Below are 462,276 nucleotides of genomic sequence, written 5' to 3' on the forward strand. Positions count from 1 at the left end.
CAAAACTAACGGATGCCCTCTGGGGCTTTCATCGTAAAAAAATTAGCCCGATGAAATAATAGGAGTGGGTGTGGGTAAAAGTCAAATGTTGCCTTAAAAAAAACAGATTTTGCCACTTGGGTTTTGTTTTTTAATGCCTGAGAAAATATTCTTTTCCCTAATTCCATTAAAGGGGGGGGGGGAATGCTGCAAATTCTGATAGCGCTGCAGCTGCTGCCCAGCTCCCAATCATAAAAGAATCCTGCTCACCTGTTCCTCTAAAATTGCATAATACCTCTTATACACCACACACTAAATGCAGTTAATTTAATTTTACTAATAGCCACTCCTGGCACTGTCTGCTCAGAAGAGAGGGCTGAATGAGATACGGTCTGTGAGGTGTAGCATCTAGAATGGAAAGGAAACAAAAGTTGGCAAATAGATCCTCACTTCCGCCACAGGTAATTTAAAAAAAAAAAAGATGAATGCAAAGAGAAGAATTGGAGGAGATGCCAGCATTGGCAAAAACTCTTTTGCATTAAACTGAAAACATATGGTGCAACGATAAGTGGTTTCTGGATTTCTTTCAAAAATGTTAACATTTATCAAATATGAATCTTTTTCAGTGCAATTCTCTCTGTGCCTAAGTGGGACATGCTCCCAAGTAAATATAGTCATGTTTACTTTTTAAAAAAAAACTTTCTACCTAAAATTGAAAATTGGTGCATACTCCATTCCCAATTCTTAAATTAGATACATTCTAGCTAAGAAATAGAGTACAGATATAGTCAATGAAAGGTTTGTTACATCATTTGATAATTATGTTATAGGCATAACAATACTTAAATGTAAACCATAAACCAACAAAATGTCATCACTCCTCTACTAGAATAATTTTTTAAAATCCAGTATACCATTCTGCATTTCTTGAAGATTTAATAAGAAGCTGTAATAAACATCTATGTAGTATTGACGCTGCTGATTTAATTCAGTTCTAACGTGTTGTACAGAATACGAACTAAATGTTCACTTAGCATATAAAATGAAACAAGCAGATGTTTTATCAATGAAATGTTTATTTGCAGGATCTACAGACAGTGTCCAGTTTGTATATAAGCTGTTCAGAAAACCTTTTGAGTTCAATAGGATTTGCTTCTAAAAAGTACAGGTATATAGGAACCTGAGGGAATAGTTGTTGCGGTGAATGCTAATGTATTTGTTTCGTGTAAGGTTATAACTCATTTCTGTTAAAAATAGAAACTATGGAAATCTGGATCTTATTGACACAAAAGTTCAGAATTGCAATTGATTTAACAAAAATCAAGCTTTTCATATCATTATTACCCCTACCAAGGTGTAAATGAGTGTTTATATATTTGCTTAAAGTTAAAACAAATATTAGATTTGTGGAAGCTGCTGAAGTCAGTGATAATCACCTGCTTGTTATATACAGGTGGTCCTCATTTAGCAACCACAATTGGAACCAGCAACTCTGTCATTAAATAAATAATTTTCCCCTATATGGGAAATCATGTGACTGCAACTGAGCTTTCCTTTCCCACTCCTCCATATTTTGAAAAGCTCACCCAAATGCTGGCATGATTAGTAAGAGAATTAAAGTTTATGTTTACCTTCATTAGAGAAAAGGAGATTAGAAGAGAGTAAGCTGTTCAGAAAACCTATTGAGTTCAATAGGATTTGCTTCTAAAAAGTACAGGTATATAGGAACCTGAGGGAATAGTTGTTGCGGTGAATGCTAATTTATTTGTTTCATGTAAGGTTACAACTCATTTCTGTTAAAAATGAGTAATACATATCAAAATGAATTCAATGTTGCTGACCGCCACAAGCATGCTCAGCGTAGGGAGCAAGCACATTGTGCAAACAGTCTGATATATTCCCCATTGTGTACTTGCTTACTCTTTTGTAATCCCTTTCACTCCAATCTCTACATTGTGGGGAGGAAAAAACAGGTCAGGCACAAGAGAGTTTGTTTATAGAAATTGCTTATCCCCCCCTCAATTATTTAAGCAATTTTGGGGGGGGGAGAAAAATCAAGCAATTTCTTTAGGCATTAGCAATAGCAATAGCAGTTAGACTTATATACCGCTTCATAGGGCTTTCAGCCCTCTCTAAGCGGTTTATAGAGTCAGCATATTGCCCCCAACAACAATCCGGGTCCTCATTTTACCCACCTCGGAAGGATGGAAGGCTGAGTCAACCCTGAGCCAGTGAGATTTGAACAGCTGAACTGCAGAAATGCAGTCAGCTAAAGTAGCCTGCAGTGCTGCATTTAACCACTGGGCCACCACAGCATTCTCCTGTGCTTCACCTGGTTTTTTTCCCCTCCCTCCTCTCCTGTCTCTCCAATGTCTCCTGTACCACAAGGAGGAAAAAGAAGCAGAAAAGCAGGTCAGACACAGGTCAAGATACACATGACTGAGAAATGCTGCAAATGTTGTAAATGTAGTGGGCTTTGATCATAAAGTTATTTTTTTCCAGCCCCATGACAAGTTTGAAAGAACTCTGAATAAGGCAACCAGTTAGCAAGTTCCATCTGTATTTTCACTTGAGAACTATTGCTACATTCAACCTAAATGTGATCCCGTTTAAAATCTAGAATCTCTTTTTTTAGCAAGTTTAGTAGAATTTCAAGTTCCTTTTAGTTTTTCTGTACTTTCATATTTTCATCTAAGATTATTTTTAATAGGATTAGAACCACAGACATTTTTTCATGTGTTTCTGAGAAAAAAAGTACGCAATATGCATAGTGTTATTAATAATGTAAAAAAATTGATTTTGCAGTTACACTTCAAGAAATAGGAATTTATTACTCTGTCCCTTAAAATAAATAATAATTGATTAAAGTGTAACATATGACTGGATCAGTGGTGAGTTGCACCACGCCCTGGTACAGGTGTACTGGAGCCTGCCAGAGCACCGGATACTGTTCCGGTATGGTGCTCCGGAGGGCCTGCCCACCCCCTCCGAGCTCCTTACCTGTCTTTTAAGGCTTCCATGCATGCTCATGGTGCATACAGCGCCTGCGCTATGCTCTGCTGAGCAACTGGAGCATCGCGGAGGTTCATGGAGGCGATAAGACGCATGCGTGTGCTGCGCGTGTCCATGTGGACTCCACCGGGTCCGTTCCAACCGTACCGGTTGGAACGGGATCCAGAACCTACCACTGGACTGGATAAAATCTTTTTAAAATCATATATTTTTCTTGTAACTTGATGCTAAACAAAGAAATGGATTTCAAAGCAGAACTGCTCTTGAGAAATCTCATTGGTGAATGTATCTAAACCAGTGGTGATATTCAGCCAGTTCTGACAGATTCTAGAGAACCGGTAGCAGAAATTTTGAGTAGTTTGGGGAACTGGAAAATAGGATGGCCCTGTTCCCGCTGCCTCCCAGCCTCAAAGCTGATCTTCCTTTGTTGCCCTGAACAAGAGAACAGAGCTGGAAAGCAGATTAGTGGGGTGGGAAGGGAATGGGGATTTTGCAGTATCCTTCCCCTGCCACGCCCACAAAGCCATGCCCACACAACAGGTAGTAGAAAAATTTGAATCCCACCACTGAATTCTAAACACTCCAAAAATGTGTTTTTTTCAGTAGACAGGGGGGCCATGAATAGAGAGGGAGCCAATCAGGTGATTAGGGGGGGAGTGTTTGCCACGAGGGATAGGGTGTGTTTTTTTTACATGGGTTTTTATTGTATAGTTGGATTGTTTAAATTTTGTAAGCCACACAGAATTATCTATGTGTGTGTTGGGTGGATATATAAATTCATTTAATAAATAAAATGAATTACAAATTACTACATTCAAATTTCTAAATTGCACAAAGTCATGCCTCTTTTAATTTCTTTCTATTTAAGAAAGCTTAGACCTGCAAAGTAAGTGATACTACAGAGGGGAAAAATGTATTTCTATTTTTTTTAAAAAAAAACTCCAATAAAACATCTTATCATTTAAAATTATTTTATTTATATGTGTCAGGGTTGTCTTTTGGTTTCTGTAAGTAGGATCTTAGAAATGCACCACTTATTCTGAATTGCTCTTGTAATGGCTGTTGCAAAGCAATTTCAGAAATAAGCACATCATACTAAGGAAATGCCTTGCTCCAATTTTCTATTCTGTTTCTGGGTTCTTTTGTCAATATGTTTTATGATGAATAACAAATTCATAATCACCAATAACAATAAAATTATTGAAATGAAATTACAATTAGAGAAATTTATACTAATAATTCATTAGCTCATTGTGTTTAGATATCTGAACAAATATTTCCAATTCTAACAGTAACTCCTAAGGGAATGCAGTGTAATATAAAGTAATAAGCTATTTGACTACAATTTAGCATTGCCATGAACCAAAGAAACTGGGTATTGTTATGAATTAACAGTGACTTGACATCTGCTCATTTTATATACATCAATGGAGTTTTCTTGGCAACAGCAGGAAAGTAGTTTGTTTCCTTCTGGGACATATTTTTACTCCAAGTTAGATCCTTCTTAGCTTCCAAACTCAGCGAGATAGTGCTGCCTGCAGAGACTCACAAAATATAGTACTGTATATAAACTGCTACTATCTAAAGAAAGACTGCTATTATCGAAAGAAACTTTGCCCATTCTTTTTTATAATATTTTTATTAAACTTTACAGTTGCATAGATTAAAAAAAACTAATTCAAACAAAAATATGAAAGAATGAAAATATAGAAACTGCAGAAAAAAGAAATAGAAAAAAGGAAAAATAAAAGTATAGCAAAGAAAAAGAAAAATATATAAATATTTTTATCTCCCTTATCTCAATAAGTACAAACAATTTCAATAACCTATTTTCTCTGAGAGTGCAACAAAAAATTTCATCTCATCCCTTATCTATAAACTACTTCTTAAAGACTTGTTCAGATCAGTGGTGGGTTTCAAATTTTTTTAGAACCTATTCTGTGGGTATGGCCTATTTTGTGGCCGTGGCTTGGCAGTCATGTGACCGGGCGGGTATGGACAACTTGACATCACTCATGCACACTCAGTCACATGACCACCACCACCCCAAGCCATGTGGCAAAAAAATTTGGGACTTCTATGAAGGGGGGGGAGAAGAGAGGGGAAAATCTTCCAAAAATAGACAACTGGAGGATTAAGGGCCGAAATTAGGGATTAATTTTTTGCCACATGGCTTGGGGGGTGGTGGTCATGTGACTGAGTGTGCATGAGTGGTGTCGAGTTGTCCATACCCGCCCAGTCACATGACTGCCAAGCCACGCCCACAAAATAGGGGACCTGGGGGAATCCAGTAGAAAGCTATCACACGCTGGGGAAAGAACTTTGGGAAATCGGAGAAGGCAGGACAGAGGGGAATCCAGTAGAAAACTATCACACACTGGGGAAAGAACTTTGGGAGATCGGAGGAGGCAGGATAAAGGAGAATCCCGTAAAAAGCTATCACACTCTGGAGAAAGAACTTTGGGAGATTGGAGGGGGCAGGACAGAGGGGAATCCAGTAGAAAGCTATCACACGCTGGGGAAAGGACTTTGGGAGATTGGAGGAGGCAGGACAGAGCGGAATCCAGGAGAAAACTCCTGAGCTTGCCGCTGCTGTCTGGTGGATTGTGCCACTGGACCTCTCCATGCTTCTCCATTCACCACCTCCACTCCCAGGTATGGGACTTGACACCGAATTGGGCCAGGATAGTGCAGACGGGTAGGGGTCCGAGCGATGGAGCTCCTTCCGGATGGGCGGAGATGAGCGAGCGAGTGACAGGGCTGAGGCAGGCATTCCGGAAGTTACTTCCGGGTCCACCGGTCAAACCTCCTCTCACCGAATCGGTAAATTTCACCATCTGGTTCTCCCAAGCCAGTGCAAACCGGCAGAAACCCACCACTGGTTCAGATCCTAGTCAGCAAAACTCCATTTTCGTATTATCATATATATTTTAACCTTAATCAAATAAATCAACTTTATATTCCTTCCCTTTACTTTTAACCCAGTAATATCATTTTCTCTGAAAGTACCACAAAAGATCTCCCCATGTACCATCTCTTATCTATAAATTTAAAACCATTCAGTCATAGTCAGCAAAAATCCATTAAAGGTTACCAGAAACAACCATATGCATATTTTAACCTTGATCAAATAACCCAACTTCATTTAAAAAACTTTATATTCCTTCCTTTTGCTTTTAACAATCTTAATCTTTAATCCCTTTAAACCAGGGGTAGTCAACCTTTTTATACCTACCGCCCACTTTTCTATCTCTGTTAGTAGTAAAACTTTCTAACCGCCCACCGATTTCACAGTAATGGTGATTTATAAAGTAGGGAAGTCAATTAAATTTAAAAAAGGAAAGTGCTTCAGTATTGGACAAAACCCCTACCGCCCACCATGAAGCTGGAACGCCCACAAGTGGGCGGTAGGGACCAGGTTGACTACCACTGCTTTAAACAATATGCCAGAACTTATTTTTTTTATCTACTCTTTAACCTCTTCTCAGAAAATGCTTCAAAACTTTAAAAAGTCTCACTTGTAAATTCAAACTAATAAAGTTATTTGCATATCCCTTTTAATTATTGCTATATCAACTGGTTTCATTTATCTATCCAGTTTTCCTTACCATTTTTATAGCATATCATTTTTAAATCCAATTCAAATCATGGGAAAAACCAGTGTCAAGTAAACTGGTTCCATACCATTTGAGGCTTTATGGATCATTCTGAATTGTGTCTAAAAAGAAATTACCTATCAATCAGTCTGTATAATATCAGGATAGCATGTTCCTAAGTTAAAAAGCACCACCAAATTCTTGATCCTTGGATAGTATATGATGAAAGTCTTTTCTTTTGCCCTTATAAATGCAGATGAAATGGTTGGCATTTTAGGTTTTAATTATACTTTTTATTTAATTATCCATTGCATAGAATTGAATTGTTACTGAACGTATTGGCATTGAGACTTTTTTTTTCTTAAAAAATAGTGCGCAATCAGAGGCAGTACTGCAGTTTCTTTGGTTCACACTGAGAGTTTAATTATGGCATGCTGCAGGATTCTATCCCTGTGTGGTAAGTTTTTTATGCAGTTTGAATTTTATAGACAAGCTCATGTGTAGCAAATATATATATACAGCCAAACAATAGGAAAAATACATTTGCTGTACTTTGTTTTTGTTCAAATGTTCACTTGTTTTGTTTTTAAAACAAAATCTTTGGTTATTTGATGTTCGTTAAGAGCTGCACCTATTCTGTGGCAGGAACAGAGAGAAGAAAATTGTGGGAAAACAGGCTATGCTAATTACTATATCAGATTTTTACATTAGAAATACCAGTGTAATAGAAGAATGGATAAAAATCAAATGGATCTATACACGCAGATACTGGGAGCATCTAACCAAGTACAAAATGTGGTTACAAGATTTTTGCTGCTTCTGCTGCAGAGTTTCCACTCCATTTATGACTGAAAAAGTTCTGCATCAGTTCTGCATCAGTTATGTATAATTTACCAGTTATCAGTTATGCTCAGCATTAAATTCCAAGGAGTTCATGAAGCTTTCTCTTGGACAAGTGTGCATAAAATTGCAACTTATTAAGCCATCTTGGTTCTGGTGGCAGAGTGGTTTGAATGCAGTACTGCAGGCAACTTCTGCTGACTGACTGCAATTTGGCAGTTCGAATCTCACAAGGCTCAAAGTTGACTTAGCCTTTCATCCTTCCGAGGTTGGGGGCAATAGGCTGACTCTGTAAACTGCTTAGAGAGGGCTGTAAAGCACTGTGAAGTGGTATATAAGTCTAAGTGCTATTGCCATTAAACAGCCTGAAATTACTACCTTGTTGAAACAGGAGTGTCTTGCTTGCTGTTAAAATAACTGACTTTATTTCAATGGCTGTATCAGTTTTGTGTTCTGAAAGCAACAGCTTTAATAATCAATGCCTATTTTTCTATTCTGACTTCTTTCCATGATGTCATCTAAATCAAATTCGGTTATACAGAGAAGGAATGAAACATAATCCTCAAAAAATCTGCCAGCCAAAATGAACAGTGATTCAGACTAGACTATTTAAAGTCAAGAATACAAAATATAAGAACAAGCACTTCTTGCAGAATAAAATTTATGCACAGATTTAGCATTCATGAGGTTTTGTTCCATATGTATAGTTTGTTGGTTAAGCAAAGCAAGGCCCCTTATTAATGGGTTTATACTGTAAACTAATTTGTAGCACAATTTCTACTTTCAAATGTTGTAATTACACATAAACAATGTTTCTGTATTTTCTAAGACAAATAGCAGCTTAATTCCAATGCACATGTTTCCAAAAGAGGAGCAAGTGGAAAAGAGCAAGGAACGTATATGGGACTAGTGTGATTTTTAAATCTCAAGTTAAGAACATTAGAAAATTAAGCTTGGCTTGTCATTAGCTCAACCTTAGCAACAATCATCACCAGCCTTTCTTAAAACTAGATTCCTTCCTTTCCCAATTGTAAATTTAATAGTAGTAGAAGGAAGAACACAAAAGAAAATTAAAGGTAGCAGCAGGAATATCTTTTACGTTTGGAAGTTTTTGACAATACGTACTCAACAGACTTTATTGATTGAGAAAAGGTGAAATAGTAATTTGATCCAAACAATTCCACCAAGTTTGATTTGAACATTCCAGTACAATATTAGGAATTTAAGTATGGAACTCAGAGGTGAATTCCTACCAGTACGGTATGGTTCTGCCAAATAGGTAGTGACTCTGGCAGACACGTGACCATACCGGTTCAATCCTCGGCAGCGCCATCTTGATTTTCTGTTCTGCACATGTGCAGAACAACCTTCAATGAAAAAATGTTAATTTTTTTCTTTTTAAATGTTATCCACATGCACAGACCGTTTTTAGTGCAAATGTGCATGCTTTTTTCAGGTGCCAAACCGGTAGTAATTGTGGCAGGAACCCACCCCTGATGGAACCTTTATGTTCTTTAAACTTCCATATTTCAAATTCTTTGTCTTTTAAGATTACCTTTTAATTGGATTTTTGGATTTTTTTTCATGGAATCTCTCTATAAGGCGATCAATAGCAATAGCAATAGCAGTAGACTTATATACCGCTTCATAGGGCTTTCAGCCCTCTCTAAGCGGTTTACAGAGAGTCAGCATATTGCCCCCAACAATCTGGGTCCTCATTTTACCCACCTCGGAAGGATGGAAGGCTGAGTCAACCCTGAGCCGGTGGGATCAGCCTGGATATTTCTACTCTTTACCCAAGATGCCTCTGACAAGGGATAGCCCTTCCACTTAATTAAGTACTGGAGTTGCCTCATGTGCCACCTCAAATCAAGGATGCGTTACACCTCTTAATGGATTTGCCCCCCTATGACCACAGGGCCTGGGGGCTTCTGGGGCAGTGGTCTCAGAGTGGATCTGACCATGGGTTTTAAGAGGCTATTATGGAATATTGAGTATACCTTCCCCAGCAGTCGGGGCAATTTCAGTTCCAATGAGACTGGTTGATGATCTTTACTATGGGGAATGGTCCCACAAACTTTGATCCCAGTTTCTTGCTAGGGAGCCTTAACCTCAAATATTTTGTGGAGAGGTAAATCTTCTCTCCCACCAGGAATGGTCGTTGCGGAGCTCGGTGTTTATCTGCCTGTTTCTTATAGGTTTGTGCTGCTTTAGCTAGCACTTTTTTGATATTTTCCCAGGATGCTTTTAGCATTGACATCCAGTCAGTCAATCTGACTGATGAAGGGGGATCCCTTGGATACTCAAGCATTGGGACATAGTCCATGCCGCTCACTACTTTGAACAGTGTTAGTCCTCTGCTGTTGTGAACAGCATTATTGTACGCAACCTCAGCGAAGGTCAGAAGGTCTGCACAAATGGACTGCTGATAGTTCACATAGCACCTCAGGTACTGCTCTACTATAGCATTCAGTCTCTCTGCCCCCCCCCATTGGTGCTCAGGTGAAAAGCCGAACTAAGGCCCTGGGATGACCCAATGGACTGCAGGAACTCCCTCCAGAACAAAGCCATGAACTGGACACCTCTGTCTGAGATAATTCTTCGAGGTACTCCATGCAGGCAGTAGATGTGCTTCAGGAACAGTTTGGCCAACTTGTGAACTGAGGGTAGTCTGCTACAGGGTATGAAGTGCACCTGTTTGGAGAACAGGTCTATTACAGTCCAAATCACTGTGTTTCCCCCATTTTTCGGCAACTCTACTATAAAGTCTATCTCCTTCCACTGCCTCATTGACTCTGCTACTGGCTGCAGCAATCCGGGGGATTTTCCTGGTCACCTCTTCATTGTGGCACAGATGGTGCAACTTTTCATGTAACTGTCCACATCTTTCTTTATTTTGGGCCACCAGAACTGCCTCCAGGCTAAGTGTAATGTCTTTAGGAATCCAAAGTGGCCTCCCGGTTTGGAGTCGTGGCTCATCTGGAGAATTAGGGTGCGTAGGGATTCTAGGACATAGAGTTTCGTCCCCTTCCATGCAAGGTCATCTCTTTTTGTCAAGATGTGTTGGTTGTTTTGGAACCAAGGGTCTGCTAGCAGTTCAGTTTTGAGTCTCGTGGTTAGGTTGCCTGCTGGATGGTCATGCTGGTCACGGTATTGTCGTCTGGTGGTCACTTGGGCAGCTATTTGAGTAGAGAGAATGATGGCATCCACCACCTGCTCCTGTTCACATTTGTATTGAGGCATGCAGGAGAGGGCATCAGCTAGAAAGTTCCTCTGCCCTGGAATGTGCTTTAGTATGAAGTCGAAGCGGTTGAAATATTGAGCCCATTGGACTTGTTTGGGTGATAGTTTCCATGGGATCCTAAGAGCCTCCAGATTCTTATTGTTAGTCCAGACTTCGAATGGTTTCTGTCCCGCTTCCAACAGGTGTCTCCAGGTTAGCAGTGCCCATCTCACTGCAAAAGCCTCCCATCGCCTCTCTGTGTCTGTGAGCGTGTGGGAGGTGTAGGTGCAGGGTTGTAAGTTTCCTTGGTTGTTTCTTTGGAGTAGCACCACTCCCACTGCCATCTCGCTGGCATCAGCTTGGATCATGAAGGGTTGCTCGGGGTCAGGATGCTTCAGCACCGGCTCCTTTGCAAACATTTCTTTTAGTGTCTTGAATGCCTTTTGGCAAGTTAGGTCCCACTGTAGAGGTTGTCCCGGGTGAAGTTTTGTTCCTGGGCTCCCTGTCTTCAGGAGGTCTGTCAGGGGTTTGACAATTTTTGCAAAGGGGGGGATGAATTGCCTATAGAAGTTCGCAAACTCTATGAAGCTTTGTAGCTGTCTGTGGGTGCAAGGGGGTTGCCAGCTTAGGACGGCTTGCACTTTGACTGGTTCCATCTCTATTCCCTCATTTGACACTCAGTAGCCTAGGTAGTCTAGTCGCTCATGGTGGAATTCACATTTTGATAGCTTGATGTACAAGTTGGCTGTCAGAAGTTTTTCCAGTACTTGGCGGACCAGTGGTATGTGGTTGTCCATGGTCTCAGTGTAGATGAGGATGTCATCTAGATAGACAATGACCTCCTTGTAGAGGTGCTCATGCAGCACCTCGTTTATTAACTGCATGAACACTGCTGGGGCTCCCTGTAGTCTGAAAGGCATCACTTTGAATTGGAAGCTCCCTAGGAGGCAGTTGAACACTGTTTTCCACTCATCTCCTTCCCTGATCTGTATTTGGTAGTATGCCTCTCTGAGGTCTAATTTGGTGAAGACTTTTCCCTTGGCCAAGTGAGATAGCATATCTTTCATGAGGGAGAGTAAGTATAGGTTGTGTACGCACACCCCATTTATCCCTCAAAAGTCCACACAATCTTATAGTTCCATCTTTTTTCTCTTTGAAGAGGACTGGCACTGCAACCTGTGGCTTGGCTGGCTCGATGAACCCTCATGCTAGGTTTTTGTCTATGTATTTGCACATTTCTTGCATTTTCTGGGGCATCATGACATACAGCTTGGGTTGGGGTAGTTTTGCCCCAGGGGTGATTTCGATGGTACAATCTGCCTCACGATGGAGGGAAAGAATGTTGCATTCTGTCTCACTGAATACTTCTGCAAGGTCCTGATATTCCCCTGGGATCTGTTCGGTCTCTGGGCTTTCATCGGATGTGGCTCCCAGATGTTCTGGTGTGGTCTTTTGGGGGGGGGGGTTCCCTGCTTGGGTGGTGTTTCTGCTTGATGGCGGAAAAGAAGTTGGGGCCTCTTTTCTATCCTAAGCCTGTGGGTACCCCCTTGCCACCAGATGGTTGGTCCCCACTTCTGGTCTAGCCAGGAGAGTCCCAGTATGACTGCATCTGTCATTTTGGGGGCTATTATGAATCGAATTACTTCCCAGTGATCCACTAGCTCTAGTCTCACTGGTTCAGTCAGGTAGGCTCCCCCCATTAGGGACCCGTCAACCTGTTCGAACTGGATTGGGTGGGCCAGTCTTTTTGCTCTGTTCCCTAGTTTCAGGACTGTGGTCAGGTTGATCAAGCAACTAGTGCAGCCTAAGTCTATTAGGACTTGAAAATCCCCCTGGCTTCCTGTTTTTGGGGCTGTGAGGCATATTGGAAAAAGGAAAGAGTGAATTGGTCCTCTCACCATTGGGTTGTTTTCACCCTCATCTTCACTGTTGTAGGATTCTGGTGACTGGTCATTGTTGCCTTGGGTCCCCCCCTTTTTTTTCATCTGGTTGGGGAGGGACCTCTGCAGCCCGGAAAGACTTCTGGGATGCGTGGGTAGCCCAATTGTGGCTGCCTCCCTGTCGTGCCCTGGGTAGTAGCTCTGGCCTCAGCATCAGGATTGGGGTCATGCACACGGATCCTATGCCCTCACATCTATAGCATTTCAGCAGACTTCGAGGGAAGGCTGGTCTCAGGGCCTGCTATGGTGCTGTCGTTCCCCGTCAGCTGGGTTGTTTCAGGTCAGGTTGACCTCTCTCTTTTATGTCCGGTTGCTTTCTCATGTTGTTGGCATGCAGCCCGCTGTCGACTTTTATTGCTACCCGGAACCACTCAGAGAGTTGGTTTGGAATGTCGCAGTAGGCAGTTATTTGGGCAATCTGCTGGTCCAGACTTGTTCTGAAAAAATACACTAACAGTTGCTCTGGTAAAGGGGGTAGCCTTCTAATGACTCTCATAAATTCGCAGATGTGCTCTTTGATGGGGTGGCCCCTTTGCTTTAGGTTGCTGAGCTCATCTTCCACATAAAGGTCCTCCTCCACCTCCTCAAATCTGGCCTCTAGCAGTTGCAGGAAGTCATATACACCTTGCAGTGAGGGGGGCTCTCCTCTTGTGAGCGCTGCTAGCCATTCCCTTGCTTCTCCCTCTAGTCCCTCTGCGATAGTACTCAATATGGCTCTGGGGGAATGAGTAGACATGTCCATAGCATTCCAGGTGGACCTCAGCTGAGTCAAGGAATAGGGCTAACTGGTCTGAGTTCCCATCAATCTTTCCTCTGAACTGGGGCGGTTCAATCAGCAGTGCCCTTCCCTTCTCCTATCAGCCTCTGTATGCTTGCATTTGATATGTCTGAAGATACTCCTCAGTTTTAGTTTGGAGGGAGGGTGGAGATTGTCTGCCCTGGGCAACCTGCCTGCTTCGTGGGAGAGGCACTGGTTTCATCTTCCTTCTAATGGGTGGAGAAGTGGGACTGCGTTCCCATGTGCTTCTCATCACCTCAAGAGGATCCATTGCTCCTCCCCTCTCTTTTGACATGCATAATGGCATTTCTTGGACTGTTTGCCTCCCCAACCAATGCATTGCTTCCCAGATACCTCATGAGGTTTCACGTGACAGTGAAGAGATAGTGGGTGCCCTTTGTTGTCCCTGGCTTCAGGGATTCCTGTACCCCTTTCTTCCAGTTCTGCTGATAGCCAGAGTCGTACACAAGATCATGTCCATCAGGGCAGAGGTCATCCTTATTGCCCCGCACTGGCCACGTCGGCCATGGTTTGTAGATCTCCGTGCGTTGTCCGTGAAGAGACCCTGGAGGATCTTGCTGGACAGGGTGTCCCTCAGTCAGGAGTCGCTAGAGCATCCGATCTCTCAGTGGCTCCAGCTGATTGCCTGGCAATTGAGCAGGACAATCTAAGATAGGGCAAGTTCTCCTCCAAAGTCATTGACACTATACAGGCATCTAGACGGCCTTCCATGGACCATATTTACAATGCAACCTGGCGTATTTTCTGTACCTGGTGTGTGACTAAAGACATCTCACCTACTTCTCCCCGTGGAGATTCGTACCCTCACCACCCTCCAGACCTTCCGCATAGCCCTTAACACCTGGCTGTCCCAACAAGCCTGGGGCTAAAGACTTCAACCCCACCCGAATAGTATGACTGTTGCGTTTTTTAACGATGTATTGTCTTCATGTGTGTACTTTGTCTTGTACTTCCCTCCCCCTGGATTGTGAGCCGCCCTGAGTCCCCTCAGGGAAAAGGGCAGCATATAAATAAAGTAAAATCCAAATTCAAATCCAAATCTATCCCCCAGATCCTTGATTCCTCCAAGCTGGTTTGGATAAAGGTTTAACACCAAATACCATTAGGAGACAGGTGGTGGTTCTTGCTACTATATTGTCCTGGGGAGGGGGCCAATCCCTATCACATCACCCCATCGTCTGGAGGTTCTTGAAGGGGCTACTAATCTCAGGCCACCTGCAGTTCATAGGTATCTCATGTGGGATTTACCAAAGGTGCTCACTGCTCTCACCAAACTGCCATTTGAACCACTCCGCACTATCGCACTGCAAGTAAATCCCACCTTAAGATGACCTTCCTGGTGGCCATCACCTCCACCAGGAGGATTTCGGAATCACATGCCCTGTTGGTTAGATAGGACTTGTGTACCTTCCATGGGGACATGGTGATACTCAGGTTGGATCCGTCTTTTACCCCCCAAATCAGTTCAAGGTTCCACCGGGTGCAAGAAGTTGCCTTACTGAACTTCTGTCCATCCCCGACAAGGCCATTAGAACAGCAGAGGCACTTACTAGATGTTCGACGTGCTCTGAAAATCTACATACACAGGACATTGGAATTCCGATTATCTGAAACTCTCTTTGTTTCTTTCCAGCCTGCATCGCTGGGACGAAAGGTATCGGTGTCTACCATTGGTAGATGAGTCAGAAAATGTATAGTTGCTGCTTATGAATCCAATCAGGAGACGGCTCCTCTAGGGGTTACTGCACACTCCACGAGGAGTGCAGCCACTACTGCTGCGTGGGCAATGCAGGCGTCCCTAGATGAAATTTGCAGGGTGGCTGCATGGGCGTCATCTTCACCCTTTATAAAACATTATAAATTGGATAAATTCACATCAGCAGATGTGGCATTTGGCCATAGAATTTTACAATTGGTCCATTCTGAGAGATGATTCGAACCAGTCTTCATCCCTCCCATAATGACAGGGGCAGCTTGGGTATGTCCCATGCATGTATGCTATCTCCACCTCTATTGAGAAAGGGTCTTGGTACTTAGTACTCTTCTAATAAGGTGGATATAGCATCCAGCCTCACCCTGAGAGGTGACTGGTCCTCATCACCGTATGTATAGGGGTGGAGTTACTGTTTTACTGTATGTGGATGGTTTTATTGCTAGTTATAATAGATTGCTAAATTTGTTGACTTTCTTGGATTACTAAACCTTTGATCTCCTGGATAACACGATGAGTCTGTGTGTGTTTTCTTCACTGAAAGCTGGGTGGAGCTACGCACAAGGGCAGGTTATAAAGGTATTAATTAATTAGTAATCAGACTCATCCCAATCAGAGAATGGAGAGTGTCAGCCCATGCATGGATGCTATCTCCATCTTATTAGAAGAGGCATATCAGGTAAGTACCAATGCCCTTTTCTAGCTACAGTTATTAGATCAGTATGAAGTAGTTTCTCTGAATGCAGTCAAATTCTGCTATGCTGTATGTAAAATGAGGCAAACTTTAATTGGTCACTGTTAATCCATCACCAATCTCAAATATTATTCTGTCTGTCTTTTATAGTTATGTTTTCTACTATGATAATTTTAATGCTTTTATTTTCTGGCCTGTGACCATATTAAAGATAATTTCAGATTAGTGATATTATGTTTATTACTCAAACATTGATTTTTATGTCTGGTCCAGTGGTGGGATTCAATTTTTTTTACTACTGGTTCTGTGGGCATGGCTTGGTGAGCTTAGTGTGGCTTGGTGGGCATGGCTTAGTGGGAGTGGCAGGGGAAGGATACTGTAACATCTCCATTCCCTCCCCACTCCAGGGGAAGGATACTGCAAAATCCCCATTTCCTCCCGATCAGCTGGGACTCGGGAGGCAGAGAATAGATGGGGGCATTACCAGTCAGAGGTGGTATTTACCAGTTCTCCGAACTCCTCAAAATTTCCGCTACTGGGTCTCCAGAACTGGTCAGAACCTGCTGAATACCACCTCTGGTCTGGTCTGATTCAAGCCTCTGATCCGAAATGGATTATATAAGAAATTTGTGCTTGTTTCATTGAATGTGGCACCATTTCCAATGCCTTTTTGCAACATTCACTCACACATTCCTTTCTCAAAATTCATCCCTTGGCCACTGCTGCTGAGTCAGCCACTGTCTCAACACAACTTAGATTTGATGCAGAGCACCCAGAGGCTCTACTACGCCTTGCAGCTGGCCTTTTCTTTCTCTGTTGCCCTTTGTACTTGTGAAGGAATAGATACACCGTCAACTTCAAAAACATGGATGAATGCTAAATTCAAAATATTAAATATTTAATGTCACCTAGCAGTTTGTCTGGATTTCTGCAGGCCTTATGTGGCATACCTAAAAGAGAAACATTTTCAAGCAGCCAAGTTAGAGAGGGCTTGTTAGTGCTGTGGATATGCACAGCCGTATTCCAAATAGAAGGGGGAGAAGACATCCTCATGAATGAAAAAGACAAACTTTAAGTAACATCATATATTTTATTTGTCCCTTTCCCCCTTCTCTCCAAATATCAGAAATTTACAGAATAGTCCTCGACTTATAACCATTTGTTTAGTGATCATTTGAAGTCACAACAGCACTGGAAAAAGTGACTTACCATTTTTCACACTTACAACCATTGCAGCGTTCCCGTGGTCACCTGATCAAAAATATGGATGCTTGGCAAGTGATTCGTATTTATGACGGTTGCAGTGTCCTGGGGTCATGTGATCACTTCTTGTGACCTTCTGACAAGCAAAGTCAATGGGGAAGCCAGATTCACTTAACAATTGTGACAAGCAACATCATAAAGTCAGGCAAAACTCACTTAAGAAATGTTTCACTTAGCAAAAAAAAAACTTTTGGTCTCAGTTGTGGTTGTATGTCTACTTGTACCATAATTGTCAGTGATAACATTTAGGAGTGAGATTTGTTAAAGGAACATGCGGAAGCATAAGATTCATTCTTTTTCAGTATTTGGCCTTGGTCTCCAAGATCTACATTCTCAAATATATGTTGAAGGATTTGTGAACTGACATTCAGAAGTCTTCCAGAGAGGACACCAATTGTCAGATTGGGTTAGTTTCATTTTTTAGTGGTTTAGTTAGATTTAAATGAGATTCCCTTTCCTCCCTCCAGGGTAAAATACATTATCATAATTGTATGACAAAGGTGGGTATTAAGGTTCTATGGGCGTGGCTTGGTGGGCGTGGCAGGGAAGGTTACTGCAAAATCCCCATTTCCTCCCGATCAGCTGGAACTTGGGAGGTAAAGAATAGATGGGGGCGGGACCAGTCAGAGATGGTATTTACTGGTTCTCTGAACTACTCAAAATTTCTGGTTATCCAGAACTGGTCAGACTCTGCTGAATACCACCTCTGGTCTTAGATCCATGTCCTTTGTAGCTTGTGAAAGTTTCCTGGGAGGTGATGTGGGTGGGTTCTGACAATGATTAATGCATCTGTGTGGGAAGGGCTGGTGTCCCAGCCTTTCAAGAAGAGGCCATAGCTAGTCTCATGAAGGGACGCAGTGGCCTAGTGGCTAAGACGTGAGCTTGTCAATCAGAAGGTCGACATTTTGGCGGTTTGAATCCCTAGTGCCATGTAATGGAGTGAGCTCCCGTTACTTGTCCCAGCTTCTGCCGACCTAGCAGTTCGAAAGCAGGTAAAAATGCAAGTAGAAAAATAGGAACCACCTTTGGTGGGAAGGTAACAGTGTTCTGTGCACCTTCGGGGTTTAGTCATGCCGGCCACATGACTACAGAGACGTCTTTAGACAGCGCTGGCTCTACAGCTTAGAAACGGAGATGAGCACTGCCCCCTAGAGTTGGGAACGACTAGCACATATGTCTGAGGGGAACCTTTACCTTTACCTTAGCTAGTCTCCATGCAACTGAATAATTTTCAGCCTGTCTCCAACTTACCCTTTCGAGGGAAGATTGTTGAGAAGGTGGTTATGTTGAATGTCTAGAGGTTTCTGGATGAAATGGATTATGAAAGGAACCTCCTTCTCATTTGGGTTTCAAGCCTGAATATGGGACAGAAACAGCATTGAGGTTTTTGATGATCTCTGATGGGAGCAAGGTGGGGTACTGCATCCATCCTGTTTTGCCTTGACTTCTTGGTCTTGGATACCATTGACTATGATTCCTTCTGGAGTGGCTTTGGGGGTTAAGAATAAGGAGCACCATATTGGCTTGGTTAACATCTGCCCCATGTGGCTGTTCTTTGTTGGTGTTGATAGGGAGTGCATGTCCAGCCTTCTCCCTCTGCTTTGCAGGATCATGAATGATTCAGTACTTTTTCTGCTTATGTTTAACATCTACTAAAATCACTGAGTGAGAACATGCATCATCATGGGATGAAATACTGTATCCTCAGTATGCTGATGTTATTCCGATATATGTCTCAACCTGTGGTGAATTAAGTAATATTTTGACTTTGGAAGCTTTTAAGAGCTGGTGGGGAGCAATAGGCTGAAATTTAACTCTGGCAAGATGGAATGAGGTTGGGGCTAAAGGCTCTTTGGTCCATGGGGAATTGCCATCTTTGGTCTTGGATGGATTGCATTTCCCAACCCTACCCAATAGGGATTCTTCTGAATCACAAGACCTGTTTGAGGAGCAGTTGGCAGTTGTGGACACCAGGGCCTTTGTGTAACTGTGGGTTATGCACCAGTTATGCCTCTTTCCTGGACCAATAAGGCCTGCTCATGGTGACCCACATCCTAGTAACCTGCTGTCTTGAATCCTACAAGGGGATTCAAGGGGCTGTCTTTGAAAGTATCTAGAACCTTCAATTGGTTCAAAATGTGGCAATCAACATAGTTTTGGGAAAGTGTAGATTTGCATACGTGCCACTTTTCTTGCAGGAGTCACATAGGTTGCTGATTTGCTTCTAAGTCCAATTCAAAGTGCTGAGTATCACCTTTAAAATCCTACATGGCTTGGGCCAGGTTGCTTGAAGAATGGTCTTTTCTCTGTTACATCTACCCAACCCAAAAGATAGGTCCCCTGTATTAAGGGGGTCCACTAGGTGGAACCAAGAAGAAGGGCCTTCTACATGGTGGCTCCCTTTTTGTAGAAAATCATCCCCACAAAGATGAGATTGTCTCCCATCTTGTTACTCTTTCAAAAGGCCCTGAAGATCTGGTTTTACCTGGAAGCCTGGAGATCACAAGGTGTGTTAAAATGTTCATGACTGAGAGAAACATGGGAAGAAGGTCGGTCAATGAATAGGCTTAGCAACTAAGTCAGCCAATGGGAGCTTAAATAGATCTGAGTCTGTGCAAAGAATTGAAACTTAAGAAACTTAAGCAGTCTGCTGCTCTGAGAAGTAAACTAGCTGTCTGGGCTTGTCTGCTGATATGAAACTAACTGCTTGTGTTTGCCTGTAACTTTCCTGCCTTGTGTTTACTTGGAAGAACCACCTGTTGGTATTGTACATTTATTCATCTATTCTTATGTATATAAAGAAGTTAATGAACCCTGCTGAGTTAGTTATCTGTGTGCGCTTCTGGATTTGAATGCATGCAACAAACTCTGATAGGGTGATACAGAGCCTATCAAGTGATTCGTTTGATTGTTATTGCCAGGGGAGTTTTTTATATTTGGGGTTTTACTTCTGTAAACTGCCCAGAATCACTGTGAGTGAGTTGGATAGCCATAAGAGCCCAGGTGGCGCAGTGGTTAAATGCAGCACTGCAGGCTACTTCAGCTGACTGCAGTTCAGCAGTTCGGCTGTTCAAATCCCACTAGGCTCAGGATTGACTCAGCCTTCCATCCTTCCGAGGTGGGTAAAATGAGGACCCGGATTGTTGTTGGAGGCAATATGCTGACTCTGTAAACCGCTTAGAGAGGGCTGAAAGCCCTATGAAGCGGTATATAAGTCTAACTGCTATTGCTATAATACATTTTATGAATAAATAATGTTTGAACATTTGAAATGGCAAAGAAAAAGGTTTCGAACATTTTTTTTTTAAAGAGGATTCTAATTTCCACAGGCCCATCTTCCAAATCATTCCTCTCCCTTTGGAGCCAGCTACAGAGATGACCTTGGAACAGTTACACAGCAACAAAAATGTTTGAAGCTGGGGAAAATAATAATAATAAAAAAAACACAAACAGACTATCTCCCCAGTGTATAAAAGGGAGGGAAAGGAAAACACAGTCAGGCTTTCAAGATTCTGTTCTACAGCCTACAATATATCAATAAATTATAGTGCCAGTTAAATTCGTGGTGGCTGTTTCTTGACCTGAACTAGCTCCAACGGCTTATAGCCTTTTCTTTACAGCAGTATTATTTTAAAGATGAAAATGTAAAATGTTTTCTATTGATGACTTTCAGTTTTACTGTTTATAGGGGTGGTCTGTAAAAAAAAAATAGAGCATAGAATAATAGGGTTGGAAAGGACCTTTTTGATGTCTTCTAGTCCAACCTCTGCCCTTGGCAGAAGATCCTATACCATTCTGGACAAAATGGTTATTGAAAACCTCTAGTGATGGCGCATCCACAACTTCCAGAGGCAAACAGTTCCACTGATTAATTATTTTCGCTGTCAAGAAATTTCTCCTTAGTTCTAGGTTGCTTTTCTCCTTGATTAGTTTCCATCTTTTACTTCCTGTCCTGTCCACAGGTGCTTTGGAAAATACATTGACCCCCTCTTTTCTGTGAAAACCCCTTAAGTATTGGAAGACTGCTATTGTATCACCTCTAGTAGACATACCTAATTGCCTCAACCTTTTATTGTATGTTTTAGCTTCAAATCTTTTATAACTTTTGTTGCTCTTCGCTGTACTCTTGCACTGAATATTGTGGAAAGATATCCATACACTGTAGTATCAATATGTTAGAAGGGGTTTTTTTAGACTGATATAACTGCTTTACCAGCCCCCCTGTGTGTCTTCAAAATGAACTTCGAAGACTATAAGAGAAAATTTTGAAAGAGGGGAAGCTAGAGAAGAGATTAGAAGGTGGTTGTTTCTTAGCCTTTGGCCAAAAGAATAATATAATTATGGGAATGGACAACAAAGACAACATTCTAATACTTTTCAATAAATTCAGGAGCCCATCTCCAAGTGTTTATCTTTTTCCCAGCTAATAACATAATCCTTTGTTGGATGTTACAGAGCTGTTTAATAAATGTTGCTGTAACCTTCACATCTGATAAAAGATGTTTATATAACATTTATCTGACCTTCCTGGTTTTAGGAATGGTAACTATTAGTGAGTGTGATTGGATTTATAGAAATTGCAATACAACATACATGGGTCATTGCTTCTAAGTCAATTCTGATTGGAGTTGCCTTTAAGCACAGTAAGTAAGTAAGTAAATAAATCTATTAAACAATGTCATTTTATGGGTATCAGGAAGCATCCTTTCTCTTTCTGCCCTTGCCCAGTGGAACGGCATCTTCTCTAAATTTGGGTGATTCCCCCCCCCCTCTCAACACTACCAACTTTTAGAACGGCTCTAAGTCCTGTTTCTTCCCCACCCCCACCCCCAAGAACTGGGCACTGCGAGCTATTTTAATACGTAAGTTATTGTTCCCAATGCCATATATTGTATGTTTTCTCTTAATTCCTACATGTATTTTTAATCTTTTAAAACTGTTACCTACTGATGGTGGCAAGTATATGGCAAATAGATAGCCATATAAAAAGAGTAAATGAACGAAAGATAAATTTTAAAAGATACTGTATCATATGGACTATTGTATGATAGTGGCACTTTTATTCAAATTCCCTTAAAATCTTGCGGTATGCAAATGAGCAGAGTGAAAAAAAATGCTTTGCATAATTCATATTTCCCAGTCCATACCCTGAACACTTTATTTAATCCTTGACTTGGCTTTTGCATGTCCCATTAAAGCATAGCAATACAAGGAGAGACAGTAATTACTGACCATTTGACCATGAACATTTCCAGCTAGATTGAAGCCTATCTATTAGTACCAGGAGAATTAAATCAGTAGCAACAAAATGTGACTTCAGCCATTATCGTGACTTTGTTTATTATCTCTGTTTCCAATAGATAGGCTGCATTTGTAAAATAATGTGAAAACTAGTTTATTATTTTTTAGGAATTTCAGTGCTTGTTTTGCTGGGTTAGTATAAGGCCAAATTATACTCTAAATGGCAGTTGTGTTCAGGACTTAGCAAAGTAGGTACATTTTTTATTGCAGCAGATATAAATTGACCACCATTAGAATGATGGCATGCTAAATATAGTCTTCATAAATCACTGAGGACATAATATAATCTACTATCTGCACCCAGACACATACAGTAGCCTGTAATTATTTAACACCCACTTCCTTATTTTGGATCCCTTTTTAAAGACATTACTTTAGTCTTTTCATAATTTATTTCTAATGTCTGTGGCAGGCCTGCAGTCATATTCCTTTTTAGGATTTTTGGCCTGCCACACTTTCTATTATTTCATTATGCTCTTTCATTAGTGTAGTAATTGGGAGGGGGAATAGAAAAGAGTAGAATTGTGGAATGTGTTGTTGTCATTCCTTTCTAGAAGCCCAAGGTCATCTTTTGTCTCCGCACCTCTGCAACTGACCAGAACTAGATGGGTGGAAATAGCAATAGCAATAGCAGTTAGACTTATATACCGCTTCATAGGGCTTTCAGCCCTCTCTAAGCGGTTTACAGAGTCAGCATATTGCCCCCAACAACAATACGGGTCCTCATTTTACCCACCTCGGAAGGATGGAAGGCTGAGTCAACCCTGAGCCGGTGACATTTGAACAGCCGAACTGCAGAACTGCAGTCAGTTGTAGTAGCCTGCAGTGCTGCATTTAACCACTGTGCCACCTTGGCTCCTAAAATGTCAGCGTGGCTGAAGAAGATTGGACCATGTGATGGATTTATGGGTGTGGGGATAAGATGATGAACTTTCAACTGGGTGAAATCCCAGGAAGTTTTAGAATTGGGATTTCCACAGATGTGCCAACATGTCTGTCTTATTAAATTGGAACTTTAAGGTTAGCTCTGCCTTGGACTCTGATTTAATTCTGCATGATATTTGGAATGCTGACAGGCTGTTGATTGCACTAAGTTAAAAGAGCCTGGAAATCATGTCTTAATCCAATTGATGTCTAACACAGTAACACAGCATCATTTACATAAAATAAAATTGATAAATGCCTGCCTATCAACTTTAGGAGATAGTGGTAATAATTCAAGAGGTAAAATGGAGTTTATACATAGATTAAAAAATGTTGAAACCAGAAAGCACCCTTGTCTAACTCCTCTATCATTTGAAACATCTTTTGCCAGATGACCTCTTATAAAGCATCTCAAGATTTTTACTAGAATCCTCATGCATTTTGTACATTAAGACAGTGTTTCTCAACTTTAAGATGTGTGGACTTCAACTCCCAGAATTCCACAGCCAGCCAGTGTCAAGGTTGAGAAGCACTGTATTAAGGAATAGCATTCAACTGATAGGCTTAATACTGTACCTTTTATGTCCTAATGTGTTCCTCTAGAAATTGGGTACGTTTTTAAAATCAACAAATGCAGTATACAGCTTTCTAATTTGCTGAAATGTTTTTCAATTGAGTATTTCAATCTTTTAATACTCAGTCTTTCATGGTGTGGCTGGCTCTAAATCAAGGGTGAAATTCAGCAAGTTCTGACAGGTTCTGGAGAACTGGTAGTGGAAATTTTGGATAGCTCGGAGTACTGGCAAATACCACCTCTGACTGGCCCAAGAGTGGGGTGGGAATTTAGATTTTGCAGGATCCTTCCCCCAGGAGTGAGGTGGGAATGGAGATTTTGCAGTATCCTTCCCCTGTGACACCCATCAAGCCACACCACGCCCACCAAGCCACACCCACAGAACCAGTAGTGAAAAAAATTTCACTACTGCACTACAGCTCTAAACTCTCTAATAATCTGCCATAACTTTTGCAGTTGTATTCAGTCCATTCTCTTCTCCCTTAAAGGTTTAGCCCTGATTGTCTTCACAACACATAGGCTTACAGTATGCTCCTTTGTAGCTACATCTTACTTGCCTTTCTCATTTAAGAAAAACATTATGGTAGTACCCCAATTATTTGGCACAATCAATGCAGGGACATGTAAGGTCACCATTTTCAGTTTTATCAGTTCCTCTATGGTAAAATCATATTATATTGCTTTACAGTTGATAAATTAGGTCTTCCAGATCTAGGCTGCAAAAACCTGGATGGCAGCAGAGAGACCATGCTACAATCTAGTGGTGCTTTCAATGCAGATATAGCAGTCATCTTTTAAAGAATTGGATCAAAGAGAGTGCCTCTGATGTTACACATGGTCCATCTTCTTTCTGCTGCTTATTATTAAAAAAGAAGATCTAACTTGGAATGTCCCTCTGTTTTCTTTGGAAATACATACTGGGATTCCAAAACTGAGCAATTGCTTAAGCACAAACTGAACGGGGCTTCATCATCTTTTTCCTATAGTAGATCTCCTATTTTGTTTGGCCTTATTCTTAAGCACTTTTCCTATATTATGCTGATGTAGTAATAAGAGTATATTGTTCATCTTATATAACTTTTCATTTTTATCTCCATCTCAATGTAGCCAGTAGATTTTACTAGCAAATATTTTTACATGCACTCAACAGTTAAGTAATATTAGCCTGGAGTATTAAATGGGGAAAAATAATTTATCGTACAGCCATTCCTCCTATTGCAAGTATCTCAGCAATCTTTCGCAGATATGATGGTAATAAATTCGTTTCTCCAACCAATATGCACATTTATGACCCAATTTTGTGAGGTTGACAGCAGCATACACAAGAGTGAGAATAATGCTCAACAATAGAACTTCATCTAAATGAGGTTGCAGCAACCAACAAACTTTGCAAACTCTCAGTCTGTCTGTCTCTCTCTCTCTCTCTCTCTCTCTCTCTCTCGCTCACACACACACACACACGCACACACATTCACTTACTGACCATTTCATTTAATGACATGATCATTGAAATGGAACTCGGTTGCCAAACAAGGAGCAACTTTATCCATTGAACAAGGATAGTTAGCATCAAATTTCATTATTTGTCACTGAATTCTAATACAAAGCTGTCCTTTGATGAACATTATAGCTATAATATGGTCTGCATTCACATTGAATTATTCTTAAGAATAGGTCAGAGTAGTAAATATTAAACTTATATTCATTGCATCATCAGTGCTTAGATTAAAAAAAATATTTTAGCAGAAAATATTTTCAATCTAAAATTTCATTATTTTCCAATGGTCCGTTTTGTACAGTAGTGCTTACATTTTATAATTTGAAACACTTTAAATATGTTTCTATAAAAAGAAAAAAGTAAGTACTAATATTAGTAAATCCCCAAAGTCTGTTTAAAAATGGAAATTAATAATTGCACTGGATGGCTATTTCAATGTGCAAATATATTTCATCTTCAAACAATCCTCAGAGCAGCTGATACAGAACACACAGGTAAACAGACACGGTTATCCTTTATTTTAATTGTTGTGAAAATCAAGCAGAGAATTAATGAATTGCTTAGGGAATCTAAAGACAAGTTAGCCAAAAATGTTGAGCAAGAAAATGTTCCCTTCGGTGTAAAGCTTTTTTGCATAAATATGAAATATTAGGGAAATTGTCACATTTTCTAGATGAAAGAAAGTCGTGTTACTTTTCTTTAAAGAATATCAGGTTTTCTTTAACACATAGTGCATTCTGTACATTACACATTGTTTTTATCTATTGTGTGCTGTCCAGAGTCGCTTAGATAAGATGGGTAGCCATGCAAATCAAATATATAAATATTCTTTATACACTAGTCTAGGACTTCTCCAAGATAGATCCAGAATGAAAATGATTTGCACATGTTCAGAATTCAGATCATGTTTCAAGACTGCATCTAAATTTTAAAACTGCACATTGTTCGAAATTAATTTTTCTATAGTTATAGAAATGCCTAAAATCTGATCAGAGCACCCTTTTTATTTTATAGTGACCATAGCCTCGAAGGATAAGCCTTGAAGGATTTAGTTCATCATGCCAACATATATATGGACTTGTTTTCATATGCAGATCCAACAGCATGGAATGGAATGGAATTATGCTGTTTTTTTCAAACAGCTACAAATCTAAATGAAATAGTGTTTATTATCCATACTCTATAAAGATATTGGTATGTGAAATAATTAGAATAGGTATATATCTAATTCCAATTCCTATTTCTCTGAAAGCTTTTTTATTTTATTTTTGTATCATAGAACTAACAATGGGGACGAGCCTTTTTATTTAAAGTCCAACAAGAGGTAACTGGCATTTTGGCAACTGCAGGGTAATATGTAAATTAACTCAGTAGTTTGTCCCTCCACTTATAAGGCAATGCCCTTTCCCGTGTGCCAACCTAATAAAAATGTAGGTCTCTTCCGTAAGATTAATTTATACCATTTCAATGGGGTTTTTCTAAAGAATTTCAAATGTTTTCAAAATGTCACGTTAAAGGCAGTGTCCCTTTGGAGTTTTCTTTTTAACTTGCCACTGTGGACTGCTTCTGGGCTACCCAAGTAGGCCCATCTTGAGGTAGCAGAATGCCTGATTTGCTTGTACAACTTTAAGTTAATCTCTCTCTCTCTCTCTCTCTCTCTCTCTCTCTCTCTCTCTCTCTCTCTCTCTCTCTCTCTCTCTCTCCTCCCTCCCTCCCTCCCTCCCTCCCTCCCTCCCTCCCTCCCTCTCCCTCTCCCTCTCCCTCTCCCTCTCCCTCCCTCCCTCCCTCTCTCTCTCTCTCTCTCTCTCTCTCTCACACACACACACACATATAAATACATGCACACACATAAATACATGCACACCATTCTCAGCAAGTGCAAGACCTTTGGGCCAGGGAGAGCAGTATCATTACGGTTGTTGGATAGTGGCAGGCAAAAGAGCCAATAGACTGGCCCACAGTATTCATTACATAGGAAAGGGTAAGAATTACCAAGAGAAGACCTCAGCTGTTGGCACTTTTCTCCAGAGCTGGTTCTGTAGCCGCAGAACATGTATCAATCGCCAGATCAGAAAATACTGATCAAAAAATTCTGCCCTGTGGAACTAGGAAAGGTATCTTTTTTTAATGCCTAATAGAGAAAGCTGTTTGTATACATCAGATTATTTCTGTTTATTGAATAGATTTTTTTCTAAAATGGCAGTGGGTTTCAAAAGTTCAGGATTTTCCAAACCGGCTACTGTTTTGCCCTTTTAACTGGGAGATACCTCAATTTATACTTGAAAAATTATTTGTGTGAAACATCTGTTCTACCACAATGCTACATTTCCTTCTCTGTAGTTTACTCATCAGAAATGGGATTCATATCAGATGTTTTGGCTGCTAGATTTCAGATCAGGTATTGGTTACAAGAATTTTATCTTACTGTAGGTGAAATTATCTCCACATTTGTAACTACAGATGTTTCTCAATTACTCAATAGATAAATTCCAGTCCGGATTAAAATACAAAACTACCTTCCAGGATCTAAATTTTTTATCGTAGGAGACAGGAAGCACCCTGCCCCCACCCTCAAATTCACAGACTTAGAATTGTAGATATATAATTATTATATGTTTGATCTTGGGTCATACATAAATTTTGATTGATTGAGATTTATTGTATTTGTATATCAAATCAAATCTGCCGAATATTCATAGATCAGCTATTATTTCTGTTACATAAATGGATGCTAACAAACATTTCCTTGATTTTAGTAGGTGGTAGATAAATTGGAAATACGTTGTCAAAGTCTCTTTCTCTCTCTCTATGTCTCACTCACTCACCGATACAGAAGCATATGTAATTGCACAATGTGTAATGCTTCAATTCCAAAAATATATTTTGAAAGCATGTGGGGTGAGACGAAATCTGATCTTTAAAGCAGCTGTGTTTTTTCTTAGGATCTCATGGCAGCTGCAGTTCTTTAAAGCAGTGGTCCCCAACCTCTCCAGCTTGGTGAAGTGGTGGCGGAAGGCAGAGAGGAGATGATTTTGCATGTGCGCACACCACTTGCGCAAACATACCTTCAGGTGCTCGCCCGCTGCTTGTGTGGCCTAGTTTCCAACAGACCATATCCCTGTATGGAGCCACAGACCAGGAATTGAGGAACCCAGTGTCAACAACCGAGACAACTCGCCATTTCAGAGTTGCCACACACGCATAGGGGGATGCATGGGGCACAGATGGGTGATGGGATTCATGCTGGGAGAGGAGCCAGGAATGCAAGCCAGCTTTGGTTAGTTCAGGAGCCATCCAGCCAGAGAGCAACCGGGCTCGAAGAGTGCTTGCTAGAGCCGGGCCCCAAAAGTACTTGCTGGAGCCAGCTGGGAGCAACCAGGAACAGGAGGGCGGAGCATGCTGAGTCCATATAGCCAGCTGGCTAGCAAGAGCCAGTAATGATGGCTGGAAACCTTTTACTGTTCACCACATGGCAAGCTGAGACTCCAGTAAAGAGATGAGTTCTGCTCACAGCATGGCCTCTTCTTTTGCTGGCTTGGTTTGGAACCGTGACACCCTACTTTAGAGTTTCAGACCGATGCTACATTCATGCTTATGTGTATTCTGCAGCATCTTCTCCAAATTATCTGTAAAGATCTGCACAGCCATTGTTTAATAATTCAGTCAGTTTTTATTAGATGAATCCTGGTAGAGTATTGGCATTTTTTAAAGTGCTGACATTTAAAAATAATAAAATTTGAAATGTGCGTAATTACTGGGTATAAAATACCTGCCAATTCGTCCCCAATGGAGTCTGACTTACAAACAGGAACTACACTGCACAAGTATTGAAAAATTAAGATTTGTGCTCATCTTCTAATGATGAAAAATAATCAAACCACGCTAAGCAATCTTTTAGAGGTTAGGTTCTGCCCTTTCAAAAAAGGGAGGGCTGTAATGATAAAAAAAATGCAATAACATGAAAATGGATAAACCCGGGATTTTTTTAGAAGTTTGTCTGTGCATTTAGTGTGTACTGTTAAACTTACTGAATAGTTTCATCACCAACATCATCACCTCTAATTTCCTCCCGAAACCTGGAACGAAAATGCTTGGGCGATTTGGAAGTTTAAGTTAGGGGTGGGAAACAGTGAATACATTAGGAAGTAAGAAACATCAGTGTAGTAGTTCTAACTCCCTCACTCCTCACTGTGCCCTGTAAGTGTTCCTGGAGGCAAAGCAAGAACCAATCTCGGTTGGTCAACTAGCTAGAAAGAAGTTCCCTGAAGATGGGCTCCAGCATGAGTCCGAAAGTTTGGAAGACAAAACCTCTGGTCCCAGTGACCGACCCAGATTGGATCCTGCGCATTATCCGGGGGCAAGAAGTTCAGCTACCTATGTCTTTATTCAGGCTGAGAAGCTCAAAGGCAGGCATTATCATAAGAATGTATGCAAATGGAAAGAAAATGAGGATTTTGACAGACGGCTGTCAATAGCATTTACGGTACAAAGCTCCACTCCAGGCATTTGGAGTATGGCATTCAGATAAGATCTTCCTCTTAATTCATCTTACTTAGCTGCAACTCTTCCTTTGAATATTTCAGCCAGTAGTCATGCATCTGCATGATGAAAGAATTACATTACCAGAGTTAATCTCTAGCTGCTTTTTTGCTGCTTTCATGCAATTCTTAACACCCTCAAACTACGGATGCGAGGCAGCAATTTAATTGTCTGTCATTTATCCATTCAAAGATTCAGGCATTCTTAATATCGTTACTACCATTTTTTTTAAATGTCAAGAACCGAAAATACCTTTATCCCAAGTGTAATATCAGACTTCAGATTTGGTGGCTCTGAGTTGCAAAGATTTAACGCGTTTCTAATAGCAACCACATTTGCCTCTGTCATCGCTTGGAAGTTCTCTTGCTGCATTCCTATCAGCCTCCTACTGTACCATCTAGTCATTTTATAATCCATCTAACTCACCAAGCAAACGATTATTGGGTGGGTATTTTTAATACTTAATGCTTTGCATATTTATGTGTGTCTATATAGCCGAGACATTTCATTTTGATTTTTCCAGTTCAACGTTTTCGGATATAAAGAAGCTCCTAGCTTGTTTTATTAAAATCTCTTGACAAAAACTGTAATCTTAGTTCTCTCTTTCATAAACAACTTCCAAGACATCACTCAAATTATCTGTAGAATTTCCAGAACAATTGGAAAATGTTTATATGGATCAATCCATCTTTCGGAGGGCTCTTTTTCAACTCAAAAACGGCAGTCTTTACTACTCTGTATTAATAATGTATTCTGAACTTTGCCAGACAGTTTATCCATTGTTCCTATCATTCTCACAGATGATCAAAATCAAAATATTATAGGCAGTCCCCAACTTACAACCATAATTGGGACCTGAATTTTTTTCCCTAAGTGATGCAATCATAAAGGAAGACACTGTACATTACTTAGAGCCACCACCAAGTGTTCGGACAATGGGGAGGTTGGGGAGGAACAGTCCTGGAGTCTGGGGAAGGCTCTGGTGAGGGCTCTGTGTCAGAGGCAGAGAGGGGGCCAGAGCCATATGCCAGTAATCAATTGCCTTCAGAGTCAGACATCAGTGAGGCAGATGAACAGCTAGAGCCTGTTCCCAGTGTGTGCATGCTCAGAGTTGCCAGACAAAGGGAACAGCTAAAGAACACGGGTTGACTTGGGAGTAAGGCCACAGGTAGACGATGAATGGCCCCTCCCAGAGGAAATAAAATAGGAGCAAAAGGGGAGTGAAGTTTGCAGGAGACAATTAATTCGCTTAATTGGCTCGTGACTCTCTAAGACTCCTTGCCAAGTTTTGCACATATCGGCCTGTCAGCTCTCCAAGCCAGATACGGTCTGTGACTGTACTGTAAATCCTCCCTTGAAAGACTTTGCTGGATGTGAATAAGCAGAATTCACAGTAAATTAATAAAAGGGTTTTTTGTTGGGACAAGGAGTTTGCTTCAGGCTCTCGGGAAGCCTAGGTCGGAACACCAAGCAATCCCCATTGCTGTCATTAAATAGATTTTGTGAGTTGTCAGCCAAGGACTCACCCCAATCCAAGTTATTCCAGGCTTGGTCACTCCCAGCCCTGAACCCCAGGAAGGTAAGGGATTACTTCCAATTCCCCCACCTGCCCATATCCTCCCTTCACTGCTTTTTTGACATCCTGCACCCTGCTTTGAAGGATGGCAAGCAGCTCCGGAATGATGCAGTTCTGTGGCTGTTTGCTATGCTCTGGGAAGTCTCAGCCGCACCACCCGCCCCCAATCATACTCTCCCTCCCCGCCCTGTAAGATTGCACTCTAACATCCCAGCCAGAGGTGGGTTCCTACCAGTTTGTCCCGGTTCAGCCAAACCAGTAGTGGTATGGTGGTGTGGGTCACTGGAACCGGAAGCAACCCAAGCCTGCCACACCCCAGAACCAGTTCTCCGGTCAGCGTTATTGGCGCCGCCATCTTGCTTTTAAGTACTGCCTTGCACAGAATAATTTCAATTGAAATGTGCAAGCGTGCACAGCGTGGGCACACACATGAGCGAACCGGTAATAAAGCTGGCTAGAACCCACCCCTGATCCCAGCTGACCTTTGTCTCTATTTTCTTCCTCCTGTTGCTGATGAGGAATGGCCCATGGGATTGATTTTGCATGCCAAAAAGTGGGTGGGGAGTTCACAACAATGCACCAAAACACTCCTCTGTAACACAGTCCTGGGCCATATGGGCCTGGCTTTACACTGCGAAAAAAAAAAGGGGGGGGCAGAGGAAACCAAAAGCATTCTTCTCCCCTCTTCTTTTTTTGCAGCTCAAAGCTAGCCCAAGTCCTGCAAAGGAGGTCTTTGGGAAAAGTTCCTCTTTGCAACAAGTTGCACTATGAAATATGGGACCATTTTCCAAATAAAACTTATGAGACTGCCAAAGTCATGAACCAAGGTAGTATTTCCAACGTTTAAACTCTTACACTTTTCCCTTTTTCTCCTGGATTATGCCACTAAATAACTAACCACACCTATCAAGTATATGGACAGGCAAATTTGAGATAGGGACCAGTTAGGTATTGTAGGAAGTTAAAACCCACCCCTCTCCTAGAAAAATGAAATATCCTGGGAAATATTGAAACAGCAGAATATTATATTTCCCTGGATAAGAAATGGAGAAAAAGGTTTTTAGGCAGGAAACAGACTCACTCTTAATAGCCCCCACCTTTGTCAATGGGCCATTAAAATGCCCGAGTCTATTCTACATAACAAAGATCTCCCCCTTTAGCTCCAGGTTGATGGGATTAAGACATAATAGTATTAGCCCTTTATCCATATCATCACAGGGCACCTGGGAAGGAGCAAGGCAACCAAACGTGGACTCAAAAGACATACAATCTACAAAAATAGCTAAGACCCCACCCCTCCCCTGGGAGTCTGCCAACCAATCAGAATACATTTCATATACAGGAACAGGAAACAGGAAGGTGGGGCTGAACAGAGGGTATAAAAAACTCAGGAACTCTCAGTAAGCTCTTTTTTCTCTCCTTTTTTCTTCACCCAACATCTGGAAGCATATGATCCCCCTTTTCTGTTCAGGAGCTCAAGCCATGTGATCCTGTCTACCATTAAACCACCTTTCCAAACAGCCTCCATGTTTCCAGTGTCTTTTTCGCCACTTGGAACTGAACCCAGAAGGACGTTTCTTTCAACAGGCTAGAAAATCACTTCTCAAAAGCCTTGCCAAGAAAATGACTGACTTATCCAGTTTCTGAGAACTGGATGTAATTGAATGGAAGAAAAAAAAAACCCTACTAAGGTAGTTTATTTGTGTCCATTGAAAAAGGCAATTCTTCATTGATTTAGTAACGCTCAAAAGAGATTAGGCTTCAGAAGTTATTAAGCTTTCACTGCCCATTAAAGCAAACATACTATGGAAGTAGCTGCCACTTTTAAAGCTATAGTGCTACTTGGATCAATGTTGACTGATCATCCACTTAGTGGATTCTAGATAAAAAGAAAGTCCATTTTTTTAAATTGCAGAATATATTCTCTCAGCGTCAAGCTACATATTGCACCTTTACTTTTAAATTACTTAGAGACTAAAGATTTAACTGGATTGTAAACGTGAAATATTAAGAAATTTCCCTCATAATTGCTTCTTTGAGCATCATCCCCTACATGCAGTTTTATAGAGAAGAAGAGACAATATCTATTGGAACCATTGTTTGCCCATAGAAATCTTTTTTTCCTCAAAGTGGAGATTCTCAGTTCAAATCAATCCCAGACTAATTTACGTGCCAGTTTGGTCTAGTGATTAAGGCACCAGGCTAGAAACCAGAAGACTGGGAGTTATGGTCCAAACATAGCCATGGAAGTCAGCTGAGTGACCGGGCCAGTCACTCTCTCTCAGCCCAACCTACCTCACAGTGTTGTTCCTAAGAGGAAACTAGGAGGAAGGTATGTTGGATATGCTCACCTCCTAAAATGGAGGTGGTTACCTGGTATGGTAACCACCATACCATGGTAATAACTTGCTTCCAGACAGCCTTCGTTTCCTACATGGAGTTAGCTGGATGGAGTTAGCTTTGGAGTTAGCTGGATGACACAATGAAAGATATATTATTTTGTTCTCATAGGATTTGGCCCTAAAAGAGACATAATGTTTATTGAAAGGAGAGTTTTACATCAACAGCTTTGAAAGTATTCCTGGTATGCTATCTTTTGAAGAAGCCCTCCTGATCCAATCGCCGGAGTCACATTAATTCAGCCTCCAACTTTCCCTTTTTGGGAAAGTTACTGAGAAAATAATGGGAAACCAGATCAAGGGATCCTTGAGGAAATATGCAGGGATCTCTTCCAGTGGGAATTCAGGCCTGACAGAAATGACATTGCTACCTTCAACTGGAGCTGGGACAAGAGATAATTATGCCTCTTATGTTCATACAAGACTAGACTAGACTAGACTAGACTAGACTAGACTAGACTAGAATAGACTAGAATAGACTAGACTAGAATAGAATAGAATAGAATAGAATAGAATAGAATAGAATTCTTTATTGGCCAAGTGTGATTTGACACACAAGGAATTTGTCTTTGGTGCATATGCTCTCAGTGTACATAAGGAGGATAAAATACATTCATTCAGCAGCCTTCAACCCCATTGATCATAATATCCTTCTGGATTGGGGCTTAGAAGCCCCATTTTACTTCTGCTTCTTACCTCCTGCAATGTTCCACGACGCTTCTGCCACACTTCAGCTGCTCGGCGGAACATCGCGCAGGAGCCCTACATTCCGTCCTCATGCGTGGAAGCACCAAAGAGCTCAAATACCGGTAAGGAGCACGGGCAGGCGGGTGGGCCCTAGGCAGCACCTTACCGGAACAGCACCCGGTGATCCCGGCAGGCATTGGTATGCCCGAACCGGGGCGAACCGGTCGTAACCCACCACTGGCTTGGGGCTATAATCTCCTTGAAGATGGTAGTTCATGATGTGAGAGTCTTCTTGAATACCTGCTTAACTGGCTGGTGGGTGCCATGATCAGCTGTGGTTGGTATGCCAATTACAATATTACCTGGTCTACAATGCCATGAAGAGGATAACTGCCACTTCAATTATTATACGCTTAAATCAGTGGTGGAATTCAAAAATTTTTACTACCGATTCTCTGGGTATGGCTTGGTGCGTGTGGCAGGGGAAGGTTACTGCAAAATCCCCATTTCCTCCCGATCAGGTGGGATTCAGGAGGCAGAGAATAGATGGGGGCAGGGGCAGTCAGAGGTGGTATTTACCATTCTCTGAACTACTAAAAATTTCTTCTATGGGTTCTCCAGAACTGGTCAGAACCTGCTGAATGTCACCTCTGGACTAGATTATTGTAAAAAGTTCTATGGGGGTCTATCTTTGGAGATTACCCAGAAGTACAGTTGGTACAAAATCATGAGTCTACAACCAATCCTATCCGTGCAATAATATCAATACTAAGTCACTGCTCTTGGTTTTCAGTAGTTTCTGAGCTCAATTCAAAGTGCTGTTCATCTCTTTTAAAGCCTTATTTAGAACACCACTGAGTTATATCAAGGAAGCCTAAATCTGGCCATCTGCTCCAATCATTTAGAGTCTATTGAGACTCCCTTCTCCTTGGGAGGTCCATGGGGCTTGGACAACAAAGCAAATTTTCTCACTGCCAATCTCCATTTTGTGGACTATTCTCTCTCCAGAGTTGTGTACCGTTCCTACATTCCTTGATTTTCATCAGCAACAGGAAAGCCTCCTTTTTCAAAATTGCCATAGTCTAAGATGGGGCAGACCAGTTGTATTTCCTGAATTAGCTAATGCTGAAGCATTTGTTGTAAACTTTTTGTGAAGGCAATAGTCTGTTTCACCTTCTGTAATATGGCTGCCAATATCTGTAAGATAGATCACCATTACTTAAAAATCATTGGGAAAGCAACCCCATTGGATTTGGAGAAAAGGATTGGAAAGATAAAGTTTTGTTTTTATTTAGGTGGATTACCTGTTCAGTTTGTTTTCTGACTTATGGTTTATGGTTTATGGTTTATTATTTATAGGCCGCCCTTTTCCCTGAGGGGACTCAGGGCGGCTTACAATTTATGGGGAGGGGAATACAAGACAGTGAGACATAAAACAATACATAAGTAAAAGTAGAACACAACATTCATTCATCATTCGGGTGGGGACGAATTACAATCTTTATCCCCAGGCGTGACGGGATAGCCAGGTCTTAAGGGCTGTGTGGAAGGTCTGGACGGTGGTGAGGGTACGAATCTCCACGGGGAGATTGTTCCAAAGGGTCGGAGCTGCTACTGAAAAGGCTCTCCTCCGCGTAGTTGCCAGTCGACACTGACTGGCGGATGGAACTCGGAGGAGGCCTAATCTGTGTGATCTAATAGGTCGTAAGGAGGTAATTGGCAGGAGGCGGTCTCTCAAGTACTCAGATCCACTACCATTACCACTACCCACGACTTAGGTGCAGTGGTGGGTTCCGGGTGGTACGGGCATACTGGTAGCTAATGGGAGCAGCAGCCACCGTACCGGAACGCTGCTTTGGAGGGCCCGTCCACCCTCGTTCCTTACCTGTATTTAAGCCAACTGAGCTACTTGCGCATGAACACACAGCATACGGTGCCTGCATGACACTCCGCCGAGCAGCTGGAGCATGGCAGGGCGGTAAATAAGAATGCGTGCACAGCACGTGTGCCCGTGGTGGACACCCAGCCTTGTCGCAGCGTACCGGTTGTGATGAGATTCGGAACCCACCACTTAAGTGTCTTGGGATCCTAAGTCTGGTAGTTTAGCTTCTTAAAAAATGATTTTTATTATGGAAAGTAAGAAGTTACTGCTGAGTAACTTCTGCAAGAAGGTAGAAGACTTAAAATCTTTCTTGTGCATCATGCAAAACTATTTCCATAACTGTATGACACATTGACCTCAGGGCTTCATTGGCTCAATGTAAAAAAATGGGCAGGTACATGAGCATTAAACGTTTTCCTTTTCCTTATTGTATATCAAGTTCTGAATAGGTGAGTTATATTCAATGAAAGAATTACTGTTGGCAGATCACATTATCTGCCAGTAGGATGTCAAGGACAACAAGGCTTTCTCAACAAGGCTTTAGTCTAAGATGATCAGGCGCACACCAGTATCTTTTTGTTGTTGTTCAATTATTGTACGGAGTTTAACTTTCTCTTGTACACCATTCGGAGCCCTCTGGGAGTGGAGAACAGCCTGGAAACACCATTAAATAAATAAATGTAATATACGATCAATGGGCAGAACAGGCTTTTGTAAATGTAAATAAATAATGAAGATGCCAAATACCCATAAAAGTCAGTGTTTAATATTGGAAACGTCTGCTCAAAAATCAAATAAAGAATGTGGATCTGAATATTCCATAAATACATCAACCTCCAAATGCTCAGTTATTAGGAGACCAGGGAAACAAAATAGCCTGAGCTGTTGAATAATTGTTTTTCATTCACATAAATCCATTCTTGCATTGTTCTTGCATGCCAGAGGGTTTCCCAGAATAAATTCTCTGCCATATTTCCCAGCTGCATTCACATGGAGGGGTTCAAGGTGATTAGTATAACTGCAGATCCAACCCAGTGGTGAAATCTAATTCCCCCCCCCCCACTGGTTCTGTGGGTGTGGCTTGGGGGGGTCATGTGACTGGGTGGGCATGACCAACTTTTTTTCATTTTTTAAAGCATTTTTTTCCCGCCGGTTCACCCGAACTAGCAGGGGGGAAATGCTTTAAAAAGTGGGGGGAAAGCTTCTGAAGATCACATGGCTCACAGCTGAGCCGCATAATCCTCAGAATATTTTTTTTTACTATTGGTTCGCAGAACCAAGGATAATCGTCACTATCTGTTTGGCCGAACCAGGCAGAAGCGGGAGGATTTCACCCCTGATCCAACCCCCACTTCTTTTGTATGCATGTTGGCACCCAAAGGATGGATTTTGATTGCAGTTGCATCAAGTCAATTTGGTCCTTTGGGCCCCGTAATGGAGAGTCCTCTGATATTTCTCACGATAAATAGAAATATGCTCTTTTTAAAAATTAGATATATGAATATATATTTGTCCTTAAAAGGTTGTGTTAATCTTTTTTTAAAAAAATAAGATAGAATAATCATTTGGAATAGAAATAGAACTATATGAAAAATGAATCTAGTAAATGGATGTAGGTAGAGATAAAAAGAGAATAAACAACCCACATACTCTGAACTGAATTTCCATTGTGGCCTTGAAAAACCTCTTGATTAAAGCAGAGGAAAGGAGTAGGATATACACAAGTTATAACGCTGACTTATTTGTCATATCCAATTTATACTGTGATCCTGGCATTTAAAATAAGACCGTCCTTGGCTGTACATTTTTGAAGTTTAACTCCTTGTCGTCGTCTTCAATAAACCTGAAGGAAGATTTGCTGTTCAATTCTTACTTTGTAAAATATAGAGTGCTAAAAATGTAATCAATTAAATTATAATATACTAGGTTTTGACTGAGATAGGCCTGGGAATCACACCTTTCCTATGCCACTTTTTGTCTCAAGTAAGTTACTTTCCCCTCTTTTATTCAATAGAAGTTATTTACTGAGGTCTAAAATAAGAATTGAATAATAATCTTAGGCTGGGATTGAAAAAGGGCAATATTTTGCTTTGTGTTCTCCCTGTCTCAGCTGCTAGAAATACAAAGAGAAATTGTATTGTAGGAGTAAAGAATCTGCAAGCCTTATCTTCCTTCAACTAAAATCCCCATTATCTCTGTACACTGAAATCTGAATAGACAGATTTCTCACTCCTTGTTAACTACATCAAATTTCCTTGTAAAGGGAGCTCAGCGGTAGAGTACACGATTTGCATGCAAAAAATCCTGGATTCAGCTCTCGGCCTGTAGGAGTCCAAAACCTTGGAAAGGAGCTGTCAAACCTATATTAATCAATGAATGAATCAATATCAAACATGGTGGACTAGCAATCTGATTAGACGTAAGGCAGAACTCTATGTTCCTTTATTCTCATCACTGATAAAAAGCTGCACTTCTTTTATAATATTACAAGTTTGTAGGTAGAACAGTCTTCTATACTCCACTGCATTTATGATAGTATTTCTTCCACTGCGAAAGTGCCCAAGGCTTCCATTACTCTAACCAGTTCCAGAAAATGAAATTGTTATTACATTTGATGGGACAAAACAAATTGCTGCCCAATCCTATGTTATTTCCAAACAACTATCTGCGGCAAAAATAAAATCAGTCTAATGATTAAAACTATTCAATCATATGGTGATTAATGCTTCCCTTTCTCCTGCTAGAAACTCCCTTCTGTCCATTTTATAAGCAGCCTTAGGAGCAGTTTTGGTTTTTTCAGCCAAATAGTAATGTTCTTGTGAAACAACCCAGCTCTGCCTTCCGTAACAACTTCTCACAAAGCTTAAATAAGAAATAACCTGAGCACCTATGACTGTAAATGTATAACTTTGTCACCAAAACCAGTAGATGGCCTGCATTGTGTAAGATTCCAGTATTAAATGCAAGCAGTTAAATACTTTGCTACAGTAATCGTAGCTGACCAGTGAAATTAATTTTACTTGAATGACTTTGCTTAGTCAACCCATTAGCCCATTAGATTATGCTATACAGGGTTGATTTGATGCGTTGTGTCTCTGTTTTTTCACTCTTCTCCTTCCCATCCCTCCTCTTTTAAAATTTTGTGGGCCAGACAAGGAGTTTATTTTTAGAAAGGATTTTGGATGACAACCAATAGTCTCTGCGTCTCTGCTTTTGACGTGTTTTTTTTTTAAAAAAACACCAAGCTGTTTTATATATTTTCATTCAGAATATTTTAAGAAGTCATTTTTAACAAAATGAGTTTGAAATTTTTATTCTGGTGTGGCATGCTACTTTTCAGGCATAGAAAAGGAAACATTTCAAAGGTCATCATGAGTACAAGAAATGTGAAGCAAAAATAACACATGGACTTGATCGTGAAAATTGTTGTTCAAAAAGTGCACAGTAAAAAAAAAAAACCTCTGTAAATCAGCCCTGGGTCAATTTAGATTGGATATCTCATATATGAAGAGGACATGATAATATTCAGGGTGGTGACCGGAAGGTGCAGTAATTTCAAATTACTTCAGGATTCAAATAAAATTTTGTCTATATGCTATAATGAAACTGCTTTAATTTTGGGTTGAATAGGATGAAACTGGCAACATTAACCCTGCTAAATTTAATCTGGATGCCTTCAAGAGTTCATCACAAAACAATTCTGAAATACTGTGCCCCCCCCCCCCGCACTATCACTTTTAGGACAAAGATAGTGAGAATGGGGACAGGACAGAATCAGTAATGAAATATAGGTAGCCCTCAACCTACAATCATAATTGGGACTAGAATCTTGGTCATTGAGCAAGACATCACATGACCTCTTTGCTCAAGTACTGTAATTCTACCATCCAGTGGGGGGTTCCAGATCCCGTTGCAACCAGTACGGTTGCAACGGGGCCTGGCATACTCCACATGAATGAGTGTGGTGTGCGAACACATGCACATCATGCGAATGCATCTTACCATCCAGCGATACCTCTGCGAGCCTCCGTGACGCTCCAGCTGCTTGGCGGAGCATCGCACAGGCTCTGTATGCACCATGCACATGCACGGAAGGGTTTAAAGACAGGTAAGGAGCACAGGTGGGCAGGTAGGCCCTCTGGAGCACCGTACCAGAACGGTACTCGGTGCTCCGGGCAGGCTCTGGTACGCCCGTACCGGGGCATACCACCTGCAACCCACCATTGTACCACTCCAAGGAAAGGAAAGGAGGAAAGGAGCATGGTAGTTCTCAGGAGGTGGGGGAGGCCCTGAGAAGCCTAGTGCAGGTTGCAAGGCTTGCTAGGATGAGGAGATCTGCTTCCACCCAGGAGGCCTCTGACAGCTTTCCAACCCACCAATAAATGGCTATTTTAAGAAAGAAATTGTTTTTCTTCAACTGCTGATAGGCACACCTAGCCTACATAAGGCTTGGCCTTCCTTCCAAGGCCACCTTGCCCCATTTTCCAAGCGGGGTCCATTCTCATGATCCTTCAGAATAGAAGAGAAGGGGGCTTCCAGATTATCACGAGAATGGAGCCAACTCTCGCAGTGCTTTTGGAAGCCTCCCCAAATCACATGATTTGAGGAGGCTTCTGTAGTCCAGAGATGGTATTCAGCAGGTTCTGACCAGTTCTGGAGAACCGGTAGCAGAAATTTTGAGTAGTTCAGAGAACTGGTAAATACCACCTCTGACTTGCCTCTATCTATTTTCTGCCTCCCAAGTCCAGCTGATCGGGAGGGAATGGGGATTTTGTAGTAACCTTTCCCTGGAGTGGGATGGAATGGAGATTTTACAGTATCCTTCCCCTGCCTTACCCACAAAGCTGCACCCACAAAGCCAGGCCATGCCCACAAAGTCACACCCAGAGAACCAACAGTAAAAAAATTTGAATCCCACCACTGCTGTAGTCTTTCTCAAATCGTGCAAACACCTCTCCATGGAGAGTAGTGGTGACAACCGCAGCAATGACAAAAGAACCGGTCGGTATATCAGTGTTTTGGACTATCTCTGGACAAGGAGACACCATGGCAGATTGCCCATGTATGCTCCAGGTGACTGTTTTTAATGAGAGGACCGCCAAATAGTGGTCTCCCGTGGTTCTGAGTGCAAGGTAGATGAAGGGATAGCCCTAAGTTAATGACCACCTGTTCAGCAACCTTTCAAAGTTATGACAGCACTAAAACAAGTGATGCTTATGACTGGCCCCTGAAATTTTGGATGCTTGGCAACTGTCTCACACTTAGGACAATTGCAGCAGTTACAGGATCACACTCTATGAAGGTCTCAATTGCTTAGGTAAGATATTTCCATACATGAACCCTCACCAATCACTCACACACCCACTTCTCCCCCACTCAGCAGCAGCCAAGCCCTGCCACATTCACACCACAGCTCCCTATCACTCACTTCATGCACCATCTGCCACTCAGCAGCAGCTACCACTAGCCTTAATGTGGTGCCAACCTGCTTGCGAGCTGCCTTGGACTTGCAACTTTCTGCTAGCTTCGCTATTGACTTTGGTTGTTGGAAGCTGGCAAGAAGTTGTGAGAAGTGTTTCACTCCATGTCTCATGATCCTCACTTAATCACAACAACAGGGATTGCAGGGATTGCCATCTCTAAATGATGTTATCAATTATGACATTATACTTTTTAACTGCATTGCTTAGTGATGGAAATTCAGGTGCCAATTGTCTTCATGAGTTGAGGATGACCTGTATAACATTTGAAATATTAAAAGAGATCTTAGAAATTAGTAGCCACAATATCAAGAATATCAGTAATGATGTCTGCTTTTAAGGATAAACTAAAGGTTAATAAAAAATGACAGATGTGAAACAAATCCCGCTGGATGCAGAAATAGTAAAAGCAGAAATATTAGATAAAAATAAGTGTGGATTGCAAGACAGAAAAGGCATTTATAGTGGAACAAGTGACAGTTAAGAGAATGACCCAGATAAGGAGTCTGCCGGATGTACAAAAGAAGCTGGTTGAAGTTTTAAAAATTACATGGAAAATACAAAAAAGCCAAGAGAATGACCTGGATAAGGAATTTTTATTGGCTTTACAAAAGACACTTGTTAATGTCTAAAAGAAGCCTACAAAATGGGATTAAGTAGAACTGAAGAGAGATCAAATCCTACAACAACATTTGCATGAATTAAAGATTAAGATTTTCAGAGGTAAAAGGCCTATGAAATTGGTTTATTTGATCAAGGTTAAAATATTTTAAAATATTTGATTAAATTCTGGCCACCCTTTATGGTCTTTGTGATGACAGCAGGATTCAAAAGTTGATGTCTTAAAGGTTTACGGTCTGTGTCTGTTTCTGTTTCTCCCCTTTGGGAGGAGGTTTTGAAATATTTCTAGCAGTACTACCAGATTATGTAACAGCTTTGTTCCCAATGCCATCTGGTTAACTCGCAAGATTCCCATGTACATGTACACAACCGAACTAGATTGTATTCTTTCTCTGTGTCATACATGTGGGTATATGCATGCTTTTATATTTATTTACCAAAAACAAGACAGGGTCTTCTTTTCTTTTGACCCCTGAAATAAGCACTTGGCCTTATTTTGGGGGAGGTTTTATTATTTTTGAGGTGCAGGAGACAGTGAGCATGGTCACCTCATGGCTGCTGCTGTGTTGCAATATTTTCATGGAGGGGTTATTTTCAGGGGAGGGGTTATTTTAGCACATGCGCGCAAAAGCCTGATTGGGCTTATTATTCCAGGAGATCATATTTTCAGGGAAACAGGATATTTATTGTGTTTATATTGGAGGTGGTGACCCTTTGAGAGCTGCATGCAGCAAAATTTCATTTTAATGTATGCCGATTAGTGTATATTCAAAGAGACACTAAACATATTATCTATCTATCTATCTATCTATCTATCTATCTATCTATCTATCTATCTATCTATCTATCTATCTAGTTCATTTACAAATAAGGAATGGGTTACGGGAAGAAGAGATGTCTGTTTATAACCTTGTAGGGGCAAAGAGCTCTCAAATCTATGGTAAGGTTTGTAGCTGGCCATTAAAGAAGCTGAAAGTTAAGAGAGGGAATAAAATTGAAAGCCATGTTAGTGTTAACATCCCATTGGTAACTAATGTGATTTGCTAACAGCAATTCCCTCATTGGTACTTATTCAGAACGTGATACACAATAAGTCAACGTACAATTATTATAGGCTCATGTACCTGCCCATTTATTTATGTTAGATCAATGAAGCACTGAGGTCAATGTATTATACAAATTTGCAAGCAGCTTTTCATGCTGCATTATAAGATTTTATACTGCCACCTACTCATATAAATGTCTGCAATCAGCAACCTCTTACAAAATTACTATGTAATAAAAGATATCTTTACATATGCTAGACTAACGATGCCAAAACATGTAAATCAATGGTTTAAAAAAATACTGAAGAAATGGCTTATCTACGTAAAAGCAAGACTATTTCTTTCCAGCCGTTTTCTCCAGATCCCACAGGGTTACTTTCCCAGTAACCTTTTAAGTAATAGTGACCACACAGATATTGATAGCCATCTCTACAGGGAATGAATCAGACTATTATTTTCAAAAAAAGGTTGCAACAAATGTTTGGGGCCTGGTCTAAACGAGCCATAATCTACTATTTTTAGAATAAGTAAAACAACTGCATAAGGGGCTTGGCTTGATATGCTAATCAAGATATCCTTTTAATTTTCTCTCAACTAATAGTGATTCACCAAGTCAGAAAATCCAATTATTTATACAGAAAGATTTTCTTCTGAAGTCCTATCTTGACTTTTAAGTCATTTTTTTTCAGTCAACAGTGAGTTCAATAACAATGTTCCATTTTCCCTACTTTTTCCCCCTAAAGTAGAACCCTACTTTAAGACAACAATGACAATTGTACCTATTTCTATTGAAGGTGAACAATCTGGCCATTTGAAATCTGAGGAGGGAAGAAATGGAATTTTCCTCTCAAAGTCTCAGCAGATCACTCCTGAGGGAAAATGTTTGTGGTTTTCAGAGAGAATGATTTTGTGTGTGAGCCTGTAATTTAAGATGCGATGGCCAACTGACTCAATTTGAAGGCTCAATCTGATTCACTGAATCAGAATATTCAGAATCAGAACAGAGTTGGAAGGGACCTTTGAGGTCTTCCATTACCACCACCCCCTCAAGCAGAAGATCCTATACCAATGATGGCTAACCTTTTACGTCATGACAGCTGGCCATCGTGCATGCGCGTGCTGGAAACCCGGACGTTCAGGTGCCGGCATGCGTATGTACACCGGAACACTGCTCTTCTGGGTTTTGGCGCTCGGGCAAAGGCCAGCTGACCGGTGCACATGTGTGCACAGGAACATGAAAGATGAGCCAGCAAGGCCACGTATCCTGCACAGCATGGCTCTGCGTGCTGTCAGCACTTGTCAGCACACATTCAGCACATGTGCCATAGGTTTGCCACCAGGGTCCTATACCATTTCAGACAAGTAACTGTCCCGTCTCTTCTTAAAAACCTCTAGTGATGAAGCACCCACAACTTCTGAATGCAAGATGTAATAATGTGCGCTCTACATGGGGCAACCCTTGAAGAGCATTCAGAGACTTCAGCTTGTCCAGAATGCAGCCGCGTGAGCAATTGTGGGTGCACCTCGATACACCCACGTCACACCTATCCTCCGCGAGCTGCACTGGCTGCCTATTGGTCTTCGGATACTCTTCAAGGTGCTAGTCATCACTTATAAAGCCCTTCATGGTATTGGAGACCTGGGTACTTGAGAGACCGCCTGCTGCCAATTACCTCCAATAGACCTATTAGATCTCACAGACTAGGCCTCCTCCAAATTCCATCTACCGGCTAATGCCGATTGGCTACCACCCGGAGGAGGGCCTTCTCTGTGGCTGCTCCGGCCCTCTGGAACGAGCTCCCCGTGGAGATTCGGACCCTCACCACCCTTCAGGCTTTCCGCAAAGCCCTTAAAACCTGCCTGTTCCGACAGGCCTGGGGCTGACGAGTTCCTGTCCCAGGAACTTGTGCTTGTTGATTGTTTTTAAATTGTTGTAGTTGTTGTCCGTTGTTTTTGTCCTCCTGTTTGTATCCCCCCCCCTTTACTTGGTTTGTGAGCCGCCCTGAGTCCCTCTGGGAATAGGGCGGCATAGAAATGCAATAAATCAAATCAAATCAAATGTGAAAGATTAAAGTGCCTTCATCTCTTTTAATGTTTGGCAGAATCAGATGAGAGTGATAGCCAGAAGGGAGTAAAGGAAAAAAGTTTGGCTAGTAAGGAAGATACTTGGCTAGAAACCAGAACTATGAGTTCTAGTCCTGCTTTAGGCATGAAAGTTGGCTGGATGACTTTGGGCTAGTCACTCGCTCTCACCCCAACTTACTTCACAAGGTTGCTGTCGTGGGGAAAACAGGAGGAGGAAGGCGCTTTCGTGTGCTCACTGCCTTGAGCTATATATGAAAAAGATAGGATTTTAAAAAAACAACCCAATAATAATAATTATTACTAGAAAAAATGCTCCAGAATTTTTTATTGTCTTTTTCTACTTTTGGAAAATATCTTGAGTCATTTTTGTCTTATTATAATCAAAAATAATATAAATGATTAAATATAACTTAAAATAATATAAACTTATAAACTATAATCCTCAATAGTGTTAAAATATCAAAGTGGAATATAATCTTTAAAAGACAGATTGATAGAGATGGATCCCGAGAAGTTAATGTTTAAGACGTTGGCCTAGAAACCAGGAACCTGAGTTCTAATCCTACTATAGGCATGGAAGCTAACCGACTGATTTTGGGCCAGTCATTTGTCTCAGTCCAACCCATCTCATGGCATTGGGGAGGAAGGAATATCAGGTATACACCAGGGTTTGGTTCTAGCTGGCGTTACTGCCAATTTGTAGGTGTGCTTTGTGCGTGCGCTGGCTGCACACTACACGTGCAGACACAGTTCAATAGAAATTGTGCAGAACTCAAAAAACAAGATGGTGGTGATGACTGCGGTGGCAGGGAACTGGTTTGGAGGCGTGGCCAGCCTGGGCCACTGCCGGTTCTGTGACCCAGGCTGGCATGCCACTACCGGTTTGGCCAAACCGGGCCAAACCGGTAGGAACACACCACTGGTATATACATCCCTGAAGATAGGCTCCAGCATAGGGCCGAAAACTTGGAAGATTTAACATTCTGGTCTCGGTGACTGACCCAGATTGGCTCCTCCAATATCAAGTATGTTTGCCACTTTAAGCTACTTATAAAAATGAAGATTGAATTTTAAAACAATGCAAGCATTTGCAGCCCTGTATAATATTAGTTCTGTTCCCTTTGTGTACAAGGACTACAACAATCAAGCATGACCTATCATTAACTGGGGGGAAATAAAATTCAAGAATCTTATATTAAGTTTACAAAAAACATATTACTAATATAGTAATAAAAAAACTTTCAGAGGCTTATTATTATATATACACCAACAATTTTTTACTCCCCGTCAGAAGCTAAAGCACTAAGCCTTGCACTATCTGAACCATGTTTAAAGACACACTTCAATCTCCTCCAAAATCAGCTTTACCAAAGAGATAACTATTTGCATACTATAAGTATAACCAAAAAATAATACTGTCATACTGTTGAAACCTCATCTTCATATATATCCAGGCATTTTTTAGGCAATGATGATTTTTCAGCCAGTTGTACAGTAGGCAAGACAAACTCTTATTTTCATAGAGAAAAGGGGTATTTTAATATTCTTCTCTCAAAGCTTCAGGAAATCAGCCCTAATTCAAATTAAATTGAAGATTTGAGATTTGAAGAGGGCATCTTTCATTCTGAATTTGCAATTCAAATTTTTGAAGGCAAACCAATTAATTTCAGCTGCTTTGAGTTTCAGTACAGTTTAAAAATGTACTGGGCTTTAATGAAAAAGCATCAAAGCACCTGTAGCTGCTTTATGTTTTGGGACGACAGAATGAAAATGTTCAACATTCCTAGGAGGAGTAAAATGGAGACCTGGAGCTATAACCAGTGCTAACCCTATTTTTTCAAGGGGTACAATTTGGAGCCTGACCTACAACAAGTTAACCATGACCCATCTTTCTCAAAGGAATGAAAGATACTTGGACAGGCCAATATTAATCATGGTCTGTAATTTCCAGGTAGAGTTAAATAACATGACTTCTGTACAAGGGTGGACTTCAAAAAATTTAGCAAGGGAGACTTCCGGGGGAGGAGCCTGTCGTTGTCGGGGGCTCAGCGGAGCTCCCCTCAGAGTTCTGGTCTGTATATCTAAAAGATGTATAGATATCTCCCCTTTTAGGCAGAAAGGGGCAGGGAGGAGCTCAGTTGTTAGAATCTCTTTGAAGTTCACAGCCTTTTGTTTTTCGCTGTGAACGGAGAAGAGGTTCAACACAAAGCTGAGCTTTTTTTTTTTTACTCCAGCCAGATCTTCTCAGCTGTTTTTTTTCAGCCCAAGGCAGGTCGTCCTCCCCCCCCAGAACAAATCTAAGCTATTTAAAATCGGTCCGGGCAGCGACCATTCCTGAAAATCTTTTTTGTTTATTATTATTTAAAATACCAGCTTCAATCTTACAAAAAACTCCTTTGTTTAACTGTTTTTCAAAATGGCGATTTCATAGCCTTCGCAGTTGATATATTTAATCAGCCCTGTTTTTCTGAAGACTTCTCTTTACTAATTGCCAAAGTTTACACAAAGTATTTTATTGCAAATCAAGGTGTGCAGAGACTTTGTTTGTTCGCTTTTGTTCTTTTATAATGGCTCCAAAAAATTCTAAGCGTTTTCTTAACAATACATCCCAAGTAATCGCTATAAAGTCACAGTCTTTGCCTTCTATGCCCCCTACTGGAGATCTGTTAATGAAAGAATTTCTTTTTGAAACTCTCAGAGAATTCAGAGAGGAAATAATGCAATTTATTTCGGAACTATGTGATAAACTTGATGCCAAGATTGCCCAAACAAGGGAGGATACCATCGGAGTTATAACCATGATGACAGATTACATGGCAGGAATGGAGGATAAATTGGAACTTTTGGAACAAGACAATTTTAATCTGACATCTAAAATCGAAAAGTTGCAACAGGAAGTTGAAACGGCAGAGAGACAACTTGTTATGACAAATTATAAAAAGACTGCGTTTGCAATAAGAGTTAGGGGATTGCGTGAAAACGAACAGGAGAATTTGAAGCAGACCTTTTTTGAGGCTTTCAGTCATGTGGTGGGAGGTCCGGGACTCAACTTTGATTGGCAGATCCAAAAAATTTACCGCCATAATTCGTGGACAGCAAAACAGAGACAGCTTCCGAGAGATGTGGTTATATACTTTGCTACAAAAGAATCCAGAAACGCGATACTACAAGAGCTCTACAACAACAGGCTGCGAATTGATGGACAGGATTTGATCGTTTTTAAAGAGGTGCCACCCCAGATGTTAAAAGCCAGGAGAGACTATGCTTTTTTAACTAAAGAACTTAGAGATAATCAGATACAGTACAGATGGGAGGCGCCATTTGGTATTACAGTCACACTTGACGATCAGAAACATCGCCTCAACTCAGCTTGTGAAGCCCGAGACTTTTATCATAAGATTTTAAAGGCGGGACTTCCTGAATTACCCAGACTTGGACAAATACAAGGAGAAGCACAAGAGAAACAACCAATCACACAATTACAGGGCGGGAGCTGTCGTTTTTCCCCTTCGGAGGGGCAGCAGAGTGGAGATCAAGGATTTAGTTATGCTTCCAAAACATTTGCTTAATCTTAACTTGAATAATACTCTGTGACTATGTCTTGTAGAAGATGCCGTGGCGGTATATCTATCAAGAGACATTAAGGCTGTGGGAAGTGATGCTGATCGCCTCGGAAATTATATTGTATGGGACTTAAAAAAAAAAAGACTTGATGGACAACTTGGAACTGTTACATAAACTGCTTATGTTTTATTTTCTAGGGTGAGGAAGGCGGAGATTGTGATGCTTTCGGATTGTGGTTTAGGTTGAATCGAGTTGGGAAGGGTGGCGCAGATGGGAGGGTAGTGAAGGTTTAATTAGAGCTTATTTTGGGCCAGTAAGTAAGTTGACTTTTCTAGTAATTTTTATCTGAACATAATGTTTGGAAGAATATATTCAGGGAGCTTGAAGGAAGGCGGAGCAAATAGGAGAGGTGTACGGATGATAATAAAATATATATATGGACACGGGTAGAGGCAGGATGAGAGGAGTTGGAACAGAAACCGAGAGAAATATTTGAGGTGTTTAAGTTGCTTTATAGAGAAAGAGGTAAAAGGGATATATTAAAGGTATGGAAATGGATACATATTTAGATAAAGAGATAAGGTCCCTAGCTAGAGTAGAATTTTATGTGATTAACTCACTTGGTTTCAACATAGTTTGAAATCCTGCAAGTAATAAATTAATTGAGACTAGGAATGATGCACATTGCTTAAGTGTTAATAATAATGGGAAGCTGAGCTTAAGGTAGAGAGTTTATTGATTTCTCTTTTTTTGGGGGGGGTCTTTTTCCCCTTTCTTTTTTTTATTTTTATTTTAATTTTTTTCTATTCTTTATTTTTTGTTTAGCTTCTAATCTATTTGGTGTCAATATACTCCAGACTTTGCTTGATAAGGAACGATGTCGGGAATGGGATCTGGAAAGTTGGAAGGGGGTCTGGGAGGGGGGTTCATGGGAGGGAGGGGGGGAGGGTGGAAATATAGATTCAATTTTTTAAAACAATGAATGCACTTGGATACTGTTGCTTTTTTCTTTCTTTCTTTCTTTCTTTTTCTCCTTTCCCTTAATTTTTTTTTAAATTTTAGTGTAAATTACAAAACGAATAGACCAATGAATAGTAAAAATACACCGAAGTGAGGAGTAGAGGGAAAGAAGAGGGAGGAATTAAGAGGGAGTGAGAAGGGAATGTAAGGAGGGTGAGATGGTGGGAAGAAGAGAAAGGAATAGTTGAGGGGGAGGGGAAGTAGAAGAGGGGATTGTTGGAGGGGTAGAAGAAAGGGTGTATGAAGGATAGAAGTGTTATGAGTTGTGTTTATTGCTTTTTTTTAACTGCACAGTATTTAAGTGATTGTATAAAGGAAAATGAAAATGAAATAAAAGATGTTTAAAATTTTTTTTAGCAAGGGGTTCTCTATCTGGTTGCTGGGTGGGTGTGGCCATGGTGGGCATGGCCTAGCCCTAGTCAACCTCCTACATGGCAGGGTGAGAGGTGTTCTTGCCCACCTCAGGCTCCGGAGGCTTTCCTCGAGCCTCTGGGAGAGTGAAAATGGCCTCTTCAAGCTTTGGAGGCCCTCTAGACTTCCAGTATGCCCATTTTCCATCCTTCCCAAGACTCCCTGTGTGCCCTGCATCCAAACGGGCCCTGTGGGGAGTCCTGGGAGAGGTGGGCAGGGCAGGGCCAGCCAGGAGTGGGATTTGGGGGTTCTCCGAACTGCACAGAATCTTAACTACAGGTTCTCCCGAACCCCTGTGAACCTCCAACAGTCCATCAGGGCTTCTGTGTCACCCCGCCATTCTGCACAAATGAAACTTGCTGTTGATTTGCATGGGCGGGGTGGGGGGGAGAAACCATTTTAATTCCAAATCTCCATCATGAAAATCATTTTTGAGTGTGGACTGAAGATTTAATATTTGAAGAGGGCTTGTTTCCATGTCACCTTATGAGTCAAAAAAGATATGAATTTTAAAAAAAAATTATGGACTTTAAGGGGGAAGCATCAGCATACTTTAGCCACAATCTCTATTTCCACAAGAAATAGCCATGTTCTCCTGTTTCCCTAAAGAACAAAGCTCCTGTAATTGAGTTGCTGGCCTCTTAGCCATTGCCTCTATTACCAAATGAACAGAATAAATTTCTGGAGCTTTTCTTGATATGAAGCAGAGCCACAAACAGGCAGAGACTCCAGTAACTTTTCTCATCTCTAAAACCAAACGTACACACACAAATGAGAAGGCCGATTATCACATCCTGCTCTTACACCTTGCAAATTTGGAGAAAGCACGACCATTTCCTATCTCTAATTAAAAGAAAGCAATGAGCCAAAGTTGAGAGTGAAGGATCATTGACACCTTGTTCTCTGGCCTGCTTAACAACAGCAAAACATAGTTAGAGGTCAATTACTCCTGGAGATTTAATTTTACAACTGCTCCAGGCGAGCCAAAGGAAAACATATTTCCTTTTTATCTTTAACTTTTCATAAGCTCAGAGCTGATTTCACTGAGCTTCTTTTAAGCTGAGGAGGAAAGTATCACTGATTAGGAAAATACTTTTCCAAATAGTCCAGCAAATAGAATAGAATAGAATAGAATAGAATTTTATTATTTGTATGCCGCCCTTCTCCGGGAGGACTCAGGGCAGCGAACAATTCAAGGGGGAAAAAGGGGAACATAAAAAACAAAATACAAATAATAAAAGTAAACAACAGTCGCACAATCATACATGTCGAGAGGGGAGGGAACTCATCACCCCCAGGCCTGCTGGCAAAGCCAGGTTTTGATGGCTTTTCGGAAGGCCTGGAGAGAGCTGAGGGTCCGAATCCCTGCGGGGAGTTCATTCCAGAGGGCCAGAGCTGCCACAGAGAAGGCCCTCCCCCGGGTAATAGCCAGGTGGCATTGGCTGGTAGATGGCACCCGGAGGAGGCCAACCCTGTGAGATCTAATGGGTCTGTGGGAGGTAATTGGCAGCAGGCGGTCTCTCAAGTACCCAGATCCAATACCAATAAAAAGGTGGTGTTCAGAAAAATATTGTCCCCTGTCCTATTCCCAGAAAAGTGAATGTTAAAGTGTAGAACCTTTCTCTTTAAAATTAATAAAATAGAGAGTAGAGATTGATGAAGCCTACTGTTGGAAAGAGAAAAAAAATCCATCTGGTTCAGTTCCAAGTCGAGGGAAATAAAATGGAGGCTAGCTGCTTAGGAAAGAAGGTCTGTTTCTTGATGAGCAGAACCAGCAACAGCCTGTGGTTTTGGGGCAGCTGACAAATCACCTTGATAAGTGCAAGGATTTTTATGCAGTTTCAGAAATGCTGAAGGGGATTGTGCAATGTAATGAGCCTAACAAAATTCTGGTGGTGGGTTAATCCTATTATGTCCTAAAAGTCATGTCCTGTTCTTAGAATTTGGGTGGAGGATGTAAATTTTAATCCCAGGGGTGGTGTTTCCTGTTTCTGTGTGGCACTCTCTCCTCAATGCTAGCCGCCGCCGCTGCCCCCTTCTCCTTCTATATCCCCACTGCTGGGAGATCCCATGTGAAGAAGGGACGGCAGTGTTAGCACACAGAAACAGGAGCACACAGAAATGCCTTCCACTTTTCCCTCTCCGTCCTTGCTGCTGGATGATCCTACGCAAAGAAGGGGACTAGCAGAGAGGAGAGAGTGTGAGATTGCTACTTCTGGGACAAGAGGACCCAGGAAACATCTGGGTCCAGCTCACTTGGCTTCTCTTCCTCTTGCAGCCACATTTCCCAGTCTACCTTGATGCAGGCTTCCTCCCCAGTCCCCCATCTATTTTCTCCCCGACAGTGGGACAAAGCTAGGCAAAAAGCCAGCCCTCACTGGTGCCCAGCTTTACTGACACTGGGCTTGCAAAAAGCAGTTGTATGTGCTGCTGCCTACGTCAAGCTACACTGGGGAGGGAGAGCATGAGCGAACACTGAGGTGGGAAGCCAGGTAAAGGGGTGAGCATCCACAGCATGCCGGGCCTCGCAGACTTTCTAAGCCTGCCTAAAGGAGCGAGGGAGGTAGGGAGGGAGAGAGAGAGATCCAATCTAACCTGTGTGTGTGTGTGAGAGAGAGAGAGAGAGACAGAGACAGAGAGACAGAGAGAGACGTTATATCACGGCTGGAAGCAGTGTGCTCTCTCTCTCTCTCTCTCTCTCTCTCACACACACACACACACACACACATGCGCGCACACACACACACACACACACACACACACACACACACAGATTGAATCTTTCTTTCTTTCTTTCCGCCCCCATCCTACCCACCAGAGGCCCCTGGATACCGTCCCCAACCCTGCCTGTCCCAGACAGGCACCATCCCCATGAGTGACATGTAGTTGGCCATGCCCACTCAGTCACATGACCCCCAGCCACACCCAGCCAGCAGGTCATTAGGAAGAACCTGGTTGTTAAATTATTTGAATCCCACCACTGAGGAGTTTGGTAGCTGTTGCTGAAGAACATGCCTGACTTGGTGGATACAATGAAGGTGCAGAGCATATGGTTTGACAGGGATACATTTGTGCACGTTTGGAAAGCATTTCCTGTAAGGAAAACATGATTTATTAGAAGTTTGATTCAGGTTGTTCTGCTATGTCTCTTCAATTTTCTTCATTTCTCTGCCTCCTAACTTACTGTTTTCTCTCCTTAGATTACAGTAAAACTGTGTTGCTTCTCAAGCATTTTCCATTATTTCCTAATAACCTTATTTCCTTCCCCCCACACACCTTTTTTTGGCCAGGAAATTTATACACTTTTATGTTTTGGCCAACACCTGCTCCCTTTTTTTTTTTACTCTGTTCTTATAACAGATTTGGAAAATTGATTAAAGGTAGCAGCAGCCCTTCCATTTGTTTTATAATCAACTTCTATTTCTGTGGTATTTTAGATTCTAGCATTCCTAACAAAACCTTCAACATATTTTTCTGGACAATCATCTGGCTATATTACACAAATAAATTAAGGACACCATCACTCAATCAATATCAGATTTCTGTGGAAAGGAGTCTAAATCTTTAGATGTAATTTAGGGAGGAAAAATAAATCCTCTCATTCTTTGCAAGTCAGTTTCCTTTTTCCTCCCTTCTCTTAACTTCTATCTTTACGTTCTTACCACCCTACTTTCATTTTTTTAATGTTCTCATTTTCAATTTTCTCTGTTATACTTATTCTTTTCAATTAAAAACTACTTAGAAGCAGGGGTGGTCTGCTGGGGGTTTGCAGGGGTTCGGGAAAACCTCTAGCTAAGATTCTGTGCAGTTCAGAGAACCCCTAAATCCCACTCCTGGCTGGCCCCGCCCCACCCACCATGTCCCGCCCCACCCAGGAGTCCCCACATGGCCCATTTTGGATGCAGATAAGTGCAGGGAATATGTGGAGGCTCGGGGAAGGCAAAAAATGGGCCTATGGAAGTTTCCAGAGGGCTTCCAGAGTCTGGGGAGGCCGTTTTCGCTCTCCCGGAGGCTCGAGGAAAGCCTCTAGAGCCCTGGGAAGACAACACCCCTCCCCTGTGGTACAAGAGGCTGACTAGGCCAAGCCCACTATGGCCACACCCACCCAGCAACCAGGCAGAAAACCCCTTGCTAAAAAATTTGAAGCTTACTCCTGCTTAGAAGGTATTTACGGATTGTATTGGATACAGAGGAGGACTGCATTGCTTTTCGTGCAACTGGAATAAAAAATAAAGCCTGAAAATTTCTGCATGAAATAAACTGAAAAAATATGCCTATTGATGAAACAAAATAATGGAGCTGTTAGGGGGAAATTGGAGTTAAAGGGCCATATACAAAACACAACTTTACATTTAATATGCTTATGTGTTCTGTCCCCCCTTCACGGCTCTTAACAAACGGCAAGACGAATAAACTTAAAAGGAAGTCTTTTTATCAGTTCTCGGCTCAGACTGGCTTCGAGCCCAAAAATAACATAAATACAGTCTCTGACTCGATAACGGAATGAAAAACAAAACAACTCTTATAAGCAATGCACTTCTCCAGTGTAGCCTTGAATCAGGGTTACAGGAAACACCAAAGCACTTATCAAAGTGTATCAAGCAATGTTGTATGCACAAAGGAACGTTGACTCCTGTGACTAGGGCATGGCAGCATCCGTCCTTTTATCTCCAAACCTGCCTCTAACAAGTCCCAGCTGCATAATGAACCTTGTATCCTGAAAAGACTCACAGCAGACATCTGCTGAGTCACAACACTATCCCCCACCGCAGGGCCCTTTCCCCAGGGTCCGATGGTCTGGAGGCGGTGGGAATGACGTGTCCACAAGAAGGCCCGCACCCATTTCCCTTGGTGCCTTTTTCATGAATCCCAAACCTCTGGAGGCATAGCCCCCTTGAATCGGAACTCCTTAGGTATCCAGAAGCCACCATGTTTCCTTCCGCCCTTCATGGCGTCAACACCCCGTCCAGGGTCATCCACCATCCGCAAGGCTGACCCACCAGCCCCCCTACCATCGGAGGTTGATGGCAGCTCTCCCAGCTTCGGCCGAGCCTTAACACCCTGTCCAGGGTCCTCCACCCTCTGCAAGGCCGACCCACCAGCCCCCCTACCGTCGGAGGTTGATGGCAGCTCTCCCAGCTTCGGCTGAGCCTTAACACCCTGTCCAGGGTCCTCCACCCTCTGCAAGGCTGACCCACCAGCCCCCCTACCATTGGAGGTTGATGGCACCTCTACCAGCTTTGGCCGAGCCTTAACACCCTGTCCAGGGTCCTCCACCCTCTGCAAGGCCAACCCACCAGCCCCCCCATTGTTGGAGGTTGATGGCACCTCTACCAGCTTCGGCCGAGCCTTAACACCCTGTCCAAGGTCCTCTACCCACTGCAAGGCCAACCCACCAACCCCCTTTCCATTGGAGGTTGACGGCAGCTCTACCGACTCCTGCCGAACCACCACGCAATCCCCTCCCACAGAGCCCTTCCCCCGGTTTTGATGATCAGGGTGTCGCCCAGAAGGGGTGGTGACGGCCTCCCTGGAACATGGTCCAAGACACTGGCACCTCACTGGGAACCTAGAGACAAAGTCCAGTGTTGCGGGGACCGGAGTCGACAATGGCTGGAATCTTGGTGGAGTTCTATTTGTAGACCTGGCCCAATGACACTGGGCACATGACTTCACGCACCTCCATACGTCATTTTTCAGATGGGGCCACCAAAATTGACAGGAAGCCAGGCGCAACGTCCGAACAAACCCCCAATGTTTTGATGCAGACGTGCAATGAATCTGTGCGAGCACCCGTCGACGGATGTGCCCTGCGGGAACATAGAGCTGGCCCCGACACTTCAAAAGATCCCCTTCCAAAGTCCATGGGGACGCCGGCCTCACTTCCGCCTTTTGTCGCTCCAACCAGTCGTCACCCCGCTGCGCATCCTGTATCAGAGTCTGCATGCTCACGGGATGACCAATGGCAGCGCAGGATGCAATGGGTAGAACAGTCCGAGGTGGAAGCGAGTTCACAGAGTTCTTTACTCGGCAGGGCATCTGCCCTGGGACTCCACACACCCCGAACGCATGCTATCTTGTGCGAACGGGGTAACACGGCCGCACCAACGTGCTGGTTGTCCGACTTGATCGTGCATTGCTGAGGGACAGCTGCAGTCCGCGCAACCCTTCTGTTCTTCTTGGGGTAGCTCCCTGCCAAGTGTCCAAGATCCCCATAATAAAAACACAATCCCTCTGCACGTCATCTGTCCATCTCTGTCTGTGACACTCGAGGTCAGACAGCACCCAACTCCATGGGCTCCTCCCAGTCCACTGCAGTCCCTTGCTGAACCGGCATGCTGGTGGTCTCCTGGAATGCATGGCGAGGCCCCCACCCCCACAGCCGGACGTCTATCCGGAGGCACAGGTGGACCAACACGTCGAATGTCGGTGGCCTGTCCACCCTTGCCAGTTCATCCTGCAACTCATCGGATAGGCCATCCTGGAAGGTGTCCACAAGCGCTGGCTCACTCCACGCCGAGTCCTGACCCAGCAGCCGGAACTCGCCCACGTACTCCTGCAAAGATCCATGACCCTGCCTTAATGCCCCCAGTCGCCTAGCTGCTGTTTCCCCCTTGATGGGATCCCCAAACATCATCCGAAAATGTTGACAGAAACCCTGGAAGTCATCCAACAAGGGGCTAGACTGACTGAGCAAGGGTGTGGCCCACCGGGCAGCTGTGCCTGAGAGCAAACTGATAATGAATCCCACCCTCGTCCAGCCAGTGGGAAAGTCCCCCGCCCTCAAACCCAGGAAGAGCTGGCATCGTCCCAGAAATGCGGCAAACATAGCGAGACCCCCATCATATCTATCTGGCATCTGCTGAGTCACAACACTTATGGATGCTACTTTATAAATAATAGAGTTTTCAGAAAATAAAAGTAATGTTAAAGATCTATATGATTTTAATATATCACTGAATTTACCATGATTGCGGTATCATTTTTATTTGTAAGCTTTTAAACATTCTCATTAAAAACTTGTATGAATTCATATCAATTTTCATGAATTTCTAATAATACATTTAGAAGCGTATGTTATAAATATAGCACAGTGCACCTGAAGAGTCAATGACAATCAGCTAATTCATATATAAATTTTAATAGTGTATTAAAGTCATCAAACAATTTTATTTGATGTTCAGCACTTGGAAGTAAATGTCTATGTTTGATTAATCGCTATAACCTCTGCACAATTTTGAGACTCCTGCTTAAATTGCAATAAAGCTGACTACTCATCACAACAGATTAATGGAGTCTAAATTAAGAGGCAAGGTAAATAGAATGTCAAATTACAAAAGTTTGATTTGCAAAGGAAAAAAATGAAATTAATAGCATACAATTAAAGTAAATTAGGTGTCGTCCCATAGAGTCCTGAAGATTTCCCCAATGGACAAGAGAAATCCATCTATGAGAAGAATAGAACTCAAGCCCATAGTTTACAGGATCTAAGTTCTAACAGATCAATTACCATATTTTTCAGAGTATAAGATTCACTTTCACCCCGCTAAAAGAGGCTGAAAATTTGGGTGCATCTTATTCTCTGAATGTAGCTTTTTTGAAGCTTTTTTCAGCCCTAATGAGGCACTGAGTGAAGTGATCTTCCATGCTTTGCCTGATTTTGTCATTGCTTCTTTCTCTGACCATCAACTGTGCTTTAGAAGTTGTTTTTTATCCCCAACCAGGGGATAAAAAGCATGTGTACATGCTCAAAACCAGCAAACTTATATGCTGAAGCTAAGGATGTTAACTAGATGAATACCTGGTAGGCAGAATTTCCCCCCCTATTTTCCTCCCAAAAAGCGAAAATGCGTTTTATACTCCAGCGCATCTTATATTCCGAAAAATACGGTAACACAGCCCCAACAATGGCAATTTGTAGGCAGTATCTTGAATGAAGGGGAATGAGAAGCGTTAAGGTTATCCATTGTTTGTCATCAATTCCTCCACCATAGACATCTGTACCAATTCAATTTTTTGAATTGAAATTTAATTTTTTACTACCGGTTCTGTGGGCGTGGCTTAGTGGGCATGATGTGGCTTGGTGGGCATGGCAGAAGAAGGATACTGCAAAATCTCCATTCCCATCCCACTCTGGGGCCAACCAGAGGTGGCATTTGCTGGTTCTCTGAACTACTCAAAATTTCCACTACTGGTTCTCTAGAACCTGTCAGAACCTGCTGGATTTCACCCTTGATCTGTACTATTTTGGGACTGATCTCCACAAGCTTCATACCATGCTTGCATTGCCTATTTACAGTATACTTAATGAATCCCAATAAGAATAAACATTTGATTAACTTCTGAAGAAATCGTTTTCAAATTCTGTTCTCCAACATTTCTTAACTAGTCATGAAAAACGTTGCTTTCCTGGAGGCCATGGGAATGTTACTTGGTCAAGAAATAATTGGAAGGGAGGAGGAGTCAAAGTCGCGACGACACAACGTGCGATCTCAATGCTCTGAGATTGCAGTTGACACTTTTGCCTCTGGGTGGTCGAAACGGACCTAAACTGTCCCGTAGAGACGGTGAACAGGAAGAATACATCTGATCACAGGGACATTCCAAAGTCTCTGATTGATCCAAGAGAAGCTCTTCAAGCAGTGACAAAAAATCCAGCCAAATGGCTGATGAAGTCGGGGCAGCTCCAAAACAGAAGGATATGGAAAAAGAAAGTGTTTTCAGCTGGTGATGAATTTTTACTCTTTTAAAAGTGACTGCCTATAAAAAAAACCATTAAAATTAATTTAAATTGGAGAACAGAAGAAATAAGCGGCAGAATTAAATTTGGACTGGTTTTGAACAGTGGGTTATCTTACTTTTTAAATGCTAATTTTATGGATGGAATTTATGCAAGCCTTTTAAAATGAACGGATTAAGTTTCCTTCTTCTATTTTTTTTCTTTGACTATTCTCTGTAATCTATGGACTAAAACTCTCCTCTTTCATTACTATGGATGTTTTTCTAACTCATTTAAGAATCGGACCTTTTTTTTAACTTGAAATACAAAATGATACAAAAAGAAACAAAGAAATGGTAACATTATAACATTGTAATGCTGCTACTCGGAAGCTAGATGTTTGTGTATTGGAAATGAAATACTTTTTTCACTGATTATCCTGGCTTGGCACTTCAAGGACTTACAGCTTGTTTATAGAGAGTGATAAGAAGAAGAAGAAAAACACAAAGATGTTCCTTTGAAGGAGATTTTTAACCAGGGAAAGGTGAAATGTTATTGTGATGCTTAATTCTGCTAAAACCTTCTAAGCTAGAGTAGCAGTGTTTGTCAGCTGGAAATCATGGTGCAATTTCAACAACAGAAAGAAGTTTTAAATCTACAAAAGATATTCTCAGAAATACAGAAATTATCAAATACAAGTGAGAGGATAGAGAAGAAGTTGGATTACTTAGTGCATCTAACAGTAAAATATGATGGAGAAGTTGAAGATGTTCATCAAATGGAAAAAGTGGCAGTTAAAATCCAAAAAATTGAAGAAGAAAATGAATATAAAGAAATTAAAATTGCTGATATTTATGGTGATTGGTTTTTTTCTGAAAACAGAAAGAGTGGAATACTGAAAGAGGAATTAAATGGAGGGAAAACCTACCCCAGATGGGAAGATACAGAAGAGGAAAAAATAAAATAATTTATGGATTTAAAGAGAGAAATCTTATTAGCAATAGTTTTGATAACACCACCGACAATCAAAGATAAGCAGATTAAGGAAGCATAAGAAGGGCATCGAAATTACATGAGAGATCTTATAAGCAAAGAGTTGCTAAGAGAAGTCCATACAAAGCTGATTAAGAAGATTATTAGAGGACTGACGCCACAAATGGCAGAAGATATGACACTGTTTTATTACTGGAAAGATACAGGTTGATAGATGAAAGAGTATAATTTAAAACTAGCTAAACTTAATGAAATTTAGTGATAATAGATATAGTTAAATAAATAATTGATAATGATAATAATGTATACAATGTGTAGTGTTTTTATAAGTAATAACTGGATATGAATATTGAATGGTACCCATGAAAGGAAGATTAGAAACCCTTTTGGATTATATATAAAGGTTAATAATAATAATAATAATAATAATAATAATAATAATAATAATAATAATGAATTAAGTTAGATTCGTTTAGTCTTGATTACTAGGGGGAAAATGATATGATGCAGGATATAGTCAAATAAAGGAGGGATAATGATAATAACGTGTCTGTATGTGTGTGTGTGTGTGTATGGGTACAATATAAGGAAATGAGATGTAAATTGTAAACAGTGATTTGGAAAGAAGGATAGAAAACTTTGTTATTAAATATTGTGGATATTTAGCTAGAATAGGATATAAGGATTTAGTGTTATTGGAGGATTTTAGAAATAGTAAATGAAATGCCAGTATGTGGTTATGTATTAAATCTTGGTATATTTTATGATGAAGGACGTTTAAACAACTATAGTCAAATGAAAATGGAGTTATGATGATGGTAACATGTATAAATATCTAAGTTAAAATATTGAGTTAATATGAATTATGCTTGATGACTGTGGAAGAGATGCACGAAAGTCTTTTGTAACCAACTGATACACTTTCTACAGTATGTAAAAAGGAAGATTTTATGTGTTGTGTTTGTTTTGAAAATAACAAATAAAAAAAACTTTACAAAAAAAGAAATAATTGGAAGAGGCACACTTATTTTGGTTTCCCTAAGGTGTTGTGGCTAAGCTTATTAGTTAAATTGGCAACTGTGATGTCTGCTCATTAAAAAAAAAATCATCATTCTTTCTTTTCTTTTTCTCATGTTTTCCGGGTATTTTCTGAGAAGGAGCTCTGTGTGGCTGTTATTCATGATTTCTGCTTTTATTTTAAATATTGAGTATCTGCCCAACAGCCTAGCCAAAAATGTCTATACAGCTTTCATGAACTTTCATGAAAAATTCATTCCTACCATAGCAATTTGATAAAGCCCCAAACTGGCAGCTTCACACACACCGAAATTGCCCCCCCTCCCCCTTCGGTAGCATAAGCAATAATTGCAAATGCCAAACAGTTTCTAAAGTGGGAATTTAGTGCTATTTGTTATGCAAAGAAATAGCTTTTTGCCCCTGCCTCACATGGCTTTTGGGAAGCATGCAATTCAAGTAAGAACCAGGCACAACTGAACAGGAGTGGACATTTGAATGAAATCACGTTTAATCAGATAATATAATGGATGTCCTGATTCATAATTTCAAAGCCTTGTATGAAGTGCATTGTGTTACCTAGATTAAAGAAAGAAGGGAAAAAAACAGCAACCAGCTGTAACATAAGAGAACTTTGCAGTCATCAGTTGCTCTCTGCTGAAGAGTCAAAGGATAAGCTTAGCTACTTAAATTGCTCTGCATCACACAATGGACAGTAATAGACAGAATCACAGGCAAAAAGGAAAGTAGTTAAATTTAAGCAAATTTCTTCCATTGATTCATTACAGTTTCCTATGGCATGTGACCGCATCGGCTTATTACAGACGTGTATACAGAGAGGAACCGTCACGGTGCATGCTAGTTTACTATACTCTCAACTCTGCAGTTACTCCTCTACCCATTCATGTGAGCCAAGGATTCCACTTTCCATATTATATCACTTGCAAATCTTACTTCTCAGCTGGGATTTTTTCCTTTGGTGACCCCCTCTCTTCTATAGCGTGCGGGGGTGGGAACAGATCAGGTATCAGGAATGAGCTGTGGTGATGCAGTGGTTAGAGTGCAGTACTGCAGGCTACTTCTGCTGACTGCAATTTGGCAGTTCAAATCTCACCTGGCTCAAGGTTGACTCAGCCTTCCATCCTTCTGAGGTTGGTAAAATGGGGACCCAGATTGTTGGGGGCAATTATGCTGACTCTGTAAACCACTTAGAGCTGTAAAAGCACTGTGAAGCGGTATATAAGTCTAAGTGTTATTTCTATTCCACCAAGAGTTTAAAAGCCAGGGCTCATCTTTTGGCAAAAAAAAAAGTATGCTAGTTTTGTTTATGCCTTCCGTATTGTTATCATTAAACTAACAAATCAATAACCATCTTGTCCATGTGCCAATTTGAAAAGATAAAAAGGTTTCAGGCTCCTCCTGATGAAACAGGTTTTGATAACCATAGATACGGAATGCTGTCTGCCGCAGACATTTTGCACAGGCTAATGGTGTTGCTAATAATAAAAATGTTATATTTCCAAAAGGGAAAAACATAGAAATCCTCAATCATCTAAAGGTCTTCTAATGGATTCAGATTTGTCTTCTGCTAGCCCTCTCTTAAAAGCATAAAGATGGCACCAAAGGGAATTAGAAGGAAGAAGCAGCAACAATGCCATGGTCTAAAATGCAAAGGTATGATTCTCTCTGCTTCTGCGTATAGGTGGGTATTCTCTAAGCCGCTCAAGCCTGGATCAAGTGCCACTTTTAGGCCAATCTAGGATGATATATTGAAATTGTTTTGCCTTTGGAAATGCTCCTCAAATCCAATTGAAGTTTTGACAGCTAAGAGTCCTTTATCTTGCTTATCTGTCAGCATTTGACAGCGTGTCAACCCTATAAGTTGCACCAGACTAAGAAACCAGTGACGAGTAGGTCTAAGACTACTTTTATCAGAACAGCTACACTGACAGAATCTTGAAAGTCTGAATGTCCTTCTCCCTCCCTCCCTCCCTCCCTCCCTCTGTCTTCCTGTGGACTAGGGAGGGGCTTGTCTGAGGCGTTTTCTCAAATAAGTTCTTTGGAATGGACAGAAGCCATATTTGTCTGACTGTTACTTTAGAAATGATTCTTCCTCCCACCCCTCAAGGCCATTCCCTCTGCACAGTGAGACAACCACTATATTTTAAAATAAATATCAATTGGGCCTGTGACATCACTTCAAAATATTTCATTGCTCTTTAGGTTAACCTTGTCACAGCTGGGCTGCAGAAGATACGAGAGGGCAGCAAAATGTCATTTAGAGGAGAGTCCCCCAATGTTTCCAGATTTGCGGACTGGCGGTTGGGGGGGGGGAGATTGTTTGCGCAAATGGCCAGCAAACACACACAGAGCTCCATTTGTGCACACAAATGGTATGTGCATGCATACACTAGCCCGCTGCTCACACAATTGAGGATGCACATGAGCATGCCCGCCAGCCGTTTCCACAACTTGGTTGCAAGCCCCTCATGGCTCACTAGTGGGCCATGGGCCACAGGTTGGGGACCCCTGATCTAGAGATCATCCAGCTATTTGCAGCCCAGATATTGTGTGCCTGTTTTACATGAAAATTATTAGTCTAAATGCAAATTATTCTAAAGAAACCTAAATGTAAGTATACAATTACTTATATGTCACATTTGAAATAAGTGCAAATATTGTAGTTGATTATATAATAATAATATGTATCTTTTATCTTACATTGTTATTATATAGTAATTGATACTGCGTAGACCTGAGTGTCAGATTTATAGTTGCCTTCTTCTTTGGAAGAAAGACCTCAACTAAATATCTGAAATAATCCCTTTCTGTATCAGATTGAAACTAGAGATAATGGAGCCAGTCACCTTCTGCTTTCCTCAGTAAGAAACCTGGATCTTCAATCACTTCCATTCAATTCTTAATTATGTGGTTGGAAAAGTTTTGTGAGTTCAGGTAGTCCTCATCTTATGACTGGTTCCAAAGGACCTACCTGGAGTGGGGTATTTACAACCCAGATTCAAAATTCTAATGATCCCTCCCCCAGTCATGTGGCTGCCCTTGAGAGGCTTGGCAGCTGGGCTGCCTTTACAATCTTTTGTAACATCCCACAGTGGTTTTCTCTTGGTTATAGTATTATACAATCACTGCTTTGTTTTCTTTCTGTGACTTTCCTCTGCATTTGCTATCTGTTTCTCCCTTGCTTGTTGACTCCCACTGTCATTTCTCCATCCCTGCCCATTTTTCCTCTGCCATTTCTTGTACCATTATTGATATTAGCCAGGCTGTGTCAGGCTTATCTGTCATTGGAGAGTTTAAAAGCCTAATGAATGTTGATGGTTTCTTCAGAGGAATAAATGGTTAGAGATTTGCAGTGCTCATCTCTGAAATATTAAATTCTTCTTTGAGCAAAGGAAGCAGGAGGATATGTGCCAATTTGGGAGGAAACAAAACATAGAAAAAGACAAACAGAAAGTGCTGAGCATTATTCATATCTGAAAGCAAATTGAAGTGCAAGCCAGGTCTTTTTGAAGGCTTCATCCAAAGTATGGGTCAGCATTTGAAATATTCAGATGGACCCAGGGGTGAAATTCAGCAGGTTCTGACAGGTTCTGGAGAACCGGTAGTGGAAATTTTGAGTAGTTTGGAGAACCGGCAAATACCACCTCTCGCTAGCCCCAGAGTGGGGTGGGAGATTTTACAATATCCTTCCCCCAGGAGTGGGGAGGGAATGGAGATTTTGCAGTATCTTTCCTTTGCCACACCCACCAAGCCACACCCACAGAACTGGTAGTAAAAAATTTGAATTTCATCACTGGAGGTATCCATTATTTTCTTTAAATATAGTACAACTAATTGACTCAAATACAATCCCTAGATATATATTTAGCAGTTTGGGATTCTTTGTTTAGTTCGCTATTAATGATTTTTTCTATTAAAAAAAAAACAGCACAGGAGGTGAGAAGTAGATGGGGTTTGGGGCTGTGTTTGAAATTAATATTTTATCCCTAGAGCTCTCAGAGACTTTGAAAAGGCCTTGTGTGCAGATATCTTTCTCTAAGAATCTGATGTGGGATGGGATGGCACCAGCTGCCTTGCAAAAGTGCATGAAATCTCATCCCACAGCATTTCAGTTCATGAGGAGAAGGAAGATGTGCATTAAACTTGTTGGAGTTTCAGAGGAATTTCCTAAAAAGCAAAAAGAGTAATAAATTTGGAAAGCCAAATCATGATCGAATCTCCGATTAAAATAGAAAGATTAAGAGGGAAAGCATGGTGATGTCTATTTTCTATAGAATAGAATAGAATAGAATAGAATAACAGAGGTGGCCTATACCATTTCAGACAAATGATTATCTTCTTAAAAACTTCCAGTGTTAAAGCATTCACAACTTCTGTAGGCAAGTTGCTCCACTGATTAATTGTTCTAACTGTAAGGAAATTTCTCCTTAGTTCTAGATTGCTTCCCTCCTTGATTAGTTTCCACCCATTGCTTCTTGTCCCTCCTTGTGCTTTGGAAAATAACTTGACTTCCTCTTCTTTGTGACAACTCCTGATATATTGGAACAGTGCTATCATGTCATCCCTAATTCTTCTTTTTATCAAACTAGACATACCCAATTCCAGCAACCATTCTTCATATATTTTAGCCTCCAGTCTCCTAATCATCTTTGTTGCTCTTCTCTGCACTCTTTCTAGAGTCTCCACATCTTTTTTACATTGTGGCCACCAAAACTGGATGCAGTATTCCAAGTGTGGCCTTACTAAGGCATTATACTTTTAATTCTAGCTATATATTAGACTCGGTCCTACAGTGTCCGGTGACTATGAAAACATGTTACATATACATTTTAAAACTCTGATTACTCTTATGGGCTACTTCTGATGAACAGGTTCATGAGCTGGATTTAAAGGAGCACATTTAAAGGAGCAAGGTATTAGTTTTCTCCTTGTCTGAAAGAATATTTTGCAGAGACATTTGGTTGCCATTCAATATATCCATAGCCTATTTTCAATTTCAAAAGTTCATGGAATGTATATTGGTTTCCTCTGTGAAAAACAATATTTCTGGCTATTTTTCAATATGAGAGCATGTCAAAAGAAATTTAACAAACTAGCCCCATAGCTTGGCCAGTACAAAGCAGCAGAGTAAATGTTAAGATACAGGTACTAGTCCTGGACATATAACCATTTGCCCCCAATGGGCATTTTTTTTTGCTCCTTTTTTGCCCCTCCCCAGGAGCACTCTACAAGCTTCCTAAGGGCTATTCATGCTGTTTAAAGGGGGGGGGGCATTTTTGTGGAAAACAGGCCGTTTTTGGGAGGTTTGCAGAGTGCAATTTTTTTTAAAAAAATTTGCCTCTTCGAAACCTTAGTACATCTTATACTCTGAAAAATACGGTAACTGACATGTATTTATGATGGTTGCAGTATCCCGGGGTCATGTGATCACATTTTGTGACCTGGGAAGCAAAGACATTGTGCAGCCACATTCAATTAACAATCGTGTTACTAACTTAACAACTGCAAGGATTCATTTAACAACCGTAGCAAGAAAAGTCATAAAATAGTGCAAAACACACAACTATCTTGCTTAGCAATGGAAGCATTACTCATTTGTGGTTATCGGTCGAAGGCTTCTTGTATCCTCTATGTAGAGGAAAGAAGGTAATGGGATTGCTCCCCTGCCCTCCTTCTCTTCCTTCACTGCAAAAAGATTCACTGCCACTCTGTTTTTCGTAGTATCTTCTCTCTAAGGCAATTCCCCTTTCGCACTTAATGGATAGGTAGGCTCTGAAAAGTCCAGTGTTATTGCTGGTGGGTAGTTTAAATGCACACCTCACACTGTTTAGGAGGCTGAAAAGTGGGATGCAGAGCTCCTTGGAGCACTTCTGATCAAAGAGGAAAATGCACAGCGTTCTCTTGAATATCTTCATCTTACAAAGCTGATGCTGAGATGAGTGCCACAGGAACACAATGGCTACTGCTGGCGTTGCTAGGAGAACATGCCTTAGATTTCTTGTCTGCTACCTATTACTGCATTTCCATTGGTCATATTTAATAACGAGGAAAGAACAAATGTATCCTGGATCATTACTCACTTGCACCAATGATCACAGCAGGAAGAGGTTTTGGCCACAGAAGCTTGTCAGCATTTTCGACAGCAAGAGATCGTGTCCAGATGAAATGGAGAAACAGGATATTAAAGACAACATTCTCTTGAATTTTAATATGGTTCGGCATATCTGGGACTGTTTTCCACCTCAAATCGGTCATCTTTGGCTTCAGCCTCTTTCATTAGTTTTAAAGCCTGCCGTTTTAGTTAACACTAATTACTCACCCAAAAACAAACTTAGTGTAACTGAACGACATTAAGATGGGGCATGGTATAATATTTCCCATTTACCTGTTTAAGGTGTCCTTAAACAACTGGATCTGATGATTTTATAGATAATCTCCCCTGGTGTTGTAGCATTGTCTCATAGCTATAACCCTGATTTTAAAATTGTTTGTGTGTGTGTGTGTGTGTGTGTGTGTGTGTCTGTGTCTGTGTCTGTGTCTGTGTCTGTGTCTGTGTCTGTGTCTGTGTCTATATCTATATATCTGGATGTGTGTGTGTATGTATCTGGATGTATGTGTGTATGTTTCAGCAGAACTCTGGAACGCTTAGAGCAATTTTAACCAAACTTAGTACAGATGACTTACTCTCTGGAGAAAAATACTGTGGTGGTAGGACACCCCTAACACCCATGAGGGGGCAGGGGTGTTCTGTTAAAATACAGTCTGTTGTGCCATACTGCCGTACTGGCTTCTACTATATAGCACAGTGGGGTTGCCATGTTAACGGCTTTAGAGTACTCCACAAGGGAGCTCCCTCTAGTAAGGGGGGAAATCCAACTTTAGAAATTATGTTTGGTCCGGACATTTTCCCCCTATAAATAAATACCCCGGCAATACCAGGTTACTGGCTACTTTTAAATAAAAACAAATTAACAATCCACACATATCTGCCAGGACCCAAACTTAGGGAGACATTAATTATAACTGTCCAATGTAGATTATGATGCATGGTTCAGATAAGGCCTTAATTGCAGCCTAGATTAGGTGTATGGCCCTATGTGGCCTCTCCCTATCTACTTATCCCAGGGTTTATCATCACTTATTGAGGAGCATTAGGAGATTGAGTGGAAATCACCCCAAAGCACCAATGGAGGAACACCAAAAATGAATCTGATCTGGTAAGGGACCATATTCAAGACAATAAGAGCATCAAAGCATCAATATTGCATCAATATTATTTCCTCCAAGAGTCTCGCAGTGGCTCTATTTAGGATGATCTGTTCTGTCCCGTGGAGGGACAGTCTACGCCACTGGGAGGAATGCTCCGTCTATCTGGCAGACAGTTCTACTCAAATCCACTCAGTGTTGGACTCCTGCTGGTCAGGTCTGGCCTGGGTGCCTGTGGCTTGGTTTTGTGATATGATCTGCGGTGAGTTTGATTCAATGACTCTTGATGAAGTTGACAGGATTATTTGGGCTGTCAGTTTGGCCTCCTGTTTATTTAATCCAAGTCCCTACTATGAAGGCCATCAGAGAAATGACTTGCAGTTGGGTCCATGCTGTGATGTTGACCTCTATAAGAAAGGCAGTGGTGCCTGCAACCTTGAAGGAGGCTGTGGTGCATCCCTTGCTCAAAAAGCCATTCCTGGATCCAACAACTTTGGACAGTTAGCATCCTCCTATCCAGGGCCTTGTGAAGAAGGTGGTTGGAGGAAGCAGATTATCTGTACCTGTTTCAGTTGGAGTTCAGGTCAGCAGGCAGAGGTAGTTGCACGTTTTGATTACTTTTGGCAGTAATGGGATGGGGACTCCTTGATTTCTCAGCAGCTTTTGATACTGTCACTCATAGTATCCTTCTGGACTGGACTGTGAAGTTTGGGAAGTTGGGACATCATTTTATGGTGATTGTCTTTGTGGCCAGTTCCAATCAGTATAGACTTAAGAGGAAGAAGATTGTTCCTTAGTCCTTCCAATCTGAGTTGCTCAAATTTATACTGTTTTACTTACTGTTTAATATCTACATGAACCTGCTGGGGTATCATTAACATGATGATAAAATCCAATTATAAAGGTTTCCTTCCCTTGTGTCAGAGACAGATGTTCTAGGCCAGAGTTTCCCAATCCTGGCAACTTTAAGACAACTGGACTTCAACTCCCAGGATTCCCCAGCCAGCATGAGAGTTGAAGTCCAGAGGCCTTAAAGTTGTCAAGATTGGGAAACCCTGTCCTGGGGTGTCAAAACTTTTGGTTTTCCTGGGCCACATGGAGCGAAGAGGAATTATCTTGGATCACATATAAAATATATAATATAGCTAATGTATATAAATTGCACAATAATGTTAAAAGTTTATAATCTTCTGGGGCTCCATTACTAGCTGTCCAGGGCCATACATGGCCTTTGGGCCACAGGTTGGTCACACCTGTTCAAGAGCACCCCCCAATTTTGTGAAGTAGCTCTAGTCTTGTGATAGTGGCACGGAGAGCCATTTGTCAGAACACGTGAGGTGTTGCCTTGTCAGCTGGATAGTGCACATCACACGCTGGCCAGCTGACTTTGGCCTTCTTTTGAGGCCGTTTTTCGCCCTCTGGAGGCTTCCCTGAAACCTCCAAAGAGTGAAAAACTGGCCCTATGGGCAACCCGGAAGTTCAGGAACAGACTTCTGGTTTGCTCATAGGACCATTTTTCACCTTCCGGACCCTTCAGGAGGCTTCTCTGAAGGCTCCGGAAGGTGACGTTGTCCGTAGGGCTGTTTTTCACCCTCTGGAGCCTTCAGGGAAGCCTCCTGAAGGCCCCTGAGTACTCCAGAGGTGGAAAATTACTCTTGGTTTGTCCATAGGTCCGTTTTTTGCCCTCCGGAGCCTCCTGAAGGCTACGGAAGTCGAAAATCGGCCCTATGGACAAACCAGAAGTCACCATTCCTGAACTTCTGGGTTCCCCATTTTTTGTCCTCCGGAGGCTTCAGAGGGGGAGGCTGTTTTCACCCTCCCCAGGCTCCTAGAAAGCCTCTGGAACCTGAGGAGGTTGAAATAAACTGCGGCGAAAGCATGTGGATCGCTGATCACCCAGGCACACGCCCCCCCTTGTGCTCCCCCTGCTTTTGGCAAGGCAGACAAAAAAGGTTTGCCATCACTGCTCTAGTCTAAGGCATCATCAGTTCAGGGACAATTTAGGACTAAAGCGAACTCCAATGAGAATGAAGTTATGGCGTTTGCCTATGTGGGAAGAAATATCCATCTGGTTCGGTTCGAAGCTGGGAGAAAGACACTGGAAACATGGAGGGTGGGAAGGTGGTTTAATGATGAAGTAGAACCACATATGATTCTGGGCAGCGGACAAAATGGAGTTGAAAGTGGGTAGGTTTTTATACCTTCTTTGGGCTTTGAATTTGAGCTTCCTGTTCCTGTGCAAGAACATGTCCCTTAATATTCTATTGTCAGACTCCCATGGGGCTATGTAGGGGTTATATAGGGGTCATAGCTGGCTCTATAGGCAAAGTATAAATCCTAGGTGTTTCTCTGAACGAGGTTTGGTTGAGGTTTCTGAGGGTGATGCAATGAAGGGGCGCTGGGCAATTCTTCTTGTGGCTTAGGGCTAATCCTACCTTTGTTCAGACTTGCTGCAGGGAATTTCAATATATTCTGTTTGAATGGATTTCTGTCTGCGGTATTTGCTTTGACTATGAATAGAGCTACCTAGAAACTTGACTTTTTTCAGTAAATTCTTTATCTCTTAAGGGCTGACATCTGCTGAGGGCTATTAAAAAAGGTGGGGGCTGCTTTCTCCCTCTAAAAAAAAACATGTTTCTCCCATTTCTCATCCAGGAAAATATAATATTCTGCCTTTCTAATATTTCTCAAAATATTTCATTCTTCTGGGAGAGGGGTGGGTGCTAACTTTCTACACCTATAATAATGTACCTGCTCATGACCTAGTTAATGATGCAGTTCGAATAAGACTGTTGGAGTGATGTGGAAGCTAATGAATTGCAGCTTATTCAAGGAAGGATTTAAATCTTTGCTTAGTTTGATGTTAAGTCCAACTTGTGCAGCCGGCCCCCACTTCTTCTTGCATGCTCTGTTGGCCCGAGATATGTATATTCACACAGACATATACTGGACAAGAATAGAAGGAGGAGGAAAAAGCCAAGAGCTTTACATTAAAGCCAAGCATCTGTGAAGACTATTTCTTTAAATACCCAATAAATATTGTGCTTTAAAGTATTTTTTTTTCCTTTGGTATTCAGCGTTTTGCTTGCATTCATTATTGATTATTTCGTAGCCAAGAGTGCTATTTCATGAAGGTTTTTAGACAGATGCCTTCAACTCACCCTGAGTCATGGCCTTTAAATCAGATCCCTTCCCCCAAGGCCACTGCAACAATCATTACTGAAAGGAATTCCTGCTATTAATAGTAAAAAAAAAAAAGGCACGGAAAAAAGAAAGAAGCTGTAGATTCAGATAATCTGATGCATGCTCTCCATTGCGTGCTCTTTGGTCATGGGATCTCCCCTATGTTAAGCACAGGCTTCTCTAACCAGGAGAGCTGAAAACATAAATCCCAGAAGAGGATCTTTCCGAGAATATGAAGACTTTTGGATTTGCTCCAATTAACCAGCAGGCCTGCTTAAAAATCAGTTAATTTTTAAGTGGCGTTTGCTTCTTTTTATCTGCCGCGTTGCTCGTGGTGTAATTTTTGACACTAAGTTTTGTTCAGTTTATTGCTGTTTTATGAGAGATGCCTTAGGGCTTTTTCAAAAAGCAGCCAGCACATGTTTTAAGAAGACAAATGCTTCGGGTTTTCTATGCTGTATCGCTATCTTTAAACTTGCACTGAGGGGAGGGGGAGAGGAAGCTGGATTCTACCTTTTGAGTAATGTACTTTTGAGTACATTGCTTCTGCATAATATATCGACTATATTCCCATAAGCAGGAAGGAGCTGCAATGGCTGAAATCTTTGAATTCACTTTAATTTATTGTAAATCTTCTCTTAGCAGCCTTATGGAGGGTCATCTTGTTTTCTCAAGTACCCAATCAAGCTGAGATTTGTAGCCAAGAAGCTTATCTATGGCATATGGTGTATATAATTGGGATGCAGTGGCTCAGTGGCTAAGACGCTGAACTTGTTGATCAGAAAGGTCGGCAGTTCGGTGGTTCGAATCCCTAGCGCCCCGTAACGGAGTGAGCTCCCGTTACTGTCCCAGCTTCTGCCAACCTAGCAGTTTGAAAGCATGTAAAAATACAAGTAGAAAAATAGAGGCCACCTTTGTTGGGAAGATAACAGCGTTCTGGGCACCTTCTGTGTTTAATCATGCTGGCCACATGACCATGGAGACGTCTTCCAACAGCGCTGGCTCCTCTGCTTTGAAACGGAGACGAGCACTGCCCCCTAGAGTCAGGAACGACTAGCACATATATGCGAGGGGAACCTTTACCTTTACTTTACAAAGGATATATATATCCTTTGTAAACCCTTGTAAAAGGTATGGGGAGATGGCAACATTTTCCCCATGGTTTTACTAATCTCTTCACCTGTCTCTGGATTGCTATTTAGTAAGATGTGTCCCTGCTTTGCTGAGATTCTTCCAACAAGCACCTGCTGCCCTTTCACAGTTAGAAAGAATTGATAGTCTGGGTGTTGCTTAGCAATCGACATTGAAGTCCATCAATAAATGAAGCTTTTCCCCACATGCAGCTTGGGCAGCAACAGCAGGGGACTGGCCACAGTGAAAGCAGCTATTAGAGCTCCCATAGACATTTCAATTAAGCTCTATGGTCAGGTTTGCATTTATATTCAGCGACCATAGTATTTCCCAGCCCAGGAGGTTTGGAGCAGCATCAGTTCTAGTGCAGTCAATGGGGTTTATCTGTTCTCCATATTATCACCAACCCTCTCGTGCATTTTTGAATGCTACAGTCCTGGCACCCAAAATGATTGGGATAGATAGAGGCTCTGACTTCGAGAAAAAGTGTCTTTCGGTTACTAATGCTGGGAAGTTAAAGACCATCCATACAACCACACAATTGTGAGGCTGAAAAGAAGTACAAGGATCAGGGTGAGCCGAGGTGGTGCAGTGGTTAGAGTGCAGTACTGCAGGCTACTACAGCTGACTGCTAGCTGCAGTTCAGCAGTTCATATCTCACCGGCTCAAGGTTGACTCAGCCTTCCATCCTTCTGAGATGGGTAAAATGAGAATCCAGATTGTTGGGGGCAATAGGCTAGCTTTGTAAGCCACTTAGAGAGTGGAGTAAAAGCACCATGAAGCCGTTTATAAGTCTAAGTGCTATTGCTATTGCTATGTAGACCAATCCTCCTGCAATGTTCAGGAAAACCAAATTGACCATCCTCAAGAGATAACTGTCAATCTAAAAACCTCCAGAACTGGAGAATGTCCCTTCCCCTAAGGAAATACATCTGGCAGGACCCAGAAGAAGGGCCTTCTCCATGGTGGCTCCCTCTCTCTGGAACATCATCCCAGGCTGGCCACCCCCAGGTGACCCTAACCCTAACCCTCTTTTGGAAGGTCGTGAAGACGTGATTCTGCCAGCAGGCCTGGGGAACCCACAGCGGGATGGAGCTCATTAAATGGCTGCTTTGAATGTGTGTTGCCAAGGTGGGTGGGTGGGTGGGTGGTTATTATTTTATCATTTTCATCTTTTATTATTTTTATTTCTTTTATATTGTGTTTTTACGTCCTGTAAGCCATTAAGTCCTGTAAGTCTTGAGTCGTCATGTACCAGTAGGCGGGAATAAAAAATTTCTAAATAATGAATAAATAAATATCTCTGAGTAGACTCTTCCATCATTTTAGAGAACTTACCATTGGAAAGTTTTTTTCCCTTATGTTTAAGTAAAATCTAAGTAACTGCCACTTGTGTCCTTTATCTCTTATTGTAGTTTCTGTAGCAATGAAACCTATGATTCCTGACCATCTTCTATAACATCATTTTGTGGAACTGAAGATTGATAATCATGTTTTCTCTCAGGCTGGGCACTCAGCCTATACTCACAGAGCATGTCCTCAGATCCCTGCATCATCTTTGTCATTCCTCTTTTGGACATCTTCCAACTGATCAACATCCTTCAAAATGTGTACCCAGAATTGTTTGCAATACTCCAGCTAGAATTTTCTCTCTGATGGTCTTTCTATGCAGGAAGTTCCAATCAGATATACTGAGGCAGGGATGGGGAAATCTTGGTGGCTTAATTCTGAGAACCAATGGTAGTATTCAGCTGGTTCGGACTGGTTCAGGTGAACCAGTAGTGGCGTCCGGTGAGTGGGCCCACTCACCCACCCCGGCTTTATGTCATCCTATTTAGCCATGTTTTTCTAAGCCATGCACATGTGTGGAAACCATGCGTGTGAGCAAAGCACTTGCGCCGAAGGCACACTTGTCCACAAAGCTAGCACGCACACACGCTCTCTCTCACATTGTCAGTGCACGGCGAACTGGTGGTAAACATATGCGAAATCCACCTCTGTTGAGAACCCTTGGAAGGAGCCAACTCCTGGGACCCAGATTTAAGAAGAGAGCTTAATGGCCTGGATTTATGCAGCTCTTTAAGACTATTTAAAATCCAAGTGTACCAGCCTTGCTTAAATAACAGAATAAAAGTGTTGGAAAGGACCTTGGAGATCCTCTAGCCCAACCCTCTGCACAGACAGGAGATGATCCTATACCATTTCAAATAAATATCTGTCCTGAACTGTACAATATGTTCATGTGTAGCTCATTGGACCCAGCCTAGAGATAGATTCCCAGCCCATCCTGTTAAGCATCAGCTAGATAAATTAGATTCCTCAGCGTGATTTCTAATGCAAATTAAACATCTACCTTCTGGATTGTGGGAAATAAAAAGGTGCAAGTTTTTATGTGTGAAACTGTTTGGCACCTCTACTTAACAGTACAATTATCATTGCAATGTTTTTTTTCACCTAGGATGTTTATAGAACTGCTCTACAATAAGAATTATAAGTACAATATCCATGTCACCTCACACACCCCGAGACAAATATAATCTCATTATGAAGTGGTTTTTTGTGTGTGCGAAATATGAGGCTATGAAGTGGACAAATAATTTAGCTCCACACTCATTGGAGAACATCGGCAATACATTTCCTGAGTAAGGAAACTCTCTCCCCCACCCATAAATGGAGAACATTTATTATTCCTCTGTGGCTAAATTAACAGCAGTAAGTGTTTGTTTTGGGCTTGCTTCTAACATGTCTGGAGGTATTCAGGGAACAAAAAAGACATATTTAGTAGTGACACCATTTGAAGTGGAATTCTTCAGGCACTTGATATTCTGGAAGCACTTCAGACTTTGTTATGGAACAAGGAATATTAATGTGGCTTTTTTACATTCCTATGCTAGGGCCCATAGGATTTGTGAAATTTCTCTTTCACTGTCCATTTCCTTTTGCCTGCAATCAGAGGTGGTATTCAGCTGGTTCGGACTGGTTCAGGCGAACTGATATTGGCCACCTGTGGTTGGGCTGGCCCACCTTCCCCAGCGCTATGCTGTCCTATTTAGCCATGTTTTCAAAGCCGTGCGCATGTGTGCAAGCCGCACATGTGAGCAAAGCGCATGCATGGGAGGCACACGCACGCACAAAGCAAGCGGCTACGCGTGGGCCAAACCTGTGGTAAATGTCTGTGAAACCCAGACATGATGGATATATATATCCATCAAAGAGCAGGGAAATTCTTCTGTACTTTTCCTGTCAATTCTTATTTCACTAAATGAAAAATAATTTCCTTTAGAAATGCATTCCCTTAGAGAAAATGGTCAAGGGATGGATGTAAACATCTTCTTGTCCATCAATCTTCTTCTCTTCTTAGTTTCCCCTGCTTCCATTATATCCAAAGAAAGATGGTCTGATCATGTATCTTTTTTTCTGCATGACTTTTCCTGGGCAGGAATCAAAGCTGCAATGAAGGATCCCTTTGTTGGCATTTTGCGTGCTTTTGCATTTTTATTTGTTTATTTTGGTGCCTCTCAGTCGGTCTTGACTCATGGTGACTGCCTGGACTAGTCCCTGCAGTTTTTCCAAAATGGTTTGCCCGTTCCAATTCCATACTAAGGGTGAGAGGGAGTTAGCAATAGCAATAGCAATAGCACTTAGATTTATATACCGCTTTACAATGTTTTACAGTCCTCTCTGAGCACTTTTACAGAGTCGGCCTATTGCCCCCAACAATTTGGGTCATCATTTTACCCATCTCGGAAGGATGGAAGGCTGAGTCAACCTTGAGCCTAATGAGGTTTGAACTGCCAAATTGCAGGCAGCTGGCAGCCAGCAAAAGTAGCCTGCAGTACTCCACTTTAATCACTGCGACACTGTGGCTCATAGTTACAGGCCCAGCTGGCTTTGTGCCTAGAACTTACATTCTCCCAGTTTCTCGCCTGCTGCCTTAACTACACCATATTGGCCCCTAACTAAAACTTACCTTTTTGCGTATTTTAGAAGTGGGCTTTGCTATTTATTCCATGACAAAAATGTAGTATAAGAGTTTAAATATTGGAAATACTTGGCAGTGCCACCTTTTTCATAACTCTAGCAATTTTATAAGATTTACAGATAGTCCTTGATTTATGACCATAATCAGAACCAGAATTTCCATTGCTAAACAAGAAGGTTATTAAGTGAGGCATGCCCGATTTTACATATATATATATATATTTTGCCACGGTGGTTAGGTTGTCCGTGCAGCGGTTCAGTGAATCATGCAGTCATTAAATCTGGCTTCTCCCACTGGTTTTGCTTGTCAGAAACTGGATGGGAGGATTGTGAATAGTGATCACATGACCCTTGGATGCTGTAATCATGGTAAATATGTACTGTATGTCATTTGCCAGGTGCCTGAATTTTTATCACAAAAATGGAGGTGCTGTGATGGTCTTAAGTGTGAGGAACAGTTGGAAGTCATTTTTTTTACAATCCTATGCTAGGGCCCATAGGATTTGTGAAATTTCTCTTTCACTGTCAAACCACTAAATGAATGACTGTAAATTGATATTTATATCATATTTATATTTGGAAATGGCCAGTGTTCTAAAATTGAAAGTTGTCCACCTCTATTTTAGGGGAAAGGATATGATGAATGAACATTGTAATGAGTCAAATGAATATTCTGATCTTAAACATCCATCAATGTATAATTGTCATGGAACCTCAAAGTTTCCAGAAGTAGATAAAAATAGGTGGAGGGTTTAATTGTTCAGTGAGCTCTACGTATGCTCAGTAAAGACAGAATGATCCCTGAACAGAGAACTACTCAGAAAAATAGGAATCCAAATGAAAGATCAAGGTTAGCATGCTAAACAGAAACCTCCCTTCTTTTGTCTCCCTGCATAGATTAACATCCTTACTATTATTACTGCTATGGCTGCTACTCCTAATATTTTGGTTTATATCCTGTACATCATCCTTTAATACAGTCTAGTTCAGAGGTCTGACTGAGGAAAGAAGCAGATGACGGATATGTTACATTTCACCATTACGACATGCCTTTATGTAAAAGTACAGAGACAAAGCAGTTCATGATTTACCGGTAGCTGCTTTTGATGCCAAACAATGTCAAATAACATTGTTCCTCTTTATTTTTCAATTTATTCTCTCCCTAATTCATCTTGTGAATCCAACAAAAGCACATGATTTCAGATTTATAGTTTTATTTTGTTCGTTAACATTCCTGCTATTTGGAAAAATGTCACCTGCATTTATTACTCAAATAAATCTCTAGTACCACAGCTCCTTACCTCCCTCCGCTCTGTCTTTGCTGGATTCAGAAAAGGTTTTGACATTATTATTAGAGAGACTTTAAAATCCCAGCAAATGATTTTCAACTTCTGCTTTGCTTCCCTTTCAAGCAATTAAAAATTACAAAAGGACGTCAGCATATCATCCAATTGGGATGCCCCCAAAACAGCAGCTGCTGTTAATAACAACCTCATTATATTCCATAGAAACCCCAAATAAAACTCCTTAGCAATCAGCCATTGCAAACATTGATCACTCTTTCTTTTGCTACTTACACAGCCATCAGAGGTTAGTAGTAGTAAGAGAAAGACTAGAAAAGGAAAAGGGTGGAGATATATAAAATAATGGCATGTTAATTTTGATCCTGAAATGAGCTGTGTGCTAGTATAGAGGTGGAGCTCTGGCCTCACAATCGAGAGGCTGTGAGTTCAATCCCATATAGCGGCAGATATTTCTCTCACTCTCTGAGCGCAATGAGTAATTGTCTGCTGTGAACTTTGAGTAGGTGTCAGGAAGGGCATCTGGCCAGTAAATACTCAGCTCTAATCAGTTGCCCCGACCCCACCCTGAAGCAAGGGATTGGAGGGTCTTTAAAAGATAGAATTTCAATCCTCAGATATTCTGAAGCATCTTTCTTCAAAAGTATGGATAGGCACAGAGCCACAGAAGATTATTTGTATACATGATTACTACTATCAGACTATTATATGTACAAAAAATAGAAGGATTCTGAAATATCCACAATGGAGGAAGAAGACAGAACTAGCAGAGACAGCAAAATTAACTTGTTTGATTAGAGAAAGATCAACTACTATATTTATCAATGACTGGAAACCCCTTATGGATATTTTTTGTTAGGAAAAAAAGAAAAGATCAATGGATTTGAAGATTAGAAAAAGTAACTTACTGAGCAACCGTGTCCCTTCTTCATTGGGTATACAACAAAGTTATTTCATATATATCTAGCATGCTTCCATTAAAAACCATGGTCCTCTTGGTACAACAAGCTTAATTCAATCAGTCCCTATCTCAGTGAAATGTCCTTTCCGATGATTCTATTATCATTCTGGGGTGAAAGAGAAAGACTGTTTAAACATCTATATCAGGATAATGAATATCCAAATTTAGAAAGTTAAATTTGGAAGTTAGGTCTAGTGCAGAGGTGGCTTTCAGCTGGTTCTGTCTGGTATGTGCTTATCGGTTGAAAGAATTTAGCATGCCTTCCTGTACCAGGGCTTCTGGGGGACAAGTACCAGAACAGTCCCTCCCCTGGCCTGCCCCTCCCCCTGCTCGCCCACCAGAAGAAGCCTTCCGGGAGGTTTTGGCTGGCAGACGTGTGGAGGGAAGGCGGGGTATCCATGCAGAGTTAGGAAATCACATGGATTCCCCACCCATTCATTGGAAACGAGGCAGAGTTGTCAGAGGAGACAGCAGCGCACACCCGTTGACTTGTCTGTTGGCTTGTCCAATGAATCCTCCCATCCTGTTAATTCTTCTTCTGTTTGAACAAGCCATGTGGGGCATGCTCCTTTGCTTTGACAGCTGCCTTGTTTCAAATTGGGGGGAGGAAGAAATCCATCTTTTCTGTCCCTCTCCATGGATCCTCCCAATTGGGAATGAGGCGGATGTGAAGGACAAGGCAGCGCGCCCCATGTGGCATGTTCAAACAGCAAAAGAAGGAACAGGAGAGGAGTTCCAGAAGGGCTTTTTAAATAGCCAAACTCCTCTCCTGTTAATTCTTCTGTTTGAACAAGCCACGTGGGGCGCACTCTCTTGCTTTGACAGCTGCCTTGTTTCCAATTGGGGGGGAGAAATCCATCTTTTCTGTCCCTCTCCATGGATCCATGGATCCTCCCCCAATTGGGAATGAGGCGGGTGTGAAGGACAAGGCAGCATGCCCCATGTGGCATGTTCAAACAGCAAAAGAAGGAACAGGAGAGGAGTTCCAGCAGGACTTTTTAAATAGCCAAACTCCTCTCCTGTTAATTCTTCTGTTTGAACAAGCCACACAGGGCGCACTGCCTTGCTTTGACAGCTGCCTTGTTTCCAATTGGAGGGGGAGGAAGAAATCCATATTTTCCATCCCTCTCCATGGATCCCCCCCAATTGGAAATGAGGCAGCTGTGAAAGACAAGGTGGCACAGCCGGCTTGGCTGTTCAAACAGCAAAAGAAGGAACAGGAGAGGAGTTCCACGTGGGGCTTTTTAAACAGCCGAACTCCCCTCCTGTTCTTCAGGCAGGCTGGATCGAAAGTACACACTAGGCTGTTGCTCCTCCTGCCACTGCTGCTGTCGGCGCAACTCTCATGAGGGGAAGAGAAAAAAATAATAAAAGGATGGAGCGACCCACCCCGCTCCCCCGCCCAGCAGAGCTCTTCCCCCCCCTCAGCTTGGCTCTTCTTCCCCCGCTTGGCTGCCCTCACTGTCACCACGCCCCCTCTGTGTGCCCAGCTGACACCATGAGGGGGACCGAGTGATGGCAGCGCAGGGCGGCTGGCGGTGGCAGCTACTGCTCCTGGGTTCACTGTGGGTAGCAGACAGTGCCCCGAATTCTCCGTCACCACTGCCACCACCACACCGCCTCAGCAGCAGCACCTCCCACCCACAGAACCAAGGTGAGGAAGAAGATCAAAAGACGTGCAGCCACAGACTCCCCCCTTTTCCCCACCCCACAGCTTGTCTCCTTGGGTGGGACCAGGGCGCGCACAGGGTGAGTGGAGTTTGCAACCAACTTTAAAGTGAATGGGGCTGTTTGTGACTAAATAGGACAGAGAACATAGAGGAATGCAAGGGAACATGGAGGTAATCTAGTCCAACCCCTTCCCAAGGCAGGAGCCCTTCCTTGTCTTTGAGACCTGTCAGTGGCAGACGTGAGGGAAATGTGTGTGTAAATGAGAGGGAGAGAGAGAAAAAAAGAATGAGAAAGAGAAATAAAGCAAGTTAGGGAGAGAGAGAGACAAGAAAGAAGGAAGGGAGGAAGGAAGGAAGGAAGGAAAAGAAAGAAAATAAGTGGGGGAGAGAGACACAAGAAAGAAAGGAGAAAAGGAGGGAGGGAGGGAGGGAGGGAGGGAGAAAGGGAGAAAACGTATGGTCAAAATTGAGCCCAAAATTTTGGTTGCTAAGCAAGAGCGTTGAGTTTCACCACATTTTCCAACTTGGCCACTCCCACATGACTGCCAAGCAACTCCCACCCAATCACATGACTGCCAAGCCAGTCCCACAAAACAGGCCACACCTACAGAATAGGTTCTAAAAATTTTGAAACCCCCCACTGGTCTAGTAGTTGTAATATAATCTCACGATCTCAAATAACTGCAGGAACAGTGTGAGAAAGAGAGAGAAGGGAGACAAAGTGCTATAAATTGTGGGAGAGGTGGTTGTTTTTTTACTTTCCTTTAGACATTCTATCTAGAGCTCTCTGTCTCCATGGATTTAGTCTTTATTTTATATGTGTTTATCACTTCTGAACAGGACAGTAAATACCATTTATTGGTGAAGAGTTAATGTTTTTTAAAGTGTACCGGATACAAGAAACAGTGGAAGCTTGCTCTGTCAGCAGGGGGAAATTACAGAGAAACTCCTGATTGTGTGTTTGATACCCTACATATTTTACAGTTCTTTAATGATGCAGTGTTCACATTCAGAAACCCACTTTTATTGATTTGTTTAATTATCCATTCGCTCTATAGGTCTGACACATTTGCAGATGCAACTCTGGTGTTAACACTGAGTAAAAACAAACATTAACAAATGGAAAAGAGCAGTGTACTTATTTGATTCCTATAGTTACCCATCAAAAAGAGTGATTCTGAGGGGTGTACATGTTACATAAAAATGTAACATGTCCAAGGGCAATTTCAATCAATCACCCTTAAAAACAGGCTCAGTTTATATCTAAACTCAATCCCAAGGAGAGAGGGAGGCAGGGAAGGAGGGAGGGAGGAAGAGAGACTATTGAAAACATTACACTAGTCCGGCATGGCAAACCTATGGCACACATATCTGAAATGGCACACAGAGCCATGTTGCCTGACATGTGTGGCGGTGCCAATTCCTCTTCTGGGTTTCTGGTGCACATGCACATGCGACGATCAGCTGGCCTTTGTGCGTGCGGCAATGCCGAAAACTAGAAGAGCTGATCTTCCATTTTCCGATGTAAGCATGTGCCCCGGCCAGCTGATCGTCATGTGCACATGTGTGCCAATCACCAGAAGACTTTCTGGCTGGCGCATATGCATGCGCTGTAAACTGGAAGTTAATTGCCCAGCACACGCATGACTCCTGGGCAGCTCCTCTTCCTGGTTGTGGCCCAGACAAGCGTATGTGAAGTGCTCCCTTTTCGGGACTCAGTGTTGAAGGGACAGAGTATGCCTATCCTGTCAGCTCTTATGAGACAGACAGAAATAATCACAGGCAGGTGATGTCTATGGTGATTCTCACTCATCCAGGTCACAATCAGGAGGTTTTGAGTTCGATCCTAGGTAGAGGCAGATGTAGGGTATCTTGCAGGGAGGGCAGGGAGTTGGACTAGATGATCTGCAAGGTCCCTTCCAACTCTGTTAATCTGTTAATGTTAATCTGTTAATGATTGTCCTAAACGTGCTTCCCCCCAAAGCAACTGGACTTTCTTGGTCCCCCCCCTTCTCATTCAATAAGCTTCTTCAATATTAACTGACAGAGGGGGAATGGAAGGATAGGTGGTCCTGCCAACAAATTGGCAGAACCTGAAAGTCTGACCTCAGTCTTGCAATTCTGAGGGTGCTGACTTTCTCCCTGCCTGGATCCACTGACAGCCTAAGTTCATCTACTCAGCCCCAAACAGAGGTGGGCTTTAAAGATCTAGCACCAGAGGTTCAAGCTCTGCAGGTCAAAGAGGTCATGAAGAAGGCCAGACAGAGAGTAGGCTCCAATGAATTTGCTGTCTCATTTGCACTCTGTATAGCGACTCAACTTGTCTTCTTTATTGGCTTTGCTCCCTCAGAGAAAAGCTGAGAAGAACTTTTCAAGCCTCGGTGCTGCCTTGTTCCCTTGTGCTTTGCACCCTGGATTTCATCTCACTGTCTCGTGTCTTTTCCCTTGGGTTTCTCATTTGTTTATCAGAGTCCTGCTCTTGACCCAGGCCAAGCCTTGATTGCATACAGCTGCTGCAGTGGTAGGTTCCGGATCCTGGTGCAACCGGTATGGTGCAACGGGGCCAGGCGTCCACTACATGCACACGTGCAGCACGTGTGCAGCCTGTGCATGCGTACTTACCGCCCGTGATGCTCCGCGATGCTCCAGCTGCTCAGCGGAGCGTCGTGCAAGCGTCATACGCTCTGTGCGCATGCGTGAAAGCCCCAATTGGCTCAAATACAGGTAAGGAGGGTGGGCAGGTGGGCCCTTCAGAGTACCGTAACAGAACAGTATCTGTTGTATCCCACCACTGAGCTGCTGTCTTTAGCTATCAGTAAAAGGGACTTTTTGCTACTAAGAGTTATATCTGAGTTTCAATGTTTCTGGACTGTGGTAGGCATCCATCTTGCTATGTTGTTGGCCGGCATATAAAATTGAAACCTATTGGGGGAGGGGGCACTGCAATTCATGATACAGTGGTTTTGCATAGGTGTACTGTTGTGCATTCATAACTACCCAAGCATCTGGATTCTGGACTCATTAGAGCTTCTAAGTGGTCTTTGAGGGCTGCTCCAAGAAGAGTGCATTGCAGTATTCTAAATAGGAGATGACCAGAGATTTCAAGGTTTTTCAGACACTCTCTTTCTCTCTGGCAATGTACTTAAACTTCTCTTGGACCTCTAGAATGCAGTCTGGGATTCCAGACTACAGACTCAGGTCCATCACACTTGGGGAATTGAGGAACTCTTTTCCCACAGCATGGTTAAGCATAAGATTGTATTGTACATTCAGCATAAGAAATTCTCTGGGAGGAAGCTTTGGGGCTGAAGCTTTTTGAATCTTTCTTTCTGATGTGTGTCCCTGTAGCAATCTTTATTAAAGGTAAAGGTTCCCCTCACATATGTGTTAGTCGTTCTCGACTCTAGGAGGGCAGTGCTCATCTCCATTTCAAAGCCAGTCAGCACTGTCCGAAGACATCTCCATGGTCATATAGCTAGCATGACTAAACGCTGAAGGCACATGGAATGGAATGACCTTCCCACTAAAGATGGTTCCTATTTTTCTACTTGCATTTTTACGTGCTTTCAAACTGCTAGGTTGGCAAAAGCTGGGACAAGTAACGGGAGCTAACGGTTACAGAGGCCAGGGATTCAAACCACTGAACTGCTGACCTTTCTGATCGACAAGCTCAGCGTCTTAGTCACTGAACCACCTCAATAATTATTGTCCCTCAATAATCTTTATTACAGCAAGTATATTCCAGTTTATTCAGAGTTTATTACAGCAAGGAGTGCATGTCCATTCTTCTGCGATCAACCATAATCTTCTCTGTGTCAACTTGCTCCAGATTGTTGGTGTAAAGCATTTTTTTTTCTTAAAAAGGAAAAACAGCATTCAAAGTACCTTGAAATCACAAAATAGCAATCATGCAATTTGTAAAGGTTACAAAACAATTTCCCATGCAATTACAAAGCCAAGAGAGAAAATTGTGAAACGTGTTCACTTATTCTGAAGCATTTGGCTTATTCAGCAACAAGCTGGCATTTCACTGGCAGTCATTAAACCCGGCTAAAACCTTTACGTATCGTTATCACAAAGTTCAATAAGGTCCTAAACATTTGGTGCCAGCGGGCCATTTTAATTTCACATACGCGGATGTCTTATTGCTTCTCTGATCTGATAAAACAAAAAATGCTTCTTGTCTCTGAGTCGCAGCTTTCCATCAGCACAGCAGGCATCTCTTGTGTTCAAAATAGGAAGCTGTTGAGTACAACAAACCTGTGTGGCAAACAAAACTGTCTTTGAAATGGGATTCCTTGTAGTTATATTCCAAGGAGTCATGAAATACTGTAAAATGAGTGACACAAGTGTTTCTTCTCCGGGAAGACTTCATATCTGCAAGCCTCACCATTGGAGGAACTCAGCTGGAACAATGGAGAATTCTTCTTTGAGACAAGCAGAGGTTCCATGGAGAGAGTTGTTATGGCAACTTCTTCCTGTGATTCCTTTGGAAAATCTCGACCATTAGTAAGATTCTACAGTTTAAGAACAGTGTATCCTAAGCTATGTTGTTCTCAAGGTAAGTTGGACATTAATTCACTCCATTCCCAGTTGACCAGGCCAGGCTGAAATCAGACGATGTATCTTGGTTTGCCGTAGAAAACTGCATACCCTGTAGAGAGAATAACTTCATCCCTAAAGAAAGGTCCCTGTATTAGCTCTGACTTCTGTATTAGCTCCCCCTAATAGACAGGAGTGAGCACTTGGTCCAACCTTACCCACCAGCCTAGACCCTGGTTACAGGAAGGAGCATTCAGAAAGATGCAAATTCTTCCTTAAAGAGATGCAAAATCATGGAATTGTAGATTAAAAAAACAAACAAGGCCCTCTGAAGACCTTGGACAAACCATACTTCTGTCAAGCCTGAATCAGACAAACTGACAACTTATTTCTGAACTCTCTGGGTGGCCCATATATTAATTGCAGAAGATATTCACCTATACTGTATACCAGTGATGGCAAACCTTTTTTGGATCATGTGCCAAAAGGGGGGGAGCACAGGAGGGGGAATGCATGGGCGTGCCACACCCATAATGCAATGCATGACCCGCTGCATGCATGCATGCATGACCAGCGCTCCCCCTATTTTTTGCATGCCCCCATCTATTCTCTGTCTCCTGAGTCCCAGCTTATCAGAAGGGAATGGGGATTTTACAGTATCCTTCTCCTGCCATGCCCACCAAGCCATGCCCATAGAACCAGTAGTAAAAAAATTTGAATCTCACCACTGGTGAGATCTCACCACTGGTGGGATAACAGGTTTCCCAGTCCCAATAGGAAATAGACTCAGCTCAAGGCAATAGAAGAGTCCCAACTGCAAGTGGTAAGCTGTGTAACTTACTGTACATATACATACACACAATTTACACATATACAAATATGTAGTATAAACACACACACACACATATATACATACATACATATACAAACACACACACAAACACTTTTTTTTCAGGATTGATTCCTGGCATCTATCTGGAGAAGTCCCTGCAGTTTTTCTGCTTAATTCTTGGCAAAGTATTTTGGAAGTGGTTTGCCATTGTCTGCTTCCTAGGGTTGAGTTAGAGAGACTGGACCAAATGGATTTGTGGCTAAAGTGAGACTAGAACTCTCGGTCTCCTGGCTTCTAGCCTAATGCTTAACCTCTGCACCAAACATTCTACAGCATGCAAATACAAACATGTAATACAGCATCCGATAAAACAAAAAAAAACATGATTAGAAATAATAATAAAATGGCCACTGAAGACCAAACATCCATCGATGTCAGTCAATGGTCACCAAAGATCTACTAATCATAACCATTTTGATGGCTCTGTAGAAAGCCAATCAGGACTGTGCATGGAGCGTTTCCTGGACAGAGTTGTCCCAAGGCAAGGAGGCTGTGGCACCAGAGCTTTGGCTTTGGATCCCTGCCCTGTCATGTCTTGGGGGGGGGAGCAGACTCTGAGTCACCCCTCCCCTCTAAAAACATGAGCTGGGCAAATCCCACCTGTGGGAGGCAGATCCCACCTATGTTTTCCTGGAACCTTGAAAGCTATATTAGGCGTTATAGGTGATAGCCACCACTTTGAATTCAGTTTGGAAATTAAGTAGTTGCCACAGCAGCAGCTAGAGTATTGATGTCCCACAACATTCCTGGCTGCTGTGTTTTAAGCTAACGGTGGTTCCTAGGTCCCTCATAGTGTGTATTCCATTAAATGAAGTCTTCCGTTTTCTCCGTGTAGATGTTTCCATTTTTTTTATTTCAGTCATTCCACTGCTCATTAAATCATGAACCTGACAGGGTTGCCAGTGGAGAAAGAATGGAATTGTTGCATTGAAAGAAGTGGAAGCGGGGGAGGGGAGGAGAGAGAAATCTTATTTAGAACAGGTGATCTAGAATGTCTCTTTTATTGCTCACAGATTGAGTAAAAAAAGACTCTTGGATGACTTGAGAAATGAAACGGCCTCTACAGTGGTGTAGAAGGTGACCCTAGATAAGATCACTTGTCCTCTTGTGACAAATCTGCCAAAAATGACACTAATAAATTTATTTTAGCATGAAAGGCATGTGATATTTTTAGACACAGCCTGACACTACCCAGCGCAGCCCTGTCAAGAGATTTATTTAATCAGTTTGCCAAATTCCAGTCCCATCTTTTCAACAGTTTATATCTCTTCCTTGTTGCTCTTCTGAGGCAATGACAAGATTGGGCCCAAGATGGTCCTCTTCCCTGCCTGGGTGATCTTGTGGAGAAAAACAAGCAGCTCCCCCTTAATCTTGTGGCAAATTTCTCCACGTGTTAAGTCGTGTTGCAAGGGATCAGTTTGAAATGAAGAGAGTCACAGATGTGACTGTAGGAAAGCCAGTAATGCAATGGATCATAGTTCTACCATCTGGATTTCAAAATAGGAAGGCATATAAAATACATTCTAGAAGGCAGCTTTCTATGAACCTCCCTATCTGCAATTTTAAACCATCACCCCAAATTCTACTTATGGTACATATTTGTAATTCATGGAATAAAATTTCACTCTAATTATGTCTGCATGGGATGAGAACATTTTGAATGAGCCAAGCTACCTCATCTCCATAAAGGACACTTCTTTCTATGTAACTCTGGAAATAGTCTCCTTAAACATTATGAATTGACAGACATGTCTAAAGAAAGGCTTTCCCAAGAGGTGCTCCACTAGATGTTTTGGATTGCAAATCCACATCTCCAGCCAGCAAATCCACTTTATGCATCTTGAATATGTCTTTGGATACTGCCTGAGGTTCTGAGTTAGTGGGATAAGAACTCCAATATGTTGTCTTGCAAGGTCATCTCTAGATTAGATTCTAGGTTGTATGTAGAATAGCATAAACATACTTGGGGTAAAACTAGGCCTTTGTATTTATGGCATACCACTCAAATGAGTCAAAACAACCAGTAGTGGCCTTGCAGTAACCAGAGAATGTGGTTGGTGGCAGGGGTACATTTAAGGCCAGTAACATGGTCTACATTTTATTTATTCTGTATATTTGTATAAAGCAGTCTTTCTCAACCATGGCAACTTGAACAAATGTGGACTTCACATTCCAGAATTCTAGGAGTTGAAATTCATACATCTTATGTTGTCAAGGTTGAGAAACACCAATATAGAGACACTGAAAACCTTGGTAAGATTACTTGACCTATTCTTCCTTCTACCTAAATGTATATTATTGGATATCTCATAACTGGTGTATCCATCCTAGGTCCCTTGCCAGTACTTTGTGTATCATTTTCTGGTCTCTTTTCTGTTCCCAATAGGATTCACCCTTTGGAACAGGTTTGCTAAATGCCTTCCAAACACATTTCCCCTAATCCTGCAAGACATGGCATCGGACCTGGGTACCCGAGAGACCGCCTCCTGCCGATTACCTCCCTCAGACCAATAAGATCTCACAGGTTAGGTCTCCTCCGGATTCCATCTGCCAGCCAATGTCGGCTGGCGACTCCCCGGGGGAGAGCCTTCTCTGTTGCAGCTCCAGCCCTCTGGAATGACCTCCCCGTGGAGATCCGGACCCTTACTACCCTCCTGGCCTTCCGCAAAGCCACCAAATCCTGGCTGCTCCAGCAGGCCGGGGGGCTTGTGAAACACCTAGCCCCACGGAAATTGTGAATGTTGCGCCTTTTTTAAAGTGTTGTCTTGTCTATTTATCCCCTTTCCCTTGTCTGTTGTGAGCCCCCCGGAGTCCTCTGGGAGTGGGCGGCATACAAGACAAATAAAATGAAATGAAAAATGAAATGACATGCCCCATGACTGAAGACTCCAGTCCAGACCACTTTAAGAAGAAGTCAGTGGCAAACCACTTCTGGAAATGTTGCAATTGCTAGGAGTCCGGCTTGATGGCATAAGGTAGGGGCAATTTAAAAAGAACAGCTAATTTAAGAACTCTAGACTTTTTAAAAAGGAATTGTTTGCTTATTTGTAAAGAATTGGAAAATTAAGCAGTTTCTTTCATTCAGCCCAACGTACAGAACTCAAGAGATACATGTACAGTATGTGTGTGTATATGTGTATGTTTGTTTGTCTCTGTGTGTCTCTGTGTTAATAAGTACCTGTTTCAATTATCATCATTTCCTGGTAGAACAGTGATTAGAATGCAGTATTGCAGGCAAACTCTGCCCACAGCCAGGAGTTCAATCCCACCAGGTTCGAGGTTGACTCAGCCTTCCATCCTTCCGAGGTGGGTAAAATGAGGACCCAGATGGTTGGGAGCAAAATGCTGACTCTATAAACTGTTTAGATTGTAAAGCATTATGAAGGGGTATCTAAGCCTAAGTGCTATTGTTATTGCTATTTCCACCAAAACAACTGCAATATTTCTTATGAAACAGCTTTGACGTTTATTACAAAAAAAAAAAAAAAGGATTTCTAAAGAAATTAACTTTTCTTCTCTTTTGTTGAAAAATTATATTGTTTTGCTCAGACTTGCATTTGTTCATTACCAAAACTGGCCCAAATTTGAACCGTGTGCTAACAGCTTCTTTTGTGTGGTTAGTGCCCAGAAGAATCAACTTTTGTGTAGTATTTCTTTAATATATTTTTCAAGGCCCTCTGTCTGGAACAAGTTGTTCAGCAACGTAAAGCCATGGAACATTTCATCCTCTCAATAAAATGAAGCTCAATTTGTTGTACTTAAATGATGTTTTTGCATTGCAAGTACATGTTAATATTTGGTTAGTTCATTCAGTTGCTAGAACACAAAGAAAACTAAATGCACTGTGATAAACAATGAACACCTGACAAAATGAACCCAGTTTTAGGGCATCTTTTTGTTAAAAACACATTCGCCATCTGAAATGTTGGGGTCAACATTGGACCCATGGTCAAGGTTCCATTGTGAGGACATGTCCTCAATGATCAGATCCTGGAACCAGGACAAGAAAGCTACAATGGATCTAGAACAGGGGTATCAAACTCAAAACCTGCGGGCTGAATCCGACCCACAGAGTGCTTAGATCTGGCCCATGGGGCCCACCAGGAAACAGCGAAGGACTGGCCCATGGTGCTTCTGCCAGCAAAAATGGAGCTCACGAGGACCTGGACCTGAATCCAATTGGAAATCTGGTGAGGGGGGAAGAGTAGTGGGGGAGGAAGTGACCTGAAGAAGGCTATGCACAGGAGGAGCCCACCTCCAAATCTGATGATTTTGGAGCATTTTGCAAAGAAGAATGGGCAAAGATTCCCAAGGCAAGTTGTGCCTTGCCTTTGGGCTCCTACCCCAAAAGCCTTAATGCTGTCATAAAATCAAAAGGTGTGTCAACAAAGAATTAGGTTAAGAGTGTGCATCTTTATGCAATTATGTTATTATTTTTTTATTTATTTTTATTCTCCCCCCCCCCAAAAGAGTTCAATTTGTTTTTCAATTGAATTGTACAACTTACATGTTATCTTAAAGGTGGAAAAAATTCTGAACTGATTTATCTTGGCCTAATTGTTTTTACATTTCAAAAACTTGGCATTTTAACAGCATTTTAACTTGGCATTCTACAGCCACTATAGAAGTTCAGGAGGTGATATTGAAAATAGTCTACTCAAAGAATCTCACAGGTCATTGGTATGGTGATAACTTTCACCCTTAACTGTCTCAGAAGAGATCGCATAGTCGTCTTAAGAAAATCAAGACCTTGGTGAGAGTAGTAGCAATAGTAATAGCAATTAGTCTTATATACCACTTCACAGTGCTTTACAGCCTTCTCTAAGCTGTTTACAGAGTCAGCCTATTGCCCCCAACAATCTGGGACCTCATTTTACCAACCTCGAAAGGATAGAAGGCTGAGTCAACTTTGAGCCTGGTGAGATTCAAACTACCAAATTGCAGAAAGTCGGCAGGCAGCAGAACTAGTCTGCAGGACTGCATCAAGCACATAGAACAATCAGCTCTTCTACTCAGCAAGCCAACATTTCAGAGGTGGTATTCATCAGGTTCTGATCAGTTCTGGAGAACTGGTAGTGGAACTTTTGAGTAGTTTGGAGAATCAGTAAATCCCACCTCTGACTGGCCCCACCCCCATCTATTCTCTGCTTCCCAAGTCCCAGCTGATCGGGAGGGAATGGGGATTTTGCAGTAACCTTCCCCTGGAGTGGGGAGGGAATGGAGATGTTAGAGTATCCTTCCCCTGCCATGCCTATCAAGCCACTCCCACCAAGCCATGCCACGCCCATCATATCATACCCACAGAACGGTAGTAAACATTTTTTAATCCCACCACTGCACCATTTCTGAAAAGTTCATGCAGAATCATCCCAAAAGTGCTTTTCCAAAGACAGCTGGACTATCCTGGTTTTCCCTTTGAAAACATTTTGCTTCTCATCCAAGAGGCTTCTTCAGTTGAATGAGAAGAAAAATGTTTTCAAAGAAAAAAAACCCAAGAAAGTCCAGCTTTTGGAAAAGCACCTTTGGGACAACCATGACCTGGATGATTGAGAATCTCCATAGACATTCATGCCAAATCCTCTCTCCAACTTTTGTGATTATCAGCCATCCCATTGTGCCCTTGAAAAAGACAGAAACCCAGAAGGAGGTTTTTCAAATTCCAGAGGCCTCGGAGGTAGCTTGCAGCCGACTGACAGGCAGGAGTGTCCTTGAATCCATGCATGAAGAAAGATATTGTGCTGGTAAGATTTTTAAAAGAATTGAAAAACCCTACTGATTTATAGCTACATACCTTTGATACTTTTCCTGACCTATTTCTCATGAAAAAAATACCCCAGAGGATAAACGGTGAAGCTAAATGATTTTAGACTTTGGATATTATAATTTTCTGGCAGGTTTCCCTTAAATGGCCATTTGCTTTATATCAGCTGCTCTTTCCTTTCTCCATCCCGCCCACCCATCTGTACAGATAAATCTTTTCTTTCCCATCATCGTGTTAGGCTTAATAACTGCCTTTATAATACTGATAAATTTGTGTAAGAAAAATTAATATTAAGACGAATGAACAAACATTTACCAATCTGGATTTAATATATATTAAAAAGAAGGAACTATTCTGAGCAGGAATGCTCTCGATTCAATTAAAGTGCCATTCTGAATGGAGGCTGCTTCTCCTGCCCTGAAGCTAAATGTATTTGTGGATAAGGGAATGGTTTTTCATTTTTTCGAAAAGGGCCATTGGTTTCAGAGTGAGCGCTGGTATCTGAGGATAGGCTGAATCAGCTAAGCAATCCTTGCAAACATTTTGACTACAGCCAGCATCACTTTGGAGCAGGGGTGGGTTCCAACCGGCGTTAGTACCGGTTCGCTTTGCGCACACGCTGGATGTACGGTGCACACGCATGCGCAGTTCACTGTAAATTGTTCTGTGCATGTGCGAAGACCATGAAAAGCTGATTAAAAAACATGTTGGCAATGGCAGCAGAGACCGGGAACCGGTTGGAGGACGTGGCTAGCCTGAGTCACTGCCGGTTCTGCCAAATTACCACTACTGGTTCGCCTGAACCGGTGCAAACCGGTAGAAACCCACCTCTGCTTTGGAGGGTAAGTATTAGTAATCTCCCCATCCTCTCATACTCCACAGATCCACTGACTTCAGACAACATAATCCATTCTAACACATTTAGTGGGAACTAGGTTTGGACAGGCTTATTTAGAGAATAGACTGGTGTTCCTACGATTTGCTGTCTCTTTATCACCTGTAAAAACACTTTTCTACATACAGGTAGTCCTTGACTTACAATAGTTTGCTTAGTAACTGTTCAAAGTTACAACAGCATTGAAAAAAGTAACTTATGACCGTTTATCACAGTTACATTTCCAGCAGTCCTATGATCATGTGATCAAAATTCAGATGCTTGGCAACCGGTTCATATTTATGACTGTTGCTCTATCCCAAGCTTATGTGATCCCCTTGTGCGACTTTCCGACAGGTAAAGTCAATGGGGAAGCCAGATTCACTCAACAACTGGGTTACTAACTTATCAACTGCAGTGATCCACTTAACATTCTGTCACTTGCAGTGTTCTACAATAACGTAACAACAACTGTGTTTTATGACAGTTTTGCAGAGAACCAACATTTATTTCTGAGTTTTGGCAAAACCACCCGCATAGTAAAGTATTGGTTCCCTTAAGGATCATGTCAATTTGCTTAACAACCACTGCAAAAAAAGGTTGCAAAATCGGGTCAGTCACATGAGTGATCTGATTTATGAAGCTCTTTTTTCAAATAGAAACAATCCATCTTCCATTAAACAATGTGTCGTCTGGGTACAAATATTTTTGCAATAACAGTTAAAACTTACAATCATATTCATTATTTAATCTATTCCTAGCTTAATATAAATACCTTAAATGTCTAATACTATAACAATCCTCTTCTTGATTTATTTAACTCTAACTCTATTAATACATTTTCTATATTTTACTCATCTACTTTTACTTCTAACTGTTATATTTATTCTCTAACAATCAATGATTCCCATATAGTATAATAATCAGTTTGTTTTTTCTCTTTGATAGCCAGTGTCAATCTGCTCATTCCTGCACATTCTAATGTTTTCCTAATCACATTCTCCTCCGTAGGAATCTCTTCACTTTTCCAATGTTGTGCAAATACAATTCTAGCTGCTATTATTACTTGGTTAATCAAATATACATTTTCTTTGCTATAAGTTTCTAGTAAGATCCCCAACAGGAATATTTCAGGTTTCAAGTCAATATGTGGTTGATTCGTCTTTTCTAACCACATGTATATTTTTGTCCAGTATTTTTTTGCTTCTACACATGTTCACCACGTATGATAGTACGAGCCAGGTGTCTGGTGACATTTCCAACATCTAGCTGATTTATGAAGCTGATGGGTAGGCTCCATAACTCAAAGACTTATCTGTATTGTTTGGATAGGGGGCTAAACTGCATTTCTGCTTCACTTCTCTCAGTGTGAGAACTGTTCCAGAGGCATGTCTCCAGGGGAGCATCTAACTCTCAAGGAGATGTGAGAAGCGAGAGGTTGAATGAAAAGAGCAGATTTTTGACTCTCAAGGCACTCCTTAACTTTTCCCATTGGTTACCCACCCATCTCTCCCATGAATGTTTTTCAGCTTAAGTGGTGGAGGGTCAGAGAAGCATCTGGCATTGATTGGTGCCTGCTTCTCAGCAAGTATACTTGTGATTTTAGATAGAGAGATTTGGCATACAGCTTCCTGATTGTGTTATACAGGCTAAGGGGCCTATAGTTGGTGGATCGAGCCTATTTTCTTTGTTTTAAGAGGGAACAAAGGCATTAGTCCAGTCTGATGGAAAATATGCTAAATTGCTAATATGCATAAATAAAGAAGTTGGCACTGGAACCACCAAAACCTGATTTCCTTTAAGAGTTCTGGGCAGATAAAATCTTGTTTCAGGGCTTCCTCCGTTCTTAATTTGCAATAATGTCTTCTGATATGATATGAGAGGCAGTCAGGGAGAGTGCTTTGGGATTAATTTACAAATGGATTATCAAATGATTCCATTATGAAATTATTCTGGAAATAATTCTTTGAAGGAGTTCATCATCGAGCCATTACCAGCTGATAAGATTATCATCAATTATATGTATGTAGGTTCATTTGCCCATCCATTCACATGGGCAAATGTGAATGAATCCAACACATATCTCATTCAGTGATACAATGCTAAATAAACCCAACAATAAATATTAATGCAAAGATTTTAAATATTCCCATACAGGAGGAATCCCGTCCATCTTGCAGACACAGAAGGATTGCTGAAACTGATTATGTGCCATCAAGTCAGTATTGACCCTTAGTGACCACATAGGACCACTATTGAAAAGAAACAGCGGAAAATTCCAGGCGACGAGGACCCCGAATATGACAACGGAGGGGTCCTCGCAAATGATCAGCTTTCAGGCTCCCAGGGAAGGTAACTTTTTGAGGAGGGGGCTGCCTTCGGGTGGTCCCGGGACGGCGTTACCTCCCTCGGTGACTTTTCTTTCGATCAGCTGGGCGGCGGCGGTGGCGGCGTTGCGCGAGCGGCGGCGGCTTCGGCCCCGCTGCCTCAGGAGGCTGCCCCGCTCCCCTGGGAAGCTGGATCCGTGCCTTGAAGTGCCTGCTTGGTTTGGAGGATTGATTTCCTACCCTCATCGTAATCTTGGTGCCTGGCATTACGGCCCTATTGACTGCTCCCTTTTGAACAGCTGGGTGGCGGCGGTGGCGGCGTTGCGTGAGCGGCGGTGGCTTCGGCCCCGCTGTCCCAAGAGGCTGCCCCGCTACCCTGGGGGGCTTGATCCATGTCCTGATCAGAGGGTAAGGAGCTGCATGGAACTGCCTATTTGGTTTGGAGGACTAGCTTTTTATCCCCACCACAACTTTACTGTTTTGTACTGCGGCCCTGTTGATTGCTTTCTTTCCCCTTGGTACGACATCTCCTTTGGGGTCTGCCGCTGCTTTCACTGGGCTTTGCAACGTTTTATTTACCATCTATCTTCCTGGACTGTGATCCCAGGATTGCAACAACAAACTTTTTACTGTGTTGGGTACCATCTGCTGCTGTTGCTGCCTCAGGAGTGCCACGTCAGGCAAAACTGTCCACCAGATCATCTTGTATTGGACACCATTACTCCGGAAAGGCAGCATATGTGGACTTCTGACTCCCTCCAGTGGCCATTACTGGCGCTTCCTCTAGTTCTTGGCTGGTTTCATCATTTTTACCATCCCTACCGCCTTCTTAATTACCACCTACCTACTCCACCTACAACTACACCCATAATTACATCTGTCGGGCCTCTGCACGTACGAACTAACTGCATCCATCTGGTCAATACTATCTTTTATCGTCCAAGGGAAACCATCTCAACTGCCCAGACTCTGCCTTTACTGACACTATTGACAAATCGGACTTTAACAGCTTTAACGATTCTTTCTAATTGCCTGGACTTTTTCGGGACCTTCCCAAATGCACAAGAAGGGATGAAGGCTACTCCCCCTTCCATATATACTCTTTTATAAGATCTACGCACGCTGCGCAAACTTTTAAATGGTATGGTGAGTGCATGTGATTGTATGTGTGAATTGGATGATCCCACTTTTATTACCCTATGACTCTTGTATTTTATGTGTTTTAATCACTACGTGGGGACTGTTTGAGTGTATAAATGAGTGTGCTTGATTCGGAGGACCTGCCGGGAACTGCGGGGGCTATGGGGGTGGCTGAGGGGACTAAAGACACGGGAGAGGGTCGGGGTATCGCGGTCGTGACAGGGAGGGGCAGATACGGCGGGGACTCTAGGGCAGGCCATTACCGGGGAAGGAGGGTTCGCTACATCACAGAGATCCCTCCTTCCGGCCCTAGGAGTCCCACTCCAAGACCAGATGGTGTAAGTAATCAGGACCCTGGTCTCAGGCTGTTGTCGCTAAATGCCAGGTCTGTTGTACATAAAGCACCTCTCGTCCGGGACTTAATTTTAGACGAGAGGGCAGACCTGGCATGTATTACTGAGACCTGGCTGGGCCCAGAGGGAGGAGTCCCCCTTGTAGAACTGTGCCCAGAAGGATTTCAGGTGCTGCATCAGCCGAGAGCCCAGGGAAGGGGTGGGGGTGTGGCCGTTGTTATCCGGGAGTCGTTAGTTCCTCGTAGGGTCCCTGCTCCGGAGATTGTTGGGTGTGAGTCTTTGCTGTTAAAGCTGGACCTCAAGGGTCAAGTGGGTCTGCTGCTAACGTACCTGCCTCCCAACAGCGTTGCAGCAGCCCTCCCCTCGCTCCTCGAGTCAGTAGCCGAGCTGGCAGTTGAGTTCCCTAGGTTGATGGTCCTGGGGGACTTTAATCTGCCGACGCTCGGTGAAAACTCTGATGGGGCGCAGGAGTTCATGGCTTCCATGACAGCCATGGGCTTGACTCAAGTAATCCGAGGCCCAACCCATTCGGCGGGACACATGCTTGACCTTGTATTTCTCTCGGAGCAGTGGATGTGTGATCTTGGTCTGAGGGGGAGTGACATCATACCCCTGTCGTGGTCAGACCATTGCCTACTGAGGCTCGACTTCCGGAGGCCAAACCCCCACTGTAGGGAGGAGGAACCGACCAGGTGGTTCCGCCCCAGGCGTCTTATGGAGCCAGTAAGGTTCCAGATAGAGCTTGGGGTTATTCCTGATACTTTCACCCACAGTCCGGCAGAGACTCTGGCTGCTGCGTGGCACTCGGCAGCGTCAGAGGCCCTCGACCGGATTGCGCCACTGCGGCCCCTCCGAGGCGGCGGATCCCGGAGACCACCTTGGTTTACCGAGGAGCTCCGGGAGATGAAGCGCCGGAGGAGATGCCTGGAGCACCGTTGGAGGTCCGATAAGTCCGCAGCGAACCGAGCAATGGTAACCACCTGCACCAGGGAATATACTAGGGCACTTAGGGCAGCCAAAAGATCACATATAGCCTCCCTGGTTGCGTCCGCTGAGTCCCGCCCAGCCGCCCTGTTTAGGATAACCCGCTCCCTGTTGAACAAAAGGGAGGCGGGGGAACCCTTGCAGGGCAGAGCTGAAGAATATGCCCAATTCTTAGCGGACAAAATTGCTCGGTTTCGGACGGACTTGGACTCCACACCTGCAGTTCCAGCCGAGACTCAGGGGGACCAAGTACAACAGCTCTGGGTTGAGTTTCAGGAGGTTACCCCCGGGGATGTGGACAAGGCCATGAGAGCTGTGAGTTCCTCCACCTGTGCTTTGGATCCGTGTCCCTCATGGCTGGTTTCTAACTGCAGTGAGGTGACACGAGGCTGGATCCAGGCGGTTGTAACCGCCTCCCTTCGGGAGGGGAACTTCCCCGCCGCACTGAAGGCGGCGGTGGTGAGACCCCTCCTGAAGAAGCCATCCCTAGATCCAGCTGTCCTTAATAACTACCGCCCGGTCTCCAACCTCCCCTTTCTGGGGAAGGTTGTCGAGAAGGTGGTGGCCTTCCAGCTCCAACGGTCCTTGGAGGAAGCAGACTATCTAGACCCCTTCCAGTCAGGCTTCAGACCCGGTTACAGCACTGAAACCGCCTTGGTCGCATTGATGGATGATCTCTGGAGAGCCAGAGATGAAGGACATCCCTCCATCCTGGTCCTCCTTGACCTCTCAGCGGCTTTCGATACCATCGACCATGGTATCCTTCTGCGAAGACTGCGGGAGGTGGGAGTGGGAGGCACCGTGTTACGGTGGTTCTCCTCCTACCTCTCGGACAGGTCGCAGTCGGTGTTAGTGGGAGGGCAGAGATCGTCCCCAAGGCCCCTGAAATATGGGGTGCCGCAGGGTTCGGTCTTATCCCCCCTACTATTTAACATTTACATGAAACCGCTGGGAGAGATCATCCGTAGGCACGGGATTAGATACCATCAATATGCGGACGATACTCAATTGTATCTGTCCGCCCCGTGCCAAATCAATGAAGCGGTTGACGTAATGGGCCGGGGGCTCGAAGCCGTCATGGACTGGATGAGGATTAACAAGCTTGTGCTCAACCCAGAAAAGACCGAGTGGCTGTTGTGTTTTCCTCCCAAAAATTCGGCCATTAATCCAACACTCAGGCTGGGGGGTCAAATTTTACACCCCTCAGAGAGGGTTCGCAACCTGGGAGTCCTCCTGGATTCACAGCTGTCATTCGACCATCATATAGCGGCTGTGACCAGGGGGGCATTCGCCCAGGTACGCCTGGTGCGCCAGTTGCGACCCTACCTGAACCGGGAGGCCCTCACAACAGTCACTCGGGCCCTCGTGATTTCTAGGCTGGAATACTGCAATGTGCTCTACATGGGGCTGCCCTTGAAGAGCATCCGGCGACTTCAGCTAGTACAGAACGCAGCCGCGCGAGTGATTGCGGGTGCACCCCGATTCACCCGCATTACACCTATCCTCCGCGAGCTGCGCTGGCTACCTGTTGATCTCCGGATGCGCTTCAAGGTGCTATTGACCACCCATAAAGCCCTACATGGCAGTGGATCTGGATACTTGAGAGACCGCCTTCTGCCAATTACCTCCCTACGGCCTATAAGATCTCATAGGTTAGGCCTCCTCCGCATCCCATCGGCCAGCCAATGTCGGCTGGCAACCACAAGGAGGAGGGCCTTCTCAGTAGCGGCCCCGACCCTTTGGAACGAGCTCCCCGTAGAGATTCGTACCCTCTCCACCGTCCAGGCCTTCCGCACAGCCTTGAAGAACTGGCTCGCCCGTCAGGCCTGGGGATAAGGACCACTACCCCGCCCGAATGTTGTATGCATGTTGCGTATTATTTTATTATGTGTTGTTGTCGTAGTATTGTATTGTATTGTATTCCCCTCTCCCTGGTTTCTGTGAGCCGCCCTGAGTCCCCCCAGGGAAAAGGGCGGCCTACAAATAAAATCAATTCCAATTCCAATTCCAACTTCTCCATCAGGATCTGTTCTTATCCTCTTCTTTAAGTCTTCCAATGATGCACCTCTCGCCATTGTAATCACAACTGACATCCATCATGCTGCCAGTTGTTATCCTTTCCTCTTTCTTTCCACCCTTCCCAACATTATGGACTTTTCAAGAAAGCTTTCAGCGATGGCTTGGTATAGTGATTGCCCTGCAGTTCTTGGATACTTAACAAGTCCTAAAGGACCCAGTCCCCAAGGTTTTGCACAACATTCCCAAGGGACACAAGTTGAATATGGCTAGGCTGAAACATTCAAATGAACTTACAGTAATTCAGAATTATGTTTACATCACTCTTCCCTGGGAAAAACACAGTAGAAAAACTGAATTGTATAAAGGGCCAAATATTCAATCACAAAGTCACTATTTGTTACATATCACTCTTGACAGTGATTGTCCATCCCTTTTAAATGAAAATATTTCAAATATTACAAAAATAGTTGTGATGGTTGATTAGGAACAGTTGGGCATTTCTTACTGTCTTTTGTCTTTTGGGGTTGTTGTTTTTTTTGGACTGCACAATATTCCTAATGCTAATGCCAGTTGACACTTCAATACACAGAATGTTTCTAAAGATGGATCATAGCCACAGATGGAAATTCATGGGTGTTTTCTTTTTAATCGTTGGAGTGTAACAGCTTTTTTGATACCAAATGCATTAGCTGTACACATGAGGAGTGTGAACAGAAGGAGTGAACTAAATCTATTCATTACTAGTCTTATTACCCTTAAAGCATGGAAGATGGTCATGAGCAGTAAGGCACTTTCTCAGGTGGTGAAAATTCATCCCATGATTTACAGCTGAGATGTTTAAGGGTGGTGCCATACATAACACCAATGTATTGCTAGAAGCTACTTGAAAGTGTATCAATTGATAAGAGGGTGGGTCACAGGGGCTGAGTAACTGGGTCCAATTCTGAATTCTGCATTGTGTGAATTGGGAGCCTGGTGTTGTATAGAGAGCTATATTATAATCATAGCTCTACACACATATGGAAGACTCAACAGGTAGAAGTCACAGTTAATGGAGAGAATAAAACGTTTCTAATGTTATTGTGGGAATAATCCTAACCTTATCTGTAATTTTATAGAAGTTGAAAAGCAAAATGTCACTTTGTGTTAATTAAGATTAAATCCAATTGGTATTCTGATGATTTGAAACCAGGAACGACATTAAATACATTTTCAGTATCACACAGGGGGGAAAAAATCATTCATTCATTCACTATATCATTTTCTTAGTCATCAAATTATATTCATGCTATAATTAACAGGATCTCTCTAGCTAATTGCTTCTTTTTCAAGCATGCTAATTGTCAGTGTCATGATTCAAAATCACCTTTCAATCTCATTCATGTAAAAAGTGCCAAGTATAAAACTTCAGCTCGTCACAAATAAATCTAGAAGTTAACATCATCTTGTCATGCATAATAAATAATTTGTGTTTTTCAAAACTAAAATGATTGAGCTACAATCAAGTGATTCTCCTGAATAGCTGAAGAATCAAGACTGAAAATCTTGTTAAATAATTTGATAGCAAATAGGTTTCTTAAGCACAGTTGGCAATTATGCAATTAGAAAACAGGAAGTTAATAGGACTATGGTGAAAAAATAACTTATCCTTTCAAAATCAAATGCCAAGACGGATACCTGCTTAAGAAATTAGCCCCTCCTTCAAAAGATTTACCATGTGACAAGGAGGACATGGGCTGTGTGATTATTTTTTTAAAGAAGCAAAGACAAGTTTCCTTATGTGTGTATAATCTTTAGACATGTTCAGAAATGTATCTGTTACAATTATTCTGAATTTGATCTTAAAGGATTCTAGTGTGATGTAAAGTATTTTTGATCAACATATAAACATTTTCTGTTGAGTTTCACAAATATCTAAGACCCTCCAACATACACACCCGCATACATACAGAGAGAGAGAGAGAGAGAGAGAAAGACAGAGACAGAGAGAGGGTGGGGGAAAGGGAGAGAGAAAATGAGAATATATCACAACTGTTTCCAAATCCGAAGAAGTCCGGGCATGAGTAACTTGTACTTCCTATAGGCTTTGGACATGTGACATACTGTACATTTGCTATAGATAGCCTCAAATATATGCAACTCTTGAAAACAATGCATGTAACCTTTTTAAGATTCAGAGAAGCCTGATTCCATAATGCTTACTTCAGTACGTTCTTCCTAAGCCATTCTATATCAGAATGCTTTTCTTGATATTTCTTATTTTCTGTGATGGTAATACTGTAGTTCAAAAACATGGGAAACACAAAATTCTAAAATGATAACCATTGATATTAGATTTGATTATTTGATGGCTTGGATGAAGAATATTAAAACCTTTAACTATAGTTTGGATAAGTCCCTTTCCATGCACAGAGCTCAAGCCCAAAACCATATTGTTCAGGTACATTTGTAGCACATCTTTGCTTATTGAAGTCATATTATATTGCACAATAAAGTCATTGGAAGTTAGAACTATATATTGCAGTACATATTCTTTTTTTGGTAAATATGGCAGCAGATTTATTCTTTGCCTGACAATGAAGATATATTAAATTTGCACACTGTTTATGTGTTAATATTTTATTTCACCTGTCATCTCTTTTCCTTTCTGTTTAACATACCAGAAATAATTCAGAGTAGAATATTTAAAAAGTTTCCCCCCCAGAAACATGCTAGCTCTTAAACTATTTGAGTAGCTATTGTTTTCAAGTATGGAAATGTGACCAATTTCCTATGTTTATGTAATCAGAAAGTATTGTTTCAAATTTGTAGAGGAAGAATATAATAAATAACAATTACCATGATTTTTAAAACTGTTCCATTTTATAAAATCATGGTTCTTGATAAATAAACAAAGCTATATGCCTCTCTAAGACCACACTTGAAATACTGCATCCAGTTTTGGTCACCGTGATATAAAAATGGTGCTGAAACTTTGGAAAGAGTGAAAGGAAGAGCAACTAAGATGATTAAGGGCCTGGTGACTAAAACATACGAAGAACCATTGCAGGAATTGGATTTGTCTGATGTAGTGAAAATAAGGACTGGGGGTGATATGATAGCAGTGTTCCAATATTTGAGAGGCTGCCAGAAAGAAGAGGGAGACAACCTATTTTCCAAAGCACCTGAAGGCAGGACAATGGATGGAAACCAACAAAGGAGAAAAACAACCTAGAACAAAGGAAAAATATATTGACAGTGAGAACAATCAACTAGTGGATCGGCTTGCTTTCAGAAGTTGTGAGCGCTCCATCACTGGAGGCTTTTAAGAAGAGACTGGACATCCCTTTGTCTGAAATGATATAGGGTCTCCTGCTTGAGCAGGAGGTTGAACTAGAAGATCTCCAAGGTTCCTTCCAATAAAAGAACAGCTTATATTTATGCATATATCCATACAGGGATTATTCAGTGAAAAGCCTAAGAAAATAGTGGTGCCTTCCATTTTACAGATGATTTGAGTAAGCAAACAGATACCATATGGGGAGGAAACAGGAGTTTGCCACAGGAATTCAAGAGGAGGAAGAGATGAAAAAGACCAAAGAAATGGTATGTTTTGAAGGAATCAATCTTCCTTTGCTGCTTAGTCATGTGAAGATGCTGCTGTAAAAACACAGAGCCACATCACTAATAATTAAGGAGCTCAGCTGGTATACTCGACACTAGAAAATACCACCTACCTGTGCAAATTGTGTTTCCAGGCGAAATTTGCTTTTTGTTTGAGAGCGTGGCCCGGATTGCCAGGATGATAAACAGCTGGAGCAAGATGGGTTTTACCTTACAAGGGCTGAAAATCTCTATGTGGGTGAAGCTTGGTAAAGGCTTTAAAATGAAGTGTCTGGGGGTGGGAGAAGAAAATATGATATGAGGAACGTAATGATTCCAACTGTAGGCGAAGATTTTTATTGAAGAGCAGGAAGTGGAAATTGTAGCAGTACCAACACAAATGGGGGAAAAACAGGCTCAACATTTAATGCTTAAAATATGAAAAACAAATGAGATGAGCTTGCGCTCACAGCACAGGAAAATGAATGTGCATAATAGGGACATGATGGATGAGTCCCAAAATTAGAACCTTAGAGCTGAAAAGTACACTATGCTTAAAAGAATCAGAATGTGAGTGGGAGTTCTTTAAAGTACTATTAAAAGCACCAGTGTAAACAATTGTAATGAGGGGGGGGGGAATGGCAAAGAGCATAAGAAGCCAATTTGGCTATACAGAAACCACAAGTAAGCTTAGTGAAGACATAAGATTACAAGTCAGAGGTGGACAAAGAACATGGGGCCCCAAGAAGAGCACATACTAATTTCTCAGAAGTGTAAAAGGTTATTAGAAAAGGGGAAGCTTAGAAATAATGAGATTGACAGTGGATGATACAGCCATCCAAAGGGCATCCTCAGGACGTAAGGAGCTCAGAGCCAAACTTTTACTGAATGTAGTATCATTGAAAAGTCCTTGGGAATGAAAAGGTCAAGCCCCACATACAGTAACTGATAAGACCAAGGAAGCAAGAATCACATCAATGGCAGAAAAGTCTCTGAGACTAGGTCCCTTACTACTTGGGCTGAGTAGCCATTTTTGAGATTTTGTCAGGGTTCTGACGGATGCCCTAACTAACTCATGAGCCTCTAGCCAAGTTTCAAAAGAAATCCAGTTACTTATTAGGAGCAACATGTCAGCATGCACCCAAGTGAAGTCAGCTCTTCCCCACGTAGTTTATGGCCCAACTATGACCCTGTTCCCCCCCTTCCTCCCAGGGTGTGTCATAAATCACATTTTCCAGAGCTCTTTCACGGGCTGTAGAAAACACGCCTTTCCGGCTTGCTCCAGTAACCTGGGAATCAGGCTTGAGAAAGGTATGCGTGGAATGTGCTTCGGGTGAGCTGCTCCATCAGTTCTCCCCCTCCCTGCCTACAGCAACTCGAAAGCAGGCCAGGAATGCTTTATGAGTTGACACTTAACCAGATTGCTCCCACAATTTAACACATCAGTACCAGATTATGGGAGGATGGCAAATGTCCTTATTGGAAGGAAAGGAGAAAGGAGAGAAGAGGGGAGGGGAAGGAAAGGAAAGGGAAAGGAAACTCCAGATGGATGAATGTCTGTGAATTAATCCATAAGCCTCTTGAAAACTATGCCATAATTTTAGGACAAATCACTATGGATTTGTCAAGAATCATATTAAGCTAAACATATCTGATCTAAAAAAAAAAATTAACTTCAGCATTTTATGGAAATGTTGTCTGCAAACCTTGGTTTCAAAAACACATTTGGTAAAATATTCAACTGCATTCGTTAATCAAGAGAGTTCACTGTAGACTGGATGATAAGTGGATGCCTACCCGCCTTAAAAAATCCACACTCAATGAGTGTTTATTCATGGTTCATCATCACATTGGAAAGAAGTGTTGAGCGGAAGGCAACAAAATCAGCCCTTCACATTTTCACTTTTATTATTGCTTCGGATGAATAATAATAGAATGGAATGCTATTAATAGAATGGAATGCTTACCAGACTTTCATATGATACAAAATTAGGTGAGATAGATAAGACAGTTCAAGAGTTTTTGGGTAAGTTAGATAAATTGGTTGAAAGTAATAAAGGAATCTAATTGGGACAAGTTCTTTTTAATTTAGAGAACAAAAATCAAATGCTTGGGGATTGAATGTGGAATACTTGGCTTGGATTATTACATTTTGAGGTATTTCATATATCTTTCTTCTGTGTTGATCAAAGAGTCATCTTGAGTAGAATAGCCAGTTTTGGACACCAGACATTGAGATACATTTAGAGAAACTAAACAGGTTCGGAGAAAAGCAGGCAGATCCTCAGAACAGAGGGAACTGTCTAACTGGGAAAAAAAGAAAAAGAAACACTTGTCCTAGGTGGTCTATCAATCGATGATAATTTAAATACCATCTTAGCAAAACATATTGATTGTAACTTCAGAATCATGGAATTATAAGCCCAATATTATATATTTTTATGTCCACTAGCAGTAGAATGCAAGGTCTGTCTAACATAAAAGTGAGGAAGAAAAAATAATTTTGTTAAGCAAGCACAACTTTTGTCATTGCAATGCAGTGATTATTGCCTCTGCAAATAGTTTTGATTTATAGAGTATCTGAATAATATTTAATCTATTTTTAAAAAAAATCACATTTGTTGTTCTGAAAACATATGGCAGCAGCACTCAATGTATTTATCGAACATTGGCTGCATACACACACAAGCAAACAAACACAAAGTGTATACACATAATGCTAGATTATGCAACTGGGATATTTTTTGCCCATTAACAGTTCATTTATACACATACCTATGTGGCAGAGGTGGTATTCGGCAGGTTCTGACCAGTTCTGGAGAATCGGTAGTGGGATTTTGAATACTTTGGAGAACCAGTAAATCCCACCTCTGACTGGCCCCGCCCCCATCTATTCTCTGCCTCCCGTGTCCCAGCTGATCAGGAGGGAATGGGGATTTTGCAGTAACCTTCCCCTGGAGTGGGGAAGGAATGGAGATTTTACAGTATCCTTCCCCTGCCACGCCCAGCAAGCCATGCCACACCAGAGGTGGGTTCCTACCAGTTCGCACCTATTCGGTAGAACCGGTTCGTCAAATCTACCGAACCAGTTAGAAGTTGTTCCACCAGTGGACCCGGAAAGCAGGCCACACCTACAGAAGAGGTTCCAAAAAATTTTGAAACCCACCACTGGTCCTTGGATATGATTATTCTACACTATCATGCTCATATTTATAAAACTCAGAGCCTCTGTGAAAGTTAAGGATGACTACTGCGTTTGTGGTGCAATCAGAACATTGCGTGTGTTGAAGTTGTTTTAACGCAAACCAAAGGTGCCTTTTAAAAAACAAGTTTACATCATATTCTTATGCATGCCAGTGCTGTGTGTGAGGTAATTTAAGGTGGTTCTGACAAGTGTCGTCGGCATCTTCATATCCGGTCACATGGGTGGCAAGCCACTCCCACCCGGTCACATGGGCGGCAAGCCACTCCCACAAAGGAGGCCACACCCACAGAGTAGGTTCGAACAATTTTTGAAACCCACCACTGTGCCACACCCACAGAACCAGTAGTAAAAAAAATTGAATCCCACCACTGCTATGTGGGCATAAACCAGGCTTCTCAACTGAAGCAATTTTAAGAGGTGTAGACTATAGCTCCCAGAAATTTCCAGCCAGCATGCTGGGGAAACACTGATATAAAATTCTTAGTATACGATCTGAGACAGGGAGCAAAACTTAATGTCATGCCCTTAAGAACGACAACACCCAGTAGAATAAAACTAAACTGGCATATTTTATTTCTACAAAATGTATAAATATTGAAAATTTACAGCAGAGTTAACATTTAATAACGATTACATTTTAAATTGGTAATTCTTGAACCCCAGCCCACTCTTAAGAATTGTAACTGTACTGTGTCCCAAGCACACAGTGTAGGAAGTTTTAAGAGCATTTTTTCCAATGGATACTCCCTCTAAATTAGATGATCAAGTATATTAAAAAGAACAAAAACTCACAGTGGCCATTTTAAAGGGGGCTCTCTTTGCATATTATGCCTTTTTGGTGTTTGCTTCAGATATTTCCATTTAAAGATACAGGGATGTGATAAATTTTGTAATTTTGCACATCACAGAAGCATACCAATCAGAAGGTGAGACTGGCTAGAAAGCCCTTAACATGCATACTTTGGCCAAATTTGATTTTGTTAACATGTATGCAAAGTCTGGAGGGTTTTGGAACATCAGTGGCCCAGCTATCCTGAACATTTAAAGGAACAAAAGGGCAACTTTAGTCTATTTGGAAAAATAAAAGTGGGGCTTCAGAAATATCGCTCAGTGTTGAAAATACTTTCACGCTAATCATTCACATAATCAAAGACATTTTGGCTGATGCGCAGTCAGCATTTTGAGATGAGACAATAGCAATATACTTAGTAGCATGTTAATGTGGTTGAGTCTTACCAGATGCATTCATACAGTATTAGCAGCATACTTTTTAATTTATCCATACATGGAAAATACAGGTGGATAGGTGTCCCTGTGAGCACTTGTGTATAAATGGTTTGTGGGATACAGAGTTTAAATTCTCAAGGTGTTGCTATTACAATAGTTAATTGCAAACCTGATTTCCTATTGAAATTGTGTTTGTTTATCCAGTTTATAACGGTGCGGTAGGATTTCAAAGACAGTAACATTATAAAGTTTATTTCAAATTTCTTTCCTCAACCATTTCATCCTAACTCATAGCTTTACACTTAAGCACCCTCGCTAATATATGCCTCATTTGAGACTGTATTTAGCATCTACAAATGAGATGCAACTAAAATTTATATGATCAGATATGATCTCATTAATTTCAAGTAAAAAAAACCTGGACTATATCGATTATCAGTACAATACTAATCACCTTTTAAAAGGCTATTTTAGTTGTCTGTTGTTCGATAAAAGTGCTTTTCTTGGATTCAACAGTCCAGAAGCATCCATTGAAGACAGAATGAACTTATTTCCATTTGGCTCAAACTTTATATACCTATTTTTCCCGCCACAAGAAATTCCTTAAGTTTTACCTTTTCTTAAATACTGTTCTTATTTTTAGGTATTTATACCTCAATCATTTTTCATATTTAGTATATTGTGCCTCGACACATTTCTATGAAATTAGGATATTATTTCTAATCTACACACAGGGAGAGAAAAGTCAACTTGACTTTAAGTTTTCAAAAAACAATGTTTAACTTTGAACTCAACTGCTGACATCATAAAGTGACTTTAAAAAGTGAGTAATTAATGCCATTCAAATGAGGAACAGCACACATTTTATTGATTTACAGAACACAGAGAGAGGACACCACAAGCTAATGTACAATCCTCTAAAACTATTTATCAAAACTTTGATTTTAGCCTTAACAGTTTAGGAATATAATGATAGTGCTGCTGGGGCATATCCCCTGTGTCCTATTGTTTGCTCACTAAAAAGATGGGATGAAGTAGGTATTTGATGTGGCAGTCCATGAGGTGCTTCATGGAGACATTTCGTTGGAATTAGCAGTAGGGTTAGTGGAAGTAGAACCTATAGTCTTGATTCTGCTTGTAGCCATCTGCCTGCCATTGCTTCTCCTAAGCCAGGGGTTGGCAACCTTAAACACTCAGAACCACAAAGGTCCTAACCGAAAGCCCCGTTAAATTCTGGAGTCGATTGGAAGTTTCGTTTATTGGTTTTGTATGCCGCCCACTCCCAAAGGACTCCGGGCAGCTTACAGAACAAGATAAAAAGCATTTAAAAAATTAAGAATAAAAATACAGTTGTTAAAATTACACACCATCCATTCTGTCTAAATAGACCGTTGGCTTACCTGAACGGTCGTTCTCGGGGCACTGCGAAGAGAGCCCAAATGCTGGGTTAACACAGCCTATCTGCCCTTGGACTGAGTGATGATTTTCTTGACCACGCCTCCCTTTGCCTGCACATGCTCAATTCGAAAACGAAGGAACCGTCCTGTAATCAATTACAGTCAATACAGCCACATCGTTCAAATACAAACACCCGGGTGGGTTTGGGCTCTCTTCGCAGTGCCCCGAGAACGACCGTTCAGGTAAGCCAACGGTCTTTCTCCAGTGCACTGCTCAGAGAGCCCAAATGCTGGGACATGCCCAAGCTATTGAGTCCCAGGGTGGGGAAGCGCCGAAGCCTCTGGCATTTCAGCCACTCTTTGTAATACTCTTCTGCCAAAGGAGGCTTCGGCTGAGGCAAAGGTGTCAATCTTATAGTTTCTAATAAAGGCCGTGGGGGAAGCCCAGGTGGCCGCTCTACAAATGTCTAGGATAGAGGCCTGGGTTGCCCAGGCTGCAGACGTTGCAGCGCTCCTGGTGGAGTGAGCGGTGATTCTTCTCGGAGCCGTCTTGCCCTGGTGCTCATATGCCAGTTTGATGCAAGCACGTAGCCAACGTCCCACAGTGTGAGCGGAGACCTTGCGGCCCAGGGACGCAGGGAGGAAGGAGACAAAGAAAGCCTCTGAACGGCGGTAGTCCTTTGTTCTCTTTACATACGTGCGCACGGCCCGTCTCACGTCCAGCTTGTGCCACTCACGCTCCTTAGGGTGAGAAGGATGGGGACAGAAGTTGGGCAAAATAAGTTCTTGAGTCCTGTGAAACAGGGAGTTAATTTTCGGAGCAAATGACGGATCAAGTCTCAATATTACTCTGTCCGGGTGAACTACGCACAAATCCTCCCTGACAGAGAGCGCAGCAAGCTCGGCTACCCTGCGAGCGGATGTAATGGCCACCAGGAAAGCGGTTTTGATGGTGAGGTAGCGCAGACTGGTCTTTTTCAAAGGCTCAAATGGGGCTTTGGTCAGGGCCTTAAGCACAAATGGAAGATCCCATGACGGATACCGGTGAACAGTTGGAGGGCTGATGTTCGCTGCTCCCTTGAGAAAGCTCTTGATCTGGGGGAGCTGACTCAGCGAGCGAGAGGAGCCCTTTGCCAGGATGGTAGACAACGCTGCAACCTGGCGTCTGAGGGTGCTGACCGCAAGGCCCTTATCCAGACCCTCTTGCAAAAAGTCTAGGGTCTGGGGGATCGAGGCTGAGGAGGCCTCTATGTTCCTAGTCTTGCACCACCGTGAGAAGGCGGCCCAGGTGGCATCGTAGATTCTAGTCGTAGAGGGCTTCCTGGACGCTTGGATTGTTCGAATGACCTGGTCAGAGAATTTTTGCTTCCTCAGGAGCTCCCCTTCAAGTGCCAAACGGCTAGCTGCAGCCACTGGGGCTCCGGATGGGTGATGGCCCCCTGGCTGAGGGCAATCTTGTCCCGGGGGATTCTCCAAGGTCTTTGAACTGAGAGGCTGACCAGGTCTGCGTACCAGGGCCTTCTGGGCCAGGAGGGAGCCACCAGAATGAGGTCTGCCTTTTCGGTCAGGAGCTTGTTCACCACTTGAGGGATGAGCGGAAGTGGAGGGAAGGCATACAGAAGTCCCTGAGGCCACGCTGACCTCAGAGCATTTGTTCCCTCCGCCTGGGGCGAGTGGTAGCGACTGAAGAAGCGTGGGAGCTGTGTGTTGTTGTGTGTGGCAAACAGGTCTACCTGTGGCTTGCCGAACCTCCTCACGATCTGCTGGAACAGGTCCGGGTGCAGGCGCCACTCCGAGTGGTCGATGCGTTGGCGGCTCAGCCAGTCTGCTTCCCGGTTGCTTACGCCGGAGATGTGATCTGCACTGAGAGAAGCCAGATGACGTTCCGCCCACCTGCCCAGCGCTTCTGCCTCGAGCATGAGGGCCTTTGATCGAGTGCCCCCTTGCCGGTTTATGTGCGCTTTTGTCGCCACATTGTCTGTCATCAACAGTACATGAGCCCCTCTTACTAGAGATGCGAACTTTCTCAGCGCTAGGCGAGCTGCCCTCAGTTCCAGCCAATTGATGCTGTGGGCGGCCTCCCTCTGAGTCCATCGGCCTTGGGCTAGGTGGCCCTGACAGTGGGCGCCCCACCCCAGGAGGCTGGCATCCGTGGTGACAACTAGTCTCTCCGGCTCCTTGAACAGGCAGCCCTTCCTGACTGCCTTGGACCTCCACCATGCCAGAGACCGGATCACCTTTCGTGGGAGCCGAACCCGCCTGAGTGAGTTGCTGTTCCTGGCCCTCTGCACTGGCAGCAGAAACCACTGCAGCTCCCTGGCGTGAAGGCGAGCCCAGGGAACCACCCCCAGGCACGAGATCATTATCCCCAGGAGCTGGGACAGCTGAATGATGGGTACCGACCTGGGAAGGCTGCAGTGCTTCACTCTGCGTCTCAGGTTCGACAGCCGGTCTGGCGAAAGAAATACCTGGCAGGAGGTGGAGTTGATGACCGCACCCAGGTGCTGTATACAGGTGGATGGTCGGAACTGGCTCTTCTCCATGTTGACAGAGAAGCCATGGTACTGCAGGGTCTGCACAGTTAGAGAAACATCGCGGTGTGCCTGCTTGGTGGTGAGAGAGTGAATGATTATGTCGTCTAAATAACATTCCAGACGAACCGGATGGTTGCGGAGATGAGCCGCTAGCACTGCCAGAATTTTGGTGAATGTTCTGGGCGCAGATGATAGCCCGAAGGGAAGAGCCCTGTACTGGAAATGCTTCCCTTCCGCGTAGAACCTCAGGAACCGCCTGTGGGCCACATGGATGGGGACATGCAGGTAGGCCTCTTTGAGATCTATTGATGTCAATAGGTCCCCCTCCCTCACACAGCCCAGGATGGAGTGGAGTGACTGCATATTGAACCTCTTGTAAGCCAGATGCTGATTTAGGCTCTTGAGGTCCAAGATGGCCCTCCACCCCCCTGAACTTTTGGGCACTAGGAAGAGGATCGAATAGAAGCCCCTCCCCTGCTGATCCCTGGGGACTGGCTCTATCGCCTCTATCTCTAGGAGATGGCAGATTTCTGCCCTCATGCGTTCCCTCTTTTCTGGGTTCCTGGGGGTAGGACAGCGGATAAACTTTCTTTGGGGAAAGGATAGGAAGTCCAGGAGAAGGCCCTTGCGAATGGTGTTGAGGACCCACTTGTCCGATGTTATCTCCTCCCACCTGTCGGCATACAGCCGTAGCCGACCCCCGATGGGGGGATCCCTGTGACCGTCACTTTCCCTTACGAAAGGGCCGGGATCCACCACTGTTGTTTCCTCCTCCTCGGAATGGTCTCCGAAAGGAAGACTGGGATTGGTTGGCACGAGCCCCGAAGGATCTGTCTTGGTGCCTATCCCCCCCTGCCTGAAAGGGCCTCTGATAGGAGGAAGGGTGAGAAGATTGCCCTGTTTCCTGGCTCCTGTAGGGTCTTCTACGAAAGAACCCCGCCCCTTTCCGGTCACCCCTTTTAAAGGTTGCCGGAAGGATCTTGCGTTTGTCCTTGGTTTCGGTGACAAACTTGTCCAGGGCCTCTCCAAACAGAAAGCCCCCTTTAAATGGGGCCGATGCCAGCTTCCATTTAGCCTTCATTTCGGCCTGCCAGTGCCTGAGCCATAGGAGGCGGCGGGAGGTGATATTGGAAGCTAGAGCTCTGGAAGAGAATTTTGCTGCTGTCAAGGTGGCATCCGCCGAATACTCGACAGCGGTAATAATCTTGGTTAGCTCATGGCGCCACCTAGATTTCCTTGGCGGGGGTCTGGACCTGAGTTGGCGCAGCCAGAATAGGGTGGCCCTAATAAAAAAGGAGGCAGAGGTGGATGCCTTGATGGCCCAGGCAGACGCCATGTGTGTTTTCTGACATGCCTTTTCTGACCTCTTATCTTCTGCCTTAAGTCCCTCTAGGAGCTCAGCTGGCAGGTTGGAATTGGAAGTTAGAGACACGACTGGGGCATCTACTTCTGGGAATTTGAGGATTTCCTCCATTTTATCTTCTACTGCATATAGAGTTCTATCCCCCCCACTGGGGTTGGTCAGGGTGCCTGGCTGTAGCCACTGGCGCTGTACCGCGTCCATAAATAGGTCTGGCACAGGAATAACCTCGGGGGTTTCTACTGTCTCTTTGAACAACCCATGCTTAAGATCCTTGGAAGTGGAAGCCTGAGAGGCCTCAGGTCTGGAAGTGGGGCCTAACTCTGTGGCCGTCATGGCTTTGTGCAAGATAGACTTGAATAATGACGGTTGAAACAGGCCAGAGAATTTTGGCTTGTCAGGGGTGGGGTTTTCGTCTTCAGAAAGGGCGAAAATCTCCCCTTCTTCCTGCTCAGAACTTGATAACCCAGAGTGAGAGGGGCTTGAAGATGGGGAGGAGGATACAGGCTCCTTAGAGGTGGAGGCCCTAGGTTTGCGTTTCTCCTTTGGGGCCTTGCCCTTGCTAGAGCCCTTGCGCTTAATGCCTTCAGCTATCCCTTGGGAGATGGCTAAGGCAATTACCTCCCTCATTTCATCCGAGAGAGCAGAACTTTTCCCCCTTTTTTTCTTTTGCTTACTGGGCCTGCGCTGGCTAGGCCTGCCTGAGCTGGATCCACCCTTCCCAAGGGGGGAATTCTGGACAGAATCTCGTTCCTCTCCGATGGAGGAGCTAGGGGAGTCGGGGTACCCCCAAGATGCTTCAGGAGATGGATCCCTGGATGCATAGTTATCCCCAGACAAGAATTCACTGTCCCCGGGGGATTGGGCCTCACGATCAGGGGAAGCTGACTCCCTGCTGCGACGGTCTGGGCTAGGTTCTGGCTGAAGGGGCCTTGAAACCTCCCTGGGATCCACTGTGGCTCTTGGAGAAGACCTTTCAAGTGAGCCTTTGTGCCCTTTGCCTTTATTTACAGAGGGATCCAGCTTGCAGCGCTTGCTGGAGGGCCCCACCTGATCCCCTAAGGCCTCCCTGCATTCCTCAGCCATTTCAGGTCCCCACGAGGCCTGGGAGATAGCTGGAGCTGGGATGGGCACGCGCTGGTCTTTGCAGTCCAAAAGCGCTGGCAGAATCTCCAGGAGGGAAGGGCCGCCTTGGGGTCGGATTTCCTTCCTCCCACCGCCCTCGGTTCCCCGAGACTTAGCTTATTTTCCGGAGGGAGAGGCTAGCTGGCTTCCCAGACTAGCCCCCAGCCTCCCCGCGGCGTTCTGCAGTCGTTGAGGGCTTGCTGAAGCTCCGTTGGCTGGCTGGGCTCTTCTTGCTGCCTTGTTCCTAGCACGCTCTGAGCTCTGCCGCTCTGCCCGGTGAGTCGGAGCGATCCAAAATGGCGGGGGGTGCGCACGCAGCCGCTTCCCGCTCTTTCCAGCCCTGAAGGTGTGCGAAGACTCCAGCCGTCGCTGCTGTTGCCGGGCAAAATGGAGCAGGCGAGGGAATCCTAGCAATCCGGCTCACCTGCTTTAGAGCCTTCTCAGAGCCTTGCTGGATTTTTCCTCCCCCTGGGACGCCCCTGTTCCAACAGGGAACTTGGTTTATCCCACTAACTGCTCCCTTGCTAGCCAGCCCCCGCTGTGCAAGCCTTTTCAACCCCCTGCAGTGCTTGCAAATAGCAACAGCAGGGAAAAACCGGCAGCCCTTCTCTTAAAGCGACGGAAGCCTCACTGGAGGCAAATAGACAGACCTGATGTAGAAGCGTGATTTCCTCTATCTGAGAATTTAAACGTGGTCCAAATTGGGAAACTTTTTCCAGCCTTTCTGCTCTTAGACTGGAGCTCTCCCAAAACAGCCCTAACTCGGGCGGACTGAGTTTTCGAATTGAGCATGTGCAGGCAAAGGGAGGCGTGGTCAAGAAAATCATCACTCAGTCCAAGGGCAGATAGGCTGTGTTAACCCAGCATTTGGGCTCTCTGAGCAGTGCACTGGAGAAGGGGCTGGACATTAATCAACAGCCCCAGGCCTGCCAAAACAGCCAGGTTTTGGTGGCTTTTCGGAAGGCCGGGAGAATGGTAAGGGTCCGGATCTCTATGGGTAGATCGTTCCACAGGGCCGGCGCAGCTACAGAGAAGGCCCTCCCCCAACAGGCCGACAGCCGGCATCGTCTCCTCCTAGCATGACATTCTTGTCTCCTCCTAGCATGACATTCTTTTTCCTCTACCTGTCCTAACCAAAAGCCCTAACCCTATCAATTGTGGAACCGACCGATGACAGGGAGCTGCAGCAGAGGGATGAAAGAGCCACATGCAGCTCCAGAGCCCTGGGTTGCTGATTCCTGCCCTAAGCTAAAATCCCGGCACAGGATTGAACTGGGTTGGGATTCAGCCCCTAAAATTCCTAATAAGCCTTCTTGAAATTGTGGGAATTGAAGATGTGATTGCCTGATGGTTCCACTGTCCCTTTTTTGAACTTTGTATATAAACTTTCAAAGACCCCCTTCCTATCCAACCTTTTGAAGGTTTCTGTCCTTTGCATTATCATTTGAGGGAAACAAACACTTTCATTATTTCTTAATGTCATCCTATTAACAATTTAAGAAAAAGCATTGCTTATATTGGACCCTCTTTCTTAAATGATCAAAAATAAGATAATTAGCTTCAGCTAACTTAACAGTAACATTCCTCACTGTTTAGCTCAAGCCACATTTCTTCAGGAATAATTTGTATTTATAATGTTATCTATATATAGGACTTATGCTCATGATTCCTTACACTGGATTAAGTTCTTTTTTATAGTCTTATTCAAAAAATAAGTCAGACCCCATATATTTAAGCTTGCACATAACAAGAGGTTGAACAAAACCCTTTACTGGATGGATCTGGAGCAATATGACTTAGTGGAGACCAAATAACTTTGCCAACTACTGTGGATTTTTCGTCTGTTCCTAAACAACCAGAAGTAGAAGACTGGTGTTCATGGGATGAAAATGCCCCTACAAGTGTGAAAATTGAAGGTGGTAATGGCACTGTGGCCAATCAACAAAATGGATTGGAAGAAATGGAGCCCGATTATTTTCAGGACATGGCACCAACAATAAGGAAAACACAGAAAATCATTGTTAAAAAACGTGAACCTTTAAATTAAATGAGAGTGATTTTCCAAGCGTGATGGCTGCTAGAGTGGCTATAGGATGCAAAAGAGACTTGCTGTTACTCGGATTTTGGGATTAAAACCTATAGGGGAGAATGGAAATACCTTCTTCTTTGGAACAAAACCTGCTGCCATATTATCAGCCAATTTGGCTGGTGAGTATCAAAAAGGTAATCTGCAGAATAACCTAACCTTTAATGCTTCTCAGTGTCATCATCCCCACTTAATAATACAGAAACCACAGCCAGCCTGTCCAAGATCAATCTAGAAACCTGGAATGTTGTAGATAAGCAGTAACACTTCAAACTGAATCATGTGCCCTTTAGTTAAAGGGCTGCATTACTTGTCAAGGATCCTGGCAACATCAGATTACAGGCAGTTCCTCAAATTAGGACCAATCACTTAATGACCTTTTAAAAAATATGACAGCAAGTGTTTTATGGCATTTCTGGATATTATAAAATGTTGCCATTGTCATAGTCTCCCCCCCCCCCACCCTGTATTTACAACTATGGCAATCACTTAATGACTACAGGTTCCCTTAACAACTGAAGTGATTTGTTTAACCCCTGCCCCCAAAATTGCCAAATAGCGTCCAATCACGTGGACAACTCAACTTACAACTGCAATGATTTATATCCGGAAATCTGGTCCCAACTGTGGTGAAGGATTACCTGTATTCTTGAATACATCTTCTGTTTGCCCACTTCTGCTGACCAGACCATCCCCCTTCTCCAGGGAATGCTGTCTGCCTCAGCTGCTCTGGCACTCCGATTTGGATTCCAGGCCAATATTTTTATGCCCCTTTGCTTCTGATCCTGCTGAAATGCGGACATTTTCCTATCATACTTATATGGTACTTGTGGAGAAGGCTTCTGGCATAGGAAAAGCAGACAAATGAGCACCTTCAAAACCAACAGAAGGGTGATAACAACGTAAAGACAGTCTCACATAGAAAGAACCATCTCATTTTCTCAAGATGCCAGAATGAAACGTGAAAGGGGTCAGTTCAATCTCTCACTAATGCAGTGTGGAACTGATCTGTCCATACTACCCAATATAGCACAATCTACTGAAACTTAGGCACGGCCATGAGGCTGATATAGCAAACTGCAATAAATTAAATTCAGATAAAAATGAGTAAAGTTTATGTACTTTCTGACCCAGTAATGCTCACTAGAACTATACAGGTTCTAATGTTGGATAAATTTTGTTCCTACTTGCATCCTGGCATAGAGATATGTGACCAAAAAAAACCCCTTTAAAAAAAATAAACTATTGTTTATATAGATAGTTGTATCTTATCCCATGTCCTCCATATACAAACCAGACACATTTATTAGACATGTTTTTAATTAGCCCTGAACTTGAAGCTGTCATATGCTAAAAGTTCAACTTGCTATGTTTGGAAGATTTATACGTCTTGTAATAATATCTCAATAATTATTAAGAGGTTGCATTGCATTGTTGACATTTTCAGGTTAGACCTATCGGCATTACACAGGTTTTATTTATGCCTAGGGACCAAGGATCTTTAGAAATCAAATACATTTAATAGGACAAAAAGGAATTGCAACCAAACTCAACTTGAAATCAGCTTGTGTCTAACTCATAAACCTGTTCTTCTACCAGCATCTCATGTAATTTGGATAAACAGCTCTTGCTGCCTTTTATATTATTAATGTGAGATTATGGAAGTTGGCCAAATGTGTTACAATGTTTGTAATGACTTATATTTTGCAAAGGGCACCAGTGGGTATCATCAATCCCATTTCCTTCTGCTTCCCTTGGCCGTGAATTCGATATCACACTCCACGTACCAGCAATATCCTTCATCCAGTTCTGTGGATTTTAACAGAGGTTTCAGAAACAGAATGCCACTCCCCCACCTCCCCTGACACTATACATGAAAAACATCCAATATATACAGAAATTTACTGCTGAGAAATTTTTTCAGCTGGGCTATTCATAGGTAATGGGTTGGCAGCAGATTAACAATGGATTCTTCCTCTGTCACCATGAAGGACTGGTACAAGTACATCAATTGAGGAAAACAAATGTTTCACCATCTTTCACAATGCGAGTGAGCTTCATAAGGCATTTAACATTGTCACTTTCAAGCAACATTACAGGACAGAACCCACAGCAAGCCACTTCCCCACCCTCTTGCAATTTTTCGCTTTGCAACCCTTTTCCGGAGTCTGCTTTTCTCAAAACTGCGATGTCTTCGTAATACTGTATATGCCAGGGTGGATAAAGCGTCCATGTGTTCAGCTGACTTGTAGAAAAAAAATGAGAGAGAGAGAGAGAGAGAGGGAGAGAGAGAGAGAGAGAGAGAGGGAGAGAGAGAGAGAAAGTGCAACCATGCTTTGAAGCAATTTTTTTTAAAAAAAGTAGTTTTCTGGCATGTGGGCCTTGAATCAAGCATCCAAACCCTTTCTCTTCACCGACCACAAAGGAAGAAGAACATCCTTTTGTGTGAAGGGTGAGCAGATTAGACCCTTCCAAGGTCTGAGGAAGGACACGAAGTCTGTGTCTTGGCTTTTAGGCACCCAAGGTCATGTTACGTAGCAGCCACTGCTGGGATCGGCTTTCGCTGCAATCCTTCATGGTAGGAACCATTTTGTCATCTTCTGAGGGCTCATCAAGACACTGGTTACTGTTCACATGTCTCAATGTCAGTCGCTGAAAAACAAACAAGCAAACCAACACAATGAAGTCGTCAGCGTCAGTTGGACTAGTCAACAAATTCCTCTACCATGTTTAGGCATCAGGAAAATCACACAGAAAGTTCCTCAGCATTATTGTATAGTGACAGGAGGAAGTTGGACTGCTGAGACTCCAAATTCGAAAGGTGAGTTTTAACTTATATTCCTTTAGCAGAATGACTGCTCTACCACCTAATCTATGGCGCTGGGCAGCTTTCTCGTGAAAGAACAACTGGCTCATCTTCTACGTTTAGGAATCACCGAAAACTAATCTTGCAAGTTTATAAAAACAAAGTATCTCAAAGGCATTCTAATCTAAATCATTTTTCCCCGAATTGACCATCAGCCTTCAAAATCATGAGCTATGAATTTCCCTTCTGAAATTGTTTTCAGTTTATTGTACTAGGCATTTGTTGGAAGAAGCATGGTTTCTCTATTTTGTCTTTTCTTATGGCAGTTTCTGCTCATACAATTATGTCACCCTCCCATAATTAAAAAATGATCAATGGTTAACGTGCTAGAAATGTTTAACTATAGAAAGTGGTGTAGCCTTTGGAACCTAGGGTACTCAAAGCTAAAAATAAAAGGATTTCAATTAGCTAATTGTAATTAATCCAGAAGCTCCTTCTGTTCAGGTGATGTTTCTTTGAAGAAATTAAGCAGTCTATTCTGCTTATAACCATAATTCTGTGGAGATACTTTGTGTAGTTTATATGGGAAATTTTCAACAATCTCCTCTCTTTATCAGTCTCAGATCAATTTAGACTAACAAAGCGGCATTTTGTCTTCAGATCATTCTCTAATCTATCATTTGTTATATTAATGAGGATTTATAAACATTTCTGCCTTAATTTTCATTCTGCTCTTTTAGAACTTGAAATGAGGAGACTAATAATATGACAGAACAGCAAGTGGCTTCAGATAAAAAATTGCTTTTTTATTTAAAAAAATATGTAAAATGTAAAATTCAAGAAAGCAAAAGAACAAAGAAAAATAAAAATTCATTCCAATCAAAAATTTAATCCATTGATTAGGTTTTGGTGTATTCGGGTCGTTTCCCGTGTAAGATTGAGAGTATCTTGGCCATATGTACGTACGTACGTACGTACGTACGTATGTATGTATATATATATATAAATAAATAAATATAATGATGATGTTGTTATTTACTATTTATTATGGTAGCCTTCCCCAGAATGCTGGTCTTGCTGGAATGAGAGGATGATTAGATGTTCTGGGATTCCCATCATCCTAAGCACCTTTCACAGCTTGACAAGGTTGACACAATTAAAAACCTTTCTATAATCAACAAAGCATATATTGACTAGTATTATAATAACTGTATTATGTCGGATGTACATCAGTCAGATGTGTAGATTTGATTTAGCATTTCTGGCTACATAAAAATAATCCTTTCCAGAACCTGAGATAGGCAGATGTTTAATAATATTAAAGGTATCATTGCAGGATGTAAGCTGTTCCAGTTATCCATAATTCACCAGCAATAACCCGCTATAATATAATGAAGTTATTCAATCATATTTTTCAGGAGGCATGATGGCCTAATGGTGAAGACGCTCACCTTCCACTCAGAAGGTTGAGAGTTCAATTCTAGGCAGCAACAGATGTTTCTCTACCCACCCCAAAGCAAGGGATTAAAGGTCGTAAAAAGAAAAAAAACACCCTATCATATATTTCAATATACTGGTGATATTTAGCTTATGTTTCTTCCCTCCCACAAGCGCTTTATTGGATATTTCCAATCTGTAAAGTACTAGATAGGGAGAACAAAATTAAACTTTGGGGGGAAAAGGAGTCATTATATTTTCCAACAACTGAATTTTAAGATTTGGGAGATAAAAAGTTATTTTGGATTGTGCTGCACTTTGAAAAATCACATTTGTACTCTAGGAGTTTTCCTGAATCCAGCATTAGTATTGGATAGCTGCATAACATCAGCAAAGTAGTTCTGATAAAAACTAATTATTTTTTTGCACTCTAATGTGGAAGAAGCAGGTCTTCTTTACTCCTTCATTGTGACTATAGCACCTCAAAGCTGCACTGCACCATAGGAACCTTTTGGGGTAGCTCTTGAAGATTATCTGGAAATAACCCAGGGTGAATAGGAGCCCCCCTTCCTCTTCCAAAACACCCTCATTCATTTCCAGTTGCTTCTAGCCATAGTAATGCATTCTGCCCAGTATTCTGGCATCTTTAGGAAACCTACCTCAAAGAGGTTAAAATTAACATCAATGATTAATTTCTTTTTCTTCTGAGCAGAGGTAATATTATTGATCCTGATCTGCTAATTAAGCAACATCAGTTCGCTTCCAGAGAAACAGAATGTTAAGACTGCTTTCTGTTCAGAATCCGAAGACCTTAGTTGTTTGACCCTTCCAATTCTGTAATATTCTATGTTCTAGGAAAAAGGTTTATGCTATGTTCTGTAGATGCCATTGTGTGCAAGGACTCCACACTTTTTTAAATGGAACCGTTTTCTTGAGATGTTTGAAATGATGAAATTGCACAAACAATGAACTTTTTGCATTATGCTGAATTTCATGCTAAATTGAACTGAAGATGGACTGTGCTATAGCAATTTCTACCCAGAAAAAAACATTAAGAAGAGTAACAAAGGAGGCTTTTTGTCGTACTTTAGACAAACTGCTGTGAAATTCCCAGAGAATCACTTAAGGCTATTTCATAATATGTAGCCCATTGTAATAGGTTATTTTTCTTCTAAGATGTACATATAATAAGAGTGCCAAAATGCTTTAAGAAATAATTCAGAACAAATGAAAGTACCATATTTTCGAATTAGTTGAATTGGAGGCTTCATGACTCTCTTCTGGATGCCAAATCAAATATAGTCCTAATATTTCACCAGCTGTTTCTTTGTATTTGTTGTAGAATTTTACATTAAAAGAAGCATGTTGAATATTTCAATGGCCTTTTATAAATACTTATTCCTATAATTCTATCATTATATAATGCTATTACAAAAAAAAAAAAAAAAAATTGGGCCAACAATCAATTACATTAGAAAAATATCAGCAACAAAACCACCCAGTCTGTAATTTCTTTCATTATTTAGTACCAGATTAAGGTTTTCCAGCCTATTCATGATATTTAATGACTCATAACACTATATTTTAGCCCTTTTTGTCTTAGTCAAACAGGACCTTTCGAAGGAACAAAGATTCTATTATACAAATTATATCCTTTGAGCAATGTGTTTATATATTATATGGGGTTCCTCTAATATTATAACAAGATATCATTGACATTAAAATTAATAGAAAAACTTGTTTGCTTTATAAATAATATTTTGAAATGCTCTGGCAAGAAAATTATAGATAACATATCCATTTAATTTCTGGATTGCATTCTTTCTAATGTTAAATCTTGTACAGTGAAACAGTCACTTTGAAAACAAGTACATAAAATTAACCATTATCTCTATCAAAAGTGCTATCTATGCAACACATTTCTATCTACCACAAAAGTATACATTACATTTTTCTATTTTTATTGTATTTACTTACAGTATTACATGGCTGCTTTTCAAGTACTGCATCCAGGTGGCATACACAACAGTTCCACAACATAGTTTAAAAACCAAACATTAAAACACGGTCTCAATTATTATAAGTAGAACAATGATGAACTGAAAAAGCATAGATTGAACTCCCAAAGCAGGGCAATTTTTCAAGCTTACAGAACTGCTATGCAGAAGGGAAATATATTAACCACCAGTGAGTGGGACTGAATTCCAAACACATTGATGAAGGCTAATCTGATTTGGGGGATCAATCCAATGTATGGATTTCACAGTTTGTGTAAATTGAGCATATCTTGAGAAAATATTCCTTAAGATATCCTGGCCATGTGGTACACAAGTTATTGTTTGACATTATTGACCAGGGGTGTCAAATTCAATTTCACTGAGAGCCGCATCAGGCTTGTGTTTGGGGGGCCAGGGTGGGTGTGGGCAGGATGGGCATGGCCAGCTCAACATCACTCATGTTGGGGGGATTCAGGGTGACATGAGTGCTCTGTCAGTGAAAACAGAGCTCAGGAAGGCCGCCTGTATCATTCAAAAGCTCTGTTTTTGCTGGCAGAGGCACCACGGACCGGTCCTTCACTGTTTCTAGAGTGGCCCATGGGCCAGATCTAATCAACCCATGGGCCAGCTCCAGCTCCTGGGCCTTGAGTTTGACACCCCTACTATAGACCAAATAGTAAAATACAGAGACGTTTCAGGGCATGGTAGAGCAGAAGGCAGAGTTATGGTGGAGCAATCCTCCAAAGCAAATACATGTTTATTTACATATACCTTCACCCTTAGCTTTCATCTCTTCAGTTGCCATGTCATCATTCGTTCAATTTGAATGAGATGAATTTTAACATGAATTCAGATAAACAAAAGTTAAAAGTATTTTACATTTTACTGAACGCTTACTCTTAGCAATAAATTTTAATTTAAATTTTCCTTCATTGCACTTTTTTTTATTATGCTCTGTGACAGACTCAATTCTCACAATTGCATTCTTTTTATCAATTTGGTTTGGAAACTAATCAAGGAGAGAAGCAACTTAGAACTGAGGAGAAATTTTATGACAGTTAGAACAATTAATCAGTGGAACAACTTGCCTCCAGAAATTGTGAATGCTCCAACACTTCAAGTCTTTAAGAAGATGTTGGATAGCCATTTATCTGAAACGGTATAGGGTTTCCTGTCTAGGCAGGGCGTTGGACTAGAAGACCTCTAAGGTCCCTTCCAACTCTGCTGTTGTATTGTATTGTATTGGTTATTGGAATTATCCTGTAGTGATAAAGACACTACATAAAAACAACAGTCATCATTTTACAGACAAAATGGAACATTCTGTTTCTTGTCAAAAGGGAAAGAAGGATTCAAAATGGCCGAGAGAATTGCTTTTGATACTGAGATATGAAGGCTTCTAACAGTTTTACTAAACTACAATTAACACTTATTGAACTAAATGTGAGATATAATTTTCTTTGAAGGCATTTTTTTTAATACGGAAGGGTGTTTCAATTTGAAAGAACCATTGATGATTATAAAGCTGTATAGCAGAACTTCTGCTTTGGTAAAGTTATTGGAAACTAATTTCCAAACTAAACCAAGGACTTCAACTATCAATGATTATAATGCTATAAGCCACTTAGAATCACTGAGTTGAATGGCCATATAAATTTGTTTAATACATGAATAAAAATAAATGTAAATAAAGTTTGCTCTGATAGTATCAACATGGCAAAAACTCACTTTACAGAAAAACATTCAATTAAAAAAACCTAAGAAACACAGCATTCCTTGTCTTTACACAGTACTGTAAATTGGCTGTCCACTACTACTGTACTAATCATAGATTCACAGAATGATAGAATCAATGCCAGGAATGGTGGCTTCTGTGTTAGATTTTTATACCATTCCCCCTTGAAAATCATAAAGGCATAAATAACACTCCATCCTCTTTATAGGGTTGTACTATAAGTTGAACTAAGTGGTACAGCTTAGCTGGCTGAGGAATTCTGGGGTTGAAGTCCACAAGTCTTAAAGTTGCCAAGTTTGGAGACCCCTGGCTTAGACCCAGAGGGAGTGATTGGCCTTATTTTCAAAAGTGGCTCTGGATTCAAATCTGAGTTATCCAACGGTGTAATTACTCTTTCATTGGCTATGCTATATAACTGGATTGGATTAAATGTTGGGCAGCATTTGAATCCCCCAAAGGGGCCTGATCTGCTGGCATGTGAGTCAGTAGATAATCAAACACTGGCTACCACCACAAAGATTTTGCCCACTTTAACATTTAGACACTATTGATTGAAAAGAGATGCTTTAAGGTAATGCAAAACAACTAGACTTTTAACAGCTTTTTAGAATTAAGTAAGATATGCAAACACAAGAACTACACCACAGAAGGCACATCTAGCTTTTATCAAAATGTTTTTTGACATAGGTTTGCAGTAAGTAGCATTAATAAATGCAGTTGTTACATAGCTATTTTACCTCAATTCTAGACTTTACTCTATAGTGAAAAGTAGGGGGGGTGAGCAGGGAAATAATTATCATATTTATTATTATTTTTTCATGATACCTACCTCTAGGCATCTACTAAAGGAAATAATCGGTAGAGCTTTTAAAAACGTTCCTAAAAACCTCCAGCCGAGTATAGTTTCTGAACAACCACTTCTGAAAAGGGCTGTCATTACAAGCCTCCATAGTGGGACCATGAATGGCATCTTCTATCCTGCTTACAGTCAGACAAGACTGGGTAATAATATGAAGGAAGGTGTGTGTCTGTGAGACAGAAAAATGGCACAACAAGTAGGAATCATGAAGCAAAGGATAAATCTCTCTATCCAACCTATGACAATGAAAAGGTGAATGAACTACTGTAAGAATCTTATATTCACACAGCTTAAGTCATCATCTTAAAACAGTCTTGGTATTTTACATGGGTTTCACAAAACACTAACATAAATCAACTCTAGAAAGAGTGCAAAGAACAGCAACAAAGATTATTAGGGGAGTGGAGACTAAAAAATATAAAGAAGGATTGCAGGAATTGGGTATGTCTAGTTGAATGAAAAGAAGGACTTTTTACAAATCTGAAAAAGAGCGATCGCACTGGTTATCTGGAGACACTTCAACTAGGCCTTTACCCTAAAATAAAACTGCTGCTGATGAGCTTCCTTCACTCTGTCTTACATTTGGGCAATGGCACAGCTTTTTAAGTAGTTGATATAATTAGATCTCGACCTACAACATTCATTTAGTGACCATTCAAATTTACAATGGCACTGAAAAAAGTGACTTGACCATTTTTCACACTTACGACCATTGCAGCATCCCCATGGTCACGTGATCAAAATCTTGTTTTGTGACCCTCTTTTGTGACTTTCTGACAAGCAAAGTCAACAGGGAAGCCAGATTCACTTAACAACCATATTATTAACTTAACAACTCCAGTGATTCACTTAACAACTATGGCAAGAAAGGTCATAAAACGGGGCAAAAATCACTAAACAATTATCTTGCTTAGCAATGGAAATGTTAGACTCAATTCATAAATTGAAGAACATATGTATGTATGTATATATGTATGTATGTAGGTATGTATGTATGTATCAGTGGTGAGTTCTGGATCCCATTCAAACCGGTATGGTTGGAACAGGCCTGGCGGCATGGACATGCGCAGTGCACGCATGTGTCTTAGCGCCTCCGCAACATTCCAGCTGCTCCATGGAGTGTTGCACAGATGCTGTATGCGCCATGCGCTTGCGCCTTAAAAGACAGGTAAGGAGCTCAGGCGAGCGGGTGGGTCCTCTTGAGCATCGTACCGGAACGGTGACAGGTGCTCTGGGCAGGCTCTGCTACGCCTGTACCGGGGTGTACCGCCTGCAATCCACTACTGGTATGTATGTATATAATTTCAAAGTATAAAAACAGATCTTAGCATCAATAAAACATTGGGTTACTGTAATGGTCAAAAATGTCTCCATCTCTATGCTTTTACACTATATTTGTATTTCACTGTATATGTAGATCGCTCCTATTTATTATCAATATTCTAACCTACAGTTATTTTTGAAGGAAGATCTATTCCTCTTATTTAATTTTGGTAATTAGAGTGTACTAGCATGGAGAACAACTAAAAATTGCTCACTATGAGTGAGCAACTGGAATATCAATTTTCATTATGCATCTCAGATGCATAATCATTTCCCTTCTGTTATCTACTAATAGAAAGTAAATGCAGAATGGAAAAAAATGAAGATTTAGTAGTCTTGAATATCAATATTTATTAAACACATAGTGAGCAAATTGAACAGTTATGCATGAAAAAAATAAGAATGTCATTGCAAAACATTTTCAATTAAAAGGGAATATATTCAAAAGTTCTGACTACAGGGAATTTATCTCCATGCAGTACAGCTAAACTTATCTCAAATCCATGCAAATTCCTATTATTAACTTTCATTCAGTCCTGCCAATTTAGAGGAAAACAATGAACCCTGTGAAATGATTAATCTTTCAGTTTACAAATAAAAACGAGTCTTATCAAACGTAAACAGTTCTGAATCGTGAACCAATTTACCAAAACCTTAATGGACTGATATCTGTAACTTTAAAATATATTAATACACCAAAAACATTTTATAACAACTTTTAATCTATACAGCAGAAACCTTTTCAATTATCAAAATAATGTAAAAAGGTTGGTTGGAACCAGCTAATTGAACCTGTCACAGCGTGCCTCACAAGGATTATTGCTGTCTAATGGAAGTAGCAGCTGGTCACTCAAAATAACAATGACTCTACATCGGAATAGGTTTCAGGAAAAGCACAAAACACTGTTTGTAAGCACTATGAGAATTAAATTAAAAGACCCCGCATATTGCCAATGGAAAACACATATCGGTTTCCCATCTCCCTGTGTTCTCTAGTCCTCATCTCCATTTCTTTGCAAATGTAGTGCTCTGATGAATTTGATTCTCATAAATACATATCCCAAATGTTCTGATATAATGTGCCTCATGAAAGATTTATTATGCAATACCAAATGCAATTGGATCATTCCATTCATTTTGCAGGTGCAGGAAAAAAACAGAAATGAACTTTTTGTTGGTGTGACTATTCACAATGAATACATTTCTGAGTATTTTTTTTAAAGAAAGGACAATCCGCAAATATTTTGAGAAATGACATTTTCTCCTTTTATCTACGCATCTGTATCATGTATCCCTCCTTTTCTATTCTCTACAAAAATGTAACACACTAGAAGACAATTATCTCCAACTATCAGCATTAGCATCATGCTACATGTAACAGGAAATGGAGAATCTATTCTTATAAAATAGTCTACATCTAAACAAAGGTCAGATATATCACAAAAGCAGTACACAAGTGAAATCCTAAACTAAAATCAATCACAGGGATTACTAGTTTCAAAATGCTTACCTCAAAGTTGTATTCCCATTTACCTGCATGCTAACAAAAGCAAAGGAATGGCAATATACAGTCAAACTATGACCCAGGAAAATATATAGAAAGCTTTATGTTTCTTCCAACTGCCTATGTCATCCCCAGGCATTATGATACAGAGAGTCAACCAAATACTTCTAGCGTCTAAATCTTGGTAGGTGAGTTCAAAAAAGGTCAAAGCATATGTCCAGACAGATTTTTTTCCATAAAAGCAATAGTGACCGAAATAGTCTTTCTCCATTTGAATAACTGAGAACCAGTTGGTGTTGTGGTGAAAACGCCAGGCTAGAAGCTAGGAGACCATGAATTCTGGTGCTACCTTAGGCACAAAGCCAGCTGGATCATCTTGGGCCAGTCATTCTCTCTTAGTTCTAGGAAGCAGACAAGGGCGAACTACTATGGAAAAACCTGGCCGAGAAAACTCAGCCAGGCAAATCATCAGAAGTAAATAAACTAATATGAAGGCATTCTCTTTCTCTCTCTCTCTCTCTCTCTCTCTCTCACACACACACACGGCAAAAGATTGCTAATAATTTGGCAAAAGATTGCAATTCAAGGTGATTATCTTTAAGGCATGGCATAGGTCCAGGTTACTTGAGGAATTGTCTCACCCCACTGGGATTGGTCCGTACTACTCGTGCCGGCATAGGTGGCTGCAACCCTATCTTGCCATAATGGCTTAAAGACCTGGCTCTGCCAGTTGGCTTGGGGCCCCAGTAGAGGAACAGCGCAATGGAGATGGTTGATAGAGTAATAACAGATCCCACTCCCCACCCCTCCCCAAGTGCCTTTGGTTTTAATGTCTGGTAAGGTGGGCAGCTAATAAGATTTATAAATAAATAATACGGTTCATAAAATCAAATATACCCAGGCACTGTATACCAAACTAGTACACTTAAGAGTTAAAAATCAAGCTATGCATTTCATACATAAAGATTTGGAAATCTGTACTTTGGTCATAAATCCTGCATGTTCCCTTGTTGAAAACAGCTTGGTAAAACTCTAAAAGGCTCATAAAGAATAACGCAACAACAGCAGGATACCACAAACAACATACTGAAATAGTAGATGCAAAGTTACAAGAGGAACGTAATTTATCAAAGCTGTATCACAGCTGTATCAATTCATATATTCAGAGTTTTCTCCTTAAGTTGGTATGACAAGGAAACATCTGTTCAAAACTCAGCTGTTTACATAATTATGAAAAGATGCTGCTTGACACCACAGGACTATCATTTCTGAAATAATGTATTGGCTCTGAATTAAGAGCAACCCAAGAAATTGTGATGATAGATTAGATGGATGGATGGATGGATGGATGGATGGATGAATGGATGGATGGATGGATGGCTAGATAGACAAAACTTTCAAAATGTTAAACTTTCTATTGTCACTGCAGGGACATTAATGGAAGTTCTTGATTAATTAGATATTAAGTGGTATTTCACAACACAAGATCTAAAATCAAATATAAAGATGGCGTAAGAGGGGAAAATGCATAAATTTCATTTTAGAATTCTATATTTCTGAAATATGGGTACCAAGGGTAATATGATTTCTTTTTGGTTTTTCATGTGCAAGATGTTGGGACTTTTTATGTATAAGTCTTGGTGAGCATCTCTCCTTTATTTATTTATTTACTTAGGCTTCTATACTACTAAATGCCCATAAGCACAAAGCACCCTACAGAGCAGTCTAACTAGGGTTAAAAGAGATATTAAGAGAGCCAACTGTTCAGCTCCCCACTAACCATGACAGTGTTATCCTGAGGGAGGAACCAAACCTCCATATGTCCAAATGCTGTCTTGTGTTCTTTATATTATCAGCTTCCAAAATAGAAATACAAAAAGGAAAAAAAGGCATGAGCAACCTTTTCATATATGCCTTTAATGGTCTGATTTGGGGAAATTTGGGCTAGGCAATCATTGAAAGGTTTGGACTAGGGGACAAATCACCTTGGTTCACTGTTGTAAATACTGCATGTGGGACATGGAGGAAGAGAGAGAAGGAAGATAAAAACCGAAAGTGATGAAATCCTCCAGTCTTCACAAAAACTACATCACAGTCATCATCATCATCGTTACCACCAAAATTTTCACATGACATCCCCCCCAAAGCCCCTCACCCTTTAAAAAGAAGAAACAGATTCTAATGTATTCTATCTACATGATATCTATAATTTCCCCATTCAGGAAATAATGGAATTAGGGGAAGAAGATTGGGGATTTTTAAATGGGGCTGCCTAGATATTTCAGCGGACACAGAATGCAATGGCACTGTACAGTATATTACATTTCTGCTCCACAAGCTGCACTAATTGCCAATTTGCTTCCTAGTCTCAATCAAAATATTGGGTTTGACATTTAAAGCCATTCATATCATAGACTGAACTACCAGCCCACCTTGTTCGATCTGGCAGAGAAGGCACGCTGCAGTTACCATCACTAAGGATTTACATTTTTTGGGTACTCGGAAATGGGCCTTCATTCTCATAGTGTCCATTTTATGAAATAGTCTTCCTCCTGGAATTAGATTAGCTCCACCCCTTTTGACATTCTGGAAGGCCCTCAAGGCCTGGTTTAAGTTATCGGGCTTGGGGCTCCCTGGGCAGTGGAGATTTGTTTACATGGCTCCATTGCTGAGCTGATGGAGGCTTCAGTGAGGCCTGTGCACATGGATGGGGGGGACGTGGAGGGTTTGTGCATGCATGCATGGGGGGAGGTCACTGCATTATGGGTGTGGGCATGCACATGTACGATAGCACCCGAGCAGAAAAGTGTTCGCCATCAGTGAAATAGATGTTCCCTAATAGTATATTGTAGTGGTTAAGGCACCAGGCTAGAAACCAGGAGAGTGAGAGTTCTACTCCCACTTAGACACTAAGCTAGCTGGGTGACCTTGGGCCAGTCAATCCTCAGCAACTTCTGAAAACTTTGCTAAGAAAACTACAGGAATTAATCCAGGCAATCCCCAGAAGTCAAAGCTACACATATACACACGCACAAAGACAGAAACACTTGGTTGAATACGTGAGAAATACTGTTATAGAAGTCCTGTTACTGGCTCATTTTGCTTCTTAATTTCTCAATCCAAGAGGCATAAATGAATATTTTTAGAAAAAAAAAATCTTAGAAAAATATTTTTGCACCATTTTTAAGAATACTGAGTTTTTAAGAATACAGAGTTACTGTATATTAGTCAGCTACAATGCGCTAGGGCAGGCATGTCAAACTCGTATCTTCATGACATCACCACATGACATATCGGGACTTTCTTCCCTTCACTAAACTAGGCGTGAGCATGGCCAGCATGTGATACATCCAGGCCACGGGTCACGAGTTTGACAGCCCTGCGCTAGGGTATCAACTGTGTCATTTGATAATGCCATAGTTCCTGGGACTCTCTAGGTCCACTTCTGCATAATTTAAGATGAGTTCCTTAAGGTGGCTGGATTGCCTCAGTACTTCTCTGTTTTTATTACTCAGTAAATTCTTACTGAAGAAAAAACATCTAGAATACCAAGAGTAAAGAGACTTTGATGTTATACTGACATTAAATAAAATTCTATTAATCCTTATAAATAGTGAAATAATCATTTCCATTTACAATTTATAAAAACTAAAATACCTTAAATCAAATCACTATTTGTAAATCACAATAATGATAACACAATAAAAATACATTTTTACCCTACTATTATACATTTGGAATTGTGTGAGGTTTTCTCCCGCTTTCTTAATTCAATTTGGTAAGCTAGCACTACAACAAAACGATTCCTCAGGTAAATTGCCTTTTCTATGTGTTTCTTATCATAGAACTACAAAATATTTCCTTTTTGCTGGCTCCATCTAATGGCTAATTCTGATTTTGCAATCGTGACTTTTTATAAGCTTCTAAGACGTAGCTTCAAAAAACAACTCTGATGAAATTTATTTTCAAATCTGCCACATGGAAACATTTTCTACGAACTATTTATCTCCTTATAAACATAGTTTCAAACTATTAAAATAGTGGTTATTTCAATACTGAATTGTACAAATATTATAAAACTGTCATTTGATTTAAAAAAAACATATATAAAATCTTATGAATTTTAATATAGTAATGAATCAGTAATAACAGCAAAAACCTGTATATCAAAGTAGAAAAGTAATACACATATGTATCATATAAAGTTTTTCTCCTTGAGCAAGTGCATCTGATTCTTAAATATTTTCCCATAAAACTACAGCTAAATATTTGTCAGTGAAATGGCATGGACTGTTCTTTCTTTGTCAACGCTGCAACAGTCTGACTGTATCTCATATATTTATAACATGTCTTCTTGCAGTAATGAAATTGCATAATGTATGTTTTGCATCCCAAACATCCTGCTGGCTTAGTATTTATGGGTGAAGAATTATGAACCTAGTCACAATATTTTATGGGAATGCATGTTTTATTATGCAGCATATCATTCCCAGATAATGAAAACTTCCTTGAAATAATAAATATTGCTGGTTTATTGGGAAACAGATCACTGCATAAATTGTAAGGTTCAAAATTACAGTAGATAGGAATATATTTTCCACATGAACTTGAAAGTATAATCCCAGTGTGATGAAGACCCATCTGTCATATCTGAAATTAACTCTAGGTTGGCTGCAACAGCTGCTCTGTTTCATTAAGTTCAGTGTCAAGCGGTGTCCTTCTGCAAATATAGAAGGAAGTCTTAACAACTAGTTTCTTCCTCACCCAGCTATGTAGTTAAATGTTGACATAATTTATTCGATTGTTTACTCTTTGGTTTATTTCTGCTGTTGCCAACTGCTCAGAAGAGGGGAGAGCTGTTAATACAACCTACCCATCGAAAGAAAAAAATCTAGCTTAATCTCCTTTGTAGGATGTTCTATGATGGGTCTTCAAGATGAACTCACTTCAAAGTTGGGTTGCTCCCGGTTCGCCCTGGATCGGGTGAGCCGTTAGTAGCAGCGGTGAGGGGCTCCAACCACCCACCTGGATGCTTCTGCGCATGCGCAGAAGTGGTGTGTGCCAGAGCGGCCCAAACTGGTAGTAGAAAAATTGGCAACCCACCTCTGACTCGCTGGTCCATCTAATCCAGATCCTTGCTAGAATAGTCCACCTCAGTACATAGACCTAACTATAGTAACTTTCTGCTATAGAAATTAATACACTTTCATAACTGTGTGCCTCACTACTTTCTTTTGTATGCTAGCTTTATTGTTTTGTCAATAATTTTTACTTATTTATAAGACTCTAAGGCTGATTCAGATTTGTGCATATACTTTCCACAAGAATGTTTACCATGCTAGGCCTAAGAGGTAGCGAAGGAAAGAAGGAAAGCAGACTGAATTGTTTGATTTCCAAGCATGTCAATACTTTATAACCTTATAAACTCTCTCACTTCAGATCAGAGGAATAGGAATGGTGACAGCTTATTTACATTCTTTAAAACCTGTGCAATCCTCTTGTGTAAGGAAGTGGGGAAATGGCTAAAAAGAGTCCCTGAAAGAAGTCATTTCAGGCACCCATATTCTGAGGGAAGAATTTTTTGAAGCAGCTGTAGATGCCTTCTAAAAGAAAATAGGGGTTACTTGTTATGCTCCCACATGTTGTGAAGACCCTCTTTAATAGCAATAAGACTTATATACCACTTTACAGGGCTTTTACAGCTCTCTCTAAGCAGTTTACAGAGTCAGCATTTTGCCCCCAACAACCTGAGTCCTCATTTTACCCATCTCGGAAGGATGGAAGGCTGAGTCAACCTTGAGCCTGGTGAGATTTGAACTGCCAAATTGCAGTCAGCTGAAGTAGCCTGCAGTACTGCACTCTAACCACTGTGCCACCGTGGCTCATGCTCTGAATAATAGTCTGAATAACCTAACAAATGTGATTCACTGCCTTTAGGCTCCATTATACGGAGATCTCAGGTTTAGAAGAGGTTACTGTGGTAGAAGGAATAATCATTCACATGAGAGACAAGGTTATAAGGGAAAGAGATGCAAAGTTAGCACCTGCACCCCCCAATGTATCTGAAAATAAAGAAGGAAAAAACAACGGTGAAAACATTTCCTAACAAATTTACCAACCTGATAAAGAACTTTCTCAACCTTGGCAACTTTTAAGATCTGTGGGCTTCCATTCCCAGAATTCCACAGCCAACACACTGGATATACCAACATGCAGATCTTAAAGTCAGCAAAGTAGAGAATGACTGCTTTAGCCTTTTCTTTGTTAGCTGCCGGCAAGCAATAATATTGTTCAAATATGCTTCATTTCTCTGTTTGAATAAATACCTCCGCATCGTATTCCCAAAGTTGATTTCCTCTCATGTGATGGCACTTCAGCATAATTACAGGCCCATTGAGCCTAGAGACATCCATACATAAATCATCTGTGCGAATTTCCTTGTCGGCGGTGTATGAAAATACCTGGAAGAGAGAGGTCCTGTTGGTAAAATAACAGCTAATGCTTAAGAGAAAAAGTTAGCACAGACATGGAAAGCATATCGAAAACACATATTTTGTTTCAAACCTGGCAACTCCCATTTCATTCATTGTCTAGCCATTTCAATGATTGTGAATGCACGCAAGAAAGATTTCGGCTTTGACCTCAGGTGACAGATCAGCAGTAGAGAATCTGTATGTTGTTTCCTAACCTGTATTATGTACAGATAGTCCTCATGTAATAACCACTCATTTACTGACCATTTGAATTTATGACAGCGCTCAACAAGTAGTATATATAACTGGTTCTTCTTGTTGCAGCTGTCACAGAATTTCTGTAGTTATGCGAACATGATCTGGGCCATTGACATGCAGTCAGAGGAGGCAGGGGAGGCACAGCCTCACCACTGTCAATCATGAAAAAAAAAATGTAAACGGGAAAAGGCGAATGCTGAGTTTAGGCTAACTAGCTGCTGCCACACCGTGAATGACTGCCTGTTAAAAAAAGCCTCTAAAAAAGCGACCTCTACTATGAGGCAGGAGAACTGCATGTCTCATCTAGTCTGACTTTTTAGGTGCTCAAGCAGAATTAAGCGAGGGTTAAAAGCCTAAAAAATCCTGAGGTAGTTGAGGCATGCAGTTCTCCTGCCTCATAGTAGAGGGCGCATTTTTTAGAGGCTTCAACTCTGTCATTCTGTTTAAAGCTGCAGCGTCGCGCTCACTCTTCCTCCTCTTTCTCTGTTTCTGATGCCCCCCCGCTCCCTCTTTTCCTTCAAATTTCCTTTTTTTCTTTTTTCTTTAATAAATGCAATGCTCAGGCATTCTCTCCTCTCCCGTGACACCCCACTGACTAAAGCACTTTCTTTCGCCCGCCTGAGCTCGCAGCAACCCGCCTGAGCTCTGCCACGAGCACAGATGGGCGAAAGAAAGTGCTTTAGTCAGTGGGGTGTCGGGGGAGAGGACTGTCTCACCAGCCATAAACCTCACCACACGTCACTGATCTGGGCTCATGGCAACCAGCTTGCAGTTTTAAGTTGCAGCATTTTGCAGTTATGTGATCACCAACAAAGTCAACGAGGAAGCCAGTAGGAGGTCACAAATGGTGACAGCGTAATGTCATGTTTAATAAAGCTGTGAAATTTGCTTAATAACAGCAACTTAAAAATGCCAGAACTGCCGTCACTAAGCAACAGTCAAGTGACATTGAATTTTGCAACTGCTTTGCTTAGTGACAGAAATTCCAGTCCCAATTGCCATCATTAAGCAAGGATTACCTGTTATCTTAACTATATGAAAAGTGAAGTAATGTAATGAACTAGATCGTGTTCTCAGAAAAGCCACTTAAGAATGAGATCCCCTAGATGACTATTCAGGAATATTCTTTTAGAGTTAAAGTTACAGAGCCGGATAGGGAATTGTGTTGTACTCTACTTGATTACCAAGATTAAAGTTGCGTACACTGTATTTTTATGACAGTAAGCATCATTGAATTTAATGGGGCTTGCATTTCAGTAGTCAAATATAGTGCTTCTTTTTCAAAATAGTCTGTAATGATAATCTTGGCAATTGCCTTGCATGTATAAACCATTAATTACTCCAAGATTCCTAGCAGACGTTTATAGAAAAATAGGGTTGATTCTGCTAAAAAAACCTAGAATTACTAGGATGGATTTTGATTGAAAGACCATTTGAGTGACTAGGGAAGCCTGGATATTATACACTCTATTACAATATTCTATTAAAAACTGTGGCAAGCAATTAAAACATAAAAATAAATTCTGAACACAAGGAGCAGTTATGAGGACAAAAATAAAACACAAATACATTTTTTAAAAGTTCAAACTTTGGGATATTTTAATCACATAAATAAATACTCAAATGTTGTTTGTGAAAAGTTTTATTCTAATGGAGATACAGTTGATGATCTATCTATATATAAACGGAAGTGTGTGTGTGTTTCTGTGTGTATGTGTCTGTGTGTGTGCGCGCGTGTATGTTTCAGCATAACTCTGGAATACCTCGAGCAATTTCAACCAAACTTGGTACACAGATGACCTACTCTCTGGAAAAAAATACTGTGGGGGTAAGACACTCCTAACACCCCTCAGGGTGTGTGTTCTGTTGATACAGCCTTTTGTGTCTTAAAATGGCTTCTACTGTACAGCACAGTGGAGTTGCCAGGGTAACGGCTTTACAGTACTCCACAAGGCGGCTCCCTCTAATAAGGAGGAAAATCCAACATTAGAAATTATGTTTGGTCCGGACATTTTCCCCCTATAAATAAATACCTGGGCAACACCGGGTTATCAGCTAGTATTAAAAAAAATTCAGGGTTTTTCAATTATGTAGATTTAATTTTCATGTATGCCATTGCAGTTTTATTGTTAAATAGATTAATATATTTATAGGTTGACATAGCCTGAGAGACATTTAAGATCTACATCAAAGGCACTTGGTTCAAGTCTTCTAATGGCAATTAACTTGATAAGCAGTCTGTGCCTTAAATGGCCCCTGAAATATGAGGTAATATTACTGCTTATAAGTTCATTTTAGGGATGATAGAATTCAGCCCTGTAAAGCACCTTACAGTGTTATATAAATGTGAAACATAAGTTCTCAAATAGCTTAATTAATCGTGCTATAAATATTAAAAACAGCACATGGCAATTATTAACATGATTCATGCAAATATTACAGGAGAGTTGGATACACTGTTTTTTTTCAGCATAATTTCTGGAGTGCTGGCAGCCATAAAAACCAAATCCTTATTGTATATTTTCCAGAGAAGGGAGAATATATGCTAATACAAGAATTGGACTACACAGTTTCCCTTGCGATTCTGTGTTCTTTCCATTAGTCAGAATGGGCCTAGGAAAATGCCTCTTCCCCCGTGAATAAAGCTGTAGAATGCAACAAGAAGTGAATAGATTTTATTTGGTTTTGTTTCCAGGGCTGTTCTTTGTGTTTGGGTGTTTACTTTTATTTGTAAGCCACCCAAAACCGTTTGCAGTTGGGTGTATTAAAAAAATGTATAAACAAGCATAAATGCATAAATAAAATCCTACTTTCATAAGATCTAATGATGGTGGTTGTTTCTCCAGGAAAAGATACATGAAAATATGCTGAACCTCCTTTGGCTCAACATTTGAAAGTAATAGTCATCTTTGGTGAGTTTTTAGATTTTAAATGTTTACATTTACATACAGAACGTACCATAGATATTGGGGGAAGGAAGGCAAGGGGGACTAAGAAATTAAATGTTTGATATGATGCAATGCTCCACTTGGTGATGCAAAATCTTCTTTGTTATGTACTTGAATGCAATGTTGCAACACAAGGATGAAAGGACACAATTTGTATCATAAGGACACGGTGCACTTTTTATGATTCTGGCATCCTTACACATGCCCCACCCTCTCACCCCAATATGTACTGCACAAGACTGACTTGGAGGAGCAGAAGACATTAGCAGCAGCATTATAGTTGGTTAAATTTGGGCTGTAAAAATGAATAAATGTCAGATGAAATAGACAGTGAGAAAGAAAAGAATGAAAGAGAAGAAAGAAAAGGGTGCAGAGAAGAAAGAAAAGAGTGCATTCTGAAAGAGTGCAGAGAAGAGCAACAAAGATGATTAAGGGCTGGACACTAAAACATATGAAGAACGGTTGCAGGAACTGGGTATGTCTAGTTTGATGAAAAGAAGGACTAGGGGAGACATGATAGCAGTGTTCCAATATTTGAGGGGCTGCCACAAAGAAAGGGGGGGTTTCAACCTGTTCTCCAAAGCACCTGAGGGCAGGACAAGAAGCAATGGATGGAAACTAAGCAAGGAGAGAAGCAACCTAGAACTATGGAGAAATTTCCTGACAGTGAGAACTATTAATTACTGGAACACCTTAATTTCAGAAGTTGTGAAAGCTCCATCAGCTGAGGTTTTTAAGAAAAAATTGGTAAGCCATTTGTTTGAAATGGTGTAAATTCCCCTGCTTGTGTAGGAGGTTGGACTACAAGAGCTTCAATGTCCTTCCAACTCTGTTATTATTAAGTTTTGTTAAGAAAAAACATTATAAAGGGGAGAGGTAGAAATTACTAATTCCAAGCTGCCACTTGATTTGAAGCCAGATCTTGGAAAGAATAAAATTAAGTGAAATTAAAGCAATGCAAGTGGCATCTATTCTAATAATTTACAAGGCTCCCAATTATTATGAATTCACCCCTCAACCAACTTAAAAGTATTCTAATCAAAAGTAAAGGAAAAGTATTCTCTCTTAATTGTTGAAAGCAACCTTTTGCCAATTAACTCCAGAATGCTACCTTTGGCGAAGTGTACAAATTGAATTTGATTGCTTTACCAATTTGAGAATGCATGCAAATCATTCTAAGTTACCAATTAGGTGTATTATAAAGGAAAAAGATTAAAAACAGATTTAATCACAATTTATTGTTAATATTCTAATATTTAGTTACACATGATACAAAGTTCATTATAAAAGAATGTTGCAAAGGCTTATAGTAAACTCCAACTATACATATGTAAACACAGTTTATATAAGCAACTTCTAATAGCATGCAAGAAGGAAAATGCTTTAATTCTTAATTTATCATTCATATATTTTTGGACAATTAAGGGAATAGGAACCCTTTTCACATAAGAGATTTTTTAAATGTATGGAGAAAATATATAGGGTTACTTAATGCCATTTCAGTGATGTTGGCCTATATAAATAAAGGGCTCTTGCATTAATTTAAAATAAGTAACTGAAGTGCAACGGTCAAGTTCATTTGGGAAGGATACTACTACACGCATAAGCCAGATGACTGGATATTCTTTTGAATAAAATATTACATTGTTGATTTTTGAATGTAGTAAGGAAGATATTAATTTCACCTCATGTTTTAATTTACTTAACTGAATATGCCTACTGCACTATCTAAAATTAGTTTTATGAGACACTTGGAATTTAGCCTTTATTAGAAAAAACTTACAGAATTTGTGTATCTGTGAGAGGAGGCAATGTCCTCTATATACTTCTTCTAAAATGTAAATGTGGACATAGGACTATCTTGCTATCATCATAAATTGTGTGACATCATTATGACATATCAATACATTTGCATCAATTTCTATCTTGTTGCTCTACTTCAAGACCCTGCAATCCCTTAAAGTACGTCATTTCTACAAATTATTTTATGTCAGAAATGGCCTTCAAGAGATTACATATTCTTATAAATAACTGGCAAAAGAAATGTCCCAAATAGTTGAATCCAAGGTGAGGGGAAAAAGTTCTTATTAACAGCCAGCTATAATGTAGTTGATAAATGATTTTTTAAAAACAAAAAATTGATTTAATCTTAGTTATAGTGATTCAAAATCAGGGCAGAATGTGCCTGGAAGCTGAAATTAACTAGCTTACAACTGTAAGAAGGTTTATATTTATTATGTTCTTGGCACTAAGAATAAGTCTTCATGTTTAATTTAGAATCAATGATCTATTGACAATGAAATGGTCAGTGAAACGGGGCTTGCTTTTCAGAAGTTGTGGGTGCTCAATCACTGGAGGTTTTAAAGAAGAGACTGACAGCTATTTGTCCAGGATGTGATAGGGTTTCCTGCTTGAGCAGGGGGTTGGACTAGAAGACCTCCAAGGTCCCTTCCAACTCTGTTATTCTTTTCTGTTATTCTCTTAATTGGGAAAGGGGGGGCATTTTTTTTCTTTCCAATTCAACATAAAAATTGTATTGTAGGTCTCTGGATAGTGAGAAAGGTGATTATAAATTTTAATAAATAAATGTAATAAATAAAATAAACAGAAAAGGCAGCAGTGCAATCAGAAAGGGAATGGGTCTCCAGGGCATCAAAGCAGTACTCTGGGCAGATTGTCCATTTCTACTTTTATGATGTGGCATCAAGTCAATATTGACTCTTAACAATCACATAGGTATGGCTGGTCTCGAACCAGGTCTTTCAGATATCCGAATGGTGCACACATCACTGCTGTAATTATCCATACCTTCCTGCTGGTTATCCTCTTTCTTTCTTTTCATTGCTATAGACTTCTCAAGGCAGCCATATCTTCACATATTGTGTTCACAATATAATTTGAGGCTGATCGTTTGTACCTTGAGTTAGAATTCTGGATTAATTTGTTCCATTTTTTGGTTTGGCTACTCATGTATTCTCATGACTCTTATCCAATTCCAAAATCCAAAAGCAGTGATTCTCTTTCTCTCCTCATCCTTCAAAGTTCAACTTTCATTTCCGTAGAGTGTCACAAGTAAAAACACTGCCTGCATGATTCTCATTTTTATAGACACATCATAGCACCAGAATATTTTTCCCAAGGCCTTCACTATACACCCGTAAGAAATAACCTGCATATTTCTTGACTGCTAGTGCCTTTACTATTAATAGTTGATCTTAAAAGGACGACATTATCCATTACATCAATATCTTCTTTGTCAGTACTAAGACTGGGTGCTACACCTGCTCTCATTAGTTTGGTCGTCTTCATTTTAATCGCGTCCCATTTTTTTTTCATTGTGCTCCTTGACTTTCATTACTAGAGCTTGCAGATCATTTGCATTTCAGCTATCAAAGTAGTGTCATCAGTGCAAGCTTATGTTTCTTCCTCTAATTTTAACACTATGCTAATCTTGCAGTTCAATCACACACACACACACACACACACCAATATTTTCTCAGCCTATAGATTGAATAAAGGAGAAGAGAGGATACGGTCTTATCTCACTTTTATCCTGACCAGGAGCCTGTCTGTTTTGCCACATTCCATCCAGACTGTGATATCCTGTCCTGTGTTTAGAGTTCACATAAAAGATTCCCATATTTGTTAAGGACATTTCACCACTTGGCCTGCTCATCGCACTAAAATACTTTTATACAGTCAATGAAGCTTTTGACATCTACTTTCACTGAATTTGAAGTTGTGGGAAATCAAATACTGGTAAATTTAAAGTGAAATTAAGCTTTAGTTCTAAAGCAAAAATGCCAATGTTGAGTTAATTCCCTTTAAAACAATGGAAGAAAACCTCTCTGTACAATTCTTTTTTACTCCATTTCCTGTAATCTGTTATATATGGCCTAGAATTTGCACTTTTGTCTGAGAACTATCAAAATATAGTAGGAATAATGGGATTGCATTTGTCTAAGAAAAATGGGGACAATTACTTACTTTGTTCACTCAAGACGTAATATATCTTAAATCAAAGTCCAGCATAATATAGCACAATATAGGACAAGCTTGTAATATAATTGGTGGAATATCAATGAAGCTTCAAACTGCTTAAACAGATAATTCATGAGTGTTTTTTGTTTTTTTACCAAATTTGATTTTATTTTATGTTGATTCGCTTAGGAAAATAAGTATTATCTAAGCATTCAAATTTTGGGACAAAAATGGATCCATGCCATGTTTGAAACTATTCAAGTTCTAATGGAACAAAACTTAAAATGTTTAAAGTGTTCTAAGATAGGAACAATGAAACAACGAAAGAACAGCTTCATAGCAACTCTATCTGTAATGCACACAACCTCAAATATTCTTTTTTAAAATAAACTTAGTTTTTCCTATCCCTTACATGTGCATAGTTTCGACACACAGGTACAAAAGGACAGAAGCTGTTATTGTGATATTGTAATGTTTATTTTGTCATTCTCCCTGCTCCAACATTAATGTCTATATCAATGTGCAAAGCCTTAGAAATAATAAATAGGGTAGTTTACCTGATTTCCTCCCATGCCATGACAATTGAATATGCCTACTTTTTCATTTTCCTTACGCCCCATGTTGTCTAAACATTGGTTTGTCTCAACATTTCTGATCTGTGGAGAAAAATAAAACCAAGTACATTTCATAATCATTATTACAAGATTTATAGTTAAGGAGAAAAAATAGCAGGAATGTAATGGTTTTTGAAATTATGTAAAATTTAGGATCATGCCAAATTACACAAACATGCTTATGCTAAAACTCATAACTCAGTATGAGTTAGTCTCCAGCAAGTGTGTCTACTCAGTGCCATGAGATGCCCTAGGAACCAGACACATGTTATTTGTAAATAAAATAGTAAGTTGTGTTAACTGGAGTTTTGTCTAAAAAACAGCACCACCATTTTTATTCGTGCAGAAGAGATAATTTCTATGAAAACTATGCTTTCCAAAGTTCCGCTTTTGGAAAGTGACACTCCTAGATCAGAGGTGGGTTCCGGCTGCCGCTACTGCCAGTTTGCTCAGGGACGCACTGTGCGCAGGCTTGATGTGCGCTATGCGTGCATGCACAGTACTACAAAAAATGCTTCTGCGTGTGGCGCCCCCGAGAGAACCAGATTGGGGGCGTGGCAGGCTGAGTTACTACCTACTTGACCGAACCGGGCCGAACTGGTAGGAACCCCTCTCTGTCCTAGATAGCTTTCAATGAAAGATAACAAAAATAATGTACATTGAGCCCTATGTTAGTACTTATGTTACTTGCAAAAACAAAACTCTATTTGTTTCCCAGCCTTATATTTTAGAAGACCTTCACAACATTATCCTTGAAGAAAAGCTTCAGATCATATGAGCAACATTATCAATACAAACGAAATCTTTGCTAGATATTTCAGCCTGGAAAACATCTTATAGGTAATGCTGTTTCTTTTTGTGAAAAACAATTAAAGATTTTTTTGTACTCAATGCTGAGAAGCAGGCCCATTACAAAGCTAAAAATGCTTAAGACAATTAAGGTGGATAATTTTTTAAACTGAGAAAATTGGTAAACAGATAAAGGTAATGGATAGGCTATGGAATTTTGTGTAGATCATTGCTACTATCCTTCCTTGGGAAGCTTGCCAAGACTTCATTAATTCCAATTCTCCACACAATTGCTTCTTACTTATATATCCTATCTTCTAAAGACACTGCAAGGTAATCCTTGCGAGTAATCCTCAGTTGCTGACCGTTTGCTTAGCATCCATTCAAATTTAAATTTACAACAGTATTGAAAATAGAGACTTATGACTGGTCCTCAAAGTGGATGCTGTCACAGCATCCATGGTCATATGATTGCCATTTGTAACCATCCCAGCCTGCTTCAGATAAATGTAGTGAATGGCGAAGCTGGCAGGAAGTAGCAAAGTCAATGGGGAAGCTGACAGGATGTTGCAAGTTGAAGTCATATGACTTGGCAAAAGGGACACATTTACGTTGGTTGCAGCATCCCATGGTCACATGATCACTATTTGCAACCTTCACAGGGAGCTTCTAACAAGCAAAATCAATGTGGAAGCCGACCGGGATTTGCAAGTTGCAATCCTATGACACCACGTTTAATGACCTAAACCAGGGGTCGGCAACCTTAAACACTCAAAGAGCCACTTGGACCTGTTTCCCACAGAAAAGAAAACACTGGAAGCCACAAAACCCTTCCCGTGCCTAACTATTTCCTGAACACCCACAAAACTAGCAAATGTAGTTGAATTAAAGGTGCTGTTTCTTCTGAAACTTTTCTTTTCTTGGATTTATCCATGGTTGGCCTACTGGGGGTTGAAAAGCTCAATAAATTGCGTGCTGGCAGGTTTCACACATTGTCGGTTATGACACATATTTTGAGCGACAGGGAGCCACAGCAGAGGGATGAAAGAGCCACATGTGGCTCCAGGGCTAAGGGTTGCTGACACCTGACCTACACTGATTTGCCTAATAACCCGCCGTCAGAACTGATGGAACTGACCTTGTAAGTTGGTGCAATCATATGATATTGTGCTTAACAATTGTCACTTAGCAATGGACCTAACAGTCCCAATTATGGTTGGTAATTGATGACTACCTGTAAAAATGGCTAGTCTGGCAAGTAAGGTTATGTAAGTAGATACAGGTGGAAAATTATCTTTCAATTTTTTTGCTCAGAACTCTTTCAAGGTACACCATCCCAGTGTTGTCCTTCCATTTGCTCAGACGTTAGACCACATCAATTTATTCAACATTACATGGTGTTTTTTGTGTGGTTGTAGCTCTAAGACTAAAGCCTGTTTTACATTTACAGTTGCATTCTTTTAGCAACTGTAATTGGCAGATTATAATGACCATCCTTTTATGAATATGGAGAAAAACTCTGGAATTTTTTATGCAGTTGAAAATGTCTATTTCAAATAGCAGCCACTGAGAAGAGAATCACATGAAATTTCTTTTAAATGTGAGTATGTTAAATAGGGAGCGTAAACTCAGTCTTAAAGTCAGATATCATATTTTGCTCCACTTCTTTCATTGACGGTAATGAACGAGTTCCAAGTTCTCTCGTGAAATGTCTATTAAATAAAATGTGAATACATATTCAGGCTACCCACTCCAAACATTTTTTAAAAAATAGATATTAAGATACCTAATGTCTGAACTGTAGGCAGTTTTCTGCCTAATCATGTGGACAATCCTTTTTATGAATCTGGACTTCAATGATTAGCTTTTTAGTAAAACAGAGCTAAAAGAATATAAAAAGAGATATTTATTTCTTAGGGGAAAAAATAGCACTTGATCAGGATTTGTTTATTAAGTAAAAAATGGGCAAGCTTCATTAAACTAAGGACTTCCTTCCAGCAGCTTTAAGATTTCATGCTTCATAATTTTCATTTCTGAATGTCAAAAATATATAAATCGAGTAAAATGGTAATTATTATATGATAATGCTCTAGAAGATCTAGATGCTAACCAGACTGGTTTTAATTCTTGCTTTAAAAATTAATGTGAATGTTCTCAGTATAAATTGGGTATAAATTCAGGCCTAAATTAAATTACTTATCTGAGATATTTTTCATTAAAAAAAACACATTCTTATGCAATAACCCCCCCTCCCCTTCTTACCTCTCCAAGGGAGTAATAACGACGTGGAATCTGAGAATCTGGATACACATTTTCTAGGTACCATGAAAATGGTTTACATTTCAAATTTTCTCTCAATGCTTTTCTGACTGATACATCTCCGTAATCCACTTTGACAACTCCTATATTGTTAGGGGAGGAAAAAGAATATTCAATATCCTTTTAAACAGATCAAAGATACAGTTTTAACACTTAATTATATACATTTTACAATAAACTATAAACATTACCTCTAAGTCAGTAAGGCATAAAGAATATACATAATGCTCTCTTCTTACACTGTCATGCTCAAATATTGCTCAAATATTTTGTTATATTTATATACCATCAGCAGTTCAATGTAATACATATAGCACTCCCTTCTCCAACTTTCTCAATGGCTAGAATTCTGTGAGCTTAGTGAGTCTGAGAAAGAATGACTGCCTCTAAGTTACTCAGTGAGCCTCTTTGTATGAGAGTTCAGATAGTCCTCATTTAGTGACTGCAATTGGGACTGGCAACTTGATGATTAAACAAAGTGGTTGCTAAATGAAAAATAATGTGACCATGACTATGCGTACGGTTTTACTTCAGCTTTCCTTTGTTATTGTTAATCAAGTGTGAGAAGTATTAGGGTTAAGTTTCCAGAATTCAACTCACAAGGAAAATGAAAAAAATGGACAAATCTTATAGCCATTCCCTCCTCCCCCCCATTCTCTTGTCCTTTGAAATGATCACCCCAGACCTATGATGATTAACAACAAAGGAATTAATATTTGTACTACTAATATTTGTTTAGTAGCCCTGAAAGAGAGAAGTTATAAACAGGGAAATATGGATCAATGAAACTAACTCAAATTTCATAGTTCTTCAAGAGTTAAAATTTTCGCCCATCCCTCATGACATACAAACATCTATTGCTGCATCCTGATGCTCTGGAGTGCCTGCCCCCCATGGTACAACCCCACCCACCCCAGCTTGCTCTCCTGTGGTCCTATAGTTATAATGACACTTAGGATTGTACGACCCCTGTTGCTAAGAAATATAGTCATGTGTTTCTGTGTTTTGCAACTGTTTTACATCACTTTGAGGTGGAAATTCCACTCCGAATTGCCATTGTAACCTGACTAACTGCTTTCTGGTATTGCCTGCCTGCCTGCCTATCATCCATCCATCCATCCATCCATCCATCCATCCATCCATCCATCCATCCATCCCTCCCTCCCTCCCTCCCTCCCTATCTCTCTCTCTCTCTCTCTGTCTGTCTATCTGTCTACCTACCTACCTACCTAATCTATCTCCTTATTTGAAAATGCGTTACAGAACTGGAATATAGCAATATTTCATCCTCTACATCAGTGGTTCCCAAACTTTTTTAGTCCACCGCCCCCTTGGTGCTACAAACTGATCCTCAGTGCCCCCCACCCAGTGGTATCAACACTAGCTTTGCAACTAACACCTTCCAAACCATTTGCATAGTCTTTAAGATTTGGTGGTCTAAATATCAAAAACAGTTGACTTACATCACACATCTAAGCAAAACTGAAGTACAATCTATTTTTCCTTTTTTTTAAAAAAAAATGTCAATTTTAAGATTTGTATTATTGTTTTCATCCAGTCCCCATCCAAAAATGGCAAGAAACTCTGGTGACATTTTTTTAAAGCAACCATGGATAGAGAATTGCTCATACTTACCTTAATATTATTGGCCAAGTTTCTTATTGGCTATGCTAACCAAGAGGTGCTCTGGTCATTGTTAACCCTGCTGCAAAATTTATGTGTGCACATACCCACACATACAAAGGCATACAATATAATCTTATCTCCTTCAGATTGCCAATTATTTTGCATAACACAGACATTCTGCCTTTAAATGCTTACGTGGTTTCAATGGCTAAACTTCTGCTCGCCGAACCAACTATTCAAAACCAGTAATTCCGCAAGGAGAAAGGATAGGAATGGGGATATTTCAAAAACTAAACACATATCCTAAAAGAAAATCCATGAACAGCATTGAGTGGAGCTTTTATAAGCTTTAGAATAAATGAGCTGGAAGGGACTTTGGAGGTCTTCTGGTCCAGCCCCCCGAGGTCTTCAAACTTGGCAACTTTAAGACTTTAACTTTAATGACGTACTGTCCTACGTGTTAAATGTTTGTCCCCCCCCCCTCTTTTTGAGTTGTAAGCCGCCCTGAGTCCCCCCAGGGAAAAGGGCGGCATATAAATAAACTTCTCAAATCTCAAATCTCACTTGTGGACTTCAACTCCCAGAATTCTCCAGACAGCTAAGCTGGAGAATTGTGGGAGTTGAAGTCCACAAGACTTAAAGTTGCCAAGTTTGGGGACTTGTGACCTATACTATAGTAGTATATACATATAGTATACTGTACCTATATCAAAGAAAGCTCCTGTGAATTTAACAACACCCGTATTTCCAAGGCTAGAAATGGAAGATTGCAATGCGAGCTCCCTCCTGCTGGTAATCCAAAGCTCCCTAACCAAAATCCACACCACCAAAAGGGAGCGACCGCACTTCCGCTCATCACCCCCTCCCCCCAGTTACTTTTACCCAGCAGCGTCTCCGTGCAAAGGAAAAGGATGGCATGAAATATGTGACTGTTTTTTAAACCAGTGGCAAAGAGCTCTCTCGCAAGCTCAACTAGAATTCGATTGGTGGGGTTTTTTCCCCCCCTAACAACACCGTGCACGATCTCCCCGCCCATTGACCGTTAAAAAAAACCCTTTTACAAGCCAAGCCGGTTGGCTAAGATGCTGGTGGTGTTGGGGGGTGGGTGATTGAAGCGGAGCACGCCCCTCTCCTGGGAGGAAGGCGGTGATTGGAGGGGAGGGTGGTGACGTTGCTTAAAGGGAAGCCCACAGCTATTTCCAGGTCTGTTTGGGTAATTTCGTCCTTCTGCCCACACCGATGGGTTTTAAACAGTCCATCTTCTGCTCAGCAAGTTTCTCCTTTCCATCTGAGAATGAGCTAAGGGGAAGTTACAAACCTAGGGGCGACGCCCTCTGCAGCCAACACAATACACAATCTTTTTTTCCTCGCCCTCTTAGCGCCCCCCTGCTGCCACCCCTTGCCTCTTAGCGCCCCCCCTAAGTCATTCCAGGGGGTGGTACTGCCCACTTTGGGAACCACTGCTCTATATCAAGCATTGCTAGCATAATTGATTATGATAATTAAGTTGTAATTCTGTTATGATCATTTACACAGGTAGTCATTTAATCACTGGTTGCTTAGCAACCATTCAAAGTTAAGACAGACTTCCCAGAGCTATTTACAGTCCCACACCCCAGTCACATGATTGCATTATAGGTACTTGCCAACTGGCTTGCATTTATGGCCATTTGCAGTGTCCCATGGTCCCATGACTGCATTTTGATGAGTTTTGCCAGTTTTTACCATTTACTTGGGATTCCCAGCAGAAACCCTCTTGTTTGCTTATTGATCACCACAAAAAAAACACTTTGTATAATCAGGTGCAGTTACATGGTGACCCACTTAATGACTGCCATATTTTACGATCATAATTTCGTGTCAATTATAGTTGTAAGTTAAGGATTACCTGTATATATCTCAATAGACTAATTTTCTGACAAAATAATTGTGATCCCTGATTTTTAAAAAATATGATCTAAATTTTTATATATTTATACATATAGTTGCAGTTTTCACATTAATAATTGACCTCAGTGATACAAGAGTTTTTTTAAAAATATATTCAGATATCTGCAGATATTTGAAGGCTATCAAAAACCAGAGAATTATATCAATGAGTCAGACATATTGTGTTCCAATGTGAACCCAATTGTTTGGAGGGAAGATTTATTTTCGACAACTTCTATGTGATCCAGAATGAATGAGTGAGTGAGTGAGTGAATGAATGAATGAATGCCCCATCTGCATGTGTATGCTAAAAGAATAACCAGAGAAAGGTAAATGCAAAGTCTTGATGACCTTGTTTGACATAATTCGGTAATTTCAAAGCAGACTTATTTTTGTCAATAAGAAATATAATGAATGCAATGGCAATTTATGATGATCCAAGATCAAATATACTGAAATTGTGTATTAATAATGGTCCTACCTAAGCTTTAATCTCAACAAGATAAAGAGAGCAGACCAAGATGTCTCCAGACAGAAAAATAAAATACTCTACTTATAAAATGAAGAAACTGGAAGTGAGAAGAGGAATGAATGATGAGGTAAAAAGATAACTAGAGTAGAACTTTGTGCATTTAGTTTTCTACCTGGAGAATTTTTTAATTCTCTGCCTTCTGAATCTGATTCTCAGAATCTCAAGCTTATTTTACCCAAGTATAATCAGATTTGTTTTTAAAAAAATCCTGAATTATGAGCTGACTGAAAGGCAGACCTGAAGCATGAAGTTTGGAGGGAAAAGAAAGGAAAATTTAATAGTACTGTAATCCTTTTCTGTAACTTAAATATTTTTAATTATTTCAAATATTTACAACTGTATACATAACAAAGGAAAAATAATACAAGTTGTACTTGTAAAAAGATGCAAGAACATAAAGAAGAGAACAATGGGGGAAAGAAGCAAAATAACAATAAAATGTGGATTAATAATCAATAAAACTAAAATACCTTATGACTAACACATTCTAGTATATCATTAGAATCTTATATAATGTAACTATGTTTTTATGTTTACCCTTAGTATCCAGCAGATGGAACTGTTTTCTCATAGAAAGCCAATCTCTAGAAACACAAGAGGTTTTTATGATATTTGGGCATAAATTAGTTCTCAACAAGAAATTACATCTATTTTCATATCTAAGTTTCGAATAGTGAGTATTTTGATTTTTTTTAAGTTGAATTATATAGATGCATAAAATTAAATATTTCTCTATTTTTTCCCCAAAACTTTTGTTCCAGGATATACATGATCATTTAAAATTTGGAGATAAAGCTTCATAAATATTATTCATCCTAAATAATTTAATAGTAAGTGCTGAAAGAAACATTTAATTAATCAAAGGGAGTAGTAGAGGTAGGAGCTTTGCAGTAGACAACTCATTAAATGTTAAAATGAGGGTATTTAGCAACCAATTCCTATAGAAAGGTTTGTGTGACAGTACCCTGTTTCCCTGAAAATAAGACCTCCCCTGATAATAAGCCCAATCGGGCTTTTGAACGCATGTGCTAAAATAAGCCCTCCCCCGAAAATAAGCCCTTCCCAAAAATATCGCAACAGAGCAGCGGCCATGAGGTGACCACGCTCACAGTCTCCTGCACCTCAAAAATAATAAGACCTTCCCAAAAATAAGGCCAAAAGAAAGGGTTCAAAAGAAAATAAGACCCTCTCTTATTTTCAGGGAAACATGATAGTTGTTTCATCTTAATTAATGATTTTGTTGTTCTCTTGTTTGCACAGAATCTAACCCTCCACACTAGGAAATACCTCTTTCCACAGCAGCCAAACAATAATGCCAGCTCTTGTATGGCTCCCCCAACTTGAAGTTTGACTCCAATCTCAATGTTAATATAATCACTGTTATTAAAACTATTAAAAATACTACACGTCTTCATTTCCAAAATCACAAGCAATTGTTTTGATGTATTGAAAAAGCCTTTAGGTCTTCACAAACCCAATAGTTTCATAGGCATACCATTATCTCCTAATTATTAATGGCCTCACTTATTTTTTATGACATGGAACGCCCTGTTCTGTAATTTTTGGTATTAAATCAAAGCAGACATGTCAAAATCATTCATGAATATGTAGGCTTGTGACAAACTAGGGGTGAAGAGAAATGTTTGAAGAATAGTTTCCAGGCAAAAAATAACTTCCATCATTGCTTCTTAAGTAGTTACCTGAATCAACTTCGAAATATTTCAAATTTATTCTACTCACTAGATGTTCTCTAGTCAATAAGGAAAAGAATATATAGAACCTCAGAAGGATTGATGTAAGAATACATATTTTTACTATATTTTCAGGCACCCTACCCCAGAAACTAAGAAACATTTACTTCTTCAGTACAGTTTCACTGCAGTTTCAAGTCCCAAGATTATGAGTTCCAGGAGAACATTGCCTTTGACCCAGGCAGTCTTCCTATGGGTAGCAAAACCATCTACATATATATGTAAATATTATAACTAAATGACAGAAATAAAATATAAAAGAACAATTACAGAGGGTTTCTTTTTACAATCATAAGTTAAGAGTACAAAATATGCCTCTTTTAATACCAGCAGAAAATAAAAATCCTCAATTTAATATCCTGCAGTTGTCTAGAATTACTTCCCGTGGTTTGTAAGAATTCTATCCTGTTTCTCTTTAATGCCATATGTATTTACCCTGTGTCTGCTAATCTCCAATAACTACATTCTCTGTGGGAATCTTATCCACAAAACAAAAAGTCTATCCAGTTACATCAAAAGACTTCAGTAATTCTCCTTTCAAGAAGAAAAAAGGACTCCAGCTTAAGTATTTGGGATCTGAGATCAGAGAATCTTCTTGTTAAATGTGATTGGGCAAAAATTGATTTGACATAACTGTACAATTATGCTACTTTGGCTCATTGAAACAAGGAAAAAGCTAGCATTGATTTAATTCCAGAATAATCCTTATTATTCCATCTGGCTAACATAAATGAGACTTTATTAAAATATGATGTGCTTTTAACATTGTAACTTATGTTTTATTCTGGACCAATGGATTCAAAACTAGTTTTTAAAATAAGAAGCATATGTGTATTTGTGTGTGCATACATCGGGGAGGTGGTGGGGAAATAATATATTATTATCTCTGCTACATTTATACCCCCTAACATCCACACTGACATGAAAATCAGAAATAATCCATTGCTCTACAGCATGGCTGTCAAATTCCCGGCCCATGAGCCGGATGCGTCACGCGCTGGCCACGCCTACGCCTGGTTTAGCAAAGGGGGGAAAAGTCCAGATACATCACATGACACCACTGTGACATGAGTTTGACACTCCTGCTCTGCAGGTTTCCTTGACTTATGAACACAACTGTGAGCAGAATTTTTGTCACTAAGCAAAGTAGTTACGTGAGTCACACTTGATCTTATGGCATCTTTTGTCATGGCTGTTAAAGCCTATCACTGCAGTTGTTAAGTGAATTACACAATCGTTAAGCAAATCCAGTTTCCCTTATTGACTGATTGTTGGAAAATGGGAAGGTCACAATCACTGATCACATGACCTTGGGACATTGCAACTGTCCTAAATACATGCCAGTTGCCAAGTGCCCAAATTTTGATCATGTGACCATGTCGGTGCTGTGATGGTTGTTAAGTGCAAGGCCTGGTTGTAATAATGATACCAGAATAAAGTGACGCACATCAACACATGTCACAAACAGAAATGCTTTTCGCTTTAATACATTTTGGCTATGTGGTTCCATGTATTTTTGTGTGTCTGTGTATATTTTTAAAAATCTTATAATGCTACAAAACATTTTCAGCAGTATTACAAGATTTTAAAAATGCACACACGCATACATGGAACCACATAGCCAAAATAAATTAAGGGAGGCTGCCAGGAAGAAATATATTTAAAGATGCGTCAAATTGCTTGAAAGATTTTCTATGCCCAGTTGCTATTTTATGAACTATTGTGTTGATAAATTATTATTCTGTTTCATTAAACCTTCCTAACATGAGGAGCAAGAGAAAGATAACATGTTCCATTTTCAAATTCAATCTTTTTTTTTGGGGGGGGGGGTCAGCTTCTCCTGCTATACCAAACTGAATTCCTTTTCCACATTTAATTGGGTTGAAAGAAATAAAAAGAACACATATAAGAAATGGAAAGAGGGAAAAGTTAGGCAGATATTTGAGCCTGCAGTGGGATTTAGTTTTCAATGATTTCCATATGCACAATTAGGAGAAAGATTTAAGGTAGATAACAGGACATTTGGAATTGAGCAGCAGAAAAAATAATTTGAAGTTGAACTGCAGTATGTACAAAAAAATGAACATGTAATTGAAATGTATGAAGCTTTATTGAAGTTTGAAACAGAACAAGGGAAAGACTGCATGATAAAATAGACTAAGAATACAGTATACTGTTGGAACTGTAAAAAAATACACGGTTAAAGGAGTGACATTTACATTATGTTACAACCTAAAACAGAATGCCTATAAAATGCCTGTTGGTGTATAACTAACAAAATATTGAGATGGCTCCTCGGTAATACCTCCTCATCACCTAATCTCTTTTTATTGTTTTTGTGCCTTTTATAATTTTAAGATTTTAAATATTAATTTGAATATTTTTGTTTTTAACCTTGTTGTATGTTGCCTATAATCACTTGATTTTGAGATGGGCAGCTATGTGCAAATGATTTATAAATCAACCAGTCAATAATTTCAGAAACCTGGTCTACAATGTAAAAAGGTCTTTCAAATTTATGTTGGAAATATGGATAACTTAGTGCAGTGGTTCCCAAACTTGGCAACTTTAAGACTTGTGGACTTCAACTCCCAGAATTCTCCAGCCAGCAGAGTTGAAGTCCACAAGTCTTAAAGTTGCCAAGTTTGGGAACCACTGACTTAGTGAGTATGGAGTTTACTCCCTGTTTGTATTTAGTAACTTGTCCTGCCAGTTTAGGGGTTTGGGTTAGGGTTAGGTTCCTCCTTGGTAGCTCCTAAATTACAGTATTATTTTCTGCTTGATTTTTTTTTTTTTGCCTGATGTTAATCACTGCTTGAGTGTAGGTTGCTGGAGAGGATGTGTTTTGGGTCTGTTTGTGTTGTTTCTTTATTAGCTTCTTTAATTGGCTGTTTTGAATGGCATATAAATGTGGTTTTTCTCTTGTGTCGATTGGTCCAAGTAAAATTCCCGTTTGCAACTGACTGATGCTCATGGTGTTCAAGTCGTGCACCAGATGTTGTGATTACACCCAAGATGCTTGTTATTACTAGTACTGTCTTTGCTTTATTTTGCCACAGTTGTGCTACTTATTCTTATTATGGTCTATCACATAGTCAGCCAGATGTTTAGGCTAGACTGGCATTTTTATCCACTTAGCGAATCCTGCCCTAGGACCTGGGATAGGAAGATATTCTTCTTTGATGGTGTTAAAGGTATTGTTGCAGAATGTAAATTGTTTCAAGTAAAGTTAATTATTATTTTCTCCCTCTCCATGATCCTCAGATCAACAAACAAATGAACAAAGGACTCCTCCTCCTTGTCATCCGCTAACAAAATCAATTTTATTCTTCCAGGTGCTAAGTTCCATTTACTTAATAAATGTGCTCTCTAGAAATTGGCTTGTCTCCCTGAGCTGCTCTTAGCTCTCAGTAGGAAGCAATGCCCCAAGCACACAAAACAGGCAGGGAGTCACCCTAAGTAAACCATCATCGGTAACAAATAATCCAGAACAGCACTCAGGATGCAATCATCACTAACTCTTCTCTCCTGTATTCTTCCTTTTTCCTCCACCTCCCAACTTACCTGTTCATTTGATCTCTGAAGATGACACCCCTAGTCCCTGCCCACTCCTGCAGCTGCTCACTATGACTTTAATGCCCTCGTCCCCTCTCCATTTTTGGAATAAATGAAAGAAACACTTCCATCTGCTTCCATAAATAATCAAAATCCTGCAGTGTGATATTTCATCAGTAGAGGGAGGTGTGGTACTAAAAAAAACCTCAAAAACCCTCAAAAAGGATAGGATTATCCTTTTCTGTAGAAGGAGTGCAGCTATCAAGTTTTACACTCCTAATTTAGAAATGGCAAGTAAAAAGTATTTTTTTGAAATGAACTCAGAAATGGTTTCGTATTGGTGTAATATAAGAACTGAAATGTTTATTTCCCCATACACTATTTGGCAATTTCTCTACTGACTGACTGCTCAGTGGCTAAGACGCTGAGCTTGCCAATCAGAAAGGTTGGCAGTTCGGCGGTTCGAATCCCTAGCGCTGTGTAATGGAGTGAGCTCCCGTTACTTGTCCCAGCTTCTGCCAACCTAGCAGTTTGAATGCATGTAAAAAACGCAAGTAGAAAAATAGGAACACCTTTGGTGGGAAGGTAACAGTGTTCCGTTTGCCTTCGGTGTTGAGTCATGCCGGCCACAGGACCACGGAGGCGTCTTCAGACAGAAGACGCTGGCTCTTCGGCTCTGAAACAGAGATAAGCACCGCCCACTAGAGTCCAAAAGAACTAGCACATATGTGTGAGGGGAACCTTTACCTTTACTACTGACTGAATTTTCTGAATTCTTTAGGACACATTTCTGTAAAAAGCATACTGTAATTTTTTAAAAAAATCTTTCTTTCTTTCTTTCTTTCTTTCTTTCTTTCTTTCTTTCTTTCTTCCTTTTTTTTTCTTTCTTTCTTTCTTTCTTTCTTTCTTTCTTTCTTTCTTTCTTTCTTTCTTTCTTTCTTTCTCTTTTCCTTTTTTCCTTCCTTCTCCACCCATCTTCCCACAGGGGAACTCTGGGCAGTTTACAATATTAAAAGATAAAACTGTATATATAAAATACTACAACAATATAAAAAGACAAAAGACAATACCTAAAAGATGGGAAGGGAGGCAGCAGGATGAGATGGGGAGAGGTGAGATCTAATATTAATCTATCAACCACCTACAAAGAGAAGCGCCTCCTTTGGAGCCCCCAAGACAACTGGCAGAGTCAGGTCTTTAAGTTTTTATCAGGTCAGGAGGGTTAAAGCTGCCTTCACTTCATGTGGCAAAATGTTCCAGAGGCAAAAAAAAGTGTGCAATGGCAGAAAAGGCTCTTTTCCTGGACTCCACCATCTGGAATACCCGGCGATGGAGCCCAGAGCATGCCTCCTCTGCCAGCATGGTGGGGTGGGCCAATCCCAGTGGGATGAGATGGCCTCTTAAGTAACCTGGACCCATGCATGAAGGACTTTAAAGGTAATTACCAACATCTTGAATTGTACCTGGAAGCAAACTGGCAACCACTACAGCTTGCAGACCATAATATTACATGGACAACCTTTGGAGGCCAAAGAACTGCCTGCACTGCTACACATGGACTTGCCTTGCATAATCCGTTCATATGCAAATAACTTTTCTCAGTCAATGGATTGGCACCCCAAACTGTGGATAAACTGGCAGATTGGATTAAAATCATTCCAACCCTCTGCAATTGTGTAATTACTCCCATGTTATTTGCTTGGGAATATTGACAACAAGGTTCTTAGTAGGACTGCTTTAAAAGAGGCCTACCTGCCACTGCGTTCAGGCAAGAAGCAAACACACCTTCCATTAAAGAAGTGCTGACAGTCTATCTGTCAACCTGGTTCTGAGTAATTTTAAAAAAATCACACATTACGGATTACGTCCATGCTCTCAGGCTTTGTAAAAGGAATATCATCTATAACTGCTAAAATCGCTTGTATCCTAGCTGTATCCATTTGTCTTAAGTATGACTGATCCTAATAGCACCGCTGCTACCATGCCATTGGTCACAGTCAGTTCAAATACTCCTGATGTTAGTTTGTTGGGGGCCTCTTTGAGGAAAACTCACCATTGAGAACTTTTTTTTATTGAAAATGCCATTCTAATAATCAATTTTGTGGAGTATAATGATGACAGAGAGACAAACGGACTCTGTAGTTTCATTACATTCAGACTCTCAGAACATAAAAAGGTAAAATGACTCAAGCTTTAAAATGGCCTCCACAGACTCATCAACTGCTGATGGTAGAAAATACCCATGAGGTGTTTCCAGAGAAAATTCCTTCTGCTTACACACTGAATATATTCCTCAACCTTATCTCTGAAAAAGACTCTACAAGAATTATTCAGGATAAGGCACTATTACTGTATAGCAGTGATAGCTAACCATTTTGTCATCGTGTGCACGCACCCATAATGCAATGCATATGACCCCCGGCGCACCCCAGCCCTATGCATACACGTGTGACTCTGTGTGCCCTGTCCCCGCATGCATGACCCTCCATGCTCCCCCACACATGCAACCCCCATGCTCCCTGCTCCCATGCATGTTTGCACAACCCTGCACATGCATGCATGACCACACTGCATCCCTGTGCATCTCCCGCATGCGCCACATCCCCCACGCATGCGTGGCAGAGACCCAAAAACCAGGTGGCTGGCGGGAGGGAGGCATGCATGCATGCGTGGTGGAGCTGAGCTGGGGTGACGGCTCTGCGTGCCACCTGGGGCACTTGTGTCATAGGTTCACCATCATGACGATATAGCCAACAGTATCTTTCAAACTAATGCCAGGTATATGTCTATGTACTTAATTCCAGTTGGTATTTTTTTTCACAACCCACAGCCAAATTTGATGCTATATCTGGAAGATACCTAAAAAATTGTCTCCTTTAAGAAAATATCTTGTCCATTGCCTTCTTCCAGAATTTTCTTTTTAACTTTCCATTGTACCAAACTGCCTAGTCTTCCTTCTAAGCACTAACATGGATTGATCCTATTTTGCTTTCTGGGATCAAGATCTCTATCTAAGATCACTTTTATCCAGGCATATTTTTATTACTCACACCAAATTACAACTAATCTTTCCAGGATGAGTTGTGGATATGTCCTGGTCTGTGAACCCCTCTTATTTATTTAGATGTTACCCTTTCACTCAGGTTGATCCATGCCATGTCAAACCCTAAAAGATGACAGTGATCATTTTAAAACGTTCTTCCAACGAAGCTCTGGACTTTAAGAAATTTATGCAAATCTCACAGTCAGCGAACATATGCAAATATATTGCATAAGGTTCAATAATTTACCCATTCCCCTATTTTCATGTTCTATTTAGTTTTTAAGCTTAATTTTAAAAAATGGATTGTCTACCTATTTCTTATGAATGACTGAGGCTGGGTTTTTTTTTTAAGTTCTTCCTTCAGTTCAGTATATTAGAGCCCATTCCTTCCTCATCAGTCTTTGGTGAAAAGCAAAAGGTGGCTTCACAAACTATTAAATGAAAATTAAATCTAATCCTATTCTAATTAAATAAACACTTGTAGTGTGGCTGCAGCTGAAGGACATCCTTATATCCTTTTCCCCTTTCTCATATGCATTTGGGGAAATGAAAACCAGCACAAACTTCTTGTATCAAAATCCAGCTCTTCCTTCTTGATTCAAGTTACATGTGCTCTTAAGTACAGGTATTCCTCAATTTATGACAGACCCCCACCCCCCAAAAAATTCAAGCTGGTCCCAAAGTATGTCCCCTAGTCACATGATGTATTCTGGGTGTTCGGCAACAGATCACATTTTACAGCTGATTGCAGTACCCCATGGTCATGTGACTGCGATTTGCTTCGGCTTCCATAGTGAATCATGAGTTTGCATAATGGCGATGGCATTTGCTTAACGACCATCACAAAAAAGTCATAAAACTGGGTCTGGTCATATGCTTTACAACTGTCACATCTTATGATCACAACTGCAGGCTCAATTACAATTGTAATTTGAAGACTACTGTTTATGAAATGCACTTTGAGGCCTATCTGGAATTTGAAAGTGTATAGGCTTCTCCAAACCCTTCTGCCTGGGTACGTCCATCTGGTAATGAGAAGGCATGAAAATAGAAAAATGTGGAGAATAGGGTTATCTTTTCTGGAGCAGATTGGCTCCCACAATCCAGAAACACTGCAATGTGTTTTCTGTATTTCACATAATTTTTTTTATAATTTTCCATTAAGGAAAAAGATTACATAGATTAATCTTAGAAATATATCTTAACTAACTGTAACATGACTGTAAATGAAATCAACATTAAGGGGTTGTTTTTCAGAATTTTATTAAAGTTTTCTATAAGATAAAAATACAGAAAGAAATAAACGAAAGCTAAAAGAAACCTAGAGAGGGATTCAAAGAGAAAAAAGGAAAAAAAGGAGCAAATTCCAACTTTCAGTGCAATTGAATACAAAAAAAAAATTACAACTCAACCTTTTGCTTCACATTTCTCAACATTTTAAGCTGTTTTCTATAATAACATTATTCTAATCGTTAAAACCTAAAATCAAAGTTTCATTTTATTTCAGTTTTGAGCAAAGAATGATCTAGTCTCATGCATTTGTTTTGGGCCTGGTGATAATTTGAACTGATAAATTGCAGGCGGACAGCAGTCAGCAGAAGCAGTCTGCCATACTGCTCTCTAACCACTGCAGATCATATATTGTGGATTTCATTGTAATTAGCAGAAATGAGTTATCCTGCCATTAGAAGCAAATTACCCCCACCCCTTATCCTGCCAAAGATGCCCTTATAATGTGTTTGTAGCAAAAAATCCAAAAGAAAAAAAAATCCAGAAGAAAACAATGGAAAAGAGCTTCCATCATATATATGACTGTCAAAAAACCCTCACCCGTGAAGTCAGCAAGCTAGTCTTAAAGGATAATATTCCCTGCATAAAAAGCTTCCTTGCACTTCATAAGCAGGTACTTGGAATTCTTTGAAATGCAAATAGATATTGTATGAACTGGCCTTTAAAATTTTCTATGTTGTTTCCCCCTTAAAAGTGCTCACTAGGAGGTTTATAACATTTATAATCCATCCATTAATATTATAGAACTATATTTCAAAATGAGGACTTTGAATTTAACATAATCTCACATCAAGAAGGAAAAGTAGGCAGAAAAATAAGATTGGGACAAAAACCCTGGACATATTTTCCAGTGTGTTGACTTAAAGTTGCATAGCCATTTGAGAATAAGCCTGGAAACCTCCCTCCTCCCTGATAAATGTGGTCATGTTCACAACTGTGTATTCTTATACACAATGAAATGAACATTAATTGTCTGTAAAGCACAATACCACATTTATAAAATTAACTGACCCCCCCCCTGGCTTCATGCATGTTCTTTATAACATACATTTGTAATCAACAGAAAAAGTCAATTTTGCCCATGCCCCTCTATCCAGCAACAAACACACAAACACAAACCCCAAGAGGGAGATGGGGAAGGAGAAGGGACAGCTTCTCTGAGAAAAGAAGAAAAAAGGACTGAAAACACCTAGATGGAAGGAAAGGAAAAAAGAGGCAGAGGGAATCCTGCTTGAAGTGTTGCAAAAAAGGTTAAGTTCCCCAGAGAAACAGACCTTTCTTTTATTGCTGTATTGTTGTAAAGGGAGAAACTGTTTCCCTGGAGAACTTAACCTTTTTTTGTAACACCTCAGCAGAGAACTGTGCAGTCTGTTGCATTTCTTGTCAACTTTTTGTTTTATTTCAATAGCTTCAATTCTTACCACTGAATGTAAAATGAGCTAGTAGTTTTGGAATGAGTGCGTCAGTGGTGGGTTCCAGATCCCGTTGCACCCGGTATGGTGCAACGGGGCCTGGCGTCCACCACATGAACGCGGGCAGCATGCGCGCACCTGTGCCTGCGTATTTACCACCTGTGATGCTCTGCGATGCCTCCGTGACGCTCCAGCAGTTTGTCAGAGTGCACAGGTGCCATACGCTCCGTACATGGAAGCCCCAAAGAGCTCAAATACCGGTAAGGAGCGCGGACGGGCGGTGGGCCCTCTGGAGCACTGTACCGGAACGGTACCCGGTACTCCTGGCAGACACTGGTATGTCCGTACCAGAGTGTACCGGTTGCAACCCACCACTGGAGTGTGTGTGCAAAAACCTCTTATTCCCTCAGTGAATAACCATTTGTTCAGCGACTCTTCAAACTCACAATGGTGTTGAATGAGGGGGACTTAAGAAAGGTCCTTACTGTTGCAGTGTTCCTGTAGGTCACATGATTGTGATTCAGATGCTTGGCAACTGGCTGGCAATTATGGTGTTGTGGTGTCTGGAAGTCACGTGATTGCCATTTCCAACTTTCACTGCTGGCTTTCCACAAGCAGTCAATGGGGAAGCCCTCAGGAGCTCACAAATGGTGATTATGAGAAGTGGGTCATTTGTCAATTGTGTGAGATTCAGCTAACTGGGATTGCCACAATTGCTACCGTTAAGTCAGCACAATTGTGTCATTGTGTTTTATAGCAATAGCAGTAGACTTATATACCGCTTCATAGGCCTTTTCAGGCCTCTCTAAGCGGTTTACAGAGAGTCAGCATATTGCCCCCAACAATCTGGGTCCTCATTTTACCCACCTCGGAAGGATGGAAGGCTGAGTCAACCCTGAGCCGGTGAGATTTGAACCGCTGACCTGCTGATCTAGCAGTAGCCTGCAGTGCTGCATTTAACCACTGCGCCACCTTGGCTTTATAACTATATCACTTAGCAACGGAGTTGCTACTCCCAATTTACCATTGTTAAGTGAGGACTACCTGGATGTCCAGTCCTACCTTGTGATATCTCAAACTCCTTAAATAAATTTGCATGACTGCCCTGATGAATGAAACTAAAATATAGAATCAACAATAAATAAAACTTCTAAGGTTTGCAGATGGTTTGGGAAGGGTCTAGCCTCTCTGAGCTTTGCTCTCTATTTTGCCAATGAAAGGTCAGTACAAACCAGGAGTCAGTTTTCAAAGCCCTTTGTCTGCATGAGCCACTGGTGAAGGGCAATTCTGCAAACTACTCTCAAAATTCATGCTGGGCTTTGCTTGCACTTCATCTCTGTATGTCTGAAAGAGTGAGCCTTGATAGCACTCTCATTTTGCTTGCGCAAGCCTTTTTTTTTTTAAAAAAAAAATCAGAACCACTAAGTTGTCCAAAGTCGCTCCTCCCCAGGATCCTAATCCACTGTTTAAAATAACATGCATTAATGTATCCTCCCTCAATAAATATTTTTTTCCATCTCAAACCTTAACTATCACTCATTTGTGAATATACTTAAAATTCGGATATATTTGACAATGCAGGTCACAACTACTATTAGGAAACACAATATAGAATCTGTGAGCTTCTATGTGCAGATCTGGAGAGAATGGCTATTATTGTCAGTGTTTTCCAAATGATGCACACCCGTCTCTTTCGGTGTCCATACTGCTGAAACTTAAACAAACAAAAATGGAAATGGAAATATATAATGGAACCAGAATAACTGTGGTTGTGATGACCCAGGGCACAGCACAGAGATAACACAAATAGCTGGCAGTTCAAACAGCCCCTTTATTGCTCCAAATCTCCCCAAAAGTTCTCAGGTTTCTGGCAAGTCCCAGAGCAGAGTGATAACAAACCCCCACACGAATCTCAAGCAGCCTCTGGCTGCAATTAGTCCAGCCCAGCGCTGTCTGCACCAAGGCTGCATGGCAATAAATCCAAATGCATTTGGCAAATCAAGGAGTTCAGGGAGCAAAAGATGGATCTGGGTAATTAGCCCAGAACGCCAAGTTCAAACGTCTGCACACAACACCTCAGGAACTCAGTGTTTGTTCCCGACAAATGCTTCCACCCACCCATAGCATCTCCTTAAGTCTCATTCCCCAGGTGAGCCTGGTGAAGATGGGCGCGGCACTCTCCTCTCAAGTAGCCTGATCAGTCTGCACTGATCACGCCTTCTCTGCACTCTCCAAACCTTTGGATCAGGAGGGGTTGGTCCTTGCTCCTTATCTGAGCTCTGTTTCTCATGTTCATCCTGCCTCTGTTCCTCCCTGCCTGCAGGTCTTACTAATTCTGAAAAGCCTTGCCTGGACTGACTGTGCCCATCCCCAGTTTCCTCCATGGCCAACGGAGCTGCCCTCTCAATCGCTGTCAGTTCTTGTTCCAGCTCATCTTACCCCGCAGATTCAGACTCCGACGGGGGTTTATGAATTACTCTTAAGAACTGGGAAACAATTCAAAATGTTCTGGGGATTGTAAATACTGCCACATTATGCCTAATTTCTTTCCAGTTAAAACTGTATCATCAAGTTCAATATCCCTTGCTAGATTTGTCCACTGTAAATTGATCCACTTTTCTTTAAAGCCATCCAAGTTAGTCATTATCACAGGTTAATTATGTGTGAAGAACGGCTTCTTTTTGTCTTGTAAAATTCTTCCCAATGGAATTATCCTTTTTCACATTTTCTATGCCAGGCATGATTTTATATGTGTTCATCGTGTCTGCTCTTGTTCAACACCCCCCCCCCCCCACATCTAAGAAGTCCGGGATAGAGCAAGGGAACTGCAGATGAGAGAAGGAAATCAAATAAAAATCCCCCCCCCCCCCACCAGTCTTTCTCCAGCACTGGTATGATTGTTTGACAGCTCAGACAATATTACTATTAAAAAATCCTGCCTGAATTTCAGTCAAGATGCGGAATGGTTTACCTTTTAAGCAAACTAATAATGAACAGATCTTAAATAACAGAATAACAGTTGGAAGAGACTTTGGAGGACTTCTAATCCAATACTTTGCTCAAGCAGGAAACTATACTATACCAGGGGTGTCAAACTCAAGGCCCACGGGCCACATCCGGCCCATGGGGTACTTAGAAGTGAGCCACGGGGCCACCCTGGAAACAATGAAGGACCGGCCCGTGGTGTCTCTGGCATGAAAATGGAGCTCGGGAGGGCTACAAGCGGCCTCTCCAGCTGTTTTCGACCCTTCCAAGCTGTTTTTGCTGGCAGAGCGCTCAGGCCACCACAGACTCCCATGACATGAGTGATGTCAAGTTGGCATCACCCACCCTGGCCACGCTCACTCACGCCCCCCTCCCGAGGTCAAACACAACCCTGATGCGGCCCTCAATGAAATCAAGTTTGACACCCCTGCTCTATACCATTCTGGACAAATGGCTGTCCAGTCTCTTCTTGAAAACTTCTATCTTTTTCATCTTGGATTCTGCTCACATTTGGGAATATCTATATCACCTGCAAGATGTAGTAATGTAGATGCTCAAGATTAAATGCTGCCTACATGAACTTTCACCATGTAAACACAAGCACTGGTTTGTGTACAGAAACTTGCAACAGACAATTACACTATGAAACCTTATCCATATCACACTACCTATTATATTTGACACAGGAATAATGGTTTCAAAAGGAAGGCAATCTTCAAAAAGGTCTTTGTAAGAGCTTTTAAATAAAATCTGTAGATACAAGCTATAAGAACAATCATTGCCTTCAGACAGGCACTGAACTTCCCTAAGGAGTAGATTAGAAGTAATGAGGAAGAAAATACACCTAGACACATTTTCTAGAAAACAGGGTATAAAGGTAGAAAGCTACAATTATCTAAGCTCCTATTTTTCCCTGGAGTTCTATCTTCAATTTATGTTATGTTTTCATCGTCCTGTCTAATAGTATTGTTTGACTTGGAAAATATTTGAAAAAAAGAAAAAGTAATAGAAACCAATTGAACATGCATGTTCACCAAGAGTGTGTCCCTTTGAGTGTTTTATAAAGAGCCAGAAAGCTACATTTTCATATATGTATTTACTAGATTTATGAAAAGCAGCTGGCTCCAAAGTGTAAACAGCTACCAAAATAAAATTTTGAAAAATTGCAACTTAATCCCTACCCCCACCCCCAATAACTGATAAATTGCTGGCCAGGAAAAAGAGAGAGCGAGAGAGAAATTTAACAAAATAAAAGAGATAATCAATACAGGCATCATTTTCAGTGTTTATGAGGAAAAACTACGGAATTTGATCTTCTACTCTTTTGGGATCACAGCTTCAATGCTCCATCTGGTTGTTTTACACTGACCATAGTTTTCTATGATGGACAAGTAGGGAAACATTGGCTAGAATATAAACAGTGTGTGAAACCTTTTGAATTTGAGCCATTTGGAAGAAAAATCTAGTTTCAAGCTCAGAAAGCTTTCTTTCAAATTTAAAATGGTATTTTAATTTTGCCCAAAGATTGCTAATGCAATCCTAACCTTTCTTCAAGTGTTCTAACTTGCAAACTTGGCTGCCTTGTGCTGCTTAGAAAACTTCTGAACGGATAAAATGGCCTTGGGACACCTTATTTTGTATGGGATGCAGCATTTCAGTTCTAAGTATCTTAAATTCAAATTGTTTTCTCACTTCCAAATTTTAGAAACTTAAATGTTTGTAAGCTGCCCAGAGTCCCTCTAGATGAGATGGGTGGGACATAAATCAAATAAATTTAATTGGAAGCCATTTTACTGACAAAATTAAGCTGTAGAGGGCAGCGACCTCCGTCCTCCTCTTACTTCCCTATACTGCTATAGTCATATATAATCGCTGTTGAGTAGCCACAGGGCAAGAGGAAAAGAGAAGACAATCACACAATAATAGTGTCTTCTAATATAGCTATATTGTATTTGGAGAGCACAAGCCCTATGTAATTTAATAAAAAGCTCAATCTCCCAGACTTTGATGAAGTTTACAACATATACCTAGCTGTTCATTCCCATTACTTTATTTCAGATCCAAACATTACTATAGTGTTGTGGTCTGCTGGCAGCCTGCGGAGGTGGCAGCAGAGTCGCACAGTGAGGCGATTGGGGAGGAGTCCTGGAATATGGGGAAGGCTCGGACAAGGGCTCTGCGTCAGAGGCAAAGAGAGGGCTAGGGCATCTGGGAATTATGTGCTGCCTCCGAAGCCTCCAGGATTGGACACCAATGAGTCAGAAAAACAGGGGGAGCCTGTTCCCAGTGCGTGCATGCACAGAGCTGCCAGAAGGCAAGAACAGTTAAGACACAAAGGGCAACTTGGGAGTAAGACTTGGTGATGATTGGCCCCTCCCATAAGACATAAAAGAGGAGCAAAGGCACATGAGCCTTTGCAGGAAACAACTTTGTTCGCTCTGGTTAGTTTAAAGTCTAAAGTTCCATTTTGACTTTGCTCCATGTGGCCTTGCAAAGCTAATTGCCAATTAGGTCTTTGGCAGCGTTTCAAGGGAGATAAAGATGGGTGCTTATTAGCCTTATCCCGAAAGACTTTGGCAGACTTCTGTCTGACTCTTTACAAACTATTTGTGACTCATTATGGGCTGTGAATGAACATAATTCATAACCATTAATATAAAAATAGAGCTTTGGGGACTAAGCATGTACTTTTTACTGTCTCAAGAAGCCGAAGTCAGAACAAGTGTGTCTATTATTTTTATAGGTGTTTATTAATTTGCCACGAATCAAAGATATTTTTCATTGTTTATGCTTCGTTTGCTGGGCACCTACAATGTTTCCTCGACCGACGACCACAATTGTGCCCAAAATTTCTGTTTGCTTCCCCACTGATTTTACTTGTCAGAAGTTCGCAAAAGATGATGACAGGACCCTGGGATACTGTAACTGTCATAAATACATGCCAATGCCTGAATTTTGATCATGTGACTACAGGGATGTTGCAATGGTCATAAGTGTGAAAAACGATCGTAAGTCACATTTTTCAGTGCCATTCTAACTTTGAACGATCCCTCAATGAATGGTCGTAAGTCTAGGAATACCTCCATTCAAAGATATAGAGCAGTGATGGCTAACCTTTTTGTTGTCATGTGCCGAAAGCACATGTGCGCGCAACAGCGTGTGCTCACACCCATAATGCAATGCACAGATGACATACACACCACACACCCTGCCCATCTGCGCATACGTGTGACTCCCCCTGCACCCCATTTTGAGCCTAGCAGGCATCCCTGAAGCCTCTTGGAACCAAAAACGGGGAGCACTCCCCAACCCCGTGCATGTGCCCTACCTGCAACTCAAAAATATAGATAATATATTCTTGCAATATATGCAATTTGTATGAATGTTTTCCAAGAAATGAATTATTTGAAAGCTATTTCTCTCATATAATGCAGTTTCTGCTTCTTAAGCTATATATAGGCACTTTTGTAAGTATTTTGGTGTTCCAAAGGAAAATTAAAAGTATTTTTGCATTAAATATCACATTCAATATTTGGATTTGTAAACTGCAGTTCCAAATTAAAATTATATAGCATTAAAATTAATTATGTCCAAATTAAAATGTATACTGAATAAATTGCTCCCTCCCCTTATAATTGATTTCTGCATACAATTCCACTGGCTGCGAGTGTTTTAATAAAAGACTTGTTCATACAAAGACAGAAAATTCTATTTATAGGAACAGGGATAGAATTCACAGTGCAATTCTATATATTCATTTCAAAATAAACCCCAGTGTATCCAATGAGGTATAACATATGTTGAGCAAGCCCTAATATAATCAACTCCATTTTACTTGAGGGCAAGCCTACTTGATAAAACAGGATATAATTAATTATAATAATTATCCTTCCTTTAAAAAAAAAGACAGTTCTCTCTACCAACCATAATTAAAAATATAATCACAATAGAAAATCACCACAAAGCAATTATAACAACTATAAACCTTTGCATTATGCAACATTCAGAGTTATTAGCTGACACCACTTTTTTGATGTACAATTAATAGCAAATTGAAAGATTAATTTACTACAAAAAACTTCATTTAAAAATGAAGCAAAGGTTCAAAGAAACAGACTATGAACAAGAGTAAATCGATTAGGAATCAAGATCCAAACAGTCTTCACATTTTGACACTGGATACAGAAAAGGCAGGTATTTATAAAGGTATAAATTAATAGCCTAATGACTTACCTATTTTTAACTGTGTTCTAAATCTGTTACCTGAAAATACATTAGTACATGCTACCTAATGGTGTGGCCATAATAGCAAACAGTAAATCAAGGAATAAAGGGGAAAAATAACCCAAACATTACGAAAGTCAAATCATCAGACCTCAGATGAGAAATGTCCAAAGTCTGAGGTAAACATTTCCAAATCTTCCAACTGCATCCATGTCAGAAAATTTAATTAAATCCACTATCTTCCTGAAAGGCATTTTTGCCTTGTTACAATGTTTTAGTCAGTTATTGTTTACCGAGTCTTCATGTGACATTGACCATTAGATCATGAACTGTCACCAGCAATATGCATCATGAAGCACCCAACATATTCTATTTGGTACCAACTCTCCCTTGTTATAAAAGTACTAAAGATGTTGGTACTACAAAACCAGATTTCAGGAAAGCATCGCTATTTTATTCTTGATCAAAAATACAAGTTCTCAATTTTCAAAAATGCCATTTATGTATGAAACTGGAGTCCTACGCATATTTATTAATTGTTTAACACTAAGTATAATAAAGTACTAAGTACTAAGATTTTTTTAAAGTACACATTCTAACCTTTAAGATAACTTTATCCATTAGAAGGTTACTAAATCCATAATATTTTTTAAAACAAAACTAATAGGCAACTTACAAAGCAGAACTGGATAGAAATGCCCCCATTTTCTATGTCTGTTTCCCTATTGCTTAAGGCTATTTGAAGAAAAGGTTTTTATCTTTGATATTATTATTATTACTACTGCAACTTAAAAACCAGAGCATCATAATCTTATCACATTCTGTGGAAAGGGTCTTTGGAATAAAAAGGAAGCTTTGGCACACTCCATGATCACATCTTTATTACAACAACCCTAGATACACCTGCAGAGGAGAACAACCTTCACTGTTTACAGGCCATTCCTATACCTGCTTTCTCAGAGCTAAATGTCAGTCTATTCAAGGGTGTTTATTGAGATATGCATGCATATAATTGTTGCCTAAAAGGATGCAATAGAATCCAAATCAAGTGTGTCAGTCTTGGAAACAAATGATTTAACCTGCTGAATTTTTTGATAAATTGCTTCCATCATCAGTGGGGCACCTGTGCTTCCTGGGGCTGTTGGGAGCTGATGTTAGTAACATATGGAAGATCACAAATCTCTCATCTCTGCCTTACAGTCATGAACCATTTCATTTGAAGAAAGATATTTTTTATAATAAGCCATCTTTCCTGCAGTGGCTTTCTCAGTGGTTTTATTTGAAACTTGATCTGAATAAGCCCTAAACATTATGTACCTGGAAAATATATGAATATATATGAAACCTAATCACAGACTTTCCACCAACTTAAATTTTAAGCCCTGCTGTTTGCCTTTTATTCTTTTCGTTTTATTTTCTGAAAGCTCAGAGTTAAATCATGCATTTTGGATATTATGAAGTATGCTGATCAGCATGGAACCTTTTTTTTTCAGTTTTGCCTTATTATAAATTAAATGTTATGGCAATATTATAGAAGACATCGTACCACTTAAATGAATTCCATCATAATCATTTGGATTGATTGTAACTGACAAAGCAATAAAAATTAAATCTCAGTACCAATAATGCTATATGGGGTAGACATACATACATATACCCAAATGCATGCATGCATGCATGCACACATACACACATACACACATACACACACACACACACACACATTCCTACATGTATATGCATATGTATTGTATGTGGATTTGTGTGTATGTGTGTATTTCTTACAAAACTATACTGAAATATTTTCTTACCTGGAGATATTATGTAGAAGAAATCTTTAAATTCATCCATCCACACCTCTGCAAGTCTTCTATTATTTTTGTTAATTACATGACCAGTACCACCAGGAAATGTATAAGGAGTAGCTTTTCGAAAAACATGACCAACATGTGAACACGTTACAATCTCCAGGGAGCCTCCACACTGCCATATCTGAAATTTCAAAAGTATATCAAAATCAGCTTCATTTTCAAGCATCTAATTAAATGTTAGTTGCTGCATTAAACCTGAAGGGCCACAACTGCAGCAATTAGTAAACTAATGTTAGTAATTAGCAAAGCTATCCAAATCTATACCCATCTTGGAGGTATTCTGCAGTGCAGAAACATTCAAAGCATCTCTTTTTGATTCATGACCATAACTGTATCTTTTGCAAGCTATTCAAAATAAAAAATAAAAACATGCACAGTGACACAGGGACAACTTTTGAAGCAGCTTCCCTAATCTTGCAAAAGATACTGCTGCTTTAATGTCTCAAAAAAATAAATAAATCCATTTTTGGAACACTGATGTACCCGCACTAGCTGCATAGTTGCCCACAGGAACCAACGGGGACGGCCATCATGTTATCCATATAATCATCAAGGGAGGAACAACAGAAAATGGCATTAAGACTGCCCTATGGATGTGAAAATTGGACTCTGAAGAAGCATGATAGAAAGAATACTGATATTTTAGAACCTTGTTGTTGGAGAGAATGCCTAAGAATACCACTGATGAACAGATGGGTCATTGAACAAATTAATCCAAAGTTCTCAATCGAAGCACAAATGACCAGGCTCAAAATTATCCTACTTCAGACACATTATGTGAAGGCCCAACTCTCTGGAGAAGACTGTAATGTTAGGAAAAGGAAGAGAAGGACCAGCAACATTCAATCAACCAATGGAACAGAAGTTGCCTTCGGAACTTGTGGGAGTTTCATCGCTGGAGGCTTTCAAGAAGAGATTGAACTGCCATTTGTCTGAAATGCTGCTTGGGCATTGGGGGGGGGGGGTTGGACTAGATGACCTACAAGGTCCCTTCCAACTCTATTCATCTGTTAAAGTAGATGGACTCAGTTACAGCAGCTGTAGGTACACTGGAAGATTTAATGACTCAGGTTGGGAACATCCTCCTTCAGTAAACCTATGTGGTTTCTAAGAATCAGCGATAACTTGATGACAGAATAATTTTTAAAAAGTAACAATCTTGAAACCTGACTGTACTTCCCCTTCCTTCCTCCTTATACCCTGCCTGAGTTTCTTCCAAATATTCTTTGATTACCAAGTTCAAAACCTGTTGATATATATGTTGTTGAAACTGTGTCTGCATAGTTTCTCCAAGGTTATCTCTGTGGCTCTCTACAGAATGATGCAGTTCACATTTCCAGTGCTGAATCTCTAAAATTTCATCAGTAATTTAATGCATTGAAGGAGAAATGGGAGATATTCCTACTTGTTTACCTATCATGCCATTAGCCATTAGGCAACTCTGTTCTCCTTATCTTTCCCTGCCCATTCCTTCTGCAGGAAAGTAAATAAGAATTATCACTGAATTCCTTCTCCCCGACCATTGCCACCAATAGCCTCAGAGGATGAAAACAGTAGAAGAAAGACAGTCAGAATCCCAGAATCCCATTCAGCTGGACTCTCCCTTCCTCCCCAGTCATGGCCAACAAACACTTTATGGGAAGGAAGGAGCTACTTCATTCATCCAAAATTTTCCTGCATTTTTATTTACAATTCTTTCTGTTCATTGCCCTTTTTTCAGGATGGTTGTTATGCAGAATTTGAATAACAGCAAATGAACAAATAGCCCTTTAGTAGTGATTTGATTTTGCCTCGGGCAACTTCATCTTCACATTTACATTCCATTAATACCAGAAAATCATAAAATTAACCGCCACTGCAGAAAATACTGGTCTTATACTTGGCTCATAGAAAACATGTTATCTGATCAAATGTTATGAAGATTTTTTTTAAAAAATTGTGAAGATGTAAGTGAATGGTTTGGGCTATTGTATAATGGTACCTTTGCAATCAAAACAGAACTGGATGGCTTTGCTTGGGATATAATGCCATGTTTCCCTGAAGGGTTTATTTTCTTTTGACCCCCAAAATAAGCACCTGGCCTTATTTCCAGGGAGGTCTTATTATTTTTGAGGTGCAGGAGGTGGTGAATGTGGTCACCTCATGGCTGCTGCTGTGTTGCAATAGTTTCAGGGAAGGATTATTTTCGGGGGATGGCTTATTTTAGCGCATGCACTCAAAAACTCAATTGGGCTTATTATCCAGGGAGATCTTATTTTCAGGGAAACAGGGTAAGAAATTCTCTCCCCCCCCCGCTCCTTTTTCCCTTGTTATCAATTATTAAAAATACATCTCATCCAAACTTCCCATAAACAATTTATTATGCACCGATGATCTTGCCTATTTCTTTCTAGATGATGGCATAAACCTTTACCTCTATTGCTAACATCTCCCAGCTTCTTTCATCCAATATCAGGAGATTTTGACTTGGTCCAACGATGTTCAATTTCAAAATAACCCAGTGCCAATTAAAATGAATGAATCTGGCTTATAGCAGCTAAAGAAAATGATATCTATAAACTTAAGAAATAGGTGAGATGAATATATACATATACTACATATACATATACATATACATATACATATACATATACATATACATATACATATACATATACATATACATATACATATACATATACATATACATATACATATACATATACATATACATATACATATACATATACATATACATATACATATACATATACATATACATATACATATACATATACATATACATATATATATATATATATATATATATATATATATATATATATATATATCTTTATATATAGAAGGTTGATGGATGTGGCACTCAAGAAAGGAAGGATGGCACAAGGCAGCTAGTGGATATTCTTCATATTAGCAATTGATTCGGAAGCAGAGAAGATGCTTTCAAAGGGATGTCGGCTAATAGGACTCTCCATAGCTGTCTGATTCCCCGGGAGAATTATATTTGAAATAAGGAGCCACTCCAGCTCAAAGCAGCTTGTTGCACCATTAGCATCTCTTCAAACACACCTTTTTCTATAATTGCACTGCTACTATAAGAGCTGAAGAAGAAAAATATTCCTTTTTTAAGAAAGTGCCAATAAAACAGACATACATGCCCATGCCCTGCAAAGCACTTTTTTGCTTCAGATCCAAAGTATGGCATATATCTAATGATATCAATGTAGAAGAAGGCATGAATAAATCCAACCAAAGAGCTGGTTTCAAAATATGGGTTTTATAGCTGAATTGGGTCAAATTCTGGGAGGAAGACAATTTTGGCCATGTTGCTATCATATAAAAGGGCAAGACGACCAATTCAGCTGTACTTATATTTGTACTGAAGGGCAGCATATGGTTAAGGAACTATTTTAAACAAAATGTTTATCTATTAAAGCATTTGACATTCCAACGAAAGACTGCTACAGTTTTAAGAAAAGAGTTGAACATCAAAAGATGATTGGTATTAATGGAAATGTTGCTATAGCAACTGATTGCAGACTTTACTTAATTAGAGTGAAAGCAATTAAACAAAAGTTAATTAGTATACCAAGAGAAATAGTTGGGTTTGGCCATAATAGTATCAAAACACATTTCCCATTTCTCAGATAAAGTACAAGCAAGTGTGTCAACAGGGTAAGTGAAGATGATTAGTTTTTGGGGTACCATAGGAAATTGGGGGTGTGGGTTTTTGGGGGAGTGGGTGAGTTTTTAATCATAGTCTCTCCTATCAGAAGGGCTGTATGTAATTCTAAAGCCGTAATCAAAAAATCACAGGATATTGTAATGAATAAGCTAGTGCTACTCATATATTCTTACAATTAAAGAATAAATGCTGGGAAATGGCTAGCACAGCTAATTACCAACAAGCTTTTGAGCTGATTGCACTTTTTATCTATATCATGTTCAATGACATCATTGCAAGCCCCTAGTTCAGTTCTGTCTCCTGATTATTAAGGGAGAGACAGAGTTTTCAGCAGATTAATTTCAACGTGGAAGTTCATCTGAATATGCCTAGTAACTCACACTCTGAGTTACTGGAAATTCATCTATTTATTTGGGACAATTGATTTATTGCATTCTCCGGTTCTGTGCTGTATTATGCTTGGCTTGGTTTATAGGGTTGCTTGCTAAATTATTTTATCTCACTTATATTTCATTTGCCAGGCAAAGCTGTGCTCTGTTATTTTGTCTGATGCCTTATATTTTCCCATGATTGCTTTGACTTTTTCACGACTTGCCTGGAAGAATAAGAAATGTTGGGAGGCGATACTGGTTTGGGGGCTACTGCTTGAAAAACTACGGCATAATAGCAATATTTTTATACAACAGCAATGATTTTGTATTAGTTTATCTGTTAATGAGATTTATGTGGCTGCCCATCTAGCCAAAAATAAAAATAAAATAAAAACAAAGAATTCCTTTCAAGCAAATAATCTACTTAAACTACATTGGGGCTCAATATAACCACAAAACCAGTGATCTCACACACTCATGCCTGAGCCCCTCTGCTAACAACCCAACCACTAGACCTGGGGGAAATTCATGGTCTTGTGAAAGTGCAGGCTGCCTGTATTACAGGTAGTCCTCGTGTCAGGGTTCCAAATAGCACCCAAAAGTAAATCAGAGTCCAAGGCAAAGCATTGCTCAAAATTCCAACTCATTAAGAGAGCCATGTTGGCACATCTGGGAAAACCTGAATCTTGAAGCTTCTCAGTTTTCCCCACCCAGTTGAAAGTTGAAGATCTTGCCCCCACACCCACAAGCCCATCACATGGTCCAATCTCCCACTGCCATGCTGGCAGTTCCATCCATCCTGTTCCGGTCAGGTGCAGAGGTGCATATGACCTTGGCTTTCTAGAAAAAAAATTGTGATGGCTACATAGCATCTCACTCCTTACAATCCCCTCTCCCATTTCTCCACAATAGAAAATGCATAGCAGAGTAATAGAAAGAGTGGCAGGCCAAAGACCCAAAAGAAAAGATGGCTGCAGGCCTGACACCTCAATCATTCTTTTAGTGACCATTTGAAGTTACAACGGCACTGAAAAAAGTGACATGACTTTTTAACACTTATGACCGTTGCAGCATCCCCGTGGTCAGGTGATCAAAATCCAGTTCCTATATATGACGGTTGCAGTGTCTCGGGGTCATGTGATCCGGTTTTGTGAGTTTCTGACAAGCAAAGTCAATGGGGAAGAAGCCAGATTCACTTAACAATTGTGTTACTAACTTAACAATTACAGTGATTCACTTAACAAGTGTGTCAAGAAAGATCTTAAAATGGGACAAAATTCATTTTACAAAAATATCTTGCTTAGCAACAGAAATTTAGGCTTAATTCTGGTCGTATGTTGAGGACTACCTGTATTGTTATTATTATGGACAATATTTTCTGATTGGTGAGACTAATTTTCTATATGTTTCGAACATGCATTTCAAGTAGGGGTGCCTGATCACTGCCCTGATACAAAGAAATCCCTTGTGGTGGGAATGTCAATCATCTTAGCCATTTTCAGGATTAGAATAAGGCTGCCTACTAAGTTCAGTTTGTCATTGTTAAAATTAGCTTGAGCTGGAAACTGAAAAAAATAGAAGGAATACAGGTAGTCCTCAATTTACAACTATAATTGAGCCCAGTATTTCTGTTGATAAGTGAGAAATTTGTTAAGTGAGTTTCATTCCATTTTATGACCTTTCTTGACACAGTTGTTAAGTGAATCTCTGCACTTGTTAAGTTAGTAACATGGTTGTTAAGTGAATCTGGCTTCTTCCCCATTGACTTTGCTTGTCAGAAGATCGTAAAAGGTGATCACATGACCCTGGGACACTGCAACTGTCATAAATGTGTCAGTTGTCACACATCCGAATGTAAATCACTTGACCACGGGGATGTTGCAATGGTCATAAGTGTGAAAATGGTCATAAGTAACGTTTTCAGTGCCATTGTAACTTCTAATGGTCACTAAACACATTAGTTGTAAATTGAAGATTATTTGTCCTAGAATATTGGCCAAGAATGCTGTCTTGGATATGAACTGCCCAGGACAGTCTATGGACACTTAGTTATATGAAATTTGTGGCATATCTGTAATTTCATGCTCCTACCTCAGTGTCCTTCAGGCTCAACATGAAATTAAGAAAATCTCCTTTAAAGTAAAAATGTTGCATCTCAGAATTTAAATATTGATTGTGAAGAAGATAAACAATCGTTAGCATGATGTTGCTTCTTTTGGTTTGGGAAAGGCGGGTATGGTTGCACTATGAAAATACTATATAAGACCATTATATAATAGAACAGTTACAGCACATAATCACCAAGCAATAAGGAATTATTCCTTTTTCACCACAGCTGTTGTGTGCCTTTTTTAAAAAGAATCCTCACATTTATTCATTAGTAATTATATATCTTCACTCACAGCAGAGGTCCTAATTTTATAAGCACATCGGAAAAGCATTTCCCATTATGATTTATAGTGCAATATTGATTTAAGTTTTTCCTTCTGCTTTTCTCTTCCAAAATGTTAGTCTTCAAAAGTAGCCCACCTTCCAAAATATGAAAATAAATTAAAATGCTAAACGCGGAAGCCGAAACAAATAATAACAAAATTCCAAAGTGACCATACATTTTAAGCGACACCAAAGCCAAATGGTTAGTAAAATACATTTGCGATGTTTCCATTCCATCTCCCTTCAAGGTTTTATGCTTCCACCTCTGATGCAAAGTCAATCAATCTGTATTACTGGGATTCATGATGACTGTGGCAGGCTGCTCATGACTCTGTGCAAGAGATAGCTCAATGTCAACTAGTAGAAGAAAAAGCTGTTTTTCCCCACCCTGGAAGGCCAGCTCTCAAATTCATCCCAAAAGATTTTTGGAGAGATGCAATTACAGAAATGGCCATAAAAGCATTATCATGTTTTCCCGAAAATAAGACAGGGTTTTATTTTCTTTTGACCTCCAAAATAAGCCTTATTTTTGGGGAGATCTTATTATTTTTGAAGTGCAGGAGGTGGCGAGTGTGGTGCAACATGGCTGCTGCTGTGTTGCAATATTTTGGGGGAGGGCTTATTTTAGCACATGCGCTGAAAAGCCTGATTGGGCTTTTTATCCGGGGAGGTCTTATTTTCGGGGAAACAGGGTAGACCACATCTCAGCTAAATAACAGTGTATTCTTTCATGCTCAAATGTGCTTTAATCCTGGGAAGTTGGATTTCCAAATAGACTCAATACTCCACTACAGGTAGTCCTCGACTTACAACAGTTCACTTAGTGACCGTTCAAAGTTACAATGGCACTGAAAAAAGTGACTTTTGACCATTTTGCACATTATGACTGTTGCAGCCTCCCCATGGTCATGTGATTTACATTCGGATACTTGACAGCTGGATCATATTTATGACAGTTATAGTGTCCCATGATCATACGATCCCTTTTTGAGACCTTCAATCGGGAAGTTATATTCACTTAACAACTGTGTTATTAATTGAACAACTGCAATTCACTTAACTGTGACAAGAAAAGTCGTAAAATGGGGCAAAACCCATTTAACAAATGTCTCACTTAGCAACATAAATTTTGGGTTGTATTGTGGTCATTAAGTCGAGGACTACCTGAATTCCCAAAATAAAATAAGTAACCATTTCTGCCTTAGTTTTAATGTTTTTAAAGTTTTAAAAAAATCACTTCATGCCTGTAGTAAAAGACCTGCATTATATGCTGCAGTTCATTCTTCACCATCTTTACCTTTACAGCAGAGGTGGGTTCCTACCGGTTCAGACTGGTTTGGACGAGTAGGTAGCAACTCGGCTGCCAACGCAACCGAACCGGTTCTATTGTCATCGGCACCATCTTGATTTTTGCTTCTGCGCATGCGCAGAACAATCTTCATTGCAGAAATGTAATCTCCCCACTTTTCTTATTTTTTTGCGCGCAACTGGCAGTAATGCTGGTAGCAATCCACCCCAGCTTTACAGATAATCCTCATTTAGTGACTACTTTGTTTAGTGACCCTTCATAGTTACAATGATGTGAAATAGTAACTTTGCAACCAATCCTCACATTTACAACTTTCCTAGGACTGTAAAGCACAGGAAAAGTGAAGTAAGATCATAAGCACTATCATGGTTTTCATGATTTAGGAAGCCCTTCGCTTAACCACAAAGCTGCCAGTTCCAATTACAGTCACCAAACAAGGACTCTTTGTAACGTTCTATGTAATATATTTGATATTATAATAGGTTCGGCTTCTATAACTTCCTCATGATACACCATTCCCTAAAGATAATAATGTTGTGATTGAAATACGCTGAGACTAATCCAACCCTGGAGAAGCAGAAATGGCTTCCAGCTTGAAAGTCAGTTTCAGTGGTTTGATCTAACTACATTCCCGTTGCCAAGAAAGAAACTTTCAAATATGATAGTTGTTATATGAACTGCTACAACATTGAAATGCATCTTGTCAGTCACAGTTGGGCTGATGGAATTTATAATAAAACAGTTTTTTGCTTCATTTTTTGCAGATGTCTTAAGATGTATAATGCTCTGGAAGATAAACTCAATTTCTTTTTATTCCTAGTTTCTGACACTAAGCTTCTAAAATCAGCACTTTGCTTCCCAGGGTCTTCAACAATGCTGCTTATTCTCCGTATCATTCCCCCCCCCCCCCCAGAGAACCGTCTACATAATGTGTGCTTTTTTTATTTGAGCCGTTCATTCCATTATTGTTTTTCTTAAAGAGCAGATATGCAGAGAAAGGTGGGAGGGAAGCAGGCTCCCTCTCTGGGCAATTTATTACTTAAGATTTCTTAGGCAATAAGAGCCCAGCAAGGTTGCAAATCTTCTAGACTATTAATGACTCACTTGGTAACAGTTTCTCAAAGCAAAAAGCAAAAGCGATAAGCTGTGATATGTAGTTGGTATCATTTATCCCACAAACCATGTACTTATAATGCCACTGGCTTTTTCAGTTTGCTCACTTCCCCCCCTCCCAAATTAAGACTATAAATATCTATAGAGTTCCAACTTCTGAAATTATTTCAATTTGCACGTACAAATTATACTCAAATTACAATAATGCTTAAAATGGTACTTGGATTATATCTACACCTCCCCTGTTTCCTAAATTGTCCTGAATATAAGCTGGAAGCAACATGCCTTGATTTAAAAAAAAAAAAAAAATTGTTAGGCATTTATTAGAAGCTCTAGTGTGGCTAACCCAGCATGGGATATTTCCAAATGAAGATGACTAAAATTAAAAATGTAAATAAGAAAATTCCTACTTCTTCCTGTCATTCCTATAACCTTCTCTCTTTACACTGAGACTTAGGAATGGGTCAGGGTTCAAATTCATCCTCAACCCACTAGATGACTTTGGACTAGTTCTCTCTCAGCTCAACCTATTTTTAGGTTTTTAAACCTAAAAATTTGAAACGATTTTTCATTGTAGATCAAAATCGGAGGAAGGAATGGTATACATGCCTCCTTGAGATTCTGGAGGAGAGGGTAAGATATACATCAGGCATATACATATTAACAATAAACACTGCAGTGAGCTTGGATGTTATGGAAAATACAGGCAGTCCTCAATTTATGACTACCATTGAGCCCAAAATTTATTTTGCTATTTTGCCCCATTTTTACGAGCCCAAATTTTTTTCTCGCCATGTTTGTTAAGTGAATCACTGCAACTCTTAAATTAGCAAAACGATTGTTTTTTTTTTTTATAATTTCGTATTAGATAAACATTAAAAACATTGGACATAGTGCAACATTTCTGGCATAAACGTTTCCATATAGTGATTAGATCTTACAACAATTACATTTTATATCCATTACATAGGTATGTGTAGTAACACGGTAGTTAAGTGACTCTGGCTTCCCCATTGACTTTGCTTCAGCGAGAGAGAAAAAAGGATCACATGACTCCAGGACACTGCAACCATCATAAATGTGAGTTAATTGTCAAGCATCTGAACGTGAATTGCATGACCATGGGGATATTGCAATGGTCATAAGTGTGAAAAATAGTCATGTCACTGTTTTCGGAGTCATTGTTTTGAATTGTCACTAAACAAACAGTTGCAAGTCGGGGACTACCTGTATACAGCCCCTAAAAGAGCTTTTGACTTCCATGTGAATGATAGAGCAGAGAATTTTTACAATCTTTTGTACAGAGAGTTTTTTTTTAAAGGAAAGAACCTCTATTGTCTGATATGAATATTAGATTAGTAAGTATACAATAAGGCGGACTTAAGAGTCAAGCCACTTCGGCTACTGGAAATGGAAAGCTCAGTTGTCTGCTTTTGTGTGATTTGGGCAGTCGTTAAGCAATTTACTTTACATGCCTTCATGCAGAAATATGATTATGCGATTTGATTCAAAGCTGTGCCATGCTAAATTACCTCCGGAGTCTTTTGATGCTATTTTTGCCTGTTCCATCATGTAATAGGTACATTTTAGTAAAAAAGAAAGACTTTTTTTTTGTACCTCAGATAATCATTAAAGGGAAGAAGGGAAGTCAAAGTGTGTTCAATTTTTTTAAAAATTGAAAAATGGTGTAGCTTAAGCAGTCCAAAATAAATTTTTAAATACAGAGCAATAGCTTGTATCTCACAATAATATTCTGCAGGATCATACTGTCAAGCACTTAAATCATGTAAGTAATACAATTTCTACATCAACATTATATGCATGTTAAATGTATAAGACATAGGTTTGTAAGAAGATTTTTCAGCCAAAATGCTATCTACTATAGCTTCCTGTCCCCCAGTAGCAACCAGAAATATCTGAGGAACCCAAAATTAGGATATGTGCATTATCACCCAAATATAAAACAGCTGCTAATCAGAAGCAAGTTAAATGCATATAATCAGAGTAGGTGGAAAGTATCCCTAGGCTTTATCAGCCATTGTGGCCCACCAGCGGCCAGCGGAGCTGGCAGCAGATTCGGACAGTGAGGAGGTTGGGGAGGAACGTGGACCAGTCCTGGAGTCTGGGGAAGGTTCTGATGAGGGCTCTGTGTCGGAGACAGAGAGGGGGCCATAGCCATATGCCAGTGATCAGTTGCCTTCAAAGTCAGACATCAGTGAGGCAGACGAACAGCTGGAGCCTGTTCCCAGTGTGCACATGCGCAGAGTTGCCAGACGAAGGAAACAGCTAAGGGACAAGAGTCGACTTGGGAGTAAGGCCACAGGTGGACAGTGAATGGCCCTTCTCATAAGGAATAAAAGAGGACCAAAAGGGGAGGGGTGTTAGTTCATTCCTGCATTCTTGTCAAGTATTGTGGCGTCTGAAATATATCAGCCTGGCAACTCTCCAAGTCTCATAAAGGTCGGTAATTGTGAACTATCTTGAAAGACTGTGGGCTGGGACTTTGTTGGAGAGGAATTCACTGTAAATTAAATAAAAGGAGTTTATTGAGATGAGGACTTGGCTTTGTGCTGCTGGGGAAAGCCTAGGTCAGAGCAGCCATAGCTTATAGAATTTGGTGTGGTGCAGGGCAATGAATGAACTCTCTAACTGTTGCTTGAGTGGTCCCCCATTATGGAGGGTGGGATAATGCTGGGAGTGTAAAGAGAAGCAGGCTCTTTTAGTGTGGATATTAAGTTAGGCTAGTTTTGCAATTAGCATGTATGGCATGCTTACAAAAATAACTATTCCCTTGAATGTCTGTTTCAAAGATACTTATGGAAGATAGAAGAAACCTCTAATGCACAGGGCAAATATGGCCTACATAGGTTTCACCTAGCCAGGCAACTCCTCCTTCTCAAGCTGTGCCTCTACATTGAAATTTCAAAACCCGTCCACCAAACAGTAATTAAAAGACTTTTATCTCCAATTACAGATAAGAAACACAGTATTCCAAAATGCCTCCTGAGCGCTCACAACTCAAACAGAAAGGGTTTCAGAGAACTTCTGTGGGATACCGTAATCTGAGCAATCGCTCTACACCCCTCCTGCTCACAGAAAAAGACATTTCTTCCATGGGAAGAAAAAGGTTTGCAGGTGAGGTGATTGTGATCGCTCATTTTCTCAAGTCTGCCTTTTTTTAAAATTTCCCCCTACTTATATGCTCATTCAGGAAGAAACTCTTAAGTAGTTAAAAATTTCCCAATACAGCAATTAGGTTTAAAACAGCTCAAATTAAATGAAACCCAATACACTTGGCTCCCTCTAATCCATTTCAGGAACAGCTAGATTCATATTCCTATTTTATTCCCAAACGATACATAGAAGAGTCAAGTCTTGATTATCTTCTGAAGTACTTTAATTCCAGAGGCAAAGGAGGAGGGGCCATGATAGAAAAAGCTCATCTCTAGCTCCTCGCTCATTGACACTTCTGAGAAGCCAAGGAACACCTGAGCAGGCAACCTAGTAGATAACGTGATCCAAAACCATAAAGGTCATTATAGATCATAATCAGCACCTTGAATTGTATTCAGAAGCTTATCAGTAACCAACGCAACTCCTACAATAGTAATCTCACATGGATAGTTAAGACACTGTTCATCATAATGCAAGCAGTTACATTCTGCAGCTTTCAAATGGTCCTCAATTGAAGCTCAGTCTAAACTAAATTTCATTAATCTACTGTCAACTTGCAAAGCACCCCTGGCTTGCTCTCGAGTTGCCATAGACATGGGGGGGGGGAACTGATGGAGCAGCACAGCAGCCACAGCCAAAAGCACATTTCATGCACACCTTTTTCAAGGCTGTATCCCAGGTTACTTGCAACAGCTGGAGGGGCGTGATCTCTACAGCCCACAAAAGTGCTCCGTTGGAAAATGTGATTTATGACATACTCTGGGGGAAGTGGGGGGAAACAGGGTCAAAATTGGGCCTTAAATTATGTGGGGTCAGAGCTGGCTTCACTTGGGTACGTGCTGACATGTTGCTCCTAATAAATAACTGGATTTCTTTTGAAGCTTGGCTCGAGGCTCAAGATTTAATTAGGGTATCCGTTGGAACCCTGACATCTACACTGAAGTGACAAAGGCATGAGTGACTTCCAATGAAGACTCTTGTTCCAAAAAATTAGCACACAGCTAAAGCTATGCAAAGGATCTCTATCTGCTCTTTCAATAGGAGCTATGATCCAGAAGAGCCCCAGAGTGTTAGGCTCTCCATAGACATTTTGTCTAGCATCAAAGATAAATTTCTTCTGGAATATGAAAGCTTCTGAATCAACAGTCTCTCCATCTGCTTAGGTTGAATCTAAATGTGTTTCTCCTATCCAGACCATAACCGAGGTCACACAGAGAATCCTATAACATGGAGAAAAGATGGCTGCAAAGCAAGATAGGTGGATAGTCTTTCAAATATTTCCTTATGAAAATTGTCTCTATTTTTTTTACTTGCATATTCCAATCTCTTACTTGAATCAATTGGCTCAGTGCTCCAGTTAACAAAGTGATACTACTAAAAAGGGAGGGAAATGCACAACATTCACAAACAATAGCACAATTATGCTCCAATCTGTATAGTAATCTGGAGTGAATAGATCACATCATTTTAAATTACAATGCACCAAATAGAGTTCCCTAAGAATCCCCAATCAGTTGATTGCATCTAAGAGTCAAAATAGCTCCTTGATATACCATATGTGATGAGTTTCACACATTCATCCATTTTATGACTTCTAGTCTAAAAATAATGGAGCAATTGGCCTGTGCATTCCTCACTTTATATTCACCAAAAATATAAATGGGTGCACTCTGCCTATATTTGTAGTTTTCTATGCATTTTTAAAAAATAAAATAAACGAATGAGAATATCATAAGAAGTGCAAGCCATAGACAGCATTCTTGAGAGCTGATTATTCCATCAGATGAGTCATTATGAAAATAAGGGTCTTTTAAACACTGTAGCACAAATATCTATAGTCCATCATGTATTAGTGTACACTATTCCCTCTTACATGCATTTTAAGATCAATTTTCTAATTTATTTAAGATTACTTAGAAACTCAAGAAATTTCCATCATTTCATTTCTGTCAGACGTGATAGATGACTGAAATGTTTGGCTCCAAACTCAGTCATTTGGAAATATAATTCCTATCCCTAAAACCCAATTTAAGGAAGTTACTATAAGTACATGAAAAATAATTTGAAGCTTTGCCTTCCAGTACCAAGAATGTTTTTAAGCCACATGAATAAATTATAAAAAAAACAAGTGAACAGTTAAATAAATGCATGCACATGTGAATTTTATGTTATTTATTGTTTCTTTTGCTTGTTAAATGTATAGGGTGCCTATCCTCCAAGGAGATCAAGACATGCATTAGCGTTCCTTTCTCCTGTTTTTCCCATGATTAGGTTAAGGTAGATCAGACTGACAAAGTAGCTAATCTGTGTAAGTTTAATAAATGAATAAATAAAATAATCCCAAATACAGAACTTCCATGGGTGATGGAAAACTTAAATCTAGGTCTCCCCAACAATCTGATTCTCATTCCAGTGTTGGGAAAGTAATCCATAAAGGATTTCCTTTATTTCAGCATGCACATCAGCAGTAAGCGAAATCTTCTTAGCAAAGAAATTATCTCAGTTCCATATATAAAATTAGTATACATTTAGGAAAACATTCAAATAAAAATCAGAAGATATTTAGGAAATTGGCATGAGAAATGATATATATGCTTGGGAAAATTTTAGAGAAAAGGGTATACATCAATAGAAGAGAATATTTGTAGCTCTGGGTTGAATTGTGAGGTCCTTGGTGCTCTCTGAGTTTGGTTGTTTTCTTGCAGACATTTCTTGCAGATAACATTCTGATAATGTTTCCTAGTTTGTTAATGAAACATCTGTAAGAAAACAACCAAGCTCAGAGAGCTCCAAGGACAAGTATATCTCAATGGAGAAAAGCAAAATGGGACTGTTTCAAAGGCAGCATGAAAGAAATACACATACTATGTGACACCTACGTTATGGGAATTTAATCCCTAATCTGATGATGGTCATGGATGTTCCATGTCAATCCTCATTTGGTCCCACTTGCTGAGAATTCATGAAATTAAGTAACAAATGGGCATATGCAACACTGAGCCAGATATAGTTAATAATGACTGATGGGCCTCTAATCTACATCATACAATTTTCAGATACTCAAGGCTTCATGTGATGGGTTACATAAAGGTTCCCCTTGCACATATGTGCTAGTCGTTCCCGACTATAGGGGGCGGTGCTCATCTCCATTTCAAAGCCGAAGAGCCAGCGGTGTCCAAAGACATCTGCATGGTCATGTGGCTGGCATGACTAAATGCTGAAGGAGTACGGAACACTGTTTCTACTTGCATTTTTAATGTGCTTTTGAACTGCTAAGTTGGCAGAAGCTGGGACAAGTAATGGGAGCTCACTCCGTTATGCAGTGCTAGGGATTCAAACCACCAAACCGCTGACCTGTCTGATCGACAAGCTCAGTGTCTTAGCTTCTGAGCCACTGCGTCCCTCTGTGATGTGTTACGTAGTGTGAAAAAAGCCCATTGCATTAAAATTGAAGGATGAAATTCAGCTCAAATCAATCCATGAACAGAAGGTTTCACTCAGCAGAAGAGAAAGTAAGAGAGTTCCTTATTCAATAGAAATCCAGAAATAGCAGAGAAAAGGAAGCTGAATAATAAGTGAATTTGCCTTGATTCGGTTTTGCTGAATGAAGCCCTCCATTGAAGAAGCTTTCCATTTGGATTATCTTCCTAATTTCAAGACAAAGTCAAGATTTCATTTAAGATAAACAAAATTAAAACATCCCTATCGTAAAACGTTAACATTTTTTACAGAAATCTGCTAGTTATTACAAAAGGAAATAAAATGGAAAATTACCCTAAAAGACATTTCAAGATTCTCTCCACCCCAGATATCCATTCCTGCATCGTATGTTCCTATCTCTTCAAAGTAGTTTCTGTCAATAGAAAATAAGCCACCAGCCATAGTAGGGGTCCTAGTTGAAAACAAAAGAAAAAAGAAAAAAATGGAAAAGAAAAATATTTTTTGAAAGATACTTTGTGGAATTTAATAAGTGACACTATCACATATATCCTCCATATATATATATATATATATATATATATATATATATATATATATATATATATATAATAGACAGAATTATATTTCATTTATTAGAAATTGAAGGTGTAGTATTGAATTTAATAATGTTAAACATTTTCACTCTCTGCTGTAGAACCTCAGCCTCTATTCTAAAAGCAGCCAATTGATGCACACATTTAAAGTTCTAAAAAATTATGTCATTTAAAGCACAATAATATAATTTAAGAAATGGAATATTGCATTTTTAAATAAAAGCTAAATTTATAAAAGTGTTGACCACAATTTTTATAAGCTTATAACTGTCTGGTGGGGGGATCGAAACCAGGTAATAATCATGTATATAGAACTATCAATAACCCAATGCCTGAAAATGTTCATTATTCTTTTTAAAACATTTATATTTAATTTCTTTAAAATTCCCTTTAGAAATGTTGTAGTAAACATTGTAGTAAACAGACAGGTTTCACATTAGGAGTGCATTACTGAGGCATTAGAATAAGGAACCTGCTGTATTCCATTTGACTGGTTTGATTGCTTCATTCTTTTGAATAGTAAAATATACATTCTAAAATCACAACTGCACAGCAGAGAATGCAACTAAGTGCTTTTGTCAGCTGATTTTTATTGAGTTCTATTGATTTATCCAACTATATCATGCACATAATTTGATGAAGCAGCACGCTAGAATTTTTTGCTATGATATAGATAGAATTGGCTAAATAGAAATTGTGTAAAGAAGCAGGGTGGATATTCTCTAAGGTCATTAAGAAGGGAGGAAATGGGTTATATGTTCTTACTTTTGATAGCACTTTCATTTATAAACACACAAAAACCCAGTTGCACAGTGACAAATGTCCCACACTTGTGTAAAATACCAAAAAATAATTTATATGAATTACTCAACAGATTTCAGTGAAACAGATTCTCTTGAACTACTACACTCCATGTCACCCAAACAGATTTCCTTTTGCTTCTCTTTATCCCAATTCTGCTTTGACGGTTTTCCCTGGCCTCCAGAACAGACCGGACTGAGGGAGAAGGGAGGGGAACCAGTGGTGGTGGTATTCAAAATTTTTTACTACTGGTTCTGTTGGCATGGTTGGCCTGGCAGGGGAAGGATACTGCAAAATCCCCATTTCCACCCCACTCCAGGGGAAGGTTACTGCAAAATCCCCATTCCCTCTCTACTCCTGGGGGAAGGAAATTGCAAAATCTCCATTCCCACACCACTTTGGGGCCAGCCAGGGGTGTCATTTGCCAGTTCTGCGAACTACTCACAATGTCTGCTACTGGTTCTCTAGAACCTGTCAGAACCTGCTGAATTTCACTCCTGAAGTATTCTTCTTTGCACTGGGAGTCCCAGCCTCAAAGAACTAAAGTAATTCCAAAAAGGGAACCAGCTCTATTTAATGTCTGGCAAATGAGGGTGGGGTTGTCCAACCAGGTGGCAAAGAAGAGAATGTGGAGGTCTGTTTATACAGGCCTTGATCTGGGCAATTTCCAGTGCTTCCTCTGCAGACTTCTCTTTGTCATCATCCTTTGGTGTCTGCCATCTGCCTTCACCCTCTTCTCTAACCCCCACCCCTGCTCTTTCCCCAGAGCAGCCTTTAAGCCTAGGAGCGGTACAGACATACTTATGAGGAGGCTGGGCTTTTTCCCTTCACTGGATTAAAATTTATAGAAGATCCCTACCTTATTACATGAAATAGAAGTAAAGTATCTAGAGAGAACTGTTAAATAAGGACAAGAAAAGAGCCTTCACATAAAATATAATTTCCATTTTTGTTGGCACTATTTTATAATGATTAACAACAAGAAAAAGTAAACAACCTTATAGCTATTAGGATAAAATTTTGGGAGGGAAGGAAGGAAGGAAGGAAGGAAGGAAGGAAGGAAGGAAGGAAGGAAGGAGGGAGGGAGGGAAGGGAGGGAGGGAGGGAGGGAGGGAGGAAGGAAGGAAGGAAGGAAGGAAGGAAGGAAGGAAGGGGACCTATATGACCATCTATCCCATGTAATCATTCTATGTATTGGCAACAAAATGCAACAATTCATAAGACATAGCTAAAAACAAAGGTTCCTTCCCTCCCCAAGCACAGACAAATATCCTCCTAGGTCAACATCTATCCTGCCCAATGCTTGGTGGAAGGGCTAGATCTTCAGCATCCTCCAGAAGCCTAAAGAGGTATGGACCACTCAGATCTCAGGTGGGAGGCTGTTCCAAAGGGCTGGGGCAGTGGTGGGTTTCCATTTTTTACATACCAGTTCGCTCGTGCACGTAACACGTCTACACATGTGCAGAAGCGTCTGGGTGGGTGGGCGGAGCCTCCCGCTGCCGCCACTACCGGTTCGCCTGATCTAGGCTGAACTGGGAGCAACCCACCTCTGAGCTGGGGGATGCACTTAAGATGAGGAGGAGGAGGAAACTGAAACAAAATGATCGCTGAAATGAAAGAACCTAAGCTTTTGGGGGATAACAATACTTGGCAAAGATTCCAGTGACAGATTTTAATTCAGAGAACATGGACCAAGTGATGGGACTGAGTAGGACAAGAGCATTAATTTCCCACAGAAAAGCTCTAGAACCGTGATGGTGAATCTGTGGCACACGTGCTAGAAGTGGCACGCAGAGCCCTCTCTGTGGGCACACACACTGTGGTCAGCTACTTTTCTGGTTTCCAGCCAGCCAGCTGGTCTTCACGGGTGCTGGACTGCTGGAAAACAGCATGAAAAAGTGCCAAAAGTGCCACCAAAACAGGCCATTTTCCTGGCCATTTTCCAGGCCTTTTCTGGGCCATTTCCAGGTCTTTTCCGGGCTGTTTTGGGGCTGTTTTCAGGCTTTTGGGGCCATTTTTGACGCAGTTTGTCCAGTTTCAAGTGGGAAGAAATACACTGGAAACATTGAAATACTGACAAGGCCTGTAAATGGTAAAAAAAAAAAAAAAAAAAAAAAACCCAGCCCAAAAAACAGGCATGCGCGTGCCGGCCAGCTGGTCTTCAACTTTCCAGTGCTCCGGTATGCGCACATGCACATTCTGGTTTGGGCACTTGGTGCCAATAAGGTTCGCCATCACTGCTCTATCTCCTGTTCTATGTAATTTCATCTAAGCCAATTTATGGCGCCAAGGATCAGCTGCGGAATAACAGTAAAAGGATTTGAGGACTGGAGAACTTTCATATTCAGTTTTTTTGCATCACTAGCAACTCATCCATTTTGATGAATATTAAACTTATACCATGCAAGCTTAAGACCTTTGGGCAGTAGGCAAGATATAAATATTCTGAATAAATTATATTTCATTTCATTTAAACAATTATTGGTATAGCATAATGTGCCTCAAGAGTTTTAAAATAAAATTGAACTTGACAACCAAACTGTTATTCATTAAGGAAATAAAATTGGATGCATGAACCAGTTCTAAAATGTCACTGCTATTGTCATTACTACAAATGGCTAAATGGCTCAATTTTTTCTCTTTTATGTTTTCAAGGCTCAACAGATCAGTAAACATTATGACAAAATTCACACTGGCAGCAGCTTGTGTCATATGACAAGGGAGAGAAAGAGAGAGCATGTATTGTCAATTAAATCAACTAAAATAATGCTTTTAATAACTGTGAGGAGGCATTTTAAATATTTCAAATGTGAATGAATGGATCTATCTGAAGGCTTTTTGTACTAGCAGTTCAATGCAAGATGCCATTTGTTTATTTTTGCTCCTTGAGCGCCATAAGATTTCATTCTGGCCCTTCTGTTTTTTTTTTTTACCAGAAGATGAAATTATTCAGAAGTTCACGTTTCTTGTTATAAATATGCACATGACATATTGTTTTCTTCTATGAATGTAATGAAGGCTGTGGGAGGGATGAAGTAGCTTTATATGAAACAGCCATCTTTTTTCTTTTCATAGGCCCTTGTTTGCTTCAATTTCTTTCAAAATACTTGGAGTTTATTTGGTTCTCTTGACTTGAGAAATCTGTTTTTTGGGAGGTTTCAACTTTTACATGGCGTAGGTCATTAATGCTTCAGAATATAACAAAATCAAATGTATATAATCAACTGACAGAACCCAATCAAGTCCAAGTAGTCCTTAACTTATGACCACAGTTGGGAACAGAATTTATTTTGCTAAGCAAGATGGTTGTTAAGTGAATTGTGCCCAATCTTACAGCCTTTTTCACCACGGTTGTTAAAAAAAAATCACCGCACTTGAAAGGAACCACACAGTAGTTACTCAAACCAGGCTTCTCCTATTGACTTTGCTTCTAAGAAGCTGGCCAGGAAGGTTGCCAATGGTGAGCAAATTATCTTAGATTGTTGTGAAAGATATAGAGTAAATACCATATTTTTCAGAGTATAAGACACACCTCCTAAAGGCTATGCATGCCCCTTTTTTGGCAAAAAATGGGCCCATTTTTGCGAAAGATGGGCTGTTTTTTGCTCATTTTTGTTCCCCCCCCCCATGACCCAGGAGCACTTTGTAGGCATCTCAAATTCTCTGCATGTCCTGTTTTACACAAAAATGAGGCGTGCAAAGGGTTTGGGAGATCTGCAGAGTGCAAACACTTTCTAAAAAAATGTACCACTTCAAAATCTTGGTGTGTCTTACACTCCGGTACATGTTATACTCTGAAAAATATGATACATCCCAGTTGCCAAGTGTTTGAAGTTTGATCACATGACCATGGGGATGCTACAACACTTGTAAGTGTGAGGACTGCTCATAAGTCACTTTTTTTAGTACTGTCGCTAAACAAATGGTTATTAAGTTGAGGTCTACCTGTAGATTAAATCAGTGTTTTGCCACAGGCAACATTAGCTGCATTTGTGCAGAGTGTGAGATCCCTTGAAGCTGCTGGTGGCGTCCCAGTTTAATAAGATATTGGAGAGGGAGAGGCTGAGTCCTGAAAGCTCTACTTTTCTATCATGGGTCCAAAATGCCTTGAAAGATCATTCCCCTAGTTAGTGTCCTTCCCCTCTCCTTAAAAATGGTCTTCCAAAATTGGCATAGATGCAAGTTTTCACAAAGGAGATCCGTTGTGGACAAATTGTTCACCATCACTAGAAATAGCATACCCTGAAGATTTCAAAGAATTTTCCTAAACTATTTTAATTTATTGTGTACTGAAATTATTATTTTGGATTTTGATTTTTTTTAATGAGAACTGGGATTACAAGTTGCTATTTGGGGTTGTGGGCTAGTTTTATGCCAGGGACAAACTATTGTAATTTAAATTGCAATTATATTTACAACAAATTTAATAAATGATACAAACAAATGCACTGGAATAAATTGATAATACTTTTATTACAACTATTTTTAAAGGTCAAAGGAGGCAAAAGGAGTCCATGGAATTATCTTAATTTTCAAGCATGTTTTGAACTCCTCCCCCAAAATATGTATCTTGATAGTAAAGTAATTTGATAAGCACAGCTCTAAGTCTTGGAGTAGAAATATGTATCTTGATAGTGAAGTAATTTGATAAGCACAGCTCTAAGTCTTGGAGTAGAAATATGTATCTTGATAGTGAAGTAATTTGATAAGCACAGCTCTAAGTCTTGGAGTAGAAATATGTATCTTGATAGTGAAGTAATTTGATAAGCACAGCTCTAAGTCTTGGAGTAGAAATATTTGTGCCAATAAGTATTTTGATTTTGGACAATGCTACTGACAAGAATAGTCTCAAATTGCCTAAACCAACCAAAATATATATCTAGAAATCAACATTGGCACTCTTAGATTGATATAGTGTGGGAATCCTCCAACATCTGCCTTTTTCATGTACATAAAGATGCACGCTGTGGATTTTATTTATTTAATTTCTATTCTGCCTTTATTATTTTTAAGAAATAACTCAAGATGGCAAACATATCAAACACACTTTTCAACTTCTATTTTCCTGACAACAACCACCCTGTGAGGAATTAGACTGAGAGAGAGAGTGACTGGCTCAAAGTCATCCAGTCGGCTTTCATAGATAAGGTGGGACTAGAACTCACAGTCTCCTGGTTTCTAGCATGGTGCCTTAACCACTAGATTACGTTCGCTGTTATCTGAAGTAGCAGAGTCTGAACTTTTGGAAGAAGTCAGACTGGCCTAAGCTACCATTGCATATCAGTGGTGGGATTCAATTTTTTTTTACTACCAGTTCTGTGGGCGTGGCTTGGTGGGTATGGCAATGGAAGGATACTGCAAAATCCCCATTCCAGGGAAAGTTACTACAAAATCCCCATTTCCTCCAAATCAGCTAGGACTTGGGAGGCAGAGAATAGATGTCGGTGGGGCCAGACAGAGGTGGTATTTACTGGTTCTCTGAACTACTCAAAATTTCCATTACCAGTTCTACAGAACTAGTCAGAACCTGCTGAATACCACCTCTGATGCATACTTTTCTTAAGGTGAGCCAATAGATAAGAATTATTTGAACTATGTAATGGAATTACCATCAAGCAGGTGGACCAGAGATTAAGGAAGGGTTTTTTTGTTTTTTTTTACTATATAGTAGAGCTATCAAGAAAAAATGGCACAGCTATGCTGGCTCTATAGCATGAATAAACAAAGTCCTAAAATTCACTGTGCAGTGAAATACAGATGGACATTTGTAACCACAGGCCATGTTGGACTTAGATACAGGGAGGGAAGGAATTGCTTATGGAGCTGGGGTCAGAGGAGAAGGATTTCTTGTTGGCTGGGAAATTCTAGGAATTGAAGACCAGAAATCTTAAAGTTGCCCAAGGTTGAGAAAGATTCTCCACAGTGTCAAGTTTCTTCTATTAAAGTTAATTCCAGCCATACCCCTAAATCTAATCACACACGTCTCTTCTGTTTATTTCAAAGATAGTTGCAAATCTATCTGGCATTCATTTGCCATCAACATAGATTTATTTTGCTTGCCTGAAAAAGTATTACTTACATGCTCTGCAGCTCTGCTTTCCATTACAGGCATTGTAATCTCAAAAGACCAAACGGCATTAAAAACTATAAAATGGCATCGCCGTTTTGAAAACAAAAATGCTATCGACATTTTTCAAAACATAATATTTTACTATCTTTAAATGTAGGATTTCATTCTTAGTATTGTAAAGCGTTGTTTCCTACACACTCCCTAAAAAGCATGTTCAAGAATCTCCTTTCTAAACAAAGGTCTTTGTGTGCAACCATTATCTTAGTTCATTCAGTATAAAGGTAGTCCTCGACTTAGGACCACAATTGAGCTCAAAATTTTGTTGCTGAACAAGACATTTGTTAAGTGAGCTTTGCCCCATTTTAAGACCTTTCTTGCCGCATTTGTTAAGTGAATCATTGTAGTTGTCAAGTTAGTAACATGGTTGTTAAATGACTCTGGTTTCTCCATTTACTTTACTTATCAGAAGGTCGCAAAAGGTGATCACATGAACCCCGGGAGACTACAGCCATCATAAATATGAGTCAATTGCTAAGCATCTGAATTTTGATCACATGACCATGGGGATGTTGCAAGGGTCGTAAGCAGCAGTGGAATTCAAATGTTTTTACTACCAGTTCTGTGGGCGTAGCTTGTTGAGCGTGGCATGGTTTGGTGGGCTTGGCTTGCTGTGCTTGGCAGGGAAAGGATACTGCAAAATCCCCATTCCCTCCTGATCAGCTGGGATTTGGGAGGCAGAAAATAGATGGGGCAGCCCAGTCAGAGGTGGTATTTACCGGTTCCCTGAACTATTCAAAATTTCCGCTACCGATTCTCCAGAACTGGTCAGGACCTGCTGAATACCACCTCTGGTCATAAGTGTGAAAAACAAGCATGTCACTTTTTTCAGTGGCATAGTACCTTTGAATGGTCGCTAAATAATTTGTTGCAAGTTGAGGACTTCCTCTACTAGTGTGACCTCAGTCTTGTGGAAACTCTACCATGGAAAGTGAGAACTGCATTCTGGGAGGCTATTAAACCTGGTTTTGCTGGTTGGCTTGGGGCCTTTAAGGAGGCGCTCATTGCTGGAACTGGTTGATGGAGTAAGAAGATCTCATTCTCATGCTGTCTAACTCTTTAGTTCTACTCTTTATCTAGCAATGTAATTATAATTGTTTATGTATTTATCTTTTTTATGGTCTGTAAACCACTCAGAGTCACCTGGCATATACCTTTAACAAATAAATTAAATAATCATTTTAAATAAAATGAATTGAGCTGACTATTAAAGATTGTAAGGTAATTAAATGATGCATAATTGTGATAAACAGTAAAATTCAGAAATTTATTTGAAACAAAATGACTAAATTTGCTGTGAAGTGTTTCTGAATATTTGTTTTTAACACTATGGTATTACTGTTTTTAAAATAATCTAAAAGTTCTTTTCATTGCAGTAATGGTAACGGAGGTGTCTGTAAAGCTCTCAGAGTAAATTATTTTTATTTTCTGCTTAATTGCCTTAAATAACAATTACCTGCAGGTTTTAACAACAGTCTCTAAATTAATTAACCTTTGCCATAAATCCTAGCAACTTCAGCAAAGCTGATACCTCCTTCATTCAGTTCCTTGATAATTTTGAAACAGTGTACATTTATTATTCCTTAAAAATAGCACGTTTTTCTCATTAAGAAGGTAGATTCTACTGACTATAAACAGCCATGGAGAATGAAAAATGGGCTAGTTAGACGTGATCATTCCTATTTCTTTTATATCTAAGTTAGTACTACATAAAATGTATTTATGAATATGTAATGTATGATAGGCAGATAATGCAAGTATTCCACAAAGCTGGCTCAGCGAGGCAAATAACCATATGATTGGCATGTTCAAATGAACAGTATATAACAGAGTAGGAAGAAAATTACACAAAATTGTGCCTCCTCTGAATGATTTATATATATTGTGATTTTTCAATGTCAGAGGTGGCAGCCCAAAATTCAGTGGCCTGTCTGTTTGGAACAAGCCAATGTTTTAAACACCTGAGTAGCAGTTAACTATAGAGATACTGCATTTTTCAGAGTATAAAATGCACTCCCCCCCTAATTTGGGTGCGTCTTATACACTGAATGTAGCCCGCCCACCTGCTGGCCCTCACCCTTTTGCCTCTGTCTCTCAGCAATTTGCCTCCTTGCAGCAAACAGTCAATAGCCTGTTTCAGTTTTCAGTCAAGTAGAGGCAGATTTTTTTTTCTTGTTTTCCTCCACAAAAGCTAGGTGCGTCTTATACTTCGGAACATCTTATACTCCAAAAAATATGGTAAATTAGCTGCAGTATGTCAACACTGTCTCTGACTTCTGAAAGCATCAAAACTATTAAAAATATTTCTAGAAACTTACAATTCAATAATTCCCCCTACAAATATTGGGAGAGGTATAGCAACAGAAAGTTGCTTAAAATAAAATGGTGCATAAGCAAGAATAGTGTTGTACCTCTTGGATGCAATTAATGCTGACAACATTTACTTATGTTTAAAGGAATGTATGTATTGATAAAATCATTTGCTGTTAAGTATAAGCTTCATAATTTGTTTGAGTCTGATCCTCATAACTCATTAGGAAGATCTGGTATTATTACAAGATTTAAATTAATGCAAGGCAATTAGCAAAGCCTTGTTATTTTTAAATACAAATGCCTCAAAATACCAGAGAAATCCATTAGTCCATCAGCCACATATTTTTCTGAAAGGATTTAAAGGGAAGCATGTGACAGTAGAGAGACATAATTTATTTAAGATAGAAAAAGAAAAAATGCACCAATAAAAAAAATAGGTGATGGAATCCCTCAAGAGCTTCTTGTTGAACCCTTGGCTTCAATCTTTGTGACCTCCTCTCTTCTGTCTTGTTTTGATATCTTATTCAGTCACTCTGAATAATTTTTCAGCAATTGTTTTTGAGATAAAAAGAATTTCTGGGGAAGCTATGACAAATTGATGACAGCTCTGCAGTGAGCAAAGACGATAACTGCACAAATTGGCAAATGGGCCGACATCTTAAAATTGCTCTCTGGACAAAGAGAGGACTCAGGACTGCCCATGTGCATACCTGACAGTACTTCCTTGTGAAGAGACCATAAGACAAATGGTTTCGAGTGGGTTAGAGCTCTGTAAGCCAAGAGAATCGTTATCTATACTGGATCAAACTAGATACATCATGGACTATACTGGATATATTAGTCTGGATATACAAATGAAACTGGGTGATGTCTTAATGATCATACTTGGACAATAAGGAATATGCTATGCTATGCTATGCTATCCATGCCTAAGCCACAGTTCCAAGCCTTCAAAATGACACTGGATTTGCATGCTTTCTTTTCTTAATCTTAATCACTTTTGGAAATTGCTTAAGTGCTTTTTCGATATTAAGAACCTGGAGGTTTCATTACATCATGTGAATACACTACAATACATTGAAAAAAAAGTTCTAGGCAAGTTTAAAGACTTTAAAATTTCTTTTGAAATAAACATCAAAAGAGTGATGAAAATATTGATTTTGGAAAGTTACAAATGGATTAAAGGGTTAAAATTAGAAATAAAATTATTTAAGGATCTTTCCTGTGAAAAAATGTAATTGTTTGAGAAAAAACATTAACATTTTGATATTAAGTATAAAACATGTTCCCACAGAAAAATACTGTTTATCTGGAAAAATATATGATAAGAAGGGTCTTTGAATTCTAGAGGTAACTAGAAAGAATTAAACATTATAATTAAATGAGAAAAGAGCCATTAATATCATATGGAGTAAATTATTCTAACTTGGGACAAATTTAAGGATATTCAGAACCAAAGTATTCAGAAGTTACTTTTAAGATTGTCTATTTTCAACAAAGACTGAGGCGGATTCAAATCTGGATTTAAAAATTATAGATTACAAGAATGATATAGATAACTACACTTGGAACTGGCTGCCGTCTTAATTAAGAATGATATATAAATAATGCATCAGAAGAGTGACTTGGGTATCTTTTTCATTTTGTATTTGCAAAGGAGATGTGTTAAAGTTTTGCAGAACTTTCTGAGAAAAGCCAAAGAAAAAACTAAAAAGGAAAGATATCAAGCTCTGGGACTCTATATTTGCAAAGTGCCAGGAAGATATTTTAATTGCTGGAAAGGAAGACATTCTATGATCTACTTTGATTATTTCTGCCAAATAGATGAAAGGTTTTCCTTTCCAACACAATATTTTAAATTCTGTAATTAAGAAATGTGACCAACTATTTGAATAGACCTACAGAAGCATTTACAATCACACACATCTCATTAATTCACTGTAGCTCATGTGAAACACAAGAATAAATATTTTCAAGTGTGCATTCTATCCATTTTGCAATTTCTTGAATCCTAGTAACTTAAAATGTATCTTTTTTAAAGATAGTGAGAAATATCAATTATAATCCAAAATGTTTAAACGTTCATATTAACATAAGCATTCTTAGGTTCTTTAGCTATATAGCTTTTTTGTGGATATATTTTTATTTTGTTGGTGTGTGAACTTCAAGTTTTCCTTTAAAGTACAATACATGGAATAAGTAAAGGTAAACGTTCCCCTCGCACATATGTGCTAGTCGTTCTCGACTGTAGGGGGCAGTGCTCATCTCCATTTCAAAGCCAAAGAGCCAGTGCTGTCGGAAAACGTCTCCATGGTCATGACTAAATGCCGAAGGCACACGGAACACTGTTACCTTCCCACCAAAGGTGGTCCCTATTTTTCTACTTGCATTTTTTATGTGCTTTCGAACTTCTAGATTGGGAGAAGTTGGAACAAGTTACAGGAGTGCACTCCATTATGCGGTGCTAGGAATTCAAACTGTTGAACTGCCGACCTTTCGATTGACAAGCTCAGTGTCTGTATATGGAATAGACTCAGCCTATTAAATGGGAAGTTGATTACCTTGATAATTCTATAAGGCCAAGAGCTAAACAGACATGATTGATTGCAGTGTTTCTTACTGAACCAGTTTTACACAAAACCCATGCCTAGTAAGGAATTACGGTCATTCCTTTTCTCTTTCCTTACAAAGGAAGCTACTATTACAAAAAATACTGCATAAATGTAACTAATGCATTACTCAAGTTATGTAATCACTTGACTTGTTTCCCCGAAAATAAGACCTCCCCGGATAAAAAGCCCAATTGGGCTTTTGAGCGCATGCATTAAAATAAGCCCTCCCCAAAAGTATTGCAACACAACAATATCCATGAGGTGACCATGTTTGCTGCCTCCTGCACCTCAAAAATAATAAGACCTCCATGAAAATAAGGACAAACGTTTATTTCAGGGGTCAAAAGAAAATAAGACCCTGTCTTATTTTCAGGGAAACATAGTATTTTCTATCTATTTCAATGATATATTGAAATAGTTCTCTATTTTGGGTGCCTGTTTCATTTTAACATTTCCATACAGTGTTAATATTCAGCACATGGTCTAGAATTTAATAAATTCAGCTTCTTCCATCTAATCTCTAAAGACTCACATCTGGAAAATATGTGATCCAGGGTCTTTCCTAATCAAAGCTCATCTGTCTCTCATACACAATTACCACCTTTTTCTAAAAGAAAGTTTTGGAGGATTTCAAATGCAAAAAAAAAAGTGGTCAAAAGGAACAAAGGACAGCAAAAGAACATCAAGAAGCCCTTTACTTCCTTGATACAATTAGCAATAGTCATGGTTGCTTTGAAATAAAGAAAATGTGTCAAGGCATCTGGTTAATCATCTTACATACTAGAGTAAGTCAGTCACTGGGGGGAAGATGCATTTGATGATGTGTTCCTAGGGCACAAAGCATTTCAAAGATTTGAATCATAAAAATGTGTGTGAATGTAGCATCTTTTTAAAGCAGTGAGGCAGTTTCTTCCTTTGTAAGGCATGCAAAAGTTGTTCCCGTTACCTGTGTGTTCACAGACATACACAGGTGAAGCTTCTACTGGAATGGCCAGCAAAGCAGATGTAATGAGGTTTGGTTTTCTGCACCATCACTAAGGTCACAGTATAATGTAGTCTTTGGAAAGACTCTGCATTGTGTTTATTAAATTGTCACTCTATAACTCTGTTGAAATCATTCCATGCTAAACAATTCAAAAGTCTGTTTAGCTATTTTGCATGAGAGCTTTGCATCATCTGGACAGGGCCAAGTGTATCAGACATTTCTATGCCACAGTCTTTTCAGGGTTTTAACTGAATCACTTATCATGATGTCAATAAATTCCCCAAATGCTGTCAAAGCACAGTTGAACTTCATTAATCTATGGGCTGTGCTATTTTAATACCTTCCTTCTGCTGCTACAGTGCTTAAGAGTCCAGTAAGCTTAACATCTACTAGGAGATGGTATACCAATTGCAAGAGAATTATAAATGTCCTTCCACACATTATTCCATCCATCACAGTTAATCAAATCAACAGCAAGTACAATAAACAAGAGGGGCAAAACATTCGCACTACATTAAGCTTTCTTATGATTCTTAGAGGTGCTTCATCCTAAATCATTCCAATGTTTTGTTAAAAAAATCACACTCCTAAGTATAGGTTTCCTATACATTCCTCCCCAGGCAGCATAACCAACTACCCCAAAAGTAAATATTATTGTGAGTTGCTATTGTTATGTTAGCAAAAGATCCATTTCGAAAGATTAAACAAATGTAAAATTTCATTAAGTGGGATTTTATTTTAATTGAAAAGATTGATATAGTCGTACGATACACCCTACTTTGGAAAGATACTGCACAATGTTGCTCGCTTCAGAGAAGTGGCCTTGCTATATTATGCTTCTTGTTCTTTTTTTCTGTTTATTTGCTTGTTTTGGAATGAATATATGAATCTCACGAACTCTAAAAATCTAATGAACTGTGATGTAAAATTTTGTCTACCACAGTCGATAGGAACACAGAAATAAGTATATTTTTGAGAAAGCCTAAAGTGTGAAATTTTAAAGTGCATCAAAATAAAAGTATGCTTTCCAACTCAAATGAAGCAGTGGTTCTATTTTGTGACGTGTCTGATTCCCTACCCACACTGTCCTTCTTAATCTTCACTGTTATTTGTGGAGACTTCCCTGTGAGGAATAGCGAGTCAGCACATCTCCAAACAGGTGGAGATGATATTGTGGCCACAACAAAAGACTGGCAAGAAGCACTGGCCCCACAGAACCTCTCTGGATAAGGAGAGGACAGGAGATCACCCACTTCTGGTGGGTTCTAGACAGCTACTCTTTGCAAGAGAACAGTTTCTATGGGCTTAAGCACTGGGAGATGAAGCAAAGCAATCACTTTCCCATCTGATAGGAGTTGTTTTAAGGACACTAGGCTGACTAATTTCTAACCACTTTGGGAAATTACCTAATTAACTGATTTAAGACTAAAAGAGATCTTCAAAAAAAACAAACCCAAGTTTGCAAAGCTACCTTGTCAGTTTACCTCGATTCAAGAATAAAATAAAAATGAACTATAAGCTTTACAATGTAAAGAACTTTTTTAAAAAAATGGCAAAGGCCCAGTTAAGACTTTAATTTGAAAAAAGTTACAAATGAGTTAAGGACTCAAATAATTTGGAACAGTAGGACTTTTGCTATAAGATTTTGAAAATAATTATGTAAATAAATAGCATCTTCCTGAGAACTAAATGTGTTTAGTCTACCTTAAGTCATAATGTAAATTTGAGACTTTATGATTTCAAAAGTAGACACTAGGGACTAAAGACCCTAGGCATAAATGAGGAAAAAATAGGTTTTGTTAGCATTGGGACAAAATGACAGAAAGTGGTTTTAAATTTTAAATATTCCAGAAGATATTTGAAGAATAGAACAGAAATCTAGCAACCACAATATCAACATCTGCTTCTATTGATAGATTATTTCCAAAAGATGTTAAAGAAAAAATGCTAGATTCAAAAGCAAATACCTTTCGATCTAAAAGAGCGGAAACAAACCTCATCTGATGCAGAAATATTAGAAAACAAAGAAATGCTGGAATTTTTTTAAAAAAATGTGGCTTATCAAACAGAGGTGACAGCTAAAATAGAAATACAAATGATAAACCAGGAGAATGGCATGAAAATGACTCCTTATGGATTTACAAAAGAGTTTTTGTTAAAGGCCTGAAGAAGCAACCTTTGTTGTATGCTTGTTTGAAAAGCAGCTGCAATCATGCAGAAAAATCCTGCCTCCCCCCACCCCCATTTCTCTTAGACCTGTACTAACAAGCATGTAAGCTGGTGTTCCAGCTGCTGGGCTAATTAAGCCACACTCTTAGTATTTTCAAGGACATGCTGACATTCAGAGGCAGCTTCACCCTCTCTCTAGTCTTGAGAGTTTACAAAAGCAAATGCTAAGGCAAAATGGGAAAGAAACTGAGGTTATCCGGAACACTAAAGGCAAATGGCCTATAGAAGATGAAGCACAACAAATGTCTAGTACAAGACTATTCAACTGTCAGGACCACAAGCTACAGTAAGAAGCATATCATGGTGGGAGTTCTGCCTGGAGCCTGGACCTTTGCTTGGAGCTTGGCAGCAAATAGAAAGTGAGTAACCACACTGTAGGAGTACCTCATCCCATCTAGTGCAAGAACATTTGGAAAAAGACAAAGGTTGTGCATTACTTTAAAGACAACAGTATTTGACATTTGACAATAGCATTTGACTTATTACTTAGTTTGAACTAAGTAATAAAAGAATAAGCATCAAAGGACCAAGTTTTAAAGACCTATTCACGAGGCAAAGCTTATCACTTGCAAAGCTTAGAAGGATGGTGATGACCAGAGCAATAGCCTGCTGTTGGGGAAGGTATGTGTTCCAATAAAGCATTTTTTACAGATTTGTTACCCTGTGGTCCTTGGAGAGCAAAGAACCTTCACAATGGGAAAAAGAAAAGCTGCAGAAATCAAATCCCACAACATCTGAATTAAAGATTGTTAGAAGCAAAGAGAAGGAGTACAAGGTTGGCTTGTTTGACCAAGGTTAAAATAAAGCATGTTTCTATAATAATCTAGGAACCCTTGATGGTCTTTTTGCTGATACTAGGAATAAGGTGTTAATGATTTATGCATTTGTGTATAAATAAGAGATGGTTTATAAAAATAAGATAATTTTGCATGTAAGCTTATAAGGGAGGTCAAGAATTACTAAGTTTATTTCTAAGTGTCATGAAGATCAGAAATCACTTCTTTAAATACTTCTTTTCTCTTTTTATTATTTCTTTTCTTTCCTTTTCTTGCACTTTCTATTCTCTATTTTTCTTTTTCTGAGTTTTGTTTATACTGTATTTTTTTATATTTTAAAAAATGGTATTGGTAAGAGAAAAATATAATACCAAAGCTGATATTTTAAAAAATAATATGGATAGAGAAAAGTATAATATCAAAACAAGGAAAAAATAAAATCATTTTTAAAAAATCTTAAAGGAGGAACTTTCCAGGTTTCATTTTTTTCCTCCCTTCCATTGTCCCTAGGCACCAGCCACTACTTATTTGTCCTTTGTTCTTGATACATTGGAGATTATCTCTTATATTTATTTAAATTGTTTCATCTGATTTTAAATTAAACCTTTAACTTTTTTTTCTTATAAATCACATTTCAAATGTCTAAACCTATTTTCCCGTGTGATGTAAGAGGACTTGTATCTAAGAGGGCCATTCCTGCTGGAATTTAGTTAAACTTGCATTAGAAATACATACAGTCAGTTTTGTCATTGCTGCACACTTTTCTATCTTGTTAAAGGAATAACTATCAGTGGCCTTGATACATCTGAGAAGCCCTTCTTTCATAACTCAGCACTCTTAGCTCAACACCCTTTACCCGATGGGTCTGGTTAATACATTCTTATAATTTCAGTTTCTCTTTGTCTACTTGGAGGATGCAGCTGTATTCTCTCTGCCCTTCAGGACCCACCATCCTCGTACTCCTCAATTTTTCTTTTTATTTTCCTAAAGGCTCAGAGCCTCCTTCCGAGAGATCCTAAAAGCTGAATCTAAGTCTCAGCACTGCACAGTATCTTCTCTGCCTCTTACTTCTGCTATTCACTCCAACCCATTGGGATGGCTCCTTGGTTTGAGTTTCCTCCTTAGGGAAAGTTACTTTCTCTGTCTATTGTAGCACCTTCTTTGGTCTGATCAATGTTCACCCTTTCTTTATGCGGAAATAGCAACAGCACTTAGACTTACATACTGCTTCACAGTGCTTTACAGACCTCTGTAAGCGGTTTACAGAGTCAGCATATTGTCCCCAACAATCTGGGTCCACAATTTTACCGGTCTCTGAAGGGTGGAAGGCTGATTCAACCTTGAGCTGGTGGGGATTGAACTGCTGGCAGTCAGCAGAATTAGCCTGCAATACTGCATTCTAACCACTGCGCCACCACTCTAATCCTCTGGTTTTTCTTTTTTCTTGAAAATGCACAAGTTTGAACTTGCCACAAATACATGCCAGGATGTTTTCAGGGAGCATTAAACATAGTCCAAGTGCTGCAGATCAGAACTTCATTATTTTTGAAGTGATCATCAGTAATAAGCTTTGATTTCTTTTGGTTTCCTGCTGAGGCTCTCAGCTTAGGAGTACAGTATTGATTTAGAGGGACATTTTGTTAAGGTTTTTTCCCTACAATTCCTATTGTCAAACTCCCACTTGTCCCCACTATTCATTCATTCATTATTTCCTACCACAATGAAGTTCACCATGTATTTTCCTGATCTAAATGGTATATGATCCTGTGTAAGTAAATCTAAGTCTTATAAATACATGCAGTCATAGGTATACACACACAAACATACAAACACACACCAATTAATGCTCATAAAACATCCTCTGACTCTACTACTTACCTCACAGGCAAAGTTCTGTCTCCTTTCCTTCTGTCCATTTCTCTTTGGGGAACAGGGTACCAACGAAAATTGAGTTTCCAGTTGAATCCTCCGTAAGTCATGTCTGATCCCGCCATGTATTCAAATGTGTCGTCACTGATTACATCAATAATTGGGCATACAACAATTTTCCTATAAAACAACAAAAAAAAATATGCAAATGTATTTTCCTGGCAAGGAACTCTGCCTGGTCCAAACACACATACACACACATCCAGAAAGGTAAAGCTATATCTAAAGGGCTGAATTCCTTTTGAAATCTATTAACACCTTGATGAAATAAATACATTCGAAATCTACTCAAGAGAAGAAAGCATGAAGGCAGGACAGCATGACACTCTGACTACAGCAACTCTCTGCTCCCTTTCCTAAACATTGTTAACAATATATTTGAAGATTTATCCATGCAACCTTGGCAACTGAAAGTAGGAAAAGCTCCAGAGATTGCAGCATCCGTTTGGAGATATGAACTGTGACCAAGTTAGGAAACACAAATACCTGCTTCCACAAGCATTCGAGTGGATTGCTGTTTTTAAAATCCAGACATATTATTCATGGCGCATTAAGCACATCCATACCTTGCGAAATCCATACCATATAAATATGCGCAATTCTCTTTGGGTCTTGCTTCTTCTTTTTTTACCCCAAAGCACAGCATATGTTTTCCTCAAGCAAACCCCAAATGGATAAGCTCAATATACAGACTATTAATAAGAAGCCACAGATCGGAAATGGACCAATGTTTGTTGAGTTTCCACTCATCCACTGTATAAAGAAGCTTTTTATTTATTTTCAGATTCAAAATCTAGCTATACCGATGAAGACAAAAATAGTAATAGTTTTTCACTCGGTGAGGTCTATCAGCGAGAAAACAATCAGAAACATACATTTCCAAGAAACTTAATGAGAAAAAGGGGGGGGGGGGGACATAAAGGAAATTGGGTATGTAGAATTCAAGCTATAAATATGGAAACAAAGATGACAGATTCAGTTCACAATGCAATTAATGACTGGAACCACAGAAAAATATACAACAAGAGGCTAGGCATCCATCTGTCAACATGATTTCATTTCACTGACTCCATCGAAGAGGGATTTGCATGCAATATTCTCAATGGCCACTTCCAGTTCTCTGGCTCTATGAAATGATCAATGTTTTGAGTGGTCTGTCCAACATTTCCAGAAGCTGTTTTCAGGTCCATTCTGTATTGTCTTTTCACTGAGTTCTTGTGTTGTTCTTATGCTAAGAGAGCCAGGGGCAGGTTAAAATATGCTTTTTTTATCGGTGTGTGTGTGTGATCGGGAGGGAGGGAGGGAGGGAGAGGGAGAGGGAGGGAGAGGGAGGGAGGGAGGGAGGGAGGGAGGGAGGGAGGGAGAGAGAGAGAGAGAGAGAGAGAGAGAGAGAGAGATTGAGATTGAGATTGAGATTGAGATTGAGATTGAGATTGAGATTGAAGAATGCCAATATGCTTCATTTGTTCCAGAATGCAGCAGTTATGGGTTGGGTCTCTCAGAGCCCATGGTTTGCTCCACAAACTGCACTGACTTCTGGGTGCAATTCAAGGTGCCGTTATTAGCTGTAAAGCCTTACATGCCATGATTCCAGGGTATTTGTTTCTAAGCATTCCATTATTGCTGGGCAGGAGGAATATGTTGCAGATTCCATCTGCTAGGGATTTTTATTTAGTGGGTCTTAGAAATCATGCCTTTTCCTTGGCTGTTCCTACAACCTGGAACAACAGACTAATAAGATTACTACTAAGACCCCCAGAATCATGCTGAGGAGAAATGGGCAGAAAATAAAATAAAGTAATAAAATAAAATAATAATAAAGGCTAGTCCTGATTCCGCTCACATTTTGGAAAACTCTGAAGACCTAGCTGGTGTTGCTGAATGCTGGTCAACAGAAGAGAATCCCTTGCTTGAAGTTAAGTGGTACGTGGCAGATTGTGGGGAATTCTAGGCCACAGAGGCAATGGGTACAGTTTCTGTGTCGACATATTTAACATTTACATCATTTTTACTATATTCTTATCTTTCCATTTACCTTTACATTTCAATTGCCTTTTAATTCACCTCCTCCCCTATAATTCTGTTTTCTTTCCCAATTTATTCAGTTTTCTATTTGTTTTTGTCTAGATTCATTTTCTATCCAATTGGATATTTTTGTATTGTATTTAAGTTTATTTATATGCCGCCCTTTTCCCTGGGGAGACTCAGGGCGGCTTACAACTTAAAAAGGGGGGGGGAAACAAACTTTTAACATATAGAACAATACATCATTAAAACACAACATTCATACCATTCGGGCGGGTTGCAATCTTTAGCCCCAGGCCTGACGGGATAGCCAGTTTTTAAGGGCTGTGCGGAAGGTCTGGAGGGTGGTGAAGGTACGAATCTCCACGGGGAGATCGTTCCATAGGGTCGGAGCTGCCACCGAGAAGGCTCTCCTCCGCGTGGTTGCCAGTCGACATTGACCGGCGGATGGAACTCGGAGGAGGCCTAATCGGTGAGATCTAATTGGTCGAATGGAGGTGATTGGCAGTAGGAGGTCTCTCAAGTACCCAGATCCACTACCATGAAGGGCTTTATGGGTGACGAGTAGCACCTTGAAGCGTACCCAGAGATCGACAGGTAGCCAGTGCAGCTCGCGGAGGATAGGTGTTATGTGGGTGAAGCGAGGTGCACCCACAATCGCTCGCGCGGCCGCATTCTGGACTAGCTGAAGTCGCCGAATACTCTTCAAGGGCAGCCCCATGTACAGCACATTGCAGTACTCCAGCCTAGAGGTCACAAGGGCACAAGTGACTGTTGTGAGAGCCTCCCGGATAGGATGTAATTGTTTCTCTTTTGTTTAGGGGTGCCTGAGTGTGAGAGACACACCAGCAGACTCAAAGTAGGCATTTTCCAAATTTTCAACATGCCGAGCCCAAAAGTTTCACTGCTGAAGGAATTCAACAAGCAGGACTTGAATACAAAACCTCCCAGTTGCATTTCCAAGCAATTGCTTCTGATACAGCAAGTCACATTGTACTGTAGATATGCTGCTATAGTAATTGCTAGAAGCTATTGATAATCTTATCCTTTTTAAAATTCCCTTTGAAAACCATCCATATTTGTAGCCCCCATTTTATGTATCACATATTGTCTATGTGAAGATATGCCTTCTTTTGTGTATTCTTGGAAAATTGCAGGCTCTATTATTTTGGAACTATTAATTCTTAGCAAAATCTTAATTAATGGGATGCATAGGCTTTATTCAAGTACATCTACATATCTTTGTATGTGACTAAAATAGCAGGCAACTGTGAGAGGGAAGCACCACCTTTTTTTTTTAATGTCTCTGAAGAGGTCATAAAGCATTTCCCATGTGAGATAACAGACAAAGTTCTGAAACTGTATTTGCTTTCTGCATTTTCTACAAATTAGTATTTATGTCATCCGGGATTTTTTTTACCTGATTATAATGGCTGATTGGGCCACAGAAAACAAATGTTTAGATACTATTATATTCTTACCTCACCTTCCCTGTGGAAACTGAAAGCAAGACTCACATAAACAATTCTTAGAGGAATCTTAACTACTGCAAAATACTTCAGTGAATGAATCCAGATCTTCCTGGTGCAAATCCATATTTCACACTGGATGTCAGTAGGTCTTTTAACTGACAAGTCAGAGGAAAAATGGACCCATTAAGCTGGAAGGCACTGTTTTAAAGCCATCAGCAAAGTACAGTATATGGGCTTCCAGCAGCAGACAAGCATTCTTCTGTTCTTTTATTGAAGCAAGACATTTCTGATAGTTGAGATACAAACAGCAAGAAAAGAGTGGTTAGTAACAAACAGACTCCTAAAAGAGAGAGAGGGGGAGGAGGGAGGGAGGAGGGGGGGCAGAGGCTGTCATAGTAACAGAACCTGTTCTTAATTCTCACCTGTCTTCCTTTATTCTTGCCAGCAGGGGCTCCAGCCAACCTGTAGTGCATTCACAGTGTGCATCCAGGAAAGTGATGACCTGGCCTTTAGAAGTGGCAGCACCTCTAAGCCGAGCTCGAATCAGCCCCGACCGTTGTTCCATTCTAATAATTTTTACTGGCACTTGCAAGTTTCTTACATAATTCTCTAATGGAAGCTTCAGAAAATCTGCCAAATGCCATTAAGAAAGAAAATACAACAAAGTTTAAGCTCAACAAAGAGATGAAAAAAACCCACCAATATTCGAAGGAAATGGGAATGAGGTAGGGATAGGGATGGGGATAAGGAGAGGGAAAGGGGGAGGGAGAGGGAGAGGGAAAGGAGAGAATAGAATCTACAAGCTGACTGCTTTCTTCTTTCCATAAAAAATAACCAAAAAGGTAAAACACTTCTGAATACAGAGAAAAACAACAACAAAAAGAGAGAGCTTTTGTTGCTTTATAAAATACAAAAAGGGAAAGAACAATAGGAAGAAGAGGAAAATAGAAAACCAACACCACTCAATTAAACACAACATTCTTTATTTTACAGGATCTTAAGAATACAGTTATCTATATATTATTGCATAAAAATAAAGCACCATTCAGACAAATAAAACACCAACTGCATTGCTGTCTTAACTGTGTATATACATTTTAAAAGATATCCTGCAGCCACCAATCCCCACGCCACTTCATTCCCATATAATTCATGGGTAGGCACTCAATGTGGGTCCACAAAGCATGGAAGATCATTTCATTGCCTACAGAATGTACTCACTTCAGATGGTGGCACAAAGGGAAGGCTTTCTATTTCTGGATTAGGATCAATCATAAGCCCTCTAGAGTATATTTTGCAACCCACTTGAAACAGCAGTCACTACTACTCAGTCTGATTCTAATTTCTCTAGCAATTTAGAAAGAAAATATTCTTCTAGGATACAATGAAATAATGATATAGCAGGGGAAATGAAATAAACAGATTATTGTAAAATGAATTAAAAGATTCTGACTGCTACACTATTTGTATTTTTTTTTTAAAAAAAAAAACCTACCTTAATCCTAAAACATATTTCAGGGAACAAGCTTCATTGAACTTAATGAGATTGCTAAATAAAGTGGTACAGGATTATGCTATAAAATACTCCTCTTAAAAGTCAAATAAACATGTTATTAAGCACAAAATAAAAAGCAGCCCAACCTTAAGAGATAAAAAAGTATCAGAAATGTCATCATCGTACTTTCAAATATTTTCTTAATAATATTTTCAATATGCACCAAAAGGATCCAACTCCATATGGAGGAACACACTTCCTGGGCAGGGAATTCTGAAATTTAGGAGCAATTCCTCAAAATGATTGCAAGCCTGGACAATTTCTATTGGCTTGAGGGACACAGCAGCCTTTGGGTTGGGCCAGAACACATTTTTTGGAAGATCACAGAAGCAATAAAATGGATTCCTTAAGTCTTTGCAAGATTGAAGGCATCCATTTTGTTTTTAGCCCTCAGACCATTCTCTACTAAAATGATTGCCCCTGGTCACTTGTTGTGGCTCTGGTGACAGGATTTTAATGGACCAATGTGGAACCAGGGCCACATTTTTCATAGTCCTTGCTTAATATGATGTGTGAATCCAGCGTCTGCCTCTTATTCAGTAGCAGAGAACTGTATCTCAGCTCCACTGTGAAAATCAAAATCTGACTGAAGACTTTTTCATGCTGTTAGAACGCCACAGGCTGCAAGACTGGAAGGAAGCACCCATTCTTCTTCCTGAGATAATAATCAGTTAGCTGAATTCAGATGCCATTATAAAAAACAGTTTCTCTCTCAGGCAGGGAACTTTTTTATTGTTATGAAGAGAATGAGCCGACGTATGCATTGTGCTCACGTTTTTCTCATCTTGGAAGAATAGCTTCAGAGCACTTTACTTCTGCTATTAATCCTGCCAATTATGGCTTAATCAACACCCCATGATTAAGCAAGCCATGGCTAGGCTGCCACTACATGCTCTGAAATTTTGAAAAAGAAGGGAACTCTTGACATAAGGTCTTAAGAAAGATTTTATAATATTCAATTCATCACAGCTTCTTTCAAAGCAAAGGCAATCCCACTTTTACATGAATAAATGATCAACAAGTGATCTGTTGAAGTGCCCTCAACAGGCACTAAAATCGACTAGATGTCTTGTATTACCACTCCAAAAGTTCTCCAGCTGGGAAAGTAAATTTGGTGGGCTGGGAAGGTTGAATAGGCCAAAGACATCTCTACATTCTGACCAAATGAACAAGATAAAAAAGTGTTTTTAGCATATTGCCCCCATCAATCTGGTCCTCATTTTACTGACCTCAGAAGGATGGAAGGTTGAGTCAATTTTGACCCAGTCAGGATTGAACTCCTGGCTGTGGAGAGAGTTTGTCTTCAATACTGCATTCTGACCACTGTGCCACCATGACTCCTATTGTTTTGTGACTTGTTCTCAGAGAATCCCACGTAATTTCTCCCTTGAGATCAAAATTTAAGAAAAACCTGTTCTGCTCCATCAATACACATTCTTTTTGCTTTTTATAATCATTTGTCTACAATGGTAAAATGGGCTCTAAGTTGTGTTTTCCTCCACACTGCTCTAGCCATTCTCTTCAGAAAAATCCCAGATAGTGTCGTTACAAGATTTGCTAAGTAGTACTAAAGAAAGGATATAAAGAAAGAAAGCTACCCCTTGCCCACAATACTGTTCAAATGTTAATGAGTTTTATTTTTGGACATCCTTACCTCTTTCACTGGCATCATCTACCAAGATGATCTCAGAAAGTAGGTAGTGTGGAGACCGATTGATAACACTGTAAATAGTACGAAGCAAAGTACTCCAAGCTTCATTATGAAACACTATGACTACACTTGTGGTGGGTAGGTCATCAGCGTAGACTTTTGTCTTACATCTGCCAAATGAAAAAAAGAAAGAAAAGAAGCAACAGAAAATGTATTCAGAAATCATGGCACTAAATAACAATGTATAAGTTAATAAAGTTTCATAGACTAGGCCGCAAGGTTCCATACAGAAAGAAAGTGGAATATTAATCTTTGAAATCTGTAACAAAGATACACCTGATAACAAAAAAGGGATAAAGAAGCGAAAGACTGATATTAATTTTAAGGTTTGTGAAAACTACCTCATTAATATGCTTTATTTTTGGTAAATGCTGAATATAAGGATCACTATTTCTAAATGAATTACATGATATGAAATGAAAAACCTTCAGCACTAAATATCTGCCACAGTGGAAGAGAACAAATGGAAATATGTAATTCCTATGCATAATTATTATTTCTTGAAGAAAATGGGCAAACAAAAAATCTGTATATATAAACATATATCTGCCCAAAACAATATGCTTCAGCATTGCTCTCCTACTCTTTTCATCTTCTAAAAACCAATCTTCTCAAAATTTGTCCAATGTGTCTTTGGTTGTTCACAACTGAAGACAATGAGAGAGGCATTGAACCCACAAAAATCAAAGATTAATCAACAGTTACGCAAAATAAATCCTACGATGGAAAGAACATATTCATGCACTATATGTACAAAATTAGATCCTGTATAAATATATACCACATGGTCAGCCACTATGTATGTTGCAATAACACTGTATGGGACTTAGATCCTGTCCTTTTCCAGCTTTATTGGATGAAAAGAAATAATGGAATCAAAAGTCCTGAAATGAATCATTTAGGCCAGCAGTGGTCCATGGACCACTGGTGATCTGTGAGAAAATTTTGGTGGTCCACAGAAACATTATTTGCATTTTTTATACAGCACTAAATCATGGGCCCCTTTGGCCAGATATGTGCAATGCACACTTGTGTTGCTGCAGAAAGTCTCCCCCTTTGGGGTATTTTTGTGGGGGACAGAGGAGGCAGATATTCAGACTTGGGGCCTGCTTCCTGGTGCGGGGCTTTGGGCGAAGGCTGGAGGGAAGCACCGCTGGTGGCAAGGAGCCGGAGGGCCTTGTTGCAATGGGACTGTATCATGGCCTGGAACTGGCTGACCATCTCTGCCTGCTGTGCCTCCAGGCACTAGTACCTGGCCTTGCATTTTTGCAGGTCTTCCCTCTGCTTGGAAAGCCTATGCTTGCAGTCCTCACTGAGGTGTTTCTGCTGAGCCTCCTTCTCAGTCAGATCCAATTTGAACTGAACCAGCTATTTTGCCAACTCTTTCTCATGGTGGCTGCTTGGCTCCAACTGCTTTCTATTGGGGCTCTAAGGAACCAAGGTGAGCAGGCGAAGAGTGGAGTGGAGGGGCGAGTAGAGATCGGCGAGGCACCCCTCGATGTAAATGACATCAAGTTGGTCACACCCATCCAGTTACATGATCACCTCGCCATGCCCACCCAGTCATTAGGCATTAGGCAGATCGTATTAGTGGTCCACGGGATTTAAAATTATTAATGTATTGGTCACTGAGGTCCAAAAGGTTGGGGATCCCTGATTTAGGCCATGAAGTCCAACACCCTGCTCAGTGAGAAACCAAGATTAAAACATCCCAAACTCTGGAACTGTAATTTTAATTAACTTCCTTATGGAAAGCTCCATCAGAGTCAGAAGCCTTTGTTTCTTTTTCATATTGACTGATTTTGATGCCATGTCCAAAACATAGCAGTTTTTCTACAAGATGTAGAGTATGTGGTCTTTGTTGTCTTTATTTCCAAGTTGGTGGCATTTAGGCAACATTATGATAACTTACAAGGTTATTTCTTAGATTAGGGATCTTTGTATAGACTAATAGGATGGACTAATTCAATTAGCCTTTAGAGAAACTTATGGCAAACTGGTCAAAGACAGGTAGAATCCTCACCATTACCCAAGTATGTTCCTCAGTAAGACCGGTAATCTTTTTTATCTTCCTTTTTTACCTACCTTCCTAACAATTGTGATGTGAAAGTCTTAACTGGCCAAAGCCACAATGGCCAGTGGAAGTAAATATCTATGATTTAAATGTGATAGCAACTTTACCATGGGAAATTGAAGAGAATATATAATGAAGAGCATTAATACATAACATGAAAGAAATAAAAATACTTTATTTAAAAAAAATCTAAGAGGGAGATAATATAGTAGATCAAAATGAAGGTGGAGATATCTTGTAGAGTAGAATTGATGAATATATGTAAGAACTGAATAAAAGAGTTAAAATGTACTTCAGAAACGATTAATTGGTGTCATCTAGACTATTGTGGGTGTCTTTAAAAATAGGAACCCATAGGCTGGTGATAATTGCATGTTACACTCTACTGAATGATGATAATGGAAGAATCAGAAAGGACTACTTGGAAAAACTCTGCACTTTCTAAATGAATGAAACCCAGGGGAAAACATTATTTTGCTAAGTGGCATGAATAGATGGATGGATGGATGGGAATGAGACAAGTGAATGCATAAAAAGTGTTTGACACATCAGATCAAATAATGAAAATGTTAAAGTGAAAAAATATTTTTAAAGTCTGTTTTAAGCATAAGCCTACTCATATGTCGCCATAGAAGAGGAAAAAATACAGGTAGTTCTCGACCTACGCCCAGAATTGAGCCCAAAATTTCTGTTGCTAAGCGAGATAGTTGTGAGTTTTGCCCCATTTTACGACCTTTCTTGCCAAGTGAGCAGTTGTGAAGTTAGTAACACGGTTGTTAAATGAATCTGGCTTCCCCATTGATTTTGCTTGTCTGAAAATCACTAAAGGAGATTCACATAACCCCGTGATTCTGCAACCGTCACGAATCACTTGCCAAGTATATGAATTTTGATCATGTGGCTACAAGGATGCTGCAACAGTTATGAGAATTGGTTATAAGTCCCCCCCCCTTTTTTTTACTGCTGTTGTAACTTCGAACAGTCTCTAAATGGGAGCCAGATTCACTTAACAACCAATGATTACCTGTAACTGACAGATTTCACTGTTCATGATGAACAAATGAGATAATTAGTGAAGAAGAAAACAATGATAGATTCTCAATGTTGGACTTTGGGCTAAGGGAAGCCTGATCAGAGTAGGTCCACCCTTACAGCTTCTCTGGTACCAAGGCAACTTCTTCCAACCTCTCTCTGCTGCTCCATTGTTTTAGTTTTTCAACAATGAGGATAGCCAAAAGATTTGTTCTGTGGTGGACTGGGGATCACTTTGGCTTAGCCTTAAATCTTAAAAGTTTTCTTAAATGGGCAAGAACTGTGCCCAGCCAATGGGGAAAGAAAATACAAACTGGCAGCAAGAGAAGGGAGAAAACAGAAAACCTAATAAGAGTAGGATTATGGCAGTGGTTTGTACTCCAAGCTTCTTTCAATTTAGTTTCTGAATGTTTTGTTACCAGACTAGGTAACATCATCATCAGGATTTTCTTATCCTATTCTCCTTAACTTATAAATGTCTTGTGTTCCATTGTGGTCAGTTGGTCATGTGATTGGTTGTTTGTTTGGAGCTCCATCCATCCATCCATCCATCCATCCATCCATCCATCCATCCATCCATCCATCCATCCATCCATCCATCCATCTAACCAACTGACCACAATGGCACACAAGACATTTATAAGTTCAGGGGAATAGGACAAGAAAATCCTGCTGATGATGTTACCTTGTCTGTTAACGAAACGTTCAGAAACTGAATTGAAAGAAGCTTGAAGTGCAAATCACTGTCATAATCTAAGACCTGAGCTACAAATATTTTCTATTATTTCAGAATAAGATTAATAAGACTAATATGAGTATGCTTCCATACCAAACACTGCTTGGAAAGAAAGGCAAACTGTGATATCTTTACATCTGAGATATGTAAAGCCTTCTATAAAGATAGAAGGCTTTAATAGAAATTACAGCTCCCCAATTCAGCAACTGAAAATATCATATATACATACATACATACATACATACATACATACATACATACGTGTGTATGTGTTGTATTTGTGCTGATAAATAAATGATAAATATATATGATATTTTACACACACACACACACACGTGTGTGTGTTGTATTTGTGCTGATAAATAAATAAAGGGAGACTAGTATAGATCTATTTCAAGCTATTTAGCTCTCATCAGCTAGCCATACCCTTACTGGGATTCGAACCTGGGCTGTAACACATATTAGGCAGATGTGTTAACCACTAAGCCACAAGGTTCTCCTCCTTTATCTATGCTATACAGTACCATGATCCTGAATCTCAACGCTATAGTCTTAGATCCTGAAATATTTATTTAGAAAAGCTATATAAAAATACTCCCACAATTTATATTAAAATAGCAGATCTGCGATTTTAAAAAGTGCTCATAAAAGAAAAATGACGTCTATTATAGAAGAAATAACAGGAATGAAAACAAAGAAACATTTCCCCTTTTTGTGGGACATTACATTTTAAACAATACTCCAATAATTGAAATGCTCTCCTATAGAACCTATATATTTGTGAGATATAGATTTATAAATACATATGAAATAACTATTGCTTTTTAAATGCAAAGAAAGCACATTTTCCAAGATCAATAACATGAAATCAGAAGCAGTCTATGTACCTATTTACCATTGTTGCCTTTGGCAATATATAAATTGTATGACCATAAACTCTTCCATTGTGATTTTACTCCTTTCAGAATTGAACAGATGGTTTTACCAATGCAAGAACATCACATCAACAGAAGCCAGGCGATTGGAACAAGGAGAAACCAATGACTACAGGTAATTGTAGTAGCAACAGTTATCGTTTTGGTCAGAAACAAAACAAGCCTTGTTGAAATGTAATGGTTAGTGCTGATTGCACTACATTTGGAAAGTCAGCCATAGTAATCAAAATTATAAGTGTGTGTGCTTATGGGATTCCTTTTGTAGCATCTAATCTGCTATGCTGCCAGCAATGGATTTTTAGAACCTTTAAAAATGTACCATAGTGTTGTCGACTATTTAAGTCTGTTGCCAATATATAATACAGCTAATCTATTATGAGCAAAAGCCACTGAGACTTTTGGTAACTCTGTGGAATAACCTCCCTCTTGAGATTGGACTCACCACAACCCTGTTAGCCTTCAGGAAGGCCTTTAAGATTAAGCTGAACCTTTGGATATGGGACTTAAATATATTAGAGAAGCAAGATGCTATTACCAAGATGTGGGTGTACTCCAACTGTGTGTTTGACTACTATGTTTTACTTTAATTCTGATTTTTGTTGTTGTTGTTGTATGCCACCTAGAGTCATCCTTTTGTGAGCTGGGTAGACTGCAATTTATATAAATAAATCCTATCTAATATTTTCAGGGGTGTGCAGGATTGTTGATGGCGGAGACCATATGATGAAGCCTCATTCCTTTGTATGTGTGACAATGTTTCACACACATAAAATGAATGGGTCTTCAATCACACCCATTATATTGTCTTTTTGCTCCCTCTTATTATGCATTCCTCTTCTTCTTCTCTGCAGTGGCTTGCTTAATTCTGATGTCTATAAGAGTCTCATCTACTCAAATATCAAGGGTTCATGAATGATCCTCCTTCAAATACTGATACAATGAGAGTTAAGGTAGATTTAGCAATTGTTATGATGTTAGAAGAAATGTAAATTTTAAAAAAAGATTGTTAAAGTCAACAAATAATTTATCCACACAGCATTCTTTCCATAGTGGAAAGATACTTCACTTGTTTCCTGAGGAAAACAAACCCTGCATCTCATAAGCATCTTGCTTAGGCTGAAGCTACTGTATTTTACCTTTTGCCCCCCAAAAAGAGGGTGAAAATCTGGGTGCGTCTTATACACTGAATACAGCATTTTTGGCCTCCTGAAACCCTACAACCTTCACAAAAATGAATGTGCAGAGAGTTTGGGAGGCCAGCAAAGTGCTCCTGGGGGCTAGGGAGGGCAAAAAAGAGCAAAGTACAGGCCATTTTTTGCTCATTTTTGCCTCCCCCTCAGTCTCCAGGAGCACTCTACAAGCCTCCTAAAGGCTATTCATGCCCTTTTTGGGGCTTTTTTCTCATTTTTGCTCCCAGCCCACAGGAGCACTTTGCAGGCCTCTCAAACTCTCCGCATTCCCTGTTTTACACAAAAAAATGAGGCATGCAGAGGGTTTCGGTGGTCTTCAGATAAGCTCCCTCCAACCTCTCTTTCAGTGAAAAAAGAGGAGGGGAGGGAACAGGAGAGACATCCTACTTGTGGCACAAACCAGTTTTCTCAATGACAAAGTGAGGAGGGAGGAAGTGAGGAACACCTTCTTCACTTCCCTCCTGCCTCTTGCTAATAATGTCTTGCTTCAAGAACAACCTTGGCAGCTGGGATGCAGCTACCGAGGAGGAGGAGGTAAAAAAAGAGAGTTCCAAGGTGTATATGATTGTCACCTACCACATATTGAACTATGTGTGGGCAGCAACACTATCATTCTTACTGCTGAAGCATGGCAAAAATTAGGCTGTGGGGCCAGCTGATTAAATATCACTTCATTTGATGGGTGGTAAACACATCACGACTGCTACCTGGATGAGCTAAACGAAACAAGGCAGCATCCTCTATAAGAGGTGGGAGGAATATAATGCCCTCAAACATTCCAATTTATTAACTATGATTCAGATTCCATCAAAAATTCATAGGACAGGACATTGCTAATTCCTTCCTTAGCACAAGCTCAGTTGTAAATTCCTTTACAGCAGTTGGCTCTGGCAAAATCACTGCCTCCTCCCTGCAGTTGGGCTTGGCAGATCACTAAGGTCAATGGATAGCTCTGGCAAGGGAAGAGTCAGACAAAGCTGGAAAGCACTGCCTTTCTTCTCACAGCAGAGAATTGCAGAGTCTATGGATGGAAGCCAAGAACCACCTCCATCCTGGGACTTTTTGTTTATTGATCACATGAGTGAGCCATGCAGACAGGGCTATATCACGGTACACTGGAAGTTCATTATTTGCTTACCTGGAGGAGTTGATCATTCCTTTCCAATGCCAAATGTAATGGCATGTGGGAATGACTTTCAGGCACCAAGGAAAAAGATGCTGCCAAGGGAGCAATCAATAAGAAGGATACATAGCTCACAGCTGTATAGTGCATGTGTCGGCAACCTTAAACACTCAAAGAGCCACAAAGGTCCTAACCGGAAGCCACCATTCAATTCTGAAGCTGACCGGAAGTCCCGTTTCCCCCACCATAGAGTCTCCTCTAGTGTGGCATCCTTTTTCCTCTACCATCCTAACCAAAAGCCCTATCAATTGTGGAGCCGACCAGTGATGGGAGCCACAGGAGAGGGATGAAAGAACCATATGCGGCTTCAAAGCCGCAGGTTGCTGACCCCTGATATAATGGATGGAGCAAGAGGTTCAAGAGAAATCTTGCCTAAGTTCTCAGACTGCAAAAGAGACAGCGGAGAACTGTACTTTCAGGATTCTGCTAATGTTACAATAAAGTAGAATTAGTTTGGTTATGTTTCCTATCTGATCTGCTGGTAAGGCTGACACCCAAGGCCAACTCTACCTTCCTTTAGAAATGGAAATGAGAGTGTATAGAAAAAATGAAATATTTGGGATCCTACAGAAAAATGAGAATGGTTTGAATATCTCTTAGAAAAAGGTTGCATGTTTCAAAGGCATAACTTATGCATTGGTCTAGTCATATTTGTGCAAAGTGATATCATTGTTTATGACTGAATATACTACCATACCTCTTATAATACTAGACAACACAGAATCAGCAGTAGAGACCTTCAAGTTTCTAGGTTCTATAATATCTCAAGACTTAAAATGGACACCTAACATCAAAAACGTCAGAATGTTCTTTCTGCGACAACTCAGGAGGCTCAAACTGCCCATAGAGCTGCTGATTCAGTTCTACAGAGGAATTATTGAGTCTGTCATTTGCACTTCTTTAACTCTAGTTTCGCTCTACAACCAAACAAGACAGACATAGATTTCAACGGATAATTGGAACTGCAGAAAAAACAATTGCTACCAACCTGCCTTCCATTGAGGACCTCTATACTGCTCGAGTCAAAAAGACAGCTGTGAAAGTATCTACAGAGCCCTCATATCCTGGACAGAAATTGTTTCAACTTCTACCCTCAAAATGAAGCTATAGGGCTCTGCACACCAGAGCAACTAGACACAAGGACAGTTGTTTTTCCTGAATGCCATCACTTTGCTAAACAACTAATCCCCACAACACTGTCAAACTATTTAGTAAGGCTATATTACTATTATTCTTCTCATCTTTCCTATTACTTATCTCCTTTTCTACTTATGACTATAACTTGTTGCTTGTATTGTTGTGATTTATATTGTTTTAATAAGTTCCTAGTATGATTTATGTTGATTGCATCTTTAGTATCCTATGACTATCCCTAAGTGTTGTATGTTACGATTTATGATGAATGTATTTTTATGATTACTATGATCATGATTTATTACTTATAGCTTTTATGTACACTGAGAGTTTATGCACTGAAGACAGCTTCCTTGTGTGTCCAATCACACTTGGCCAGTAAAGAATTTGAGGCAAATTACTGACTGATACAAGAGTGATGAGACACAATGAACATGGAACAAATCACATTTGGGCAGCGACAAGAGTAGAACTTCAGAAAAAAAATGGGTATGAAACAAAAGGAAAGGACTGAAAGAAATGAGAGAGAAAGCAGAACTGCAGAGTCGAATGAATGCAAATTGGATATAAGTAGTATATAGCATGTGGAATCTGATGAGTGTAGATGGAAAAAAATTAAGTGGTTACAATCAAAGAGCATGAACGCATATGGTTGAATTGTCAGGATCTTGGTGCTTGCTTCTCTTATTGCTGACCTTTCATTGCCAGGTGAGGTAACATTATCAGTGCCCAGGGGAGTGGAGTTGGGTATTTCTATGTGGCAATTTATCTTTCCAGCATTGATTGCTTATAAACATTCAGCTAGATTCACCTCCTAAGCACATCCTTCCCCATCACATCCTTCTTCACATCCAAATAAGCCGGATCCAAAGCCAAACACAAGGAACAATATTAAGAAGGATGTGATGAGGAAGGATGTACTTAATGGGTGAATCTGGCTGAATGGTTTATAGATGAAGCTTTTCTCAATATGGTAATGGTTGATTTGACAGAGTGCTAAGCCTAGGAGAATTCTCTTGCATTTGGGGGATCTGCCTTGATCTAAAATATTTACTGTTTCCCAATTGAAATTGTGTTTGAACTAATCAGTGCATTGTGAAATTAGGTTTTCATCATTGATTTAATTGATGTTTATGTTCATGGCTGCAGTCTGTCAATCTTCCACTCTACGTGTCTGCTCAACCCAATGGTTTTTAGTCTGCAATTGTAAGTTATAAATTATTCCGGCTTTGTCTTATTTGGCTACTACTATTTCCTTAAGATGCTTTGGATAGATTTTGTGGATTTATGGGCTGAATAAAGGATAATATTTGTAGCTCAGGGTTGAAATGAAGGGTCCTTGGTGCTCTCTGAGCTTGGTTGTTTTCTTGCAGATATTTCTTTGCCAAAACTAGGCATCATCATCAAGAAACCAATCAAGCTCAGAGAACACCAAGGCCCCCTCATTTATGGACTACAATGCTTTAGTAGAGTTGTAGTAAAAAGGTTCTGAGGTGTTTTGAGTTATGGCAGACATATCTGGGTTGTGCTGGCTGTGATGTGATTGATTGGATGGAAAAACACTCTTTGATGAAGTTGCCTAGAACTTATTATATAAATAGCTTATTCCTGCTTTTTGGAATTCAAGACTATTGTTATAGGCTTATCTGCAGAGGATTTTTTCTCCACAGGTTCTTTTCTGCTATTATAGTTGAATATTTGATTACTGCAGTGTGGTCACAATTTTGAGCTCAGAAAAAAGTGTTTATGCAACCAATCATAACCAGCACAACTCCACTGGACAGAATGATTATTGCCCAAAATGTGAGGGAGAGGGAGAGGGAGGGAGAGAGAGAGAGAGGGAGAGAGAGAGAGAGAGAGAAAGTTGGGAGAGAGAGGGAGAGAGAGAAAGAAAGAAAAGAAAGAAAGAAAGAATGAATGAATGAAAGAAAGAAAGAAAGACGGGGGAGAGAGAGGGAGGGAGAAAGGGAACAGGAAAGATAAATGCATAAGAGTACAAGCTTTAGCCATGATTAGATGAGAGACAGAGAAACTGCAGAGTGATTTTGATTGAAATAAAATGCTTCACAAGTGGGTAAAAAGGTATATGAAAGTGCTCCAGCTGATGAATGGAATTCAAAACAAAGCAACTTTGCATGAAACTGATTTGAAAAACTGCTGGAAGAAGTATTTTAGAGATAATGATATGTTGAAGAGTAGAACTGGAAAAAATGCTACAGATATTAATATCCAATACCAAATTATTACAATGAAATCATAAACAGTGTGAGAATTTGAAACGTGGTAGATGGTGTAACTGCAGAAACATTAAGATGAGTATGTTTTTCATAAAGTAGAGCTACGCTTTTTTCATGTTGTAATTGTTATGGGTGCATGAAATACATCTGTGCCTGATGAATGGAAGAATGTCATCCATCCATCCTAAAGGAATTGCAATAAGAGTGAGTGCAACTATAGGGAGATTCATCTGTTACATTTGCCTGGGAAAGCATTTGGCAGGATTCTGATTTGAAAGGTAGGAAAAAATGGCCTTAGCAGAATTGAGAGGAAGCAGCGCAGGGCAGCTATGCAGAGCAGAGAGTGGGAAAGCCAGATATTTGCTCTTCAGAAGGAGACTGAGAAATAGCTGAAGGTAAAATTAAGGTCTGAATCTAGAATATTTTAAGTGAATATGGAGCTGCAGGTCGGTTGCTGAAAAGAACGCAACCAGTATATGATGGAAGAAAAGTATATATCAATCTTTTTTAAAGCAGACACCCAAGACAAAACTTTAAAAAGAATCCTTTACAACAGAAGATTCTGCAGTATTTTAATAATTACATTTTGAAATAATGGAGATTTCTTAAGGTGTTTAAACTGCAACTATTAATATTTACTAGCATCATATTACTATTAGCAATAGTAATTTTGTAGGTAGTCACTGCTTACTGACCACAATTGGAAGCAACAACCCCATCACTAAGCAGTGAAATTGATAGAGATATTGTGTAACTGTTACAGGCTTTTGACTTCGCTTTCCCAATGGTAATTATGCCAATCACCAGCAGTTGTTAAGCAAGACACCACATTACAACGGGCAATTTTGCTGGCTTCTCCATTGCCTCTGCTTGTCAAAAGCTAGCTGTGAGGAACACAAATGGCAATCACATGACAAACAATGTGGCAATCATAAATGCCTGCCAGGTGTGAAACACACAAATCTAAATCACATAACTGTGAGGATGTTGCAAGAATCTTGAGAATTGGTCATGAAGTTACTTTTTCAGTACCACTGTTACTTTTTTTGAATGATCACTAAATAGGTCAATTGTTAAACAAAGAGCCCTCAACTTACGACTGCAATTGAGCTCAAAATTTATGTTTCTAAGTGAGAAATTTGTTGTGAGTTTTGTCCCATTTTAGGACTTTTCTTGTCACATTTGTTAAGTGAACCACTGCAGCTGTTAAATTAGTAACACAGTTGTTAAGTGAATTTGGTTTCCCCCATTGACTTTGCTTGTCAGAAGGTTGCAAAATGTGATCAATCACATGACCCCAGGACACGGCAACTGTCATAAATATGAGTCGGTTGTGAAGGATCTGAATCTAAATCACATGAATATGGGGATGCTGCAATGGTTATAAGTGTGAAAAATGGTCATAAGCAGGGGTGAGCTGCTGGGGGTTCACACGGGTTCGGGCAATCCTTTAGCTAGGATTCTGCCCAGTTCAGCGAACCCCCCCCCCAAATGCCACCCCTGGCTGGCCCCTCCCACCCCACCCCTCCCCTCCCAGGAGTCTCCATGCGGGCTGTTCATCATGCGAGCTAAGTACAGGGCCCAGGTGGAAGCTCAGGAAGGGGGGAAAACAGGCCTACCAGAGGTTCCAGAAGTCTGGAAATGGGCCTGTTTCCGGCCTCCAGAGGGCCTCTGGAGCCTGGGGGAAGCAGTTTTCACCCTCCTGGAGGCTTCAGAAAAGCCTCCGGAGCCCGGGGACGGTGAAAAACATGTGTGTGTCTCCCCGCCGTGGTGCAGGAGGCCAACTAGGCCACACCCGCCCACCATGGCCATGCCAGCCCAGCAATGGGGCAGTGAAACCGTTGCTGCAACAGTCACAAAGGGAACTATTGTAACTGAAGGACTATTTGTATTAGTATTTTAGGGGTAGCTAGTTTGTTGTAGCAGTTAAGGCAAGCAGCTGAAAACTAGGATATTAGAGTTCTAGTCTCCTCTTAAGCATAAAGCCAGCTGGGTGACTTTGGACTAATCACTCAGAGTCCTAGGAAGGAGGCAAAGGCAATCCCACTCCCCCCCCCCCCCAAAAAAAACATAGCTAAGAAAACTGCAGAGATTTGTCCAAGCAGCCACTAAGAGTCAATGCTGCTTCCTTTGATATAAACCAAAATTTTCTGCACCCAATCAATTTTTATATTTTGGAGATGATAGATGGGGAAATGTGTCAAGGAAATAGCTCTCTAGTGTTCTATTATGCAGTTTAAATAGATTTGCAGTTTCCAAGAACAAAGATATTTCACTCACACCTTCAGCTGTCACTGTTCATAACGATGACATGCTGCAAATGTGGCTTTGAATATCAAGCTTTCCTTGGGGATTCCGAATTCTAAATACAGCATTCATTTTTTAGAAGTTGTTGTATGTAAAAATTTAATTTACTTAAAAGCTCAAAAAGCTATTGTGCCAGGGTTCGAACAAAGCAAGAGATGAAGGATTATTTCAGATTAAAACTGTATGTTTTAAAAAGCTAATCATTCCTTCCATACCTGAAATAAGAGAAATGGATAATTTGCAAATTCTTGGCACGTTAACCCCAACTAGACTTCTTCATAAAAATAAGAATGATTGCTTAACCTCACAGAGATGCATTCTTTAAAAACCCAAAATTAATGAATAAAAAATGTATTTAATAGGGAGGGAGCATTTTCCCGATCCCTGTCTAGTATTCAACCTGGAAAATTGCTGGGGGGCAGGGGAATGTTTTGAATGTGTTCTGTAATTCCATGATGTTAAGTGAAAAATCATGATGAATGTCCCATCATACTCTTAAAAGGCAATTAATAATACATCCAAATAGAGACCATGATTTGTACATGAAAGAAAATATGTTTCCTATAATGAGAAACTGTGTTGAAGAAGTAAAAAATGCCTTCTCTTAAAGTCATTCATGGCTCCCTAAATTGGAAGATGTCATCATGGTTCTGTCTGTCTCTTTATTTTGAGCAACATAGGAAGGCTATTGCTGAGAATCTATCTAATTTCTTCCTCATGATAGCTCTTCAGAAGGTAAGTGAGTTATTTGTGACAAGGGGTGGGGAGGAGAATCTACGACCTAGTGGGGTGGCAAACAGGCCCAAGGGCTATAGAGACCCCAAGGGGTGGGAAGCAAAGCATGGGGTGCCTCAGGGGGTGGAGGCAGCCATGGGACTTTACAATCACATCAGGAGACCACAAGTGAGGTTAATTAAGCAAGGCAAACACATAGTGACCTCAACAACTGTCATAACTTGTGAATTGTAATGGCAGACTTTATTATAGTCCTGAGTTAAGGCTACCTATATGTTTTTTAAGGAAATTAGTAGAAAGGCTACCTAATGAGACAATTCAGTGACCCAATAATTAATACATTAGTTTTTTTGGGGGGGGGGCTATAATTATAATAATCATGGAGCTGACATGATTCTTTTTTTGTTTGTTGTATCTTTTCTACTTTTATTTGTAAGGTTTTTTTTTAATCTGTTACCTAACTCATTGGGAGCTAGATGACCTAGAAATAATATAAAGAAATCTATTTTAATATTCAGAAATTAAGTTAGCAGGATTTAGTAAAGCAGCAACATTCTATATCATTCTCAGCTTCCTATCTCAGAATTTGCTAATAGGTTTAACATAACCTTCAAGGTTGTATTTCACAAAGGAGGTAACAGGTGTGTTGATTTCATTTTCATCCTAAAATTGGATTTCTGTCAAGAATACCAAAGCAGGAATTAAAATAATAATTCTGTGACAAATCAGATTTTTAAGCTATGAAAAGAAAAGTGATTGCTTATATATCTTTTGCATGTTTTTATTACAAGATGTTGGTATTTACCATCTACTAATTAATGTTGTCAAGTTATACATATGAGTTTTATTCCCTCAACTCTTGAAATAATCTATTCACAATAATTCAAAAATGCCGTAAGACCGCATTTACGATCAACAGGTGCCAACATATCATTATGTTATTTTGGTTGTATTCCAAAAAAGTAAATAATACAGAACAGACCAAAATTACTCTTTTGTATATTTGGGCATATGGGGGGGGGGGGAACTGAATTAAATGATAACCATCACTTACTTTAAATTCTGATCATATATATTGACTTAACTTTTTTTTGGCTTGTGGAATATTTTATTCTGAATATAGTTGTAAACATGAGTGGTTTGCCAAGAACCCAAATTTTGACCACGCGATGATGGGGCCGATAGAGTGACCAATAACTTCAAGAACCAACCATAACTATAATTTGTTGCTGCTGCAGTGCTGTCATAATTTTGAACAGCCACTGAATGAATGATCATTAAGCGAGAACTAGCTGTATTTATCACATTCTTTCTTTGAATCAACAAATGTACAGTAAATTTTCTTTTTTACATCCATAGCTTTCTCAGACAGCTGATGAAAACTAAATTCTAATCTGTACACTCCAGTGCCAGCATATAATTGCACTCAAAATCCAAATTTTGCTCATTTCACCACTAGTACTCTTGCAATGAGAATTCTGCCAAATGCCTTTCAGGCACACTTAACAAACTATCATCTATCAAAATACTTTTCCCTGGGTATTTCATTCAGTCTGAATTTTGCACATTTTTTTCCAAACTTACCTCTGGTTGTTTTATTATTACATTCTATTATTTTCCAGTGGCGAGGTGTCTATCCAGGATTGAAAAGCATTATATTGCAATGTTCTGCCTCCTTAGGACATTTGAGCAATGTTACAATGCATGTACAAAAGGGGTGGTATCACAACAATGCAATGTTGCTCTTGGTGTTTGCTTCCTCCTCCCCTTGTGGATGTGTCTGCATCAACCTGTGGATTCCTACCTTTGCAACAACCAATTCTTTGGCATTCATTTTATTCTGATCCTCACTTCCTCCAATGTGTTCATTAATTGTATTCCACAGTATCATACCTCCTTTTCAGATCTATTATACACAGATGGGCCAGGAAATATTGACCTCTGCTGTCCATTAAGGCTTTGGTTAATCAAGACTTTAACATAATGCTTTTAACAGAAGATATAGACTAAGTTGCTGATCTTACTTATACCCATACCTCACACAACATTTCTTGATAACGACAGCACATTTTCGTCAGTAAACCACAAGAGTACCAATGTCCAGTTTTACCCCAAATGTACTGATGCAATTAGGATCTATAATCTAGTTGTTAACTTGAGTGTAGCATTGCATGCATCAGATCAGCTGGGAGAGCTATGTAATATACTGATATATATCCAAGATGCATATCTTGCACCTCAGGTAATTATTCTAGTTAAAGGCAAATTCATATTCACCACTTTCATTCTGACACCAGTTCCAAGGTAGTGGAAAATGTGTAACTAATCACACCTTTCTGAAGTTTTGAAAAAATAATAGGGAGGCTAAAGAGAAGAGCTTCTGTTATAAAATCACAACTTTTTCTAACATGCCCCAACAACTCTTCCTTCTGAAACTGAGTAGATCGGACTTCTGCTAGAATTATTTGATGTAGAAATGTTTTTTTGTTCTTATTCTATCTATGGCATGTACAAACTGATGCTAGTTTCCTTTTTCTTTCTTGTACAATTCATGGAAGAAACTTCTAAATGTGGTCATCTCGAAATATTAATTTTTGTCCCACCCAGTTAGAGGTTCAATGTACAGAGGTTATGATGAGGGATGAGAGTTAAAATTTATGTTCTTATGAATGTATTGGTGAGGTAGGAAGAAGATGTCAGTCAGTTCAGAACACATAACCAAGATGAAAGTAAAAGAATCAAAGCTACTGAAGGATCTCATTATTATTAGATTTTTATCCCTCCTGTATTATTTTATAAGAGAGTCAAGGTGACGAACATACATAGCTCTCCTACTTCCTCCTCCTATTTTCCCCACAATAACTACACTGTGGAGTGAATTGGCCTGGGAGAGAATGACCTGCCTTTCATACCTAAGTCAGGCCTAGAACTCACTATCTCCTGGTTTCTAGCCAGGTGCCTTAACCATTAGACCAAACTGGCATATTGTGTGTGCCCCATAAAGAATCAATTATGCAAAGAACTACTACACATACGGACGCTATGACAGCATATTATATTTTTCAATTATCTGGATTATTTTAAGTATTAATGTTGTAAATTGTTGTCATGTGACAATTTTTGCAGTTTACCAGAGGCAGTTGAGAAATGCCATAAAACAAATAGCCTTACCTTTTAGATATGACTGACTGATTAGGCTAATGAGTCACTCTGGTGCCCCAATTTTCCCTAATGTCAACTGGGTCTTGAAGTTGCTGCCTTCACTCTTGCTCTTAAGTTTTCTTAGCTGTGGCTGTCCATGCAAACAGAAGCTAAACTACATGAAGAAAGCAATTTCATGGTTGAACAGCCTTGCACCATTAAGTCAGAAAACAGAGTTACACTCATTTCACAAGGTAGACTCTGCTGCCAATGAGGTGCACTAACAACTTTCTCCCAACACACAGGGAGGATTTAAAAAGGGGCGGGGAGGAAATAATGGAAGTGTCTCCTTTTCAAATGCAGTTCTTTAAAAGCACCGTAATAAGGATTGCATGACTTTTATTACAGTCATTAAACTTTTTTTAAAGTCCAATTTTGGAAGGGGAAAACTTAAATGAGTCCTACATCATGCAACAACTTCAAACACTTTATTGGTAAGCCTATGGACTGGTTCCTGGTTGTCACAATCCTAGGCTGGAAATAATCATTATAATTTTAAATGGTGCGTCTGAAAAGTATACAGGTAGCCCTCGACGTACGACCACAACTGAGCCCAGAATTTATGTTGCTAAGTGAGAAATTTGTTAAATGAGTTTTGCCCAATTTTACAAATTTCCTTGCCACATTTGTTAGGTGTATCATTGCAGTTGTTAAACTGGAAAAACAGTTGTTAAGCGAACCTGGCTTCCCCATTGAGTTTGCTTGTAAAAAGGTCACAAAAGGGGATCTCGTGACCCTGGGACACTGTGACCGTCATAAATATGAGTCAGTTGTCGAACATCCAAATGTAAATCATGTGACCATGGGAATGCTGCAACGACACAAGTGTGAAAAATGGTCATAAGTGTTGTGGCCCACCAGCAGAGCAGATTCAGACAGTGAGGAGGTTGGGGAGGAACATGGACCAGTCCTCCAGTCTGGGGAAGGCTCTGATGAGGGCTCTGTGTCGGAGGCAGAGAGGGGGCCAGAGCCATATGCCAGTTATCAGGTGCCTTCAGAGTCAGACATCAGTGAGGCAGAAGAACAGCTGGAGCCTGTTCCCAGTGTGCGCATGCACAGAGTTGCCAGACGAAGGGAACAGCTAAAGAACAGGGGTCGACTTGGGAATAAGGCCACAGGTGGACGATGAATGGCCCCTCCCAGAGGAAATAAAAGAGGACAGTGGAGTTTACAGAAGACAATTAGTTTGATTAATTGGCTCGTGCCTCTTCAAGACTCCTTGCCAAGTTTTGCAGATATTGACCTGACAGCTCTCCAAGCCAGATAAGGTCTGTGACTGTAAATCCTCCCTTGAAAGACTTTGTTGGATGTGAATGAGCAGAACAGTAAATTAATAAAAGGGTTTTTTGTCAGGACAAGGAGTTTGCTTTATACTCATGGGAAGCCTAGGTCAGAACAATGTCACTTTTCTCAGTGCCATTGTAACTTCGAACAGTCACTAAATGAACTGGGTTTTTTTTGAAACAAAGTTTTTATTTTATTTTTTTGTTGCAAATTTTAAATTCTTTTATAAGCAAATTGTTGCCTGGGCTTTTCCCTTTAACATCTTCTCATGTACATAGTTAATTTGCATCATATTTCCATTTCCAATTTCAGCCATGTTATTTCATTTCCATATCCTCCATCAAAAATTTAATTTCTTCTTAATACATAAACAGTATCATCATTGCCCCAAAGGTTAGCCAAATTTATCATTTCATTTCCATCCGTTATTCTATTTTACTATAGATAGTATATATCCTCAAAATCAATTTTTATATAAGCATTTTACTTAGTTATCCACAATTAATAATATTAATATAGTTCCCTCATATCATAATTAGCTACATACCATTAACAATATCAATACATTTCACTTTTTTCTACTAGTAAATCCTTTTCTTTCTCTTCCTCCTTTTCTAACCATTTTCTCTTGGCCTCTCAGAGATTTCACTTCATTTCTCTTCTTTCAACCCATTCACCTAGCGTCTTTTTTTTCTTATTTTTGTAATTCCTGTATTTTTTCTTCCAATCTTTCTCCACTTTGTTGTTGTTGTTTTTTTACTTTTTTGGGGACCATTCCCCCTTGTCTACTTTTTGTGTGCCAACGTAAAGCCCAGTGAAATCATCGAAGTATTTTTCTTTTTCACTCGCTCTTTCTTCCATAATATCTTTTTGTTCATCATTTGGGCTCTCTTCTACTGCCTTTTCTCCTCTCCTGATCTGAGTGCTCCTCCTAAATTTCTAGTTTTCTTTACCATTTTACATGTATTTTTTAACATGTCAAGTAATTCACCATACATCCAAAGTTCCATCATGCTTTTTGGCTAGTTTAACAAGAAAACTTTTTTAAAGTTTTTCTGCTATGTCACTTGTATTAGAACTTATAAACTTATGTTGTAAGTCGAGGACTACCTGTATAAGATAGTTAATTATTCCTATCTTGCAAATGAAGAAGAGGAAATGAAAGTTCCATTGGCAACATTCAGGGCTGGTTATTTCAGAATTTGTCCCTAGGTGAGTAAGCGATAGAAGAATTTCCTTTAATGACGAATGCCATTGCATGGAATAGGGATTGAAACCAATACTTTGCCAGATAGCACATTTCTGGAAAGAAAAAGAAAAACAGTGGCATGGCATTGTGAACTTGATAGCAGATGGCTTTATTTGTTGTTTGCTTTGTTTTATCCAGAAATGACACACACTTGATGTTTAGTTGCCCTTTGGAAATACAACAGCTCTTTTGATACACTTTATAATTAAGTGAATGTTTATTTACATAACATCAGAGATCTTTCCTATAGAAGACAAAGCCTGTATTTCTGCCCTTGAACCTGTCACTACGTAAGAAGATAAGAACATTAAACTGGCACCAGATACTAAGCAAGGAACCCGTTTTACTGTTTTGTGACTTATTGGCTCATTTCTCATAATTTTCCGACCATTTGAATAAACAGAGTCTCAATTGATCTCTCAATTTATGATGACAGAAAGTAGATCCACCCAACATTTGCATGATACAATGTAGTAATAACATGCACATTGTAGAATTTTATATACAGAGCCTTGAGAAGTCCAATTATTTTAAACTTTAAACTTTGCATAATCTTACTATGTTACACAATGAGTTAGTCTGTTTCTCAAGAGTTCCTCCTCATATTCTCATTTAATCTCATTTTATATTTATTTCATATATATTGCATTGTGTGCTTTCTATAGCACCTAAAGAGAATTTCTATTAAAAGAAAGAGATTTATTTATTTATTACATTTATATACTAACTACCCACTCAGGTCAAACTCTGGCTGGATTAAGTAGAAATCTCTTCTTTCCAAACCCAGATCTTTAAAAAAAAACCTTGTATTAAGGATTGTGTAACTTTTATTACATTTAATCTTTATTTAAAAGACTAATTTTGGAGACAAAACCCCCCTGAAAGATGGGATAAAACATTTCAAATAAATAATCTGATGGTGCTAATATAATGTAATGCTATACAACTTACTGTTTGTCTATTTGCAGTGGTTGGCTTCACCTTTCATATTTTATTTTAATCATAATTTGATAGTCAAATCACCATATTATGATGGTGGCCTGGTTCATATATAATATTAAGCCATAAATCAAGATTTGCAATTGTATTCATATATCACATTAAGAGAAAATCAAATAAATTACATTAATATTAGAAGCTGTTTTCAGAACCACTCTGGCGGTGCACAGTTTAAAAAACTGAAAAAGAAAGAAATGTCTGGGGACTTTGAGGAAAGAAATGGTGAACTGAGGAAGGCTCGGATTTTAATGGTGTCGATGACTGAAGCAGAATGAAGAGCTGGACAAGGAGAGGAATAGAGATTTTCCACAAGTGCGCCAGACATGAAGAGACCACAAGACAGCAGTCTGCAACAGGTTTAGAAGTTTAGAACTCTGGAAGACAATCTTTCTGCTCAACCGTAGTTGACATCTTCAAAAGGACACAATTGTTTTCTAACTGCTTTCAGAAATTGCCTGTTAATAGCTGCTTTTCAGCTATTAAGGAACCTTTGAATATGGTAGATAAATTTTGCAGGACTAGGATAGCTTCCTTCAATCCTTACTGAAAGAAATTTTAAATACAACTTTAATGACTTCTTTTGATATAAACAGAAAAAAGGGTGTTTAGAACTTTTGGAAAATTACAAATGAACTAATCCTTCCCATGAAAAAATTGCTTTTCTTTCTATTCTATTTCTATTACACTAAAATGTGTTATGAAGGAGGAACAGGTTTTACTGGATAAAAGTGAGATTGATCTGAAAGCGGATTTAAAAATGACAGGTTACAATGATATAGAAAAACACATCACACTGGACACATAAATGAAATTGGCTGATGTCCAATAATCAAAAGGAATATAGGAAATAATAAACCAAAAGAGTGACTTGAATAACTTTCTATAAGAAAGTTGGAGCACCAGGATTTTAAAGAGGTAAATTTAAAAAAAAGTTTTTGCATTCTGCAGGCCTCCCAAACCCTCTGCACACCTTGTTTTTTGCGTAAAATGGGAAATGCAGGGAGTTTGAGAGGCCTGCAAAGTGCTTCGGGTGGGCTGGAGGGCAAAAATGAGCAAAACATGACTTGTTTTTTGAAAAAATGGGCCCATTTTTTGCAAAAAACAGGGCATGCATAGGCTTTGGGAGGCTTGTAGAGTGCTCTTGGGGGCTGGGGAGGGGGCAAAAACGGGTAAAAAAAATGGTCCATTTTTTGCTTGTTTTTCCCCTCCCCAGCCTCTAGGAGCACTCTACAAGCCTCCCAAAGCCTATGCACGTCCATTTTTGCGAAAAACAGGGTGGGATTTCAAGAGGTCAAAAATGCTGTATTCAATGTATAAGACACACCCAGATTTTCACCCTCTTTTTTAGGGAGAAAGCTGTATCTTATACTCTGAAAAATACGGTACTTTTTCTTTATTATATTCTTATTTTCTCCCTTCTTTTCTATTTTGTTTCTATTTTTTTCTGCATTTTCTATTTTTTCTTTTTAGTTTACATTACTTTATCCTGGTTTTTATCATGTTCAAACTAAAATGTAAAAAGTAACGGCTACTACATGAAAGCAAATTCGCATCAATAGTTACCCCAGGGTAAAGCTGTTTAGAAATGGAATAACTTTGCAGCCCCTTTAAGCAGTTTACAGAGTCAGGATATTGCCCCCAACAATCTGGGTCCACATTTTACCAACCTCGGAAGGATGGAAGGCTGAGTCAATCTTGAGCCTGGTGAGAATCGAATTCCTGAAGTGAGCAGTGAGTTAGCCTGCAGTACTGCATTCTAACAACTGCACCACCATGGCTGAATGAGACAAGGCTATCCGCTATCTCCATTATCATTTATATTAACACTAGAAGTTTTAACTAGAGGCATTAGACAAGATCCAGAAATAAAAGGAATGGAAATCAAAAGAGAAAAATATAAATTTCAGGCATTTGATTTGCAGATGATTTAATTTTTATATTGGAAGATCCACTACAATCTGGTCCTAAATTGATAAAGAAAATTGAGGAATATAGAGAAGTGGCAGGGTTGAAAATAAATAAAGGAAAAACCAAAGTAATAGTAAAAAATTGTACAGATAAACAGAAACAACTATAACTGAGGACTCTGTATTTTTTTTTATTTGCCTGTTAGCTGTTAACAGAACTCGAGAGCTATGGATGTGATTAAGTACTTTGATCTTATATAAGAATATCAGTATGAACAAAGAGTGTTATTGCTTTGCTTGACAGTACTGATACACATGAACTCACCACGTTACATAAATTGGCCTTGGATTTCACATTATATTATTCAAACATATTTTAGTATCTCTGCTGTTCAGCATAACCATATTCTATAAACATTTATGTTCAGTAATGTTTCAGTAATGAATTTCTGTATTTAGCGCAATTACAGTACAAACGCAGGGATCCCACCATTGTAAAAGCAGCAGGAGGAGAAGCAGTATTTCTTAATATCAAAAGCATGGAACTTGCAGCTGTTGTAGTAGTGGCTAATTCTAAATGAAAAGCATCAGCAGAGACAAGGCCATTATGTCAATCATGGGGCTGGAGCAGGCAAAGACTTCAAAACTGAAGACAGTAACCATATTTTTCGGAGTATAAAACGCACCTTTTTCCCTCAAAAAAGAGGCTGAAAATCTGGGTGCATCTTATACATAGCTTGTAGGAGGCTTTCAGAGAGCTCTTGGGGGCTGGGGAGGGCAGAAATGAGCAAAACATGGTCCATTTTTCCTCAATTTTGCCCCCCTAGCCTCCAGGAGCACTCTATAAACTTCCTAATGCCCTTTTTTTTTGACAAAAAACAGGCCCGTTTTCACGAAAAACAGGCCATTTTTTGCTAGTTCCCCCCCCCCAGGAACACCCTCCAACCCCCTAAGGGCTATTCATGCCCCCCCTTTTTTTGAGAAAAAGGGCCCATTTTCATGAAAAACGAACCGTTTTTGGGAGGTTTGCAGAGTGCAAAAACTTTTTTTTAAAAAATTGCCTCTTCAAAACCTTGGTGCGTCTTATACTCCGGTGCATCTGATACTCCAAAAAATATGGTAAATCATTTTTCACAAAGCATCCTTCAAATATCCCAAAGGTATTTTTTCAAGAGGCAAGTGGACTTTCTGGTTTTTCTTTGAAGACATTTCGTTTCTCATCCAAGAAGCTTCTTCAGTTGCTTCTTGAAAAAGCACCTTTGGGACAACCATGACCTGGATGACTGAGAATCTCCACAGACATCCTTCAAATATATAGTAAAACACTGACAGGTCGGTTAATTTTACAGGTATTGTTCGCCTATATCTATTTTCTCTTCCAAATATTCAACAGAGTCTAGGTACTTATCTGTTATTCAATCATTGTGCCAGTGAAGCACCAAGTATAAAGCATACCAACAAGAACCTGTCTCCCTCTGTCCCCTCATCAGTTTAGATAATCAACACACATTCTCATTACCATTTTCAGTTCTGTATACCTGCACTGCACTCCGAATCCATATGAAATATTTACATTCATTTCCATCAATAATTTCCCTACAGGTTTCCTTATCTCCTATAAGACAGCCTGTCTGCCACAATTCTATAAACAACATATACCCCCGAGTTAATCTAGCTTTTATACCTGCATATAGATGCATTTTCTAAGCAACTTCATTCCTATGCCTAATGCTTGCTTTTCCCCCAGACATACTAACATTTTCTATCTGGCAATCTAGTATTTGGATTCAGGATTCATTCAGGGCTCCTTTTGTTTCTTGTGGCACAAGATTCAAACCAGGCTTTGATGCCCAGCTCATGTCATTCTCCACCTATCTATACATCATGATTCATACATGGTAAGATGCCAGTATCACAACTATGAAGTTCAAGGCATTTATGTACCATTTCACAGCATGATTGCCCAGAATTCCCAGTGAGCTCAAATGGATTGATTTCTGTACAGTATAACCCACATATGGAAATATAAACAAAGCATTTAAATGCCAAGATATATATATATATATCAACTCACCCTTCTAATCTTACATCAGGCAAACTTCGGTTGAATGCAATCATGTCACTAGCCATAAGATTAAATTGGTTGATTTTAAAAAGTTCTTTCATTTTTTCCTGATCATCTTTGGGAATGAGAACTGCTTTTCCCATCTCTCCTGGTCCTTCTTGGCTTCTTGACATAACAGCTGCAAAAGAAGATATTAAAAAAATACGTGTTTTTAATCATTCTGCATGGTTCTCATCACTTCTGTTACATTTTTGGGAATCTGGAATCCATAAGCTACATGGCATTTTTTTAACTTTTGCTTGTGGATTCTGACTTTCAAGCCTACATTTCATGAAAAGTTGGAATTAGTAGTTGATCTGAAGATCAGAATTTGAGAAATACCCAGCTTTTGGGAAATCATGCCAAACAATTTATAACAGTTCATTCTCACTTTACATTCCATGATTTAAATATTATCCTTGCCATAATCATGCAGACACATATTAGAGTCATAAGTAAGATTAAAGGTGACACTTCTATCCTTCACACAAACCTACCAGCTCTCACCTAACATTTGTCTGAAAGAGAATGCTTGCAGATAGAGTTCTTCAGGAATCATATCTGCTCTAAGGGTCCTAATCAAACAGCGATCAAAGTTATATAATGTAAGACCAGCAGAGGGAATCTCCACATAGCTGAAATGGAATGCACTAAAAGAAATGGATGAAACTTTATTTTAGTAATGATTGACACATGCTTATTGGCACAATTTAGTTCTTCATATTCCTGAGATATGATGCAGTCAAACTTTTTGGAGATTTTGGAGAGTCAAGACTTCTTGTTGTTTGCTGATTTTATTTTATTAAAACACCCAAGGAATATATGCTGGTGGAGAGGTCTTAAATTATCAGTTGCACAACCTCAATGACTATCTAAAATAATCAGAGTGATCATTGGAGATCATGAGAAAATTAGCTATATCTAGGTAACAACAAATTAGGAGAAGCTGTTCTGAATGAACCTGTCATCTGAGCTTAACTATCACCATTATACCATCGCTAACACATTGTTGAAATTGTCTATTTTGGACTCCATTTTTAACTGGTTCAAATTTTCCACTTCTGAAGCTGAAACCAAAGTGTATTCTGTATTATGCTGTACCGACTATCTCACAATTCTATCCAGCTTCCTTCTTCTTCTTTTTTTTTTTTAGAGAGAGAGAGAGGAATGAAACTTTCTTTCCAGATTATCCTAAGGCCGGGGACTACCCATATGATTGTGATATACAATTTATAAAAAGAGGTGGTAGGGAAATAGACCTTTAAGGGGAAAAATGGGCAGAGAGAATCAGAAACCAACAGATCAGTAAAATGGATTGTTCTGTCAAGCCTTTAGCAATTTCTTGCAGCCCAAAAGGTTAGATTCTCATAGAGATTTATAAGGCAGTTTAATTGAAAGGAAAAACAGGACTCGGTTATAAAATCTTAGAAATGGTTTACACATACTTTTGCAACCCATTTACCAGTTAAGTTTACATGGGCTGAGATTCCTCAATCCGCTTGCAAACTGCAGCAGTGGAGAAGATGCTGCTAATTTTCTTGATGTTCTAATCCTTAATATTTTGCAAACTGCCATCCTGTTTCCTGGATCTTGAGAAGTCCCTTACATATACATCGTGGGCATAGAATCAATTATTTGAGAGAAAGAGATGGAATATGCTGTGGGCTTGCTGGAACTTCAAACAGAAACCGCCCACATTTCAATACTTTGGTGCAGCTCGAATATGTTCAATAACAGAGATGTAGACAAAGCATAGTATGCTACTGCAGCAAATATTTCTTGCCCTGATTCCGGTACAACTGTGGAATGAAATGGGCACATTTTTTAATTCTACCCAAAACAATAGGAAAAGAGTATATGAAAGGAAGGAAATAGAAAAAGCCATATAAAATCTGTGTGTGTATGCGAGTGTGTGCGCGTGTGCGTGCCAGTGGTGGGATTCCAGTTTTTTTACTACTGGTTCTGTGGGCGTGGCTTGGTGGGCATGGCAGGGGAAGGGTACTGTAAAATCTCCATTCCCTCCCAATCAGCTGGGACTCTGGAGGCAGAGAATAGATGGGGGTGGGGCCAGCCAGAGGTGGTATTTATCGGTTCTCTGAACTATGCAAAGTTTCCACTACCGGGTCTCCAGGACTGGTCAGAACCTGCTCAATACCACCTCTGATGTATGCCCATCTTTGTTGACTCTTGGCAACTGCCTGGACTGGAACAAGCAGTTTTCTTATCAATGTTTTTCAGAAGTGATTTGCCACTGTCTGTTACCTGGAGCTAAGAGTGAGTGGCTGGCCCAAGGTCATACAGCTGGCTTCATGCCTATGGCAGGACTAGAACTCACAAATCCCTGGTTTTTAGCTCAGTGTCTTAACTACCAACATGAAATCCTCTTAAAAGATTTAACATAGCAGCTACAGAGCTCGTGGGATTTTACTTCCAGACTTTATCAAACAACTGTTGAATTCTTCATCGATTGATAGCAAATTTCTCAGAACTTGGATGAAACAAAGTGCTTCCAGCTAAAAATAACAATCAAGGGAAATCTTTGATTGCTCTGAAGAAGAAAAGCTTCAGTCATTCTGTTTTCTTCAGAAAGGAAAACCTCTGTCTAGACAACAGTTATACTGATTTGCCAGAATGACTGGACGAGCTTTGGTTTCAGTAAGTCTGCAGGAAGTTCAAAGCAATGTTAGATGTTATCAACATTTACTTTTCTACCTTGATTGCATGAATACTCTCACGGGTGTCCTTATAGGAAGAAATTCATTCATAATGGAAATCCTGGTGTGGGCATGTAAGTATCCCAAGAGGAATTAATTATACCTAATTCCCAAGAGGAATTAAGGAGGATATTTCTGTTTCAGCCTATCATCCTGTTCTATGATAGAAACAAGCTCATAAGCAAAAATTAGAATTAAACTATCAGTAATGATAGGATTTTGTTTTCCCTTATCAGCCAACATCCCAGTTTACATCTCCATATATTTAGTTGACCAACCATGTCAGGTCCAAACACATTGACTGTTCAAATGATCATGGGGCTTATTTTGGGGGGTAGGATTATATTTTTGCCCACGTGAAAAATGTGGCAAGGTGTTAGTTTCAGGACAGGTTGTATTTTTGGGGAAACACGGTATCATGTGATGTCACATAACGCGATTGAGTTTGACACCAGTGCCTTAATGGAAGAGCAAAAAATTAATAAAATTAAAATTAATTAAAATAAAATATGTAAAATATAAAATAAAATAAATAATAAAATAAAATCTGTGTATTATGCAGCAAGGCTATTTATTGGCTGCCTAGAAAATACTGGAATCAGACAGGCATTTGAAAAGCAAATTTAACCAACTTAAGTGAGGTGCTTGAGTGCAGCAAATTCTCCCATACTTTATTTAATCCCTCAAAACTAAGGAGGTTTTTTTAAATAATCTGTTAAATTAGCATCCCCTTTTTCAAGTGTTCTTGGTATAGAACTGTTTTGTAAAACATATCATTATTCTCACATTGAATCTGAACCAGCAGCTACAAGGACCTTGAGAAAGTGACAATACAGAGCACCAATCTTAACAACGCTTATCTCATCAAGATTTCCTCTCCTTCTCTTTGAGATGTCAAATTCCAATGATTTCTTGACACAAAGGTCTGCAAGACATCTATTCTATGCCCCCCCCCCCCTTTTCAAGTTTAGATCTTCTGGTAGATCTAGGTCAATTTTTGTAAGAAAGGCATTTTTGATTTTTTGGATAATTGATGCAGCTGGACAGACAAAGTGATCAAAAGTTCAAGAAAGAAACTGATGGAACTGTAAGTGGTCTAAGGTTAAAATATATATTTAGATTAAAACTACTTTATTGCTTTCCAAATTGCTTCATTAGGAACAGCAACTTTTGTAATGATATGCTTTGGACAATTATATTGTGCAGACAAAACATTACTAGGCAATTAAGTAACCTGGTGTGTATTTTAAGTAGAAACATTGATGTAAGGGATTATTTAATTATTTCCAAACTTAACTTAAACAACACTACAGTCTATGGAGGTACTGAAATTCCAGGGAACTGTCTTTTGTCTTCTGATAATTGGCTAAATAATTTAGGTGCTAGTCTAGCATTGGGGAAACCCGAGTCCTACTGTGGTCATGGAAGTCAACTGGAAGATTTTGATCCAGTCATACTTTCTTATTCCTAGGAAAAAGAAGGTAATGGCAAATTATTTCCAAAAATATTACCAAAGAAACTACCTAGATGTTAGTAGTGGTTTGTTCTACGTTTTGCTTCTGAACATATCATCACCAGGTTAGGTGACATCCTCAGCGGGACTCCGGTTGAAGCGTCTTGTTTCAGTTCTTCACCACTTTTATTGATGTGGTGTGGTTATGTGGTCAACGGGTCATATGACCGGCTGGTCATGCCATGTGGCTTGTCGTGTGATTGGTCATTATGTGTAAAGGTCATTGCTTATAGCAGATGGTTATAGGTTATAGTGAAGGTTATAGAGCCTCTCTTCACTTTCTGACTTTCAGATATAATGACCAGCCTGTCACACGACAGGTCACATGGCATGACCATCTGGTCACATGACTCACTGACCACATAACCACGAGATCAATAGAAGCAGCGTAGAATTGAAAAAAGACGTTTCAACCGATGTCCTGCTGAGTATACCACCTTGCCTGATGGCAAAACATTCATAAGCTATACAGCAAGCTCAGAGAACAAACCACCACCAATATCTGCCACCCAAGCCACAAATACTTTCTATCATTTCTAAACTGCATGGATTTGTCCCTATAATCACAAAGGGTTAAGTTTCAGTCAAAACAGAAAAAAAAAGACTCAAAGAAACATAAAAGTAAGAAATTGAATCATTTAAATGAACTACAAATTACTATAAGTTACCCCAAAATGTTTGCAGCATATGCGCACATTGGACAAAAAACTGGCACCAGGTTGCAAGGCTAAAGCTAATTTAAAAATTTTAAAACCATAGTTCAGCTCCGTTGAATGCGCTGCCTTCCCAAATTCTTTGGGAAAGAAATTCCAATGCTCGTGTAGCAAGTAAGTTAGCGATAATGCACAGAAAAAATAGAGGAATAAAGACAAACAATATGAAATGTATAGTATATGCTATTGGTAATTATGTTCTTCATTAAGGAATTCATCTTTTTGACATGCGTATGCTTTGACACAAATGTATAGTGTTTACGGAAAACCTATCACAATATTGTACCTGCATGGATGTACTAATTCTTCTAAAAAATGTCAAGCAACATCTTTGGTTATATTAGTTAGATGCAGGGCACTATTAGCAGTAAGAAACTAGCAATTGCCAGCAATGGGCTGACGAGAATAGTAATAGCAATAGCACTTATATACCGCTTCATAGTGCTTTTACAGCCCTCTCTAAGCGGTTTACAGAGTCAGCTTATTGCCCCCAACAATCTGGCTCCTCATTTTACCCACCTCGGAAGGATGGAAGGCTGAGTCAACCTTGAGAATTCTAAGGCTCTTATGTGACAGCCACAATATAGCGACCAATGTGCTAAAGAACCCACTTTACATTAATAAATATTTCATACCCCCACCATATTCTATTCATAGAAGAATGAGCACGATGCTAAAACCAGGAAAATGGATTTTCCCACATTTGAGGCACAGCATGGGAGAAGAACAAAGCTAAAATTTCGTCTACTCTGTAACTTCTATCAAAGCAACAGATTCAACTGATCAATTATCATTTGGATCTGTGCATAATGGCACAAAGAAATGTTTTCTCTATCCCCCCCACCAAAACCCCACTCTTTGTTTTGTCTGGAAAGCACGGGTGCCTTGCCCTAGGAATGATAAAAGGCACGCTCTGCAGTCTATTAAACTTGATCTTATAGATTGCACAGAACAGGAAGAAAGTATCCAAGCCGTGCCATTTTGCTTCCCTTGATTTCTCCCCAAACAGAAATTCTGCATTTCCTCTCAACAGGAACAATTCTTCGGCACTTATTTTTTTGGCATGACACCGCATTCCTCAATATATGCATTACCATCAAATCCTCTGAATATGTCCCACTGCCTAAACAATACATGATATTTGGATTGCTGAACTGTATGTATATTATACCAATCCATGTTTTTAATTATGAATCACTAATGAATTTCAGATAATTTGAATGAATACATTGTGTGGTAAGTGCAAGATGCCCAGACTTCAAATAGCAAAAATGAATCATTTTTAAATCATTATTTAATTGTATACATATAGGAACATTCAGAAATCTACTAGTAACCATTTATAAGACAGAGGAGCCCTGGTGATGCAGTGGTTGTAATGCAGTATTGCAGGTAAACCTGCCCACAGTCTGCAGTTCGATCCTGATGGGACCTAAGGTTGACTCATCCTTCCATCCTTCCAAGGTCAGTAAAATGAGGGCCCAGATTGTTGGGGGCAATATACAAATAATACTTCTACATTGTAAATCGCCCAGAGAATGCTTTAAATGGGCTGTATTAAAGCCTATTGTATGTACTATTGCTAAATTATTTTACTTCCAAAATATTTCACTCTCATGTTTCATTATAAATGCTTCACGTTCCTTTATACTGATTATTAAAAAGCTCAGATACATGGATTTTTGCACAAACTATGAGGTCGTTCTTATTAACTTATGTTCTTCAGTAAGCGAGGCACAAGTTGAGGATAATTTGTTTAAACAAATAAGAGATCAAAGTTTAATGCATATAAAGAGGATATATAATGTACTAATACAGATGGATTCGGAAACAGAATTAGTTAAAGATTGTATGATAAAGTGGGCTCAAAATATTGAAGAACCAATAATGTTGGACACATGGGAAAGAATATGGGTAAGAAATGTGAAATTTACACAAGCTCAAAACTTGAGAGAAAATTTTTACAAGATGTTCTATAGATGGCATTTAGATCCTAAAAAGCTGGCTTCTATGTATCCGAATGTACAGCCTAAATGTTGGAGGTGTGGTTCTCTCGATGCTACATATTTTCATATATGGTGGACATGTCAAAAGGTTAAGGCATTTTGGATAAAAATGTGGTGGATTATGCAAAATATCTTTAAAAGAAGGATAAAGTTTACTCCTCAGTTATTTTTACTAGGTATATGTACTGACTTTACAGTGGTAGAGACTAACTTGGTTCTGCACCTAATAACAGCAGCAAGACTGTTGGTGGCGCAATATTGGAAGAAGGAAGATTTGCCTACAACTCAAGAATGGACATTGAAAGTTACAAACCTAGCCGAGATGGCCAAAATATCGGCATATCTTAAAGATCATTCAAATGAGAGATATAAACGAGACTGGAAAAAATGGATTGACTATATACAAAACAAATACGGGACTAAGAAATTCCAGATTGCCTATGCTTAAGATCAGGAATAATCTAAACTGCTCAAAGTTAGTGCAACAGGAAGAAGCTGAGTTCAATGTAGAGATGTTATTAACTTCTTTTTGTTGTTGTTGTTGCCTTAATATATTTTAGACTGTGTTTGTTAAAATCTATACCGTGTACGGGCTCTGGGAAGTCGGGGGGGGAAGGGAGGTGGGGTGTTAGGGGGGAAGGGGGGGAGGGGGGATATATAGTATGTGTTAGATTTCAATATAACGCGATTGCACATGTATACTGTTGCTCTTTAATTTCACTGTAAAAATAGGACAAGCTGAATATATTGACATATAGTAGAAATACACTGAAGGGAGGAGTAGTGGGATAGAAGAAAGAGGGGTAGAGAGGGTGGGAGAGAGGATTGGAGGGAGGGTGAGAAGGAAGAGAGGGAGTGTACCGGGAGAGAGGAGTGGTAGAGGGGGAGGGGAAGTAGGGTAGAGGGGAATGATGGAGGGAAGATGGAAAGTTGGAGGGGGGGCGAAAGAAAGGGTGTATGGAGGGTCGAAGAGGTATATTAGGTTTCTGTTTTGGGGGGTATTGTTGACAAGAGGAAGGGCTGTGTTTATTGTTTAATGTTATATGGCCCCGGTTATGCACAGTATATATGTGACTGTATGAAAATGAAAAATGGAAAATAAAAACACATTTACAGTAAGCGAGGCACAAGAGGTTTTTTTTTATATAAGTAGTAAATCCTCGACTTACAAGACCTTTTAGTGACTGTTCAAAGTTACAATGGCACTGAATAAAATGACTTATGTCCATTTTTCACAGTTATGACCTTTGCAGCATCCCCGTGATCATGTGATAAAAATTCAGATGCTTGGCAACCTGTTCATATTTATGACCATTACTTTGTCCCACAAATAGTTTCTGGTTAGTTCAAGACAAGAGTTGTGAAGATCCTAACTTAGGATCTTAGAGAGGTTCCCTGAGGATGGGCTCAAGCACGGGCCTGAAAGGTTTGAAGAATAAAACTTTGGTGCCAGTGACCGACTCAGATTGGATCCTGCAACATTATTCTGGGACACACATATTTGCCTACATTTGCAAGATCCAAACTTAATTCAGGACTTGTTATTTTAATTCTAAATGTACTGCTTGCTAAAGTAAATTTATTGGAAGAATATAATCTGTTCTTTGCTTTTATAACTGATAGGTATTCCTTCTTTCTTATTAATAACTGCAACACTACTTCACTTAATCTTAAAGCTTATTAAAAGGGAGCATAGGAGACCCACATGAAATGGAATGCCAGCATATTGGAAGAAAAAAAAATGCAAACAATGATTATTCCAAATTATAAAACAATCAGCACATAATCTAATCTTGTACATAAAACCTACAATATAATTTAAAATTAATCATGTTTTAATATTTACATGGCATCCATGTTCATATTCACATTTGGAAGTAAAGTAGCTTCACACATAAATATTGTGAAAAATATCCCTTTAAATATATTAAAATGTTTCTCCTTTTGACCATAGTTATATATTATTGCATTCAAAATTAAATGTTGAAGGATAGAATAACATTTTAAAAATAAAATATGGTGTCTATATTTTCTATATTTGAGTTCTGAAATAGAGTCTTACATGTGAATGAAAATATTTTAGCTCCTGGCTGTGGTAAAGCATCTGCATGAATTGCTTTAGTTTTGAATTGGATTCATTACATTACTGTAAATGTTGGTGGATTGCCACCTGGTGTCTAATGATCTCATTAAGAACATTGGAAAAATAACTTACTGGGTAGACCAAATCACTGATTTATTCTATTTTTTTAATGTTAAGGTATTATTTCCTCCTGTAAATTAAATCAGTTTTATAATTGGGTTCAATAATCACTTGCAAGAAGAATTAACCTTCTATTATTAATAGAAGCTGAGGAAAATAGACAATTTTCCTGTACCAATTTTCTGGCATTTGTTTGAGAAGTGCCAATGCTATCATATAAAATGCCATTCTATAAAAAATATAATTCTTATAGCCAAATAAGGAGTCTGGTTATCTTTTTCCGAGTTAATTTTAGCTTTAACAAAATAACAGATTTGAAAGGGATCTTGGGGGTCTTCTAGTCCAACCCCCTGCTCAGGCAGGAAACCCTATACTATTTCATACAAACGGTTGTCCAATCTCTTCTTAAAAACTTCCATTGTTGAGCATTCACAACTTCTGAAGGCAAGTTGTTCCACTGATTAATTGTTCTAATTGTCAGAAAGGTTCTGCTCAGTTCTAGGTAGCTTCTCTTCTTGATTAGTTTCCATCCATTGCTTCTTGTCTTGCCTTCAGCTTTGGAGAATAGGCTGATACCCCCCACCCCCTCTTCTTTGTGGCAGCCCCTTAGATATTGGAACACTGCTATCATGTCAGTCCTTATTTTTATTAAACTTGACATACCCAATTCCAGCAACAGTTCTTTATGTTTTGGCCTCCAGTCCCCTAATCATCTTTGTTGCTCTTCTCTGCATTCTTTCTAGAGGCTCAACATCTTTTTTATATTGTGGGAACCCAAACTGGATGCAGTATTCCAAATGGTCTTACTAAGACATTATAAAGTGGTTTTAACACTTCATGTGATCTTGATTCTATCCCTCTGCTAATACAGCAAGCCCCAAGATTTGGAAGAATCAATGTTTGGTCCCAATGACCAACTCAGACTGGATCGTGTGTGTGTGTGTGTGTGTGTGTGTGTGTGTGTGTGTGTGTGTGTGTGTGTGTATTAGTGGAATTAAAATGCATTATTCTGCATTATGCACTGCTTAAAGTCTATTTGGGTTGAAAAGATGTATAGTATATTTAATCTTTTCAACTCCAATAGACTCGTGTATAATGCAGTGTATAATACAGAATAATGCATTCATATTGTGCCATTTTATTAAGAAGAAAGTGGAAGTCTACTTTATCAAAGGCTTATGGAGTCTAAATATACTAATATGCACAGTATTTCCTTGTTCCACTAATCTAGTCAAAGGTCTAGTCAAAGAAAGCAATGAAATTTGACTTCTTTTTAACAAATTCATGATGGTTTCTGGTATCCCTTACTCTCCAGGTTTAGAACATTCAGATGACCTTGGTAAAATGCCTTCCAAAGAAATGCTTTTCAGTCTTTATAGGAGGCAGCCCTTCTCTTGTGACTGAAAACTGTCCCTTTGGCCAACTGTCCCAATTGCTCCAGAAGCAGATTAATTCAATTTAATTTTAATTTTTTACTGACATATAAAATGTTATGGCCATTAGGCTATGTATGCTCTTGGGAGGGATAAACAAAGACCGTTAGGAGTGTATGCCAAAATATATATTCCCAGCAGGGTCACTCAAGGCATGAAGTAGTCCAGCTAAAACAAGCAGTGATCTATATTGGGCAGCAGTGATATAAGAATATGCAAGAAACAAATGTGGCAATGGCACTTTAATGGCAATAGTACTAGTAATAGATGGCAAGGGCATCAATTCATATTGTGCAGGGGAAGGCAATGGTAAACCACTCCTGTATTTTTACTAAGAAAACCACCTAGATAGATAGCAATTAAAAAAACCAGTACTGCTCTCCTTAAAATATCATGTGTATCACATTTCAATGCATCCTCATACAGAATTATGAACTGAAATTTTCAACAGATTTTATTGCACATAATTAGTACTTCATTCAACAAGACAAGCTCACCATGGTCCATCACACCAAACTGAGCTACTGCTTTTAGGTATTCTTATCTTAAACAATGAATATGAACGTCACAATGTTTACTTAAAGATAAATCTGTGTAGAATTCTGCTACACCGTAATAAAATAATAATAATAATAATAATAATAATAATAATAATAATACACCAGACATCACACTGGTTGAGAAAAATAAGGTCACAATCATAGACATCGCAATACCAGGTGATAGCAGGGTCGCCGAGAAGGAACATGAAAAAATTGCAAGATACCAGGACTTAAAAATCGAAATTCAACGACTATGGCACAAACCAGCAGTGGTAATTCCAGTGGTAATTGGCACACTGGGTGCTATTCCAAAAGCACTGGAATTACATTTAAAACAGTTAAAAATTGACAAAATCACCATCAGTCAAATGCAAAAAGCCGCACTGCTTGGATCTGCACGCATATTAAGAAAATACGTTACGACGTCCTAGGCCCCTGGGTGGGGCCCGACTAGTAACCAATACCAAATCCGGTGAAACAACTGGCCGCTGTGATACAATTGTATAATAATAATAATAATAATAATAATAATAATAATAATAATAATAATAATAATAATAATAATAATAATAATAATAATAATGCTAAGCAAAAATGGAAACTGTTTCAAGTTCCACCTGCCTGTTAACTATGTATTATAATTCAGTGTTAGTCCTAATTCACACTGAAATGTTTCCTCCCCTCACTAACAGTGAATAGAGCCACACAATCACATAAAGTCACTTCTTTATAGAAGTGCTGGTTAGGTATGTTTTAATCATGGATCCACAAATAACTGAAAAGATACAAAGTACAAATACCAAATATTTTATATGTGGTAGTTCCCTCCACCACCACCCTTAAAAACATACCCCAAAAGGCCAGATAATTAAAAGATTGGAACTAAAGAGAAAAGGATTAGGGGCAAAGGAAAAGAAACCATTTCTTAGATTCTAATATCTCAATAACCCTGCATTTTTGGTAATACACAACCATTTATTTTTCCTCCTTAAAGAAGGTAATACTCCCTAGCAACAAGGGAGTATGTGTTACATGTGAAGAGGAAACAAGCAACTTCAAATGAATGCTTTCCATTAAAAACAAACAAGTGACATTAAAAGCTAGCAATCTGATCGAACAAACAGTAGCTTTACTTTTCACGGCAAATTCAAATTTGTCAAACCATTTGCAAAAACCTATTTTTCACCAGCGATTTAGAAAATGTTTAAAGTCTTACTATACCACAACTCTAATGATCCACATTTGTTAGTTATAAATCAAACACACAATTTTATTATTGGGTCTATGCATTCTTGGGTACATATTGGTATTTAAAGTGCATACTCTGAAAATTCTCTCTCTTCTCATCATCTGACTCTTACAATAAGTATCCAGAATCTAGTGCAGACAGCTTTGATCGTTTAACAAAACAAAGTGTCCTGAAAACAAGTAAAGGAATCTTTTTCTTGACCTTTCAGATCTGCTAAAATATTGGATGGGCAAAAGAAGGCTTTGAGGGTTGCTGGGCTGTGGGAGAGATGAAGGGCAAGTATGTGATTTAAAGACCTTTTGTCAACAACATTCAGAAATGTCAAATAGGCAGAAACTTGCTTGGAAACAATCACTTTTAACCCAAAATGTTCAGAAAAATGAAGTATAGAAACTGGTCCCAATTGTGTGCATATAACACCTATAAAAGGTAAAAGGTAAAGGTTCCCCTCGCACATATTTGCTATTCATTCCCAACTCTAGGGGGCAGTGCTCATCTTCGTTTCAAAGCTGAAGAGTCAGCGCTGTCTGAAGATATCTCTCTGGTCATGTGGTCAACAATCCTAAACGCCGAAGGGGCACGGAATGCTCTTACCTTCCCACCAAAGGTGGTTTCTATTTGTCTACTTGCATTTTTATATGCTTTTGAACTTCTAGGTTGGCAGAAGCTGGGACAAGTAACGGAAGCTCACTAGGGATTTGAATCGCCGAACTGCTGACCTTTCTGATCAACAAGGTTAGCATCTTAGCCAGTGAGCCACCGCATCCCTCAACAAAAAAAATATAGAAAAGCAATTACTACATACATAGCCATGCTGGATCACTTCAGCCAGAACAAGTGATAGACATAGGCGAGCTTGTATTTCTTTCTTTAGGGTTACCTCCCTCCCCTCAACTTCCATATTCATAATAGGGTTACTGTATTTAATTACAATAGAATGGAGGCAAGCATTAGCTGAAATAGAATAAAGGACTGGAGCCCTCATTTACTGCTCATAATATCATTAGCCTTGGTCAGCGAATACTTTATATATTTGCTTGTTTATTTCAAACACTCCTGGGCTGTTTCCATCATCATGATTACAAGTGACTCACAATAATAATCAACATATTGTCAACAACATAATTTAAAAAATCACCGTAACATTAATATATAAAAGTTAATCGTGATAATTCAGAACCATTGTCCAACATGTATCACCATAAATCATCAAAGTCTATTCAACCGTAACCTAGAACTAAGGAGAAATTTCCTGACAGTGAGAACAATTAATCAGTGGAATGACTTGCCTCCAGAAGGTGTGAATGCTCCAACACTGGACGTTTTTAAGAAGAGATTGGACAACCACTTGTCTGAAATTGGTATAGAGCTGTGATGGCGAACCTATGACATGTGCTCTGCGGGCACGCCAGCCGTCGCCCCAGCCCAGCTCCACCACACATACGTGTGCGCTTCCCGCCAGCCAGCTGGTCTTTGGGTCTCTGCCATGCATGTGTGGGGCCTTCTCCGATCTCCATAATTTGCCCCCCACACACCTTTCTCCCCCCCCCCCAGTGCACTCTTGCTTTCTCATGCATTTCTGCTGCTGGTGCCTTCCCGGATCTCTGCAGGTTCCTCCCTCCGCATGTGCCTCTCTGTGGCAGGAATGCAAGAGAAACTTAGGATGCACTGGGGGAGAAACTGCAAAGATCGCAAGATCCCCCTGTGTACCATTTTGGGCCTGAAAAGCGCCTTGTATCAATGTGGAAACCAAAATGGGGGGCGGGGTGGGGCGCATACGCAGGGGATGGGGCACATGCACAGGGAATACTTGCGGGGGGTGCATCTGTGGGGGTGCTCACATTGCATTTCAGAGGTTGGGGTACATGCATGTGCATTCACACACATACACACACACACGTGTTTTGTGCACTTGGCACCAAAAAGGTTAACCATCATAGGTATAGGGTTTCCTGTCTGAGCAAGGGTTTGTACTAGAAGATCTTCAAGGTCCCTTCCAACTCTGTTATTCAGGCATTCTTTCACAGCTCATGCGTCAGCCGCAGAAATAACTATGTTCTCTGGAAATGAACCTGTATAACAAAATATCAAGTTCTTTTCTTTGCTTTCTCCTTCAGATTCACAAGCTCCATCTTAACATGAAATAAAGTTCTCCAAACTCGGGAATGGCTAGCAAACAGAAAAGAGAACATCTAATATTACTTCAGCATTCTCAAAATTTCAACTATGATTATATTCTTATATAAAGGAATGAAGCTTGAGCTGAGGAAGGGGAAATATCGTATTTATATTTAATGCACTCTGAAGTCTCTGTCCCTTGAGAAAATCCATTGCAAGCACTGATAACATCTACAGTCATTTCTGAGCTAAATGACTGGAAATTTCGTGCAGAACCAGGACAATATTAAATCATGTAATTCTAACTAGTTCCCAGGCTTTTTTTAAGGACTTAATAATGACATCATCTGCCGAAATTATCAGTAATATGTTTGATGAAGCACAAAAAATGAAATCTTTGAAGGAGTTTTACTCCATCAATTTGTAATGCTCATTTCCTTTCCTGAGTAGGTTGTTATATTCTTTCGTTGAACACTAATGCTAAGGTCAATAGTTTAAACTGATGCTACACTAGGGTATCATTTTATATGCTATTCTGTCCACCCTTCCCCCCCCCACCTTAAAAAACACATTTTCCTGGCACTTCAAATTCTTCCATCTGCAACATGTAATTAAATGTAATGTCCAGAAATTAAAAAAAAAACATAATCATACTTTTCCAAGTGCTCAGTAACTGTAAAACCTCAGGCTTTTCAGCTCATATCAGGCATGATATGCTATAATGTAAGCAATTAAAATAACTGATTGATTATGTGCCAACAAAATATTTTTGGCTACTAGGGACTGCATAGATTTTCTCCCATGATGATCTATCCCTAATATTTTTTTCAAGTCTCCCAAGTTATTGCTACATAACTGAGATCATTCAACTCACTACTGGTTGTCCTCTTCTTTTTCTTCCAACTTTCTTGGCATTAGCTCGGTGGTGAAATTCAATTTTTTTTTTACTACCAGTTCTTTGGGCGTGGCTTGGTGGGTGTGGCAGGGGAAGAATACTGCAAAATCTCCATTCCCACCCCGCTCTGGGACCAGTCAAAGGTGGTATTTGCCAATTCTCCGAACTACTCAAAATTTCTGTTACCAGTTCTCCAGAACCTGTCAGAACCTTCTGATTTTCACCCCTGCATTAGAGCCTTTTTCAGAGAGCTAGGCCTTCACATATTGTGTCCAAAATAGGATAATTTGATCCTGGTCATTTGTACTTTAAATGAAAATTCTGAGCTGATTTGTTCAATGATCCATTGGTTTATCTTCTTGGGTGTCCATGGTATTCTCAGGAGTCTTCCCCAAGTTCAAAAATTCAAAGTCATCAAAACGCTTCATATCCTGCTTTTTTAGAGTCCAACTTTCACTTCCAGAGACTGTCACAGGGAACATCATGGCTTGCATGATTCTTCCCCTCCCCCCAAGTTTTTATTTTTATTTTTTTACCAATATATCAGTGTGTGAACAGTGCGGCACCTGGGTGTCTTACATTTTAGTACAAATAAAATAATATTCTTCATATTTACCACAGTTGACAATCTTATGTAGTTTTGATAATAGTACATATATTTTGTTAAATTATAGTCTTGCATTATTTGATTATTCAATATTTCAATGTTATTTTTACACCAATTACCATATACTAAAAGTCACTCCTTTTACTACAAATAAAATATTAATAATCATATTTGTTGTATTTAACAGACTTATATAGTTCTAATAGTAATGCACATATTTATGTTGTTATAATCTTCCATTGTTTAATTATTCAATATTTCAGTATGTTATTTTTATGCCAATCACCATATTGTTCAAACATTCTCAATACTATCATTGTTCAAATTCTAATTTCCCGTTATTACTACTTCACCTTATTATATGAAATGTGTATTCCACTAACTGCCCTCTCTCTAATTTCCATCGCCTTTCTAATTTTTAATTATGCCAATGTTATATTTAAAAATATTTCCTTTCTATCCACATTTTAATACAAATAAAATAATATTCATCATATTTATATTTAACAAACTTATAGAGTTCTAATAGTAATACATATATTTGCCATGTTGTTCTGCATGTATAGTATAGCAAAATTAGAATCATCATCAATCAACATAGTTTGCATGATTCTGATCTTTACTATACTATACGTGGAGACGCAACCTGGCATTTGAAGATCTTTTCCAAATCCTTTTATGGCTGCTCTATTGAACATTCGTCTGCAGCATTATTTCATAACTGCTTGTTCTTTTACTGTGGATTCGTTGATCCTTAACGGCAGAAACTATCCACCACTTCAATAATTTTATTATCAATTCTAAGGCTGGTTGTTATTTTTTTTACCTGTTGTCATCAGTTTGGCATTCTTTCTATTTCATTTCCCCCTCATTTCTGCTCTTTGATTTTTAGTACTAGAGCTTGTAAATCCTTTGTCTTTTTCATTATCAAGGTAGCATCACCAGCACAGCCCAGGTTACTGATGTTTCTTCCTCCCATTTTAAACCACACTCATCTTCGAGTCCAGTTTTTCTTAATATAGGCTCCACATATGCTGTAAATTGAATAAATAAGGGGGAAGTGTGCAATCTTTTCACATTCCATTGCCAAGCTGGAATTAGTCTTTTTTCACTATGTTCTCTATCCATACTGTGACTTCTTGGATTGCATAAAAGTTTCTCATGAGGACAATGAGTTTTTTCTAGGATTCCCTTTCTTCTGAGCACTTTCTGTAGCTTGACGTGATCAACAAAATCAAAAACTTTGCTATAATCAATGAAGTTCATACTGACTTCTTTTTGGTATTCTTTTACTTTCTCAAATATCTAACCTGCATCAGCCATAACGTCTTGTGTTTCTCAGCCTTTTCTAAAGCCACCTTGAACATCTGGCATTTTTTTTTCACATAAGGCTCTAATCTGTGTTGGATTATCTTAAACATTATTATACTATCATGTGAAATTAAAGATACTGTACAATAGTTTGCATACACAGTTAAGTCTCCTTGTTTTGGCATTGGAATGGTTGGCCATGGTGTTGTTCTCCAGATTTCCTGGTGTAACTTGGTTAGAACTTTGGTTAGAACTTGATCTTCTGTTGCTTATCTATTTCGATGTATATTTCATCAGGTTCTGTAGCCTTCCAACTTGCTAGTGATCAAGTGCTGATCAAACTTCATCTTCTACAATAATAATAGCACGTAGACTTATATACCGCTTCACAGTGCTTTACAGCCCTCTCTGAGTGGTTTACAGTCAGCATATTGCCCCCCAAAATCTGGGTCCTCATTTTATCCACCTCGGAAGGGTGGAAGACTGAGTCAATCTTGAGCCGGTGAGACTCGAACTGCTGAACTGGTGCATTCTAACCACTGTGCCACCACAGCTCCTAGTTCTAGATGTTCTTTTAAGTAAAGAATATATTCCAAGTATATTGAAAGTTGATATCTCTACTGAATAGTTTTCCAGTATACTTCCATTTTCCTTTGATTTCCTTTGAATTTCTTACTATTTGTCCTTTGGCATCCTTTAGCCTACCAATTTGAGGCTGTATAGTTTTTGAGTTCATAGATCTTTTGAAAGAGTTTCAAAGGAAAACAACATGTTACTGAAAAATTCTTTGAAAAAGTTATTCCGAGAATCTATGGAAGGGGCAACCAGATTTCAGTGATGAGCCCACTCGTTTATTTTGCGTATGTACCAAAAAAATAAAAAATAAATATATTTTGATTTTTATTAAAGCATATGTTTTTTATGAGGGGTACTCAGTGTTACGAAAATTATAGAAGGGGTACACATATGTCAAAAGTTTGGGAAACACTGATATAAAGGATCCATCCAAATACACTCAGAGGAAGTGATCCTATAGGTATCCAGGTGCCAAACATGGAGGACTTAAAGGTTAACATGAGCATTTTAAATTGTACTCCAAAAGGAACTCATAACTGACCAAAGGCCTACAGTAGATTTCTAACATGCTCCCATTGTCAGAAGCCAATTAAGCCACCAACTGTTGAATTCTCTGCTACCTGTAATTTCCAAGTCAATTTGAAAGAATTTAAAGACATAGCCATAGTCTGTGAGAGCAGGAGTTATTGTTGTGGGATCCTTCTGAAGCAGATAAAGATATACCGTAATTAGTGCACTAGTCCTCCTCAATCAGGTTCTCTACCTGTTGTTCAGGCAAGAACTTTTTGTGGATAAGAACATGCTGGGAAAAAAATCTGTTCTTGATTTGGACAGTTTTTGTCTGTCCAGAGATACCACTGGCAGCAAAGCAGTCCATCTTGCATGAGTTCAGCCTGAAACTGAACTCCCATAAAGAATCTTATATCTTCTACACCCTGGAATAGAACAACAGCAGCATCTCCCTCACATCTCAGGGGAATGGTGCGCAGTTCCTCCCTCAGCAGTTTCATACAGAGGTTAAAAAATAATGGGTAAGGGTCAACTACTATTGTATCTCATAAATGAAGGCCCTTCCCTCCCCACAAACTAAAGCCATCTACCAAAAAAAACAAGCCCACAGTACTGTAAAATATTGTTGCTAATCTTCAATTTATACTGCCAGTTTCATCAAACATCACAGCTGATAGTACAAAGGGCTATTTAGAACTCTAAAAAGGACCAGAAGAGGTGCACTTGTGTAAGTCCTGTCACTTGTCATCCACAAGAACAACTAGTGCCATCTCAGTCATATACCCACCCTTGAACTTAGTTTGAAAAGGATTAAGATAATTCACTTCCTCACAGAGGTTGTATAGCTGATCTGCCATCATGTTATCAACAACTGTCCCCCCAAAAAGGAAGTTTGGTGCTGGTGAGTGATTATCCAGGATCACAGGATTGAAAGACTTTAGCAAATAGCACACCACAATCTTCTTCAAAGCAACATTATGGCTGTCCATTATGTAAGAAGTCATTGACAAGCTCATGGATCCATAACAAACTAAAACACTGTTTTGTTGAATCTGCCTCTTGTGTATATGTTCCTTTGAGTGATTATTGATTCTTGGCAATTGTCTAGACAGTTACCTGCAGTTTTTTGGCAAGATTTTGAAAGTGGTTTGCCATTGCTTGCTTCTTGTGGCTGAAAGTGACTGGCTGAAGATCACCTAGCTGGCTTTCTGCCTAAAGTGGGACAGGAATTCATGATCTGTAGCCATGTATCTTGTTTCTAGCCTAGTGGCTTAATGTATCATGTATCAGTATCTGTATCTGTATATGCATATATGTATACATATGCATATTCATACATATAATATATATATAGATATATATATAGATAGATAGATAGATAGATAGATAGATAGATAATATATATATAGATATATAATGTATACATACACACACACACACACACACACATATGTATATGTAGAGCGTGGTGACTCAGTGGCTAAGACACTGAGCTTGTCAATCAGAAAGGTTGGCAGTTCAGCAGTTTGAATCCATAGCGCCGCGTAACTGAGTGAACTCCCATTATTTGTCCCAGCTTCTGCCAACCTTTACTTACTTTACTTGAGGGAATCTTTACCTTTACTATATGTATATGCATACCAGTGGTGGGTTTCAAAAATTTTTAGAAGCTCTTCTGTAGGTGTGGCCTGCTTTGTGGGAGTGGTTTGCTGGCCATGTGACCGGGTGGGAGTGGCTTGGCAGCCATGTGGCTGAGTGGGAGTGGCTTGGTAGTCATGTGACTAGGTGGGCATAGCCAACTTGTAAAATGTGGTGAAACTCACTCAACAACCCTCGTGCTTAGCAACCAAAATGTTGGCTCAGAAACTCTGGCATTTGAAGCATGCAAGTCTTAAAGCTGTCAATTTACAAGACCCTTGCACCCCTATCCCTTTAAAAAAAAAAACCAGGGGTGTTCAAACTTGACAGCTTTAAGACTTGTGGACTTTAACTCCCAGAATTCCTCCTCCAGTTATGTTGGCTTAGGAACTCTGGCATTGAAGCACGCAACTCTTAAAGCTGTCAAGTTACAAGATCCTTGCACCCCTAACCCTTTAGAAAAAAATCCCCAGGGGTGTTCAAACTTGACAGCTTTAAGACTTATGGACTTCAACTCCCAGAATTCCTTCTCTCGCTCTTCATCTTGATGATGTGCGGATGGGCGGGGGGTGGAAGCTGGAAACCAGTTCTAAATGGCACTGTAGATTTGTGGAACCTCTTCTATAGAAGAGGTTAAAACTGGCAGGAACCCACCCCTGATGCATACAAAATCTAGGTTGTTCAGAAAACAAAAGGATTCATTTTTCAGAGTTTTTGTGAGAGAACTCAGGATGTCTTTTACATGCTCACCAAAGTCTAGCAAAAATGTGTTCGTGTTTTATGTATTTATTGTGCTACTTTTTAAGCCAGTCTATCAAATGGTTCTAAGCAATATAAAAGACCAAAAAGTAATAATTTAATTTTAGCAGAATACAGACAGTTTTAGGAGAGGCGTGTTATGTAATTGCTGACTCTACAGCAAATTCTGAACCCAAGAAACAGATGGAATTATTTCAACTGAAAAGTATATATCATAAATAATCAAGTTAGCAAAATCACTATCCTCAATTTACAGGAAAAAAATTACATTTTTTTTTTGTTACATTACATCTTCCTCCTCCTTCATTTTATTTTTCTTTTTTCCTTGGCGGTAATTATGGGTTTCTAGCATATAGATGCTACTTATACTGGTCTTTTAGGCCTAGTTATCCTTAACTGGTTCTTTTCCATATTTTTTTTAACTCAGCTGAACTCTAGCCATGTGGGGTTTTTTAGGCTGTTATTGTTTTTACTAAAAAACAAACAGCCCATGCTCTTATCCACCCAGGCTTCAGCTATATTTAATGCATGCTATGTGCTTGCTTCCATCATACATTTGTGCTCTGTAACTGAAAGTAGCTTCTATTCAGAGACAACAAATTCCATGATCCAAAGCATTCATTTATTTTCTTGGAGTAAAATTGCCAATTGCATTAATCAAACATAACGTCCAAATTTAAGAGTTACAAATGTTTTTTTTTACCTAGCAGCTATCCTTCCATAATCAATTAATCCCAGAGTAAAGAAAATGAATATCAGTTTTTATATTGAGGTGTATCTGCAGAAATGTATACAAATGGGCATTTATTCAACTATGTTAATCTCCAATCTGGTCAACTAGCACGCATACCTTCTCTTTGGTTTTTTGAGGACCCTCAGAATGAGTCATTCATATCTCTGGAATGATAAAAGCTGTTGACACGCTCAAATCCTGCAACAGGCCTTGGCACAGAATGTAGGAGGCAATATGCTGTACTCCGTTCCATATGTATGTATATTTGGGTGCATTCTTGCCAGGCCTTTTTTTTTTTTTTACAAACATAGGCAGTACTCCATATAAACAAGAATCCTACTTTTTGAGTTCTGAACTAAACTGCTCTCAATGAAGCATCTGGGTTTCAAATGATATTTAAATTACTTTTGCTGAAATATGCTCATTTTATAGTGAAGCACAAGCATTTTGCCCAACACTCACTGTGCAAGGTATACTTTTGAATGACAGATCAATTATTTGTGCTTTTTGCATTATGCATAAACACCATACAAATTATTTACTTATTTCCTTTCTTGCCAAAGCTTGCATACTGAACAGCTAAGAAATAAGCATTCAGAACTGAGTTATACAGAAAAATGGGGGAAAACATTTTTACATTTAGAACAATGATTGCATATAATTATTAATTACTACAAAAATCATTTTGAATAGTGTGTCACAGAGAAACAATCATTATTGATTGAATATTTGGACAATCCCCTATGTTGCATTTTCCATCATTTCTATGTAGCAAAGTCAATAGAAACAAAAGTTTAAGATATGAGATCCAGTTTGAAATGACTTATAGTCAATCATAAATTCAACAAGTGGTCTCAATAGGTTATTCAGCTATGTTCTAATTATGATTACTGCAAAAAAAAAAAAATAGAAACTATATCATGTGGCAAACAACTCCTGCCTCCTACTGGCAAATTGATAACTAGTAGAAACTTCACCATACCAGAAAATCTATATTCATTCTCATTCTAAATACCTAATTATTGTCACTTCCTCTTCACCTTTACCAGTGATGGCTAACCTTTTTGTTATCATGTGCCAAAAGCACCTGCATCCATAATGCAATACACGCATGACACACACCTCCCGTGTTTTGTTTTGGGCCTAGTAGCCCTCCCTGCAGCCTTTGGGGAGCAAAAATGAGCCGTGGGGGGGGTCTCCCCTGCTTCCCCCAGCCCCCCACGCATGTGTGTGTGACCCCCTGACCCTGCACACGTGTCTCCTGCATGTGCCCTGCCCACCACGCATGCATGACAGAGACCTGAAAATCAGCTGGTTGGCACGCACGGATGTGCAGACAGGGCTCTGTATGCTATCTGTGGCATGTGTGCCATAGGTTCTCCATTATGGTCCTATACAGTACTAGTGGAATGTGAAATTGACTAATCTTGATTACAAGCAGCTTCTTTTCAATCAATTTACTACCAAGAGATTTTTTTAAAAGGAACACAAGGATATTTTCCTGAGAGAACAGATAGCCTTCGCTCTCCCCCAAACCTCACTTCTTTTAAAAATGTTATATGTCCTAATTATATCTGGTTCAACGACAAATGTGCGCTCGACAAAAGTGCGCTGAAAAAACCGCGGTGAGAAAACCGTGAGGTCGAAATCGCGCCCACAGAAGCGCACCAACAAATGCATGCCGATGAAAGTGCACCATCAAAAAACAATGAAAACAACGTAATAACCCTAACCCTAACCCCTAACCCCTAACCCTAACCCTTAACTTAACCTAATCGTGCTTTTATGGGCACAGGTTTTGTCGGCGCTCTTTTGTGGAAGCACTTTCGACATCGTGGGTTTCTCGTTGTGGTTTTTTCAGCGTGCTTTTGTCGGGTGCGCATTTGACGGGTCACGTTATATCTTATATACAAGCATTCTTATAGGCCAGAATCTCTTATTCATTATATACACTATTCAGCAATACCAAGGAATAGAATAGAATAGAATAGAATTTTATTATTTGTATGCCGCCCTTCTCCGGGAGGACTCAGGGCAGCAAACAATTCAAGGGGGGAAAAGGGGAACATAAAAAACAAAATACAAATAATAAAAGTAAACAACAGTTGCACAACCATACATGTCAAGAGGGAAGGGAATTCATCACCCCCAGGCCTGCCGGCAAAGCCAGGTTTTGATGGCTTTTTGGAAGGCCTGGAGAGAGGTGAGGGTCCGAATCCCTGCGGGGAGTTCATTCCAGAGGGCCGGAGCTGCCACAGAGAAGGCCCTCCCCCGGGTAATAGCTAGGTGGCATTGGCTGGTAGATGGCACCCGGAGGAGGCCAACCCTGTGAGATCTAATGGGTCTGTGGGAGGTAATTGGCAGCAGGCGGTCTCTCAAGTACCCAGATCCAATACCATGAAGGGCTTTATAAGTTACAATTAGCACCTTGAAGCGTATCCGGAGACTGATCGGTAACCAGTGCAGCTCGCGGAGGATAGGTGTAACGTGGGTGTACCGAGGTGCAGCCACAATCGCTCGCGCGGCTGCGTTCTGGACGAGTTGAAGTCTCCGAATACTCTTCAAGGGCTGCCCCATGTAGAGCGCAACCACATTATAGAAGCTTACTTAGAGCCAATCTGGCTTTTTCTTCATGTTGAATCTGAAGTACCATGTGAATCCGCAAAAGGAGAGACCAAGAAGTAGGAAGTGAAATCCTGAAAGTAACAACCCAATTTGGTGTAGTAGTGAAGGCACTAGAAACTAGGAGACTGGGAGTTCTAGTTCCACCTTAGGCGTAAAAGCTGTCATAATGACTTTGGGCCAGTCACACATACACACGCTCTCACTCACTCTCTCCCCCCTCCCCTCCCTCTCGCTCTGAAAAGTTATAGTCTACATTCAGTTACTACTCAACTAGCTTATGAAGGGCTTAAAAAAAATTAAAGTTATAATTCAGCATATTTCTGCTACACAGTAGTATAATAATAGTAGCAGCACTAATAGTTGTACAATTGCTGCTCTTGAGAAACCACTCAACTTTGCACCTCTCTCTATTCCCCACAGAAATGAGGCCATAAGGACTGAGTTGATTTTCAGACTTTGCTGGAAACCTAAGTAGCAAAGATTTTAGTTTTACTTTAATTGCAAAGTGTTCAAGTTAAATACTACACTATAGAACACTGTATGTTCTCATTTCTTGAAAACAGACAATGAGTTCATTTATGACATTTCATTGCTTCACAATGGTAATCTTGCAATATCCTTTGCATCTTCATTTCCTGCTTTAATAGAGAGAGAAGGATGTTGTTGGACTGGGCTTTAAGTGTGAAATCAACACCTATATCTTTAAAAAGTCTATCAACTTTTACTCCAGTATCTGTCTTCAAAGAATTTATCTTGTTATTCTCCACTAAACTGGTACAGCATAAAACTAATAAAGAGCCAGTTTGCTGTTATGATTGGAGCATCAGGCTAAAAACCAGGAGACTGTGAGTTCTAGTCTTATCATAGGCACAAAGCCAGCTGGGAAACCATGGACCAGTTGCTTTCTCTTAGCTGTAGGATTGAAGTAATTGAAGAAACCACTTCTGAAATCTTGCCAAGAAGATTGCAGGGACTTGTCCAGTCACTTGTCAGGAGTCAATATTAATTTGAATGCACCAAAAAGTTTTTTTTTTTAAAAAAAAAAACCTGATAAACACAAAACATATTCGGAATATTTAGAACAAAATTTTATAACGGTTAACTCAACGTTCAAGTATATTACCATGTAATGAGTAAAAAATGCTGCTCAAGTAAGGAGACAAATTAAAGAAAAGGCTTCACTTTACTCAATGAGTTCAATATAGAAGAGTTAGAATATACTAACTAGATTTGATTATGGAATAGTTAAAGACCCAGGCTATATCTAAAATACCTTTGTTGGGCACATCTCAAGAAGCATTCTACAGAAAAGAAAAAGTGGGCAAAATAAAATGGCTAATATATGAACAGTTTAAGATGAAATCATGAGAACAATTATACACACTGTGATTTAATTTTTAATGGGTTCTCATATATCCAATTAAGAGAAGGATTTAGTTTAGATAAAAAGTACCAGGAATAGACTATAGTAAAAGAGAATTTGAAAGTGCCTTATCTGCAAATGAATATGTGATTGCAAAAAGGTCTAAATTTTTGCTGAGATTTGAAACAAAGGAAAACAAGTTAAAGAATTTATGATAAAAATGGGTCAAGAATTTTGGTTATAACACACAAATGGATCATGGGAGAAAATTTAAACTGTTTAAAATTCACATTGTCTTACAATTTAAAATATTTTTTTTAAAAGAATGATGTACCTTTGGTATATGACAATGGAAAAACTGTCTTAAGATGTAAAAGGTATTTTAATTGTTGCAGAAAATGTGAGAAACCTGGCAAGATGCTTTATCAAGCACAGTGGATTTGTGAAAAAGTGAAAAGATAGTGGATATAATTAAGTATGGTGATGCAAAGGTTTAAAAATTAACATTCAGATGAAACCAGAACTTTTCCTATTTGAACTCATAAATAATCAACTAGCAATAGCAATAGCACTTAGACTTATATACCATTTCATAGTGTTTTACAACACTCTCTAAGTGGTTTACAGAGTCTGCATATTGCCCCAACAATCTGGGTCCTCATTTTACCAACCTCAGAAGAATGGAAGGCTGAGTCAACCTTGAGCCGGTCAGGATCAATCTCCTGGCAGTGAGTTGAATTAGCAATACTGCATTCTAACCACTGTGCCACCAATGCACAACTAAAAAGGCTCATGGATGACTGGTTTTATATGTGGTAACTGCAGTGAGACTATTGTATGCACAAAGTTGGAAAACTACAGTATAAAACCTATAAAGGAGGAATGGATTGTGCTGGTGGAATTTGCAGAAATGACTAAATTGACTTGCCTAAGAAGGGATTTACAATTACTTTTATAAAAGACAAGACACCTTTTCTGCAATTGTTGCTGAAAATGGACAAAAATGAAATAGTGATTTCCAGATTTATTTTTTAAAAAAGGTTTCCTCCATGAGAAGAATGGAACTATGATATGCAATATGGCAGGGTGGAGACGGTCGTTATTATGTTTGCAACTGCTGCAAAGAAGGCAGAAGGTTGCTTTTTCAGACATCTTTCTTTTTCTTTCCAATTGCCTTTCACTTCTTCTTTTAGCTTTTTATATTTTCTTTCTTTTTCTACTTTTTCTTTTATGTTTTATGTAAAATCTTTTTAAAATTAAAATTAAAATTATGTTAAAATTAATATACTAACTAGATTGATTTGCCAGCCTGTGTATTAGTATACATTTTAAATTACATTTCAAACTCATTTCAAAATACACTACTGGGACAAATTTATTCACTGAAAAGAACTTCAAAACAACAACAAACAATTCTTCACTGATTTTTCTAGATCCTAAGGAATAACAGAACTGACTGGAAGCATGTCTAAAAGGAATGAAAATATTAATTTTCCTGTCTTCCGCCTGAAGATACATTTTACTATCACACAACAGATTCACTTTGAAAATGAGAGATCACATTCATAAGAAGTGCTACTACTCTTGGTAAGTTGTAATAAGCAGCTTGGAGCATTTCAGATAAGTGAGAGAAAACAGAAATTGGACTTTCCTATGGATTTCTGTCCTCTGTTGTAACACAAAACTAAAAGAACTAGACAGCCTTCATTTTTAGAGAAGTATTTGTCTCAGTGATAGACAAGTTCTGATTTGAAATACAGACCCCCATGGTCTGGCAGATAAGAAATCAAATTCTAAAAAACACCAAGAATCATTTTTTTAAAGCTACTGTTTTCTTTGAAAAAGAGAAGTTAAGGGGGACGAGAAAGAAAATATTCCCAATGCTTTAGATATAAGGAGATGTGGAAACTAAATTACTAATAGTAGCAATAGCACTTAGACTTATATACAATTTCACAGTGCTTTACAACCCTTTCTAAGAGGTTTTACAGAGTCAGTATATTGCCCCCAACAATCTGTGACTTGGTTTTACTGACCTCAGAAGGAAGGCTGAGTCAACCATGAGCCAGCCAGAATCGAACTGCTACCAGTCAGCAGAATTAGTCTGCAATACTGCATTCTAACTGAGAGTCTTTGCTATGAAGCAAAATCAGCTATAAAGCAAGAATCTCATAGCCTCTGAAGTCCCTTATTACATGAGAATTACATATAGAGTTTATGAGAAATAATCACGATTCCTGCGAAGACACTGAAAATTAACCATTGTTTTCCAAGAACAGAGACAGTAATGTTCCATGTAAGCACCAAATGGAATGTATAGTTTCTGAAAGATTTTTAAACAATTACACAAAATGAAAGGACAAGTTTGACACTGAAAATATTGACTAACCTCTAAATTGAGGTTGAGATTATCGGATGAAAGAAACTAGGTATGTCTCTAATGATAGATATAATTTTAGACACACAAATGAGAACTGCTTAACTACTAGATATTAAAAAAAATGGTGTGGTCATCTAAGATAATAGAAACATGCATGCAATAGATGTATATTCCTGTTTTTCAAATAGTTTTATGCTCCATATTCTATTGTGACAATAAAGTTTCTAATATTCTTCTGTGTGTATGTGTATATTAAAAATGATAAGCAGCTTAGAAAATCTCTTTCAGAGTCGCAGATTGCACTCAGAAAAGAGAAAAGGATAAATCTGTGTTTAGTCTGCATCAAGCTTATATTTGTTTATACTCATATGTCTGTTTCATCTCATAGTCATTTTAATTTGTGAGTATATATTCTAACATCATATAAATATGAACTTTGATTGAATTTTCACAAAAAACAAATACTGCATAATGATATACAATTTATTTTTTTTATTTTTTTAATATTTAAGTATGTATTGTAAAAAAACTCAGAAAAATGAAATCTTAAGAGCTGTGGAATTCTAATCTACCCGTTAGCCCCTGATGCACCAATTAAGAAAGTTCACTCCCAAAGGAAAATCAAACAAAAACCTTAAGCATCTCAAGAGAAGAGAAATTTCATATACTCTGCATGACATTCTTCACAGGAAATGAAATGGCGGTGGTGGGTGGGAGAGAATTATAAAGCTTGAAAAGGCTGTTATTATTCTTTCCTTTCCTTTCCTTCCTTGAGATATTCAGCTTCTAGGTGTTTTGTTTTGTTTTCTTAAAGTCTAATATGATCATATCTATAATCACATCAACAACAAGTAATGAAAAATTTCAATATACAGACAAATATTTGGAAAAGGAAGTATCATCACTGCTAACATGTATATCAGTTCAATTAATTACTTTTGTTAAAAGATGATTGATTGATAATAGATCTTTGTGTATTATGAGCAGGCTGGTGCTCAATGGCTAGAATGCTGTATTGCAAGCAAACTGGCCACAGCCAGGAGTTCGATCCTGACCGGCTCAAGGTTGACTCAGCCTTTCATCCTTCCAAGGTCGGTAAAATGAGGACCTATATTGTTGTGGACGATATGCTGACTCTGTAAACTGCTTAGAGAGGGTCGTAAAGCACTATGAAGCGGTATATAAGTCTAAATGCTATTGCTATGTTTGTTTACTGCCTTGAATTAATTATAAAGTAATAGAGGAGGGTTAAAAAATAAAACAAAATAAAATAGTGCAAATATAACTGTACAGACCATTAGACCATTTTCTGTCTTTTGGACAGTTTATATATGTATATTTAATTAGATAATGCAAATTTGAGCTATTTAAAGTTTCTTGGTCCACACAATTAATATTTCAGCTTTAATTGGCAAATAAATGATTAAATGAACTGAAAGTAATTTCAGTATATATATGAACTGGAATTAATCTGAATTTTTGTTCATAAATTAAACCAAGTAGTGATGAAGCATGTCAAGAAACTTTAATGCAATATTGAATGCTAGCTTTTATTTTAGCTTTTCTATTTCCCAATTGCTTTTTTGTCATTACAAGCACTGTGTCTTTCTTGACACAGCTTATGCATAATGCAATTCCTAATTATCATCACTGATTTATTTCATTTTACTCCAGTGCTAATATGAAGCACCAATCAATCCTTTCTCAGAAAGTACTGAATGAAAATCTTAAGATCTATGTGTTGTGCTCTCAAGCAAGCAACAACAACAGCAACAAAACCAAAGGCGAAGAAAATTAAACTTTTGACTTCTGCCCCTTATCCTTATAGAAGTCTATATAATTTTCCTTCACGAGTCCTTATCGGAGCACAACAGCTTGACTATCGCTTATAGTTGCCATTCAAGCAACAAAGAATATTTTTTGCTGTTGGTTTTTTTCTTTGTGGTCCCAGAGCAGACAACCTATTTTTTTAGAAGGTTTCAATCAGCCTTTGCAGTCCTACCATTACAACATTTTCTGCCAAGATTGAAAAAGTCATAGCAGAGTACTTCTATGCCTTTTGACAAGGCATGCAGTCATTATGCATTAGAGCAGGGGTGTCAAACTCGATTTCATTGAGGAATGCATCAGGGTTGTATTTGACCTTGGGGGGCTGAGGGTTGGGTGTGGTTGGGGTGGGCACGCCCCCTGGCTGTGGCCAGCTTGATGTCACTCGTCGAGGCCCCGTTTTTGGCCACAAAGGCCTCCTGCAGCCCTCTACCAGCAGAAATGGAGCTTGTGGGGGGCTGCACACAACACACACACACCGAGCTTCGTTTTTGCTGCAGGAGGCATGGGCCTCTCGAGCTCCATTTTCGCTGGCAGAGGCACTATGGGCTAGTCCTTCCCTGTTTCCAAGCCGGCCCCGTGGGGCAGATCTAAGCACTCTGTGGGTGGTATCCAGCACACAGGCCTTCAGTTTGACACCCCTGCATTAGAGGTGAAAGACTATGCATTTCCCAATAAACACGATAGAACATACTAGAGAAAACTACCCAAACTTTCAAGGGACAGAGGGATATTTTCTGGTCTTATTCCACTTTGCTAATGGAACCCAGGATCATAGCCCAAATGAACAAGGGTCTACCTGTTTTTCTTAATGTACAGTATTAGCTCTTAAAGGTAAGAATTTGCTTTTGGAGGAGAGTACCTTTAAAACAGGAATTTATTAAAACAGATTGTTCTTTTATCTTTTTGGGAAATTGTGCTTCATTCACAGTAAGTGCAAAACAAAGTAAAAAAAGACCTGATAAAACTCTGAGGAAGGATCAGCTACTGAATTTTTCCTAAAACCACAAAATAAAACATATAACATACAGCTTACATTAACGTGATAACAATTTCCCCCAATTTCAGTTTCTGCCTTCTGTTTTCCTTATAATGCCAAGTATTCCGTTCCAAAAGAACTTAGTTTACAATTAAAGTTAATCAGACTATTCCAAAATATTTTTTTAACATGAATACTCCACAGCACAACATACGGATGTTAATATTTAAATGACAGCATTTCTCAGCTGCAGCAAATCAAATTGATTTTTCTGATTTTGGAATCCAATTTAAAAATGTATCTTGGTGAACTAAGAAAACAGGAAAATAGAACAAATATGCATGCAGGAATCGGATACAGGCAAGTAATTTTCTTGAAAGAAACATTACATTAGGACTTAGTGTAAGAAATATACTGGATAGCACACTTTTGAGTTGGATTCCTTAAGGTAGGGCACCTACGCGTAAGGAGGGACTCAAATATAAAAAAATTACATTGGCAAATTATGTCACAAACAAACAAATGAGCAAATCAAACAATAATCAAAGCAGATTAGCCCAACTTTCCCTTCCCAATCACACTCCAGCCCCTTACACATTTTAGCTGAAGGATGTTAACACAATGTTGCCTAGAATTCCTGAAAGAGGATCAATACCCTTGGCTGAGAGGGCATTTTGTTAACTTTTCACAGTGGAGAAAGAACCAAGAGCAACAGAAGGGAGATTAACAGGCTCCAAACAGCATTTGGTTTGACAGCATTCTTATCCATTAGTTCTCAAGACAGTTTATAGCATACTGAGCATATTATAAACCTTCTTAGTGTGTTTGTTTCTCAACAGGTTTCAAGGCCAGGTAGGATGAATGACAAGAAGCTGTCAAATTAATGCCACTCATCACTTTCAGAGACTCTTCGATCACTTACAGCTATCACAGTTGTAATAAATAGCCCATCCATACCCAATACTGTGCCCAACTGTAAGAATGGGGGTGGGGAGAGAGAGAAAGAGAGAAGACACAGGAGAGAGAGAGAGAGAGAGAGAGAGGAGAGGAGAAGAGAAGAGAAAGACTGAAACAGGGAGGGAGGGAGGAAGGGAGGGAGGGAGAGGAGGCTGTATGCAGGATTTGCCTAAAGCGTATATTACTAATTGCTAATCAGGTTGTTATATGAGGTGTGGTATGCAAGTGAGATCTTACTAAAGAATATTTTAAAATGATGGATCTGATAGGAAATAGGGACCTCAAAAATGATGACAACATACACCTCAGAGAAAGCGGTTGGATTTTATTGAAGAACAATACCTCAGTTCGCAATTGATTGAAAGCATGTCACTGAGAAATAGCAATGATCTAGAAAGAAGCAATTATTGAGTAAATAGCATTGAATGGAGAAATGGCTTTTAGAACAGTGTTGATAGAATAGCAATGGAGATATGAAAACATTTCACAAAGCACTTAGTGAACAGAGTGACACTCACTGCAAAATGGCAAGGAGAAAGTAGCCATTCTGGCAGAAACAGCATTCAACAGAAATTGTTGGCATATTTTTTAAAGGGGGGGGGTCTAGGAAGCCTCTTTATGCATAAAACAACAGATAAGAGGCATCAGGAGAAGTGGGAACAAGAAAAAAAGATTGACAGTAGCTTTCCATTGCACAGAAAAATTGCTACCAACTGGATACTTTTTTGAAAGACCCCTGAAGATGTGGTTCTACCAGCAGACCTGGCGACCCAGGTTGATATGGAGCTGATGGAATGGCTGGTGTTTGTTGCTGACATGGGAGATGGGATGTATTAGGGTTACTGCAGATTTTAAATGTTTGTAAGCCAACCCAAGTCACCGTGTATATAAATTTGTTAAATAAATAAGTGTCCTGGTTCCTGAGGAGTGATAATAAATGGAACTTCTACAGGTTTATGAGGTAAGTGGTGTCCCTATCAATATCTGCTTACCAATCCTCTTTTCCTGAGTTATTTCAACATTCATCTTGCTTTCCTGAACTCACAGGTTTCCTGCAATTGGCAATCTAGAACAGCTCAGTGCACACTGATATACTACTCCAAAAGGCCCCAGTTCATTATGTGAAGTCAGCTGACTGTCCCATGACTTAAAACTGGGCTCAGAGGGGGACTATTCCATGGATTTGTTCTCCTGAGATCTGAGGAGACAATAGACTGGAGAAACTCGGCTCTTAGAAGGCTCAGTAGCTCGTTGGGGGTGTAACATCAAGTCAAAGTCTATGTGATGCCAGCAAGTGACCCAAAACAGGCCTTTTGGGATACTTCCCAAAAGGCCTGTTTTGGGTCACTTGCTGGCATCACATAGCTCAAAGAAGTTTCTTTCTGAGATAAGCAAAGAATTGTAAATTAGGAAGAAGTGGCCACACAACTCTATAGGTTCACAATGAATGACTAATTAGATAAAAATATTTTTTAATAGAGGCTGGGGAAAGTCAAGATTTTATTCTGTTGAAACAGTCAAGGTTTTATACTGTGTCTGCTCAATGTGGTTTATTCTGAATCATTTCATTGCCAGGGACAATTTCATGAAAGGCTTCCCAGTTATGGTTTTCTTAAAAAAATATCTCTTTCCTCATGCATTCAACAGCATATTTATGCACTTGCTCTGTCTTTCTGGGATGGAAGTTTTATCCCGATAGGCAGTCCTGCATAACAACTGAACAAAAGGTCACACTGACAAGCAGGGGGTTAAATGGCAGGAAATGAAGGAAAGAAGCAACCACATAAGCAGTGTCCTATATCTGCCATGTTATGAGGCTTAAAAAACTGCAATATTGAGGTTTTAGAGGTACAAGACTCTCAAAAAAAGTTGAAGGGTGGGATTTAATAAAAAACAAAGCCTTCATTTCGCTCTCTTAACTTGTTCAAAATGTAGCAATTCTTGTCAAAGGACCATTCTTGCTTTTCCTACAACAGACTCAAAATGGCTACTGTTTGGGATTTTTATTAGAGGAGAAACAAATTGCCCATAAACACTTAGACAATAAAGCTACAATTACCAGAACTACCACAAGTTTGTTTGTTTTTAAATCTTCTATCTTTTCATCACATTAATTTGGGACATTAAGAAGTGCAAGGTCTCTTAATATGTTTTTATGGAGAGTTTGCAAATATACGGTATCCAATTTCAGTAGGTAGATTGTTCTAGCCCCCCTCCGTCTGGTAATGAACGCAGACACAGGCTTAGCTGTTTGCCACTCTTTATTCACAGCAATTATAATTCTGTTGGCTGAAAGCCCAGACACGACTCACTGGCAAGACGTTGGCAGCAACCCAGACTCCAACAGACATAGGAACAGACAAGGAGTTCTCCAGATTGCTACGAATGGTTGTGTCCTGCAAAAGGACTCCTCCCAAAGTCTCTTCTTATATACTCTCTTGGGAGGAGCCAAGCCACAACCACCTGGGCTTGATTATCTCTCTGAGTCTCTCTTCGTAACTGCTGCCTCCATTTCTCCGCCCTTCGTTGCCTGGCGTCAGGGACAAACTCCCTTTGATCTTCCCCATTACTCCATGCCTCAGGTGCTTCCTGGTGGCCAACCAGCCTCTCTGGTCCCTGCTCTGAGTTTGAACCCTGCCCAGGGCCCGCCACATCTTTCATAGCAGACTCATAGGGGTCCTCACAGCATTCGCCCAGGTACGCCTGGTGCGCCAGTTGCGACCCTACCTGAACCGGGAGGCCCTCACAACAGTCACTCGGGCCCTCGTGATTTCTAGGCTGGAATACTGCAATGTGCTCTACATGGGGCTGCCCTTGAAGAGCATCCGGCGACTTCAGCTAGTGCAGAACGCAGCCGCGCGAGTGATTGCGGGTGCACCCCGATTCACCCGCATTACACCTATCCTCCGCGAGCTGCGCTGGCTACCTGTCGATCTCCGGATGCGCTTCAAGGTGCTATTGACCACCCATAAAGCCCTACATGGCAGTGGATCTGGATACTTGAGAGACCGCCTTCTGCCAATTACCTCCCTACGGCCTATAAGATCTCATAGGTTAGGCCTCCTCCGCATCCCATCGGCCAGCCAATGCCGGCTGGCAACCACAAGGAGGAGGGCCTTCTCAGTAGCGGCCCCGACCCTTTGGAACGAGCTCCCCGTAGAGATTCGTACCCTCTCCACCGTCCAGGCCTTCCGCACAGCCTTGAAGAACTGGCTCGCCCGTCAGGCCTGGGGATAAGGACCATTACCCCGCCCGAATGTTGTATGCATGTTGCGTATTATTTTTATTATGTGTTGTTGTCTTAGTATTGTATTGTATTGTATTCCCCCCTCCCTGGTTTCTGTGAGCCGCCCTGAGTCCCCTCAGGGAAAAGGGCGGCCTACAAATAAAATCAATTCCAATTCCAATTCCAATTCCAATTCCAATTCCAACGGCTCCTGCTGGGCAACAACAGTAGACTATACAGGAAACACAACCAAATGAGCTAATTCTATTTTAATGTAAAGCTACTGTCAACGTCTAAAGTGTTTCCATGACTACTATCAACTTGAGGGGGGCGGAATGCCATGCATATTTTTGGCCAGAGTAAAAGTCTCATATTTCTGTACTGGGATGTGAATGTGCATGTCCAGAACCGTGCCATAACGTCCTGTTGGAGAATGTGATTAATGACCTCAACCAGAGGGGAGGGGACACAGAGGTAAAGTTCAGACACCATTAAGTGGGATTTAGTTTCGGCTCCACAGAGGTCCGTGCCAAGGTGTTAGTCCTAATAAATGAATGGTGTTTTTTTAACCTCGTCTTGAGGCTCGTAAATTAATTAGGCCAACTCTTGGAAACTTCACAGCTACATTAACAGAATATTGCAAATCTCTCTCCCCCCTCCCCCATCTCCTTTACAGCCCAAGAAACTAGAGGGTCTTTTCTGGACCTTTTGCCCCGCCCACATTCCTGCTGGAGGCTCAGCTGCCTTTTATCTGACCGTTCCCTTGGTTGTATCTCTTTGCCCTATATTCCAAGGTATTCTATCATACTGTTAACGTGAACTAGGTTTATCTGCAACATCCTGGGGGGGGGGGGCAGCACTGAGGGGAGGCCCCTTGGGTTTCATCTTTGGTCCAATGCTACTCAGCATCTTCATAAAAGAGACTGAAAGGATGGAACAAAAGGAATGCTTACCCAATCCTGAATTAGAGAAAATTGGCTAATACCTTAGAGGACAATATCTGAACAGGTGCAAACATTGTGGTGCTAGGAAGGCCAATGCAATCTTGGGATGAATTTAACAGAATCATTATGTCTTTATCATAAGGGGAATTATTGACACCTTATTATGCATGGGATAGATAGAGTAGTGTGTCTAATTCTGGACACCGAAACTTTAAAGGGACATGAAGAAGTTGAGTACTGTTCAGAGGAGAACTACCATTATAGTTAAAGGGGTTCTGAAAACCAAACCCTACAAAGAAATAGTTAAAAGAGATGGTTAAGTTCAGCCTGCAAAAGTGAAGATTCTACGATAGTGGTCTTCTAGTAACAAAAATGCTGGTACATGCAAAAAGGGTAGACCTATTCACTGTTGAAACTGAGAACAGAACTAGGACTAAACAAGTGAAATTAAATTAACTTTAGTTATTTACAATTATTAAGTAGTAAAAGTAATTATGGACTCGCCCTCAGTGGATATTTTCAAAGTAACAGTGAGACTGAATGGCTGGTTGTCAGGAATGGTTAATTAGTAGATTTTGGCACTAACAGGGGGTTAGAACAGATGGTCAATATGGTTTTTCCTTCCTCATACATTCTATGACTCCAACACAAAATTATTTGAGTTTCACTTTAAAATAGTGTGCGTGTGTGTGCCTGGGGAGGGGGAGGGGGGAGGACAGCCAGTTTGGCCTACTGATTAAGGCATCAGGTTAGAAAGAACTGGTTGGGTGACTTTGGGCCAGTCATTCTCTTTCAGCCCACGACATGACAGCCATTAGTCAATTCCTGTCACAATTGCAATGGATCAACACTTGATCTGAAAAAAGTCAGTCCTGTGAAGAGTGCGTGACTAGGTGAGTGATCCCTTCTCATCCATATGGGTGGGGTGAGTCTTCCTCAATTTTGGGTCCTCTCCCAGAGGCGTGGGAGTTTGAAGGTTCTGTGCTAGATCTTATCTGTTCCTAGCATTGCAGTCTTCTGAATAAAGCTCTGGTGTTCCTGGAATTTGTTGCAGCCACTCTCCCAGTTTAGGAGAAACAGCTCCGGATTGCTCCTACAAACCCTGGGACCAATTTGGCCTTTAACTTCCATTTCCTTTGTAGTTTCTTCCTATGGCTCTGGTACCTTTTCAGCTTCTCATATTCCTTCTTCTGGATGTTTCATTTGGCACTGCTACATTTATCACTACCACGTCTTCTGGACACTGTCTACTATCACAAAGCCTGTTGACTGGCTAGTACTTGCCTAGCTGCTGGGGTATGGAAGTCTACAGGTTCTTAGCACTGTTAGTCTCACAAAGACCTTGTTAATCCAGGGAACATCCGAAGCAGCATGATTCTATTAATTCGTATCATTCTCATATTCAAAGTAGGAAGGTAAAGAGTTAGGGGGTCTTTACCCTATTTCCCCCCTACTGGTAAGGTAGGCACCAGCTGGGATTCAAATCTGGTGTCCTGTGAAAAACTCTAATCACTACACTAGACACATCATATATATGTGAAAACTTGTAAAATGCTATTATACTTTCGAAGTATAGATGAAGGATATGTTCCCCTTGCATATATGTGTTAGTTGTTCATGACTCTAGAGGGTGGTGCTCATCTCCTGTTACGCTGTTATCTTCCCACCAAAGGTGGTCCCTATTTTTCTACTTGCATTTTTACATGCTTTCAAACTGCTAGGTTGGCAGAAGCTGGGACAAGTAACAAGAGCTTACTCTATTATGTGGCTCTAGGGATTCGAACCACCGAACTGCTGACCTTTCTCTTCGACAAGCTCAGCATCTTAGCCACTGAACCACTTTGGTGGTTGAAGGATATATATGGGAGAGATAAACTTGCAGGGTTAAATTTCTAATACCTTATTTATATGATTTGGGAACTTGGAAGACTAGAAAAAAACCCAGAATATGGATTCAACAGGAATTCAAAGTAATATTTAAACAACATGCTCGCAAAACACCTTACCATTTACAAAGGTTACAGTTTGAACTTAAGCAAAATGTCAGATACACCTTGTTTGCCTCCCTTCACAGACTTTATTTTGTAATATTCCCTTTAGACTTAATTAAGCACAGGTTTTATTGAAAAATTAAGGGCTGTGTTCTACCCATCCTGTTTTCTATGCCTTGAGTCTATGAATTATATATATATACATTCATATATATAGTCGCTCACAGCCTCCTGGATGAGAAAAACATTTGTCGTTTCTATTTTACAATATCACAGACATAAATTAACTGTTGTGTTTGAATAACAGGTATTATCTAACAAGAATATATGTACAAAATGAAAAAGGGCACATAATGGTTCAGCGGTTAAAGACACTGAACTTGTCATCTGGAGAGCTGACAACCCAGGTTAAGACACAAGTTCCACGCAACAGAGTAAGCTCCCATTCCTGCCCCAGCTCTTGCCTACCTAGCAGTTCCAAAAGCATGCAAATGTGAGTAGATTAATAGGTACCACTTTGGTGGGAAGGTAACAGCGTTTCATGCACCTTTGGCATATAGATGACCACTGAAATTGTCTTCAGACAACCTGGCTCCCTCAGTCAAGAATAGCAATAGCAATAGCAGTTAGACTTATATACCGCTTCATAGGGCTTTCAGCCCTCTCTAAGCGGTTTACAGAGTCAGCATATTGCCCCCAACAACAATCCGGGTCCTCATTTTATCCACCTCGGAAGGATGGAAGACTGAGTTAACCCTGAGCCGGTGAGATTTGAACAGCCGAACTGCAGAACTGCAGTCAGCTGAAGTAGCCTGCAGTGTTGCATTTAACCACTGCGCCACCTCGGCTCTCTTCTGCACCACCTCGGAAATTCGACACAACTGATAGGGAAACGTACCTTTTTATTGCAATATAGTAAAATCAAGTTCACAAAATTTAATTTATATTCCACCTCACTCTCTCTCAGCTCAACTCAAATCACAGGGTTGTTGTTGTGGGGAAAACAGGAAGAGTGTTGGATATATTCACTGCCTTGAGTTATTTGTAAAAATAATAAAGGTGGAATATAAATTAAATAAAATCCACATCATGAATCTTTATGTACATGGAAAAGGCAGATGTTGGAGGATTCACACACACTGTCAATCCAAGGGTACCAATGTTGATTTCCAGGTATATATTTTGGTCGGTTTAGGCAATTTGAGGCTATTCTTGTCAGTAGCATTGTCCAAAATCAAAATACTTATTGGCACAATTATTTCCACTCCAAGACTTAGAGCTGTGCTCATCAGGATTTTTTTTTGTCTTGAGATACATATTTTGAGGGAGGAGTTCAAAATGTGCTGAAAAATTCAGATAATTCCATGCACTCATATAATAAAGGTGAGATACAATTAAAATAAAATAAATTAAAATAGTAAGAAAAAATAGAAAAAAACATCTAAAACCCAGATTTTAATTAAATCTCATATATCTAGCTGATGCAAAAGGAAAGGAGAGATAGGGGGGAAAGTATTACAAGAAACAAAGAGTAGGAAACAAAGAATGACCACAAAGTGGCTCTGAATATTTTACAATTGACTCCCAGATACCTAAGAAGAACTGGCTCAATCTCATTTAGCTTTAAAAAAAATCATATCCAAAGGACTAGTATAAAAAGTCATTCCCTATTCAAAAATCAGAGCTTGGCAATAGCACTTACACTTGTATACCGCTTTTACAGCCCTCTCTAAGCGGTTTAGAGTCAGCCTCTTGCCCCCAACAATCTGGGTCGTCATTTAACCCACTTTGGAAGGATGGAAGGCTGAGTCAACCTCTTCTTATTTCTAGACTACTTGCTAGTTAAGTTAACATGATTCTTTTCCATTTAAAAACTATAAAGATAGTCCACGAGTTACAACAGTTCATTTAGCAAAAAAATGGCCTGTTTTTTGCAAAAATGGGCCTTATGGGGGCTTATAGAGTGCTGCTGGGGGTTGTGGGGGCAAAAAACGACCAATTTTTTGCTCACTTCTGCCCTCCCCAGCCCCCAGGAGCTCTCTGAAAGCCTGCATAAGCCTATACACGGCCATTTTTGTGAAGGGGCAAGGCTTTGGGAGACAAAAAAATGCTGTATTTCGTGTATAAGACGCATCCAGATTTTCAGCCTCTTTTTAGAGCATCTTATAGTCCAAAAATATGGTATTACTGTTTTTCACGCTTACGACTCTTGCAGCATCCCCATGACCACATGATCAAAATTCAGGCACTCAGCAACTGACACATGTTTGTGACAGGTGCAGTGTCCCAGGGTCATGTGATCACTTTTACTGATCTTCTTACAAGTCAAGTCAATGGGGAAGCCAGTTTCACTTAACAACCATGTTACTTAACTTAACAAGTGCAGTGATTTATTTAACAACTGTGGCAAGAAAAGTCATAAAGGTAATGGTTTCCCTTGCACATATATGCTAGTCATTTCTGACTCTAGGGGGCGGTGCTCATCTCCATTTCAAAGCCGAAGAGTCAGCACTGTCTGAAGACGTCTCTGTGGTCATGTGGCTGGCATGACTAAACACTGAAGATGCATGGAGCGCTGTTACCTTCTCACCAAAGGTAGTTCCTATTTTTCTGCTTGCATTTTTACATGCTTTCAAACTGCTAGAAGCTGGGACAAGTAACGGGAGCTCACTCCTTTATGCGGCGCTAGGGATTTGAACTGCCAACTGATGAGCTTTCTGATTGGCAAGCTCAGTGTCTTAGCCACTGAGCCACCTCCCTTGTCATAAAAAGTCATTAAATGGGACAAAATTCACTTAACTCTCTAACTTAGCAACAGAAATGTTGGGCTCAATTATGATCGTAAGTCGAGGACTACCTGTATAATCCCATGTTGATCACAAAAGTCAAAGCAGTCTCAATAGGAGCTCAACCGAGCAATATGACTTTAGCAGAAACCAATAAGCCCCTTCAGTAAATGACATGCACATTTTAAGATTGCTATGGCTTTACACTGGGAAGAACACCAGATTTAGTACTAATGAGTTTCTGGAGAGCACTTTCTATATATGAGGCACAATTGCAAAGATCCCCTTCTGATCATCAGCCTCCTTATTTCTGAAGGCTGTTAAGGAAAGGGGGGAAAAGATAATTTCTGATGAGTTCAGGGGGAATCATGTGTGACATGAACATTGTAGATAGGAGATGCCTAAGCTTTTACGGCTTTGAAAGCAAGATCTGGATGTTGAACGGAGCTCAGAAACACTCCAGCAGCCAGTAGACAGGTAAAAGAAGCCTAATTCTGTTCTCCATTTCAGCAAATGGACATTGAAATGAGGCGCAGCACAGCACGCAGGCAGAAATTAATAATGGCCACTACTGCCCATTATTCCTTGCTCAAATGATCACACTAGGAAGTTTATTTTTCAAAACCTGCATTGAAATTTAAATATTTGGGGAAATTACTTTATAGAATGGAGCAGCTGTATTTTTTTAAAAAAAAATACAGTAAAATTACAGACACAATTCTGTATATTTATTCATTTATTTAATAAATCAAATCGCCATGCTGCCCATCTTCCTAACAAGATGATTCTTGCTGGCTTGTATATAACAGAAACTTACTGAAGAATAGCAAACACGGTTTTTCCAACAATAAAAATATCGACAAAAAATATTCTCAGTACTAGAAATATATAAAAACTTTTAACACTGACATGGATCACATCTGAATCAACCAGCATATTCAAAAGAGCTGTGTAGTTCTTACCATTTTCCATTTTGTCTCAATGAATAGCCTAAGTACCGTGTTTTGAAAGAGCAGAAGTATCCAAAATGTATTGAAAAGCAGCTACACATGTAGGCTGGTGTTTCTGTTCAGAAGAGATCATAATTGATGTAAGGTTGTGATGGCATGTAGAGCCCTCTTCATGGGCATGCGTGCAGCTGCCAGCTTCTCTCTTCCGGGTTCCAGTGCACATGTGCATGCTGGAACCCAGAGAGAGCAGCTGGTTGGCGCGCATGCCTGCAATGGAACCCCAGCTGTCTGTCGTGCACAATCACACCAGGCAGCTGCTCTCTTCCAGGTTCCGGCAGACGCGCACATACACATGCATACGCAAACTCCAGTTTCGGCATTTGGTGCCCAAACTTTTAGCTGTCATTGTTGTAAGGTGTCAAACTAGACAACAAGCATCCCAGACTATAATTCTATAATTCTGATAATGTCGACTTAAACTCTTTTAACATTTTAAATGGATTCAAGTTAAGTCCCTAAGCCCATTACAAGGGTTCTGGTAACATTATCGAAGATACAGTTTACTGATATACTATGTTCTTCAATATTGCAAACTCTCTAAGCTACCATTACTTTTTGAATTAATTGCTGGAGTAGGATGAATTAAAGGTGACACCGGTCACAGTAAAATCAATAAACCTGAATTATCTAAAAGCAATTAAGTTTCAGTGTTATGCCACAGAAATTGCATAGTGAACTAAACTAGAGAACTGCATTTCTTCAGAAGAAACACCTGTAAACTAAACAAATAAAAAATTAGACATTTTCAAGCAGGTGTCATTGATTTTTTTAAAACTATATTAAATCTAGAATTGGATATAATGCATCTGGGTATATCAGATTCTACCACAACCTGGTAGAATACCTTCAAAGCTCAGCAGGCAGCAACTGAATCAATGATTGTAGAGAAGATTCACTAGAAAAACCTTAAAGTAACTTAATCTGAGGGAACAGAAATAAAAGGAAATATTTAAACAGAAACCTGTTGAATAAAATTTACTTTGTATATTTCTCACAAGCTGAAACCAGCTCTCCATCAATTTTTCTGTGTCCTGCAGAAAGCAGGAATTGTCTGGAATTGTACCAGTGAAGTTTAGTTTAGAAAACAACCAAGAACTGATGGAGCAAGTTTCTCACTGACTTCAGTGGGAAAACCATGAAATTAATCAGATTAGTGTCCTTTCAATTACAAAATCACCATCATCATCAATGGGAGGGATTATTTCATTTAATACTTCAGACAAAAGAGAGAAGGTTCAGAAAGATCTAGATAGGACTGAAATGAACAGGATGAAACTTAAAAGGGAAAAAACAGTAAAATTCCCAATTAGGATAAGCATAATGTAATAAATCAGTATGTGGTGGCTCAGAGGCTAAGACGCTGAGCTTGTCAATCAGAAAATCAGCAGTTTGACGGTTTGAATACCTAGCGCCCACGTAACAGAGTGAACTCCCATTACTTGTCCCAGCTTCTGCCAACCTAGCAGTTCGAAAGCACGTAAAAATGCAAGTAGAAAAATAGGGACCAATTTGGTGGGAAGGTAACAGCGTTCGGTGCACCTTTGGCATTTAGTCACACCGGCCACATGACCACGGAGACATCTTCGGACAGCAGTGGCTCTTTGGCTTTGAAACGGAGATTAGCATCGCCCCCTAGAGTCGGGAACGACTAGCACATATGTGCGAGGGGAACCTTTATGTCTACCTTTTTAATGTAATAAAATAAGGTAAGACAGATAAAACCTGGCTTGATAACAGTATTCCTGAAAGGAATATAGGTGACCTTACACACCCCAAGGTACATATTGGCCAGTGCTATAACGCAATTGCTAAATACAATCTTGAGCTGTCAGATCAGGCTGCAGAGTGAGTTTGCCTTGACTAGAGAGGACTCTAAACAGAGGTTGGATGGTGATTAGTCTAGTAGATCCTGAGACTAAATAACTAGATGATTTTTAAAATAGTGTAGGAAGTTAGCAGCTACCCCTTTCCTAGGAAAATGAGATATTTTAAGAAATATTAAAAGGGCAGAATATTTCCCCTAAAAGGGAGGCAGAAACTCAGCCCCACACACAAACACACACACACACATACACACCTTTATCAATGGACCATTAAGGCCTGGGCCAGTCTATTCTACATAACAAAGATCTACTGTACTTCCTTCAGGCAGAGCCATGGTAGAAATTGCTCAAAGCCTTTTCATTATATCATCACCCAGCAAGGCTCAATCAAGCTTGGGACTCAAAAAACACAACCTACAAAGTTACCCTTGCATGGTCCCATGGAAGTCTGACAACCAATCAGAATACAAGCTCAAATTCAAAAGCCCAACAGAGCTCATCTATCTCTATATCTCACCCTGCTTTTTTGCCCAGGACCTCAAACCATGTGGTCCTGCCCACCACCATTAAACCATCCTTCTAAACAGTCTCCATGTTTCCAGTGTCTTTCTCCCCACTTGGAACTGAACCCAGTTGGATATTTCTTCCAACAGTAGCTTCCATGATTCTTTGGCACAATAAGCATCACTACTACTGGCAATAAAAAATCAAGTTTGCTCACTGAATTGCTATTACTGTCTTACTTCTTGTAGCTACACATAGTCCTTGACAAATGGCCACAACTGAACCCAAAAAATTATTTTGCTGAGTGAGAAATTTGTTAAGTGACTTTTCTAGCCACATTTATTAAATGAATCACTGCAATAGTTAAATTGGCAACACAATTGTTAAGTGAATCTAATTTCCTCATTGACTTTGTTTGTCAGAAGGTTGTAAAAGGGGATCACATGACCCCAGGACACTGCAACCGTCATAAATGTGAGTCAGTTGTCAAGCATCTGAATGTAAATCACATGACCATGAAGATGCTGCAATGGTCATAAATGTGAAAAATGGTCATAAGTCACTTCAGTGCCATTGTACCTTTGAATGGTCACTAAGCGAACTGTTGGAAGTTAAGGACTACCTGTACTTGATACTGAAAAAGCTATTTTTTTCAAAGTATGCAAAAAATGCCCCTGTATATTCAACCTAAGATTACCTACAAACATTAGCAAATAAAAATCGGAGGTATTATACACAAATAGAGTATGATGCTGTATCTACATTTTTGCTGTTGCTTCAGCTTTTTCATTCAGAAAATCAAGTTTGAAAATCCTACTCTAAACATATTAGAACCATAAGACAATGCACTGCATATATAAACATTAAAATGTCTGATGAAACAGCCCTTTGCAAAATAAATTAGCTCTCACCGTCTTTCACTTCATTTGTGAAGATTAATAGACTGGACTTCTTGGATACATGCAACATGCAATAGTATGCCCTATTTCACATGAACAATAAAAATTTAACACTGTGCATTAAGTTTTCAGGAAAAGCATGCCCAGTTAAATGGCCATATCCTCTGAACACTCCATTATCTTTATTACTTGGAATAATCATCATCTTGGCTACCATATTCAAAGAAAAGAACATTACACCGTCCAAATACACAAGCTGCATTTGTTTCAACGTTTATTAGCAGGATAGTAATTAGTATTCTCTCCGCAGAGCAAAACAAAAACATTTCATCCCAAAGTGGAGACTTCATAGGTTTTGCATGCTTTCTTAGAACAATTATATTTAGCCCTAACAGAATCTGGGGTTCTAATGTACTGCATTCACATGAGCTCAAGCAGCTCAACCTTTTATTGCTGCTGACATTATCAGAGTAGGAATATAGAACCCCACATCAAATTTGGCAGAAAATAACCAGAAACCTAATCAGTCTTCTGTGCAAACAGCAGAGCGATCTGACCATGTGAGAATATGGAAGACTTAATTAGATTAACATGCTTTCCTAAGGAGACAGAATTACCCTTAGGAGAGGGTAAATGAATAGGTAAGCAACAGAAAGGACGTTGGTCTTACCTGAACGTCTATTTTCTGATGGGAGGAGGGAATGGTCACACGTGGGCTTTATCACAGCCTGATTGGTCCAAGACTGAGAGGAAGTCTATAAATACCGGTGCCTGTCCATTGCTAGCCCAGATTCTCGAACAGGAACGGTACAACTGAAAACAAGAAACAACAACACAACAACCCCGGGAAACACCCCCCCAGGGTCCTCCCCTTGGCCCCAACAGACAGAACTCAGGGCGGGTTGTGACCATTCCCTCCTCCCATCAGAAAATAGACGTTCAGGTAAGACCAACGTCCTTTTTCCAGAGTGGGAGGAGGGAATGGTCACACGTGGGACATACCCAAGCTAAGGTCCCAGGGAGGGAGAACAGAAACTCTAGGGCCCAAGGGGAGCCTCCGCTGCCACCCCCTGTAGTACCCTACGACCGAAAGACGCGTCCGCGGACGCAAAAGCATCCAGACGATAATGTCGGATGAACGAGGTCGGAGAGGCCCAGGTAGCCGCCCGGCAGATGTCTTCAAACGGGGCCCTCGTGGCCCACGCAGCCGAGGTCGCCGCGCTCCTGGTAGAATGCGCCGTGATGCCCGACGGAACTGGCCGCCCTGAGGCCACGTAGGCCTCTGAGATGGCCTGACGCAGCCAACGGCCGATGGTAGCCGAGGACACCCTCGAACCCAGAGCTCCAGGCAGGAAGGAGATGAACAAGGCCTCTGACTTGCGGAAATCCTTGGTCCGCCGGAGGTAGATCCGCAAGGCACGGCGGACATCCAGCCGATGCCAAAGACGCTCCCTGTCCGTGGACGGACTTGGGCAGAAGTCGGGCAGGACGATCTCCTGAGCCCTGTGAAAGGGGGTATTTACTTTGGGGACGAATGCCGGGTCAAGGCGAAGGACCACTCTGTCCTGGTGAAAATGACAGAGGTCGTCCTTACAAGACAGGGCGCCCAGCTCGGATATACGCCGGGCGGAAGTGATGGCCACCAGGAAGACCACCTTCAGGGATAAGAAGCGCAAGTGCACCGAGCGGAGAGGTTCAAACGGGGCTCCCGTTAAGGCCTTGAGGACAAGCGGAAGATCCCACGTGGGGAATCTATGAACGGGGGGAGGCCTGAGATTTGCCGCCCCCTTGAGGAACAGCTTGACCAGAGGAGACTGGGAAAGAGAAGAAGACCCCGCCCCCCCCAAGACCGAGGACAGAGCCGCCACTTGGCGTCGCAAGGTGTTTTGCGAGAGCCCGTCCTCCAGGCCCTTCTGAAGGAAATCCAAGACGTTGGGGATGGTGGCTCTGTCGGGAGAGATGCCCTTGGGGGAGCACCAGCGGACGAACGCTGCCCAGGTGGAGTTATAAATGCGGGTCGTCGAGGGACGACGGGCCGCCTCGATGGTGCGAATGACCCCAGAAGACAGATGAGCCCCCCTTAGAAGCCGCCGTTCAAGAGCCAAACGGTCAGCTGAAGCCACTGAGGCTCTGGGTGAATCAGGGCCCCCTGCCGTAAGACCACCTCCCCTTGCGGGATCCTCCACGGGGAAGTCACCGACAGCTGAACCAGGTCCGCAAACCAGGGTCTCCTGGGCCAAAACGGGGCCACCAGAATGACCAAGGCCCTTTCCGTCACCACCTTCCTGACGGTCCCCGGGATGAGCGGAATGGGGGGAAAGGCATAGAGAAGGCCCGGGGGCCACTGGCTCCTGAGGGCATCCGTGCCCTCCGCCGAGCTGGACTGGAAACGGGAGAAGAAACGCGGGAGTTGTGTGTTCTCGGGAGACGCAAACAGGTCCACCCGGGGGGACCCGAACCGACGACAGATCTCCCGGAACAGCGACGGGTGGAGTTGCCACTCGCCGTTGTCCAGAGTTGCTCGACTGAGCCAGTCCGCCTGGACGTTGGAGAGTCCCGAAATGTGCTCCGCCACCAGAGACTGCAGGTGCTTCTCCGCCCATGACCCCAATCGCAGAGCCTCCAGCCAGAGGGCTCTCGAGTGGGTCCCGCCCTGACGATTGATGTGCGCCTTGGTGGCCACATTGTCCGTCAGGAGGAGAACATGACTCCCTTCCACCGAGGAGCGAAAGTGACTCAGTGCCAGACGTGCGGCCTTCAGCTCCAGCCAATTGATGTTGTGACGGAGGACCGAGGCCGTCCATCTGCCCTGAGCCATCCGAGAGCCCACCAGGGCCCCCCACCCGAACAGACTCGCGTCCGTGGTGACGGTCACCCTGCTCGGCTCCCAGAACAAACACCCCCGCCGGATGGCCGGGGAGAGCCACCACGCCAGGGATGCACGGACTCCCGCCGAGATGCGGAGAGTCTGAAGGGAATTGCTCATTCGTCCCCTCTGATAGGGGATAAGCTCCCATTGAAGGGGCCGAAGATGGAGCCTGGCCCACGGGACAATCCCTATGCAAGAGACCATCTTGCCCAATAACTGCGATAGAGAGAGGATGGAAACGGAGCTCTTTGTGCGAACGCTCTCCGCCAGCCGACAAAGGCTTACCTGCCTCTCCTGAGACAGACGCACCTCCCCCAACTTGGAATCTATGACTGTCCCCAGATGCAGAATGCGAGTGGAAGGAGTGAGATGGCTCTTTTCGAAGTTTACCGAGAACCCCAGGGCCTGGAGGCTCCGAATGGTAAGCCGAAGATCTGAAACGGCCTGAGACAGGGAGCCCGCCTGAAGCAAGACATCGTCTAAATAACATTGGAGGCGGACTGGGACTGATCTCAGATGGGCCGCCAGAGCAGCCAGGACCTTTGTGAAGGTCCGCGGGGCCGAGGCCAGGCCGAAGGGAAGAGCCCTGTACTGGTAATGGTAGGACCCGTGGGAGAACCCCAAGAACCGGCGATGAGCGGGCAGGATGGGAATGTGAAGATAGGCCTCCGTGAGATCCACGGAGGCCAGGAAATCGCCTTTCCTGATGCCCTGAAGGATGGACTTGAGCGATGACATTTTGAACCGCCTGTAGACCAGAAACCTGTTCAGGCGCTTGAGGTCTAGAATTGCTCTCCAACCCCCCGTGCTCTTCGGGACCACGAAGAGATTTGAGTAGTGGCCCAGGCCCCGTTCCCCTGCGGGAACCGCCTCCACCGCTTGGATTTCGAGGAGGTGGGCGATCGCCTGACTCATCAGGCGGCGGCGCTCTCGACTCCGGGATGGAGGGAACGACCGAAAGAGATTTGGAGGAGTGGAGAGAAATTCTAACCTGAGCCCGTAACGAACCGTGGCTCGGACCCAGGCATCCGACGTGATCTCGTCCCACCGGTCCGCATAAAGAGCGAGGCGGCCGCCGATGGGATGACTCGGGTTCGAGTCACTTCCCCCTGCGGAAGGGACGGCCGCCTCCCCCACGAAAGGGCCGCCGAGCCTGGCCCTGGAAACGGCTCCTGTCCTGGAAGGGCTGCCCCAAGAACTGCCTGTCAGAAGAGAAAGAAGAGAAGCGCTGGTTATAGCCGAAGTTAGGGGCCCTATACCGTTGCCTACGGAAGGGACGCGACTTGCCCTCGGCCTTCTTAGCCGTGGAGGGGAGGACCTTCTTCTTGTCCTTATCCTCCACGAGGATGCGAGTAAGAGCCTCCCCGAAGAGATCGGGCCCCTTGAAGGGGGCAGCCGCCAAATCCCATTTCGCTTTGTTGTCCATTTGCCAATGGCGCAACCACAGGAGCCTACGGGAGGTGACCGAGGTGGCCAGGGCGCTAGAAGCAAACTTGACCGTGTCCAAGGTCGCGTCAGCTGAGAACTGACACGCTGCCAGAATCTTGACCAGATCCTGATGGATCCGGTCCTCCTGTATGGGAATGCGTGCCTGCAGCTTTTTGAGCCACATGACCGTGGCACGATTAAAGTACGAAGCTGAGGCCGCCGCCTTAATGGCCCACGCTGTGGCGTTGAAGTTCTTCCGCAAAGTAAGCTCCGCGCGCTTATCCTCCGGCTTCATCTTATCTGCCGCATCGCCCGACACCACCGGGGAGGAGGACACCAATGCGGCCACAGGGTTGTCAACCGTCGGGAGCTGAATGGCCTGAGCAAAGGTCTGCTCCACATTGTAATGCCGACGGTCGGTACTACCTGGAGAAGAGAAATTGGAAGGTTTAGCCCACTGGTCGGTCAGAACCTCTAGGAACAAGGGAGGGGCAGGGATCTCTTCCTTGTTGGTGGCCGTGGCAGAGAACATGACCATGTCGGGATCCCTTGGGGGGGGCACAGAGGGATCCCCAGTTCCGACCTTGGTGGTGTGCCTCGCCTTATCCAAGAGAACTTTAAACAAGGCGGGCATAAATAGGACCTTGGAAGCCGGCTCCTCCGAAACAGTGGTATTCTCATCATCTGAGAATCCCATCTCCTGGGGTAACTCCCCCCCACCCAGGAAAGAAGCCTCACTGATCATGGAAGGGGAAGAAGCCCGACACTGAGCCCTGTTCAGCCCCCCATGCCTAGAATAAAGGGAGCCTTTGTCCCGCTGGGCAATGCCCCGAGTGATGGCTGCAGAAATAAGCCTCTTAATCCCTTCAGGGAGATTATCCAGATCCTCCACATCCCCAAAAGTGGAAGCCGGGCCCTGAGGGGCCAACCTTTGGGGGGGACAGGGGCCTCTGGACGTGCCCTCCAGAGGATCATCTATGGGGGATGGAGAACGCCCCCTCCTGGAGAAGGCCTGCGACCTACCAGGGGAGCTGCATGATGAAGCCGGGCTAAAACCCCTAAGTAGAGACCTTTCTGAAATGGGCCTAACAGGGGACCTGGATCTGTCCCTAGATAAAGGCTTGGAGGACTGGGCCTGCCTTTCTGCCCTGGCAAAGGTCCTTTCCAGCGCCCTATGGCGAGCTGCCTCATCCCTGGAGACAGAACTGGAGGGGCGCCTTGAAGAAAGGGATCTTCGAGAGGGAGCCCCCCTCCCCACCTCCTGATCCAAGGCCTCCTCACTCCCAGTAGGGCCTGCCCCTTGTCCCTGGGGAATATCCGCTCCCTCGTCCATGCCCCACTCACGTGTCTGACGAAAGGAGCAGGAATCGGCCTCCAAAATCCCACCTGAGACCAGGGCCAGAAGCCTGTGGGGAGACCTAGGCTCAAGGCCTCTCACTAGGCCACACTAGGCCCCTTGATAAAGGCAAGGCCTCACGCACGTGGCAGCCTCCAAAATGGCCACCGGAACTCCGTGCGCGGGAGAAAAGGGCTGGAAATAATCACCAGCAGCCCAGCCAGGCTTCTAGCCGGCTTCACTTTAAAATTAGCAGGGAGAGCCACACGGCACACACACACGCTCTCCTCCCCCTGCTCTTTTGTCCCCAGGCAACACAAACAAAGGAGCCTGCAGCGAGGCCCCCTACGGAGCAATCAGCTGTAAGGCGGGCCGCTCGCTCCTCGAGGCTCGAAGCCACTTGTAACTTTTCTGCTGCAAAAAAATGCTGCTTTTAAGCAGCTTAAAGGAGCCGCACCCCCGTACCCGGGGACAGGCGAAGGCTCCTGGCCTGCGGGGGGGGAAGACTAGTGCCCCACTGGGCCCTCCCCCAGCCGCCCGAGGCAGAGATCTGTCCCTTGGGGCCACAGCAGATCAATATAGAATTTAAAGGGATTTAAAGTGCCCAATTAGCCAAATAGGAATCAGATTGCATAGAACTCACCCAAAAGGAGAAAACGAAACAGAATCCTAACAAACTACTCTACAGAACTTGGACCAGACTGAGAGAGAATCTGGGCTAGCAATGGACAGGCACCGGTATTTATAGACTTCCTCTCAGTCTTGGACCAATCAGGCTGTGATAAAGCCCACGTGTGACCATTCCCTCCTCCCACTCTGGAAAATACAAATGGAAACACTCTACCTTTGAGATGTTACCAAAGGACTCGAAAAATGCTATTCGTTATCCACAGGAAGAAACGGACAGCCATGCACTGCTAACCATAAATATGTTTCTGGATAATGTTTTGCTTCTGTGCATTGCCCTTGACCCTGTTCCTGAGGCTGTAAAATATAGAAACTGAACTGCAGGAAAATCAACAGTAATGATATATATCACAATGCTAAGAGTCATTAACAGTAGGATGTACATATATATATGCCGTCCCCCAGCTTATGCTCTCCAAATGTGATGCATTTCAACTTTAGCCTTATGCACAGAGACATCAACTTTTTCACCTTGAGCACTCTTAAATCCTTCCTGGGCACCTGGAGGAAACCAAGTAGAAGGATATGTTACATTTGTAGACAATCCCTTCCAAGGAAAGCCGAGCAAACATTATTTCAAGACAATAATTGAATTTGTCTCAAAATATAGGACCATAATTATGTTTCTAGAATATTCTTCAGCACTGGAATCTAGAGTGCAATTTTTGATTTGCAACATCAACATAAATTAAAGAATAGTCAGGAGTTAACAAAAAACAACTAATTATTAAACAGAGCTATGCACACTTTGAAAACAATTCAGAAGTGTTTCAGACATCACGCTGGTAACATAAAATGCTCTACTATTCATTAAAATCGCCTGGTTTTTTTTTCCAGGTTTCTACACAAGGCTCAGACGAGGCATTTGCTTTTTTAAAAAATCACATAAACTCTAATGAGTGGATTTCCTACGTGCACAACCCTATTATTCAACACTGTGCTTATTGTTTTGTGCCCAACATTTGATAAAGAAAAAATTGTAACTGGTACAGAATGTCATGCAAAATCTCCATATCTGATTATCTGCATTAGGTTCCTTAAGATTGCTTTCCCCTTGTATAAATGATAGTAAAGCAGCATATTCCATTTATGTGTACAGATAGTCCTCAATTTACAACCGCAATCGAGCCCAACATTTTTGTTGCTAAGTGAGAAATTTGTTAAGTGAGTTTTGCCCCATTTTACAATATTTTGACCACCGTTGTTAAGTGAATCACTGCAGTTTTTCAGATAGTCACAGGATTGTTAAGTGAACCTGGCTTTCCACATTGATTTTGCTTTTCAGAAGGTCACAAGAGGGGATAACATGGCCCTGGGACACTGCAACCATCATATGAGTCAGCTGCCAATCATCCAAATTTTGATCTTGTGACCATGGGGATGCTGCAATAGTTGCAACTGTGAAAAATGGTCATGTCACTTTTTTTGGCTGTCACTTTGGATGGTCACTAAATGAATTGTCAAGGACTACCTGTACCGAGGAAAGGAAAGCAACAGCAAACTGTTACGGTTTTTCACAGAATAGCAACACTTGATGAATAGTCTATGCTCGTTTGATTTTATGCAATAATTCACATACGTTTAATAAATCATCCTGGAGAAAATCTATATATGAGGTTACTAGGGGTCAGCACCAACTTGATGGCAACTGATCATAATCATCATCAAATTACTTCTTTAAGGTTTTACATATTGTGATAATATAAACAATGATCTTCTCAAACTTGAGGAAATACTAAATAGCCTTCCTTCCTACTTTGAATTCAAATTTAGTTATAAGAGAATGTGCAACATATACATTCTTCCAGCGAATGATCACTGATTTTTTAAACTGACAGTCTAACGTGAAACCTATCTGCCCAATTTATACATATTAAATGTTAAATGGTCAATTGCTAGGTTGTGAGCATTTCAAATCCAAACGGGGGTGGGGGGAGGATGTTTTGAAGTAGAAATGAGCTTGGACATACCGTGTTTCCCCGAAAATAAGACAGGGTCTTATTTTCTTTTGACCCCCAAAATAAGTGGTTGGCCTTATTTTGGGGAAGGTCTTATTATTTTTGAGGTGCAGGAGGCTGTGAGAGTGGTCAACTCATGACTGCTGCTGTGTTGCAATATTTTCAGGGAGGGGTTATTTTAGCGCATGCACTAAAAAGCTCATTTGGGCTTATTATCCAGGGAGGTCTTATTTTCAGGGAAACATGGTAGCATCACTCAGCAATTCCTTCCACCCTACAGTCCCAGGAAAAGATGAAGCTGCTAAGAAGGGCTCTGTTACTGCAAACTGTGAAGCAGCTAGTAAATTATACATTTTTTTGCAGTTAAAAGTTTTAAAGTATTATTTTTATCTTGAATAATTTGACTCTTGAAAAGATGGTTTGCACCTCATAACTGTTCAAACTAGTAGCAAACTTTATTCATCACCATATGCTAGGCTATCCTAACTTCTATTATTCCACTGATACACAAGTAAAAGGTTGCAATTACTGTTAAATTGCAGCAAAGAGACATAACGACAGTAGGAATTTTAATAGTGTATTGCCTGGAAGAAAATTAACCTTGAATTTAAAACAATCTCTCCCTTCCCACAAAGAAAATTAGATGGAACCTTTCAGTTTTGGTCCATAATTTATCCAGAATTACCAGATCCCTCCTGTAGCAATCCTGAATCTTACTGATCCCAACAAGAATCTATATATCCGAATACATGGCATGAAAGAGTGTAACACAGCTATGCAGAAATTATTTACAGAAATGACATGTCTAGTAACTAATTGCCATTAATTGGCTTTAAATAAGGAACCCAATTTGCACAACACACCTACCTAACCTCTATCAATCTATCCATCCAAAACTTGTTCTTTAACCAGTGTGGTGTATACATACATATATGCAAAGTAGTTTACACACACACACTCATGGCTACTTCATGAGGATAAATTCAAACATGCATATTATCAGGGATGAGCTTCAAAAATTTTAGCAAGGGGTTCTCTGCCTTGTTGCTGGGTTGGCGTGGCCATGGTGGGTGTGGCCTAATCGGCCTCCTGCACCATGGGAGAGGGGGCATTTTTGCTCTCCCCGGGCTCTGGAGGCTGGAAATGGGAACCTTCCCAAACTTCCGGTAGGCTTATTTTTTGCCCTCGCTGAGTGTACGCACGTACCCTGCACTTACCTGCATCCAAAATGGGCCGTGCAGGGATTCCTGGGAGGGGCAGGGTAGGCTGGGCCATCCAGGAGTGGGATTTGGGGGTTCTCCGAACTGCACAGAATCTTAGCTAGAGGTTCTCCCAAACCCCTGAGAACCCCCAGCAGCCCACCCCTGCATATTATGTAAAAGGTTCACTGTACACAGCCACTTCCAGGATAAGCACAGGGTGGCTTCTGCAATGCTAAAAATAAGATTTGAATTGCCCACATTTTTTCATAACTACAGTAGTGGAGAGATCAGGAGTCTTGAACTCTTCCTTCTTTCCTTCCATTTGTGCAAAGGAAACCGGTTGGCATGGGCCTTTCGATGTGCCTGCAGGGAGTTCAGTAGTCCTCGCTCCTAAGAAGAATATTTCAACAAGGGCCACAACGGCTGAATTACTCACTGCAGCAGTTTCAAGGACTTACCCACATCATCCAAGTCTGTATATGCATGCCTGGAAAATGTATCTGTCAGAACTATCATTGAAGTGACTCACATATACATCACTACCCCATCCACCGGTAATAACTGGGAGGGGAAAATGTTTTTCTCCCACTAAATATGGTGCAGTGCCTCAGAATTATCATTCTTTGAGCAAACTCTTTACTTATGATCACCAACATTTTTTTTTCCTAAGCATTTTCCTGCCAGGGCAGTCTACGTTTTCTCAGATCAGCCTAGTGTTGATCCATTGGTTGTGACAGCAACTGTTCCACTGGCTTGAGGCCTAACATTGTGGGCTAAAAGAGAGGCTGTCTCAAAGTCACCCAGCTGGCTTTTATACCTAAGGCAGGACTAGAATTCACCAACTGCCTGATTTCTAGCCTGGTATCTTAACCATGACAACAAACTGGCTTATCTAATTATCACGATGATATTTTTAAATTCTGTTTCTGACTGTTTTATTTTCTTGGATTTATTTGGATTTCCAACACTTCTTGCTTTGTCCCAATCAAACAACTCAGCAACGTTTGCCCAGTACTAGATTCTTCTATTTTAGCTTCTCAGCTAACCTTCATTTGGAATTTTTTAGGTACAAGAGGTGAGAATTGGCCAGATTTATAAAACACCTATTAGGCCACATTCAAGATCACCTTCTGTATGGACCTATGAATGGCTACAATAAAACAATACACTGGAAACCCCAGAACAAACAAGCAGAGACACTTCATTTCAAATATGTCAATTCCTAGTCATCTATTAAGGATTTTTTATTTTATTTTAAAGGAATATATCTATTAATATTTTTTGTTGTAAGCTGCCCAAAGTCACAGTGTTCAAGGCAGCCATATAAATAATTTAAATAAAATATCTCTATTTTTTCCCCATACAAGATTAAACACCCTTAAGGGAAAAAAAGAAAAAAAACAGGTTTGTGTTCACTGAATTTATTCTGGACTTGTTTTCAAGTTGCCATTTCTGTAAGGATCCACGTATGTGTTTTTGATATCTAATCTTTATTTTCAATTTTCATGTGGGTAATGGCCCAAACAAATAAAATCTTAACTGTACAGAAATCAAGGATGGCTTTGCAGGCATATTCCTAAATCCATCTTCTGTATTACTTTCTCCTCAACGTGTACATTCACACAGAATCTGTGGTTTTGCTTTTAATCATACAGTGCTTTGGGTTTTGTTCATGAAAACATGTCACTCTGCAAAACTGATAATTCAAAATATTTCACATAAATCCCAGAGAAAACTTCATACGTGCAAGCTCTTTTCAGTGTGTTTTAGTTACAAGGAGACCAAGTTCCACCGGCATGTAAAAAAACTCATCATTAATCACACTATCATCTATCTCAGTGGTTTCCCAAACTTGGCAACTTTAAGACTTCTAATTCTAATTTTCAGAATTAGAAACAGGGAAACTATAAAACATGGGAGATTTGTGCAACTATATCACATAGGAAATAGCACTCTATCACTCAGGACAATGAAGTTTATTCAAAATCATCACCAAAATAAATGCCAAAACATTCTGATTGTGAAACAAGGGGGAAAGGGCCTCCTTATGCCAGAAATGAGGGCAGTTTCAGTTGGAATGCCTGCATGGTCTTCCTATCCCCTCTCCAGAGCCCCTCCTTGAAGTGGTCTAGAAACATGAAATATAAACAAGCACGTTATCTTTGAGGCATAACCCAAAGTACATACTGATTTTTTAAATTACCTGAATAATAGCAATAGCAGTAGACTTATATACCGCTTCATAGGGCTTTCAGCCCTCTCTAAGCGATTTACAGGGAGTCAGCATATTGCCCCCAACAATCTGGGTCCTCATTTTACCCACCTCGGAAGGATGGAAGGCTGAGTCAACCCTGAAATGAATGATTAGAGACCAAGATACATTTGAAAGGTCACCTTTTCCCATTCACATTTAGGGAGTTTCTGAATACCCAAGAAATATGCTTAATTGAAACTAAGAAAAAAGTCACTGCAGCAGCTGAACTTAACTAGTTTTTAGGGGAATTCAACTTTTTCAAAAGAGTAGGCTGCTTCATCTCTTCTCTAATTATAGCCTTCTGCAAGTTGGTGAGGCTTTAGCTTTTCAGAGCATTTGGGCTGCGAATTGCTGTTACACTGAAGTGAGTTTCAGCAGTCTCTGGTTTTTGAATAATTTATTTCTGTTCTATTCTGTTTTTCACTGCTGTTATATTGTTATATAGTACAGGTCATTTAAAATTGTTAATTTATGGTTTTTTATCCTTGCTGGATGCTTTTTTCTCCTGAGCAAAAGTGTGGCACCAATTCACACATCTGATTTTAAGCCAGGAGGAAAGAGAACATTGTACACCCACTTTGAAGAACTTACACTTTCCTTCCTGGAAAGTTTAGGGGCAAGTTTAATTACAATCATCCAATCATGACAATGCTACCCATAAGCAACAAATTACTACACTGCAAATTACAACTTGATAGCTATTTCCCTCTTAAAGCAATAGCCATCAGCCCTATTATCTGAAATGAGCTAAATCTGAACATGTTTAAAATATCCCTGCAGCATTTACTTATAGATGTGGAACAAGCCTTCTAGCAAACTCTTTTTTGACACATATAGTATGGCAAGATGGTTATGCAACTACTTGTACTGTAGTACTTCTTCTAATTTTTTTATTTGATACCAGCGATGGGTTCCTACCCGTCCGCGGTGGTCCTTGCGAACTGGTTGGTCAGTGAACCCAGAAGTAATTAACTTCCAGGAATGCCAGTACCGGTCCTGGCCCCTGTCGCTGCAAAGCGCCCTTGCCGCCATGTTGCAGCTCACTCGCTCGCTCCCCCGCCCATCCACATTAAGCCAGCCCAGCCTGCCGCTCACTGATTGGCTGGAGTCATGGGGCCAAAGGCGGGTGGGTGGCCAAAGGTGGGTGGGGGGCGGTGGCAGCCTACCTTTCGCAAGGGAAGGCCTTTAGGCCTTTCCTAGTGAAAGCCGCGGGCTGGTGGTAGCTGCGGCGGCCTAGCTTTCGCAAGGGAAGGCCTTCAGGTCTTCCCTAGCGAAAGCCGCGGGCTGGCGGTGAAGGCGGCCTAGCTTTCGCAAGGGAAGGCCTTCAGGCCTTCCCTAGCAAAAGCCTCGGGCTGGCGGTAGCCGTGGTGGCCTAGCTTTCTCCCCCGCCCCCCCTCTCCAGCCTCGCCTGGCTGGCTAAGCCTGCCAGGCGACCTGCTTAGTGTCTTACCTGTTCCTGCTGCCTCTCTGCCTGCCTGCTCCCTGTTGCTTCCATCCATCGCGACAAGGATCCATCGCATCAGAGTGCTGCTGATTCTGCCTGCTGGTAAGTGACCCCGTTTTTTTCTTTTATTTTTTAATGTATTTTAAAATAATATTTTATTTATTGTGCATAGAATTTTTTAAAATAGTTTTACTTAAAAAGTATTGAATGTAGAATGTTTTCAAATGGTTTACTTCAATTTATTGTGTGTGGATTCTTTTTTTAAATTGTCTTAGATTATTTTAAAAAAGATTGTATCCAAAATAAATTAAAATAAACCATTTTTAAAAATTCTATACTCAATACTTTGAAATGTATTGTGCATAGAATTTTTTTTAAATAGTTTTATTGTAATTTATTGTGTATGGAATATTTTTAATGGTTTCATTTTAAATTATTGTGTGTGGAATAGTTTGAAATGGTTACAGAGTAAATTATTACTGGTGGATTGGAATAATGGTTACAGTATACTATGGCTGGTACAATACCTTAAAATAGTTATACTATAAATTATTGCTGGTGGAATACTTAACAATGTTTTTTAAGGATTTATTTTATTTATAGATATTTTTTTATTATTTTGGGGGGAATTTTATTTTTTAATTGTTTATAAAATATATTTACTACAAGAAATGTTATTCCTTTTTGCAAATGCAATATGTTGCTTTTAAGTGTTCAGACCAGGTTTATGTGTCTCAAAGTGGCTGCTTTTCTATGGACAGGCCAGGATGATGCAAGGCAGCTTTGCCAGATTTAGTGTGTTTCACCCTCGTTGTTTAGGTACTTCTGAGGTGGTTGATGGTTAGGAAAAAAACTGGTTTCATTGGCAGTCTTTTGGGGGGGATTCTTATTTTTTGGTGTTTTCCTGGCACTGTCATAGTTTTTGTGTGAGTGTGGGTAGGTGTGTAATGTCCCGCAGTTATCTACGCATTAATAATGATCTAGTAATATTTACTTATACATTTTAGGGACCTTTCCTTACATAATTGGTGTTTTCTTTCATACTTTTGAATTTCTAATTTCTGTTTCCGTTAGTTGGCAATTGCTAAAACCAATACCACGTGAAAAAGTATTCAAAGCCTTCTTGATTTTAATTGTCAATTTATTTATTCCTGCACATTGTAATATTTATTCATTTACATATCTCTGTTTTTCCACTGTTGTGCAAACACAATTCCAGCAGCTGCTAACATGTGTTAAATTAAATATATGTTATACTCCCTTTCAAATAGCCAACAAAATATATCTGGTTTTAATTCCATATCTTGCTTTACGATTGCTTCTAACCACTAACTTCTGAATAGCTACTTGGACCAACCTAAGTACTAATTCATAATTTCATATCCGGTCACATGGGCGGCAAGCCACTCCCATCTGGTCACATGGGCAGCAAGCCACTCCCATCCAGTCACATGGGCAAGCCACTCCCATCCAGTCACATGGGTGGCAAGCCACTCCCACAAAGGAGGCCACACCCACAGAGCAGGTTCCAACAATTTTTGAAACCCACCACTGTTTGATATGTATGTACAGTTATAAGCAAAACAATAAAAAACATCACAAAATGAACTAGCATCAATAATATGCCAATATAACAATGAATTAAAGAAGGCTGCACTTTGGCCCATGCAGAAAACTGGTGGGGGGGGGGGATCAGGCTTCTGATTTTATGAATTTTTATTCAAGTAGAACCACACTAGTGGAGCTACATACATCTAGATCAGAGATGTGGAACTATGACCCTTTTATGACTCATGGACTTCAACTCTCAGAATTCCCGAGCCAGCATAGCTAGGAATTCTAGGAGTTGAAGTCCACAAGTCATAAAAGGGCCATAGTTCCATAGCTCAGGGGTGTCACGTGCAGGCCACACCCACCACCACAGCTCTGTGAATGGGGAAAACATTGTGAAATGTTGCGTAACAGCAACATGACACGGCTAGTTTGACATCCATGCTCTAGATGATCACCAGATGGCTTTTAAGTGCTTTTTAAAAAAATCTCTTTGCTGTCATTGATTATCTCAGTTTTTGCAGCCTAGACCTTACAGGCATGATAAAAGGTTAAGCAACCACAATGAAGGAAAATACAACCTAAGAAATGTTTTCTAGAAATTCTGTAATATAAAATAATATTTTAAGTGATATGCACCCAGCACCAAACTTTAAAACAGAGTGGTAAAGATTCTTCAGATTAGCCAAGATGAACTCAAACAAAGAAATCCAAAGACACATACACAGAGACATTCACACACAAATGGATTCTGAAAGGCATGAACTTTATTTGTCTCTCAGAAGTTATAAGTTATAAATGATACCATAAATTTTGCACAAGATGAACAGAATTATCCAAATACCAAAATAGAAAAACTGCCAGTCTGCATCATCTTTCCGTAAGGTATCCTTAAATATTTCTTATTTCTGAGAAACTGCATACCTTAAAAGAATGCATTTGTCCTCCCAGCAAACAAAGAATAATGATCACTAACAGCACTCTTTGTAGCACCACATACTGTATCAATTCAAGCTCCACACAGCTGAAGCAAAGCCACATATAAATGCTTAGAAATGTGATACATGAATTTAAGTTCTTAAAATAATCTAAATGATGGCTGTCCCTTGGTTAGGAAGGTCACCTAAGTCCTTGATCCTGCCTCTAGAATATAGAATGGATCAAGCTGAGATAAAGTGTGTGCTAACTTTTTTGAGCTGCATGCCTCTGTTTATTCAAACATAACTTAAAACAATTGTCAATTGACAAAATAAATCCAGGGCATATCCAAATTCAAGGCTCCATAACCATTTAAATCCAGGAACATCCTCAACTTGAGTCAAATCCTTTTTCTTCTAATATGTATTGATCAAATTTGCTGATGATCCTCCTTGACTCTACCTTGGACTTTCTCACAACTCAATCTGAAGTATGCGAAGTATTCTTGGCATCTCCAGAGATACTTGTCTGTCTATGTATGTGTATACAAATGGACCAACACAAAAGCCATTCCACCAAGGATTTAGCATTTTTATAGCAATTTTCCCAAAACATCAATAAGTTTATATCCAAATACCACAATTGGAGAGCTCCTAAAAACAGTCATCAGTGTTGTCCTAGAATACTTTTTGTGAAGGGACATAGCCATGTGTCCTTCAGATCTTGGAACCGTAGATATTCATTTTTTTCTAACACAGATGTGCTTCAGTGATGGGTTGCAGGTGGTACGCTCTGGTATGGGTGTACCGGTGCCTGCGGGGAGCACCGGGTACTGTTTCGGTACGGTGCTTCGGAGGGCCCACCCACCCTTCCGAGCTCCTTACCTGTATTTTGAGCTCTTCAGAGCACGGAGTGTATGGTACCTGCGCAACGCTCCACCGAACAGCTGAGATGTCATGGAGGTAAGAACACATGCCCACGTGTGTATGTGTGCTGCATGCGGGGGACGCTGGGCCCCATTGCACCGTACCAGTTGCACCAGGATCCAGAACCCACCACTAATGTGCTTATATATATATAATATTTGTAGTTTTAAAGTACATTCTAATTTACTATTTATTATCACCACTTAGAATCCACTAGGACTGAAGTACAAACATTAAAACATATAAATAACCACACTTAATAGATCAATAGTACAGATTAGGAGGGGACAAAATTTGCTCTGATTCTCCCATCCCCTAAGCCGCCAACATACTATAGCAAGAAATGACCACTTGTTGAATCAGTCCTGTCTGCACTGCTTAGACCTGGTTACCCATCAACCTCCTGAAAAGCCATTCTTATAGTTAACTGCTTTGTAGTGTCCTACAAAGGCAGATATAATGACAGTTGGTGTTACCTGAACTGTGATTTTAGGAGTTGTTGCAGGATGGTCCAGTTAGTGGCATTGTCATGTCCAATTGGCCTCGAGACTGGGTTGAAGCTGAAGCCACGCCTCTGTGCTCCTCCCTTCTGACTCCAGTTTCAACAAAGCGTGCACTCCCAAGACCATGAAAACAAGTCACAAAGGAGACACATCCACCCATAACACTATCTACTTAATCCTAGGGCAGAAACTGGACCATCCTGCAACAATTCCTAAAATCACAGTTCAGGTAAGACCAACTGTCATTTTCCAGAGTAAGTTGCAGGATGGTCCAGTAGTGGGACATATTCATGTTACCGTCCCATAGGGCGGGCATTTACCGATCCGACAGGACCTGTTGTAAGACCCTGCACCCGAACGCTGCATCACAGGACACGAAGACATCCAACCTGTAGTGTCAGATGAGTGGCGACAGGCAGGCCCACATCACTGCCCTGCAAATATCATTTTTGGAGCCTGAGTAGCCCAGGCCATTGATGTGGCTGCACTTCTCGTGGAATGTGCTGTGATACAGCTGGCACAGGCAATAACTTCCTGCGAACGGTGGAAGATAGTTTACTTTAAGCAGGAATACTGGATCAAGGCACAGCACGACTCTGTTGCAGTGAAACACACAAAAGTCCTCCCTGGAGGAAAGCGCCCCCAGTTTGGACATATGCCTAGCTGAAGTAATCGTCACCAAGAACACAATCTTACAGGCGAACAGCTTCCGACTAATTGTTCACAATGGTTTGAAGGGCTCGGCCATAAGGGCCTGCCAGCACTGTAGAAAGGTTCCACATAGGAAACCTGTGAACTGGAGGGGGATGCAAATGCACCACCCCCTTGAGGAACTTCTAAACTATCGGCAATTGGGTAAGTGGAACTTGACTTTCACCCTGAACCACTGTGGTAAGCGCAGCCTCTTCACTGTGGCATGGGAAAGGCCTTTGTCCAAGCCCTCCTGGATGAAAACCAGGACCTGCGGAACCATGGCCCTGGTAGGGACTATGTGGGCAGACTGACACCAAGCCACGAAGATGGCACAGGTGGAATCATAAATTGTGTTCGTTGACCACCTGCGCGAAGCCTCAATAGTCCTAATCACCCGATGGGACAGATGGCCCCCCGTCAGGTGCTCCCGCTCAATCTCCAAACAGCTAGTTGAAGCCAGTGCAGTTCCGGGTGAACCAGTATCCCCTGATGTAACTCAATCTCCCCCCTTGCAATCCTCAATGGTCTCCCTACTGATAGGCCCATGAGATCTGCGAACCGGGCCCTCCTGGGCCAGTGCTGAGCCACTAGGATGACCTCTGCCCATTCCTTGACTACCTTCTGAATGACCCCAGGAAGGAGAGGGAGGGGTGGAAAAGTGTACAATAGCCCAACTGGCCATCTCATCTGAAGGATGTTGACCCCCTCTGTTCCCCGAGCTGGAAACCAGAGAAAAAAACAAGGGACCTGCACGTTGGACCGAGTGGTGAACAGGTCCACCACCGGCCTCTCGAACCTCTGGCAAATCCTCAGGAAGAGCTCCCTGGAGAGGCTCCACTCCCCATTGTCTACTATCTCCTGACTCAGCCAGTCAGCTTGGTGATTGTCGATGCTGGTGATGTGCTCTGCTCAGATGGAATGTAGATGTTTCTCTGCCCAAAGCCCAAGCAACATTGCCTCATTGTGTAGCACCCTGGAGTGTGTGCCGCCTTGCCGATTTATGTGAGCCTTTGCTGCAACATTGTTGATTAAGATGAGGACATAGTGACCCTCAACCGTGGCTTGAAAATGTTATAGGGCTAGATGGACCGCCCAAAGATCCAGCCAATTTATGTTGTGCTGCTCCATGACCACCGGCCCTGCACCAGCTGAGAGTCCAGGGTTGCCCCCCAACCAAACAGACTGGTGTCTGTTGTCAGGAAGAGCTGCTCCTGTTCCCTGAATTCGCATTCCTTGAGCAAGGCTGAGGATCTCCACCATTTGAGGGACATCAGTACCTACAGTGTAGCTGGCACCTTGAGCTTCGAGTTGCTGGAATTGGACCTCTGGTATGGGAGTAATCTCCATTGGAGAATCCTGGCATGCAGCCATGCCAACGGTCCACCCCGATACAGGAGATGAGCTTCACCAGCAAGCTGGAGAGAAGGGCTATGGAAAGACAACGATCCCTACAAATCTGCTTAACTAACAAACTGGATCTGTGATCCAGGGAAAGGAAAACAGGCCAAACGGGAATCTATAACTGCCCCTAGGTGAAAAATCCTAGTGGCTGGGGTAGGGGTACTCTTTTCAAAGTTAACAAAAAAAACTAAATTCTGGAGACTGTCGCTGACCTGTTGAAGGTCCGTCTTCGTTTGGAGAAATGACACCCCCCTGGATGAGGATATCATCCAGGTAGCATTGTAGTCTGATGAGAACCTCCCTGAAGGTGGGCAGCAACTACCACTAACACCTTGGTGAAATATCTGGGAGCCAAAGCCAACCCAAACGGCAGGACCCTATATTGATAGTGCATCCCTAAGTAGGAGAATCTAAGGAATCGTCTATACTTAGGGAGGATGGGAATATGTAGCTAGGCCTTTGTGAGGTCAATGGAGGCCATATAATCTCCCTCACGCATCCCTGCCAAGATAGACTTGAGAGAGGCCATCTTAAAATGTCTGTAGACCAAAAGCTGGTTTAAAAGCTTTAAATTCAGAACTTTGGCATAAGAAAAAGGTTTGAATAGAAACCCCAGCCCACCTGGTCTGGGGGAACCAGATCAACTGCCACTATATCAAGCAGATGTTGGATAGCTTGGCACATCTGCTTGTGCTTCTCTATGCATTTGGCAGGAGGGAACGTGTGAAAGAAATTCAGAGGGAGGGAGAGAAATTCCATCCGGAGTCCAGAAGTGGATCTTCACCTCTGTCCGTGCAACCTGTCCTGATGCGGAAAGCCGTGATTGGCTCACTCTAGAGCTGCTGTGGAGGCTCTCTGAGGCTTCAGAGGCTGCACGCCCCTCTCCGCCGCTCTGGTGGTTTCACTCACTCCAGAAAACCATGGATGAGTGCATGCACAAGACCATATTATATGTCTTATGCTAATAGGCAAGGAAAATGATTTAAGATTGAAAGCAATTCCTCCAAGAATCAATTGGCCCTAGCAGATTGGCCTAGATGGGTTCCAGCTGTGTGTCCTAATGGCTCGTTGACAACATAGCAAACATGCCTAAAGTGACATGCTATTTTCTTCAGTCTAACTCACCCTGCATCACAAATATCCCTGCAAGCAATCTATGTTTATCTGTATATTACAGATAGGACCTATGACATACAGAAAAGTCTTCCACCTAAAGAAATTATTTCACACCTTTGATTGATAAGTGATGAAGCAAGAGAATGCAATATATTAAGCAATCAAAGAATCAACAAATCAATTTTATGCAAAGCAAATGAGAAACTTGAATCTATTAAACATGTTTAAAAACACATATACACCCGTATCTACATGAAACACTCCACAAAAATATTCAAGCAGAATGATCTGAAGTTTGAAATAACTCATCTTCCAGAAATTTAATTGTTCATCTTCACCACCTAGAGCCAGTTTATAAATTCTATAAACAAACAAAATAAAGTACAGGTAGTCCTCACTTACCAATCACACACACACCCTTCCCACGGAGCAGAGAGAGATTGGAGATGAATTTCAAGAGAGTAAGCTTTCTGCACTTGTATACATTGAGAACAATATGATCACACTGGCAGTGGAAAAGAGTCTGGCAAAAGAGAGACTGCCTATAGAAATTGCTTGTTTTTTTTCCCCTCTCCTCGCAGAGCACAGAGATTGGAGAGGAAGATTTCAAGAGAGTACTATATACTTGTTCGGTGGCTTCCACCCCAGGCTATGGAATGGCCATGTTGCTTTCAATGTGTACAAAACAATAAAGAATTGAGCATTCCAAATTGTTAGATGGCAAACAAAAGCCAAAGGTGTGAAACAGAGTAAAAGTGTCTCTTTCCGCCCAAAAAGCACAGTCGCAGTCACATGATTTCTTACTTAGTGACTGTTTCGCTCAGAGGTGGAATTGCTGGTCATAATTAGGGTCATTAAGCACGGCTCATCTGTAACTCAACTGTATTTGAGTATAACATTTTAAATTAACAACATCCCACTATTCTACTGACAAAATGTCTTTACAATTTATACAGAATCTTGAAACAAATCCATATCCAATGTCATTTCAAAATTTATCAGTCCCTGAAGTACTTCATTCTGAGATGGTGAGGTATATGAGTGCAGAGATGTTTAATTGGGCTGTAAAGACAGGCTGGGTGTATTTCTGCTGTAATGAATATGCTGTTGCTCAGTTAGATTGTTCTCTGGTGAATGCTGGCATCATTATGCATATAACGTTGAGTGACTTCAACATTCATGGTTTGGGTGTGGACCTGGGAAAGTGCAGAAAATAAAAAAGATGACGTTGGAGAGAGGGAAGATTCATTGCCAAAGCAAAATAAAGGAAAATATATTGCATAGGTCCAAATGATTGGGGGGGGGGGGGTTTAAATAAATGTCTCCAAGTCAGACAGATACTCCTCCAAATTCACATGAATATAAAAAACAGAGGAGAGGCAGCACAATCAGATATCAAGATCGTGTTATTATACTTAATCTAAATAAAAGTAGTTTTTAGTCTTCCATGGAGCCTATTTCTTTATCTGGCCCATCTTGTAGGAATCGCAGAAAACCAAAGGTTCATGGCCACCATTATTCTAGTATACGACAAATGCAGGAAATCATATGTTAACCACATAAAAAGCAAAGATTCCCCTCACACATATGTGCTAGTCGTTCACGACTCTAGGGGGCAGTGCTCATCTCCGTTTCAAAGCCGAAGAGCCATTGCTGTCCAAAGGTATCTCTCTGGTCATGTGGCCAGCATGACTACGTGCCGAAGGTGCAGGGAATGCTGTTACCTTCCCACCAAAGGTGGTTTTTTCTACTTGTATTTTTACATGCTTTCGAACTGCTAGGTTGGCAGAAGCTGGGACAAGTAACAGGAGCTCACTCCATTACACAGCTCTAGGGATTCAAACTGCGGACCTTTCTGGTTGACAAGCTCAGTGTCTTAGCCACTAAGCCACCACGTTCCTTGTTAGACCACATATTCACCTTCAAATAGTAATGTGGTGGTTTCAATATGGAGAGAATAAAGTCCAGTTTGGTACTATGCTAGGACCACTTTTGATCCAGTTAAGTTTAATTGCCATTCAGGATTTCTGCAGGGTTAGACCTACACTAGGGCTCACCTTCATGCTTGATCTGATGTATTTCCTGAATACACTTGAGACTTTCCCCAATGATATCACAAGCAGTGCAATTGAGGGCCTTGTTAACCTTTGGCAACAGGAGGCAAATTGGGCTCTTGACAAGATTGCTCCAAATAGCCACTCTTTGTGGCCCAATACTAGGGTATATCCTAGTTAATTGGAAAACCCCAGGAGATGAAGTATTAGAAATGCCTAAAATATCAGTGCAGGAAATCCAAAGATGAGTCTTACCAAATTATAGTTACAGGTAGTCCTCAACTTACCACAATTGAGTCCAAAATGTATGTGCTAAGTGAGAAATTGATTAAGTGAGTTTTGCCTTCTTTTACAACATTTTTTCACTTACCATTTGTTAAGTGAATCACTGCAGTTCTTAAATTAGTAACATGGTTGTTAAGAGAATCTAGTTTCCCCGTTGACTTTGCTTGTCAGAAAGGTTGCAAAAGGAAATCACATGACACGAGACACCGCAACCGTCATAAATGTGAGTCAGTTGCCAAGCATCCAAATATAAATCATACAACTGTAGGGATGCTGCAATGGTCATAAGTGTAAAAAAAATTGTCATAAGTCACTTTTTTCAGTGTTGTTGTAACTTTGGTCATTAAATGAACTGTTGTAAGTCGAGAACTAGCTGCATAAGTTCATGTTTGGTCCACACCCCTTAATGATGTATTCCTACTTCTCATTGCATTGACAAACTGTTGATTGGTTCTTATTTAGGGAAATAAATTTCCTTTTAGTGAAGGAGGAGAGGGAGGACTTGTCACCCTGATCCATGTCTCTCCTGGCTACTTCATAGGGGGGGGACAGACAAACTAGATCTAGATATCAACACCTCTCTTTGAGCAAGGATGATGTTGCAGCTTTGAAGGAGAATCTGCTGTTCCATTCTTAAGCAATCTTGCCTGAACCCAGGACTGAGTTATAAATATCACTCAGTCCCAACCTTTCTTTTTCCAGAAATCTGTTGAGCTCATGGTAAGGCTTCAGCTCAGTGGTGGATTCAAAAATTGTTTACTACTGGTTCCAGTGCCATGCAGTCAGGGGAGGCAGGGCCTCACCACTGTCATCATGAAAAGAAAAGAAAAATTAAAAGGAAAAAGGCTGAGGTAGTTGCTGCCAGAGTCACAGTGGATGACTCTGCTTAGTGCTTAACTGTTTAAAAAAGCCTCTTTAAAAAGTGCCCTCTGCAGGAGGAGGCGAGAGAACCACGTGCCTCATTTAGTCTATCTTTATGATCACTTGAGCAGAGTTAAGCAAGGGTTAAAAGCCGAAAAATTCCTTATGTAGATGAGGCACGTGGTTCTCTCGCCTCCTCCTGTAGAGGGCACTTTTTTAGGAGGCTTTTTTTAAACAGTTAAGCAGAGTCATCCATTGGAGGCTCTGGCAGCAGCTAACCCAGCCTGACTTCAGCAGCTCTTGCCTTTTTCTTTTTATATTTTTACATTTTCATCATGGTAGACAAGAGCAGAGTTGAAATCCTCTGTGACACAGCTGAAAAAGGTATGTGGGTCAGAGGGAGGGGGGAGGAATTCAAAATTATTGTAATTTGTAATTTTTTATTGTAATTTGTATGTGTGTGTGTGCATGTGTTTGTTTCTTCACTTCACTCAAACAAACTCTCAATTTGTTTGAGAAGAGAGGGGCAGCCCTCCAGCAGAGGCGAGTCTTTTACCCGCCTCTGCTGGGGGAATGGTGCTTTCTTTCTTTTGTGGGGGGGGGGGTGGGCTGACTGGCTGGGGAGGGGGGATCATGGCCGCTCAGGTAGCCCCTGAAGCCCTGCCGAAGCCTGCCACCATTTGAGCAGGGAGAAAGAGGAGGAGAAGGAGGAGAAGAGCGGCGAGGCTTTATGCCGGCCGGCTGGCCGGCCAGGCGGGGAGTAGGTTGGGCGGGGGTGGGTGGTCTGGCTGGCTGGCTGGCTGGGGAGGGGGGATAATGGCCACTCAGGTGGCCCCCAAAGCCCCGTCGAAGCCCGCCGCCACTTGAGCAGGGAGAAGGAGAAGGAGAAGAGCAGTGAGGCTTTGTGCTGGCTGGCCAGCCAGAGTAGGTCGGGTGGAGGGGTCGATGGGCTGGCTGGCTGGGGAGGGGGTTCATGGCCACTCAGGTGGCCCCCGAAGCCCCACCGAAGCCCCGCCGCTGTGTCCGCCATACAGGCAGGACACATCCCGCTCTATGGCGGACATCGGGACGCATCAGGGCTTCTGGGGCGGCTTTCGGAAAGCTGCACCGGGGCTTCTGCGGGGCTTTCGAAAAACCAAGCCAAAGCCCCAGTGCGGCTTTCCAAAAGCCTCCCCCGAAGCCCCGATGCAGGGCTTCGGGGGCGGCTTTTGGAAAGCCGCGCTGGTGCTTTGGCGTGGCTTTCCAAACACCCCGCAGAAGCCCCAGCGCTGGCAGACATAGGGCGGCTTTTGTCCGCTTGCCTCCCCGGCCATAAACCTCACCGCACGTCACTGACTGGTTCTGTGGGCATGGCTTGGTGGATGTGGCTTGGTAGACATGGCAAGGGAAGGATACTGTAAAATCCCCATTCCCTCCCTATCAGCTGGGACTCGGGAGGCAGAGAATAGATGGGGATGGGGCCAGTCAGACGTGGTATTTACCGGTTCTCCTAACTAGTCAAAATTTACACTACCGGTTCTCCAGAACTACTCAGAACCTGCTGAACACCATCTCTGCTTCAGCTGCAAACCACTATTAGAAATGGTTCATTTGGACTCCTTTTCAGCTAAGTTTCAGATCCAAGCAAGATTGTTGTCAGGACTTGGATGGGGAGAGTTATATCCCTCTTTTCCTACTTGATCTGTCAGTTATTTTTGTTACAGTCAACTACGACATCATTAAGGACTACCTTAGTGATTGAGGTTCCACTCAGTGATAATACAATGTAATTAGTCCATTAAAAACTCTGTTTTTGGTCCTTTTCCACTGCTCTTTAATAGCTATCTAAAGGTGCTGAAATGAAATGTGGCAAAGGGATGCTGCCGAGTAACCAATCAGGTAAAAGAGAGCGTAGCCCATAGCTGGATAATAGGTAAAGCAAGTGGCTCAAAGGGGACCCTTCCTAGTTTCTTAAGATGTAGACAGCGGAAGAATTGTACTTTCAGACTTGCAATATTCTGTTAATGTAGCTTTGCAATAAAGTACAATTAGTTTATCAGGTGGTGGTCCTTGTCTGGTCCACCTGGTAAGGGAGACATCAAATCTTGCAGATCTTCAAGTGCAATTCCTCAGAGTGTTTGCAAAACAATCTACCTCAATCAGATGCAGTGAGATATCAATTCCTTCTGTTCTGATTTGATGTGCGGTATCACAGGATGCTGGGATTAGAGAAAATGCTCAGTAGGGGGTGGGAAATGGAGTCCTGAGGTAAACTTCAGCCAGGGTATGATAACTAGAAATAGCAGGCTTGTCAGAAGACTCTCTAGATGTCTTAATATGCTTATGCAGTTTGGGTATATTTATGAGTTTGTTTCAACTATTTAACTTTGATATTTTCTAATGTCAGAAGACTTACAGTATCATTGTTTCTATCAATCAAAGAGAGGAATGTAGTCAATTTGTTCATACCTTGAACAGCCAAACAAATCAATATTTCAACACATCTAAGAGTGTTCACTCACTAGGATGAGAAGACATATTTTCATTTTCACCCTTGTAAGTGGATCATAAAATTTTATCAGTGGTGTAATAACTTCTTTTCAAGTCTATCACTGAGTCTTAATGCTGCACTTGTCTAACCTGATAAAATACTATGAACATTTTATTTTCCCCGGAGAATGCCAGGGAACTATGATAAGACATAGTTAATGCCTTCATGTCTTAAGAGTTGAGATCACTTTGAAAGAGCACCAAGCAAATACAGAATATTTCCAATCTCTCGGTCAGGATGTAATAACAATGCCTCGTGCAGATGAAGTGATACTGGTGAGGACATTTGTATAGCTACATTTGTGTGTCTGTGTAGAAGTTCTTTTAAAGCTAATTCAGGAAAGCATGGGAGGCCTATAAAACAGGCAGCTAAAACTGTAATGGTGGCATTTAGTAATATTTGGTAAACAGTCCATGTTTGCATCCAAATCCAACCTCTGCTAATTAACAGCATAAAACATAACAGACAAGAAAAACAAACTAAGATGCTTCAGATTTCACAGCCAGGAATGAGAAAAACATTTTAATCTTTGTTATTTAGCAAAGATAATGTTAAGATAAAGTTTTGAGTAATTGAGGCTATAATTCTACCCCAATTAGGAAATTTTAATCTCTCTGACTTCCAAGAGGATTGAGGTCATATATCAGATCATCTTAAAACAATTATTCATTAAACCACATGATCAACCCAGTTTTGTTCAAATAAGTTCACAACAAAACAAATAAGGTTGTCCTGATAGATTTAAAAAATATACCAGAGTTTTCTGAGCCAACATTTGAAGGTTTGAAGGTTTATTTTATTTATATGCCGCCCTATTCCCTGAGGGACTCTGGGCGGCTCACAAACCCAAGAGGGGGGGGGGGAAGGTAAACACAAAGAAACTACAACAGAAAAGGTACAGGGGAATTTAAAAGACAACCAACAGTCACACGATTCGAGAGGGGAAGGGAACTCATCAACCCCAGGCCTGCCGACATAGCCAGGTTTTAATGGCTTTTTGGAAAGCCTGGAGAGAGGTGAGGGTCCGGATCTCTGCGGGGAGCTCGTTCCAAAGGGCCGGAGCAGCCACAGAGAAGTCCCTCCCCCGGGTAGTAGCCAGATGACATTGGCCAGTAGATGGAACCCGGAGGAGGCCTAATCTGTGGGATCTAATGGGCCTTTGGGAGGTAATTGGCAGCAGGCGGTCTCTCAAGTACCCAGGTCCAATACCATGAAGGGCTTTATAAGTGACGAATAGCACCTTGAAGTGTATCCGGAGATCAATCGGTAACCAGTGCAGCTCGCGGAGGATAGGTGTAATGTGGGTGTACCGAGGTGCACCCACAATCGCTCGCGTGGCTGCATTCTGGATGAGCTGAGGTCTCCGAATGCTCTTCAAGGGCTGCCCCATGTAGTGCGCATTGCAGTAGTCCAGGCTTGAGGTCACAAGGGCATGAGTGACTGTTGCGAGTGCCTCCCGGTTCAGGTAGGAACGCAATTGGTGCACCAGGCGAACCTGGGCAAACGCCCCCCTGGTCACAGCCGACAAATGATGTTCTAAGATCAGGTGTGGGTCCAGGAGGACTCCCAAATTGCGAACCCTGTCTGAGGGGCGTAAATTTTTACCCCCCAGCCTGAGTGATGGAATGCTTAGCCAATTTTTGGGAGGGAAACACAGCAGCCACTCAGTCTTGTCTGGATTGAGCGCAACCTTCTTTACCCCCATCCAGACCCTGTCAGCCTCCAGGCACTGGCATATCACGTCAGCCACTTCACTTAGTTGGCACGGGGCGGACAGATACAACTGGGTATTGTCCTCATACTGGTGGTATTTTATCCCGTGCCGCTGAATGATCTCGCCCAACGGCTTCATGTAGATGTTAAACAGGAGGGGGGACAGGACCGAACCCTGCGGAACCCCATATTTCAGGGGCCTAGGGGTCGACCTCTGCCCCCCAACCAACACCGACTGCAACCTGTCCGAAAGGTAGGAGAACCACTGAAGAACGGTGCCTCCCACCCCCACCTCCCGTAACCGCCGCAGAAGGATACCATGGTCGATGGTATCGAAGGCCTCTGAGAGGTCAAGAAGCACTAGGACGGAGGCATGACCTCTGTCCCTGGCTTTCTACAGATCATCGATCAGCGCGACCAAAGCTGTTTCCGTGCTGTAGCCAGGCCTGAATCCAGACTGAAAGGGATCCAGATAATTTTACTTCCTACACCACACATTGATTAAGTAATGGTTAAATCTTTAATATATGTAGAAGAGGGCAAGAGCCAGTTCTGCAAAAGCAAACTACATCACAAGATTCTTGGGACATCTTTACACAAAGTACAATGGGTAGTCCATAAACATAAGGTCACAATGAATATTTGCAGATAATTCTTGACTTACAATCATTCATTTAGTGACCGTTCAATTGTGGTAATAAGTCAAGGACTATCTGTACTTTTATCCATGATACACAGGCTGTGAAGGGACAGGGGAGACAAATTTAAAACACCTACTCAAACTTTATTGGAAGTGCTCTAAGCTTTAAATGACCTTACTGAAATAAGGCTGTATCAAAAGACAATATTTGTAGTATGGTGGTAACAACTCTGGAACATTTCCGGTACATCAAAACAATCCATTTGAAACTCAAAACACATTTTTCAAATTCTAAATATTCTATGTGTTGCCAGGAACTTACTTCTGCTAAGCTTTTTGATCTTGTTGTGCATGAAAAATATGTCACTTGTTTAAATCGGAAACTGAAGAGAGTAGCATAAGAACAAGGGTGCTGATTTTACTATTGATCTGCATCCCATGAAATGATAATGAAAGGCTGCCAGGGACATACCAGCAGGTTGGAGTGGACAACAGCATGGCTTGTATGTACATGGAAGGTTAACAGAGTGAATATGTGGTAGGTGGGAGACTGAGGAAGTGTTTTTGCTACATGATCTTTCAAATATTACTGCTTCGTTTTACTGAAGTCTTAACAAAAATGATAGTATGCCGCATATATTTTCACGCACTTTAAAAGTATTAAGGGATTAATGATGCACATGCTTGCTCCAGATCTCAGAGAAAGCTATTTGAAATTTACAACTGAACCATGAGTTAACAGAAAATTTGGGGGAAGAGGATTTATTCCTCCTGTCCATAAATCCGAGTATGCAATATTTCCAGAAATGGCATACATTGTCCCATTTAGGTGTTTAGGTCTAGATACAAATGTATAAAAATATGAGTGTATTATAGGTGAATTATTAGCACCACTTTTATTCAAAGAGACTTTATCTGTTATTTGGTAGAATACCTGAGCGGAAATTGAATTTGTTGCATCTGTTAAATGTGGGCCCAATTTAGGGGTTATTGGATTTGGAAGCACAGGTATCTGTAGATGCTTTTAATCCCATATTGGAGTATACATTTAAACAATGGGCTTACTCATGGGTAGCTGTGTCTGGAATTGCACTGTAAGATTATGCCTAAAGACCAAGTAAATCAATGTGCTGTTACCGAATGATTTCTTTCATCCATTTAATATTTAAAACACAGAATATACTGTAAGACTGCAAGCAATTCAGAAGCTTCAGCAAAGCAAAGGGAATTTTCCCCAGTATAAAGTCACAACCAGGTAAACAATATTCACACATGAATCTGCCTACCCAAATAACAATGCAAAAGTAACTCTCATATGTGAAACATACTGTACATTGTGCATTTTAAGCAGAGCATCATTTATACAAGTTGCAAACTTTATCACTACATGAAAACAAATCAATGCTGGTCAACTACAATAGAACAACCAGTAAAATAAATTTAAAGTCCAGAATGCTGAATAATAGGAAAAGGTCAGAGCAAAAATTTTATCAACACTTGCAGCACCTGTAGATGGGAGGACCAACGTGCATTCTTATTCAGATTCCCAGAAAAGTACAGTCAGTCTAATAGACAAAACTGAGTCAAATGGAGCCCACTTGACTTGGTAGAAAGGCATTTCTCATTTTTCACTAGTACAAGTCCCAAGTCTCATTGAACGTACTTTGAAGAATTTGGAAATAATGAATGAAGACGAATATACCCGTATGTATACAGGTTGCAGGATCAAATATGAGTTGGTCACTGGGACCAGAGGTTTGTCTTCTGAGCTTTTGGACTTGGACTGGAGTCCGTCTTCAGGGAACTTCCAAAGAGAAGTTCCTAAAGACAAAACCTCTGGTCCTGGTCACAGAGCCAGTTTGGATCCTACAATTTGGAAATTGTTTGTCACTGTATATTTTGGGGATGCATCCCGTGGCATGTTCAAAAATGTATTGTCAAAAACAACAAACATTATTTACAAACAGCAAAGCTATATACAAATGTTCTTTACAGGTATAGCCACATTTCTAGATATGTAATAGGTTAAAGAGATCTGCCCTAAATTCCAGCACAGAATAGTAGACCATCATTGAAACATTGACTTGGAAACAGCAGATGGATATCACTAAGTCACATTTCAGCATGTGCTCACAGAACAGAACTGGGCTTAATAAGAAGTGCTGCATTCTGTAAGTGTCAGATTTAATTATTTCTGTAATAAATTCTGAAGTTGAATGAACCATTTATCATATAACATTCATGACCCAGTTCATGCCCTAGCTTAATTCAGTGTGGTGATAATATTTCTCTTCAAAAGATTCAGACAAACAAAACAATATTTTCTGACCTTCCCCAGAAAAAGAGATATTTTTTGCTGCATCAGGTTCTCTGGCCTTTGCAATTGGGCAGATTGAATCAGTTCAAAAAATGAGAAACCGATCATTTCATTCCAAAGCAATGCATCAGGAACATCCACTTTTAGCAAAATAGGCTAAAGGCTGCAGCTACTGTATATGTAGAGCATGATTTATTCTCATGTTTGGTCTACAAATCAGTAAATACATTGACATCTCCATTATTCATTAAAGAGATGGGTTGCATTTTCTCCTCTCTCTTATAAACGAAAGTAGTTAAAAGGACCTTTTAGAAGTGATATAGCCCAATCCAATTTGAGGCTCAGAATCATTCCGTCTCTTTTTTTATGAATTATATTAAAAAGTTAGGAAGGACAATTGATCAATGACTAATTTGTCAAACCAATCTTACTGCCTCTTCAGTTTGTGGCTTATGGAATGATTGCTTACTGTAATTGGTTGCTGTGCATTAGAATGATTGCTTACTTTACAATGATTAAAATTAGTCCATAATAGTCACAACTTATATTTGCTACTGTATTTTGCAGGAATGGTTTGGATTTGGAATCTTGATATTCTCATGTCTTTAATTTCTTTGGAATCATTATTTGATGGTTAGTTAATTACTGTTTTGATTGTTGTGAGCAACCCAAAGTTGTTGAGAGTCAGGCAGCATACAAATTTAATGAATTACTCTGTTAGACACACAGTCAGTCAGAGATATAGTCGTCCTAAGGACAGGCAGATGTTGTTGCCTGATGCTGTTAGAGGTATCATCAAAGGATGTCAGCTGTTCCAAGTAAGGCTGCTTTTTTGCAATTGACTGGTGGCGATTTTGTCAATGCCAATAATATTTAAGTGATGCTTCAGATGTTTTGTAATTCCAACCAAGTTGCCAATTTACTATTGATGCTATCCTTGTTTTCTTTTGTCAGTCATTCTACTTCTATTTGCAAGTCTTTGTATTTTGTGATTTTTCTCCAATTCTTTCTTTTCTTTTCTCTCTCCAGGCATTGCACTGTCCATTATCTGAACTTTTTTGTCTTTCTTATTTTTTGCTCTTTTTCAGAGCATAATGTTGCGTACCAAAAAGAGAATGGCCGGTATGTAAATCCATAAACAGATGTTTAGAGCAAAGATTATTTGTTTTGAATACTTTAATGATATTGCTTTTGTTCATGAACAATGTATATTAAATCAATGAATATTAGCAGCCAATGAAACCTTTTAAAAACGTCTATTATTTTGTTAATCAATATCTTTAAAATGCAAAGTTAAAGTTCATCTTAAAGACTTCTTCTCTGAAAACAGTTCTGTGAATCATTTACACTCCCCTTGATGAACAGTAGCAAGTGCTTACACTCAAATTTAACTGGAGGAATTACTGTTTAGAATTCAAGTTGAAGAGTGCTGTTTGAGCCTCTTGTGAATTTCTGACTGAAATGCCAGATGGAAGGGCCTTAGATAATAACCCAGATCAGCATTCCCCAATTTGCTATTCTCCCGATACATTAGAGTATAATTCTGTGAATTTCTAGTCCGCACAGATTGTGAGTAAACTGGCTGGGAATTCTAATATTGTAGCCCCAAGGCACCTGAAGAGCATCAGATTGAGGAAAGCTGCAGTACATTGAATATCTTTTTGAGCTTAATCGTATATGGGGAAAACATTTTACAGCATTTAGGCTGGATTTGTTGAAAGGACTTCTGTTACATTATTCTTGATAATAATTCCAATTTAAGTATTTCACTTAGGCATTCAAATTACATTTAGCACTACTCACCAACAATCAAAATTAAATCAAGAGTGATCACCAAGTTTTATCTTACCCCTTAGAGCAGGCAGCAGGGACCTTTCTTTCTTGTCATCGCATTTGTTACACTCACTGAAGTACAGAAGGAGAAACACATCCACCAAGACCCACATGAGAGAAGTGGCAAGGACCACTTTGCAGTAGGCAAATCTCCTCATCCTTTATTGAGTTATTAGTTACAGACTGTAGTAAAAGCAGGTGCTAATACGATGCTATATCCAAGCCAAGAAAGTTGGCACGAATGCACAGATGAAAACATCCCACTGAAAAATAAAAGCAGAAAAATTAGAATTAGCTGACAAGTAAACAACCTCGTAAACACAGTCATTTTCATCTACTACTGTTTTCTTTTAAAACATGTTTATTATTATTTTTTTATTGTCATCCATTTGTACACAAGAAATGCATACCAAATTTTCAGAAAGAAAAATGAAATGGAAGTGTGTAATGGTATGTGAAAATGGCTTTGGGAGACAGGAGGAAGAGCAGCAGACTAAACAACAGTCAGAGAAGAGCAACTATGTCTGCAGAAGGAATAGGAATGTAACAAATTTCTGAGAAGGCGCCCTCACTTGTTTTATGCACTGTAAAGATGAGGGGGGAGGGAGAATGTACTTTTAGATGTGCAAGATAGTTGTCAGCCTCGCAAAGTAGTCGAGACAAAAAGCATCCAGATATACTAACATTAACTTTACTGTAGAGTTACATTAAAGAGAATCTTGCAAGTCATTCCCATATTCCATTACAAGTGTATTTTAGTGGTGGTTGCTTTGATGTTTTCCAAATTCGGACTATGCGTATCTTTAAAGCACTCTTCAGAAATGTACACTGGCTCAAAAAAAAAAAAATACGAGCAAGCGTAAACAGAGGGTTTAATGAATTCTCAAGTGAAATATCTTGTTGCAATAGCACTTACAAGAAAATGGATAAATGATATAGCATTGGTGTTAACTACAGCTAAAAGATGTGCTATTCATGCTCAAGTGGGCAGACATGGAGTATCAGCAACAATAGATGTTGTTTCACACTTCATTTCATAATACATGCAATTACATGGTCCCCCCCCCTTAAAAAATCGCTTTCTGTTGGCATTTTGGGGGGTTCTTGTCTGGTCTATGCATAACCTTTCTTCAATTATTGTAGCATTTTCACTTTTACAATATGAAACAATTTTCCAAAGTAAGTCAACGATGTAATTCAGTTTCAGTTGATTATGATCAGTCAATAATGGTGCAATTAATCTCTTGATGACTCCGTTGAGAAAATATTGAAAAAAAGGGGGAACATAATACTGGGTGCGAGTTTCTTTAAATTTAAATTCATACATTTTCATTTATTATCTAGCAGGAGGTTGCTTCCTCTATTTACTTTTACCATTTTTTAATTTTGTAAACTTTTACCTTTCCAATGTATTAAAAACAGTTTTACAAGCTGAAATTCCAAGCTTCTTTCAAGTATCTTGAAGAAATGTCCCCAATGAGCCACATAACGCAGGAAGGGGAAAAAATGAGGATACAATTGGGACATTTGGAAGAATCAAGCACAGTGCAATAGATTTTAAGCCCAAATTCAGAAACCATGAATAGGAGGAATCAAAGCTGGTAAGCTGAATAAATAACCACTTTTAAATAACCCTAACCCTAACCCTGGTAGCCATTCCCAGGAACTATAGGTCAGAAAAATGGATGACTAATAGGATCATTATCTTAAAAACTGTGATAGAAGTAGCCACATTGAAACTGATTAAAAAATAAAAAGATGCTATATATAATTTATTTATAAGATAACACCTAAAAAGCAGGGTTATCTCCAAATTATGGTTTTGTTATACTGAAAAATGAATTTCTTATAAAATTGAAATATTTAAATTTCCATTCACTCATTCTTTAGAGCTCGACTTATCACGGAGTCATCATTTCTATATACAGGCAGTCCCCAACATATGCCCATGATTGAGCCCAAAACCTATGTTGCTAAGTGAGAAATTTGCTAAGTGAGTTTTGCCGTTTTACGAATTTCCTTGCCACATTTGTTAAGTGAATCATTGCAGTTCTTGAATTAGTAACACGGTTGTTAAGTGAGTATGGTTTCCCTGTTAATTTTCTTTGTCAGAAGTCGCAAAAGAGGATCATAAGACTCTGGGACACTGCAACCGTCATAAATGTGAGTCAGTTGTCAGGCATCCAAATGTAAATCACATGACCATGGGGTTGTTGCAATGGTCATAAGTGTGAAAAATAATCATGAGTCACTTTTTTCAGTGCCGTTCTAACTTTGAACTGTCACTAAATGAACTGTTGCAAGTTGAGGACTACCAGTATTCAAACTCAAAACAGCAATACAGTAAATTTTAATTTAAAATATAATAAACTCCAACAAAATCAAAAAAATTAAAACAAACTCCTTTATAATGCATTATTAAAGGTAATTTCTTAAATACAGTTAATAGGGTTATTTCCATCTAGTTAATTTTCCCACTTAACATATTAAAATTATAATCGTGGCGCAGTGGTTAGAGTGCAGTACTGCAGGCTACTTCTGCTGACTGCTAGCTGCCTGCAATTTGGCAGTTTGAATCTCACCAGGCTCAAGGTTAGCTCAGCCTTACATCCTTCCGAGGTTGGTAAAATGAGGACCCAGATTGTTGGGGGCAATAGGCTGACTCTATAAACCGCTTAGAGAGGGCTGTAAAGCACTGTGAAATGGTAGATAAGTCTAAGGGCTATTAATTCCATGCAATGTTTCAAATGGCTTTCAGTTTTGATGAACAATGCCACAGAGGTTGTCTACTCCTGGTTAAAACATGTGACTGATCAATCCATATCTCAGTTCTCCCATGGTTAAATGGACTTTATCTGTCTCCTATCTTCTTTGGACCCAGTTTCATTTCCATAAAAAGTCTTTTTAACACTATGTTTTGTATGTCCAGCTTTGAGTGTATCTGCTAGAACAGCTGCTAATCTTTAAGGCCTCTCTTCCCTCCAGTTACAGCACATTAGCAAACATGCTCAGAGACTAGCCCACCCCAAGCATGATGGGACAAATGACACTCAGTACTAGAAACTAGGATTTTCCCCATGCTAGGCAGTAAGGAAGATCCCATTGTGAAAACAGAAATTATTTTCCCTCTGCTAACCTTTCTAGAAAAAGGGGTTTTTCATGTCAGCGCAAGGGGAAAGCCGGAGGAAGGAAGGCCTATAAAGTTGTATGTATGTACAAATGCTGGTGGTTATGACAGACAGTGCAAGAGAGGGGAAGGATATGTTTGTGTGCCTCTCTGATTGGAAGGTGAAAACACATTTCTGTGTGGTTATGTATCAGGGGAATGCTGTGTGTCTGTTTCCTGTTTTTTATGGAACTATCTTAAGATAACTTTGACAAAAGACGGTGTTTAACCTATCCCTGAGGAATCAACAGCTTGCACACTATTTGATAACCAAGGCTGCTGTTCTCCTTGACTTTCCTTTATTAAAACAAACTCAGCGGAAAAAGCATCCAGAAAACTCACACATTACTATGTCATACGCACTCCAAGTGTAAATACTTTACGTGGGTAACAATTAGGGCAAAAACTACTACACATATAGTTATCTGAGTTTTGGGAGAGAATCTGTCTCAGCCCATCTCACACAGATTATTTTCCACATCAGTCATGACTTGCCCCCTGCAACAAGAATAGTGGAGTGTGTAAACTCATATTATATATCCAATCTTATCGTGACACCCAAGCAAAAGCTGTGAAGACTTTCAAAATAGTATTCATGCCATCTAAGAAAATCTCTCTATATAAAAACCAAATACCACTCGCTCATCACAAAATCTCCAGAACCGTACAGTCTACAAACATGAAATTTGTCACGTATGTTCCTCTTGGCTTCTAGGTGCTTGCTAAGAAAGGATTTTTTGAAATGACCATCAGATCATTAGTATTTCTTATACAATAATTAATAAGCTCTGATCAGGGGTGGGTTCCAGCTTCTTCTACTGCTGGTTCGCTCAGGGATGTGCTTTGGATACGCGCACATTTGATGCGTGCTATGCACATTTGATGCACTCTATGTGAAGCAAAAACAAGATGACGATGCCACCGGCGCAGTCAATAGAACCAGTTTGGGGGCATGGCCAGCCAAGTTACTACCCACTTGTTCGAACCAGTCTGAATTGGTAGAAACCCGCCTCTGGCTCTGATTCTAAGGAGTTCTACTCCCCCTCCCCACCTGAAAATAATTCTGTTCCAACTGCCAGTTTCCCCACATTCTGTTACCTCAGATCAAACTGGCAGACGTTCCATTCCTTCACTCAGGAGCGGTGACTCCTTACAGTACTAAACGTTGGTACCTCACCAAAATGTCTACGCCTTCCACCTATGGAACTGCTTCCAGACTCAAGGTGGCAGGAATGATATTCCCTTATGTGTTTCAATCACTGACCACCTCTGAACCAATGGACTGAACCAGAGTGAACTGGATTTCTCCTGCATTGCCCAATCACATAGTTTCATCACAAACACTGGTATCCAGCTAGTGAAATATATAATATTCAAGGTATATAGATCTGGATCCTAAGGTACGTTAATACAAAGATGTTTGTAGAAGGAAAGCTTGCCACCCCTTCCACTGCTTTTCATTAAGTTATTCCATGTATTCTACATAATGCCCTGGGTTGAAATGGAAGCAATTACATTCAAGAAATCCCTATAACATTCTAGGAGTATTTCTAACTATTTCTAAACACTGAGTAAACTTAAAATCTCTCAGTGAGAAATCTGAAATGCTCTCAGTGTAATATTTTTACTGTAAGTAATATATTGAGAGCTATATATTCCAGAAACAGAGACGAAAAGATACTAGACAGAAAGGATGTAGCAGACTAGAAGGTGCCTGAACAAATTCAAAACGTCATTCAACCTATTAGGTTCATGACTCTTTAATTTAGTTCTCACTGTAGTGTTAGAGGCTTTGAGCCAGCATCCGAAGATACAAAGGCTGCTACACAACAGATTTAATATACACAGGCCTTGGCTTCCAGCAGTCTTCTTCTTAAAATAGTCTGTCTTTTAATTGAACTGTAAGGGTGGCTTAGTGGCTAAGACGCTGAGCTTGGCGATCAGAAAGGTCAAAAGTTCGGTGGTTCGAATCCCTAGTGCCACATAACGGAGTGAGCGCCCGTTACTTGTCCCAGCTTCTGCCAACCTAGCAGTTCAAAAGCATGTAAAAAATGCAAGTAGAAAAAAAGGAACCACCTTTGGTGGGAAGCTAGCAGCATTCTGTGTGCCTTCAGTGTTTAGTCATGCTGACCACATGACCACAGAGACATCTTTGTTTTAGTATATTTTATTTTCATTTTCATTTTCATACACTCACATGTACACCCCATACAGTATTAAACAGTAATTGCATCAATTCCTCTTGTCGACAATGCCCCAGAAAATAAAAGCCCAATATACCTCTTCTGTTCTCCATACACCTCTTTTTTCCACCACCCTCCAACTTTCTATCTTCCCTCCATCATCCCCCTCTACCCTACTTCCCCTCGCCCTCTATCACTCCTCTCTCCAGATCCGCTCCCCCCTTCCCTTTCGCCTCCCACCCACCCTCTCTCCCATCCCTCTCTACCCATCTTTCTTCTTTCCTACTCCTCCTCCCCTCAGTGTATTTCCACTATATGTTAATGTATTTGGCTTATCCTATTTTTAAAGAGAAAAATTAGAGAAAAACAGTATACATGTGAAGTCACATTGCATTGAGATCTAACACATCGTGTCTAGCCTAATGTGTATCCCTCCCTCCCTCCACCCGACCCCCCGACCCCCCCTCCTCCTTCCCCCCCCAACTTCCCAGAACCCGTACATGGTATGGATTTTTAACAAACACAGTCTAAAATCTATTGAGAAAAAAGAAATAAAGAAATTAATAACATCTCTACCTTGATCTTAGCTTCTTCTTGCTAAGCTAACTTTAAACAATTTAAATCATTCCTGATCTTAAGCATAGGCTAACTGGAATTTCTTGGTCCCGTATTTATTTTGTATATAATCAATCCATTTTTTCCAGTCTCGTTTATATCTCTCATTTGAGTGATCTTTAAGATATGCCGATATTTTAGCCATCTCGGCTAAATTTATAACTTTCAATGTCCATTCTTGAGTTGTAGGCAAGTCTTCCTTCTTCCAGTATTGCGCCACCAACAGTCTTGCTGCCGTTATTAGGTGCAGAATCAAGTTAGTCTCTACCACTGTAAAGTCAGTACTTATACCTAGTAAAAATAACTGAGGAGTAAACTTTATAGCAATAGCAGTAGACTTATATACCGCTTCATAGGGCTTTCAGCCCTCTCTAAGCGGTTTACAGAGAGTCAGCATATTGCCCCCAACAATCTGGGTCCTCATTTTACCCACCTCGGAAGGATGGAAGGCTGAGTCAACCCTGAGCCAGTGAGATTTGAACCGCTGAACTGCTGATCTAGCAGTAGCCTGCAGTGCTGCATTTAACCACTGCGCCACTGCGCCACCTTGGCTCTTAGGCTGTACATTCGGATACATAGAAGCCAGCTTTTTAGGATCTAAATTCCATCTATAGAACATCTTATAAAAATTTTCTTCAATATTTATCCTTCTTTTAAAGATATTTTGCATAATCCACCATATTTTTATCCAAAATGCCTTAACCTTTTGGCAGGTCCACCATATATGAAAATATGTAGCATCGAGAGAACCACATCTCCAACATTTAGGCTGTACATTCGGATACATAGAAGCCAGCTTTTTAGGATCTAAATGCCATCTATAGAACATCTTATAAAAATTTTCTCTCAGGTTTTGAGCTTGTGTAAATTTCACATTTCTTACCCAGATTCTTTCCCATGTATCCAACATTATTGGTTCTTCAATATTTTGAGCCCACTTTATCATACAATCTTTAACTAATTCTGTTTCCGAATCCAACTGTGTTAATACATTATATATCCTCTTTATATGCATTAAGCTTTGATCTCTTATTTGTTTAAACAGATTATCCTCAACTTGGATAAAACCAATTTTTTGATCTATTTTCCACCTGGCCTGTAATTGCCCATACTAGAACCATGTTTGAACTACCTTCCCCTCTTTTAATACCTCTAAAGATTTTAGTTGTAGTACCCCCCTTTCCAAAATGAGAAGCTGTCTGTAGGTAATTCTACCCTGTTTTTGTGCTATATTCATATTTTCAATTGCGTGTCTAGGAATTGCCCACATGGGTATCTTGTCATTTAATTTATATTGGTATTTTTTCCAGACCCGCAATAAAGCATTTCTTAAAATATGATTTTTAAAATTCTTGTCCAATTTTTTGTTGAATAACAGGTAAGCATGCCAACCATATACCAGATTGTGTCCCTCAATATTCTATCATTAGTTAAATGAATCCAATCACTAATTACAGATAGCGCCACTGCATCATAATATAGTTTTAGGTTAGGTAATTTCAAGCCTCCTCTCTCGCGTACATCTTGCATTATTTTCATCTTTACCCTTGGCTTCTTTCCTGCCCATACAAATTTGTTGATACCCTTCTGCCATTCTAAAAGATTCACATCTTTTTTAAGTATAGGTAACATTTGGAAGAGAAATAAAAATTTTGGTAAGATGTTCATTTTCACTGCCGCTATCCTACCCAGCAAAGATAAGTGCAATTTCTCCCATTTTTTCATCTCTATCTGTATACTATGCCAAAGTGGTTCATAATTATGCTTATATAGTTTCCCATTTGAAGTTAAAATATTAACTCCAAGATATTTGACTTTTTTGACTACCTCACATCCTAGCATCCCTCCTAGTTCTTCCTTTTTTTAGTATTCATATTTATGGCTAATATTTTCGTTTTCCCTAAGTTTATTTTAAAACCAGACACTTGACCATATTGACCTGTGGACCATATTGACCACAGAGACATCTTTGGACAGCACTGGCTCTTTGGTTTTGAAATGGAGATGAGCACCGCCCCCTAGAGTCGGGAACAACTAGCACATATGTGCAAGGGGAACCTTTATTTTTATCTTAATTGAACAGTTAATGCCAAGGAGTCCATTGGACTGCAAGACAATCAAACTGGTCAGTCCTAGAGGAGATCAACCCTGACTGCTCTTTAGATGGCCAGATCCTGAAGATGAAACTCAAATACTTTGGCCACCTAATGAGAAAGAAGGACTCACTGGAGAAGAGCCTAATGCTGGGAACAATTGAGGGCAAAACAAGAACGGGACGACAGAGAATCAGGTGGCTGGATGGAGTGACCGAAGCAGTAGGCGTGAGCTTAAATAGACTCCAGAGGATGGTAGAAGACAGGAAGGCCTGGAGGAACATTGACCATGGGGTTTCAATGGGTCGGACACAACTTCGCAACTAACAACAACAAATGCCAAGGAACGGTGCATTTCTGACATTAAATATCAGAGCAGGTGAAAGTTCATAGACGTTCAAGATATTTTCTAATGTTTTGTAAACCAACATTGGTTAGAATCAAATCTGGCAACAGAACAGTTAAACTCAAAATGAGTGTTTATCTTGGGAATGTAATGCTTCATAATTGAAGAAGGAATTGTGCAAAAGGTTCATGAATTGGGGCTTTCACAGAGCTCATTACTAGAGAGCTATAAAAGCGCTGGTGGTTAAAAGTTGTTGTTAACAAGGTAAAAAGCCTGAAAGCTGCATTACAATAGAAGCATAAGTAATATGTGATAACATGCTATATGAGGAATGGCTGTCGCCTAAAAGTAAAATCAATTTGCCGGCAGCACGGCCAACTATAAAAACCATTTAAATCATGAGTTCTGAACCAAGGACAGGAGAATTACAAAAATAAATTACTATTCGCTCAATCACCCTTAAAGGGGATTATAATTTCCCGATTCACGATTTAGTTACATTTTAATAATGTATATTCTGGGTTAAAACAAGATCTAATCCTCCTTGTGGAGTTTTCTAAATTAATAGCTATTCAATCTCCCTCAGGGCCTTTCACCTATCATGGTATACACTCCCATAAGTAGGAACGGAGGGATGCTAACAATTGGGTTTTTATATCCCAAGAAGACTTGAAACAGAGGTGGTATTCAGCAGGTTCTGACAGTTCTGGTGAACTGGTAGCAGAAATTTTGAGTAGTTCGGAGAACCAGTAAAGACCACTTCTGACTGACCCTGCCCCCATCTATTCTCTTCCTCCTCAGTCCCAGCTGATTGGGAGGAAATGGGGATTTTAAAGTAACCCTCCCCTGCCATGTCCACCAAGCCACGCCCAAGTCACACCACGCCCACCAAGCCACGCCCACAGAGGTAATAAAAAAATTGAATCCCACCACTGACTTGAAAGATACTAATCTGCTTGTCTGACTTAGATCACTGAGGTTTTGCATCCACTTTCATTTAAGGTCAAAAGACTCTCTCAATAACAATAAGTTTTCAACTGCTCCTCCTCAAAACCTTTTTTTTATCCAAGTCGAAAACGCCACTGAGAGTTGTGACTGAGCTAAATTGTGCAAAATCCTCCCCCCAATGATGATATTTAGGGTGCCAGGAATCAGGTAGCTCCTGAGTTGTACATATAGCACAGCTCGGAAAGGATCCTGATCGTTGTGAAGGAAGGGGCTTAGTTACAGGAACTCATCAAACAAATGAGATAAAGCACACCAGTCCTTCCTTTCTAAAGCATAAGGAATTTGTCTTCCATCCCACTGATATGCAGTGAAATCGGGAGGGGGGGAGCTGCATTACTAGTGACAACCACAATTGTCTCAGAAGATGAACATTCCTTTTCTTTTTCATTCTTTCCAATCAAACTGAAAATAAATTATGTAAATTGGCTTTCCCCTTCAACAGGACAACTCTTTGCCATGACTCAATTATAAAGCAAAAGTAAGACTTGAGTTTGAAATACCATACTCCCCAATTCTAAAAGTGTACCATAATGGAAGAGGCAGCTGAGTACATCTAGGAAAGCTCCACTTTAATCTTCTTCCCTCCTGGTCATGTGACTCAGAGATGCCCAGTGCCCACAACCACAAACATGGAAACTCAGGAATATAGAAACACGGACAAACACATTACCTCATCACGGGGGGGGGGGGGGAATACAGATGCTTCCTATGGACACTGCTGGCTAACAGGGTTGAAATTCCAGAGGCTATATTCTGCCTGCTTTCCCTATCTTATTTGTAAATCCAGAATCTCTTTGAGCTAAATAGTGTAAAGAAGCTATTAACTTCACAATCAAAAGAGCTGCTACAAAAAAAAAGCATATGAGAGAAAAGGAAAAAAAAAAAAAGCCAATAAGCTTTTTTTATCAGATGTAAGTATAAGATAACTTCCGGATATCATTCTGACTTCTTTTTTCTAGCGGGTATTATTTCATGGGAACATATGAACATTTCTGGATCTTATCAATCTGGTTATCTCTATATTACCAGAAATACTGTACATCCTGTATTATTTCTAGCCAACAGGAGACATTCAGGCTCAGAAAAAGAACATGATAGTTAAAACTCTTTTCCATACAAGGCTTCCCACGATTTGCCTTGGAAATCCCTTACAACCATGATGGCGAACCTATGCCACACGTGCCACAGGTGGTATGCAAAGCCCTCTCTGCTGGCATGCCAGCCGTCACACCAGCACAGCTCCACCTCTCCTGGCCAGCTGGTCTTCAGATCTTTGGCACACATGCACGCGGGCAAGGCGCATGCAGGGGACACATGCATACATTTGGGGGCAGGGCGCATGCACAGGGGTGCTTGCATTGCATTTTGGGGGATTGCGTGCCACATTCCCACATTCCCACATTCCATTTTGGGCCTAGAAGGCCTCCTGCACCAACTTGGAAGCCAAAACGGGGCACGGGGACTCAACGTGCACCCCCCCTGTGGGCCAGGAAAGCTTCCTGAATGAACCTGGAAGCCAAAAATGGGTGAGGGTTGGGGTGAGGCGCATGCACGGAGATGGACACACATACATGGGGGCGGGGCACATGCACTGGGGTGGGGTCCATGCATGGGGACAGGGCACATGCATGGGGTGGGGTGCTCGCTTTGCATTTTGAGGTCTCGCACACGCACACACTTTGGGCACTCGGCACCAAAAAAGTTAACCATCACTACCTTAGTCACCTTGGCAAGATGGATGGCATACAATAATAAATAAAATAAAAATTCCAGAGGCAACATACAACCCTTAGGGCTAGCTGCCACTGACAATCTGATTCTCCATGAATACTGACCCTCATGCCAGTATGCATATTCTCTTCCTGGTATCTCCCCAAAACTGACTCTCCAAATTACTGAGGTTAATGTATTCTTTATATAAGATGTAAGCTGTTGCTTTAACCCCCGTGCCTAGATCTACTACTGGAGAGACAGTTCTTACTGTTTCATTTGAACTAACGAGTATTAGTCAAGCTCAGGGTCTAGATTATTCAGCTTGCTTGCTCCAAACCATTACCAAGTTGTATCTTGATCCAGCACCACAAGCACTACACAGAGCTTTGAAAATTGTTTCTGAAGGATGGGAACTTTGGTACAGCAGAGCAATAAATTAGGATTAGTATCTAATTGATACGATATCTGAGCGCACACATGCTAAATCCTTTGATATCCAGAGCTGGAGGAAATGAGAGTCATGGATCTCGGGCACTGCAGGACATGATAAGCCGGGCTGTGTGAATTGAAAATGAACTCTCTGTTGGTCACTTCCTCAACTCTGCATCTGCCCATTCTGCCTTTAACTGGCCACTGTTCCTCTTCCTTTCACAACTTCCAGTTAACCACAGGGTTGTGTGGCATTTTAGATTTGAAGCCTCTCTCTCTCACACACACACACTCACACAAATGTGTCAGAGATATCTGAATGCACATTAGCACTTGCCTGTAATTCAACAGATTAAATATGTATTTTCTCTCACCATTTTTTGCAGCTGACTGGTGTATTGTGAGCTTCTTTGTGAACCTCAAAGCATCTTTAGATCTTTCAGTTTAAAACACTAGTGTCCTAATAGGAATAGTTAGGCTTGTACCAATTGATGACCATGTATTCTCTCTCAAGCTTGGGCACACCCTTCCAAAACTTGGTGTTGATAGAAGAGGACAATTATTAAATATTAATATCTCATGGTTCTGGGCGATTTTAAAATGCAGTCATGAAATTCATAAAAATCTAAAAGGTTACTATTCAGATGTACAATGTACATCTCTTGCATGGCACAAGAAGAACCTCTATCTAATCTGGGTTCCATAAAGCAAATTTCAGCATGACTAGACAGTAATTTATCATTTGGGTAATTAATTTATTTTTCATGTGTGTGATGAGTGTTAGCAGTTTGCAAGCATTATAACAATGTAAGCTACCAATTCATATTAATAAAATAATTGCAAAAATACTTAAGAAAATTACTAAGCAGGTTTAATTAATTACTCAAAACCAATAAAAAAGATAGGCACCTATCACAACATTTTTCCCCTAAAGAGTCTATGGAATAGATCTGTTTATCAATTTTACAAAACAATGTATCAAAATAAGCCAGCTTCATAAATTAGTTTTAAAAAATATGTGGTTAAAAATTGTATTTCCTTTCCCTAATCTGGATGTCATTACAAGAAAGTTCATGCAAAAAGGGAACTAAAGCAAGTGAGAAGGGACTGCAAATGCTGGTGGATAGCTTGTACAACGTATTACACTATATTGGGGTAAGAAACAGGAATAGCCACAAAGCAGTTCTATTTCTGCAAACACGCCTCTGCTAGATTATTTTAAACAGCAAGACAGCTGGGAAAAACTTAACTTTCTTCAATTTACTCATAGTGACTACAATTCCAAATAAGCCACCACTTCAGTCACCAAGACACTGGCTGGAAGACTAGCAAACTGTTTCCAAGAATCACTTGCCATGTTATCTGGTAAGACACCTTCATCAATTATCTATTGTCATCTCATATTCAAATCACTTAATCACAACTTTATAGAGACACAATATTTTTTTTAAGGAAAGGGCATGATTTTGTATAACACAACAACAGCCAATTATGTTTGGAAAAATAAAGAGGTCACATTGTCATGAGTAATCTCATGAGAACACAGAAATATAATGAGATGGCCAACCACTGATGGGAGAATGTGTGAGGTCTACCTGTTTCCCCAAAAATAAGCCCTCCCCGGATAACAAGCCTAATCGGTCTTTTGAGCGCATGCGCTAAAAAAACCCTCCCCAAAAAATAAGCCCTCCCCAAAAATATTTAAATGCATGCACAGTCGGTCCCTGCCATTTCCTCTGGTTGCTTGCCGTGCAACAACACGAGGTGAGGATGTGAGACTAGAGGGGGGAAAGAGGGGGAACATGCCCCATGCCCCCACAGCCCCTTACCTAACGACCACTCCCACAACCCTAACCATCACGCCCCTTCTGTCATACTAATGGCCACCACACAAAGAGCAGCAGGGCCAGCGATGCACATCATAGCAGCAGCCATGAGATGACCATATTCACCAGCTCCAGCACCTCAAAAATAATAAGATCTCCCAAAAAATAAGGCCAAGCGCTCATTTCAGGGTCAAAAGAAAATACAATCCTGTCTTATTTTGGGGAAAACATGGTACTACCAATAAGTCTGCTTAATTCAGAGTTTTTTGACCTCCTTTGGTGGTGAAGTGAATTCTGCAGAAAACTTTCCCTTATTTTTTGTATGCCAGACAGCCACAATCTTTCTTGGCAAGGCAAAAATAAATCTCCACCTTTCACCAGAGTAACTACAAGCACTCTGAGTCAGGCCCAGTAATTATCAGCAGCCAAAGCAGATCCTAGTTCATAGTAACTGGTTTCTTCAACTACTGTAGCAGGTCTGGCTGCTGCCTTTCTATACAAGTTATAGCTTCTAGGTCATCTTTAAAAGCAACTCATGTACACATTGAAGCGGTCCAGTTATGAAGTTATCAAGTATAATTTAAGGTTGTTAGAGCATTAAAGTTCAGACAGAGCTGCAACTGCACACCAGCCAAACCTAGCCAAGGGACATTCTACTTATTGCTTCCACACATTGATCCAGGACGTTTTGTGCATCCAGGAAGACCTCAAGTCACGCATCAATATTTTCAGCCCTCTAACCCAACTAACAGCAAATAGTTAGTTTTGGGGGGGGGGGAGGCTGCTAGTTCTGTTATGTCCGAGGGCTGCCATTTCCGAAATACGTCGAGCAGAAGTGATGGCGATCAAAAAGGCAGTTTTCAATGTCAAATGCTTAAGGCTGGCAAACCATAGAAGCTCGAATGGTGGGCCAATCAGAGCCTGCAGCACTACATTGAGGTCCCATGATGGATACCTGTGAATAACTGGGGGCCTCAGGTTGGTTGCGCCTCGCAGGAAACTATGGATGGTGGGATGACGACCAAGGGAGGAATGTTAATCTGGTGCCAGAATAGTGGATAATGCAGCCACCTGATGCCTGAGTATGTTAGACGCCAGGCCCTGGTCCAGTCCATCCTGTAAATAGTCCAGTATTTGTGGAATCATGGCCAAGGTTGCAGTCACACCGTGAGATGTGCACCAGGTATCGAGAGACCTTCAGGTGGCGTCGTATAGTCTGGTCGTAGAGTGTTGCCTGGATGCCTGAATGGTGTGGATGACCTTGGTGGAGAGACTGCCCCTACTCAGGAGGTCCCTCTCAAGTGCCAGTAATTGGTGAGTAATTGTCTCAACCAGAGAAGGGAGGCTCTAGACAGAAAGGATGCAGAGGCGGACGTTTTAATTGCACAAGCTGCCGCCTGATGAGTCTTATGACCGGCGTTCTCTGCTCTTTTGTCTTCCACCTTGAGTTCCTCTAGGAGATCAGGTGGGAAAACTGAGGAGGAAGTGTGCGCTGCAACTGGTGGGTCCACTGGAGGCAATTTCAATAAGTCGTCCAGACTTGCATCTACCGTGTACAACTTCTTATCATTAACACTAGGAGTAGCAAGGGTACCCGCCTGCACCCATTGCTTCTGCACCACATTAAGGAATAATTTTGGGACAGGCACAATTTCTTGTGCTGGCACCAGTTCCTCGAAGAGCCTTTCCAAAAGGTCTGCAGGGTCAGGAGCTGCCTGAGCTGAGGGGGTAGAACCCAAGCGGGTCGAGGCTTTAGCCTTGGTCAAGATAGTCTTGAAATGGACATGCTTAAACAACCCCATAAAGGCAGGTTTTTTGGATACAACCCCCTCATCCCCCATGAATTCAGGCTCCGGTCTGGGGAGAATATCCTCCTCCCAGTCCGAATCCTCGCTGGCTGGAAAGGAATGGGAAGACTGAGATTGATGGGCCAAGGGCGCCTCCTGAAAGGGATCCTGAGTCAGAGGAGGATGGGACTTGTGTGGGCGCTTGGCCCTCTGCAGCATGCTTGCCTCTATGTGCTGGGAAATGGCCCTGGTTATGACATCTTGCATCTCCACTGAGAGGTCAGGGTCCCGATCATCTACAGGGCGAGCACTAGAAGGGGGTTGGATGATCGGCTGCTAAGGTGCTAGGGGGCCCACAGGACCTGACTCTTCCTCAAGATCTGAAGGACATGCAAAGAAATCAGCCTGGTTTGTCATTGAGGGTCTGGGGAATCCACCATGGCAAAGGAAGCAATGGGGGAGAACTCCTGCTCCTCCTCCTCACTCTCAGGAATGGTGAGCCCATGTTTGGGCTGGGTCTCTGGAGATCCCTAGGTGAGACCAGCTTGGGGGCCTGGGCCTGTTGTTGGGCCTTGGAAATCTGTTTCTCTAAGGCCTTCTGACGGCGGAGGGCATCTTTATCTGGGCCTGAGCCCTGCTTAGACCCCTGTCTGGAGTAGGGTTTGCTTCCCAGATGGCCTCCTGGGCTGCCTTGCCAGCTTGTCTAGAATATACCGTGGTGGAAGGCCATGGCTGCTCTGAACCCTCAGGGGCCTGGTCTGCCATGGCTGGAGTACTGGGACTTACTGCTAAGGCAGGGAAACCCCACTCACCACCTACACAGAAATAGCTAGTCGCCAAAGAGCTCAGAGGAGAGACACTGAAGGCAATGGGAAGCAAGGCCAGCCACTGTAGTCAAAGATGAAGCCTTCCAGTGCCAGCTCCAACTGCTCCCAGGACCATGCAGGTCAGCAGACGTTGGAGACTGACCCAGGGGAGCCACGACCTCCTTTGCCACCACCTCAGTTGCTCTCAAGAAGAGGGAAAAGGAGCCAAGCAGCCGGCAAACCAAACAAAAAGGCTCCACGCAGCGACCTGCTGAGCTAGGTGACCAGGCAGCTGCGGCTATAAGCACAGGAAACCAAAAGTAGTAAACAAAATGGCAGCTGGAACTTTTGATCTCTTCAAAATAGCCACTGTGCCAGTCCAGCAACCCAAAATGGCTGCTGGAACTTTCGGAAGCCCTGAAGCACTGCGCTGATCGCCGGCTCCTTTAAACGAGCGTGGTCGGCAGCAGCAGAGACCTCAGTGGGGAGCCTAATCATAGCGGGGCTGCGATCGCACTGGCATCGGCACTCCGACCCACACGCCTCCTTCAACAGCTGCCTGTAGCCTCACGGTGCCCGGGCAAGCCCAAGACATAGAGGAGGCTGAGAAAGGTGATCCGTCCAATTAAAGAAACAGAGAAATTTTGCTCACCCAGCCTGCTCTCAACAAAGGCAAGAAAAAACTTATGGTAAAATGGAGAATCCAAGCTATCTGCAAGGATTGAAGAGAAATTTAAAGCACTGGGCTGACTGAATTGAAAAAAACTGAAGCTAGTCAGCACCAGAGGCATGGCTTAAAGTTTCAATTCAGTCCTGGGCAGATTGGCAGTATTTATTTGGACTCTCCAGAGCAGCACCCAGGAAAACAGAATGGACATGGATTTGGTCAACAGGTATAGGTGTTCACATTGCCAAGATCCTTATCTACTTCCTTACATTCCATAAGCTCAAAACCACCCTAAGTTAAAACGAAAGACACTCCATTCAAAACCCAATGCCCAATTACATCTGTGTAATTCATGCGCACTCTAATATTCAGAAGGCACATCCCCTGACAACATTATCTTGGCCCTATTTTATAGAAAAAGTCTCTTCAAAATAAGTTCATTTCATACTTCTGACAGATTTATTTCCAAGGATAGACTAATTCATTTATTTAACTGCAACTCAGAAGTGACAATGAGAAACAATACAATACACAACATGACCTGTTTCTCAACTAATATTATCCTAACCCTAAATTTTAAGCAAATTTTGGTAACATATATGTTTGTTGCAAGATTAAATTAAACAATATGACTGCCTGCCTTCTTTTGTATGCATTTGACTTTCCACAGCTGAATCCATCTCCAACTTCATTGTGAGGCATTGAATTTGACAGCAGTTGCTTGGCAACAAAATTAGTAGTTTTCTCCATTATACCTTTAGTACTTGCATTCTCAGATTTTGGTAGAATTCACTGATATAGAACTTCACTTGGTCCAACATTTAAAACAGTCCAAACAATTGTTGAAAAATAATGGTGCACTAATGGAAGATTGTAGCTAAGAGTATACAGAATTATTGGTTAGTTCATGTTCTAATGAACTAACTAGGATTTAATTGCATGTCCGTATGTATGTCCGTAAATATGTGTGGATGTACGTAGGTAGGTATGTAGGCAGGCTGGCAGAAAGACAAGTGATCTGTGAAAGTTAAACAAGGACTTTCCTGAATCTCACCTCCTATGAAATAATATATTCCTAGAAATAAATTCAATTAAGTGTAATGGTATTTACTTCTAAGCAGAGGTGTGGATAGGATTGAAACTTTGACTGTCCCTGACAATTCATCTCAGCCTACACCACCTACTTTCTACAAAAGTTTCAAAGATAAAATTATTGTGTACCTCAAAAAAGGCAGACTGTTATCAATGAAAAACAAAATTATTTTGAACAACCATATATTAATGGGCCAAACCCAGTTTACTTGTGATAGGAAGGCTCAAACATGTTTTCAGCTTTTTAACTAAAAGATTATGCACATTCTTTTTCAGCTTTTTTCAATATTTATTTTTCATTTTTCTGTATTTGCCACATTTTGAGTAATGGGAAGGAACACCAAGTTCTTCTATTGGATGATGTTAGTTTTTTTCTGCAACCAAGTTAAATTAATGTTACAAAAAATCATATTGCTTATGTTTGGTCATAACCTATCCTTCATAGCTGTTATTTGCAAATAAGAATAGATGTCAAGAGGACTATTAGAATTGCATCCCCTGAACTTAGAGAGAGGAATTCAATATTCCACAGATTAATTATCTTTCTCCTATGCAGGTTGATGGCTAGAGCAACATTTAAATATTTTTCCTTATTTATTCAATTTGTATAATTGCCCACTCAACACACGAGTCAGAGAAGCAACAGCAACTAACTACAAAATATGAAATATACTAGTCAGTAGTGTAATAAGACATGTTGCACTACAGCCAGTTGAAGCCACCAAAGACCAGGCAGGCTCACTAAACATCCTGACCCAGGGGAAAAAGAGGCCTTTAGGCAGAATTGGAACCATCTCAAAGACAAAAGTTGTTGCCTAGGTCAACCATCACAATGGAAAAGGCATTAGAGAACCAGTTTGATCTTAAGGCACCAGGCTTTAAAGCAGGAAACTGTGAATTCAAGTCTGGCCTTAGCCCCCAAAAAACCCAGCTGAGTGATATTAGGCCAGTCACTCTCTCTTTCAGTCCAACTCATCTCACAAGTTATTATTGTGGGGAAAACAGGAGAAGGAAGGAGCATTAGATATGCTCACTGTCTTGAGTTGTTTACAAAAAATAATAAAAGAAAGATATAAATAAATAATATCACATGGTATCTACCAGAGGACACTAGTTAAGTGATGGGACTTGAAGCATGTCAACTCTATCAGATCTTATCAAACAGGCAAAATAATCAGAGGGAATATACCAGGGGTGAAATTCAGCAGGTTCTGACAGGTTCTGGAGAACTGGTAGCGGAAATTTTGAGTAGTTTGGAGAACCGGCAAATACCACCTGTGGCTGGCTCCAGAGTGGGGTGGGAATTGAGATTTTGCAGTATCCTTCCCCTGTCACAACCACCAACCCATGCCCACAGAATACCAAAAGTAAAAAAATTTGAATTACACCACTGGAATATACTTATCTGCTATATAAAACATTATTTTGAAATTATAAAATTACATTTTTAAAAGCTATTTCAAAAATATTAGGCAAGTTGGATTTATATTTCGTTATGCTTCTCACACATTCATCTTTTACACTGATTTCTAAAATCTGTATCAAGGATCAACTCAAAATCTCTAACTTGAATCAAAGCAGGCGGAAAATGAATGGCCAAACCAGTTCTCTGAACTAAAGTAGCTAATTATAACATAAGAGACAATAAAGCCCAGATCCCAAAATATTTAATTGAAGTCCCCATAAACTCTACTATACAATCAAATTGAAAAGAGAATGGAGCATCAAATTATTAATGAAATGACAAGGAAAATGAAGCATTTAAATATTAAATATTCAGAGGCTGAAAAGACACTTGATGTGCTCAGCTATAATAATTGCAAACCAAAACTGACACCATAATACTAATAAACACAACACAAGGTTAATGCAGTTCAAATAATTCCTCTGCCACTATTTCAGGCATGGCAAAAAAAATCACAAATGTTCTATGCCAGAGGTTAATCACTGTATATCTATTTTTTATATGAAATCTGATGCACCTTTGCATCAGTGAACAATTCAATGGAAAAACTCAAAGACTGCTAGAGAAGGTTCTCAAATGTTTCAAAGCAATTTTTTCGGGTATGATGTAGGGAATTTGCCACAAACTTCTACTGACTACAGTAAAAAATAGAAGCAGGAGAGTCCACCTAAGCATGTAGTTCCACCTTAATTTGGAATATTACTTTTAAAAGCAGCAACTTCGAATTATTTCACAAAATAACTGCTGACTTCCACTACAACTCCAGCAACTTTTGCCATTGACAATGGTGGTGAAACTTCTGGAATTTGAAATCCTAAACAACTGGCAGGTATTGGATTGCCCACCTCTGTATTAAGCAGTTCCCTGTTGCTTCACACACTAGGGTTTTAGCAGAGACTCTTTCCATATGCTCATTTTCCCTACCAACATTGCTTTTATATACTGCAAATAAATTTACTACAGGAATGTAAACTAAAACGTTAATGCTTGTTGCAAGAAATACTATTCTTCTGAAGCTGACAGTTATCTATCAGCAGTTTTCTTCCTTGCTGTAAAAAGGGACAGTTGGCTGAGAAATTCTATAAACTGAAGTCCACAAATCTTAAAGTTGCCAAGTTTGAGAGATATTGATAGATATCAATACTAGCTGACTGATTGATAGGCTTCAGGATTTAAAGACCTAAGATGAAACGCAGTCAAACCTCATCACAATATAACACTTAGAAAATAATATCACAGACTTAAGAAAAAAAAGATACATTATCATTTAATTCCCACTATTTTAAGATATGCATATTTATTTCATAGATATGACAATATACTGCTTAGTTGCTTAGCAGACTTCATATGATGAATTAAACTGGAGGAGGAGGATAAATTATCATATATTTAGATTAGAACCATCTTAAATTTAAAATTATTTTCTAATGATTTTCAACCTGCAGCTTTTAGCTCTACTATAGCATTTCCAAAACATACTGCAGCTGAGGTGGCAAAAATTCTATTTAAATTCTATTTTAAAATTTCCTTGTTCTTTTTGTTTGTGGCTGTATGTTTTTATATTTTTTTTAATGCTGTTCAACACAAGGGAGATGGAACTCCATACAAACAAATTTATAATCCATCAACCTGAGTATGTATTAAAAAGTTTGACTTCAGAAAATGCAGTGTGTTAAGAACTGTATTACCCCATGTATGTTTGTGCTAAGCGCACAACTTCCTTTCATATTCATCTATAGCCAAATAAAACACACCTGCATCCGTGAAGAACTGGCTATTCCCACAAAAGCATTAGATAATTACATAATTTAACTTCCCAGGATGGTTCTTTGTCATCCTGACAATAGACATTTTCCCTCACAAAATTCCAGCAGGAAATGTTGCTTTCGCAATCCATACTATGGAACATTTTGCCATGATATAGACAGACTTCAACATCCCCTAGCTGATGGATTTATTATTTACTTATTTAAAACATGTTTATAGCTGCCCATATAACAAACTCTGGGCATTTCCCAATCAAAATAAAAAACATATTAAAACTATTAAAATAGCAGTAGACTTATATACTGCTTCATAGGCCTTTCAGGCCTCTCTAAGCGGTTTTCAGAGAGTCAGCATATTGCCCCCAACAATCTGGGTCCTCATTTTACCCACCTCGGAAGGATGGAAGGCTGAGTCAACCCTGAGCCGGTGAGATTTGAACCGCTGAACTGCTGATCTAGCAGTAGCCTGAAGTGCTGCATTTAACCACTGCGCCACCTTGGCTCAAGCACATAAATACAAAAAAACCTGAAGTCAATCTAGCTTTGATATGCATTCACCTCATCTTATCCTATTAGAGCCTGTGGAACTCAATGGGATTAAAGCAGCCCATTGAAAACTGGAAATCCATCCTTTGCAGCCAAGTCATTTGTCATATGTCTTTCAAGGTTATAAGGTGGGACTTTAAAATGTAGCCTACAAGTCGACATAACTTGCTGAGAAGATAATTTCAAGCAACCAAGATTTTAAAAAATGTCTCTATATTAGATTTGATTCTGTTATACAGAACAAATCATATTTTCTCCAAAGTTTAGGAAAATCTTTCCAATCAAGTTCATAAAACTAATCAGAGGGTTTTTAGAAAAAGAATGGATTGTATGTAAATGATTAAACAACCACATTCAAATAGAAAATATAGATTTTGCTTTTACAAACAAGATAATAGCTACTTGGTTTATGTTACTTGTAATGCCGTAACTTTAGCCATCAGCTTTAAATCTAGTCTCTCAAATATAGTTTGCACAGGCACTTGACAGTAGTGTCTACAGTTATATTTCTATTTCATTGCGGTATGTTCCTTGATTAGCAAGGAATAAATGCATAGAAAGCAGGTTTACCTCAAATGCATAATGAGGGCATTCTAAAGGTCAAGAAATTTCAATTTTCTTGATTCAGAACTATTCATTTGACACATAGAAGCTGCACACTCCACTAGGAGTATATAGTCATTAATTCTGCATTTTTCCCAGTAGAGTGAATTAGCTGTGCTTACACATACATTCAGACACAGCAGAGATCAACTTACAAAGCAGCCCTACCAAGCCTGGGAGGGAAAAAAAAGACATGGCTGCTTTAAGAATTCAAAAGGAAGTGGTTTGCATGCATCCCCACATTCCAAATCACTTTTTTCCAAGATTTGCACAAACTTACACTTTACTTATGTATAAAATATTTACAGCCAGCTCATTCTCTATTGGTTTTGAATCAGGGGAAAAAAACTGCTTAGTCTTTATAATCCCAGCTGAAAGTTTCAGTTACTTACATACTAGAAAATAACTACTGGTTCTTCTGATCAAAATGCAACAGTTAATGTCATAATGCAATATTTAGGATTAAAATGGGAGGAGGACAGGGAAAGAGATGCAAGAAGCCAGAATGTGACTTCTACCAATTTCTCATGTCCAGGAACTAAGAGTTGCTAGATGACTTTCAAGACCTCACTGACAGTCAGACATACAGGTAGTCTTTGTTTAATGACTGGTTGTTTAGCAAACGTTCAAAGTTACAATAGACCTCGACAGAGCAACTTAGTCACATTCCTCCCACAATCACATGGGTGAATTTTGGGCAGTTAGCAACCAGCTGTTTGCAGCATCCTGCAGTCACAATGCAACAAATGTCTGCAGGTTTTGTCAGTTTCCACCATTTACTTCCTGTTTCCGACCCCGCAAAAAACAAACCCCACCCCCAGTGAAGAAAATGATTTTGGTAAAACAACTGCTGCAAAAATCAGGTGTGGTCGCATGGTGACTCATGTAACAACCACAACTTATGACTGTAATTCCAAGATCAATACGATTGCATGTACTGATCCGTTCTGCTAACTCGGTAACTATTTACATCATGTTTCTTTTTTAAAAAAAAAACTAGAAAAAAAGTATTTAAACATTTCAATTTATCATTTGTGTTCTTGAATATACATGCCACACTGAATGATGGTTCTTTCTAACCTATATACAGCTGTCATTTTCAGAGAGGGAGAGAGAGAGGGAGAGAGGGAGGGAGGGAGGAGGGAGAGAGAGAGAGAGAGGGACGGAGGGAGGGAGGGACAGAGGGAGGGAGGGACGGAGGGAGGGAGGGAGGGAGAGAGAGAGAGAGAGAGAGAGAGAGAGAGAATGAGACAGAGAGAGACAGGCAGAGAGATATGGATGTATTCTTTGGGGTAGGGGGGAAAAAGTGCCAAAATCTAAAATCAACTGCTAGATTAAAATATCATAGAAAATGCAGAAGCACGGGGTATATTATGGAAGAGAAGGACCATGTTTATTGCAACAATCAATGCATGGCTGCTATACAAGGAAGAGGGACCCCAAACAATGGGGAAAGAAAAAATTATGGTAGAACTCGAGGGCCTCAAGGTAGAAAGTCCAAAAGATCTGATTTACTTTGGGGGAAGCAAAGTAGCCCTTGTCCCTGAGGTTATTTCTCTTGTAAAGCTGCTCACTTGGGAGAGACAGCAGAGTTGAGGAAGCCCATTGTGAAGGTGGTGGAATGTTGAGATCATCAGCTGATGAAAGTGGGAAGTTTGGATTGAACCGTGAGCTGATGAGGAGGCTCCTGTTCTTGGTCTAGATGGGATTGTCTGGGGACGGAGAGGGTCAGTTACGGCCTGCTGTGAGATTGCATAGAGAGATGGTCACCTCTAAAAGACATAGAAAAAAAGGAAATAGATTCTATTTGATTGATTGATGTCTTCAGGTCAGTTTGCCCCTGCCTTCTTCCTAGAGAGAGTGACTAGCTCAGATTCACCCAGCTTGTTTGTTATTTAAGGCAGGACCAGAACACACAGCCTTCCTTTTTCTAACCACTACACTGAACTGATTCTGACATACTATACTTTTAGGAATTTTTTTAAGAAAATATCTTTAAGATGAAACTGGAACAATTTTGGATGGATAGATGGATGGATATTACAGAATTTCAGATTTAAGAGAGAAAAGATGTTTGGCACATTTGTATCACTGAGTACCTGCTGTCAATCCCTTTGGCATCTCTTCCCCAAATTGTACCACACCAGTGGAGGTAGCCGGACAATCCCAGAAAAAGGTGACACTGGTTTAAGTTGCTGCTTATGAGGTATGAGAATCCTTCAAAGCTCATTTCTCTTCACATCCAAGCATGGCCACAGGTCTGTTTTATATATACTACAACTAACACTAACTCTTAGACTTATCTACTGCTCCATAGTTTTACAGCACTCTCTGAGTGGTTGACAACATCAGCACATTGCCCCCATCCTTCTGAAGTTGGTAAAATGGCCATTTTACCAACTCCGGAAGGATGGAAAGTTGAATCAACCTCAAGCCGGTCAGAATTGAACTCCTGGCAGTTGGCAGAATTTAGCCTGCAATATTGAACTCTAACCACTGCGCCACCATGGCTCTTGACACATTCTATACATTCTAATCCCCAGGGGGGGGGGCATATGATTAAGACATTGAATTATTGTATGAGAATAACTTGGTCAAAACCATGCTGAATATTCTTCGTACCATTTGAGGTAGAAGCCAAACTACAAGTCTTTAAAATACTTCAGACTTGTATATGTTAATCCTTTTCAACATATTTTTTATGCAGGCACAAATCTGTACACTGCTTAGATTAGCACACAAGCCTAATCGTGACTAAAATTGGGCCATTTATGATGCCAAATTTCAACAAGTGTTTCTCATCTCTTGTATGGCAAGCAGTAACTGTCAAGAGCCTGTCCTCTATACAACTGTTATGATTCAGAAATCCTGCTTTGAACACATGCATCTGGGCAGTGTAATCTCTTAAATAGCAGATCAAGGATTTAAAATAGGAGCCTTTTAAACAGCAGTGAAGGCTTGTGGGAGGCAGGAAAGGGAAGTCACACAGCAGCAGCAATAATTACCACAATCTTCCCTTTGCTTAAATAAGTGAGACGAAATATTCTGTTTTATCAGTGAATTTAGACAAGTGCTTTATTTATTTATTTATTTATTTATTGGCTTCTGCAATAACAGGACTAGCCTCTTCCATGTAGAGGTTCAATTACCTTTAAGGGTTTTAAATCTATTACCAGTTCACTAAACACCGAGAGAGCTTTTTCTAAATAAAGTATCTGATATACTAAGATGCTTGCTGCCAAACACACAAGTTAAACTTTCCAGTTACATCTGAATACATAAATCCTGAAACTGTTTCAATCAGTACTATGAATGTATGAAAGATCATTCATATGTACATTCTTAAATAGTTTAGTGACAGCGAAGAAATCCATTCAGTGGACATATACTATTTATATCTCAAAAGAGAAAATATTTGCCAAAATAAATGAGTTCATTTTATCTATCTATCTATCTATCTATCTATCTATCTATATATATATCTATCTATCTATCTATCTATCCGCATACACACACACACTTTATCATGAATACATTCACTTTTAAATGATTGCAGTACAACAGGATAAAATATAGCTCATGTTAAATTAATAACAGCAAAATTAAATGAAATGAGAGAGAAGACTGTTTGTATTCAAACTTATGTCAAATAATTCAGTAGTCAAATAATTATTAATCAATATTTTCCCCTGTTTTCTAACAGGGGTTTATTCTGATCATTGGTCCTCTTAAATCTTTTTTTCCTCTTTAGTATTTTCAAGCAACTAATAACACGTCAATATCCAACTTCTCTCTATTCTGCAACAGAACAATGTATGATAGTTCTAGCTGGATGATTCTGCATTTCAAAACCATATGTCCTACACAAATATTCATTTGAAAACCATATTTATCACTAATTAACAAAAGAGTATAATGGCATAATGATTAAAAATAGAAAATAATGTAATATTTTTTAAAAGCCGTTTTAATGTGGCAATTCAAATTCCATATGGAGAAACTAAAGTCATCATAGTTGATAGTGCATACCACTATGAATTTCAAATGGGCCTGCAACTGTAATATTTTGGATAGTGACAGAAACAGGAAAATGAGATTTTTCTGACTGCCTAATATTAATAGATGATGAAGTATATCTGCAGAAACTCTAAGCCAAACTGGGGTAATTGACTACAGGTAGTCCTCATCTTACAACAGATCATTTAGTGACCATTCAAAGTCACAACGGCACTGAAAAAGGTGACATATGACCATGTTTCACAGTCACAACCTTTGCAGCATCCCCATGAGCTTGTGATCGAAATTCAGATGCTTGGCAACTGGTTCATACTTATGACCACTACTGTGTCCCAAGGACATGTGCAACCTTCTGACAAGCAAAGTCAACAGGGAAGCCAGATTCACTTACCAGGTTACTAATTTATCAACTGCAGTGATTCGCTTAACAATGGTGGCAAGAAAGGTCATAAAATGGGGCAAAACTCACTTGACAAATGTCTCAACATAACAACAGAAATTTTTGGCTCATTTGTGGTTGTAAGTCGAGGACTATCTGTATTGACTCCTGGTAACTTTTTGGATTAGTCCCTGCAAATTTTCTTGACAAGATTGTGGAAGTGATTTGACCTTGCCGCCTTCTTGGACAGAGAATATAAGTGATTGGCCAATGTCACCCAACTGGCTTGGGGTCTAAGGAGAGACTAGAGCCCTCAGTCTCCCACTTTCTTACCTGGTGCCTTAACCATCACACCAAACTGGCTCTTAATGCAAATTAGCCCATTCATATAAGAACCCAACATGACCTCATGTGCCATCTCAAGACCAAAGTGAATCATTTCTTATATTATGCTTAACACCTTTATAAGGTGCTTTAAATATAGAAGGCTGACCGAGGTTATAAAATATTTACAGCTAACCCTTAGAAATACATTCACCACGCACACCAGAAAGCTCAACTCAAACTTAAAGGGAAGAAAGCCTTGAACAATGTGCCTTTGTATGTAAGCTTGGACGACAACTGAACCAAAAATTAAATCAGATGTCTTGGTTTCTGAAGCAATTACACTTCATAATATGATGCAATAAAGGACTGAATTAGTTTATTGAAAAATATGTCCCTGAGTTCAGGGTTACTTATTATTGAATGATAGTGGTGTTATCTTCTAATAAGTGTGTTTAGGAATTGCAAAGAGAATATTGTTTAAAAGATATAAAAGCATTGTGAGGTGCTATGCGGACTTCAGAAACTATGGGACTGTTTTCAACTATCTTCTATCAAAAAATATCATTTCCTACATTACAGTACAGAATTCTTGTAACTCACAACTTCCATCAACCTTCCCCTACTTGCATACAGGTACTCCTTGACTTACAACAATTCATTTAGTGACCATTTGAAGTTACAACAGCATTGAAAAAAGGTGACTTCTGACCGTTTTTTACTTTCAATCGTGCAGAATCCCCATGGTCACATGATCAAAATTCAAATACTTGGCAACTGATTCATATTTATGACAGTTGCAGTGTCCTGGGGTCATATGTTCACCTTTTGTGACTTTCTGATAAGCAAAGTCCATGGGGAAGCCAGATTCACTTAACAACCGTGTTACTAATTTAACAACTGCAGTGATTCACTTAACAAATGTGGCAAGAAAGATAAAACGAGGCAAAATTTACTTAACCACTGCCTCACTTAGCAACAGAAATGTTGGGCTCAATTGTGGTCATAAGTTGGAGGACTACTCAGTTGGAATTAAAGCAATCATAATTCAAAATGGGGCCCCAATAGCAATTTTAAGTCCTTTTTTATCCCTGTCCTGAGCAAACTGAAACCCTGGACTGTTAGACTTCAAAGTCAAAAACATTTGCACTCCAACAGATTTTGCTCTCAAATGGAAAATAACTATTCGCGAGGAGCAAAGTTCTCTTTGCTAATATATTCTCTCCTAGAATATTCATGAACTGTACAGACATTCCTGGAGATATGACAAGGATCACATATTATGTTTGTAAGAATGTCCCCAACTCTCCAGCTAACAGAAAATAATCTCCAACACAGGATCTTAGGTGCATTCTCGAGAGACTTAATTAAGATGGTATCCTAAAGAAATTATATAGTATACCATTATCATTACCAGCTTTATTTTACTAAAATACACTCATTGTTGCCACAGCCATTTCTTCTTCCTAGACCAGAAGCAGTCTCAACTATACGTATTATATAAATCTAGACAATGTGTTTGATCTTAATGCCTTTCTGCTCTATAAGCATTCATTTAAAAACAAAACAAAAACAATGTAGCCTAACTTAACATTTTTTTAATAAGTCAAAAAAGTGAGACCCTGAATATGCAGCTAAGTACATGATCCTGCTTTTCCAGAGGGAGGAGGGAAGCAATTTCATGGATGTTCTCTCCTGTGAGACCACCACACGACATAGAGTCCATTTAGTTAATGGCAGCCTGTAGTCAAAATACTGAAATGCCTCCTTTTATATAGCATTATGGCCAACAGGTAAATACGTCATCTTAAATTGTGCCATTTCTGAACACTGATTTACAAAAAACCTGATATTCTCAAGAGCTCATTTAAGCAATGTCAATTGCCTAGCAGACTTCAAAATTAATTGATTCTGTATTTAAAATTCTTTAGAGTGGCGAGCATCCTCATAGATTTGAATAATTACAGGCATTTTGCTCCTTTTATATAGGACTGAGAGAAAAACCCAGAGACAGAAACACACCCTGTTGTATACCTATTTCCTCATAAAGGGGATATAAGATTGCAGCTTGATTTTTCCATATTTATTCAGAAGTCCCCATGAAGTTTATAGGCACACTTACTTGTAAAGAAGACTCACTATTATTAGCTTTGAGCAAACATACATAGAGATCCCAAGAATACCTAAGCATGACATTCTACTAAAATTTGGATGTGTTTGCTAGATGGATTGGCACACTATATCCAATTCACGGATGCACTGCATCTCTTTCATACACATTATTGATTTGATTCCAAAATCTTTGCAATAAAATGTACACAGCCCTGTTTCTACAATTATAATTCACTTTGGGGTTAAGATTTTGCATGCTTTATAAATAGCTGTCCTTAGGAGACAATGGACCTTAGCTGCATTATCCCATAGAAACTGGGAAGTAGAGGATTGGGGAGGGGGGGGGAGGACTGGATGCAAAGATTTCAAGGGATCACAAAGCAACCAAAATAGTAAATGTCAAAATCCCCCAAAATGTAGCTCAAATAGGTTGGCAAGGAAATGGAAATTCTGGACAGGAATCGATATTGTAATAATGTTTGCTTATTATGGAGGGAAAGGAGTTAAGATGTGTTCAAGGACACCAGTCACTATTCCCTGGCTGACTTCTGACATTTAAAAAAACCAAAAACCAGAATAGTGGCTGGACCATACAGAAAATCCTGAGCAGTCCCCACAACTCTAAGGATTCCTCCCTATCCAGTATTTTCTTCCTCATCTTTAAAGAGGAACCATGATGCCAAGGAGAGCCATGTGAGACAAATTCCTCCGCAGTAGCAATCTCCCAGCGAAAAAAGAAAGAAAGAAAGGGAACATTAAGTGCTTAAGCCTCTCTTGATCCTTTCATCCGCCCACCCGGTCCTGAGTCCATGATCCGCAGCCAAGCCAGCAGACAATCGGCACCAGCTGTGGCTAAGCAGCACTACGCTTTGCCCTCAAGCCACAACCATCCAGAGAGATGAAATTAAAAGGAGGGGCTCTTCCCGGTCACCTTTCCAAGAGGCGGCAGCGCCGTGATTGCCCGCTCGCGTCTTTTAGGCGAGGAGAGACCGAGAGGGGTGGAAAAAAAGCACAGAGTCCCGTGCGAAATCTTGCTGCGTACTTCGTTGGGTCTGGAAAAGAGACCAGCCCTGCTATATAGAGCTCCCTCGGCCTTAAAGGAAGCAAAGGCTCCAAGCTTCAGTCAAGCCACCCTCCGTTTAAGCCTAGAAGGGGCCGTTTCGTACCAGCAAGCACATTCATTTCATTTAAAAGAAAAATGAAGTGAATGCGTCCGCTTCTCCTTCCTCCCGCCTTACAAAGCAGCTGCTCCAACCCTGCCTCCGAGATAAGATAGAATAGAATAGAATTCTTTATTGGCCAAGTGTGGTTGGACATACAAGGAATTTGTCTTTGGTACATATGCTCTCATCTCACGGTACATAAAAAGACAAGATAAATTCGTTAAGAATCGTAAGGCACAACACTTAAATGATAGTCAAAGGGTGCAAGTAAGCAATCAGAAAACAATCAATATCAATATAAATCGTAGCTGCTCATCAACCGATTCACACACAAACAAACACACTAACTACGACTGAAGCCTCCCAACACCCGGGGCTCACCCCCCCCCCAAAAAAAAGCCGAGCAGAAAGTTACCGCTGCTCCGCTGGCCTTGCGCGCCACTGCAAACCAGCCTGGCTAGCCCGAGTGATGCCGCGCAAACGCTTCTCGCAACTGGGGATCGCGCGCTGCCGCCGGCAGACGTGAGGCGGACGCGCTGGACAAAGTTACGGGGTTGTCTCCCCCTTTCTCACGCCTGCCCTGCCGACACCCCTCGCCAGAGCCCACCTCCGACACGTAGACGGACCCTGCGCGGGCAGTCCTACTTCTCCCCTTGTTCACCATCAAACCCCCCCCCCTTTGCCTTGGAGATGCGCCGGCAATCGGTAGCGCTCGCCTCCCCGCCGCTCTCCCTCCCTTCTCGCCCACCCCACCCCCGCCCCCCTTTTGCGGCTTACCTGCCCAAGAGTCAGCTCGCCGCGCTGCCGCTCTGGAGGTAAAGCCCGTCTCTCCTCTCCCACTGGATCCCCCCCGATTTAAAAAGGACACGCCTGGCGGGAGGAAATTTCCAGCGCGGCCAGAGGAGGCTCCTTCATCTCGGCCCGCTTTCTGCTCCGGGGCCGTCTTCGTTTTCCTCCTTTCTCCGGGATGAAACGAGAGCACCGTCCACACCTCGGCGGCCACTGCCGCTACCGCTCCTGCCGGGGCTGTTACTAATAATATCAAGCCACGGCACAGACGCGAGGCAGCTCGCCTAAGCCACGCCCCTTTCTCTCCCGGCTCCGCCTTTAAAAATCGCCCAGGGGATTGGCTGGAGCTGGGCTGGAAGCCTTTACGTAATCGACCCCCCTCCCCTTCTCTCTCTCCCTCTCTCTCTCTCTCTCTCCGCCCAGGGAAGTGAGGCAGCAAATGGGTTGCGCGCGGCGGGTTACGCTTTGCTTTCTGCGCCCTCCTCCGCCAGAAAAGGAGGCCGGCCCTCGCCTTCTCCTTCGGGCTGCTGGGATCGTTTACGTAACCGGCCCGCCCTTCTAGCTCTTTTGGGCAATTTTGGTGTGCCTAAACCATCGAGTTTCCAGTGGGAGTGGGGGCTGAAGCAAAGGGGTTGGGGGGGTCCTTTGGTCCCTTTCGCGTACAACTTCCGTCGATGTAACGCTGCCTTGCTTGTTTGCTTTAAAATGGAATCTGCTTCTCTAATGACTCGGAGATCTATAGTTTTGCCGCGGGAAGCATGGATCTAGGAAGGCGTGTATAGTACATGCTGCGATGGTATACCCAAGGCCATTTCCCCCTTTGGTTTCACGGTAGGAATCTCATTCTGCCCTGCTTGTGGGGGGATGACCTGGCTTTTGCTTTCCCTCCCTTCCCCTTGGATTGTAACGCAGGACGAGCGGCTTTAAAAAAAAGAATTGAAAACTGAAGGTTTGCTTCTGAACGCAACACAACCCAAGCACTCTGTTCCTCGGCAGTTAATCCCAAAGGCTTTTAGTAAAACTTAATTACAGGTGTATAGCAACTTTCCACTGGCCTCTTCGGGCTCATGGTCTCCGGGGATCCTGCAACTACATTTCCAATCAACCCAAACAACATAGCCCATTGTTAAGGACAATGAATTTTGTCCTGAGGACAGGAGGATGGAGATCTGTGTTTTACAAGTAGAGGTAAAGACGCTTACGGTTTTGTGGATGCACCCATAGCGTCAATCATAAAAAGGTGCTCTGAGTGTTTCAGTTCCGCAAACTTGTACAACAGTGTATCGTGGTTGTCTCTTGCTCTGGCTCTTGTTCCTTTTTTCGCCTGCCGCGAAAAGGTTTTGACCTGCTGTGAACCTAATTTATGTGATATCCTTGATAGTTCGGTGAACCTGTAAATACCACCTTGGCAAGTCCCAGAGTGGGATGGGAATGAGATTCTGCAGTATCCTTCCTCTGGAGTGGTTTGGGAATGGAGATTTTGCAATATCCTTCCCCTGGAGTGGGGAGGGAATGGAGATTTGCCATGCCCATCAAGCCACGCCCACAGAATTGCGTGGGTGGGTGGGGGTTACATAAATTCACAGAGATAACCCAGCCAGTGATCAATGCCCTAATCCTAACCCATTGGATGGAGAAGAAAAAAGACATGTGAAATAAGCAGATGTAATCGATTGGTAAGCAGAACTTGATGGCAGGCAAAAAAAAAAGGAACAAGAGCTTCCCCTGTAACCCTAATTAGCTTTTTGAGGCCAGCCATGATGAGCAAGTGCTTCTGGGTTCCTTAAATAAGAAGCCCCTTCACACATGGTGACTGTAACCATGCAGTTTGGCTGGCAATGCTATAGAAATTGTTTGCCGCTGCCTTCCAAAGGTTTGGGGCCCTCCATCAAGTCTACCACCCTGACATCTCCTGGTGCTTTCTCAAGGATTTAATCAAGACTGACCCAGCCTACCTGCCAAAGAGAGACAGCATTGGCCAATGCTGCCACCTGCTGAGATCACTCATTTTAGTTAATTAAAATTAATGAGTGTTTTCTTTACAAAGCTGGGAAGAAATAGCAAGCTGGGATAACACTAATATTAAACAAGTCAGGATCAGGTTGTACAACCAGAGGCATTTCTCACTTTCCCAACAAACGAAAAATTATTTAAATTATACATAAAAAGTAATCAAGATGTAGAGACTACCACCACTGTGGTGTTGGATAAGGAATAAAAATGGGGGGGGGGGAATTGGGGATAGTTCTAATGCCCAATCTGTCTTTTTCTTTTTTGTGGAAGTCATCCTCATTAAGAGTTTAGATTTTTTATATATATAAAAGTTTTGGTCATAGCAATAGCATTTTGACACCTCACAAGCCATATTGGTGGCTGCAGCAATAAGGGCAGGTTCTGCACTATTACAGGAATATTAACTGTCTTCCCTTAAGCATCATGGCAAAAAGAGTGATGGGTATTAATCTGATTCTGCCCTGAATTAATTCATCAAGTGATAGATTAGAAACTGTGCAAACATTAACCGTAGTCCCCACTAAATACTATGTAAAGATTTTGAAAAATAGACTAATAGTTTGATAGATACTATACTTTTCTGATTTACTCTTAAATGCTTTTTTCACCATTTTTTCCCAAAATGGCAGCCTTCCTAAAGTGGCTTTCAGTGTAGGATAAAGCTATTCAGTACCAATAACAGGGTCCTGTAGATCCATTTTAAGCACATTTAAGAGGTTTAAAAATTAAATAAGTATTATTCATATTAACACAGAAATAGATCCCATGGAGTGCAATAAACCTTAGTCCCTAGTAAGTAACCATTCAGTTAGAGTTACTGACTTACGTTCCATTCAAGTGGAGTACTTAGAATGCAGGAGGAACACCCGAAGTTTAATTGCAGTTAAGCTGCCAGCCAATATGCTAATGCCTTCCCTTTTCCATGAGGTAGAGGAAAAACCAGATAACTGCAAAAAAGGCCAAGCTTGTTGGAAAAAAAATATTGCAATGGTTAATTTCCTCCATTTATTTAAACAGGTTGACCTTCTTGTATGGATTATAGGTCATTTTTTCCTACCAAACAAAATACAGATGTTTGCTTTGCACATCCATAAACATCTGAAGCGCTAGACAGAGGTGACACATCCAACAAAAGATAATATCATTTGTTACCTTTGGGTTGTAGTCATTTGGATTGGTTCCTAGGGTTGCAGTATTATGATTCCGGATTAAGTATTACCATATAAGTGCCAATTGCTAAATGATCATCAAACATAGGTAGATCCAAAATTCATTATCTAGTTCATATTTAGCAAAATATGCCCTAGCTCACGATCATATTGAGACATATCTGTGGGTCTATTTGAATGCAAACATTCAGATCAGTATATAAGACTTGGTGTTTGAATGTGCCCACAGATATATCACAAAAATCATTTTTATTTTTCAACAATAAGGCATTGTAACTACATAAAATAAAATAATGATAGAGTTAGAAATTATTTTAAGTTCTAGTCCTGCCTTAGTCATAAAAGCCAACTGAGGTATTTTGGGCCAGTCACTCTTTCTAGGAAAAAGGCCAGGCAAACCACTTCTAAAAATGTAGTCATGGACTTGTTTACAGTTGCCAGGAATCAAAATTCATTGAAAAAGAGAAGAGAAGGAAGGAAGGAAGAAAAAGAAAGAAAGAAAGAAAGAAAAATAGATAGATAGATAGATAGATAGATAGATAGATAGATAGATAGATAGATAGATAGATAGATAGATAGATAGATTCATTCATTCATTCATTCTGGGGATAATATTCATGTAGTGTTCTTAGGATGTGGTGTTCTGAACTATAGAATGATTGGCCCAAAGTCAACCAGCAATTTTTGTGGTTTAGTGGCACCCTGGATATGAATCACTCCATTTGGAGTCCCAACACAAAAGACAAATGTTTCCAATTCAGATTATAAACTCTGATCACATTCCTTTTTTTTAATCCTACAAAAATAAAAGTATACATTAGAAGGTTGAAGTAACCTTGTATTGCAATATTTTAATGAAATGTATTCCTCCAATGTCCCTTGCACAAATCTTATACTTTTTTTTTTTAAAGCAAGACCAGACACCCAGTCTATCGTTTTAACGCTGCTGTGGCTGTGCACAATGATAAACTACATACTTTGGGCAGTAATCCAGTCCTTCCAAGACTACAGTCTTTTTTTTTCCAAGGCGCTCAGAGAATACTATCTCGTTTGTGTGATTTATCGCACAATATCTTAGCTATTTTCTTAGACTCTTCAGTGCTGCACATCTCACCTTTATCGTCTCTGAAGTATAAATCCAGGATATAAATGTTGAGGGATGGGAGGAAAAAGAAGAAGAAACGAATATAATGTACAATGAGGTTAAAAAATGAGTTTAAGTTCTGGCCTGCTTTCTTGGGTTCTTTCACCTTTTTATTTTAGAATCTCCATCACCCAAATCCTTGTGTACCTCACAATCTGTTGGTTTTGCTAAATGTTTCAGTATCAGAGAAGAAGATAAAGGTAATGCAGCCCCAAATTGTTTCAAGTAGAAGGTTTAAAAGTACAGCCAGAAATCAATATTTGTCTCCCATGTCTATAGAGATTCTTAATCACCCAGGTCATGGTTGTCCCAGAGGTGCTTTTCCAAAAGGCACCTGGATTTTCTTGGTTTTTTTTCCTTTAAAATGTTTCGCTTCTCATCCAAGAAGCTTCTTCAGTTCAGAACTTAGAATTGCCTTAGATTCTGTGCAGGACACAATGGCAGAGATAATGGTATGCTTCTTCTGAATTGAAGACAGAGGAAGCCCATCATCTGTCATTTAATCTTCACAAGTAACTAACAGGAGCTAAGAGTCAAACCCAATTACAACCTTCAAAGAGAAAGAAAATACATATGTAGACCTGAAGTGAAAAACTCCAATAACCAATCAGAATGCATACTATTTACATCTTGACAGTTATTGGACACCAGATGTGTACCTAATCTCTTCCATAACACATGATTTTCTCATGTGGCTTGATCAGAATGATCCCTCCCTCCCAGAGGTGGGTTGCTACCGGTTTGGCCCAAATCGGGCGAACCAGTAATGGCAGGAGGCTCCGCCCACCTTCCCGGACGAAGCGTCGCGTGAGCGCACCCGAACCGGTAGTAAAAAAATTAGCAACCCACCTCTGCTCCCTCCCTCCTCAATTGAAGGTCGTAAAGTATCAAATAGACACAAGGATTTTAGTAGTTTAGCTCTTGACAGCATCAAATACATTTGCTTATTGCTTATACATGCCCTGTGGAACTCCCTACTAATCTCTTTAATGGCGAAAAACACAGTGTGTTAGAGAGAATTCCTGCTAATGAGAGACTAAAGCAATCTCTGCAATTCTACGAATCTCTGGTTCATTTTATCAAAAAGACATTCTTTTTAAGTCATGTCTTGTTAGTGTGAAATTCTGGGAGTTAAAGTTTACACATCTTAATATTCCCAAGTTTGGAAAACATTGGTTTTGTGTATTCAAGGTATTCAAGATGGTTTCTGCTCAAAATCGAATATTATATATATATTATATAGTCCTAATTCAAATTATTCAAATATGTGGCCCTTAAATAATGCCAGGCATACTAAGAAGATATTTATGTTATCATATATTCTATTTAGACAACTTGGTAGTGCCCTTTAGATATTTCATATTGTCACCTCCTTGTCTCCAAACCCATGGCCACAGTGATCGGATGGACAGAGAAGAGATTTCTTCACTCTGCCCCACACTCTCTTCTTCCTTTAAACAGGCAACAGTATTTTCTTTTTAATAAAAACAATAAAAGAACCTACCAGTTTTTTAATATTTTATCTTTTTTTCAGAGAGGTTGGGAAGGTTTACTGGATCAAGAAGGTTTGCAAGTTTGAACTCTGAGAACACAACAATAGTGAGTGAAGTGTTCAAAACACAAACTCTTTGAGGTTCTTCCACTCTTAGGTTGGAACAACAAAACGATGTATGTACAAGACATGTTTGTTAATGATGATTTTTAAAATGATCATCTGCTACTGGTTATTCCATAATATATCCCTACAATAAATGGCATTACCCTCCCTCCCCCCAGAAGTCTGTTTTGCTAAAAGTGCTGTACTATCTTTGCATCAGCTGTCAAAAGGACTGTTCTGTAAAATATCTAAATCTTAAATTACGGGATCAAGCAGAGCCAGAGGCTCTGTAGGAACTGCAGCAGGTAGCTTAAAGCTCACAGGTGCCCTGAAGCTTTGAAAGATGTCCCAGTGCAGCAGTAGAGATGGGGGGGAGGAAGAGCAAGAGAACGAGGGCAGTGAAGGTGCAGGGAAGAATGTGAGGCAGGGGAAAGGGTAGGGCTTGAGGAAAGCGGGCCCCTCCCCCTATTGTGCGGTTGTCCCCTCTGTAGCCCCTGCAGGGAGCATACACGAGCTACATTTAGGGAGTTGTCTTGCACAGCCAATTGTCCCACATGGGATAGCAACCAGGGAGATTTGTCTCCCAGTGAATCGTCGGGTGTGAGGCAGTAGGGGAGGAGGGCTGGAGGATGCAGGGCGGGGGAGGGCCAACAGTGAAGAGACACCCCAGACAGTTAACCTGTAGTGGTGCGGCCAGGTCTAGGTGACTGGCAGTGAGACGGAGTCATGGGGCCTGCGGTGGATCGGCTGGGGCAGAGCGCCGCAATGAAGTTGCCATGCCAATGTGGCCATGGCCAATTGTCCTAGACCTGCCAATATGCCAGACCAAACTACTCATTTTCCCCACTATCCTAGCCATCATTTTATTTGCCATTTCATGTGCTCTGACTTGCTAATTTATTTCCTTCGCTAACTCCCCAAAACAATGAATTAATGTCTATAGAGTTCATTCCATAGCAATATCTGTCAGTAGACTACTATCCTCCTCCTCACTGTCAGTGATACTTTATTAATGAATAAAGGCTAGATTCATAAGGTTTCCAGTAGACCTGGGACAAAAAGAATACTCAAGAATTAGAAAAGCCAAAGGAAACTATAATGTACCTTCTCAAAACTGGTCAAATATAAAAAACTGAGACAATAATAAATGATCTGCACAAAAGATAGGATTCAAGGGAACAAAAGCATAATGTAGTAAAAGCTTAAGCATGGGTTAAAGTTCTAGAAATAAATATAGGAGGAAAAGAACTATGGGAGTTTTCCCTCATAGCAAAGATGTGTTACTTTGAGTGATTTGATATCCGTGGAATATAGAAAGTCTTTTGGAAGTCAATTATTGAAAAGGAAGGCACAAGAATACTGCAGTCTAAATGAACTCTTGAAAATGTATATAGATTTGCACAGCATATCGCACAAAGCCAACCAATAATAATATAGGATAGATTTAAATAAATTCAATCATTGTAGTTTGTAAATTAGGGGTTATGGCTTCACAATCTCCATATACCCAACCATTTGTGATTCAACAAGGTTTTTTTTAAAAAAAATATATCACAGCTTAAAACTGTTTTAACTGAGCCAAAGAACTCAATCCTTGCAAAGACTGTTTAGGAGTCTTAGGATCCTCTACTACCAATGTGTCCAACAAGTGAGAGCAGATAATTTTATAAAGTCAAAAAAAATGTGGAGCCAGAAACATTAAAGTTAGGAAATATATATTTTATAAGAAAATGTTCTTGAAGCTGATGTTTATGTGAAAAAGAAATAAAGGCAGTCTTTATTTAGGAAACAACATGATATTAGGAAAACCTGTGTTGAAAGCTTCAGTTATGTAAATCTGTATACAGTTAAACCTTAATAGTATACACTCCTCCATTATGGAGAAAGACTAGGTCAGATAAACAGTTGAACAACACACATCAGAGTCAGAAGAGAAAAGGGAACTCATTTGAGAAAGGAAGTGATAAAAGCTTTCAGAATATCCAGATAACCAATAGGAGGCATGTTTCCTAGCGATATGCAAAGTGAATCTTTTAGACAAGGAATGGATATACAATACAATACAATACAATACAATACAATACAATACAATACAATAGCAGGGTTGGAAGGGACCTTGGAGATCTTCTAGTCCAACTCCCTGCCTAGGCAGGAAACCCTATATCGTTCCAGACAAATGGCTATCCAACATCTTCTAAAAGACTTCCAGTGTTGGGGCATTCACAACTTCTGGTGGCAAGCTGTTCCACTGATTAATTGTTCTAACTGTCAGGAAATTTCTCCTCAGTTCTAAGTTGCTTCTCTCCTTGATTAGTTTCCACCCATTGCTTCTTATTCTATCCTCAGGTGCCTTGGTTTGACTTCTTTGTGGCAGAGGAAGATATTGGAACACTGCTATCATGTCTCTTCTTTTCATTAAACTATCCATGTCCAGTTCCTGCAAACGTTCTTCATATGTTTTAGTCTCCAGTCCCCTAATCATCTTTGTTGCTCTTCTCTGCACTCTTTCTATATAAACATGGAATCCTGCCAGCTATCTCTATGTCTGTTGGTCCTAGTAGGTCAGTAAGTGCATAGGTGCAGAATGCTGATATCTGCATTGTTGAATTCTACATTCTAATTCTAACCACAGGATAATATATAAAAAGGGACATGGTGGCTCAATGGCTAAGACGCTGAGCTTGTCGATCAGAAAGGTCGGCAGTTCGGAGGTTTAAATCCCCAGTGCCATGTAACAGAGTGAGCTCCCGTTACTTGTCCCAGATTCTGCCAACCTAGCAGTTTGAAAGCACATAAAAATGCAATTAGAAAAATAGAAACCACCTTTGGTAACAGCATTCTGTGTGCCTTCAGCATTTAGTCATGTCAGCCACATGACCACAGAGACGTCTTCAGACAACGCTGGCTCTTCGACTTTGAAACAGAGATGAGCACCGTCCCCTAGAGTTGGGAACGACTAGCACATATGTCCGAGGGGAACCTTTACCTTTACATTTAATATATACTATCCTGTCAATAAGTAGAAATTATTTGTTACATAATACTTACTCTGCTTTAATTTCTCCCATGGTATTTGGGATTCAGAGCACTGAGTACAATGTGGGTCTTATCAATGACATTTTTGAGCCATATTTTTACTTATGAAAATACAGTGCTTATCACTGACTCCTGTAAGAGAGGAAGCATTCGACTTTCATCATATACACATGGATTCAAAGAAAAGATTCTCTTTATCTGTTGTGTGTCCACTATTATTATTTTTTCTTTTGAAAAAGTATGTATTTATGAGATACGCTTTTATGTTTAAAACAGGCTGTCTGGTATTGAAAAGAAGCCACCTTCAAGTAATAACAGGAAGCTAATTTACTTATTACCATATTTCTCTATGTTCAATCAAAATTTCATCTCTAGAGTAAAAGATTTATCGCCTATTTCTTCCCAATATGCATTTTCATTTATATAACTGACAGGTTCAGCAGCTGGAAGAGTATCTGAATTTCCTTCCAATCAAAGCACCCATCTCTGTGACATTTATTACAAGTTTATTACTCCCATACTCATCTCGGCAAAATTCTTGCCGTGTTTGTGGGAGTGTCAAAAACATAGTTTTTCATTACCTATGGCTCTCATTAATGTATTCCTCACTTCTGAGTTAGAACAGTTTTTCAAAGACAAACCAGAAGCATAAAATATACAGACCAATTAATGGGAGGAGAAACTAATTTAGCAGAATGGAAGAGAAGTTTTGTTTCCTGATTAAGTTCCCTCCCAAACTGATTTTCTTCAAACTCTTGTAAAATTATTCTTTTTTAAAAAAATAATTATAATCACTCCTGTTCTATAAAAACGGTGACTTATTTGAATTCTGAAATGACAAGCAGAAAAAATAAGATTAAAAAGCTAAGAAAGCAACAAGACAGTCTTTGATCCAGGGAGTTATACATGCAATATGCTGGTTTGATCTAGAACAGTGATAGCTAACCTTTTTCTAAAGGTGTTCCAAAATTGTGTTTGTGCGCGTTATTGTGCACGCATGCACACTCACTTGTGCATGTGTGCACGACCCTCTCATCTGCATATGCACACCCGTGCATGCGTGCATGATCCCCACATGCCCCCATGTGGGGTCATGCACACATGTGCGGGGTGTGCATACGCAGGTGGGTGAGTTTTCATCCTCCCCAGGCTCCAGAGGCTTTCCTGAAACCTGTCCTGAAAACGCCCCCCCCCCCCGGCCCTCCGGAAGACCGAAAATCAGCTGGCCAGTGCGCGCATACTCACCAGAGCTGAGGGTTACAGTGCAAGTAAATATGGCTCCATGTGCCACCTGTGGCAAGCGTGCCATAGGTTCACCATCACGGATCTAGAAAATCATTCCAAGAATGGTTCAAAAGAGTTCATGGAGATGGAGAACTAGGCAAAGAGATTGGTTATTTGCAGCTACCTGAGAAATGTTGCTTGCAGTGTAAAACAACAAAGGAGAGTTCTTGGTTCTGCAATGACTGGACTAGGCACAGGGCTCAAAGTCTGCTCTTTTCACTCTCTCCTCATCACAAATTTTGAGGGAGGCTCAGCTAAATTATCTAAGGCAGCTTGTACCTTCTTTGCACCACTGCCTGTTTTCAACTTTGTCTAGTTATTCTATCTTTGAATAACAAAACAAAAAGTATAGGACAGTGGTGAAATTCAATTTTTTTTACTACTTCTGTGGGCATGGCTTGGTGGGCATGATGTGGCTTGGGCGTGGCTTGATGGACGTGGCAGGGGAAGGATACTACAAAATCTCCATTCCCACCCCACTCTGGGGACAGCCAGAGGTGGCAATTGCCGGTTCTATGAACTACTCTAAATTTCCGCTATCTGTTCTCTGAACTACTCTAAATTTCCACTACCGGTTCTCCAGAACCTGTCAGAACCTGCTGGATTTCACCCTTGGTATAGGGGCTAACTTATAAGCTTACTATACAGATGTTTTCCTTTGCCATATCTACTTTATTTTTACTGTAGTCACTTGACAAGTATGGAGACAATGCAAAATAGCTGATAGTTGTAGCCTGTTAAGTTTAAAAGTTACAGGTCCAATACATTTCTCTGACAGTTAGTTTACTGAATGCAATAATATACAGATCGTCCACGTACATAGCCAAAACTTGAATGGAAAGTTAAAATTTATGCTGGCCAAAAAAAAACCACTCTGGAACGGATCCATTAAGAACATGGGCATATATGGGGTTGTGTGGTTTCCTACCCCACCTCCATGGCATTCACTTTATACTGGGAAATGCTACAAGCAGAAATACCTGGTTATAAGCTTAATCGTTTTTTTAGTTCACTTTGAACCATTCTAATGTTGTGTATTTAGAATAAGATGCAATGCATGGAAAGGTTTAGTGTTAACTCCTTTACAATGCCATTTAATACCTGCATTGTTCACTGCTGTTAATATAGTCCTGATTTGGATGGTTTATGCTCTGATCCCTTCTTCTGCATCCATCTTCAGGTTCTGCTTCAATTATATGTGCTTCCATTTTCTTTTCCATTTCTGATAAAAAGTCCAATATCATTTAGGAAATTCAATCTTCCTGACCTAAAGTTACATCCATAGCTAGTTATATCCATTCAGATAACATTTATGCATTCTTACTTTGCATTCTCAAATAGAGAAACAAATTGGGCTTATTTGGGTGAGGCCATTTGCCACCCTTAACCATTATGATCAGCACTGCCAAACTGATACCCAGTGCTAATGCACAATTTGAAAAATATCATGGTGGTGTTGTTTTTTTAACAACAATGTGAATTGTGTTCCTCCTTTGTTTTCATGAAAGTATTTCAGGGAACACTACGGCAGACAATGAGTAATGTTTTCATATCCAACTTTATTATTATGTGCAATGTGACTTTTCTAAATAAAACTGTAAACTCTGACAGCTGGGAGATATTTCAAAGGAGATAAAGTTCAACTCTCCAGCCAACGCAGAAAATTCATTAATAAAATTATAGACTTAGGGAGAACTTCAAAGAAAAATAATGTTGCTCAGTTTTGATAGTGCTGGGTAATTAATACATACCTGACATTTATAACTTATGGGTTATAGGTTCAATTTTTAACAGGCATGTTATTGGTGAGCTTATAATGATTAGAGCATTATCTTCCCTGTCAACTATAAAGCTCACCAGGTGACCATGGCCAACTCAAAAGCTCTTAGCTCAGGAGTGTCAAACTCAATTTCATTCAGGGCCACATCAGGATTGTCTTTGTCCTTGGGAGGCCGGGGTGGGTGTGGCCAACTCAACGTCACTTGTGTTAGGGGTACCTGTGGCAGCCCAAGCACTCTACCAGCGAAAATGGGCTTCCGAGCTCCATTTTTGACTGTGACAGCCTCCTGAAACCCTCTGCCAGCAAAAACAGGGCTTGGGACCGCTGCCTGAGGCCCTCCTGAGCTCTGTTTTTGCAGGCAGACCATGGGCTGGTCCTTCGCTGTTTCCAGAGCAGCCCCGCGGGCCAAATCTAAACACCCCGTGTGCCGGACCCGGACCCCGGGCTTTGAGTTTTACACCCCTGTTTTAGCTTGGCACTTTTCAGCCACATTGGACTTTGAGTTCCATAATCTCAATGGTTGTGCAAACCGAGAATTATGAGAGGTGATTTCCAACATTTTTGAAGTGCACCAGCTTGAGAAAGATTATCTTATTGAAGCTATTTCAAACACTCATTTAAATAAAATGAGAGATGGAACTATGACTGCCAGTTTTGGAGTAAGGGCAAGATAAAAACAGCATCTTCATAATATTTAAATCTGCAGCTCTATACAATGCTACTTTTCAAAAGCCTTAGGAAGTCATCGCTATCATTTCAATCTATTCAAAACCTGGATACTTATTCTGATGTGATAAGGGCAACAGTTTTTGAAAGGCATTCTGTAGAAATCTAGAACCAAAATAACCACCAGCAGCAGCGGAAGCATATTGAAAATAAATTAATTCTGAACCTGGGCTATAAAAATGATGGATGGGAATTACTGGAGAGATTAGACTAAGATTTATATTCATTCTGGCCTTGGAAATGTATCACTTGAGAGCACATGAATAGAAGTGGAGATATGAATGGCAAGCTAAGATAATTATGAAAATAAAAAAATGAAAAAACATAGCACAATGACTATAGGAATAGCGCATTCTGCCCATTTCACCAGGATAGGTTATCACCAGATCACAGTAAGTGAATTGGAAGGTCACTATTACAAACCAGTCATGGAGGAAACTTTATGAATGAAATTTATCAGAGGAAAGAGGAAACCATGTCCTTTTAAGTTCAAACCTCATCCCCAAATGCTAAACATATACCTGATAGGCACTAATCAGTAAGGGAATTCAGAGCCGCAGTTCTACTGACAGAAGCTTCAAATGAGATGGGAGAGAAGAGAATCTAAGCATTGCAGAAAAGAAATGAAAATAAATTTTATCCATATACCCAAGAAAGAAAAATATTTAAAGGGAAAAAAGAATGTTTGTGTACAAAGTACACAATTTAAATTATTAAATGTGTGAAGTCTGCTGTTAAAGAAAAATATACTATTCTAACACTGAAACACTGAAAGGAGACACAATGGCTCAGGGGCTAAGACGCTGAGCTTGTTGATCAGAGAGGTTGGCAGTTTGGCGGTTTGAATCCCTAGTGCCGTGTAATGGAGTGAGCTCCCATTACTTGTCCCAACTTCTGCCAACCTAGCAGTTCGAAAGCATGTAAAAATGCAAGTAGAAAAAACCACTTTTGGTGGGAAGGTAACAGCATTCCGTGTGCCTTCGGCATTTAGTCATGGCAGCCACATGACCACAGAGATGTCTTCGGACAGCGCTGGCTCTTCGGCTTTGAAACAGAGATGAGCACCGCCCCCTAGAGTCGGGCACAACTAGCACATATGTGCAAGGGGAACCTTTACCTTTAACATTGAAATATTGCCTGTACTTCCTTGGAACAAACCCAACCAAACTAAGATGAGTAGGCCTGCAAAGGATTATGTTGCTACTCTACTTGTTTTGCAGACATCATCCAGGCAGAATGAGAATATTATAAGAGAAAAAGAGGTGCCATATAGCAAATTTATGCCCAAAAGAAATTGAAAATATAACGGCAGAGTCTTCTAACCAAGAAACATTTGCTGTTGTTATAGGAAAAAATAACAATTATGGCGTGTCAGTTTTTAAAATATATATATAGTTCTTTCTGCTGTGTGATTACACAGGTTATAGCAAATTATACATAGTCAGAAAATGTGACCAGTAAACTTCACTACAGTAATACACTGTCTTCCCAAGGCAGTCGTTTAAGTTTGCATGTTCATGGGCTTCTCCATATACTGGATATCTGGCTACAGTATTGAAGATTGTCATACGTATGTCATATCTGGATAAAAATGACTGAGCTCAGATTAACAGAGTTGGAAGGGATCTTGTAGGTCATCTAGTCCAACTTCCCACCCATTTCTGACAAATGGCAATCCAATCTCTTCTTGATGAAGAGCGATGAAGCTCCCACAACTTCCAAAGGCAAGCTGTTCCATTGGTTGATTGTTCTCACTGTCAGAAAATTTCTCATTTCTAGGTTGAATCTCTCCTTGGTCAGTTTTCATCCATTATTCCTTGTCTGCCCTTCAGGTGCTTTGGAAAAGAGCTTGACCCCCTCGTCTCTGTGACAGCCCTTCAAATATTGGAATACTGCTACCATGTCTCCCCTGGTCCTTCTTTTGACTAGACTAGCCATGCCCAGCTCAAATGCTTTCCACAATGACCAATGGCATTCTTGTTATTGAGCATTCAGCAGAGAACTTCAAAATCCTTATTTTAAAAATAAATAAATAAAACTTGCTGGTGAGCATCGTCTCCACCATCTCAGGAATCTGGAAGCTTAACAATAATGCTTCCACAGAAGTGAAATGGAATACTATGGCAAAGATTTAGATGTTATATTAGGAAAATATAAAACTATGCCAATGTGAGGCTTCCCCAGCTGGATCTGGGCCAGAAAAAGCAAGGGAAATTAGAGGGAGTTGAGAATAAGTTGGAAGTAAGAATTCTTAGAATTACAACCAGGAATATCTATAGGCAGAATGGAAAAGGAAATTCTTTACCATGCTTCTAGAAATCAGAAGAATTTGAACTACTGATACATAAAATGCAAGCTTGGTGCCCAAATTAGTGCAAAAACTGTTCTGTAGATATCTGCCAGATGCTAAAAAAAAATTAACAACAGGCACTCCCTAGATTAAGAATATCCAATTTAGAGATAACTCGTATTTACAAACCTATTACTTAAAATGGCAGACAACTGAATGGCAACGTGCAAATAAACTGGAAATAATAACGCGTTCAAGAAGAGATGAAACACCAATAGGACATTGGGAATGTGTTGGATTACAGCCAATCAACAACTGGAACAATTTTAAAGGATAAAGTGAAAAAAATAGAGCCCTGCCACATGAAAGCTACAATCATTACTAAGCAACGCAATGGTTTAATCATTGAAATGGAAAGGTTATTGATAATTTGATTAGGCCACCAAAATCAGAGTAAATGCCTGGTAGCCTTATTTTATTCAAGAAAAGGCTTGAAGCCTTTCCAATTATTTAAAAGCTGCACGTGCAGCAAGTGAAGTAATTGTGTTGAAGAATTTGTTGTGAGTAAGGGTTGGTTCAATTGCTTCAAAGTGAGGGCAAATTTACATAACATTAAAGTGCAAGGTGAAACAGCAAGTGCTGATGAAAGTGCTGTGCATGATGATTTCCCTGACATGTTTAAAATAATTATTGAGGAGGGAGGTTATTTGCCGTACCAGATATTTCACGTAGAGAAGACTGGCTTATTTTGAGCAAAAATGCCCAGCAAGACTTATATTTTGAAAGAGGGAAAAAGTGCAGCAGGGAATAAAGCAGAAGAGGATAGGCCAGTGTTGGCGAACATTTTCAGCACTGAATGCTGGAAACCGGAAGAGTAGCCGCCCAATGCACATGTGCGCACTGGAAAGATCTTCCGATTTCTGGCATGCGCTTGTGCACTGGCTAGCTTGTCTTCATGCGCACATGCATGACAGAAACTGGAAGACCAGGTGGTCGGTGTGCATGCGCATGCCGGAAACCAGAAGATCCTCTTCCCAGTGCGCACATATGCACCAGGCAGCTGCTCTCAAGCACGTGAAGAACAGCTGGCTGGTGGACCGGAACCCTGAAGAGCAATGGGTGAAGGCTTGCATTCCCAGAGAGAGGGCTCAGTGTGCCTCTTCTGGTTCGCCATCATGGGGACAGGCTAACAGTTGCTTGGGGTAACATATGTTTATTACTCCCTAAATCCAAGGACCCTTTGTCATAATACCAGTAAGGCATCCCTTCTGATTATTTGGAAGGCAAATCCAAAGGCTTGGGTTACGACTGCCATTTTTTCAAGATCTGTTGTTAAACCATTTTGTCAAACCTGCTACTGAATGTTATTGCTTGGCAAATTCCTTTCAAGAATCTCCTTCTGTTTGACACCGCACCTGGACAGGCACTTTAGGCGACTGTCACTCAACATGAAAGGTGGTATTTTGCAGACACACACGTACACACAATGCAACACCACATTGCTACTTCAGCCAATTTATCAGGGAGCCACAGCCTCCTGTAAGGCCCATTATTTACAGCAAACATTTTCACAACATTCAAAACTATCCAAGATAATGTGATGAACTTAAGAAAGTTCTGAGGAATTATAATATCTATGATGACATCAAAAATATTACTGATTCTTGAAGGAGGAGCCACATCACGATGTCACAATGTGTGGTCTCTCTACTCTGAGACCGCCGTTGACACTCAATGGTCCATTGAGACCTAAACCGTCCCATAGAGATGGTGATCAGGAAGACAAAGCCTTGCTGGTCTCAGGGACATCACAAAGTCCCTGATCGACCCAAGGGAAGTGCTTCAAGCTGACGGTAAACAGGCAGCCCCCAGGCTAATGAAATCGAGATGCTCCGGAAGGAAGGAAGTGAAAAGAGAAGGTGAGTCCATCTGTTGAGGTATTTTTTTCTATTTTGTTAAAGACTGTCCAAAGAAATGTTTCTTTAAAGCCAAATTAGATCCTTAAGCAAAAGAACTGAGCAGCGAAAATAACACTAATTGGAATGCTGTGGAAAGTTTTTTTTTCTTTGTAACTATTCTTTGTGGATTGAAGTGCTCACAACGTTTTTCATTTCTCCTCTTAAAGTGAACGGATTGATTTTTTTTCTTCTGCTTTTTGTTGCTTTATTTTTTGACTTCTGAATTAAAACTTTCCTTCTTATTTTAACAATTCTTCCTATTACTTGTTATTAAATCTCACTAAAAGAAATCTAAAGAACTTTGTTTCTTATAAGCCAGAGATAAATAATAGAAGGTGAAAAATTAACACACTGCCACTTGGAGGTCAGAGGCTGGGGTTTTTGAAACAACGTATCTCTTTTCTTTCCTTATCTGACTTCACTAACTTTGTAGCTGAAGGGTTTGCAACTTGTTTATAGAAACTGATAAAGAGCCAAGAGCACAAATTGTTTTCACAGGTGCCTCTGAGAACTATTTTGGCAGGGGAAAGAAAGGGGGGAACAGAACCCTTCTCTTTTGAAGAACATAAAAGAACTTGTGTTCAAGTCAACCTAAAATAAAAAAAAATAAAAGAGGCCTGGAGGGCTAGAGTGGCAGTGGCTATTAGTTTTTTTTCTTTTTTCTTTCTTTCTTTCTTTCTTTCTTTCTTTCTTTCTTTCTTTCTTTCTTTCTTTCTTTCTTTCTTTCTTCTTTTTTGGAAACATGGATCAATATTCAGATGTGGAAACCTTAAAATTCCAAAATATCTTGGCTGGAATTCAAAATCTATTGGAAGGATATAGGAGAATTGAGAAGAAGTTGGGAAGACTAGTCTTCCTCACAGCAAAAGATGATGGGGTTAGAGACCCAAAAATTAAATGGGAGAATGAAGATAAAGATAAGACAATAGATGAATTTATTAATGGAGCAAATGTGGGTGAAAGTGGAAAGAAGGGAATATGGAAAAGGGAATTTGACGAATTGGAGCTCTACCCCAGATTCCAGGACACAGAAGAAAAAAAATACTAATGATGATAGACATAAGAAGAGAATTTTTTTCAGAAGCAAGATTGACAACCAAAGACAAGTTAATTTTAGTAGCAACGAGATTATCTGAGAGACCCTTCAAGCAACAAAGTGCGGAGAGAAGTCTATAAAAACCTTATAAAGGACATAAAAAGAAGACTGACTCCACAATTGGCAAGAGAGATAAGACTGTTTTGTTACTGGAAAGATACAGATTGACAATGAAAGTTGATAATAAAAATTTAGTTGATTTTGGTGATTAATAAGTAGGAATTTTGTAACTCTTAGATTGTTTTAGGTTGTTATCAAATGTTTATTCACTAACAATTAATTAACCATAATAATAATGAAATGATAATGGATACAGCTTAATGATATATACATGTATGGTAATCTAGTAAAAGAAATTTGGATATAAATTGCAAATTGTGACTTGGGAAAAAGACCTATAAAATTTTATTAACAAATTTTTATTTAGATCTTGTTATAAAGGTGTAAGGTTTTTTGGGGGGGTGGGTCTGATGAGAGGAGATGGAACATAAATAGTAAATGATTTTTAGCCAATTATAATAATAAGGAAATGTTAATGGTCATTGTTTAACAATATATACATGCAATGGTATTAGCAAAAGTAACTTGGATATAAATTCTAAACAGTGAGTTGGGAAAAAAAGGGGGGGGGAAGGTTTAGAAACTTTATTAATTTACTTTTACTTAAAAGATGCTATAAAGGTGTAATGTTATTGGAGGATTTTTTGAAATAGCTAATGAATGCCATTATGTGGTTGTTTCTTTAAGTATGAATGATTTGAGGTAAAAGCATGTTCAAATAATTGTAGTCAAATGAGAATTGTGGTACATTAATAGTAAGATATACAAAGATTTTTGATTTAAAGTGTATAATCTAATATGAACTATAAGTAATGACTGTGGAAGAAATGCACGAAAGTTATCTGTAACCAATCGACACGCTTTCCAAAAGATGTAATGAAGGATGATTCTTTTTTTGTGTTTTTGTTCAATTTAAAATAAAATAAAAATTTCAAAAAAAAATATTACTGATTCTTGGATTGCAGTAAAACAGTCAAATGTGAAAGGAGTGTAGTATAAATTGTGTTCCCCAGTCACACATGCTTTTCAGGAGTGTACTGCTCACAACATTGCTGAAGCCAGCAACTGCAGTTAGACATAAGTGGAAAGGATGTTGTACAGTTATTTGACTACTGTGCTAAAGAACTGATCAATGAAGGCCTTACAGAAGTAGACTAGAAGATGATAGTATTTGAGGAACAAGACTGAGACCTACAAACTCCAGAACCAAAAAAGATTTTGACAAAAGAGTTAGCTGAAGCCTTTCATCCCGTTGAAACAGGGATGGTAAAGTTAGAGGATCAAGATCATAATAGGTTCACTCAGTTTTTCCATACAGTTACAAAGAACCTCAGCTGCTACAAGGTTATTTATGATGAGAAAAAGCTATGTGGAAACCTGCCTTGATGCCTACTTCAAGAAATTGATCCCAGTAATAAACATCTGCCCCCAGCAGCCGAATCAAGCCCTAACTCTCCAGCACAAGGTCCATTTTTTTCCAACAACCAGACCCATCATCTTCAACACTATGTTCAGTTAACCTTTAAAGATGAACTTTTTTTACCCTTTTTCCTCTACGTAAAGTATTTTAAGAACTGTTTATTTTTTTATTACTATATTCTTATGGTTGGTCACTTAGTCAGCCAGATGTTTAGCCTGGATTTGGCATTTTCATCCAGTTATAGATTTCACCACTGGTTCAAGCTGTTTCAAATAAATCTGCTTATTGCAATTGACTGGTAGTGGTTTTGTCCAAAGCAATGGAGTTCAAGTAGTGTTTTGGGACTGCTCCCAATGAGTCTATCATTGCTTTCTTTTGCCATAGTCATTCTACTTCTATTTGCAGGTCTTTATATTTTATGATATTCTGCGGCTCTGTCACTTCCATTTGCCATCTCCAACTATTGCAATGCCCCCTCATTTTTGTCTTTCTTATTGACAGTTGTTAAGTCTGGGGTATTATGTTGCAGTGGCTTATCTATTTGACTTCCAAAATCCCAGAGTGTTTTTGCTTCTTCATTTTCTATTGCTTTCTCTAATCTTGGTCTCATCAGTTATTTCTTGAGGCAAATGGTATTTCTTGCAGATATTGCAATGTACCATTGTTGCTATCTTGTCGTGTCTCTGTAATCATATGGTCTTCTTGCAGCAGCTAACTAAGTGGTGCATTTTTTCTTCAGCTTCTTTGCTGTCAATTGCTGTTGTGTTAATTCTGGCTTTGAATGTATTTACTGTATTATTATGTTTAAGATATAGTGTATTTGGGAGTGCTTCTTTAAGTGTGCTATATGCATAGAAAGATAAAATAAATACTAGAAGGAAAAAAATTGGGTCATCAACCTGTTCCGACTTACATACAAATTCAACTTAAAAAACAGAGATAGGAAGAAATCTCATTCTTAAACTGGGGTTAACCATTTAAATTCAAGAGATCACATGAAACAGGAGAATAACATTTTAGTTGCCTTTGATTTTTGCTTTTATTTGATTGCTTTATTCGGTGGCTCTGTATTATTGTATATATTTTGTATAGAATTTAATCTTTTGTATTGCAAATGGTCTGTAAATGGATGGATAACTAACAGTGTGAACTCCTTTTGGGCCTTAATCTAATCAATGTAATTGCTCCCTGTGGAAATAATGTTCTTGAAATTTCATTTCTTTGTTATGTCTGACATAAATCATCTTAATTTCATGCCTCAGTGCCTAATCTTTTCTGCTTTTTTTTTCTTGGTTTAGTTTGGTTAATGTGCTCGTTTATTACTTGGCACACAGAGGTGTGTATTAAAAAAAAAAGGGAAGCTAAAATTGTTTTCTGTTGAAAATGTTCCACATAAGTAGTCCCCTATTTTTCATACTCAGACACCAAAGTCAGCTATACAGTCACTTGTGATTCTGGACATCATGTCCACCTTCATACCAAGTCTAAAGAATTTAAAATTCCTGCTTTAGATCTCAGCATGGGATTGGTTTCAATTGCTAATCAGTGATATAATGTAGTTCTGCTACATCTAGAAAACACTTACAAAGCAGTGTCACAATGGTGCAGTTGATTTAATCTCAGCAACATCATTGTATGGCAAAAGTACTTGACTCTCTGATGCTTTTCAGGACTAATAAATGATTCCTAATTTGCAGCAGAAATTTATAAGTGTGTATAACACAAGTCTGTGACTAAAAAGCTGTTTGATTATTTTCATCTAATTTCCATGTATTTTGGTGTGCTGAAAACAAATAAAATATTGAAAAAACTCCTAGACGTCATGATTTGCCACAACATGCAAAATTGTCTTCAAATTTATCAATTTTTTTAATTTTTGGTATTTTTTTATATTATGGGTTTTTAACCAAATTTAAAGTCCAAATTACTATTAATTAATTCACATAAGTACATTTAAGATATAAAATGCCAAAAAAACCTTAAAGGGTTTGTCCGAGTTATGTAAAAAAAATATAGCACTGTAAATATGATGGGCAGCAATATATACATAAGTTAAGCAAGTTTTAAGTCTGTGCTTCTAATGGTAGAAGAGGTTAATCTTTCTTGAAGAATCCAGTGGGAGGCAGACACAGGGCAGATAGCAGCATTTTCAGTCAGTGCAGGGGGTGTGGCCAGCACTGTGACGTCTCGTGTACAGACACAGAGCTGCTCTCTCCTGCATGCCAGACTTGTGCACGAATCATCATCAGGTTCTTGGTTCTAGGTTGTTCACACTTTTTCATCGCAATTCATGTTAGCTTGTCATTCTTCAACCGTTATGTTATGGCTCTGCAAAAGTATTAATTCGCCAGACAGTTTCTGTTTCATCTGTGGTGAATTTGCAGTGTTGAAGCAACAGCAGAATATTACAGACTTTGTGAAAAAAAGTATACTTTGGACTAAAAATTGGAGATCAAAATAAAGTTTGGGCGCCTCATAAAGTGTGCAAACGGTGTGTTGAGGACCTCCGAAACTGGTTCAAGGGTAAGAAAAAATATTTCTGTTATGGGATTCCTATGGTATGGCGAGAGCAAAAGAACCATAGTGATGACTGTTACTTTTGTTCATGTGATGTGAAAGGGTTTAATTCCAAATGGAAGCATTCCATTTCATACCCCAAGCTTCATGCAACAATTCGTCCCATCCCCCTTGGCACAGATATACCAGTACCCAAGCCCCCTGCTATCTTGGAAGAGATACCTAGCTCTGATGAAGGCGAAGTCATACCTGAACCAGATGACGAATCAAGTTCTGACTTTGAAGATGCTACAAGACCAAAATTGTTTTCTCAGGAGGAGATGAATGATTTGGTAAGAGACTTGAATCTTCCCAAAGATGCCACTGAGTTACTCGGATCAAGGCTGAAAAGCAGGAATTTATTGTTACCAGGAGTGTCATCTTCATGGTTCAGACATCGTGAAAAGGAGTTCGTTCCTTACTTCGCCCAGGAAGACAAGTTGGTTTATTGCATCGATGTCGAAGGTCTGATGGGTCAATTTAAAATCCAATATGATTCAGAGCAATGGTGTCTTTTTATAGATTCTTCAAAAAGAAGTCTCAAAGCAGTTTTACTCCACAACAGTTTTTACACTTCCATACCTGTAGGTCATTCCGTACACTTGAAGGAAACCTACGAGAACTTGGAATTGGTTCTTCGTAAACGTAAATAAGAAGACCATGGTTAGCAAGTGTGTGGGGACTTGAAGGTCTTGTGCATGCTGCTTGGGCAATAAGCTAGGTATACCAAATACCCTTGTTTTCTATGTCTATGGGACAGTCGAGACCAACAATATCACTGGATCAAGAAGAGTTGGCAGCCAAGAGTGCTAACAGTTGGTGAAAAAAAATGTCCTCCGAGAAACTTTGGTACCTTCCCATAAAGTTCTTCTACCACCTCTCCACATAAAATTGGGATTGATGAAGCAATTCATAAAATCACTTCCAAGAGATGGAGAATGCTTCAAATACTTGGTCACCAAGTTTCCATTCCCCTCCGAGGCAAAATTGAAGGAAGGAGTGTTCGTCGGACCAGACATTAGAAGTCTTATAGTTGATCAAGAGTTTGTCAATACCATGACGGATCCTCAAAAAGAAGGGTGGATTGCATTTAAAGAAGTCTTACAGAAATTTTTAGGCAATAACAAAGATCCTCACTACAAAAAGATCGTCAGAAGAATGCTGAAAGCATTTCAAGCTTTAGGTTGCCTGATGAGTGTGAAAGTGCATTTCCTCCAGTCCCACCTTGACTATTTTCCTGAAAATTTGGGAGCTGTGGGTGAGGAACAAGGTGAACGATTCCACCAAGACTTTAAAGAGATGGAAAGGAGATACCAGGGAAAATGGAGCATTACAATGATGGCAGACTACTGTTGGTTGCTTCAGAGAGACATTCCAGATGCTACTCACAAGCGTAAATGCACCAAGAGAAGCCTCACAAGGAAGAAGAATTGAGTTTAGTGTGCGTAGGTGAGCTCATTTCAGTTCAAAAAAGGATTTTCATGAAAATATTGTAATAAAACTTTAATTTTATAAGTCTATTGCCATTTATTTTGAGGTATTGCCTTATTTAACATAGTTACCTAAATTGTCAGGAAATGTGATGTCCTATGACAAAATGGAGATCATTTTCGTATTCAGCGCACCAAAAAACATAAAGATTATGTGGAATAACCAAAACAGCTCTCGGAAATTTTTTTTTGCAGACCTGTTATTCATTATAATGAATGAATAACCCAATGGAGCAGCTAATTGAAGACTATAAATGATCATGTACAAAAGAACTAAGTTATTTTTATATTGCATTTTGCCCCAAGGCGAATAGCAAATTTAGCAATGAAAATGTAGAAAAGATGTGTTACAGCCCTGAATTTATCAGCTATTGTTCTTACTCCTAGTGTTAAGAACCATTCTCAGAAAACATATGGCAGGAGTGTGTATGTGTGGCAGTTGTAACTTCTAGGATGCGTTGTAAATTTGTTGTAATTTCTAATAGACATTCAGCAAATGGTCATTTAGAACAGACTATGAGAAGTGAAACCGCAAATGAATTCTAATTCCTATTCCAGAAGATCTTAACTCAAACTAGGTTTGGTTTCTGAAGATTGCTCTTGTATTATTCTACCCCTTTTCTGTTCAGTTTTCATTTTGGTTAAGGAAGGAGAAAGCAATTTTGAAACCTGATCTCACAGAGGCATCTGCAGAAAAAAGAAATAAATGTAAAACAGAGAAGAAGCCTGGAAAGTCCAATATACTCTCAGAAATGCTAATCAAAACAATTTCATTCATGGTCTCTCTCCACACTCAATGAGAAGAAAGGTTTTTCAGGTATCTTCATTTTGTTTCTATATATTATCTGGCATGCCAGTAAATTCCATTAGAGAATGGAAGGAGAGGTTTTGAGATACTTGCTCCGTCAATATGGAACAAGATACATTTCACTGGCAGTCCTTCCTCTAAATGGGGAAGAGTTTTTGTTTTATGTACCGAAAAGAAACAAGGTTGTGGTGAAAAGCCAAACATAGACAGAGTTTAGTAAAAGTGCAATCGGAAAGATTGATGGATTTGTTTGAACGATTTAAAGTAAATGAAGGTTTTAAGCTAAGGCAACTTTAATTGAAATTCCCCTCCCCAAAGGATGCTGTTATAAATAAAGTTTCCATTTGGTCGTTAGTCACCAATTAGATCACCCAAAGTAGTTATAATTCCATACTTAACAGTGAAGAAACATAACAATATACTATCAAATGCCATCATTTCCTTGTGAGATCCAAAATTATTTCTGAGGATGCTAACTTTATAGGATCGCTATGAATAAAGGAGCATCCATGAGAGCCGCATCTTCATACGGGATTAATAAAAACTGCTTCTTGGAAAATGGAGTTGGCTTGATTTTGACATTTAAATATAGACAATATCTGGGGAAGTTGAACTGGATATTCGGGTATGTTCGAGATGTAAAATTTGTTCTGAACATGTCTGTAAATCATACATTTTCACATGGAAATATAAGCAGGAAATTTGAATCAGAGGAAAAAAATGCTCTGACATCAGACTTTTTAAATAATAGGGAATCCCATGAAATGAAAAGGAGTTACTACAATGCATGGCTTTCTTTTTCTGTTGAAAAATGATTCTCATATTTCAGCTATGCTTGTATCACTGGGAAAAAAATCCATCTTCTTTTTTCTTTCTGGCTTCTTAATTATTTATAAATCCTTTATCAGGCACAAAGAATTGGAACTATATGTTAAGTTGCAACACAAAAGATTTATTCAAGCCTATGCACAGGAAAGTAATCAACTAGCAGTCAGTACTAAATTGACACTAGATAAGGGCCAATGAGGGCAAAAGAAGAAGGGGACGACAGAGAATGAGGTGGCTGGCTGGAGTCACTGAAGCAGTAGGCGTGAGCTTAAATGGACTCCAGAGGATGGTAGAGGACAGGAAGGCCTGGAGGAACATTGTCCATGGGGTTGTGATGGGTCGAACATGACTTCACAGCTAACAACAGCAACAAGGGTCAATGAATTCAAGGAGGACTGGACTTGGATCACTTGTGGCAATGCAAGGACTCTAAGATAATACATTTAACTCCACTTTCCACCTCTGTCTGATCTTCTCCTACATCTTTCCCCCTATCTCTATGAGATATGGTATGTTCTCAATGTCATCCTCAGCTGTTGACCTTGAGCATTCTGAATAATCAAAATATTTTTATAACCAGTATATAAAATACAGCATACAGAAATTTATGTTCTTTTTTTTCTTGATTTTGCCCAGCTACATAAAGCTTGACAATTGGTATAAGTTCCTATTCTCACAACAGAGCATGTAAAGTTAAAGAGATGTATTATCTTGGGCAGATTCCCTTCAACACACAAGAAAAACCACTTTATGCTACCTGAAAAGTTGCTCTTTTTCACATTATTCTAATTTGTGGATACAACTTATTGATTCACGCTAATTGCCTTAATCTTGCAATAAGAAACTTTTGAACTGGAATAATGTTCCCAATCACAATGGAATGAAAATACATTTAATAAACAAGAAAACAAAGAAAGGTAGTGATAAGGAGAGTTCATGGTTTATTATTTATTTGTTTATTACATTGCTATGGCCATCCATTTCAAACAAGAGACTCTGGATGATGAACAGTCATAAAATCAGTTACAAAAAATACATCACAATACAAAAAAATAATATATATAGCAACTGAGAAAAATCATAACTATAGATGTTAATATAACAAAAAATGGGTCCCTTCACATAAACACACACACACACACAGAGAGGGGGGGGGATTCCAAGGTTTAGCACATAACCAAGCCTTCCAAAAGGCCAACAGAGATTAGGCAACCTACTCTCAGGAGAGAGAATATTCTAGAGGGCAGGTACTACAGGCAGAAAAGCCACACTTCCTGGTCTCCACTTGCAACATTATTTAGCTGATGGGATCCAGAACATGCCCATCCCGTTAGATCAGATTGGATGGGCTGAAACAACTGAGAGAAGATGGTCCCTCAAGTAACCCAGTCCCAAACTATGGAAGGCTTTAAAGGTGACAATCAGCAGCTGTAAACATGCTGGCAACCGATGCACTCACGAAGCAGCAGTGCTACCTGGGTCGAATATCAGACCCCATTTATTATTATTTGTGCAGTTGCATTCTGTACCGTTAAATCTGTCAAATGGTCTTCCAGGGCAGCCCCTTGTAGAGCACATTGCAGTAATCCAAATGGGAGGTCATAGGGGCATGAATGACTGTGAGCAGAGTCTCCCAGTCCAGGAATGGGTGCATAAAAGCTCTCCTAGCCTGAGTTTGAGATATAAAGCCTACTGATGATAGTTCACCCCAGACTGTTGGATCACCTCATCAAGTCACCAGATGTTAAATAAGAAAGGAGAGAGGACCAACCCTTGCAGCACACCCACAAAGTAAGGGCTGTGGCCTGGACCTCTCCTCATTATCAATACCAATTAAAACAGGATCAACAGGAAGGAAGAGAACCCAATAATCAGCCAAGTCTCAAGGTGGAAAGGGAGGCTTGGCTCTGACCCCCCTCCCCCATTGCCCCCTGGTCGCTTTTCCCCAATGAAACCCAGATCTTGGGGGGGGGGCATCTCCAATTCCTCCCCTCACCCCAGTGGTGAAATTCAATTTTTTTTTACTTCTGGTTCTGTGGGTGTGGCTTGGTGGGTGTGGTGTAGCTTGCTGGAGATGGCTTGGTGGGTATGGCTTGGTGGGCATGGCAGGGAAAGGATACTGAAAAATCTCCATTCACACCGCACTCTGGGGCCAGCCAGAGGTGACATTTGACGGTTCTCCGGACTACTCAAAATTTCTGCTACCGGTTCTCCAGAACCTCCTGGATTTCACCCTTGTTTCACCCTCTTCCTTCTCAAAGACCCCCTCCAAATCCAGGCACCCCCCCCAGGGTTTAACCCAGGTCACACTCCCTTTAGCCACCTTTCCTTGAAGCCCAGAGCTCACCCCCCCTCCCCTCTCCTTGCCCTATATCCCCTCAGGCTGCCTCTCCCACTCCAAGACCTATGAGGACAGACTCCTCCCCTCTTTCCCCCCACAAGTGGGATCTGCTCCTGAGAGTGCTACACCAACCTCTCCCCCTTTATCCCGTCAACCCCTTTGTGCCCCTTCCCCTGGGGCCCTGTGGGACTACACCACCCATCAGTGCTGTCCAATCCTAGTTCTTAAAACTGTCTAGAAGGATATCCTGATCAATGGTATTGAAGGCCACTGAAATGTCATGAAGAGCAAGGATGGATGCACTATCCCCACCCATTCCGTTCTTGCCAGAGGTCCTCACAGAGCATGCTCAGTGCCATCTCAGTCCTACATTCTGGCCTGAATCCTGACTGAAAGAGTTCCTAATAATTAATCCCTCCCGCTGCTGATAAAGAATATCTCTTGCATTCAGCTGTATTGTATATACAGCTATCCCGTCAGGCCTGGGGATAAAAAATCTTAGTTCGTCCCCTCCCGAATGATGAATGAATGTTGTGTTCTATTTTTAATATTATGTATTGTCTTATGTTTTTTGTCTTTGTACCCCCTTCCCCGTGTTTTGTAAGCCGCCCTGAGTCCCCTCAGGGAAAAGGGCGGCCTATAAATTATAATAAACATTCCTAAACATTCCTAAACATATGCCTTTTTTGTGTGAAAACAGATACCTCATCCCCAAGCCTGTTCGTTTCTTATAATTTAATCATGTCTTTTTCTGATTAAAAACATTCCAAAGTGCATATTTATTCCAGGATGTTGACTGCAGCTTTATGTTCAATGGTGATTTCCTTAGAGACGTAATAACAAATAAGTTATGTCGGGAGTATTTTTAAGACACTGATGTGACTCCACGAATTACCACACTCTTCCTTCAACCTAAGATATTTCTGAAGCAGAACCTATATATTTTTGCTGAGGAAAGGGCTTTCACTGCCAAAATGCCCTTTAAGCTTTATTAGTCAATGAAATGGGCTGGGATTAAGCTCTTCAACGTTTGCTTTGTTGGTACAAAAATTCAGTTTCTGGATTTCTGGAACTGCTGAGTCCTTGAGGATTGACTGGGGAGTCCTATTTCTTTAGGATTTAAGATTAAGTAACATCTGTCTCTCTGGCCCCACATATTAGATGTCATTGATCATTTTCTCAACCTGAAATAAATTTGTTTTTTTCTCACGCAAAAGAGGAAACAAAGAGCTCTGCTTTTGGTGTCCAGCACAATACCCTCTAGTAACAAAACACATCAATTTATCTTTAGGGATAGAACAATTTCTCTGCTTTTCCCCCATGTTTTGTTCCTTTCTTGTTGCAAGATTTTGTCATTACTTAGATGCTTTGGGAAGCTGCAAAATAGGACGATTGGCTTTCATTCTTCTCTTCACTTTACTTCTCCTCCCTACAAAGGAAGGGAGAAAACAAACAAACAAACACATATTCTATTGCGTTCGTTGACTTGTAACTCCAGTCAGTCAATTTGCATATAGTCTCTAATGCATCCCTGGAGTAGCAATCATGCATGTATCAGCTCTGATTCATTTCCATCGGCATTAGGAGTAGCAGACCTCAGAGGATACTAGGAGTTGGACAATGGCCATTGTTTGATGTGGCAGCCTAGTGTTCGAGCATCACCCTTGAAGCAGCTGTTCTAATAAAGAAATAGAGGACCTTGAGGAGGAGAGGGTGAGGATATTAGCTAAGATTATTTTTGAAATATTTGGAGATCACAAAATAACTGCAGCCTATAATGTGTCTGATAAATGCAATGCCTTTATCATGGCATCCACTCTATAGACCAGTGATGGCTACCGTTTTTTCCTCGGGTGCTGAAAGCACATGTGCGTGCATTGTTGCGCTCGCTCGCATGCCCACATCCATAACACAATGCCCGTCCCATGTGCCCCACCCCTGCACTTCCATGTGTGACACCTCCCACGCTCCTCACCCCCCACGCATGCATGAGTGACCTCTCCCCCCCACCATGCTCGCCCCATGGATGCACGCATAACATCCTCCCTCTTTTGGCCTCATATCCCAAAACAGCACTGGGGGGAGGGAAAGCCTCATATCTCCAAACAGTGCTCAGAGGGGGAAATCCTCCCTTTCCCCCATCTCAGCACTGTTTTACGATGGGAGGCTTCTCAAAACAGTGCTGTTTTTTAAAATATATTTTTATTCTTTCTTAAACAAAACAACACATACAAAACAAAGGAAGAGCAGAACAAAAAACAACTTTCCTCCATTTCATCAAGCATGTCGTTTGGTTACAGGTTTTTGTGCACCAATTCTTAAATTCAGGGTTGACATCACTGGTATAACTGAATATTTTGCTGTCACTGGGCATTATGTATTCAAATTACCATTAATATTCTTTCATTTGTAACAATCCTTATTTCCTTAAATTCATGATTATCTATCAAATAACAATGAGTTTTTAAAGTATTATAGTGTCACCTATCTCTAAGGAGAAAGAGCGAAGAATAGAACAAAGGATTCCCATTAATTTATAATATACATTCATATTTTCAATTATAATGTCACCAATCATCCCATTATTAATTATTAATCCATATAGTGGTTAAGTATTTCAATTCATATATATATCAATTGTTCCTTACATCATCATTGATCCGTTTAATATACAAAGATCTTTCTAATATAAAATGATCGCTACATACAATTATACCAAGATGTTCAAATCATCCCATTCTTATACATTAAAATCATTTTTGTACTTTATATATTATGTGAATAGTACTCTATATCATAGTAAGAAAAGAAATGTTTGAAATGTTTGAAATGTTGATTTCATTTGTATGCCGCCCTATTCCCGAGAGACTCAGGGCGGCTAACAAGTAAAGGTGAAGGGGAATACAAACAGGAAAACAAAAAAGACAAGCAAGTTAAAAACAGAACAACAGTCGCAACAATTCAAGTGGGGCTGGGAACTCATCAGCCCCAGGCCTGCCGGAACAGCCAGGTCTTAGTGGCTTTGCGGAAAGCCAGAAGGGTGGTGAGGGTCCGGATCTCCACGGGGAGATCGTTCCAGAGGGCTGGAGCAGCCACAGAGAAGACCCTCCCCAAGGAGTCGACAGTCGACATTGGCTAGCAGATGGTATTCGGAGGAGGCCTAATCTGTGGGATCTAATTGGTCGTAGGGAGGTAATTGGTAGGAGGCGGTCTCTCAAGTACCCAGGTCCAGTACATGTAGGGCTTTAAAAGTAACGACTAGCACCTTGAAGCACGTCCGGAGCCCAACAGGCAGCCAGTGCAGCTCGCGGAGGATAGGTGTAACATGGGTGTACCGAGGTGCACCCACAATCGTTCGCGCGGCTGCATTCTGGACAAGCTGAAGTCTCCGAATGCTCTTCAAGGGCAGCCCCAAAAAACTATTACAACATAAGTAAACAATTTCATTCCCAGGTTTTTTTATCTAGCCATTGGTAAAACAAGTCTCATACTTTATAATATTGCTCATCCTCTTGTTCTCTAATTTCAAATGTAAGCTTACTCATTTTGGCACATTCCATTATTTTCCAAATAGTTTCCTCCTGTGATGGTACTTTCTCGTTTTTCCAATTTTTGGCAAATACAATTCTAGCAGCTGTTAAAACATTCACAATCAGATATTTCAAGTCCTTGTTAGTTTCTGGTATTATTCCCAATAGAAAGAGTTCTGGTAAAATAGTGCTATTTTGTGAAGGGTTGAGAGGGGGAAAAAGCCTTGCAACTCAAAACAGTCCTGGGGGTGGAATCTCTGAGATCTGGGAAGGCACAGGCTGCAGAACGTGAGGAGAAAGGTATGTGTATGCATCTCCCACCTGCAGGGTAAACCCAAAACTCAGCTGGCCAGCGGGAGGCGCACATGCTGGTCAATGGCTTGCGTGTTCGCAGAGAGGGCTCCGTGTGCCACCTGTGGCATGCGTGCCATAGATTTGTCATCATGGCTATAGACCAATGCCTGCTCTAGTACATTGAATGGGAGGGAGGGAAGGAGGGAGGAAGGAAGGAAAATTAACTGAGATGGCAGAATGATTGGCTGAAGCCTTAATGGGCAAAGTCTAATTGTCCTGACTTATTTTATAATTCAATTTCCCCAGTTGTATCTGCAGCAAAATGATAAGGCATAGACTTATTGTGTGTTTTAAAATGATTTCTCACTTTAAAAAAAATCTCATTTGGGTGGAACACCCAAGATCGGCACTTATGTCAGCTTGTGGAAGTCCAGTTCCAAGCATTCATTTTTGGCATTAAAGCTCAAAACCTCTGTGCTAAATCTCATCCATATTTGCTGACTAGCAGTTTACACCCAAGATTATTACTGCACTTGCTTGAAATTTGGAGAAGCACAGCAAAATATGTGATGATGGTCAATAGGAATTTATCCAAGCAGGCTATTTCCCTCCCAGCTTCAGGCATACAAAACAGTAAACTGGCATAACATAAGCATTTGCCTATAAACAAAGATGTTTGGATACCAGGTCAGACTGGGTATCTATATGTTCAATCAGGCAGAAGAGGGCATTTGGCAAGTAACTGTAACTGTGTAACTGTGCTGGAACTCCCAAGCCACCTTAAAGACACCCAAGACTATCCTGTTTTGCATTTGATTATCTAAATGAAATCTAGCACAATGTTGTGCTAGATTGCAATATCTCCAGGTCACCTACATGGACAAAACTCACTCAATGCAGCATGCACTATGATTAAAAGAAATAAAACATCAATAAAGGGACTATTAAAATGCATATGCCTTTGCCCCCAGTTCTTTAGAACAGAATTGGAATTCCAGGTCCAGGTAATCCTCATTTAGCAACTGCCTTGTACAGTAACTGTTTGTAGTTACAATAATGATGAAGAAGCAATTTTGCAACAAATCCTGTGTAGGAAAAGCAGTGGCTTTGAGAATCTAGGAGTGGAGTTAAAAGAGGGATCAACTTAGAATTTCGACGTAGTCACAAGCAAACTAAATCCAACCTCCTTTGAATTTTGTTGACCCGTATCTAATTCCAACCAGGTGCAAACAGTTAGTTGAGAATATTCTTATGCATAGGCTTTTAGGCAACAAATCAGTTCAATTGGACCTTCAAACGTGGACCTGATCTTTTGTGCAGCATCCCATTTATGATTTTAACAAGTCTGTAAAGCAAAGGAAAGCAGAACTGAGTTGATAAGTCTAGTTCCAGTTTCAATTAGTTACTGTTGTTCTTAATGAGCAAGATACCAGTCCTAATTGTGGTCACTAAATGAAGATTACCTGTATAACAACCAGACATATTCCAAGGAAAGTGGCATAAATAAATGGATCTTTAAGGTTTTTGAAATCAATTTGCAGTCTCTTCTTTATAGAGAGGCTAATGATAAACACAGCCACACACACAAATACACACAGAAATGACTAATTGAGCAATCCCCAAAAGAGAATAAGAGAGGAAAGTCTAATAATTATTAGAAACAACAGGGAGAATTGAGAAGAGATTGGAAAATATAGATTGTAATGCAGTAAAATTCAATGGAAAAATTGAAGATATCCAGCAAATGGAAAAAGTGGAGGTTAGAGTCCTAAATACCCAATGGAAAAATGAACAAAGAGGCAAGATAATTGTGGATACTGACAGTGAACTGAGTGTGGTTGGAGATGAAAAGAGTGGAATATGGAAAGGGAAGATAGATGGAAAGGAGCTCTACCCCAGATTTCAAGATATAGAAAAAGAAGAAAGAGAAGAATTAATGGATTCAAGGAGAGAAACTTTGACAAAGCACTACTGATAACCAAAGATAAGCTGATTAAAGAAGCTGATGGAGGGTTTCAAGATTTTACAAGACCTAAAAAGCAACAAGTTGCGAAGAGAAGTCCACACAAATTTGATTAAGGAAATAACCAGAAGACTAATTCCACAAATGGCAAAAGACATAAGACTGCACTATTACTGGAAAGACACAGGTTGAGATATGAAAACTAATAACAAAATAATAGTCAAATTTAGTTAAAATTAGAGCATTATGTTAAAAATGAAGTGATAAGGGATATAGTTAGATATAGTTAGATAAATAATTGATAATGATAACAATGTACACATATGCATTGGTTTGATAAGAGGAAATTTGGTATAAATTCTAATTGGTGATCATGAAAGGAAGTTTAGAGACTCTGTTATGTATAAAAGCTTATAATATTAAAAAAAAGTAAGTAAAATTTAGTTAAACTAAGACCAAAAAAAAAAAATGAAATGATGAATGGATATTGTTAAATAAATGATTGATAATGGTAATAATGTAATATTTGTATTGACATGATAAAAGGGAAATTGGATATAAATTGTAAACAGTGATTAAGAAAGGAAGTCTAGAAACTTTGTTATTAAACGTAATTAATTTTTATTTAGAAAGTGTCATAAAGATGTAATGTTGCTGGATGATATTGAAAATAGATAACAGAATGCCATCATGTGGTTTTGCCTTAAATTTTGGAATAAGGGATGTAAAAATAATTATAGTCATATGAAGATTGAGGTACGATGATAGTAATATACATAAATATATTTGATTTAAAACATATAACTTGATATGAATTTTAGGTGATGACTGGAAGGGATGCACGAAAGCTCATTGTAACCAATTGACAAACTCTTTACAATTTGTAATGGAAGATATTTTTGTGGTGTTTGTTGTGTTTTGTCTGTTTGTGTTTATTCAAAAATAAAAAAAAATATTTTTTAAAAAAAGAGAAAGTCTACAATAGTGACTGAAAAAAGTGAAAGTTTTTTCATCCTTAACTGGTGGCTGTTCTGACCCAGCCTTCGCAAGTAGTGATGTCTACTTGTGAATAAAACAAACCACTTCCCCGGGCAGCACCAGTGGTGCAACCATCTTGTTCTTTGGTTCTGTGCCTGTGCAGAACAATTTTAATTGGACTGCTCATGCGCGCGCAAAGTGTGCACACAAGCAAACTGTCAGTAGTGCCTGCCAGAACCCACCCCTGTTTATTTCCCAGCCAGGGATGGGCTAGCAGTCGTCTGCATCTGCCTCTCCCTGAGAGTTGGCTTATTGCTTTCCTTTGCTCTCCTCTCTTTTCCTCTCTGCACATACCAGAGGTGGGTTACTCCCAGTTCAGCCCGGATCAGGCGAACTGGCAGTAGTGGCGGTGGGAGACTCTGCCCATCCACCCAGATGCTTCTGCACATGCGCAGAAGCGTTGAGGGAGTGTGCCCGGATCGGTAGTAAAAAAATTGGCAACCCACCACTGCCACATATGTGCATCTGGGAAGGGCCCCATGCATTCCTCCCCATCACTCAACTCAGGCCCCGAAGACAGCTGCCTCTCCACCTGGGGGAGGACGGAAGGCCCCGACTCTACCTCTGAAGCTGTTTCCTTATCAGAGCCTTCCAAAGGCTCCAAAGCTAGCCCAGGCTCCCCCTCCACGTCCTCCTTGTCTGACACTGCTGCTAGCTCTGCTGGCAGCTGACAGGACACAACAATGGCTTTAAACATAGGAACTAATAAAACTATACATATATATAGAACAATGCAAATGTAGTATGGGCGGGTTCCACTTGTTTCAATCTCTTGCTTCTCTCCCCCAGTTTGGCCACACCACCTATTGCAGTAACAGAACTTGGAAGTTATCCGTGCGCCTGAAGTATTGAACCAGTTTCTATTCATTTAAAACAACACTTTCAAAAATAGAAGCATCTGACTGAAAGCATTTCAGATTCCATCTCGACGAAATTTGATTAGATTTCTCTTTAGCTTTACCTCTTATAGAAAATAAAACAACCCAATTCCAGTGAATGTGAGACGGACAAAACAATCTCATACTCTAAAACAGCTGAGCAAGTGCATTTCAGATCTTCATGCACAGTCTTCATATAACACAAAAGCATATTAATAGTTCCTTCTGTAAGAAAGGTTATATTTATTCAAGGGCGATGGCCATGAGTGAGCTCCAAGTCTGGTGAAAAAGTTCGGCTAATCCAGTCCAAGGGCAGAAGGATTTTTAAGCGGATGAAGGAGGCCTGAGAGGCTTATCTTTGCTTATTTGAGGAGTAACAGGAGAGACACAAATTTGCACTGTCTCAAGAAGAAGGCTGTTCTCCACAAACAGACCTCAACTTACAACCAAAATTCAGCCTGGAAATACAATAATTGCACCGGTCATTAAGCCAGTCACCATTTGATGACTTTTTTTCCAGTGGTTATTGAGCGAATGTCATGGTCACTAAGCAAATCCATTTCTGCAATGAGAGTTTTCTACCGGAAATAGGAAATACCATATTTTTCAGACTATAAGATGCACCAAAGTATAAGACGCACTATGATTTTGAAGAGGTAAATTAAAAAAAAGAGTTTTTGCACTCTGCAGGCCTCCCAAGCACTCTGCATATTTTGTTTTTTTGCAAAAAAATAAAAAGGGCATGCAGAGGCTTTGGGAGACTTGTAGAGTGCTCCTGGGGGTTGGGGGGAGCAAAAATTACCCATTTGCTCTTTTTTGCCCTCCCCCCAACCCTCAGGAGCACTTTGCAAGCCTCCCAAACCCTCTGCACAGCCATTTTTACAAAGTGGGTGGGCTTCGGGAGGCCAAAAATGCTGTATTCAGTGTACAAGGCACACCCAGATTTTCACCCTCTTTTTTGAGGGAAAAAGGTGCATCTTATACTCCGAAAAATATGGTAAATGCTGGTTTCTGGGTGGGGGATGTGATAAATCCAGTCACGTGAATATGGGACACTGAAAATGGCGATACAGTAAATGCAAGCCAGTTGCCAAGCACCCAAAATGTGACCATGTGACTATGGAGGAAGGGGGGGTTGTTGTAAGTTCAAATTTGGGTCAAAAGTAGCCTTGGGGAAGTCTGTCGTAGCTTCAAACGGGCATCAAGTTGAGAAGTGTGCTCCCTTGGACTTGAGGGATGCCCTTAAGCAACAGAATCAACATACTTGCTTTGCCCTGCATGGGGAACCAGTTGAGTTGTCAAGAAGAAATGTAGCAGGAGAACAGTCTCTAGGGAGCTGTCAGGAAGAAATCAGGAGCCAGGATAGAGTTCAAAAGCACTACAAGTTTATTTCATGTTACCTATACACAAGAAGCGGATCTACTGACAGTCAGTGCAAATTGGAGCCAGATAAGAGTCATCAGACTTCAGGTGGGGCTGGACTGAGGTATCTTAGGGGCGTGCCTAAGCACACCAGCATGCCTACCGTCCCTGTCCTACTGTTCACATTTATTTGTACTCATTTCTTATGTCTATACCTACACCTGCTTATACTTAGATGTTTATATGTTATATTCATATTTATACTTGTTTTGTCATACATGCTTGACAAACGAAATAAAATAAAATAATAATCTTACAAAGATGTAATGACTCCAAACTGATGATGCGTTTGACCCCTCCCTCAGGCCCAGCCTAATCATCTCCTACAGGAGCATCCAGTGCACAAGGGGGAGTAATTCTTCTGAAGATGTGTTAATATCATGTTTCTCCAATAAGCTCCAATAACCCATTCACACGGCCCATAAATAAAATCCCAGGTATTGCTTATTATTCCTGCCCCGTTTTTCATTTCATTTATATTTTCTGCAACTAGATTTCCTCCGCTCAGAACAGACACAAAACCTATAACCGGAGACACTCAATAAGTGTCTTCTTCTCCTAAATGTCAAGGAGAATTGAAAGCCATTTCTCTACAGTGAGTTTGTCCACAGTGAGCAGACAAAGTTCTGGATTAGGAATGGGAAAAACTGTATTCTAGTCCTGCCTTAGGCATGAAAGCCGACTGAGTGACTTTGGGCCATTCCCTCCTTCTCCAACTTATAAAGAAAGCGATGAAAGAACCACTTCTGAAAATGCTACCTAGCAAACTGCAGTTTCCCGAACTCAAATTAGACTCAAAGGCGAAAATACAGAAGAAAACAAAAATGATGCTTATATTTGAGGAACCGGGAAGATAAATACATGAATACATTTCCATCACAATATTTCTTTTGAGGCTATGCAACATAATGCAACGCACAGAAAAACCACACAAAGAAGTGAGGGAAAGAAATTGGAGGCAGGAGATAAGAAAAAGTACATATAATTAAATCTAGTTTACACGAACACTATTCACAATGCCATACTTAAATCATTCTTGCTATTACCTCATTCAATCCTAGTTCTGCATCCAAGGCCAAAAATATTCAGGTCACCTACTTCTGCATTCAATCCACATACATTCAGCACTGTTCATTCATGACTTTATCTCTTCTTGTTCTACCAAACACAGACTTCTTAAGACTTCTGTTCCAGTGCATTCAGCTTTTCTCCTGAAATATCCAATTCTTGCTTTCCATAAAATGGTCAGAGGCACATTCTTATACACAGCTACTTTATTTCTTTCAACATTTATTTCCTGTCACCCACTGCTTTTCTACCAATACTTGCACTTCTTGAAAAATTTCCATTTATGTCCCCTATCTTTAAGACACTTTCTGCTAAAATACTCAAACTAACTGCTCTCATTTTTATTTTTATTTTTGCTTTTATGTATAACTTGCAAACATGCACTCTACTTCACCTGTCAAACACAAATAGTCTGGTCTTTTACCTATTAATTTTCTGAGTGATATTTCTGATTGCATCATATAACTTCTCTAATATTTGCTGCAAATTATTTGAGATACCAACATTTTTGCATATAAAGGGAGATGCATCCAGCTCCCTGATAACACAGTTCTAACATCTTCACAAATATTGTTTTTCCATAATACATTAACCAACAAAAGCAACATCATACATCCCTGTCTTATTCCTTTAGTTTAGTACTTAATAATCAATTTATTCCTTCCATATGTTTTGTTTCCAGCACATATCATCTGTCTGTATTCAGCAACCAACCTTCAACCCGTTTGCATAAAAATTAGCCATAATTCAAGCCTATTCAATTTATCATGTCTTCTCTATATCAAAAAATAGAATCAATTATATCAAACTCATGCATTTCTCATTTTTTTATCATTATGCGCCCACTTCAGATTAACATATTTGGAAGGGACCTTGCAGATCATCTAGTCCAACCCCTTGCCCAAGCAGGAGACCCCACATCTGCCTCTCCCTAGGATCAAACTCCCAACCTTCTGATTGTGAGGGAAGAACTCTACCTCTAGGCTACAGCAACAGCTTCCCTGTTTAGCAATTGTCTGAAGTTACACTAGCAGTGAAAAAGTAACTTTACAATTGGACCTCACACTTGCAACCATGGTTATGTCATCACATTTGTGCACTTCACAGTCAGCTTCTGACAAGTAAAGTCAATGGAGAAGCCAGCAGCAAAATCACAAGACACAGTCACATGTCTTGCTTAATGCCTGCTGTCAATGACCTATGGTGACTCATTTAACAACCACAGCAGCCCATTGTGGTCATGTGATTTTCTTTTAAATTTAGTGGTCATTAAACGAGGACTACCTATATTTACAGAAACAGTGTCTATTATATCTTCTTCAATTCCTAGGAAAGTTTTCAAATTGGATTCTGGTATATATTAATTCCATGGACATTAATCTCATGGCTAGAGAGAGGTCTTCACCCATCTCTCCTTTTATTTGTCAACAACCATTACTTTCCAGCTCTGCATCCTATAAAACATTTTCATCTCTCCTTGTCACATTCTCCACATTTTGAAGACTTTGGCATACGGAACAACAAATATACCTGTCTTATTTATTTGCAATTTCTTCTGATGATAGAATTTGGGATTCGGCATATTTGGAGATGATAAGTATACAGATCATGCTCGGTACAGACTGGCTTGCATTTTATTAAGTGGAAATCATGACCTCAATCACAGGATGAATAAATTAAGTGTCCTGGGTGATTTGCTTGTTTGTTTGCTTCATGTCCTCTTATTGGGATTTTGAATCTAAACACTTGTAACTAAGATCCCTCTTTGGAGCGTGACTTTAATGTTAATGTAGCATTTCTTAGTAATGTAGTTCCTTAGTATTTCCACTTTATCTGCTGAAGCAGCACATTTTAGAATTCTGTTGCTGAGCATATAAAAAAGATCAGAGTTTTTACAAAATCTATGTACTAAATTGGGGGGGATATATTAGTAGTATAACCAAGTGCTATATAAAAGGATTGTTAGGGTTCCAAATAGCATCCTCAAGCAAATAACACTCCGAGGCTAAAAGTTCCTCAAAGTTGCAATTTATTAAAAGAGCCCTGTTGGCACATCTGGGAAACCCCAAATCTGAAAGCTTCCAGGTTTTCTCCACCCAGTTGAAAGTTCAAGATCCTGCCCCAACACCCACAAGTTCATCAAATGGTCCAATCTTCCACTGCCATGAAGACAGAGTCCACCCATCCAGTTCCGGCCAGGTGCAGAGACAAAGGATGACCTTGAGTTTCTAAGAAGAATGTTATTATGGCTATACCTCGCTCAACTCCATATAATCCCCCCTCCCATTTTCCCACAGTAGAAAGTGTGGCAGGCCTGAAGTCCAAAAAGGAAAGATGGCTTGCAGGCCTGACAAGGATACTGTATGGGTAGTCCTTAACTTATGACCATTATTGGGACTGGAACTTTTCCAAGCGAAGCAGTTGTTAAATGAATCATCATATCACCAGGCCCAATCTTATGATCTCTTTTTGCTGAGACTCTTAAGTGAATCTGTCTTCCCCCATTGACTTTTGACTTTGTCAAAAGCCGGTTAGGAAGTTGCAAATGGGGATCACGTAACACACACACACACAAACACACACACACACACACACACACACACACACACCGAAGGATGCTGCAACCATCATAAATACATGCTGGTTGCCAATTGCCCAAACTGCAATCATATGACCTTGGGGACATTGCAAATGGTCATAAGTTGAGAATTATCTGTAACTGCTCTGCAATTTGCAATGACCCTTTTAGATTTCTTTCTCATAATGGTGTTCAGTTGAACATCTCAATGAGCTTTTTCTAAAGGTTTAGCCAGACTTAGATTTAAGTACATAAGGATCCTCACAGTAGTACACAGTACTACAGTAGGATCCTCAGCATACCACATCAATGCCCAAAATTATTTATATATTTATTATTTATACATTGTAGTTTTACTTATTTATTTCCCACCTTTATTATTTTTATAAGTAATTGAAGACAACAAACATAACCAATATTCCTTCCTCCTCTTATTTTTCTCCACAACAACAACCCCATGAGGTGGATTAGACTGAGAGAGAATGACTGGCCCAAAGTCACCCAGACATTTTTTTTTGAATTTGTTTTTATTTTTAAACATAAAAAAACAACATAAAAAAATTCTCATCCATTACATACAGCATGTCGTTTGGTTACAAGTGTTTTTGCATCCATATTCTCAATTACATTTACAATCACAGATTTTTCATCTAATATAACTAATATTCATCTAATATCACTTTCATTGTACAGTGTATATTCAATTACAATTAATATATTTTCCCAATAAACCTAATTCCCTTACATTCTTGATTGTCTGTTTAATAACAATATACCTTTATATAATCACATATCCCAATATGAAAAAAAATTACCAACCATTTATATTTGTATATCACTGTTTTCAATTATATATAATCCCACCAATCAACTATCGAGTATGCTTATGTTCATTATTGTCCTTGTACATCATACATTCAAACAAAGATGTTCTTCCTTCATTTTTCAACAAGGTATTCTAAATAGTCACTTCATATATATACCAATTTTTAATTATTTCCTTATTAAGATTATTTATCAACAAGATATCTTTATAATATATACTTAAAATTATACATTATATCACCAATCCTCTATCAAGTATACATAAATTCATTGTTATCCTTATCCATTTTAAAACAAAAGTTCTAAAGTATTCAATTCATATATGTATCAGGCTTTCATTGTATCATTGTTAGTCTATTTCAATTTCAATTTTACAGCATAATTATATTATCATTTTTTCATGCCTAAGGCAGCACTAGAATTCAGAGCAGGGGTGAAATTCAGCAGATTCTGATAGGCTCTGAAGAACCGATAGCAGAAAGTTTAAGTAGTTCGGAGAACCAACAAATACCACCTCTGACCGGCCTCAGAGTGGGAAGGGAATATACATTTTGCAGTATCCTTCCCCTGGAGTGGGGAGGGAATGTGGATTTTGCAGTATCCTTCCCCTGGAGTGGGGTGGGAATGGAGATTTTGCAGTATCCTTCCCCTACCATGCCCACCAAGTCACACCCACACAACCAGTAGTAAAAAAAAAAGAATTTCACCACTGATTCAGAGTCTCCTGTTTTCTTCCCTGGGGACTCAATCACTAGACTAAACTGGCTTACATTTGTGTAGCACCATAACCTTGCAAATGCTATAATTACACAGTAGCAATAGCAATAGCAATAGCAGTTAGACTTATATACCGCTTCATAGGGCTTTCAGCCCTCTCTAAGCGGTTTACAGAGTCAGCATATTGCCCCCAACAATCTGGGTCCTCATTTTACCCACCTCGGAAGGATGGAAGGCTGAGTCAACCCTGAGCCGGTGAGATTTGAACAGCCGAACTGCAGAACTGCAGTCAGCTGAAGTAGCCTGCAGTGCTGCATTTAACCACTGCGCCACCTCGGCTCTAAGTAATACCATTGTTTTTCGAATTCATTTAATCAAAGATCAGGACAATAAAAGATCTGGACAGCAAAATTGCATTAATGTAGCATAATAAAAGCAATTTAAAACAGTGTAAAATTCTGATGACATGTCATGGAATATACTCCTACTACTGGCATAACAGTTACATCAGGATGACTGACACAAGTAGCACATATGCAAGACTACACCCCTCCCCCCCAATCACTCTTATCATTCCTTCCCCATTGCTCATGATCTTGAGCAAATGTCCAAAATCTGCAGCCCTAGAGCTACATGAAGTTTTTGGAGAGGTCTCACCCAATTCTTTTAGTTGCTGTTGAATTGTAACTATTAATTACAATTAATTAATTAACTAAAGAGCTATTGTGGCTCAGCGGTTAGAATGCAGTACTGAAGGGCTAACTCACTGCTCATTCCAGGAATTCAATCCTGACCTTCTCAAGGTCAACTCAGTCTTCCATCCTTCTGAAGTGGGTAAAATGAGGATCCAGATTGTTGGGGGTAATATGCTGACTTTGTAAACCACTCAGAGAGGGCTGCAAAAGCACTGTGAAACGATATATAAGTCTAAGTGCTTTAGCTATTGATACACATACAAAGATGGAGAGCTAGAGATAAAGAGAGATGATATGCAATTACCAGATTAGCTACATTCAAAGTTACCTTACATCAGATTTGATTTTTGTCTTAACCTGTGTGCTTTAGAGATGTGTGCCAGCAGCTCAAAATATCATCCAAGGATCAACTGTGGCTTTTGAACCCAAACTTCGACCCCTGCAACTCCCATCAACGCCCCAACACAATATAAATAAAAATAACCCAAAGTTTCTTCAGGGTTCCAAATCATCTGTGCCCTGTCGATTCAGTGAGGTTCTAGAGCCATGATGGCCAACCTATGGGGACAGGCACATGTGCAAGGGGTGGTGGTGCTCAAATTGCATTTTGGGGATTGGGGCATGTGCCTGTGCAAATGCACACACACTTTGGGCACTCGGCACCAAAAAGGTTAACCATCACTGTTCTAGAGACTACCTTAAAACAAAGCTGTTGCAAATTTCTCTGGTCTAGAAGGTTATCTAGACATGCACTTCTGAACATTTGCTCAGCATTGAAGCCACTAAGAGAACCTGACTGTGCGTCATGCTGGAAAAGGCATAACATTGCTCAGAGATGTAATGCCAATGTTGACAGTCAGTTTCAGAAGCACGAGGACAGGGAGTCCCACTACTGAACATAATTACTAGCACCTCTCGTATCTGAATCAAACGTAATGTCAAAGAAGAGTTTCCTTCAAAGGTTAATACATTTCCATTCCTCTCACATGTTAAATGAGATGGAAATAAAGCTGAACAGAAATGTAAACAGGCCTTGATTTATTCAGTAGCTACAGGGTGTGACGAAGACAACAATGCTAGAAAATACTTTTGTACTACATGCTGTCCAAATGGCTGGAGCTACAGATAATGCTGTTCAAAAGTAGCCAGGAGGAACGTTTCCTGATATAAGCCCTTGGAAGCTAAGAAAACACTTTGTCAACAACTAGAAAAGCAGAGGACCATGGAAAGCAGACTGTCTAGCAATGTCAACAAATTCGGGTTCCCAAATTTTCAGGAATGTGTTAACGTCCCAGGAATGGAAAAGAGGCCTCCAAGACCCATAAAACGTTCTCCAAATAGCTTCCAAAGACATAACATTTCACACTTGAAGGATATCTTGGAAAACATTTTTTAAGATTCTTATGCCAATTACCTTCAAAATGCTTGCATCACCTGGCTCACTGCTAAGTGATGGGGAAAATGCATTTCAACTATGGGTGGAACATGTGAAGGAGCATCCTTTGAATAATGTTTTTAATATTAGAAGAACAAGATATATACTTTTTCATTAATAAAAGGGGAGTATTGGTTTGTGGGAGTCAACCCAACTAGCTGTTTTAAAATCTTGGGCAAAAGAGCTAGTGGGACAGATGAAAAAAGTACATCTATGGAGATTCTCAACCATCCAGGTCATTGTTGTCCCAAACATGCTTTTCAAAAGACAACTGGACTTTCTTGGCTTTTTCCTTGAAAACATTTCATTTCTCATCCAAGAACCTTCTTCAGTTCTCTTCAGTTCTTCATTCAGAATTGAAGAAGCTTCTTGGATGAGAAGCAAAACATTTTCAAAGGAAAAAGCCAAGAAACTCCAGTTGCCTTTTAAAGAGCACTTTTGGCATGATCAAAGTACTATCTAAAAGTTATTGGGTCCTCAGCCTTGAAAGAGATGGTAGCAGGGATAAAATTCAGCAGGTTCTGGAAAACTGGTAGCGGAAATTTTGAGTAATTCAGAGAACCGGCAAATACCTCCTCTGGCTGGCCCCAGAGTGGGGTGAGAATGGAAATTTTGCAATATCCTTCCTCCGGGAGTGGGGACGGAATGGGGATTTTGCAGTATCCTTCCCCTGCTATGCCCACCAAACCATGCCCACAGAACCGGTAGTAAAAACATCTGAATTTCGCCATTGGATGGTAGTATAATCTCTGGGAAGGCAACCTTCCTTAATTTGATGGCTTAGTGACAAACATAATTTTGAGGGCAAGAGGGTAAACAAGGTGATATCTGTTTACTATTGAGGTGCTTAGAAGAAGCCAAGGTAGAACCTAGAACCATTTCCTCCTGGCTTCAGATAGTCCCTCAATCAGCCTCAGTGGCCTGACCAACAGCCTTTATTGTGAAGGAATCCGATTTTGTGTGTTGTCTTGGCTTTCTCAGCAGCATCTGTTATGAGATACTGCTGTATTTCTTAGCAATTTGCAAATGGTGAGCATTCTGCAGTGTGAATTTCCTTTCCTTTTGGAAAACTGGCAACAGAGATTAATGGTGGGACAGGGGAGTGGACATAATCAGGTTATGTTACTGGTGCTATATGGCCCTCCAGGTTCTATACTTTCTCCCAATCGATTCTGTATGCCAGAGTGGTTATTCAGTCAGTTTTGACCGATTCTGGCAAACCGGTAGCAAAAATTTTGAGTAGTTCGGAGAACTGGCAAATACCACCTCTGGCTGGCCCCATCCCTGATCTATTCACTTCCTCCTGAGTCGGTTGGGTCTTCTTTTGTTGCCCTGCAAAGGAGAACGGAGCTGGAAAGCAGATTAGTGGGATGGGGAGGGAATGGGGATTTTGCAGTATCCTTCCCCTGCCACACTCACCAAGATACGCCCACAGAACTGGTAGTAAAAAAAATTGAATCTCACCACTGCTGTATGCACATGAAATTGCTGGGAGAGGCCATCCAGAATTCTGGGCTGAGTGGTGGGATTCACTTACCTTTCCTACCAGTTCGCAAATGTGAGCGTGCTCGCAAAAGGTCATGCATTTCATTGGGGCGGGTGAGAAGAGCCTCCCGCAGCCACCACTACAGGTTTGCCCGAACCGGAGAGAACCAGCTGAATACCACCTCTGTCTGGGCTATTAGTCAGTAATGCAAGATGACAACCACTCTCTGCCTATGTGTCTGTCTCTCTCTCCCCACTCACACTCCTTGATTTTTTTTTTATTTCTTGTCACATTTAGAAACCACCTATCTGCCTCATTTTTCCAACTGAATCAGGAGAGGCTATCCAGGTATTGACAGTTTGTGTAAAGGGGATGGACTGGATGTAGGCTAATATACTGAAGGGTAACACGGAGCTGCTCTGGAGAGTTAATTCTTGGTCTTACTTTATTGGGAAAAGAGTCTGTCTTGAATGAGGTAGTCATTCCTCCTAAGGAACAGGTGAGTCATTTGGGAGCCTTTCTCTCAACTCTCAATAAACAGCACAGGTTTTTTTCAAGCCTCACTTCGGTCATTGATGCCCTGATAGAATCTTAATTAGGTTACCATAATGATTTGAAAGGTGCAGCTGGCATTTACACAGTACACCATATCTGTTGTTTCAGGGTGGGGTGGGGGGTTGTACTAATAGTATCCACTGATTTTATATTCCCATCAAGGAATCTATATTATGCCTACTATACCATGGCATCTTCATTTTGCCTCTTATATAACCAGGTCAGCCGTTGTTCTTTTGATTTCACATTCAGCAACTTTGCAATCCCTATTTCAGCAACATATTTTACAGAGCACTGGTCTCCCTAGGTCCACACCTCTGGGTTTCGATTTTCACCTACTAGAGGGTTTATTGAAAAGCCTTCTCACAATGTTTTATCCAGACATATTTTTACTAGTTTTGAAGAGGAGATTGATCTAGAAGATTCCACTGTGGAGCATCTCTTTCATCTCTTGCCAAAGGAATATTCAGTGGATGGTTGCTTTAGGTGGTCTACCTTCTTGTCAAAATAAGCATGCAGAGAATGGCAAAAGAGCAAAATAAATACAAAATATAGACTTCAATCACTAATTACATCCAGCTAGACACTCAGGGGAGGAATACGGGGTTGGCTCTTCTATCCATGGGTGATACTGGATGGGAAAGGGAAAAATCTCAGAAAATCCACCAGTCGTTGCCCTGAAACTATCATGCATTACATCAGTAATAGTATCCTATTTTCTTCACTACCGGCTTGGTAGCCGGAGTGCGTAAATGCACATCTGGGCATGTGCAGAACCTTCTGTGCATGCGCAGAAGGTTCTTGATGATGTCTGGGTGGGTGGGTGGAGCCTTGTGCCGCTGTCCCTACCAGTTCACCCAAACCGGTACAAACCGGCAGCATACCAATCCTGCATTACATTCTATGAAGGCAGCAACATTAAACTAACAATATCAAGTTGCATTCTTGGGCCTGAAAACTGATTCTGAGTTCCAGGTATACAGAATATCTTCTGGTTAACTCCAATAGACTTATTCTTCTGTTTGTCTCCTTTCCTTATTGATAGTTGCTTCTACTGCCAGTTTGTTTTCAGGCAGGAAGACAAACATGGCATATATTCTGCAGGCCACAATGTCAGGGTTCTGTCCATTCATCTGCAATTTTCCTTCTCAGGACCTAGTCAATAGAACAATGTTTATTCCTTCTTTTTTATTCCTCATTGTCTCATGTTACCCAAGTCTAAAACTAAGGGGTTCTTGGTGCTGTCTGAGCTTGTTTTCATTACCCTAACTAGGTAACATCTTCAGTGCTAGTAAGGAGGGCTATTTGCTGTCAGTTTATATTCTGGTGGCTTGCCAGTCTGTGTGGGTGGGGGTGATTTTAGAGATTCTTTGGGCTGTTTATTGATGGCTCTTTGGCAGTTTATTGATTGGGTTATTGCTTCCTTGATTGTTGGTCTGAAGTTAACCTTGAAGTTAATCTACACTGGTCTGAGTGCTGATTCTTGGTGGAGAGATGCTAGAGTCTTTTTCTATTTTGGGCTGGTTGATTATCTCTTTTGCACAGTCTACAGATGTTGTTAATGTCTATGTGTCTATTGATGGCTGATTAGACACAGTGCCGGGCTTCTAGAAATTCCTTGGCACTTTTGGACTTGGCCTGGTCTAGGATTGTCACAGTTAGATCTGAAGTCCAAAACTGTCAGGGGCATGCAACCAGAACCACTTTGTGAACCAAGTAGACACTTTGTTGCTGATCACCTATATTACGAGAATATCCATCTGCCTTCTTTTTGGTAACACAGATATAGACCTAAGGATTGACCTCAGACATTTCTTTCCCTGAATCAATTCTAAGCTGGAATGTCTCTTTACTCCCCCTAGAGCCCACCCTCCTTCAGTTAGTGATTCCATCACAAAAGTCCAGAAATAGAAATCTGCAGGGACTCCCCCTTAAATGTTCTTGCCACATCTCCCAGTTAACCTCTGTTAACTTCCTTTGCTTGTTAATTCACTCTGACAGTCTAGGATCCCTTTGTATTGCTATTTATTTGTTGCTATTTTTCTGTATCAACACATGCACACATTATTGAATGACATTATCCATACCTACAAACCCACTTGTCAATGTGACATGGTGGCTCAGTGACTTAAAAATGCTGGAGAAGATCTGGCAGTTTGAGTCCTAGCATCGTGCGATGGAGTGAGCTCCCATCACTTGCCTCACACACTTCTACTAACCCAGCAGTTCGAAAGCATGCTACATGCAAGTAGATAAATAGGCACCACCTCTTTGGGAAAAATAATGTTGCTTCGTGGGAAAGTACAATCCCAACCAGAGCTGGGCCTACGCAAATGCAATGCTCAAATGCAAGGCAACATCATTGGATGGGAAAGCCCCAGATGCTGCTTCAGAATGCTTTAGCTATTCTGAGTGTGGGGCTAATTTGCCCCTTGTGGTGCACCATGGATAGCTCATAAGGGTGAATCAAGCAGATTAGCAGACAGCCAACAACTACTTTGTACTAACACTGTGGTCTCCCAGCTAATGTACCATCACCACACACTAAGTAAACCAACTTGCCAATAAGCTTTACAAAACAGAGCCAATTCAGAGTAAGGCTAGCTCATTATATTCCTTCTGGATGTCTGGGTGGGCAGGAAGAAGGAAGGGAGGCAGAAGAAGACAATTCCTACTGTGATCTGTGTCAGTTTCTCTGAGAAAATATGTGAAGTTTTTCAGAGTTCAAATCACAGTATTCCAGCCTGGGGTACCAAAACAGATCCATTCTGTTGCTTGCAGACAGAGCAATAAGTATTTGAAACTGCTTAACTGAGTCCTGGTGTGAAAACTTCTGCTTCCTTATTTTAGCTTTGGTGTATGCTGAGACATTGAGGCAAGAGATTGACCTAGTAAGATTAAAAAGACAGAAGAAAACTCCCCAGGAAAATACAGCTGGATATAAAAAGAGAAAATTAATTATGAAAAGGCTAGTACACTCATACAACATGCACTGAAGATAAATATCACCGAAACAATGGTTGAAATTAAATTTCAGGAATGGGAAATTACACTAATTATTTAATATTTTCCTGAAGACAAAACCTCTAGACAGTTCTCATATTCTCTCTGCAGCAAAAGTAAAAATAGAAAACTTCAAATTGGAATAATCATATAAATCTGGGGAACTCTGATAGAGTTCAGTATTAAAACAGATAAATATGTATGACATGTGAATAATTTTCTCCTTAAAAGACTATTCTGAACCAAACAGATAATATAACAACAACAACCAAACAGCATTTTAGCAGAATAATAACTATTTCATATTTTACCAACCTGACTCAGACCAGCTGAAATGAGAACAAGGCACAGAAATGGCCTGAACAGAGCAGAATTAAGTCCCAGGAAGAAAAATGCCAGTTGAATGTTAAGCCACATTTCTAACAATAAGAGCAATGCAGTAATGGAACAAATTGCCCATATGTTCCATTACCGGTGGTGTGCTTCTCCCATGGAAGTCTACAAGCAGAGATTAGATAGCAAACTCTCATTTTTTAAATTTAGGTTCCTGCCTGGAACAAGGAGCTTGGTGTTTCCAATTCTATGATGCCAGGATTCGAAGCCACCAGGTATGCTCAAGTTGTCTATAATAAAAACTACAAACATTTGTAGCGCACAGCAAGATTTCGAGCCTATCAGATCATCTTAGGAACATGCTGCAAGAAGGAATAGGTGTTATATATTCCCGGGGACTTTAATTAAACCAAACAAATAGAAGTAGGCTCAGTTGCCTGAATTGCAACGCTGTGCCAACAATTGGGCCTGTGCCACCAGTGGGATGTGCTGCTGTGTTAGCAAAGTCTGATAGGGGATCCAATCATGAACTAACATGCATTCAAAGGTAGTAATTTTCATACATATTTGAAGCACAGCACCGGAATGATTCACGCATATGAATGCTTTTCAAAGGCAACAGCCTATTTCTCATTTAAAACATCTTGGGAATATTAGAGGAGTAAAAGGCTAAGTCAGAAACAAGTGTAAGAACAGCAAGGAGCAGGAAGAGAACGTGCAAATGTTAAGAATGAAGCAAAAGCAAGAGAGGCAGTGCAAACAGGTAAGAAAGCTATTCAATACCTGAACTCAGCAAAGGAAGGTGAAAAGACAGAGAACTCTCTGACTGGAGTTTCTTGGATTAGTCAAAGATGGAACAAGACATCTGGAAATGGCAACAGTGAATTTGGATGTCCTCTGAAAGCAGAAAATAATAGTTCCTTCCCAGCAACCTGAAAAAAGCAAAGAGGGAGCTGTTCTTTTTCTTTGATGTTATCACCTTGGAACAAAAGCAGTTGTGCTGTGACAAAAACATTCTTTATCGTGGTCTTCTTTGACCTCTAAATCTAGAGCAGTTCCCTTAAAGTTGAGTTAACAGAGAATGGAAGATAAACGAGCACAAATGGCAAATGTAGACAGAAAGAGCAGGGTAAGAATTTTTATCACTAAACTTCCAGAGCAAGGGCAAAGGGGTGGCCCTGGATTCATTTAATGAAGAGGCAAGAACACAGAAAGTGAGCTTATCATGTTTTTAAAGATCAGCTGTCACTCAACGGTGACCTGCATCATAAAGGATTAGGCTGATTGCATCTTATTCCCCATAACATGGGTAGGTCCAACTTTCAGTCTTTGCAAACCCCTCCCCGATATGTGTATCTGAGATTCTTCGGCAAACGTTTGCAGGGATGTTATGGAACCTTCCATTTTCCCCTTGTAAAAGAAGTTTGTGGAGTTTTTATTCATTCTTGGAACGTTTTAGACGTTGTGATTTTTTGTGTTACTTTATTACTGCACGATGGCAGGAGTTAATACAGCCCTCATTCTTGCACCATTCAATATGGCATTAATTTGCGTCAATTTAAAGAGACTTAACCAAGGCAGTCAAATGGATGGAACATTATTCCAACAATTCAGCAGAGTGGAGGGAAAGTGTTCTGGGCAAAGTCTGGTTTATTTAAACAATGTAAACATTGTATATTAAGCTCAGGCGTATTGCCATCATTAGTCCCAGTCTGGAGAGTGAGAAAGGGGCCCTCTGCAGATGATAGCGGATAGCAGGAAAACACAAAATGGGTTTTAAACAGAAGAACATGTTTGGATTATTTTATTATGTAAGGAAACCCAGCAGAAATTTAAAGTCAAGCACATTCTCCTTTAGACTTCCAAACAAAACTGCAGGAATGCATCCCGAATGGCCTTTCCCAACAGGATATGACATCTTAAAATTTCTTAAAAGTATGCACCAGAGGCAAATTCCTTGTGTGTCCAATCACACTTAGCTAATAACAAACTATTATATTCTGTTCTGTTCTGTTCTATTGATTTTCTGTCCTGTCCTGTCCTATCCTAACCTAAAAGGTGTGTTGGACTAGAATGCCCATAGTGCATCATCCAACAGACCCAAAGGTACTGTTGCTTTGAAATGATGAGTGTGGTAATCTGACACAGCTAGAGGTCACCAAATTGCAGAATGCTGCTGTGGGTGGGAATGGATAGATTAATTAGCAAGCAGAAAGTAATTGCCAACATTCTTGATGATGTGCATTTCATCTAATATCCGTCGCTTCCTGTAGCACCTAGGGAGATCTCAACAGTCAATTATCTCAGGATGTTAACGTTATTTTTACATGGTAGTAGATATTATACACCCTGGGGGTGAGGTCAGGATATGGATTCAACATTGCTTGGCTGTTAATTGGCCTGAAACAGTAGTCTTTCTCTGAAGCCAAACACATTTGCTGCAGAAGAACTCAGCTAATATGAAAAATAGGTGTTGGACTTAAGCTTTCCCCAGCTGTGAATTTGCTTATTCACAGTTCCTAATTTATAATATTGCATTATGACTTAGTGGTTATATGCTTGCTCCAGAAGTTAATTATGCATATTAGAATTGGCAGAGCAATTAAAATGCTAACTGTTACCATAACAGAGAGTGTAGGGATGATGGGCTCTGTTAATGTGTCTGTTGCAAACTGCTTGCACTGTTCCTATTTAACAACTTTCTGGTGGATTATTGGGGATGCGTGAGCTGTCAGATGCAATCATCCTGTTTTGATCTTGGATGAGAAAGCTTTTCCTGTCCCTGATTTCTGCAGATGTCGTTTATATTTGAATCGCATCACTTTCTTTGACAAGCGCTGCCCTCACTAAAAGAATCCTTGGTTTTGTTAAAAAGAGTGGGGTTTTTAAAAATATATAAACTCAGTATTCCATAGAAACAGTCTCTTTCTGCTTTGTATCGTTGAATCAATTACAATAATTTAATAGAACGAATGAATAAGTTCCTGGGCACTTTGTAGTTGGATCTGGAAGAATTACTGTATGTGGTTAATTCTAGGAGGGAAAAGAAGAAATTAAAAAAAATACTGCAATGTACAAGTACAGACTCTTACAACCAAAAATAGCAGAAAGTCAATGCTGCAAGAACTAGAGAGACTGTGGGGTCATCTGATTTAATGGGATCCTAAGGATCCTAAGATCCTTCTCTGGTTTCTAAATCCCCCCTTGCTTTCCTGTAAACACGAGACTACTTCGTGAGAAAACCTTTTCTAATTCTTGCCACCATTGCTTGCTCCAAAACATTTTCCTGTTCTTACCCATGGCTATTAACCAGAGGTGGTATTCAGCCAGTTCTGACAGGTTCTGGAGAATCGGTAGTGGAAATTTTGAGAGTGGGGAGGAAATGGAGATTTCGCAGTATCCTTCCCCTGCCATGCCCACAAAGCCACACCCACAAAACTGGTAGTAAAAAAAATGTTGATGTTGTGGGGATCAGCCAGGGTTTCTTAGTTGGAATTGTTTCCTGCTTTGCATTTTTGGTGCTGTAATAATAACCGAAGAATGAATGGATTTCTGGATACTTTGCAAATTGCAGAGAGTCAACCAAGCTTTAGAAGAGCAAACAGAAAAAAAAAACCCCAAACAATGAAAAAGGCCACGTAGATACCATTGTCTGAAGCTGAGGGCTTATGGAACACATGTTTACTTAATAAGACATGTTAGAAAAATGAAAGTAAGAAAGCTTCTTCACCCAAGAAAGCAGAATACCAAACGACAGAAGTCTGAAGCAATTCTTAAGATCCAAAGCTAGTGGGTGAACAAGACATTTTCCTGGCATTTTGGCAGGTGGTGTTTATTCCAGAACAATTGCCAAAAAGTTCTTTCAACAAACATTCCTAGGAAATCAACACAACATTGTTGGAGACAGCTGTTAGCAGGAATTAGTTTGCTGCGGGGAAATGAATTTCTGAGATGGCAAAACATGTTCCCACCACTATAACAGAAGTTAGGGATTGTGGTAAATTTGACATTTTGGACAGAATAATAAATTCGGAAGCATCAAGACAGCTTCCCAGTAATCCTGGTCAATGACTTTTGGTGACATCTTTTTTCATGAGACTTGCCTTTAATATGTTTCCTGGCCTGTTTAAAGCCAAAAATATATCAATAAAAGCTATTTCAATGAGCTTTTTTTCCCTCTAAGACAATATGTGTGACTCTTAGGGATGCAGTGGCTCAGTGACTAAGATGCAGAGCTTGTTGATCAGAAGGTTGGCCATTCAGCAGTTTGAATCCCTAGCGCCGCATATCGGAGTGAGCTCCCGTTACTTTTCCCAGCTTCTGTCAACCTAGCAGTTCAAAAGCATGTAAAATGCAAGAAGAAAAATAGGAACCACCTTTGGTAGGAAGGTAACAGGGTTCCATGTGCCGTCAGCGTTGAGTTATGCCAGCCACACGACCACAGAGACGTCTTCGGACAGCGCTGGCTCTTCGGCTTTGAAACTGAGACGAGCACCTACCCTAGAGCCGGAAACGACTAGCACGCATGTGCGGAGGAACCTTTATTTTTATCTATGGGTGACTCTAAGAGTATAAAAGGAAAAGAAGAGAAAGTCTTTTGCTAATCATGAAGGGAGAATTCCCAGGCAACTAACTGAAGTCTAAGAACCTGAAACTCTGTTGCCTAGTTTGGTTATGAAATGTCTGCAAGCAAACCGCCAAGCTCAGAGAACACTAAGGACCCCCTCTGTCACATTTGGCTGCTGTTATGACACAAATCTGTGGCAAGTTGGCAAGGGTGAGAAATTATGTTTATCCTTAAGCCCAAAGTGGATCTGCAGTGAAAAATTCAGTGGAACGCCATTGCTTCAAAGCTATCCTAGTGAACAAAGTCACATTCATTCAAATTTCATATAAAAATGCCTGTAGGGCATTTTCAGCAAATGTAATGAATCCCACATTTAAAGCCAGGCAGTAACATTTTCATTCAAGGCTTTTAGAAAAAGGATAAAACTCGAAAAGCCTACACCATCTTGTTTCCATAAACATATATAGGACTATAAGTATATAATCCTATGAGCATCAGCCTTTTCCCCAAAAGATAGTGGCACTGTACTGCACATCAATAAGCATCTTTAATAAATGTGGCATGTTGAAAACTTGAGTACACAGAGTCTCTTAATAATTACTGCATTTGCCAATGAGGCACTTTTTATAAAAGCAAAATGTCTAATAGGGAAGGGTTTTTCTTTTTCTTCTTTTTCTTCTTCCTTTATAGAAGGGTTGACTCAGAGAATATCAGTTTAGAATCATTTGGTTAAAAGCTATTTAGCTATATAAATGCCATAATTTAGTTTTCTACTTGCAGCTCTACTTTCATCTCTGCTTTGCACCTTGGCAACTGGAGGAAGAAATGAGAAACTTCTCCCCCCCCTTTTTTTTTAGCCAAAGGCAACTTCTGAATAGGAAATTGTAATTAATTTTAACTCTGGAGGATGCTGGGATCATCAATCAAGGTTCAAAGCTGGCTTGTTTGGATGAAATGACAAAATGCTGTGGGGGTGGGGGAGAAGGGGAATCGATGTTTCTCATCCCCTTTCTGATAGCAGTGATGAAAACACATCAGAAAGCAAAGACAGAGGAACTGAACTGAAATCTAAACAATGCCAAGATTTTATACTGTTTGAACCAAACTCTTCAAATACTAGATTCAGCTGCAAAGCCATAAGGCAGGGGTCCCCACTCCCCAATCTCTGGTCTGTGGATCAGCACCCTGCTGCAGCATGCCTGAAACAGGGCCGTGCAAACAAGCGAAGCCCCATCTGTAAGATGCAGGAAGCACACCAAACCATGCCCCTCAGGTCCGGGGGGGGGGGAAACCTCTCTTCGCAAAACCGGTCCCTGGTGCCCCAGAGGTTGGTGCCACCGCCATAAAGAGTTTCAAATAAAAAGAAACAGACAAAAGTAGTCTTCTAATTTTTAAAATGTATTCATCATATGTAGAAAGTGTAAAAACTACTTTGTCATTGAAATGAGAAAACCGCAGAGATGGACAGACTGACTAGAGCTCAAAGACAAGGGTTAGACGGAATATCACAAAATCTGGGACAAATGGTACCGTTGGTTAGAAATGAGGGAAAAAGGCAAGGACAGAAAAACACAGACTAGTTAAGAATGGGAAAATATGGTATTAAGAAGGTGTGATAGGTAGGAATTGGATATGCATTTGTATGATTAGTAATTATATAAAAGAAAGGATCAACTGACTGACTACACATACCTATGTAATGGATATAAAATGTAATTGTTGTAAGATCTAATCACTATGTGGAAACGTTTATGCCAGAAATGTCACACTATGTCCAATGTTTTTAATGTTTATCTAATAAAAAACTTTTTTTTAAAATAGAAATGAGAAAACAATCTTCTACTACCCCAAAGGAATGTGTGTGGACCAGGGTATTGCATGAAAACAACACATTTACAATATATTAGGCCTGCTTCACATGACAAAATAGTGTAATATTTGTTGCTTGTTTCTCCCTTTGCCCTTGCTAGAAGAATGAAGGGTGCCATTTAGTTCCTGGCTCAGGAAGAGCAAGGGGTCCTTTAAGAGGGAGACAGCACTAGGCACACACAAAGAATAACAAAAATCTTTGACACTCTGTGTAGATTTCGAATGTGATTATGTGCAAGCCTTTTCCACTTGAAGCCTTTTGCCAAAAGAGATTTCATTCTGCTGTCACTTGAGCAGTTCCTTTCCTTTGACATTTACTGATGCTTTTTCGACATCAGAAGGATTAGGTAGAAGCTGGAGGGGTGGGGGTGGAGGGGTGGGAATAGTCCTTTCCACTGCAATTTAGCTAACGCTGCCCGTCTTTGCTAGAAGGAAACCACATGTTACAAATCACCACTAAGGGAAAGCAGAGTTTCCATTTCGGTTCTTCGATATCTATGAAGGGATGCCATTCTAAGATGATAGCATTGGCTTCACCATTTTGGTCAACAGTCGGAGATCAAATTTCCCCTGCTAGGAAAATCCCATTGGGAGAAATGTGTTTAGCAGAAAAGGGGGCCACTGTAGGAACTCTTCTTCTGAGCCGGAATTTTTCTTGGTATTTCTTAAGTTTCATTTTTAACATCTGTGGTTTTGTGTTTCCTCTCTGCTTGCAAAAGGGTAAATAGTGACAATAAAAGAATTCGTTTCAAGGAGGCACTCAGTTGTGTCTGGGGGAGCCTAAACTTTTCTAAAATCTTTTGTTTGGGGGCAAGACAGATTAAATGTTCATGTAGCTTGTAAGCCTTGTGTTCTGACAAGGTCTTTCATACCCTGGTCTCACAAATGACCAGGGTGAAAGATACTAGTTAAAAACAAAGTGGCTTTTGTGTTTACTAAGCTTTTAATGGTTAAGACTTAACCTATATAGTATGAGCCGTGAGGCGGGGGGAGGGAGCAGTGGTTAGACTGCAGTCCTGCAAGCTACTTCTGCTGACTGTTGGCTGCAAGCAATTTGGCAGTTCGAGTCTCACCAGGCTCAAGGTTGACTCATCCTTCCACCCTTCTGAGGTGAGTAAATGTGGACCCAGATTGTTGGGGCAATAGGCCGACTCTCTAAACCATTTAGGGCTATAAAGCACTGTGAAGTGGTATATAAGTCTAAGTGCTATTGTTATTGTTTGTTTGTTTATTGGATTTATATGCTGCCCTTCTCCCAAAGGACTCAAGGCGGTGTACAACATTAAAAAAAGACATATTACAAAAATTAAAAAGGAACTTAAATAATGTATCCAAAAACAAACCCAATTAATATTAACAATACAATTTTAAAAATTAGATTAAAATTAACAATTAAATTAATCATTTATTTTATTCTGTTCAGGCCAGGCCGGCTTGGTGGAAAAGCCAACTTTTTAGGGCGTGTCGGAAGGACCAGAGGTCAGGGATTATACGAAGCTCCGGGGGCAGCTCATTCCAGAGGGAAGGCACTCCCACAGAGAAGGCTGTCCCCCTGGGGGTCGCTAGCCAACACTGTCTGGTCGACGGCACCCTGAGGAGGCCAACTCTGTGGGATCGCACTGGATGGTGGGAGGCTACTGGTGGCAGTAGGCTGTCTCACAGGTACCCTGGGCCTAAGCCATGGAGCGCTTTAAAGGTCATAAGTAGTACTTTGAATCGCACCTGGAAAACAACTGGCAACCAGTGCAGGCTGCCTAAAAGGGGCGTAACATGGGAGTACCTAGGTACCCCCATGATAACCCGTGTGGCCGCATTCTGGACCAGCTGAAGCCTCCGGGTGCTCTTCAAGGGCAGCCCCATGTAGAGAGCATTGCAGTAGTCCAGGCAAGAAAGGATGAGGGCATGAGTGACTGTGCAGACAGCATCCCAATCCAGAAAGGGGCACAACTGAGAACCTGGTAAAAGGCCCCCCTGGTCACGGCCATCAGATGGTCTTCTAAACTAAGCTGTGTATGCAGGAGGACTCCCAGATTGCGGGCCCTCTCTGAGGGGGCTAAAATTTCTCCCCCTATCATCAAAGATGGAACAAGATGCACAAATTGGGATGACAGAAACCACAGCCACTCAGTCTTGGAGGGATTGAGCTTGAGCCTGTTCCTCCCCATCCAGATCCGTACAGCCTCCAGGCATTGGGACATCACATTGAGGGCATCGTTTGGGTGGCTTGGGGTAGAGATGAAAAGTTGGGTATCATCAGCATATTGATGGTACCATACCCCAAAACCACGGATGATCTCTCCCAGTGGTTTCATATATATGTTGAACAGGAGGGGTGAGAGAACCGACCCCTGGGGCACCCCACAAGTGACATGCCTTGGGGTTGATCCCTGTCCTCCAGTCAACATGAACTGTGACTGATCTGACAGGTAGGAGGAGAACCACCGTAAAATGGTGCCCCCCACTCCCAACCCCTGCAGTTGTCACAGTAGGATACCATGGTCGATGGTATCGAAAGCCCCTGAGAGGTCTAATAGGACCAGGACAGAAGAGCAGCCCCTGTCCTGGGCCCGCCAGAGATCATCAACCAACGCTGTACCCGGGCCTGAAACCTGACTGAAACAGATCCAAGTAGGCAGCTTCATCCAGGTACTGGAGAAGCTGACGTGCTACCACCCTCTCGACAACCTTCGCTACAAAACAAAGGTTGGAGACCAGATGATAGTTGGCTAAAGAAGCTGGGTCCAGGGAAGGCTTCTTAAGGAAGAGCCTCACGACCGCCTCCTTCAAGGCAGTGGAAAGGAACCCCTCTCTCAATGAAGCATTGGTAATTGCCTGGAGCCAGCCTCATGTCACTCCCAGGAAGCCGAAACTAATCAAGAGGGACATGGGTCCAGCACACAAGTGGCAGGACTGAGTCTCCCCATAATCCTGTCCATGCCCTCAGGGGTCACAGGGTCAAACTCATCCCAGATAGTCTCCACAAGATTCATCCCCATCGATTCGCCCAAATCTACCCAGTCAGAGTCCAAGCCTATCTGGATCTGAGTGATTTTATCCTGCAGATACTGAACAAATTCTTCAGCCCTACCTGCAAGGGGTATTTCCCAGTTCCTTGGTTAAGTAAGGAATGAGTCACCCTAAACAGGGCAGCTGGGCAGTTGTCTGCGGATGAGATGAGAGCGGAAAAATGTTGCTGTTTCGCTGCTTTTATTGCCACTAAGTAGGATTTAATATGAATTCTTACTAGTGTTCAATCAGATTCAGACAGGCTGGCCCTCCAACCACTCTCTAGATGTCTTTTCCTGCATTTCATCTCCTGGAGCTCCCAGTAAACCAGGGCGCTACCCAGGATCAACACTGGGTCAGAGGCCGCAAAGGCACAACACAATCCAAAGCCCCAGTGGCCGCCCTATCCCAGGCTTCCACTAGGGCTTCGGTCGAGTTGTGAGCAAGGGATTCAGGAAAAGTCCCAAGCTCCATCAGGAACCTTTCAGGGTCCATCAGGCACCTGGGGCAGAACCATCTAGTTGGTTCTGCCTCCCTGCAGTGAGAAGCAGTATAGAAGTCAAGCCTGATGAGGAAATGATCAGACCATGACAAGGGTTGGATAGAAATATCCCCTAAATCTAGATCATTCATCCACTGCCCACAGACAAAAATCAGGTCGAGCGTGTGTCCCCTGTTATGGGTGGGGTCTTGAAATAACTGAGTTATGTCCATAGACGTCATGGAAGCTATGAACTCCCAGCTGACTCGGATGTCTCGCCAATGGAAGGCAGTTTGAAATCCCCCAGGATCATCAGCCTGGGGAAATCAACCGCCAATCCGGCTAACACATTCAGCAGCTCCGGCAGGGCCGATGAAATGTGGCAGGGAGACAGGTACATAACAAAAAGGCCCACCTGGACTCCAAGGCCCCATTTCACAAAAAGGGATTCACACCTGCCTATCTGCGGCACAGTGATCTCCTGAGGTCTGAGACTTTCCCTAATAACCACCACCACCCTCCAGCTCCTGCCCTGGGCTCTCAGCTGGTGAAATGCCTGGAAGCCTGGTGGGCATAATTCACTAAGGGGAACATCCCCCTCATGGCCCAACCAGGCCTCCCTAATGCACACCAGGTCCGCTCTACCCTCTTGTATGAGGTCATAAATGAGGGGAGCTTTATGTACCACAGACCTGGCATTAAGCGTCACCAGCCAGAGACCAGAGTCCTGTAATCCCGAGCACCTGGGGGTGTGAGAATGGTGATGAGGGTCAGAATGCGCGATTGCTCTTAAACAGCGATCCTGCGTCCCCTGAACATAATTTGGCCCTTGGCCCCCACCATATCTGCCTCTCCCACAAACAGTAGAGATGGTAAACCTCCCCAATGGAATGGCTTAATGTCTCCCCCGGAATCCCAACCCTTCCCAGCACTCCCGACCCATGCCCATCAATTGTAGGTAGTGACAGAAGTTTATCAGGTCACAAAGAAAAAAAAACTGCTGTGAACTCCATATAGGCAATAGGAAGGGGATCTGGCCAGTAAACACTCAGCTCCATCCAATCATCCCAACTCTACTTTGCACTAAGAGACTACGGAGCCATAAAAAGAAAAAAGAAAAACAAACAAACAGGGATTTATGAGTTACCAACAGGCAAAAAGAAAAGGAAATGTATCTTCCAATTGAGGACCAAAAGGGTCATAGGCTGCAAACAATTTGGACATGCTGATGTATATTTATTGATGCAAATTTAGAAATAATTACTACAATTAGAATGTAAAATTGTGAAGACTGGAACTAGAGGGTGCTAGTTTCCAGTAAAATATGCACATTAATTACAGCTTTGCAATTAATATTATGTCTAGATTGGCCTTGAGGTTTGAAAGAAGTTATTCCACACAGCTTGTATATATTTAAAGGCTTCTAATGCACTTTCACAAAACCTAAGGGAGTGGTGGCAGTTATGAAGAAATGATTTACTGAATATATTACAGAATGAACTTGCTAAACATTTCACTCCTGGACAAAGACAAATTCTCTAAAATCACATTTTTTGAACCTGCAATGACAACACACCCATGGCATTTTATTGCAAAAATCACAAATTTCATATCTCATGAAATCTTTTCTAACCTGGCTGCTTGGCAATATAAATTAACTTAACTGGGTGCTAGGCAAAGTAATACAGCATGAACTTTCCAGGTAAAGTTATTGATCAACAATGGCATACTGAACAGGATATTGGATGAGTCATTTATTGGATTAGAATTACATCTCCTCGGGGTTGCAATCTTGTTGCTACATGTTTTTACGACAAGCTCTTGGCTTCGTAAAAATATAATTTACCAAATTTCTCTCTCATTGTACCTAGTTTATACAGATATTTCCCAATGTTGTCTGAGATATAATGATAGCACCTTAAGTGATCAGTCCTATGATAAGAAGGAACGACTCCGTTAACTCTTAAAAGTAATATCCAATCATCTGCAGGTGTATCACCGCCGTGAATGAAAACCTGCAATGAAAATGTTGTTAGAAGTGCTTTCATCTAGGGATTTCCTAATATTGGTGGTCTCTGAAGACTGTAGAGGCATTCCTGGTTCGTTTTTGCTAGCAATGAGTTCCCCTGAGCATATGCAATCCACTTTTATTGTCTCCACTCTCCCCAAAAATCTGGCTTGTACAGTAGTGAGCAGATATTTAAAAAGTGTACAGAGCAGCGGTGGGATTCACTTACCTTCCCTACCAGTTTGCAAATGTGAGCATGCTTGCATTGCTCATATGCGCCATGTCTGCGCATGTGCACAGCCTTCTGCGCATGCATAGTGCTTGAGCATTACATTGGGGCGGGGAGGCAGAGGCTCCCACAGCCACCACTACCAGTTCACCCGAACCAGAGAGAACCAGCTGAATACCACTTCTGGTACACATATTGTACTGTATATTTTCTTCATCTGGTACTGCTGTTCCCAAATTCCCAGACTAGTTTAGTCTCGTATGTTTGTTTATGAGCCACCAAAGGTGGCAGACTGGCTGACTTCAGAAACAGTCCTTAGAGGGGAGACTGGGAATTGCAGAGGTTTTGGCTTCTAGGAAAGTATCCTGGGAGAAGGCTGTGGCAAACCTCTTCCTTCATGGGGACCAGCTATTTTCTGGATGCAATTCCAGAAAGTTGACCTTGATTTCTTGAGCACCTTTTCTTCTTGATTAGTTTATAGACTATAGATGAAGTGGCATAATTAGAACTTTTCTCCTTAGTGTTTTTGCTTCTTCCCTTCCACCTTCAATATATGTCTTATTTGATACGAATCAGTTAACTGTATTAGTGTAATGCTTAAGGCACCAGGCTAAAAATTAGGAAACTTTGAATATTAATCCAATCTTAGCTATGAAAACCACCAAAATGACTTTAGGCCAGTCACACTCTCTCAGCCCAAGTCACCTCACAGGGTTGTTGTGGTGGGAAAAATAGGAGGGAGAGGAAGGTGTGTTGGATATTTTGATCTCATTGAGATATTTAAAAAAATAAATGTCTATCGTGCCATTAACTACATAAGGAGGGGTCTTAAAAAGCATGACACTGAAGCATGTCACTAACAGAGTTGAAAGGGACCTTGTAGGTCATCTAGTCCAATCCTCTGCCCAAACAAGAGACCCTATACCATTTTTGACTGATGGCCATCCAGTCTCTTCTTGAAAGCTTCCAGCAGTGAAGCTGCCACAACTTCTGGAGGCAAGCTGTTCCATTAGTTGACTGTTCTCACTCTCAGGAAATTTCTCCTTATTTCCAGGATGAAACTCTCCTTGATCAATTTCCATCCATTATTCCTTGTTTGGCCTTCAGGTGCTTTGGAAAATAGATTGACGCCCTCCTCCCTGTGACAGCCCTTCAAGTATTGGAACTCTGCTATAATGTCTCCCCTGGTTCTTCTCTTCACTAGACTAGCCATGCCCAGTTCCTGCAACCATTCATCATATGTTTTAACCTCCAGTCCCCTAATCATCTTTGTTGCTCTTCTCTGCACTCTTTAAAAGAGATGTAGAGTCTCAACGTCTTTTTTAAAGTGTGGTGACCAACACTGCAGGTAAAGGTCCAAGGAAATGGATTCTTGCTTTTGTTTTTCAAAACCCATTTCAGCAGTAATGGCGAAAGCTCATCCTAGCTGCAAGAGAGTAAGTTCTGTGAGATGGTTAAGGCACAAGCCTGGAAAGTGGGAGATGATGAGTTCTAGTCTTGCCTTAGGCATGAATCTAGCTTGGTGATCACGAGCCAGTGATTCTCTCTTGAGTCCTAGGAAACAAGCAATGACAAACCATTTTCAAGACAATTGCAGGGACTGGACCAGGCAGTTAGTAGGAGTCAACCCTGACTCAAAGCTCCCACCCCACAAAATTGTTGTTGAACTGCAGTTTGAGCCAGTTTCTAGGTCAGGGTATCCATCTGAACCTGTTTCATAGAGATATGTCTGCAATACTGACATATACACAAAATATTCCAGTTAAGTGAATTTGATGGAGATTCTTGATGAAAAACGATTGAGATGGAACTCTTCATTGTAAATACACTATTTATGTAGTTAGCCTGTGAAGGTAAGGTCCTTGAAAAGCATGTTGTTTGTCTTGGCTAAATGGTTGCAAAATCATAAATTTGCCGTGCTATTTTAGACCTCCATCACACAAAATTATGCAAAAATGCAAATCAAATCTATGATTTGAAGGGATTTAATTGTAATAAGGTTTTTCTAGATTGCAAATAGGGGCTTCAATATATCTCACTTGACATAAACATAGCAATATGATTAGCCAGATTTAAATGCCATCTTAGCTCTTTGTGCAATATGTAAACAATAAGTCATGCAGAAGCATCTAATCAACACTATTTTAGTCACTTTAAGCTGTCAAAGTTTCTATAAGAGTTGGGGCAGCTTTTCCATATACGTTGTTTCTAATCACTGCTTCCTTTCAGCATCCTTTTTTTTTCTTCAAAAGATGGGCTATTTATGATTGATCAGACTGTGATGAAACAATCTCTCCCTGTTGAATAGCAACACATCAAAGTAAACAAACAGGAGAGGGATATTACCTGAAATCCTGATTGCCGTGATCATTCTGTCTTAGGAAATCCCTTCATAGTTCTCCAATTATATTGCTTCCTGTAATTGCAATGGTGTAGAACAGATCCTGTATAATTTGCATATTGCTAGGACTATACTGAAGATCCCAAAATACCCATATGTCAAACACAGCACAGCTGAACTGGGTTAAGCTGCAAAAGAAATTGTGTGTATGTGTGTGTGTGTGTGTGTATGTCTAAAAATTGTACACATATATTCATTAAGATACATGTATTAAAATAATGCAGCAAAATGTATCATATTAACAAAAGATACTTTTAAAAGCTGCAGAAACAAAAACAAATTGCAAAAAGAGTGAAGCGATTGTTTTGCTTTGTCTCTCTTCCGAAACCTCCCCCGGCAACTCCAATAGCAGTCAAGGAGACATAATGCACCTCATCAGTTTTCTCTTTGCCGCCACAAAAAGAACGATGTGTAAAACATTTCACTAAAATAAATCCAAACTGCCTTGCACAGGCTTTCTTGATGTATCTGTAAAAAAGAAGCCCGGAGAAGAATCAGATGATATATTTGTTTCTCTGTTTCTCATTTCTGCAAATATTTGGCTCCAACTGATTTCTAAAATGATGATTTGCTATCCATGCAATTTTTCCTCAGGATGAAGGAAACTCCACTTGTTCATATATGTCAGATCTGAAGTTCAGATGCTTTACCTTAAATACCACCAAGGCATTCTGAGTTGACCTATCTAGTATATTCTACATACGAACACTATTTGGGGTTCATCTACAAGGGATTTCCATTGTGCTAATTCAACTATATCTGATTCAGAAAACTTGGATAAAACCACTACTTAATCCCAATTCGCCCTAATGCAGAGTGTTATAAACCACTCAACCTTCAGTATGACCAAGCAGTTGTCTATCTGTCTGTCTGTCTGTCTGTCTGTCTCTCTCCCTCTCCCTCTCCCTCTCTCTCTTTGTGTAAGTATGTATAAGAACTACATGCTGTTAGTGTTTTATGCATATTTCCAATTTTTTCAAGGTTAGGAAAAATCTACCAATGGAAGCAGACTCAGGAAAAGATTAATGTTGTGTAACAAAACAAAACTCCATCCAGGATATTTTTTAAAACATGCACGACAACAAGAGCCACCTCAGAGCAGCTTCTTACTAATGAGTTAGGGGGAAAAAAATAATTCCCAGATTTGGTGACCTACTTAATGCCATAGTTTAGCAATGAAACAGCTGCAGGGTAAGTCTAGTAAAATCTCGCATTCGGAAATGTAATTCTGTTCTATGGACTAAAAAGCCAATGGGCTCCCAGTAAAGTGTAGCTTGATTTGCATACGATTAGCATCTTTCTGGTCTTTCTTACGAATACAAAACAGGAGCCATGATCAGTTGTAGCTACTACAGTCCTCTCTACATCACCGCAGTTCAGTGTTTCTCAACCTTGGCAACTTTAAGGGATGTGATCTTCAACTCCTGGAGTTCCCCAGCCAGCAATTCTGAGAACTGAAATTCACGTGCCTTAAAGTTGCCAAGGTTGAGAAATGCTACTGTGGATAATGAAAGCTGAGGTGTTTGGAGAAGCTGCTCAGATTTAATTCAAAGCTAAAAACAAAAACCAACCCACCCAGCATTTTTTTAAAAAGGACTTCCACTGTCTTCAGGAGGCCTTCATCCCAATGCTGATGAATAATTTCACCGCTTCACGTCTGACTTTGGGGAGAAAAAACGAAATCCAGTAAGGCTCAGCATTTCTAAGGGAAGATAATGATGATTTATTCAATTTGTATACCATTTGACTCCCAGCAACTCTGGACAGTTTTACAAACTTAAAAAAAATCCCTCAGGAAAAATAAATACTAAAACAATATAACAAAGGAGCAAAATGGTGGCAGCATAAAAAAAAATAACAAGTCCACATTACTCAGAAAGGGCTTCAAACAACACTCTAGCCAAAACCTGGGAGAAGAATCAGTTCTTCAAGGCCTTCCAAAATGCTAGTAATATATTGTAGTCCTCTCATTCCGGAGGTCAGGTGCTATGCATGCTTTAACTTAATTTTATTTTTGATGTATTTATTTGATTTTTATCCTGCCTTCCTTATTGTTATTCAAGGTGGTGAACATGCCTAGTACTCCTTTCCTCCTCCTAGTTTCCTCACCACAACAATCTTGTGAGGTGGGTTGAGAGAGAGAGAGAGAGAGAGCGAGTGACCAGCCCCAAGTCACCCAGCTAGCTTTTCATGCTTACATTGAACTAGAACTCACCATCACCTGGTTTCTTAGCCAGCTCCTTAACCACGAAACCAAACTGGCTCTTGCATGTTGCTAGACAGCTTAAAATATGATATGTTAAAGTCAATCTGATATCCTTCAAGGTAGAACACACACCATGCCATCCTCCAATTCTTTTCTCGGCAACAGTAACCCTGTGGGACAGGTTAGGCTCAGAGAGAGGCTCTGTCTGTCTGTCTGTCTGTCTGTCTGTCTGTCTATCTATCTATCTATCTATCTATCTATCTATCTATCTATCTATCTATCTATTGATAATATCTTTTCTTTAATTGTTGTGTCTCTCCATCTTTAGTGAGTACAGGTAGTCCTCGACTTAAGACCACAGTTGAGCCCAGAATGCATGTTGCTAAGTGAGAAATTTTTTAAAGCATGTTTTGCCCCATTTTATGACTTTTCTTGCCACCTTGGTTAAGTGAACCACTGCAGCTGTTAAATTAGTAACATGGTTGTTAAGTGAATCTGGCTTCCCCATTGACTTTGCTTGTCAGAAGATTGCAAAAGGTGGTCATGTCACCCCAGGACACTGCAACCGTCATAAATATGAACCAGTTGTCAAGCATCTAAATATAAATCAACTGACCATGGGGATGCTGCAGTGGTCATAAGTGTGAAAAGCGGCCATAAGTCGCTTTTTTTCAGTGCCGTTGCAACTTTGAACGGTCACTAAAATGTACCGTTGTAAGTCGAGGACTACCTATGCACAATGGACACAACTTTATTTCAATGTAATGTGTTTTCCCAAAAATAAGACAGGGTCTTATTTTCTTTTGACCCCGAAATAAGCTTTTGGCCTTATTTTTGGGGAGGTCTTATTATTTTTGAGATGCAGGAGGCAGCAAGCGTGGTCACCTCATGGCTGCTGCTGTGTTGCAATTTTGGGGGGGGAGGGCTTATTTTAGCGCATCTGCTCAAAAGCCCGATTGTGTTTATTATCCGAGGAGGTCTTATTTTTAGGGAAACAGGGTACATTATTAGTAGTACGATTCACTATGCCTCATATTAGTTAGAAATCATAGACTGACAAAAATCAAATAAGACACGATTTAATTTTAGCTTAGCCTCTTATTTTTTTTGTTCCATTCATTAGTGGCTATGCTTTCCTATTTTTTTCTCTCTATTTAAGTCTGACAAGAATGAACTTTACCAAAGAACAGATTCCATTTATTTATGAAACTCTCTGGCATAAATTCCTTTTCACATTTGGCCTCTGGAGGCTTTTTCCATATAAATCAGATGACGTGAGATCAAATTATCCTGCCGTGGATCTCCGTGCTTTATGTTATCCTTGAGTGTCTCTTACATGACATTTTGTTTTGGAGTGTTTCTTGCAAGTCAAGTTGTGCATAAGTGAATGATTTCTTGTTGCAAGTCACTGGCAATAATGTTTTTCTTACCAAAGCAGGAAACAGATGCTGCCCCTTTCAGCAGACAAGAGAGACAGACAGGTTTATGTAATTTGGATGAATCAAAGAAGAACCCTTGTTTGTTTATTTCACTGTGAAATGGATGATGTAAAGTTTCAGTGAGGTGTACTATACACATCAGCTTAGGGATGAGTCTCATGGCAATCAGAGGAATTTATTTTCCACTCTGCATAAACAGCATCACACACACACTGTCTTTGGCATCTCACCTTATAACACTGATCATTATGCTAACTGAAGTTATCTGTCTGGTTTTAAGAAGAGATCACTCTGTGTAATCTAAGGTGCTTCTGGTATAACTCTGGACAAGCCACGGGGAGATTGAAAGGGAAAGTCAAATGAAAAATAGCAATTTGCACCGGATGAGCAATCTTGCTTCTAGTCTGTTTGATGCCATCCTTATTTCCATCAGAAACTTTTCCAATTGGATAATCTCCAGTTGCACTGCTATCACACTTTTCGCAATCCACAAACAGAATGTCAATGATATATGTGGAGGGTAGCAAGCAATAATAGTTTTCTCTTACTTTTGCTACCGGTTCAGAACTGGGAGCTTGTGCACACACACACATGCACTTGCTTCACTCATGCATGGTGCTTCTGCGCATCACATAACCACCTGCCCATACGCAGAGCATCCGTGATGACATCTGGGCAGATGGGTGGAGCCTCCTGCCGTTGCTACAGGTTCGCCCAAACCGGGTTGAACCAGCAGAATACCACCTCTGGTAGCAAGTTAGGAAAGACCGAGTTACGTTATTAACCAAGTGTATGTGTTACCAAAGGGTCTGGAGATATGTAACAAAAATCATTTCTGTTTTTTAGTTGAGAGCAGCTAGGCATTGATGTGACTTTGGGGGTCCATTAATGTTCACCAGTGCATGACAAGCATGACTGCACGTTGAAGGATTCTAGTTGTGTTTCCAGTGTAGAATAAATCAAGGCTTGGACTACAGCAACAGCATCCTCAGGGCAGGCTAGCGTAGTGAACTAAGACCCAGAGGATGCCGTCATGGCATCTCGCTGGACTGTGGGAGAGAAAAGATGTAGCCAGCAGCAAAGGAATGAGAGGGGAAAAGCAGATGAGCAAATTCAGGGAAGGTCGCTTCTGATCTGAACCTTAAGATTCCAAAATCGACCTATACTGGGTATCCACAGGAAAGGACCTGCATCATGATGTCAAAATGAAAATACAATGGCATTTGTGGGTGTTCTCTTGGCTTGGTTGGTGTCCTGCAGACATTTCATTGCCCATCTGTGGAACATTATCAGTGATGTTCAGGCAATACATGATTTAGGCACTTATAATGCTAGTTTAGTAATGAAATGTCTGTAAGAAAACAACCGAGCTCGGAGAACACCAAGGACCTCACAGTTTAAACCTCAGCTACAAATATTCTCTTCTGATGGCACATGTGCTTGTAACATATTATGAGGTGCAAGTAGATAAAGATTGGCTCGGTACCATGACATTATGTCCATGTGTCATTGTTTTTGCATCATTGTGGTTTGCTGTGGATGCTGCTCATCTGGTGGCTGGCCGAAGATGGGGGTTGATAGCTTGTGAAATGGCAACCATGTCAATCACTTGCCAGGGAGAAATTACAATCCATATCCAATATGTGGCAGTCATATGTTCGGTACAGTTATACTGAAAGAGGTCACCAACCTTTCAGACCTCAGGGACCACTAAATTCATAGTTTTAAATTCCGTGGACCACTAATATGATCTGCCTAATGACCGGCTATGTGGGTGTGGCCAGATGGTCATATGACTGGGTGTGCATGGCCAATGCAATGTCACTCACATCGAGGGGCACCTCGCCAACCTCTACTCGCTCCTCCCCTCCCAGCCACTCATCGCCTCCCTGCTCAGGCTCCGTAGGACCTCAACAGGAAGTAATTGTTGGAGCTAAGCAGTCACCATGACAAAGAGTTGGCAAAACAGCTGGCTCAGTTCAAATTGGATCTTACTGAGAAAGAGGCTCAGCAGAAGCACCTCACTGAGGACTACGAGCATAGGCTTTCCTAGCAAGGGAAGACCTGCAGAAGTGCAAGGCCAGATACTGGCGCCTGGAGGCTCAGCAGGCTGAGATGGTCAGCCAGTTCCAGGCCATGATGCAGTCCCACTGGAACAAGGCCCTCTGGCTCTTTGCCACCAGCAGCACTTCCCTCCAGCCTTCGGCCAAAGCCCCACACCAGGAGGCTGAAGCAGACCCCAAGTCTGAATTTCTACCCCCCTCTGACCCACACAAAAAGACCCCAAAGGGGGAGATTCTGCAGCAACACAAATGTTCATTGCACATATCCAGCCCAGGGGCTGTAGTTTGAGGACCCCTGATTTAGTGCAATATAAAAAATGCAAATAATTTTTATGCGGACCACCAAAAAATTTTCATGGACCACCTGTTGGTAACCACTGATCTATACCATATGTGTGCCTCCCTTGTGATTATTCAATCACTTCTGACACTTTGTGAATTGACAGACATCATTTTATCTGGATTGTCTCTTAGAAACTGCTTCTTTGAGTTCTTATAAGCTCAAACATCATAGTATGTAGCTATCTTGTCTTTTATCAACTTCTTTTTTTGGTTGACTTTGACTCTTTCACTTTTACTTTGCATTATATGTCTAAAATATTTCAGCTTTATCTCCAAAACCAATGCTTCCAGTAACCAGTCTGGCTTTACTTCTTATAGTACTGAATAATAAATAAGTAGTCCTTGACTTACGACCATAATTGAGACCAAAATTTGTTAAATGTCTCACTTAACAACAAATGGGGGAGTTTTGCCCCATTTAATGACCTTTCTGGCAAGTGTTGTTAAGTGAATCACTGCTGTTGTTAAGTTAGTAACCTGGTTGTTAAGTGAATCTGGCTTCCCCATTGCCCTTGCTTGTCAGAAGGCCATAAATATGATCACATGACCCTGGGACACTGCAACCATCATAAATATGAACCAGTTACCAAGCATCAAATATTGATCAATGACCCTGGGGATACTGCAATGGATGTAACTGTGAAAAATGGTCATAAGTCATTCTTTTCAGTGCTGTTGCAACTTTGAAAGGTCATTAAACGAACTGTTGTAAGTTGAGGACTACTCGTACTTCTCACAACCCAAGGTACTTTTGTTCCAGTATCACAATCCAAAGACATCCATTTCTGTTAAACTTTTCTGGCGATACAATTTTCACAGCCATATGTTAAAATTTTCACAATCCGTATTTGTATCTCTTTTTTTTATCAAGTCAGTACATCCGCACTGTAGATCTGCCATAATCTTTGTCCCAAGTTATCAGATACTACATGTCTTTATTTCATGTCTGCAGCCACTATGCATGAGAATGTTTGAGTCTTGGAAAATGACGTTTGTTTATTTTCATCTTCTTCTCCACCTATTTGCATTGGATGGGCATTGCCTGTTGACATAATCTTAATTTTAAAAAAATATTGAACATCAGACTAGCTTTTGCATGCTGTTTTTTTTTTTCAACAAGAGCTCTTTAAGGCCTCTTCACTTCCAACCATCAAAGTGCTATTCTCAGCATGAGGCTGAGGCTATTGCTGCTAATTTTTATTTCTTCTAATCTAGGATTTCTTGTGATACTTTGTATATGTAAATTAAATAAACTACGGCAGATTATGCATTCTAGACACACTTGTTTCCTAATTTCGAACAACTGTGCAGTTGTTCCATATTCCATTGCAACTGTTGTTAGTGAACTAATTTTGAACAGGCAGAGGAATAGCCCAAGGATACATATGTTATAGTCAGAAACTTCTCTATATGAGTAGTAAAGAATAATAATTGTCCTTTAAAAATTTACTGCCCTTTTCCATTATCTATCGGAGGCTAACAATGGGATCCCTGGTGTCCTTGCCTACTGTGGAACCAACCGGCTCGCACATCTAGCAGTTCATCTTCCGTATATAGTTGAAGTCTAGTTTACAAGCTAGTTTATGAGCCACGGTGGCGCAATGGTTAGAGTGCAGTACAGCAGGCTTCTTCTGCTGCCTGCTAGCTGCCTGAAATTTGGCAGTTCAAATCTCATCAGGCTCAGGGTAGACTCAGTCTTCCATCCTTCTGAGGTGGGTAAAATGAGGACCCAAATTGTTGGGGGCAATAGGCTGACTTTGTAAATCACTTAAGAGAGGGCCGTAAAGCAGTGGTGAGTTTCCATCTTTTTTTACTACCGGTTCATGTGCGCACGAAGCTTCTGCGCGCATGCAATGCTTCTGTGCATGTGCAGAAATGTCCAGGTGGGCGGGCGGAGTCTCCCTCTGCCACCATTACTGGTTCGCCCGATCCAGGCTGAACCGGGAGCAACTCACCTCTGCAATAAAGCACTGTGAAGCGGTATATAAATCTAAGTGCTATTGCTACAAAACGTTGAATATTGTCATGCTATCATGTGAGATAAATACAATTTCTTTGATAATTTGAATGTCCCTTAGTACTGCACTTTTTGGTACTGCATATTTATAAATCAATCTTTTCTAGTTCCTTCCTTGACCACAACTGGTTTTCTGAACCTGCTTAAAAAAACACAGTTCTATCAGTATTTCAGCAATTCCTGTGGTTCCATTATTACAAATTAAAAAAAATCCTCACTTACGACAAGTCATTTAACAACTATTTAAACTCTTTATGAATTGAAAAGAAACCTGTCCTTGAGGTTACAACTTCCACACTACCAGTGGTGGGTTTCAATATTTTTTAGAACCTATTCTGTGGGTGTGGCCTATTTTATGGGGGTGGCTTAGCAGTTATGTGACCGGGCGGGTATGGCCATCTTGACATCACTCATGCACACTCAGTCACATGACCCCCCCCCCCAAGCCATGTGGCAATTTTGGGGGGGACTCCTATGGGGGGGGGAAAGAGAGGGGAAAACCTCCCCAAAATAGACAAATGGAGGATTAAGGGCAGAAAGTAGGGAGATCGGAGAAGGCAGGACAGAAGGGAATCCAGTACAAAACTATCACACGGTGGGGAAATAACTTTGGGAGATTGGAGGAGGCAGGACAGAGGGGAATCCAGGAGAAAACTCCTGAGCTTGCTGCTGCTGTCTGGTGGATTGTGCCACTGGACCTCTCCATGCTTCTCCGTTCACCACCTCCACTCCCTGGTATGGGACTTGACACCAAATTGGGCTAGGATAGTGCGGATGGGTGGGGGGGGCAAGCAATGGGCAGGGGTGAGTGAGCAAGCGACAGGGCCAGGGGAGGCATTCCAGAAGTTACTTTCAGGTCCACTGGTCGAACTTCCTCTCACCAGATCAGTAAATTTCACCATCTGGTTCTCCAGAGCCGATGTGAATCGTCAGAAACCCACCACTGCCCAGTGCATGTCACATGATCACATTTGGCAACTGGCTCACATTCATGAACAATTGTGTTGTTTTGTGTTCGTGTGACCATGATTGGCAACATTTTTTGTTGGTTTCTAGCAGTTTTTTGCTCGTTTCTGGCAAAAAAACCCACCCTTTTGGAAGAATGGATTTGCTTAATACCCATACAGTTAATGATCATGTGATTCACTTATCCAACTGCAGTGACTCACTTTTGCTTAATGACCATGATTCATTTAATGATAGAAGTGACACACTTTATGACTGTGGTAAAAATGGTCAGAAAATCAAGTACCATATTTTTTGGAATATCAGATACACCTGATATTCACCCTCAAAAAAGAGGGTGAAAATCTGGGTGCATTTTATACACTGAATACAGCAGTTTTGGCCTCCTGAAACCCAACCCCCTTCACAAAAATGGCCATGCATAGCCTTTAGGAGGTTTCCCGAGTGCTCCTGGGGGCTGGGGAGGACACAAATGAGAGAAAAACAGACTGTTTTTTGCTCATTCCCCCCCAGCCCCCAGGAGCACTCTACAAGCCTCCTAAAGGCTATGCATGCCCTTTATTGACAAAAAATGGGCCCATTTTTGCAAAAAAACGGGCCCATTTTTGCAAAAAAACGGGCCATTTTTGGGTGGTCTGCAGAGTGCAAAAAACTTTTTTTTAAATTTGCCTCTTCAAAATCTTGTTGTGTCTTATACTCTGGTGCGTCTTATACTCTGAAAAATACAGTAAGTCCTATGGTATATATGACCATAACAATATCTGGCTAAAATTCCAAGCTCCATTGTGGTTATAAGTCAAGAACCACCTGTATTTTCCAGTATCCATTAAACCACAATTTCCAGAATGCCTGGCTCTAATTCAGTGATCAAACCTGCATAGGTATCATTGACATTTTAAATGTATCTCCTTTCTCTGTAGATTTTTGCCTTTTTTTATTCTTTAGGAGCCGTGGTGGCCCAGTGGTTAGAGTGCAGTACTGCCGGCTATTTCTGCTGACTGCCAGCTGCCTGCAGTTTGGCAGTTCAAATCCCACTAGGCTCATGGTTGATTCATCCTTCCAAGGTGGGTAAAATAAGGACCCAAATTGTTGGGGGCAATATGCTGACTCTGTAAATCACTTAGAGAGGAGTGTAAATCACTGTGAAGTGGTATATAAGTCTAATTGCTATTGCTATTTATCATGCCCATCTATGTTGATGTTTTCTTAAATAGTTTATTTGTTCTTCGTATGTGAATGATATCTTTAATTTCTCTGCATTGCTTCTTATATCTGTCTAGTCTCTTACTGCTCTCTGGAAACTCAGAATTTAGTTAGGCAAAATTTCTTCTGTGTCTATTGTGTTGCCTTTTGCTTTCTGCTTTTGTTCAACTATTTTTAATAGACTAAAAGTCAGCTTTTTTGGCTTTTTTTTGCAGTTTGGATTATTTTATCTGCCTCATCTGGATGTCAAAAACTTAAGTCCAGAGTTTCCCCCCATTCCCTATATAAATCTAATCAATTATATCTCTTCTTTATATTTCCTACATAATTGCATGGAGTATCAGCAAGGATGCATGTTACTGGTTCAAATATTTTATTCATTTTCTTTACACTGCAGCTTTGCAAGAATGAGTATATGGCCAGAGGTTTGGTCAGCTAACTGAGTAGAACTTCTCCAGCTGTGCTTTGCAATCTGATTTCATTATTGTCCATCTGGTGATGTCCATGTGTAGAAATGTTCTTTAGGCTGTTGAAAAAAGATACTGCTCGAAACATTGAATATTCTTGGCAGAATGCCAGTGGTCTGTTTCCCATTTGGCTTTGTATACTGAGACTTAATATTCCCATTATTCCAGCAGATATTTTACTTTCAACTGTAGGATTCCAGTTTCTTACAATAAGTAAGACTATTTGTGCTATTTCTATTTCTCAAAGGTGTTAAAACCCAATGTAGAACTTTTCAACTTTTCCTTCCTCTGTATCTGTATGGAATATAAACTTGAGTTGCTGTAGGATTGATTGGTTTGTATTAGATCTAATAATTCTTCCATTTGGGAATTATGTATGAACGTTGATTTTGACTCCATTTTGTTCAGTGACCATGTTTTCTTTTATCTTGTCCACTGCAGAAAATTTGACACTCCTTTGATGTGAATTGACTTGTTCTAGCCTATTTCTGCCTGCTGCTTCCCAGAATGTCAACATTCTGTTTTGACATGTTTGGTCTAACAATATCAAATTTCCTCTAGCTCTTGGCTGTGACATTCCACATTCTTTGCAGCTTGGAATTTTCCTTTTCCTCTGGCCACATCAGAGGGCATTCTTTTGGGTTTTATCCAGCCATCTCATAAGTACCAGTGCTGCTCAGAATTCTGAATCCAGAGAAGCAGATATCTAAAGAAGAATTCAAAGAAGAAGAGGGGCAAGATAATGAAGGAGTAGAAACAGAGGGAAACAAAAGGCAGACAAAAGAAATTTGGTGGCATAAGGGAAATTGAAGGGGGAGGTTTTGTCCCAACGAAGAGAAATAAAAAAACATCCTTTTGGTGGTGACCTGGGGAAAGTTGGGGAGAGTGGATGTGCCGAACTAAAGAGAAGGGAGAGGGCAGGAGCAGAGAAGTGGGACAAAAGACTTACTAGGAAAAAATCAGACAACCAGAAATTGTATGTGGGAGAATATAAAACTAAGATAAGGGTTTTATTTCTAAATATGACAATAAAATGGAGTTGCTAATTGATTGAATATAATAATGGAAAGATAATTAAACAAAAGTTGAAATATATGGAATATGGATAAATATGATATTGATATTAATGTGGGGAGGTTGTGAAAAATATGACAATAAAATGGAGTTGCTAACTGGTTGAATATAACAATGGAAAGACAACTAAACAAAGCCCCAAATATATGGAATGTGGATAAATATGAAACTGACATGGGGAGGTTGTAAAGCAGAGATTTGCCATTCACTTTTATACATGATAATTAAACTGAGTGGCAAATTGACTGGAAGCGACAACAGAAGGACAACTAAACATGGGTTAAAATATATGAAACATGGATATACATAGAACTTTTTAAGATGATGAAATAAAGCGAGATGTTTACCGTTTGTTATTTTATACAATAGATTAAGGGAATTGAAATGAATATTGAACAACTAATAGACGATTAAAGATATTTTAATCAAAGACATGGAAAAATTGGAGAGGGAACATGAAATGCACTTATAATGGGAAACTATTGAGACTTAAAGGCAGAATCACAAATTGGGTATGATTATATAAAGATAATGATGAGAATATCTGGGAATAGTAACCAGGTCTACATCTCGACCAAAATTAGGCTGGGTCTTTTTAAAAGTACAATGACTATATATGTATACTTTTTTGTTCTATTTTTCTTTTTTTTAAAGGAAGAGAATATATGTTTAAAATTCAATATGTATATTGAAAAGGAACTATAAATACCATCAACATAAAATGGAGCTTGCTCAGAAGTTGAAATATACCAAGCAAATGAGATGAAGAGTGGGAAGAAAAGGAAAGAGGTAAGGGAAGGAGAGAGGGGTAGGCGAGAGGGTAGGAGGGGGGGAAGAGGAGGAGAGAAGTGAGGAGTGGAAAGGGGAGAGAGGAATAGGAGAGAGGAAGGGGAAGTAGAGTAGGGAAGGAAGACAGTGATAAGAAAGGAGGTAGGGAGGGGGATGAGAGAGGGAGAAGAAAAGGAATGCACAAATATAGTGTATGGAGAGCAGAAGAGCCAATAACTTTTTTCCCTTTTTCTTATGGGGAGTTGATGGTAAGATGAATTGATGTAAACATTTAATAATACAATACAATGTTGGCTATGTAATAATATACATGTGATTATATGTTATGAACATGAAAAATAAAAAACTTTAAAAAAATAAAAAAAAACAATCTGATCTCTGACGTGCATGAACTATACATGAGTGACAGTGGTGGGATTCAAAAAAAATTTACTACCAGTTCTGTGGGTGTGACTTACTGGGCATGGCTTGGTGGGCGTGGCAAATCTATATTCCTTTCCCACTCCAGGGGAAGGTTACTGAAAAATCCCCATTTCCTCCTCATTAGCTGGGACTTGGGAGGCAGAGAATAGATGGGGGTGGGATCAGTCAGAGGTTGTATTTACTGGTTCCCCAAACTACTCAAAATTTCTGCTACCGGTTCTCCAGAACTGGTCTGAACCTGCTGAATACCACCTCCGATGAGTGAGGTTAGGTAGCCGTACATCTCAAAATATTTTGGAACTACTACACCCCAATTTCTACTTATTGCAAGATTATCAAAACCTAGCAAAGGAACTTGTTAGATTTCAGCTACCGTAAGAATGGGAATGGGACAACTCTGGCCAACTCACCGTGGCCAACTCATCATGGTCAACTAGCTGCAGGGCAATTCACCACAGCCAATTCACCACAGGACAAATCTCTGCAGGACAATTTAACATTCCTATTTAATCATTTAAAATAACTAAAAATTATTTTAATTTTTGCCATTCGCATTTGATTCTGACCCTCCTTTTGCATCCTTTCTTTAATGATGCTATTTCATCATTTCTTATATATTAGTTTAACTCTTGTCCCACAGCAAGTTGTCCTGTAGTGCAGTGTTTTTCAACCACTGTGCCGCGGCACACTAGTGTGCCGTGACATAGTGTAAGGTGTGCCGTTGGAGAATTACTTTATATATAGTCAATATAGGCACAGAGTTAAAAAATTTTAACATTTTCTAATGGTGGTGTGCCTCGTGATTTTTTTCATGAAAAAAGTGTGCCTTTGCACAAAAAAGGTTGAAAAACACTGCTGTAGTGAATGGGCTGTGGCAAGTTGGCTGTGGTAAGTTAAATATGATGAGTTGGCCATGGCAAATTATCATATAGATTTTCAGAGGATCCTCTTAAAGGGTGGGCTTCAAAAATTTCAGCAACGGGTTCTCTGCCTGGTGCTGAGTGGGCATGGCTATGGTGGGTGCGGCCTAGTCAGCCTCTGGTTGAGGAGGGGTGTTTTCACCTTCCCCAGACTCTGGAGGCTTTCCACGAGTCTCTGGGAGGGTGAAAATTGCCTCCCCCTAGCTCCAGAGGCCTTCTGGAGGTTGGAAAAGGCCCATTTCCAGCCTTCCAGAACTTCCAGGAGGCCTGTTTTCTCCCATGTGCCTTCGCACGGGTCCTGCACTTACCTTGCATCCAAAATGGGCCACAGGGAGAATCCTGGGAGGGGAGGGGCAGAGTGGGATGGGCGGGGCCAGTCAGAGGTGGGATTTGGAGGCTCTTTGACCCAATATTAGCTGCGGGTTCTCTCAAATCTGGACGAACCCATAGCAGCCCATCCCTGACCCTCTTGCAGTATTTTAGAAGTCTCATGAAATTTGAAGTTCTGTTGCCAAAATCTTAATGAGGCTGCAAATTCTTCATTTTTATCTTGGTGAGGACAGTAGGTTTCTCAGCAGCGGCAACTGCAATCTTCTTTTTTGCTTGTGGCTTCCTTCCTTTTTTGCGACAGGCTATTCCTATGGGATAAGCAAACATTTCAATAGCAACTAGTTTCCCCAATGGTGGTTGTATCATTTATTTACCATATTTTTTGGAGTATAAGACACACCGGAGTATAAGAAGCACCAAGGTTTTGAAGAGGCAAACTAAAAAAAAAAAGTTTCTGCACTCTGCAAACCTCCCAAAATAGTCAGTTTTTCATGAAAATGGGCCTGTTTTGTTTTTTTTCTAAAAAAAAGGGCATGAATAGCCTTTAGGAGGCTTGTGGAGTGCTCCGGGGGGCAAAAATGAGCAAAAAACAGCCCTTTTTCACAAAAATGGCCCTGTTTTTTGTCAAAAAAAGAGAGCATGGATAGCGTTTCAGAGGCTTATAGAGGGGCTCTTGAGGGCTGGGGGGGGGCAAAATTGAGCAAAAAAAGTCTGTTTTTTGCTAATTCCTGCCCTCCCCAGTCCCCAGGAGCTCTCTGAAAGCTTCCTTAAAAGCTATGCACAGCCATTTTGTTGAAGGGGGCTGGGTTTCAGGAGGCAAAAATTGCTGAATTCAGTGTATAAGATGCACCCAGATTTTCAGCCTCTTTTTTGAGGGAAAATGGTGCATCTTATACTCCGAAAAATACAGTATCTAAGGTGACCGATTCCATGATTCATTTCTATCAATAGGCAAGAAAGAATGGTGACAGAGATCAATTCTATTTAACTTTGAGTAAGCGGACAAAGTGAAAGAATCATTGTGATTCTCAAATATGATACTGGGAACTGCAGTCAAGGAGAGACTCAGCTTTCCTTTCTGTTGAACTGTACAACTACATATCAAAGTTGAAAACTTCTCCCTCACTCATTTCTTCACCCTATGACCAAAAGACCTTATGACTACATCCCATATGGCTTCAGTCTCATCCACAGTAACATTTCAGCCAGTGACAAAATACAACAATCTCAGTGCAAAGCAAAGCATGCAATATCAGCTATTCATAATTCACTTCTGGAGCATGGTTTAAATCTGGCTTGAAGCTCAAGGCAGGGGAATTTGGGGATGAAAACAGTACTTCCCTTCCAATGCATCACAGGTATTTTTAGTTCAATTAGGCATGACTGACAATTTCTTCGGGGGGAAAAAAGAATAAGAGGCAGACAGGCAAGGAGAATGAATAATTTTTCCTACACAGCTAAGACTGCTTTTTCCTAGGGCAAAACTGAAGTTAATTAGCAGAGCAAACATTAGACAATGAAGTAGATACAACTCTCAATGGCTGCCACTACTTCTATTATCAAAAATGGATGGATCTCACTGCAATACAAAATTGCACAAGGAAGCATAAAACTGATCTTTTTCTATTCATTTTAATTGGACAGGATTTATGTCTCGGGTTTTCTAGGCTAAGACTTCAAATATCAATCAGCCCCTCAGAGCTAATAAAATCAATCACTTCTGTTTCGGATAAGTGTGCAGTATCATGCTATTGAAAAGCGTTCTGCTTCCTTTACTGTTGGCATTGCCATGAGTTGGTGTTACATGTAAGCTGATTTGTAAGTGGCAGTGTTGCTGGTTGTTACAGAATGCTTTGATGCCGTAGGGCAAATTTGCAGAAAGGCACTGTGGATATACAGGTAAATGATTACTATATACAGTTTTATTTGAGAATGGAAGTCCTACTGGATGCTTGGTTCCCATCCTGAAAATCTAGTCTTTAAGTTTCCATTCAAAAGTGGAATCTGAAATAACTCGGCATGTATACAGGTAGTCCACAACTTACAACAGTTCTTTCAGTGACTATGTGTTGTGGCCCCCAGAGTCAGACAGTGAGGAGGTTGGGGAGGAACGTGGACCAGTCTTGGAGTCTGGAGAAGGCTCTGAAGAGGGCTCTGTGTCGGAGGCAGAGAGTGGGCCGGAGCCATATGCCAGTGATTAGCTGCCTTCAGAGTCAGACATTAGTGAGGCAGACAAACAGCTGGAGCCTGTTCCCAGTATGCCCGTGCGCAGAGTTGCCAGATGAAGGGAACAGCTAAGGAACAGGGGTCGACTTTGGAGTAAGGCCACAGGTGGACAATGAATGGGTCCTCCCAGAGGAAATAAAAGAAGAGCGAAGGGGGAGTGGAGTTTGCAGGAGACAATTAGTTTGATTAATTGGTATGTGACTCCTTGCCAAGTTTTGCAGATATCGGCCTGTCAGCTCTCCAAGCCAGATAAGGTCTTTGACTGTAAATCCTCCCTTGAAAGATTTTGCTGGATGTGAATGAGCAGAATTCACAGTAAATTAATAAAAATAGGTTTTTGTCAGGACAAGGAGTTTGCTTGATGCTCTTGGGAAGCCTCGGTCAGAACACAATTCAAAGTTACAACGGCACTGAAAAAGTGACGTATCACTGTTTTACACACTTACGACCATTGCAGCATCCCCATGGTCACATGATCAAAATTCAGATGCTTGGAAACCACCTCATATTTATGACAGTTGCCATGTCCTGGGGTCAAGTGATCCCCTTTTGTGAGCTTCTGACAAGCAAAGTCAATGGGGAAGCCAGATTCATTTAAGAACCATGCTACTAATTTAACAGCTGCAATAATCCATTTAACAACTGTGGCAAGAAAGGTTGTAAAATGAGACAAAACTCACTTAACAAATGCCTCACTTAGCAACATAAAATTTGAGCACTATTGTGATCGTAAGTCGAGGACTACCTGTATTTTCTTTTTGGTTGGTTGGAGTAACAATATTTTTCTTTTCTAATAGCAGATCTGACTTTTCCAATATATATGTTTCCACAAGGCAAATGGAATGCATTAATTGGATGAAACGGATACTGGAAAAAGTCTACATACTAATTTTTAAAAAGGACTCTTGTTCTTCCATAGATGTTAATTATTATTATTTATTATTTCTTTTTTTAAAAAAAATCATTTTCTGTCACAAAGGTTTCAGTTCTCCCATTTACACCATTTTTTTTACAATTTACAATCAAAATCCAATTTACTTATGTTTGACTGACTGTAACCCTGAATGACAGAATACATTATAATCCAGGCCAAGTAGGGAAGGAAGGAAGGGAAGGAGGGAAGAAGGGAGGAGGAAGAAAGGACTGGCAGTACTCAAATTATAGGTAACTTGTGCTTTATGCTAACAAAATGTATCAAAAATATACTTTATTTTTATATACTTTAGAGAGAGAGAGAGAAGAAAGAGAGAAAACAGCATTCCTTCCAAGATGGCATGATTACGACCCTAAAACCTTTTTTTTCTAATAGAGCTCAGAGTAGGACAAAGTGAATTGGTTCCTCGATATTGGTTGGCTGGGAATGTTTCTTTAGTTATTATTTCCTAATGTACACTATGTATATCCTTGTTTATTTTGTCCTCTGGGTATTTTTCTTACTATTTTACAAGGGTATTTTAATTCCATTCTGTACGTGATAGAGTCACTTTATGATTGTGGCAGGATACAACCTGATAAAATAAACATATAACCAGGGGAAGAAATCCTGCAGTGCTCAAAAATATTGCTATCCAATGTGCAGAAAAATTGGCTGAAGGGTTGATTTTAAAAGCATTTTTTAAAAAAGAGTCAAATCCCCACAAGGAAACAAGGAAAAGCCATTCTTAGCTCACCCAACAGAAAAATCAATTAATTTACAATCTGTTTTCAGTAAATATCTATCCCCCATCCCTGTTACTTCAGCAGTGAAGAATTTTCATTTCTTCAAGAAAATCCTGCAGTACTCGGCCATCACATTAATAGGACAAAAGAACCACTGTCTTTAACCTTCCAGCCAGATAAAATATGAGAATGTTTTCTGTATCTCTTTGTTGCCACCTAGTGATCATCTGGGTATTTGCAAGGAAATGCAATATAAAAACAGTGTTTTGGAGAACAGGACAAAAAGTGAAAAAAACCTCTGAGGTTTTTTACAAGTGCAAAAATAGAAATGTCAAAATATGCATACTTGTAAGAACTTTCCAATGATAAATTAACCTGAATGCCTTTTCCTTTTCAGCTCTGAACACTAACTCTCAAAAGAGACTCTACAATAAGAGAAGTGTTATATCAATTCTTTTCCATTATCATTGAAGATACTGAAGAGCATGTTCGAAGATGTCACCGCTCTGAAAGGCGTAAAAATGCTGCCAGACAAACTGCATTTTCCTTCTTCAATTTAATCTCCCCTGGGTCACATCATCCCCTCCAACAGCTTTGCCACAGCATCTTTATCTGAAGGTTTGCCTCTGTGTGGACTTATGCAACTGAAATGTCGATAATAGCTGCCTGTGTCACCAGGGGAGAATAACCAATCATGGTGTAGGACAGTGGTTCCCAAACTTGGCAACTTTAAGACTTGTGGACTTCAACTCCCAGAATTCTCCAGCTAGCTCTTCTGTGTCACCAGGGGAGAATAACCAATCATGGTGTAGGACAGTGGTTCCCAAACTTGGCAACTTTAAGACTTGTGGACTTCAACTCCCAGAATTCTCCAGCTAGCTCTTCTGGCTGGAGAACTCTGGGAGTTGAAGTCCACAAGTCTTAAAGTTGCCAAGTTTGGGAACCACTGGTATAGGACGTTAGCACCCACCCCTCTCCTAGGGAAATGAGATATTTTAGGAAATATTAAAAGGCAGAAACTCACCCCCCCTTTGTTAATGGGCCATTAAGGCCGGGGCCAGTCTATTCTACATAACAATGATCTACCTCCTTCAGGCAGAGCCCTAAAAGAATTTGCCCAAAGCCAGAGGTGGTATTCAGCAGGTTCTGACCAGGTGTAATGTTCTAACAAAAAGGGCTGGATGTTTTCCTTCTACTTTTAATTCTCCTTTGGTAGAAGAGGGAGCCACCTACAGTCCTGGGATTACATACTGCTGTCTCTCTAATTTCAGGTATTCCTCAGCCTAATATCAAAAGTGCTTTGCAAATGATCAGTTCTGCCTCTTACTCAGCAGGTCTGCTCGATGGGTAAGGAGGCAGAGAGAAGAAGTGCCAGAAAGAGTAAGAGAAAAGAATATTAGAAAAAGAGAGTATGCAAAAGCTTACTGGCTCGTGTCTTTGCCCCATTCATCACTTGGTTCAGATCTATTAAGCGACTGCATAAGATCCAACCCTAATAAATGATGCCTTTGGGAGCAGTTTGGGTAACTGTTTAGACAAATTAACACCTACACCTTTTCCAGGGGGTCTATGAGAAACCCCAAAACGAATGACAGACAACCAACAGGTTGGCTTTGGGTTAATTGTTGATTAAATAGCTTAGCCATTTCCAGAGAGATGGAGAGAGAGAGATTACTATGAGTTCTTGCAGATGGGAAACAATAGTAACAAGAGTGGTGGAAATGGTACTCAGGTGGCTTCATTGCACATCAGTGCTGCTCCTGGTAGCATGTCCTGTATACTTGCTTCCCAGCTGTTCTGCTTTATTCAGGGAGATCTTGTGTTACGCTTAGGAATAAGCACATGCCCCCCCCCAAACCACTGAAAATGTTAAGCACAGGATGGAGAACCTATGGCATGTCTGCCGCAGTGGCACACAGAGCTCTCTCTGCAGGCACGTGACCTGTCACCCCAGATCAGCTCCACCGTGCATGTGCATGCACCTCCCGCCGGCCAGCTGATTTTTGGTCTCTTCCGCATATTCACAGGGGATGGGGTGCATGTGGGAGATGTATGTGCATGCATGGGGGTCATGCACACATGCACGGTTGTGTGGCGTGCCCCCCATGGCCCATTTTTACTCCCAGGAGGCTGCAAAGAGGCCACAGGGGGGGCCCAGTAGGCTCCAAAACAGGCCGCAGGGAGGTCGCACACACATGCATGGGGGTGGGGGAGCATGGGGGTCAGGGCGTATGCACAGAGATGGGGCATGCAGAGGGGTTCACATGTGCATTGCATTATTTCTTTCCATGCTGCCTTGCAGAAGAACTGAAGCACTGTATTCCTTGGCAAGCCAGCAGCAGTATTTCACTAAAGACACTTGCTTTTCTTCATGATTTTGGATTTCAGAAAAAGTTGCAGCCACTTGGAATAATTCTGCATGGGCTTCAGACATAAGACGGGGTAGGGTTTAGCAACCCCATTTGAGTTTCTTCATGAAGATCTGTCCCTAATTTGGATCTTTGAGGTCTTCCGACAGTGCAGTCATTGCCACAGCAACTAACTTTGTCCACCTTGCTGCTGGTCATTCTCTTTTATTTCCTTCCATCTTTCCCAGGATTAGAGCCTTCTCCAGAAACCTAGGTCCATAATTTGAGCCTGGTCATTTGTTCCTTGAGTGAGAACCCTGGACTGATTTGTTTGTTGAGCCATTGGTTGATTTTCGTGGCTGTTCCTTTATTGCTGATAAGGTAAAGGTTCCCCTCGCATATATGTGCTAACTCTAGGGGGTGGTGCTCATCTCCATTTCAAAGCTGAAGAACCAGTGCTGTCTGAAGACATCTCCATGGTCATGTGGCCGGCATAGAATGTTGTTACTTTCCCACCAAAGGTGGTCCCTATTTTTCTACTTGCTAGGTAGGTTGGCAGAAGCTGGGACAAGTGACGGGAGCTCACTCCATTATGTGGCACTAGGGATTTCAACCGCCAAAATGCTGACCTTCTGATCAACAAGTTCAGTGTCTTAGCTACTGAGCTGCCATATCCCTTATTGCTTATAAGCAATAAGCAACCTTATTGCTGATAGGTGATTCTAAAAGATGGAAACTATCTCCAACATTGATATCATCATTGTTATTTCTAAGGCTGGTTGTTTTATCTTTTCTCATTAGTTTAGCCTTTATATGTAATTTTAAACTCATGTACCCCTTGGCTTTTGGTACTAGATTTTGTAGAACTTTTGCATTTTCAGATACCAGGGTAATATCATCCACATACTGCTCATTATTGATTTTATTTCTTCAATTTTAAAACCATGCACATCTTCTTCCAAACCAGCTTCCCTTAACATACATTCAACATATAGGGTTGAACTAATAACAAAATGATATACAACCTTGTCACATTCCTTTGCCAACTTGGGGCCAATCTGTTCCAGCAACGTTCTGTCCATACTGTGACTTCCTGACCTGTATATAGGTTTCACATGAGGAAGAGGAGATGTTCTGGGATTCTGATTTTTCTAAGCTTATTCCACGGTTTAACATGATTGACACAATGAAGGCCTTTCTATAATCAGTGAATGCCGTTTGGTATTCTTTGACTTTCTCCATTATCAGTAATAATATCTCATGTGGCCTTTTCTAAAGCTAATGAAGTTCTTGGTGCTGAGCTTGAATATTTGTTTGCAGAAATTCCACTACACAATGAGGTAACATCATCAGTGCAAGCAAGTTGGGAGGGCTTGCTCCTTGTTTTTGTACAGTAGCTTGCCCTCCCAGTTTGGTATAGGTGTGGTTTTCTCCTTGGTTGTTCGTTGATTAGGGAATTCTTTTCTGCCTGATTGTCTTGTATTAATCCGTGCTGATCTAGGTGTTGGCTGCTGGAGAAAATGTGTTTCAGTCTGTTTGTTTCTTTTGTAGCTTTTTATTGTGTCTCTTGAATGGTGTGTACATGTGGTTTATCTCTATGTGTCTGTTGATTTAGATAAATACCAAGCTTCCAAGAATTCCCTGGTGTTTTTGTATTTGGCTTGGTCTATGATGCCAACAGCTTCTCAGCTGAAACTGTGGTTGAGTCTCTCCATATGTTGTGAGATTAAAGTCGATTTGAACAAAGTCAATTTGGACATCTGGCGTCTCTTTTCCCATGTGGTCCTCTAATCTGCATTGGATGAGCCCAGCCATTATTTTGCTAGTATGTGAAATTAAAGAGATTATGCAATAGTTTGCATGCTCTGAGGAACCAATATTGAGGGAGAAACCTATCTAATTGCTAGAGATTTCAAAAGGTCACACACATACAAATAAATTAGAAAGATTCCATCACCTGACGATAAATCTGTCCCTCTGAATCCTGTTGCTGTAAGGTGATTCTGAACTCCTAATAAGCTTCTGTTGGATTCTATTCTTTTGGCTTCTTCTATTGGAACGAACATTTCCAATTTCCTTTTATGAGCTGTAGTGTAAGAAGATTTATTTTTAATTATGTTTGTAGTGTAATTTATGTCTTGCTTAGTTACCTATTTTACATCCTCCCATCCAGCACTACTTGTTGGCTTCTAGGGAACAGTTGGTTGTGGAGGTGGACAGCCTCCCTGCTCTCACAGTAACTTCCTTGATGGAGATGCTGCATGCTGTGGCTGAGTGTAACAGTGTGTGGGAATTACCTTGGGAAATAGGGAAAACAGACACAGGAATGGTTGGACAAGAGGCAGCTTAGCCCACAGAAAGATTGTGAGAGTGGCAAATGTCTCAGACAGGACCCTCCTTATTTCTTTGGATAAAAGGAGAGAAGAGTGTTTTTCAAACTTATACAATTCTATTAATGTAATCATAAAATCCTGGTACCATTTGGTCTTTAATGAATTTTTCTGTTAAGAAAATCGGCAGAATTAGTGGGAAGACACGACTAATACATCACCTATAACCTGCATGAAATTTCTTTAACAAACCTGAGCCTTTCCACAACAAAAAATTTTATGTCTCTAAGAGCAAAATTGCTGCTTCTTTGTAGCTATAGATTTTGTTTGATTTGCTCTCCCACCTTCATTTTATTCCATTTTGGATGGATATTGATTTATTAAGAAACCATCTCCTAACCTTTAGCCTCCGTCAGCCATCCGTTTGGCACTCTTCATCAGCAATCTGCCAAATGAAGAAAATCCATTCATTCTAATCTTAGCCAAGACGTTTTAGCAATTCCTTTGCAACAAGGTGTAGGAACAAGAGTCCTGGACTGATGTGTTTAAGGGGAAGGAGCAAGATGTGTTTGAGGAAACATTTTCAAAAGGAAAAGAAGGAAAGAATCAAACTGTGCTTTGCTCAGCATGACTCTTATGATTGCATTCACATGACATAATGCCACAGAACTGCCCATTTCTTAATTTCCTTTGAACTTCAGGTGGAAGATAAAGGGGGGAAAAAAGAAACACAAAGAGGAGCAACAAAGCACTTAATTTTGGCAGTCCAAATGTACTTCCCACTAGAAGTAACAAGGCTTACTTCTTGGTTTGTTTGTTTGTTTTGTCTTTTGCTTTTAGTTTTTTTACCGTACATATTAATTTCAACAGTTTTGCATTCAAGAAGATTTGTGTGACCTTTCTATCTTTATTCTCTACCAAAGTAGACAAGCAATTCTTTGACACTGGGAAGAAAAGGTTCGGACTAGACATCTTTTCACCTGATTTCTAGCTGTCATTTAAGCATTGATGGACTAGTTGTTGAGATTACTAATTCTTTCTAACACTAACATGTCAAGGGCTTCTAATCACAATAAATAAATAAGTATACTTTAATCTGAAAGCTGATTCAATGTTTAATCACATCCTACAGTTCTCAAAAGCTAGTGTACAGATCAAGTCACTGGAAATATAGAGATTCCAGAAGGAATTAGGGCCTTTCCTCTGATTATTTATGCATGTTTTTTGTTCTATGATATAATTATGTTGTGACTTGCTCACCACTCTTTAAATAACAACTCATGCTGGAAAAAGAAAATAAAGAAAGATATGCTGTGATGTCATAACTCTATTTTCAATCTGCCTTGTCTTTCTGATCTCCCTTTTATCACATATTTTAGGTGTACACATGAAAAGCAACTTTTGATGAAACTCTAAAATGGAATAAGAACAGATCTTTATTGCATGATTGATTGGTAAGTAGATCCAGTGTTATCAGACTATATTTTTGCTAAGTGGTTCCAGTATAGTCCTCAAGAGAAAAATTATACCTTCATCCACAATATGTTTCAGTTCTAAATTACTGGTTCACACATTCTATAAATTGCAATGTAACATAAAGTGTTCTCTAGTGCAAAATACTAGCATAAAGACTGTACTGTTTTTCTAAATACTCTAGCTTGTGCTATAATATATTTGTTAGTACTTTTGATGCTTTTAGACTTTTTTTGTTGCAATTCTTGGGCTCATAAGACAATCATTTCAAATCATCTGCATCAGCTTCCTCCAACCTTATGAACTCTGTTTGTGTTGGGACCACAAATGTCCAAGTTCCCAGCCAGCAATGATATGTAGCTCAGTCCTTCTGAGTGGCCCTGGGGGGGGGGGGGAGCCTGATCTTTGTTGTATCTAGATTTCTTTGGTGACTTCAGTGTTGCTGACTGAAGTTGTTCAAGGAAATTCAAGAAGATACATTTCAGAAATATCACTTGTATTATTACAGATGAGATGCAGATATTTTAATGGCCTTCTAGCCCTTGCCTTCCCCACCCCCAATATAATTTAGCCCTTTAATAAAGTGGCATAAAGATGGATATATTAATGCACCTTTTTACACAGAAGGAATGAAAATCACCGTTGTAATCTGGGCTCATTAACTTAATCTTCTTATACTCTATGGGTCTCAGGAGAATAACTTGGTTTCAAGACTGGAAAAGAGACTTCATTTGCATTTTATCCAATACCATCCATGAAGCAGCCTAGTCTTCTATTTACTTCTCAAAATACTTATAGCTCATATCAATAAATCTCTCCTCATTGACCTCCTTCCCATATTTTAGAGGGAATGTTATTTGAGCAAAGGCTGAAATGATCTCAATTGTTCTGATCCAGGTGTCCTTAACAAGCAAGAAACGGAGTCTTGGTCCCAGCAAAACCCCTTTTATTTACACGACTGTGAACTCCTTTCATTTACACCCCACAAGGCATAGCAAACAGTCTTTCAAAGGGTTGTTTATCAAATATGAACCTTATCTTGTTTGGCGAGCTGCCAAATAACTAGTTTCAAACTCAGGGCAAGGCAAAACCTGACACAGAGTCACTTATAGTTACAAACAGAACTTTCCTTTCTTGACATGACGCTCCCCTTTTGTTTCCAATGGGAGGGGCCAATCACCTCCAAGGTGTGGCTTTACTCTTAAGTTGACCCTGCTTTCTTAGTTGTTCTTGTCTTCTGGCAGCTCTGCGCACGCACACACTGGGAACAGGCTGCAGCTGTTCCTCTGCCTCACTGCTATCTAGCACCTTCTCTGCCTCTAATGCAGAGCCCTCATCTGAGCTTTCCTCAGCCTTCAGGACTGGCCCCTGTTCCTCTCCAACCTCCTCACTGTCCAATTCTGCTGTGAGTTCCGCAGGCTGCCGGGAGGCCACAACATCACATATCTCCTATCAAGTAAAAATAGAACTTCTATCTCTTCTACCCTGTAGGTCCTATTCATAGAAACCAAAGAATATCTGACTTTTACATAGTCTCTGTGATGTTTGATTAAATAATAAACCAATAGCAATAGCACTTAGACTTCACAGTGCTTTTGCAGCCCTCTCTAAGCAGTTTACAGAGTCAGCCTATTGTCCCCAACAATCTGGGTCCTCATTTTATTGACCTCGGAAGGATGGAAAGCTGAGTCAACCTTGAGCTGGTGAGAATCGAACTGCCGAGCTGCTGGAAGAAGTAGCCTGCAGTATCATTATTTTATTTTATTATTTTAAGGAGAACTAGTCAAATCTAAAGTCTCTTCCTTTTTATTACTTGTAAAATCTAGCCTGACCAAAATAGATTAATTTCAGACTCAATTCTCCTTTTTAGAAAACATAGAAGTCTGTTTCTACTTAAAATTATTTTGTAAGCGCTCAAAGGGTCATTTTGATCCAGAAGGGGAAACAAAGTGTGAGAAACGCCAAGCAAATCTTCCTAAGATTGCCCTGGCCATTGCACTCAGAACAAGAACTAATTTAAGCATGTCAGATTGTTCTGGAGCGAGCTGACTTGTGCTGATCTTATTCCAAGTTCCCTGTACTTCAGCCTGGATATCTGAAAATAGCTTTGAAATGAGCCAGAACCAGGCAGATCCTATTCTAATTACTTCCCTTAAGCTTTACATAGGCAAAGTTTCCCTGGAAAGCTAAGGTCTTAAATTCTATGAAGGTATTACCAAGAGTGGCAAAATTGGGTCCACAGAGCACATTTTAAATGTACAAGATAGTAAAAGTAAAAGTATGGTGCCCATAACAGCTGTTACTCCGCTAACTACTGATATATAAAGGCATAAATATGATATATGATATCGATGGGCTACAGTTGTTTGGGGAACTATAACTTCCGAAACCTCTTCTTCTTTTTTTGCTCTTTTAACATCAGACACTCAATTCAGAACATGGGTTTATATTCAGAATGCTTTCTAGTCCCATGCTTTCCAATCTTGAGGATCTTTCTGTGGTTTTTAATTGAACATTACAAGCTCTGCCATAGAAATCTAACCTTACCATGATGCAACCAGAGCTGGATCGCTGGGCAAATTCTCATTATGAATGAGGAGGCTGCAGATAACTATCTAAAGCCACCCAATGTCACCTTATAGTGATGATGGGGTGGCATAAAAGTTAAATAAATATAATTAAGTAATTAATTAAAGAATGGCAGTTGAATAGGTTTTGCTTGCAATATTGAATATGCCAAGACTGACAATCCTCACCACGATATCCCTGTCCCCCCTTAGTTTAGAAAAATGGTTAGGAATGGACAGGACATATCTAGTCCTCATGTTCAGTTGAATCAATAGGGTGTGGGAATCCTTTACTACCAGTCTCATGTTTTCTTTAAAAAAGGAAACTTAGATGACTCTTTTCATGATTCAAATATAACATTAAAAACCCCTTGCTTAAAACTGAAAGAACCCATCTTCAGAATAAATCCAAAATCCCTGAATCATCCTGTCACATTCATGTTGTGGCCGAGCTGGCAGCAGATTTGGACAGTGAGGAGGCTGGGGAGGAACATGGGCCAGTCCTGGAGTCTGGGGAAGGCTCCGATGAGGTCTCGGAGACAGAGAGGGGGCCAGAGCCATATGCCAGCTATCAGCTGCCTTCAGAGTCAGACATCAGTGAGGCAGATGAACAGCTGGAGCCTGTCCCCAGTGTGCACATGCACAGAGTTGCCAGATGAAGGGAACAGCTAAAGAATAGGGGTCAACTTGGGAGTAAGGCCAGATGATGAATAGCCCCCTCCCAGGGGAAATAAAAGAGGAGCGACAGGGGAGTGGAGTTTGCGGGAGACAATTAGTTCACTAATTGGTTGTGACTCTCTCCGAAACTTCTTGCCAGATATCAGCCTGTCTGTGACTGTAAATCTTCCCCTGAAAGACTTTACCAGTTGTGAATGAGCAGAATTCACAGGAAATTAATAAAAGGGTTTTTTGTCGGGACAAGGAGTTTGTTTCATGCTCTTGGGAAGCCTCGGTTAGAACAGTTCACACTATCATACATAAGTAAGGATCAAATCTCAATTCACCAGAGGAAAGAAGAATTGCATTTCCATATTAATTATTCTCAATATGAAAAATAGCACTGGGACTATAGACAATATCCCAAAGCATATCTGTCTCCAGCTCCAGCTCTATTGTTTCTATCACTACCATGATATACTCCATAGAGTCTGAATTCCTTTATCTAACCTTGCTGTTTCTATGTGAACTTGCCTTTTCCTCTACCCTACAATTATTATCTATAAGAAATCGTCAAATAGTTGCGGTGATATTAACAACAAACAACATCTGATTGGTTTTTCTTTTTTCTATGCAAGGACATAGTGAAAAACATCATAGGAAGGAAGGCATACTTATCAGAGCTTACGTAACCTTCTTAAACCAACTAAGCACTCACATATAAGAATTGCTAAACACTAGTCACTCCTAAGATTTAAACAAATATTGTTGAGCAGCCTTTCTGTTGGATGCAGGATAGAACCAAGCAGACTGTTATAACACGACTCATGCACAGGCAGAAACAAAATAGTGGAAAGGACAAAATAAAACAGCCCCTCTCTATTTTCTATCAGCATTGTTCAAAGTTCCCTCTGAGGTATTGTAAGGAAGTTTCATCAGTATACATACACAAACTAACTAAGTTGTCCAGATAGGTTGATTTATCAGTACCATGGACAGCATTCTTTTTTAAAAGAAAAAAGAAAACACAAAGACATTCTTGAAAGGAAACTACATTTACTTCCAAACTTATTGTTGAAGTGAGCTCAAATCTAACTCCAGCCAATTATAGGTATTGCAATTATAAATGCCACAGGTAGATTTTGATCTAATAAAAAGGAGCTTGGCTTTTGACTAGAATAGAATAGAATAGAATAGAAGCTATCATCTTATTATTGTTTACCTATAGCGAGGATAGAAAACAGATGATTACCAAAAAGGTCAGATAAATAGCTGAACATATTATAGTTAACCTCAAGTTGGCATTAAAAGAAAATCAATCACAAGATACGGGGAAATTAATATTTCTTTTCTGTAGTAGTATAGCTTTTATTGTCATTGTACATCATGTATACAACCAAATTTTCTAGAAACATAGAATTATATCTGACTAACAGGAATTAGCCTGCCATCATGGCTCCATCAAGATACCCAATGAGAAATGAGCAAGTGACTAAATGGGTTGTGACAACATGATACAAACTTCATGAAATACATACTTGCATCCAAGCTGGGACAAACGTCAAAAATCAAGATCATGACTTTGCAATAGTTTGTCATTTTCTTCATCATTACATTTTTGTAGCTGAGGCTTATATTTCATTTATCAGTACAATTAGTAGAACCTGGAGCCTAGACAGCAAATCTAGAGTTAGAGTAACATGTTTGACTAGGGACAAGAAGTTGAAAGTTCTTGAAGGGAACATGGAAATCAATCCCACTCAATCACGTTCCTCAGTTGAAGCCCTGTAGCTAATTATTCTCTTTCACTTATAATCTGAGAAGGTTGTGAGAAGGAAATGAAAGTGTGCAGAAACATCAAAATAAGGGAAATAAAGCATAAAATATTAAATAAAGAGAAACATACAATTGATTACAGAACTAAAGGAAATTCACGCAATTCTGTGTTTTCACAATATTTTTCTCTTTCCAAAATTCAGTATTGGTCATCCTTGAGCCAAAAATGTCTGTCGCTAAGTGAGACAGTTGTTAAGTGAGTTTTGTCCCTTTTTTACCTTTCTTGCCAGTTGTTAAGTGAACAGTTGCAGTTGTTAATTTAGAACACAGTTATTAAAAGGTGATCAGGTGCCCCCGGGACACTGCAACCATCATAATTATGGGACGGTTGCCACATGCCTGAATTTTGATCATTTGACCAAGGGGACGCTGCAACAGTTGAAAAACAATCATATGTTGCATTTTTCAACGTTGTTGTAACTTCGAACAGTCACTAAACGGACTGTTGTAAGTCGACGACTATCTGTATAGCAATTCTATCTCTGGATCTACTGTTTACAATTCATTTCACCTGATAATTTTGAGTTTTCACATTAGATGGGTCGATTCCCCATTCTGCATTTAACTCATTTTATTGCTTGTGTGTCTAACAGTAGTTTAAACCTGGTGTAATATAGAGTCATAAATTCTGTCACCTCCTTATAGCAACCTCAGCAGTATATCCCATATCTCAGGAGATGGCTATCTGAAGATTTCAATCACAGTATTTTTATGTGGTAATATATTCCCCCGAGGAGACTTAAAAGAAAGTGAAATGGCCAGTCTGAATGATGGAAAGCACTCGGGAGTTTTAGACAGTGACAGAGAAATCATTCTGACTGTTTCCATGGCTAAAAGCAATACTTTCACAGCAAGTTTATAACTGGTTCTTTTTCTCTAGTAATACCTGTGTGCAGAAAATGAGAAAAAGGGGGGAGGGCATAGGGAGTTTTTATCTGAAAAAGTCTGTCAAAGGAAATATCACTAGATTAAACTTTAGGTTTGGAGGCTGAAAAGTGATCTGGGGGAAAAAAGAGGATAGAATAATTTCAGTACAATTGCAAATTAATATGTCCCTAACTTGATCTCCTCTAGATACGCTGACCTAAATTTCTACAATTTCTGCCTGTTTATTGCAGGTGAATGAAATGTATACCATATTTTTCGGTGTATAAGATGCACTGGAGTATAAGAAGCACCAACATTTTTGAAGAGGTAATTTTTTAAAAAAAAGTTTTTGCGCTCAGCAGGCCTCCCAAACCCCCTGCATGCCTCATTTTTTGTGAAAAAAAGGGGGGGAGAATGAGCAAAAAAACAGATTCTTTTTTGCCAAAAAAAAAAACGGTCATGCATAGCCTTTAGGAGGCTTGCAAAGTGCTCCTAGGGGCTGGAGAGGGGAGCAAAAACTAGAAAAAAACAGCCCGTTGCAGGCCTCCCAAACTCTCTGGATGCCCATTTTTGTGAAGTGGTGGGGTTTCCGGAGGCCAAAAATGCTCTATTCCATGTATAAGGTGCACCCAGATTTTCACCCTCATTTTGGGGGGGGGAAAGGTGTGTGTATTATACTCCGAAAAATACAGTAAATTCTGGACATAGAACAATGCCTTACCCCAGGTCAGGCTACTGCATTACAATATGCACTTTCCAATGCTATCAGTCTTGGGTGGTTGTGTTCTTCAAGATTTAGGTTTAATCTGTTACCTAATCTTTTTGGTTGACAATGTCCACAGCAACTACTATCTGCATTGCAAAAAGGCACATGCTGCCTTCCTTTTACAAAGAAAAAAAGGAATCCAAGTGTTTACGCATCGAAAGGAATTGTGTGTTCACGGGAACGAATCAATTAACTGGAGAGAAGAATCTTATTTCCTTCTAATTCAGATGGGAGAGGCACAGGGAGATATAGCATGGCAACTGTTATTTGAAAACTCTGCATCCTTGATCTTTCCGATCTGGGTGAAAAACACCATAGAAAGAGCAGACATTATCTACACTGCACTGATGAAAGCACAATATTTATCTTGCTAGAGAAGGCGTAGGAAGTTATAAAAACATCCCAAATTCATGAAAAGCAAAGCAAACAGCATGCCTGAAACATTTTTTGATAGTGACAAAGCTATTTTCAGAAGGCAAGGCATGGTAGGGCGTCTCCCCCCACCAAAAAAAAAATATTTCAATTTATTTTACTTTATCACAGCTTTTTGAAGTTGATTGCTGGGGCTCAAATAATCCATTAATTAATATAGCATGTGAGACAGGCCATAGTTTAAAAAGTTAAATGTAATTACCATGAAAATAGGTGCATACTACTTCCTCCATTGAGGGAAAATAGCCCTGGGAATAATGATTAAGTTTGCAATAGTGGCGAATATCTGTATCATTACTGTAATAATTACCAAGGTAAAACTAGGAATTTCTGGGATGTTGTTGCTTTTGTTGTTGCGTAGTTTCATTGCAAAATATCTCCAAATAGGCCAATCATTAGATGTTCCAAAAACCCAGAAGCAGTAGAAATACAAAGTCTTCATTTTGGGGTCACAACTTTTCTCACACAAGAGGGTTCTTCCTGACATGCATTTTTGGCCCTGGTACCCATCAGACAGTTACTCAATTGCTTGTCACTCAGTTCCAATTGACAAGAACATGAACTGTCTCCTGGGGAAAACATCTTGTCCTGCAACCCAACCAGTTTGTCAGTTTGAGAGCTCTTGTAGTCAGGGGATTGTGTCCCCATCAACAAAAATCACTTTATATGCCATCCTGATGTGGGTCTACTCATTAGTGAAATTCAAAATTTTTCCCTACTGGTTCTGTGGGCGTGGCTTGGTGGGTGGGCCATGTGACTGGGTGGGCGTGGCTAACATTTTTTTACTTTTTAAAGCATGTTTTAACTACCGGTTCTCCTGAATCGGTAGTTAAAAATGCTTTTGAAAAGTAAAAAAAAGTTCCAACAATCAGCTGTGTGACAATCAGCTGTGTCTCACAATTGTCGGCATTTTAAAAAACCTTTTAAAGCATTTTTTAACTACCGGTTCTCCCAAACTGGTAGTTCTCCCAAACCAATAGTTTAAAAATGCTTTAACCCCTGAGTCTACTGGGATACCCCTGTGGAACTGACTTTCCAACATAATCATTATTAGGCTTTTAAAGAAATTGTTCTTATTATTATCCTTCCATTCCCCACCATTCAGTCAGAGCTGAAGAAGCTTCTTGGATGAGAAGAGAAATGTCTTCAAAGAAAAACAAAGAAAATCCAGTTGCCTCTTGAAAAAGCACCTTTGGAACAACCATGACCTGTGATGACTGAGAATCTCTATAGGCACTTTTATTGTCATGTATTGAGGTTTTCGCTGCTGCTGCTTTTATATGTGATTTTTTTTCTATTTTACTCTCATGCATTCATGTGAATCGCTTGGGCTAAGAAAGAATTATCTAAAGCTTTTCACAAGCTTCTGGGTTGATTGGAACTCTGAATACAGATTGTTATGCTTCAAGTTCAAGAGTTATATTTAGTTATACTCTTATCTCCAGTCTTTATTAACAACTGTGGCTGGCAAGGGATTTTTACATTTTCTTTCTGCAGACCTCTGATTCTGCTTTCTGTTTTATCCTGGCCTTTAAGCAGATTTTCGGGGGGGGGGGGGAGTGTACCACATGGAGGATCCCTGAGCAAGAATCCTCTCCTTTCCTGCAGCATTAGTGGATATGTCTGTTGGATCAAAAGCTTTTCTGTACATGGAAGGGCACAGCTGGATTCACTGCTATCATTTTCATTACTCTACCACAGTATGTAGGAAAAATGAATCTACATGGCTACACATAAAGAATAAATAGCTTTGCAAATGTGGAATTTAAATAAATTAGTTCTCTTCCTGTGGATCTTTCCTCTGGGTCCACTACCTTCTTAAATAGAAGGATTATTTTTAGGAACAGCTGTTGTTCCATGAGAGGTAAATATAATGATACTCAGGGGTGGGCATCAAAAATTTCAGCAATGGGTTCTCTGCCCAGTTGCTGGGTGGGCGTGACCTAGTGGGCCTCCTGCACCGTGGTGGCGGGAGGGCTGTTTTCACCTTTCCCAGGCTCCAGAGACTTTCCTCAAGCCTCTGGGAGGGCAAAAACGCCTCTCCCGGGCTTCTGGAACTTCCAGGAGGCCCATTTTCCCCCTCTTCTTGCCTGTACATGATCCCTGCACTTACCTCGCATCCAAAATGGGCTGCGTGGAGACTCCTGGGAGGGGAGGGGTGGGGTGGGGCCAGCCAGGGGTGGGATTTGGAGGTTCTTCAAACCGCCCATAACATTAGCTATGGGGTTCTCCTGGACCCAGGCAAACCCGTAGCAATCTACCCCTGATGGTAAACTGCTATCACACAAGGCATGAATAACACTGACAGTCACAATGGTGGTCTATAATAGTTACAGGTTTGATAGGAATATTTTTCATCAGCCCAAGCAATTATGATGATAGAGTCCTATCTGAAACAGCATAATATTGATTATTCATGCCCTGGTGACCTCCTGCAACGTGCTCTACATGGGGCAGCCCTTGAAGAGCATTCGGCGACTCCAGCTTGTCCAGAATGCAGCCGCATGAGCGATTGTGGGTGCACCTCAGTTCACCCACGTAACACCTATCCTCCGCGAGCTGCACTGGCTGCCTATTGGTCTCCGGATACGCTTCAAGGCGCTAGTCGTCACTTATAAAGCCCTTCATGGTATTGGACCTGGGTACTTGAGAGACCGCCTGCTGCCAATTACCTCCAGTAGACCGATTAGATCCCACAGATTAGGCCTCCTCCGAATCCCATCCGCCGGCCAGTGTCGACTGGCGACTACCCGGAGGAGAGCCTTCTCTGTGGCTGCTCCGACCCTCTGGAACGAACTCCCCATGGAGATTCGAACCCTCACCACCCTCCAGGCCTTCCGCAAAGCTCTTAAAACCTGGCTGTTCCGACAGGCCTGGGGCTAAAGAACTGTCGCCCCCGTCTCGAATGGTATGACTGTCGTGTGTTTTAAATTATGCATTGTTTTGTGTTTTTTTAATTTTTGTTTGTATCCCCCTTCCCTGGTTTGAGTTGTGAGCCGCCCTGAGTCCCCTTCGGGGGAAAAGGGCGGCATATAAATAAAATAAACATTCAAATAAACATTCAACATTCAAACATTCCTCCCTGGTTTGCTATATGGGAATCTATCTTTAAAAAGTTTTAAAGTTTTATTCTGGCCATTGCAGAGGTTCTAGAATAACTGGGACTGGCAGATACTATTATGCAGTGCTCAAGCTTCATTGGCTGCACTGCAGGTAGTCCTCAACTTACAATGGTTCACATAGTGACCGTTCAAAGTTACAATGGCATTGATAAAAGTGATTGTTTTTCACACTTATTTGTAACTATTTTTATTGCATGTATTTTAGCTTATATACAATTTCTAAGCACTTTCTAGCATTTAGGGAAGAGACATGGGAAATAAGGGATGTGGCCTTATGATATCTTGTGGCCTTATGATATCTTGCAGGACTGAATCAGGAAAAAGGAATATTGTGAGACTGTTTTTCACACTTACAGCTGTTGTCATATCCCCATCAGAACCAGGGTTCCTACTGGTTTGGACCGGTTCAGCAGAATAGGTAGTAACTCAGCCCGGACACGCAGCCAAACCGGTTCTATGCTCGGTGGCACCATCTTGATTTTCTGTTCTGCACATGCGCAGAACAATCTTCATTGGAAAAATGTAATTTTTTTTCCTTTTGTAATGTGCGCATGCACAGAACGTTTAAGGTACAAATGTGCATGTGCTCGGAGTGCGCATCTGGTGTGCATGTGAGCGAAGCGAGCACAAAAAATTTTGTGTGGTGAATCAGTAGTATTACGCCGGCAGGAACACACCCCATATCCCCATGGTCATGTGATCAAAATTCAAATGCATGACAACTGACTCATATTTCTGATGGTTGTCCCTGGGTCAAGTGATCTCCTTTTATGACCTTCTGACAAGCAAAGTCATTGGGGAAACCATGATTCACTTAACAATTGTGTTACTAACCTCACTACTGAAGTGATTCTCTTAACAGATGCAGCAAGAAAGATGGTAAAATGGGGCAAAACTCACTTAACAAATGTCTCAACAGAAATGTTGGGCTCAATTGTAGTCATAAATCGAGGTACACTATAAAAACATTATTCTGGGTCTATTTCCATGTAGAATCCAAATAACCTGTTAATTTAAGAATCTGCAGCCTGCATTATTTTCAGCAAGGATTGGACTTTCTTGGTTATTTGATTCTTTATGTCGTTCCTCAAGATATTAACTACATATCTGGCACATGGACACCAAACAATACTGAATTCTTCATCGATAAATTAACTGACTTCAAAGCTGGAGGAGGCATAATGTTATTTCTATTCTGCAAAAAAAAAATTATGAAAGTTTGTCTGTGACATAGATTCTGACATGTTGCTAAAGCTGGAACCTTTAATGACAACCATCTCAGGAGAAATTGATTTTTTTTTTCATTTTTCAAGTATTTGGATGGGCAAAGATAAGTATAACTTTGTTTCACTTTACTGCAAATAGCTTAACACAACACCTTTTAATACTGTTGTCAAGATTCGGGGAAGCAGTGCTATTTTTATACTGTTTATATGATCTTATTATTTTCGGTTTGAAGTTATTCAAAAATCTTTAAAGATCCATTTGGGAACAATTCTTTTGGTCAGTAGAAAACTTAACTCTCATTCTACATAAAACCCTAATGCTTCAATGGAACACAGGGATGTTATTCAGCTTACAACTTGCTTAATGCTGCAATTATATATAAATTAACCTGGGAGCAAGTCCAAATAGTTCTAATGGAATTTATTCCTGAAACGACATATGCAGACCGACAGTTTAAATGGATATGCTTTCCTTCTCAATTTCCTTCCCAGAACCAGAGTTTTGCAGGTGCTGAAGAAAACTTTGGATTACAATTCCCTAAATGCTTTAGTTGGCAGGCCTGCCAATTTAACCAGTGTGAAATTACTGCTTAGTTCCTAGACATTTCTGAGTATTGCTTAGTTTCAATTTAAATGTAAGCAAACCCCTCACAACCCACCCAAGCATACCTTAGAAATTGCATTCCATGAAGAGAGGAAAGGGGGCTATTTGGCTGTAACCACCCATGTTTCCCCATAGAGGAGAATTATATTTGCTTATATGGGATTTGAACCATGATTCTTGCTGGTCTCACCTCAATGGATTTTTCCCAAGGATAAAGAGAATGTGTCTGTCTGGTTTTGGACACAACTTCTCGACTTCTGCCAAAAATCAAGACCATCAAGGTGAAAGAATAGCTGTGCGTCTCAAATTTAATTGGAATAGATATGAGAAAGATTGAATTGAATACTTTATTTGACCAAGTGTGATTCGACACACCAGGAATTTGTATTTAGTGCAGAAGCTCGCAGTGTGCATGCAAAGCAACAGAGTACAGGTAGTCCTCGATTTATACCCACAATTAAGCCCAATATTACTGGTGCTCGTGGCACGACATAACCGTGAATGTCAAAAGCGCGCCGACAACACCGCGGCGCTAAAACCGCGATGTCAAAAGCGCGCCAACAACAGCACGCCGACAACAGCGCGCCGACAGAAGCGCAATTTAACTTAAGGTAAGGTTTAGGGTTAGGTTTAGGGTTAGGTTTAGGGTTAGGTTTAGGGTTAGGTTTAGGGTAGGTTTAGGGTTAGGTTTAGGGTAGGTTTAGGGTAGGTTTAGCGTTAGGTTTAGCGTTAGGTTTAGGGTTATTTTTAGGGTTATGTTACAGCGCACTTCTGTCAGCGCGCTGTTGTCGGTGCGCTGTTGTCGCGCGGTTTTGACGGTGTGGTTTTGTCACTGCGCTTTAGTCACACGCGCTTTAGTCTACCGTGGTTTTGTGGTGGAACCACTGGTGCTAAGCAGGACATTTGTTAAGTGAGTTTTGCCCTATTTTACCATTTCTCTTACCACATTTGTTAAGTGAATCACTACAGCAGTGAAATTAGTAACATGGTTGTTAAGTGAATCTGGCTTCCCCATTGACTTTGCTTGTCAGAAGATGGCAAAAGCGTTAGTGTTAGGCTTCACAGGTGCTTCCTATCTGTCAAGAAGCTGATAAGTATACAAACAGGATCATCTCATTGAGGACAGAGCAAAACAAAATATGACCGATGTATCACCCTTTAGGACCCTGATTAAAATAAGGGCTTGCTTAGTTCTGCATTACATTACAGATCCATTACCTGAAAATATAAAATCCAATAGAATTCTATAAAACATGCACCTAAATGAAAGGTACACACCACTGTGCAATTTTTCCTTGCCATTCTTCTGGTGCTACAATGCAATGTATAACATTTGTTCATTTGTTTATTAACAATCCTTAGTATTCTCCTCAATCTCAAAGGACACTGGTTAGTGTATAACAGCAAGGAGGGAAATACAATTATTAGTGGAAACAATTCAGACTTGATTCCTGCAAGGTTTGCCTCTCTAATTATCTTGGTAGTAGTACAGGCAGTGCTTGCTTACAAACTGCCTCATTTAGTAACCATGCAACAGTGCTAAGAATAAGTTTATAACCAACACCCACATTTATGACCACAACATCCTTTAAATAATCACTATTACATTCATGGTGCATTACAATTAGTATGTATTGTCCTGTGCATTTTTTTTAAAAAAAAAATTCCCTTGAAGAGTGGAGAGATTGAAGAGAAAGGGATTAAAAGAGAGTAAGCAGTCATACACTCTTATATGGGGAACATACCATGGTAGAGCGGAGGTGGCGCAGTGGTTAGAGTTCAGTACTGCAGGCTACTTCAGCTGCCTGCTAGTTCGGCAGTTCGGCTGTTCAAATCTCACCGGCTCAGGGTTGACTCAGCCTTCCATCCTTCCGAGGTTGGTAAAATGAGGACCCGGATTTTGGGGGGCAATATGCTGACTCTGTAAACCGCTTAGAGAGGGCTGAAAGCCCTATGAAGCAGTATATAAGTCTAACTGCTATTGCTATTGCTATTTGTACTTGTGATTCCCAGATCACTTGAGGCTGTGGCAAATGCTCTTTCCTTCTTCTTTTTTTTTTTTTAAAAAAAAGATTAACAGTTTTAAATTGAAAAAAGAAATAAAAGTCATTACAAACTAGAAAAAAATGAAAACTGAAAGGTCATCAGAAAAAAGGGAGGAAATCCTGGTTGAACAGGCTAATCTTCTACACTTTCCTTAAACACTTTCCCTGAGTTTTTAAAATTATTCTTTACCGGTAATCCTTAAAAAAAATCCCAGAGATAGTTTGCTGATCAACTGCGTTGCAGAGTTAAAATCATTCAGAACTTTAATATATTACTTTTGTATCAATAAGTGCAATTTATCCTATTGTTGGCACTGCTAAAAAAAAAAGTCCTTCCAGATCTTAGCAGAATTTTTTTTTTTATAGCCAGAAGAAAAGAATTATCCAAAACTGTTTCCTGGTTTAATATCTGTTCATCTCCTTTAGATAATAAGTCATCCATCAAATTCATTTGTATTATATTTAAATCATCCTCCAAATTAATTTCACAGTCATTCATTGCAGCTCATTCTTGTTTTACAACTACATTAGGACCCACTTTGACAACTTTATCAAGCATTTGATCCATTCTGCACAAAAACATGACTGAAAGGTGTTCACAAGTTTGCAGTAAGGATTTCTGCTCTGTTTTTTATCCTCTGGCTCTAGTGTTCAGCCTTCAAGGTCTCCATATCATAAAAAAACCCCATAAAGCAATCAATGAATTAAATAGTTGCAAATTGTAATTCCATATCCTTCTGCCCCCTTCACCCATTATTAACTTTCCAAAAGCCTAAGCACTAGATGTGCTGCATAGTCCAAAAATTCATATATTTTTAAAACTTTTAAATAAATATACACCATCTTTTAAGGATGCAGAAACTCGGAGTCGACCGGAAGTTCTCCAGCTGGACAGATGAGGGGTGTGTGAGCTCTGAAGAGTCTCACATGAACGCTGTCTGACAAACCAATTCTGAGATCCTTTTTTGATCAGAACCCCCCTGGGTGTGTGTATGAAGAAGAGGCAGCATCTCATCAGATCCAGAGGGAGTGCAACAGATCCTCATAGGTCGGAGATTTGCTCTCGGAGTCAGGGCAGCATCATGGCAACAAAGTGAGATGTGTACCACTTGTTATTCTAGATAGTAGATTAAGGAAATTGTAATGAACATTGAACAGTAAGAATTGTTATTTAAAGACAAGGGTAACCTAAGCCAAGTTATGGAAAAATGGAGAGGGAACATAAAATATACTTACAATGCAGTGGTAGGTTTCTACCGGTACACACTGATCCAGCATCCAGTGGCAATTCACTTACAAAAACTGACTTGCTAGTTAGAGAAAGCCGACAAGAAATCAGATCATCATGGCACTTATAGAAAGCCTGGCACATTACTTTCATTGTGTATTTCCCATTGTTTATTTTGATACTCTCTTTTAATCCCTTCCTCTCCAATGAATGTAAACAGAAAAATGTATTCCCTTCTTGCTAATTATTCCATCCCTGGGGTGAACATTCTAAAGGGCAGACAGGTGGAGAAAAGAATGGTACTTATGGTCATTTGATTTATCCCTTAGCAACTACTTCGTTTAACCACAGAGTGCCCATCACAATTGTAGTCACCAAGTGTAGTGGGAACAATGCCAAGCTCTTGGCTTTAATCTTTAAAGCTTTATAGGGATCACCTGTCTCCTTATAAACCTGCTAGATTGTGCTTCCTTTTAGGTACCTAAAGAAAATGGCAAAAACTTTTATAAAACTTTAATTTAAAATGACCATCGAGGTGGCTCAAAAAACAAATACAAAAATATTTCTTACAAAAGTTTTTCCAAAGGTGATATCATAGAAAAAGATTTACTGATTGGGTGCAAAAAACATTACTAAACTAAAAATCTTGGGAAATTCTTGGATAGTGTTTTCTGAATCAAAATACCTAGATTGATCCATTTGAATCTTTTCTTTGACATTGTGATTTATATTCATGCGACTTTCTTCACACATTGGTTGTTTGTGAGATAATAAATATCATATTTTATTACCTTGTCAATCTTTCAAAGCTTCCAGGATGTTTTAATCTAGTACCATACAGGAAAGTTATACTCAATAATAGATGAGAAGCTGATGCCTGGATATTTTTAAACAAAATCTTCCGATCATTCTGGAATATACTACATGCGTGAAAAGATGGCTGCAGATCAAAATTTTGAAAATTGTTAAATTTTCATTATCCTAAATACATAATTCAAAAATCTCAGTACCGATGCTTTCTTACATTTGCAATGATTTAATGAATGATTGATAATGACTGCAAATTTAGGCAAGCTTAATGAGCTGTATTTTAAGACTGCCTGTCAGGATTCCAAATAGCATCCAACAATAAATCAGAGTCCAAGGCAAAGTATTGCTCAAAGTTCCAATTTATTAAGAGAGCCATGTTGGCACATCTGGGAAAACCCAAATCTGAAAGCTTCCCAGTTTCCCCCACCCTGTTGAAAGTTCAAGATCTTGCCCCCACACCTACAAGTCCATCACATGGTCCAATCTTCCACTGCCATGCTGGCAGTTCCACCATCCAGTTCCGGTCAGGTGCAGGGATGCAAAGACAAAGGATGACCTTGGCTTTCTAGAAAGAATTTTGTTATGGCTACATAGCATCTAGCTTCATACAATCCCCCCTCCCATTTTCCCACAATAGAAAATGAATAGTAGAATAATATAAAGTGTGGCAGGCCAAAGATCCAAAAGAAAAGATGGCTGCAGGCCTGACACTGCCATAGAATTGCACAGCATAATCCCATGTCAATAGAGATGGCATTCAAAGGATACAAAGGAGGCATTTTAGGCTTGACTTGAAGCTGGCAAAGAATTGGACAAAGGTCAATGGGCTTGCATGGGGACTGGGCAAATTAGACCAGAGGTGTCAAACTCAAGGCTTGGGAACTGGATCCAGCCTGTGGGGTGCTTAGATCTGACCCCCAGGGTTGCCCTGGAAACAGTAAAGGACCAGCCTGCAGTGCCTCTGCCAACTAAAATAGAACTTGGGAGTGTCAAGGGTAGCCCTCCCAAGCTCTATTTATCCTGGCAGAGGGTTGTAGGTGGTCGTTGCAGCCAAAAATGGAGATTGGGAGCCCATTTTCACTGGCACAGCACTCAGCCTGCCACAGGTGCCCCCGACATGAGTGACATCAAACTAGCCACCCCCACCCCCTGGCTACTCAAGGTCAAACACAGCCCTGACGCGGCCCTAAATGAAATCAGATTTGACACCCCTGTTGTAGACCATCTTTTCAGTTTAGTAACTTCTCACATATATAATGAGGAGGAAAATGTTTACTCAATACAGTTTTGTCCTGGGGAAATAAGAGCAAGGACAAATCACAAAGAAAGAGGATATTAGAACTGACTGCCAATGGATGGTCATGGAAGAAGTCAAATGATAAATTGTTTGATCATATATCTCTGCTGGCCTAACTTGCAGACAGCAAGATGGGATTTTTTTGTAGAAGTGAAGAGATTAGGCTGTCCACAAAAGTAAAGAGTGGGCTCAAGTATGATTTCGTTTGCAATGGTTCTTTAGATGTAACAGAGACTGCTAAACAATCTCTTGAATGGAACTGGGCATGGTGCAGCTTTTCAAGAGAGCTTTTCAGCATGATACATTTTCCCCAAGCTCAATATATATATTCTTATTGCATTGTTCTTTAAGATCAAACTAAAAAGCATTATTGGGGGGGGACCCATTTTATTGCCTTGTGCAGCTGGGGATATCACAACTGACATCCACTGGTGGAAAATATCTCTGTGTGGTAAGGAACAGAGGGGAAAACAACCCAGGAGCGGTTGCCAAGGAAAATAAAATTTGTTCTTTTTGTTTGTTCTTTTCCTTTTCTGTGGGGAGAGTAATATGCTGACATATTTCTTCTTCTTAATACTGACAGTGGGAAAAATTAGGGTTTACAAATACTTTTTGTTATGTTCTAGGTGAAGAATGGAGGCGAGCTTGAATGACTTCTAACACCTCTTTATTCAGTACTGCCTGTGAGGCAACTGTTTCTCCATGGCTGACACAGCTGCTTTTATAGGGAAGCTCCACAACCAATCAAGAGAGAGTATTTTCCTGCTCCAACAGAGGACCAGACTGAGAACTTCAACTGACAACTATATACAATACATATACACTTCTATTGCTTTGTTTCCCAACTAAAACTCTTTAGCAGATTTTGAAATTTCATGTCAATTTGAATCTGAACATTAAGCATCTGTAGGATTCTCCAGTGAAGAAACAAATATACTACATGGTAGCTCAACATGAGAGTCATACCCGGAGCAGCCAGAGTTTGTTTTTTAAAAAAAAATCAATAAAAATCCCATAACTAGGAGCTTTAGCCAACTGCCCAAAATTCATGCCAAAACATAAAGAACTAAAAGAGAAAACTTGAAAAGCACCACATCTGTCTTGGTATTTACATTTTCTTTTACGCCAGAATTAGAAATGGATGTAACTGCATTCACATCCTTGTGGGACATTTCAGTATATTGAAAAACAGATATACAAATTGTTTGCTAAACTTTTCAAGTTAGAGTATATAGATGTATCCCAAGATAAAAAGTGTTATATTGTGAGACTAGGCTGAAGCTGTCATATAAGCAGGGTGAACATTACAATAACTAGGAATCTTGTCTAAAAGATCCCTTAGCTGATGTAGTTAAGAAGAAATCAAACCAGGAAGGAAAAATTGCAACCTGAACATGACAAAGGAAGTTGGGTCTGATCCCACGGAAACCTCCCCTCCCCCTCAAGTCCCATCAACAGTTGCCAAATTTGTAAATTAACAAGACAAGAGAAGTCTTTTGAATCAACAAAGCGGGGGATAAAAGGGATCCTAAAACCTGCCCACTCTTTGAGTAATTTTGAGGGGGGGTCCAGACTTCCATTCTGGCTTCCATTCCTCTAGTTTTGCCTGGCAGCCTAGTTGAGAAGGATGAGTGTGTGTATGTGTGCAGTCATGTGGAAAAGAGCAAATGTACATTATAATAAGTAAAGTTTTGCTGAAGGCATGCAAATGCGAGTAGATAAATAGGTAACACTTTGCTGAGAATGTAACAGTGTATACTTTTGTGCATATCAGTCAGGCTGACCATATTGCCACAGATATGTCTTTGGACAACGCTGGCTCCATCAGCTAAGAAATGGAGATGAGCACTGACCCCTAGAGTCTGACACGATTGGACATGATTGGACAGGGGAAACCTTTACCTTTTTAAATTCACTTGGTCTTGTATATTCCAAAGAACCCCCGAGTCTGGTTGAAAGTGATTTGTATCATGCAATTATTTCTCAGCTGTTAGCCAGGGTCGTTAGTGTGCAAATAAGTGACCATAAGCAAACATGCAGCATGTGTAACAACATGATAAAATATATATCTATTATTGGAAAACAATATTTAAAAGGTGAGAACCTAATTTTCTTGCTGTATTGGTAAATGGAAACATCAAATATAACGTGCAGATAGCAAGATGGAAATATTCTTTATTGGCAAAGCAAGGTGTTTGATTTAATCACATTAAAAAAAACTAGTTAGCTAGTAAAAATATTAAATGATTACAACTCAAACTTTATTTGAAAATCTTCAGAAGAAGATTAGTTGAAGTATCCATGTGTGTACAGTATATGTGTATACATGTATATCATCATCTCTTTTCAACAACCCCATAATCCCTTGCAGGGTGGAGTCAGGTCAACTGAATGGAGTTGAATGTTTACTGGCTGGATGCCCTTCCTGTTGCCAATGCAGAGTTTTGATCAGCAGATATATATACTCATTGGGCCCAGAGAGAGAAATACCTGCCTCTACCTAGGATTGAACTCACAGCCTTCTGATTGTGAGGCGAGAGCTCCACCTCTAGGCCACCACACCACTGTATGTATGTATGTATGTATGTATGTATGTATGTATGTATGTATGTATGTATGTATGTATGATCAGTGGTGGGATTCAGCCAGTTAGCACCTATTCGGGAGAACCGGTTGGTAACTTTCTAAGCAGTTTGGAGAACTGGTTGTTGGAAGAAATCTCATTTTGTTTTTTTTCCAACTTTACAGGGCTGATCTTGTAAGGAAGGCAGGGAGGAAATATTCTTGTGTTGTTTCTAGCCTAATCTTCATTGCGCTGCTTACAGAAACTGCCTCTCTGGTTAACCCTTATTACATTGTAACAGCTAAGGTGAAGCGCCCATCGACATGAGTGATATTGAGTTGGCCACACCCACCCAGTCACATGACCACCAAGCCCCACCTACCCTGCTGGTCATTAGGGCAGAGAACCGGTTGTTAAATTATTTGAATCCCACCACTGGTATGTATGTATATGTATATATCAGGGGTGAAGTGCTACCAGTTTGGACCGGTTTGCCCAAACTGGTATTTCCAACGATCAGCTGTGATGCGCAATTTATGTTAGCTAAATTTGTCAGATTTCCTGCTTTCTAGTTAATCTAAATTGTATGGCACAGTGGATCCATCACTGTTCTACTTACCTTTGCGGACTTGGAAGACTTCAAAATGTTCGTATTTTAGTGCTGCACAGACACTCCTCAGGCCTCTCTGTAGTACACTCACTGAAGCGCTAGCAGACCTCAGAGAATTTCACCGCTGGTGTATGTATATGTATGTGTATGTGTATGTGTATGTGTATGTGTATGTGTATGTGTATGTGTATGTGTATGTGTATGTGAATGCGTATGTCTATGTCTATGTGTATATGTATGTCTATGTGTATATGTATGTCTATGTGTATGTCTATGTCTATGTCTATGTGTACATGTATGTTTATGTGTATGTGTATATGTATGTCTATTTTTATGTCTATGTGTCTATGTATGTGTATATGTATATGTATGTGTATGTGTATGTGTATGTGTATGTGTATATCTATGTGTATGTCTATGTGTATATGTATATACACACATATATGTTAAGCAATGCAGACATAAAGTGAATAATCACATGACTATGTTGAGTGTCAGTTCTATATGTGTTTCATACATGATCATTAAGTAAATCAATACAGGTAGTCAAATGTAATATCACATGACCATGACTTGTGAATTCCTATAAGCTTCCCAACTGTGCTGGCTGTGAAGATTGTAAATGGTTGTAAATGGGGACCACATGACTATGGGATGCTGTGACCCTCATAAATGAACATCAGTTGCAAAGCTCAGGATCCTGATAACATGAAAGCAGGGATGCTACAATGGCCACAACTTTGAAGACTAGTCGTAAATTGCCTATTTCAGTGCTGTTGTGACATTGAACAATCGTTGAAGGAGTGGTCAGTACACAAGAACTCCCTATATACTGGAGTAATTGCTCAGAGTCACTTTGCAGAGTGGGAAATGATTTTACTCACAGAATGCAAATAAAGATCCTTGAACTAATAACAACAAGTAGAACAGTCAAACCTGGAAGCTGGTAGGGCACAAAGGACTTGGGAAACCTTTGTATCTGCAAAGATCAGAGTCATTCAAGCCATGGTATCTCTTGTCACATTTTATGACAGTGAAATGTGAACTTTAAAGAAGCAGAATAGGAATATGATTGATGCCTTTGAACTTTGGTGTTGGAGAAGACTCCAGAGAATGCAAAGGACAGCAAAGACAACAAACAAATGGATAATCAATCCAGAGTTTACACCGGAGACACAAATGACTAACCTCCCATTACCCTACTATGGACACATAGTTTATGTGATTATGGGAAAACCTAATTCTCTAGAGAAGGCTCTAATGCTAGGAAAGGTGAAAGGAAATAGAAGAAGAAGACAACAGCAGCAAGAGGGATAGATTCAGTTAGAGTGGTAGTGAGTGCACAGTTGGGAGTCTTGAAAGAACAGGTTAGAGATAGATCATCGTGGAGAAAATCCATGTAGTTGCTGGGAGTCAACTTGATGGTATTCAATCAGTCAGTCAGTCAATCAGTCTACTGAAATACTGTTCTGGTATACTGGGAAACATAACAATTGTGGGACTTGGTCTGGGGGAAATATGAAGAGTAGTGCTATAGCTTCAAGTGAAGAGGCTTCAGTGGAAGGAATGCTTTTATTTGTTGAGGTAACAGTCTGAATCTAGTCTTTTGCCTTAAAAAGGAGTTATTTTTTTCATTTTTGGTTCTGACCTTTTGTCTGGTGAAGGGCGAAATGAATCGGAATGGGATTGTAATGGGTAGAGTGGGCTGAAGCATTGAGCAGGCTGGGCTGAAGCATTGAGCAGGCAGGGACTCCTCACGTACTGACCATTCATTCAGTTGCAACAGAACGTATGACTTGCACAGCATTCCTCAGTCACATGATTGCCAGTACAGCCTGTAAGTATGGTTTGTCCTGTATCAGATCTGGTGGGGGGGGGGTGTTCCACCCTTGCATAGCAGAGAGATTGGAAAGGAAGGGATTGCAAGAGAGTTAACCATGCATTTCTCTACACATTGAGAGCAATGCAACCACAGAAGCAGGAGGAAATAGTCAGGCAAAGGAGATATTGCCTAGAGAAATCCCTTGCTTTTGTTTCTTCCCTCACAGATCAGAGAGATTGGGAAGGGAAGAAGAGAGGACTGTAAATTATTTGTGCAGCATGCCAGCTTCTCTCAGCCCCAGGCTGTGGCCTGATCACATTACTTTTGATGTGTACAAGACAATAAGCAGGCACCTGAGCATTCTAAAGAGCAGGGGAGTGGTTAGAAATCAAACAAAAAGAAAAGATGTGAAACTTGGTAGTCTTGTCTTTTTCCAGCCAGAAAGTACTTTTGCAGTCATGTGATTTCCCACATAGCAACTGCTTCATATAGCCGCAAAGTTACTGATCGGTTAAGGTCATTTAAGCGAAGACTATCTGTAGTATTTTAAAGGACTCCATTCACTTCTTATCTACAAGAGAGATGATAAAATTCTACACCAGATGTGCTTGCAAGCTAATTTGAACTTCCACATTTTACCTCTTCCTAGTATTGAAAAAGAAGGGCTGCTCCTGAAAAAGGTGTACAACACCAATATTTTTTTTCTTAAAGAAGAATAAAAAAACCTATTTATATATTTAAAGCCAGTATCTGGGAACTTTATGAGTCAAAGAAAAAAAGCACTAGAATTTTCCCTAAAGCGACAATTGCACCAGTTAAAGAAAATGTGTATAAGAGCTATAGTTTTTATGAAAACTCTTAACATAAATAGATACCGATTTCTTCAGGTGCTTTTTTTGTTTAAAGCAAATCCATAAAAAAGAAGAAAACCCATACTGGAATATCTTGCTACTCATAAGGACAATTAAAGGGATTGGATTTTTATTGATTTGCAATCACTGTTTACAAAATAATAATAAATGACAGTAAGAAAGCAAGAATTGCTTTGCAGAGTCACAACATGTTCTGTTTTGCATCAGTAATTTTGAATATAAATCAAAATTATAAAGTGATTTAAAGCTTAGAGCTTGTTGGCTTTAAAATGTAATTCACTTCTGAAATGTAATCATTATACCTCTTTTACACTACAGCCTATTACTTCACATTTTCCTCCTCTTTCAATTAACAATAGGGATTTACTTTAGGTACAGTTTTCCTTTAATTTAATCCTCAATTTAGCAGCCACTTATACAATAACAGAAGCTTCCCAATTACATATACAACAAATTGTTTCATTAAGCTGTCATTTGTAAATTCACCATTTTAACATAACTAGGCTTATAAATGGGGAAAGTATCTCCATACTTTTAAGCAGCACCTATTGGCATAATCCTTGAGTTATGTTTATATTTGTTTTACAAACAGAAACTGCAGCATTTTATTAAAACTATTGGAAAGATAAAGTTTGCATTAATGGAATGCCCAACAGCAATGGCTAAATCAAGTTAATCCTCCAAACAAGCTAATCCTTAACTCTGAAGAAAAGGTGCCTCCTATAATTAGCCCATATTGATTTCAGTACTTTATAAAGCAAAATACTTCTACTTAAAATGTAAAAGTTCAGATGTTTTTGAATCAATCACATATATAGCCCTGTCTTAGATAATTTTATCCATTTTCTTCATGGGTTTTAATTAAGATTTAGCTATTGGCATTTTTAATTACTCATTTCCACTCCTGTTTTTTTTTAAGGCAATGCATTTCCAAAATGACTTAAGAACCAGAAGGGTTTTTGAAAAGAGAATATTCAAAAATGAATTAATCACAGCCTAGAATAAATTCAACATACGTTGAATTTCGACGTACAATCACAATTGGGACCCCAATTTCCATACCTAAGCAATATGGTTGTTGAGTGAGTCACAGATGATTCAATGACCCCTTTTGCCACTCTTGTTAAGCCATTCACTGTGGCTGTTAAGTGAATTATGATTTGTTAAATGAATTCAGCTTCCCCCAATAATTTTGTTTGTTGGAAGTTAGTTGGGAAGGTCACAAATGCGAATAACATGGCCCCAGAATGCTGCAACCATCATAAATATATGCTGCTTGCTAAGCTCCCAAATTATGATCGTGTGGCTGTGAGGATGCTATGACGTTCATGATTGTGAGGATCAGTTGTAATTCACTTTTTTCACTACAGTTGTAACTTCAAAAGGTTGTTAAATGGATAGTTGTAAGTCGAGGACAACCTGTAGAATACTTTGAGAAGATATGTGCAGATTACTAGCTCAATTGTCAAAACTCATAGAAACAACTGTACTGATGAGGCAAGATCAGAGTTCAATAAGAAGAAACCACTGGCCTTCAGGACATCACCAAGGAGGCCCTATAGCAGTGATGGCAAAACTTTTTCTGATGGCGTGCCAAAATTGTGCATGTGCATGCTATCATACACATGGGTTCCCACACTAATTTAATCCTCCCTACCTACTTGTGCATGTGCATGCAATCCCCCCCCCCCACATGCACTTGTGACCCCTTTGAAGGCTCTAGAGGCTTTCCTGAAGCCTGGGGAGGGTGAAATGCCCCCTGCCCCCGGAGGCCCTCCGGAATCCAGAAACGGATTGTTTCTGAACTTCTGGTTAGCCCGTTGGGGCCATTTTTCCCCTCCCAGCCTTTCCTGAAGCCTAGGGAAAGTGAAAACGGCCTCCCCTTTCACTCCAGAAGGCCAAAAATCAGCTGGCCAGTGCATGCATGCACACCAGAGCTGACTGCTTGCATGCCAACAAATATGGCTCCACGTGCCACCTGTGGCACATGTGCCATACAGTGGTGGGTTTCAAATTTTTTTTACTACCTATTCTATGGGCATGGTCTGTTTTGTGAGTGTGGCTTGGCAGTAATGTGACCGGGTGGGCATGGCCAACTTGTAAAATGTGGTGAAACTCACTTAACAATGCTCTTGCTTAGCAATCAAAATGTTGGCTCAGGAATTCTGGCATTTGAAGTGCACAAGTCTTAAAGCTGTCAAGTTGCAAGATCCAACAGCGAAATCCTCTGCTGCTGTCCTTCCTCAGCTGTTGGAAAAAGCCCACGCACACTTCCTTCTCTTTAACAGCCACCTGGTCTGGTCCGCTACGCGCATACCAGTAGTGATAATTTGGCGTCCATTTGCATACTGCCTCCGGAGGCCCCAGAACGCAAATGGATGCCAAATTATCACTACCGGTATGCGCATACCAGACCAGACCAGTCGAAACCCACCTCTGGTGCCATAGGTTTGCCATCATGGCCCTACAGTATCTTCATGCCTGCTTATCATTAGAGATGCAGTCAAGAGAAGACCAGTGGAAATATTCCTAGCATAAATGAAAGTTTAATTTATTATAAAGTTAAAGGTGGTCAACGTGACACAAAAACAGAATTTAAAACTGCCAAAGAATGGATACTATAACAATGTCTCTGTTGCTATTTGGTGTGTTTCTGTGATGGTCTGTTATTCACAAACAGAATAATCATGTAGCTTGTATTGTATGTAATTTAGAGAAGTATTAACCTCTAATTTAGCTTGAATTGGTAGCAAACTTGACAAAAGATTACCATCATGATGTTCCTGCAAGCTCGGTGCACTTATTACACCTCTAAATTATATGTGTTAAAACTGAAATAAGTACAGATATAATTGGGAAAAAATACTGCATCTTTTGGTACAAGATCTATGTGTGTTCATAGGAGTTCATTCTCATCAATTTGAATAACAATAATGATTTAATAATTAATAAAATTTAATAATTCAACTTAATTATTTGTATAATTTAATAATTAATAAAATAATTAACTCATGCAAATAGATCACACAAACTGATTATAAACAATGACATAACACAGTTGTCAAAATGATTCACTGGAACATCTGTAACAATTATCATGTGCCAGTAACAAAAAAATGGTGTTTGAAAAAAATAGTACAAAATGAGCAGGTTGAAGGATTTTCAAGTATACACTGATAAACTCTTGGCTCATAAGCCACCAGATTTAATAGTAGTTGAAAAGAAGAAAGCATGGGTAATTGATGTGGCAATATCAGGGATAATAGAGTAGAAGACGAAGAATTGGAGAAGACCATAAAGTATGAAGACCTGAACATTGGTTTGAAGATTATGGCATAACCCAACCATGGTGGGCTCAGTGGTTATCGGTACACAGGGTGTCATATCAAAAAATCTTGGATGGCACTTAAAAAATCTACATATCGACCAAATTTCCATCTGTCAATTACAAAAGACCACACTACTTACAGCTACACCTATATTATGCTGATACATTATGACATCCTATGATCTGGGGAAGAATTCAATACATATGAAGGTCAACACTAGCTAAAATACTGGCAACTGTCATCTCACAGTTTTGTGTATTAATAATACCACTAGTGTCACTAGGTGTCCCTAGTGCTATACAGCTCCAAAATCAAATGTTTCAAAGGGTCTATGGGCAGAAATGCAGTGCTTATCCTTAAACTAAAGTGGGTTTTTTTTTGGGGGGGGCAGTTTCTTGCTGCAGAATTTTAGGAAAATATATTTTTGTTTTAATGAATTATAAGCCGATACTAAACTCATGGTCCTTTATGCTCTGAAGCACATTTTTGCTTGTGAATCCAAAATGCTGTGTAATCCTAGAATTAAGGTGGCATCTTGAGTCTGCTGGGGATGACTTTACAAGGGAGACATCATAACCCTATCTTTAAAAAAAATAACAGAAAAATCAATATTAGTAATAAAAAAACACCAAAAAAATAGCAATGTTCAGAAAAGCATCCAAAGAAGTATCCAAGGATATTTACACATAATACAAAATAAACCAGAAACATCCCCCCCCACAGGTGTACAAATCAATCCAATAAATTCAGAACCCAGTTAATAAATAAGAGTACCAAAACAATCAGCTTAACAATACAATCAAAGCAATGCTATGAAATAGGATCAATTAAATGTACAATATCCGTAATACGTTTAAAACAAGGGTTACCAAGGTATCTTAAAAGGATTTTAGATAGGTAGTATGTTCTGGTGTAAGCTTAACGAGAGTAGCTGTCTCAAATTGTGCCATGGGGACATCCAAAGGTACTTCTTCCTGTTTATAAATTTAGATTGTGATTACGTATATACAGTAGTAGAACCTCTGGTCATGAACGCTTCTGACCACGATCAAATCGGATTCCAACCAAAAAATTTACCAAAAGAAATTTTTGTGGTCAATTTCCTCTTCTGCGCCAATTTTTTTGTAAGTGACAAATTTCCAAAATTAGGTTTGGGTCACAACCAAATCGGGTTGCGACCAAAGTTATGGAATGAATTATGATCATGACTAGAGGGTCTACTATATATTGTTTTGGAAACTGCTTCTAGCAAAGTTTTAAAAGATTTATCCAAATAACACATCAGAGAACCAAGCTAAGAAACAATACTTAGGAACAATATCTAAGAATAAAACCCTAAAAATCTGTATTTTAATTTTATTGTATGATTATTAATATTATTTGAGGGTGTGATGGCTCAGTGGTTAAAGACGTTAACCTTGCCATCTGGAAAGCTGAAAGCCTGGATTTGGGACGCAAGCAATAGCATGAAGTCTTGTTATTTGGCCCACGTCCTGCCCACCTAGCAGTTCGAAAACATGCAAATGCAAGTAGATTAATAGGTACCACTTCAGTGACAACATTCTGGGTGTCTTTGACATATAGCCAAAGTGGGCCACATGAGTATGGAGAATATCTTTGGACAATGCTGCTCCCTCAGCCAAGCAATGAAGATGAGCACCGTGCCCTAGAGTCAGACCTGATGGATTAGAAAAAAATTACATTTAGTATTTATTAATACTTTTTAAATACTTGTATGCCATTCCCTGGAACAGTACTGTAAAGATTAGTGCCAATTTAATAGAACCATTACAAGCCTGGGCATCAGCTCTAAATGAGAATTTTGAAATTTGAGATGGATTATTGAACACCGAAACATTCCTGAAACATTTTTAATGTGACCCATTTCCAGTTCAAAATGTGTTTGATGTCCTTTATTTCCCATACTTCATTAAGCTTTTCATCTCAATTAATGTCTCAACAAAGGTGATGTCTTCCATTATTCTGCAATGTGAGAAGGAAAGGGCTTGTAATTCGGTTAATTGCAGGAGTTAATTCGGCAGGGCACCTATGGAATCACCATTGATAGCTGAGGTTTTTCTACCGTTCCATTAGGACATAGTCTGTTTTCGCCCATGAAAAATGTGCAAGTGAAATACTGACTTTTAAGCTCATGATGCTGGAGGACATGGAGTTGAGATATTAGCTCTGAGTTTTCTGCCAGAAGATTGAAAGCTATACTGTATGTACTGCATTACCAGGAGACTTAAAAAGGAAAGAAAAAAAAGTTCAACAAACTGAAAACAAAAGCAACTTGTTTGGTTCCATTGCCAAATTACCCTTAGCAAAAGAAGATCCTGTGTCTTCGATCTAACATTCTCAATAGTTTTCTTTTCTATATAGAAAGAAAATATATTTACAGGAGGATTGTTAATGAGATAATTTGTGAGCAACAAATAATAATAATAATAAGAAACTAGGATAGAGAGGTGGAAGGTTGGAGAAAAGCTTGGTGTTTTTCTACAATACAGAGTTACAGCTTACAGGGAAGTCATTCTTGGACAGTTCTCTACAAAAAAAACATATTAAAGGCATGTTCATCCAGGTGATTAATACTGCATAGTCAGTATTCCCCAGATGCACAAAGTTAGTTGTACACTGCAGTCATAAACTTTTCCCCCGTTGTAATAATGCTAATGATCTAACAGTAACTGAAACTTTTGTCAACTGCTGGGAATGGTGTGATTATTATCCTCTGTTGGGCTCAGTTGTCTACTTTTTGTTTGCTTTGTTCTTGAATATTTTATGTGACTTTTGTACACCATTCAGGAGTACAAACGTCTTTTGTTCGGAGGTGTGTATTTCAGGAGGAGACTCTTGCGTATCTGTGACACTTTCATCTCAAATGCACAGACCACAATGGGGAGCAGGATACAAGTGGTACAGGAGATGATTTCCTTGAATAGGACTTGGCCACCTATTTGCCAATGTTGCTCCTTCTGGGTGATAAGAGGCATTCCGAATCCTGCGTAACCTGCAATTGCATCCCATTGTTGAATAGAATGTATCCGTCACCCTAATACTGAGATGAGCCATTTGAAATCTCAGACTCCTATGGACTCTTAACTCTGACCTTTAATGATGGAAATCAGCACCATAATTTTCTGCAATGCAGAGGCAGGAGATATATGGAAACTGAGGAGTACACTATATGCTCATGAATACAGGTAGTCCTTGACATACAGGCAGTCATTTCGTGGCCATTCAAAGTTACAATGGCACTGGAAAAGTGATTTATGATCATTTTTCACACTTATGACTACTGCAGCATCTCCATGGCCATATGATCAGAGTTCAAGCATCTGGCCATTGGTATGTACACAGGACAGTTGAGGTGTCCTTGGGTCACGTGATCCCCATTTGTAACCTTCCCAGCTGGCTTCCAACGAGACAAGTCAATGGGGGAAGCCAGAGTGGCTTAACAACCACATGATTCACTTAACAATGGTAGTGATTCACTTAACAATTGTGGCAAAAAAGATTGTAAAATGGGACGCAACTCATTTAACAACTGTCTTGCTTAGCAACAGAAATGTTGGACTCAATTATGGTCATAAGTCAAGGACTACCTGCAAGTTAAGAATTCTAGGTGCCACATAACACTACAAAATTTGATTCAACTTATCCATAGATGAGCTTATTCAGGAGTATGTGGGTTGTTCTGTCCGGTCCGGCTGAACCGGTAGTGGCAGTGGTGGGAGGCCCCGCCCACGCGCCCGGATGTTTCAGTGCATGTGCATAAGTGTCATATGCATGTGTGGAAACCGGTAGTAAAACCGGTACAAACCCCACCACTGTTAGATTCTCCTGTCAACCAGGGAAGAAACATTTTCCCCTTTTGGTAGAGGAAAATATTTAAGGGTATGGTGATAGAACAGATTTTCCCAAACTGAAGCCTACAGACATGTTGGAATATATCTCCTAGAATTTCTGTAGGCATTCATACTCACATTACATTGGAGGAGGTAGGCTTTGCTTTTCTCTTCTTGGAAATGAATTGACTTTTCCTGTACCTGAAGGCACTATTAATATCTTGAAAATGCAAAGTACATTTGCTTCTTCAAACCATAACAGATGGCAAAACAATAGATTTGGGATGAAGAGACATACTTGGAGAGTCAAAGGTTGAGGTTTTGAAATGACAATGAATCTCAAATGTCAAAAAGCAAATGAGGTTGGTAAAATCTGGGTGAACCTCTGTTGGACTATTTTACTTAGGAAGCCTGTTTTATAGAATTTTATCGCAAAAATGGATTGATTGATGCTTTATTGCAACCATTTTCCAAAGGAAGAGGTAATTAAAGAGACCACATTACAGACATGAATTAAAACCAAGGTAGTTTCAGGAAAATGTCCTTACAACTTAATTTCAATTCTTGCAATACCTGAATTTTTAAGAAATAAAGCAGTGTTCTGCCATTGCACACCTTCAATGCTACTGTATTAGTATTATACCATGTTCTCCAACACTGTTTCCCAAATATTAATTAGATATGTTCATGTGATATGCAAAGATGGAGTCCTTGAAGGAAAAGAAACCAAGCAAATATCAAAGGAGACTTCAACAATACGTATGGAGGAGTAAAGGCTGGTTCAAACCTGTTATACAT

General features: G+C 40.2%; 2 protein-coding genes and 1 long non-coding RNA gene across 7 annotated transcripts; 1 reads left to right on the top strand and 2 right to left on the bottom strand.

Moving 5' to 3' along the window:
- Positions 1-117,714: 117,714 nt before the first annotated feature.
- On the bottom strand, positions 117,715-344,011 carry GALNT13 (polypeptide N-acetylgalactosaminyltransferase 13). Of its 5 annotated transcripts, none has more exons than XM_087710428.1 (12): positions 342,711-342,991; positions 311,844-312,090; positions 234,445-234,613; positions 210,111-210,277; positions 207,324-207,531; positions 203,354-203,524; positions 185,373-185,490; positions 169,454-169,634; positions 145,239-145,378; positions 142,131-142,229; positions 134,240-134,374; positions 117,715-118,904 (listed from the first exon to the last, which is right to left on the bottom strand). In XM_087710428.1, the coding sequence occupies exons 2-12, from the start codon at positions 311,983-311,985 to the stop codon at positions 118,764-118,766; spliced, it is 1,671 nt and encodes a 556-aa protein (XP_087566554.1). In that variant the 5' UTR covers positions 311,986-312,090; positions 342,711-342,991; the 3' UTR covers positions 117,715-118,763. The 5 variants fall into 5 exon arrangements, with proteins under 5 accessions (XP_087566554.1, XP_087566561.1, XP_087566539.1 ...); XM_087710435.1 differs by lacking the exon at positions 117,715-118,904 and adding an exon at positions 120,280-120,560 and having other exon boundaries at positions 342,711-342,995; XM_087710413.1 differs by lacking the exons at positions 117,715-118,904; positions 342,711-342,991 and adding exons at positions 125,004-125,255; positions 343,925-344,011.
- On the top strand, positions 343,693-351,081 carry LOC148049370 (uncharacterized). Its single transcript, XR_015696049.1, has 3 exons — positions 343,693-343,910; positions 348,583-348,647; positions 350,992-351,081. It is a non-coding gene; the product is annotated as an uncharacterized LOC148049370 (long non-coding RNA).
- Positions 351,082-401,925: 50,844 nt separating this feature from the next.
- LOC148049371 (uncharacterized) lies at positions 401,926-404,351 on the bottom strand. Its single transcript, XM_087706297.1, is given in 3 exon segments — positions 401,926-402,318; positions 402,321-402,939; positions 404,308-404,351. Coding segments are annotated over 3 exon segments (1,056 nt in total).
- Positions 404,352-462,276: the final 57,925 nt, after the last annotated feature.

Source organism: Thamnophis sirtalis, unplaced genomic scaffold (genome assembly GCF_051295495.1).
Source record: "Thamnophis sirtalis isolate CommonGarterSnake01/CBP01778 unplaced genomic scaffold, rThaSir2_p1.2 scaffold_1, whole genome shotgun sequence".
In the NCBI taxonomy this organism is placed as follows: domain Eukaryota; kingdom Metazoa; phylum Chordata; class Lepidosauria; order Squamata; family Natricidae; genus Thamnophis; species Thamnophis sirtalis.

Coding starts and splice junctions, on each gene's coding strand:
- GALNT13 (XM_087710413.1), bottom strand. CDS start 311,985: ATGAGGAGATTTGCCTACTGCAAAGTGGTCCTTGCCACTTCTCTCATG. Junction 142,230..145,238: donor GTTATTACTCCCTTGGAGAG/GTAAGAAGGGGA, acceptor TTTTCTCCACAG/ATCAGAAATGTTGAGACAAA. Junction 125,256..134,239: donor TTTGGGAATACGATGCGGAG/GTATTTATTCAA, acceptor TCTGTCTCACAG/ACACACACCTTCCTTCATAT.